General features: G+C 48.0%; 2 protein-coding genes across 2 annotated transcripts; one reads left to right on the plus strand and one right to left on the minus strand.

Moving 5' to 3' along the window:
• Nucleotides 1-124,159: 124,159 nt before the first annotated feature.
• Nucleotides 124,160-202,096, minus strand: GTF3C4 (general transcription factor IIIC subunit 4). The gene is made up of 5 exons (XM_063936761.1): nucleotides 201,659-202,096; nucleotides 197,702-199,477; nucleotides 163,122-163,252; nucleotides 149,052-149,140; nucleotides 124,160-125,843 (listed from the first exon to the last, which is right to left on the minus strand). Exons 1-5 carry the CDS (start codon nucleotides 201,938-201,940, stop codon nucleotides 125,779-125,781), a joined length of 2,343 nt encoding a protein of 780 aa, XP_063792831.1. The 5' UTR covers nucleotides 201,941-202,096; the 3' UTR covers nucleotides 124,160-125,778.
• A 34-nt stretch (nucleotides 202,097-202,130) lies between these two features.
• DDX31 (DEAD-box helicase 31) lies at nucleotides 202,131-486,027 on the plus strand. Its single transcript, XM_063936762.1, has 20 exons — nucleotides 202,131-202,986; nucleotides 233,667-233,908; nucleotides 240,920-240,995; nucleotides 285,495-285,538; nucleotides 299,111-299,181; nucleotides 307,169-307,233; nucleotides 308,096-308,140; nucleotides 308,348-308,389; nucleotides 309,337-309,401; nucleotides 309,588-309,707; nucleotides 313,395-313,501; nucleotides 313,712-313,935; nucleotides 315,140-315,289; nucleotides 352,306-352,365; nucleotides 360,579-360,629; nucleotides 366,461-366,600; nucleotides 394,991-395,072; nucleotides 422,108-422,219; nucleotides 450,147-450,327; nucleotides 483,832-486,027. The coding sequence occupies exons 1-20, from the start codon at nucleotides 202,885-202,887 to the stop codon at nucleotides 483,959-483,961; spliced, it is 2,109 nt and encodes a 702-aa protein (XP_063792832.1). The 5' UTR covers nucleotides 202,131-202,884; the 3' UTR covers nucleotides 483,962-486,027.
• The last annotated feature ends 1,560 nt before the right edge of the window (nucleotides 486,028-487,587 follow it).

Here is a 487,587-nt window from a genome sequence, read left to right on the forward strand (position 1 = left end):
AGGTTCATGGTACAGAACTGTCACTATCAGTTCAGACGCTGCCGTATGGATGGTCCACGGCACCCCGGGTCTTTACCAAGGTAATGGCCGAAATGATGATATTCCTTCGAAGGAAGGGAATTTTAGTTATCCCTTACTTGGACGATTCCCTAATAAGGGTAAGATCCAGGGAACAGTTGGAGGTCGGTGTAGCACTATCTCAGGTAGTGTTACGGCAGCACGATTGGATTCTCAATATTCCAAAATCGCAGCTGGTTCCGACGACTCGTCTTCTGTTCCTAGGGATGATCCTGGACACAGTCCAGAAAAGGGTGTTTCTCCCGGAGGAGAAAGCCAGGGAGTTATCCGAGCTAGTCAGGAACCTCCTAAAACCGAGCCAAGTCTCAGTGCATCACAACTGGGAAGCAGACTTCCTCAGCAGACACGACCTCCACCCGGGAGAGTGGGGACTTCACCCAGAAGTCTTCCACATGATTATAAACCGTTGGGAAAAGCTCGACAGGTATTGCGCCAGGTCAAGGGACCCTCAGGCAATAGCTGTAGACGCTCTGGTAACACCGTGGGTGTACCAGTCAGTGTATGTGTTCCCTCATCTGCCTCTCATACCCAAGGTACTGAGATTGATAAGATGGAGAGGAGTAAGCACTATATTCGTGGCTCCGGATTGGCCAAGAAGGACTTGGTAACCGGAACTTCAAGAGATGCTCACGGAGGATCCGTGGCCTCTACCTCTAAGAAGGGACCTGCTCCAGCAAGGACCCTGTCTGTTCCAAGACTTACCGCGGCTGCGTTTGACGGCATGGCGGTTGAACGCCGGATCCTGAAGGAAATAAAGGCATTCCGGATGAAGTCATCCCTATCCTGATCAAAGCCAGGAAGGATGTAACCGCAAAACATTATCACCGCATTTGGCGAAAATATGTTGCGTGGTGCGAGGCCAGTAAGGCCGACGGAGGAAATTCAACTGGGTCGATTCCTACATTTCCTGCAAACAGGAGTGTCTATGGGCCTGAAATTGGGGTCCATTAAGGTTCAAATTTCGGCCCTGTCAATTTTCTTCCAAAAAGTACTAGCTTCAGTCCCTGAAGTTCAGACGTTGTAAAAGGGGTACTGCATATACAGCCTCCTTTTGTGCCTCCAGTGGCACCTTGAGATCTCAATGTAGTTTTTGGGTTCCAAAAGTCACATTGGTTTGAACCACTTATATCTGTGGAGTTAAAATATCTCACATGGAAAGTGGTCATGCTGTTGGCCCTGGCCTGGGCCAGTCGCGTGTCAGAATTGGCGGCTTTATCCTGTAAAAGCCCTTATCTGATTTTCCATTCGGACAGGGCGGAATTGAGGACTCGTCCTCAGTTTCTCCCTAAGGTGGTTTCAGCGTTTCACCTGAACCAACCTATTGTGGTGCCTGCGGCTACTAGGGACTTGGAGGACTCCAAGTTGCTAGACGTTATCAGGGCCCTGAAAATATATGTTTCCAGGACGGCTGGAGTCAGAAAATCTGACTCGCTGTTTATCCTGTATGCACCCAACAAGCTGGGTGCTCCTGCTTCTAAACAGACTATTGCTCGTTGGATTTGTAGTACAATTCAGCTTGCACATTCTGTGGCAGGCCTGCCACAGCCAAAAATCTGTAAATGCCCACTCCACAAGGAAGATGGGCTCATCTTGGGCGGCTGCCCGAGGGGTCTCGGCTTTACAACTTTGCCGAGCAGCTACTTGGTCAGGAGCAAATACGTTTGTAAAATTCTACAAAATTGATACCCTGGCTGAGGAGGACCTGGAGTTCTCTCATTTGGTGCTGCAGAGTCATCCGCACTCTCCCGCCCGTTTGGGAGCTTTGGTATAATCCCCATGGTCCTTACGGAGTCCCCAGCATCCACTTAGGACGTTAGAGAAAATATGAATTTACTTACCGATAATTCTATTTCTCGTAGTCCGTAGTGGATGCTGGGCGCCCATCCCAAGTGCGGATTGTCTGCAATACTGGTACATAGTTATTGTTACCAAAAAATCGGGTTATTGCTGTAGTGAGCCATCTTTTCTAGAGGCTCCTCTGTTATCATGCTGTTAACTGGGTTTAGATCACGAGTTGTACGGTGTGATTGGTGTGGCTGGTATGAGTCTTACCCGGGATTCAAAATCCTTCCTTATTGTGTACGCTCGTCCGGGCACAGTATCCTAACTGAGGCTTGGAGGAGGGTCATAGGGGGAGGAGCCAGTGCACACCAGGTAGTTCTAAAGCTTTACTTTTGTGCCCAATCTCCTGCGGAGTCGCTATTCCCCATGGTCCTTACAGAGTCCCCAGCATCCACTACGGACTACGAGAAATAGAATTATCAGTAAGTAAATTCATATTTTTAATATCATGTAAGTACACATGCATAGTGCTTCATAATGAAAATAATACAGTGGTAAATAATGCCTATATAAGCAATTCCTTAATAATGTATTATTAATAAATGAATTTAGGATTTTTTTCACCCAATTTTCATTTTATTTTTAATTATTTCTATACATGCTGTTGCCCCTTTTGTTCCTGTGTCATTATAGGGTCACCCGCCTGTAACATGGCTACCAACCTTCATTGATGTTACCGAAAGCTGTGAAGAAAACATTGTCAATCTGTATAAATTGTATACATGTATATTTAACAACAACAATTTTTGGTATTAACTTTTAATTAAGAATAATTTCAGGGGTGTATGTACATACATATATGTGGTTGCATGGTTGCGTAGTGGTCAGAAGTATTGCCTCACAGTCCAAAGGCCATGAATTAAATTCCTAAGGCACGATCTATGTGGAGATTGTATGTTATTTGCATATTTGCGTGGGTGTCCTCGGATGGCTCCTGTTTTACCCACACTCCAAAAACATAACGTTAGGCTAATTGGCTTCTAACAAAAAATGAAAGAGTATGTGTGTGCATGCACATGTGGTAGGGAATATAGATTGCAAGCTTCGCTTGGGAGGGGCTGAAGTGAATAACTGAAATATTCTTTGTATATGTATGTGATATATACTGTGTATATATATATATATATATATACAGTGTGCATATACAGGTTGAGTATCCCATATCCAAATATTCCGAAATACGGAATATTCCGAAATACAGAATTTTTTGAGTGAGACTGAGATAGTGAAACCTTTGTTTTCTGATGGCTCAATGTATACAAACTTTGTTTAATACACAAAGTTATAAAAAATATTGTATTAAATGACCTTCAGGCTGTGTGTATAAGGTGTATAAGAAACATAAATGAATTGTGTGAATGTACACACGCCACAAAAGGAGGCTGGATGTGCAGAACTCTTTTCAAAAAGGTCTGAACCTCAGGGAGGACAGCCAATTGTTTCTGGAAGAAAATGGATAAGGCCGAAATCTGGACTTTGATGGAGCCCATTCTCAGGCCCATATCCACACCTGCTTGCAGGAAAAGGAGAAACCGTCCAAGTTAAACTCCACCGCAGGAAACTTCTTGGATTCACACCAAGACACATACTTTTTCCAAATACGATGGTAATGTTTAGACGTTACCCCCTTCCTAGCCTGTATCAGGCTAGGAATAACCTTGCTCGGAATACCCTTCCGTGCTAAGATCTGGTGCTCAACCGCCATGCTGTCAAACGTAGCCGTGGTAAGTCTTGATAAGCGAATGGCCCCTGTAGAAGAAGATTCTCCCGAAGGGGCAGAGGCCTTGGATCTTCCAGCAGTAGATCCAGCAGATCCACGTACCAAGACCTCCTTGGCCAGTCCAGAGCAATGAGGATTGTCAGAACCTTTGTTCTTCTTACAAGTTGTAGAACTCTTGGGATAAGAGGAAGTGCAGGGAACACATACACTGACGTGAACACCCATGGTGTTACTAGTGCATCCACCGCCACTGCCTGTGGGTCTCTCGACCTGGAACAGTACCTCCTCAGCTTCTTGTTGAGGCGGGAGGCCATCATGTCTATGTGGGCAACCCCCCACCAACCGGTTACCTCCTCGAACACCTCCAGGTGGAGGCCCCACTCTCCTGGATGGAGATCGTGTCTGCTGAGGAAGTCCGCTTCCCAGTCTACTCCTGGAATGGAGACTGCTGACATCGCTACAGCGTGCCTTTCTGCCCAGAGGATTCTTGTTACCGCTGACATTGCAGCCCTGCTCTTCGTTCCACCTTGTCGGTTTATGTAGGCCACTGTGGTCACGTTGTCCGACTGCACCTGAACAGCCCGATCCTGTAGAAGGTGTGCTGCTTGAAGAAGGCCTTTTCTATACGGCTCTTCGCTCTAGGATGTTTATCGGAAGAAGGGATTCCTGACTTGACCACCTTCCTTGGAAAGTTTCCCCTTGAGCGACTGCTCCCCAACCTCTTAGACTTGCATCCGTGGTTAGAAGGATCCAGTCCTGAATTCCGAACCTTCGGCCCTCCAGAAGGTGAGGTAGTTGCAGCCACCAGAAGAGCGAAATCCTTGCTTTCGGCAACAGACGTATTCTCTGGTGCATATGTAGGTGAGATCCCGACCACTGGTCCAAGAGATCCATTTGAAAGGACCGAGCATGAAACCTTCCATACTGCAGAGCCTCTTAGGAGGTAACCATCTTCCCCAGAAGGCGGATGCACTGATGAACCGATATCCGGGCCGGCTTCAAGACATCCCGGACCATTGTTAGAATCACCAATGCTTTCTCCACCGGTAGAAACACCCTCTGCACCTCCGTGTCGAGGATCAACCCCAGGAAAGACAGCCTCCTTGTCGGCTCCAGATGAGACTTTGGAAGGTTCAGGATCCAACCGTGCTCCCTGAGCAGATGCGTAGTGAGAGCAATGGATCTTAACAACTTCTCCCTGGACGATGCCTTGATCAGCAGGTCGTCCAGATATGGAATTATATTCACCCCCTGCTTGCGGAGGAGAACCATCATCTCTGCCATCACCTTGGTGAAGATCTTTGGTGCCGTGGAGAGGCCGAATGGCAGTGCCTGAAACTGATAGTGATCGTCAAACAATGCAAACCTGAGATAAGCCTGATGTGGCGATCAAATTGGAATGTGGAGGTACGCATCCTTGATGTCCAAGGACACCAGGAACTCCCCCTCCGTCAGTCCTGAGATAACCGCTCTCAGAGACTCCATTTTGACTTGTTTTAAGGACATTACATCAAAGTTGGATCAGCCTTTAGTGTGTTTTTCCACTTTAATTTTGAGGGTGACTCCAAATCCAGACCTCCATGGGTTAATAAATTTGATTTCCATTGATAATTTTTGGGTGATTTTCTTGTCAGCACATTCAACTATGTAAAGAACAAAGTATTTAATAAGAATATTTCATTCATTCAGATCTAGGATGTGTTATTTTAGTGTTCCCTTTATTCTTTTGAGCAGTGTACAATACAAAGAGCATCAGAGTGACCTTTATATCATACAGATAATTATCCAGATTGACCTTGATAAAATACAAAGACAATTCTATTTATATCTATTGACCTGACCTCTATACGGTACAGAGAGCATTTTAATACCATATTTATAAAACAGGCAGCATTCTAGTATTTCATTTACAATACACATAACATCCTAATGTGTATGCTTCTATATTGCAATCCTCAAATAATTTATTAAGGAGACACTTTGTTCAATAGCTTCAATCATTTAAGTATATTATAGGGAGAACTAAATAGCTTTATCTTATGCTGGCCATACACTAGGTCGATATCATGTACGAATACAGAATATCAACCCTTCATTTGACCCATTGCATGCTCATCGTGCATGTTTTGGGTGTGAATATGATGCGATGCGCACATATGATCAATCAATCCCGGCCGCCGGCAATTGCGGAGGTATGATAGATCATACAGTGCTAAAGCACCATACAATATATCGCATGCCGGGAAACTTGCGGGAGGGGGGTCGTAGGACGGCTTGCAACTAATGCGAGTCTTCCTAATGTATGGGCGGCATAAGCCTAATTCTGCAATGAAAACGTGTCTTGTGGAAGACACGGGAGGGGGGGGGGGGTTGTTCAGAGATGAACGCAGATCGCTACGTTCACAGCCGGATCTGCGTTATCTCTCCACATGCTGAGGGCCGCCCAGCATGTGTAAGGCCGCCTCCCGATGCATCTGCAATCTAATTGCGAACGCATCAGATCTAGTGTTGAACCCTGGCACTGCGCTGCCAGACAGTCAGCAGCCGTCTTTTTTATTGGTAGCGGCTGCGTGTGACGTCATGCAGTTGCCCTAAAAATGGACCGGCCTGCTCCCGTTCGCCCCGCTCCGCTCCCCAAATGACGCATCGCCGCCCCGCCACCCCGAAAATGCCGCTACTGTCAATCACATTGCGGGGATGCGACCGCAATGTCTATGCCCCAAGGGTCATAGTTTAGTAATAATGTATATATGTCAGTGTTCTGTTGGTGTTATTTCATGTGGTGAACTCAGAGATAGGAAACGTAGATTAGGGCAGTTCATGAATTGCATTATAATGCATAGTCGCCCGCCCCTGACACCCCCAAATCTCTATAGTTGTAAAAATAATCACCTTTAAAGATTGTAGAGACCAACAGGGAGGTAGAGTGGCCAGCAGCCCAGAGTTTTTGCTGGTAACTTTATCCAAAATTCCCACGGGAATTGGTCCTCATACCCCAATCTCTAAGTACATGTACAATGCAGGTGCACACTTTTCACTTTAAGTTACCTTCCATGTTGCTCTCTTCAGCAAGTGCAGGTCTGGAACTTTCGAAAAAATACACAAAAAATAAGAATTTACTCACCGGTAATTCTATTTCTCGTAGTCCGTAGTGGATGCTGGGAACTCCGTAAGGACCATGGGGAATAGACGGGCTCCGCAGGAGACTGGGCACTCTAAAGAAAAGATTAGGTACTATCTGGTGTGCACTGGCTCCTCCGTCTATGCCCCTCCTCCAGACCTCAGTTAGGGAAACTGTGCCCGGAAGAGCTGACATTACAAGGAAAGGAAATTTTGAATCCAGGGTAAGACTCATACCAGCCACACCAATCACACCGTACAACTTGTGATAACCTTACCCAGTTAACAGTATGAACAACAACTGAGCCTCACTCAACGGATGGCTCATAACAATAACCCTTAGTTAAGCAATAACTATATACACTTATTGCAGAAAATCCGCACTTGGGACGGGCGCCCAGCATCCACTACGGACTACGAAAAATAGAATTACCAGTGAGTAAATTCTTATTTTCTCTGACGTCCTAGTTGTTACGATCCTGATGCTCAGGACAGGGGAGATCTTATGTAGTGAGTCCTGAGCACCGAGACGGAATGCTGGGATTGGGAAATGGGAAGGAAATAGCCCCTAGCACCCTACCTCCGTTGTCTTACCCGTGTTATCAATTTATGCCTGAACGACTATGGTTTCTTGGGCCCATGGCAGCCGCGTTTGAAGGGCGGATTAGGTTTGCCCAACTCCGATGCCCCCTCAGGTCTTAAAGAGAGACAAGGCGTGAACTGAGACAGGGTAATAACAAGGGGACCTCTAACTGAAACAACCACGCTAGGGGCTATAAACTACCTAAAAACTAAACGTATGTGCGGCACGCCGCCAAAGGAAAAAGAACTACAAAGAAACCACTGTCCACTCCCATACACGGCACCGCCGAGTTCCGGGGAGGACAGTGAAAGCGGAAACCTCCGCAAATGCACCAATTCACAGTAAAGTAAACACTAAGCGGCATAGGCCGCAACACGCGGCAGAAGCCGCTACTCACGAAACCGGGCGAGAACCCCAGATGACAAACAGGTTCGCAAGGACTAGAAGGATTCCCAGGACCGGCTTCGGACCTCCAAAGTACCAAAGGGCAGGGAGCAAGATCCACCAAACACGGCTGACAGGAACAGAGTTCTGCAAGGCAGGAACAGCATACAAGAAGCTATCACCGGCGGGGCTGCAGTGTGCTGGCTCACATAAAAAGGCCCTGCTGGCCAATAACAGGAGGGCCAGCAGGACCAGACCCTAATTACTAGTTGCCGTGCAGCTGCCCTGCTGCACGAGCAACCTAATTAACTATTCTTAGCAACGGGGAACGCGGTCCACCTGTGGCGTCCCCGTTGCTATGCACCCGGCGGCCCTGCACGCACGGCGTCCTGCGTTGCCAGGGACCCGGCGGCTATCGTGCGCACGGCGTCCTGGCGTTGCTAGGTGCTGTGCGGGGGACAGGGAAGGAGAGAGGCGCGGCGGCCGTGACCGCTGCTCAGTCAGGGCACGGCCGAAGACCGCCGTGCCTAACAGTACCCCCCCCTTGAGGAGGGGTTAAAGAACCCCTAGAGCCAGGTTTCTGAGGAAACTCCTGAAAGAAAATCCTCTTCAGCTTGGGAGCATGTAAATCTTTATCCAAGACCCAAGATCTTTCTTCAGGGCCATAACCTTTCCAGTGGACCAAAAAATAGAGCCAACCCCAAGAAAGCTTAGAATCTAAAACCTTCTCCACCAAGAACTCTTGTTGCCCCTGAACATCCACCGGAGATCTACCCTGGGAAGTCCTCCGAGGAAATCTCCTGGAAGAAAAATACTGTTTCAAAAGAGAACTGTCACGATCCGAGTACTGAGACACTATCTCCCTTCTGGTTGTACGCCCTCCGCGGCCTCCGCTGCCTCCCACGTGTCTCAGCATGCACTTGTTGTTTGGCGTCTCCTGTCCTCTGCGGCCGGAGCCGCCATTACTACTATGTTTCTACATTGTGTTCCAATCCAGGTTTTCCATCTTACTTCCAGCATGGGCGCAGCCATGTTGGATGCAATCACATGTTCCAGCTCCTCCAATCTACTGGCTCTGAAATCTGCATAATTGCCCAGCCAATGCCTGCATAGCTGCAGGTATAAGTATCCTGTGTCTGGGCCAGATAGATGTCAGTGCTTCATTTGTCTCCAGTGGTTCCTGTGTTCAGTCTTCTACAGATTCTCCAGTGAACTCTCCTGCAGTGAACTCTCCTGCATTCAAGACTGACTCCTCTGTGTTACACTCTGTGGTGTAACACGACACCAAACACGACACCACTGTGATTAACCCTCTACAACATCACCTTACTCACCTGTGTCTGTATTCCGGCTTTCCAGCAGCCACTCTTCAACAACTACAGTTTTCCAGCGCACTCCAGCTTCTATTTCAATTTTCCAGCGAACCCTAGCTTCATTTACAGTTTACAGAACTTTTCTCTACATTCCAGGTTACTGGTATTAACCAGTTGCACACCTAAATTTCCACTTGTGACTTTCTATTGTTTTTGCACGTTTTATGACTTTCATTTAATAAAATCACTGAAAGATATTTCCAGTTGTCGTGGTCACGCCTTCGGGCATCCTTGCTACTGTCTTTACGCATGTCCAGGAGTCCCATCGCTCCTCCAACATTCAGGTACCCGTCAACCCCTACAACTGAGGCTCCCAGTCACGGTCTCCAGCCCTCAGTTGTGACAAGAACAGTGAAAAGTATTGCCAATTTTGAGAGATCTCGGCAAGCGTAGCCGAAAAGCAACTGGGTTGACCTTCTTAATGATAAGGAATGGTCCAATAAATTTGGGTCCCAATCTAGCCGAAGGTTGTCGCAGCTTGATGTTGCGAGTTGACAACCATACCTTATCTCCCACCTTAAAAGTGCAAGGACGTCGGAGCCTATCAGAAAATTTCTTTTCTCGGAAGGCAGCTTTTCTCAAGGCAAGGTGCACCTTTCTCCAAATTGTTCTGAGATGAGAGGTTAAGGTCAACGAGGAGACTGGAGAATGAGGAAAAAAAAGAGTTGGCTCTAGGATGAAAGCCAAAGACTGAAAAGAATGGGGACTCCTTGGAAGAATGACAAGAATTATTATAAGCAAATTCGGCTAACGGAAGAAATTCAGACCAATCATTCTGGAGTTTGGCCGAATACAACCGTAAATACTGTTTTAATGACTGGTTAACTCGTTCGGTTTGTCCGTTAGATTGTGGATGGTACCCAGATGTTAAAGAGAGTTTCATATTTAATGAGGCACAAAAACGTTTCCAGAAACGAGCAATGAATTGCGGACCCCGATCAGAGGCAATATCCCTGGGCAACCCATGGAGCCTGAACACATGACGGAGAAACAAGACTGCCAACCCTTGAGCAGAGGCTAATCGGGGAAGAGCAATGAAATGAGCCATCTTACTAAAACGATCTACTACCACCCAAATGACTCGAAATCCGGCTGAAAGAGGAAGGTCCACCACGAAATCCATGGATATATGTGACCATGGCCTGAGAGGAACGGCTAAAGGTACGAGTTGCCCGATCGGCAATGAACGAGGAACCTTATGCCGTGCACAAACCTGACAGGAATGGACAAATTCCCTTACATCTTTAGAAAGACTAGGCCACCACACCGAGCGAGAGACTAACTCCAAGGTCTTAGTGATACCTGGATGACCAGAGACTTTGTTGTCATGAAACTCAGCTAAAACAGTGCCTCTCAGAAATTCAGGGACAAATAGACGATCAGCAGGAGTCGGTTTAGGAGCCTGCTGTTGAAGCTGGACTAACTGAGTAAATAAATCCTGTGTGAGGCCTGCCCGGATGACAGATGATGGAACTATGGGGGTAGTAGCAGGATGGTTATTGTGAACCGGAAGAAAACAACATGACAGGGCATCAGCTTTAGTATTTTTGGAACCGGGCCTGAAGGTGATAATAAACCTGAAACGAGTAAAAAACAATGCCCAACGTGCCTGCCGAGCATTAAGCCGTTTAGCTGACTCAATATACTGCAGGTTCTTATGGTCAGTAAACACTGTAATAGTATGCCTAGCTCCCTCCAGCCAATGCCTCCACTCCTCGAAAGCCCATTTAACTGCAAGCAATTCTCGATAACCAACGTCATAGTTGGATTCTGCGGAGGAGAATTTCCTGGACATGAAGGCACAAGGGTGTAATTCCTGAGACTCCGGATCTTCCTGAGATAGGATAGCCCCCACTCCAACCTCTGAGGCATCTACCTCGACTATAAAGGGGAGCTCCGGGTTAGGGTGCCTGAGAACAGGAGCCGAGACAAAGGCCTGTTTTAAGGCCCAAAAGGCAGACTCGGCTGCAGGCGACCAATTGGAAGGGTCTGCTCCTTTTTTAGTCAATGCTACTATAGGAGCGACCAAATCAGAAAAGGTATGAATGAACCGCCTATAATAGTTTGCAAACCCTAAAAAGCGCTGAATTGCTTTTAAATTTGTGGGTTGCGCCCAATTAAGGATGGCCTGGAGTTTTTTTGGTTCCATGAAAAATCCCTGGGAGAAATAATATACCCCAAGAAGGACACTTCCGTGATGTGAAAATCACATTTCTCTAGTTTTGCGTATAAATGATTCTCCCGTAGTTTTTGAAGAACCAGACGCACATGGGTAATATGTTGTTCCATAGACTCAGAATAAATCAAAATGTCGTCTAAATAAACGACAACGAACTTTCCAAGAAAGTCACGAAGAACATCATTGATGAGGTCTTGAAATACCGCAGGAGCATTTGACAGCCCAAAGGGCATCACCAGGTATTCATAATGACCCGACTGTGTGCTGAAAGCCATCTTCCACTCATCCCCAGATCTTATTCGGATGAGATTGTAAGCTCCTCTAAGATCGATTTTTGAGAAGATAACGGCAGAGCGTAACTGATCAAAAAGTACTGAAATCAAAGGCAAAGGGTAGGTGTTTTTAACAGAAATTTTATTCAGAGCCCGAAAATCAATACATGGTCTGCGCGACCCATCTTTTTTCTCAACAAAAAAGAATCCTAATGAAGCCTTTTTTCATGCTTTCCTGGATATAATTATCCATAGCCGTGGTTTCTGGCCCGGAGAGGGCATATAATCTCCCCTTAGGTAAAGTGGCCCCGGGAACTAAATCTATAGCGCAGTTATAGGACCGATGGGGAGGCAGAATGTCCGCATTACCCTTGGAGAACACATCAGCAAAATCCTGATATTCCAGAGGTATAAGTTCTGGGGTAACTGCCGCAACCCAGACAGGATGGGAAATACACTCCTTAACACAAAAAGGACCCCATTGGGAAATCTCCCCAGACCGCCAATCTATGGTGGGATTATGAAAGGCAAGCCAGGGGTGACCCAAAACTACTGGAACTGCCGGACAATGTGTAAGGTAAAATTCTATTTCTTCTGAATGTAGGGCCCCCACTGTCAGCAATACTGGAGGTGTGCGGTGAGTAATAACCCCATTGGAAAGCGGACCCCCATCCAAGCCGTGCATGGTGATAAGTCTATCTAAGGGTATAAGTGGAACGCCTAAAGCCTTAGCTAAATCCATAAAATTTTCTGCAGCTCCACTGTCGACGAAGGCCGACACCAACGAACTGAGGCTGCCAAAGGAAATCTTTACTGGAACTAATAGAGAATTATTAGAGGAGATTAACTGCAGACCCAAGTGAACCCCCTCACAATTCACTTGGTCAGAGCGTTTCCCGGCTTGTTCGGGCAGTTACGTGCGATATGTCCCTTACCACCACAATACAAACAAAGACCAGAACTTAACCTTCTGGTTCTTTCCTCTGGGGACAGCCGGGAGAGACCCATTTGCATGGGCTCCTCGACGTCCTCAGGAAAAGTATATACACATGGATTAGGCCTAAAAGTTGTTCCTCTTTCAGCCCTCCGCTCTCGGAGACGACGATCAATTTTAATAGCGAGCTCCATGAGTTTGTCTAGAGTCTCAGGAGTGGGGTACTGAAGGAGACTGTCTTTAATCACTTCCGACAGTCCGAGGCGAAACTGACTGCGCAGGGCCGGGTCATTCCAGCCACAGTCGTTCGACCAACGGCGAAATTCGGTACAATACACCTCTGCTGGATTTTTGCCTTGCTTAAGGGCACGCAGGTGACTCTCAGCTGATGCTTCTCTATCTGGGTCGTCATATAAGAGGCCTAAGGATTTAAAAAAGGCGTCTACTGATAACAAAGCAGCATCATCCGCTCTTAGCCCAAACGCCCAGGTCTGTGGATCACCCTGAAGTAGAGACATCACAATCCCGACCCGCAGAGACTCAGTACCAGAGGAACGGGGCCTTAAACGAAAATAAAGCTTACAAGCTTCCTTAAAATTAAAAAAATCCTTTCGGTTACCCGAAAAACGGTCATGTAAATGCATCTTTGGTTCTGGAACCATACTTGGGGAGGCTCGCAAAAGATCTTCCTGCGATCTCACCCGAAGAGTAAGGTCCTGAACCATCTGAGTTAATTCCTGTATTTGGTTAACCAAAAGCTGACTGGGGTTTGGCCCTAAACCTGCCGGATTCATGAGGCCGAATTTCTAGGCCCACCAATACAACGGAAAAAATTAAACCCCTTTTTTTTTTTTTTTATGTGGGCCGGTGATAATGTTACGATCCTGATGCTCAGGACAGGGGGGATCTTATGTAGTGAGTCCTGAGCACCAAGATGGAATGCTGGGATTGGGAAATGGGAAGGAAATAGCCCCTAGCACCCTACCTCCGTTGTCTTACCCGTGTTATCAATTCACGCCTGAATGACCATGGTTTCTTGGGCCCATGGCAGCCGCGTTTTAAGGGCGGATTAGGTCTGCCCAACTCCGATGCCCCCTCAGGTCTTAAAGAGAGACAAGGCGTGAACTGAGACAGGGGGACCTCTAACTGAAACAACCACGCTAGGGGCTATAAACTACCTAAAAACTAAACGTATGTGCGGCACGCCGCCAAAGGAAAAAGAACTACAAAGAAACCACTGTCCACTCCCCTACACGGCACCGCCAAGTTCCGGGGAGGACAGTGAAAGCGGAAACCTCCGCAAATGCACCAATTCACAGTAAAGTAAACACTAAGCGGCATAGGCCGCAACACGCGGCAGAAGCCGCTACTCACGAAACCGGGCGAGAACCCCAGATGACAAACAGGTTCGCAAGGACTAGAAGGATTCCCAGGACCGGCTTCGGACCTCCAAAGTACCAAAGGGCAGGGAGCAAGATCCACCAAACACGGCTGACAGGAACAGAGTTCTGCAAGGCAGGAACAGCATACAAGAAGCTATCACCGGCGGGGCTGCAGTGTGCTGGCTCACATAAAAAGGCCCTGCTGGCCAATAACAGGAGGGCCAGCAGGACCAGCCCCCAGACCCTAATTACTAGTTGCCGTGCAGCTGCCCTGCTGCACGAGCAACCTAATTAACTATTCTTAGCAACGGGGAACGCGGTCCACCTGTGGCGTCCCCGTTGCTATGCACCCGGCGGCCCTGCACGCACGGCGTCCTGCGTTGCCAGGGACCCGGCGGCTATCGTGCGCACGGCGTCCTGGCGTTGCTAGGCACCGTGCGGGGTACAGGGAAGGAGAGAGGCGCGGCGGCCGTGACCGCTGCTCAGTCAGGGCACGGCCGAAGACCGCCGCGCCTAACACTAATGGATGCTGGGAACTCCGTAAGGACCATGGGGATTATACCAAAGCTCCCAAACGGGCGGGAGAGTGCGGATGACTCTGCAGCACCGAATGAGCAAACACAAGGTCCTCCTCAGCCAGGGTATCAAACTTGTAGAACTTTTCAAATGTGTTTGAACCCGACCAAGTAGCTGCTCGGCAAAGTTGTAAAGCCGAGACCCCTCGGGCAGCCGCCCAAGAAGAGCCCACCTTCCTTGTGGAATGGGCCTTCACCGATTTTGGATGCGGCAATCCAGCCGCAGAATGAACCTGCTGAATCGTGCTACAGATCCAGCGAGCAATAGTTTGCTTTGAAGCAGGAGCACCCAGCTTGTTGGGTGCATGCAAGATAAACAGCGAGTCAGTCTTCCTGACTCCAGCCGTTCTGGAAACATATATTTTCAAAGCCCTGACTACGTCCAGCAACTTGGAGTCCTCCAAGTCCCGAGTAGCCGCAGGCACCACAATAGGTTGGTTCAAATGAAACGATGACACCACCTTTGGGAGAAATTGGGGACGAGTCCTCAATTCTGCCCTGTCCATATGGAAGATCAGATATGGGCTTTTACATGACAAAGCCGCCAATTCCGACACACGCCTAGCCGATGCTAAGGCCAACAGCATGACCACTTTCCACGTGAGATACTTTAGTTCCACGGTCTTAAGTGGCTCAAACCAGTGGGATTTCAGGAAATCCAACACCACGTTAAGATCCCAGGGCGCCACTGGTGGCACAAAAGGGGGCTGAATATGCAACACTCCCTTAACAAATGTTTGAACCTCAGGCAGTGAAGCCAGTTCTTTTTGAAAGAAAATGGATAGGGCCGAAATCTGGACCTTTATGGACCCCAATTTTAGGCCCATAGTCACCCCTGACTGTAGGAAGTGCAGGAAACGACCCAGTTGGAATTCCTCTGTAGGGGCCTTCTTGGCCTCACACCAAGCAACATACTTCCGCCATATACGGTGATAATGTTTTGCTGTCACGTCTTTCCTAGCCTTTATCAGCGTAGGAATAACTTCATCTGGAATGCCTTTTTCCGCTAGGATCCGGCGTTCAACCGCCATGCCGTCAAACGCAGCCGCGGTAAGTCTTGGAACAGACAGGGCCCTTGTTGCAGCAGGTCCTGTCTGAGAGGCAGAGGCCATGGGTCCTCTGTGCGCATTTCTTGTAGTTCCGGGTACCAAGTCCTTCTTGGCCAGTCCGGAACAATGAGTATTGTTCTTATTCCTCTGTTTCTTACTATTCTCAGTACTTTTGGTATGAGAGGAAGAGGAGGAAACACATATACCGACTGGTACACCCACGGTGTCACTAGGGCGTCCACAGCTACCGCCTGTGGGTCCCTTGACCTGGCGCAATATCTCTTTAGCTTTTTGTTGAGGCGGGACGCCATCATGTCCACCTGTGGCAGTTCCCATCGGTTTGCAATCAGTTGGAAGACTTCTTGATGAAGTCCCCACTCTCCCGGGTGGAGGTCGTGTCTGCTGAGGAAGTCTGCTTCCCAGTTGTCCACTCCCGGAATGAACACTGCTGACAGTGCTTGCACGTGATTCTCCACCCATCGAAGAATCTTTGTGGCTTCCGCCATTGCCATCCTGCTTCTTGTGCCGCCCTGGCGGTTTACATGGGCGACCGCGTGATGTTGTCTGACTGAATCAGCACTGGTCGGTTTCGAAGCAGGGGCTCTGCTCTACTCAGGGCGTTGTAAAAGGCCCTTAGTTCCAGTATATTTATGTGTAGAGAAGTCTCCAGACTTGACCACAGCCCTTGGAAGTTTCTTCCCTGAGTGACTGCCCCCCACCCTCGGAGGCTTGCATCCGTGGTCACCAGGACCCATATTTATGTGTAGAGAAGTCTCCAGACTTGACCACAGCCCTTGGAAGTTTCTTCCCTGAGTGACTGCCCCCCACCCTCGGAGGCTTGCATCCGTGGTCACCAGGACCCAGTCCTGTATGCCGAACCTGCGGCCCTCGAGAAGGTGAGCACTCTGCAGCCACCACAGAAGAGACACCCTGGCCCTTGGGGACAGGGTGATCAGCCGATGCATCTGAAGATGCGATCCGGACCACTTGTCCAACAGATCCCACTGAAAGATCCTCGCATGGAACCTGCCGAAGGGAATGGCTTCGTATGAAGCCACCATCTTTCCCAGGACTCGCGTGCAGTGATGCACCGATACCTGTTTTGGTTTCAGGAGGTCCCTGACCAGAGATGCTAATTCCTGGGCCTTCTCCACCGGGAGAAACACCTTCTTCTGTTCTGTGTCCAGAATCATACCCAGGAAAAGCAGACGCGTCGTAGGAATCAGCTGCGACTTTGGAACATTCAGAATCCAGCCGTGTTGTTGCAACACTTCCTGAGAGAGTGCTACGCTGATCAAAAACTGCTCCCTGGACCTCGCCTTTATGAGGAGATCGTCCAAGTACGGGATAATTATAACCCCCTTCTGCCGAAGGAGTATCATCATTTCGGCCATTACCTTGGTAAATATTCTCGCTGCCGTGGACAGGCCAAACGGAAACGTCTGGAATTGGTAATGACAGTCCTGTACCACAAATCTGAGGTACTCCTGGTGAGGTGAATAAATGGGGACATGCAAGTAAGCATCTTTGATGTCCAGCGACACCATAAAATCCCCCTCTTCCAGGCTTGCAATAACCGCTCTGAGCGATTCCATTTTGAACTTGAATTTCTTTATATAAGTGTTCAAGGATTTTAAATTCAGAATGGGTCTCACCGAACCGTCCGGTTTCGGTACCACAAACATTGTGGAATAGGTACCCCTTCCCTGTTGAAGGAGGGGGACCCTGACAATCACTTGCTGGAGGTACAGCTTGTGAATTGCTGCCAACACTACCTCCCTTTCCATGGGGGAAGCTGGCAAGGCTGATTTGAGGTAACGGCGGGGGAGGGGGGGGGGGGGTCGCTTCGAATTCTAGCTTGTATCCCTGAGATACAATTTGTATAGCCCAGAGATCCACCTGTGAGCGAACCCACTGGCTGCTGAAGTTTCGGAGACGCGCCCCCACCGCACCGGGCTCCGCCTGTGGAGCCCCAACGTCATGCGGTGGACTTAGTGGAAGCAGAGGAGGAGAGGAGTTTTGTTCCTGGGAACTGGCTGCATGGTGCAGCTTCTTACCTCTACCCTTGCCTCTGGCAAGAAAGGATGCGCCCCTGACTCTCTTACCTTTCTGGGAACGAAAGGACTGCATTTGATAATACGGTGCTTTCTTAGGCTGTGAGGAAACCTGAGGCAAGAAAGTCGACTTTCCAGCTGTCGCTGTAGACACGAGGTCCGACAGACCGTCCCCAAACAATTCTTCACCTTTATAAGGCAAAACCTCCATGTGTTTTTTAGAATCAGCATCTCCTGTCCATTGCCGAGTCCATAAGACCCTCCTGGCAGAAATGGACATAGCATTAATTCTAGAGCCCAGCAGGCAAATGTCCCTCTGAGCATCCCGCATATATAAGACGACGTCTTTGATATGGCCCAGGGTTAGCAAAACAGTATCTCTATCGAGGGAATCTATGTCGTCTAACAGAGTATCTGTCCACGCTGCTACAGCACTACACATCCAGGCTGAAGCAATAGCAGGTCTCAGTAGAGTACCAGAGTGTGTATACACTGACTTCAGAATAGCTTCCTGCTTTCTATCCGCAGGCTCCTTTAGGGCGGCCGTATCCTGAGACGGCAGGGCCACCTTTTTAGATAAGCGTGTCAGTGCCTTGTCCACCCTAGGGGATGTTTCCCAACGTAACCTGTCCGTTGGCGGGAAAGGGTACGCCATCAGTAACCTCTTAGAAATCACTAATTTCTTATCAGGGGAACTCCACGCTTCTTCACACAATTCATTTAATTCATCAGATGGGGGAAAAGTCACTGGCTGCTTTTTCTCCCCAAACATATAAACCCTCTTGGTATTAACCGGGTTACTCTCAGAAATGTGTAATACATCTTTCATTGCAATAATCATGTATCGGATGGCCTTGGTCATTTTAGACTGTAAATGTGCCTCATCATCGTCGACACTGGAGTCGGACTCCGTGTCGGCATCTGTGTCAACCATCTGGGATAGAGGGCGTTTATGAGCCCCTGGCGGTTTCTGAGTCGCCTGGGCAGGTGCGGGTTGAGACCCCGGCTGTCCCAAGGCTGCAGCGTCATCAAACCTTTTATGTAAGGAGTTTACATTGTCATTTAAGACCTTCCACATATCCATCCAATCAGGTGTCGGCCCCGACGGGGGCGATACCACACTTATCTGCCCTTGCTCCGCCTCCACGTAACCTTCCTCATCAAACATGTCGACACAGCCGTACCGACACACCGCACACACACAGGGAATGCTCAGACTGAGGACAGGACCCCACAAAGTCCTTTGGGGAGACAGAGAGAGAGTATGCCAGCACACACCACAGCGCTATATAACACAGGGATTTTCACTGCTAATAAGTGATTTACCCAATAGCTGCTTTTTTGTATTGTTTTGCGCCTAAATTTATGTGCCCCCCCTCTCTTTTTAACCCGACTTGTACCTGGATACTGCAGGGGAGAGCCTGGGGAGCTGCTTCCAGCGGAGCTGTGAAGGGAAAATGGCGCTGGTGTGCTGAGGAAGAAGGCCCCGCCCCCTCAGTGGCGGGCTTCTGTCCCGCTTTCCATGTAAAAAAATGGCGGGGTTTTTTACATATATACAGTGCTAGACTGTATATATGTATGTTTTTATGCCAAAGGTACTTCAATTGCAGCCCAGGGCGCCCCCCCCCCCCCCCCCCCCCCCCAGTGCCCTGCACCCTACAGTGACCAGAGTGTGTAAGTGTGCTGGGAGCAATGGCGCACAGCTGCGGTGCTGTGCGCTACCTTAATGAAGACAGGAGTCTTCAGCTGCCGATTTCGTCGTCTTCAAGCTTCTGTTCTTCTGGCTCTGCAAGGGGGACGGCGGCGCGGCTCCGGGAACGGACGATCGAGGACAGGTGCCTGTGTTCGAACCCTCTGAAGCTAATGGTGTCCAGTAGCCTTAGAAGCACAAGCTAGCTGCAAGCAGGTAGGTTTGCTTCTCTCCCCTTAGTCCCACGTAGCAGTGAGTCTGTTGCCAGCAGAAGCTCACTGAAAATAAAAATACTTTCTTTACTAGTAAGCTCAGGAGAGCCCACTAGGAGCACCCAGCTCTGGCCGGGCACAGATTCTAACTGAGGTCTGGAGGAGCGGCATAGAGGGAGGAGCCAGTGCACACCAGATAGTACCTAATCTTTTCTTTAGAGTGCCCAGTCTCCTGCGGAGCCCGTCTATTCCCCATGGTCCTTACGGAGTTCCCAGCATCCACTAGGACGTCAGAGAAAGGGGGAAAGACACCACCATACAAACTCAACCCATGGTATGGGGTGAGATGCCATGGCTGCCTATGGTAACCCATTGGGGCCACTGGAGCTATTCTGTTCATTAGGTATTCAGCTCCTTGTCCCGTGAATTCCCTTCCCTCACCCTGGGTTTTGTTGATGGCTGTTGCTGTTTTCCCCCATTATCACAAAAAAGAGAAATCAAAATATGATTATTTTTCTGTGATTTCGCTATTTGTTGCCATTGGATTCTCTCTCTCACTAATGTTTTGTTTACTTTATATCTTTTTATTGTGCTGTAAATGACCTTATGTTCCATCTTCATATTGCAATTTTCTGTAATGTTTTATTTGTTCAATAAAGACAGATTATGCATTAAAAAGAATCAGATCCAATATCAGTTTCATTATTATACATGTTCCTTTCTCTGCAGTAAGAAAAAAATATCACACCTCAGCTCTAACACCCCGTTCTCTCTGCCCCCCTCAAATTACACCTGAGCCCTAACACCCATACTCCCTGCCCCCCTCAAATCGCACCTCAGCTCTAACACCCGCCCTCCCTGCCCCCCTCATATCGCACCTCAGCTCTAACACCCTGTCCTGCCTGCCCCCTAAAATCACACTTCTGCTTTAACACCCCGTCCTTCCTGCCTCCCTTAAATCACACCTCAGCTCTAACACCCTGTCATCCCTGCCTCCCTCAAATCACACCTCAGTTCTAACACCCCGTCCTCCCTGCCCCCTCAAATCACACCTGCTCTAACACCCCATCCTCCCTGCCCCCCTCAAGTCACACTTCTGCTTTAACACCCCGTCCTTCCTGCCCCCCTTAAATCACACCTCAGCTGTAACACCCTGTCCTCCCTGCCTCCCCCAAATCACGCCTGAGCTCTAACACCCTGTCCTCCCTGCCCCCCTCAAATCACACTTCTGCTCTAACACCCCATCCTCCATGCTTCCATCAAATCACACCTCAGATACATGAGTGTGACTCAGATTATTTCACCCTCCTGGGTCCTTCGTCTCAGTCATGTGACAACATTCTGCATTCTGATTTATGGGTAGCGTAGCTCCAGCCATTCACCAATCAGAATATGGCATTTTATGTTGATGGTGAGGATGTTAACCTACATACTGTTCAAAGTCAGCATTCAGCATTTCGACACTTATGAAATGTTATGGTGTCGACACTGCATTTCTGAGGTACTCCTAACACTAACCCTAATACTAATCTTGACACTTTCACTGTTTATACGCCATATTGAAATAGTGTCTATGTTACCTTCGTGATCAGGACCTGGAAGTGACATAACGAGAGGGCAGGAGAGAGCTTCCTCCCTTACAGCATCTAAGTGTTTTGTCTGTTCTCTGTTCATTTGAGGCTATACACCATTGGACCCTCGCAGGCTCGCTTCGCTCGCCACGCTTCGGGCTCGGTGTCTCGCTTCGCTCGCCACAGGTTACTATTCCAAATAGTTTGTGACATGGACCCAGGGGCTTATGGAAAAAGTCCTTTCCACGAAGGTAAACTAGACGCTACCATGTTGAAATTTTGTACATGTCGATAGTTCCAGATTTCTCTGACGTCCTAAGTGGATGCTGGGGACTCCGTCAGGACCATGGGGAATAGCGGCTCCGCAGGAGACAGGGCACAAAAATAAAGCTTTAGGATCAGGTGGTGTGCACTGGCTCCTCCCCCTATGACCCTCCTCCAAGCCTCAGTTAGGTTTTTGTGCCCGTCCGAGCAGGGTGCAATCTAGGTGGCTCTCTTAAGGAGCTGCTTAGAAAAAGTTTTTAGGTTTTTTATGTTCAGTGAGTCCTGCTGGCAACAGGCTCACTGCATCGAGGGACTTAGGGGAGAGAAGTTCAACTCACCTGCGTGCAGGATGGATTGGCTTCTTAGGCTACTGGACACCATTAGCTCCAGAGGGAGTCGGAACACAGGTCTCACCCTGGGGTTCGTCCCGGAGCCGCGCCGCCGACCCCCCTTGCAGATGCTGAAGATTGAAGGTCCAGAAACCGGCGGCAGAAGGCTTTTCAGTCTTCATGAAGGTAGCGCACAGCACTGCAGCTGTGCGCCATTGTTGTCACACACTTCACACCATAGGTCACGGAGGGTGCAGGGCGCTGCTGGGGGCGCCCTGGGCAGCAATGTATAATACCTTTTATGGCTAAAAAATACATCACATATAGCCCTTGAGGCTATATGGATGTATTAAACCCATGCCAGATATCTCAAACTCCGGGAGAAAAGCCCGCCGGAATAGGGGGCGGGGCTTATTCTCCTCAGCACACAGCGCCATTTTCCTGCTCAGCTCCGCTGTGAGGAAGGCTCCCAGGACTCTCCCCTGCACTGCACTACAGAAACAGGGTAAAACAGAGAGGGGGGGCACTTTTTTTGGCGATATTTGATATATTTAAGCTGCTATAAGGATACAACACTTATATAAGGTTGTTCCCATATATATTATAGCGCTTGGGTGTGTGCTGGCAAACTCTCCCTCTGTCTCCCCAAAGGGCTAGTGGAGTCCTGTCTTCGATAAGAGCATTCCCTGTGTGTCTGCTGTGTGTCGGTACGTGTGTGTCGACATGTATGAGGACGATGTTGGTGTGGAGGCAGAGCAATTGCCGATAATGGTGATGTCACCCCCCAGGGAGTCGACACCGGAGTGGATGGCTTTGTTTATGGAATTACGTGATAATGTCAGCACATTACAAAAATCAGTTGACGACATGAGACGGCCGGAAAACCAGTTGGTACCTGCCCAGGCGTCTCAGACACCGTCAGGGGCTGTAAAACGCCCTTTACCTCAGTCGGTCGACACAGACCCAGACACGGACACTGAATCTAGTGTCGACGGTGAAGAAACAAACGTATTTTCAAGTAGGGCCACACGTTATATGATCACGGCAATGAAGGAGGCTTTGCATATCTCTAATACTGCAAGTACCACAAAAAGGGGTATTATGTGGGGGGTGAAAAAACTACCTGTAGTTTTTCCTGAATCAGAGGAATTGAATGATGTATGTGATGAAGCGTGGGTTAACCCAGATAGAAAAGTGCTAATTTCAAAAAAGTTATTGGCATTATACCCTTTCCCGCCAGAGATTAGGGCGCGCTGGGAAACACCCCCTAGGGTGGATAAGGCGCTCACACGCTTATCAAAACAAGTGGCGTTACCGTCTCCTGATACGGCCGCCCTCAAGGATCCAGCTGATAGGAGGCTGGAAACTACCCTAAAACACCATACTGGTGTTATACTGCGACCAGCCATCGCCTCAGCCTGGATGTGCAGTGCTGGGGTGGTCTGGTCGGATTCCCTGACTGAAAATATTGATACCCTGGATAGGGACAGTATTTTATTGACTATAGAGCAATTAAAGGATGCTTTTCTTTATATGCGAGATGCTCAGAGGGATATTTGCACTCTGGCATCGAGAGTAAATGCGATGTCCATATCTGCCAGAAGAAGTTTATGGACGCGACAGTGGTCAGGTGATGCGGATTCTAAACGACATATGGAAGTATTGCCGTATAAAGGGGAGGAATTATTTGGCGTCGGTCTATCGGATCTGGTGGCCACGGCAACTGCCGGAAAATCCACCTTTTTACCTCAGACCCCCTCCCAACAGAAAAAGACACCGTCTTTTCAGCCGCAGTCCTTTCGGTCCTATAAGAACAAGCGGGCAAAAGGACAGTCATATCTGCCCCGGGGCAGAGGAAGGGGTAAGAGAGGACAGCAAGCTGCCCCTGCCCAGAAACAGAAGCCCTCCCAGGGTTCTGCAAAGCCCTCAGCATGACGCTGGGGCTTTACAAGCGGACTCAGGAGCAGTGGGGGGTCGACTCAAGAATTTCAGCGCACAGTGGGCTTGCTCACAGGTGGACCCCTGGATCCTGCAGGTAGTATCTCAGGGTTACAGGTTGGAATTCGAGAAGTCTCCCCCTCGCCGGTTCCTAAAGTCTGCTTTGCCAACGTCTCCCTCAGACAGGGCGACGGTATTGGAAGCCATTCACAAGCTGTTTTCTCAGCAGGTGATAGTCAAGGTACCCCTCCTACAACAAGGAAAAGGGTATTACTCCACGCTATTTGTGGTACCGAAGCCGGACGGCTCGGTAAGACCTATTCTAAATCTGAAATCTTTGAATCTGTACATACAGAAATTCAAATTCAAGATGGAGTCACTCAGAGCAGTGATAGCGAATCTGGAAGAAGGGGACTTTATGGTGTCCCTGGACATAAAGGATGCTTACCTGCATGTCCCAATTTGCCCTTCACATCAAGGGTACCTCAGGTTCGTGGTGCAAAACTGTCATTATCAGTTTCAGACGCTGCCGTTTGGATTGTCCACGGCACCTCGGGTCTTTACCAAGGTAATGGCCGAAATGATGATTCTTCTTCGAAGAAGAGGCGTATTAATTATCCCTTACTTGGACGATCTCCTGATAAGGGCAAGGTCCAGAGAACAGCTGGAGGACGGAGTAGCACTAACCCAATTAGTGCTGCAACAACACGGGTGGATTCTGAATTTTCCAAAATCTCAGTTGACACCGACAACACGTCTGCTGTTCCTGGGAATGATTCTGGACACGGTTCAGAAAAAGGTGTTTCTTCCGGAGGAGAAAGCCAAGGAGTTATCCAAACTTGTCAGGAACCTCCTAAAACCAGGAAAAGTGTCTGTGCATCAATGCACAAGAGTCCTGGGAAAGATGGTGGCTTCTTACGAAGCGATTACATTCGGCAGATTCCACGCACGAACTTTTCAGTGGGATCTGTTGGACAAATGGTCCGGATCGCATCTGCAGATGCACCAGCGGATAACCTTATCACCACGGACAAGGGTCTCTCTTCTGTGGTGGTTGCAGAGTGCTCATCTGTTAGAGGGCCGCAGATTCGGCATACAGGACTGGGTCCTGGTGACCACGGATGCCAGTCTGAGAGGCTGGGGAGCGGTCACACAGGGAAGAAACTTCCAGGGAGTATGGTCAAGCCTGGAGATGTCTTTTCACATAAACATACTGGAGCTAAGAGCGATTTACAATGCTCTAAGTCTGGCAAAACCCCTGCTTCAGGGTCAGCCGGTGTTGATCCAGTCGGACAACATAACGGCAGTCGCCCACGTAAACAGACAGGGCGGCACAAGAAGCAGGACAGAAATGGCAGAAGCTGCAAGGATTCTTCGCTGGGCGGAAGATCATGTGATAGCACTGTCAGCAGTGTTCATTCCGGGAGTGGACAACTGGGAAGCAGACTTCCTCAGCAGACACGATCTACACCCGGGAGAGTGGGGACTTCATCCAGAAGTCTTCCACATGATTGTGAACCGTTGGGAAAAACCAAAGGTGGATATGATGGCGTCCCGCCTCAACAAAAAACTGGACAGGTATTGTGCCAGGTCAAGAGACCCTCAGGCAATAGCTGTGGACGCTCTGGTAACACCGTGGGTGTTCCAGTCAGTGTATGTGTTCCCTCCTCTGCCTCTCATACCAAAAGTACTGAGAATTATACGGCAAAGGGGAGTAAGAACGATACTCGTGGCTCCGGATTGGCCAAGAAGAACTTGGTACCCGGAACTTCAAGAGATGCTCACGGAGGATCCGTGGCCTCTACCTCTAAGACGGGACCTGCTTCAGCAGGGACCGTGTCTATTCCAAGACTTACCGCGGCTGCGTTTGACGGCGTGGCGGTTGAACGCCGAATTCTAAGGGAAAAAGGCATTCCGGAAGAGGTCATTCCTACACTGGTAAAAGCCAGGAAGGAGGTGACGGCACAACATTATCACCGCATTTGGAGAAAATATGTTGCGTGGTGTGAGGCCAGGAAGGCCCCCACGGAGGAATTTCAATTGGGTCGATTCCTACATTTCCTGCAAACAGGATTGTCTATGGGCCTCAAATTGGGGTCCATTAAGGTTCAAATTTCGGCCCTGTCGATTTTCTTCCAGAAAGAATTGGCTTCAGTTCCTGAAGTCCAGACTTTTGTAAAAGGAGTACTACATATACAGCCCCCGGTTGTGCCCCCAGTGGCTCCGTGGCACCTTAATGTAGTTTTGGATTTTCTCAAATCCCATTGGTTTGAGCCACTCAAATCGGCGGATTTGAAATATCTTACATGGAAAGTAACCATGCTACTGGCCCTGGCTTCAGCCAGGAGAGTGTCAGAATTGGCGGCTTTATCCTATAAAAGCCCATATCTGATTTTCCATTCGGACAGGGCAGAACTGCGGACGCGTCCTCATTTTCTGCCTAAGGTGGTGTCAGCGTTTCACCTGAACCAGCCTATTGTGGTGCCTGCGGCTACTAGCGATTTGGAGGATTCCAAGTTGTTGGACGTGGTCCGGGCATTGAAAATATATATTTCAAGAACTGCTGGAGTCAGAAAGTCTGACTCGCTGTTTATATTGTATGCACCCAACAAGCTGGGTGCTCCTGCTTCTAAGCAGACGATTGCTCGTTGGATTTGTAGCACAATTCAACTTGCACATTCTGTGGCAGGCCTGCCACAGCCTAAATCTGTCAAGGCCCATTCCACAAGGAAAGTGGGCTCATCCTGGGCGGCTGCCCGGGGGATCTCGGCATTACAACTCTGCCGAGCAGCTACGTGGTCGGGGGAGAACACGTTTGTAAAATTCTACAAATTTGATACCCTGGCTAAAGAGGACCTGGAGTTCTCTCATTCGGTGCTGCAGAGTCATCCGCACTCTCCCGCCCGTTTGGGAGCTTTGGTATAATCCCCATGGTCCTGACGGAGTCCCCAGCATCCACTTAGGACGTCAGAGAAAATAAGATTTTACTTACCGATAAATCTATTTCTCGTAGTCCGTAGTGGATGCTGGGCGCCCATCCCAAGTGCGGATTGTCTGCAATACTTGTACATAGTTATTGTTACAAAAAAATCGGGTTGTTATTGTTGTGAGCCGTCTTTTCAGAGGCTCCTACGTTTGTCATACTGTTAACTGGGTTCAGATCACAAGTTGTACGGTGTGATTGGTGTGGCTGGTATGAGTCTTACCCGGGATTCATTATCCTTCCTTATTGTGTACGCTCGTCCGGGCACAGTATCCTAACTGAGGCTTGGAGGAGGGTCATAGGGGGAGGAGCCAGTGCACACCACCTGATCCTAAAGCTTTATTTTTGTGCCCTGTCTCCTGCGGAGCCGCTATTCCCCATGGTCCTGACGGAGTCCCCAGCATCCACTACGGACTACGAGAAATAGATTTATCGGTAAGTAAAATCTTATTTTCGACATGTTAGGTGTCAACATCATAACGGTCAAAATGAATGTTGGAACAGGGAACAGGGAATGAGCCGCGAGCAGGCTGCTTTTCCCAGTTCCTGTGGTCACGTCTATACTGCCACTGGAGCTGTGTATGGACCTCACACATGGGCGTCTGCACATATGCCTTCGGCTGCTGGAATGCCAGAGCCAGAAGGTTCGGCAGCCTGAGCAGCAGAGGCTGCCCAAACCAGCATGCAAGGCTCTCCCTCTCCAGCCTATTTATGGGAGTTTTACCTAACAGGTGCATTCATCTCCCTTGCAGACACCTTGCTTCCTCCATAAGGGCCGATCCGCCGCCGAGCTGCCCGATTGCGGATACGGCCGACGGGTGACCCGGCGGCGGAGGGGCAGTGACGGGGGAGTGAAGTTTCTTCACTCCCCCCCGTCACCCGGCTGCATTGAAGTGCAGGCAAATATGGACGAGATCGTCCATATTGGCCTGCATGTACAGCCGACGGGGGACCAGCGATGAACAAGCACGGGGCCGTGCATCGTTCATCGCTGGAGCCTCCACACTGCACGATATGAACGGTATCTCGTGACTTTGACTGATGTCGGCCAGTGTGTAGGGCCTATAACTCTTGTGCCTGAGAAATTCAGCAAAACGTATTAAATTAAAGTACATTTTGCTTATCCTTTGGTTAATTTATGCGCTGGTGGACAGGGTTGCACATATTTTATAACTGCCCACTCTGTGTGCCTACTTGTTGCCAGTAGAGTTACCAGATATTCCCTTTAATAAGGGACAGATATGAATTTCACAGGTTCTGTGGCTGATTAAAACCAGGTGAAATGGAGACTTGAAGTCAGCCAGCCACAGACCCTGGGAAATGTATATGCGTTCCTTATTAAAGGGAAGAGTCACACAGCCCCAGGCCTGATTGTTGCCTGTACCCTCTGTATCTGGATACCGGTGTTGGCAGATTTGCCCCCACCTGATTATTGCCTATGCCCTATTCTATTTGGATACCAGTTACCAGACTCAGATTGTCTCTAATTTGCCATTATTAATCCCAGAGATTGTTGGATACCTGCTGATGATTTCTGGACTGTATCTAACCTCCTGTATCTGATGTCTATAAATTACCTTCCCTCCAGCCCTGGGGTAGATACCCTGAAGCTATCTGAGCAGGGGGGAGACTCAGTTGTTATAATTTTGCCATCAGATTTCAGTCTGTTGGCGTTAGAGTGTCGTGGGCATGTAAGATGACTTCCGTGCTCGTTCATAGCGTGCTGACGCAGACGCAGATGGACCGTTGGTTTCTGATGGATCGTTTACACCCAGCATGGCGTGGGTTTAAGTCCTGATACTAATGGTGGCGGCTGTGGAACTAATGCCGCCTACGCACTAGGCGACCCGCCGCCGAGCTGCCCGCCGCCCGATACAACAGACGGACGACCCGGCAGTGGGGGGGGGGGGGGGGGGGGGAGGTGACGTGGAGAGTGAAGTTGCTTCACTCCCCCCGTCACCCGGCTCCATAGCACTGAGACTGTCCATATTGGCCTGCATTCATAAGCGACCCGGCACCAACAATGAACGAGCACGGGGCCGTGCATTGTTCATCGTTGGTGCCTACACACGGAACGATATGAACGAGTTCTCGTTCATTAATGAACGAGAACATTCATATTGTTCAGTGTTATCGCCTAATGTGTAGGGCCCATAAGACGGGCTTTCACATACAATTGTGCAGATATTTGGCATGTACGAGCGGATTCTCACATTAGCCTATGGAAGTAAATAGGCTACCCACGGAATGCGCCCGACACAGAATACGATGTCTATTTGCCTGCTTCTAAGTTGTAATTCTTATCAACAGTTCTTATTCTCCATATAAGTCAATGTTTATTGAAGACATGCGAACAACAATGTTACAATCATATTCAGTAGACATAATGTGGATTCTAATGCTGCAGGGTTCACTGTGATGCCTGCAAGGTGATTAGCTGGACCGGCCCGGGAGCAATGTGTCCCTGGGATTGCGGGCAATGTAGTTCTGACAGTGGCTGATGAGCAGCTGCGGTGATGTATGCGAACAGCGGTGCTGCAAGACACAAATTACCTGGTAGCTTACAGTGGGAAATCAGACATACCTGCAATGTAACAGAGACCAAGCATAGCACTTGTGCGTCCTGCCGGAGTGGAGGTGTTTGTGCTTCATTTATTTTACTGATTAATATTCTCTCTGTCTTCCTTTGTCTGCCCTGTGCCTATCTCCACCATTATATTAGTTCCCCTTGAGTGGCTCAGTGGATAATGTGAGCCCTCTAAGGAGGAGGGAGGGGGGCTTAGCTGACTTTGTCTCATTGACATGCATTGTGGAGTGCTCCGCTTGTAGTCTGGGGTCAGAGGTCACCCCCCTAAGGGGTTGTCGCAGCCCAGCATAAGCAGAGAAAGCGTTAGCAGAACATGCTAATACACTTGTACTATTCTCCCTCTGCAACAATGCGATGAATTGCAATTCATTTAATTACCACAAACAAGGCTGCCCCCCCGCATCACTTTGCATTGGAAGTTCAGTTAAAGGAACACTGCGCACTGTGCGCAGACTAATGACAACATATTGACCTCTCACGTAACGCCAACTAAATGACAATATTTGAGTTTTCCTTTATGGAGCCCTAAACTTTATATAACACAGCATTTTATTTTAGTATACTGCTTTTGGTTCAGTAAATTATATATATATATATATATATATATATATACAAAAAGTGGTAGGACCCAGCGCCTTCAGTGATGTACGTTGTCTCGTAGTGGATATTTAAAATCAATATGCGTACCAGAAAACAATGGATTTTTGATTAGTACATGATGTCTCTCTGTATCTTAGTAGACCGGTCTTCCGGAGTTTCCAGTAATCCAGTACACCAACCACGGTATAAAAAAACAAATATATAGACAATAATAGTGTAGTATTTTGGCTACGTGAAAGAATGGTGATGATTATTTTTGGTGCCGTGAACGTGCTTTAAATCATGCAAAAAATGAGTGCAAAAGCACCCCTCTTGTGAAGATCCAGTGAGGGATAATCTGTATTCTTATCCAAGTGAAAGTGGTAATTATATATAATAATACCTTCAATAATGATAAAACTTGCATATATGAGTTCTCTCTGGGGTCTTCTCCAGCATTGGCGGTAAATATCTTAAATGTGAGACTCCACTTGAAGGCTAACTCCATGTGCCGTAATATCAGAAGTTATGACTGTATCTATATATACACATATATATATATACACATAATATATCATATATATGTCATTATCTCAGTAGGGGATCCAATTTTGGATAAGGGATACTCAACCTGTATATATATATATATATATATATAGTTCAGAAATGCCCGGCACTCTGGAGTACGTTGTAAATCCGGGTGCCCTCCGCAGCAAATGGTGCATCAACATAGAAGAAAATGAGGCAGCGGCACTCCGTCAATTATGAAATCAAACGTGTAATAAATAAAAGCATAACAAACAGTTTTTCGTGACCACTGTTTGATATATATATATATATATATATATACATACATATACAGTATATATATATATATATATATATATATATATAAACAAATATAGAAAACCACAGCACTCGCCACCCCAGAAGTGGGGTGCAGTGTCTGCACTCACCACTCATAGGGTGGGGTGCTTGCAGCCCACGGCCACCTACCCAAATACATACAAAATAGAGAATTCAGCACTCACCATAGCAAGTGTAGGACCTGCATGAAGGTGGGGTACCTTGAAAATCGGTATGCAGGCTTCCGTGCATTGGCCAATCCACCAACTAAACCCCCATCATTTATTTATTGATGTTGTGAGGACAAGTGAGCTTGCTATGGTGAGTGCTGAATTCTCTATTTTGTATGTATTTGGGTAGGTGGCCGTGGGCTGCAAGCACCCCACCCTATGAGTGGTGAGTGCAGACACTGCACCCCGCTTCTGGGGTGGCGAGTGCTGTGGTTTTCTATATTTGTTTGTATATTTTGGGGTTAATCATTGGTTAACTCTTATTAACCATGGTCACAGGCCTTTTCATGCACCCCTGTGTAATCTTAATTGTTCTAAACCTGTGTCAGCTGCTCCTTAGTAATTTATTGGCTGTGTCAGGTGACTAGTATGCCTTTAAAAGCCACTAGATATGTGGCAGGCATACATTAAACCTAGTGGGCATATTTGCAGTTATATTATATGTGATACAGTTGCCAGGTTTTAATTCTTTAGGCTTTGTGATAGTGTAGGACCTGCATGAAGGTGGGGTACCTTGAAAATCGGTATGCAGGCTTCCGTGCATTGGCCAATCCACCAACTAAACCCCCATCATTTATTTATTGATGTTGTGAGGACAAGTGAGCTTGCTATGGTGAGTGCTGAATTCTCTATTTTGTATATATATATATATATATATATATATATATACACACACACATCATGCAGAAAATAGGCGGCACTCAGGAGACGATCAACTTAAGTTTTAGTAGTGATACTTTAATTCGACATATGTTTCGGGCTGGCGTGACATTTGCATATTCTCACACAGCTGCTGCATAGGGGATCACAGGTGTAAAGGCATTGTGTCCATCTCTAAATCAGGCACAATGCGCGTTGATAGGATGGAATGCACTGAAATCAGCAGAGGCTGGCCTCATTCAATGCCATCCACACCCTATAGTGTCCAATGATCTTGGTTTACACATGGTTATACACAGGGTTGTAACTAGAACTTTGTGGGCCCCATAGCAAGATCTTGAAAGGCCCAAGGAGAGAGAGAGGGAGGGGGAACGAGTAGGAGATACATTACCTGCCCTGATGACAGCAGAGGTCTCTGATGGGGGTGGACACGTCACAGAATTAGGCCCCATCCCTAAATACATGAGAATCGCAGCATTAGTGACTTGGGACTCGGTGCCGACAGATAGGGCCCCTGCACCCCCTCCACATCCTCTGCGTGGGAAGGAGGGGGTTGCTATCGGCAGCCGTTCTTACCATGAGCGGAGGAGAAGGGGGAGCAGTGGCAATTGGAGGCAGGTAGCCCATGACTGGGTGCAGGGGGAGCAGCGTACCCTGGAAGCAGCTCGGGACCCATAGCAGCGACGATAGTTACGCCACTGCTTATACATGCACAACTCAATGATGGATTGAAGAGCTAAAAAGATGGAGCTATGTCAGATCAGTTGCCTACTGTGACAATAAGCGTATGATCATCTCGAGCCTGTAGGCACTGAAGAGGATGAAAGAATACACTGAACAACTGAGAACAATCAATTAAAAAAATAATATGAGACAATAACGTATATTATCACATGGAATCAGATCACTGTTGCACAATATCTACATGTTACTGTATGTATCATACAATATGTGGAAAGTAGGATAATTTGATCGTATTTGTCATAGAATATATTGCCCAAATCATACTGCTGAAAAAAACAAAAGAGAGATGGCATAGTTATTGCATTGATATCTTCATAGCAACCAGCAATAACTGGAGAGTGGTCAGAATTTGAATATGGGACAAATATGGGCCACAGCCACAACTGGAAAGCACTTAAATCCTGGCGATCGGTTCGGTCTCTGGCAAAGTTACAGTGAAAACCTGTAGTGAAACGCGTGTCACTGTTTTCTGTATACTGTCTATGATAATCCGGGATCAGTATGAGAACCCGGCAAATGGTATCCCGGCGCTCGAAATACTGACGCCGGGATCCCAATGTGGAAGAAGTCGACAGGAGTGCCCAAGGGGTGTTCTCCTCTCTCCCTAACCCCTAACCCTTCCTACCAGCAGCCGTACCCTAACCTCCCCACTTGGTGCCTAACCCTAACCACCCCCTGGAGGTGCCTAAACTTAATCCCGTGTCCCTGCTGCCTTAATCTAACCCCCACCCCGCAGCCTAACCTTCCGAGGGGGGTGCCTAACCCTAACCCCCCCTTCTGCCTAACCCCCCGGGACGCAGCCTAACCCTCCCCCGCAGCCTAGACCTAGCCTCCCCTGCAGCTTAACTGTGGTGCTCCGCGGTCAGTCCTCGTTCGGGATCCTGCACCCATTCTGGATCCCCGTGTCGGAATTCAGAATAGTGCTGGTATTCCGATGTCAGTATTCTGACTGCCGGGATATCAATAGCAAAGGGGGTGCACCATAGTGCATACAAATTTTAATTCATAAAATGCATAGATAAAATAATCATAAGCACACTGGGTATGCTTGTTCCAAAGAACGAACAGCGTGGTGTGAATGCCAAATTGATTTCTCACAAATATTTAAAATGCCCGCTCTAATTTATATTGTAAATGCCTGCACCTCTTATTACCATATCCCATGAATGTGCGCTATACATCGCAAAACACTGCATCCCATAAGAGAAAACAATACACCCACACATTATCTGAGTCCCAAAGCTCATTGATGTATATATTTGTTATTAAAAGGATATTGATTCAATATATATTACAATGTACAGTATACCTATAGTTACAACTCATACAGTAAGCAGTTAATACATACAGTTACATACAGTTACATACAGTTACAGGCCAGCGATACAATTACCATTCCCTCCAATGCATCTTATGTCTCTCTCTCTCTCTGTAAATAAATACAGGAACTGATCTGCCAGCAAGTCCATCATCGTCTCAGACCTTACAGCAACTGAGCTCCTGTGTGATCAATAAGTGTTATCTAGTTTTTGGGGGAGGGATTCACGATGAGTCACCAGTTCCTTTGTATATGCTAATCAGGTTCAGCCTTGAAGACATCCAAAGGGCTGGCCTGAGTTTCCTGTCCACTGTCCTAATAAGAGTGATTTTAGCTTTTATACATTTAATCATAATTATCCACTGCAATGTCCCACAACTTCACAACAAGCATCAAATGAATCTACACATCAATCTGGATGCTTCAATAGTAAACATGACTGGTCTATCTTGTTTCGTTCAAATAATACACATACATGACATTACTTCCTTATATATAATTTTAAATCATCATGATGTCTGGCGCTTGATATTATTATAATTATGTACTGTATGAAAATAAGTGTCGAATCCATCTCTGTGGCATGTCCGTGTAAATGCGTGTATTACCATATATTGCCGTGCTCGCTGCGCGTATTTGCAAGTATAGTGACTTAAATATGTGTAGTTTGTATGTTCTCTTTATATAATATTTTTTTTACTTCAACAGTCCACCCTTTGGCAGCAAACAATAACTGCCATCAATTATTAACATAAGAAAAAAAAATTCATACCATAATCGGTGGCCTAGACACAAGTATGTATGCATTTCGCAAATCAGACACTTGACTATATTTGGGGAAGACGGGGAGGAGGACGAGACATCCTCTATATGCACTCGGCGGTCACGGGACCACTGGTTGGGTGTCGGACAACATTCAACCTATAGAGTATGCTGGGACAGTGCTTTGGCTTATAATGTCTAATTTGCGACAAACATTTCACACATACATGTACCTACGTCTTTGTACACTGATGTTTGGATTCGATTGAGGTTCTGCTGGGTAGATGAAGAAGACACAAACAAATCGAGACAGTGACATATAAAATTTTCATGATCTACATATTCCTATCATTTTCTGAACATTGTTTCCATTTCTGGAACGTATGCTAGGTCTGCTTAATCATTGAACAAGGGTTATAAGTAGTGTCCTTCCTAAATAACATAAACCTTCGGAGTTCGGGGAGAGCCACTCATAAACCTTTCTTCCACATATATTAATGAGCTCTTTATCTGCAATGTGTGAATAGCCATTGTCTGATTGTTCCTGATTACCTCTGAACTCCATAACTACTAGAACTTTGATTTTTCTCTGACTTTAACAAACCGATCAGCTAATCCTGGGATCCTATAAGGATATCACTCCTTCCTACAGAACCAGTTCCAGTCACACTCGACTCCTCATATAAAGAAAAAAAAAACCTTGCAAAAATAGAATATCCTGAAAGAAAATGTTTGGCAGCGGGAAAGAGAGAAAAGAGAAATAGAACAAAACAACTCTTGTTCATAACAAATCAATTACAATGACTGGTCTTTCTGCAATTCTTTAGTACGCTCAGGTAGTGTTCAACAGTGCCGCCTCTCAGTCTTCACGGAACAGAGTCTCTGGTGATACTTTTGCGATCTCTTTGCCTTGCTCTATGAACACACAGTTCACTTGGAAAACACAGTTCACTTTGCTCTCCACCTTGCTCTTTGAACACACAGTTCATTGAAACACACAGTTCACTTCGAACACACAGTTCACAAACTCGATGAATGTGAGCAATAAACTACTTTGTCAGCGACCTTCTTGCAGTGGGACGAGTGGACCCAAATCTCTCTTTCGGCGACCTTTAGTGCTGTCAAAAAACTTGGTATGGTCCTTCCCACCTGTCTATTAGGCAACCTGAGCGTAAGAACAATCACACAGTCTCTTGGTTCACAATCAAGACAATTAGTATTTGGCACACCAGCAATCAACAGTTTCAAGTTCTTTTGTCAAGTTCTCAAATGCTGGCTCATCTCAATAAAGTACTGTACTGTCACCTCATTGGTGGATTTCTGATCATTGTGCGGATCAATCATGACATGAGGTTGTCTTCCAAAAACAACCAAAAAAAAACACAAATACCAAAACAAAAACAAATTTAGAAGACGGTGATTCGTTAAGTGAAGATCTGGGAGTGGTTCCGAAGCTACATAATACTAGTGGCAGTATCTATGATCACAATAGTACAATTTCAGGCTTTGCTCCTACTTCTAGGGGTACCATTATCTACACACAAATTTCTGCTCAATTTTTCTTTGCAGTAAACACAGCAGCATCCGTGGCGGCAGGAAATGCCTCTACCCAGTTTGAGAAAACATCAGTGCACACCAATACATAACAATAATTCCTAAAGGGTGTTAACTGTACGAAGTCGATTTGTATTTCCTGAAAAGATCCGTCTGCAGGAGGGATATGGGATGGCTCTGTTGGTATTGCTTTACCAATATTCTTCCTCAAGCAAGCAAGACAGGTCATTGCTCTCTTTACCTGCATGAGAATAGAATCCTGGCGCACATCAGTAGACTCTCATCAGCCTGCACCTACCCTCTTTGCCTAGATGAGTCAGATCGTGTGCCACCTCAGCTAGACTTGGAAGGTATGCTCTGGGGGCTACTGGCTTACCGTGTCCACCTGCCCACAGTCCTGAGGACTCCTGGCCATACCCCTTTGTCCTCCAGACTGCCTCTTCCTGCAGGGAACACAATTTTTTTTATTTTAATTTTCTATCGTGTGTTTGCAATGTAGAGTACCATGAGCATAACTCAAAAACAAAAACAAAACATCACTATAGGAGAGAAAGAAGAAGAAAATGAAAAAGAAAATGTCAGGTTTGCCATTCACCGACAGGCATATCAGTGTCTATACAAAATTTCCCTTCACCAGTATTCCCATTCTCCACCCTTTGTGCATGACGAGGCACACTGCAGTAATACTGGTGTCATCGTGTTGTTGAGATATACTGGGTTTGGGCAGAACTCTGAAGGACCTAGGCATGTGGAGTTTGAACTGTACTTGGGTCCATGTATTGTACCACCCTGTGTGAACGCAAAAGATGAAGAGGAAACTGTAGAAAAACAGAATAGAGGTTGGTGACAGATGAGTTTGTAGAAGTGGAGAAGATTTTATAAAAATTTGACAACTGGATTGGGCACTACGGGGAAGTGATTCTCTACTTGGTCTATACCCCTAAAAAAAAAAAAATCTGTGTGTATTATCTCTACTGGGACTATCCTAGCCATCAATCCAGTGTCCTGTCCATCCTAAGTTCATAGGGAACCCGGTATCTGTGAGATTATTTCCTCTACCTGTGATGGACATGCATCTAGAACAGTAGAATGCGACATTAGTCTTCAAGTTTTGTCAAAGGGTAATGTTGCATTTATTTTGTTCTTCCCATTAGCTGAATCTGTGTTTTCTATATAGCTTATGATTCCTTACTATATGTCCCTTGGTCCCATCTATGTGTTTAATAATGTGGCTTGTGTTTTCTGTCTAGGGGATCTATATTGACTATGTGTCCTACTACTCCTACAATCTCTGGCAAAATGCCCTTCCTTCCTACAAGTGTAACATATTATTGACCATTTGGGGTTTGGACTGATGGGTCTTTCCTGTATGTGCCAGTATACTTACCGTCCTCAACCTCTCCACCTGTTGTTCTCTGCGCCTAACACTATTCTTGTGATGTTCAATAGCACACTATCTAAGATTAGCTACTGTGACCTTTCCAATTTTGCAAACAAGTCTGCACCCTGACACTCAATGCTTTATTGAGCCCGTCCATTTGCACAGAGACAGCCATCTCCCATTTGCCGAATTAGTGTTTAGTCTTATCCAGATGGAGAGTTTTCTATTCCTGCAAGAGACAAAAACAAAAAAAAGTTTAACAAGCTTCTAGGTCATGCGAAGTATTTCATTCAATCCTTCTCATCCCGTATTAAGGGTCTGTACATGGTCCAACAAACATTTCCGAGCTCTTCTTTACTAGGGGCATTACTAGGAATGAATACTTCTTATATGGTAACTGAAAGAAATACCCTGGGTTTACCTTGTCTCTGTCCGCTTTCCTACTGGCAAATACTAATGTGCAGACAGGTTTTTTTCTTACATTTCTGACGTTACTTTCTTGATTTTTTTTTTTTACGAATGATACCATACTTACCTGTTCCACTGGTCTCAGCCACTTCCCCCACAGGCCACTGCTCTTCTTTTATCGGTTAGATACTCCTCTGGGTACATGAGAAATGGCTGAAAACAATCAGGTCACCTTCTCCTCCTAAATAAAACTTCAACATTCATTAGTACATATATAGGTTTCAGACATATTTTTCATATTTTTATTATTTTCTATAGTTTGTATGCTGGACGTAACTGCTTCCACATCTACATAAGGCGGTGTACTTGCATTCTCTTTTTTTCTTCCTACTTGTTTATTGTTGCTACAAGTTCAAACAGTTCTTATATTTCCATCCTTGTCTTATATGACTTTGGTTAGACATACCACCTGCAATACCTTAGGATCAAACTCACCAACCCCTCTTGCTGTCACAGGTTTAAACAATTTGTATGTCTGACCCTTTGTTTTCGGGATTTTATCAGACATATTCTTATCCTTAAGTTCTGCAATACCTCTGGTTCAAAGCTGCCCACCCTAGGGAATGGTACCCTATATTTGTCAGTCATACGTACCCATTCAGACAAAAAGTCTTCCATGTGTGATCCATATTTACCACACATAACAAACCTCGCTGACCCCTTGGGCCGCGGCTCTTCAACCTGAACCCTGGCTACAAAACGTCCACCACTTGTGCAATTGGATCCCATCGCGGACTTTTTCCTTTTTACGCAATCCCCAATGCACAATACGAATAGACGGTGAAAGTTCTTAGAGCACTTTCACCCACTCCTTCTCCGCTGAGTACCACGACTCACTCCAATAGTGACCACCGCGAACCCAATGAGGCCCCTATCTGGTTTCTATTCACTAGAAGTGTTTAGGAGTGACTTACCTATTCCAGTGAATATACACCGCTGGAGATTTTCCTGAGAGAGACCAGCGAAAACTCCCTATACACTTATACACAAATCACGCTTGCGTATGCTCTACACCGCTAATGATACCGCGATTTTACGCAAAAGTTCGTAAAGGGGTATCAAGTTGCGCTGTATATATCGCACCCACAAAAGCGCGGTCCAATTGCACAGCGTTATAGGTACTTGTTACCTATCTGCCGTACAACCACGGGTCAATGTACAAACTGTGACCCTCAGCCCGGAGCGTAATACAAAAACCTTTTTACTTCAATACTTCGCAAAACTTATGCACTATCACGCTCCTTTGCAAATCACCTCACGATTTGATTTGCTTATTAAACCTTATACTAACGTGAGTCAGCCGCCTCACGCCACCAAGCCTCCACTTACTTGATGTACCACACGACGGGATCCCGAATTCCCTGGGTTCAAATATCCACTCACTCCTATGTTCACTCACTCAAATACACTTTGTTTTTCTGTACAGAAAATTTGGATTCATTCAGGTTGGCAGCTTTACCCCAGAGTCAATTTAAAAAAAATGTTTTTATACTAAAAAATTTTTTTTATATATTAATCTGCTTTAGAAACCGGGCAGTTTTGTGCTACTGTCCCACCTTTAAACTAAACGAACTATTGTGTAATTTGTACTTAGTACCCGTACTCTTACGCACTTTGCTTAAAACACACGACCGTGCGTGTGTCTTACGCTGTGTGCGCAGTCCTGTACTTTGTCCGAGACACGTGTACAAAACCGTACGTCCGCAATAAAACACATCACACAACTTCTATAAATGTGAGCAATACTAACTATAATCGCTCACTTAACACAACACACAGTTTTTTTCTGTATAAACCTTTACAACCAGGCCAGACTGTGTTTGTGTCTTTACACTTAAACACTTATTTTAGTTTTAACTATATAGCAACAAATGTATCCGGTTTCACACAGATCTATAATGACTCTAGCAATAATCAATAATTTTAATGATATGATTCAGACTGGATAGCTATCTTGCAGAACATACACTGATATAAATATACACATAATTCTAATAATATTATATATAATATATATTTATATAATATATATACCACTTGACTCTCATAGAACCCCCACACAGTAAACACCTATTGATTGAATGCATTTCCTTCAAAGTCTCTAATTTGCATATCAACAGAGGTTCATATGCCTGTTCAAGAGGGTAGTGGGACAGGTTAATTAACTTTTCAATGGCTATCCTAAACTAGCAAGCAGATTTAACTAAATCCTGGAGGAAAAAGAAAAAAAAACTTTGTTTATATCTGTGTGTAATTCTTACATCAAGTATTCATCTATTTACTCTCACTAGGCCCAGCTGAAACTATTTGTAATTGACTATGGCATGGGTTGAATAAATGCATTGGTAACTCATAAATGGTATTTGATGTGACCAAGGAAAGCTGATTATTCTGAGCAGTGAAAATCAGCCATTTAGAAAATGACCTTACCAAAATGGCCTCCCCCTTCCACATCCATGAGGATTACACAAAATGGTGGACAGGCCATGTGGTTAGTCCAAAATGGAGGACAGACCATGCGGCTTCCTTTGTCACAAAGAAATCTCACATCATACAAGCACCAGAAGTTATTTTAGGCCTGAGTTAAAAATAAAAACTATATCAAGGCTATGCAGCAACTTTTAAATATACTTAACAGATAAACAATCCAATCTGAATCAAACACAATATTACTTATTTGAACCTTGTTTTGCAACAATAAAAATACATTTTAGCATCTTAAATATTATGAGAAACGCATTGTCCCTTGAAATTTCATATCATTGGCTTACTGATAACACAACAATACATTAACGTGGATGTTATTTTCATCAGCTTCGCAATGCGTCCATCGGAGTCGGTCAATTACAGCCGCGTTTTTTAATGTACAGTGCATCATTAAGACCCTGATATCCCGGACGAGCACCCATCTGTGAATGCCAAATTGATTTCTCACAAATATTTAAAATGCCCGCTCTAATATATATTGTAAATGCCTGCACCTCTTATTACCATATCCCATGAATGTGCGCTATACATCGCAAAACACTGCATCCCATAAGAGAAAACAATACACCCACACATTATCTGAGTTCCAAAGCTCATTGATGTATATATTTGTTATTAAAAGGATATGGATTCAATATATATTACAATGTACAGTATACCTATAGTTACAACTCATGCAGTAAGCAGTTAATACATACAGTTACATACAGTTACATACAGTTACAGGCCAGCGATACAATTACCATTCCCTCCAATGCATCTTATGTCTCTCTCTCTCTGTAAATAAATACAGGAACTGATCTGCCAGCAAGTCCATCATCGTCTCAGACCTTACAGCAACTGAGCTCCTGTGTGATCAATAAGTGTTATCTAGTTTTTGGGGGAGGGATTCACGATGAGTCACCAGTTCCTTTGTATATGCTAATCAGGTTCAGCCTTGAAGACATCCAAAGGGCTGGCCTGAGTTTCCTGTCCACTGCCCTAATAAGAGTGATTTTAGCTTTTATACATGTAATCATAATTATCCGCTGCAATGTCCCACAACTTCACAACAAGCATCAAATGAATCTACACATCAATCTGGTTGCTTCAATAGTAAACATGACCGGTCTATCTTGTTTCGTTCAAATAATACACATACATGACATTACTTCCTTATATATAATTTTAAATCATCATGATGTCTGGCGCTTGATATTATTATAATTATGTACTGTATAAAAATAAGTGTCGAATCCATCTCTGTGGCATGTCCGTGTAAATGCGTGTATTACCATATATTGCTGTGCTCGCTGCGCGTATTTGCAAGTATAGCGACTTAAATGTGTGTAGTTTGTATGTTCTCTTTATGTAATATTTTTTTTTGACTTTGACAGTAGACTGGTTACCAAATGGTATTGTAAATATCTCCTTTAGGCACTGCTTATGATTATTTTTTCTATGCATTTTATTAATTACAATTTTTATGTACTACGGAGCTCCCCCTTTGTTCTCCTCTTTGACAATATATATATATAATTAGTTGTGAGAAGGGTGGTTTCTTTTCTGAATTGTCCACAATTTGGTGGGATCACCTAAGGAGTCTGCAGAATATCCTCTCATAAACATACTCCCCTGATGAAGTCCTTTTAAGGATGACACGCGTTGGTTAAAGAACATTTTTCCTTAATTTAAATTGAACATCAGGTTCTGGAATATCATCAAAATGGGAACCAACACTGCATCTGTTCTATTATATGTATTGTGAGTTATTGCCTTGAATTGCATTTGTATTTTAAATAAATGTTATATTTATATATAATAGGATGCTGGATATAATTGGAATTTTAACAGTTTAAATTTAATTAGTGCAATCGCAGAAATCTATTGTTGTCTTACTATATATATATATATATATATATATATGAAATGACCGGTAAAAGGGCTGCCGCACCATTTCCCCAGAGACCTGCTTGCTCCGAAGACCGGAACCTTGTGATTGTGTCGAGACGCCATCAGGTCCCACATCTGGAAGGCCCCACTTGTCCACGAGAAGTTGAAAAACCTCTGGATGGAGGCTCCACTCTCCGGCGTGTACGTCCTGATGATTGAGAAAGTCTGCTTCCCAGTTTAGGACCCCCGGAATGAACACTACGGATATGGCCGGCAGATGGCGTTCTGCCCACTGAAGAATCCGTGATACTTTCCTCATTGCCATGCGGCTTCGAGTTCCGCCTTAATGATTGATGTACGCCACCGTGGTGGTGTTGTCCGATTGTACTTGAACAGGTCTGTTCTGTATCAAATGCTGGGCCAGGTTCAGTGCATTGCACACTGCCCGCAGTTCCAGAATGTTTATGGGAATAGAGACTCCTCCTCGGTCCACTGACTCTGAAGGGAGTGTTGTTCCAACACCGCGCCCCAACCTCTCAGACTGGTATCCGTCGTCAGCAGGACCCAGTTGGAAATCCAGAAGGGACGACCCCTGCTCAATCGATGGTCCTGAAGCCACCAGCTCAGTGACAGGCAGACCTCCGGAGAGAAGGAGATAATTTGAGATCTGATCCGGTAAAGCACGCCATCCCACTTGGCAAGAATATACTTCTGCAGAGGGCGAGAATGGAATTGAGCATACTCCACTATGTCGAAAGCCGACACCATGAGACCTAGCACTTGCATTGCCGAATGTATCGACACTTGCGGATGAGATAGGAAGCATCGAATCCTGCCCTGAAGCTTCAGGACTTTCTCCTGAGACAAGAACAACCGCTGGTTGTGAGTGTCCAATAACGCTCCCAGATGCACCATGCTCCGAGCAAGAAACAGGGAAGATTTCTTCCAGTTGACTAGCCACCCGTGGGCTTTAATGAACTGGACACTCAGATCTAGATGATTCAGGAGAATTTCTGGGGAATTTGCCAGGATCAACAAATCATCCAGGTACGGCAGGATCCTGACCCCTTGACGGCAGAGTACAGACGTCTTTACCGCAATTACTTTGGTGAAAACTCGCAGAGCCATTGTCAAACCAAAAGGTAACACCCGAAATTGGTAATGAAAGTTGCCCACCGCAAACATCAGGTACTGCTGATGTGACATTGCAATAGGAATATGCAGGTAGGCATCCTGTATGTCCAGGGAGACCATATAGTTCCCAGGCTCCAAGGCCAGAACAATATAACGTAGGGTTTCCATACGGAATTTGAACACTCTTGCAAACCCTCACATACTTGTTCAAGGACTTGAGATTGAGAATGGGCCGCGAGGACCCGTTCGGTTTCGGGACTAGAAACAGCGGTGAATAGTACCCCTTGCCTCTCTGAGCCAGAGGCACCTGTACTACCACTCCTGTGGTCAGGAGGGATTGTACCACCGAATGAAGAGTGTTTGCCTTCACCGGGTCCAAAGGGACGTCTGTCAGGCAAAATCGATGAGGGGGACGTTTCTTGAAGGATACGGCATAATCTCGAGTGACGACTACCCTTACCCAGGCATCTGAAGTGGTCTTCAACCATTCCTGGGCAAAACCTAGAAGCCGGACCCCACCCTGGGATCCCCCAGGGGGAGGTCGCCGGGTTACGTCGCGTACAACGAAGAAAGCGGTCGCAGAACCGACTGCAAGAAGATTGACAGAAAGAAGGCGTACCTGGGCATCACCGGACCGTTGCCAGCCGTTTTCGGGAAGTGGAGATGAAAACGCAGGCATTTCCAGGAGAACGGAAGGCGGATGTCTGACGTCAGAGCCAGCCCCAGCATCTCTAAGATCATCGCACAGGGTAAGTATGTCCAGGGCTAGTCTTGTTTTAGTTTAAAGTTTTTTAGCTTAGCAGGGCTGCACAAGCTATCTCAGCCCTGCTAAGCTACAATACATTCCCCCATAGGCGTGGACTAGTTGATCGCAGCAGCAAAAAGTTGCTGGCTGCGATCAACTCGGAATGACCACCTATGTACTAAGCCTTGGAGAGAGATAAAGTGTACGGAGATAAAGTATCAGCCAATTAGCTCCTAACTGCCATGTTACAGGCTAGGTTTGAAAAATTACAGGAGCTGATTGGCTGGTACTTTATCTCTGTCTACTTTCTCTTTCTCCAAGGCTTAGACCCTGATTCAGCGTCATATGCTGAAGTGCGGAAATCGCTGTTCGGCAATTTCCGCACTTCTGCACATGCGCGTACGCCACTGTACGCATGCACGAGGACTTAGACTGCGATCACAGTCTAAGTGCCAGCAGGGGGTGGTATGATGTGGGGTAGCGTCACGGTGCTTTGTTGGCGTCAACACAGTGTTGGGGGGGGGGGGGGCGCGGCCCAGACAACAGAGGCAATTGCCGCACTTCTGTGTATGCACGAGGACTTAAATTGCGATCACAGTCTAAATGCCGGCGGGGACGGTGACATGGGGCGGTGTCACAGTGTCAACGCAGTGTCGGGGGGGGGGGGGCGCCGTCCGGACAATGGAGGCATGTCCGGACCATTTATGGGGCGGGCCGTGGCAGCTGTGTGACGTCACACTGCGACCCAAAACATGGCGGACCTGCGCCTGCTTTCGCAGCTAGTGTGTGAAGGCAGGGGGCTACCCTAAAGATGTGAGCACTTCACTGTTTAGCGACGCGCTCGCATTAAAGCGGGGGGAAGGACCCGGCATGCGGTTTGGCCTTGCCCTGAGCTGGGCGGCCCCACACATGCTAGTGAAAGGAGATGTAGTTTTGCAAATTTTCGCAAAACTACAACTCATGCTGAATTAGGACCGTAGTACATAGATCCCTTTACTTGTAGATCACTCTACTACCAGTACCAACATCATAACCGTCAGTAGGCCTAACTAAAGTAAATCATATACCTGCACCTATCCCAGACCTGTGTTTGTTTAATTGAATGAAACAGATATGTGAGCATACCAAAACACAATTTCCTAAAATGTTAATAAAATGACTAAAATGCTTTATTTCTTTGTCCAAAACTACGTCTCATTGAAATATTAGAATATCAGTTCAAGGCCCAAATGTTGACCTGGGCCAGCAAATTGTATATTGCCTGGGAACTCTTTGATGACTTCTATTATCTTTATACAGTCAGAGGTGCATTATCTTTTCTATAATTCATATGAGAAATTCATAAACTGGGAGACGGTGACGGGTGATTTGGATACGAAAGCCGAGCTTGTACAATATTGTTTAAACTTATTCTTTGTTGCATCAAGTCCCACTTGTTACCCCAGGTGTAGAGCTCTGTGAAGTCATCGCACCTTATAAATAAATATTTATTAATCATTTCCGAGAGGCTGCTCAGATTCCAGCGGTGTGCGGGTAACAACCAGTCCATGTACTTAGTATTTCTGGAGGAATATACAGCAACCATCCGAAGCCTTTGTCTGCAGATAACATAAAAGGATGTAACTTGCTTTGCCATCTCATACACTGAGGGATACGCTGATCTTCTGTCAGATATCTGCATCCGCTTCCTTTTATGTGGAAATGTTGTCTTGAAGTCCTAGTGTATAAGTTGATTCAGTTGTGGAGCGAACGGATTCTTTTTTATGTCAGAGCTTCTGAACATCTCTTCATTCTCCCTTTGCTGTAGATGTAACACTATATATATATATATATATATATATATATGTATATATATATATATATATATATATAGGTAGTGGAGAAAATAAGCGCTTGTAAGTGCAATAACAGATTAAAAGGGAAACGATCAGGTCGGTATAATTTATAACCAAGAACACTTATCTGGTTTTACAAGAATTTCCAACGAGTGTTCATCATTTAGGATTTACATATAAAGAAAAAACATAACAAAACATAGTGTGTACCGTTCTCACAAAAAAGATGTCATTTAGTAGTGGAGGGCAATAAATTAGGGAACATGCTTATTCCCAATTAGACATATTTGGTAGCCCAGACATTTAGAAGTAAAACATACATAGGCGTGCGCAGCTAATTTTATTAGGGGGTGCACTACAGGAGGGGTGTGTCTACCACTGCCTTTTGGGTGTGTCTAGCACCACCTTTTGGGCGTGTCCAACACCGCCCAGGGACTTGTCTAGCACAATTTTACATTCTTTCAGTAAAATCACATGGCTTAATCTAATTTCTCCCTAGTTCCTAATAATAAAGTAGATATAATACACCCCAGATAAATAAAATGAAACATAATGGTGCGACCACCAGCTAGTATTGACTGTCCGCTACGGAATAACCCTGAGTCCTAGCTGCCGCTGCATCCTATCACTGCTTACACTTTTCCAACCTATCCCTGACCCAGTGGCAGAACTTGAGAGTGGTGGGCTGAGGTGCATCTGTACCACCCACACCCCACCCCTTGCATGCCCAAGCACCTACACTGTAATTTTGAGTGGGACATTCTGAAAAGTATGGGAGATTTAGAGGGCCGAACATTTGAGTTTTAATATAACAAAAGTACAGTTTAAAATATACACATGTTCCAGCACAGCCACATCTGCCTCTTTCTATGCCATCACACTCCTCCTCTGTATGGCACCAGCATATGTCACACATGTCCCCATGCTCACCAGCTATTGACAGTAGTGCCCTTTATTCACATTATGCCACACAGTATGAGCCGAAATCCACATTATGCCACACAGTATGAGGCGAAATCCACATTATGCCACACAGTATGAGGCGAAATCCACATTATGCCACACATTATGAGCCGAAATCCACATTACCCCACACAGTATGATCCGAAATCCACATTACCCCACACAGTATGAGCCAAATTTCCCATTATGCCACACAGTATGAGCCAAAATCCACATTATGCCACACAGTATGAGCCAAATTCACATTACGTTACAATGTATGAGCCCAAATTCACATTATGTCACACAGTATGAGCCAAATTCACATTATGTCACACAGTATGAGCCAAATTCACATTATGTCACACAGTATGAGCCAAATTCACATTATGTCACACAGTATGAGCCAAATTCACATTTTGCCACATGGTACATGTTATTCCCACTGGCTGGCCTGGACAAATACAGTAAGTTAGAAATAATAAAAGCCAAGCATTCAGTATATATTGCAGGTACACTCCGGTAACTACTGAATGCTTGGCTCAGATAGATAGATAGATATGTATATATATATATATATATATATATATATATATATATATATGCCTGGGCCCCTCTCTTTCCCCTGCAGCACTCAGTAAGTGGTGACTTAGTATCTCAGTGGCAGTCTCTGATGAACTGTCTCAGCTGTGTCCGCTGATGGCATCTCTTCCTCCTGAGAGGAACGCTGCCTGGGTCTGTGGCATTGGCGTGGCTGCAGTGTTACAAGATGATTGAGAGTGCGGTATGGGAGGAGAGCATGAGCGGCAAAAGAGAGTGCGGCAGGTGCATGGTGTGAGCCGGGAGGATGAATCTACGTAGGGCCGGACTGAGCTTAATTCTTTTGGTAAGCGAATGTAGATTTTTGCGCCCCTTGATGAGACAAACTTTGTAATGGGACAGTGCGCGCAAAAGATCTCACAAGGAAGAGACGTTGCCAAACAATAGAACCCCCAATTCAGTATATATTTATATACTGTGTGTATGTATATGTGTGTATATATATATATATATATATATATATATATATATATCACTCCCAATACATTTGCTCCTATGGGGGAATAAAAAACCCACAGACATTGGCCCTCATTCCGAGTTGATCGCACAAAGCTGCTTTTTGCAGCCCGTGCGATCAATTAGTCACCGCCTATGGGGGAGGGATTTTTTGCATAGCAAGGCTGCGAACGCTTGTGCAGTGCTGCTATGCAAAAAGATTTTTTGCAGTTTCTAAGCAGGTCGGTCCTGAAATACTCACCAGCTGCGATGTCTTCAGTGTGACTGGTCCCGGAGTTAACGTCAGGCACCCGCCCTGCAAACGCCTGGATACGCCTGCGTTGGACTCACCACTCCCAGAAAACGGTGAGTATCCGCCCTGGAATGCCTTTCCGCCTGTCAATATTCTTGCGATCGCCGCTGTGATTGCTTTAGTCGATGTCCCTGTCTTTGCCGTGTGTCCCTGTCATGCAATGCGGCTGCCGCACATGCGCAGAGGGCCGGCTGCGACAGGCAGGGAGGGTTCTGAGGATAGGCTGCGACAGGTTCGAAGGGGTCAGAGTGCAGGCTGACAGGTAAGGAGGGGTCAGCGGGTAGGCTGACAGGTAAGGAGGGGGTCAGAGGGCAGGCTGACAGGTAAGGAGGGGGTCAGAGGGCAGGCTGACAGGTAAGGAGGGGTCAGAGGGCAGGCTGCAACAGGTAAGGAGGGGTCAGAGGGTAGGCTGCGACATAGGGGGTCAGAGGGCAGGCTGTAACTGGTAGGATATCAGAGGACAGGCTGCGACAGGTAAGGAGGGGTCAGAGGGCAGGCTGATACGTAAGGAGGGGTCAGAGGGCCGGCTACAACAGGCAGGGAGGGGTCTGAGGACAGGCTGTGACAGGTAAGTAGGGGTCAGAGGGCAGGCTGCGACAGGTAAGTAGGGGTCAGAGGGCAGGCTGCGACAGGTAAGGAGGGGGCAGAGGGCAGGCTGCGACAGGTAAGGAGGGGGCAGAGGGCAGGCTGCGACAGGTAGGGAGGGTTCAGAGCGCAGGCTGTGACATAGGGGGTCAGAGGGCAGGCTGTAATAAATAAAGTGCAGCTGCTCTGAATCTCCAAGTGCCTGGCTGACAGTACAGTAGGCTCTATGGCAGGGGGGTGAGTATCAGTGGGCACGAGGATGGTCCACAACGTTGTTAATTTGGGTACTTTAAGAGGGGACAGAGGGTTTAGGGCAGGAGAGCCGAGGGGGAAGAAGAGGGGAGGAACGTGTGAGGCAGGAGGAGGGAAAGGCGGAAGGCTGTTCCCACAGGAGGCACTAGCCCACATCCAGCCAGCCACACACTGCAGGGGTAGGTGAACTGGGGGACCCGGAGGCAGGCAGACAAGGGCTTGGGGAGGGAAGAAGCTGTGGGGAAGTTGGGAACACTATCCGGACTCTGCCCCGCAACTGGCCAGTACTGACAGCACCGCAATTTCCATCACTCCGGCGCTTTTGCGGCAGCTGAGGGTACCAATTAGGCGACGGAGAAAGCTGGCGGGACAATTATGGAGAGGTGCAGCATCCCTGTCATCGGCACTTCCTCCCCTGCTTGCGCTACCTGCGGTAGTTGCAGTCTCCAGCAGGGGGCAGAGGTCGATGCGTGCTGCCTGTAATGGAGGTTTGGGGGAAGTCAGGAGACCGAAGCCCCCTACCATCAGCGGCACCCCTGTATGGACAGATAGCAGGCGGAGGGGAAGGTAGTGAATGTGATTGCACTCCTGACAGCAGCGGCAGGTCAGGAGTCATCTTATTCTGTCTGACACAGCAGCGCACATTAGGGGGTGCCTGTGCGCACCAGGCACCCCCCGTGCGCACGCCTATGAAAACATAATATCAATTTAATATACTAAAAGACATACAGTGGCTAGACAACACACGTACAAGATAAAAAGTGTTTGAAGGCTTATCTGTCCATCTAAAAGGGGACACAGCAGCAAACTGTCCCAATAAATATAAAATAGCCAGAGAACATGCGTACAGGAATTTAAAAGTACAAACGCTTATCTGTCCATTAGAGGAGTTCAGCAGCAAAACAGTCCCATATATATATGAAAAATGTGTGTTTTTGTGTGGCTAAAACTACCTTAGCTGTGATTCACGCCTCGCTCGTTAGTCTAGGTCAGTGGTTCTCAAACTCGGTCCTCAGGACCCCACACAGTGCATGTTTTGCAGGTAACCCAGCAGGTGCACAGGTGTATTAATTACTCACTGACACATTTTAAAAGGTCCACAGGTGTAGCTAATTATGTCACTTGTGATTCTGTGAGGAGACCTGCAAAACATGCACTGTGTGGGGTCCTGAGGACCGAGTTTGAGAACCTGTGGTCTAGGTCAATGATTTCCTACTTCACAGGGAGACTCAGGTGTCAGTGTTATTGTTTAGGTTTATTTTACAGGTCTGGCATAAAAGATCTAGACTGTCTAGATCACAAGTTCTCAAACTCGGTCTTCAGGACCCCACGCAGTGCATGTTTTGCAGGTCTCCTCACAAAATCACAAGTGAAATAATTAGCTCCACCTGTAGACCTTTTAAAATGTGTCAGTGAGTAATTAATACACCTGTGCACTTGCTGGGTTACCTGCAAAACATGCACTGTGCGGGGTCCTGAGGACCGAGTTTGAGAACCTATGGTCTAGATCAGTGGTTCTCAAACTCGATCCTCGGGACCCCACACAGTGCATGTTTTGCAGGTAACCCACAAGTGCACAGTAGAGATGAGCGCCTGAAATTTTTCGGGTTTTGTGTTTTGGTTTTGGGTTCGGTTCCGCGGCCGTGTTTTGGGTTCGACCGCGTTTTGGCAAAACCTCACCGAATTTTTTTTGTCGGATTCGGGTGTGTTTTGGATTCGGGTGTTTTTTTCAAAAAACCCTAAAAAACAGCTTAAATCATAGAATTTGGGGGTCATTTTGATCCCATATTATTATTAACCTCAAAAACCATAATTTCCACTCATTTTCAGTCTATTCTGAATACCTCACACCTCACAATATTATTTTTAGTCCTAAAATTTGCACCGAGGTCGCTGGATGACTAAGCTAAGCGACCCTAGTGGCCGACACAAACACCTGGCCCATCTAGGAGTGGCACTGCAGTGTCACGCAGGATGTCCCTTCCAAAAAACCCTCCCCAAACAGCACATGACGCAAAGAAAAAAAGAGGCGCAATGAGGTAGCTGTGTGAGTAAGATTAGCGACCCTAGTGGCCGACACAAACACCGGGCCCATTTAGGAGTGGCACTGCAGTGTCACGCAGGATGTCCCTTCCAAAAAACCCTCCCCAAACAGCACATGACGCAAAGAAAAAAAGAGGCGCAATGAGGTAGCTGTGTGAGTAAGATTAGCGACCCTAGTGGCCGACACAAACACCGGGCCCATCTAGGAGTGGCACTGCAGTGTCACGCAGGATGGCCCTTCCAAAAAACACTCCCCAAACAGCACATGACGCAAAGAAAAAAAGAGGCGCAATGAGGTAGCTGACTGTGTGAGTAAGATAAGCGACCCTAGTGGCCGACACAAACACCGGGCCCATTTAGGAGTGGCACTGCAGTGTCACGCAGGATGTCCCTTCCAAAAAACCCTCCCCAAACAGCACATGACGCAAAGAAAAAAAGAGGCGCAATGAGGTAGCTGTGTGAGTAAGATTAGCGACCGTAGTGGCCGACACAAACACCGGGCCCATTTAGGAGTGGCACTGCAGTGTCACGCAGGATGTCCCTTCCAAAAAACCCTCCCCAAACAGCACATGACGCAAAGAAAAAAAGAGGCGCAATGAGGTAGCTGACTGTGTGAGTAAGATAAGCGACCCTAGTGGCCGACACAAACACCGGGCCCATTTAGGAGTGGCACTGCAGTGTCACGCAGGATGTCCCTTCCAAAAAACCCTCCCCAAACAGCACATGACGCAAAGAAAAAGAAAAGAAAAAGAGGTGCAAGATGGAATTGTCCTTGGGCCCTCCCACCCACCCTTATGTTGTATAAACAAAACGTACTGTACTGTGTCTGCTGCTAATATAGACTGGTTGATAAAGAGATGTAGTAGTAGTAGTATGTATGTATAAAGAAGAAAGAAAAAAAAACCACGGGTAGGTGGTATACAATTATGGACGGACTGCCCAGTGCCGACACAGAGGTAGCTACAGCCGTGGACTACCGTACTGTACTGTGTCTGCTGCTAATATAGACTGGTTGATAAAGAGATGTAGTAGTAGTATGTATGTATAAAGAAGAAAGAAAAAAAAAACCACGGGTAGGTGGTATACAATTATGGACGGACTGCCGAGTGCCGACACAGAGGTAGCTACAGCCGTGAACTACCGTACTGTGTCTGCTGCGACTGGGTGATAAATAATGATATAAAAAATATATATATATCACTACTGCAGCCGGACAGGTATATATTATATAATGACGGACCTGCTGGACACTGTCTGTCAGCAGAATGAGTTTTTTATAGAATAAAAAAAAAAACACCACACAAGTGAAGTCACATGACAAGTGTTTAACTTTTTCAGGCAATCACAATATAGTATACTATACTACTAACTATACTGGTGGTCAGTGTGGTCAGGTCACTGGTCAGTCACACTGGCAGTGGCACTCCTGCAGCAAAAGTGTGCACTGTTTAATTTTAATAATAATATGTACTCCTGGCTCCTGCTATAACCTATAACTGGCACTGCAGTGCTCCCCAGTCTCCCCCACAATTATAAGATGTGTGAGCTGAGCACAGTCAGATACGAGTGTTTAACTTTTTCAGGCAATCACAATATAGTATACTATACTACTAACTATACTGGTGGTCAGTGTGGTCAGGTCACTGGTCAGTCACACTGGCAGTGGCACTCCTGCAGCAAAAGTGTGCACTGTTTAATTTTAATAATAATATGTACTCCTGGCTCCTGCTATAACCTATAACTGGCACTGCAGTGCTCCCCAGTCTCCCCCACAATTATAAGATGTGTGAGCTGAGCACAGTCAGATATATACATAGATGATGCAGCACACTGGGCTGAGCAGTGCACACAGATATGGTATGTGACTGAGTCACTGTGTATCGTTTTTTTCAGGCAGAGAACGGATATATTAAATAAAACTGCACTGTCTGGTGGTCACTGTGGTCAGTCACTAGTAAACTCTGCACTCTCTACAGTTCTACAGTACTCCTAATCTCCAGTAAATCAGGTCAATCTCTCTCTCTCTCTCTTCTAATCTAAATGGAGAGGACGCCAGCCACGTCCTCTCCCTATCAATCTCAATGCACGTGTGAAAATGGCGGCAACGCGCGGCTCCTTATATAGAATCCGAGTCTCGCGAGAATCCGACAGCGTCATGATGACGTTCGGGCGCGCTCGGGTTAACCGAGCAAGGCGGGAAGATCCGAGTCGCTCGGACCCGTGAAAAAAAACATGAAGTTCGTGCGGGTTCGGATTCAGAGAAACCGAACCCGCTCATCTCTAGTGCACAGGTGTATTAATTACTCACTGTCACATTTTAAAAGGTCCCCAGGTGGAGCTAATTATTTCACTTGTGATCTGTGAGGAGACCTGCAAAACATGCACTGTGTGGGGTCCTGAGGACCGAGTTTGAGAACCTGTGGTCTAGATCAGTGGTTCTCAAACTCGGTCCTCAGGACCCCACACAGTGCATGTTTTGCAGGTCTCCTCACAGAATCACAAGTGAAATAATTCGCTCCACCTGTGGACCTTTTAAAATGTGTCAGTGAGTAATTAATACACCTGTGCACTTGCTGGGTTACCTGCAAAACATGCACTGTGTGGGGTCCTGAGGACCGAGTTTGAGAACCGCTGGTCTAGATAGACAGTCAGTATGTAGACACCATATGTCGACATGCATTAGATTGACAGGGTTAAAAGGTCAACAGAGTTAATAGGTTGACAGTGGTTAAGGTTGATAGGTACAAAGGTCAACAGGGTCAAAAGGTTAACATGACAATGATTGACAATTGGGACAGCATTTTCTGTTCTAAAGCACGTTTTTATCGGGAAGATTGGGTCGGTTCTCAGATATGTAAATTAGCAGGATACAATCCCACCAGAAAACAATGGGGCAGATGTATTAACCTGGAGAAGGCATAAGGAAGTGATAAACCAGTGATATGTGCAAGGTGATAAAGGCACCAGCCAATCAGCTCCAATATGTAAATTAACAGTTAGGATCTGATTGGCTGATGCCTTTATCACCTTGCACATATCACTGGTTTATCACTTCCTTATGCCTTCTCCAGGTTAATACATCTGCCCCAGTGTGCAAATTACCCAGCATGTCCTTAATTTTCTACTCAAACAGGCCAAGTTCCATTATAGCTATACGCATAGCAACACCAGCAGCCATACAAGTCATCTTTAAAATATAACAGTTCTCTTAGTATGAAAATATTAACATTACTCAAACGTCTTCCACAACTTATAACACAAACCTCATCTCAATTAGGGCAGACTGCAAACTAGATGTGAAAAGACATATTGTAGCATTAGGACATCTGGTGTCCTAATGGTGGACAGGCTCAGCTCTCACTCCTTCACAAGAGTAAGACTGAACCTCGCCATCTGGACCTCTGGCATGATGGACGGGTGGAACCCTATTTAAGAAAATGATCCCTTTCACACGTTTAATGTATATCATTCATATTACAGGACATGGGACCTTCTACGGCTGTATAAATAAATAACTGAAGATTTTCATGAAGGGGGGGGGGGGATTTGTTGGACTGGATCCTGGGTGACAGGTTGGACCATTCTCTTGCATTATCAAGTGCATCCTTTTTTAATGAAGCACAGACCACATGGCAATTAATAGAGGCGAGAGGCTGCACAGCCAGTTTAAAATTGCAGATGGCAAATTATACTATCTGCACCACAATCTAGCTACAAGTAACATCTAGGCCAACGTTCTAGATAATAGCTTGGATTGTTAACTCCTCAGGACTATCTACTAATTTTTTTACCCCATTGTGGATGACTATGTGTTATATACTACCACATCGGCTTGCAATGTAAAGTAGGCCAAAACCAACTCACCAGAGGTTAAATGATATATCCCGAAAACTGACAATGGCAGAATGTTGTTGTCCTGCCAAGACAGAGTCATAAAGTTTTATTACATTACATCTCATTGATGATGACAACATGGAAGTGCCGGTAATAATTTTCACGCAGTAAACCCTATTGCAAGTTAATATCAGCCATAAAGAACGTCTCTATTGTTGTAACGGCGATGCAGCTGTAGACACTAATCCTCAGTAAATATAGCCCCATCCGTACTCTCATTTTTCAGCGTCTCGTTCTACACAGCTAAATAATGTTTCTGGTTGAGGAGCATGTAATGCTTAAAAATATCAATTTAAGCAGCTTATGGCTGCCAGGGCTGAAACTAGGATTTTTGTAACCCGTGGCAAGGCAGTAATTTGCCCCCCCCCCCCCCCCCCCCAACTATTTTACATTTATTAGTAGGTCATAGGTCATAACTGAGCAATTGTCAGTAAACTGTAATAGTGAATGATGCTAAGAACTATAACTTGTTTTTTTTAGCTTGTCAAAAGAAAAAGGAGATTTATGGTAGACTTACCATAGTTAAATCTCCTTCTGCAAGGTACACTGGATTCCACAGGAAATAACAACGGGGGTGTAGAGTTGGGTCTTGATCCGAGGCACCAACAGGCTAAAGCTTTGACTGTTCCCAGGATGCATTGCACCGCCTCCTATATAGTCCCACCTCCAGGCACAGGAGCTCAGTTTCATTAACCAGTCCAATGCAGTAGCAGGCAAAAGAGACGGTAGATGTTAGTCACATAGAACCACATTCTCACGTCAGGAAAAGGGACTAGCAGCTAATGCCATACAAATCCAAAGAAGCTAAGTGCGTCAGGGTAGGCGCCCTGTGGAAATCAGTGTACCTCTCAAAAAGAGATTTAACTATGGTAAGTCTACCATGAATCTCCTTTTCTGCGGCGGGGTACACTGGTATTCCACAGGGAATAACATCGGGGATGTCCTAAAGCAGTTCCTCATGGGAGGGGACGCACTGTAGCGGGTACTTGGCGTCCAAAGGAAGCATCCTGAGAGGCGGAAGTATCAAAAGGCATAGAACCTGATGAACGTGTTCATGGAGGACCATGTAGCCGCCTTGCACAATTGTTCAGCGGACGCGCCACGGCGGGACGCCCAAGAAGGTCCAACAAACCGAGTAGAGTAGAATGTGCTTTGATAGCAGCAGGAGTTGGAAGCCCAGCCTGCGCATAGGCTTGTGCAATCACCATTGTAATCAACCTGGCGATGGTCTGCTAATTCGCAGGCCAGCCACATTTGTGAAAACCAAAAAGTACAAAAAGGGTATCTGACCTCCTGAGGGAGGCCGTCCTCTCTATGTAAATACGTAGAGCCTGTACTACATCCAAAGACCGCTCTTTGGAGGACAAACCAGAAGAGATGAAGGTCCGTAACCACAATCTCTTGATTAAGATGAAAAGATGATACCACCTTAGGCAGATAACCAGGGCGAGTTCGAAGAACTGCCCGGTCACGGTGAAAAGTCAGAAAGGGTGGATGACAGGAAAAAGCACCTAGGTCCAACACCCTCCTAGCAGAGGCAATCGCCAGCAGAAACACGAACTTAAGTGTAAGATGTTTAAGGTCCACAGACTCAAGAGGTTCAAATGGAGACACTTGTGGGGAATTCAAAGCAACAAACAGATCCCATGGAGGCACCAGAGGGACATAGGGAGGTTGAATCCATAAAACACCCTGAGTGAAAGTATGAACGTCAGGGAGAGACGCAATTTTTCTCTGAAACCACACTGACAAGGCAGAAATATGAACCTTGAGGGAGGCTAGACAAAGGCTTTAGTCCAGGCCCTGTTGTAGAAAAGCCAAAAGTCTGGAAGTTTTGAAAGTATATGCATCATAATTCTTACCAGCACACCAGGTGAAGTAAGCATTCCAGAGCCTATGTTAAATCCGTGCAGAAGCCGGTTTACGGGCTTTAAATATAGTTTGAATAATCACCTCAGAGAATCCTTTGGCCCTCCGGAGTGAAGCTTCAAGAGTCACGCCGTCAAAGCCAGTCTGGCCAGGTCCAGGTAGACACAAGGGCCCTGAACGAAGAGGTCTGGACGTTGAGGAAGTAGAAGAGGACGCTCTATCGAGAGACCCTGCAGATCTGAGAACCAATGCCGTCTGGGCCACGCTGGAGCTACTAGTAGTATTCCTCTTTCTTGCATGAATGTCCGCAGTACCCTGGGTAGGAGTGACACTGGAGGGAACACGTATGGTCGCCGAAAGTTCCATGGAATTGCCAGTGCATCCACGAACGCTGCTTGAGGATCCCTTGTCCTTGATCCGAAAACCGGAACCTTGTGATTGTGTCGAGACGCCATCAGGTCTACATCTGGTAGGCCCCACTTGTCCACTAGGAGTTGAAAGACTTCCGAATGAAGACTCCACGTCCCTGTGTGAACGTCCTGACGACTGAGGAAATCCGCTTCCCAGTCGAGGACTCCGGCAATGAACACTGCTGATATTGCTGGCAGATGGCGTTCCGCCCAACGTAGGATCTTTGATACTTCCAGCATTGCCATGCGGCTTTGAGTGCCGCCCTGATGATTTTTGTACGCCACCGTGGTGGCGTTGTCTGATTGTACTTGAACAGGCCTGTTCTGTACTAGAGACAGGGCCAGTGTAAACGCATTGAACACTGTCCGCAATTCCAGAATGTTTATCGGGAGGAGAGATTCCTCCCTGGTCCACCGACCCTGGAGAGAGTGTTGCTCCAACACCACGCCCCAACCCCGCAGACTGACATCCGTTGTCAGGAGGACCCAGTCGGAGAGCCAGAAGGGATGGCCCCTGCTCAACTGTTGGTCCAGTAGCCACCAGCTCAGTGACAGACGAACCTCCAGAGTCAAGGAGATCATTTGAGACCTGATCCGATGAAGCAGGCCATCCCACTTGGAAAGGATTAATCTCTGCATAGGGTGGGAATGAAATTAAGCATACTCTACCATGTCGAAAGCCGACATCATGAGGCCTAGTACTGAGTGTATTGACACTCTTGGGTGAGAGAGGAAATATCTGATCCTGTTCTGAAGTTTCAGGACTGTCTCTGGAGACAAAAACAATCGTTGGTTGTGTGTGTTCAGTAGTGCCTCCAGGTGCACCATGCTCCAAGCAGGGACCAGCGAGGACTTTTTCCAGTTGATGAGTCACCTGTAGGCTTGTAGGAATTGGACCGTCAGTTCCAGATGACTGAGGAGAACCTCTTGGGAGTTTGCCAGGATCAGCAAGTCGTCCATATACGGCAGGATCCTGATTCCCTGACGGCGTAGAAGAGCTGTCATCACGGCTATAACCTTGGTGAAGATCTGTGGGGCCATGGCCAATCCAAAAGGCAAGGCCTGGAATTGATAATGTAGGTTGCCAATAGCAAACCGCAGATACTGCCGATGCGACATGGCAATAGGTATGTGTAGGTAAGCATCCTGTATGTCCAGGGATACCATATAGTCTTCTGGTTCCATGGCCAGTACAATATTCATACGGAATTTGGACACTCTCACAAATTTGTTCAATGATTTGAGGTTGAGTATAGGCCGGAAGGACCCATTCGGCTTCGGAACTAGAAACAGGGTAGAATAGTATCCCCTGCCTCTCTGAGACAGAGGTACCGGCACTACCACTCCTCTATCCAGGAGGGATTGTACAACCAAGTGTAGAGCTCTCGCTCTTAACGGATCCGCCGGGATAACCATTGTGTAAAACTGGCGAGGGGGACGTCTCTTGAAAGAGATCACGTACCCATGAGAGACAACTTCCCGTACCCAGTCATCCGAAGTGGTCTCTAACCATGCCTGGCAAACTGCAGAAGTCGGCCTCCCACCCTGGGGTCCCCCAGGGGGATGCCCACCATGTCATGCAGCAGGCTTGTCTTGTCTGGAAGCAGGCTGACGGGCGGCCCAGGATTGTTTAGGTTTAGGTTTAGTGGTTTTGGAAGCACGAGACTGTTGCAGATACGTCTGACCCTTTGCTTTTCCTGGAGGTCGAAAGGAACGAAAGGTGGTATCCTTAGCCTTTGGAGCAGAAGGATTAGTATTCGGGAGACACGCAGTCTTGGCAGTAGCCAAGTCAGTTACGATCTTGTTCAGATCCTCCCCAAATAGGATGTCTCCCTTAAAAGGGAGCACCTCCAAGGTCTTTTTGGAGTCCAGATCCACCCTCCAGGCAGTAGCGGATCTTGCCACGGGCAAGCAGGACTTTTGCCCGGGGCGCCACCTTCCGGAGGGCGCTGGCGCCATCCGGAGGGCGCCGCACCATGGCAAGATCCGCCACTGCTGCCCGCTGTGTCCCCTGTCCGCCTCCGCTGCCCGCTGCCGTCCCCGTCCGCCTCCTGTGAAGGGAACTAGACGCTATGCGTCTAGTTTCCCTTCGTGGAGAGTAACTTTGCTGAGCGGTGCGCGATGACGTCATCGTGCACCGCACAGCAAAGGTCCTCTCCACGAAGGGAAACTAGACGCATAGCGTCTAGTTTCCCTTCGTGGAGAGGACCTTTTGCTGTGCGGTGCGCGATGACGTCATCGCGCACCGCTCAGCATTCAAGCGGCGCTAGCAATGTACAGTGGGCGTAACTGACCACGCCCCCTGTATTAGGCCACACCCCCTCCCTGCCCGGGCCGCAGAGCGCCCTTGAACCGGCCCTGCTTCCAGGACCTCAACCACATAATTCGATGAGCCAGGATGGACGTAGTAGATGCCTTAGCCGCCATTACACCTGTATCAGAGGTCGCCTCCTGAATATAGTGAGAGGCTGTGGTAATAGAAGACAGATATTGTCTGGCGGTGTCAGAAAAATCCTGAGGCAGCTCATCCTCAATTGCCTGAACCCATGCTTCAATACCTTTCGCAGCCCAAGAGGCTGCCACAGTGGGTCTATGTACAGCGCCAGTGAAGGAGTAAATCGACTTCAGGCATCCTTCCACACGCTTATCTGTTGGTTCCTTCAGTGAGGTGACAGGCAGAGTAGATGACACCACAAGACAGGCGACATGAGAGTCCACCGGCGTTGGAGTTTCCCACTTGTTACTCAACTCCGCAGGGATATAATAACGAGCTAGCATCTTTTTAGACAGGGAAAATTTATTTCCTAGCAACTACCAGGAGTCCTGACATATGTCAATTAAGTGGTCAAAATGTGGTAAGACTACCTTAGCAACCTTCTGACGTTTGAACTTGTCAGCTGTCTTAGACACAGTAGTAGGCTCAAAGTCATCATCTATTTGAAGAATTAACTTAATAGCCTCCACCAGGTCAGGAACATCAACCTGGGTTGTAGATTCCTCATCAGAAGCAACTGTATCAGTGTCTGACGGATTAGTATATTCCACATCCTCATCAGAAGAATTATCCGAAATATTAGTGGATTGTGAGGAAGAAATGGCCCTTTTAGATGACCCCCTTGGCTCCAGAGGGGCGGGGGGTAGACTTTTGTCTAACCAAGATTTGATTTAATTGTTGTAACTGGGTAGACAGAGTATCCGCCCAGGGCGGATTACTATTACTACAGGGACAATATGTGGCTGCAATGGCACAGGAGGTCCCACAGGGGGCGCAAGACGTGTCACAAGTGTACTCAGCATACTTGAGAACGCTGCCCAAGGTGGGTCTTGATTGGCCAGAGGAACCGCAGGTAGACTGGGTGTATGGCACTCAGCGCCTGAACCAGCAGCTAAAACTTCCCCCTCAAGTAAATCCGTGGTGCCAGTACTGCAGGGTGCAGAAGCGTCCTCGGATTTCTGCCCTGTGTAGCAGACATTATAGGGAATGTAGCCGTAGGGCATAACGGTACAATATAGCCAGACAAACACAATATCTGCAAAAACCCTCTATGTTATGTGACTGTAAACACAGGACACAAAACAGAGGATTTAAGCGATATGAGTTGAGTGAAACACACAGTAAAAATACCAAATTGTATATTCTGTGTAACACTGTGTAACACTATGGCTTATGGATGGACGCTGAACAAGGCAACAAGCAGTGGTGAATCCATCTTGTATCTTTGATTTTAAAATGAATGTATCAGCGGTGATTATACCGCCATCTTTGGTACGCTTACATTTTTAGACCTGTGTTTTATGATGTGTCAATAAGTTGTCATCTTTTAATGCACTATTGGCGCCCCCCATTATTCTATCTTCTCTATATATATATATATATATATATATATATATATATATATATATAAAATCTTGAAAGGAGTGCACTCACCAGACGAATCACGTAATCAATCAGGATTTAATGTAGCATAGACATAATAATCACACCGACGTTTCGGTCCTTACTAGACCATTTTCAAGGTCTAGTAAGGACCGAAACGTCGGTGTGATTATTATGTCTATGCTACATTAAATCCTGATTGATTACGTGATTCGTCTGGTGAGTGCACTCCTTTCAAGATTTTATGCATTCATGGAGAAGGGATCTTTACTCTTGTCTCATGAACTTTGAGTGACACCCCAGCAAGTGTCTGGGATATGGAGAGTGCCAACATCCTGTGATTTATATATATATATATATATATATATATATATATAACAGAAGTTTTGTAGGCGGCACTCACGGCTCCAAAGAAAGAAAGACAGGACGCTGTCTAATTCAAATCGACGTTTCAATGTTTTCAATAAAACATTTTCATCATCCTTCTGTTACACATAGGTGATTGCAAGGTCACCATTGGAGGGCACCGGCATTACATAAGTATATCTTTTTGCAAGGAGGAGTGCCGCAAACAGACTCTGTATATATATATATATATATGAGACCATGACGAACCGATCCTCTCAGGGTCAGAATCAGGGCCGGTTCTAGACCTTGTGGCACCCAGGGCAAAAGTTTCCTGTCCCCCCCACCCACACTGTAAAATAGAGTTGGCGCGCGGTCAAAAATAGGGGCGTGGCTTCTTCATAGGGAAGAGGCATGGCCACAGTTATCCCCCTGTACTTGTGCCCCCCTGTAGCTGTGCCCCCAGTAGTTTTGCCCCAGTAGATGTGCCCCCAGTAGCTGTACCCCCAGCAGCTGTGCCCCCAGTAGCTGTACCCCCAGCAGCTGTGCCCCCTGTCGCTGTGCCCCCAGTAGATTTGCCCCCAGAAGCTGTGCCCCCAGTAGCTGTTCCCCCTGTAGCAGTGTCCCCTGTAGTAGTACCCCCCAGTAGCTGCGCCCCAAGTTGATTTTCCCCCTGTAGCAGTGCCCCCTGTAGTAGTGCCCCCCTGTAGATTTGCCCCCAGTAGCAGTGCCCCCTGTAGCTGTTCCCTGTGAAGCAGTGCCCCCTGTAGATTTGCCCCCTGTAGTAGTGCCCCCAGTTGATTTGCCCCCAGTAGCTGTTCCCCCTGTAGCAGTGCCCCCTGTAGTTGTGCCCCCTGTAGTAGCGCAACTACTAAGGGCACAACTATCGGCAAACAAGAAAAACAAACAAAAAAACAATACTTACCAGCCCCGCTCCTGCTTCCGGACCTGGAGATCAGCCCAGCTAGTAATGAAAATGGCGCCAAAATCTCTGTCAGGGAGTGAGAGAGAGAGAGATGCATCTCCGGGGCGGGAACACCAGCAGTAGATGGCGCCCGGAGCTGGGGGAGGAGCTACAGGTCAGCGCCTTATCCCCTCTGCTGGACTTCACCACCAGGTACTATGGATCCTATTTTAAACGGATATTAGTAAATCCGACCTGTGTTCCCTGCCCTGGTGGATTTAGTGGGGGCCTCTGCTGCAAGTACCCAGGAACCAGGCCGCGGGAGTATGCAGCGCTGCTGGGGGAGGTGATGGAACCGCAGCACAGAATGTCAGACTGACATAAACAGTGCTGCGGCCCTTGAAGTCTTCTAAAAAAGCTCTTTTCAGGGCTGCCTAGTGCAGCCCCACCTGTTAGCTGCCTCTGCAGGCACCAACTTACAAACTGAGCTCCAGTGCCTGGAGGCGGGGTTATAGAGGAGGCAGTGCAATGCATCCTGGGAACAGTCAAAGCTTTAGACTGTTGGTGCCTCGGTTCAAGATCCAACTCTACACCCCCGATGTTATTCCCTGTGGAATACCAGTGTACCCCGCTGCAGAAAAGATATGTACACAATGACATAAAGCTCTACTTACAGCATATAAAGGTAGGGTAGGATGGTATGCAGTTAGCATACCGATAATCTGGATCCCGGCTGTCTTAATACCGACAACGGAATTCCATCAGGGTTACCATGCCACCGCCGGAATACCGGCAAGGTAGGTGATTCCCCCTCTATGGGTGTCCACGACACTCATAGAGGAAGAATAGAACCTGAGGCGAGCCAGCTCGCCACTTAGCCTGCAAGGGGCTTCAATGCGCTCGCACCCCTTCCGGCAATCTGCTGCATGGGATGACAGTGTCGGTATACTGACAGCCAGCATCCCGTGCGCTGGGATCACATACCGATCCCGGGAGGACTACACATATACTAAATAATGTGGTACGGGAAACTATACACGTACTGAATATAGGGGTATGGGGACTATGCACCTATAGCATAAGAATAGAGGGGACTATGCATGTACTGCATATATGTAGATGCACTTACACTACATGTAGAAAATCTATATGACATGTATGTGTGACAGATCCCTACATGACCGCACTCCTCACTTACCCGTGTCCTGTGCTGCGGCTCCTGATCACTGTTCTCCAACTGTCCCCAGCTTTCTAAGGTTGTCCCTACCGGCTGTCACTGCTGCTTTCTGGCTCTCAGCTCACGCCTCACTCACGCCAGCATCCAGGATCAGCAGCTGCTATGAAGCCGGCACTGGCTCTGTCCCGTTCATGACTGCTGGGAAACTGACGTCTCCAGGCCCCTGGCAGCAGGTATGCCCTTATTGCTGAGAGAAGGGAGGGGATGTTGGGGGCAGGGGCGGAACTGTGGGAGGCAGTGGAGTCGGCTGCCACCGGGCTCCTGACCTCAAGGGGGCACTTCTCCTCCACTGTCTCCCGCTGACGATCGCTCGCTGCTACTTTTTTTTTTTATGATTCTTACAGACGGATGAGCTGTGTCCGTGACACGGAAGCTGCCTCCTGTGTATACAGAGAGCTGGCACTGGCTGCAGCTAGGGGGAGCTCCAGAGCGCAGCTCCTCCCGGGCCCTTCCAGTTAAGCAAGCCAGCCGAGTGAAGCTCTCTGTTCCTCCATAAGGCTGATGATAGCAGAGCCGGCCATAGGCATAGGCAAACTAGGCAATTGCCTAGGGCATTTGATATGCCTAGGGGCATCAGCAGCTTCTGCTGATTAAAATATGTGGCATGCATATATTCTGTGTGTAGCATTTCATATGCAGATACAGCCACAGTCTCACATAGTATATAGGCATGCTGCATATCATTTTAATCAGCAGAAGCTGCTTGTGCACCCTAGCCACATAGCAATGCAAATAAGATGCATTTTCATACTCCTTCGTTACCACCAAATAAGATACCGTTGGGGATTCCCTTTTATGTTGCAAGTCTTTTCCAAGAACTCAGTTCATGCTGTTAAAACTTTATCGCAAGGACAGGAGCTGCTATCTAAACTGGATCTCCTCCCTGAAGCGACCGCTGTTCCCACCTCTGCCGCTGTTTCTCCGAAACCTCAACGTTCCAGACCACCGCTCCCTGAATGGTCGAGAGTGACTCGTACCCAGAACTCAGACTGTGCTTCTACCTAAAACCTGAGGTTACCTTCTGACCTATGTCCCTCTTCATATAAGGTTACTTGATATGTCCGATGATTTCTTTATACAGTGGACAGGCTTGTCCTCACCTTCATTTGGACCCAACTCATGATATCCTTTTTCAGTATTAATGTTGGATGTTAAGCTTTATATGTTATTATGTTCTTAACCTTATAATTAGTGTCCCCCAGAAAAGTGTAACGGCTGGGACATGTTGCTACTGTTATTTTTGTCTCCCCTTCCCTCCCCCTCCCCTCCCCCTCCCCTCCTTTACTCCTTCTCCCTTCCCTCATTCCCTTTCCCTTCCCTCTCCCTTCCCCTCCCCCCAGTCACCGGATTGTTACAGGTGTAAGGCCTCATTGCAGGGCTTGGTTTTGATGTTCCGACACACGTCGGATTGTTAAGGATCAGGTTTACAATGCCATGTTATATACTTCTTCCACGACCCCCATGCACCCTCTTTTGATGTTTCTTGTTATCCATATTCAGATTTTAGTTACGGTCCCACAAACGGACCTTTCTTTACAGGGTTTTTGCCTTTGTTGGCGCCTTTGCTTCTTTCGTCTTTCTCTTGTTTCTTTTCTTGTTTTATTCTTCTCTCCCTTTCTCTTTCCACTTGCTCCTGCGGGATGGTCCCCGAGAGGTTTGGTATTCATTCAGGGTTTTTTCTAACTGTGTTTTCTGCATAGCGACCCGATTAATGTTATCCCATGGCCCTTAAGTTGTTATCTGTCAACGTAAATGGACTCAACTCGCCCAAAAAACGCACCATTTTGCTGAGCGCTTGCAGAAGGGAGAGGGACGATATTGTGTTTCTTCAGGAGACTCACTTTACGGGCCTTCACTCGAAACTTCAGGGTAAACAATTCGCTCAATCCTTTTTTGCATCCGCTAACTGTAAAAAACGGGGTGTCGCTGTTCTAATACATCATAAAATTCCTTTTGTACACATTAAAACAGTGACCGACCCAGAAGGGCGCTATATAATGGTTGTTGGCACTCTGCGCTCTGTAACCTTGACCTTATTTTCAGTTTATGCCCCTAATCAAGACCAATCTCAGTTCTTCCAATCATTGTTTCGACATGTTGGTAGGATCGCTCAAGGACATATAATCTTAGGGGGAGACTTTAATGCTGTACTTGACCATCATGTCGATAGATCTACCCCCGCTCCCCGTAAGACAGCCGCTCCCTTAATTAAGGCCTCTCGTACCCTTCTCTCCTCCCTCCAACATTATAACTTCTGTGACTCCTGGCGCCTAAAACATGCCCTAGCGAAAGACTACACTCATTTCTACGCTCCACACCAGCTTTACTCCCGTATCGATATGATACACATATCCCAATCTTTAACGTCCCTGATCGCAGATGCCGGGATTGTCCCATTCACGTGGACTGATCACTCAGGAACATATATTTTTTTAGACCTATACGATGCCCCCAGGGGAGATCGAAAATGGCGCCTGAACGATTCTATTCTACAGCACCCATCCACCCAAGCTGAAATAAGGGTAGCCATTCAGCATTACTTTGTAGACAACGCCTCTCACGACATCTCCCCTGGAATAATCTGGGAGGCACATAAGGCCACACTTAGGGGCCAATTGATGGCCAAGTCCTCTGCCATTCGGAGGAAAACTGCACAGGAAATAGCGTTGCTTGAATCTCAAATTGCCACTTTGACTTCCCAGAATAAACCATCCCCATGTACCGCTTTACTCCAACGCATAGATAATCTTAAGGGTCAATTAAATGCTCTTCTCTCCCACCGCGCGGCAATTATTTTACAAAAATTGCACCAACGTTTTTATGACAAAGCTGACAAGATTGATGCAGTCCTGGCGAACAAACTGAGACGAAAACGAGCATTAGGTTCAATTGATAAATTATACTCTAACAAATTGGGGTCCCTTACTTATGATCCTAAGGTAATGGTGGAGGAATTTAAAGACTATTATGAATCACTTTATAACCTTTCGGGATCTCCCTCTCCCTCCCCCACTGGGTCTGAGGCAGAGGCAGAACTCTGGGAGGCAATGAAGTCAGCTGCCTCCGGGCTCCTGCTTTGAAGGGGGGCACCTCTCCTCCTGTTACATGTGTTCAGCGACATTAATCAATTAAGTTAAATGACAGCAGCCGGTATCTCTTTCGTAGCCGACTTCCCCACTAGTCACTACACCTTACAAATCACACCCTCTTTATTATAGATACACTGGAAGCAGACACCTTACTGATGAAGCTATTTGCCCCTATAAAGGAAACATGAGAATTCTAACTATATGAAGTTATTTCTCAGACAATTACAAGTAACTTCATATACTGTAGTTAGAATTCTCATACTTCCTATGCAAGAGCAGATATCTCCATCAGTAAGGTGCATGCTTCCAGTGTAATAGGTTGTGGGTTCTAATCCTGGATATGACACTTGCAAATTAATTGTCAGAGAAATAATCAGCATTGTGAGTGACTGAGCAGATCTATGTAGTGTGTGGCTAGACCCCTACATAGATCTGCCTAGTTGCAACAGTTTTGTAGTAGCCTCATATGCTGTAGTTAGAATCTGCAGGCTTGCTATGCAGAAGCAAATATGTGTAAATATGTGTGTGTATATATATATATATATATATATATATATAAAAATATATTCCATAGACAAAAAACCTTACGGTTTCACATGTCCCATTAAGGCTTCTTAGACATGATCGAAATTTCAGAAACCTGTTGTAACTCTTCCACTCAAACTACAAAAAGCAATGAAATTCCGATCATTAAGGCTGACGCCTTAATGGACGTGTTCCTTGCGCAATACAGATATGGTATGCCATCACAGCCTGTGGGTAAGTGCAGATTCAGCACTCTCACAGCGTGAGATTGCTGTCACTCACACAAAGGTGGAGCTGCTAATTCACAGATTTGTGTGCTCATTGGAATACACACATGCAGTCTATGCAACTGAAGGTCTGAGCAGTTTTGTGGTGCTCCCATCCCACTCAGTGCCCACAACCATCCCCTTCGGTCACCACAACACTCCCACCTTGTTACAACATCCTTCTCACTCCATACATCCATCTCATTTAGTATACACATTTCGCTCCCTCAAACATCTTGGTTAATTGCTAAAACTATAATACCCCATCTATGGTCTATGCATCTACACTTACTTCCCCTATACACCCCCATGTTGCTCTGTCTTCCCCAGTCCCTACTTCTGTGTTCTCCCATCTGTGCTAGTCTGTACTAACTTATCTGTACCATCTGTCTTTCCGCATCTGTGCCTTGTCTGTACCACCGTTTCCTTCTCTCTGTGCTGCTCAGTGTTTCCCACTTCAACGTCACTCTGCCTCCTCCAATACATGGCACACTTTCTTGTCTCCCATCTGTACCAGTTTTCTACCCATCCGTGCCAGTGTTTTCAACCCATCTGCATCGTTTCGTTTCCCCCATCCGCACCACTCTGTCTCCCTTCCCATACTTGCTGCTTAATCTACCCCCTATCCACACCACTCTTACCCTATTCATGTAGCTGACATCCTGAAGGTAAGTTTCGTGGGTCACTATTGGGGGGAAGGGGTTGCCCTATCCAACCCACCCAAGGATTAGGCCTAGCTGCCACCCCCCAAGGGAAGGTAAAAATACTTATCCCCTCCGATGTTGGGACTGTATTCCCCTCATCCATGCCGTTTCTTTCCATCTGTACTGCTCTTACCCCTCCCACATCTGTGCTGCTTTTTCCCCCATCCACACAGCTCTGTCTCCCCACCATCTGTGCCACTGTCTTTCCCCCCATCTGTCTTACCTACCCCCATCTGTGGGGGTAATTCAGAGTTGATCGTAGATGTGCTAAATTTAGCACATCTACGATCATTTACTCTGACATGCGGGGGGATGCCCAGCACAGGGATAGTCCGCCCCGCATATCAGGCCCTACCCCTCCCCCTCTGGGCTCCCGGGGTACGCACGCGCAGTGCGGCCATTGCGCGTGCGCACCCGACAAACTAATTCAGACTGCGATCGCTGCCGCTGCAGTCTGCATTATCCCGTGTTTCTTTGTCCCCCCATCAGTGCTGCTTAGTCTCTATCCACACACTTCTGTTCCCCCATCCACACTGCTCTGTCTCCTCCCTCCAATCAACAATACTCTTACCTCGTCTGAGCAGCTTTTGTCTTCTGCTCAGACCTTCAGTTGCATAGACTGCATGTGTGTATTCCAATGAGCACACAAATCTGTGAATTAGCAGCTCCACCATTGTGTGAGTGACAGCAATCTCACGCTGTGAGAGTGCTGAATCTGCACTTACCCACAGGCTGTGATGGCATACCATATCTGTATTGCGCAAGGAACATGTCCATTAAGGCGTCAGCCTTAATGATCGGAATTTCATTGCTTTTTGTAGTTTGAGTGGAAGAGTTACAACAGGTTTCTAAAATTTCGATCATGTCTAAGAAGCCTTAATGGGACATGTGAAACCGTAAGGTTTTTTGTCTATGGAATTTCATAGCTTTTTTTAAATTTATTTTTTAAATTCAGAAATGTAAAAATGTCACTGTAAGAATAAACATTTAATCTTTTAAATGTTTAATGAAAATGTTCGTATAACATCACTGTTCTGTGCAAAATGCAAAAATAATTTTATTTACCAAACAGAATTGATATACTTTTAACTTTGGTCAAAATACTTTGCTGCCTTTGTGGGTGATGCAGGGAGGGGGTAGGCGGCAGCAGCCTGTGACTGAGGCTGGAGGCATGTGTGAAATGCATTGCGTGTATGTGTGAGGTGCCGTGTGTGTACGTGTGTGTGTCAGGTGCCGTGCTTGTGTATAATATATATATATATATATATATATGTGTGTGTTTGTCAGGTGCTGCGTGTATATATGTGTGTGTTACTTTCAGGTGCCGCACGTATATATGTGTGTCAGGTGTCGCGCGTGTACGTACACGTGTGTCAGGTGTCGCGCGTGCACGTACACGTGTGTCAGGTGTCGGGCGTGCACGTACACGTGTGTCAGGTGTCGCGGGTGCACGTACACGTGTGTCAGGTGTCGCGCGTGCACGTACACGTGTGTCAGGTGTCGCGCGTGCACGTACACGAGTGTCAGGTGTCGCGCGTGCACGTGTGCTAGGTGTCGCGCGTGTACGTACACGTGTGTCAGGTGTCGCGCGTGTACGTACACGTGTGTCAGGTGTCGCGCGTGTACGTACACGTGTGTCAGGTGTCGCGCGTGTACGTACACGTGTGTCAGGTGTCGCGCGTGTACGTACACGTGTGTCAGGTGTCGCGCGTGTACGTACACGTGTGTCAGGTGTCGCGCGTGTACGTACACGTGTGTCAGGTGTCGCGTGTGTACGTACACGTGTGTCAGGTGTCGCGTGTGTACGTACACGTGTGTGTGTCAGGTGTCGCACGTACACGTGTGTGACAGGTGTCGCGCGTGTACGTACACGTGTGTGTGTCAGGTGTCGTGCGTGCACGTACACGTGTGTCAGGTGTCGCGCGTGCACGTACACGTGTGTCAGGTGTCGCGCGTGCACGTACACGTGTGTCAGGTGTCGCGCGTGCACGTGTGTCAGGTGTCGCGCGTGTACATACACGTGTGTCAGGTGTCATGCGTGTACGTACACATGTGTGTGTGTCAGGTGTCGCACGTACAAGTGTGTGTCAGGTGTCGCGCGTATACAAGTACACGTGTGTGTCAGGTGTTGCGCGTGTACGTACACGTATGTACGTGTGTGTGTCAGGTGTCGCGCGTGTATGTACACGTGTGTGTGTGTCAGGTGTCGCGCGTGTACGTACACGTGTGTGTCAGGTGTCGTGCGTGTACATACACGTACGTGTGTGTGTGTGTGTGTCAGGTGTCGCGCGTGAACGTACACGTGTGTGTCAGGTGTCACACATGTACATAGACGCGTGTGTGTCTAGGGTCACAAGTGTATGTACACGCGTGTGTGTGTCTAGTGTCACACGTGTACATACACGTGTGTGTGTGTCAGGTGTTGCGCGTGTACGTACACGTTTGTGTGTGTGTCAGGTGTCACGCGTGTACGTACACGTGTGTGTCAGGTGTCGCGCGTGTGCGTACACGTGTGTGTGTGTGTCAGGTGTCATGCGTGTACGTACACGTGAGTCAGGTGTCACGCATGTACGTACACGTGTTAGTGCGTCAGGTGCCGTGCGTAGACATGTGTGTGTGCGCGTCAGGTGTCGCGCGTGTACGTACACGTGTGTGTGTCAGGTGTCGCGCGTGTACGTACATGTGTGTGTCAGGTGTCACGTGTGCACGTACATGCGTGTGTCAGGTGTCGCGCGCGCGTACGTACGTACATACGTACGTACGTGCGTACGTGTGTGTGTGTGTCAGGTGTCGTGCATGTACATACACGTACGTGTGTGTGTGTGTCAGGTGTCGCGCATGAACGTGCACGTGTGTGTCAGGTGTCACACGTGTACGTACACGCGTGTGTGTGTAAGGTGTCGCGCTTGTACGTACACGTGTGTGTGTGTCAGGTGTCGCACGTGTACGTACACGTGTGTGTGTCAGGTGTCACGCGTGTACGTACACGTGAGTCAGCTGTCACACATGTACGTACACGTGTTTGTGCATCAGGTGCCGTGCGTAGACATGTGTGTGTGTGCGCGTCAGGTGTCGCGCGTGTACCTACACGTGTGTGTCAGGTGTCGTGCGCGTACCTACACGTGTGTGTCAGGTGTTGCATGTGTGTGTGTCAGGTGTCGCGCGTGTACCTACACGTGTGTGTCAGGTGTCGCGTGTGTACCTACATGTGTGCGTCAGGCGTCACGCGTGTACCCACACGTGTGTGTGTGCCAGGTGTCGCGCGTGTACGTACGCGTGTGTGCCAGGTGTCTCGCGTGCACGTATGCGTGTGTGCCAGGTGTTGCGCGTGTACGTACTCGTGTGTGCCAGGTGTCGCGCGTGTTCATACGCGTGTGTGTCAGGTGTCGCGCGTGTTCGTACACGTGTGTGTCAGGTGTCGCACGTGTGTCAGGTGTCACACGTGTACGTACACGCGTGTGTGTGTCTAGGGTCACACGTGTACGTACACACGCGTGTGTGTCTAGTGTCACGCGTGTACGTACACGTGTGTGTATGTGCAAGGTGTTGCGCGTGTACGTACACAAGTGTGTGTGTCAGGTGTCACGCGTGTACGTACATGTGTGTGTATGTGTAAAGTGTCGCGCGTGTACGTACACAAGTGTGTGTGTGTCAGGTGTAGCGCGTGTACGTACGCGTGTGTCAGGTGTCGCGCTGTCTTCCACAGATGCTGGCAGGTTGTCTTTCCCCTCCTGCCTGTCACCGGCTCTGCTGTAAGCGTTCTTCGACGACTCCTGTCAGCATGCACTGCTTGTATGACTGCAGATCAGTGGTTCTCCTCACACCCCTATATAATTTTTATATATATATATATATATATATATACATATATAGTGGAAAGCAACACTCAGGGCACAGGGGACTGTACTGAAGGGGGCAACAAGCAAGCAGGGGACTGTACGGGGATCGACACTCAGGGGATCAGTACTAAATCCCGCTGGACGGGATACCGGCGGTCGAAAATACAGACGCCGGAATCCCGACCACAGAATCCCGACAGGGGTGGCGAGCGGAGCCGGACACACAGCGGGAGGAGTAGCCGGACACACAGTGGCAGGGGGGGGGTGGCCGCGCACACAACAGGAGAGATGGGGAGGGGGGGGGGAGGGTGGCCGGACACACAGCGGCAGGGGGCGGTGGCCGGACACACAACGGGAGAGGAGATGAGGGAGGGGGTGGCCGGACACACAGCGGCAGGGGTGTGTGGCCGGACACACAATGGTAGAGGAGGGGAGGGTGGCCGGACACACAGCGGGAAGGGGGGGGGTGTGTGGCCGGACACACATCGGGAGGAGTGGCCGGACACACAGCGGCAGGGGGCGGTGGCCGGACACACAATGGGAGAGGAGATGAGGGAGGGGGTGGCCGGACAAACAGCGGCAGGGGGTGTGGCCGGACACACAATGGTAGAGGAGGGGAGGGTGGCCGGACACACAGCAGGGGGGGGGTGGCCGGACACACAGTGGGAGGAGTGGCCGGACACACAGCGGCAGGGGGTGGTGGCCGGACACACAACGGGAGAGGAGATGAGGGAGGGGGTGGCCGGACACACAGCAGCAGGGGTGTGTGGCCGGACACACAATGGTAGAGGAGGGGAGAGTGGCCGGACACACAGCGGGGGTGGGGGGGGACACATCGGGAGGAGTGGCCGGACACACAGCGGCAGGGGGGGGGGTGGGGTGGCCGGACACACAACCGGAGAGGAGGGGAGGGTGGCCGGACACACAGCGGCAGGGGGCGGTGGCCGGACACACAACGGGAGAGGAGATGAGGGAGGGGGTGGCCGGACACACAGCGGCAGGGGGTGTGGCCGGACACACAATGGTAGAGGAGGGGAGGGTGGCCGGACACACAGCAGGGGGGGGGGGGGCGGACACACAGTGGGAGGAGTGGCCGGACACACAGCGGCAGGGGGCGGTGGCCGGACACAACGGGAGAGGAGATGATGGAGGGGGTGGCCGGACACACAGCGGCAGGGGTGGGGAGGGTGGCCGGACACACAGCGGGGGGGGGGGGGCGGTGGCTGGACACACAACGGGAGAGGAGATGAGGAGGGGAGGGTGGCCGGCAACACACAGCGGGAGGAGTGGCCGGACACACAGCGGGGGGAAGGCCGAGATGGCAGGCGGCGTCAACAGCAGGAGACATAGACGGTACTGCGGGAGCTCCCAGTTGGGCCGTGAGGAGAGGAACGGAGCCCGGCGGTCAGCGGCTGTCCGAGACGCCTCCTACTGCCAGCCGCACCCCATCAGGAGCGAGATGAGGTAGGGGTGGCAGAACACACAGCGGCAGGAGTGTGTGGCCGGACACACAATGGTAGAGGAGGGGAGGGTGGCCGGACACACAGCAGGGAGGGGGGTGGTGGCCGGACACAGCGGAGGAGGGGGGGTGGCCGGACACAGCGGGAGGAGGGGGGGGGGTGGCCAGACACACAGCAGGGGAGGGGAGGGTGGCCGGACACACAGCAGGGAGGGGGAGGGCGGACACAGAGCAGGGAGGGGGGGGGGGTGGCCGGACACAGCGGGAGGAGGAGGGGGTGGCCAGACACAGCGGGAGGAGTGGCCGGACACACAGCGGGGGTGGGCAAGATGGCGGGAGGCATCCACAGCAGGAGATATAGACAGTACTGCGGGAGCTCCCAGTCGGGCCGTGAGGAGAGGAACGGAGCCCGGCGGTCAGCGGCTGTCCGTGACGCCTCCTACTGCCAGCAGGGAGGAGGGGAGGGTGGCCGGACACACAGCAGGGGAGGAGAGGATGGCCGGACACACAGCAGGGGAGGGGAGGGTGGCCAGACACACAGCAGGGGAGGGGAGGGTGGCCAGACACACAGCAGTGAGGAGGGGGGGGTGGCCGGATACACAATGGTAGAGGAGGGGAGGGTGGCCGGACACACAGCAGGGAGGGGGGGGGGCGGCCGGACACAGCGGAGGAGGGGGGGTGGCCGGACACAGCGGGAGGAGTGGCCGGACACACAGCGGGGGGGGCAAGATGGCGGGCGGCGTCCACAGCAGGAGACATAGACAGTACTGCGGGAGCTCCCAGTCGGGCCGTGAGGAGAGGAACGGAGCCCGGCGGTCAGCGGCTGTCCGAGACGCCTCCTACTGCCAGCCGCACCCCGTCAGGAGCAACAGCAGCGGGCAGCCCACGGCACCACAGACCCGGGGAGGAGACGCAGGCAGCCGCCAGGGATGGTCCAGCGGTACGGCGGGTGGCCGGAGCAGGGGAGGGGAGAATGACCGGACACATTCAGGGGAGGGGAGGGTGGCCGGACACACAGCAGGGGAGGGGAAGGTGGCCGGACACACAGCAGGGGAGGGGAGGGTGGCCGTACACACAGCAGGGGAGGGGAGGGTGGCCGGACACACAGCAGGGTGGGGGGTGGCCGGACACACAGCAGGGAGGAGGGGGGGGGCGGACACACAGCAGGGGAGGGGGGTGGCCAGACACACAGCAGGGAGGAGGGGGGTGGCCGGACACACAGCAAGGAGGAGGGGGGTGGCCGGACACACAGCAGGGAGGAGGGGGGGGGGGTGGCCGGACACACAGCAGGAAGGAGGGGTGGTGGCTGGACACACAGCAGGGAGGACGGGGGGTGGCCGGACACAGCTGGGGAGGGGAGGGTGGCCGGACACACAGCAGGGGAGGGGAGGGTGGCCGGACACACAGCAGGGAGGAGGGGGGGTGGCCGGACACACAATGGTAGAGGAGGGGAGGGTGGCCGGACACACAGCAGGGAGGGGGGGGTGGCCGGACACATTCAGGGGAGGGGAGGGTGGCCGGACACACAGCAGGGGAGGGGAGGGTGGCCGGGCACACAGCAGGGAGGAGGGGGGGTGGCCGGACACACAATGGTAGAGGAGGGGAGGGTGGCCGGACACACAGCAGGGGAGGGGAGGGTGGCCAGACACATTCAGGGGAGGGGGGGTGGCCGGACACACAGGAGGGGAGGGCGGCCGGACACACAGCAGGGGAGGGGAGGGTGGCCGGACACACAGCAGGGGAGGGGAGGGTGGCCGGACACACAGCAGGGAGGGGGGGGGGGGGGGGCGGACACAGAGCAGGGAGGGGGGGGTGGCCAGACACAGCAGGAGGAGGAGGGGGGTGGCCGGACACAGCGGAAGGAGTGGCCGGACACACAGCGGGGGGGGGCCAAGATGGCGGGAGGCGTCCACAGCAGGAGATATAGACAGTACTGCGGGAGCTCCCAGTCGGGCCGTGAGGAGAGGAACGGAGCCCGGCGGTCAGCGGCTGTCCGTGACGCCTCCTACTGCCAGCCGCACCCCGTCAGGAGCGACAGCAGCGGGCAGCCCACGGCACCACAGACCCGGGGAGGAGACGCAGGCAGCCGCCAGGGATGGTCCAGCAGTACGGCGGGCGGACGGACACACAGCGGGAGGGGAGGGTGGCCAGAAACACAGCAGGGGAGGGGAGGGTGGCCGGACACATTCAGGGGAGGGGAGGGTGGCCGGACACACAGCAGGGGAGGGGAGGGTGGACGGACACACAGCAGGGGAGGGGAGGGTGGCCGGACACACAGCAGGGAGATGGGGGGGGGGGTGGTGGTGGCCGGACACACAGCAGGGAGATGGGGTGGTGGTGGCCGGACACACAGCAGGGAGGAGGGGGGGTGGCCGGACACACAGCAGGGGAGAGGGGGTGGCCGGACACACAGCAGGGAGGAGGGGGGGTGGCCAGACACACAGCAGGGGAGGGGAGGGTGGCCGGACACACAGCAGGGGAGGGGAGGATGGCCGGACACACAGCAGGGGAGGGTAGGGTGGCCGGACACACAGCAGGGGAGGGGACGGTGGCCAGACACACAGCAGGGAGGAGGGGGGGGGGTGGCCGGATACACAATGGTAGAGGAGGGGAGGGTGGCCGGACACACAGCAGGGAGGGGGGGTGGCCGGACACAGCGGAGGAGGGGGGGTGGCCGGACACAGCGGGAGGAGTGGCTGGATACACATCGGGGGGGGGGCAAGATGGCGGGCGGCGTCCACAGCAGGAGACATAGACAGTACTGCGGGAGCTCCCAGTCGGGCCGTGAGGAGAGGAACGGAGCCCGGCGGTCAGCGGCTGTCCGAGACGCCTCCTACTGCCAGCCGCACCCCGTCAGGAGCGACAGCAGCGGGCAGCCCACGGCACCACAGACCCGGGGAGGAGACGCAGGCAGCCGCCAGGGATGGTCCAGCGGTACGGCGGGCGGCCGGAGCAGGGGAGGGGAGGGTGACCGGACACATTCAGGGGAGGGGAGGGTGGCCGGACACACAGCAGGGGAGGGGAGGGTGGCCGGACACACAGCAGGGGAGGGGAGGGTGGCCGTACACACAGCAGGGGAGGGGAGGGTGGCCGGACACACAGCAGGGTGGGGGGTGGCCGGACACACAGCAGGGAGGAGGGGGGGCGGACACAAAGCAGGGGAGGGGGGTGGCCGGACACACAGCAGGGAGGAGGGGGGTGGCCGGACACACAGCAGGGAGGAGGGGGGTGGCCGGACACACAGCAGGGAGGAGGGGGGTAGCCGGACACACAGTAGGGAGGAGGGGGGTGGCCGGACACACAGCAGGGAGGAGGGGGGTGGCCGGACACACAGCAGGGAGGAGGGGGGGTAGCCGGACACACAGCAGGGAGGACGGGGGGTGGCCGGACACAGCAGGGGAGGGGAGGGTGGCCGGACACACAGCAGGGGAGGGGAGGGTGGCCGGACACACAGCAGGGAGGAGGGGGGGTGGCCGGACACACAATGGTAGAGGAGGGGAGGGTGGCCGGACACACAGCAGGGAGGGGGGGGGTGGCCGGACACATTCAGGGGAGGGGAGGATGGCCGGACACACAGCAGGGGAGGGGAGGGTGGCCGGGCACACAGCAGGGAGGAGGGGGGGTGGCCGGACACACAATGGTAGAGGAGGGGAGGGTGGCCGGACACACAGCAGGGGAGGGGAGGGTGGCCGGACACATTCAGGGGAGGGGAGGGTGGCCGGACACACAGCAGGGGAGGGGAGGGCGGCCGGACACACAGCAGGGGAGGGGGAGGGCGGCCGGACACACAGCAGGGGAGGGGAGGGTGGCGGGACACATAGCAGGGGAGGGGAGGGTGGCCGGACACACAGCAGGGAGGGGGGGGTGGCCGGACACACAGCAGGGAGGAGGAGGGGTGGCCGGACACACAGCAGGGAGGAGGGGGAGTGGCCGGACACAGCAGGGGAGGTGGCTAGACACACAGCAGGGGAGGGTGGCCGGACACACAGCAGGGAGGAGGGGGGTGGCCGGACACAGCGGGAGGAGTGCCCGGACACAGAGCGGGGGGGGGGGGGCAAGATGGCGGGCGGCGTCCACAGCAGGAGACATAGACAGTACTGCGGGAGCTCCCAGTCGGGCCGTGAGGAGAGGAACGGAGCCCGGCGGTAAGCGGCTGTCCGAGGCGCCTCCTACTGCCAGCCGCACCCCGTCATGAGCGACAGCAGCGGGCGGCCCACGGCACCACAGACCCGGGGAGGAGACGCAGGGAGCCGCCAGGGATGGTACGGCGGGCGGCCGGACACACAGTGGGAGGGGAGGGTGGACGGACACACAGCAGGAGAGGGGAGGGTGGCCGGACACATTCAGTGGAGGAGAGGGTGGCCGGACACACAGCAGGGGAGGGGAGGGTGGCCGGACACACAGCAGGGAGGGGGCGGGGGGCGGACACAGCAGGGGGGGGGGGGGGCGGACACACAGCAGGGAAGGGGGTTGGCCGGACACACAGCAGGGAGGAGGGGGGGTGGCCGGACACACAGCAGGGAGGAGGGGGGGTGGCCGGACACACAGCAGGGAGGAGGGGGGGTGGCCGGACACAGCAGGGGAGGGTGGCCGGACACACAGCAGGGGAGGGGAGGGTGGCCGGACACACAGTAAGGAGAGGGGGGGGGTGGCCGGACACACAGCAGGGAGGAGGGGTGGTGGCCGGACACACAGCAGGGAGGAGGGGGGTGGTGGCCGGACACACAGCAGGGAGGGGGGGTGGTGGCCAGACACACAGCAGGGAGGAGGGGGGTGGCCGGACACAGCGGGAGGAGGGGAGGGTGGCCGGACACACAGCAGGGAGGGGGGGTGGTGGACACATAGCAGGGGAGGGGGTGGCCGGACACACAGCAGGGGAGGGGTGGCCGGACACACAGCAGGGAGGGAGGGGTGGCCGGACACACAGCAGGAAGGGGAGGAGGCCGGACACACAGCAGGAAGGGGAGGGGGCCGGACACACAGCAGGAAGGGGAGGGGGCCGGACACACAGCAGGGAGGGGGGCGGACACAGCAGGGAGGACGGGGGCGCGGACACAGCAGGGAGGGCGGGGGGATGGACGGACACACAGCAGGGAGGGCGGGGGGGGACACACAGCAGGGAGGGCAGGGGGGGACGGACACACAGCAGGGAGGGCGGGGGGGACGGACACATAGCAGGGAGGGCGGGGGACAGACGGACACACAGCAGGGAGGGCGGGGGACAGACGGACACACAGCAGGGAGGGCAGGGAGGAGACGGACACACAGCAGGGAGGGCGGGGGGGACGTACACACAGCAGGGAGGGCGGGCGGGGGGGGACTGACACACAGCAGGGAGGGCGGAGGGGGGGGACACACAGCAGGGAGGGCGGAGGGGGGGACATACAGCAGGGAGGGTGGAGGGGGGGGGCACACAGCAGGGAGGGCGGAGGGGGGGACACACACAGCAGGGAGGGCGGAGGGGGGGGACACAGCAGGGAGGGCGGAGGGGGGGACACACACAGCAGGGAGGGCGGAAGGGGGGGACACAGCTGGGAGGGCGGGGGGGGGGGACACAGCAGGGAGGACGGGAGGGAGGGCCGGACACAGCGGGAGGAGGAGGGAGGAGTGGCTGGACACACAGCGGGGGGGGGGGGGGGCAAAATGGCGGGCGGCGTCCACAGCAGGAGACAGACAGTACTACGGGAGCTCCCAGTCGGAACGGAGACCAGCAGTCAGCGGCTGTGTGAGACGCCTCCTACTGCCAGCCGCACCCCATCAGCAGCGACAGCAGCGGGCAGCCCACTGCACCACAGACGCGGGGAGGAGACGCAGGCAGCCGCCAGGGGCGGTCCGGCGGGCGGCCAGGCACACAGCGGGAGGGAGGGAGGGGCCGGGAGGGGAGGGTGGCCGGACACACAGCAGGGGGGGTAGGGGGGAACTGGACACACAGTGTAAGGGGAAGCTGGGTACACAGCGGGGGGCTGCCTGACAGAACTCACCCAGCGCTGCGCAGCTCCGACTATCTCCTCCCGCTTCATGGACCTCAGTGAACTCACAGCCTCACACCCCGGGAACCGCTGGCTGTCCTCCTGCAGCTCCACGTGACTCCTTCCCTCTCTGTCTCCTCGTGCCCAGCTGCCAGTGTATAGGCTACTAGAGCCTTCCACCAATGACAGAGACAGATGTACAGCGTCATCCATCTTCCTACACCCAACTTAGTGAAGCTACTCTTTGTACACCCCCTGCTGGCGGCCACTGCGCAGCCGCAACAAATTGAAAAGCCCTATCTTTAAAATGGGGCATATTTTACTAAATTAATAAAAACTATAACTTTCTGAAAAACCTTAACCCCAAAAGGCACTACACCGGGACAAGATCTATCTAATAAAACAAACCCCAAGTCTTAATTCGTCCTCTATCCTGAGTTATGCCTTCCCAAAAAAATTCTCATTCACTATATGGGAAAACGGTGTCAAAAAGCCAACCAGGAAGTCACAGAAAAAAACTGACAGTTGAAACTTTAGGTTACTCCCAATTCCTCACTTTTTATTATTTTGCCCTGAAATTTGGCATGCAGCACCGGGTGACGAGTCTACGCGCCCATGCCAAATTTCAGCTCAGTACATCCAGTCACTTTTGAGGTGTAGCCCCTCAAACACCTTGCCCCATCTCAGAAGTTCCCTATGGGAGAATTCCGTTTGTTCGATTCAGCCTTAATATAAGGGCACGACCGTGCCCTTATAATATATATATATATATATATATATATAAGGTAATGTAATGGGCGGCACTCCAAAGGATTTTCAATAAATGCAACAGCTCACCAGGTCGATTAATGTTTCAACGTTTCAGGTGTCTTTATTCACACCTTTCGTCAGGATCCTGACGAAAGGTGTGAATAAAGACACCTGAAACGTTGAAACATTAATCGGCCTGGTGAGCTGTTGCATTTATTGAAAATCCTTTGGAGTGCCGCCCATTACATTACCTTGTCTGCTGGGCCTTGCAGTGCCACGGGAAGGCACCCAGGTATTTAGGTTCTGCTGTAGGAGTGCCGGTCACAACTGTTTTATATATATATATATATATATATATGGCACCAATATTTTTCTTGCCTCCGGGCAACTTGGACAAACTTACGCCACTGGTCGGAGGGTGTGCGTTCATACCTCTCCCCGGTTCCTCTACCCTGTATTACAGACGACCAGCTCTTAGATTTAAATAAAGCCATCTCGGTGGATGAAACTGTTGCAGCTATAAAGTCCATGAGGTCCTCAGCAGCCCCGGGCCCTGACGGGTTCACAGCCCAATATTACAAACTATTCGCCGCAGACCTGGCCCCACATCTTACTTCCTTCTTTAACAATGTTCTAGAAGGGACATCGTTTGCTCCAGCTACAACCCAGGCTGATATCGTGGTAATCCCGAAACCTGACAGAGACCCTACATTATGTCAAAACTACAGGCCTATTTCCTTGCTAAATGTCGACCTAAAGATACACGCCAAGGTTTTGGCTTCTCGATTGGCTCCTCTTCTTCCACACCTGATTCACCCAGATCAGGTGGGTTTTATACCAGGACGCCAAGCGCCTGACAACACTAGAAGAACTATTGATCTAATTCATTCTATCCATAAACAGAAATCGCCTGCAGTTATACTGGCATTAGACGCCGAGAAGGCGTTTGACAGAATTTCATGGTCTTTTGCCTTTGAAGTTCTACAAAAATTTGGCTTTTCTGGAAGATTCTATGAGGGAATCTCAGCATTGTACCGTTCCCCTTCAGCGAGGGTCTCTGTCAACCAATCCTCCTCTTCTACCGCCGGGATTGCTAACGGTACCAGACAAGGTTGCCCGCTTTCACCCCTAATATTTGCTTTAATAATGGAACATCTAGCTGCGAGGATCCGCTGTAATGTGGCGATCACGGGGGTCACGGCGGGCCTCAAAGAACATAAAATAGCATTATACGCGGATGATGTCCTAATCTCTCTTTCTGACCCTGCCCATTCTATGACACCACTTTTCTCCGAAATGAACACCTACTCTACACACTCCGGTTACAAAATGAATACTAGTAAAACGGAGGTACCGTATATACTCGAGTATAAGCCGACTTTTTCAGCACTTTTTTTTGTGCTGAAAAAGCCACCTCGGCTTATACTCGAGTCAGTGACAGGCAGAGGCAGAGCAGTGTGAAGGAGGGACACGGAGCGCACAGCGCGCGGCTCTCCTGTGTCCCTCCTGCATCTCCGGCGGCAGCAGCGGCGGTTCTATTACAGGAAGTACCCGTTCGTGACCTCTGATCACGAACCGGCACTTCCTTTAATAGACCCGCCGCGGCCGCCGAAGATGCAGGAGGGACACAGGAGAGGCGCGTGCTGTGCGCTTCGTGTCCCTCCAGAAGACAGCGCGGGATCGACGGAGGGGTAAGTAACAACACTGTGGGGCATACCTGGCACTTGGGGAGGGAACGTATCTGGCATCATGAGGGGGCGTATCTGGCAGCACTGTGGGGGCATATCTGGCAGCACTGTGGGGGCATATCTGGCAGCACTGTGGGGGCATATCTGGCAGCACTGTGGGGGCATAACTGGCAGCACTGTGGGGGCATATCTGGCAGCACTGTGGGGGCATATCTGGCAGCACTGTGGGGGCATATCTGGCAGCACTGGCAGCACTGTGGGGGCATATCTGGCAGCACTGTGGGGGCATAACTGGCAGCACTGTGGGGGCATATCTGGCAGCACTGTGGGGGCATATCTGGCAGCACTGTGGGGGCATATCTGGCAGCACTGTGGGGGCATATCTGGCAGCACTGGCAGCACTGTGGGGGCATATCTGGCAGCACTGTGGGGGCATATCTGGCAGCACTGTGGGGGCATATCTGGCAGCACTGTGGGGGCATATCTGGCAGCACTGTGGGGGCATATCTGGCAGCACTGTGGGGGCATAACTGGCAGCACTGTGGGGGCATATCTGGCAGCACTGTGGGGGCATATCTGGCAGCACTGTGGGGGCATAACTGGCAGCACTGTGGGGGCATATCTGGCAGCACTGTGGGGGCATATCTGGCAGCACTGTGGGGGCATATCTGGCAGCACTGTGGGGGCATATCTGGCAGCACTGTGGGGGCATATCTGGCAGCACTGTGGGGGCATATCTGGCAGCACTGTGGGGGCATATCTGGCAGCACTGGCAGCACTGTGGGGGCATATCTGGCAGCACTGTGGGGGCATAACTGGCAGCACTGTGGGGGCATATCTGGCAGCACTGTGGGGGCATATCTGGCAGCACTGTGGGGGCATATCTGGCAGCACTGTGGGGGCATATCTGGCAGCACTGTGGGGGCATATCTGGCACTATGAGGGCATATCTGGCACTGAGGGCTGTGTACGGCTAGAGCTGCATTTCCCACCCTAGGCTTATACTCGAGTCAATAAGTTTTCCCAGGTTTTTGTGGTAGAATTAGGTGCCTCGGCTTATATTCGGGTCGACTTATACTCGAGTATATACGGTACTTGATTTTTATGTCCCTGCTACTATTAAACACACTTTAGAAGCCACATTTCCATTCGCATGGCATAAACAAAAGATTAAATATTTAGGAGTTTTTCTGACTCGCAACCACCACCAGCCTTTTCAGGCTAATTTTCCCCGTTTATTGGACCAAATCAAGTTAGATCTTCACTCTTGGTCCAACCAATTTATCTCATGGATTGGCCGCGTGAATTCGGTGAAAATGAACGTACTCCCTCGGCTCCTATACCTTTTTCAAACCCTCCCTATATATATTCCTCCCTATGTATTTAAATCCTTACAATTTCATACGTCTCACTTTGTCTGGGCCGGTAAACGACCTTGGGTAAAACTGAATGTATTGCAACCTCCTTCCCGCAGTGGAGGTTTAGGTATCCCCGACTTCAAAAAATATTACTTGGCAGCTCAACTTGCTCAATGCGCGCAATGGTGCAATCCCGAGGCGAGAAAGGTCTGGGTTGATATCGAGGCAGATGATCTGGGCCTCTCTTCGCTCTCCTCGCTACTATGGCTCCCTAAAACACGTCGCCCCAGATCGGTGCTCTCTCACCCGATAGTTTTGCGCTCCTTATCCATTTGGGACTATGTCAACAGGAAATATAAATTAGCTTCCAGCCCATCCCCTTTAATCCCTCTATTCCATAATCCTGATTTCCCTCCGGGCTTGATTAGATCGGCTTTTTCTCGGTGGAAGAGGGGTAATATTCTATATCTCAATGACATTACTACAGATGTTAGCTTCCCCCAATTTTCCCAGATTCGGGAACGGATTGGGTTCCCCCCTGCAGACTTTTATCAATACCTACAGAGACACTTCCACTCTAAAATGGGTAATCTCCTTATTCAAAGGCCACTCACGAGCTTTGAGACACTTTGTTGGAAACGCTCCTGAACCAAAGGCTTAATTTCCAATCTTTCCGCACTACTGGTCGGGGAGGCATCTACAACAGGAGACTCTCATGAGATTGCGTGGGGGAGGGACTTAGGTTCTGACCTGACCTCTGAAGATTGGTCGGAGATATGGGACAACGCTGCCTCTAGCTCTATATGTGTCAAAATTAAGGAAAACGTATACAAATTGATTTACAGGTGGTATTATGTACCCTCCAAGCTGCGAGCTATGTTTCCCGACACCTCTGATAGATGCTGGAGGGGATGTTCTGAAGAAGGTACCTTTATGCATATTTGGTGGCAATGCCCTAAAATCACCACACTCTGGAAAGAGATTATAATTCTTATTTCCAGTGTTCTTGAGGTTCCAGTACCCTATGACCCTAAATATTTCCTTCTCCCACTGGGGTTTACGAATTTAACTAGACATCAAAATATGCTAGCGCAACATATTATAAATGCTACAACATGTCAAATAGCAACTGATTGGAAGAAGCCCTCCCCCCCCCTCTTTACACTCTATTATTTCTCGTATTTGGTTTAACTATAGGATGGAATACATGACGAGCATAATTAAACACTCTGCCAAACCCTTTGAAAAGATTTGGAGCCCTTGGTTCACATCCCAACATGCCTCTTCCCCGTTCCTTGGCTAATATATCCCACGGGATAGACATAGTATATTAAAAAGAAAAATTATTTTTTATTTAACTTTTTTATTTTATTTTTACATATATGTATATTTCTTCCCCTATTGATCGTGACCTTCCTCTCGGCCCCCCCCCCTCTCCGCCCCGCAAGGGTATCACTCTATTCTTCTTCTTTTTCTTCTTTCTCTTTTCCTGTCTATTTTACATACTTAGTCCTCTTACGGATTGACCTACCGTCCTTTGTGAGGACACTTTCTTCTCTTCATAGACAAAATTGGATCACTCAGTCGATTGTTATGACTTAGTTTTATTGCATACTCTTTTAGTCATGTGACTGTATATCATTGTTATGTATACTTCTTTGTATCGCATTGTGATCTCTCTAATAAAAAGTTTATTAAAACAAAAAAGATGCATTTTCATAAAAAAAGGTGCCCGACGTTAGCATTGAGGCAAGATTTATGAGGACACATCTGTATCCAAGCAGAGGCAGAGGTCACAGTGTTAGTGGCAGTGTGATTGCTGTGTGCATGTGAGTGGGTTGGTTGTGCAGTAGTGTTCAGAATATGTGTAAGGAGCATTATGTGTGTCATGTAAAAATGCATTAATAATGTGCAACATATGTGTAAGGAGCACTATGTGTGTCATTATGTGTATAAGGGCATTAATAATGTGTGGCATATGTGTAACAGGGTACTACTGTATGTGTGTCATTATGTGTATAGGGGCATTAATAATGTGCAGCAAATGTGTAGGGGACACTATGTGTGTCATTATGTGTATAAAGGCATTAATAATGTGCAGCATATGTGTAAGGGACATTATGTGTAAAAGGGGATTAATAAAGGTTGTCATAATGTGTAAGGCGCATTATGTTTATAAAGACAATAAGGTGTCTCATGTGTAAGGGGCATTATTGTGTGGAATTATGTGTATAAATGCATTACTAATGTGTGGCATTATGTGTATAAGGTGCTCTACTATGTGGCGTTGCGTATAGAAGGGCACTACTGTGTCATCTAATGTGAATAAAGAGCAATAGGGTGTGATGTAATGTGAATAAGGAACAATTCAGTGTGATGTAATGTGAATAAGGGGCACTACTGTGAGGAGAAACGTTTATAAGGTAAAGTGATACTACTGTGGGATGTAATATGAATTATGGACACTATCACATGATCAAATGTGAATAAAGTTGCAGTACTGTGTGGCGTAATTGGAATTGGGGTTACTATTGTGTGGCCATGCCCCTTGCCAGCAAAAACACACCCTTTTGGGCTGTGCGCCAAATGTGCGAGCTGTTCCTATTTAAAATATAGGGGGTACAAACACCAAAATAAGGACTGCTATGGGTGAGGGGTGATGGTGCTGGGAAAGAGGTGCAAGGTCATAGGCGGAACCAGCGGTGGTGCTAGGGGGCACCAGCCAAAATCTTGCCTAGGGCATCATATTGGTTAGGGCCGGCTCTGGATGATAGCCAAAGGTAGGCACTGGCCTCAAGCTGCACTGTGGTTGGGAAGGTGTAGTTGGGTGTGCTGGGGGGGCTTTGATAAATGTTGGAAGCACTGTGTTTTGTGTGTGCATGTTTTAAGTGAGGTGTGTGTGTGTTTTTAAGGAAAGTTGTGTGTTCAAGTAAAAGAGGCATGTGTGTGTAAGTGAGAGGCATGTGTGTGAGAGGCATGTGTAAGTGAGAGGCATGTGTGTGAGAGGCATGTGTGTGTAAGTGAGAAGTGTGTGTGTGTGTGTAAGTGAGAGGCATATGTGTGTGTGTGTAAGTGAGAGGCATATCTGTGTGTGTAAGTGAGAGGCATGTGTGTGAGAGGCATGTGTAAGTGAGAGGCATGTGTGTGTGTGAGGCATGTGTGTGAGAGGCATGTGTGTGAGGCATGTGTGTGTAAGTGAGAGGCATGTGTGTGTGTGAGAGGCACGTGTGTGAGAGGCAAGGATTAAAGGAGGCATTTGAGCATTTCTACAGGACTATGGGGGTCATTCCAACCCGTTTGCACGTAGCGGTTTCTCGCTGTGGTGCGAACGGGTACGGAATGCGCATGCGCGGCGGACGCTGTGCGCTGTGCGCGACATTGCCCGGCGACAGAGGTTGCCGGGTTACGCCGCGCCTACCGACGGAAGCGGTCGCAGAGGCGACCGCTAAGAAGATTGACAGGAAGAAGGCGTGGCAGGGCGGATCCGGACCGTTGGAGACTGTTTTCGCGAGTGGTGAGTAAAACGCAGGCGTGTCCAGGTCAATGGAGGGCGGAGGTGTGACGTCAAAGCCGGGCCCATCATCGCTAGATCCATCGCACAGGGTAAGTATATCCAGGGCTGCTCTATTTCTGCTTGAATTTTTTTTAGCTTAGCAGGGCTGCACAAGTGATCGCAGCCCTGCTAAGCTAAAATACACTCCCCAATAGGCGTGGACTATTGATCGCAGCAGCAGCTAAATGTTGCTGGCTGTGATCAACTCGGAATGACAACCTATATACAGAGTACACACCTGGTCTGGGTACACGCTACCTTACAAATATATGGAGGGGTGTCCATTTCTGAATGTGTGTGTGTGTGTGAGGCGCGTGTGTGTATGTGAGAGGCGTGTGTGTGTGTGTGTGAGAGGCATGTGTGTGTTTAAGTAAAAGCGGCGTGTGTGTGCTTTAAGTGAAGGAGGCATGTGTGTGCGTGTGTGTGTGTGTGAGTGAAAGAGGCATGTGTGAGAGGCATGTGTGTGTTTAAGTGAAAGGCGTTTGTGTGTTAAAGTGAAAGCAGCGTGTGTGTATGTTTAAGTGAAAGAGGCGTGTGTGTGCTTTTAAGTGAATGAGGTGTTTGTGTGTTTTTTACATATATCGGCACACCGCTGCGCCAAAGCATCTCCATCAAGACCTGCTGGCGGGTAAGGGAGCACTGTAGGTGTACTATAAATGTATGCTGGTATCTGTTTTTATTGTAATGACTGACTTGGAGTGCGCCCACTTTTTATGTGTATCTATATTACTATTGGGAAAGGTACCTGAGCACGCTACGGATAGTTACATATGGTATGTGTGTGTATACTGTATGTAGGGGGGCACCAACATTTATAATGCCTCCGGGCGACTGGGACGAACTTACGCCACTGGTTGGGGGGATGCTTGTTTAAAGTGACTGACTTGGCTCTCCCTCAAATCCAGCGCCCGGAGCACGTGCCCCCTAGTCGCGGCCATGCAGATGCCGACCATAATGATTTTATTAAAGAACAACAAAAGACAAAATATTTGACATGATAAAAAACTCTGTGTACAAGCTATATGTATATGTATTGCTCAGTGCGAGTCATCCAACATTTGAACCACTATTGACAGATTGTATGGAAATATTTTTTTGTTTATAGAAATAGCCTTGTGTGACATTCATCAGTCGGGATGCCATCTTGTGCTGTTCACCAAATTCTGAGGTGGATTTAGTATGAACTCACATATAGACAACATGCAATACATTTATTTAACATTTTATTTGCATCCAGCAACTATCCACAAGAGATAGGCCTGTGGCTCTCCAGCTGTTGTGAAACATGGTTTACCAGCTGGTCGATGGGAGATTATGTTGGGACTTGTAGTTTCACAACAGCTGGAGAGCCACAGGCTGACCAGGCCTGGTATAGACCATACTTACCTACTTTCATAGAAGGTGCGGGAGTCTCACAATTTTTCGGGTAGTAAGCTGGAACCCTGGAAGTGTGGTGGATCTCCCGCATCATGCCCACTTCCTAGTAAAGTGGGCAGGATGGGTAAATAATAACCAAACTGTGGATACGTAGGGAGGAGGTGGGGCAATTATGACAAGATTTGCAATATTTTGGACGAGGCCCCTCCCCACAGACCTGCAATTTGCATATTATCTCCCCATCCTGCCCATTTCATTAGTCAGTGAATTGCCTAATGACTTCAAAAGTCCAGTCACGCCCCTGGAGTGGTCATCTTCACATACCTCCCAACTGTCCCGATTTTCGCGGGACAGTCCCGTTTGTTTGGGACTGTCCCGCTGTCCCACCCGCGGGCCGCAGTGTCCTGCGGTGTGGAAGGGGCAGTTGGGAGGCTCCTGTCATCGCTGCAGAGCAGCGGTGAATAGACGCTGTGCGCGTGCGCACAGCGTCTATTCACTGAAGACAGGGAGAGGGGGGCATGCTAGCGGCTCACAGAGCACTGGTCATGCCCCCTTTAGTGATGAAGACCGGGAGCGTGACTCGCGATCCCCGCAGTGCCGCGAGGCCACGCCCCCTTTTGGGTAGGCCACACCCCCTTTCCGGGCACACACGCTACGTGCGCGCAGGAGTCCCTCTTTTCAATCACAGAATGTTGGGAGGTGTGTCTTCATGTTTACAATGGTATGTACTGTAGAGACCCAAAGAGATTGTGTGCTTTGGGTACAGTTAGGCTCATTTACATGAATTTTGATATATTTAAAATTTTGTGGACCACTGGACTTCATTTACCACTAAAAATTAGATTCAACCTCCTCTCTCATCTACAAAGTTCTAAACCGTACTGCTCATCCCTACATCTCCAGCCTTATCCTCCTCACATTCCATCCCATCTGCTAAAGGAGCACCTCCTCTCATTCTCTCTGATCACCACTTCCCATGCTCACCTTCAGGATTTCTTCTGGGCTGCTGCTAACCTCTGGAGTACCCTCCCTTGCTCAATCAGATGTTCATCCAGTCTACCAGCTCATTTTTGCTTTTTAATTTACCATCTCTCCTCCCAACTCTCTAGTCTCTGCCCTTTTCATCATGTTGTCTCCATCCCTATTATCTATAGCATGGGCCTTCAACATGTGGGCCTCCAGCTGCTGTGGAACTACACATCCCAGCATGCCCTGCCACAGTTTGCTATTAAGGCATGCTAAAACTGAGGCAGGATATGAATTGTGTACTTATGTAAAGCTGTGCAAATGTCTTTATCAGGATGTACGTTTGGTACTTGTTTGTCCTAACCCCTTTGTTAGGTGCTACAGGACCCTTTTGGTGCCCAATAAATAAGATAAAAAAATAATTATAAAAAAATCTAGGCCACAATGAAAAAGCAAAAATTATATATATATATATATATATATATATAGAAACAAAAAGTTCAGCACTCACCAAAAAATTAGCTCACTTATCCTCACAACATCAATGAATAAATGATGGGGGTTTAGTTAGTGAATTGGCCAATGCACGGAAGCCTGCATATCGCTCGCCAAGGTACCCCACCTTCATGCAGGTCCTACACTATCACAAAATCATAAAAATTAATAAAAATTAAAACCTGGCAACTGTATCACATAATATAACTGCAAATATGCCCACTTGTGCTGCTTTCACATCGCAAAACCTGCTTTTGAAACGGTTCTTAAAACGGGTCTGAGCAGTTAAACCCCCTTCACATCGCATGTTGTAACCAGTATATTACCATTTCATTACCGTTTTGGTACCTTTCGCACTGAACCCGTTTCACCCATACAAAACAGTGGTTGTCATTTTAAATGTTTATTTCCTGCTTCTGCCTGGTGAGATCACACATGGAGACAGCCTATCACCTTCTGGGGCTTGCAAATACCGTTTCAGACCCTTTCACACTGCACAATTAAACGGGTCTGAAACGGGTAGGACCCTGCTTTTTTACCGTTTCAAAATACAGGTATTTTGTAAACGGTAAATTGAAGGGGACCCTTTCACATCGCAGCTCAGAGCCGGATTAAGGGGGGAGCCCAGGGGACACATTACCCTGGGCCCCCCATATTTAAGGGCCCCCCGTGCCTGCCGTCAAACACTGGTAGTTTTTTTTTATTTTAGGAAGTTCATTCATTGGTGGCAGTGGTGCAAACTTTCCCCTCTGCAGACAAATTTTGTGTTTCAGAGACGGAGACAGCCTTGTCCCCGTCTCTGCACCCGGCGGGGCCACCCACAGGCACAGACGAGCTGCCGTGAATGAATTGTACGGCTGCTCCTCACTGAGCTCTGCCTCTGATCAGCTGAGCTCTCTAGCCTCTCTAACACCGTAGAGGGAGCTGCTGAGCATGTGCAGCAGCAGCAGCTCCTGTGTTTAACTCACATGGACTCCGGCAGAATCTCCTCCTCTTCTCCTCTCCTCTGTTCAGTTGGTTAGTGGTGTGTGTGTGTGTGTGTGTATATATATGTTGGTGTGTAGTGTGTGTGTGTATATATATGTTGTTGGTGTGTAGTGTGTGTGTGTATATATATGTTGTTAGTGTGTAGTGTGTGTGTGTGCGTGTATATATATGGTGTTGGTGTGTAGTGTGTGTGTGTATATGTGGTTGGTGTGTAGTGTGTATGCTATGTGGTATGTATGTATGCTGTTTGTGAGTGTTTATGTATGCTATGTGTGTGTTGTGTGTATGTATGCTAATTTTCTATTTAATAATAAGTGCTATCCTTTGTTGCTGCCTCCAACAGCTTTCTGCTCACACTTTTATCAATCTTAAGGCCCGTACACACTGGCCGATATATCGTCCGTTCTCTTGAACGGCCGATATATCGCGGGTCCGTCGGCCAGTGTGTACGGCCGATACGTCTGTGAACTCCGTCGTTCACAGACGTATCGCGTCGGCCCCGCAGCACAGCCGACGGCCAATATATCTACCGATATATTGGCGCGTCGCTGTGTGTGTGCGGCGGTCGGCCGACCGCCCGTACACATGCTGCGGCGGTCGGCGGTGATTGACAGCTGAACTGGGCGGGCGTGTGTACACGCCCGCCCAGTTCATGACGTCAGTCCCCGACGGATCGGGCAGTGTGTATGCACAGCACACTGCCCGATCCGTCCATAGATATATCTGCAGATCAATTGATCTGCAGAGATATCTTTCCAGTGTGTACCCACCTTTAGATATATATATATATTTGTAAGAAACCTCCCCTTCCTCAGTATATACACTATATTTAGCCCTCAGGGGCCCCCCTTGTCTAAAGTACCCCGGGCCCCCTGGAGCCTTGATCCGGCCCTGTCGCAGCTCGAACCGTTTAGGAAGCCAGTAAAAACGGCAAATTGCGGTGTGAAAGGGGTATTGGTGTAAGGTGTACCTGCCATGAACTGCATGGCTTTTAAAAGGTACACTAGTCACCTGACACTGGCTGATAAATTACTAAAGGGCAGCTGACACAGGTTTAAGATAATTGAGGTGCATGAACAAAGTTTGTGGCCACAGTTAATGAGTTAACCAAGGATTAACCCTGAAATATACCAACAAATAGAAAACCACAGCACTCGCCACCCCAGAAGCGGGGTGCAGTATCCGCACTCGCCACTAATAGGGTGGGGTGCATGTAGCCTATGGCCACCTACTCAAAAATATAGAAACAAAAAGTTCAGCACTCACCAAAATGAGCTCACTTATCCTCACATCAATTAATAAATGATGGGGGTTTAGTTAGTGAATTGGCCAATGCACGGAAGCCGGTATGCGAGCGGTATGCAGGCTTCCGTGCATTGGCCAACACCCGCTGGAACACCCGCTGACCTGGCGGTAAAACTTCCCGTCGAATAGAAAGTAGTTGCGGGTTAGTGTTAATTTTAATAATTGAAGAAATAACTTCTGGTCCAGGCTTGACATCTGTGTGTTGGTGAGGAATACTTGCATGGCTTTTAAGCCTTGATCGTGTGGTATGCTTGTGTAAAGACTACAGATGTCCACTGTGCAGATGATGGTTCCCATGGGTAGGTTGTTAGTGGAATTGAGTAGGTTGAGAAAACTAGTGGTGTCTTTAACGTATTTAGGTTGTTGACTGATTAGTGGCTGAAGAATACTGTCCAGGAATATAGAGATGGGCTGGAAAAGTGCATTGTGCGCGGAGATGATAGGTCTGCCGGGTGGACTGTCCATGCTCTTATGGATTTTAGGTACCAAATATAACAGGGGTACTGTGGGGAATTCTTGTTTAAGGGAACTGCATAACCTAGTGGAAATCAGACCTGTGGCAAGGGCTGATTCCAAAATGCTGTCCACTTCCGCCTTATATTGTTTAGTAGGATCAGCTATCAGGACTTCGTATACAGTGTCATCTGCCAGTTGGCGGTATGCCTCTTTTCTGTAATCAGTTAGATTCATTATAACAATGCCGCCCCCCTTATCGGCGGGGCGGATAATGATATCTTTGTAGGACCCCAAGTTCTTAAGGGCTTGAAATTCTGAACGTGACAGATTGTGGTGTACGTCGTGCTGGGCTGCTGTGTACTTGGTAATGGACTGGTCCAGCAGTCTAGTAAATGTTTTTATAGACGAGTTGGACGAGGTGGGGTCAAATTTTGACTTCCGGGCAGAATTAATGAACGCTTGATGCACTTCTGGAGTCCCTGTGGGAGGATGATCTTGAAAAAATTCTTGTAAGCGGAGCTTACGGGCAAATTTATTTAATTCAATTTGCCAGGTGAACTCGTCGAAGTGGCTAGTTGGCACGAAAGATAAGCCATAATTTAACACCTTGATTTCTAAGTCATTAAGGTGACGGTCAGACAGGTTATAAATCACTGTTTCTTCCTTGAGGCAGTGTTTCTGGAGCCTCGTGTTCTGCTGGCCCCTGCGGGTGGGCGTCCTTTTGTTCTTGTGCCTGCCCCCACGGCAGGCGTGCCCCCTAAAGGGGGGTCATTCGCTTCATTTGGGCCCTCTGATTCTGCAAGCATGAAATCGCTGTCGTTATTCGATGTGAGATTCTCTCTAGATCTTTCTTCTCTGCGATTACGCCAGGTGTGTTTGGAACGATAATTATACGGTTTGTGGTTGCCAGGCTCACCACCGGCGAGCCACCGGTATACGCGGTTGGTTTCGTAGTCTTCTTGGACTATGTGCAATTTGGTCCGCTTAAACTTGATGAGTTCTTTCTTATGGGTGTCACATAATGTGTAAATTTTTTGTATGATGGTCTGATTCTCTTCTTTAGTTAGTAGCAGATGATGTTCATGCTCAACGGCCTTGATTTTGTCGCGAGTGCTTTTTAGTTCTTTTCCAGCTTCCTCCACTACTAGTAGCATGAGATCCATACTGCACTTGTTTAAGATGCCTATCCACCGGTTACAGAAATCTGTATTGAACCGGCCTATAGTGGGGACGTTGCGGATGCGGAAGCCTCTAGTGATCATCTTATCCCGATGGTAATTGGACAAGGAAATGCTGTGCATGAGAAAATCTAGTTCTCTTTTTTTCAGTTTGACGAGTTGATGATAAATATCATCAATGTTGAGCTGTTCATCTGCTTCAGTGAGATCTTCTGTAAACAGCAAGCGGTCCGCGTCAGCGTCGGTGAAGCTGTAGAGGTTAGCCTTGGTAGCCGTGTTGTCAGTTTGCAGCGACATGGTCACAGGGATAAGCGGCACTACCTGTGGTGAGAAAAGTGCACAGTGCTTATGCGGAAAACATGGCCTGTAGAGGTTATAAGAGTGGATCCCTTCGACAACAGGAGCAGCAAGTGGCTACCATGAACAGAAAGGATCTCCTGAAACAGAAAATCAGGAGTGAACAGCAGATAGTACCGTTTGTCTCCCTTTATAATACTTCCAGCCCTGTCGTTCTACGAGCCCTCAAAGCACTGTGGCCCATCGTAACGACGGACAACAATCTCACCACATTGCGTAACAAACGACCCATGGTGTGTCACACTAGGGGCAAGAGTATAAAAATTTTTGTTGTCCACACCGACATCACGGGCTTTGAACAGACACTGGCTATCAACTTTCTAACCAAGTCAGCGGGATGCTACAAATGCTTAGGCTGCGAGACATGTAAATATATGAATCCAGGATCCATCTTTACCTCCAGTTCCACGGGCAGGTCATATAAGATACGGCATGTGCTTACTTGCACAACCACTTTTATCATTTACCTCATAACATGTCCGTGTAAACATCAATATGTAGGCAAAACTATACGCACTGCGAGGGAACGTTTTGCTCTACATCGATCTGCTGTGAAGGCCGCGTTGACACATAAGAAATCAGAACAGCCTGTCGCTAGGCACTATGCCGAAAAACAACACTCCCTTAATGACCTCCGTTTTCAAATCATTGATCACATTCCCAGCAGCCTGCGAGGAGGTGATATGGCAGGCATTCTGCTCCAAAGAGAAGCTAGCTGGATGTTTAAATTAAACACCGTCCGACCCAGCGGACTTAACGAACGGATACAATGGAGCATCTTTTAAACTGTTTGGGCTGTCCAACAGAACATTTCTTTGGACACTGTATCATCTTCCTTCAGTCATCTCGAATACTACAGTGAAGCAACCCTCGAGCCCTCTGCCTCAGCTAGCCAGCTATTAGTTGAATGCGGTTTTCACTTCCTAAGGCACTAACAAGCACAGTTGCAGGGCCGTCTTTTCGTATGGGCTCAATGGGCTCTTGCCCAAGGGCCCCAGGAGTCTAAGGGCCCTAGGCTGATAGCTGAGGGTCCCCTCTTTCCAGGGGTAACAGATTTTTTAAAATCGGCCTGGGGGAACCGGAGATATCTGACTTCGAAGCAGTGGTCCCCATCCCAGCCAGATATCTCGGGTTCTGTCTGACTTACAGTTTTTTTGAGGGTATTCTCCAAAAGATTGGACTGCCCCCTTTCAGTGGACACTGGCAGCTTGTCTCTACTATGCCCAGAACCGGAGATATAAGCCTTCAAGCAGCTGATCCCTGCTCCAGCTACACACATATGGTTTGCAGTTTTATACTTTTGCCGATGGATTGCTCTGTGTCCTGAACTCTGATCCCCAAGTCCTTAGAACCTCTTGAAAGGTGGGACACTCTAGTTTTTTATCGCATTCAAAGCTAAGAAATGTATTTCCAGGAACTGGAGATATCTGCAGTCAACCAAGTTGCCCTCCCACCAGAAAATGATGAATATTAAGTCCACTCCACTATCCACCCCTCCACTGCATATTACACACACTAACACCCTGGAAGTTATGTATCGGGGCCCCTTCATTCATCCCAATACCTCTTCTACAGTTTAGTGTTCTCCCTCCCACCATCTGTGCAGTATAGGAGTAATTAGCGGAAATTACTGCTCCAGGTCCTACATACTGAGTGGCAGATAGAACACTCCCTACCACCCACGGGACATCAATGCTGCGGCTAATAGCACCCCTACCACTGGAGGATGGGTAGGGGGCCCAGTGCATTGCTGTGCCCAGGGGCCTACACTACTGTTAAGACGGCCCTGGGTCACCCGCCGGTCAGCGGCTGACCGCGGGTAACCCCACCGCTGACGGCAAAGTTCCCACCATTGAAACTAATGGAGCGGCTTTGCGATGCGCTGTCTGACAGCTCAGACAGCGCACAGCCAATCAGGTGAGCGCCACGGAAGTAGCGCTTCCTGATTGGCTGAAGGGACTTCAGTGACAGGAGTCACGTGATGTCCCGGCATTCGTGGAAAGGGGTCTCATGTGAAAGCATGGGACCCCTTTCAGTCCGGCATGGAACGGGTGTTCGTTTTTTTTTTTTAACAAGTTCGTGGATTATCTCTGGACGTGGATGTACCTCTGGACGCTGGAAGGTGAGTATAATTGTTTTCACAGGTACCCTCGGATCGTCGGAGACCGTGGCAGTCGGCGTGTGAACATAGGTAAGTATGTGTGTGTCGGCAGTGTGTAATAAAGTTTTACTTGTCACGGTGTGTGTCCTGTTTTTATTTGGGTATTTTTTTCCAGTAGAACTACAGGTACCAGCGGGCCCGGTTTTCTCCCGCATGCTGGTACTTGTGGTTCGCCAAGTACCAGCTTGCGGGGGAGGCTTGCTGGGACTTGTAGTACTGCTGGAAAAAACAATATTCTTGTCATTTTACTCAAGGCTATCAGCCTCCCATCCGCAGCCTTTGGATGGGGGGGACAGCCTCGGGCTTCACCCCTGGCCCTTGGGTGGCTGGGGGGGGGACCCCTTGATTGAAGGGGTCCCCACTCCCCCAGGGTACCCCGGCCAGGGGTGACTAGTTGGATATTTAATGCCACGGCCGCAGGGCACTGTATAAAAGTGACCCCCGGCTGTGGCATTATCTGTCCAGCTAGTGGAGCCCGATGCTGGTGTGAAAAATACGGGGGACCCCTACTCGTTTTGTCCCCCGTATTTTTTGCACCAGCACCAGGCGCAGAGCCCGGTGCTGGTTTTAAAAATACGGGGGATCCCTGCCCAATTTTTCCCCGCATTTTTAGAACCAGGACCAGCTCGAAGAGCCCGAGGCTGGTTATGCTTTGGAGGGGGGACCCCACGCCATTTTTTTTCGGGTTTTTCCCGTTTTTCCCCGTTTTTTTTAAATCGCGGCAAAATTCGGCAAATCAGCCGATTTTCGCCCGCGGGACTGTCGAATCCGTTTTTCATTGAATATGGTGAATTCCGGCAGCCACCTGCCGGAATTCACCTGTCGAATTGTGTCGAATTAAAAAACGGCGATAAATTTGCCGCGATTCGCCGTGAATTGCATATACCCCTATGGGGTATATTTACTAAGGTCCCGATTTTGACCGAGATTCCGTTTTTTCTTCAAAGTGTCATCTCGGGAATTTACTAAACTCAAATCACGGCAGTGATGAGGGCATTCGTATTTTTTTGGAAGTCCAGAAAAAAAAAATACGAATGAATACACCATCGGTCAAATACGCCAGCAAATTAGTAGAACTCAGTCATTTACTAAAAAGTGCAAATCTCAAAATAGCCAAACACTGCCGTGAAAAATTACAAATCGTAAAAAAGTGCTAAAAAAAACCAGACCTGCTTTTTTGAGCCGTGATTGGATAGGCATGCACGGATCCATGAGATCCGTGCATGTATATCAGTGGGAAGGGGTGGGAAAGTATTAATTTTAATAAAAAAAATTGCGTGGGGTCCCCCCTCCTAAGCAAAACCAGCCTCGGGCTCTTGGAGCCGGTCCTGGTTGCAAAAATATGGGAAAAAAATTGACAGGGGTTCCCCCATATTTAAGCAACCAGCACCGGGCTCTGCGCCTGGTCCTGGTTCCAAAAATACGGGGGACAAAAAGCGTAGGGGTCCCCCGTATTTTTGCAACCAGCACCTGGTTCCACTAGCTGGACAGATAATGCCACAGCCGGGGGTCACTTTTATACAGTGCCCTGCGGCCGTGGCATTAACTACCCAACTAGTCACCCCTGGCCGGGGTATCCTGGGGGAGTGGGGACCCCTTCAAACAAGGGGTCCCCCCCCAGCCACCCAAGGGCCAGGGGTGAAGCCCGTGGCTGTCCCCCCCATCCAAGGGCTGCGGATGGGGGGCTGATAGCCAAAGTTTTAAGTGATTGATATTGTTTTTAGTAGCAGTACTACAAGGCCCAGCAAGCCTCCCCCGCAAGCTGGTACTTGGAGAACCACAAGTACCAGCATGCGGCGGAAAAACGGGCCCGCTGGTACCTGTAGTACTACTACTAAAAAAATACCCCAATAAACACAGAAGACACACACCTTGAAAGTATAACTTTAATACATACATACATACATACCAACATACATACACATACTTACCTTATGTTCACACGAGGGTCGGTCCTCTTCTCCAGTAGAATCCATGGTGTACCTGTTGATAAAATTATACTCACAAAATCCAGTGTAGATCGGTCCTCTTCTGCTTGAAATCCATTTGTAATCCACGTACTTGTTAAAATAAAAAAACGGACACCCGACCACGAACTAAAAGGGGCCCCATGTTTTCACATGGGACCCCTTTCCCCGAATGCCAGGAACCCCCTCTGACTTAAGTCCAAGAAGGTTCCATCAGCCAATCAGGGAGCGCCACGTTGTGGCACCCTCCTGATTGGCTGTGTGCTCCTGTACTGTATGACAGGCGGCACACGGCAGTGTTACAATGTAGCGCCTATGCGCTCCATTGTAACCAATGGTGGGAACTTTGTGGTCAGCGGTGAGGTTACTCTCAGTCAACCGCTGACCTCAAAGTTCCCACCATTGGTTACAATGGAGCGCATAGGCGCTACATTGTAACACTGCCGTGTGCCGCCTGTCATACAGTACAGGAGCACACAGCCAATCAGGAGGGTGCCACAACGTGGCGCTCCCTGATTGGCTGATGGAACCTTCTTGGACTTAAGTCAGAGGGGGTTCCTGGCATTCGGGGAAAGGGGTCCCATGTGAAAACATGGGGCCCCTTTCAGTTCGTGATCGGGTGTCCGTTTTTTTATTTTAACAAGTACGTGGATTCCAAATGGATTTCAAGCAGAAATCGATCTACACTGGATTTTGTGAGTATAATTTTATCAACAGGTACACCATGGATTCTACTGGAGAAGAGGACCGACCCCCGTGTGAACATAAGGTAAGTATGTATGTATGTATGTTGGTATGTATGTATGTATGTATGTATTAAAGTTATACTTTCAAGGTGTGTGTCTTCTGTGTTTATTGGGGTATTTTTTTAGTAGTAGTACTACAGGTACCAGCGGGCCCGTTTTTCCGCCGCATGCTGGTACTTGTGGTTCTCCAAGTACCAGCTTGCGGGGGAGGCTTGCTGGGCCTTGTAGTACTGCTACTAAAAACAATATCAATCACTTAAAACTTTGGCTATCAGCCCCCCATCCGCAGCCCTTAGATAGGGGGGACAGCCTCGGGCTTCACCCTGGCCCTTGGGTGGCTGGGGGGGGGACCCCTTGATTGAAGGGGGCCCCACTCCCCCAGGGTACCCCGGCCAGGGGTGACTAGTTGGGTAGTTAATGCCACGGCCGCAGGGCACTGTATAAAAGTGACCCCCGGCTGTGGCATTATCTGTCCAGCTAGTGGAGCCCGGTGCTGGTTGCAAAAATACGGGGGACCCCTACGCTTTTTGACCCCCGTATTTTTGGAAACAGGACCAGGCGCAGAGCCCGGTGCTGGTTGCTTAAATATGGGGGAACCCCTGTCAATTTTTTCCCCATATTTCTGCAACCAGGATCGGCTCAAAGAGCCCGAGGCTGGTTATGCTTAGGAGGGGGGACCCCACGCAATTTTTTTTTGAGATTTTACAGTGTTTAGTTTAAAAAAAAAAAAAAAAATGAACCCCAGCACGGATCACACAGATCCGGCCGAGATTCATTTTTAAAAAGTCGGCAGTGTTTTGCTAATCACTGCCGTAAAAAAGGTTAAAAAAACACGAATGACATCGACATCGGAACAAATGAAAATGCAGAATACGACAGCTTAGTAAATTAGTCGTAATCAATTCAAAAAGTTGCAAGTTTACACTTTCGATGTCATTCATGATTGAACTTTGACCTTTTTCCGAAAATTACGAATGTTAGTAAATATACCCCATTGTGTTAAAGTCGGCAGTGTTTTGCCATTCACTCCCGTAAAACACTGAAAAAAATTACGAATGACATCGACATCGGAAAACACGAAAATGCAGAATACGACAGCTTAGTAAATTAGTCGTCATAAATTCAAAAAGTTGCAGTTTTACATTTTCGATGTCATTCGTGATTAATCTCCCACCAAATCGGGAGAATTACGAATTTTAGTAAATATACCCCTATCTGTAAAGAAACAGTTACATCTTAGACTGGTGCAAAGTGTCCGGTTGTATAACTCGGCACTTCTGATAGTGCTTATGGCCAAAATTTAAAAGGGTAATAATTTTAGTAGTAGGGATTTGCTAGTAAAATCATTGCCTTTTTTAAATTTTGGCCATGAACACGAGCAGAAGTGCTTCATAAATAAACTCCTTACTCAGGCATGGCTAATGTACTATAAAGATTTAATACAGTATAAAATTGTATTTGCAAGCTCTGAATGAGGGTGCTACTCATATTCTGCAATAGTAACACAAATCTTAACCATTGCCTGGCATGGTCGCATCAGATGCAACCCACCAGCAAGTGCTTTATCTGACCTGGTCGCACAGGATGCGACCAGTCAGATAGAGAGTGTTAGCAGCTGCAGGGAAGAGAGACTTCCCTCCGCTGCTGCTGTCAGAGGGACCGGAAGGTCCCTCTGCCTCCCCCGCACTCTCACCCCCTGATTGCTGTGCTGCTGATCACTGCTGATTGGTCAACATGGCAGGACCACCCCCTCCAGCAGCTGCTGGGGAGTGAAATGTAACCCTCCCAAGCCACCCCCTGTGTACCTGGAGGCTGTCCCGATCGAAATATATTTTTATTTTTTTATTTTAACAAATCATTTTGAATAGGATTAAATTCATGTTCTTAACTTAATTCACTCTTTAAAAAAAACTGACAATTTCGGAGCAGTTTTTTTGGGAAAAAATCGTCAGTTAAGTGGTTAAGGGACCAAGAGGTAAAGTTATCATCAAGATAGGGCACACCCCTTTCACATCTCCAATGCCAGATCCCACTCGGGAATTGGAAACGGGTCCTTCCCGGGCGGGATCCGGCCTTGGAGACTCTCCTACCCCTTTCACTGGCTTCCAGACCTGTCCATATGCCGGGTCGGTTGCCATAGCGGGGGAGGTGGAGGCGGTGCTGGGAGATGAGCTCATCTCCGTGCTGCCTCTCCCTATCTAGTAATCCGTTTATGCAGCCATTGACCTGGTATTCAACCCGGGAATAACACTTCTTACAACCCGAGTTGAATTACTGGGTCAGGCGACCGGGGAATTCGGACTTGACGCTTTCACGCCACACAGACCCGTGTCAATACCGGGTTATTTGTGCGGTGTGAAAGGTATACTATTAACCTTTATACTTCTTTCTTTCTTGTGCGCTCATATCTTAATTATGATTTTATCGAATGGTCCCTTAATGATTGTTTAAAAGAGCAGCAAGAATAACAGTTACAGCCATAATACAGCATATAAATATAGAACGTCCTGGCTGATCATTAATAAGTTGTTCCTAGCACAGTGGACTGCCTGTTGGTACTCCTGTAGTTACCCAATAAGAATGGCAGCTAACAGTTAATGGGATGCGGTCTCTAGGTCGACATGAGTTTTTCACAAATTATTTTTTTTTGACCTTTTTCATACTTAACGAACCACGCAGACTACGATTGGGATAGTAACCTGTGTCGAGCATGGCAAGCGAACATGGTTCACCAATTGGGGTTCCTGGTTAATGTACAGAAAAATCGACACCAAAAAAACTCATGTCGACCTAGTTACCGTCAACCTTGCATACCACACCCACAGTTGATAGCACATTTAAATAACTCATTCCAATAAATGGTATAGAAACTTTTACACCTACAAATAAAATATTGTATTTATACATACAGTAAAAAATAAGATTTTACACCTACAGGTAAATCTATTTCTCATAGTCCGTAGAGGATGCTGGGACTCCGTAAGGACCATGGGGAATAGACGGGCTCCGCAGGAGACATGGGCACAACCAAGAAAGAACTGAACTCTGGGTGTGCACTGGCTCCTGCCTCTATGCCCCTCCCCCAGACCTCAGTTAGAGAAACTGTGGCCAGAGGAGATGGACACTACAAGGAAAGGATTTTGATAATACAATGGCAAGATTCATACCAGCCACACCAATCACACCGTATAACTTGTGATAAACTACCCAGTTAACAGTATGAACAAACAATATAGTCTCGGTCCAAACCGATAACCCTTATGCAAGCAATAACTATATACAAGTCTTGCAGAAGAAGTCCGCACTTGGGACGGGAGCCCAGGATCCTCTACGGACTACGAGAAATAGATTTACCGGTAGGTGTAAAATCGTATTTTCTCTAACGTCCTAGAGGATACTGGGACTCCGTAAGGACCATGGGGATTATACCAAAGCTCCCAAACGGGCGGGAGAGTGCAGGTGACTCTGCAGCACCGATTGAGCAAACAGGAGGTCCTCCTCAGCAAGAGTATCAAACTTATAGAACTTTGCAAAGGTGTTTGAACCCGACCATGTAGCTGCTCGGAACAACTGTAATGCCGAGACCCCTCGGGCAGCCGCCCAAGAAGAGCCCACTTTCCTAGTGGAATGGGCCCTAACCGATTTTGGCAATGGCAATCCTGCCGAAGAATGCGCCTGCTGAATCATATTACAGATCCAGCGAGCAATAGTCTGCTTTGAAGCAGGAGCGCCAACCTTGTTGGCAGCATATAGAACAAACAATGCTTCTGTCTTCCTGACCCTTTCTGTTCTGGCCACATAAATCTTCAAAGCCCTGACCACATCAAGGGACTCGGAATCCTCCAAGTCACGCGTAGCCACAGGCACGACAATAGGTTGGTTCATATGAAAAGAAGAAACCACCTTAGGAAGGAATTGAGGACGAGTTCTCAACTCCGCCCCATCCACATGAAAAACCAGATAGGGGCTTTTATGTGACAAAGCCGCTAATTCCAAAACTCGCCTTGCAGAAGCTAAGGATAACAACATGACCACTTTCCAAGTGAGGTACTTCAATTCCACCGTTTTGAGTGGTTCAAACCAAGGTGACTTAAGGAACCGTAACACCACGTTAAGGTCCCAAAGCGCCACCTGAGGTACAAAAGGAGGCTGAATATGCAGTACTCCCTTCACAAACGTCTGTACTTCAGGAAGAGAAGCCAATTCTTTTTGAAAGAAAATGGATAAGGCCGAAATTTGAACCCTTATGGACCCCAATTTTAGGCCCAAATTCACTCCAGTCTGAAGGAAGTGAAAGAGACACGAAGAAACATATTTTCTCCATATGCGATGATAATGCTTCGATGTCACGTCCTTCCTAGCCTTGATCAGGGTAGGAATGACCTCATCCGGAATACCTTTTTCTGCTAGGATCCGGCGTTCAACCGCCATGCCGCGGTAAGTCTTGGAACAGACAGGGCCCCTGTTGCAGCAGGTACTGCCGTAGAGGAAGAGGCCACGGATCTTCTGTGAGCAACTCCTGCAGATCTGGATACCAAGTCCTTTGTGACCAATCCGGAGCAACGAGGATTGCTTTCACTCCTCTTTGTCTTATTATTCTCAACACCTTGGGTATGAGAGGAAGAGGAGGAAACACATAGACCAACCTGAACACCCAAGGTGTCACCAGGGTGTCCACCGCTACCGCCTGAGGGTCTCTTGATCTGGCGCAATACCGCTTTGACTTTTTGTTGAGACGGGACGCCATCATGTCTATTTGGGGCATTCCCCACTGACCCACGATCTGTGCGAAGACTTCCTGATGAAGTCCCCACTCTCCCGGATGCAGGTTGTGTCTGCTTAGGAAGTCCGCTTCCCAGTTGTCCACTCCCAGAATGAACACTGCTGACAGTGCGCTTACATGACCTTCAGCCCAGCGAAGAATCCTGGTGGCTTCTGCCATTGCCACTCTGCTCCTTGTGCCGCCTTGGCGGTTTACATGAGCCACTGCTGTGACATTGTCTGACTGAATCAGAACTGTCTTGTTGCGAAATAATTATTCCGCTTGACGCAGGGCGTTGTATATGGCCCTCAACTCCAGGACGCTGATGTGGAGACAAGTCTCTAGACTTGACCAGAGACCTTGGAAACTTCTACCCAGTGTGACTGCTCCTCAACCTCGGAGGCTCGCAGGGCCGTCTTTTCATATGGGCTCAATGGGCTCTTGCCAAAGGGCCCCAGGAGTATAAGGACCCTAGGCTGATAGCTGAGGGTCCCCTCTTTCCAGGGGTACCAGATTTTTGAAAATCGGCCCTGAGGAACCGGAGATATCTGACTTCAAAGCAGTGGTCCCCATCCAAGCCTCTTAATTACTCTTCCCAGCCTGATATTTCGAGTTCTGTCTGACAAAGAGTTTTTCTGAGGGTATACTCCAAAATCTGGCACTCTCCTCTTGTGGTGAACACTGGAAGCTTGTCTCTACTATGCCCAGAACCAGAGATATCAGCTTTTAAGCAGCAGGTCCCTGCTCCGGCTCCACATGCCTAATATACAGTTTTATATTTTTGTTGGTGGATTGCCCCGGCTCCTGAACTCTGATTTTCAAGTCCCCAGCACCTCCTCTACTTTTTTTTTATCCCATTAAAGCAAGGAAATCTATTTCTAGGAACTGGAGATATCTGCAGTTTAGCAAGCTGCCCTCCCACAAGAAAATTATGAATATTAAGCCCACTCAATTATTGACCCCTCCCCTGTGTATTAAACACCACCTACCATGCTGGAAGTCCCGTACCCTGGCCCCTTCATTCAGCTCAATGTCCCCTTCTATAGTTTAGTGTTCTCCTTCCTGCCCCATCTGTGCAGTAAAGGAGTAATTGGTAGAAATTACTTTTTACGTTCCTACATGCTGAGCGAAAGATAGCACCCCCCTACTGCCCATGGGACATCAAAGCTGCCGCTGATAGCACCCCCTACCCTTACCGCTGATGGGTGGGCAAGGGGCTCAGTGCATTGCTGTGCCCAGGGGCCTACAGTGCTGTTAAGACGGCTCTGCACAGTTGTATTACTCATTATTGATGTATTTACATTTTAATATCTTATATAAACCCAGTAGCTATGTCTTTAATGCCTGTTTAGATGCTACACTAGCTTCACTTATTATGTTTACGTTTTGTCCCTGCACAGCCTCGTCACAGTACCTCCGCGAGCAGAAAGCCACGGAGCACCGGGTAACCATGGCAACAGCGTGCCTGGTTGCCTAGGTACCGCCGGAATCCAGTGACGCGCCGGAAACATGTGACTGAGGCATCTGCACGTCACACACACCGGGACGGAAGCTTCATGCTCCCCCAGCTTATGCTGCTACTCCCGCCTCCCGGGTCTCCCACACCATAAAGGTAACACTTGTTTGTTGTTTCACTTACTCTGTATTTGTTCACCTTGACAAAGGGGCGTCCGCGCCCCGAAACGTTGGACCACTTATCTTTGTTTACATGGATTAAAAGCACTTGCACTTTATCCACGGCTTTTGCAGTCTCTGAGTGCCGCTGATTGTCCTCTTGGAAATCCTTGCATGCATGTTCCAGATGGCACCGGAGCACCATTGATCTATTTATGGAGAGTGCCGATCCGAGTATCCACTATATATATATATATATATATAATAGGATTTTAATACCTACCGGTAAATCCTTTTCTCCTAGTCCGTAGAGGATGCTGGGGACTCCAAAAGGACCATGGGGTGTAGACGGGATCCGCAGGAGCTTGGGCACACTAAAAAGACTTTGACTGGGTGTGAACTAGCTCCTCCCTCTATGCCCCTCCTCCAGACCTCAGTTATAGGAACTGTGCCCAGGAGAGACGGACAATTCGAGGAAAGGATTTTTGTTTAAACTAAGGGCGAGAAACCTACCAGCCCACACCACAAACATACCGTACAACCGGAGTAGCAGGAAACCAGATAAAAGTATGAAGTAACAACAGCAACAAGCTGAATATAACTAATACACAACCCGCGTGTAAACAAATTTAACCAGTAACAGTCCGCACTGGGATGGGCGCCCAGCATCCTCTACGGACTAGGAGAAAAGGATTTACCGGTAGGTATTAAAATCCTATTTTCTCTTACGTTCTAGAGGATGCTGGGGACTCCAAAAGGACCATGGGGTCTATACCAAAGCTCCAGAACGGGCGGGAGAGTGCGGACGACTCTGCAGCACCGATTGAGCAAACATGAGGTCCTCATCAGCCAGGGTATCAAACTTGTAAAACTTAGCAAAGGTGTATGAACCCGACCACGTCGCTGCTCGGCAAAGCTGAAGTGCCGAGACCCCTCGGGCAGCCGCCCAAGACGAGCCCACTTTTCTGGTAGAATGGGCCTTTACTGACTTCGGCAAGGGTAGCCCAGCCGAAGAAGGAGCTTGCTGAATCGTACTACAAATCCAGCGTGCAATAGTCTGCTTAGAAGCAGGATTTCCAATCTTGTTGGAAGCATACAGGACAAACAGAGCCTCTGTTTTCCTGGTAAGAGCCGTTCTGGTGACATAAATTTTCAAAGCTCTTACAACATCAAGAGACTTCGGAACCGCCACAGCATCTGTAGCCACAGGTACCACAATAGGTTGGTTAATGTGAAACGAAGAAACCACCTTCGGCAGAAATTGTTGACGAGTCCTCAATTCTGCTCTATCCGAATGGAAGATTAAATATGGGCTCTTGTGAGACAAGGCCGCCAACTCGGACACCCGTCTGGCAGACACCAGAGCCAAAAGCATGACCACTTTCCAAGTGAGAAACTTTAACTCAACCTTACGCAAAGGTTCAAACCAGTGAGACATAAGAAACTGCAACACCACTTCAAGATCCCACGGCGCCACAGGCGGCACAAATGGAGGATGGATATGCAGCACTCCCTTCACAAAAGTCTGAACCTCTGGAAGGACGGCCAATTTTGAAAGAAAATAGACAAAGCCGAAATCTGCACTTTGATGGAACCCAATTTCAGGCCTGCATCGACGCCTGCCTGCAAAAAATGGAGAAACCGACCCAAGTGAAACTCCTCCGCAGGAGCTGCTTTGGTTTCACACCACGAAACATACTTTCTCCAAATACGGTGATAATGTTTCGCCGTAACCTCCTTCCTAGCCTTAAGGAGAGTGGGGATGACCTCCCCAGGAATACCTTTTCGAGCTAACATTTGGCGCTCAACTTCCACGCCGTCAAACGCAGCTGCGGTAAGTCCGGAAACACGCAGGGCCCCTGCAGTAACAAGTCCTCTCTTAGAGGAAGCGGCCAAGGATCTTCCACAAGCAATTCCCGAAGATCCGGATACCAGGCCCTGCGTGGCCAGTCTGGAACGACGAGAATCGCCTGAACCCTTGTTCGTCGTATGATCCCCAGCACCTTTGGAATGAGAGGAAGCGGAGGGAACACATATACCGACTGAAACACCCACGGAGTTACCAGGGCGTCCACTGCACTGGCTTGGGAGTCCCTTGACCTGGAACAATACCTCGGAAGCTTCTTGTTGAGGCGAGACGCCATCATGTCTATCAGAGGAATTCCCCAACGCCCTGTCACTTATGCAAACACCTCTTGGTGAAGAGCCCACTCTTCCGGATGGAGATCGTGTCTGCTGAGGAAGTCTGCTTCCCAGTTGTCCATGCCCGGGAGGAAGACTGCTGACAGAGCGATCACGTGCTGTTCTGCCCAGCGAAGGATTCTTGTGGCCTCCGCTATTGCCGCCCTGCTCCTTGTTCCGCCTTGGCGGTTTACGTACGCCACCGCTGTTATGTTGTCCGACTGGATCAGGACAGGACAACCCTGAAGAAGGTTCTTCGCTTGTAGCAGGCCGTTGTAAATGGCTCTTAACTCGAGAACATTTATGTGAAGACAAGATTCCTGGTTTGACCATTTTCCCTGGAAATTTCTTCCCTGCGTGACTGCGCCCCAGCCTCGGAGACTTGCATCTGTTGTCAGCAGGACCCAGTCCTGGATTCCGAATCGGCGTCCCTCTAGAAGGTGAGAGCTTTGTAGCCACCACAGGAGAGAAATCCTGGCCCTTGAAGATAGACTTATTTTCCGGTGCATGTGCAGGTGAGACCCGGACCATTTGTTCAGCAGATCCCACTGAAACACCCGGGCATGAAATCTGCCAAACGGAATGGTTTCGTAAGCCGCAACCATCTTCCCCAGAACCCGAGTACATTGATGAATCGACATACTTGTCGGTCTCAGAAGCTCCCTGACCATTGTCTGTATTTCCAGAGCTTTGTTTTCCGGAAGAAACACTCTCTGTAACTCCGTGTCTAGAATCATGCCCAGAAAGGGCAGCCAAGTGGCCGGGATCAACTGAGACTTTGGCAAATTTAGAACCCAACCGTGTTGTCGCAGAACCGACAGAGAAAGATCCACATTTCTTAAAAACTGTTCCTTGGACCTCGCCTTTATCAGGAGATCGTCCAAGTACGGGATAATTGTAACCCCTTGCTTTCGAAGGAGAACCATAATTTCTGCCATGACCTTGGTGAAAACCCTCGGGGCCGTGGAAAGCCCAAACGGCAACGTCTGAAATTGGTAATGACAATCCTGCACCGCAGATCTCAGGAAGGCCTGATGCGGAGGATATATCGGGACGTGTAAGTAAGCATTCTTTATGTCGACTGACGCCATAAAATCCCCCCCTTCTAGGCTGGAGATCACAGCTCGAAGAGATTCCATCTTGAACTTGAAAACTTTCAAGTAAGGATTGAGGGATTTTAGGTTCAGAATCGGTCTGACCGAACCGTCCGGTTTTGGTACGACAAAGAGGCTCGAATAGAACCCCTCCTCCCGTTGGGACGGGGGAACAGGAACAATGACCCTCTGTTGACACAACTTTTGTATCGCAGCATTTACCACATCTCTTTCCGGAAGAGACACTGGCAAGGCCGAAATGAAAAAGCGGTGAGGGGGCATCTCCTGAAACTCCAGCTTGTATCCCTGAGACACTATGTCTAGGACCCAAGGATCCAGGCCTGATTGAACCCAGACCTGACTGAAGATCCGTAGACGGCCCCCCACCGGCCCGGACTCCCGCAGGGGAGCCCCAGCGTCATGTGGTGGACTTGGTAGAGGTGGGGGAGGACTTTTGGTCCTGGGCGCCTGATCCTGCAGGCGACTTCCTTCCCCTTCCTCTACCCTTTGAAGCGTGAAAGGACGAGCCTTTTCCTCGTTTGTATTTATTGGGTCGAAAGGACTGCATCTGCTGATGGGGTGCCTTTTTCTGTTCTGTGGGAACATAAGGAAGAAAAGATGACTTACCCGCAGTCGCGGTAGACACCAGGTCAGCCAGGCCGTCACCAAACAAGACACTACCTTTGAAGGGAAGAGCTTCCATATTTTTCTTGGAGTCGGCATCAGCATTCCATTGATAGATCCACAGCGCTCTCCTGGCCGAGACCGCTATGGCATTGGCTCTTGATCCCAAGAGGCCAACATCCCTCGCAGCATCCTTCAGCTAATCTGCAGCGTCCTTGATATAACCAAGAGTCAAAAGAATATTATCTTTATCAAGGGTATCCATATCAGAAGCTACATTATCAGCCCATTTAGCAATAGCACTACTCACCCATACCGACGCCACAGCAGGTCTGAGCAATACACCCGTATTAACGAAAATGGCCTTCAAAGACGTCTCCAGCTTGCGATCCGCCGGATCCTTGAGAGCTGCCGTGTCAGGGGACGGAAGCGCCACCTTCTTAGACAAACGGGATAGAGCCTTGTCGACATTCGGAGACGACTCCCATTTTTCCCTGTCATTAGAGGGGAAAGGATACGCCATGAAAATTCTCTTGGGAATCTGCCATCTCTTGTCCGGTGACTCCCAAGCCTTTTCACAAAGAGCATTCATTTCATGAGAGGGGGGAAACTTCACCTCAGGTTTTTTCCCTTTAAATAAGCAAATCCTTGTTTCCTGCACCGCAGGTTCGTCAGAGATACGTAAAACATCTTTAATAGCCACAATCGTACTGAATACTCTTAACTAGCCTTGGGTGTAAAGTAGCCTAATTGAAATCGACATCGGAATCAGAATCCGTGTCGGTATCCGTATCTACCATCTGGGTAAACGAACGCTTTTGAGACCCTGAAGGGGTCTGCACCTGAGCCAAAGCATCCTCCATGGATTTCCTCCATACTTGTGTCTGAGACTCAGATTTATCCAACCTCTTAGACAATGAGGTCACATTTGCATTAAGTGTACTTAACATAGTAACCAAATCAGGTGTCGGTTGTGCCGACAGAGCCATTTCCAGACCCTTTTCTGCGCCCCCCAGTAACCTCCTCCGGGGAGGAACACTCAGCCTCAGACATGCCGACACGTAGTACCGACACACCCACACACACACTGCCCAAACCAGGGGTCAGACCCACAGGGAAGCCCGGAGAGAGAAACACAGAGGGAGTATGCATGCTCACACCCCAGTGCCCATATATCACACCACAATAATAAATGATGATAGCGCTGCCCTTAATGATAAACAAGCACCAATTTATCTGTGCCCCCCACTCCCGTTTTGCTCCCTTTTACTTGAATGGAGTCTGGAGGTCCCGGGCCAGCGTCTCATGCAGCGGCTGTGAATGAGAGAAAATGGCGCTGGTGAGCTGTGCGGCTAATCCCCGCCCCTTCCCGGCGCGCTTCAGTCCCGCAAAAATTCAAATATCTTATGCTGGCGGGGGTATTAAAAACGGTGCCCGGGCACCGAATATGCCGGTCTGCCAGCTCAAAATGACCACAGTAACATGCTGCCCAGGGCGCCCCCCAGCGCCCTGCACCCGCAAGTGCCGTTGGTGAAGTGTGTGGGAGCATGGAGCGCAGCTGTACCTCGTTACTGAAGTCTTCTGCCGTCTGTCTTCGGATCTTCTCATACTCACCCGGCTTCTTTCTTCTGGCTTCTGTGAGGGGGGTGACGGCGCGGCTCCGGGAACAAGCAGCTACTGGTGTCCAGTAGCCTAAGAAGCAGAGCCCTTAACTAAGCAGAAGTAGGTCTGACTTCTCTCCCCTCAGTCCCACGATGCAGAGAGCCTGTAGCCAGCATGTCTCCCTGAAAATAAAAGACCTAACAAAAGTCTTTTCTAGAGAAACTCAGTAGAGCTCCCCTAGTGTGTGTCCAGTCACTCCTGGGCACAGAGTCTAACTGAGGTCTGGAGGAGGGGCATAGAGGGAGGAGCCAGTTCACACCCAGTCAAAGTCTTTTTAGTGTGCCCAAGCTCCTGCGGATCCCGTCTATACCCCATGGTCCTTTTGGAGTCCCCAGCATCCTCTAGGACGTAAGAGAAATAAATATATATATATATATATACAAACAACAAGCGAGTCCGGCTCTCCCAATAAAGCAAACAAAAGCGCTGGGTGCCTCCACAAAGATTCAAATAAGACCAACAGCAGGTGCGGCACTCCGTGCGACGAGATCAACGGGACACTTACTTCAAGGTGGTGACAACGTTTCAATGCGGTTTAATGGTGCATTTTCATCAGGTCAGATAACAAGAAAAGAAAAAGGTGCTTACCTAAATAGTGTGTATGCTGGACGCCATATCCGCACTTCCGGATCCCAGACACGTGTCTGGTCCGTCGGCGCTCACCAGTGACGTCACTACCCACTGCCGGTAGTCATGGAAACAACAACAAAATCCTGTGCATGTATACATAGTGCCTGTCATCAAAACACCATAATGCAAATGGAGACTGTACACGGACATAATCAATGCGGGTCTAAAGCTATACTAAACAATCTAATGTAATGTAATATGGCGATACCATACATGACACATATCTGCAATGCATAAATAAAGTGCATAATATCTTTAAAAATAAAGTGCATAATATCTTAGAAATGTCTTAACGATATGCTTGCTAATCACAGGGGCTGATAATATAGTCTTATGTAAATATGGTCATAGACTACCCCGAAGTTTCAGGTCGATATATTACAGTACCCAATGTGAATGGTCATAGGTTAGTAAGCATATAATATAACCGGCAGTGGGTAGTGACGTCACTGGTGAGCGCCGACGGACCAGACACGTGTCTGGGATCCGGAAGTGCGGATATGGCGTCCAGCATACACACTATTTAGGTAAGCACCTTTTTCTTTTCTTGTTATCTGACCTGATGAAAATGCACCATTAAACCGCATTGAAACGTTGTCACCACCTTGAAGTAAGTGTCCCGTTGATCTCGTCGCACGGAGTGCCGCACCTGCTGTTGGTCTTATTTGAATCTTTGTGGAGGCACCCAGCGCTTTTGTTTGCTTCATTGGGAGAGCCGGACTCGCTTGTTGTTTGGATATCCGTGCTCACTACAGTGTAGTGACCACTTGTCAAGGCTCCCCATTCATGAATGCTGCTATGTATTATCCTCAGTGTCTGCTGTATGCACTATTGCACTTTATCTAATGCACATTGACTTTGGCACCAGCACTTTTTGGTATATACTATAGATACCACTGTCATCTTAGCACTTTGATTATATTTTTCTCACTTGCACTTTACTGCCCGCCGCTGGCTTTCGACGTGACGGCTATTTGAGTAGATCAGTAAGGTCACTCTAGTCACTGATCTGTGCATGGTGAGTGTGCCATTTTTGATAGAATTAATATGGCTGAAGATCTGGCTGATCTACATGTGTCCGGTATTCCACCGGCACAATACCCTATTGGATATATACATGGATATACGGATGCTGAAGCAGATGCAATTCTATACTCAGCACTACTCAGTGATCAAAAGGAGGCGCTTTCACCTGAAGACATATACCACACATTATTAAAAATCAAGCGTAAAGAAATAGACTATCTCTACCACTGTTTATCTCTATCTGACTACTACAGAGCAAAGAAGATCCCTCGTGGCTTGAGAGTACGCAACTCCCCTACCATCGGACGCAATGACCCTAATTTCTGCCGTAAGTGGGTCGGCATTTTAAACCGCTGCTCTATGGACCTCATGTTGCTCATAATTGAGCAGTCCACTAAAGAGATGAACATCTATAAATCTAAGGCAGCCGAATTTGAACAACAGCATAAAGCTAATTTACAAGCCGATACAACTGTTGACTGGCTCGCTAAACTAAACGACCAATTGCAGCTACATAAACGGGACCTTATTAAATTTAAAGCAAACAAGCGCTCAAAGGTGGATACAGATTATGAGCAACACAACGTTTATAGGTGGACTGATGGGGCTCCCAGACGCGAAACTAAGCGACCATTTTTCCGACGTAAAGTCCATCGTACCCGGAACCTTGAGTCTTCAAATGAACACACCTCCACTACTAGTGACTCCGAATCTGCGACACAATCAACCCGTGGTGACCACCCTTTAGGGGTAGCAACCAGGGCCAAGATCCCTGGCGCAAAAGACAACGTCGACACACCAGACGAGGGCACCAATGGCAGAGGAAGGGGAAGAGTAGGGCGTCCGCCCAAGAATCCACGACAGCAGAAAATGTAGTTATTAATCTTTCCAGCTACGAACTTAATGATACTGAGAAAACAGTACTAGCTAAAGGGTTATCTTTTATACCAGTCTGCAATCAAGATCCACTACAATGGAAGGTGGACAAATTTCGTCTACACCGTCAGCTGAAGCTGAAGGAGCATTTTGCTAAGAGTCCAACAGTGGCAATACCAAAGATGGATATACCAGAGAAACTACGCAAAATATTGCCTAAATCTACGTTTGAACCCCAGACCCATAATGCGTCGGTCCGCACTTTCATGCGACTTTTAGAACTTGAGACTGATCAACACATTACCTCATTATCTCAACCTAGGAACAACTTGACTAAAAATGAGAGACTGGCTCTTGAGCGCTTATCCACCTGTTCTAATCTCATCTGTAGGCCTGCTGATAAAGGTGGAGCTATAGTGTTGCAGGACTTAAATGATTATAGAGCAGAAATCTTAAGGCAACTTGATGATGTATCGGTCTATAAATTGTTATCTGAAGATCCTACCACTGCATTTTCTAATGAATTAGCCAACATGCTTAAGGGTGCTGTTGATGTGGGTATTATTTCAGTAGATCTTAGTAACGCATTATTACCTAAATATCCAGTTATACCATTGTTGTACACTACCCCCAAAATTCATAAAAGTCTGGTCAAGCCCCCGGGTAGGCCGATTATATCGGCCAACAAATCTCTGTTTCAGCCTGTAGCCCTATTTTTGGACGCCATTTTCCAACCCTGTATTCAGTCACATCCAAGATACCTCCTTGACACTAGCAGTTTGCTTCGTAAACTACAAACGTTGAATAAATTTGACCATGAAATTGTTCTCTGTAGCATTGACGTACAGAGCTTATACACCATAATTCCCCACGAGGCGGGCATCGAGTCAGCCCGTGAATTCTTACAGGGCCACCCCGAATTTAGAGGACCAGACCTACAATTGTGTCTGGACCTCCTTCAGCTAACCCTTACCAGGAATTTCTTTATGTTTGATCGGAAGATCTATTTACAACAGACAGGGTGTGCGATGGGGTCCCCAGTGGCCCCATCGTACTCGAACATATATATGTTCAAAGTAGAACAGGAGATATTTTTTGAGGACCCTGGTGTTACATCAGATATCGTCATGTACTGTCGTTATATTGACGACTTATTAATTTTGTGGAAGGGCTCACAGTCCAGACTAGTACAGGTACTAGAGACACATAACAGCCGTAATCACCCAGTCAAATTTACGTACAATCTAAGCACTGATTCTGTCAACTACTTGGATGTGGAGATCTCTATAAGAGATGGTGAAATCCATACTTCGGTCTTCACGAAACCGACCGATAGGAATAACCTACTGCACTACTCTAGTTTTCATCCCACACCCCTCAAGCAAGGCTTACCTTTTTCCCAGCTACTCAGAGTCCGACGTATTACGTCTGACCCTGCATTAGCTGAGATTCAAATGAATAGCATGATTAACAAATTTTTAGCCAGGGGATACCCAAGACTGTTACTTCAACAGGCCAAAGCTAAGGCCTTGGCTACAGATAGGCCAAGTTTACTACTAATCAAACCAGCAAACATTGCATCCACTAACATCTTGCCCTGGGTTGGGCAATTTAGCCCTGCTAGTAGTGGCATTAACCAAATTTCTAAGAAATTGTGGAATATTGTTCAGTCTGACAAAGAATTGAATTTAGGACAGACTAGACTTATGCCATGCTACACTAGACGACGGAATATTAGGGATATGCTTGTTAAAGCCGATATTTCGCCTAACCCTAATGTGTCGATGCAGGCTAATTCTAAGGGATGTATTAGATGTACTTGTGTTACATGCCAATATATGTTGAGTGGTAATAACTTCCCTCATCCACTCACTGGTAGAATGTTGACCATTAACTACACCTTGACCTGCTCATCCAAATTTGTAATTTACCAGCTTTTGTGCCCATGCGGTATGTCCTACATAGGCAAAACCATCAGAATGTTTAAAGAAAGGATGGCAGCTCACCGCTCGACCATTAAAGCAGCTATTGCTAAAGGCACGAGTGACCAACCAGTTGCCAGGCACTTTGCCTTAGCCCGACACCCTTTGGTATCGTTACGCTACCGCATGGTAGATCATGTTCCCCCCCTGACCCGGGGTGGTGATAGGGGTATGAAACTCCTCCAGCTTGAAACAAGATGGATACACCGGCTGGGGACACTACACCCCAGAGGGTTGAATGAGCATCTGGGTTTAAATGTATTTTTATAACTACTTTATAATTACTTCTTCATTAATGCAGCGTTCTTCCTGTGATTGATCAGTGCCTCTATGTATAGCTTTGCGGCAGATACGCCATGATATTATATGCTTACTAACCTATGACCATTCACATTGGGTACTGTAATATATCGACCTGAAACTTCGGGGTAGTCTATGACCATATTTACATAAGACTATATTATCAGCCCCTGTGATTAGCAAGCATATCGTTAAGACATTTCTAAGATATTATGCACTTTATTTTTAAAGATATTATGCACTTTATTTATGCATTGCAGATATGTGTCATGTATGGTATCGCCATATTACATTACATTAGATTGTTTAGTATAGCTTTAGACCCGCATTGATTATGTCCGTGTACAGTCTCCATTTGCATTATGGTGTTTTGATGACAGGCACTATGTATACATGCACAGGATTTTGTTGTTGTTTCCATGACTACCGGCAGTGGGTAGTGACGTCACTGGTGAGCGCCGACGGACTAGACACGTGTCTGGGATCCGGAAGTGCGGATATGGCGTCCAGCATACACACTATTTAGGTAAGCACCTTTTTCTTTTCTTGTTATCTGACCTGATGAAAATGCACCATTAAACCGCATTGAAACGTTGTCACCACCTTGAAGTAAGTGTCCCGTTGATCTCGTTGCACGGAGTGCCGCACCTGCTGTTGGTCTTATATATATATATATACAGATAATATATAAATTTATTAATACAATACTCTTGTTCACCATGAGAAGCAATGAGATAAGTGTAGAGAAGAATGGTGCTCAATATATCAAAGAATGCCTAGGGGTATATTTATTAAAGTGCAGGTTTATAGGAGAGATGTTGCCCATAGCAACCAATTAAATTCTAGCTAATATATTCTAGAAGGTGCTAGATAAATAAGAAGAGTCTGATTGGTTGCTATGGGCATAGTTGAGTATTCCAAGGAATTGTACTAGATATCCTGAGGATTGGTGCTGAAGATATGCAGGCCAGCTCATGACGTGAATATGAGCTAGCCAAAATACCAAACTTGGTGTTCAGGCTGAAAAGAAAAAATTATGGTATAGTATCAGTAAATTAATCCTTCAAAGTACCCCATGGAACCTAAGGGCATGCAGATCCATTAACATGAAGGTTGCCAGGTAAAACTTCTCATTCAGTTCCTCACTTCTACATCCACTCAGCCTCGGTTTGTTGGCCATTGAGCCAGGTCCTCTCCCCTAGATAATGGGGAGCAATGATTGATGAGAAATGACACAGAGATAGGAAAAGATGTTGGCTTGGCCAAAATAAAATATTTGCCCTTTTCCAAAGCCGAACTGATAATAGAACAGTCATGGTCTATGTAATGTTTATAGGGGGAAGAGGACATGAGCATATAAATGAGGAAAATCACAAAGTCATTGCTACAGGTTAAGCCGAATTTAATGGGAATTTAGGAGCATGGAAGTCTCTGAAGTCACAGCAATCTGGCTTACCAGATGACAACCAAGAGGTAAAGAAAAAATCTTTTATTGAACAAACTTGTTCAAATCTAAATCTCAAGGGCTCATTTTCAGGTTATGGGGAGTATTTGTCCACAGCAGAAGGGCACTGTCAATGTATCTCTTGTAAAACTATAGATATGGTGAAAAATAAAGAGGATTGTTTGCATGTGTGCATACAGAGATTGGACGTGGACTGTGGCAGGTTAGTTCGAAACGCTCAGCTGAAAGCTCTTGGAGGGCGTTGCTTACGGTCAGCTTAGTGCCTCACGCCCCAATAATGATGATTCATGGATCCGATGTGTTGAGTATGTGGACCATTACTACGAAAAAAAAAATGGATCGACTTCTGGGGGGGGGGGGGGGGGGGGGGAGACACAGAAGCCTGTGAACTTGTTGACAAACAATAAAGACGCCTGGCACCGTATAAAGATAAAGATATTTCATCATTGAGCACTTTTAGTACTTGGTGGCAGTTCGTCAGTTTCCCTTCCATGTCAGCAAGCTCTTTAACAATTTAGTGTTCGTTTTGTGCTAGCTGTTGTGAAGCCCCTGGAGGCAGGCAAAAACAAGTGCTTTTATTATTTGTATTATGTGTGGGCCAAGATTCCTATCATGTTATGATACACAGTCTGCCCCGCTTCCTAGTCCCCAATATCAGGTTATCACTGAGACATAACTGAAGGGAACCTGATGAAATTGTGCCCCAGAATACTCCCTGGGTATTATAACAGCGGGTGGTGAGGAAACTGTAGGCTTTTCGTTTCCTGTCCCTAATCGGTAGAAGGGCCTTTCTATCTCTCTCCTTGTGATTTTATAATTGACAGGTAACGGTAAGTACAGTTTTGTGACTTACAGTAGATAAAAATTTTTACATATGCCTAAGAAAACATAGGATGTGGGTACTATAAACCTCCTCTTTAATCAGCTCCATGACAGTTACAGGGGAAATGTAGAAAACTGTTCTATAAATATACACAAACACATTCACATAAAGAAGAACAACAACAGAATATTTACAGGAGTGAGACAGGATACATTGAGGTACATCAATAAGAACGAACGGTCTAGAAAATAGGCATTGTAAGATGTCGGCTTTCATTTTCCAAATTGTACCGGAAATATGACAGCTAGAACCGGATTATTTGCTATGTTCAAACCCACTTTTTTTTACAGTTATCTGTTGAAGTTTCCAAAAAGGTCTCGTAATGTGTAAAACACAAGATGCAAGAAGACATTTTATTGGCTGAACCTGGAATTACTACTACAGTGCAGCCAATCAATTCACTTTAAATATGTGCCTTGATGTTATTGTCATTGTAAACAGATAGCTTACAGCCTCATGAATATTCGTTCACCCCAAAAATGGCTGCTTTCACGTTGTACAGGAGATCTTTAATGTTTTTAAAGGACCATTGCACAAGACAATTGGTCACGTTAATTTTTTGGCTGAAAAAAAAAATAAGAATTTACTTACCGATAATTCTATTTCTCGGAGTCCGTAGTGGATGCTGGGGTTCCTGAAAGGACCATGGGGGATAGCGGCTCCGCAGGAGACAGGGCACAAAAAAGTAAAGCTTTACTAGGTCAGGTGGTGTGCACTGGCTCCTCCCCCCATGACCCTCCTCCAGACTCCAGTTAGGTACTGTGCCCGGACGAGCATACACAATAAGGGAGGCATTTTGAATCCCGGGTAAGACTCATACCAGCCACACCAATCACACCGTACAACTTGTGATCTAAACCCAGTTAACAGTATGACAACAGAAAGGGCCTCTTAAAGATGGCTCCTTAACAATAACCCGAATTAGTTAACAATAACTATGTACAAGTATTGCAGATAATCCGCACTTGGGATGGGCGCCCAGCATCCACTACGGACTCCGAGAAATAGAATTATCGGTAAGTAAATTCTTATTTTCTCTATCGTCCTAAGTGGATGCTGGGGTTCCTGAAAGGACCATGGGGATTATACCAAAGCTCCCAAACGGGCGGGAGAGTGCGGATGACTCTGCAGCACCGAATGAGAGAACTCCAGGTCCTCCTTTGCCAGGGTATCAAATTTGTAAAATTTTACAAACGTGTTCTCCCCCGACCACGTAGCTGCTCGGCAGAGTTGTAATGCCGAGACCCCTCGGGCAGCCGCCCAAGATGAGCCCACCTTCCTTGTGGAGTGGGCTTTTACAGTTTTAGGCTGTGGCAGGCCTGCCACAGAATGTGCAAGTTGAATTGTGTTACAAATCCAACGAGCAATCGACTGCTTAGAAGCAGGTGCGCCCAACTTGTTGGGTGCATACAATATAAACAGCGAGTCAGATTTTCTGACTCCAGCCGTCCTTGCAATGTATATTTTTAAGGCTCTGACAACGTCCAACAACTTGGAGTCCTCCAAGTCGCTAGTGGCCGCAGGCACCACAATAGGTTGGTTCAGATGAAATGCTGATACCACTTTAGGGAGAAAATGCGGACGAGTCCGCAGTTCTGCCCTATCCGAATGGAAGATTAGATAAGGACTTTTATAAGATAAAGCCGCCAATTCAGATACTCTCCTGGCAGAGGCCAGGGCTAGTAACATAGTCACTTTCAATGTGAGATATTTCAAATCCACCTTTTTCAATGGTTCAAACCAATGGGATTTGAGGAAATCTAAAACTACATTTAGATCCCACGGTGCCACCGGAGGCACCACAGGAGGCTGTATATGCAGTACTCCCTTGACAAAAGTCTGGACCTCAGGGACAGAGGCCAATTCTTTTTGGAAGAATATTGACAGGGCCGAAATTTGAACCTTAATGGATCCCAATTTGAGACCCATAGATAATCCTGATTGCAGGAAATGTAGGAAACGACCCAGTTGGAATTCCTCCGTCGGAACCCTCCGATCCTCGCACCACGCTACATATTTTCGCCAAATGCGGTGATAATGTTTCACGGTGACTTCCTTCCGTGCCTTAATCAAGGTAGGAATGACTTCTTCTGGAATGCCTTTCCCTTTTAGGATCTGGCGTTCAACCGCCATGCCGTCAAACGCAGCCGCGGTAAGTCTTGAAAAAGACAGGGACCCTGCTGTAGCAGGTCCCTTCTCAGAGGTAGAGGCCACGGTTCGTCCGTGAGCATCTCTTGAAGTTCCGGATACCAAGTCCTTCTCGGCCAATCCGGAACCACTAGTATTGTTCTTACTCTTCTTTGCCGTATGATCTTCAATACCTTTGGTATGAGCGGCAGAGGAGGAAACACATACACTGACTGGTACACCCAAGGAGTTACCAGTGCGTCCACAGCTATTGCCTGTGGATCTCTTGACCTGGCGCAATATTTGTCCAGTTTCTTGTTGAGGCGAGACGCCATCATGTCTACAATTGGTCTTTCCCAACGGTCTATTAAGATGTTGAAGACTTCTGGATGTAGACCCCACTCTCCCGGATGAAGATCGTGTCTGCTGAGGAAGTCTGCTTCCCAGTTGTCCACGCCCGGGATGAACACTGCTGACAGTGCTATCACGTGATTCTCCGCCCAGCGAAGAATCTTGGCAGCTTCTGCCATTGCACTCCTGCTTCTTGTGCCGCCCTGCCTGTTTACATGGGCGACCGCCGTGATGTTGTCCGACTGAATCAACACCGGCTTTCCTTGCAGGAGAAGTTCCGCCTGGCTTAGAGCATTGTAGATTGCTCTTAGTTCCAGAATGTTTATGTGAAGAGACTTTTCCAGACTCGTCCATACTCCCTGGAAGTTTCTTCCTTGTGTGACTGCTCCCCAGCCTCTCAGGCTGGCGTCCGTGGTCACCAGGATCCAATCCTGAATGCCGAATCTGCGGCCTTCTAATAGGTGAGCCTTCTGCAACCACCACAGAAGTGACACCCTTGTCTTTGGTGACAGGGTTATTCGCAGGTGCATCTGCAGATGCGACCCTGACCATTTGTCCAACAGATCCCTTTGGAATATTCTTGCATGGAATCTGCCGAATGGAATTGCTTCGTAAGAAGCCACCATTTTTCCCAGGACTCTTGTGCATTGATGTACTGACACTTTTCCTGGTTTTAGGAGGTTCCTGACCAGATCGGATAACTCCTTGGCTTTTTCCTCTGGAAGGAAAACCTTTTTCTGAACCGTGTCCAGAATCATTCCTAGGAACAGCAGACGAGTTGTCGGGATTAAATGGGATTTTGGAATATTCAGAATCCACCCGTGTTGTCTTAGCACCTCTTGAGATAGTGCTAAAGCTGTCTCCAGCTGTTCTCTGGACCTTGCCCTTATTAGGAGATCGTCCAAGTATGGGATAACTAATACGCCTTTTCTTCGAAGAAGAATCATCATCTCGGCCATTACCTTGGTAAAGACCCGAGGCGCCGTGGACAATCCGAACGGCAGCGTCTGAAACTGATAGTGACAGTTTTGAACAATGAACCTGAGGTACCCCTGGTGTGCGGGGTAAATCGGAACGTGTAGATACGCATCCTTGATGTCCAAGGATACCATAAAGTCCCCTTCTTCCAGGTTCGCTATCACTGCTCTGAGTGACTCCATCTTGAACTTGAACTTTTTTATGTAGAGGTTCAAGGACTTCAGATTTAGAATAGGCCTTACCGAGCCATCCGGCTTCGGTACCACAAATAGAGTGGAATAATACCCCTTTCCTTGTTGTAATAGGGGTACTTTGACTATCACCTGCTGAGCGTACAGCTTGTGAATGGCTTCCAACACCCTCTCCCTTTCGGAAGAGACGGTTGGTAAGGCAGACTTCAGGAAACGATGAGGAGGATCCGTCTCTAATTCCAACCTGTACCCCTGAGATATTATCTGCAGGATCCAGGTGTCTACCTGCGAGTGAGCCCACTGCGCGCTGTAATTTTTGAGACGGCCCCCCACTGTCCCCGAGTCCGCTTGAGAGGCCCCAGCGTCATGCTGAGGTTTTTGCAGGAGCCGGGGAGGGCTTCTGTTCCTGGGAAGGAGCTGCCTGTTGGTGTCTCTTCCCTCTTCCTCTGCCTCGTGGCAGGTACGACAAGCCCTTTGCTCTCTTATTTTTGTAGGAGCGAAAAGGCTGCGGTTGAAAGGTCGGTGCCTTTCTCTGTTGGGGAGTGACTTGAGGTAAAAAAGTGGATTTCCCGGCAGTAGCCGTGGCCACCAAGTCTGATAGACCAACTCCAAATAACTCCTCCCCTTTATACGGCAAAACCTCCATGTGACGTTTTGAATCCGCATCGCCTGTCCACTGTCGTGTCCATAAGGCTCTTCTGGCTGAAATGGACATAGCACTCACCCGAGATGCCAGTGTGCAAATATCCCTCTGTGCATCACGCATATAGATAAATGCATCCTTTATTTGTTCTAACGACAGTAAAACATTGTCCCTATCTAGGGTATCAATATTTTCAATCAGGGATTCTGACCAAACTACTCCAGCACTGCACATCCAGGCAGTTGCTATAGCTGGTCGTAGTATAACACCTGCATGTGTGTATATATTCTTTTGAATAACTTCCATCTTTCTATCTGATGGATCCTTAAGTGCGGCCGTCTCAGGAGAGGGTAACGCCACTTGTTTGGATAAGCGTGTGAGCGCCTTGTCCACCTTAGGGGGTGTTTCCCAGCGCGCCCTAACCTCTGGCGGGAAAGGGTATAATGCCAATAACTTTTTTGAAATTATCAACTTTTTATCAGGAGCAACCCACGCTTCATCACACACGTCATTTAATTCTTCTGATTCAGGAAAAACTGTTTGTAGTTTTTTCACACCATACAAAATACCCTGTTTTACGGTATCTGTAGTATCAGCTAAATGTAACGTCTCCTTCATTGCCAAAATCATATAACGTGTGGCCCTACTGGAAAATACGTTTGAATTTCTACCGTCGTCACTGGAATCAGTGCCCGTGTCTGGGTCTGTGTCGACCGACTGAGGCAAAGGGCGTTTTACAGCCCCTGACGGTGTTTGAGGCGCCTGGACAGGCATTAATTGATTGTCCGGCCGCCTCATGTCCTCAACTGACTGTTTAAGGGAAGATAAACCATCACGTAATTCCACAAATAAAGGCATCCATTCTGGTGTCGACCCCCTGGGGGGTGACATCTGCATATTTGGCAATTGCTCCGCCTCCACACCAATATCGTCCTCATACATGTCGACACCACGTACCGACACACACCGCAAACTCACAGGGAATGCTCTAATGAAGACAGGACCCACTAGCCCTTTTGGGGAGACAGAGGGAGAGTCTGCCAGCACACACCACAAAGCGCTATATATACAAGGGATATCCTTATATTAAGTGCTCCCTTATAGCTGCTTTAATATATATATATATAGCCATTAATGTGCCCCCCCTCTCTGTTTTACCCTGTTTCTGTAGTGCAGTGCAGGGGAGAGACCTGGGAGCCGTTCTGACCAGCGGAGCTGTGACAGAAAATGGCGCCGTGTGCTGAGGAGATAGGCCCCGCCCCTTTTTCGGCGGGTTCTTCTCCCGCTATTTTTCCAGTCAGGCAGGGGTTAAATATCTCCATATAGCCCCTATGGGCTATATGTGAGGTATTTTTAGCCTTGTATAAGGTTTATATTTGCCTCTCAGAGCGCCCCCCCCCAGCGCTCTGCACCCTCAGTGACTGCCCAGTGAAGTGTGCTGAGAGGAAAATGGCGCACAGCTGCAGTGCTGTGCGCTACCTTATGAAGACTGAGGAGTCTTCAGCCGCCGGTTTCCGGACCTCTTCACGCTTCAGCATCTGCAAGGGGGTCGGCGGCGCGGCTCCGGGACCGGACTCCACGGCTGGGCCTGTGTTCGATCCCTCTGGAGCTAATGGTGTCCAGTAGCCAAGCAGCAAATCCACTCTGCATGCAGGTGAGTTTACTACTTTCCCCCTAAGTCCCACGTTGCAGTGATCCTGTTGCCAGCAGGACTCACTGTAAAGAAAAAAACCTAAACTAAACTTTCTCTAAGCAGCTCTTTAGGAGAGCCACCTAGATTGCACCCTTCTCGTTCGGGCACAAAATCTAACTGGAGTCTGGAGGAGGGTCATGGGGGGAGGAGCCAGTGCACACCACCTGACCTAGTAAAGCTTTACTTTTTTGTGCCCTGTCTCCTGCGGAGCCGCTATCCCCCATGGTCCTTTCAGGAACCCCAGCATCCACTTAGGACGATAGAGAAAATGGATTGTTTTTCCGCAATTTTAGCCTGATGGTGAGCATCGAGCTATCCTATTAAAGCCCATTATTTTGGCTGGAAAATTCCCTTTTGGGGACGATAACACACGGGATCCGGGATACGTTCCCGGACCCATGTGTTATCGCGGCTCTGAAGGGCTGCTTATCAGGGATTAGGATTCCGAGTGCCTAAGGCCACTGAAGCATATTCCCCGATGTGTCGGCAATGGGGGAAGATAGCTAATAGGATGGGTGGTCTTCGGGTTGCCGGCGGCTGGGCTCCCGGTGACCAGCATACCGGCGCCAGAATCCAGACCGCCGGCATACTGACATCTTTTTTCCCTCTTGGGGGTCCACAACCCCCACTGGAGGGAGAATAGATTGTGCACCACCGAGCCCGCAAGGGGCTAATTTGCACACGCCCAGCTGTCGGTATGCCGGCGGTCGGGATTCCGGCGCCAGTATGCTGGTCGCCGGGACCCCGACCGCTGGCAAACCATACTACACCCAATAGGATAGCCCCTGGGAAATCTATTAGCAGCTGCTAACACGATATCCCACATAATCTTTAATAACTGATTTGGCTTTAGTGCAATTTGCAGTAAATACTGATTTGGTTGCTATCAGCTACAGTACCTTTGTGAAAACTTTAAATATACTGATTAGTGAGGTCTGTTGATATAGTTTTGTCACTGAAAGTATATCTCACTTCATTATTACTGTTATACAGGTAGTATGTTATGTACAACATTTCTATCCAGACTGGTGTACTATATAGCTTACCCTTTTCCTTAGAAAAAGATTAAAAACATTTCAATTAAATTGTATGTCATAAAAAAAAGTACAATGTTTTAAAGTGTCATCTGCACTCTGTGGTAGTAGCCATTTTGTGGGCATAAGCATGTGACCTATCCGTTCACTAGGAACCAGTGACATTACTAAGTGTACAAAACACACAATAATATCCAAGAGAATGTAGCCTTTCAGTCAACTAGGCATAGGTGACACAAATAAGGTACAAAAATGACAACTGAGAGCATGATAATACAACAACATGGCAATGAATGGTGTCACTGGCTCCTAGGCTGCATCCCTAAGAAAATATATTTGTCATTTCCACAAAATGGCTGCCTCCAATAAGCATTTTTAAAGATTTACTTACAAGTGGACACCAAAAACCAAGATTATAAATTCACTTTTAAGCAGATGGATAATAAAGTAATTAATGCTGGATTTTAGCACATGCAGTTCCAATTACCAATGTATGGCAAGCAAAATTCCTCCGTCTCTCAGAAACCTAAAAACACAACACAAAAGGTATATATAGGCCTCAGCAGATTTGCCTGAAATATTGCAAGTAAGGTCTTGCTTACAGTATAGCATACAAACTGTAATGGATAAAGCATGCAAAAATAAATACAGTTTCCATTTGTTTTTAATGAATTTTCTTTTCTTTTTTTCTTTTAAAGCTTGAAGGCTTGGGAGTCGGCGGACATCTTCTCTTTGTATTTCACCACATGGCGCAAAGAGCAATCTTTTACTGTAACCCATAACAACCTACAAATCAGATACCAGTTTTTGGCAGGTTAGAAAGACTGAGGGAAGATGAAGGTGATTGGCTGCAGCACATGGTTTGTTGGTGCTATTGTAGTAAATGGCAGGTCTACTTTTCGGCTAGCAGAAGCGGTGTTCGACGTCCGATGCAGAAGGCGTTATTATAAATAAATAATGCACCGCTGGTGTGTTTCGTCTGTACATGATCTGTGCTCAGGGAACTATAACACATACACAAAGTGTGCTAGAATACAGGAGAGTCACAAAGTGTGCAAGGTCCTTTCAGTAATCTCTTAATCCACTCCAGGTCTGGGGGGGGGAAAAAACAAACACAATTTAGGGAAAAAAAATTCAGATAAAAATATGTTTGAAGACCACCTCACAGCTCACAATATTGTCCCAAGGCTGGCTGGCTGGCTAAACAGAGCAACAGAGTAGCGGCACAAACATAAGGCAGTATTTTCTGTAGAAAAATAGGATTTTAGTTACCTACTGGTAAATCCTTTTCTTGTAGTGCTGGGGTCCACATTAGTACCATGGGGTATAGACGGGTCCACCAGGAGCCAATGGCACTTTAAGAGTTTGAGAGTGTGGGCTGGATCCTCCCTCTATGCCCCTCCTACCAGACTCAGTCTAGAAACTGTGCTCGAGGAGACGGACAACTTCAAGAGAAGGATTTTACACAGATAGTGGCGAGATTTACACCATCTCACACATACAAGGCAAACCAAGCTAACTAGCTTGAAACATCAGCAACGGCTGAACAAGATTACTTAACCAAGTAACAAAACAGTACTAAACCAAGAACTAAGCAGTACTGAACTAAGTAACCACTGCAGGATCACGAAGTGCTGGGCTGGCGCCCAGCATCTTCTACGGACTAAGAGAAAAGGATTTACCAGTAGGTAATTAAAATCCTATTTTCTCTTACGTCCTAGAGGATGCTGGGGTCCACATTAGTACCATGGGGATGTACCAAAGCTCCGAGAACGGGAGGGAGAGCACGGAGGCTCCTGCAGAACTGATTGACCAAACTTCAGGTCCTCAGAGGCCAAAGTATCAAACCTGTAGAATTTTGCAAACGTGATCGACCCAGATCAAGTAGCCGCTCGGCAAAGTTGTAAAGCAGACACCCCGGGCAGCAGCCCAGGAAGACCCCACTTTACGAGTAGAGTGGGCCTTAACAGATGTTGGATACAGCAATCCTGCCGTAAAATATGCATGCTGGATGGTGAACCTGATCCAGCGAGAAATCGTCTGCTTAGTAGCAGGACACCCAATTTTCTTGGGGTCTTAAAGGACAAACAGAGAGTCCGATTTTCTGCGACGAGCTGTCCTCTTCACATAGATCTTCATAGCCCTCACAACATCCAAGGACTTTGATGCAATTGAGGAGTCAGTAACCACTGGCACCACAATAGGTTGGTTGATATGAAAAGCCGACACAACCTATGGAAGAAACTGCCGACGCGTCCTGAGCCCAGCTCTATCTTCATGGAAGATCAAGTAGGGGCTCTTACAAGACAAAGGCCCCAGCTCCGACACATGTCTAGCAGAAACTAAGGCCAACAAAGTGACAGACTTCCATGTGAGACACTTGATCTCAACCTCCTGTAGAGGCTCAAACCAATCCGATTGGAGAAACTGCATCACCACGTTAAGATCCCTTGGTGCCGTAGGCCGCACAAAGGGAGGCTGGATGTGCAGAACCCCTTTCAAAAAGGTCTGAACCTCCGGGAGGGAAGCCAACTGTTTCTGAAAGAAAATGGATAGGGCCGAAATCTGGACCATTACGGATCCCAACCTCAGGCCCATATCCACACCTGCTTGCAGGAAGGAGAAAAACCATCCCAGTTGAAACTCCACCGTAGGAAACTTCTTGGACTCACACCAAGATGCATATTTTTTCAAAATACGATGGTAATGTTTAGACGTTACTCCTTTCCTAGCCTGTATCAGGGTAGGAAAAACCTTGATCGGAATGCCCTTCCGAGCTAATATCTGGCATTCAACCTCCATGCCGTCAAACGTAGCCGCGGCAAGTCTTGATACGCGAACGGCCCCTGCTGCAGCAGGTCCACCCGAAGAGGAAGAGGCCTCGGCTCTTCTAGCAGTAGATACAGAAGATCCGCGTACCAAGCCCTTCTTGGCCAGTCCGGAGCAATGAGTATCGTCTGAACTCTTGTTCTCCTTATGAGTTTTAGAACTCTTGGAATGGGTGGAAGTGGAGGAAACACGTACACCGACTGGAACACCCACGGAGTCACTAGGGCATCCACCGCCACGGCTTGCGGGTCCCTCGACCTGGAACAATACCACCGAAGCTTCTTGTTGAGACGAGAGGCCATCATGTCTATTTGAGGTACACCCCAAAGATCTGTTACCTCCGTGAACACCTCCGGATGGAGTCCCCACTCTCCTGGATGGAGATCGTGTCTGCTGAGGAAGTTCGCTTCCCAGTTGCCTACTCCTGGAATGAAGATTGCGGACAGCGCCAACGCGTGTTCTTCCGCCCAGATGATGATTCTGGTTACCTCCGACATTGCAGCTCTGCTCTTCGTTCCACCCTATCGGTTTATGTAAGCCACTGTCGTTAAATTGTCCGACTGCACTTGAATAGCTCGATCTCGCAGAAGATGGGCCGCTTGGAGAAGACCGTTGTAGACGGCTCTTAGTTCTAGAATGTTTATTGGTAGGCTGGATTCCAGGCTTGACCACCTTCCTTGGAAGGTTTCCCCCTGAGTGACTGCGCCCCAACCCCGGAGACTTGCATCCGTGGTTAGAAGGATCCAGTCCTGAATCCCGTACCTGCGGCCCTCCAGAAGGTGAGGTAGTTGTAGCCACCAGAGGAGTGAAATCCTGGCTTTTGGCGACAGACATATTCTCTGGTGCATGTGTAGATGAGATCACAACCACTTGTCTATGAGATCAAGTTGGAAGGGCCGAGCATGAAACCTTCCGTACTGTAGAGCCTCGTAAGAGGCCACCATCTTCCCCAGTAGGCGAATGCACTCATGAACCGAAACCCGGGCTGGCCATTGTTTGAATCACCAACGCTTTCTCCTTCGGAAGAAACACCCTCTGCACCTCTGTGTCGAGGGATCATTCCCAGAAAAAACAACCTCCTGGTCGGCTCCAAATGTGATTTTGGAAGATTCAGGATCCAACCGTGTTCCCTGAGCAGATGAGTCGTGAGAACAATGGACTGCATCAACCTCTCCCCTGACGATACCTTTATCAGCAGATCGTCCAGATATGGGATTATGTTCACCCCCTGTTTGCGGAGGAGATCCATCATCTCTGCCATCACCTTGGTGAACACCCTCTGTGCCGTGGAGAGGCCAAATGGCAGTGCCTGGAACGGATAGTGACAGTGTAACAGTGCGAATCGGAGATAAGCCTGATGCGGCGGCCAAATTGGAATGTGGAGGTACGCATCCTTGATATCCGGGGATACCAGGAACTCACCCTCCTCCAGACCTGCAATCACCGCTCTCAAAGACTCCATTTTGAATTTAAACTCCCTCAGATAGGGGTTCAACATTTTCAAATTCAAAATTGGCCTGACCGAACCATCCGGTTTCGGAACCAAGAAAAGTAATCCTTGTTTTGCATCTGAGGTGGAACTGGGACAATGACCTTTGACGTCTCCAATTTTTGGATGGCTTCCTGTAGGACAGCCCTGTCTGCCAGTAAAGCTGGTAAGCCTAATTTGAAGAATCGGTGAGGCGGGAGTTCTTGAAACTCCAGCCTGTACCCCTAGGACACAATCTCCTGCACCCAGGGGGGGTCCAGGCCAGACGACACCCACACGTGGCTGAACCGTCTGAGGCTCGCCCCCCCACCGGCCCTTCCTCCGGGCCGTGCGGTCCACAGTCATGCTGAAGATTTTGATGTACCAGAAGCAGGCTTCTGGTCTTGGGAACCTGCAGTAGCAAGTTTTTTTGATTTTGCACGACCTCCTCTAAAGAAGGTGTTAGAAGGCTCGGCCTTTTTTGTTTGCATTCCGAAATATTCTGGCTCTGTAAGATGGTGGCGGCATGCTGCGGGGGTGAGCGATCACCTGTGGCGGCGATAGTTCATTTCCCTCAGGAGCTCAGTGTCTTGTCAGCGGAGATGGTGGCTCAGAACCCTTAGGGCAGACACTACTCCCACCCTTAGTCCCACAAAGCAGGGAGGCTGTTGCCAACTCTATTAAAATACAAAAACCAGACAAACTCCTATGGAGCTCAACTAGCTGTGACCGGCTCCTCCGGGCATATTTTCTAAACTGAGTCTGGTAGGAGGGGCATAGAGGGAGGAGCCAGCCCACACTCTCAAACTCTTAAAGTGCCAATGACTCCTGGTGGACCCGTCTATACCCCATAGTACTAATGTGGACCCCAGCATCCTCTAGGACGTAAGAGAAAAATGTGTTGCAATTTAGTAACGTATAAGAGCAATAACCAATAAAAATGTTTCTCTATGCAAACAAGACAACCTCCAATCCCGGGATTTTTGTGCTTAGGTTGCGCATGCACACATTATTTTTTTGCCAGGTAGCGCTGGGCAGTAGAAACACTCAACTCAGACACTGTCCCAGAGAGGTCACACTGTGCAGCCCTACACTTAAGCGGCGGAGACCAGTGCCAATGGTCACGTGGTGGTCCGGTGACAGTGTGTCACACTTGCATCCAGATAAAATATCAGGGGCTCATCACTGCTGGGAATGGGACTAATTGGGAGTGAAGGGGCGGGAGTGCACGGATAGTGGGTACCTGTGCTGTGCTTCTGCCTGCCAGCGAGTGCCTGTGCCCTGGGCTGACCCTGCCTGGAATCTGGAGGGTGAGTCAGCTTGAATGTGTGAGTGTCACTGTCTGTCACACAGTCTGTTTTTTCTTACTGGGGGGCCTGGCTTGTTGGTGGTGGTGGTGGTGGTGGGCATAAGAAAGGTTATTTTAGTCCTGCGGGAAGGTGGTGGGGGGACGGAGGAAGCTCATGAAAGTTTTCGTTTTTGGGGGTTAGCTGAGCCAAATTTTTATTGGTCAACTCAATCCCTGGATTGAAAAAATGAGGTGGGATTGGCTTCCATACTCATGTTGTATATTAAAAAGGACATGCATCAAGCACGTCAGCGATCGGTACTGCCACTTTTGAGGCTGAAGTGCTTGGTTCGTTTGGGCCCCACACAAACCAACTTTTTGGAAGGACTACCACTGATTATTAATGAGAAAGTTGATGATGAGGGTGTTGGTGGTTGCATGTGCTGGTTCAAACTCAAAAACAGATTTTTCCAGATGTTGATTAATAACTTGCATGAACTCATTGCAAATGACATAACAGGCTGTGCCTAGATGGTTAACATCCCTACCTCTACTAACTTTGTCCTCATAAATGATACAAATGCCTTCACAAATGTCTGGATTTATGTAAAATAATTCCACACACAGTAGGTAGCTTTATTGGTCTTATGCACAGGCATGACAATGGCCTTCTTTTTATCATGGACAAGAACTGCTACAACTTTTGGCTGACTTACTTTGACACAAACACCTTGATCATCAACATCCTTTTTAGCGTCAGATAGAATACAAATATCCCCCTCATCCTCTTGCACTTCCACACAAGCCTCCTAAATTTTCTGTCACCATCTTACTTGTACTGCTCATCTCCACATTTGCAGAAGGTGCAGAAATAGTGGTCAGTGGGGGTAATTCCAAGTTGATCGCAGCAAAAAATTTTTTAGCAGTTGGGCAAAACAATGTGCACTGCAGGGGGGCAGATATAACATGTGCAGAGAGAGTTAGATTTGGGTGGGTTATTTTGTTTCTGTGCAGGGTAAATACTGGCTGCTTTATTTTTACACTGCAATTTAGATTACACCACACCCAAATCTAACTCTCTCTGCACATGTTATATCTGCCCCCGCTGAAGTGCACATGGTTTTGCCCAACTGCTAAAAAATTTCTTGCTGCGATCAACTTGGAATTACCCCCAATGTCAGACTCACACATAGAGGGTCATTCCGAGTTGATCGCTCGCTAGCTACTTTTAGCAGCCGTGCAAACGCTATGCCGCCGCCCACTGGGGAGTGTATTTCAGCTTAGCAGAAGTGCGAACGCATATGCAGCCGAGCTCTACAAAAACAGTTTGTGCAGTTTCAGAGTAGCTCTGAACCTACTCGGCGCTTGCGATCACTTCAGCTTATTCGTGTCCGGATTTGACATCATACACCAGCCCAGCCACGCCTGCGTTTTTGTAAACACTCGCTGAAAACGGTCAGTTGACACCCAGTAACGCCCCCTTCCTGTCAATCTTCTTGCGGCCGTCAGTGCGAAGGAAAACTTCACTATAATCTGAGCACAACCACAAAGAGCTTTGTACCTGTACGTCGCGCGTGCGCATTGCGGGGCATACGCATTTTTTCACCTGATCGCTGCGCTGCGAAAATCGTCAGCGAGCGCTCAACTCGGAATGACCCCCATAGTTCTGTACACCACAAGTCTCTCCTCAGGGATTTGTGAACACACAGTTTGTTCGTCAGCCTTAGTGGTGTTCTTGTTTTGGGCACTGATTTGTCCATTTTAAAGGTAACATCTCTTCTAGACTCAGAGCGAGAAGGTGTTGCATCATCATATGAGATTACAGAAAAAGCCTGACTGTAGTTGGCCCCTGCTTCTGCAACAGGCAATTTTTCTAGTGCACAGGTTCGCAAACTCTATCCTCAGGACCACAAACAGTTCATGTTTTCCAGGTCACCTGTGGATTTTTAAAATGGGACAGTTGGCGATACACAGTGTACCTGCCGGGTGACCAGGAAAACTTAAACGGTTTGGGATCCTGTGGACGGAGTTTGAGAAACACTGTTCTAGTCCATGAAACAGCAGAAGCACTAGCAGGACCACCACTCATAAACAAAGGCCTTAGCCTTTCATTGCCACTGGGTGTAGTGTATGGTATGTTAGCAATTGTAAAAATTTTCAGCAGTAAAATTTCCCTTTAGAGGGGATGTTTTCTTTAACATTGTGAAATATTTAGATTTCAGGTATTCTTTCTTAAAATTTGTGTCCCCTGGACCACCTTTAACAGTTGTTGGAGTGTTGCGTGACTGGCAGAAGCCACAGCACTAGTTCTTGGTTGCTGCTCCTGCTCTACTATTGATTGATCCATATCCATATTTATTTATGTTATGCGCTGCAACTCATAGTGCTTTTAGTGATGCTGGCATACTGGCAACTAATAAACATTATTTTACAACACGATGTCTGATCCTGAACAACACACACAATTGTTTTATTTTTGTTTACACACTGCTACTCACAGTGCTTCTAGTAATGGTGGCACATTGAGATCTAATGAATGTTATATTTGTTTACAATACCATGCCTGAAAAACACACTTTTTAAATTTTTATTCTTTTTACACACTGCCACTCACAGCGCTCTAGTAATGCTTGCACAGTGCCCCTTTACGTTATAATAAAGAGTTCCTACTGTTTTTTCTTTTTTTAATAATAAATCACAGACTGCCAATGAAGTTAATACAGTGAGTGCTCCTACTGGCTTTTTTCTAATACTATGATTGATACAGTACCCCTCTACTGGCTTTACCATAAGACAGCGCAATCAAATATAGGGATAAGGGGAGGGGACAAAAAACGTCAGCACCAGTAGGTATTATAATACAGGTTGAGTATCCCATATCCAAATATTACGAAATACGGAATATTCCGAAATACGGACTTTTTTGAGTGAGAGTGAGATAGTGAAACCTTTGTTTTCTGATGGCTCAATGTACACAAACTTTGTTTAATACACAAAGTTATTAAAAATATTGTATTAAATGACCTTCAGGCTGTGTGTAGAAGGTGTATATGAAACATAAATGAATTGTGTGAATGTAGACACACTTTGTGCATTAAACAAAGTTATAAAAAATATTGAATTAAATGACCTTCAGGCTGTGTGTATAAGGTGTATATGTAACATAAATGCATTCTGTGCATAGACTTGGGTCCTATCCTCATGATATCTCATTATGGTATGCAATTATTCCAAAATACGGAAAAATCCGATATCCAAAATACCTCTGGTCCCAAGCATTTTGGATAAGGGAGACTCAACCTGTACCACTATAATATCGCCGAGTAGTAGTTATTAAACATGGAACAATTATTAATGATGGGATGCTGCCTTAAACAATTAATACAGGTTGAGTATCCCATATCCAAATATTCCGAAATACGGAATATTCCGAAATACAGACTTTTTTGAGTGAGAGTGAGATAGTGAAACCTTTGTTTTTCGATGGCTCAATGTACACAAACTTTGTTTAATACACAAAGTTATTAAAAATATTGTATTAATTGACCTTCAGGCTGTGTGTATAAGATGTATATGAAACATAAATGAATTGTGTGAATGTAGACACACTTTGTTTAATGCACAAAGTTATAAAAAATATTGGCTAAAATGACCTTCAGGCTGTGTGTATAAGGTGTATATGAAACATAATTGCATTCTGTGCTTAGACTTAGGTCCCATCACCATGATATCTCATTATGGTATGCCATTATTCCAAAATACGGAAAAATCCCATATCCAAAATACCTCTGGTCCCAAGCATTTTGGATAAGGGATACTCAACCTGTATAGCTAAATACAGTACAAAGAAGAAAACGGAAAGGATCGTCTCTGCAGGCGTACTTAAAATAAGAATTTACTTACCGATAATTCTATTTCTCGGAGTCCGTAGTGGATGCTGGGGTTCCTGAAAGGACCATGGGGAATAGCGGCTCCGCAGGAGACAGGGCACAAAAGTAAAGCTTTTACAGGTCAGGTGGTGTGTACTGGCTCCTCCCCCTATGACCCTCCTCCAGACTCCAGTTAGGTACTGTGCCCGGACGAGCGTACACAATAAGGGAGGATTTTGAATCCCGGGTAAGACTCATACCAGCCACACCAATCACACCGTACAACTTGTGATCTAAACCCAGTTAACAGTATGATAACAGAGGAGCCTCTGAAAGATGGCTTCCTAAACAATAACCCGAATTAGTTAACAATAACTATGTACAAGTATTGCAGATAATCCGCACTTGGGATGGGCGCCCAGCATCCACTACGGACTCCGAGAAATAGAATTATCGGTAAGTAAATTCTTATTTTCTCTATCGTCCTAAGTGGATGCTGGGGTTCCTGAAAGGACCATGGGGATTATACCAAAGCTCCCAAACGGGCGGGAGAGTGCGGATGACTCTGCAGCACCGAATGAGAGAACTCCAGGTCCTCCTTTGCCAGGGTATCAAATTTGTAAAAATTTACAAACGTGTTCTCCCCTGACCACGTAGCTGCTCGGCAGAGTTGTAATGCCGAGACCCCTCGGGCAGCCGCCCAAGATGAGCCCACCTTCCTTGCGGAATGGGCCTTAACAGATTTAGGCTGTGGCAGGCCTGCCACAGAATGTACAAGTTGAATTTTGTTACAAATCCAACGAGCAATCGACTGCTTAGAAGCAGGTGCACCCAACTTGTTGGGTGCATACAGTATAAACAGCGAGTCAGATTTTCTGACTCCAGCCGTCCTTTAAATGTATATTTTTAAGGCTCTGACAACGTCCAACAACTTGGAGTCCTTCAAGTCGTCTGTAGCCGCAGGCACTACAATAGGCTGGTTCAGGTGAAACGCTGATACCACCTTAGGGAGAAAATGCGGACGCGTCCGCAGCTCTGCCCTATGTCGAATGGAAAATTAAATAAGGGCTTTTATAAAACAAAGCCGCCAGTTCAGATACTCTCCCGGCCGAAGCCAGGGCCAGTAACATAGTCACTTTCCATGTGAGATATTTCAAATCCACATTCTTTAGTGGTTCAAACCAATTGGATTTGAGGAAATCTAAAACTACATTTAGATCCCACGGTGCCACCTTAGGCACCACAGGAGGCTGTATATGCAGTACTCCTTTGATAAAAATCTGGACCTCAGGGACTGAGGCCAATTCTTTTTGGAAGAATATTGATAGGGCCGAAATTTGAACCTTAATAGATCCCAATTTGAGACCCATAGACAATCCTGATTGCAGGAAATGTAGGAAAACGACCCAGTTGAAATTCCGCCATCGGAGCACTCCGCTGCTCGCACCACGCAACATATTTTTGCCAAATACGGCGATAATGCTTCGCGGTGACTTCCTTCCTTGCCTTTATCAAGGTAGGAATGACTTCTTCTGGAATGCCTTTTCCTTTTAGGATCTGGCATTCAAACGCCATGCCGTCAAACGCAGCCGCGGTAAGTCTTGAAAAAGACAAGGACCCTGCTGAAGCAGGTCCCTTCTCAGAAGTAGAGGCCACGGATCGTCCGTGACCATCTCTTGAAGTTCCGGGTACCAAGTCCTTCTTGGCCAATCCGGAGCCACTAGTCTTACTCCTCTTTGCCGTATAATCCTCAATACCTTTGGTATGAGAGGCAGAGGAGGAAACACATATACCGACTGGTACACCCAAGGTGTTACCAGCGCGTCCACAGCTATTGCCTGCGGATCTCTTGACCTGGCGCAATACCTGTCCAGTGTTTTGTTGAGGCGAGACGCCATCATGTCCACCATTGGTTTTACCCAACGGTTTAATAGCATGTGGAAAACTTCTGGATGAAGTCCCCACTCTCCCGGGTGAAGGTCGTGTCTGCTGAGGAAGTCTGCTTCCCAGTTGTCCACGCCCGGGATGAATACTGCTGACAGTGCTATCACGTGATTCTCCGCCCAGCGAAGGATCCTGGCAGCTTCTGCCATTGCCCTCCTGCTTCTTGTGCCGCCCTGTCTGTTTACATGGGCGACTGCCGTGATGTTGTCCGACTGGATCAACACCGGTCTTCCTTGAAGCAGAGGTTCCGCCTGGCTTAGAGCATTGTAGATTGCTCTTAGTTCCAGAATGCTTATGTGAAGAGACTTTTTCAGGCTCGACCACACTCCCTGGAAATTTCTTCCCTGTGTGACTGCTCCCCAGCCTCTCAGGCTGGCATCCGTGGTCACCAGGATCCAATCCTGCATGCCGAATCTGCGGCCCTCCAATAGATGAGCCTCCTGCAACCACCACAGAAGGGATACCCTTGTCCTCGGCGACAGGGTTATCCGCAGGTGCATCTGAAGATGCGACCCTGACCATTTGTCCAACAGATCCCTTTGCATGGAATCTGCCGAAAGGGATTGCTTCGTAAGAAGCTACCATTTTTTCCCAGGACTCTTGTGCATTGATGTACAGACACCTTTCCTGGTTTTAGGAGGTTCCTGACCAGGTCAGATAACTCCTTGGCTTTTTCTTCGGGAAGAAAAACCTTTTTCTGAACTGTGTCCAGAATCATCCCCAGGAACAGCAGACGAGTTGTCGGCATTAATTGGGATTTTGGAATATTCAGAATCCATCCGTGCTGCTTTAGCACCTCTTGAGATAGTGCTAAACCCATCTCTAGCTGTTCTCTGGACCTTGCCCTTATTAGGAGATCGTCCAAGTATGGGATAATTAATACGCCTTTTCTTCGAAGAAGAAATATTATCTCGGCCATTACCTTTGTAAAGACCCGAGGTGCCGTGGACAAACCAAACGGCAGCGTCTGAAACTGATAGTGACAGTTTTGTACAACGAACCTGAGGTACCCCTGGTGTGAGGAGTAATTGGAACGTGGAGATACGCATCCTTGATGTCCAAGGATACCATAAAGTCCCCTTCTTCCAGGTTCGCTATCACTGCTCTGAGTGACTCCATCTTGAACTTGAACTTCTTTATGTACAGGTTCAAGGACTTCAGATTTAGAATAGGCCTTACCGAGCCATCCGGCTTCGGTACCACAAAAAGAGTGGAATAATACCCCTTCCCTTGTTGTAGAAGAGGTACCTTGACTATCACCTGCTGAGAATACAGCTTGTGAATGGCTTCCAAAACCGTCTCCCTTTCTGAGGGGGACGTTGGTAAAGCAGACTTCAGGAAACGGCGAGGTGGCTCTGTCTCTAATTTCAACCTGTATCCCTGAGATATTATCTGCAGGATCCAGGGATTTACCTGCGAGTGAGCCCACTGCGCGCTGTAATTCTTGAGACGACCGCCTACCGCCCCCGAGTCCGCTTGCGAAGCCCCAGCGTCATGCTGAGGCTTTTGTAGAAGCCGGGGAGGGCTTCTGTTCCTGGGAAGGAGCTGCCTGTTGCTGTCTCTTCCCTCGTCCTCTGCCTCGTGGCAGATATGAATAGCCCTTTGCTCTCTTATTTTTAAAGGAACGAAAGGGCTGCGGTTGAAAGGTCGGTGCCTTTTTCTGTTGGGGAGTGACTTGAGGTAGAAAGGTGGATTTCCCGGCCGTAGCCGTGGCCACCAAATCCGATAGACCGACCCCAAATAACTCCTCTACGCATCGCCTGTCCACTGTCGTGTCCATAAAGCTCTTCTGGCCGAAATGGACATAGCACTCACCCGTGATGCCAGTGTGCAGATATCTCTCTGTGCATCACGCATATAAAGAAATGCATCCTTTATTTGTTCTAACGACAGTAAAATATTGTCCCTGTCCAGGGTATCAATATTTTCGATCAGGGACTCTGACCAAACTACCCCAGCACTGCACATCCAGGCAGTCGCAATAGCTGGTCGTAGTATAACACCTGCATGTGTGTATATACCTTTTTGGATATTTTCCATCCTCCTATCTGATGGATCTTTAAGTGCGGCCGTCTCAGGAGAGGGTAACGCCACTTGTTTTGATAAGAGTGTTAGCGCTTTGTCCACCCTAGGAGGTGTTTCCCAGCGCTCCCTAACCTCTGGCGGGAAAGGGTATAAAGCCAATAACTTCTTTGAAATTAGCAGTTTTTTTATCGGGGCACCCCACGCTTCATCACACACGTCATTTAATTCTTCTGATTCGGTAAAAACTACTGGTAGTTTTTTCACACCCCACATAATACCCTGTTTAGTGGTACCTGTAGTATCAGCTAAATGTAACATCTCCTTTATTGCCAAAATCATATAACGTGTGGCCCTACTGGAAAATACGGTTGATTCGTCACCTTCACCACCGGAATCAGTGCCTGTGTCTGGGTCTGTGTCGACCGACTGAGGCAAGGGGCGTTTTACAGCCCCTGACGGTGTTTGAGGCGCCTGGACAGGCACTAATTGAGTGTCCGGCCGCCTCATGTCGGCAAACGACTGCTTAAGCGAGTTGACGCTATCCCGTAATTCCACAAATAAAGGCATCCATTCTGGTGTCGACCCCCTAGGAGGTGACATCCTCATATTTGGCAATTGCTCCGCCTCCACACCAATAACGTCCTCATACATGTCGACACATACGTACCGACACACAGCAGACACACAGGGAATGCTCTATACGAAGACAGGACCCACTAGCCCTTTGGGGAGACAGAGGGAGAGTCTGCCAGCACACACCAAAAAGCGCTATATATGACAGGGATAGCCTTATGATTAAGTGCTCCCTTATAGCTGCTTTTATATTAATATATTGCCATTTATTTTGCCCCCCCTCTCTGTTATATCCTGTTTCTGTAGTGCAGTGCAGGGGAGAGACCTGGGAGCCTTCCTGACCAGCGGAGCTGTGACAGAAAATGGCGCCGTGTGCTGAGGAGATAGGCCCCGCCCCTTTTTCGGCGGGCTCGTCTCCCGCTATTTAGTACATTTAGGCAGGGGTAAATATCTCCATATAGCCTCTGGGGCTATATGTGAGGTATTTTTAGCCTTTTTAAAGGTTTTCATTTGCCTCCCAGGGCGCCCCCCCCCCAGCGCCCTGCACCCTCAGTGACTGCCGTGTGAAGTGTGCTGAGAGGAAAATGGCGCACAGCTGCAGTGCTGTGCGCTACCTTAAGAAGACTGCAGGAGTCTTCAGCCGCCGATTCTGGACCTCTTCTTGCTTCAGCATCTGTGAGGGGGCCGGCGGCGTGGCTCCGGTGACCATCCAGGCTGTACCTGTGATCGTCCCTCTGGAGCTTCATGTCCAGTAGCCAAGAAGCCAATCCATCCTGCACGCAGGTGAGTTCACTTCTTCTCCCCTCTGTCCCTCGTTGCAGTGATCCTGTTGCCAGCAGGAATCACTGTAAAATAAAAAACCTAAGCTAAACTCTCTAAGCAGCTCTTTATGAGAGCCACCTAGAATTGCACCCTTCTCGGCCGGGCACAAAAATCTAACTGGAGTCTGGAGGAGGGTCATAGGGGGAGGAGCCAGTACACACCACCTGACCTGTAAAAGCTTTACTTTTGTGCCCTGTCTCCTGCGGAGCCGCTATTCCCCATGGTCCTTTCAGGAACCCCAGCATCCACTTAGGACGATAGAGAAAATATGTCTAAAATATAACCTTTACTGGATATTAAAATAGCCTAACCAATAAAATATGTTTAAAACTAGAAGTCACACCAATCTTGCGTGTGCCTTTTCTAATTTTCAACATATTTAGCTAGTTAGGTGATTTTAATAATATCAAATAAAGGCTACATTTTATACATATTCCAAGTGCGCCAGCAGAGAGACAATCCTTTCCCTAAGTGCTCCTACTCCAGTCCAGACACCCAACTTTATTTAAATTATATAGCTAGGCCTCCCCTCCTTAGTTTTATCAAAGCTGCCATATACTGTATATAAAGTTTGAGTTTTTCTTTTAGTAACCCAGACTTGCTGCACCCCACAGCCCCACACACTCTGACCCTCTGATGTGTTCTGCAGCCCACACATACCCTCACCCTTCCGGTGTTCTACAGCCCCACACATATCCTAAGCCTCCGGTGCCCTGGTGTTCCACATCCCCACAAACATCCTAACCCTCTGGTGTTCTGCAGCCCTCAGCCCCACAAACATCATAACCCTCCGGTGTTCTACAGCCCCACTCATATCCTAATCCTCCAGTGCCCTGGTGTTCCACATCCCCACAAACATCATAACCCTCTGGTGTTCTACAGCCCCACTCATATCCTAATCCTCCAGTGCCCTGGTGTTCCACATCCCCACAAACATCATAACCCTCTGGTGTTCTGCAGCCCCACTCATATCCTAATCCTCCAGTGCCCTGGTGTTCCACATCCCCACAAACATCATAACCCTCCGGTGTTCTACAGCCCCACTCATATCCTAATCCTCCAGTGCCCTGGTGTTCCACATCCCCACAAACATCATAACCCTCCGGTGTTCTACAGCCCCACTCATATCCTAATCCTCCAGTGCCCTGGTGTTCCCCATCCCCACAAACATCATAACCCTCTGGTGTTCTGCAGCCCCACTCATATCCTAATCCTCCAGTGCCCTGGTGTTCCACATCCCCACAAACATCCTAACCCTCTGGTGTTCTGCAGCCCTCAGCCCCACAAACATCATAACCCTCCGGTGTTCTACAGCCCCACTCATATCCTAATCCTCCAGTGCCCTGGTGTTCCACATCCCCACAAACATCATAACCCTCTGGTGTTCTACAGCCCCACTCATATCCTAATCCTCCAGTGCCCTGGTGTTCCACATCCCCACAAACATCATAACCCTCTGGTGTTCTGCAGCCCCACTCATATCCTAATCCTCCAGTGCCCTGGTGTTCCACATCCCCACAAACATCATAACCCTCCGGTGTTCTACAGCCCCACTCATATCCTAATCCTCCAGTGCCCTGGTGTTCCACATCCCCACAAACATCATAACCCTCCGGTGTTCTACAGCCCCACTCATATCCTAATCCTCCAGTGCCCTGGTGTTCCCCATCCCCACAAACATCATAACCCTCTGGTGTTCTGCAGCCCCACTCATATCCTAATCCTCCAGTGCCCTGGTGTTCCACATCCCCACAAACATCATAACCCTCTGGTGTTCTGCAGCCCTCAGCCCCACACACACGCTTACCTTCTGGTGCTCTGCAGCCCACAGCCTCCCCCCCCCCCCCACCCTAACGTTCTGGTGTTCTGCAGCCCACAGCCCCACACACACACCCTAACCCTCCGATGCCCTGCAGCCCAAAGCCCCACACACACACACACCGTAATCATCCGATGCCCTGCAGCCCAAAGCCCCACACACACCGTATTCATCCGATGCCCTGCAGCTCACAGCCCCACACAAACCCTAACCCTCCAGTGCCCTGCAGCCCACTGCCCCACATACACCCTAACCATCCGGTGCCCCCTGTGAAATGGTGCCCCAATCACCATGGGAGGGCTTCTATACAATACAAAACACGTGATATCTGATGCCGGGAGGATGACATTTTGCCTCTTTTTCGGATTCAAGCCTGGTGGGAATACTTGAGCCAGAGCTCGTATACACTAAGTTCGAGTGGGTTTGCTTTTCAGAAAACAGAACCTGCACATCTCTACACCAAAGTCTCTCTCCCCTTCCCATTGCTGGCCTCTACAGTTATATTTACTAAGAGCCAGGTTGTTAAAACCACTTATTTTTAGGTGGATTTGTCCAGGGGATTTAAAATGGCAGCAATATAACATTCTGCATGTAGCATTACTGGTGTTTTAAGCCATGGAATAATTGGTCAGTAAATATGTCCCCAGGTATTTTATAAATATTCTCTTTAAATGTAAAATGTCCGATTCCCATTTAATTTTGCTCTTTAAAATGAGATCTCATATCCTCCCTGACCGTGGTCTCCAACACTTTACCCCATGGGTCACCATCTCTCTATTCTGTATCGCTCAAACTACACTGCTCAAAAAAATAAAGGGAACACTTAAACAACACATCCTAGATCTGAATGAATGAAATATTCTTATTAAATACTTTGTTCTTTACATAGTTGAATGTGCTGACAACAAAATCACACAAAAATTATCAATGGAAATAAAATTTATTAACCCATGGAGGTCTGGATTTGGAGTCACACTCAAAATTAAAGTGGAAAAACACACTACAGGCTGATCCAACTTTGATGTAATGTCCTTAAAACAAGTCAAAATGAGGCTCAGTAGTGGGTGTGTGGCCTCCACGTGCCTGTATGACCTCCCTACAATGCCTGGGCATGCTCCTGATGAGGTGGCGGATGGTCTCCTGAGGGATCTCCTCCCAGACCTGGACTAAAGCATCCGTCAACTCCTGGACAGTCTGTGGTGCAACGTGGCGTTGGTTGATGGAGCGAGACATGATATCCCAGATGTGCTCAATTGGATTCAGGTCTGGGGAACGGGCGGGCCAGTCCTTCGCATCAATGCCTTCGTTTTGCAGGAACTGCTGACACACTCCAGCCCCATGAGGTCTAGCATTGTCTTGCATTAGGAGGAACCCAGGGCCAACTGCACCAGCATATGGTCTCACAAGGGGTCTGAGGATCTCATCTCGGTACCTAATGGCAGTCAGGCTACCTCTGGCGAGCACATGGAAGGCTGTGCGGCCCCCCAAAGAAATGCCACCCCACACCATTACTGACCCACTGCCAAACCAGTCATGCTGGATGATGTTGCAGGCAGCAGAACGTTCTCCTTGGCATCTCCAGACTCTGTCACATGTGCTCAGTGAGAACCTGCTTTCATCTGTGAAGAGCACAGGGCGCCAGTGGCGAATTTGCCAATCTTGATGTTCTCTAGCAAATGCCAAACGTCCTGCACGGTGTTGGGCTGTAAGCACAACCCCCACCTGTGGACGTCGGGCCCTCATACCACCCTCATGGAGTCGGTTTCTGATCGTTTGAGTAGACACATGCACATTTGTGGCTTGCTGGAGGTCATTTTGCAAAGCTCTGGCAGTGCTCCTCCTGTTCCTCCTTACACAAAGGCGGAGGTAGCGGTCCTGCTGCTGGGTTGTTCCCTCCTACGGCCTCCTCCACGTCTCCTGATGTACTGGCCTGTCTCCTGGTAGCGCCTCTATGCTGTCTCCTGGTAGCGCCCCTATGCTCTGGACACTACGCTGACAGACACAGCAAACCTTCTTGCCACAGCTCGCATTGATGTACCATCCTGGATGAGCTGCACTACCTGAGCCACTTGTGTGTGTTGTAGACTCCGTCTCATGCTACCACTAGAGTGAAAGCACCGCTTTCAAAAGTGACCAAAACATCAGCCAGAAAGCATAGGAGCTGAGAAGTGGTCTGTGGTCACCACCTGCAGAACAACTCCTTTATTGGGGGTGTCTTGCTAATTGCCTATAATTTCCACCTGTTGTCTATTCCATTTGCACAACAGCATGTGAAATTGATTGTCAATCAGTGTTGCTTCCTAAGTGGACAGTTTGATTTCACAGAAGTGTGATTGACTTGGAGTTACATTGTGTTGTTTAAGTGTTCCCTTTATTTTTTTGAGCAGAGTATATTTCTACCTACTGAACTGCTCAATATTGGAGACATTTCTGTACAACAATATCATGGCATGTTCCCCTTTCCGTTCTCTTTTTTCGGCTGTAATAAAAAAAAGGTTCCTATAGGAAAAAATAAGAGTAATGAAAAAAAAAAATCTTCATTTTGTTTAACGTCATACCGTCTAAGCGATGGAATAATTTCCTAATCACTGGTGTCTGAATGATGGCGTTTAGAGACGCTGCGTGTAAGACATCTGACTGAAGCAGATCCGCTTTATCTAGTGAATTTGGAGAGTAATTAGCTGCGTCTTTCAGAGCTCCCGTCTCTGCAATCGTTATCATTAATTCATTACATCCATCCCTCACTCAGATCTGTCGCAGATCCTGTTCATTATCATCTCCACTCCGTAACAAGGGACATTAAGGATAACTGGTGACTAGCAAAACGTTGCAGTAACGCTTCACAATGTATATGTGTGTGTATATATCTTAACAAAATACACAGAGATTATAACTGTCTGTCTGTAGCTATATAGAACACCCTCACCCAGGGCCGGTGCTAGGGTGTTCGGCGCCCCCCTGCAAACTATAAATTTGCGCCCTCCCATATTCCTTTGGTGCGCGCCGGGAAAAGGGGTGTGGTCTCACAAGTAAGGGGCATGGCCACACAGTAGTACCCCCATTTAAAATTACGCCACAATGTAGCACAATCTTATTAATCTTATACGTAATGCCCCACCCGCAGTAGTAGCATCCTTATACGTAATGCCCTCCCCCAGTAGTAGTAGCATTGTTATACGTAATGCCCTCCCGGTAATAGTAGCGTCCTTATACATAATGCCCCCAAGTAGTAGTATCGTCCTTATACATAATGCCCCCCCAGTAGTAGTAGCGTCCTTGTACGTAGTGCACCCCCAGTAGTAGTATCGTCCTTATACGTAATTCCCTCCCGGTAATGGTAGCGTCCTTATACATAATGCCCCCAAGTAGTAGTATCGTCCTTATACGTAATGCCCCCCCAGTAGTAGTGGCGTTCTTATACGTAGTGCACCCCAGTAGTAGTATCGTCCTTACACGTAATGGCCCCCCCAGTAGTAGCGTTGTTACACGTAATAACCCCCTGTAGTAATAGCGTCCTTATACGTAATGCCCCCCCAGTAGTGGCGTCCATAGAGCGCGCGCACAGACATACCACACACACACAATTCACACATATATACACACACACACACACCCACCATACACACACTTCTCTCTCACCCTCCACTTACCTAATCCAGTCTCTCTCTGTACAGCAGCCAGGTCCGTGTAGCTCCGCCCCCTTATGGGCCGTTTAGCCATGCCCCCTACCGTCCCGTGTAGCTCCGCCCCCTTCTGTCCCGTACTCTGCGCTCTCACACAGATGAGGTGAGGTGAGGGGAGGGAGGAGGCGTTTCATGCAGCAGGTGCCCGCTGCCAGTGCCTGTCATACAGTGACAGACACAGCAGTGGCAGCAGCAGCAGCAGGGGGGACAGGACGGCGCAGCAGGGAAGGGATGCAGAGCAGTGAAGGCGCCTATCCGTCCCAGCGCCTCCCTGCACTGCATCCCTTCGCTGAGCGGGTAACGCCGGGCCTGCCCTCACCCAATCCATAAAGTAGAGAAAGAACATTACAGGACATTATACAGCTCTATGTTGGATTCAGCGTTTCCTTTATGCTTGGTTGCATAGGGAGATAAATCAGTAGCAGAGAGAAGTAATAATGCTACTGTGTAAGTCTTTGGTACGGCCTCATCTGGTATACTGTGTGCAGTTCTGGAGGCCATGGGCCTAATTCAGACCTGATCGTAGATATGCTAAATTTAGCACATCAGCTCCCCTGACATGCGGGAGGACACCCATCACAGGGCTAGACCACCCACATGTCAGGCCCTACCCCGCTGCACAAGTACTTCAGGAGTAGCTCCCTACCTGTGCAGCTCCTGCGCGCTGGCAGGGAGCTACTCGTCGCTGTCCGTGTTTGCAGCGGCTGCGTGTGACATAACGCAGCCGCCGCGGCCTGCCCCCTGCACGGTCCGGGCAAGCCTGCGTTGCCCGAACCGCGCCTCTAAAACGACAGCCAAACACCGTCGGTCTGCCCCCTCCCGCCCAGCGGCTGCCTCTGCCTGTCAATCAGGCAGAGGCGATCGCAGGGCTGAGATGCCCGTCGGCTGTCTGGCATGCGCCGGCACATACGCAGTTCAGACCTGATCGGCTGCTGTGCGAAAATGCACGGCAGCGGTCAGGTCTGAATTAGGCCCCATATCTCCAGAAGGACATCAATACAATAGAGAACACACAAAGAAGGGCAACTAAAATGGTGCATGGCCTACATCACAATACTTACCAGGAAAGACTAAAAGATCTTAACATGTATAGTTTGGAGCAGACAAGGGAAAGGGGGGACATGATAAAACCCTTGATATATTTGAAAGTATCTAACAAAGTACAGGAGGGAGACATTCTTCAAAGGAAGAGAAGTACTAGAACACGTGGACATGCACGGAGACTGGAGAGAGGTAGGTCCAGGGGAAACTTGTAGAAAAATTACTTTACAGAAAGGGTAGTGGATAAGTGGAATAGCCTCCCATTAGAGGTGGGAGAGGCTAAGACAGTAGAGCAATTTAAACACGCTTGGGATATGCATAAGAACATCCTTACAGATACCAAAGGATAAAATAGGGTTGAGGTTACCGTAGGGTAAAACAGGGCTAGACCAGATAGGTCAAGTGGTTACACAGACACATACAGATGTAGCTATGCTCATCTTTGCTTCGTGCATACGTATCGCAGCATATCCGCTGTGACTAGTGTCCCTGTGACTAGCATGCGTGTGTGCGTAAGCTCGTGCATATCCATAGGAATCAATGTTGCAATCACCGGCTGCAAATAGTCGCAGCCTGGAAAACCATGCAGCAACCACATCGCAGCAAAGCTGAATAGGGCTACATCTAGACATTGATGGCAGATAAGAACCCCTTGTCCCATCACTTGCTACTTTAAAAAAAGTAAAGAAAAACAAAAAACAAACTGATTACTCCCACATGTAAGCCTAAAAACTCTTGCCCCACTCATAAAGCACCCCAATTTACCTGTCCCAAACCTTGTACCCAAATTTCCATAATTTGACACTTTTTCACCCCAAAAATGACGTCATTATTGGCCAATTAAAAATAATTAAAAACTTGCCTAATTAGTCATTCACAGGGTGTCCCAGGGATTCTGAACCAATTCTTGACATTTTTACCTTAAAATAAGGATTTTCCCCAACTTTTTACCTGCTCAGGAGGAGGAGGCGAAAAGAGAGTTGCAGTAAACCTATGGAGAATTATCACCAATCATTTTTTGCGGACTATTGAATAGAGGCTTTTCGAGGGTCACGATAAAAACCCCATTTTTATCGCAAAAAATGGGATTTCGCAGCTGATTGAATTCCAGTCTTGGAGTACAGCACCTGAAAACCATATAATTTATTTTGTCTTCAATTGGTGTACCATAATTAATATTAATACTGATAATGATTATTTAGGTCTGCTGGTTAGCAGCAGGCAACACATCTTTTGATCATTGCATGAAAACTGCTCTGGTGCATGTAGTAATTTTCATGTACAAAGCTATAGAAGGGTGTTTGCGGTCAGTCACAATATTGTGAGATTTTTAGTGATTTTTATAATCTGCAGAAACATAAAAAAAAGTGTGATAATAATGACGACCCAAAACATGGCTGTTAAGGATTTCTCTTAACTTAAATGTAAGCACCGGGGGAAGGGGGGGGGGGGGGGGGAAGGGGGGCAGATGTATTAAGCCTGGAGAAGTGATAAAGCAGTGATAAGTGCAAGGTGATAAAGCACCAGCCAATCAGCTCCAATATGTAAATTGACAGTTATACCCCTTTCAGACAGAAACAGAAATTACCGGGTGAAGCAGTTCCACCCGGTAATTTCATGAAAAACACGGGTCTTTTTTCTGTGTGAAAGGGTCAACCCGGGTTGAAATTCCAGTGACTTCGATCCAGGAATTTACTAGGGTTGGAGACCCGGGAATTTAGACTCGGGTTGACCCTTTCACACAAACTAAATTTGCTTCTCTGTGTGAAAAGGGGGGGGGTGGGGGGCTTTGGGGGTCAGAGAGGCCAGCAAAATGGGATTTCTGTCTGAAAAGAGTATTAGGAGCTGATTGGCTGGTGCTTTATCACTTCTCCAGGCTTAATACATCTGCCCCAGGGATTCTTATCGACCAGCAAATTTTATGTTTCTACAATATTATTTTTTATGGACTTTGCAAATTTTGCTACTTTGAATCAGGTCCAATCTTTTGGATCGTAAGCTGGGGGCAGCCCATCACAGGGCAAGGCTGTCCAGCATGCTAAATGCCGCCTTCCCCGCAAATTGACCACTCTAAAATTGCAGTCGCACCGCAATTTCAGCGTGATTGCTAACATTAAGGAAGCCTCCTGCCGGCTGGGTGATCTTTTTGATCGCACCGGCTGCGTGTGACGCCACGCAGCCGCCCAGATCACGCCCCCCCCCCCCCGATTGCACCGTCACGCCCCCGTTTCTAAGCCCCGCCCATGTAACGATCCGTCTTGCACCGCACCACAATTTCAGCGTGATTGCTAACATTAAGGAAGCTTCCTGCTGGCGCAGCAGTCTTTTTGATCGCAACAGCTGCATGTGACGCCACGCAGCCGCCCAGATCACGCCCCCCGTTTGCACCACCATGCCCCCATTTCTAAGCCCCGCCCACGTAATGCTCCGTCTTGCACCGCAATTTCAGCGTGATTGCTAACATTAAGGAAGCTTCCTGCCAGCGCACCCGTCTTTTTGATCACAACGGCTGCACATGCCACGCAGCCGCCCAGATCCCGCCACGCCCGTTTGCACCGCCACGCCCCCGTTTCTAAGCCCCACCCACGTAACGATCCATCTTGGAAACGGAGCGTTGCCGCCCCCGCCCCCCGCCTGATTGAGGGGCAGAGGCGTTCGCATTTTCTGCGGGACGAACACGCAATAATTCTGGTTGGATCACAATTTGCGGTCCAAACTGAATTAGGCTCTTTGTCACCATATTGAAAAAAATACACGTAGATAGGTAGATATGAGAGAGCTTATCTATCTTATCTATCTATCTTTCTATCTATCCAGAACGTATTTTCTCTGCAATCCCAACCTGTGTATCATTAAAAGTCTACAGCGCTGCTTTTCTCTGTTATTGGGGTCTGTGTACATAGTATGCATCACATTGATAAATTAGCAGTGAGGGTTACCTTCAGTAACTGGATGCCTTGCAATACTATCATGAAGCAAGCATCTCCGGTACTCTAGATTCTGACAGGCCTGGAACGTCAAGAAACACCTAGAAAAACATCAAGTAAATAGTACTGTATACCATGGGAAGTACATAAAGTAACAAATACTGCTCAGAATTGTATGCTTTTTATTTTTCAAAAACACAGTTCTGCGTACAAACGGAGCAGTACTGACAGCTGCCACCTCAGTGTTGATGGGAGGGCAGAGCGGTACAACAGGCTGCATGTGTGCATATCTTTGCCTTCACTCCTCCAGCCACACCCCCAAATAACAAGGAAAGAATGGGAATGTGCTGCTCTTTACTCCATACATGCATTGATACATAGACCCCAACAAGCTGAATTTCTAAGGATCATTAGTTAAAAATAAGAATTTACTTACCGATAATTCTATTTCTCGGAGTCCGTAGTGGATGCTGGGGTTCCTGAAAGGACCATGGGGAATAGCGGCTCCGCAGGAGACAGGGCACAAAAGTAAAGCTTTTACAGGTCAGGTGGTGTGTACTGGCTCCTCCCCCTATGACCCTCCTCCAGACTCCAGTTAGGTACTGTGCCCGGACGAGCGTACACAATAAGGGAGGATTTTGAATCCCGGGTAAGACTCATACCAGCCACACCAATCACACCGTACAACTTGTGATCTAAACCCAGTTAACAGTATGATAACAGAGGAGCCTCTGAAAGATGGCTTCCTAAACAATAACCCGAATTAGTTAACAATAACTATGTACAAGTATTGCAGATAATCCGCACTTGGGATGGGCGCCCAGCATCCACTACGGACTCCGAGAAATAGAATTATCGGTAAGTAAATTCTTATTTTCTCTATCGTCCTAAGTGGATGCTGGGGTTCCTGAAAGGACCATGGGGATTATACCAAAGCTCCCAAACGGGCGGGAGAGTGCGGATGACTCTGCAGCACCGAATGAGAGAACTCCAGGTCCTCCTTTGCCAGGGTATCAAATTTGTAAAAATTTACAAACGTGTTCTCCCCTGACCACGTAGCTGCTCGGCAGAGTTGTAATGCCGAGACCCCTCGGGCAGCCGCCCAAGATGAGCCCACCTTCCTTGCGGAATGGGCCTTAACAGATTTAGGCTGTGGCAGGCCTGCCACAGAATGTACAAGTTGAATTTTGTTACAAATCCAACGAGCAATCGACTGCTTAGAAGCAGGTGCACCCAACTTGTTGGGTGCATACAGTATAAACAGCGAGTCAGATTTTCTGACTCCAGCCGTCCTTTAAATGTATATTTTTAAGGCTCTGACAACGTCCAACAACTTGGAGTCCTTCAAGTCGTCTGTAGCCGCAGGCACTACAATAGGCTGGTTCAGGTGAAACGCTGATACCACCTTAGGGAGAAAATGCGGACGCGTCCGCAGCTCTGCCCTATGTCGAATGGAAAATTAAATAAGGGCTTTTATAAAACAAAGCCGCCAGTTCCGATACTCTCCCGGCCGAAGCCAGGGCCAGTAACATAGTCACTTTCCATGTGAGATATTTCAAATCCACATTCTTTAGTGGTTCAAACCAATTGGATTTGAGGAAATCTAAAACTACATTTAGATCCCACGGTGCCACCTTAGGCACCACAGGAGGCTGTATATGCAGTACTCCTTTGATAAAAATCTGGACCTCAGGGACTGAGGCCAATTCTTTTTGGAAGAATATTGATAGGGCCGAAATTTGAACCTTAATAGATCCCAATTTGAGACCCATAGACAATCCTGATTGCAGGAAATGTAGGAAAACGACCCAGTTGAAATTCCTCCATCGGAGCACTCCGCTGCTCGCACCACGCAACATATTTTCGCCAAATACGGCGATAATGCTTCGCGGTGACTTCCTTCCTTGCCTTTATCAAGGTAGGAATGACTTCTTCTGGAATGCCTTTTCCTTTTAGGATCTGGCATTCAAACGCCATGCCGTCAAACGCAGCCGCGGTAAGTCTTGAAAAAGACAAGGACCCTGCTGAAGCAGGTCCCTTCTCAGAAGTAGAGGCCACGGATCGTCCGTGACCATCTCTCGAAGTTCCGGGTACCAAGTCCTTCTTGGCCAATCCGGAGCCACTAGTCTTACTCCTCTTTGCCGTATAATCCTCAATACCTTTGGTATGAGAGGCAGAGGAGGAAACACATATACGGACTGGTACACCCAAAGTGTTACCAACGCGTCCACAGCTATTGCCTGCGGATCTCTTGACCTGGCGCAATAACTGTCCAGTGTCTTGTTGAGGCAAGACGCCATCATGTCCACCATTGGTTTTACCCAACGGTTTAATAGCATGTGGAAAACTTCTGGATGAAGTACCCACTCTCCCGGGTGAAGGTCGTGTCTGCTGAGGAAGTCTGCTTCCCAGTTGTCCACGCCCGGGATGAATACTGCTGACAGTGCTATCACGTGATTCTCCGCCCAGCGAAGGATCCTGGCAGCTTCTGCCATTCTGTTTCTTGTGCCGCCCTGTCTGTTTACATGGGCGACTGCCGTGATGTTGTCCGACTGGATCAACACCGGTCTTCCTTGAAGCAGAGGTTCCGCCTGGCTTAGAGCATTGTAGATTGCTCTTAGTTCCAGAATGCTTATGTGAAGAGACTTTTTCAGGCTCGACCACACTCCCTGGAAATTTCTTCCCTGTGTGACTGCTCCCCAGCCTCTCAGGCTGGCATCCGTGGTCACCAGGATCCAATCCTGCATGCCGAATCTGCGGCCCTCCAATAGATGAGCCTCCTGCAACCACCACAGAAGGGATACCCTTGTCCTCGGCGACAGGGTTATCCGCAGGTGCATCTGAAGATGCGACCCTGACCATTTGTCCAACAGATCCCCTTGCATGGAATCTGCCGAAAGGGATTGCTTCGTAAGAAGCTACCATTTTTTTTCCCAGGACTCTTGTGCATTGATGTACAGACACCTTTCCTGGTTTTAGGAGGTTCCTGACCAGGTCAGATAACTCCTTGGCTTTTTCTTCGGGAAGAAAAACCTTTTTCTGAACTGTGTCCAGAATCATCCCCAGGAACAGCAGACGAGTTGTCGGCATTAATTGGGATTTTGGAATATTCAGAATCCATCCGTGCTGCTTTAGCACCTCTTGAGATAGTGCTAAACCCATCTCTAGCTGTTCTCTGGACCTTGTCCTTATTAGGAGATCGTCCAAGTATGGGATAATTAATACGCCTTTTCTTCGAAGAAGAAATATTATCTCGGCCATTACCTTTGTAAAGACCCGAGGTGCCGTGGACAAACCAAACGGCAGCGTCGGAAACTGATAGTGACAGTTTTGTACAACGAACCTGAGGTACCCCTGGTGTGAGGGGTAATTGGAACGTGGAGATACGCATCCTTGATGTCCAAGGATACCATAAAGTCCCCTTCTTCCAGGTTCGCTATCACTGCTCTGAGTGACTCCATCTTGAACTTGAACTTCTTTATGTACAGGTTCAAGGACTTCAGATTTAGAATAGGCCTTACCGAGCCATCCGGCTTCGGTACCACAAAAAGAGTGGAATAATACCCCTTCCCTTGTTGTAGAAGAGGTACCTTGACTATCACCTGCTGAGAATACAGCTTGTGAATGGCTTCCAAAACCGTCTCCCTTTCTGAGGGGGACGTTGGTAAAGCCGACTTCAGGAAACGGCGAGGTGGCTCTGTCTCTAATTTCAACCTGTACCCCTGAGATATTATCTGCAGGATCCAGGGATTTACCTGCGAGTGAGCCCACTGCGCGCTGTAATTTTTGAGACGACCGCCTACCGCCCCCAAGTCCGCTTGCGAAGCCCCAGCGTCATGCTGAGGCTTTTGTAGAAGCCGGGGAGGGCTTCTGTTCCTGGGAAGGAGCTGCCTGTTGCTGTCTCTTCCCTCGTCCTCTGCCTCGTGGCAGATATGAATAGCCCTTTGCTCTCTTATTTTTAAAGGAACGAAAAGGCTGCGGTTGAAAAGTCGGTGCCTTTTTCTGTTGGGGAGTGACTTGAGGTAGAAAGGTGGATTTCCCGGCCGTAGCCGTGGCCACCAAATCCGATAGACCGACCCCAAATAACTCCTCTACGCATCGCCTGTCCACTGTCGTGTCCATAAAGCTCTTCTGGCCGAAATGGACATAGCACTTACCCGTGATGCCAGTGTGCAGATATCTCTCTGTGCATCACGCATATAAAGAAATGCATCCTTTATTTGTTCTAACGACAGTAAAATATTGTCCCCGTCCAGGGTATCAATATTTTCGATCAGGGACTCTGACCAAACTACCCCAGCACTGCACATCCAGGCAGTCGCAATAGCTGGTCGTAGTATAACACCTGCATGTGTGTATATACCTTTTTGGATATTTTCCATCCTCCTATCTGATGGATCTTTAAGTGCGGCCGTCTCAGGAGAGGGTAACGCCACTTGTTTTGATAAGCGTGTTAGCGCTTTGTCCACCCTAGGAGGTGTTTCCCAGCGCTCCCTAACCTCTGGCGGGAAAGGGTATAAAGCCAATAACTTCTTTGAAATTAGCAGTTTTTTATCGGGGCACCCCACGCTTCATCACACACGTCATTTAATTCTTCTGATTCGGTAAAAACTACTGGTAGTTTTTTCACACCCCACATAATACCCTGTTTAGTGGTACCTGTAGTATCAGCTAAATGTAACATCTCCTTTATTGCCAAAATCATATAACGTGTGGCCCTACTGGAAAATACGGTTGATTCGTCACCTTCACCACCGGAATCAGTGCCTGTGTCTGGGTCTGTGTCGACCGACTGAGGCAAGGGGCGTTTTACAGCCCCTGACGGTGTTTGAGGCGCCTGGACAGGCACTAATTGAGTGTCCGGCCGCCTCATGTCGGCAAACGACTGCTTAAGCGAGTTGACGCTATCCCGTAATTCCACAAATAAAGGCATCCATTCTGGTGTCGACCCCCTAGGAGGTGACATCCTCATATTTGGCAATTGCTCCGCCTCCACACCAATAACGTCCTCATACATGTCGACACACACGTACCGACACACAGCAGACACACAGGGAATGCTCTATACGAAGACAGGACCCACTAGCCCTTTGGGGAGACAGAGGGAGAGTCTGCCAGCACACACCAAAAAGCGCTATATATGACAGGGATAGCCTTATGATTAAGTGCTCCCTTATAGCTGCTTTTATATTGATATATTGCCATTTATTTTGCCCCCCCTCTCTGTTATACCCTGTTTCTGTAGTGCAGTGCAGGGGAGAGACCTGGGAGCCTTCCTGACCAGCGGAGCTGTGACAGAAAATGGCGCCGTGTGCTGAGGAGATAGGCCCCGCCCCTTTTCCGGCGGGCTCGTCTCCCGCTATTTAGTACATTTAGGCAGGGGTAAATATCTCCATATAGCCTCTGGGGCTATATGTGAGGTATTTTTAGCCTTTTTAAAGGTTTTCATTTGCCTCCCAGGGCGCCCCCCTCCCAGCGCCCTGCACCCTCAGTGACTGCCGTGTGAAGTGTGCTGAGAGGAAAATGGCGCACAGCTGCAGTGCTGTGCGCTACCTTAAGAAGACTGCAGGAGTCTTCAGCCGCCGATTCTGGACCTCTTCTTGCTTCAGCATCTGTGAGGGGGCCGGCGGCGTGGCTCCGGTGACCATCCAGGCTGTACCTGTGATCGTCCCTCTGGAGCTTCATGTCCAGTAGCCAAGAAGCCAATCCATCCTGCACGCAGGTGAGTTCACTTCTTCTCCCCTCTGTCCCTCGTTGCAGTGATCCTGTTGCCAGCAGGAATCACTGTAAAATAAAAAAAAAAAACCTAAGCTAAACTCTCTAAGCAGCTCTTTATGAGAGCCACCTAGAATTGCACCCTTCTCGGCCGGGCACAAAAATCTAACTGGAGTCTGGAGGAGGGTCATAGGGGGAGGAGCCAGTACACACCACCTGACCTGTAAAAGCTTTACTTTTGTGCCCTGTCTCCTGCGGAGCCGCTATTCCCCATGGTCCTTTCAGGAACCCCAGCATCCACTTAGGACGATAGAGAAATGAATGTAGCATTAAGGTTAAGATTAATGAACGCACTCGTCTAAAATTAAGATTATGTGATTGTATCAAACATTATTTATGAACCTGGCTCATAAAGGAGTTTAGTAAGTTATATGGGTAGGAGACATTAACACTGGCAAAAATGGATTGCTAGGTGCCACAGTAATTCCTGGAATGTGGAACACCATGCCTAAGTCTACTAAAAACACATTTATTAAAATAAGAATTTACTTACCGATAATTCTATTTCTCGGAGTCCGTAGTGGATGCTGGGGTTCCTGAAAGGACCATGGGGAATAGCGGCTCCGCAGGAGACAGGGCACAAAAAAGTAAAGCTTTACTAGGTCAGGTGGTGTGCACTGGCTCCTCCCCCTATGACCCTCCTCCAGACTCCAGTTAGGTACTGTGCCCGGACGAGCATACACAATAAGGGAGGCATTTTGAATCCCGGGTAAGACTCATACCAGCCACACCAATCACACCGTACAACTTGTGATCTAAACCCAGTTAACAGTATGACAACAGAAAGGGCCTCTTAAAGATGGCTCCTTAACAATAACCCGAATTAGTTAACAATAACTATGTACAAGTATTGCAGATAATCCGCACTTGGGATGGGCGCCCAGCATCCACTACGGACTCCGAGAAATAGAATTATCGGTAAGTAAATTCTTATTTTCTCTATCGTCCTAAGTGGATGCTGGGGTTCCTGAAAGGACCATGGGGATTATACCAAAGCTCCCAAACGGGCGGGAGAGTGCGGATGACTCTGCAGCACCGAATGAGAGAACTCCAGGTCCTCCTTTGCCAGGGTATCAAATTTGTAAAATTTTACAAACGTGTTCTCCCCCGACCACGTAGCTGCTCGGCAGAGTTGTAATGCCGAGACCCCTCGGGCAGCCGCCCAAGATGAGCCCACCTTCCTTGTGGAGTGGGCTTTTACAGTTTTAGGCTGTGGCAGGTCTGCCACAGAATGTGCAAGTTGAATTGTGTTACAAATCCAACGAGCAATCGACTGCTTAGAAGCAGGTGCGCCCAACTTGTTGGGTGCATACAATATAAACAGCGAGTCAGATTTTCTGACTCCAGCCGTCCTTGCAATGTATATTTTTAAGGCTCTGACAACGTCCAACAACTTGGAGTCCTCCAAGTCGCTAGTGGCCGCAGGCACCACAATAGGTTGGTTCAGATGAAATGCTGATACCACTTTAGGGAGAAAATGCGGACGAGTCCGCAGTTCTGCCCTATCCGAATGGAAGATTAGATAAGGACTTTTATAAGATAAAGCCGCCAATTCAGATACTCTCCTGGCAGAGGCCAGGGCTAGTAACATAGTCACTTTCAATGTGAGATATTTCAAATCCACCTTTTTCAATGGTTCAAACCAATGGGATTTGAGGAAATCTAAAACTACATTTAGATCCCACGGTGCCACCGGAGGCACCACAGGAGGCTGTATATGCAGTACTCCCTTGACAAAAGTCTGGACCTCAGGGACAGAGGCCAATTCTTTTTGGAAGAATATTGACAGGGCCGAAATTTGAACCTTAATGGATCCCAATTTGAGACCCATAGATAATCCTGATTGCAGGAAATGTAGGAAACGACCCAGTTGGAATTCCTCCGTCGGAACCCTCCGATCCTCGCACCACGCTACATATTTTCGCCAAATGCGGTGATAATGTTTCACGGTGACTTCCTTCCGTGCCTTAATCAAGGTAGGAATGACTTCTTCTGGAATGCCTTTCCCTTTTAGGATCTGGCGTTCAACCGCCATGCCGTCAAACGCAGCCGCGGTAAGTCTTGAAAAAGACAGGGACCCTGCTGTAGCAGGTCCCTTCTCAGAGGTAGAGGCCACGGTTCGTCCGTGAGCATCTCTTGAAGTTCCGGATACCAAGTCCTTCTCGGCCAATCCGGAACCACTAGTATTGTTCTTACTCTTCTTTGCCGTATGATCTTCAATACCTTTGGTATGAGCGGCAGAGGAGGAAACACATACACTGACTGGTACACCCAAGGAGTTACCAGTGCGTCCACAGCTATTGCCTGTGGATCTCTTGACCTGGCGCAATATTTGTCCAGTTTCTTGTTGAGGCGAGACGCCATCATGTCTACAATTGGTCTTTCCCAACGGTCTATTAACATGTTGAAGACTTCTGGATGTAGACCCCACTCTCCCGGATGAAGATCGTGTCTGCTGAGGAAGTCTGCTTCCCAGTTGTCCACGCCCGGGATGAACACTGCTGACAGTGCTATCACGTGATTCTCCGCCCAGCGAAGAATCTTGGCAGCTTCTGCCATTGCACTCCTGCTTCTTGTGCCGCCCTGCCTGTTTACATGGGCGACCGCCGTGATGTTGTCCGACTGAATCAACACCGGCTTTCCTTGCAGGAGAAGTTCCGCCTGGCTTAGAGCATTGTAGATTGCTCTTAGTTCCAGAATGTTTATGTGAAGAGACTTTTCCAGACTCGTCCATACTCCCTGGAAGTTTCTTCCTTGTGTGACTGCTCCCCAGCCTCTCAGGCTGGCGTCCGTGGTCACCAGGATCCAATCCTGAATGCCGAATCTGCGGCCTTCTAATAGGTGAGCCTTCTGCAACCACCACAGAAGTGACACCCTTGTCTTTGGTGACAGGGTTATTCGCAGGTGCATCTGCAGATGCGACCCTGACCATTTGTCCAACAGATCCCTTTGGAATATTCTTGCATGGAATCTGCCGAATGGAATTGCTTCGTAAGAAGCCACCATTTTTCCCAGGACTCTTGTGCATTGATGTACTGACACTTTTCCTGGTTTTAGGAGGTTCCTGACCAGATCGGATAACTCCTTGGCTTTTTCCTCTGGAAGGAAAACCTTTTTCTGAACCGTGTCCAGAATCATTCCTAGGAACAGCAGACGAGTTGTCGGGATTAAATGGGATTTTGGAATATTCAGAATCCACCCGTGTTGTCTTAGCACCTCTTGAGATAGTGCTAAAGCTGTCTCCAGCTGTTCTCTGGACCTTGCCCTTATTAGGAGATCGTCCAAGTATGGGATAACTAATACGCCTTTTCTTCGAAGAAGAATCATCATCTCGGCCATTACCTTGGTAAAGACCCGAGGCGCCGTGGACAATCCGAACGGCAGCGTCTGAAACTGATAGTGACAGTTTTGAACAATGAACCTGAGGTACCCCTGGTGTGCGGGGTAAATCGGAACGTGTAGATACGCATCCTTGATGTCCAAGGATACCATAAAGTCCCCTTCTTCCAGGTTCGCTATCACTGCTCTGAGTGACTCCATCTTGAACTTGAACTTTTTTATGTAGAGGTTCAAGGACTTCAGATTTAGAATAGGCCTTACCGAGCCATCCGGCTTCGGTACCACAAATAGAGTGGAATAATACCCCTTTCCTTGTTGTAATAGGGGTACTTTGACTATCACCTGCTGAGCGTACAGCTTGTGAATGGCTTCCAACACCCTCTCCCTTTCGGAAGAGACGGTTGGTAAGGCAGACTTCAGGAAACGATGAGGAGGATCCGTCTCTAATTCCAACCTGTACCCCTGAGATATTATCTGCAGGATCCAGGGGTCTACCTGCGAGTGAGCCCACTGCGCGCTGTAATTTTTGAGACGGCCCCCCACTGTCCCCGAGTCCGCTTGAGAGGCCCCAGCGTCATGCTGAGGTTTTTGCAGGAGCCGGGGAGGGCTTCTGTTCCTGGGAAGGAGCTGCCTGTTGGTGTCTCTTCCCTCTTCCTCTGCCTCGTGGCAGGTACGACAAGCCCTTTGCTCTCTTATTTTTGTAGGAGCGAAAAGGCTGCGGTTGAAAGGTCGGTGCCTTTCTCTGTTGGGGAGTGACTTGAGGTAAAAAAGTGGATTTCCCGGCAGTAGCCGTGGCCACCAAGTCTGATAGACCAACTCCAAATAACTCCTCCCCTTTATACGGCAAAACCTCCATGTGACGTTTTGAATCCGCATCGCCTGTCCACTGTCGTGTCCATAAGGCTCTTCTGGCTGAAATGGACATAGCACTCACCCGAGATGCCAGTGTGCAAATATCCCTCTGTGCATCACGCATATAGATAAATGCATCCTTTATTTGTTCTAACGACAGTAAAACATTGTCCCTATCTAGGGTATCAATATTTTCAATCAGGGATTCTGACCAAACTACTCCAGCACTGCACATCCAGGCAGTTGCTATAGCTGGTCGTAGTATAACACCTGCATGTGTGTATATATTCTTTTGAATAACTTCCATCTTTCTATCTGATGGATCCTTAAGTGCGGCCGTCTCAGGAGAGGGTAACGCCACTTGTTTGGATAAGCGTGTGAGCGCCTTGTCCACCTTAGGGGGTGTTTCCCAGCGCGCCCTAACCTCTGGCGGGAAAGGGTATAATGCCAATAACTTTTTTGAAATTATCAACTTTTTATCAGGAGCAACCCACGCTTCATCACACACGTCATTTAATTCTTCTGATTCAGGAAAAACTGTTTGTAGTTTTTTCACACCATACATAATACCCTGTTTTACGGTATCTGTAGTATCAGCTAAATGTAACGTCTCCTTCATTGCCAAAATCATATAACGTGTGGCCCTACTGGAAAATACGTTTGAATTTCTACCGTCGTCACTGGAATCAGTGCCCGTGTCTGGGTCTGTGTCGACCGACTGAGGCAAAGGGCGTTTTACAGCCCCTGACGGTGTTTGAGGCGCCTGGACAGGCATTAATTGATTGTCCGGCCGCCTCATGTCCTCAACTGACTGTTTAAGGGAAGATAAACCATCACGTAATTCCACAAATAAAGGCATCCATTCTGGTGTCGACCCCCTGGGGGGTGACATCTGCATATTTGGCAATTGCTCCGCCTCCACACCAATATCGTCCTCATACATGTCGACACCACGTACCGACACACACCGCAAACTCACAGGGAATGCTCTAATGAAGACAGGACCCACTAGCCCTTTTGGGGAGACAGAGGGAGAGTCTGCCAGCACACACCACAAAGCGCTATATATACAAGGGATATCCTTATATTAAGTGCTCCCTTATAGCTGCTTTAATATATATATATATAGCCATTAATGTGCCCCCCCTCTCTGTTTTACCCTGTTTCTGTAGTGCAGTGCAGGGGAGAGACCTGGGAGCCGTTCTGACCAGCGGAGCTGTGACAGAAAATGGCGCCGTGTGCTGAGGAGATAGGCCCCGCCCCTTTTTCGGCGGGTTCTTCTCCCGCTATTTTTCCAGTCAGGCAGGGGTTAAATATCTCCATATAGCCCCTATGGGCTATATGTGAGGTATTTTTAGCCTTGTATAAGGTTTATATTTGCCTCTCAGAGCGCCCCCCCCCAGCGCTCTGCACCCTCAGTGACTGCCCAGTGAAGTGTGCTGAGAGGAAAATGGCGCACAGCTGCAGTGCTGTGCGCTACCTTATGAAGACTGAGGAGTCTTCAGCCGCCGGTTTCCGGACCTCTTCACGCTTCAGCATCTGCAAGGGGGTCGGCGGCGCGGCTCCGGGACCGGACTCCACGGCTGGGCCTGTGTTCGATCCCTCTGGAGCTAATGGTGTCCAGTAGCCAAGCAGCAAATCCACTCTGCATGCAGGTGAGTTTACTACTTTCCCCCTAAGTCCCACGTTGCAGTGATCCTGTTGCCAGCAGGACTCACTGTAAAGAAAAAAAACCTAAACTAAACTTTCTCTAAGCAGCTCTTTAGGAGAGCCACCTAGATTGCACCCTTCTCGTTCGGGCACAAAATCTAACTGGAGTCTGGAGGAGGGTCATAGGGGGAGGAGCCAGTGCACACCACCTGACCTAGTAAAGCTTTACTTTTTTGTGCCCTGTCTCCTGCGGAGCCGCTATTCCCCATGGTCCTTTCAGGAACCCCAGCATCCACTTAGGACGATAGAGAAAAATACTTTCCCCACTTTGCCCTTAACAATGGCCTCCTCAGACACACCATGACACCACATCCCAACCTCATTATCTGATATAACAGCGCTGCTCACACTGGCTGAATGATCATCCTCTCTTCATTATCTGGTGCCGTGTAGCAGCACTCCTCATACAGGCTGAATGATCGTCCCCCTCCTCATTGTGTAGCAGCACCCCATAACACTGGCTGACTGGTCATTAACTCCTCATTGTGTAGCAGCACTCCTCATACAGGCTGAATGATCGTCCCCCTCCTCATTGTGTAGCAGCACTCCTCATACAGGCTGAATGATCGTCCCCCTCCTCATTGTGTAGCAGCACCCCATAACACTGGCTGACTGATCATTAACTCCTCATTATCTGGTGTAGCAGCACTCCTCACACAGACTGAATGATCATCTCCTCATTGTGTAGCAGCACTCCTTACACTGGCTGAATAATCATCCCCTCCTCATTGTGTAGCAGTACACTTCACACTGGCTGAATGATCATCTCCTCCTCAATGTGTAGCAACACTCCTAACACTGGCTGAATGATCATCCGCTCATTGTGTAGCAACACTCCTAACACTGGCTGAATGATCATCCGCTCATTGTGTAGCAACACTCCTAACACTGGCTGAATGATCATCCGCTCATTGTGTAGCAACACTCCTAACACTGGCTGAATGATCATCCGCTCATTGTGTAGCAACACTCCTAACACTGGCTGAATGATCATCCGCTCATTGTGTAGCAACACTCCTAACACTGGCTGAATGATCATCCGCTCATTGTGTAGCAACACTCCTAACACTGGCTGAATGATCATCCGCTCATTGTGTAGCAACACTCCTAACACTGGCTGAATGATCATCCGCTCATTGTGTAGCAACACTCCTAACACTGGCTGAATGATCATCCGCTCATTGTGTAGCAACACTCCTAACACTGGCTGAATGATCATCCCCTCATTGTGTAGCAGCACTCCTAACACTGGCTGAATGATCATCCGCTCATTGTGTAGCAACACTCCTAACACTGGCTGAATGGTCATCCCCTCATTGTGTAGCAGCACTCCTAACACTGGCTGAATGATCATCCCCTCATTGTGTAGCAGCACTCCTAACACTGGCTGAATGGTCATCCCCTCATTGTGTAGCAGCACTCCTAACACTGGCTGAATGATCATCCGCTCATTGTGTAGCAGAACTCCTAACACTGGTTGAATGATCATCCCCTCATTGTGTAGCAGCACTCCTAACACTGGCTGAATGGTCATCCCCTCATTGTGTAGCAGCACTCCTAACACTGGCTGAATGATCATCCGCTCATTGTGTAGCAGCACTCCTAACACTGGCTGAATGGTCATCCCCTCATTGTGTAGCAGCACTCCTAACACTGGCTGAATGATCATCCGCTCATTGTGTAGCAGAACTCCTAACACTGGTTGAATGATCATCCCCTCATTGTGTAGCAGCACTCCTAACACTGGCTGAATGGTCATCCCCTCATTGTGTAGCAGCACTCCTAACACTGGCTGAATGATCGTTCCCTCCTCCTTATCTGGTGTAGCAGCACTGCTCACACTGGTTGAATGATCATCCCCTCGATAGCCCCTGTACAGTCACTGAGAAGATGAGGAATATGTTTCACAAATGGTTGCAGAGAACCTTTCCTTCAGCCACTGTGAGGCGCGTTAGCATTCAGCCTGCAATCCATTTGCATTAAGAATGCGGCTGCTTTCGGACCTGTGTGCCCATTTCTGTGTTCATGGCTATAACTGCACCACTGTTTATTTGTGTCCTGAACTCTCTAGATACCAGGTCTCTAGATAAAACATTTGGGCTGTAAGGACGGTGTAATGGTTAGCATTACTGCCTCACAGCACGGAGGTCATGGGTCCAATTCCCACCATCGCCCTAACTGCGTGGAGTTTGTATATTCTCCCCGTGTTTTTCTGGATTTCCTCCGGGTACTTTGGTTTTCTCCCACAATCCCAAAATATACTGATAGGTTAATTGGTTCCCAACACAAATTAAACCTAGCGTGTAAGCGTGTGCAAATACATGTATTTAAAGCAGAATAGATGGACCATTATTCCCTCTGTAGGCCATTTCCCCCTCAATGGGCTTTAGCTTAAGGTCCTCTTACCTCAGCCACAGGTGTCCGTTGGGGCAGAGCGCCTTCTTACTATCAGTGAATGGTAAGACTTCTTTACACAGACTGCAGTACTCCGGAAAGGTCTGCTTATTCATTTTCTTCTCAACGTGACCAATGAGCACCTGTACAGTACACACAGAAGGGAAACCGTCAGACAACTAAAATGTGCAAAACCTACATCACTTTCCTCATATACTGAAAATACAATAATAATGATGATGATGGACCAATATAAAAGGGATAGTGACATCGGTCTCCAGCAGCATACATAATGATAGCAGCTCCCTTTCCAAATAACTCAACAAGAAGTCATGTGATCAAAGCTGTGACCTCTGACATTCCCTTCCATGTTTTCAGAAAATACCCCATTCTGTTGCTAGCCTATCGAGAGAACAGGAGGAGGTTGGGGAATGGGAGCCGAAAAGAGCATGCCCACCACAGCCAAAACACTCCTTCCAACTCCCTCCCTTGCTGCTTTCAAGAGGCCAACAGAGCAATAGAACATAAGCATGAGCGGAGCAGCCAATACAAGGTGGCTCTACTGCTAGCCAATCAGGAGCTGTCATACCAAATGATGGTTCCACCCCTGCTTAACTTTCTGCAATTTGTGGTGGCTGGATGGAGACAAATTATAGAATGAAAAGGCTAATGCCAGGTACACATACCAGCCGGATTGTTCAGTGTGGACAGCCAATCTGCTCGCTCCCACGGTCGTCAGCAATATCATCTGGTCAGCCTTGCTGCATGGCTAAAGGTGGGTACACACTGGAAGATATATCTGCAGATCAATTGATCGGCAGATATATCTATGGACGGATCGGGCAGTGTGTTGAGCATACACACTGCCCGATCCGTCGGGGACTGACGTCATGAACTGGGCGGGCGTGTACACACTCCCGCCCAGTTCAGCTGTCAATCACCGCCGGCTGCCGCAGCATGTGTACGGGTGGTCGGCCGAACGCCCGTACACACACAGCAACGCGCCAGGTAGATATATTGGCCGTCGGCTGTGCTGCGGGGCCGACGCGATACGTCTGTGAACGACGGAGTTCACAGACGTATCGGCCGTACACACTGGCCGACGGACCCGCAATATATCAGCCGTTCAAGAGAACGGCCGATATATCGGCCCGTGTGTACAGGACTTAAGCGAATGATAACGCACGCGGCACCGTGCAAGGTAATGAAGGACGGAATGAGGGATCGTTACGTCCTTCGTTACATTGTTCTGATGTGTACGCATGGTACAATATGTCAGTCATTGCTCCTGTGTGTAACCAGCTTTAGGGGTCTATTTACTAAGCCTTGGATGGAGATAAAGTGGACGGAGATAAAGTACCAACCAATCGGCTCCTAACTGCCATGTCAAAGACTGCGTTTGAAAAATGACAGTTAGATGGAGATAAGTACCAGCCTCCTAAGGCTTAGTAAATAGACCCCTTAGAGGTGAAAAAACTGGCAAGGTGAACATACTCTCATACTACGTACGTTTTACTAAACATAAAATAGGAAAATGTTCTACATAACAGCACCTACAATATATTTACAGCAAATCACTGATTACAAAAGGTCTTACATTAACACAAGTAATACAAGCAAAAATGTGCAAAAACTTAAATAGGCTATCGGAATAGAACATGCAAGATAAAGCAGGGATTTCGGAGGAAGGTTTCTTTCCTATGCACGGCAGACTTCCTGTCTTTGTCTACTGTACAGACAGGAAAAAAAAAAAGATTTTACTTACCGGTAAATCTATTTCTCGTAGTCCGTAGAGGATGCTGGGGACTCCGTAAGGACCATGGGGATAGACGGGCTCCGCAGGAGACATGGGCACTTTAAGAAAGAATTTAGTTCCTGGTGTGCACTGGCTCCTCCCTCTATGCCCCTCCTCCAGACCTCAGTTAGAGAAACTGTGCCCAGAGGACATGGACAGTACAAGGAAAGGATTTTGTTAATCCAAGGGCAAGATTCATACCAGCCACACCGTATAACTTGTGATAACTACCCAGTTAACGGTATGAAAACAACATATCATCAGTGCAAGACCGATGCAACTATAACATAACCCTTATTGAAGCAATAACTATATACAAGTATTGCAGAAGAAGTCCGCACTTGGGACGGGCGCCCAGCACCCTCTACGGACTACGAGAAATAGATTTACCGGTAAGTAAAATCTTATTTTCTCTAACGTCCTAGAGGATGCTGGGGACTCCGTAAGGACCATGGGGATTATACCAAAGCTCCCAAACGGGCGGGAGAGTGCGGATGACTCTGCAGCACCGATTGAGCAAACATGAGGTCCTCCTCAGCCAGGGTATCAAACCTATAGAATTTTGCAAAAGTGTTTGAACCCGACCAAGTAGCAGCTCGACACAGCTGTAGTGCCGAGAGCCCCCGGGCAGCCGCCCAAGAAGAGCCCACCTTCCTAGTGGAATGGGCCTTGACCGATTTTGGTAACGGCAATCCAGCCGTAGAATGCGCTTGCTGAATCGTGTTACAAATCCAGCGAGCAATAGTCTGCTTTGAAGCAGGGGCACCAATCTTGTTGGATGCATACAGGACAAACAGCGCTTCAGTTTTCCTGACTCTAGCCGTTCTGGCCACGTAAATTTTCAAAGCCCTGACCACATCAAGTAACTTGGAATCCTCCAAGTCACGTATAGCCACAGGCACCACAATAGGTTGGTTCATATGAAAGGATGATACCACTTTCGGCAGAAATTGTGAACGGGTCCGCAATTCTGCTCTATCCATATGGAAAACCAGATAGGGGCTTTTATGTGACAAAGCTGCTAATTCTGACACACGTCTAGCCGAAGCCAAGGCTAATAACATGACCACCTTCCACGTGAGATATTTTAACTCCGCCGTTTTAAGCGGTACAAACCAGTGTGACTTTAGGAAACTTAACACCACGTTAAGATCCCAAAATGCCACCGGAGGCACAAAAAGGAGGCTGAATATGCAGCACTCCATTTTAGAAACGTCTGAACTTCTGGTAGAGAAGCCAACTCTTTTTGAAAGAAAATGGATAGGGCCAAAATCTGAACCTTAATGGAGCCTAAGTTTTAGGCCCAAATTCACTCCAGTTTGTAGGAAGTGAAGGAAACGGCCCTGATGGAATTCTTCCGTAGGAGCATTCCTGGCCTCACACCAAGAAACATATTTTCGCCATATACGGTGATAATGTTAAGATGTCACGTCCTTCCTAGCCTTTATCAGCGTAGGAATGACCTCATCCGGAATGCCTTTTTCCACTAGGATACGGCGTTCAACCGCCATGCCGTCAAACGCAGCCGTGGTAAGTCTTGGAACAGACATGGGCCCTGTTGCAACAAGTCCTGCCTTAGAGGAAGAGGCCACGGATTTTCTGTAAGCATTTCCTGCAGATCCGGATACCAGATCCTTCATGGCCAATCTGGAACAATGAGGATTGTTCTCACTCCTCCTTTTTCTTATTATTCTCAACCCTTGGGTATGAGAGGAAGAGGAGGAAATACATAGACTGACTGGGACACCCACGGTGTCACTAGGGCGCGTACCGCTACTGCCTGAGGGTCTCTTGACCAGGCGCAATAACTCTGCCGCTTTTTGTTGAGGCGGGACGCCATCCTGTCTATCTGTGGCAGTCCCCACCGAACTGCAATCTGTGCGAAGACTTCCTGATGAAGTCTCCACTCTCCAGGACGTATGTCTGGTGAGGAAGTCTGCTTCCCAGTTGTTCACTTCCGGAATGAACACTGTTGACAGTGCTCTTACATGATTCTCCGCCCAGCGAAGAATTCTGGTGGCTTTCGCCATCGCCACTCTGCTCCTTGTGCCGCCTTGGCGGTTTACATGAGCTACTGCGGTGACGTTGTCTGACTGGATCAGAACCGGTTGGTCGCGAAGACGTAGGGCGTTGTATATGGCCCTTAGTTCCAATATGTTGATGTGAAGACAATTCTCTTGACTTGACCAAAGACCTTGGAAATTTCTTCCCTGTGTGACTGCTCCCCAGCCTCGGAGGCTCGCGTCCGTGGTCACCAGGATCTAGTCCTGAATGGCGAATCTGCGGCCCTCTAGAAGGTGAGCACTCTGCAGCCACCACAGGAGAGATACCCTGGCCCTGGGGGATAGGATGATCAACTGATGAATCTGTAGATGTGACCCGGACCACTTGTCCAGTAGGTCCCATTGGAAAGTCCTCGCATGGAACCTGCTGAAGGGAATGTTTTTCCCAGGACTCGAGTGCAGTGATGCACTGACACCTGTCTTGGTTTCAATAAGTCCCTGACTAGAGTCATGAGTTCCTGGGCCTTCTCTATCTGAAGGTAAACCCATTTCTGGTCTGTATCCAGAATCATACCCAAGAAGGGCAGACGAGTTATAGGAACCAACTGTGACCTCCGGAAATTGAGAATCCAGCCGTGTTGCTGTGACACCTTCAGCGAAAGTGACACGCTGTTCAACAACTGCTCTTTTGATCTCGTCCTTATTAGGAGATTGTCCAAGTGTGGGACAACTGTGACTCCTTGCTTGCGTAGGAGCACCATTATTTCCACCAATTACCCTGAAATTGGTCATGACAATCCTGTACCGCAATTGTCAGGTACGCCTGATGGGGTGGATAAATGGGAACATGAAGGTATGCAGCCTTTATGTTTAGATACACCATCAAATCCCCCCCTTCCAGGCTGGTGATGATCTCTGGGCGATTCCACTTTAAATTTGAACCTTTTCCCGTATAGGTTCAGAGATTTTAATTTTAAAAATAGGTCTGACCGAACCGTACGGTTTCGGGACTACAGCCAAGGTTGAGTCATATCGCCTTCCTTGTTGCAGGAGGGGAACCTTGAGCACCACCTGTTGGAGATACAATGTGTGAATTGTATTTATTATTATCTCCCTTCCTGGGGGAGAAGCCGGTAGGTCCGATAAGGAAAAAACGGGCGAGGAGGCACCTTTCGAATTCCAGCTTGTAACCCTGAGAAACAATTTTTTATTGCCCCGGGAACCACCCGTGAGTGAACTCAGATGTGGCTGAAGAGTCGAAGACGTGCTCCCACTGGGGCGGACTCCCTTAGCGGAGCTCCAGCGTCATGCGTTGGATGTAGTAGAGGCCGGGGAGGACTTCTGTTCCTGGGAACTAGCTGTGCCCTGTACCCTTACCTCTGGTAAGAAAGGACGCTCCTCGTACTTTCTTGTTATTCTGCAACCGAAAGGACTGCATTTGATAATGTCGTGCTTTCTTAGGCTGTGAGGGAATATAAGGCAAAAGATCAGAATTACCAGCTATAGCTGTGGAGACCAGGTCCGAGAGCCCTTCTCCACACAATTCCTCAGCCTTGTAAGGTAAACCTTCCATATGCCTCTTTTAGTCGGCATCACCTGTCCATTGCATGTTCCACAGGACACTTCTAGCAGAAATCGACATAGCGTTGACTCTAGAACCCAGTAGACTAATGTCTCTTTGGGCATGTTTTATATATATATATATATATCTCCGCTGATAAGGTATCTGTCCACGCTGCTACAGCGCTATAAACCCATGCCGACACAATCGCCGGTCTGAGTAGTGTACCAGAATGTGTGTAAATGGACTTCAAAGTACTTTTACTGCAAGCTATCTGCAGGATCCCTGAGGATAGCTGTTAAGTCAGCGCTACCTTTTGGGTAAACGTGACAAAGCTTTGTCCACCCTAGGGGAAGATTCCCATCGTATCCTGGCCCTAGTAGGGAAAGGATACTCCCTGAGAATTCTTTTTGGGATGCTGCAGCTTCTTGTCTGGAGATTCCCGCTCTTTTTCTTCATGAGAGGAGGGAAATTTACCTCAGCTTTCTTCCCCTTAAACATGTGTACCCTCGTGTCAGGGGCAGATGAGTCATCAGTGATATGCAAAACATCTTTTATTACAATAATCATATATTGAATACTTTTCTGCCAGTTTTGGCTGTAACTTTGCATTATCGTAGTCGACACTGGAGTCAGACTCCGTGTCGATATCAGTGTCTATTATTTTGGATAGTGAGCATTGTGAGACTCTGAAGGTCTGTGCGACATAGGGACAGACCTGTGTAGATTCACTGTCTGTTCTCTAATCTTTTCTGCAATAAATTTACCTCAGCACTTTATTTCACATATCCAATCAGGTGTCGGCATTGTCGATGGAGACACCACTCACACACACATTTGCTCCATCCCCTCCTTAGGAGAGCCTTTTACCTCAGACATGTCGACACACACGTACCGACACACCACACACTCAGGGAATGCTCATCTGAAGATAATTCCCCCACAAGGCCCTTTGGAGAGACAGAGAGAGTATGCCAGCACACATCCCAGCGCTATATGACCCAGGAAAAAACACAGCAATTTAATGTTTACCCAGTAGCGCTGTTATTATCTGCGCCGAATTATGTGCCCCCCCCCTCTTCTTTAAAACCCTTTCTTCTACCGTGGTATAAGCAGGGGAGAGTCCGGGGAGCTTCCTCTCAGCGGTGCTGTGGAGAAAAACCTGGCGCTGGTGAGTGCTGAGGGAGAAGCCCCGCCCCCTCGACGGCGGGCTTCTGTCCCGCTAAAAGTGTAAAATTGGCGGGGGCTCATGCATATATACAGTGTCCAGCTGTATATATGCTCCTTTTGCCAAATAAGAGGTTTATATTGCTGCCCAGGGCGCCCCCCCCTGCGCCCTGCACCCTTACAGTGACCGGAGTATGTGAGGTGTGTGGGAGCAATGGCGCACAGCTGCAGTGCTGTGCGTTACCTCAGTGAAGATCATGAAGTCTTCTGCCGCCTCTGAAGTCTTCTTTTCTTCTCATACTCACCCGGCTTCTATCTTCCGGCTCTGCGAGGGTGAGATCCTGCGTACCAATCCCTCTGGAGCCAATGGTGTCCAGTAGCCTAAGAAGCAGGACCTAGCTTCAGAGAGTAGGGCTGCTTCTCTCCCCTCAGTCCCACGATGCAGGGAGTCTGTTGCCAGCAGAGCTCCCTGAAAATAAAAAACCTAACAAAATACTTTCTATCAGTAAACTCAGGAGAGCTCACTGAAAAGCACCTAGCTCGTCTGGGCACAGTATCAAACTGAGGTCTGGAGGAAGGGCATAGAGGGAGGAGCCAGTGCACACCAGGAACTAAATTCTTTCTTAAAGTGCCCATGTCTCCTGCGGAGCCCGTCTATCCCCATGGTCCTTACGGAGTCCCCAGCATCCTCTAGGACGTTAGAGAAAAGCTTTTACTTACACATACAGGTTGAGTATCCCATATCCAAAAATTCCAAAATACGGAACTTTTTGAGTGAGATAGTGAAACCTTTATTTTCTGATGGCTCAATGGGGGTAATTCTGAGTTGATTGCAGCAGCAAGTTTGTTAGCAATTGGGCAAAACCATGTGCACTGCAGGGGGGGGGGGCAGATATAACATTGAGAGTTAGATTAGGGTGGGTTATTTGGTTTCTGTGCAGGGTAAATACTGGATGCTTTAGTTTTACACTGCAATTTAGATTTCAGTTTGAATACACCCCACCCAAATCTATCTCTCTCTGTAAATGTTATATCTGCTCCCCCTGCAGTGCACATGGTTTTGCCCAACTGCTAAAAAATTTCCTGCTGCGATCAACTTGGAATTACCCCCAATGTACACACACTTTATTTAATGCACAGTTATTAAAAAAATTGACTAAAATAACCTTCAGGCCGTGTGTATGAGGTGTATATGAAACATAAATGCACTCTATGCTTAGACTTAGTCTCATTGCCATGATATTGAATTATAGTATGGAATTATTCCAAAGTACCGAAGAATCCGATATCCAAAACAAGTCTGGTCCCAAGCATTTTGGATAAGGGATACTCAACCTGTATTTATATTTATATATATATATATATATATATATATATATATATATATATATATATATATATATATATATATATATATATATATATATACATACATACATACATACACACATACATATATATATACATATACACACACACACAGGTTGAGTATCCCATATCCAAATATTCCGAAATACGGAATATTCCAAAATACAGAATTTTTTGAGTGAGACTGAGATAGTGAAACCTTTGTTTTCTGATGGCTCAATGTACACAAACTTTGTTTAATACACAAAGTTATTACAAATATTTTATTAAATGACCTTCAGGCTGTGTGTATAAGGTGTATATGAAACAAATGAATTGTGTGAATGTACGCACAATTTGTTTAATGCACAAAGTTATTACAAATATTGGCTAAAATTACATTCAGGCTATGTGTATAAGGTGTATATGAAACATAAATGCATTCTATGCTTAGACTTAGGTCCCATCGCCATGATATCTGATTATAGCATGCAATTATTCCAAAATACGGAAAAATCCCATATCCAAAATACTTCTGGTCCCAAGCATTTTGGATAAGGGATACTCAACCTGTATATATATATATATATATATATATATATATATATATATATATATATATATATATATATATATATATATATATATATATATATATATATATATATATATATATATCTGCTTCCCAGTTGTCCACTCCTGGAATGAACACTGCTGACAGTGCTAGCATGTGATTCTCCGCACATCGAAGAATCCTTGTGGCTTCTGCCATCGACATCCTGCTTCTTGTGCCGCCCTGTCGGTTTACATGGGCGACCGCCGTGATGTTGTCTGACTGAATCAGCACCAGTTGGTTTTGAAGCAGGGGTTCTGCTTGACTTAGGGCATTGTAAATGGCCCTTAGTTCCAGAATATTTATGTGTAGGGAAGTCTCCTGACTCGACCATTGTCCTTGGAAGTTTCTTCCCTGAGTGACTGCCCCCCAACCTCGGAGGCTTGCATCCGTGGTCACCAGGACCCAGTCCTGAATGCCGAATCTGCGGCCCTCGAGAAGATGAGCACTCTGCAGCCACCACAGCAGAGACACCCTGGCCCTCGGGGACAGGGTGATCAACCGATGCATCTGAAGATGCGATCCGGACCACTTGTCTAACAGATCCCACTGAAAGATCCTTGCATGGAACCTGCCGAAGGGAATTGCTTCGTAAGAAGCTACCATCTTTCCCAAGACTCGCGTGCAGTGATGCACCGACACCTGTTTTGGTTTCAGGAGGTCCCTGACCAGAGATGACAATTCCTGGGCCTTCTCCTCCGGGAGAAACACCTTCTTCTGTTCTGTGTCCAGAATCATGCCCAAGAACAGCAGACTGGTCGTAGGAATCAGCTGCGACTTTGGGATATTCAGAATCCAGCCGTGCTGAAGTAGCACTTCCAGAGATAGTGCTACTCCGACTAACAACTGCCCCTTGGACCTTGCCTTTATAAGGAGATCGTCCAAGTTCGGGATAATTATAACTCCCTTCTTTCGAAGGAGTATCATCATTTCGGCCATTACCTTGGTAAATACCCTGGAATTGGTAATGACAGTCCTGTACCACAAACCTGAGGTACTCCTGGTGAGGTGGGTAAATGGGGACATGTAGGTAAGCATCCTTGATGTCCAGTGACACCATAAAATGCCCCTCTTCCAGGCTTGCAATAACCGCCCTGAGCGATTCCATTTTGAACTTGAACTTCCTTATATAAGTGTTCAAGGATTTCAAATTTAGAATGGGTCTCACCGAACAGTCTGGTTTCGGTACCACAAACATTGTGGAATAGTAACCCCGTCCCTGTTGAAGGAGGGGAACTTTGATTATCACCTGCTGAAGGTACAGCTTGTGAATTGCCGCCAGTACTACCTCCCTTTCCTTGGGAGCAACTGGCAAGGCTGATTTGAGGTAACGGCGAGGGGGAGACGCCTCGAACTCCAGCTTGTATCCCTGAGATACTACTTGTAGAACCCAGGGATCCACCTGTGAGCGAACCCACTGGTCGCTGAAGTTCCGGAGACGCGCTCCCACCGCACCTGGCTCCACCTGTGGAGCCCCAGCGTCATGCGGTGGACTTAGTGGAAGCAGGGGAGGATTTTTGTTCCTGGGTACTGGCTGTCTGGTGCAGCTTTTTCCCTCTACCCCTGCCTCTGGGCAGAAAGGACGCGCCTCTGACCCGCTTGCCTTTCTGAGGCCGAAAGGACTGTACTTGATAATACGGTGCTTTCTTAGGCTGTGAGGGAACCTGAGGTAAAAAAGTCGACTTCCCAGCTGTTGCTGTGGATACGAGGTCCGAGAGACCGTCCCCAAACAATTCCTCACCCTTATAAGGCAAAACCTCCATGTGCCTTTTAGAATCATCATCACCTGTCCACTGCCGAGTCCATAATACTCTCCTGGCAGAAATGGACATTGCATTAATTCTAGATGCCAGCCGGCAAATGTCCCTCTGTGCATCCCTCATATATAAGACGACGTCTTTAATATGCTCTATGGTTAGCAAAATTGTATCCCTGTCAAGGGAATCAATGTTATCTGACAGGGTATCAGACCAAGCAGCTGCAGCACTACACATCCATGCTGAAGCAATTGCAGGTCTCAGTATAGTACCTGAGTGTGTATACACAGACTTCAGGATAGCCTCCTGCTTTCTATCAGCAGGCTCCTTTAAGGCGGCCGTATCCTGAGACGGCAGTGCCACCTTTTTTGATAAGCGTGTGAGCGCCTTGTCCACCCTAGGGGATGTTTCCCAACGTAACCTGTCCGTTGGCGGGAAAGGGTACGCCATTAGTAATCTTTTAGAAATCACTAATTTCTTATCTGGGGAATACCACGCTTCTTCAGACAATTCATTTAACTCATCAGATGGGGGAAAAGTCACTGGCTGCTTTTCCTCCCCAAACATAATACCCTTTTTTGTGGTAACCGGGTTAATGTCAGAAATGTGCAACACATTTTTCATTGCCGTAATCATGCATCGGATGGCCCTTGTGGACTGTACATTTGTCTCATCCTCGTCTACACTGGAGTCAGACTCCGTGTCGACATCTGTGTCTGCCATCTGAGGTAGCGGGCGTTTTTGAGCCCCTGATGGCCACTGAGACGCATAGGCAGGCGCGGGCTGAGATGCCAGCTGTCCCAAAGCTGTTACGTCATCGAACCTTTTATGCAAGGAGTTGACACTGTCGGTTAATACCTTCCACATATCCATCCACTCTGGTGTCGGCCCCGCAGGGGGCGACATCACACTTATCGGCTCCTGCTCCGCCTCCACGTAAGCGTCCTCATCAAACATGTCGACACAGCCGTACCGACACACCGCACACACACACAGGGAATGCTCGGACTGAGGACAGGACCCCACAAAGTCCTTTGGGGAGACAGAGAGAGAGTATGCCAGCACACACCAGAGCGCTATATAACAGAGGGAATTACACTAACACAAAGTGAATTTTCCCCCAATAGCTGCTTATATCACCTTTTGCGCCTAAATTTATGTGCCCCCCTCTCTTTTTTACCCTTCTTGTAGTGTATACTGCAGGGGAGAGCCCGGGGAGCGTCCTTCCAGCGGAGCTGTGAAGAGAAAATGGCGCTGGCTGTGCTGAGGAAGATAGCCCCGCCCCTTCCGCGGAGGGCTTCTCCTGCTTTTTATAATGTTAATGGCGGGGGTTTTTACACATATACAGTGTTATACACTGTATTATGTGCTTTTTGTGCCAAAAGGTATACTTATTGCAGCCCAGGGCGCCCCCCCCCCCAGCGCCCTGCACCCACCAGTGACCGGAGCGTGTGGTGTGCTGTGGGAGCAATGGCGCACAGCTGCAGTGCTGTGCGCTACCTTATTGAAGACCGGAGTCTTCAGCCGCCGATTTTCTCCTGGTTCTTCCGTCTTCTGGCTCTGCAAGGGGGACGGCGGCGCGGCTCCGGGAACGGACAATCGAGGTCGGGCCCTGTGTTCGATCCCTCTGGAGCTAATGGTGTCCAGTAGCCTTAGAAGCACAAGCTAGCTGCAAGCAGGTAGGTTTGCTTCTCTCCCCTCAGTCCCTCGTAGCAGTGAGTCTGTTGCCAGCAGATCTCACTGAAAATAAAAAACCTAACAAATACTTTCTTTTCTAGTAAGCTCAGGAGAGCCCACTAGGTGCATCCAGCTCTGGCCGGGCACAGATTCTAACTGAGGTCTGGAGGAGGGGCATAGAGGGAGGAGCCAGTGCACACCAGATACAGTACCTAATCTTTCTTTTAAGAGTGCCCAGTCTCCTGCGGAGCCCGTCTATTCCCCATGGTCCTTACGGAGTACCCAGCATCCACTAGGACGTCAGAGAAATATATATATATATATATATATATATATATATATATATATATATATATATATATATATAAAAAATAAGATTTTACTCACCGGTAAATCTATTTCTTGTAGTCTGTAGTGGATGCTGGGACTCCGTAAGGACCATGGGGAATAGCGGCTCCGCAGGAGACTGGGTACAACTAAAGAAAGCTTTAGGACTACCTGGTGTGCACTGGCTCCTCCCACTATGACCCTCCTCCAGACCTCAGTTAGGATACTGTGCCCGGAAGAGCTGACACAATAAGGAAGGATTTTGAATCCCGGTAAAGACTCATACCAGCCACACCAATCACACCGTATAACTCGTGATACTATACCCAGTTAACAGTATGAAATATAACTGAGCCTCTCAACAGATGGCTCAACAATAACCCTTTAGTTAGGCAATAACTATAAAATAAGAATTTACTTACCGATAATTCTATTTCTCGGAGTCCGTAGTGGATGCTGGGGTTCCTGAAAGGACCATGGGGAATAGCGGCTCCGCAGGAGACAGGGCACAAAAAGTAAAGCTTTACGATCAGGTGGTGTGTACTGGCTCCTCCCCCTATGACCCTCCTCCAAGCCTCAGTTAGGTACTGTGCCCGGACGAGCGTACACAATAAGGAAGGATTTATGAATCCCGGGTAAGACTCATACCAGCCACACCAATCACACCGTACAACCTGTGATCTAAACCCAGTTAACAGTATGATAACAGCGGAGCCTCTGAAAAGATGGCTCACAACAATAATAACCCGATTTTTGTAACTATGTACAAGTAATGCAGATAATCCGCACTTGGGATGGGCGCCCAGCATCCACTACGGACTCCGAGAAATAGAATTATCGGTAAGTAAATTCTTATTTTCTCTATCGTCCTAGTGGATGCTGGGGTTCCTGAAAGGACCATGGGGATTATACCAAAGCTCCCAAACGGGCGGGAGAGTGCGGATGACTCTGCAGCACCGAATGAGAGAACTCCAGGTCCTCCTTAGCCAGGGTATCAAATTTGTAGAATTTTACAAACGTGTTCTCCCCCGACCACGTAGCCGCTCGGCAGAGTTGTAATGCCGAGACCCCTCGGGCAGCCGCCCAAGAAGAACCCACCTTCCTTGTGGAGTGGGCTTTTACCGATTTTGGCTGTGGCAGGCCTGCCACAGAATGTGCAAGCTGAATCGTACTACAAATCCAGCGAGCAATAGTCTGCTTAGACGCAGGAGCGCCCAACTTGTTGGGAGCATATAGTATAAACAGCGAGTCAGATTTCCTGACTCCAGCTGTCCTTGAAATGTATATTTTTAAAGCTCTGACAACGTCCAACAACTTGGAGTCCTCCAAGTCGCTTGTAGCCGCAGGCACTACAATAGGTTGGTTCAGATGAAATGCTGACACCACCTTAGGGAGAAAATGCGGACGAGTCCGCAGTTCTGCCCTGTCCGAATGGAAAATCAGATATGGGCTTTTGTAAGATAAAGCTGCCAGTTCTGACACTCTCCTGGCCGAAGCCAGGGCTAGTAGCATGGTCACTTTCCATGTGAGATATTTCAAATCCACAGTTTTTAGTGGTTCAAACCAATGAGATTTGAGAAAGTCCAAAACAACATTGAGATCCCACGGTGCCACTGGAGGCACCACAGGGGGCTGTATATGCAGCACTCCCTTAACAAAAGTCTGGACTTCAGGAACTGAAGCCAATTCTTTTTGGAAGAAAATCGACAGGGCCGAAATTTGAACCTTAATAGATCCCAATTTGAGACCCATAGACAATCCTGATTGCAGGAAATGTAGGAATCGACCCAGTTGAAATTCCTCCGTCGGAGCACTCCGATCCTCGCACCACGCAACATATTTTCGCCAAATGCGGTGATAATGTTGCGCGGTTACTTCCTTCCTTGCTTTAATCAAAGTAGGAATGACTTCTTCCGGCATGCCTTTTTCCTTTAGGATCCGGCGTTCAACCGCCATGCCGTCAAACGCAGCCGCGGTAAGTCTTGAAACAGACAGGGACCCTGCTGAAGCAAGTCCCTTCTCAGAGGTAGAGGCCACGGATCTTCCGTGATCATCTCTTGAAGTTCCGGGTACCAAGTCCTTCTTGGCCAATCCGGAACCACTAGTATCGTTCTTACGCGTCTTTGCCGTATAATTCTCAATACTTTTGGTATGAGAGGCAGAGGAGGAAACACATACACCGACTGGTACACCCAAGGCGTTACCAGCGCGTCCACAGCTATTGCCTGCGGATCTCTTGACCTGGCGCAATACCTGTCCAGTTTTTTGTTGAGGCGAGACGCCATCATGTCCACCATTGGTCTTTCCCAACGGGTTACCAGCATGTGGAAAACTTCTGGATGAAGTCCCCACTCTCCCGGGTGAAGGTCGTGTCTGCTGAGGAAGTCTGCTTCCCAGTTGTCCACTCCCGGGATGAACACTGCTGACAGTGCTATCACATGATTCTCTGCCCAGCGAAGAATCCTTGCAGCTTCTGCCATTGCACTCCTGCTTCTTGTGCCGCCCTGTCTGTTCACATGGGCGACTGCCGTGATGTTGTCCGACTGGATCAACACCGGTTTTCCTTGAAGCAGAGGTTCTGCCTGGCTTAGAGCATTGTAGATTGCTCTTAGTTCCAGAATGTTTATGTGAAGAGACGTTTCCAGGCTCGACCACACGCCCTGGAAGTTTCTTCCTTGTGTGACTGCTCCCCAGCCTCTCAGGCTGGCGTCCGTGGTCACCAGGATCCAATCCTGTATGCCGAATCTGCGGCCCTCCAATAGATGAGCACTCTGCAACCACCACAGAAGAGATACCCTTGTCCTTGGAGACAGGGTTATCCGCTGGTGCATCTGAAGATGCGACCCTGACCATTTGTCCAACAGATCCCTCTGGAAAATTCTTGCGTGGAATCTGCCGCATGGAATTGCTTCGTAAGAAGCCACCATTTTTCCCAGGACTCTTGTGCATTGATGTACAGACACCTTTCCTGGTTTTAGGAGGTTCCTGACAAGCTCGGATAACTCCTTGGCTTTTTCCTCCGGGAGAAAAACCTTTTTCTGAACCGTGTCCAGAATCATCCCTAGGAACAGCAGACGTGTTGTCGGAATTAACTGGGATTTTGGAATATTCAGAATCCACCCGTGCTGTTTTAGCACTTCTTGAGACAGTGCTAATCCCATCTCTAGCTGTTCTCTGGACCTTGCCCTTATTAGGAGATCGTCCAAGTATGGGATAATTAATACGCCTTTTCTTCGAAGAAGAATCATCATCTCGGCCATTACCTTGGTAAAGACCCGAGGTGCCGTGGACAATCCGAACGGCAGCGTCTGAAACTGATAGTGACAGTTCTGTACGACGAACCTGAGGTACCCCTGGTGTGAGGGGTAAATTGGAATGTGGAGATACGCATCCTTGATGTCCAAGGATACCATAAAGTCCCCTTCTTCCAGGTTCGCTATCACTGCTCTGAGTGACTCCATCTTGAACTTGAACTTCTTTATGTACAGGTTCAAGGATTTCAGATTTAGAATAGGTCTTACCGAGCCATCCGGCTTCGGTACCACAAATAGAGTGGAATAATACCCCTTTCCTTGTTGTAAAAGGGGTACCTTGACTATCACCTGCTGAGAGTACAGCTTGTGAATGGCTTCCAAGACCGTCACCCTGTCGGAGGGGGACGTTGGTAAAGCAGACTTCAGGAAACGGCGAGGTGGATCCGTCTCTAGTTCCAACCTGTACCCCTGAGATATTATCTGCAGGATCCAGGGATCTACCTGCGAGTGAGCCCACTGCGCGCTGAAATTCTTGAGACGACCCCCCACCGCCCCCGAGTCCGCTTGAGAAGCCCCAGCGTCATGCTGAGGCTTTTGAAGAAGCGGGGGAGGGCTTCTGTTCCTGGGAAGGAGCTGCCTGTTGCTGTCTCTTCCCCCTTCCTCTGCCTCGTGGCAGATATGAATATCCCTTTGCTCTCTTGTTTTTAAAGGAACGAAAGGGCTGCGGTTGAAAAGTCGGTGTCTTTTTCTGTTGGGGAGTGACTTGAGGTAAAAAGGTGGATTTCCCGGCTGTAGCCGTGGCCGCCAAATCCGATAGACCGACACCAAATAACTCCTCCCCTTTATACGGCAAAACTTCCATATGCCGTTTTGAGTCCGCATCGCCTGACCACTGTCGCGTCCATAAACTTCTTCTGGCCGAAATGGACATAGCACTTACCCGTGATGCCAGTGTGCAGATATCCCTCTGTGCATCACGCATATAAAGAAATGCATCCTTTATTTGCTCTAAAGACAGTAAAACATTGTCCCTATCCAGGGTATCAATATTTTCAAATCAGGGACTCTGACCAAGCTACCCCAGCACTGCACATCCAGGCTGTCGCTATAGCTGGTCGTAGTATAACACCTGTATGTGTGTATATACTTTTTTGGATATTTTCCATCCTCCTATCTGCTGGATCTTTAAGTGCGGCCGTCTCAGGAGAGGGTAACGCCACTTGTTTTGATAAGCGTGTGAGCGCCTTGTCCACCCTAGGAGGTGTTTCCCAGCGCGCCCTAACCTCTGGCGGGAAAGGGTATAAAGCCAATAACTTCTTTGAAATTAGCATTTTTTTTTTTTATCGGGGGCAACCCACGCTTCATCACACACCTCATTTAATTCATCTGATTCAGGAAAAACTATAGGTAGTTTTTTCACACCCCACATGATACCCTGTTTTGTGGTACCTGTAGTATCAGCAATATGTAACGCCTCCTTCATTGCCAAAATCATATAACGTGTGGCCCTACTAGAAAATACGGTTGATTCGTCACCGTCGCCACTGGAATCAGTGCCTGTGTCTGGGTCTGTGTCGACCGACTGAGGCAAAGGGCGTTTTACAGCCCCTGACGGTGTTTGAGGCGCCTGGACAGGCACTAATTGATTGTCCGGCCGTCTCATGTCGTCAAACGACTGCTTTAGCGTGTTGACACTATCCCGTAATTCCATAAATAAAGGCATCCATTCTGGTGTCGACCCCCTAGGAGGTGACATCCCCATATTTGGCAATTGCTCCGCCTCCACACCAATATCGTCCTCATACATGTCGACACACACGTACCGACACACACGTACCGACACACAGCAGACACACAGGGAATGCTCTTAACGAAGACAGGACCCCACTAGCCCTTTGGGGAGACAGAGGGAGAGTTTGCCAGCACACACCAAAAGCGCTATATATGACAGGGATAGCCTTATAATAAGTGCTCCCTGTATAGCTGCTTTAATAATATAGTTTTGCCACAATTTTGCCCCCCCTCTCTTGTTTTACCCTGTTTCTGTAGTGCAGTGCAGGGGAGAGCCTGGGAGCCTTCCTGACCAGCGGAGCTGTGTGAGGAAAATGGCGCTGTGTGCTGAGGAGATAGGCCCCGCCCCTTTTTCGGAGGGCTCGTCTCCCGCTCTTTAGTGGATTCTGGCAGGGGTTAAATATCTCCATATAGCCCCCGGAGGCTATATGTGAGGTATTTTTAGCCAAAAAAGGTTTTCATTTGCCTCCCAGGGCGCCCCCCTCCCAGCGCCCTGCACCCTCAGTGACTGCCGTGTGAAGTGTGCTGAGAGGAAAATGGCGCACAGCTGCAGTGCTGTGCGCTACCTTAAGAAGACTGAGGAGTCTTCTGCCGCCGATTCTGGACCTCTTCTCGTTTCAGCATCTGCAAGGGGGCCGGCGGCGAGGCTCCGGTGACCATCCAGGCTGTACCTGTGATCGTCCCTCTGGAGCTAATGTCCAGTAGCCAAGAAGCCAATCCATCCTGCACGCAGGTGAGTTCACTTCTTCTCCCCTAAGTCCCTCGTTGCAGTGATCCTGTTGCCAGCAGGACTCACTGTAAAATAAAAAACCTAAGCTAAACTTTTCTAAGCAGCTCTTTAGGAGAGCCACCTAGATTGCACCCTTCTCGGCCGGGCACAAAAATCTAACTGAGGCTTGGAGGAGGGTCATAGGGGGAGGAGCCAGTACACACCACCTGATCGTAAAGCTTTACTTTTTGTGCCCTGTCTCCTGCGGAGCCGCTATTCCCCATGGTCCTTTCAGGAACCCCAGCATCCACTAGGACGATAGAGAAACAAGTATTGCAGACAATCCGCACTTGGGATGGGCGCCCAGCATCCACTACGGACTACGAGAAATAGATTTACTGGTGAGTAAAATCTTATTTTCTCTGACGTCCTAAGTGGATGCTGGGACTCCGTAAGGACCATGAGGATTATACCAAAGCTCCCAAACGGGCGGGAGAGTGCGGATGACTCTGCAGCACCGAATGGGCAAACTCTAGGTCCTCCTCAGCCAGGGTATCAAACTTGTAGAATTTAGCAAATGTGTTTGACCCCGACCAAGTAGCTGCTCGGCAAAGTTGTAGAGCCGAGACCCCTCGGGCAGCCGCCCAAGAAGAGCCCACTTTCCTCGTGGAATGGGCTTTCACAGATTTAGGATGCGGCAGTCCAGCCGCAGAATGTGCAAGCTGAATCGTGCTACAGATCCAGCGAGCAATAGTCTGCTTAGAAGCAGGAACACCCAGCTTGTTGGGTGCATACAGGATAAATAGCGAGTCAGTTTTCCTGACTGCAGCCGTCCTGGAAACATATACTTTTCAGGGCCCTGACTACGTCCAGTAACTTGGAATCCTCCAAGTCCCAAGTAGCCGCAGGCACCACAATAGGTTGGTTCACATGAAAATAAGAATTTACTTACCGATAATTCTATTTCTCGTAGTCCGTAGTGGATGCTGGGGACTCCGTCAGGACCATGGGGATTAGCGGGCTCCGCAGGAGACAGGGCACATCTAAAAAGCTTTTTAGGTCACATGGTGTGTACTGGCTCCTCCCCCTATGACCCTCCTCCAAGCCTCAGTTAGGTACTGTGCCCGGACGAGCGTACACAATAAGGAAGGATCTTGAATCCCGGGTAAGACTCATACCAGCCACACCAATCACACCGTACAACTTGTGATCTGAACCCAGTTAACAGTATGATAACAAAACGAAGTAGCCTCTGAAAAAATGGCTCACAACAATAGTAATAACCCGATTTTTGTAACAATAACTATGTACAAGCATTGCAGACAATCCGCACTTGGGATGGGCGCCCAGCATCCACTACGGACTACGAGAAATAGAATTATCGGTAAGTAAATTCTTATTTTCTCTAACGTCCTAGTGGATGCTGGGGACTCCGTCAGGACCATGGGGATTATACCAAAGCTCCCAAACGGGCGGGAGAGTGCGGATGACTCTGCAGCACCGAATGAGAGAACTCCAGGTCCTCTTTAGCCAGAGTATCAAATTTGTAAAATTTTACAAACGTGTTCTCCCCTGACCACGTAGCTGCTCGGCAAAGTTATAATGCCGAGACTCCTCGGGCAGCCGCCCAGGATGAGGCCACCTTCCTTGTGGAATGGGCATCTACATATTTCGGCTGTGGCAGGCCTGCCACAGAATGTGCAAGCTGAATTGTACTACAAATCTAGCGTGCAATAGACTGCTTAGAAGCAGGAGCACCCAGCTTGTTGGGTGCATACAATATAAACAGCAAGTCAGACTTTCTGACTCCAGCCGTCCTAACTATATATATATATATATATATATATATATATATATATATATATATATATATATATATTTATTTTTAGGGCCCTGACAACGTCTAGTAACTTGGAGTCCTCCAAGTCCCCAGTAGCCGCAGGCACCACAATAGGTTGTTTCAGGTGACAACGCTGACACCCCTTTAGGAAGAAACTGGAGACGAGTCCCAGTTCTGCCCTGTTCAAATGGAAAATTCTAATATGGGCTTTTGTAAAACAAAACCGCCCATTCTTTTTGACAATCGCCTGGCCGAGGCCAGGACTAACAACATGGTCACTTTCCATGTGAGATATTGGTCAACAGCATGGTCACTTTCCATGTGAGATATTTCAAATCCACAGATTTGAGCGGTTCAAACCAATATGATTTTAAGGAATCCCAACACTATGTTGAGATCTCACGGTGCCCCTAGAGGCACAAAAGAACTGTATATGGAATACACCCTTTACAATCTGGACTTCAGGAACTGAAGTCAATTTTTTCTGGAAGAAAATCTACAGGGCCGAAATTTAAATCTTAATGAACCCCAATTTGAGGCTCAAAACACTCCTGTTTTCAGGAAGTGCAGAATCGACCTAGTTGAATTTCCTTCGTGGAGCCTTCCTGGCCTTACCCACGCAACATATTTTCACCACATGTGGTGATGACGTTGTGCGGTCACCTCCTTCCTGGCTTTGACCAAGGTAGGTATGACCTCTTATGGAATGCCTTTTTCCCTTCAGAATCCGGTATTCAACCGCCATGCCGTCAAACGCAGCCGCGGTAATTCTTGGAAAAGACATGGTACTTGCTGAAGCAAGTCCCTTCTTAGCTCCCCAGGCCCTTAGTCCTCTGTGAGCATCTCTTGAAGCTCCGGGTACCAAGTCCCTCTTGGCCCATCCGGAGCCACTAGTATAGTTCATACTCCTCTATGTCTTATAATTCTCAATACCTTGGTTATGAGAAACAGAGGAGGGAACCCATACACTGACTGGTACACCCACGGTGTTACCAGAACATCCACAGCTATCGCCTGAAGGTCTCATGACCTGGCGGAATACCTGTCCCGTTTTTCGGGCGGGACGCTATCATGTCCACCTTTGGTCTTTGCCAACGGTCCACAATCATGCTGAAAAACTTCCCTATGAAGTTTCCACTCTCCCGGGTGGAGGTCATGCCTGCTGAGGAAGTCTGCTTCCCAGTCGTCCACTCCCGGAAAGAACACTGCTGACAGTGCTATCACATGATTTTCCGCCTAGCGAAAAATCCTTGCAGTTTTGTCACTGCCCTCCTGCTTCTTGTGCCGCCCTTTCTGTTTACGTGGGCGACTGCCGTGATGTTATCCCACTGGATCAATACCGGCTGACCTTGAAGCAGAGGTCTTGCTAAGTTTAGAGCCTTATAAATTTGCTCTAAGCTTATTTATGCAGAGAGAATTCTCCAGACTTAATCACACTTCCCTGGAAATTTTTTCCCTGTGTGACTGTTCTCCAGCCTCTCAGGCTGGCTTCCGTGGTCACCGGCATCCAATCCTGAATGCCAAATCTGCGGCCCTCTAGAAGATGAGCACTCTGTAATCACCACAGGAGAGACACCCTTGTCCTTGGATATAGGGTTATCTGCTGATGCATCTGAGGATGCGATCCGGACCATTTGTCCAGCAGATCCCACCGAAGAGTTCTTGCGGGAAATCTGCCGAATGGAATTGCTTCGTAATAAGCCACCATTTTTACCAGGACTCTTGTGCAATGATGCACTGACACTTTTCCTGGTTTTAGGAGGATCCCGATTAGCTCGGATAACTCCCTGGCTTTCTCCACTGGGAGAAACACGTTTTTCTGGACTGTGTCCAGAATCATCCCTATGAACAGTAGACGTGTCATCGGAAAAAGCTGCGATTTTGGAATATTTAGAATCCACTCGTGCTGACGTAGAACTACTTAAGATAGTGCTACTCCGACCTCCAACTGTTCTCTGGACCTTGCCCTTATCAGGAAAGCGTCCATGTTTCCTTTTAAGAAAAATCATCATTCCGGCCATTACCTTGGTAAAGACCCGGGGCGCCGTGGACAACCCAAACGGCAGCGTCTGAACTGATAGTGACAGTTCTGTACCAGGAACCTGAAGTACCCTTGGTGAGAAGGGCAAATTTGGACCTGTAGGTAAGCGTCCCTGATATCCAGTGACACCATATCGTCCCCTTCTTCCTGGTTCGCTATCACTGCTCTGAGTGACTCCATCTTGATTTGAACGCTTGTATGTAAGTGTTCAAATATTTCAGATCTCACCGAGCCGGTTGGCTTCAGTACCACAATATAGTGTGGAATACTACCCCCTTCCATGTTGTAAGAGGGGTACTTTGATTATCACCTGCTGGGAATACAGCCTGTGAATTGTGTGAGGGGGAGATGTCTCGAATTTCCAATGTACACCTGGGATACTACATGTAGGATCCCGGAGTTCCCTTGCGAGTGAGCCCCCTGCGTACTGAAACTCTTGAGATGACCCCCTACCGCACCTGAGTCCGCTTGTACGGCCCCAGCGTTATGCTGCGGACTTGGCAGAAGCTGTGAGGGGCTTCTGTTCCTGGGAATGGGCTGCTTGCTGCAGTCTTCTTCCCTTTCCTCTACCCCTGGGCAGATATGACTGGCCTTTGCCCGCCTGCCCCTATGGGGACGAAAGGACTGAGACTGAAAAGACTGTGTCCTTTTTTGCCGATATGTGATTCGGGGTAACAAAAAGTGGATTTTTCAGCTGTTGCCATGGCCACCAGGTCCGATGGACCGCCCCTTTATACGGCAATACTTCCACATGCCGTCTGGAATCTGCCTCACCTGACCACTGTCGTGTCTTCGTCTGGCAGATATGTAAATCACATTTACTCTTGATGCCAGAATGCAAATATCCCTCTGCGCATCACGCATATATAGAAATGCATCCTTAAAATGCTCTATAGTCAATAAAATCTTGTCCCTGTCAAGGGTATCAAAATTTTCAGTCAGGAAATCCGACCAAGCCCCCTCAGCGCTGCACATCCAGGCTGAGGCGATTGCTGGTCGTAGTATAACACCAGTATGTGTGTATATACTGTCATGATATTTTTCAGCTTCCTATCAGCTGGCTTCTTGAGGGCGGCCGTATCTAGAGACGGTAACGCCATGTTTTTATAAGCGTGTGAGCGCCTTATCCACCCTAAGGTGTGTTTCCCAACTCGCCCTTACTTCTGGCGGGAAAGGGTATACCGCCCATAACTTTCTATCGGAGGAACCCCACGTATCATCACACACTTCATTTAATTTATCTGATTCAGGCAAAACTACAAGTAGTTTATTCACACCCTACAAAATACCCTTATTTGTGGTACTTGTAGTATCAGAAATATGTAACAGCTCCTTCATTGCCCTTAACATGTAACTCGTGGCCCTAAAGGAAAATTACGTATGTTTCTTCACCGTCGACACTGGGGTCAGTGTCCATGTCTGTGTCTGTCGACCGACTGAGGTAAATGGGCGTTTTTACAAGCCCCTGACGGTGTCTGAGACGCCTGGACCGGTACTAATTTGTCCGCCGGCCATCTCATGTCGTCAACCGTCTTGCAGCGTGTTGACATTATCACGTAATTCCATAAGTAGACCATCCATTCCGGTGTCGACTCCCTAGAGAGTGACATCAACATTACAGGCAATTTGCTCCGCCTCCTCACCAACATTTTCCTCATACATGTCGACACACACGTACCGACATACAGCACACACACAGGGAATGCTCTGATAGAGGACAGGACCCACTAGCCCTTTGGGGAGACAGAGGGAGAGTTTGCCAGCACACACCAAAAGCGCTATAATGTATATAACAACCCTAGAAGGTGTTGTTTCTATATATGCGCTCTTAATATATCATTATATCGCCAATTTATGCCCCCCTTCTCTTTTAACCCTGTTTCTGTAGTGCAGTGCAGGGGAGAGTGGGAGCCTTCCTCACCAGCGGAGCTGATCAGGAAAATGGCGCTGAGTGCTGAGGAGAATAAGCTCCGCCCCCTTTTCGGCGGGCTTTTCCTCCCGGTTTTTTTAATAACTGGCCTGGGTTAAAATACATACATATAGCCTTAATGGCTATATGTGATGTATTTATTTGCCAAATAGGTATTTATATTGCTGCCCAGGGCGCCCCCAGCAGCGCCCTGCACCCTCCGTGACCGTGTCAGTGAGCCGTGTGACAACAATGGCGCACAGCTGCAGTGCTGTGCGCTACCTCTCTGAAGACTGTGAAGTCTTCTGCCGCCTGTTTCCGGACCTCCGTTCCGCCGTCTTTCTTCAGCGTCTGTAAGGGGGATCGGCGGCGCGGCTCCGGGACGAACCCCAGGCTGACCTGTGTTCCGACTCCCTCTGGAGCTCAGTGTCCAGTAGCCTAAGACTTCAATCCTCCTGCACGCAGGTGAGTTGCCAGTCTCTCCCCTAAGTCCCTCGTTGCAGTGATCCTGTCGCCAGCAGGAATCACTGATTAGAAACCTAAAAAAAAACTTTACTAAATAGCTCCTTAAGAGAGCCATCCAGTTTGCACCCTTCTCGGACGGGCACAAAAACCTAACAGAGGCTTGGAGGAGGGTCATAGGGGGAGGAGCCAGTACACACCATGTGACCTAAAAAGCTTTTTAGATGTGCCCTGTCTCCTGCGGAGCCCGCTAATCCCCATGGTCCTGACGGAGTCCCCAGCATCCACTAGGACGTTAGAGAAAAACTGATACCACCTTAGGAAAGAATTGGGAACGAGTCCTCAATTCCGCCTTATCCATATAAAAAATCAGATAAGGGCTCTTGCATGACAAAGCCGCCAATTCTGATACACGCCTGGCCGAAGCCAAGGCCAACAGCATGACCACTTTCCACGTGAGGTATTGTATCTCCACGGATTTAAGTGGCTCAACCCAATGCGACTTCAGGAAATCCAACACCACGTTGAGATCCCACGGTGCCACTGGAGGCACAAACGGGGGCTGACTATGCAGCACTCCCTTAACAAAAGTCTGAACTTCAGGCAGTGAAGCCAGTTCTATTTTGGAAGAAAATCGATAGAGCCGAAATCTGGACCTTAATGGAACCCAATTTTAGGCCCATAGTCACCCTGACTGTAGAAAGTGCAGAAATCGACCTAGCTGAAATTCCTCCTTTGGGGCCTTCCTGGCCTCACAGCACGCAACATATTTCCGCCATATGCGGTGATAATGGTTTGCGTTCACTTCCTTCCTAGCTTTAATTAGCGTAGGGATAACTTCCTCCGGAATGCCCTTTTCCTTCAGGATCCGGCGTTCAACCGCCATGCCGTCAAACGCAGCCGCGGTACGTCATGGAACAGACAGGCCCCCTGCTGCAGCAGGTCCTGTCTGAGCGGCAGAGGCCATGGGTCCTCTGAAATCATTTCTTGGAGTTCTGGATACCACGCTCTTCTTAGCCAATCCGGAACAATGAGTATAGTTCTTACTCCTCTTCTCCTTATTATCCTCAGTACCTTTGGTATGAGAGGAAGAGGAGGGAACACATAAACCGATCGGTACACCCACGGTGTTACCAGAGCGTCCACAGCCATCGCCTGCGGGTCTCTCGACCTGGCGCAATATTTTTCTAGCTTTTTGTTTAGGCGGGACGCCATCATGTCCACCTGTGGCCTTTCCCAACTGCACATGTTACATCTGCCCCACCTGCAGTACACATCGTTTTGCCCAACTGCTAAAAAATTTCCTGCTGCGATCAACTTGGAATTACCCCCTATATTATATGTAATGTGTATGTAACAGGTATGGATGATGTGTGACCACCTCCATACAGCACGGCACAAAACAGTTTAAATAACAAAACAGTTTATTCCTGCTTCAACGTTTTGAGGTCACCACCTCGTCATCAGACTGCCCTTTAGGGTTAAGGCATTAGGGTTAGTTTATGTCATCCTTAGGGTCAGTTATGTGGTAAGGGACAGGATTTGCTTCTGTGTGTGTAAATATTTTATGATTAGCAGCCACCAACACTGGTTTTGCCTATAACATTAACTATAAATAATTAGAATTGGTCCTGGGCCACCAATGCAACGCGCCCCTGCAAGTGTCCTGAGGCACTCCAGGGTGCCACAGCACACAGTTTGAGAACCACTGGTCTAGTGTGTACCCAGCTTAATTATTGAAGTTATTATTGGTTACAGCTTCCCTTCTGTAAAAAAATGCAACAATTTAATGTGAGTGACAAGCTGTAGAGATTAACCATTTCTGTGACTGCTGCACAGGGATCACACAACCTCTATTCATAGGGCTGAATACAATTAGGGGAGAATTTCTTGATCTGCGAAAAAGTGCAAGTATATACCACACTTACGGTTGCAATACACTATATACATAGAAAACGGGATCCGGTCTGAAGATCGACAATGTTTAGGTCGACCACTATAGGTCGACAGTCACTAGGTCGACATGGATGGAAGGTCGACAGGCTTTCTAGGTCGACAGGTCTAAAGGTCGACATGAGTTTTTCACATTTTTTTATTTTTTCATACTTAACGATCCACGTGGACTACGATTGGAACGGTAAAGTGTGCCGAGCGAAGCGGTAGCGGAGCGAAGGCACCATGCCCGAAGCATGGCGAGCGAAGCGAGCCATGCGAGGGGACGCGGTGCACTAATTTGGGATCCCGGTCACTTTACGAAGAAAACGACACCAAAATAAAAATAAAAATCCTCATGTCGACCTTTAGACCTGTCGACATAGCACATGTCGACCTAGAAACCCTGTCGACCTTCCATCCATGTCGACCTAGTGACTGTCGACCTATAGTGGTCGACCTAAACATTGTCGACCTAGATACTGTCGATAAAACGAACCACACCCATAGAAAACATAGAATTTTACTGCAGGCATTAGGGTTAGTTTAGGGGTCTAGGTTAAAGTCAGGACCAGCAAGAGAAATCTTGGGGCCCAGTACACTAATATCTCTGGGGCCCTCATAACCCCATTAACTAGGCAGACGGAATCTCTAAAAAAAAATGGAGCCTTTGACTCAGACTGTCAGTGAGCCCGGCAGATGGTTTTCATACTGGGCTACCTGTGTCTTCGGTAGTGGTGGGACATACAGAAAAGCACCAGCGCAGCGACATGTATAATGATGGCAATACAGATTGGACCACAGGGGCTGAACAAAGTGATGGGGTAAAAGGAGGGGGGATGGTTTAGGGGGCCTGTTAATTGTTTTCCTACTTAAATTGAGCAGTTGTAGCATACACTTTAAAAAGCAATATTGGCCCTGTGGCCCCGTTATTTGTATCCCTGATCCTTGGGGCCCCCTGAACCTCACCAGGCCTGCACAAGGGTCACCTTTGTCCCCCACTGTCGCCAGGCCTGTGAAGTACTAACTTATAAATCAAACTGATTTTCCTCTATTAGCAAAAGAGAGCACTTCAGCTGATTCATAAAGCAAACATCTTGTACCAGTGGACTTTTGTGTTTTAGGCTCTATGGGCCCTTATTCAGGTTTGTTAGCAAACCAAAAAAAGTTAACAATTGTGCAAAACCATGTGCACTGCAGGTGGGGCAGATATAACATGTGCAGAGAGAGTTAGATTTGGGTGGAGTGTGTTAAACTGAAATCTAAAGTGCAGTGTAAAAATAAAGCAGCCAGTATTTACTCTGCACAGAAACATTATAACCCACCCAAATCTAACTCTCTCGGCAGGTTACATCTGCCCCACCTGCTGCGCAACATGGTTTTGCTCAGTTGATAACCAACCCGAAAAACCCCTTATATTCATATTTTCATGGAACTGCCCAGAAGCAAAAAAAAATAAGAATTTACTCACCGGTAATTCTATTTCTCGTAGTCCGTAGTGGATGCTGGGTACTCCGTAAGGACCATGGGGAATAGACGGGCTCCGCAGGAGACTGGGCACTCTTAAAAGAAAGATTAGGTACTACATCTGGTGTGCACTGGCTCCTCCCTCTATGCCCCTCCTCCAGACCTCAGTTAGGGAAACTGTGCCCGGAAGAGCTGACATTACTAGGAAAGGATTTGGAATCCAGGGTAAGACTCATACCAGCCACACCAATCACACCGTACAACTTGTGATAACTATACCCAGTTAACAGTATGAACAACAACTGAGCCTCATTCAACAGATGGCTCAGAACAATAACCCTATAGTTAAGCAATAGCTATATACAAGTATTGCAGAAAGTCCGCACTTGGGACGGGCTCCCAGCATCCACTACGGACTACGAGAAATAGAATTACCGGTGAGTAAATTCTTATGTTCTCTGACGTCCTAGTGGATGCTGGGTACTCCGTAAGGACCATGGGGATTATACCAAAGCTCCCAAACGGGCGGGAGAGTGCGGATGACTCTGCAGCACCGAATGAGCAAACTCAAGGTCCTCCTCAGCCAGGGTTACAAACTTGTAGAATTTTGCAAAAGTGTTTGATCCCAACCAAGTAGCATCTCGGCAAAGTTGTAAAGCCAAGACCCCTCGGGCAGCCGCCCAAGAAGAGCCCACCTTCCTCGTGGAATGGGCTTTTACTGATTTAGGATGCGGCAGTCCAGCCGCAGAATGTGCAAGTTGAATCGTGCTACAGATCCAGCGAGCAATAGTCTGCTTTGAAGCAGGAGCACCCAGCTTGTTGGGTGCATGCAGGATAAACAGCGAGTCAGTTTTTCTGACTCTAGCCGTCCTGGATACATAGATTTTCAGGGCCCTGACTACGTCCAGCAACTTGGAGTCCTCCAAGTCCCGAGTAGCCGCAGGCACCACAATAGGTTGGTTCAAATGAAACGCTGATACCACCTTTGGGAGAAATTGGGGACGAGTCCTCAATTCTGCCCTGTCCATATGGAAAATCAGATATGGGCTTTTACAGGACAAAGCCGCCAATTCTGACACACGCCTAGCTGAGGCCAAAGCCAACAGCATGACTACCTTCCACGTGAGATACTTCAACTCCACGGTCTGAAGTGGCTCAAACCAATGTGATTTTAGTAAATCCAACACTACGTTGAGATCCCAAGGTGCCACTGGAGGCACAAAAGGGGGCTGAATATGCAGCACTCCCTTAACAAACTTATGAACTTCAGGCAGTAAAGCCAGTTCTTTTTGAAAGAAAATAGACAGGGCCGAAATCTGGACTTTAATGGATCCCAATTTTAGGCCCATAGTCACTCCTAACTGTAGGAAGTGCAGAAATCGACCCAGCTGAAATTCCTCTGTTGGGGCCTTCATGGCCTCACACCAAGCAACATATTTTCGCCATATACGGTGATAATGTTTTGCTGTCACATCCTTCCTAGCTTTTATCAGCGTAGGAATGACTTCAACCGGAATGCCCTTTTCCATTAGGATCCGGCGTTCAACCGCCGCGCTGTCAAACGCAGCCGCGGTAAGTCTTGGAACAGACAGGGCCCCTGCTGTAGCAGGTCCTGTCGGAGCGGCAGAGGCCAAGGGTCCTCAGATCATTTCTTGTAGTTCCGGGTACCAAGTTCTTCTTGGCCAATCCGGAACGATGAGTATAGTTTTTACTCCTCTCTTTCTTATTATCCTCAGTACCTTTGGTATGAGAGGAAGGAGGAGGGAACACATAAACCGACTGGTACATCCACGGTGTCACTAGAGCGTCCACAGCTATCGCCTGAGGGTCCCTTGACCTGGTGCAATATCTTTTTAGCTTTTTGTTGAGGCGGGACGCCATCATGTCCGCCTGTGGCCTTTCCCAACGATTTACAATCAGCTGGAAGACTTCTGGATGAAGTCCCCACTCTCCCGGGTGGAGGTCGTGCCTGCTGAGGAAGTCTGCTTCCCAGTTGTCCACTCCCGGAATGAACACTGCTGACAGTGCTATCACGTGATTCTCCGCCCATCGGAGAATTCTTGTGGCTTCTGCCATCACCATCCTGCTTCTTGTGCCGCCCTGTCGGTTTACATGGGCGACAGCCGTGATGTTGTCTGACTGAATCAGCACCGGCTGGTTTCGAAGCAGGGGTTCCGCTTGACTTAGGGCATTGTAAATGGCCCTTAGTTCCAGAATATTTATGTGTAGGGAAGTCTCCTGACTCGACCATTGTCCTTGGAAGTTTCTTCCCTGAGTGACTGCCCCCTAACCTCGGAGGCTGGCATCCGTGGTCACCAGGACCCAGTCCTGAATGCCGAATCTGCGGCCCTCGAGAAGATGAGCACACTGCAGCCACCACAGCAGAGACACCCTGGCCCTTGGGGACAGGGTGATCAGCCGATGCATCTGAAGATGCGATCCGGACCACTTGTCTAACAGATCCCACTGAAAGATCCTTGCATGGAACCTGCCGAAGGGAATTGCTTCGTAAGAAGCTACCATCTTTCCCAGGACTCGCGTGCAGTGATGCACCGACACCTGTTTTGGTTTCAGGAGGTCTCTGACCAGAGATGACAACTCCTTGGCCTTCTCCTCTGGGAGAAACACCTTCTTCTGTTCTGTGTCCAGAATCATGCCCAAGAACAGCAGACGCGTCGTAGGAACCAGCTATGACTTTGGGATATTCAGAATCCTGCCGTGCTGTTGTAGCACTTCCTGAGATAGTGCTACCCCGACCAACAACTGCTCCTTGGACCTTGCCTTTATAAGGAGATCGTCCAAGTACGGGATAATTATAACTCCCTTCTTTCGAAGGAGTATAATCATTTCGGCCATTACCTTGGTAAATACCCTCGGTGCCGTGGACAGACCAAACGGCAACATCTGGAATTGGTAATGGCAGTCCTGTACCACAAACCGGAGGTACTCCTGGTGAGGTGGGTAAATGGGGACATGTAGGTAAGCATCCTTGATGTCCAGTGATACCATAAAATCCCCCTCTTCCAGGCTTGCAATAACCGCCCTGAGCGATTCCATTTTGAACTTGAACTTCCTTATATAAGTGTTCAAGGATTTCAAATTTAGAATGGGTCTTACCGAACCGTCTGGTTTCGGTACCACAAACATTGTGGAATAGTAACCCCGTCCCTGTTGAAGGAGGGGAACTTTGATTATCACCTGCTGGAGGTACAGCTTGTGAATTGCCGCCAGTACTACCTCCCTTTCCTTGGGAGTAGCTGGCAAGGCTGATTTGAGGTAACGGAGAGGGGGAGACGTCTCGAACTCCAGCTTTTATCCCTTAGATACCACTTGTAGAACCCAGAGATCCACCTGTGAGCGAACCCACTGGTCGCTGAAGTTCCGGAGACGGGCTCCCACTGCACCTGGCTCCACCTGTGGAGCCCAAGCGTCATGCGGTGGACTTAGTGGAAGCAGGGGAGTATTTTTGTTCCTGGGAAACTGGCTGCCTGGTGCAGCTTTTTCCCTCTACCCCTGCCTCTGGGCAGAAAGGACGCGCCTCTGACCCGCTTGCCTTTTCTGGGCCGAAAGGACTGTACTTGATAATACGGTGCTTTCTTAGGCTGTGAGGGAACCGGAGGTAAAAAAAATCGACTTCCCAGCAGTTGCTGTGGATACGAGGTCCGAGAGACCGTCCCCAAACAATTCCTCACCCTTATAAGGCAAAACTTCCATGTGCCTTTTAGAATCAGCATCACCTGTCCACTGCCGAGTCCATAATACTCTCCTGGCAGAAATGGACATTGCATTAATTCTAGATGCCAGCCGGCAAATGTCCCTCTGTGCATCCCTCATATATAAGACTACGTCTTTAATATGCTCTATGGTTAGCAAAATCGTATCCCTGTCAAGGGAATCAATGTTATCGGACAGGGAATCAGACCATGCTGCTGCAGCACTACACATCCATGCTGAAGCAATTGCAGGTCTCAGTATAGTACCTGAGTGTGTATACACAGACTTCAGGATAGCCTCCTGCTTTCTATCTGCAGGCTCCTTTAAGGCGGCCGTATCCTGAGACGGCACTGCCACCTTTTTTGATAAGCGTGAGCGCCTTGTCCACGCTAGGGGATGTATCCCAACGCAACCTGTCCGTTGGCGGGAAAGGGTACGCCATTAGTAACCGCTTAGAAATCACTAATTTCTTATCTGGGGAACACCACGCTTCTTCACACAATTCATTTAACTCATCAGATGGGGGAAAAGTCACTGGCTGCTTTTTCTCCCCAAACATAATACCCTTTTTAGTGGTAACCGGGTTAATGTCAGAAATGTGCAACACATTTTTCATTGCCGTAATCATGCATCTGATGGCCCTTGTGGATTGTACATTTGTCTCATCCTCGTCGACACTGGAGTCAGACTCCGTGTCGACATCTGTGTCTGCCATTTGAGGTAGCGGGCGTTTTTGAGCCCCTGATGGCCTCTGAGACGCTTGGGCAGGCACGGGCTGAGATGCCGGCTGTCCCAAAGCTGTTACGTCATCGAACCTTTTATGCAAGGAGTTAACACTGTCGGTTAATACCTTCCACATATCCATCCACTCTGGTGTCGGCCCCGCAGGGGGCGACATCACACTTATCGGCTCCTGCTCCGCCTCCACGTAAGCGTCCTCATCAAACATGTCGACACAGCCGTACTGACACACCGCACACACACACAGGGAATGCTCTGACTGAGGACAGGACCCCACAAAGTCCTTTGGGGAGACAGAGAGAGAGTATGCCAGCACACACCAGAGCGCTATATTTCAGAGGGATTTACACTAGTACACAGTGAATTTCCCCCAATAGCTGCTTATAACACCTTATTGCGCCTAAATTTATGTGCCCCCCCTCTCTTTTTTACCCTTTCCGTAGTGTATACTGCAGGGGAGAGCCTGGGAAGCGTCCTTCCAGCGGAGCTGTGAAGAGAAAATGGCGCTGGCTGTGCTGAGGAAGATAGCCCCGCCCCTTCAGCGGCGGGCTTCTCCCGCTTTTTTAATAATATTTATGGCGGGGGATTAGGCACATATACAGTTTATAACTGTATTATGTGCATTTTGACAACAAAGGTATACATATTGCAGCCCAGGGCGCCCCCCCCCCCAGCGCCCTGCACCCACCAGTGACCGGAGCGTGTGGTGTGCTGTGGGAGCAATGGCGCACAGCTGCAGTGCTGTGCGCTACCTTATTGAAGACCGGAGTCTTCAGCCGCCGATTTTCTCCTGGATCTTCCGTCTTCTGGCTCTGCAAGGGGGACGGCGGCGCGGCTCCGGGAACGGACGATCGAGGTCGGGCCCTGTGTTCGATCCCTCTGGAGCTAATGGTGTCCAGTAGCCTTAGAAGCACAAGCTAGCTGCAAGCAGGTAGGTTTGCTTCTCTCCCCTCAGTCCCACGAAGCAGTGAGTCTGTTGCCAGCAGATCTCACTGAAAATAAAAAACCTAACAAATACTTTCTTTCTAGCAAGCTCAGGAGAGCCCACTAGGAGCACCCAGCTCTGGCCGGGCACAGATTCTAACTGAGGTCTGGAGGAGGGGCATAGAGGGAGGAGCCAGTGCACACCAGATGTAGTACCTGGGCAGTACGGATGGTGTAATGGTTAGCATTACTGCCTCACAGCACTGAGGTCATGGGTTCGATTCCTACCATGGCCCTAACTGTGCGGAGTTTGTATATTCTCCCCGTGCTTGCGTGGGTTTCCTCCGGGTACTCCGGTTTCCTCCCACAATCCAAAAATATACTGGTAGGTTAATTGGCTCCCAACAAAAATTAACCCTAGTGTGATTGTGTATGTGTGTACATGTGATAGGGAACAGAGTGTAAGCTCCACTGGGGCAGGGACTGATGTGAATGAGAAAATATTCTCTGTAAAGCGCTGCGGAATATGTGTGCGCTATATAAATAACTGGTAATAAATAATAAATAATCTTTCTTTTAAGAGTGCCCAGTCTCCTGCGGAGCCCGTCTATTCCCCATGGTCCTTACGGAGTACCCAGCATCCACTAGGACGTCAGAGAAAAAAAGTTTTTATTGTTTAGACAATGCATGTAAATGTGCCTGACGCTAACGGTTTCTAGTTCCTAGCTTGTATCCAAAGCAACATATTATGGGTAGTCACACTATGTACAACAGGCCAGCTATGGGACTGGGGACAAAACAGTTTGGGCATACAAAGGACAGTAGCCCCACTATCCCTTCAAAAAACATTCCCTCCGCTTAAAAAGGTTCCAGAGAGTGCACTGCATTCACTGAACTGGCACAATCTACTGATTCCTACGGCCACTCCAGTGTGGGCAAGCATTGGACTGTGGTCTATAATCTTTTATATTAAAAGCAGGACTGGAAGATTGATTGAGGCTGATCGGGATATTTTAGCAAACATCTCAGAACCTGGATCAACCCATTAATACTGGCAGAACTGCTTCTGGCACATGCCACTTAAAGTTGGCTTTATGGTTTGTCTTGTGGAACATTGCTTTTTATTGGCCATTATTCTCTTTTGCTCTAGAACTCATTCTGGGACATTAATGTAGGGTCCATTTGTTATCTATCTGGAAGCAGACCAGTGTGTATTACTATAATTATGGTTTCGCTTTCGATTTTAGGTGTGTGACTTTTAAAGAATAAATACCGGTAATTTGAATCAGCACTAGCACCTTGTTTTGTTGTATATCTTACAATAGAAACTAATGATGCTATTAGTTCCAAGTGAATTGACAGCTAACTGTTTTAGCCCCCAGAATGGTTAACTTCAATGGGTGTAAATGAATGGTATATAATAAATACTGCAACTGTCATTCCCAGCCATTTGTAAGCACAGTATGATAAGCTAGTGCAGTATGATGGGCGCAGTAACATACATACATGCTGGAAGAGACCAACTGGGACACTGAATAGAATAAGTAACTAGGGGAGGCACCTGTGCTGTCCGGTCATCACTGTCCTTATTGGCCATTAAATATGCACAGACGCCACGTGTAGGAATACTTGTATATTCAGTGATGCCCGTGTGCAGATAGACTTCCCCCAGGACATGCTTCATGTGTTCCCGGATTAAATGTCCCTCCACAGCCTCAATTTTCTGCTGGATTTCAACTAGTCCTTCTTCAGCCGATGAACAATCTACATCAGGCTCTGCTGTAGTTTTACTAGGACTCCTCTGGCCCACTTGTCCCTCCTCATCCTGGCCCTTCTTCTCTTCCATGATGCTGTCCTCTACAATACTATCCTCAGGCTTTGAAACCTTAGGTTCCTTATGAGATGGCTTCCACACCACTTCAGAGGAGGTTTTCTTGAACGACTGGTGCCAAATTCTAAGAAGAAAAAGACGGAAGCGCCAAAAGAACAATGGTCCTCCCTCAATCTTTTTGTCCAAGGCATCCATCAAAAACTGAGGAATGATCTTATCCTTCAGGATCTTCCAGCGTACCAGATCTGTCAGGTCCATCTGCCGGAAGAGATTTTGACTGGAGCTCTCCAAGAGCTGGGCTGCCGCTTCCTCAAACGTCTTGAGGGCCACAAAACTAACCTGAAAGTTTTTGTTCACCGGATGAATTCCGTTGGTCATACCTTCTGAGGTAATGCAAGCAAGGTAGGCCCCATAGGGGCTCACAGCAATCCCGTGAGATTTCACCATGCCGAACATATCAGACAACTTTATGAGTTGATGTTCAAACTTCAAAGCAACGTTTGTGAAGATGGGTATCAATTGTTGGACTTTGCCATCAATAGAACAAGTGTAAATGGTTCCATTCTGTCGGTCGACAGCCATAGAGACGATCGGTAGAGAGTGAAGTCCAGTCACATGGGAATTGTGAACATTGAGACCGGCTTTTGATATCAACAGTAAACACCAGAAAACGTATGATCCGCGAGCCGCCACCACAAGGCTGCAGCTACATTTCTGGTAAGGATGATAAAGCGCTATACACTTGATACTTTGGACCGGCAGACGATCAGTCTCTTGCCAGAGGACTACCGGTTGCCGCAATGTGAAATACCCTTTGACGGCTTTTAAATTCACTGGAATGATTTTAACAGGACCCAAACTGCTGCCGACTATAAGTCCACTCATTTTACGGTTGCTGTGCTCGTACTCCCACCACGACAATACACTTGGAGATTCAATCCCCGACACAATGGTGTTGCATGAAATAATGGATGACCTGTCTTTTATGGGGAGCTGAAATTGCCACACTGCAACGTTACCATTTTCAAAGAGAACGGCCAAAAGAACTGTGCCTACATCTCGACACGTATTGTTTTCCAGTATCTCTTGTGTGGTGCATATCCCGGACCACTCCATCCTCACCGGGGTCTGCATGCTGTGGCGCCTTTCGTACTCTGGAAAGTTATCTAATTCTGCATGGGTGCCATTTTCAGTCACCGTGTAGTTACTCTGTGCGAGGCGCTCACCGTACATTTCCGTTAAGTCAGCCAGCTGTTTCCATTGCAGCCGGTCAAAGTTTGCATGGACGATCAGCCGATTATCCAATGATAGGGCAGCCAAGAGGCACCTCCCATTGGCGTCACAGCCCACAGGAGACCAGCAGGCATACTTGTATCCTTGCAAGGGGGAAAGTGACTTCCCATCTGGATTGAAGACTCTGTCTAGCATAAACTTCTGGCTGACTGTTGGGTCTTTTGATTGGACAAAACTCGCTCTACATTGTTCCACTTCTTTTGGTGAACCAATCTGAAAAAAGGGAGGGAATGTTAATTCAATATATGTTTGTATGGTAATGTGCATGAGATTAAATGTATAGGGCACAGACATAACAAAATTTACCTCTAAAAGGCAAGGAAGATACAGAGACAATAGCTTACTGAACAAGTGTCCACATTCACCTAGAGTTTTTGTGCCACAAGTCCTTTGCTGTGGCTTAGACCCACGGGTAGCGATATGTACTTTTTCCTAAATTTTGTGTCTTATTCGCAATATGGCCACATACGGAGTTGCTCAGTGTACCAACACACTAAATTAGTACTGTGTTTGCGAACTGGTATAACATTGCAGGTTAAACATAAAAGTTACGCGGCATGAGGCACTGTACACTCTATTTGGTATTTTTTAACCACATCTGCAACAAAGTTGCACAAGGAATGCGAATAAGCCACATATTTAAAAAAAAAAAAAAAGATGATTGGCGCACTTAAGGGGGGTACACACGGAGAGATCCGTGCTTAAATTCTAAGCAATCAGACTAGATTGCTCAGAAATTAAGCACGGATCTCTGTGTGTATGCCCATAACGATGCGTGGCCGCGCGCGTCGCTATTGCTGACTCTAGATTTGGCATGCATACCAAATCTAGAGTTAGATCGCTCATTTCACCACTGGGTGAAATGAGCTGCCTCCCGTCTCCACCTTACCTCGCTCAGCACACAGCGCATTGGGGAAGGGGGGGGGGGGAGAGGTGTGCCGAGCGGTCTGTGCTAGATCGTTCAGCACACATCTCCCCCGTGTGTACGGGGCTTAAGTCGCAAAGTCCATGGCATAACAAATGCGGCTATTTGGTGCCATTTTATCAAAGGTGTATGTGGACACATCTGTAAATCAATGAGTAGAATAGTATTACCGTTACGGTAAACTTTTAAGGACTACAGATTTGGCCACCACATGTATTGCTAAATAAGTTAGTGACTGAATTGCTCATTCCCATCATCCACCCTGAAATAAAGTTTCAGAGTGTGGCAAGCTTAACAGCACTGATTTGGGCATTGTGACTAGCGCTCATGTGCAAATTTGAATGCAATCTGTTTTGTAAATGAAACTACATGCAATAAAGGTTACCCACCTCTTCCACTATACCCGCTGGAACACTTACACCTACCCCACGCATGCTGACATACATACTGGCACCGTAATGCATGCCTTCCCTAGGGATGCCAACGCAACCTCATGCTTACCCTGAGGCACGTCAATGCACCCTCACGCCTACCTCAGGAACGCCGGTGCACCCTCAAACCTACCCCAGGAACGCGATGCACCCTCACGCATACCCCAGGCACGCCGATGCACCCTCACGCATACCCCAGGCACGCCGATGCACCCTCACGCATACCCCAGGCACGCCGATGCACCCTCACGCATACCCCAGGCACGCCGATGCACCCTCACGCATACCCCAGGCACGCCGATGCACCCTCACGCATACCCCAGGCACGCCGATGCACCCTCACGCATACCCCAGGCACGCCGATGCACCCTCACGCATACCCCAGGCACGCCGATGCACCCTCACGCATACCCCAGGCACGCCGATGCACCCTCACGCATACCCCAGGCACGCCGATGCACCCTCACGCATACCCCAGGCACGCCGATGCACCCTCAAACCTACCCCAGGCACGCCGATGCACCCTCAAACCTACCCCAGGCACGCCGATGCACCCTCAAACCTACCCCAGGCACGCCGATGCACCCTCAAACCTACCCCAGGCACGCCGATGCACCCTCAAACCTACCCCAGTCGATGCACCCTCAAACCTACCCCAGGCACGTCGATGCACCCTCAAACCTACCCCAGGCACGCCGATGCACCCTCACACTTATCCCAGGCACGCCTATGCATCCTCACACTGACTGTAGTCACAGCAATACACCTTTACACCTGACCCCGGCACCACTCAGAAGCCACACATGATCTTGTTTTCTTACTAGATGTTAAGGATCCCTCCCGATCCTTTGTTTTCCCAGCTGCAGTTACTGTCTCTGTACTCTTTGACACCTGCTCGCCCCCCGGATGGCCCCGTGCATTAACATTCGCAGCTGTTACAGGTGGGGTAATGACACCCCCGGTACCTGCCCCCCGCTGTCACATCACCAGACACAATCCCTCCACCCCCCGGGACCCGGCCGTCCCTGGCCACCTTACCCGGAGGATGCAGGTCTGGAGCGGGGCGGGCACGCAGGTGCGGTGCAGGGTGAGCTCCGGGTTGCTGCCGTGGATATCGCACACCTGCTCCAGGACGGAGACGTTGCTGTCGGTGCACACGGACAGACGGTGATCCTCCGACCATGACAGCGGCTCGAGTCCGGTCACCGGGTGCAATAACCGCACCGCCGGCTCCCGCTTGGTAACCGTCAGCCGAAAACTGGGCCGCGGCTCCGTGTCCGCTCCCGGCGGCGGCTGCTGCCCCTTCTCATTCTCTGACATCTTCCCCCGATACCGACACTGTGCCAGTACTGGTGCCAGTCCACTGCCAGCACCCGGCGCGACGGGCGGGAAGAAAGCCCCCGACTGCCATGACAACCAGGCTGCCCCTGACAGCGCCTGGCCTGGGCTGGCTAGATATCATATTCTTGAGTCCTCTGGGGACTGAGCAGTAGGCATATTACAGTTACCTTTTTAAGAAATACGAGGTTTATATTTATTTCGACCAAAATGCTGACTGCAATCCCAACACAATCAAAACTCAGAGAGATGACTGATTATTTTTTGATGGTGTATAAATAATTCCATCCACGGAACAAAGATAATGACCACTCAAATGATAGCAGCATTGTTAAAAATACCCCTATTTCCCTGGTACTGTGCACAAAATAACAGGCTAGTTATGTTTATTGCTAATAAATATCAAAGTAAAGGAATGTTCTAAACGCACACTACATTATTATAAGATGATTTCAGATTACTATTTGCCAGAAACTATTTTTTTAAGTCACACCGCAAAGAATAAAAAAAGTGTGAAAGCTTGTGGAAACCATTTTGCCGGAGACCATTTCTCCTTTGGGACCCCCAGCACGATACAATTGCTGCTATAGTGGGGACAAGATGAGAAATGTGTCCAAAATTAGCTCATTGTAGATCAAATGGAATGAGGGCCATGAATTGGTCGACTGGATTCTTAACACCAGTCATAGAAAATGCTAAATATTCGGTTTTTATAGGGGTGAGTTTTGTCAGGCACAAGGAGGGCAGCACGCTGCCGGGTCCTTTCTGGGAAGTCTGCTACTCACTCAGTGTTGCTCACATGTGTTGCTGACTGTATCTGGAAACTAGACGCTGTATCTGGGTTGCACCTGGGGTCTTGTGCAGTAATTAGTAATACCTGATGTGGAATGCAGTATAGTGTGTAAAGGACCTGGATTATAGGAGTCATGGGAGATCAGGGCTTGATCCTCAATATCACAGAGGCACCCATATCAGTACACAGGGGTGGCAGAACCGTCCAGAGACCGCTGAAACCCAAAGGGAACCGGGTAAGTGATCTAAAAGTAACATCTGCAGCTGTAAATGTGCACTTTCACACACTGATATGTATGTATGTGTGTGTGTATATATATATATATATATATATATATATATATATACAGGTTGAGTATCCCATATCCAAATATTCCGAAATACGGATTTTTTTGAGTGAGATAGTGAAACCTTTGTTTTTTGATGGCTCAATGTACACAAACTTTGTTTAATACACAAAGTTATTAAAAATATTGTATTAAATGACCTTCACGCTGTGTGTATAAGGTGTATATGAAACATAAATGAATTGTGTGAATGTAGACACACTTTGTTTAATGCACAAAGTTATAAAAAATATTGGCTAAAATTACCTTCAGGCTGTGTATATAAGGTGTATATGAAACATAAATGCATTCTGTGCTTAGATTTAGGTCCCATCACCATGATATCTCATTATGGAATGCAATTATTCCAAAATACGGAAAAATCCGATATCCAAAATACCTCTGGTCCCAAGCATTTTGGATAAGGGATACTCAACCTGTGTGTGTGTGTGTGTGTGTGTGTGTGTGTGTGTATATATATATATATATATATATATATATATATATATATATATATATATATATATATATATATATATATATATATATATAATTTCTCACACTGCTGCATTGTTGATTCGCCATGGTTGGTTGATAAATGTAAGATAGAACTTTTGTTATTTAAAGGGCCCTACACTTTGCAATAATGATGATCAATATGAATGATATCGTTCAAAAATGAACGATATATCTGTCAGTGTGTATGCATCAACCATGAACGATGCTCTGCCCTGCAGTCGTTTATCGTTGATCTAACCTCATTTATACATGAAAGTCAATTTGGGCGATATAGATGTATGTTCTCTCATTTCATCCAAACTGCCCATCGATATCGTCCAGTCTGTAGGCAAAAATCGTCAGTGGGGGAAAAAAATCCACCATCGTTGATTGATAAAATCGCCAACATCGCCCAGTGTGTGGAGCCCTTTAGTTAAGGCTCATTTGCTAAAATATGTTATTAAATATTGTTCAGTATTCACCAACTCTGTTTAAGATTGATAAAGCATTGTATTCAGAGCTGTGGCTCCATCCTATCAGCTTTTCTTCGTCAGTCTCGCACAGCACTGTTTGGGGTATAGGGGGTCGTTCCAAGTTGATCGCTTGCTAGCAGTTTTTAGCAGCCGTGCAAACGCATAGTCGCTGCCCACGGGGGAGTGTATTTTCGCTTTGTAGGGGTGCGAACGCCTGTGCAGCAGAGCGCCTGCAAACACATTTTGTGCAAAACAAGACCAGCCCTGTAGTTACTTATTCTGTGCGATGATTGCTGCGACGAGTGACACGGTAATGACGTCAGATACCCGCCCAGCAAACGCCCGGCCACGCCTGCGTTTTTCCAAACACTCCCAGAAAACGGTCAGTTGACACCCAGAAACGCCCTCTTCCTGTCAATCTCCTTGCGATCGGCTGTGCGACTGAAAGCTTTGCTAGAACCTGTGTAAAACCACAATGCTCAATTAGCCTTTTTTTTTTTTCACTGATTGCCACACAGCGAACAATGGCAGCTAGCGATCAACTTGGAATGACCCCCATAGTTACAAAGCAGTGGTTTTAACCTCAAAATTGAAAGAGGCATTAATATTATGTGCAAAGCCCAGTGTGGTTTGCATTTAATATGAGTGCCGCTTTAAAATGTGAATGTCAAACCCATGAGAAGTGTCCGCTTTTAGAAATGTCCCCCTTTGTACTCTATTCTCCAGCTTGTGTTCTGAGGGTCATCTATTAAAAGCACCAGGTGGGAAGGTTTCGCCTAAATCCCAGGGATCCCAGATAAAGGAGCCTCGTTGTTTAACTAGTGATAGGAAGCAGAGTTCAGATTGGCACGATCTAGAACCGGAGATAGCGACGCTCATCGCTATCTTTATGGGGCATACAAAAGGAGCGATGTGTGTCTCTTTGCTTAGAAATTAAGCATACATCTCTCTGTGTGTACCCCCCTTTACTTGTTGGTGTTCTCCTATAGGGAGAGATATATCAAGCCATGGAGAGAGTGATGGGGTATATGCAGTTGCGGTCGAATTCCGGCTGGAATTCGACCGTTTTTGGATTCGACACAATTCGACAGTCGAATCCCGGCCGCCGGGACCCGAATTCGACATATACAATAAAAAACGGATTCAACAGTCCCGCTGTCGAAAAACGGACCAATTTACGATAGTGTGCGTCCTGGATTCGACTTCATGGACGGCACAAAAGTGTTCAAAAAACCCTGAAAAAAATTGCGTGGCGTCCCCCCTCCTAAGCATAACTAGCCTCGTGCTCTTTGAGCCGGTCCTGGTTGCAAAAATACGGGGGAAAAAATGACAGGGGATCCCCCGTATTTTAACAACCAGCACCGGGCTCTGCGTCCGGTCCTGGTGCCAAAAATACGGGGGACAAAACACGTAGGGGTCCCCCGTATTTTTAACACCAGCACCGGGCTCCACTAGCTATAGAGATAATGCCACAACCGGGGGACACTTTTATACAGGTCTCTGCAGCCGTGGCATTAAATCCCCAACTAGTCACCCCTGGCCGGGGTACCCTGGACGGCGCATAGCGCGTAGGCGCTCCATTATATTCAATGGTGGGAACTTTGCGGTCAGCGGTTGACCTCGAGGTTACTCGCGGTCAACCGCTGACCGTAAAGTTCCCACCATTGGATATAATGGAGCGCCTATGCGCTCCATTGTATCTCGAGTGCGCCGCCTGAAAGCTCAGACGCGCACAGCCAATCAGGAGAGTGCCACGACGTGGCGCTCCCTGATTGGCTCAAGGGACCCTCTTTGACAGCAGTCACGGGGGGTCCCGGCAGTCGGGGAAAAGGGTCCCATGTGTAAACATGGGACCCCTTTCAGTGCGTGGTCCGTATTTTGCGTTTTTTTATTTTGCCAAGTACGTGGATTACAAACTTTGAAGAGGACCGATCTACACAGGATTGTTGTGAGTATAATTTATTTTACAGGTAACCCGTGGATTCAACATAGGTAAGTATGTGTGTATGTCGGTGTGCATGTATGTAATAAAGTTATACTGTCACTGTGTGTACTGTTTTTATTTGGGTATTTTTTTTGTAGTAGAACTACAGGTACCAGCGGGCCCGTTCCCCCCCCCGCATGCTGGTACTTGTGGTTCTCCAAGTACCAGCAAGGGACTTGTAGTTCTGCTACAAAAAACAATATTCTTTTCTCTAACGTCCTAAGTGGATGCTGGGGACTCCGTAAGGGCCATGGGGATTAGCGGCTCCGCAGGAGACTGGGCACAACTACAAAGAAAGCTTTAGACTACTGATGTGCACTGGCTCCTCCCACTAAGACCCTCCTCCAGACCTCAGTTAGATTCTTGTGCCCGGCCGAGCTGGATGCACACTAGGGGCTCTCCTGAGCACCTAGAAAGAAGTATATTTAGGTTTTTTATTTTCAGTGAGATCTGCTGGCAACAGACTCACTGCAGCGAGGGACTAAGGGGAGAAGAAGCGAACCTACCTAACAGGTGGTAGTTTGGGCTTCTTAGGCTACTGGACACCATTAGCTCCAGAGGGATCGACCGCAGGACCCGACCTTGGTGTTCGTTCCCGGAGCCGCGCCGCCGTCCCCCTTACAGAGCCAGAAGCACGAAGAAGGTCCGGAAAATCGGCGGCAGAAGACTTCAGTCTTCACCAAGGTAGCACACAGCACTGCAGCTGTGCGCCATTGCTCCTCATGTACACCTCATACTTCGGTCACTGATGGGTGCAGGGCGCTGGGGGGGGGGCGCCTTGAGGGCAATAGATAACACCTTGGCTGGCAAAATATACATCATATATAGTCCCATAGGCTATATAGATGTAAAATTACCCCTGCCAGTATCACAGAAAAAGCGGGAGAAAGTCCGCCGAAAAGGGGGTGGGGCTTCTCCCTCAGCACACTGGCGCCATTTTTCCCTCACAGTTCCGCTGGAAGGAAGCTCCCTGGCTCTCCCCTGCAGTCTGAGAAAACTACAGAAGGGTAAAAAAGAGAGGGGGGGCACTAAATTTAGGTGCAGTATAGATATATATATATGTAATATATATATAAAAAAAGCAGCTATAGGGAAAACACTCATTGATAGTGGGATCCCAGTGTTATATAGCGCTCTGGTGTGTGCTGGCATACTCTCTCTCTGTCTCCCCAAAGGGCTTTGTGGGGTCCTGTCCTCTGTCAGAGCATTCCCGGTGTGTTTGCGGTGTGTCGATACGGCTGTGTCGACATGTTTGATGAGGAGGCTTATGTGGAGGCGGAGCAGATGCCTGTAAATGTGATGTCACCCCCTGCGGGGTCGACACCTGAGTGGATGGTGCTGTGGAAGGAATTACGTGATAGTGTCGACTCCTTACATAAAAGGTTTGACGACATACCTAATGTGGGACAGCCGGCTTCTCAGCCTGTGCCTGCCCAGGCGTCTCAAAAACCATCAGGGGCTCTAAAACGCCCGCTACCTCAGATGGTTGACACAGATGTCGACACGGATACTGACTCCAGTGTCGACGACGATGAGACTAATGTAACTTCCAGTAGGGCCACACGTTACATGATTGAGGCAATGAAAAATGTGTTGCACATTTCTGATGTTACCCCCGGTACCACAAAAAAGGGTATAATGTTTGGAGAGAAAAAACTACCAGTAGCTTTTCCTCCATCTGAAGAGTTAAATGAAGTGTGTGAAGAAGCGTGGGCTTCCCCTGATAAAAAGATGGTAATTTCTAAGAGGTTACTAATGGCGTACCCTTTCCCGCCAGAGGATAGGTCACGCTGGGAAACATCCCCTAGGGTGGATAAAGCGCTCACACGCTTGTCGAAGAAGGTGGCACTACCGTCTCCGGATACGGCCGCCCTGAAGGAATCTGCTGATAGAAAGCAGGAGGCTATCCTGAAATCTATATATACACACACAGGTGTGATACTGAGACCGGCTATAGCTTCAGCCTGGATGTGCAGCGCTGCTGCTGCGTGGTCAGATTCCCTGTCAGAAAATATAGATACCCTAGACAGGGACACTATTTTGCTGAACGTAGAGCATATAAAAGACGCACTTTTATACATGAGGGATGCACAGAGGGATATTTGCCGGCTGGCATCCAAAATTAGTGCAATGTCCATTTCTGCCAGGAGAGGGTTATGGACTCAGCAGTGGACAGGTGATGCAGATTCCAAACGACACATGGAAGTTCTGCCTTATAAGGGTGAGGAATTGTTCGGGGATGGTCTCTCGGACCTCGTTTCCACAGCAACAGCTGGGAAGTCTACATTTTTGCCCCATGTTCCCTCACAACCAAAGAAAGCACCGTATTATCAGGTACAGTCCTTTCGGCCCAATAGGGGCAAGCGGGTTAAAGGCGCGTCCTTTCTGCCCAGAGGAAGAGGTAGAGGGAAAAAGCTGCAGCATACAGCCAGTTCCCAGGAGCAAAAGTCCTCCCCCGCTTCCATTAAGTCCACAGCATGACGCTGGGGCTCCACAGGCAGAGCCAGGTACGGTGGGGGCCCGTCTCAAGCATTTCAGCAAGCAGTGGGCTCGCTCACGGGTGGATCCCTGGATCTTTCAAATAGTATCTCAGGGGTACAAACTGGAATTCGAGACGTCTCCCCCCCGCCGTTTCCTCAAATCTGCCTTGCCAACCACTCCCTCAGGCAGGGAGGCAGTGTTACAGGCAATTCAAAAGCTGTATTCACAACAAGTGATAGTAAAGGTGCCCCTACTTCAACAAGGAAGGGGTTACTATTCCACAATGTTTGTGGTACCGAAACCGGACGGTTCGGTGAGACCCATTTTAAATTTGAAATCCTTGAACACATATATCAAAAAATTCAAGTTCAAGATGGAATCGCTCAGGGCGGTTATTGCGAGCCTGGACGAGGGAGATTGCATGGTATCGCTGGACATCAAGGATGCTTACCTACATGTCCCCATTTACCATCCTCACCAGGAGTACCTCAGGTTTGTGGTACAAGATTGTCATTACCAATTCCAGACGTTGCCGTTCGGTCTCTCCACGGCTCCGAGGGTCTTTACCAAGGTAATGGCGGAAATGATGATACTCCTTCGAAGGAAGGGAGTTTTAATTATCCCGTACTTGGACGATCTCCTGATAAAGGCGAGGTCCAGAGAACAGTTATTGGTAGGGGTAGCACTATCTCGGGAAGTGCTGCAACAGCATGGCTGGATTCTAAACATTCCAAAGTCACAGCTGGTCCCTACGACACGCCTGCTGTTCCTAGGGATGGTTCTGGACACATAACAGAGAAGAGTGTTTCTCCCGGAGGAGAAGGCCAAGGAGCTGTCATCTCTAGTCAGAGGCCTCCTAAAACCAAAACAGGTGTCGGTGCATCACTGCACGCGGATCCTGGGAAAAATGGTAGCTTCCTACGAAGCGATTCCATTCGGCAGGTTTCATGCAAGAACCTTTCAGTGGGACCTGTTGGACAAGTGGTCCGGATCGCATCTTCAGATGCATCGTCTGATAACCCTGTCTCCAAGGACAAGGGTGTCTCTGCTGTGGTGGCTGCAGAGTGCTCATCTTCAAGAGGGCCGCAGATTCGGCATACAGGACTGGGTCCTGGTGACCACGGATGCCAGCCTTCGAGGCTGGGGAGCAGTCACACAGGGAAGAAACTTCCAAGGACTATGGTCAAGTCAGGAGACTTCCCTGCACATAAATATTCTGGAACTAAGGGCCATGTACAATGCCCTAAGTCAGGCAAAGCCCCTGCTTCAAAACCAGCCGGTGCTGATCCAGTCAGACAACATCACGGCAGTCGCCCATGTAAATCGACAGGGCGGCACGAGAAGCAGGACGGCGATGGCAGAAGCCACAAGGATTCTCCGATGGGCGGAAAATCACGTGTTAGCACGGTCAGCAGTGTTCATTCCGGGAGTGGACAACTGGGAAGCAGACTTCCTCAGCAGGCACGACCTCCACCCGGGAGAGTGGGGACTTCATCCAGAAATCTTTCAAATGATTGTAAACCAGTGGGAAAAACCACAGGTGGACATGATGGCGTCCCGCCTAAACAAAAAAACTAGAAAAATATTGCGCCAGGTCGAGAGACCCGCAGGCGATAGCTGTTGACGCTCTGGTAACACCGTGGGTGTACCGATCGGTTTATGTGTTCCCTCCTCTTCCTCTCATACCAAAGGTACTGAGGATAATAAGGAGAAGAGGAGTAAGAACTATACTCATTGTTCCGGATTGGCCAAGAAGAGCGTGGTATCCGGAACTTCAAGAAATGATGTCAGAGGACCCATGGCCTCTACCGCTCAGACAGGACCTGCTGCAGCAGGGGCCCTGTCTGTTCCAAGACTTACCGCGGCTGCGTTTGACGGCATGGCGGTTGAACACCGGATCCTGAAGGAAAAGGGCATTCCGGAGGAAGTCATTCCTACGCTGATAAAAGCTAGGAAAGAAGTAACCGCGAACCATTATCACCGCATATGGCGAAAATATGTTGCGTGGTGTGAGGCCAGGAAGGCCCCAACGGAAGAATTTCAGCTGGGCCGGTTCCTGCACTTCCTACAGTCAGGGGTGACTATGGGCCTTAAATTGGGTTCCATTAAGGTCCAGATTTCGGCTCTATCGATTTTCTTCCAGAGAGAATTGGCTTCACTACCTGAAGTTCAGACTTTTGTTAAGGGAGTGCTGCATATTCAGCCCCCTTTTGTGCCTCCAGTGGCACCTTGGGATCTCAACGTGGTGTTGGATTTCCTAAAGTCACATTGGTTTGAGCCACTGAAAACCGTGGATTTAAAATATCTCACGTGGAAAGTGGTCATGTTGTTGGCCTTGGCTTCGGCCAGGCGTGTTTCAGAATTGGCGGCTTTGTCATGTAAAAGCCCTTATCTGATTTTCCATATGGATAGGGCAGAATTGAGGACTCGTCCCCAGTTTCTCCCCAAAGTGGTATCGGCTTTTCATCTGAACCAACCTATCGTGGTGCCTGCGGCTACAAATTACTTGGAGGCTTCCAAGTTGTTGGATGTAGTCAGGGCCCTAAAAATGTATGTTTCCAGGACAGCTGGAGTCAGAAAGACTGACTCGCTCTTTATCCTGTATGCGCCCAACAAGTTGGGTGCACCTGCTTCTAAGCAGACTATTGCTCTCTGGATCTGTAGTACGATTCAGCTTGCACATTCTGCGGCTGGACTGCCGCATCCTAAATCAGTAAAAGCCCATTCCACGAGGAAAGTGGGCTCTTCTTGGGCGGCTGCCCGAGGGGTCTCGGCTCTACAACTTTGCCGAGCAGCTACTTGGTCGGGGTCAAACACATTTGCTAAATTCTACAAATTTGATACCCTGGCTGAGGAGGACCTTGAGTTCTTTCATTCGGTGCTGCAGAGTCATCCGCACTCTCCCGCCCGTTTGGGAGCTTTGGTATAATCCCCATGGTCCTTACGGAGTCCCCAGCATCCACTTAGGACGTTAGAGAAAATAAGAATTTACTCACCGGTAATTCTATTTCTCATAGTCCGTAGTGGATACTGGGCGCCCATCCCAAGTGCGGATTGTCTGCAATACTTGTATATAGTCATTGCTTAACTAAAGGGTTATTGTTGAGCTATCTGTTGAGAGGCTCAGTTGTTATCATGCTGTTAACTGGGTATTGTATCACGAGTTATACGGTGTGATTGGTGTGGCTGGTATGAGTCTTACCCGGGATTCAAAATCCTTCCTAATTGTGTCAGCTCTTCCGGGCACAGTATCCTAACTGAGGTCTGGAGGAGGGTCTTAGTGGGAGGAGCCAGTGCACACCAGTAGTCTAAAGCTTTCTTTGTAGTTGTGCCCAGTCTCCTGCGGAGCCGCTAATCCCCATGGTCCTTACGGAGTCCCCAGCATCCACTACGGACTATGAGAAATAAAATTACCGGTGAGTAAATTCTTATTTCTCTGACGTCCTAGTGGATGCTGGGAACTCCGAAAGGACCATGGGGAATAGCGGCTCCGCAGGAGACTGGGCACAACTAAAGAAAGCTTTTAGGTCACCTGGTGTGCACTGGCTCCTCCCACTATGACCCTCCTCCAAGCCTCAGTTAGATTTTGTGCCCGGCCGAGGTTGGATGCACACTAGGGGCTCTCCTGAGCTTCTAGAAAGAAAGTATATTATTAGGTTTTTTATTTTACAGTGAGACCTGCTGGCAACAGGCTCACTGCAGCGAGGGACTAAGGGGAGAAGAAGCGAACCTACCTGCTTGCAGCTAGCTTGGGCTTCTTAGGCTACTGGACACCATTAGCTCCAGAGGGATCGACCGCATGGAACTGGCCTTGGTGTTCGGTCCCGGAGCCGCGCCGCCGTCCCCCTTACAGAGCCAGAAGCAAGAAGAGGTCCGGAAAATCGGCGGCAGAAGACATCAGTCTTCACCAAGGTAGCGCACAGCACTGCAGCTGTGCGCCATTGCTCCTCATGCACACTTCACACTCCGGTCACTGAGGGTGCAGGGCGCTGGGGGGGGGGCGCCCTGAGCAGCAATAAAAACACCTTGGCTGGCATATATATCACAATATATAGCCCCAGAGGCTATATATGTGATAAATACCCCTGCCAGAATCCATAAAAAAGCGGGAGAAAAGTCAGCAAAAAAGGGGCGGAGCTATCTCTCTCAGCACACTGGCGCTATTTTCTCTTCACAGTGCAACTGGAAGACAGCTCCCCAGGCTCTCCCCTGTAGTTTTCAGGCTCAAAGGGTTAAAAAGAGAGGGGGGCACTAAATTTAGGCGCAATATTGTATATACAAGCAGCTATTGGGAAAAATTCACTCAATATAGTGTTAATCCCTAAATTATATAGCGCTCTGGTGTGTGCTGGCATACTCTCTCTCTGTCTCCCCAAAGGGCTGTGTGGGGTCCTGTCCTCAGTCAGAGCATTCCCTGTGTGTGTGCGGTGTGTCGGTACGGCTGTGTCGACAAGTTTGATGAGGAGGCTTATGTGATGGCAGAGCAGATGCCGATAAATGTGATGTCGCCCCCTGTGGGGCCGACACCAGAGTGGATGGATAGGTGGAAGGTATAAACCGACAGTGTCAACTCCTTACATAAAAGGCTGGATGACGTAACAGCTATGGGACAGCCGGTTTCTCAGCCCGCGCCTGCCCAGGCGTCTCAAAGGCCATCAGGGGCTCAAAAACGCCCGCTCCCTCAGATGGCAGACACAGATGTCAACACGGAGTCTGACTCCAGTGTCGACGAGGTTGAGACATATACACAATCCACTAGGAACATCCGTTACATGATCCCGGCAATAAAAAATGTGTTACACATTTCTGACATTAACCCAAGTACCACTAAAAAAGGGTTTTATGTTTGGGGAGAAAAAGCAGCCAGTGTTTTGTTCCCCCATCAAATGAGTGAATGAAGTGTGAAAAAGCGTGGGTTCCCCCGATAAGAAACTGGTAATTTCTAAAAAGTTACTGATGGCGTACCCTTTCCCGCCAGAGGATAAGTTACGCTGGGAGATATCCCCTAGGGTGGATAAGGCGCTCACACGTTTGTCAAAAAAGGTGGCACTGCCGTCTTAGGATACGGCCACTTTGAAGGTACCTGCTGATAAAAAGCAGGAGGCTATCCTGAAGTCTGTATTTACACACTCAGGTACTAGACTGAGACCTGCAGATAGTGCTGCTGCAGCGTGGTCTGTAACCCTGTCAAACAGGGATACTATTTTGCGAACATAAGACGTCGTCTTATATATGAGGGATGCACAGAGGGATATTTTGCCGGCTGGCATCCAGAATTAATGCAATGTCCATTCGGTCAGGAGGTTATTAGAGACCCGACACTGGACAGGTGATGCTGACTTTAAAAGGCACATAGAGCCTTATAAGGGTGAGGAATTGTTTGGGGATGGTCTCTGGGAAGAAAAAAAAAAATTTTTTTACCTCAGGTTTCCTCACAGCCTCAGAAAGCACTGTATTATCAGGTACAGTCCTTTCGGCTTCAGAAATGCAAGCGTGTAAAACGAGGGAAGAGGGAAAAAGCTGCACCAGTCAGCCAGTTCCCAGAATCAAAATTCTTCCCCCGCTTCCTCTGAGTCCACCGCATGACGGGGGGGCTCCACAGGCGTAGCCAGGTACGGTGGGGGGCCGCCTCAAAAATTTCAGCGATCATTTGGCTCGCTCACAGGTGGATCCCTAGATCCTTCAAGTAGTATTTCAGGGGTACAAGCTGGAATTCGAGGCGTCTCCCCCCCGCCGTTTCCTCAAATCTGCCTTGCCGACAACTCCCTCAGGCAGGGAGACTGTGCTAGAGGCAATTCACAAGCTGTATTCCCAGCAGGTGATAGTCAAGGTGCCCCTACTTCAACAAGGACGGGGTTACTATTCCACACTGTTTGTGGTACCGAAACCGGACGGTTCGGTGAGACCCATTTTATATTTGAAATCCTTGAACACATACATAAAAAAATTCAAGTTCAAGATGGAATCGCTCAGGGCGATTATTGCAAGCCTGGAGGAGGGGGATTACATGGTATCCCTGGACATCAAGGAGGCTTACCTACATGTCCCCATTTACCATCCTCACCAGGAGTACCTCAGATTTGTGGTACAGGATTGCCATTACCAATTCCAAACACTGCCGTTTGGACTGTCCACGGCACCGAGGGTCTTTACCAAGGTAATGGCAGAAATTATTATACTCCTTCGAGAAAGGAAGTTTTAATTATCCCGTACTTGGACGATCTCCTTATAAAGGCGAGGTCCAAGGAGCAGTTGTTGGTCGGAGTAGCACTATCTCGGGAAGTGCTACAACAGCACGGATGGATTCTATACATTCCAAAGTCACAGCTGGTTCCTACCACACGCCTACTGTTCCTGGGGATGGTTCTGGACACAGAACAGAAAAAAGTGTTTCTCCCGCAGGAGAAAGCCAAGGAGCTGTCATCTCTAGTCAGAGACCTCCTGAAACCAAAACAGGTATCGGTGCATCACTGCACACGAGTCCTGGGAAAAATGGTAGCTTCTTACGAAGCAAAATTCCATTCGGTAGGTTCCATGCAAGAACTTTTCAGTGGGACCTCTTGGACAAGTGGTCGGGATCGCATCTTCAGATGCATCGGCTGATAACCCTGTCTCCAAGGACCAGGGTATCTCTACTGTGGTGGCTGCAGAGTGCTCATCTTCAAGAGGGCCGCAGATTCGGCATACAGGACTGGGTCCTGGTAACCACGGATGCCAGCCTTCGAGGCTGGGGAGCAGTCACACAGGGAAGAAACTTCCAAGGACTATGGTCAAGTCAGGAGACTTCCCTGCACATAAATATTCTGGAACTAAGGGCCATGTACAATGCCCTAAGTCAGGCAAAGCCCCTGCTTCAAAACCAGCCGGTGCTGATCCAGTCAGACAACATCACGGCAGTCGCCCATGTAAATCGACAGGGCGGCACGAGAAGCAGGACGGCGATGGCAGAAGCCACAAGGATTCTCCGATGGGCGGAAAATCACGTGTTAGCACTGTCAGCAGTGTTCATTCCGGGAGTGGACAACTGGGAAGCAGACTTCCTCAGCAGGCACGACCTACACCCGGGAGAGTGGGGACTTCATCCAGAAGTCTTCCAACTGTTGGTAAACCGTTGGGAAAGGCCACAGGTGGACATGATGGCGTCCCGCCTAAACAAAAAACTAGAGAGATATTGCGCCAGGTCAAGGGACCCTCAGGCGATAGCTGTGGACGCTCTAGTGACACCGTGGGTGTACCAGTCAGTTTAGGTGTTCCCTCCTCTGCCTCTCATACCAAGGGTACTGAGAATAATAAGAAAATGAGGAGTAAGAACAATACTCGTGGTTCCGGATTGGCCAAGACGAGCGTGGTACCCGGAACTTCAAGAGATGATCTCAGAGGACCCATGGCCTCTGCCGCTCAGACAGGACCTGCTGCAGCAGGGGCCCTGTCTGTTCCAAGACTTACCGCGGCTGCGTTTGACGGCATGGCGGTTGAACGCCGGATCCTGAAGGAAAAGGGCATTCCGGAGGAAGTCATTCCTACGCTGATTAAAGCCAGGAAAGATGTAACTGCAAAGCATTATCACAGCATATGGCGGATGTATGTTGCTTGGTGTGAGGCCAAAAAGGCCCCAACAGAGGGATTTCAACTGGGTCGATTTCTGCATTTCCTACAAGCAGGAGTGACTATGAGCCTGAAATTAGGCTCCATTAAGGTACAGATCTCGGCTCTGTCGATTTTCTTCCAGAAAGAACTAGCTTCACTACCTGAAGTTCAGACGTTTGTTAAGGGAGTGCTGCATATTCAGCCCCCTTTTGTGCCTCCAGGGGCACCTTGGGATCTCAACGTGGTGTGGAGTTTCTTAAAATCACATTGGTTTGAGCCACTTAAAACCGTGGATCTAAAATATCACACGTGGAAAGTGGTCATGTTATTGGCCTTGGCTTCATGTCATGTAAAAGCCCTTATCTGATTTTCCATATGGATAGGGCAAAATTGAGGACTCGTCCCCAGTTTCTCCCTAAGGTGGTATCAGCTTTTCACTTGAACCAACCTATTGTGGTGCCTGCGGCTACTAGGGACTTGGAGGATTCCAAGTTGCTGGACGTAGTCAGGGCCTTAAAGATTTATGTTTCCAGGACGGCTAGAGTCAGGAAAACTGACTCGCTATTTATCCTGTATGCACCCAACAAGCTGGGTGCTCCTGCTTCTAAGCAGACTATTGCTCGCTGGATTTGTAGCACAATTCAGCTGGCGCATTCTGCGGCTGGACTGCCGCATCCTAAATCAGTAAAAGCCCATTCCACAAGGAAGGTGGGCTCATCTTGGGCGGCTGCCCGAGGGGTCTCGGCTTTACAACTTTGCCGAGCTGCTACTTGGTCAGGGGCAAACACGTTTGCAAAATTCTACAAATTTGATACCCTGGCTGAGGAGGACCTTGAGTTCTCTCATTCGGTGCTGCAGAGTCATCCGCACTCTCCCGCCCGTTTGGGAGCTTTGGTATAATCCCCATGGTCCTTTCGGAGTTCCCAGCATCCACTAGGACGTCAGAGAAAATAAGATTTTACTCACCGGTAAATCTATTTCTCGTAGTCGTAGTGGATGCTGGGCGCCCGTCCCAAGTGCGGATTGTCTGCAATACTTGTACATAGTTATTGTTAACTAAAGGGTTATTGTTGAGCCATCTGTTGAGAGGCTCCGTTGTTTTCATACTGTTAAACTGGGTATGGTATCACGAGTTATACGGTGTGATTGGTGTGGCTGGTAAGAGTCTTACCCGGGATTCAAAATCCTTCCTTATTATGTCAGCTCGTCCGGGCACAGTGTCCTAACTGAGGCTTGGAGGAGGGTCATAGTGGGAGGAGCCAGTGCACACCAGGTGACCTAAAAGCTTTCTTTAGTTGTGCCCAGTCTCCTGCGGAGCCGCTATTTCCCATGGTCCTTTCGGAGTTCCCAGCATCCACTACGGACTACGAGAAATAGATTTACCGGTGAGTAAAATCTTATTTTTTTTTTAAACTTGGCTATCAGCCTCCCATCCGTCGCCCTTGGATGGGGGGGGACAGCCTTGGGCTTCACCCCTGGCCCTTGGGTGGCTGGAGGAGGGGGACCCCTTGATTTAAGGGGTCCCCACTCCTTTAGGGTACCCTGGCAAGGGGCGACTAGTTAATGATTTAATGCCAGGGCCGCAGGGACCTATATAAAAGTGTCCCCCGGCTGTGGCATTATCTCTCTGACCATTGGAGCCCGGTGCTGGTGTTAAAAATACGGGGGACCCCTACGTTTTTTGGCACTAGGACCGGACGCAGAGCCCGGTGCTGGTTGTTAAAATACGGGGGATCCCCTGTCATTACCCCCCCCCCCCCCGTATTTTTGCAACCAGGACCGGCTCAAAGAGCCAGAGGCTGGTTATGCTTAGGAGGGGGGAGCCCACACAATTTTTTTCAGGAATTTTAACCCATTCCCACCCCTTCCCACTGAAAAACATGCACTCATCTCCTATTTTTTTTAGTCAGTAAAAAATAAAATATTCTTTTAAAAAATCTATTAAATAATACTTGTTGCTCCTAAATAGACAAACCAAGTAGATAATCCCTTCTAATATAAATAGATATGCTATTAGCAATCAGAAAAACACAAAAAAAAACATGTTTTAAAAAAAAATTATTAGATCACGACAGCAAAATGAGGCGGAATGAAATTGACGAAATGACTGTCGAAAAGCACTGTTGTCGAATCGACATTCTTCAATTGAATATACTTTTGTCGAAAAGCCGCATTTTTTACCATTGCAGACATGTCGAATTGCAAAAAGTCGAATCTGAAACGGCAGGTTTTTTGGCGAAAAGTACTGTATTGCATTGTCGAATCCAATTCGACAGGTTTTTTTTGTTGAAAATGCCCCGTTTTTTTACTTTTGCGGCAATTCGACCGCAATTGCATATACCTAATAGTGGAGCAATTGCTTACAGCAACCAATCATATTATAGACTGTTACATAAATGACAGCCAGAAGCTGGTTTATTGCTAAAGGCAATTTTTCCACTTTCACCTCTCCTGAAGATCTGGGGAGAGTTGTGACTCATGCGATGCTTCCAATTTTAGGAGACTTCATCAGTCAGTTATGCTTGGCTAATCACGAAATATTGGCAACAATATCCATTCCCTGTAAAGTCTGTTATTGTTTTATAGGGATTAAGAAAGATTATGATTTGTGTGATCCATTTGTCTCTGAATATTTATCTTCATTAATTTTATAATTTACGTGCTTTTAAAAAGTACAGTTAAAGATTCCGCCCAGAATTAACTGGGATATGGTCATTAGGTCGACCACTATTGGTCGACCTGGTCACTAGGTCGACGTGGAAAAAGGTTGACACCCGTTTTTCACTTTTCTTTTCATTTTTTTAACCTTTTTCATACTTTACGATCCACGTACACTACGATTGGGAATAGTAACCTATGTGGAGCACAGCACTAGCGGAGCGAGGCACCTTGCCCGAAGCATGGCGAGCAAAGCAACACGGTGCACTAATTGGGGTTCCCCGTCACTTTACGGAAAAAAAAACTACACAAAAAAAAACGAAAAAAAACCCCCTCATGTCGACCTAGTGACCATGTCGACCAATAGTGGTCGACCTAATGACCCATACCCGATTAACTAATGCTGGGCATACACTGCTTAATTATCATCCTAATCGGCCAATAATCATCTGAGTGGGCCAATAACTGAACAGTGGGCTGCCGTGACCAATCAGTAATGATCGTACTGTTGGACATGCTGAAATCGTCCAGTATGTCAGATGCGATTGATTATGGTCGGTTGCATCTGGCAGTTTATGCCCTGACTCAGCCGGCCACCTAACCCTTCCTCCCTAGCTCGAGACACTGTACACGGGTTTCATGCCGTGTTACAGCGGCTTGAACCCCGTTTATACCGCAGGCTAGGCTCTGGATATAGCCGAGGCTCACCTCTCTTGGCACTTGGAGATGACATTGCCTCCAAGCGCCAGGAATGCAGCTCTCCCTATGCAGTGAACGGACGACCCGGATTATACATTCACACTGTCCTGGACCCAGGATTAACCTGGGTAGCTAGTGAATAACCCGGTTTTCTCTTACATCCTAGAGGATGCTGGGGACTCCAAAAGGACCATGGGGTATAGACAGGATCCGCAGGAGCTTGGGCACACTGAAAAGACTTTAACTGGGTGTGAACTGGATCCTCTCTCTATGCCCCTCCTCCAGACCTCAGTTAGACTTTGTGCCCAGGACTGACTGGACACTCACTAGGGGAGCTCTCCTGAGTTTCTCTAGAAAAGACTTTTGTTAGGTTTTTTATTTTCAGGGAGACCTGCTGACTACAGGCTCCCTGTATCGAGGGACTGAGGGGAGAGAAGTCAGACCTACTTCTACTTAGTTCAAGGGCTCTGCTTCTTAGGCTACTGGACACCATTAGCTCCAGAGGGTTCGATCACTTGGTGCGCCTAGCTGCTTGTTCCCGGAGCCGTGCCGTCGCCCCCCTCACAGAAGCCAGAAGAAAGAAGCCGGGTGAGTATGCAGAAGGCAGAAGACTTCAGTGACGGCAGAAGACTTCAGTAACGAGGCACCGCGCAGCGGTAGCGCTGCGCTCCATGCTCCCACACACTTCACCAACGTCACTCACAGGGTGCAGGGCGCTGGGGTGCCCTGGGCAGCAGTTACTGAGGTCTGGGAAGCTGGCAGAAGGCTTTTCAGTGCCTCGGCACCGTTTTTCATACCCCCGCCGGCATTTTCAATTTTCAAATTTAGCGGGCTGAAGCGCACCGGGAAGGGGCGGAGCTTAGCCGCACGGCTCACAGTTTTGTGGTGCATAATTGTTGTCTTTAGAGCAGCGCTGTCTACATATATTCTTTGGTGGGATATATGGGCGCTGGGGTGTGAGCTGGCATACTCCCTCCGTGTTTCTCTATCCAGGCTTCCTTGTGGGCCTGTTCCCTAGCTGAGGCATTGTGTGTCGATACTCTGTGTCGGCATGTCTGAGGCTGAATGTTATTCCCCGGAGGAGGTTGCTGGGGGAGCAGATGAGGGTCTGGAATTGGCTCTGTCGGCGCAGCCAACACCTGATTTACTCACATTGTTAAGTACACTTAATACAAATGTGGCCTCTTTGTCAAAAAGGTTAGATACATCGGAGTCTCAGACACAGGTGCATGGAGGAGGCTTTGTCTCAGGTGCAGACCCCATCGGGGTCGCAAAAGCGGCCGTTTACCCAAGTGGTACCGACACGGATTCTGATTCCGAGGTCGACTTCACTGAGGCTGCTTTACATCCGCGGTTAGTTAAGAGTATTCAGTACATGATTGTGGCTATAAAAGATGTTTTACACATTTCTGACGAACCTGCAGTGCAGAAAACAAGGATTTGTTTGTTCAAAGGGAAAAAACCTGAGGTGAAGTTTCCCCCCCTCTCATGAAATGAATACTCTTTGTGAAAAGGCTTGGGAGTCGCCGGATAAGAAATGGCAGATTCCCAAGAGGATTTACATGGCGTATCCTTTCCCCTCTGATGACAGGGAAAAATGGGAGTCGTCTCCAAATGTTGACAAGGCTCTATCTCGTTTGTCTAAGAAGGTGGCGCTTCCGTCTCCTGACACGGCAGCTCTCAAGGATCCGGCGGATTGCAAGCTGGAGACATCTCTGAAGTCCATTTTCGCTAATACGGGTTCATTGCTCAGACCTGCTGTGGCGTCGGTATGGATGAGTGGTGCTATTGCTAAATGGGCTGAGAATTTAGCTGCTGATATGGATACCCTTGATAAAGATAATGTTCTTTTGACTCTTGGTTATATCAAGGACGCTGCAGATTACCTGAAGGCTGCGGCGAGGGATGTTGGTCTCTTGGGATCAAGAGCCAATGCCATGGCGATCTCGACCAGGAGGGCGCTGTGGATCCATCAATGGAATGCTGATGCCGACTCCCAAGAGAGCTATGGAAGCTCTCCCCTTCAAAGGTAATGTCTTGTTTGGGGACGGCTTGGCTGACCTGGTCTCTACCGCGACTGCGGGTAAGTCGTCTTTTCTTCCTTATGTTCCCACACAACAGAAAAAGGCACCACATCAGCAGATGCAGTCCTTTCGTCCAAATAAATACAGGCGTGGAAAAGGTTTGTCCTACCTCGCTTCAAAGGGTAGAGGAAGGGGAAGGAAGTCGCCTGCAGTGTCAGGCGCCCAGGACCAAAAGTCCTCCCCTGCCTCTACCAAGTCCACCGCATGACGCTGGGGCTTCCCTGGGAGAGTCCGGACCAGTGGGGGGCCGTCTGCGGATCTTCAGTCAGGTCTGAGTTCAATCAGACCTGGATCATTGGGTCCTAGAGATAGTATCTCAGGGATACAAGCTGGAGTTTCAGAAGGTGCCCCCTCACCGGTTTTTCATTTCGGCCTTACCAGTGTCTCTTCCGGACAGGGAGGTGGTGATGGCAGCAATACAAAAGTTGTGTCAACAGAGGGTCATTGTTCCTGTTCCCCCGTCCCAACGGGGGGAGGGGTTCTACTCGAGCCTCTTTGTTGTACCGAAACCGGACGGTTCGGTCAGACCGATTCTGAACCTAAAATCCCTCAATCCATACTTGAAAGTTTTCAAGTTCAAGATGGAATCTCTTCGAGCTGTGATTTACAGCCTAGAAGGGGGGGATTTTATGTCGTCAGTCGACCTAAAGGATGCCTACTTACACGTCCCAATATATCCTCCGCATCAAGCCTTCCTGAGGTTTGCGATACAGGATTCTCATTACCAATTTCAGACGTTGCCGTTTGGGCTTTCCACGGCCCCGAGGATTTTCACCAAGGTCATGGCAGAAATGATGGTTCTTCTTCGCAAGCAAGGGGTTACAATTATCCCGTACTTGGACGATCTCCTGATAAAGGCGAGGTCCAAGAAACGGTTGCTGAGAAATGTGAATTTGTCACTGTCGGTTCTGCGACAACACGGTTGGGTGCTAAATTTGCCAAAATCTCAGTTGATTCCGACCGCTCTGCTGCCTTTTCTGGGCATGATTCTGGACACGGAGTTACCGAGAGTGTTTCTGCCGGAAGAAAAGCTCTGGAACTGCAGACGATGGTCAGGGAACTTCTGAGGCCGACAAGTGTGTTGATTCATCACTGTACTCGGGTTCTGGGGAAAATGGTTGCGCGTACGAAGCCATTCCATTTGGCAGGTTTCATGCCCGGGTGTTTCAGTGGGACCTGCTGAGCAAAGGGTCCGGGTCTCACCTGCACATGCACCGGAAGATAAGCCTATCTCCCAGGGCCAGGATTTCTCTCCTGTGGTGGCTACAGAGTTCTTGCCTCCTAGGAGGGCGCCGGTTCGGTATCCAGGACTGGGTACTACTGACAACAGATGCAAGTTTCCGAGGCTGGGGCGCAGTCACCCAAGGAAGAAATTTCCAGGGGAAATGGTTGCTCCAGGAAGCTTGTCTCCACATAAATTTTTTCCTGAGTTAAGAGCCATTTACAGCGGCCTGCTACAAGCAAGAAGCCTTCTTCAGGGTCGACCTGTCCTGGTACAGTCGGACAACATCACAGCAGTGGCGCATATAAACCGTCAAGGCGGAACAAGGAGCAGGGCGGCTATGGCGAAGGCCACAAGAATCCTTCGCTGGGCGGAACAACACGTGAGCGCCCTGTCAGCAGTCTTCCTTCCGGGAGTGGACAACTGGGAAGCAGATTTCCTCAGCAGACACGATCTCCATCCGGGAGAGTGGGCTCTTCACCAAGAGGTATTTGCAGAAGTGACGAAGCGCTGGGGAATTCCGCTGATCGACATGATGGCGTCTCGCCTCAACAAGAAGCTTCCGAGGTATTGTTCCAGGTCAAGGGACCCCCAAGCCAGTGCAGTGGACACCCTGGTGACTTCGTGGGTGTTCCAGTCGGTGTATGTGTTCTCTCCAGTTCCTCTCATTCCAAAGGTACTGGGAATCATTCGACGGGCAAGAGTTCAGGCGATTCTCGTCGTTCCAGATTTGCCAAGAAGGGCCTGGTATCCGGATCTTCAGGAATTACTTGTGGAAGATCCTTGGCCGCTTCCTCTAAGAGAGGACCTGTTATTGCAGGGACCATGTGTGTTTCCGGACTTACCGCGGCTGCGTTTGACGGCATGGAAGTTGAGCACCAAATCTTAGCTCGAAAAGGTATTCCCGGGGAGGTCATTCCCACTCTCCTTAAGGCTAGGAAGGAGGTTACGGCGAAACATTATCACCGTATTTGGAGAAAGTATGTTTCGTGGTGTGAAACCAAAGCAGCTCCTGTGGAGGAGTTACACTTGGGTCGGTTTCTCCATTTTTTGCAGGCAGGCGTCGATGCAGGCCTGAAATTAGGCTCCATCAAAGTGCAGATTTCGGCTTTATCTATTTTCTTTCAAAAGGAATTGGCTGTCCTCCCAGAGGTTCAGACTTTTGTGAAAGGAGTGATGCATATCCATCCTCCATTTGTGCCCCCTGTGGCACCATGGGATCTTGAGGTGGTCTTGCAGTTTCTTATGTCTTCCTGGTTTGAACCTTTTGCATAAGGTTTCAGTTAAAGTTTCTCACGTGGAAGGTAGTCATGCTGTTGGCTCTGGCGTCTGCCAGGCGAGTGTCAGAGTTGGCGGCCTTATCTCATAAGAGTTCGTACTTGATTTTCCATTCGGATAGAGCGGAATGAAGGACTCGTCAACAGTTTCTGCCGAAGGTGGTTTCTTCGTTTCACATTAACCAACCTATTGTAGTACCCGTGGTTACGGATGCTGTGGCAGTTACAAACTCTCTGGATGTTGTGAGAGCTTTAAAAATCTGCGTCGCTAGAACGGCTGTTGCCAGGAAGACAGAGGCGCTGTTTGTCCTGTATGCTTCCAACAAGATTGGTCATCCTACTTCGAAACAGACTATTGCACGCTGGATTTGTAGTACGATTCAGCAAGCTCATTCTTCGGCTGGCCTACCGGTGCCGAAGTCGGTAAAGGCCCACTCTACCAGGAAAGTGGGCTCATCTTGGGCGGCTGCCCGAGGGGTCTCGGCACTTCAGCTTTGCAGAGCAGCTACGTGGTCGGGTTCAAACACCTTTGCTAAGTTTTACAAGTTTGATACCCTAGCTGAGGAGGACCTCATGTTTGCTCAATCGGTGCTGCAGAGTCGTCCGCACTCTCCCGCCCGTGTTGGAGCTTTGGTATAGACCCCCTGGTCCTTTTGGAGTCCCCAGCATCCTCTAGGACGTAAGAGAAAATAGGATCTTAGTACCTACCGGTAAATCCTTTTCTCCTAGTTCATAGAGGATGCTGGGCGCCCATCCCAGTGCGGACTGTTACTTGCAGTGTATTCTTGCTGGTTGTTAGTTTATACACGGGTTGTGTATTTATTGTTTTCAGCTTGTTGCTGTTGTTAATTCAAACTGTTATCTGGTTTACTGTTACTCCGGTTGTACTGTATGTTTGTGGTGTGGGCTGGTATTTTGTAGCCTTTAGTTTAAACAAAAATCCTTTCCTAGAAATGTCAGTCTCTCCTGGGCACAGTTCCTATAACTGAGGTCTGGAGGAGGGGCATAGAGGGAGGAGCCAGTTCACACCCAGTTTGTCTTTATAGTGTGCCCAAGCTCCTGCGGATCCCGTCTATACCCCATGGTCCTTTTGGAGTCCCCAGCATCCTCTACGGACTAGGAGAAAAGGATTTACAGTTAGGTACTAAAATCATATTTTCTCTATCGTCCTAGTGGATGCTGGGGTTCCTGAAAGGACCATGGGGAATAGCGGCTCCGCAGGAGACAGGGCACAAAAAGTAAAGCTTTAGGATCAGGTGGTGTGCACTGGCTCCTCCCCCTATGACCCTCCTCCAAGCCTCAGTTAGATTTTTGTGCCCGGCCGAGAAGGGTGCAATCTAGGTGGCTCTCCTAAAGAGCTGCTTAGAAAAGTTTAGCTTAGGTTTTTTATTTTACAGTGAGTCCTGCTGGCAACAGGATCACTGCAACGAGGGACTTAGGGGAGAAGAAGTGAACTCACCTGCGTGCAGGATGGATTGGCTTCTTGGCTACTGGACATTAGCTCCAGAGGGACGATCACAGGTACAGCCTGGATGGTCACCGGAGCCTCGCCGCCGGCCCCCTTGCAGATGCTGAAACGAGAAGAGGTCCAGAATCGGCGGCAGAAGACTCCTCAGTCTTCTTAAGGTAGCGCACAGCACTGCAGCTGTGCGCCATTTTCCTCTCAGCACACTTCACACGGCAGTCACTGAGGGTGCAGGGCGCTGGGAGGGGGGCGCCCTGGGAGGCAAATGAAAACCTTTTTTGGCTAAAAATACCTCACATATAGCCTCCGGGGGCTATATGGAGATATTTAACCCCTGCCAGAATCCGTTAAGAGCGGGAGACGAGGCCGCCGAAAAAGGGGCGGGGCCTATCTCCTCAGCACACAGCGCCATTTTCCCTCACAGAAAGGCTGGAGGGAAGGCTCCCAGGCTCTCCCCTGCACTGCACTACAGAAACAGGGTTAAAACAGAGAGGGGGGGCACTAATTTGGCGTTAGAAATCTATAAAAAAGATGCTATAAGGGAAAACACTTATATAAGGTTGTCCCTATATAATTATAGCGTTTTTGGTGTGTGCTGGCAAACTCTCCCTCTGTCTCTCCAAAGGGCTAGTGGGTCCTGTCCTCTATCAGAGCATTCCCTGTGTGTGTGCTGTGTGTCGGTACGTGTGTGTCGACATGTATGAGGACGATGTTGGTGAGGAGGCGGAGCAATTGCCTGTAATGGTGATGTCACTCTCTAGGGAGTCGACACCAGAATGGATGGCTTATTTAGGGAATTACGTGATAATGTCAACACGAGCCAAGGTCGGTTGACGACATGAGACGGCCGACAAACAATTAGTACCGGTCCAGACGTCTCAAAAACACCGTCAGGGGTTTTAAAACGCCCGTTTACTTTAGTCGGTCGACACAGACACAGACAGGGACACTGAATCCAGTGTCGACGGTGAATAAACAAACGTATTCCTTATTAGGGCCACACGTTAAGGGCAATGAAGGAGGTGTTACATATTTCTGATACTACAAGTACCACAAAAGAGGGTATTATGTGGGATGTGAAAAAACTACCGTAGTTTTTCCTGAATCAGAAAAATTAAATGAAGTGTGTGAGGATGCGTGGGTTCCCCCCGATAGAAAATATGGGCGGTATACCCTTTCCCGCCAGAAGTTAGGGCGCGTTGGGAAACACCCCTTAGGGTGGATAAGGCGCTCACACGCTTATCAGAACAAGTGGCGGTACCGTCTATAGATAGGGCCGTCCTCAAGGAGCCAGCTGACAGGAGGCTGGAAAAATATCATAAAAAGTATATACACACATACTGGTGTTATACTGCGACCAGCGATCGCCTCAGCCTGGATGTGCAGAGCTGGGGTGGCTTGGTCGGATTCCCTGACTAAAAATATTGATACCCTTGACAGGGACAGTATTTTATTGACTATAGAGCATTTAAAGGATGTATTTCTATATATGCGAGATGCACAGAGGGATATTTGCACTCTGGCATCAAGAGTAAGTGCGATGTCCATATCTGCCAGAAGATGTTTATGGACACGACAGTGGTCAGGTGATGCAGATTCCAAACGGCACAAAGGTGTATTGCCGTATAAAGGAAGAGGAGTTATTTGGGGTCGGTCCATCGGACCTGGTGGCCACGGCAACTGCTGGAAAATCCACCGTTTTTACCCTAAGTCACATCTCTGCAGAAAAAGACACCGTCTTTTCAGCTTCAGTCCTTTCGTCCCTATAAGAGTCATATCTGCCCAGGGATAGAGGAAAGGGAAGAAGACTGCAGCAGGCAGCCCATTCCCAGGAACAGAAGCGTTCCACCGCTTCTGACAAGCTCTCAGCATGACGCTGAGACCGTATAGGACCCCTGGATCCTACAAGTAGTATTCCAGGGGTACAGTTTGGAATGTCGAGACGTTTCCCCTGCGCAGGCTCCTGAAGGCTGCTTTACCAAGGTCTCCCTCCGACAAGGAGGCAGTATGGGAAAAAATTCACGAGCTGTATTCCCAGCAGGTGATAATTAAAATTACCCCTCCTACAACAAGAAAAGGGGTATTATTCCACACTATATTGTGGTACTGAAGCCAGAAGGCTAGGTGAGACTTATTCTAAAAAATTTTTTGAACACTTACAAAGGTTCAAATCAAGATGGAGTCACTCAGAGCAGTGATAACGAACCGGGAAGAAGGGGACTATCTGGTGTCCCGAGACATCAGGGATGCTTACCTCCATGTCCCAAATTTGCCCTTATCACTAAGGGTACCTCAGGTTCGTGGTATAAAACTGTCACTATCAGTTTCAGACGCTGCCGTTTGGATTGTCTACGGCACCCCGGGTCTTTACCAAGGTAATGGCCGAAATGATGGTTCTTCTTCGAAGAAAAGGCGTCTTAATTATCCCTTACTTGGACGATCTCCTGATAAGGGCAAAGTCCAGGGAACAGTTGGAGGTCGGAGTAGCACTATCTCGGATACTGTTACAACAGCAGGGGTGGATTCTAAAGATTCCAAAATCGCAGCTGATCCCGACAACAAGTCTCCTGTGCTTAGGGATGATTCTGGACACAGTCCAGAAAAAGGTGTTTCTCCCGGAAGAGAAAGCCAGGGAGTTATCCGAGCTAGTCAGGAACCTCCTAAAATCAGTGCATCATTGCACAAGGGCCATGGTAAAAAAAATGGTGACTTCCTTCGAAGCAATTCCAGTCGGCAGATTTCATGCAAGAACTTTTCAGTGGGATCTGCTGGACAAATGGTCCGGATCGCATCTTCAGATGCATCAGCGGATAACCCTATATCCAAGGACAAGGGTGTCTCTCCTGTGGTGGTTACAGAGTGCTCATCTTCTAGGGGGCCGCAGATTCGGCATTCACTTTTGGATGTTGGTGACCACGGAGGCCAGCCCGAGAGGCTGGGGAGCAGTCACACAAGGAAAAAATTTCCAGGGAGTGTGATCAAGTCTGGAGATTTTTCTCCACATAAATATAGCTAAGGGTAAATTTATAATGCTCTAAGCTTAGCAAGACCTCTGCTTCAAGGTCAGCCGGTATTGATCCAGTGGGATAGAACATCACGGCAGTCGCCCACGTAAATAGACAGGGCGGCACAAGAAGCAGGAGGGCAGTGGCAAAAACTGCAAGGACTTTTCGCTGGGCGGAAAATCATGTGATAGCACTGTCAGCAGTTTTTCATTCCGGGAATGGAAACTGGGAAGCAGACTTCCTCAGTAGGCACGACCTCCACCCGGCAGAGTGGGAACTTCATGGGGAAGTTTTCCACATAATTGTAAACCGTTGGAAATTACCAAAGGTGGACATGATGGCGTCCCGTCTGAACAAAAAACGGGACAGGTATTGCGCCAGGTTAAGAGACCCTCAGGCAATAGCTGTGGACGTTTCTGGTAACACCGTGGGTGTACCAGTCGGTGTATGTGTTCCATCCTCTGCTTTTCATACCTAAGGTACTGAGAATTATAAGACGTAGAGGAGTAAGAACTATACTCATGGCTCCGGATTGGCCAAGAAGGACTTGGTACCCGGAACTTCAAGAGATGCTCACAGAGGACTTATGGCCTCTGCCGCTAAGAAGGGACTTGTTTCAGCAAGTACCTTGTCTGTTCCAAGACTTACCGCAGCTGCGTTTGACGGCATGGCGGTGGAACGCCGGATCCTAAGGGAAAAGGCATTCAGGAAGAGGTCATTCCTACCCTGGTCAAAGCCAGAAAGGAGGTGACCGCACAACATTATCACCACATGTGGCGAAAATATGTTGCGTGGTGTGAGGCCAGGAAGGCCCCACGAAGAAATCTCAACTCGGTCGATTCCTGCATTTCTTGCAAACAGGAGTGTCTATGGGCCTCAAATTGGGGTCCATTAAGGTTCAAATTTCGGCCCTGTCGATTTTTCTTCCAGAAAGAATTGGCTTCAGTTCCTGAAGTCCAGAAGTTTGTCAAGGGAGTATTGCATATACAACCCCCTTTTGTGCCTCCAGTGGCACTGTGGGATCTCAACGTAGTTCTGGGATTCCTCAAAACACATTGGTTTAAAACCAGTCAAATCTGTGGATTTGAAGCATCTCACATGAAAAGTGAACATGCTCTTGGACCTGGCCTGGACCAGGCGAGTGTCAATATTGGTGGTTTTTTTCTCAAAAAAGCCCATATCTGTTTGTCCATTCGGACAGGGCAGAGCTGCGGACTCGTCCCCAGTTCTCTCCCTAAGGTGGTGTCAGTGTTTCACCTGAACCAGCTTATTGTGGTGTCTTGCGCCTACTAGGGACTTGGAGGACTCCAAGTTGCTAGATGTGGTCAGGGCCCTGAAAATATAGGTTCCAGGACGGCTGAAGTCAGGAGAACTGACTTGCTGTTATCCTGTATGCACCCAACAAACTGGGTGCTCTTGCTTTTAAGCAGACTTTTGCTAGTTGGATGTGTAATACAATTCAGCTTGCACATTCTGTGGCAGGCCTGCCACAGCCAAAATATGTAAATGCCCATTCCACAAGGAAGGTGGGCTCATCTTGGGCGGCTGCCCGAGGGGTCTCGGCTTTACAACTTTGCCGAGCGGCTATTTAATCAGGGGCAAACACGTTTGTAAAATCCTACAAATTTGATACCCTGGCTAAGGAGGACCTGGAGTTCTCTCATTCGGTGCTGCAGAGTCATCCGCACTCTCCCGCCCGTTTGGGAGCTTTGGTATAATCCCCATGGTCCTTTCAGGAACCCCAGCATCCACTAGGACGATAGAGAAAATAAGAATTTACTTACCGATAATTCTATTTCTCGGAGTCCGTAGTGGATGCTGGGCGCCCATCCCAAGTGCGGATTATCTGCATTACTTGTACATAGTTACAAAAATCGGGTTATTATTGTTGTGAGCCATCTTTTCAGAGGCTCCGCTGTTATCATACTGTTAACTGGGTTCAGATCACAGGTTGTACAGTGTGATTGGTGTGGCTGGTATGAGTCTTACCCGGGATTCATAAATCCTTCCTTATTGTGTACGCTCGTCCGGGCACAGTACCTAACTGAGGCTTGGAGGAGGGTCATAGGGGGAGGAGCCAGTGCACACCACCTGATCCTAAAGCTTTACTTTTTGTGCCCTGTCTCCTGCGGAGCCGCTATTCCCCATGGTCCTTTCAGGAACCCCAGCATCCACTACGGACTCCGAGAAATAGAATTATCGGTAAGTAAATTCTTATTTTTGTTTTTGCAGCAGTGTAAAAGGTACTGTGGGAGGAAACAATACCACCGCCAGGAAATCAATGTAGCTTGTAAATGAGTCCTTACTGTATATATCACTAAACATAGCACTGTCTTCTCCTCTGCGCATTTTACTGCACCGAAATTCTCTGCTTGGTGGACAGTAAATATTGCATTGCTGAACACATGAAAAAAATAATCATTCTTGTTTTTATAAGTGCCACACAGAAAAAAGAGAAAATGCAGGTGCACACTTTAAACACTAAAAATTCTTGCAATCAGAGCAACTGTAATAAACTCTGCAACTTAACATAGAGTAAAATTGAGGTCCTTGGCATAATGTTTGGCCCAAAAATATGGGCCCGCCTACAACGGCCAGGTGAGCTCATCAGTTGGGTCCCTAACATTCCTAAAGTTCAAGTCCCGAGCATGGGACCACCCCAGGCCAGCATAACCCAACTGGCCCAAGACATCATACTAGTGAGATGTAGCAGTTTAAGTGGTACATTAATAAGAAGTAGCAGCACAGTACGAAAAGTGTTACTTAGATGAGAAGTAGTAATTTGAGGGTAAAAATGTGTTGCTTTAGTGAAAAGCAGTTTAAGTAATAAAAAGTATTAGATTAAGTGTTACAATAATGATGTCCTGAAGCAGGCTGGCCACACCCACCCAGGGGTCCCGAACCCATTCCTAATACTGACCTATACATTTATCCAGGACTTAACATTCATAGTGCCTATTCCAATATGTAGTCCCGGATGAGCCCCCAACTGAGAAGTTCTATAGACTTTTTGGAAAGCAGCCACTAACCCCTATTGCACACTGTAACTGAAGCCGCTGCGGCCGCTGTAATAAATCCTTTACCTTCGTACTCTGTCCCCAGTTAGCGTACACAGTCCTGTACTGTGAACGCACTTTGCGTACACACACCGGAATAGCCGTGCAGCTTACACTCAGTGCATACACACAGACCGACACGCTGAGAGCACGAGGCAGCTCTAGGTGTGGCAATTACACTATACAAACGCTCAACAGAAACTGAATGCGACACCAGTATTTGATTGTAAGTTGTGGTCCAAAGCAGCAGCAAGTAATAATATATTTGAAAAAGGGGATTACAATAAGTTACAATACAAATGGTACAACACCTTACAATTCAATCACAGAGAGAGAGTCACACCCAATGATACGTACTCTTTGTCGCTTGCGCCACCCGGATCCGGTCCCCAGTCGTCTGGCGAGACGACCTATGAGTCTTTAAAAAGCAGAGAGAGAGAGAGTGACCGGCCCAGGTGCAAGGTTTATATACCCTTGCCCAAAATACAATACAATGGGGTTGTATGCTCTCCACTGATTGGTTGGAGGGATAGTCGTTTACAGTACAGGAGAGGTTATTGGTCGGTTTGAAGAGATGGGCGATGCCTTGATCCAGGGGTGTGTACAGCTGGTCAGCTCTGGATTCCCACCGCATACCAAGTACATAATAAACACAAATATACCTTTTTAATCTGCCTTTGCGAATAACTATTCGCAACGACATGCGATCTTCTCCAAACCAACACCGGATTATTACTCATAATTATCTGAACACGTAGATACCATGCATGATGCTCTGATCAGTTACTGTCCCCTCGCATACTGTAAAGGTGTATAATTCCCTTGTTGTGCCTTGTAAATAAGTAAAAGTTGCATGAGGGGAAAGGGGAGACTATGTGTAATGTGTGTACTAAGTTTGGGAAATATGTAATGTGTGACAGATATTTCCATGTTCATTAGGTTACTTTGTTATGTTATCTCCAGGCAACATGATCCTACACATGAAGTGACCAACCATTCTCAAGATACACACATATATATATATATATATATATATATATATATATATATATATAATATATATATATATATATATATATATATATATATATATATATATATATATATATATATATATGTGTGTGTGTGTGTGTGTTTCCCTGCTATTATATCAAAGGTTTTCTAGACTGCAGGCTGCCTGTAGTTAATAATTTGAAAACGCAGGCTTATGTGTATCTATTGGGATATTTGTCTCCCATTGTTCTGGCTCCCACCAAACGATGACTTGTTCGGTTTGTGTTTGTCTTTCTTCACAGACCAGGGGGTCTGTTCAAACATTGGAGTGAACAAGACACTGTGTTGGAAGGATGTGCATGTTTGGTTAGATTAGTGTGTGTGTTAACAGTGACTCGATACAGGCTGGGTACTGTGGCATGTGTCTAATCATTTCCATTGCAAGTAAGAATCTTTCTGTAATTGCTCATACCATGCCCGTACGCGCACTCCCGTGGGAGGCGATTGTACGCAATTTGCGAGTATGCGCACGCACGGCAGACTGAGTACATGCATGGATGCCATCTGTGTGGTGTTTGCATGTGGTGTGTGTATTGCAATATTTTCTGACTTCGACACTGCGTATGCAAGGACCCTATACTAATTAAAAACACTGAAGGGCAGGTGGTAAGGGTTCTAGTCCAGTCTGAAGGAGTCTCCGCCTTAAAGTGTACACGTATGTACACAATATAGAATATATGGGGGCTGGACTGCAACACTAATTCTAAACATAAAAGGTACTACTATGGTGAGACTTGTGTCCCCGCGGCTACCACTAAAGGGCGCAAAACGGAGCAATTCAATTGTTGCTCCGTTTAGATGGCCTTTAACCGTGGGGGGGGGGGTGATGTTTCTTCTCACAGCCTCCTGAGGAGCGAGAAAAAAATGTGCGCTAAGTGGGCACTTCGGGTATCCATGATAGCATCTCTTATTATTTTTAGAGCTAGGATGTACAGTCAAGCCCCCAACCACCCAACCCCTCTTGTTTTTAGAAGTTAAAGATCCAATATATAAAACAAGTAAAAATATATATAATAATAATTTTCTATTTATCTCTAACAATTGGAAGTCTAAAGCCATAAAAAGAAAATTCCAGGATGTCATTGAGGAACCCTCGCCAAAGCGCCAATCGCTTCCTTCTTCCCCAAAAGTCCAGCAGAAAGAAACCAACAAGCTATCTGTCAAAAAACTGAAAACTGATTCCTCACCTAAGAAGGCGTCTGGTCAGAAAGAAAACCACACAAAGGGACGGGCGTCTGTGAAAACATCCTCCCTCTTCAAAAATAACCCTGAGGTTCCTGACATTGAGAGGTTAGTACCTACACTGTTGTAATGACTTTTGGCCCAACAAATCAGGTAGGATGAATGGTTTGTTCCTGGTGGGAATATGTGTATGTGGAGGGGCTACGCTAGCGGAAATATGTTACTATGGTGAAACTGGTAAGCTCATAAAGAGCATCATCTTTAAATGGTATGAGAGAGGGTGTTGGGAAACTTGTCAGTGATCCACCCTCTTGCACACCAACCCAGGTTTTCAACCAAGTCTTGTGAGAGAAACAGAGCATCATCTGGAATAAGAACTGCAATGGATCTAAATACAGCAGTTGTTCCCAAACACAACCCTCCAGGCACCCCAACAGTGCAGGTTTTAGGGATATCCCTGCTTTCTCTGACATCCTAGTGGATGCTGGGGACTCCGTAAGGATCATGGGGAATAGACGGCATCCGCAGGAGACTGGGCACATCTAAAGAAAGATTTAGGACTATCTGGTGTGCACTGGCTCCTCCCCCTATGACCCTCCTCCAAGCATCAGTTAGATTTCTGTGCCCGGCTGAGCTGGATGCACACTAGGGGCTCTCCTGAGCTCCTAGAAGAAAGTATAGTTTAGGTTTTTTATTTTCAGTGAGACCTGCTGGCAACAGGCTCACTGCAACGAGGGACTAAGGGGAGAAGAAGCGAACCTACCTAAGTGGTGGTAGCTTGGGCTTCTTAGGCTACTGGACACCATTAGCTCCAGAGGGATCGAACACAGGACCCGACCTCGTCGTCCGTTCCCGGAGCCGCGCCGCCGTCCCCCTTACAGAGCCAGAAACAAGAAGGTGGTCCGGAAAATCGGCGGCTGAAGACTTCTGTCTTCTCCAAGGTAGCGCACAGCACTGCAGCTGTGCGCCATTGCTCCTCATGCACACCACACACTGCGGTCACTGATGGGTGCAGGGCGCTGGGGGGGGGGGCGCCCTGAGCAGCAATAATAACACCTTGGCTGGCAAAACTAACACCATATATAGCCCCAGAGGCTATATAGGTGTATATTAACCCCTGCCAGAAACGATAAAATAGCGGGAGAAAGCCCGCCGAAAAAGGGCCGGAGCCAACTCCCTCAGCACACTGGCGCCATTATTCCCTCACAGCTTCGCTGGAAGGAAGCTCCCTGGCTCTCCCCTGCAGTCCTGCACTACAGAAAGGGTAAAAAAGAGAGGGGGGGCACAATTTAGGCGCAGTATATATATATTATAGGCAGCTATAGGGGAAAACACTCTGTATAGTGATATCCCTGTGTTATATAGCGCCCTGGTGTGTGCTGGCATACTCTCCCTCTGTCTCCCCAAAGGGCTTTGTGGGGTCCTGTCCTCTGTAAGAGCATTCCCTGTGTGTCTGCTGTGTGTCGGTACTGCTGTGTCGACATGTATGATGAGGATAATGATGTGGAGGCGGAGCAAATGCCTGTGAATGTGATGTCACCCCCTGCGGGGTCGACACCAGTGTGGATGGACTTATGGAAGGAATTACGTGACAGTGTCAGCTCCTTACATAAAAGGTTTGACGACATAGGACAGCCGGCTACTCAGCTTGTGCCTGTCCAAGCGTCTCAAGTGTTATCAGGGGCTATAAAACGCCCGCTACCTCAGAGGACAGATACAGATGTCGACACTGATACCGACTCCATTGTCGACGATGATGAGACGAGTGTACCCTCCAATAGATCCACCCGTTATATGATTGAGGCTATAAAAAATGTATTACACATTTCTGATGATACCCCAGGTACCACAAAAAAGGGTATTATGTTTGGTGAGAAAAAACTACCAGTAGTTTTTCCTGTATCTGACGAATTAAATGAGGTGTGTGAGGAAGCGTGGACTTCCCCAGATAAGAAATTGATCATTTCTAAACGGTTAATGGCTGCGTACCCTTTCCCGCCAGAGGATAGGTCACGCTGGGAAACACCCCCTAGGGTAGATAAAGCACTGACACGCTTATCAAAGAAGGTGGCACTACCGTCTCCGGATACGGCCGCCCTAAAAGAACCTGCTGATAGAACCCTAAAAGCTATATACACACACACTGGCATTATATTGAGACCCGCTATTGCATCAGCTTGGATGTGCAGTGCTGCTGCTGCGTGGTCAGACTCCCTGTCGGAAAACATTGATACCATGGATAGGGACAATATTTTGCTAACGATTGACCATATAAAAGACGCGGTCTTATACATGCGTGATGCAAAAAATAAGCGCTATGTCCATTGCCGCCAGACGGGGGTTATGGACTAGGCAATGGTCAGGTGATGCCGACTCCAAGCGGCACATGGAAGTTTTACCCTATAAAGGGGTGGAACTTTTTGGGGAAGGTCTTTCAGACCTCGTTTCCACAGCTACTGCTGGGAAATCGACCTTTTTGCCACAGGCTACCCCACAGCAAAAGAAAGCACCGTATTATCAGGTACAGTCCTTTCGGCCCCAGAAAAATAAGCGGAGGCAAATGAGCTAGAGGCTCATCCTTTCTGCCGAGGGGCAGAGGAAGGGGGAAAAAGCTGCAGCACACAGCTAGTTCCCAGGAGCAGAAGTCCTCCCCTGCGTCCGGTAAGTCCACAGCATGACGCTGGGGCTGCTCAGGCGGAATCGGGAACGGTGGGGGCACGTCTCAGGTTTTTCAGCACACAGTGGGCTCTCTCACAAGTGGATCCCTGGGTCCTTCAAGTAGTATCTCAGGGGTACAGGCTGGAATTCGAGACGTCTCCCCCCCCGCCGTTTCCTAAAATCTGCCTTGCCGGCAACTCCCTCTGCCAGGGAGGCAGTGTTGGTGGCTATTCAAAAACTGTATTCACAGAAAGTGATCGTCAAGGTACCCCTCCTTCAGCAAGGAAAGGGTTACTACTCCACAATGTTTGTGGTACCGAAACCGGACGGTTCGGTGAGACCCTTCTTAAATTTAAAAGCCTTGAACACTTATATCAAAAGGTTCAAGTTCAAGATGGAATCGCTCAGGGCGGTTATTGCGAGCCTGGAGGAGGGGGATTACATGGTATCCCTGGACATCAAGGATGCGTACCTGCATGTCCCCATTTACCCTCCGCACCAGGAGTACCTCAGATTTTTGGTACAGGACTGTCACTATCAGTTCCAGACGCTGCCGTTTGGGTTATCCACGGCACCGAGGGTCTTTACCAAGGTAATGGCCGAAATGATGATACTCCTTCGCAAGAAGGGAGTTTTAATTATCCCGTACTTGGACGATCTCCTGATAAAGGCGAGGTCCAAAGAACAGTTGATAGTGGGGGTGGCACTTTCTCAGGAAGTGCTACAACAGCACGGCTGGATTCTGGACACAGACCAGAAAAGAGTGTTTCTTCCACTGGAAAAAGCCGAGGAATTGTCATCTCTGGTCAGAGACATCCTAAAACCAGGAAAAGTGTCGGTACATCAATGCACACGAGTCCTGGGAAAAATGGTAGCTTCGTACGAAGCAATTCCATTCGGAAGGTTCCACGCAAGGACGTTCCAGTGGGACCTATTGGACAAATGGTCCGGGTCCCATCTCCAGATGCAACAGCGGATAACCCTATCGGCCAGAACCAGGGTGTCGCTGCTGTGGTGGCTGCAGAGGGCTCATCTACTAGAGGGCCGCAGATTCGGAATACAGTACTGGGTCCTGGTGACCACGGATGCCAGCCTTCGGGGCTGGGGGGCAGTCACAAAGGGAAGAAATTTCCAAGGACTGTGGTCAAATCAGGAGATTTCTCTTCACATAAATATCCTGGAGCTAAGGGCCATTTACAATGCCCTAAGCCAGGCAAGACCCCTGCTTCAAAACCAGCCGGTACTGATCCAGTCAGACAACATCACGGCGGTCGCCCATGTAAACAGACAGGGCGGCACGAGAAGCAGGATGGCGATGGCAGAAGCCACAAGGATTCTCAGATGGGCAGAGAATCATGTGTTAGCACTGACGGCAGTGTTCATTCCGGGAGTGGACAACTGGGAAGCAGACTTCCTCAGCAGGCACGACCTCCACCCGGGAGAGTGGGGACTTCATCCAGAAGTCTTCCAAATGCTGGTCAACCGGTGGGAAAAACTACAGGTAGACATGATGGCGTCCCGCCTCAACAAGAAGTTGAAAAGATATTGCGCCCGGTCAAGAGACCCTCAGGCGATAGCGGTGGACGCTCTAGTGACACCATGGGTGTACCAGTCGGTTTATATGTTTCCTCCTCTACCTCTCATACCCAAGGTACTGAGAATAATAAGAAGGCGAGGAGTGAAAACCATACTCGTGGTTCCGGATTGGCCAAGAAGAGCTTGGTACCCGGAACTTCAAGAGATGCTTACAGAGGACCCTTGGCCTCTGCCGCTCAGACAAGACCTGCTGCAGCAGGGACCCTGTCTGTTCCAAGACTTACCGCGGCTGCGTTTGACGGCATGGCGGTTGAACACCGGATCCTGAAGGAAAAGGGTATTCCGGAGGAAGTCATCCCTACCCTGATCAAAGCCAGGAAGGATGTCACCGCAAGACATTATCACCGCATTTGGCGAAAATATGTTGCTTGGTGTGAGGCCATGAAGGCCCCGACGGAGGAATTTCAACTGGGTCGATTCCTGCACTTCCTGCAAGCAGGGGTGACGTTGGGCCTCAAATTGGGGTCCATAAAGGTCCAGATTTCGGCTCTGTCGATTTTCTTCCAAAAAGAACTGGCTTCACTGCCCGAAGTTCAGACTTTTGTCAAAGGAGTACTGCATATTCAGCCTCCTTTTGTGCCCCCAGTGGCACCTTGGGATCTCAATGTGGTTTTGGCATTCCTGAAATCACATTGGTTCGAACCACTTAAGACTGTGGATTTAAAATATCTCACGTGGAAAGTGGTCATGCTGTTGGCCTTGGCGTCGGCCAGGCGGGTTTCAGAATTGGCGGCTTTGTCTTGTAAAAGCCCTTATCTGATTTTCCATATGGATAGGGCAGAATTGAGGACTCGTCCTCAGTTTCTCCCAAAGGTGGTCTCAGCTTTTCACTTGAACCAACCTATTGTGGTGCCTGCGGCTACTAGGGACTTGGAGGATTCCAAGTTGCTGGACGTAGTCAGGGCCCTAAAAATATATATTTCCAGGACGGCTGGAGTAAGAAAGACTGACTCGCTGTTTATCCTGTATGCACCCACCAAGCTGGGTGCTCCTGCTTCTAATCAGTCTATTGCGCGCTGGATTTGTAGCACTATTCAGCTTGCGCATTCTGCGGTAGGCTTACCGCAGCCTAAATCTGTAAAAGCCCATTCCACACGGAAGGTGGGCTCTTCTTGGGCGGCTGCCCGAGGGGTCTCGGCTTTACAACTTTGCCGAGCAGCTACTTGGTCGGGGGCAAACACGTTTGCAAAATTCTACAAATTTGATACCCTGGCTGAGGAGGACCTGGAATTCTCTCATTCGGTGCTGCAGAGTCATCCGCACTCTCCCGCCCGTTTGGGAGCTTTGGTATAATCCCCATGGTCCTTACGGAGTCCCCAGCATCCACTAAGACGTTGGAGAAAATAAGAATTTACTCACCGGTAATTCTATTTCTCGTAGTCCGTAGTGGATGCTGGGCGCCCATCCCAAGTGCGGATTGTCTGCAATACCTGTACATAGTTATTGTTGCAAAAATCGGGTTTTGTTGTGAGCCATCTCTTCAGAGGCTCCATTTGTTATCATACTGTTAACCGGGGTTCCTATCACGTGTTATATGGTGTGATTGGTGTGGCTGGTATGAGTCTTACCCGGGATTCAAAAATCCTTCCTTATTGTGTCAGCTCTTCCGGGCACAGTTCCTAACTGAGGCTTGGAGGAGGGTCATAGGGGGAGGAGCCAGTGCACACCAGATAGTCCTAAATCTTTCTTTAGATGTGCCCAGTCTCCTGCGGAGCCGTCTATTCCCCATGGTCCTTACGGAGTCCTCAGCATCCACTACGGACTACGAGAAATAGAATTACCGGTGAGTAAATTCTTATTTTTGCACCTATGGTATAATCAAACTGACTGAGGTACTAGTTAAGTCACCTCTGCCTAAGCATGGCTCTCCGTAAAACCTGCACTGTTGCGGTGCCTTGAGGACTCCGTTTGGTAACCACTGGACAAGAGGGAGACAGCCCCTTAGAAACATATTTTATAATGTAGAAGTGGTAATGTACTGTAATTTTAAGGTTACCAGGTCATGTGCTTCAGATGTTGGTTACACACAAAGTGCTCATGTTGTCTAATTGCATTGCAGTTTGCTTAATTTTTGCTGTTTTATTATGCAGTGTGTATTGTAACTAATACAACTGATGGCAGGGCTGTAACTAGGTGTGTGCCAATGGTGCCTTGCCCAAAGTGCAAATGCACTGAGGGCGCAAGATCTGCCCTCACACACCCCATCCGCACGGCCGCTCCAGTCTGACTCTGTAGTAGTGTACTCACTCCCGTCGCTGCCTGTCTCCCGCCGCCACTGCTGCTTCAAGGAACTTGGGAGCACTGCTGCCAGCTCCCTGGACACACTATCTACCTCTGCGTATTGGCCCCCACCTGCAACTCGGGAGAGACGTGATGATGTCAAGACGTCTTTCCCAGCTTGCTCAGAGTCTCCCACACTGCCTTGCGCCCTGCCCTGCTGCTGCGCCATGAGGAGCTTCTATTTGTGGGAGGCGGAGGACATCCATTCCTTTTCAAGAAGCCCGTGTACCTCATTTTCCTCCTTCTGGTTAGTAAATAACGTTTATAAAAAGAGAAAAAATACATCCATTTGGCTGTACAGTATCTTAAAGGTTATTTACAAAGCCATAGCTGTAATGTGTAAAAACGGGGACTCTGCCAGATTAATGTTTAAAAAATGGGGACTCTCCTGCCGTAATGTGTATAAAAGGGGGACTCTCCTGCCGAAGGGGGACTCTGCCTGCTGTAATGTGTATAAAAAGGGGACTCTGCCTGCAGTAATGTGCAAAAAAAAAAAAAAGGACTCTACCGCCGTGTTTGCCGCCGCTTTGTTTTTCATTTATTTGCAGGGGATATTAAGACCAATTTCTTTTTCTTTTTTTGTAGAACAAAAGTGAAGCAGTTACAGGAAGACGTTTTTTCCTCCGATTCATTTTCTGGGCTGGGTCTGCACCCACATCTGGTAAGAAATCCTATAGAATTGCATATAACTTGAATAAATGTACTTCGAATAATAGTGGAAATGCGAAGATATCAATAAATGCACATGGTACTCCCACTTGTGGCCCCAAATTGTGCTTTGTGTCTAAGAATGATCCGAAATCTGGTATCTGTCTGTGTGTAACCACCAACTGATACATTTTGCGGGTTATGTTGCATTGGTTCACACTACTAAGTTTTTCCATTCGCTAATATGGCATTAACGTTATTGCTTAATTCTGAAATGTAAAGTTCTACTACTGTACTCCTGTGCATGAATATACTAACTTCTATACACGTCATTTGCTATACTTTATCCAAACTGGCTGCGTTCACAGGACCTGATCCTGATCTGTATGCAGTGTCGATGTTCACGCAATTATTAGGTGACTGCGCATGCACTGTGATTGCACTGCGCACGTGCCAATGTACCTTTGCAATGCCGCTCGCAGTGAAGATTTAATCACAAAGTGATTGATGAGAAGGGACTGTTTGGGGGAGGTAATGGGAAGTGGCACCCAAAATTCAGGTGTGTTACTGATGCTGTGTTTGTGTGCGCAGTTGCTGAGGACCTTGCAATGGCTCCGTTGGGCATCTCTATTCTTTTCTGGGCGGCCGCTTCACCTGCGTTTTTTTTTTTGCATGTTCGTAGACTGCAAAATCGCATCTGCATATGCTTTTCTGTGCAAATCTGAATCCGGCCTATATTCTCCATACTGAAGTGCTCCACACAATAAGTCCTGGGACCCAGTTACCTCACTCGACACTGTCAGTACATTGGCAGGATTCTTTTTGCTGCTCAGAATTCTAAGGGTAAACGTAATGTAACAAATTAGTATCGGTGTGTGGCATTTCTACTGAAGTCAGCATGGCATGGGTGCCACCATATTTGTTCTATCAGCTGACTTTGGAGAGGAGTTAGTTCCCATATGACTTGAGCCACCAATGACTGTTCAGAGCACCCTAGTTAAACCCCCTTGCCTATTGCCAGTACAGCTTGTACTGTACCTGTTCCTGGCTCCAGCATCAGCAGCCTGTTCCCGATTCCTGGTTCTTCAGCCCAGTGCACACTACATTGTGCACGTTAGTTTCCTGACTCCTTGGCTTCACCCTTCTATTGCTCCCTGCCTGTGTGTTGTGATTCAACCTACTGAGAACACATTCATACTAGTCTGAAGTACCATTTACAACCTGCAGAGTGTACTACCATACCAGCGTGTAGTACCAGTTATAGCCAACATTGGGGGTAATTCAGAGTTGAGCGCAGCAGCAGATTTGTTAGCAGTTGGACAAAACCATGGGGGTCATTACGAGTTGATCGTAGCTGTGTTAAATTCAGCACAGCTACGATCAGGCACTCAGACATGCGGGGGGACGCCCAAGACAGGTTTAGTCCGCCCTGCATGTCAGTGCAGATTTCAGTGTGAACACACCCCACCCAAATCTAACTCTCTCTGCACATGTTATATCTGCCCCCTCTGCAGTGCACATGGTTTTGTCCAACTGCTAACAAATTTGCTTCTGCGATCAACTCTGAATTAGGCCCGTTGTGCATATTTATACCAACATGTAGTACCAGTTACAGCCAGCAGTGTGCACATTTATACCAGCGTGCGGTACCAGTTAGAGCCGACAGTATGCACATTTATACCAGCATATAGGTGGTCATTCCGAGTTGATCACTAGCTGCAATCATTCGCTGTGCAGCTAGTGATCAAAAAAAACGGCAGTTCTGCGCATGTGTATGCGGCGCAATGTGCACGTGCATTGTACTATTACAACGAATGATGTAGTTTCACACAAGTTCTAGCAAAGCTTTTCAGTCGCACTGCTGGCCGCAGAGTGATTGACATGAAGTGGGCGTTTCTGGGTGTCAACTGACCGTTTTCAGGGAGTGTTCGAAAAAACGCAGGTGTGCCAGGAAAAATGCAGGCGTGGCTGGGCGAACGCAGGGCGTGTTTGTGACGTCAAAACAGGAACTGAACAGTCTGAAGTCATCGCAAGCGCTGAGTAGGTATTGGGCTACTCTAAAACTGCACAAAATGTTTTTGCCGCCGCTCTGTGATCCTCTCATTCGCACTTCTGCTAAGCTAAAATACACTCCCAGTGGGAGGCGGCTTAGCGTTTGCACAGCTGCTAAAAACTGCTAGCGAGCGAACAACTCTGAATGACCACCATAGTGCCACTTAAAGCCAACAGTGTGCACATTTATACCAGTGTGTAGTACCCGTTACAGCCAACAGTATGCTCATGTATACCAGCATGCAGTACCAGCACTGTGCACATTTCTATCAGCATGTAGTACAAGTTACATCCTATAGAATACGCCTCTATTTCTGTGTGCAGTACCTGTAACAGTCATGCTGCGATAACACTTCCTGCTTTGCCTCATTACTGAATCGAAGCAGTAAGGCACATCAACAAGATGTATTAACATCTTGTCTGTTGTAGCGGGGGAGCAAAAGCTCCCCACCTCCGGCGATGTCCCCCTGAGCACACAGCGCGTCAGCTCAGTGCTGATACGCGTTCTCTCCCTGTGCGCATGCGCGGAAACTCGCTACTCACGCGAGATCTCCTGTGCACTCCGGAGCCGGCCACAGCTCTGTCCCTGCTGTGGTCTATGGGCATCGCCACCTGCAGCAGTAGAAATTGACAACTGCAGGTGTCGGAACGGTCAGTGATGCTGACTGTTCATACATTGCCTGCACATATCGGCCTGCTATCTGTGTCTTACATGGGGGAGAAGCGGCTGTGCGCCGATACTGCTTCTTCCCCATATCGGAGGGTAATACATTTACCCCATTGTGTGCTATATTTCTCCTATCAATTCTATGCATACCTCTGTGAGACACGTATACGCTTTCACATCACAAACCCAGGTTATTTTGGCGATGTGAAAGGGGCATTACTTTCAGTTGGCACTACTTGTGTTTAAGGCCTCCGTTAGTGTTGATACAGTGCAGGGCAGGATACCAGTTAGTTTATCTATTACTAGCTGAAGTACCCGGCGTTGCCTGGGTTTACATTTTCAAGTACTTAAGTTATCAATGAGTTGGATGTAACTGTCAACATTTGAAAAAGTAATTATCAGCTTAGCAGCACTTCCAACACACCCATGAGGTGGCTGCCTAATGTCGTTTTTTTTTTTTACTTGGGGTGTCGCCAGTAGCCCTAATCCCCAGCTCTCATAGTGCATCCTCAGCCGAGGATGCGACAAGCAGGTGGTGGTAGGAAGAAGTAGCAGGTGGCGCGCCTCCAGGGAGGTAGCCCGGAGCAGATGGCAGAGCTGTGCCTCTCGGGAGATTTAGTAGTAGAGGTCGAGGCAGGCAGCAAGTAGGTCGTAATACTCTGGTGATACAGGATCTGCTTCCATTGGCACATTATGATATGTTTCACCCCATTTAGGGCAAACAAATTGAATGTTATCAAAAATGCTTTGGTCCGTGGCAGCAATTGGCTCTTTGAATGCTTCACTGTTGGGCGCAGGAATTTGTTGTTTTTTTACCTGTATACATGGAGTCCTTGTCTGGTTTTACTGGGGATGTTGCTTTTCCAGTTTCTATCATCTTCCAGTTAATTGAAGAGAAGAAGTGGTGTTTTCGCACATTGCCCTTTACCCCCAGCCGGCGGGACTGGTTCTTGCAAAGGAGTTTGGATATAAAGTCCTCTGTTACATCATCAGTAAGCCACAAATTTGGTGGTTCTTGTGTAAGGATCTTCCTCATTATCTCTGCAGGAGTCTCTCCCCGAAAAGGGTACTCTCGTAGGGTGAGTAAATATATCATAACACCAAATGCGAGCCAGTCTACAGTGGCATTGTATGGCTGGCAAGTTATAATTTCTGGAGCCATATAGGCAGGTGTCCCACCAAGAACTGTGGCATTGGTTTCTCCATAAGCATTCAATAGGGAAAGACCAAAGTCTGTGATCTTTACATGTCCGTCTTTGGTCAGCAAAACATTATTCAATTTTAGGTCTCTGTGTATAATTCCTCTGGAATGCATGAACTTCAAGCCACAGACCAGTTCTGCCGCTATAAACTTTATTGTTGTTGGCTCCAGATAGTTCTTATCCCAAAAATGGAATAGGTCCCCTCCGTCAGCCAGGGGGGGGGGGGGGGGGGGGGATTTATGAAAGACCTGGGTTCAATGGCTGCAGGAATTTCTTCCATGTCCTTCTCAGCTTGTCGAGGACTGTTGCTGCGTCAGTGGTCTGCCGACGCAGAATCCAGGAGAGGTGTGGAGTCCCTACCCAACACAGGTCAGGCTCTCTTTGGGGAAGCATTGGATGCGTGGATCTCCATGGCTACAGCTGGTAAGTCCCCTTTTCTTCCCTCAGCAGCTCCTGCTACGAAGAAACCTTTTTCTTCACTGGCATCTCGGTCCTTTTGGGTTTCTAAACCAAGAAAGACCAAACCGGCCAACACCTTCTTTAGAGGGGGCCGACCAAAATCCAAGAAACCTGCTGCGGCAGGTTCCCAAGAACAGAAGCCTGCTTCAGGTGCGCGAAAGTCCTCCGCATGACGGTGGACAGCGCAGCCTGGAGGTAAGGCTGGTGGAGGCGAGACTCAGGCATTTCAGTCACGTCTGGGTGTCTTCCGGACTGGACCCCTGGGTACTAGATATTGTGTCCCAAGGGTACCGGCTGGAATTTCAAGTTCTCCCTCCTCATCGGTTCTTCATATCGGGCTTGCCAGCTTTGCCGGCAGACAGGGCTACCATACAGGGAGCCAACCAGAAGTTGGTGGAGGCACAGGTCATTGTACCAGTCCCTCCTCAAATGCAGAACACTGGTTACTATTCGAACCTTTTTGTGGTACCAAAACCGGATGGTTCGGTCAGGCCCATTCTGAACTTAAAATCACTAAACCCCTTTCTGAGGGGAGTTCAAGTTCAAAATAGAGTCTCTAAGGGCAGTGATATCAGGTCTGGAACAGGGGGAATTCCTGGTATCCCTAGATATCAAGGATGCCTACCTCCACATTCCGATTTGGCTGCCACATCAAGCTTATCTCTGATTCACTCTGTTGGACTGTCATTTTCAGTTCCAGGGTTTTCACCAAGTTGATGGCGGAAATGATGGTTCTCCTCCGCAGGCGGGGGGTGAACATAATTCTATATCTGGACGATCTGCTGATAAAGCCTTCGTCCAATGAGAAGATGTTTCAGTCAATAGCTCTCACGACCTAGCTTCTCAAGGTACATGGTTGGATCCTGAATATCCCAAAATCACATTTGGAACCAACCAGGAGGTTGTCCTTTCTGGGAATGATCCTTGACACGGAGGTGCAGAGGGTGTTTCTTCCAGAGGAAAAAGCGTTGGTGATACAAACAATGGTCCGGGATGTCCTGAATCCAGCCCGGGTGTCGGTTCATCAGTGCATTTGCCTTCTGGGGAAGATGGTAGCCTCTTACAAGGCTCTGCATTATGGGAGGTTTCACGCACTCGGTCCTTCCAACTGGATCTCCTGGACAAGTGGTCGGGATCCCATCTACACATGCACCAGAGAATACGTCTGTCGCCAAAGGCCAGGATTTCACTCCTCTGGTGGCTGCAATTACGTCACCTTCTGGAGGGCCGCAGGTTCGGGATTCAGGACTGGATCCTTCTAACCACGGATGCAAGTCTCCGGGGCTGGGGCGTAGTCACTCAAGGGGAAACCTTCCAAGGAAGGTGGTCAAGTCAGGAAGCCGGCCTGCCGATAAACATTGTGGAACTAAGAGCTGTATACAACGGTCTTCTCCAAGAGGCCCATCTTCTGAGAAATCAAGCAGTTCAAGTACACTCGGATAACGTAACGACAGTGGCTTACATAAACCGACAATGCGAAACGAAGAGCAGAGATGCAATGTCAGAGGTAATAAGAATCATCCTCTGAGCAGAAAAACATGTGTTGGCGCTGTCAGCAATCTTCATTCCAGGAGTAGACAACTGGGAAGCGGACTTCCTCAGCAGACACTATCTCCATCCAGGGGAGTGGGGTCTCCATTCGGAGGTGTTCAGGGAGGTAACAGATCCTGGGGCATAACCCAAATTGACATGATGGCCTCTCGTCTCAACAAGAAGCTTCGGCTGTTCCAGGTCGAGGGACCTGCAAGCAGTGGCGGTGGACGCCCTAGTGACTCTGTGAGTGTTCCAGTCGGTGTATGTGTTTCCTCCACTTCCACTCATTCCAAGGGTTCCCAAACTCATAAGGAGAACAAGAGTTCACACAATCCTCATTGCTCTGGACTGGCCAAGAAGGGCTTGGTACGTGGATCTTCTGGATCTACTGCTAGAAGAGCCGAGGCCTCTTCCTCTTCGGGAGGACCTGCTGCAGCAGGGCCGTTCGCCTATCAAGACTTACCGCGGCTACGTTTGACGGCATGGAGGTTGAACGCCAGATACTAGCTCGGAAGGGCATTCCGAACAAGGTTATTCCTACCCTGATACAGGCTAGGAAAGGAGTAACGTCTAAACATTACCATCGTATTTGCAAAAGATCTGTATCTTGGTGTGAGTCCAAGAAGTTTCCTACGGTGGAGTTTCAACTGGGATTCTCCTCTTCCTGCAAGCAGGTGTGGATATGGGCCTGAGGTTAGGATCCATAAAGGTCCAGCTTTCGGCCCTATCCATTTTCTTCCAGAAACAGTTGGCTGCCCTCCCTGAGGTTCAGACCTTTTTGAAGGGAGTTCTGCACATCCAACCTCCCTTTGTACCGCCTACGGCGCCCTGGGATCTTAACGTGGTGTTGCAGTTCCTCCAGTCGGACTTGTTTGAGCCTCTGCAGGAGGTTGAGGTCAAGTTTCTCACGTGGAAGGCTGTCACTTTGTTGGCCTTCGCTTCTGCTAGACATGTGTCGGAGTTGGGGGCTTTGTCATGCAAAAGCCCATACTTGATCTTCCATGAAGATAGAGCTGAGCTTCGGACACGTCAGCAGTTTCTTCCGAAGGTTGTGTCGGCATTTCATATCAACCAACCTATTGTGGTGCCAGTTGCGACTGATTCCTCAATTTTATCAAAGTCCTTAGATGTTGTAAGGCTCTAAAAATCTATGTGAGGAGGACTGCTCGTCGCAGAAAATCGGACTCTGTTTGTCCTGTATGATCCCAAGAAAATTGGGTGTCCTGCTTCTAAGCAGATGATCTCTCGCTGGATCGGGTTCACTATCCAGCGTGCGTATTCTATGGCAGGCTTGCCGTGTCCTACGTCTGTTAAGGCCCACTCTACTCGTAAGGTGGGTTCTTCCTGGGCGGTTGCCCGGGGGGTGTCTCGGCATTACAACTCTGCCGAGCAGCTACTTGGTCGGGGTCGAACACGTTCGCAAAGTTCTCCAAGTTCGATACTTTGTCCTCTGAGGACCTTAAGTTTGGTCAATTGGTTCTGCAGGAGCCTCCGCGCTCTCCCTCCTGTTCTGGGAGCTTTGGTACATCCCCATGGTACTAATGTGGACCCCAGCATCCTCTAGGACAGGGGTGGGGAACCTCAGGCCGTGGGCCGTATAAGGCCCGCGGAGCCACTTGATCCGCCCCGGCCAGGCTCCCCTAACCGAGTGAGATGCCGGGCTGAGATTTTGTTACCAGCGGGCGCCCAGCTTCTTCCGCTCAGCAGCAGCCGGAGGCAGGAGCGCACTCCTGAGCTCTGGCTTCCGGCTCTGGCAGTGTGCGTGTGCGGCTGTGCGGTGCTATGGGAGAGATGTCATGACGTCTCTCCCATAGTTCTGAGGAGCGGGTGACTAGGCGGAGGGCAGCGGTCCAGAAACAGGAGTGGGGCTGGTGAGTATTGTGTTTTTTCTTTTTCTTTTAATGTGTGTAAGCGTCGCTACTAGGGGCCATAAGAACTGACTGGAGGCATATCTAATGGGGCATAACAACTGACTGGGGGCATATCTAATGGGGCATAACAACTGACTGGGGACATATGTACTGGGGCATAACAACTGACTGGGGGCATGTCTACTTGGGGCAGTCTAATTTTTAAGTTGATAATTTTTGTATGGATCCCGAAGGATTTTATAAATATCCAAATGGCTCTTGGTAGAAAAAAGGTTCCCCACCCCTGCTCTAGGACTTAAGAGAAAATAGGATTTTAATTGCCTACCGGTAAATCCTTTTCTCGTAGTCCGTAGAGGATGCTGGGCGCCCGCCCAGTGCTTCGTTATTCTGCAGTGGTTATTTAGTTCAGGACTGCTTAGTTCTGGGTGAGTACTGTCTTGTTACTTGGTAAGTAATCCTGTTCAGCCGTTGCTGATGTTTCAAGCTAGTTTGCTTGGGTTACCTTGTGTGTGAGCTGGTGTGAATCTCGCCACGATCTGTGTAATCCTTCTCTAAAGATGTCCGTCTCCTCGGGCACAGTTTCTAGACTGGGTCTGGTAGGAGGGGCATAGAGGGAGGAACCAGCCCACACTCTCAAACTTTTAAAGAGCCAATGGCTCCTAGTGGACCCGTCTATACCCCATGGTACTAATGTGGATCCCAGCATCCTCTACGGATTACGAGAAAAGGATTTACCGGTAGGTAATTAAAAATCTATTTTGAAGCAACTTGGGTAAATCCTGACAAGAAGGTTTAGGTCCCAAAACGGTTACTAGCATCCTTCCCGTTTCCTCAGGATGATAAGAAAAAATGGGAAAGCCCACCGATAGTTGACGCATTGGTTTCTAGGCTGTCCCGTAAGATAGTTTTACCTGTTCCTGGGGCAGCTTCCTTGAAGGATGCTGCAGACCGCAAGATTGAGACCATTCTCAAAACTGTGTACACAGCTGCGGGGGTGGCCCAGAGACCCACTATAGCTTGTGCATGGAGCTCTAGGGCCATTGCAAAGTGGTCAGGTAATTCCATATTAAGGGGGGAGATAATTTTACTCCTACAACATATACAGGATTCTGCTAACTTTATGGTAGAGGCCATAAAGGAAATTGGACTGTGGACGCGGATTCCAGGATAGGTGTGGAAAGCCAACATTTCACAGGTGAAGCCCTTTTTGGAGATGAACTGGATACGTGGATATCCAAAGCTACTGCGGATAAGTCTACATACCTTCCTTCCGCAGCTCCCCCGGCTAGAAAATCCTACACTGCTCCAACTCTGCAGTCCTTTCGGACAGGGAAGTTTAAAAACAAAACCAAAGGTGGTTCTACGGGCTTTAAAGGCAATAGAGGTAAACCCAGAAAACCAGCAACTACAGGTTCACATGAACAGAACTCCGGTTCTGCTTCCTCTAAACCTTCAGCATGACTGGAAGACAGGCAGGTGGGAGACCATTTGAGACTCTTCAGTCACATATGGGCAACGTCATGCCAGGATCCCTGGGTCAAAGATCTTATAGCCCAGGGCTACAGACAGGAGTTTCAGGAACTCCCACCTCACAGATTCTTCAAATCAGGCTTGCTAGCTTCTCAAGAAGCAAGTATGACTTTACAGGAAGCAATTCTGAAACTGGTACAGACTCGGGTCAATATTCTAGTTCCACTTCAGCTACAAGGTCAGGGTTATTATTCCAACCTGTTTGTATTTCCGAAACCGGACGGTTCGGTAAGGCCCATTTTAAATCTCAAGTCGTTGAACCCGTATGTGCCATTTGTCCTCTCTATGGCACAGAGGGTGTTCACCAAGGTAATGGCAGAGATGATGTTTCTCCTCCGCAAACAGGGAGTGGATTTAATACCACATCTGGACGATCTACTGATAAAGGTATCTTCCATGGAGAGGCTGTTGCAGAGTTTTGCTCTCTAAACTCAAATACTCCAGGATCATGGGTGGATCCTGAACCTCCAAAAGTCACATTTGGAGTCGAGAAGGAGACTGCCCTTCCTGGGGATGCTACTCGACATGGAAGTGCAGAGGGTGTTTCTACCAGTGGAGAAAGCATTGGTGATCCAATCAATGGTCTGGGATGTCCTGAAGCCAGGAAAATGGTAGCCTCCTGCGAGGCTCTACAGTACGGAACATTCCATGCAAGGCTCTTCCAGCTGGATCTCATGGAAAAGTGGTCAGGATCACATCTTCACATGCACCGGCGGATACGCCTATCGCCGAAAACCAGATTTTCACTCCTCTGGTGGCTGCAAACTTCACACCTACTCGAGGGCCGCAGGTTCGGGATTCAGAACTGGATCCTTCTAACCACGGATGCAAGTCTCCGGGGTTGGGGTGCAGTCACTCAAGGGGAAACCTTCCAAGGAAAGGGGTCAAGTCTGGAATCTTTCTCTTTTAATGATTACTCTAATTCCATTTCCTTTTCTAACTCCTGACATTCTTTTAACTTTCTGAATGGTTCTATTAGTAGTGTTAAATTCGTTATTTATTTTTCCAACTCTGAGTGATCTTTTTCTCTCCTTAACTATCAAACTCATTAATGAAAATGAACAAGATTCTAAAGTTATTTCCCATTCTTTACAGAAATCCAGTTTCATTATTAGAAGCAGACTGTTTTTTTATTTTTAGGCCTCTTGGTATAAGCTTCTCTGCTATATACTTTTCTAATGTTACCGCTTCCCACCATACCTTACTTTCTCTGATGATAACTTTTTCTAGTTTTTTCATTATAGTGTCTAGATCTTCATCTACCAATTCTACTATATGCGATCTCTGCGACGTGTTTGCTGAATTTTCAAAATTATCAAACAATGATTTAATCAAAATGTTTCTATTATCCCTGTACCCTAACATCCTGCAGCAGTTAATATCTGTGGTAGGTGTAGATATCGAACAAAGGGTATATTATCTGCGCTAAGACTGAAGGGGTGCAGCTATTCACCAGGTCACCACAAACCTTAAACATACATATAAAAGAAAAAATAGTGAATTGTGCGCCCCAATTAGGGTATTTGTCACCAATTATAATGTCCGTTCAATTTGTAAAGGATTGTACTGTGTTCACTGTGTCACGTTTGGGTATCTTCTTTTATATCCGTTTTCTTCAGGTACCTCAAATCAAATTAGAAAGATGCACCTTTCATAGCGTAAAACTGTTTTTTTTACATTTATTATAAAAACATAAAGTTCATAAAAGAACATAAAGTGATTTATCCACCACCATACGGAGTGATTGCGTACCAGAGAGGGCCTATACAAGGCATATGTCTCACATGAAAGGTTTAGTCCCGGGTATAACTCCTCCACGGTCCAGATGTTAAGCCCTTTAAGGTTCCACGCTGTATCAGTCTCTGCCTGTTTCTCCCAACGCGTTTCAACAATCAGTCTTTTTTTCAAGGTGTAATGGTGGTTGTTAGGCCTTCTCTATTTAAACTGCTTCTAATCATAAACAAGTGGGAGGTACCGTGTCAATTGATACATTAAAAATCATCAAAACAACTTAATTCATAAACTATTATCACATTATACAGCACTATAACTTTCTGATTTCTGTGAACACTGAAACATCTCTCTGAATATGCAGTTATAAGGGTTTTTATTACGTTCATATCCCAATTCCACCGGAAGTAGTTTTTAGTACTTCCGGTTATATATACTTTTCTCTGACGTCCTAAGTGGATGCTGGGACTCCGTAAGGACCATGGGGAATAGCGGCTCCGCAGGAGACTGGGCACAACTATAAAGAAAGCTTTAGACTACTGGTGTGCACTGGCTCCTCCCACTATGAGCCTCCTCCAGACTTCAGTTAGAATCTTGTGCCCGGCTGAGCTGGATGCACACTAGGGGCTCTCCTGAGCTCCTAGAAAGAAAGTATATTTAGGTTTTTTATTTTACAGTAAGATCTGCTGGCAACAGACTCGCTGCAGCGAAGCAAGAAGTGTTCCGGAAAATCGGCGGCAGAAGACTTCAGTCTTCAACAAGGTAGCGCACAGCACTGCAGCTGTGCGCCATTGCTCCTCATGCACACCTCACACTCCGGTCACTGATGGGTGCAGGGCGCTGGGGGGGGGGGGCGCCCTGAGGGCAATATAAGACACCTTGGCTGGCAAATCTACACCATATATAGTCCTAGAGGCTATATAGGTGTAAAAATACCCCAGCCAGAATTCCAGAAAAAGCGGGAGAAGTCCGCCGGAAAAGGGGCGGGGCCATCTCCCTCAGCACACTGGCGCCATTTTTCCCTCACAGCTCCGCTGGAAGGAAGCTCCCTGGCTCTCCCCTGCAGTCTACAAGCTACAGAAGGGTAAAAAAGAGAGGGGGGGCACTAAATTTAGGCGCAGTGTATATATATATATATATATATATATATATATATATATATATATATATATATATATATATATAAGCAGCTATAAGGGAAAACACTCATTTATAGTGGGATCCCTGTGTTATATAGCGCTCTGGTGTGTGCTGGCATACTCTCTCTCTGTCTCCCCAAAGGGCTTTGTGGGGTCCTGTCCTCTGTCAGAGCATTCCCTGTGTGTATGCGGTGTGTCGGTACGGCTGTGTCAACATGTTTGATGAGGAGGCTTATGTGGAGGCGGAGCAGATGCCTATAAATGTGATGTCACCCCCTGCGGGGTCGACACCTGAGTGGATGGTGCTGTGGAAGGAATTACGCGACAGTGTCGACTCCTTGCATAAAAGGTTTGACGACATACCAAATGTGGGACAGTCGGCTTCTCAGCCTGTGCCTGCCCAGGTGTCTCAAAAGCCATCAGGGGCTCTAAAACGCCCGCTACCTCAGATGGCAGACACGGATACTGACTCCAGTGTCGACGACGATGAGACTAATGTAACTTCCAGTAGGGCCACACGTTACATGATTGAGGCAATGAAAAATGTGTTGCACATTTCTGATGTTACCCCCGGTACCACAAAAAAGGGTATTATGTTTGGAGAGAAAAAACTACCAGTAGCTTTTCCTCCATCTGAGGAGTTAAATGAAGTGTGTGAAGAAGCGTGGGCTTCCCCTGATAAGAAACTGGTAATTTCTAAGAGGTTACAAATGGCGTACCCTTTCCCGCCAGAGGATAGGGCACGTTGGGAAACATCCCCTAGAGTGGATAAAGCGCTCACACGCTTGTCAAAGAAGGTGGCACTACCGTCTCCGGATACGGCCGCCCTGAAGGAATCTGCTGATAGAAAGCAGGAGGCTATCCTGAAGTCTATATATACACACACAGGTGTTATACTGAGACCAGCTATTGCTTCAGCATGGATGTGCAGTGCTGCAGCTGCATGGTCAGATTCCCTGTCGGAAAATATTGATACCCTAGACAGGGACACTATATTGCTAACCGTAGAGCATATTAAAGACGCACTTTTATACATGAGGGATGCACAGAGGGATATTTGCCGGCTGGCATCCAAAATTAGTGCAATGTCCATTTCTGCCAGGAGAGGGTTATGGACTCGGCAGTGGACAGGAGATGCAGATTCCAAAAGGCACATGGATGTTCTGCCTTATAAGGGTGAGGAGTTGTTCGGGGATGGTCTCTCGGACCTCGTTTCCACAGCAACAGCTGGGAAGTCTACATTTATACCCCATGTTCCCTCACAGCCAAAGAAAGCACCGTATTAACAGGTACAGTCCTTTCGGCCCAATAGGGGCAAGCGGGTTAAGGGCGCGTCCTTTCTGCCCAGAGGCAGAGGTAGGGGGAAAAAGCTGCAGCATACAGCCAGTTCCCAGGAGCAAAAGTCCTCCCCCGCTTCCTCTAAGTCCACAGCATGACGCTGGGGCTCCACAGGCGGAGCCAGGTACGGTGGGGGCCCGTCTCAAATATTTCAGCAATCAGTGGGCTCGCTCACGGGTGGATCCCTGGATCTTTCAAATAGTATCTCAGGGGTACAAGCTGGAATTCGAGACGTCTCCCGCCCTCCGTTTCCTCAAATCTGCCTTACCAACCACTCCCTCAGGCAGGGAGGCAGTGGTTACAGGCAATTCACAAGCTGTATTCACAACAGGTGATAGTTAAGGTACCCCTACTTCAACAAGGACGGGGTTACTATTCCACAATGTTTGTGGTACCGAAACCGAACGGTTCAGTGAGACCCATTTTAAATTTGAAATCCTTGAACACATATATATATAAAAAATTCAAGTTCAAGATGGAATCGCTCAGGGCGGTTATTGCAAGCCTGGACGAGGGGGATTACATGGTATCACTGGACATCAAGGATGCTTACCTGCATGTCCCCATTTACCCTCCTCACCAGGAGTACCTCAGATTTGTGGTACAGGACTGTCATTACCAATTCCAGACGTTGCCGTTTGGTCTGTCCACGGCACCGAGGGTATTTACCAAGGTAATGGCCGAAAGGATGATACTCCTTCGGAAAAATGGAGTTTTAATTATCCCGTACTTGGACGATCTCCTTATAAAGGCGAGGTCCAGGGAGCAGTTGTTGGTCGGCGTAGCACTATCTCGGGAAGTGCTACAACAGCACGGCTGGATTCTGAATATTCCAAAGTCGCAGCTGGTTCCTACAACGCGTCTACTGTTCCTGGGGATGGTTCTGGACACAGACCAGAAAAAAGTGTTTCTCCCGGAGGAGAAAGCCAAGGAGTTGTCATCTCTAGTCAGAGACCTCCTCAAACCAAAACAGGTGTCGGTGCATCACTGCACGTGAGTCCTGGGAAAGATGGTAGCTGCCTATGAAGCAATTCCATTTGGCAGGTTCCATTCAAGGATCTTTCAGTGGGATCTGTTGGAGAAGTGGTCCGGATCGCATCTTCAGATGCATCGGCTGATAACCCTGTCTCCAAGGACCAGGGTGTCTCTGCTGTGGTGGCTGCAGAGTGCTCATCTTCTAGAGGGCCGCAGATTTGGCATACAGGACTGGGTCCTGGTGACCATGGATGCCAGCCTTCGAGGCTGGGGGGCAGTCACACAGGGAAGAAACTTCCAAGGACTATGGTCAAGCCAGGAGACTTCCCTACACATAAATATTCTGGAACTAAGGGCCATTTACAATGCCCTAAGTCAGGCAAGACCCCTGCTTCAACACCAGCCGGTGCTGATCCAGTCAGACAACATCGCGGCGGTAGCCCTTGTAAACCGACAGGGCGGCACAAAAGGAAGCAGGTTGGCGATGGCAGAAGCCACAAGGATTCTCCGATGGGCGGAAAATCACGTGATAGCACTGTCAGCAGTGTTCATTCCGGGAGTGGACAACTGGGAAGCAGACTTCCTCAGCAGACACGACCTCCACCCGGGAGAGTGGGGACTTCATCCAGAAGTCTTTAAAATGATTGTAAACCGTTGGGAAAGGCCACAGGTGGACATGATGGCGTCCCGCCTCAACAAAAAACTAAAAAGATATTGCGCCAGGTCAAGGGACCCTCAGGCGATAGCTGTGGACGCTCTAGTGACACCGTGGGTGTACCAGTCGGTTTATGTGTTCCCTCCTCTGCCTCTCATACCCAAGGTACTGAGAATAATAAGAAGGAGAGGAGTAAGAACTATACTCGTGGTTCCGGATTGGCCAAGAAGAGCTTGGTACCCAGAACTTCAAGAAATGATCTCAGAGGACTCATGGCCTCTGCCGCTCAGACAGGACCTGCTGCAGCAGGGGCCCTGTCTGTTCCAAGACTTACCGCGGCTGCGTTTGACGGCATGGCGGTTGAACACCGGATCCTAAAAGAAAAGGGCATTCCGGAGGAAGTCATTCCTACACTGATTAAAGCTAGGAAAGATGTGACCGCAAAACATTATCACCGCATATGGCGGAAATATGTTGCTTGGTGTGAGGCCAGGTAGGCCCCAACGGAGGAATTTCAGCTAGGTCGATTTCTGCACTTCCTACAGTCAGGGGTGACTATGGGCCTAAAATTGGGTTCCATTAAGGTCCAGATTTCGGCTCTGTCGATTTTCTTCCAAAAAGAACTGGCTTCACTGCCTGAAGTTCAGACTTTTGTAAAGGGAGTGCTGCATATTCAGCCCCCTTTTGTGCCCCCAGTGGCACCTTGGGATCTCAACGTGGTGTTGGATTTCCTAAAGTCGCATTGGTTTGAGCCACTTAAAACCGTGGAGATAAAGTACCTCACGTGGAAGGTGGTCATGCTGTTGGCCTTGGCGTCGGCCAGGCGTGTATCAGAATTGGCGGCTTTGTCATGTAAAAGCCCTTATCTGATTTTTCATATGGATAGGGCGGAATTGAGGACTCGTTCCCAATTCCTTCCTAAGGTGGTATCAGCTTTTCATGTGAACCAACCTATTGTGGTGCCTGCGGCTACTCGGGACTTGGAGGATTCCAAGTTGCTGGACGTAGTCAGGGCCCTGAAAATATATGTTTCCAGGACGGCTAGAGTCAGAAAAAACTGACTCGCTATTTATCCTGTATGCACCCAACAAGCTGGGTGCTCCTGCTTCAAAGCAGACTATTGCTCGCTGGATCTGTAGCACGATTCAACTTGCACATTCGGCGGCTGGACTGCCGCATCCTAAATCTGTAAAAGCCCATTCCACGAGGAAGGTGGGTTCTTCTTGGGCGGCTGCCCGAGGGGTCTCTGCTTTACAACTGTGCCGAGCTGCTACTTGGTCGGGTTCAAACACGTTTGCAAAATTCTACAAGTTTGATACCCTGGCTGAGGAGGACCTTGAGTTTGCTCATTCGGTGCTGCAGAGTCATCCGCACTCTCCCGCCCGTTTGGGAGCTTTGGTATAATCCCCATGGTCCTTACGGAGTTCCCAGCATCCACTAGGACGTCAGAGAAAATAAGAATTTACTCACCGGTAATTCTATTTCTCGTAGTCTGTAGTGGATGCTGGGCGCCCATCCCAAGTGCGGATTGTCTGCAATACTTGTATATAGTTATTGCCTAACTAAAGGGTTATTGTTTGGAGCCATCTATTCGAGAGGCTCAGTTGTTGTTCATACTGTTCACTGGGTATAGTATCACGAGTTGTACGGTGTGATTGGTGTGGCTGGTATGAGTCTTACCCGGGATTTCAAATCCTTTCCTTATTGTGTCAGCTCTTCCGGGCACAGTTTCCCTAACTGAGGTCTGGAGGAGGGGCATAGAGGGAGGAGCCAGTGCACACCAGTTAGTCCTAATTCTTTCTTAGAGTGCCCAGTCTCCTTCGGGGCCCGCTATTCCCATGGTCCTTACGGAGTTCCCAGCATCCACTACGGACTACGAGAAATAGAATTACCGGTGAGTAAATTCTTATTTTCTCGTAGTCCGTAGAGGATGCTGGGCGCCTGTCCCAAGTGCGAACTTCTTCTGCAAGACTTGTATATAGTTATTGCTTACATAAGGGTTATATTATAGTTCATCGGTTTGGACCGAGACTATGTTGTTTGTTCATACTGTTAACTGGGTAGTTTATCACAAGTTATACGGTGTGATTGGTGTGGCTGGTATGAATCTTGCCCTTGGATTAACAAAAATCCTTTCCTCGTACTGTCCATCTCCTCTGGGCACAGTTTCTCTAACTGAGGTCTGGAAGAGGGGCATAGAGGAAGGAGCCAGTGCACACCCAGAGTCTAAAGTCTTTCTTAAAGTGCCCATGTCTCCTGCGGAGCCCGTCTATTCCCCATGGTCCTTACGGAGTCCCAGCATCCTCTACGGACTACGAGAAATAGATTTACCGGTAAGTGTAAAATCTTATTTTTATATATCTACCAGTAAATCCTTTTCTTGTAGTCCGTAGAGGATGCTGGGCGCCCTCCCAGTGCTTCCTATTCCTGCATTGTTACTTGGTTAAGTATTGTTGGCTCAGTTGTTTCTGAATAGTTTCCAGTTGGTTAGCTTGGCTTTCCTTTTGTTGTGTGTGAGCTGGTGTGAATCTCACCATTATCTGTGTATTTCCTTCCCTCGAAGAATGTCTGTCTCCTCGGGCACAGTTTCTAGACTGAGTCTGGTAGGAGGGGCATAGAGGGAGCGGCCCGACCACACTATTAAACTCTTAAAGTGCCAGTGGCTCCTAGTGGACCTGTCTATACCCCATGGTACTAAATGGAACCCCAGCATCCTCTACGGTCTACGAGAAAAGGATTTACCGGTAGGTATATAAAATCCTATTTCTCTAACGTCCTAAGTGGATGCTGGGGACTCCGTCAGGACCATGGGGAATAGCGGCTCCGCAGGAGACAGGGCACAAAAATAAAGCTTTAGGATTAGGTGGTGTGTACTGGCTCCTCCCCCTATGACCCTCCTCCAAGCCTCAGTTAGGTTTTTGTGCCCGTCCGAGCAGGGTGCAATCTAGGTGGCTCTCTTAAAGAGCTGCTTAGAAAAAGTTTTTTAGGTTTTTTATTTTCAGTGAGTCCTGCTGGCAACAGGCTCACTGCATCGAGGGACTTAGGGGAGAGAATTTCAACTCACCTGCGTGCAGGATGGATTGGATTCTTAGGCTACTGGACACCATTAGCTCCAGAGGGAGTCGGAACACAGGTCTCACCCTGGGGTTCGTCCCAGAGCCGCGCCGCCGACCCCCCTTACAGATGCTGAAGATTGAAGGTCCGGAAACAGGCGGCAGAAGGCTCTTCAGTCTTCATGAAGGTAGCGCACAGCACTGCAGCTGTGCGCCATTGTTGTCACACACTTCACACCAAGCGGTCACGGAGGGTGCAGGGCGCTGCTGGGGGCGCCCTGGGCAGCAATATTTTAATACCTTATGGCAAAAGAATACATCACATATAGCCATTAAGGCTATATGTATGTATTTAACCCATGCCAGTTATCTAAATCTACGGGAGGAAAGCCCGCCGAAATAGGGGGCGGGGCTTATTCTCCTCAGCACACAGCGCCATTTTCCTGCTCAGCTCCGCTGTGAGGAAGGCTCCCAGGACTCTCCCCTGCACTGCACTACAGAAACAGGGTAAAACAGAGAGGGGGGGCATTTTTTGGCGATATATTGGATATATTTAAGCTGCTATAAGGAACAACACTTATATAAGGTTGTTCCCATATATATTATGGCGCTTGGGTGTGTGCTGGCAAACTCTCCCTCTGTCTCCCCAAAGGGCTAGTGGGGTCCTGTCTTCGATAAGAGCATTCCCTGTGTGTCTGCTGTGTGTCGGTACGTGTGTGTCGACATGTATGAGGACGATGTTGGCGTGGAGGCAGAGCAATTGCCGATAATGGTGATGTCACCCCCCAGGGAGTCGACACCGGAATGGATGGCTTTGTTTATGGAATTACGTGATAATGTCAGCACATTACAAAAATCAGTTGACGACATGAGACGGCCGGCAAACCAGTTAGTACCTGCCCAGGCGTCTCAGACACCGTCAGGGGCTGTAAAGCGCCCTTTACCTCAGTCGGTCGACACAGACCCAGACACAGACACTGAATCTAGTGTCGACAGTGATGAAACAAACGTATTTTCAAGTAGGGCCACACGTTATATGATCACGGCAATGAAGGAGGCTTTGCATATCTCTGATACTGCAAGTACCACAAAAAGGGGTATTATGTGGGGGGTGAAAAAACTACCTGTAGTTTTTCCTGAATCAGAGGAATTAAATGATGTATGTGATGAAGCGTGGGTTAACCCAGATAGAAAAATGCTAATTTCAAAAAAGTTATTAGCATTATACCCTTTCCCGCCAGAGGTTAGGGCGCGCTGGGAAACACCCCCTAGGGTGGATAAGGCGCTCACACGCTTATCAAAACAAGTGGCGTTACCGTCTCCTGATACGGCCGCCCTCAAGGATCCAGCGGATAGGAGACTGGAAACTACCCTAAAAAGTATATACACACATACTGGTGTTATACTGCGACCAGCCATCGCCTCAGCCTGGATGTGCAGTGCTGGGGTCGTCTGGTTGGATTCCCTGACTGAAAATATTGATACCCTGGATAGGGACAGTATTTTATTGACTATAGAGCAATTAAAGGATGCTTTCCTTTATATGCGAGATGCGCAGAGAGATATTTGCACTCTGGCATCGAGAGTAAATGCGATGTCCATATCTGCCAGAAGGAGTTTATGGACGCGACAGTGGTCAGGTGATGCGGATTTCAAACGACATATGGAAGTATTGCCGTATAAAGGGGAGGAATTATTTGGCGTCGGTCTATCGGATCTGGTGGCCACGGCAACTGCCGGAAAATCCACTTTTTTACCTCAGACCCCCTCCCAACAGAAAAAGACACCGTCTTTTCAGCCGCAGTCCTTTCGTTCCTATAAGAACAAGCGGACAAAAGGACAGTCATATCTGCCTCGGGGCAGAGGAAGGGGTAAGAGAGGGCAGCAAGCAGCCCCTGCCCAGGAACAGAAGCCCTCCCAGGGTTCTGCAAAGCCCTCAGCATGACGCTGGGGCCTTACAAGCGGACTCGGGAACGGTGGGGGGTCGACTCAAGAATTTCAGCGCACAGTGGGCTTGCTCACAGGTGGACCCCTGGATTCTGCAGGTAGTATCTCAGGGTTACAGGTTGGAATTCGAGAAGTCTCCCCCTCGCCGGTTCCTAAAGTCTGCTTTGCCAACGTCTCCCTCAGACAGGGCGACGGTATTGGAAGCCATTCACAAGCTGTTTTCTCAGCAGGTGATAGTCAAGGTACCCCTCCTACAACAGGGAAAGGGGTATTACTCCACGCTATTTGTGGTACCGAAGCCGGACGGCTCGGTAAGACCTATTCTAAATCTGAAATCTTTGAACCTGTACATACAAAAATTCAAGTTCAAGATGGAGTCACTCAGAGCAGTGATAGCGAATCTGGAAGAAGGGGACTTTATGGTGTCCCTGGACATAAAGGATGCTTACCTGCATGTCCCAATTTGCCCTTCACATCAAGGGTACCTCAGGTTCGTGGTGCAAAACTGTCATTATCAGTTTCAGACGCTGCCGTTTGGATTGTCCACGGCACCTCGGGTCTTTACCAAGGTAATGGCCGAAATGATGATCCTTCTACGAAGAAGAGGCGTATTAATTATCCCTTACTTGGACGATCTCCTGATAAGGGCAAGGTCCAGAGAACAGCTGGAAGACGGAGTAGCACTAACCCAACTAGTGCTGCAACAACACGGGTGGATTCTGAATTTTCCAAAATCTCAGTTGACCCCGACGACACGTCTGCTGTTCCTGGGAATGATTCTGGACACGGTTCAGAAAAAGGTGTTTCTTCCGGAGGAGAAAGCCAGGGAGTTATCCGAACTTGTCAGGAACCTCCTAAAACCAGGGACAGTGTCTGTGCATCAATGCACAAGAGTCCTGGGAAAGATGGTGGCTTCTTACGAAGCGATTCCATTCGGCAGATTCCACGCACGAACTTTTCAGTGGGATCTGCTGGACAAATGGTCCGGATCGCATCTGCAGATGCATCAGCGGATAACCTTATCGCCACGGACAAGGGTGTCTCTTCTGTGGTGGTTGCAGAGTGCTCATCTGTTAGAGGGCCGCAGATTCGGCATACAGGACTGGGTCCTGGTGACCACGGATGCCAGTCTGAGAGGCTGGGGAGCGGTCACACAAGGAAGAAACTTCCAGGGAGTATGGTCAAGCCTGGAGATGTCTCTTCATATAAATATACTGGAGCTAAGAGCGATTTACAATGCTCTAAGTCTGGCAAAACCCCTGCTTCAGGGTCAGCCGGTGTTGATCCAGTCGGACAACATCACGGCAGTCGCCCACGTAAACAGACAGGGCGGCACAAGAAGCAGGACAGCAATGGCAGAAGCTGCAAGGATTCTTCGCTGGGCGGAAGATCATGTGATAGCACTGTCAGCAGTATTCATTCCGGGAGTGGACAACTGGGAAGCAGACTTCCTCAGCAGACACGATCTACACCCGGGAGAGTGGGGACTTCATCCAGAAGTCTTCCACATGATTGTGAACCGTTGGGAAAAACCAATGGTGGATATGATGGCGTCCCGCCTCAACAAAAAACTGGACAGGTATTGCGCCAGGTCAAGAGATCCTCAGGCAATAGCTGTGGACGCTCTGGTAACACCGTGGGTGTTCCAGTCAGTGTATGTGTTCCCTCCTCTGCCTCTCATACCAAAAGTACTGAGAATTATACGGCAAAAGGGAGTAAGAACGATACTAGTGGCTCCGGATTGGCCAAGAAGAACTTGGTACCCGGAACTTCAAGAGATGCTCACGGAGGATCCGTGGCCTCTACCTCTAAGACGGGACCTGCTTCAGCAGGGACCGTGTCTATTCCAAGACTTACCGCGGCTGCGTTTGACGGCATGGCGGTTGAACGCCGAATTCTAAAGGAAAAAGGCATTCCGGAAGAGGTCATTCCTACACTGGTAAAAGCCAGGAAGGAGGTGACTGCACAACATTATCACCGCATTTGGAGAAAATATGTTGCGTGGTGTGAGGCCAGGAAGGCCCCCACGGAGGAATTTCAACTGGGTCGATTCCTACATTTCCTGCAAACAGGATTGTCTATGGGCCTCAAATTGGGGTCCATTAAAGTTCAAATTTCGGCCCTGTCGATTTTCTTCCAGAAAGAATTGGCTTCAGTTCCTGTAGTCCAGACTTTTGTAAAAGGAGTACTACATATACAGCCCCCGGTTGTGCCCCCAGTGGCACCGTGGGATCTTAATGTAGTCTTGGATTTTCTCAAATCCCATTGGTTTGAGCCGCTCAAATCGGTGGAGCTGAAGTATCTTACATGGAAAGTAACCATGCTACTGGCCCTGGCTTCAGCCAGGAGAGTATCAGAATTGGCGGCTTTATCATATAAGAGCCCATATCTGATTTTCCATACGGACAGGGCAGAACTGCGGACGCGTCCTCATTTTCTGCCTAAGGTGGTGTCAGCGTTTCACCTGAACCAGCCTATTGTGGTGCCTGCGGCTACTAACGAGTTGGAGGATTCCAAGTTGTTGGACGTGGTCCGGGCATTGAAAATATATATTTCAAGAACGGCGGGAGTCAGAAAGTCTGACTCACTGCTTATATTGTATGCACCCAACAAGATGGGTGCTCCTGCTTCTAAGCAGACGATTGCTCGATGGATTTGTAGCACAATTCAACTTGCACATTCTGTGGCAGGCTTGCCACAACCTAAATCTGTCAAGGCCCATTCCACAAGGAAAGTGGGCTCATCCTGGGCGGCTGCCCAGGGAGTCTCGGCATTACAACTCTGCCGAGCTGCTACTTGGTCAGGGGCAAACACGTTTGCAAAATTCTACAAATTTGATACCCTGGCTGAGGAGGACCTTGAGTTCTCTCATTCGGTGCTGCAGAGTCATCCGCACTCTCCCGCCCGTTTGGGAGCTTTAGTATAATCCCCATGGTCCTGACGGAGTCCCCAGCATCCACTTAGGACGTTAGAGAAAATAAGAATTTACTTACCGATAATTCTATTTCTCGTAGTCCGTAGTGGATGCTGGGCGCCCATCCCAAGTGCGGATTGTCTGCAATACTTGTACATAGTTATTGTTACAAACAAATTCGGGTTGTTATTGTTGTGAGCCGTCTGTTCAGAGGCTCCTACGTTTGTCATACTGTTAACTGGGTTCAGATCACAAGTTATACGGTGTGATTGGTGTGGCTGGTATGAGTCTTACCCGGGATTCAATATCCTTCCTTATTGTGTACGCTCGTCCGGGCACAGTATCCTAACTGAGGCTTGGAGGAGGGTCATAGGGGGAGGAGCCAGTACACACCACCTAATCCTAAAGCTTTATTTTTGTGCCCTGTCTCCTGCGGAGCCGCTATTCCCCATGGTCCTGACGGAGTCCCCAGCATCCACTACGGACTACGAGAAATAGAATTATCGGTAAGTAAATTCTTATTTTTTAATTACCTACCGGTAAATCCTTTTCTCATAGTCCGTAGAGGATACTTGGCGCCCGTCCAGTTCTTTGTTTCTTCCTGCATTGTTACTTGGTTAAGCATTGTTGGTTCAGCGGTTGCTGTTCCTGGTTTAAAGTTAGCTTGGCTTTCCTCTAGTTTGTGTGTGCTGGTTCAGAATCTCACCAGTATCCTTTTATATCCTTCTCTCAACGTATGTCCCGTCTCCTAGGGCACAGTTTCCTAGACTGAGCCTGGTAGGAGGGGCATAGAGGGAGGAGTCAGCACACACTATAAAGTTCTTAAAGTGCCCATGGTTCCTAGTGGACCCGTCTATACCTTATGGACCCCAGTATCCTCTACGAGAAAAGGATTTACCGGTAGGTGATTAAAATCCTATTTTTGCTATAGTCCCCCGCTGCCCCACAAACTGAAGTGCAACTTCCCACTATATAAATCATATGGAACACCCCCTCTTATAGAAATTCTGTATTTGCCATTGGGGTAGGCATGAGCAATCCTGTATTACTGCCGCTATTGCAAGCTGGTCCCCTGTGTCTTCACAGCTCCAAACTCCCCCCACGCCCATTCCACTTCTGCGGAACCTCCGACCCCTTCTCCCCCACACAGTTTTCCCTTCTCCTGCTCGCTCTCCTCACAGCTTCAACCCCCACCACACAACACACACACAGGTTCACTTCTCCTGCTCGCGCTCTCTCCTCACATCCCCTTACCCCTTTACCAGTGGCGGATACAGCCGGGGGCGATCAAATCCCACCCCCCATAGCATAGTCACAGCCGCACCCACCTATAGATGCTGCAGCTCCAGGCGGTCAGTGCTGTCAGCCTGCCGCTACTGCAATAAAGTTTCCAGGAGCAGCCGCGCTTCTGTCAGAGTCCAGCAGCGTGGTAAGTGTGACATATATAACATATAGGAGGTCAGGGCACACCAACCTGTCAGGCGCCATCGCCACTTTGTTTCCCGTAGCTGTCACGCCTGCCGCAGTTGTAGTTTCGGTCTGTGAGTGACAGCGGCCGGGTCTCTCCGCCACAGCTCGGGCACCGCTGCTGCTGCAGGTACATCCTGATTCCTCCTCACTGGGTCACCGTATGCTATTCACTACCACCCAGGGAAACGTTATCTGGACAGGCACTTCATCTTATTAACTAAATGCGTACTGAATTTCTGAGTGCATGAAAACTGTAGTTTGGGCACACATCTCTGCTGGCTTGGGGGAAGGAGCTGGTAGCTGTCCTGTAGGGACTAGTACTGGTATTGTGACTTTGCTTGATCCTTCCCAGGGATCAGCTACTGTATTTAATGTTCTGCCACTGACCTGTTATGCTGGTTACACACTGACCGATATATCGGCTGTTCAGTTAAACAGACTAAGTATCATGTGCGCATCGCTCTGTGTGTATCCCCAATATATCTGTGAACTACTTCATTCACAGGCACATTGCGTCGGTCCTGCAGCACAGCTGATGGCCGATATAGCTGTAGATATATTGAGGCATCGTGCTGTGTGTATGGGTGGTCTGGAGACCGCCTGCACACTTACTGCAGAGGCTGCCGGTGACTGACATCTCAACTGGGCGGACACGTGTAAATGCTTGCCCAGTTGTGACGTCAGGTACAGGACATCGGGCCGTAGAGCGATAAATGTGTATGCACCAACCGATCGTCGGACAAGTTGGCGGCGCGGACAGATGGCTGATCTGTTGGCCTAGTGTGTATCCAGATTTGAAAGCCAGGGTGCCCAGCAAGTCAGGGCAGAGAGGTGATAGTCTCCTCTGTCGGATGTCTGACTGGTTCCCCTCCTATCCCTCTTCCTCTGTACTCCCTGTGTGGTCCAGCCCACCTTTAATTCTGCAGCACTTGTAACCATGCAGGAGGCGGGGATGTCTGCCTCCCACAGCATGTAGTGTAGCTCTGCAGGGCTGGTAAGTGCAGTTGGTTGGAGATGGCTATTAATGACATGGTGCCATTACTGAAATGTGCAGGGTATTATGATGGGGAAGCAGTTAGCTTCCAGATGGACGGGGTCGCAGCAGGCGATATACCGATGCCGGGATCCCAAAGGACGCCGTAATCCTGGCATCTAGATACCGACCCCGTACGGGATACCGGTGTCACAATACCAACAGTCGGAATCCTGAATCAGCAGGACGCACTGGTGTCCTGCCGTGGCGTGTGTGTGTGTGTGGGGGGGGCTAGGTTTAGGCAGGAGAAGGGGGGTTAGTGTGCAGGGCCGGGAAGGTAAAGGTCAGGTACCGGGGAGGGAGGTTTAGGTATAGGGGTGGGTAGGGTTAGGCACCACCGGGGAGGGTTAGGTTTAGGCAGCGGGGATGGGAGGGTTAGGGTTAGGCACCACCCGGGAGGGTTAGGGTTAGGCACCCACAAGGGAGGGTTCGGGTACTTTCGAGGGGGCTGTCTGGATTCTGATGGACGAGATGACACTGTCGGTATCCTGCCTGCCGGCATCCCGTCCATCGGGAAATCATACTGAACCCTTATGGTGTGTACAGTAGGTGTGCAGTTAATGTGATGCATGTGTGGAGAAGATGTCATTAGTGTAATGTGGTTATATTAGTCACTATATATAGTCATTACATTGTAGAGACAAGGGGTGAGGTAAGAAGGTGAGCTGCCTCATGGAGCCGCAAGGGAGAGAGGGCAGAGCGCTTAGAAAGGGTCATAATGACAAGGGAGAAGAGAGGGATAATTTAAAAGAAAGGGAAATAAAAGGGATAGAAGAAGCAAAAAGATGAATAATGAATGGATACACAAAGCTATGATTTGAGGTCACTGCCTGAAGATAGGAGGAGTTAGGACTGGAAGTGGGAGGAAGTAGGATTAATTATTAAACGCCCCCCCCCTTAAAGGGAAGGCTAAATCACACACACACACACACACACACACACACACACACACACACACACACACACACACACACACACACACACACACACACACACACACACACGTGTGTTCCTCTCTCCTGCTCACTATTTCCCCAAACAGCTCCAACTCGTCCCCATCTGCAGCACCCCCGACCCCCTCTCCTCCACAGTATACCCTCTCCTGCTCGCTCTCCTCATGGCTCCAAACCCAACCCCACACCACACACAGGTTGCCCTCTCCTGCTCGCTCTTTCCCCGAACTGCTCCATACCCTACACCCCCATCCATTGCAGGTGCGGTGTAGAACTATTAGAACCTATAACTGGCAACAGTGGCAATGATATTTTATTATTTATTATAAATAGGGACAGAAATAAAAAAATAAAAATGTATACACTGCTCAAAAAAATAAAGGGAACACTTAAACAACACAATGTAACTCCAAGTCTATCACACTTCTGTGAAATCAAACTGTCCACTTAGGAAGCAACACTGATTGACAATCAATTTCACATGCTGTTGTGCAAATGGAATAGACAACAGGTGGAAATTATAGGCAATTAGCAAGACACCCCCAATAAAGGAGTGGTTCTGCAGGTGGTGACCACGGACCACTTCTCAGCTCCTATGCTTTCTGGCTGATGTTTTGGTCACTTTTGAAAGCTGGCGGTGCTTTCACTCTAGTGGTAGCATGAGAGGGAGTCTACAACCCACACAAGTGGCTCAGGTAGTGCAGCTCATCCAGGATGGCACATCAATGCGAGCTGTGGCAAGAAGGTTTGCTGTGTCTGTCAGCGTAGTGTCCAAAGCATGAAGGCGCTACCAGGAGACAGGCCAGTACATCAGGAGACGTGGAGGAGGCCGTAGGAGGGCAACAACCCAGCAGCAGGACCGCTACCTCCGCCTTTGTGCAAGGAGGAACAGGAGGAGCACTGCCAGAGCCCTGCAAAATGACCTCCAGCAAGCCACAATTGTGCATGTGTCTACTCAAACTATCAGAAACAGACTCCATGAGGGTGGTATGAGGGCCCGACGTCCACAGGTGGGGGTTGTGCTTACAGCCCAACACCGTGCAGGACGTTTGGCATTTGCCAGAGAACACCAAGATTGGCAAATTCGCCACTGGCACCCTGTGCTCTTCACAGATGAAAGCAGGTTCTCACTGAGCACATGTGACAGACGTGACAGAGTCTGGAGACGCCAAGGAGAACGTTCTGCTGCCTGCAACATCCTCCAGCATGACCGGTTTGGCAGTGGGTCAGTAATGGTGTGAGGTGGCATTTCTTTGGGGGGCCGCACAGCCCTCCATGTGCTCGCCAAAGGTAGCCTGACTGCCATTAGGTACCGAGATGAGATCCTCAGACCCCTTGTGAGACCATATACTGGTGTGGTTGGCCCTGGGTTCCTCCTAATGCAAGACAATGCTAGACCTCATGTGGCTGGAGTGTGTCAGCAGTTCCTGCAAGACGAAGACATTGATGCTATGGATTGGCCCGTCCGTTCCCCAGACCTGAATCCAATTGAGCACATTTGGGACATCATGTCTCGCTCCATCCACCAACGCCATGTTGCACCACAGACTGTCCAGGAGTTGGCGGATGCTTTAGTCCAGGTCTGGGAGGAGATCCCTCAGGAGACCATCCGCCACCTCATCAGGAGCATGCCCAGGCGTTGTAGGGAGGTCATACAGGCACGTGGAGGCCACACACACTACTGAGCCGCATCTTGACTTGTTTTAAGGACATTACATCAAAGTTGGATCAGCCTGTAGTGTGTTTTTCCACTTTAATTTTGAGTGTGACTCCAAATCCAGACCTCCATGGGTTAATAAATTTGATTTCCATTGATCATTTTTGTGTGATTTTGTTGTCAGCACATTCAACTATGTAAAGAACAAAGTATTTAATAAGAATATTTCATTCATTCAGATCTAGGATGTTATTTTAGTGTTCCCTTTATTTTTTTGAGCAATGTGTGTATGTGTATATGTATATATATATATATATATATGTGTGTAATATACTGAATAATATCAGTCCTGGAAACTATTGAGCAGCACAGTGTTAGCGGGAAGTGCTGCTGACAGCTGAATGGATTTAATTGAATAGAGCCAATAATGTATACCTATTTGGAGCAGACTTGCCATGTGGGAGGGTCTCATTTTTTTTGCCTGAATCCCCCCCCTCTGCACTGCAATTTGACTTGCAGCTCCCAGATTCCCACTGTAATGCGAGTAACTGATGTCGCTGTTCGGTGTAATATGAGTAACGGACGTCGCTGTGCACTGTAATATGAGTATCGAATGGCGCTGTGCACTGTAATATGAGTATTGAATGGCGCTGTGCACTGTAATGCGAGTAACTGATGTCGCAGTTTGGTGTAATATGAGTAATGGACGTCGCTGTGCACTGTAATGTTAGTAACTGATGTCGCTATGTGCTGTAATGTGAGTAATGGACGTCAATGTGCATGATACAATCAGTTTGTGGAAGGGGGCCCCAAATCAGTGTCTTGCTTAGGGCCCCATGAGGTCTAAATCCACGTCTGATAGTGTGCGCCTGTTATCGCTGTCACTAATCTGATTAGGGGGTCTATTCAAGAAGCAGTGAAAAGTGTGAAGAAGTGAGCCAGTTGAGAAGTTGCCCATGGCAACCAATCAGTGGTAAGGTAACATTTATAATTTGCTTACTATACAATTGTACGAAGCAGCTGATTGGTTGCCATGGGCAACTTCTTCACAGGCTCACTTCTCCACACTTTTCACTGCTTCATAAATAGACCCCTAGGTCCCGTTCAGGATCACTTAAACACGTGTGCGGCAACGGTTGTTATTACTTTGCCGTCTCTGGCGTTCATGTCTGTCAGGAGGCGGCTATTATATTGCCGTCCCTGGTACTGTGTGCGCTTCTACAGCGGCTATTGCCGTTGTGCCGCCTGATACACTAACAGTCTGGCTCGGCATCTGGTTACTACAACTTTTCAATGTGGACACATTTAGGGCTATCGCCTGTAACAACAGTGAGTAGCAATATAAAAACATGGACACATTAGCTATGTGTCCTCCTAATGATCGTTTCACATTTCTGCTTAGTCATAGGAAACCCGGATGTCGGGCTCAGGGGAGCTATATAGCCGTCATCAGTCAATCATTCGTTATCACTTTTGATTGACATTCTCTTCCGCCAATTACAGTTTTTCTTCTATCTCTCCTGCTTTTAGTAGTCAGATGGGTTGGAAATTGAGATTCATTCAAGCTACTGCTAATATTATTCTGAGAGAGAGCTGTGTGACACTTTATATTTATCCACAAAATGATCCATATATTTATACTTGCATGGGGCAAGGTTGATTATTATTGATTATCTATTTTATTTAATTCAGTTGTATCAGGTATATGATTATTATTGCCCATCCCTTTATATAAATTATGCATGTATAATCCTATGGATCCTTATTTAATTCCCTATATTAGGAGGATGTAGACATTCCTCCCAGATCTTATAGATACTCGTTGTTATAGAGTTTTAATTATATGGTATCCATATTATTTCCTGTTATTCTCTTCCCACATTGGGATATAAGTAACTGGGGGGTAAATGTATGAAGCAGTGATAAGAGTGGTGAAGTGAACCAGTGGAGAAGTTGTCCATGGCAACCAATTAGCTGCTCTGTATAATTTTAAAGTATGCAAATTATAAATGTTTCCTAATGCTGATTGGTTGCCATGGCACACTTCTTCACTGTCTCACCTCTCCACTCTTATCACTGCTTCATACATTTACCCCTGTGTGTGGTGTTGTGGCAACGGTGAATTATAATGATTGAGTGCTCATAGGTGTTTGTCCAACACCTATTTATTGCCCTATTATTTAGTCCTATCCACATCTGTATTTTTGACAGACATGAATGTGTTCATGTGTTATGGGTACCAATAGATATCTTTAATAAAATTAGTGAAATTATTAATATCCTATCCATTTGTTTATTATAACTCGTATATTATATGCTCTTATCCCAAGGTCTTAATTACACTTTATATTGTCTTTTCACAGGTTACTGAGGTGAAGCAGGAAGGCACATCAACAAGATGTATTAACATTTTGTCTGCCCCTCCGGCGATGTCCCCCTGAGCATACAGCGCGTCAGCTCTGTGCTGATACGCGTTCTCTCCCTGCCCGGCCGGCTCCTGTGCGCATGCGTGGAAACTCGCTACTCACGCGAGATCTCCTGTGCACTCCGGAGCCGGCCACAGCTCTGTCCCTGCTGTGGTCTATGGGCATCGCCACCTGCAGCAGTCGAAATTGACAACTGCAGGTGTCGGAACGGTCAGTGATGCTGACTGTTCATACATTGCCTGCACATATCGGCCTGCTATCTGTGTCTTACATGGGGGAGAAGCGGCTGTGCGCCGATACTGCTTCTTCCCTATATCGGAGGGTAATACATTTACCCCATTGTGTGCTATATTTCTCCTATCAATTCTATGCATACCTCTGTGAGACACATATACGCTTTCACATCACAAACCCAGGTTATTTTGGCGATGTGAAAGGTGCATTACTTTCAGTTGGCACTACTTGTGTTTAAGGCCTCCGTTAGTGTTGATACAGTGCAGGCCAGGATACCAGTTTGTTTATCTATTACTAGCTGAAGTACCCGGCGTTGCCTGGGTTTACGTTTTCAAGTACTTAAGTTATCAATGAGTTGGATGTAACTGTCAACATTTTAAAAAGTAATTATCAGCTTAGCAGCTCTTCCAACACACCCATGAGGTGGCTGACTAATGTCGTTTTCTCTGACGTCCTAAGTGGATGCTGGGACTCCGTAAGGACCATGGGGAATAGCTGCTCCGCAGGAGACTGGGCACAACTAAAGAAAGCTTTAGGACTACCTGGTGTGCACTGGCTCCTCCCACTATGACCCTCCTCCAGACCTCAGTTAGAATCTTGTGCCCGGCTGAGCTGGATGCACACTAGGGGCTCTCCTGAGCTCCTAGAAAGAAAGTATATTTTAGGTTTTTTATTTTACAGTGAGATCTGCTGGCAACAGACTCACTGCAGCGAGGGACTAAGGGGAGAAGAAGCGAACCTACCTAACAGGTGGTAGTTTGGGCTTCTTAGGCTACTGGACACCATTAGCTCCAGAGGGATCGACCGCAGGACCCGACCTTGTTGTTCGTTCCCGGAGCCGCGCCGCCGGTCCCCTTACAGAGCCAGAAGCAAGAAGTGATCCGGAAAATCGGCGGCAGAAGACTTCTGTCTTCAACAAGGTAGCGCACAGCACTGCAGCTGTGCGCCATTGCTCCTCATGCACACCTCACACTCCGGTCACTGATGGGTGCAGGGTGCTGGGAGGGGGTGCCCTGAGGGCAATATAAGACACCTTGGCTGGCAAATCATCACAATATATAGTCCCAGGGCTATATATGTGATAAATTACCCCTGCCAGAATCCATAAAAAAGCGGGAGAAAAGTCAGCCGAAAAAGGGGCGGGGCTATCTCCCTCAGCACACTGGCGCCATTTTTTCTTCACAGTGCAGCTGGAAGACAGCGCCCCAGGCTCTACCCTGTAGTTTTCAGGCTCAAAGGGTTAAAAAGAGAGGGGGGGCACCAAATTTAGGCTCAATATGTGTATACAAGCAGCTATTGGGGGAAAAATCACTCAGTTATAGTGTTAATCCCTGCATTATATAGCGCTCTGGTGTGTGCTGGCATACTCTCTCTCTGTCTCCCCAAAGGACTTTGTGGGGTCCTGTCCTCAGTCAGAGCATTCCCTGTGTGTGTGCGGTGTGTCGGTACGGCTGTGTCGACATGTTGGATGAGGAAGGTTACGTGGAGGCGGAGCAGAGGCCGATAAATGGGATGTCGCCCCCTGTGGGGCCGACACCAGAGTGGATGGATAGGTGGAAGGTATTAACCGACAATGTCAACTCCTTACATAAAAGGCTGGATGACGTAACAGCTGTGGGGCAGCCGGCTTCTCAGCCCGCGCCTGCCCAGGCGTCTCTAAGGCCATCAGGGGCTCAAAAAACGCCTGTTACCTCAGATGGCAGACACAGATGTCGACACGGAGTCTGACTCCAGTGTCGACGAGGTTGAGATATATACACAATCCACTAGGAACATCCGTTACATGATCTCGGCAATGAAAAATGTGTTACACATTTCTGACATTGACCCAAGTACCACATAAAAGGGGTTTTATTTTTGGGGAGAAAAAGCAGCCAGTGTTTTGTTCCCCCATCAGATGAGTGAATGAAGTGTGTAAAGAAGCGTGGGTTCCCCCGATAAGAAACTGGTAATTTCTAAAAAGTTACTGATGGCGTACCCTTTCCCGCCAGAGGATAGGGCACGTTGGGAGATATCCCCTAGGGTGGATAAGGCGCTCACACGTTTGTCAGTAAAGGTGGCACTGCCGTCTTAGGATACGGCCACCTTGAAGGAGCCTGCTGATAAAAAGCAGGAGGCTATCCTGAAGTCTGTATATACACACTCAGGTTCTATACTGAGACCTGCAATTGCCTCAGCATAAATAGTGCTGCTGCAGCGTGGTCTGATACCCAGTCAGATAATATTAATACTCTAAGACAGGGATAATAGTTTGCTAACATAGAGCATGTTAAAGACGTCGTCTTAGATATAAAGGATGCACAGAGGGATATTTGCCGGCTGGCATTCAAAATTAATGCAATGTCCATTCTGCCAGGAGGGTATTAGAAACCCGGCAGTGGACAGGTGATGCTGCCTATAAAAGGCACATGGAGATTCTGCCTTGTAAGGGTGAGGAATTGTTTGGGGATGGTCTCTGGGACCTCGTATCCACAGCAACAGCTGGGAAGAAATTTTTTTACCTCAGGTTTCCTCACAGCCTAAGAAAGCACCGTATTTTCAGGTACAGTCCTTTTGGCTTCAGAAAAGCAAGCGGGTCAAAGGCGCTTCCTTTCTGCACAGAGACAAGGGAAGAAGGAAAAAGCTGCACCAGACAGCCAGTTCCCAGGATCAAAAATCTTCCCCCGCTTCCTCTGAGTCCACCGCATGACGCTGGGGCTCCACAGGTGGAGACAGGTGCGGTGGGGGCGCGTCTCGGGAACTTCAGGGACCAGTGGGCTTGCCAACAGGTGGATCCCTAGGTTCTGCAAGTAGTATCACAGGGATACAGGCTGGAGTTCGAGGCGACTCCCCCTCGCCGTTACCTCACATCAGCCTTGCCTGCTGCCCTCGGAGAAAGGTAGTACTGGCGGCAATTCACAAGCTGTACTTCCAGCAGGTGAAATCAAGGTACCCCTCCTTCAACAAGGCCGGGGTTACTATTCCAAAATGTTGTGGTACCGAAACCAGACGGTTCGGTGAGACCCATTCTAAAATTGAAATCCTTGAACACTTATATACGAAGGTTCAAGTTCAAAATGGAATCGCTCAGGGCGATTATTGCAAGCCTGGAGAATTTCATGGTATCACTGGACTTCAAGGATGCTTACCTGCATGTCCCTATTTACCCTCTTCACCAGGAGTACCTCAAAATTGTGGTACAGGATTGTCATTACCAATTCCAGACGTTGCCGTTGGTCTGTCCCCGGCACCGAGGTATTTACCAAGGTAATGGCCGAAATAATTATCCCGTACTTGGACGATCTCCTTATAAAGGCGAGGTCCAGGGAGCAGTTGTTCGTCGGAGTAACACTATCTCGGGAAGTGCTACAACAGCACGGCTGGATTCTGAATATTCCAAAGTCGCAGCTGGTTCCTACGACGCGTCTACTGTTCCTGGGTATGGTTCTGGACACAGAACAGGATAAAAAGGGTTTCTCCCGGAGGAGAAGTCCAAGGAGTTGTCGTCTCTAGACAGAGACCTCCTAATACAAATACAGGTGTCGGTGCATCAATGCACACGAGCCCTGGGAAAGATGGTAGCTTCTTACGAAGAAATTCCATTCGCCAGGTCCCATGCAAGGATCTTCCAGTGGGATCTGTTGGACAAGTGGTCCGGGTCGCATCTTCAGATGCATCGGCGGATAACCCTGTCTCCAAGGGCCAGGGTGTCGCTGTTGTGGTGGCTGCAGAGTGCTCATCTTCTAGGGGGCCGCAGATTCGGCATACAGGACTGGGTCCTGGTGACCATGGATGCCAGCCTTCGAGGCTGGGGGGCAGTCACACAGGGAAGAAACTTCCAAGGCTATGGAAAAGTCAGGAGACTTCCCTACACATAAATATTCTGGAACTAAGGGCCATTTACAATGCCCTAAGTCAGGCTAGACCCCTGCTTCAACACCGGCCGGTGCTGATCCAGTCAGACAACATCACGGCGGTCGCTCATGTAAACAGACAGGGCGGCACAAGAAGCAGGATGGCGATGGCAGAAGCCACAAGGATTCTCCGATGGGCAGAAAATCATGTGTTAGCACTGTCAGCAGTGTTCATTCCCGGAGTGGACAACTGAGAAGCAGACTTTCTCAGAAGACACGACCTCCACCCGGGAGAGTGGGGACTTCATCCAGAAGTCTTCCAAATGATTGTAAACCGTTGGGAAAGGCCACAGGTGGACATGATGGCGTCCCGCCTCAACAAAAAGCTGCAAAGATATTGCGCCAGGTCAAGGGACCCTCAGGCGATAGCTGTGGACGCTCTGGTAACACCGTGGGTGTACCAGTCGGTGTATGTGTTCCCTTCTCTGCCTCTCTTACCCAGGGTAATGAGAATAATAAGAAGGAGAGGAGTAAGAACTATACTCATTGTTCCGGGTTGGCCAAGAAGAGCTTGGTACCCAGAACTCCAAGAAATGATCTCAGAGGACCCATGGCCTCTGCCGCTCAGACAGGACCTGCTGCAGCAGGGGCCCTGTCTGTTCCAAGACTTACCGCGGCTGCGTTTGACGGCATGGCGGTTGAACGCCGGATCCTGAAGGAAAAGGGCATTCTGGAGGAAGTTATCCCTACGCTATTTAAAGCTAGGAAAGAAGTGAACGCAAACCATTATCACCGCATATGGCGGAAATATGTTGCGTGCTGTGAGGCCAGGAAGGCCCCAAATGAGGAATTTCAGCTAGGTCGATTCCTGCACTTCCTACAGTCAGAGGTGACTATGGGCCTAAAATTGGGTTCCATTAAGGTCCAGATTTCGGCTCTATCGATTTTCTTCCAAAATTGAACTGGCTTCACTGCCTGAAGTTCAGACTTTTGTTAAGGGAGTGCTGCATAGTCAGCCCCCGTTTGTGCCTCCAGTGGCACCGTGGGATCTCAACGTGGTGTTGGATTTCCTGAAGTCGCATTGGGTTGAGCCACTTAAATCCGTGGAGCTATAATACCTCACGTGGAAAGTGGTCATGCTGTGGGCCTTGGCGTCAGCCAGGCGTGTATCAGAATTGGCGGCTTTGTCATACAAAAGCCCTTATCTGTATTTTATATGGATAAGGCGGAATTGAGGACTCGTTCCCAATTCCTTCCTAAGGTGGTATCAGTTTTTCATGTGAACCAACCTATTGTGGTGCCTGCGGCTACTTGGGACTTGGAGGATTCCAAGTTGCTGGACGTAGTCAGGGCCCTGAAAAGTATATGTTTCCAGGACGGCTGGAGTCAGGAAAACTGACTCGCTATTTATCCTTTATGCACCCAACAAGCTGGGTGCTCCTGCTTCTAAGCAGACTATTGCTCGCTGGATCTGTAGCACGATTCAACTTGCACATTCTGCGGCTGGACTGCCGCACCCTAAATCTGTAAAAGCCCATTCCACGAGGAAAGTGGGCTCTTCTTGGTCGGCTGCCCGAGGGGTCTTGGCTTTACAACTTTGCCGAGCTGTTACTTGGTCGGGTTCAAACATTTTTGCAAGAGTCTACAAGTTTGATACCCTGGCTGAGGAGGACCTAGAGTTTGCTCATTCGGTGCTGCAGAGTCATCCGCACTCTCCCGCCCGTTTGGGAGCTTTGGTATAATCCCCATGGTCCTTACGGAGTCCCAGCATCCACTTAGGACGTCAGAGAAAATAAGATTTTACTCACCGGTAAATTTATTTCTCGTAGTCCGTAGTGGATGCTGGGCGCCCATCCCAAGTGCGGATTGTCTGCAATACTTGTTTATAGTTATTGTTGAGCCATCTGTTGAGAGGCTCAGTTATATTTCATACTGTTAACTGGGTATAGTATCACGAGTTATACGGTGTGGCTGGTATGAGTCTTACCCGGGATTCAAAATCCTTCCTTATTGTGTCCGCTCTTCCGGGCACAATATCCTAACTGAGGTCTGGAGGAGGGTCATAGTGGGAGGAGCCAGTGCACACCAGGTAGTCCTAAAGCTTTCTTTAGTTGTGCCCAGTCTCCTGCGGAGCCGCTATTCCCCATGGTCCTTACGGAGTCCCAGCATCCACTACGGACTACGAGAAATAGATTTACCGGTGAGTAAAATCTTATTTTTTTTTACTAGGGGTGTCGCCAGTAGCCCTAATCCCCAGCTCTCATAGTGCATCCTCAGCCGAGGATGCGACAAGCAGGTGGTGGTAGGTAGAAGTAGCAGGTGGCGCTACTCCAGGGAGGTAGCCCGGAGCAGATGGTAGAGCTGTGCCTCTCGGGAGATTTAGTAGTAGAGGTCGAGGCAGGCATCGAGGTAGGTCGTAATACTCTAGTGATACAGGATCTGCTTCCATTGGCACATTATGATATGTTTCACTCCATTTAGGGCAAACAAATTGAATGTTATCAAAAATGCTTTGGTCCGTGGCAGCAATTGGCTCTTTGAATGCTTCACTGTTGGGCGCAGGAATTTGTTGTTTTTGATCTATATCCATTGAGGCCTTGTCTGGTTTTACTGGGGATGTTGCTTTTCCAGTTTCTATCTTCTTCCAGTTAATTGAAGAGAAGAAGCGGTGTTTTCGCACATTGCCCTTTACCCCGAGCCGGCGGGACTGGTTCTTGCAAAGGAGTTTGGATATAAAGTCCTTTGTTACATCATCCGTAAGCCACAAACTTGGTGGTTCTTGTGTAAGGATCTTCTTCGTGATCTCTGCACGGTTCTCTCCCGGAAAAGGGAACTCTCGTAGGGTGAGTCTATATATCATAACACCAAATGCGAACCAGTCTACAGCTGCACTGTATGCCTGCTGAGTTAGAATTTCTGGAGCCATATAGGAAGGTGTCCCACCAAGTACTTTGGCAGTTGTTTTTCCATATGTATTCAGGAGGGAAATACCAAAGTCTGTGATCTTTACATGTCCGTCTTTGGTCAGCAAAACATTACCCAATTTTAGGTCTCTGTGTATTATTCCTCTGGAATGCATGAACTGCAAGCCACAGACCAGTTCTGCCGCTATAAACGTTATTGTGGTTAGCTCCAGAAAGTTCTCAGCGTAAAAATGGAATAGGTTCCCTCCGTCAGCCAATTCCATTACACAGTATAGATAGTTCTCTGTGTGGAAGGCCGCATTTCCATGGATTAGGAATTTGCTTTCATTTGCCAACTGAAGGACTCGACTCTCGACCAAAATGTCCTCAGGTTTTATTAATGGCCTCCTCTTTATGGGTTGTAGTAATGCTCTCTTTTTTAAAATCTTAACTGCTACTCTTTCCTTACGAATAGCATCTGTCGCGAGCATTACTTTGCCAAAACCGCCCTTTCCAAGTAGCGAGTGGAAAGTAAGTGTTTCAACTGTTAAGGGGGCAGTGGCTGTGCTTTTGCGGCTGGTAGGCATAGTGCCGCTCTCTTGGGCAATTTGCTGACCCGGTCGGATGTCTGGATGGCCTGCCCAATGGCTGCATCCTTCCCCTGGATCTTGAGCTATGTCCATGTTTCTCCTGTGCCAAAATCTGGGAAATCTGCCACATAAATGTAGGAACTGATCTTTCTTCTTTTTCAGAAATCCCGAAAATCGGACCCAGCCTTTTTGTATACGTTCAACCAATGCATTTCTCCTCACCTTTCTCTTGGCAGCCTGCTTTTTTGCTCTTTTGCTCTGTTTCCTGCTCCTCTTTACCTGCTTGCCTTTGTATCTACGTGTTTTCTCTTTAGTTTTCTTTCTCCTAGTAGTTCCCATGTTATGTCCAAGGACAAGAATAGGACTGAGAAAAAAAACAAACCAGCAATCACAAGATGTGTCTGCTGAGTGAAGTTCAGGGGCAACAGCAGCTGTATAAGTAGCTGTGAGATGTCATCAGTGTCTGTGATGTCATCAGTGTCTGTGATGTCACAATAGTGCAGCTGAGCTTAGTCCTAAAGGTCACCTACATTATGGCTGTTGATGTATATGAAGGTTTCATCCTGTACAAATTCTAAACCGTTTAAGATACAGAGAAGGCAGGGTTGTGGAAAAATAATTAAAAAAAAAATATATATATATATTTTTTCTTCAAACCAATTTATTTTTATTTATTTTTTTTAAACCATTTTTTTTATTAATGTAATAAAAAAATTATTCATTCATGTATTAGAAACTTTGATCAACCATGTTTAAATACATTCTAACATTAATGTTGTTATTAGGCTGTGATTTGATTTATTTTACATCTTTCAATAAAACCATTTTTTTGCAGCTTATTATTCCCACTAGCTGTTCTACCCGTTCTTCACATGGAAATTTCTGATTTTCACGGTTGTACATATAAATGATTGTTAAAAATTTAGGAAATCTATCGAGATGTAAATTTAAGATGTCTTAATGTAAGTAAATATTAATCCATGTTTCTTGGCGTTACCCGAGGAGCATCCGTAGCAGATACAGTGAAAACAGGACAGAACCATTTGTGTAGTTTACTAAATTCTACACACTGGAGGGGTAATCCAGACTTTGATCCAATTGTCTATTTGGGCGTTATTGTTCATGCAACGCAAGTCGTGCATTGGTAATGACGTCATTATGAAAAACCCCTTTTCATCCCCTTAGGAGAGGTTTATTAAAATTCTAATTACGTAGGTTCCTATTTCCCACCTGAAGAATACCTATGGTACATTTCAGCTTCCTAGCATATCAGAAAGTAAGAGAGTTAGTGGCCAGCCTGTCAGTGATCTAGATATATATATATATATATATATATATATATATATATATATATATATATATATATATATATATATATATATATAGCATGTGGAATCCTGCACTCACATCAGAAGGATAGACAACAATGAGGTGCTCCCTAGTGGGGATCTCCCTATGCGGGTAGACCCACAGTATTTAAACAAAAGTCCAACAATGTGGAGGTGCACTCGTCGATTTCAAGTAGTCTGCAACTTCATTTTGTTCACAACAACTTTACTTCAGTCGATATTCGGCTCTTTAGGTCGACGTTTCGATCCTCATTCGAGGATCTTTATCAAGACAAGCTTCATTTTATACATACTATTTTCAAAGCATCATATATTGATTATCAGAAAATCAATGTGCCATGTTCAAACAGTAGCAATGCTGTACGGTTAGTCAGGCTTAATTCAAATAGGATTAGATATGTTTACTTAAACTCACAACCATGGAGCAATTCAGACAACCTGGGAGATCACTGCAGTGAATGAAATCCTGACAACCTCTACAGCCACATAATATATATATATATATATATATATATATATATATATATATATATATATATATATATATATTAATTTAGTTCAGTATATATCTAGAAGGTAGCACTAAATGAGGAAATAAATGAAACCTCTGAACTTCATTTCCTCCAGTTGTGACCAGCAGGACTCAGTGGTCCTAGTCCAGAGCCCAAATCAAACGCTGAACCTAACAAATGCCTTATGATTGAAACCAGGGAAGCCAGGACATGCTGTGATATCTGGGAAAACTGGCCATTCTGCAGCTGTCAGTCATCCCCTGTTGGTGGAGTCCGTCACATCTTTTTAGTCTAAATCTCGCAAATTCTCCAAGAAAATCTACAGTTATAATTCCACCTTATGTATAACCGCCTACAGGAAGGACCCAGAAGCGGTCAGAGCTGAATAATAATAATAATAAGCACCAATGGTGACTAATATTACAATAAGGGAATTCCTGAAGGTGATGCATATGGAATATGGTAACAGAAAAAAATGTCACTGTCCTATAATGCAGAAGATTAATGCCAACACCAGTTAAGCCCCTCTCCCAAACTTTTCCTAATAAGTTCTGCGTTCTTGTAGTTCAGCTGGGATCTCTCTGCACTCCGTGTGTTGGTCTCAGCCAAGTTTCATGTATAAGTAAAGCAGCCGCAGCGGCGTGTCGGTTATCCAAGGTTATCATGGTCGATGTCAGACTGATTAAAGTGGGCAGCGAGCAGGAGTGGCGTGCTTTTGGCATCAATGTGTATAAACTTCCCACACGCTGCAGTTTTAGAAGGCTAACCATTTCATTCTTGCAGGATCCTGTTAATGAACATTTTGCACACACTGATTCTTTAGTTGTCTTTGAACTACAACTCCCAGCATTCACTGTCCGTTGGCTTGTCTGTATTAATTAGTGTCACCAAGTTGGTCATGGGGATGTTTTTGACCCTGCCTTATCCTTCACTTTGCACATTCCGGCACTTGCAAATCATGCACCTCCACTTGTACAGAAGTGATGTTAATATACGTGGAGCATAGGTTCTCAAACTCGGTCCTCCTGACCCCACACAGTGCATGTTTTGCAGGTAACCCAGCAGGTGCACAGGTGTATTAATTGCTCACAGACACATTTTAAAAGGTCCACACGTGGAGCTAATTTTTTACTTGCGATTTTGTGAGGAGACCTGCACAACTTACACTGTGTGGGGTCCTGAGGACCCAGTTTGAGAACCTGTGACGTAGAGAATCCTGTAACAATGTCTGTATAAATACGGAGTATAATCATGGAGTCCTGTTTGTAATCACTTCAGTGTTCATTAGGAGATTTTGGTGGTCATTCAGAGTTGTTCGCTCGTTGCCTATTTTCTCTATGCTGCGATTTGTTGCTGCATGCGCATGGTACGCAGCGCGCATGCGCTTAGTTATTTAACTAAAAACTTAGCAGTTTTGCTGTTGTTCGTGCGGCGCTTTTCAGTCGCACTGCTGATCGGTGAGTGGCGTTTCTGGGTGGCAACTGAGCGTTTTCAGGGAGTGTGCTAAAAAACGCAGGCGTGTCAGGGAAAAATGCGTGAGTGTCTGGAGAAACGGGGGAGTGGCTGGCCGAACGCAGGGCGTGTTTGTGACGTCAAACCAGGAACTAAACGGACCGAGCTGATAGCAATCTAGGAGTAGGTCTGGAGCTACTCAGAAACTGCAAGAAAACATTTAGTAGCAATTCTGCTAATCTTTCGTTCGCTATTCTGCTAAGCTAAGATACACTCCCAGAGGGCGGCGGCCTAGCGTTTGCAATGCTGCTAAAAGCAGCTAGCGAGCGAACAACTCGGAATGAGGGCCTTTGTGTATTATATGAAATTACTCTCATTCGTAAGTTATTGTGTATGATTATGTATTATATATTTATTATTTATTTATTGAGTCATTACCAATTCCTATAACCTATATATTATTTAGCAGGGAAGGCATTATCCCATGTAATTAAATACTTGCTATTTTGAAGCTGCGTAGAAATAAGGTGAATTCTGATCATTCAGCATGATCACATGTGCGGCTGATTTCAATGCGTCTTTGTTCATATTGCAATGTTTTCAATGCCGCTTTCATTGTGTAAGTCCATTTACTATGATTGTATTTATTGTGCAGACGGTGCTACAGATTAAGTCTTAGTCCACAGACCCCATAGACTCCATAGACACCTGAAGCAGGCCCGGTGCTACCCGTTCAGCGAATGGATGCAGTGCAGGGTGGCGCTGGGACGGAGAGGCGCTCCCCCTTGCTCTGCATTTCTTCCCTGCTGCGCCGTCTTGTCCCCGTGCTGCTGCTGCCAGCTGCTGTGCCTGTCACTGTATGACAGGCAGCGGCGCTGGCAGCATGAAAAGCCTCTTCACCTCCCCTCACCTGTGTGACAGCAGCTGTATGGATCAGAGGGGGCGGAGCTACACAGAATGGAAGAGGCGGGACTAAATGGGACGGAAGGGGGTACAGCTACATGGACCAGGCTGCTGTAGAGAGAGGGACAGCCAGACTTAGGTAAGTGGAGGGTGAGAAAGAAATGAATGTATGTATGTGTGTGTGTGTGTACGGTGGGTGTGTATATATGTGTGACTTGTGTGTGTGAGGTATGTCTGTGTGCGCATGCATTATGGACGCTACTACTGTCGGGGCCATTACATGTAAGGACGCTACTACTACTGGGGGGGGGGCATTACGTATAACGACGCTACTACTGGGGGGGCCATTACATGTAAGGACACTACTACTACTTGGGGGGGGGCATACTACTGGGGTGGGCATTACATGTAAGTACGCTAGAAGTACTGGGGGGGCATTACGTATAAGGACGCTACTACTGGGGGAGGGGGCATTATGTATAAGGACGCTACTACTGGGGGCATTATGTATAAGGGCGCTTCTATTACTGGGGGGTCATTACGTATAGCAATGCTACTACTACTGGGGGGGACATTATATATAAGGATGCTACTACTACTGGGGGGGCCATTACATGTAAGGACGCTACTACTACTGGGGGGGGGGCATTACGTATAACGACGCTACTACTGGGGGGGCCCATTACATGTAAGGACACTACCACTACATATAATGACGCTACTACTCGGGGGGCATTGCATGTAAGTACGCTACTACTACAGTGGGGGCATTACGTATAACAACGCTACTACTGGGGGGCCATTACGTGTAAGGACACTACTACTACTTGGGGGGGGGGGCATACTACTGGGGTGGGCTTTACATGTAAGTACGCTACCAGTACTGGGGGGGCATTACGTATAAGGACGCTACTACTGGGGGAGGGGGCATTATGTATAAGCACTCTACTACTGGGGGCATTATGTATAAGGGCGCTTCTATTACTGGGGGGTCATTACGTATAAATGCTACTACTACTGGGGGGGGCATTATATATAAGGATGCTACTACTACGGGGGTGCATTATATATAAGGATGCTACTACTACGGGGGTGCATTATATATAAGGATGCTACTACTACTGGGGTGCATTACATATAAGGATGCTACTACTACGGGTGGGGCATTACGTAAAAGATGAATACGATTTTGCTACTGTGTGGGGTAAATTTAAATGGGGTTACTATTGTGTGGCCATGCCCCTTACTTGTGAGACCACACCCCTTTTCCTGGCATGCGCCAAAGGCGCGCGCTGACCTTTTGTTGAATATGGGAGGGTGCAAATTTATCGTTTGGAGGGGGGCGCCGAACACCCTAGCACCGGCCCTGACAGCTCACTTTATCAAACTGTGAAGAGTCATTTTAGCAAAAGGCTGTAGCACTGCTTCCTATTTAAGAATGGACTAATACCAGAGAAATCAGAGTGATCTCCGGCCTTACCCTACTTTGAGCTTTTTATGCTGTCCAAAAAGACTGCAATCTCGGAGCTATTGAATTCAGCCCCCTATTCAATTGCGACCCTATTTGCCCAGTTTTTAAGGCATTTTTGACAATGCCTTTTTTTTTTTTTTGTGAAAGGCATTGGCAAAAAATGCCTCAAAATTTGTGAAAATAACCGTTATTTTCGCCGGCGAAAGTGAGAAAACATGTGGATTCGCCGATACACATGGTTTTCGCTTTTGCTGAATTTTTCTTCTTGGCAAGAAAAAACAAAAAAAAATAGCTCTGCTATTGAATAGGGCAAATCCCCATTCACCGAAGAAAAAGCAAAAAAGTCCATTTAATTCGTCTAGGTGAAAAAAAAGTACCCAATTTAATACCTCCCTAAATGGGAATGGTGGCTAAAGTCTATTTAATAAAGCCGTGAAAAGCCCTGCTGCCGTCTACTGGGAAAAGGAAAGTTCCAATGAGGAAGGCACTGCTGAGGAAACCCAGGGAGGCAAGTATTTATGAGTAACAGTGCTACCCATGCTGGCATCACTGCTAGAAGGAGTAACACCAAACAAAAGATCGCCGGTCACAGCCCTAATGAATGAGGTGTCAGGAATTGGAATGTAAGAAAGTGAACTTTGTTATTTTTTTTTCATTTAGGTATCTACTATCACAAATGTCCTGGATATGACCAAAATGACCAGGTTTGTGCTTTTTCATTTTCTTTTAAATTTAACACTTTATTGTTGTGGGTTGTTTTTTTTGTATAATACAAACATCGGTACATATTCCCAAGTTATGTCTCAAGACCCTCTTCAGTAACATAGAAGGGGTAATTTGTATTCATAATTTATTGTTTTAAAGCAAATATTCCAACCATGTTTCCTATGATCATATTAGATTGTGTCCATGCTTGAGCCTCACATACCAAGAAAGAGAACTGCGGTAGACAAAACCCTCATTTTGTGAGGGGAACCTTCATCTGCTCTAGATAGGGAGTATATAAAAGCATTATCATATTATAATGTCCATTATAAGTGAACCTTTCATGCCCCACGGTATCTTTTAGCAATTCCAGCCATTCCAGTATAGATGGAGGTCTAGAAGTCATAAGGCTTGCGCTTTTTTAATATTGCTCCTGTTTTGGTTTAATAGTGCAGTGATTGTAAGTGATTTGTTAGCTCTTCACATGCTACTCTTTTGCCAGGAGTTAGGTGGCTCCTGATATCTAACACATTACAGGGACAAGATTTTCCTACGACAGGTGATCAAGCCCCATGTGGCGAAACGCGCATCCTGAGTGGTTCTCTCGGGGTTCCTGCAGAGGGCAGTAGGAGGCACATACCCATTGTTTACACAAGCCAGATATCTTGATTCAGTGTGGGGCATCTCACCCATGGAGCATCTTGTCCCTGCAATGTTTTATATGTCAGGGGCCACCCAACTCCTGCCACGAGAGTAGACACCCCCACAGCAAGCTTTTCTTTCTATCAACGCTGCCTCCTGCCTCTCTCTCATTTGTCGTCCTCTGTGTGTATGACAGCAAAAAGCAGAAGAGACAGAGACATCTTAGTGTTGTACTTCCCTATCATACCATTTACTACATGCAAATACAACATGGGACAGTGCTAATCCTAATGGAATGCCCTGATTGATGGACTGCATTTTTCACTGTTAAGTCCTACTACAAAAACAGACCCAGATTGCCGGCACAAACTAAGCACTAAGTATTCATTTCCTGGGAGCACCTCTAACCATGTGATTTACTGGGACAATTATACCTTCATTTCTCATACGTCCTAGAGGATGCTGGGGACACTTCAGGAACCATGCGGTATAGACTGGATCCACAGGAGACATGGGCACTTTAAGACTTTGAAGGGGTGTGAACTGGCTCCTTCCTCTATGCCCCTCCTTCAGACTCCAGATAGATTCTGTGCCCAGGCAGACTGGATGCACACTGAGGAGCTCTACTGAGTTTCTCTGAAAAGACTTTGTTAGGTTTTTTATTTTCAGGGAGGACTACTGGCAGTAGTTTTCCTGCATCGTGGGACTTAGGGGAGAGAAGTCAGACCTACTTCTGATGAGTTTAAAGGCTCTGCTTCTTGGCTACAGGACACCATTAGCTCCTGAGGGTTTGGAACACTAGGTACGCCTAGGGGTTCACTCCCAGAGCCCGCCGTCACCCCCCTTGCAGAGCCAGAAGTGGAATAGAGTGCTTGGGCACCAAGTCCAAACCCCCGCCAGAATTATTTATTAAAAAAATAGCGGGGCTGAAGCGCGCCATTAAGGGGGCGGGGCTTACCCCTCACAGCTCTCATCAGCGCCATTTTCTCTCACAGAAGCTGCAGAGACGCTGGTCCTTTCCTCCAGCCACTGCTGTACAAGTAACAGGGTGCAAAACGGGGGGGGACAGTAATTTGGTGCAGTTATAAGTTATTATAATAGCGCTACAGGTCTGGGGCTTAATATTAAGTTTTCAGAACCGGGATTGAGCGCTGGGTTGTGAGCTGGAAAACTCCCTCTGTGTTTCTCTGTCAGGCTTTACTGTGGGTCTGTCCCCTATTTGCCTTTGTGTCTGTGGGTGTCGGTACACGTGTGTCGGCATGTCTGAGGCTGAATACTCTTCCCAGGAGGAGACTGGATTAGGGACAGAAACAGCTGTGGGAGTGACCCTGTCAGCGCCGCCGACCCCTGATTGGGTAAATGTGTTGAATGCCTTAAATGCCAATGTGGCTCTTATTTTTTTTTTTTTGTAAACACATTTTTATTTAAGAATTTCAAAGTACAGAAAGATATAAAACACTACAAAAAAAAGAAGAATAGTGCAGGATATGCGGGTACTGCAGTTATACAGAAAAACATAACGAGATATAAAATGATGCAGCATTATAAAGGTACAAAGGAGCTTCCCCGAGTCAAAAGAGCAAGGCACAAAAGCTCAGGGTGAGGTAAAAGGGAAATCTGGAAGTCTAGACTAATGAATAATAAAACTCCCCTGGATACAGTACTCGAGGGCCCATTTCAGAGGAGAGGCAAAGAAAAAGTAACATTTATCAGTGATCTTCGGTCCGAGATGGCGAAGCATAGAGAAAAATCATACAATATACCTATATACCTCAAAAAGGGGGGTGGGGGGGGGGGAGGAAGGTCCCGCAGCTTTCCTGTGCACTTAACGAGTTTAATCAGAGAGCGGAAAGAAAGAAAAAGCAAAAATAGGGAGAAAGAAGGAAGTAGAGGAGAAAGAGGGAAGGGAGGGGGGAGGGTATTCGGACGGCGATCCCTCTGAACTACTCTCCAGTGCCCCTACATACAACACCCGGCCACCGGTCAGGGATATATTCGCGTCAAGGAATGGACCTAAGCGTCGTGGGAGGGGGGGATCAGCCTGTAAGAGATTATGAAATATCGTGCTCAAATATCTTCATCTGTGAACACGTTTCAGGGGGTCTAGTGAGGATATAGGGTCTCCACTTTTTGAAGAAAGTGCCCATTCCCGAGGTAAAACTGGGCAGCAAAGAGTGACGCTCAAAATATAACAACTTCATCAGCAAATTATGTATCTCCGCCAGGGAGGGTGAGGATCTTGAAATCCAGGATTTCAATAATACCTTTTTAGCTACGGTAACCAGTATTGTCAGAAAGGGCACGAGATAAGTCTTATCAGAGGTTAAAGACCAACTGTCAAAATTTGCAAATAACAACGGGACAGGATCCAAGGGCACCGCCAGAGAAAAGGTAGAGTTAACAAAGTTCCGCAACTTATACCAAAATTTCTTCACCTTACCACACTCCCAAAAGTTATGAAATAAAGTGGCCAAGGAATGGTGGCATTTCGGGCAAGAGCCAGTTTCCTCTTGGACAAAAAAGATGTGTTGCTGTTGGGAGATATAAGCCTTATATATCGTTTTTATATGGGTTTCCTGGAGGGAAGAAGTGTGCAGAACTTTTAAGGTTTTTGATAGTACTTGAATAAAATATCTCCCGTTATAACCATACCCAGGTCCTTTTCCCATAGGTCAGCCGTGGACTTCCATGCTGAAGTTTTGCTGGAGGAAATTAGTAAATGATGATATATATATGAAGTTTTATAAGTGTTGTTCAAAAATGTTGCCGCCATCAGAGCCACGGGGTCGGGGGAGTCCCCGCAGGACATAGTGAGGGGCAAAGATTTAATGTAGTGGGAAAGTTGTGCATAGGAAAAAGCATACATCTTTGAGACGCCATAAGTCTCTTCCCAATAGGAAAAGGGGAGTAGCCGGCCTCCCGGGTCAAATACCTGGGAGGTGCTGCGTAATCCTCGCAGTTTAAGTCTATGGAAATGAGTGCTATGGAGGCCCGGAAGGAACATAGGGTTCCCCCAGAGCGGGATCCATTTAAAGTTCATAGGGTTCCTACCCATCCGTTTGCTAGAGGCCCACCAGGCATCATACGTGTCCTTAAAATATGGGTTAGAATATAGTCCAGAAGGCAATTTCAGTTTAGGGATAAGTAACAATGCTCCCGGGGCATAAGGTGCAAGTAGAGCACAGTTTAGCTCGTAGTCCGTATATAGATTCGTCTCCAACAGCCAGTCCAGCATATATCGGAAAAGCAAAGCACGTGAGTACTGGAGTAAATCTGGAAAACTCCATCCGCCGCTAGCCTTGGGCAATTGGAGTTTTTGTCTAGAAATTCTGGATTTTTTTGGATCTCCAAATAAATCTCTGGAAAATGGCATATAACTCCCCCACGTCAGTAAGCGAAAGGCGAAGTGGCAGCATCTGCATACAGTATGTAAATTTAGGCAGCAGTATAATCTTAATAACTTCTAATCTGCTCAATAGTGACAGGGGGAGGTTACCCCAATTTTCCAGAGACTTGCCAAAATGAGTAAGTAGTGGGGCATAATTCAGTTTGTAAAGGGCATAGAAGCATTTGGGAATTAAGATACCCAGGTACTTAATATGCGAAGGCATAATCTTAATGGAGTTTAATTCAGCAGAGGCCGGGAAGGTAGGGGGAGGGCCCTTAATCATTAACAGTTCTGATTTATCTACATTAATCTTGTACCCCGAGAAAGTGCTAAAATGATGAATCATAGTAAAAACCTGAGGGATCGAGTGGGTCGGGTCAGAAAGGAAAAGCAGCAAATCGTCCGCAAAGAGGGATAGGCGCAAGTCAACCCCACCAACCTTAATTCCGGCGTACAGAGGGGAATGTCGAAGGGTTAAAGCCAAGGGCTCCAATGCTAATACAAATAACAAAGGGGAGAGTGGGCAACCCTGACGGGTGCCTCTCAATATCGGGAAAGCCTCTGACAATATTCCATTGCAGATTATTTGGGACGATGTCCCAGAGTACAGGGTCGGTATGAGATCTATAAAGCGAGCTGGAAACCCAAAGCGGGCCAGCGTGTCATAGAGATGGTCCCAGTGCACCATATCGAAGGCCTTTTCCGCGTCAAGTGATAGTATGGCTCTCGGCACATCAGAGCTGGCGCACTGGGAAGCACTCACAACCGCCAGGACTCTCCTAATATTTATCACTGGGTTCCTGCCCTTCACAAAGCCTGTCTGGTCAGTGTGGATGACAGCAGGAAGTATCAGTTTAAGTCGTTCAGCAAGAATTTTTGTCAGTAGTTTGTAATCGGTATTGAGGAGAGAAATTGGCCTGTAGGAGCTCGGGTCGGAGGGATTGCGGCCGGGTTTCGGGATTAGTCTCAGAACCGCGGAATTAAAGTAGGGAGGCATCGATCCAGAGGCCATAATTGCATTAAATACCGAGGTAAGAACCGGCGTTATACTGGGGCTGAGTAATCTATAATAGTCTGGGGTGAGACCGTCTGGACCCGGGGTTTACCGGACTTTAGACCCGAAATTGCCTTCTGAACTTCTACTTCAGTGATAGGTGACAGGAGAGAAGTACCCTGGGCTGCAGAAATCTGCGGGATAGGAAGGTTCTCCCAGAATGAGGAAGAGTCGGCCGCAGGAGCGGGGGGGGGGGGGGGGGGGGCTGGGTTGGAGTATAAATCTGTGTAGAAAGATTGGAGGATGGAGGCTGCCTGCTCATTTGTGGAGGACAGAGAGCCATCCGCCAATTTTAGCAGTTGAATAATGGAAGAGGGACGCTGGCCTTTTAAAAGGTTCGAAAAGCGTTTTACTAGATTTGTTTCCATATTTAAAGAATCTATATTCTTTCCGGAAAGTGTAATTAGCCTCAAGTTTAGAAAGCAGGGCCTCAAAAGGAGTCTTGGCCTTAGCATATTCTGCTCTATTATGGGGAGACGGTGTCTGCTTAAAGTTGGTAAATGTACATGTGAGGGAATGTTGTGCCACCATATAATCTTCCAGTAAGGCCTTCTTGGCCGTTAGAGTGTGAGCAATAATGTTGCCTCTAATCGTAGCCTTGGAAGCCTGCCAAAATAAGAGGGGGCTAGAAACATAGGTTTCACAATTATGAAAAGCAAAGTCATCCCAACTGTCACGAACCCTCTGACGTAGGGGAGTGGATGAAGCGAGAGTGGGGGGACACCTCCATAAAAAAATTTTCTGAGAAGGCATTAATTGTAGCTCCACCCATATGGCCGCGTGGTCCGACACAGAGATGGACTCAATTTCAGAATGAATAACCTTGGGCAGCAAAAACTCAGACAATAACACATAATCAATGCGGGATAGGGTTCCCCGTGCCACTGACAAGCACGTAAAAACGCTGTCAGTCGGTTGCATAACCCTCCAAATGTCCAACAGCTGTAACTTCCTAGCCACGGCGGGTACTCCAAATTTCGGCGGATTATTCCCATGTTCAGATGGGAATTGTTTGTCTAAATGTTTAGAGGAAATCAAATTCCAGTCTCCACACACAAGAAGCGGGGTATCCGCCATCGGTGTAAGCTTGATAAGAATAGTTTGCAGAAAGCGTTTGCTGTAGACATTTGGAGTGTAAACATTACACAGTGTATACAATTGACTATTATAAGATATCTGGGATATGACCCATCTACCCCCATCATCGGCAAGAGTAAACTTAACCTCTACTGGGACAGATTATTTAACAATGATTACAACCCCCCTGGTTTTCTTTGAGAAGGATGCGGAGGCTATGACTTTCCAGCCCAGGGCATTCAGTCTGTGGGTGTCCTGGGATAAGAGGTGGGACTCCTGCAGGAATACCAGGTCTACATGAAGCTTTTGCAAATATATGAGTACTTTTTTTCCTTTTCTGTGGGGAGTTTAATCCTCCCACATTCCAACTACAGATCTTAAGAGAAGACATAAGCCCAGAAGGAAAGGAACAGAAAGAATAGGAGACCAGCAATAACAGTCACCCCTTTATAGGGGACGAAAATACCTAGCCGAGGGACCGCCGTCCTGGGAGAAAGAAGGGGGGGGGGGGGGGACAGAGAAAGAGAAAGGACAGTGACTGAAAGAAGAACAAAAACAGCATAAAACGCATATTGACATTCCGGCTGAGTAGCCCTAACATAGTCGCTAAACAGAGTGCACACAACAAAGTTTCCAGGAGGGCCCCCCAAAAACACTAACAATACAATCCCACCGCTGGCCCGCCCACCGCGGCGCCCTTTTTGAAAAAGCGTGTGCATAGCATCCCATCACAGTAAGGAGCCCGTTACGTAAACAAAGAACAGCCAAACCACCTACAAAAACTCTAAAAACCACAGCAGGGCCGCTGACAGCAGTATAGCAACAGCAGCGGTATCCCAAACCAGGGACCAGGATCCACAGAATAGGAACATACGAAACGGTCCTCATGAACAGCATAGGCAATATAACGGTTGGTAGCAACATAACTTAGCGACAACATCGACAACTGTATCGGATCAAAAGAAGATGTAACCAATTGATATCCGGAAACACACGTATTGGAGACGGCCAGTCTCGGAAATATTAAGAACACATTAGTCCTGTGAGTGAGAGTCATCATCTGGTGAGTGCAGAAACGCTTCTGCGTCCTGCACAGAGAGGAAGTCTTTAAACGAGCCATCTCTATATATACGCAGTCTTGCCGGATAAAGCAGCGCAAACTTTTGGTGTTTCCGGATAAGCTTCGAGCAAAGGGGGGAAAATTCTTTCCTGGCCTTTGTCAGCTCAGCCGAATAGTCCTGGAATATTAAAAGAGAGTGCCCTTCCCAAGAAATAGGGCGCTGCTTGCGGGAGGCTTGCCAAAGAATTTCCTTGTGCAGGTAATTTAAAACCCCGAAGATCACAGCCCGGGGTCTGCTGCCCTCTTGTGACCGGAACGGGCCAAGACGGTGGGCTCTCTCTATAACAATGTCAGCACATTCATTGCTAACTTGCAGTAAACTTGGCAGGGTGTCACGAACAAAAATAAGCAATTCGGAGCCTTTCACAGTTTCTGGCAGCCCGATGATACGTAGATTCTGTCATCTGGCCCTGTTTTCCAGTTCATCTGTCTTATTGTGTAAGTGGTAGCAGGCTTTAGTGTTGAGACTCACAGCCTTTTTCAAATTAGCAATATCTGCAAAACATTCCCCCATTCTGTGTTCTGTAGTGGAGAGTCTCTGAGAGAACTGTGCCAATTGCCTGTTTATATCAGTGGTCTGTACTTTTAGGTGCTGCCTCATCGTTTCTTTTATTGCCTGCACCATAGCAGTATAAGTAATAGGAGAGTCTGAGTCAGCATGTGAATTCAGTACAGGCAGAGGGGGGCTTCTATATCCCCCGGTATATCATATAGCAGGAAGGGAGAAGAGGGTGCCACATCAGGGGTAGACATGGGAGAGCTTGGGGAGCCTGGGAGCGGGGGAGCCGCTAACTCAATGCGCGGAGTACCTGCTGCGGCGTCCGCTGCCATTTTAGTTTCCTTGCGGCGCCACTCCCTCTCCTTCTCTTTCTGGGTCTTAGAGCGTGGCATGAGCGGCGTGAAGTAGCGCTCCATTCGCTGCAGGGCGGTCACGGGGACCCAGCGGGTCGATCGCGGGAGGCTTTGTGGCCGTGAAAGGGCACAAATAGGCAGGGGCTCCGGGAGCTCAGCTCATCAGCAGCCTTCCATGCGGCGCCCGGAACCGGAAGTCCATGTGGCTCTTATTAATAAGAGATTGGATAAATCTGACGATCAGAACCAGGCATGGAAGAAGTCTGTGGAGGATGTGTTATCACAGGTTCAAATCCCCCTCGGGGTCACATAAATGTTCGTTCGCTCAGTTGGCGGACACAGATACCGACACGGACACTGACTCCAGTGTCGACTATAGTGAGGCCAGATTAGACCCAAAATTGGCTAAGAACATTCAGTACATGATGTGGCAATAAAAGACGTGTTACATATCACTGAGGACCCTGCGGTTCCTGATACTAGGGTCTGTATGTATAAGGGAAAGAAACCTGAGGTAACGTTTCCGCCCTCTCATGAACTGAATAAAAAAATTTTTTAAATGTGGGAAAATCCTGATAAAAAGTTTCAGATTCCCAAAAGGATTCAGGTGACGTTTCCGTTCCCCCTCTGGGGATAGAGATAATTGGGAGTCATCCCCCATTGTGGACAAGGCCCTGTCAAGGTTGTCAAAAAAGGTAGTGTTACCGTCTCCGGACACGGCAGCCCTTAAGGAGCCTGCAGATCGTAGACAGGAAAATACGTTAAAATCCATTTACGTCACCACAGGTACTCTGCTCAGACCAACCATTGCATCTGCATGGGTGAGTAGTGCTATCGAAAAGTGGGCAGATAACTTGTCATCTGATATAGATACCCTAGATAGGGATAGTATCCTTTTAACACTGGGTTATATCAGGGATGCCGCAGCATACCTAAAGGAAGCGGCGAGAGATATTGGCATTTTGGGATCAAAAGCAATGCTATGGCTATTTCAGCTAGGAGGGCATTGTGGATTAATCAATGGAATGCTGATGCTGACTCAAAGAAAGCTATGGAGTCTCTCCCATATAAAGGTAGCGTCTTGTTTGGTGACTGTCTCGCTGATTTGGTATCTTTGGCTACCGCTGGTAAGTCGTCATTTTTGCCTTATGTTCCTCCACAGCAAAAGAAAACCCACCATTTTCAGATGTAGTCCTTTCGGCCAAATAAATACAAAAAGGGTCGAAGTTATTCCTTCCTTGCTAATAGAGGAAGAGGTAAAGGTAAAAGATCTCCTGCTGTGGCAGGGTCCCGGGAGCAGAAATCCTCCCCGGCTTCCTCCAAATCCACCGCATGACGCTGGGGCTCCTCTGCGGGAGTCCGCATCGGTGGGGGCACGTCTCCAACTCTTCAGTCAGTTCTGGGTTTGTTTGGGCCTCGACCCATGGGTGTTAGAAATAGTGTCCCAAGGGTACAAACTAGAGTTTCAAGACTTTCCCCCTCGACTATTTTTCAAATCGGCCTTACCAGCTTCTCCGGAGGACAGGGAGGTAGTATGCGATGCAATACAAAAGCTGTGTCAAAATCAAGTGATTATCAAGGTGCCCCCGTCACAACAGGGAGAAGGCTTTTATTCGAGCCTGTTCGTGGTCCCGAAGCCGGATGGCTCGGTCAGACCAATTCTGTACCTAAAATCCCTCAATTTCTATCTAAAAAGGTTCAAATTCAAGATGGAGTCTCTCCTCCGAGCAGTGATCTCCAGTCTGGAGGAAGGGGATTTTATGGTGTCGGTCGACATAAAGGATGCCTACTTACACATCCCCATATATCCTCCGCATCAGGCTTACCTGAGGTTTGCCTTTCAGGATTGTCATTACCAATTTCAGACGTTGCCGTTTGGTCTGTCCACTGCTCCGAGGGTTTTCACCAAAATAATGGCGGAAATGATGGTTCTCCTGCGCAAGCAAGGAGTCACAATTATCCCGTACTTGGACGATCTTCTGATAAAGGTCGAGATCCAGGGACCGATTACTGCAGAGCATTACGATTTCCCTGTCAGTTCTGCAACAACATGGTTGGCTCCTAAACTTGCCAAAGTCACAGTTGAGTCAGACAAAACGACTGTCGTTTTTGGGAATGATTATGGACACGGAATTACAGAGAGTTTTCCTTCCAGAAGAGAAGGCTCTGGAAATTCAGTCTGGTCAAACAAATTCTGAAACCAGCGAGAGTGTCAATCCATCAATGCACTCGGTTGCTGGGGAAGATGGTTGCGGCCTACGAGGCCATTCCATTTGACAGGTTCCATGCCGGAGTGTTTCAGTGGGATCTGTTGGACAAGTGGTCCGTATCCCATCTGCACATGCACCGGAAAATAATCCTGTCCTCCAAGACCAGAATCTCGCTCCTGCGGTGGCTGCACAGCTCTCACCTCCTAGAGGGACGCAGGTTCGGGATCCAGGATTGGATCCTAGTGACCACGGATGCGAGTCTCCGAGGCTGGGGAGCGGTCACACAAGGGGAAACTTTCCAGGGAAGATGGTCAAGCCAGGAAGTTTCTCTACACATAAACGTGTTGGAGTTAAGGGCCATTTGCAACGGCCTTCTTCAAGCGGAACGTCTTCTTCGCAACCTGCCGGTCCTGATACAGTCGGACAATATAACGGCAGTAGCACACATAAACCGCCAGGGCGGTACAAAGAGCAGAGCGGCAATGGCAGAGGCCACAAAAGTTCTCCACTGGGCGGAAAGACATACAAGCGCTCTGTCGGCGATATTCATTCCAGGAGTGGACAACTGGGAAGCAGACTTCCTCAGCAGACACGATCTCCATCCGGGAGAGTGGGGTCTTCATCAAGAGGTCTTCGCAGAAGTGACAAGTCTTTGGTGAATTCCTCAAATAGACATGATGGCGTCTCGCCTCAACAAGAAACTTCAGAGATATTGTTCCAGGTCAAGAGACCCTCAAACAATAGCAGTGGACGCCCTAGTGACACCATGGGTGTTTCAGTCGGTGTACGTGTTCCCTCCGCTTCCGCTCATTCCAAAGGCACTGAAGATCAGAAGAAGGACAAAGGTTCAGGCGATACTCATTGTTCCGGACTGGCCAAGAAGGGCTTAGTATCCAGATCTTCAGGAATTACTCATAGGAGATCCTTGGTCTCTTCCTCTACGAGAGGATCTGTTGCAGCAGGGGCCGTGCGTGTATCAAGACTTACCGCAGCTACGTTTGATGGCTTGGCGGTTGAACGCCGGATCCTTGGCGGTTGAACGCCGGATCCTAGCCCGAAAGGGTATTCCTAGTGAAATCATTCCCACACTTCTTCGGGCTAGAAAAGAAGTAACGGCAAAACATTATCACCGTATTTGGAGAAAATGTGTCTTGGTGTGAATCCAAGAGGGTTCCTACGGAAGAATTTCAGCTAGGCCGGTTTCTCCATTTTCTGCAAACCGGTGTGGATGCGGGCTTAAAGTTGGGCTCAATTAAAGTACAAATTTCGGCCTTATCAATTTTCTTTCAAAAAGAATTAGCTTCCCTTTCGGAAGTTCAGACTTTCGTGAAAGGCGTGCTGCACATCCAACCTCCATTTGTGTCCCCGGTGGCGCCATGGGATCTTAACGTGGTGTTGCAGTTCCTTCAATCACATTGGTTTGAACCTTTACAGAAGATAGAGTTCAAATTTCTCACTTGGAAAGTGGTCATGCTGTTGGCCTTGTCATCCGCAAGGCGGGTGTCTGAGTTAGCTGTCTTGTCTCACAAGAGCCCATATTTAATCTTCCATGAAGATAGAGCAGAGTTAAGGACTCGTCAACAGTTTCTTCCGAAGGTGGTTTCATCGTTCCACATGAACCAACCTATTGTGGTGCCTGTGGCTACTGCCGCCTTCGCTGAGTCAAAATCCCTCGATGTGGTTAGGGCTTTGAAGATTTATGTCGCCAGGACGGCTCAACTTAGGAAAACAGACGCTCTGTTTGTCCTGTATGCTCCCAACAAGATTGGGAATCCTGCTTCTAAGCAGACTATTGCGCATTGGATCTGTACTACAATTCAGAATGCTCATTCTACGGCTTGTTTGCCGTTGCCAAAATCAGTGAAGGCCCATTCTACCAGAAAGGTGGGCTCATCCTGGGCGGCTGCCCGGGGGGTCTTGGCGTTGCAACTTTGCCGAGCAGCTACTTGGTCAGGTGCAAACATGTTTGCAAAATTTTACAAATTTGACACCCTGGCTGATGTGGACCTCCGGTTTGGTCAATCGGTGCTGCAGAGTCATCCGCACTCTCCCGCCCGTTCTGGAGCTTTGGTATAACCCCATGGTTCTTGAAGTGTCCCCAGCATCCTCTAGGACGTATGAGAAAATAGGATTTTAATACCTACCGGTAAATCCTTTTCTCTTAGTCCGTAGAGGATGCTGGGCGCCCGTCCCAGTGCGGACTCTATCTGCAGTAATTACTTATTAGTTATTGGTTATGTTACAAACGAGTTGTGTTTCTGTTATGGTCAGCTTGTTGCTGACATTGTTCATGCCGTTGACTGGATTTCTGTTGAATGCCATGTTGTACGGCGTGTTTGTGGTGTGAGCTGGTATGTATCTCACCTTTGTGGTGTGAGCTGGTATGTATCTCTCCTTTAGTTTAACAATAAATCCTTTTCCTCTGAATGTCCGTCTCCCTGGGCACAGTTCCTATAACTGGAGTCTGGAGCAGGGGCATAGAGGGAGGAGCCAGTTCACACCCATTCAAAGTCTTAAAGTGCCCATGTCTCCTGCGGATCCCGTCTATACCCCATGATTCTTGAAGTGTCCCCAGCATCCTCTACGGACTAAGAGAAAGGGATTTACCGGTAGGTATTAAAATCCTATTTTCCATGTATACATTGGTTTTTGACTACAGCTTTTTGTGAGATATTACAGTTATGTGCAGGACTCCTCTATCTTTCTGGGACAGACTACACTGTCTCACTATGTGCCTATCAGATAAGACTCTGAGCCCTATCAAACTGCGTATGAATTTCCAGTACAACACTAGGGCACGCTTAGTCGCTTCCCTATTGTCGCACATGCGCAGTACAGCGTTGCGGCATGTACACCAAAACATGGTTCCACTGCGTCCACAATTCACACTGCATCCACCTCTGAATCAGCCTGATTTTCCATAGCCGATTGTGACCGGCACCATTTTTAAGTGATCGTTATATGAAACGAACCAATGCGTTTTGTCGCATAAGACTTACTCAAGTTCTGTAAGATGAATGTGTTAGTTACATTGGTCCTAGGAGGCTTTCATGCTGGGTGTAATGTTAATATCTATGAGGATAACTAAAGTACTACTCTCCAGAAAAGATTGTGCCCTGGGTAGGTATGAGGAGTTTAATCTTATGATCTATATATAATTTTACACACACTCTTGTATTTATTTATATGTAATTTTTTTTTTTAATTGTATTTCTTATGCTATAACAGTGTGCAGAAAATGACAATACCAGCTCTGATGTCAGGAAGAGACGCCATGGTCCGATCACAGACTGGATCTGGTAAGTAAATTCTCTTAAATTTATGGAAATCTGGTGTTTTAATTTTAATAGTGAAATCCATTTTTTTTTTTTTGAGACTGTAAAATATCCATAATTATAATATCTCCATAAGGGCCTTTACCGATACTTAAATACAATGGTTCCCACACTTGTAGGGGTGCCCTGGGTTGGTGGTCCAATTCAAAGTATTTATGGTCCATGTCATAGGCAAAACCAGTGCTGGCAACTGCCAATCATAAACTATGTGGAAAAACAGAAGCGCAGCCCTGTCCCCCACCACATAACTGACCCTAAGGATGACATATACCGTATATACTCGTGTATAAGTCGACCCGAATATAAGCCGAGGCACCTTATTTTACCACAAAAACCTGGGAAAACTTATTGACTCGAGTATAAGCTTAGGGTGGGAAATGCAGCTCTACCCGTACACAGACCTCATAGTGCCAGATGTGCCCCACAGTGCCAGATGTGCCAGATATGCCCCACAGTGCCAGATATGCCCCACAGTGCCAGATATGCCCCACAGTGCCAGATGTGCCCCACAGTGCCAGATGTGCCCCACGGTGCCAGATGTGCCCCACAGTGCCAGATGTGCCCCCACAGTACCAGATGTGCCCCACAGTACCAGATGTGCCAGATATGCCCCACAGTGCCAGGTGTGCCAGATATGCCCCACAATGCTAGATACTTACCCTCCGTCGCTCCTGCGCTGTCTTCTGAAGGAGGGACACGGAGAGAGCAGCGCGCGGCTCTCCTGTGTCCCTCCTCCATCTCCGGCGGCAGCGGCGCGTGTTAAAGGAAATGCCGGTTCGTGCACTTCCTATAACACACACACACACGCCGCTGCCGCCGGAGATGCAGGAGGGACACATGAGAGCCGCGCGCTGCGCTCTCCGTGTCCCTCCTAACGCTGACTCGAGTATAAGCAGAGGTGGTTTTTTCAGCACAAAAAAAAGTGCTGAAAAAGTCGGCTTATACTCGAGTATATACGGTAATCTACTAAGTGTCATCACGTTTGCAGAATTTCTCTATAAGAAGCTTTTGGCCTAGGAGTGCCATGAAAAAACACTGTTATTTTAGGGTGCTGTAATTCAAGAAAGTTTGGGAACCACTGCACAAATATTTAAAGCCAAATAGGCAGGGGAATATGGTGATGGTTGGAAGTGGGGAATAAACAGCTTGATATACTATAAAAAAAAAAAAAGTGAAGTAAGTAAAATGAATGTACTTAAGACTGCCAAAATAATGAATCAATGCTCTCCTTTATCTTTATGCCCATTTGATGAAACTCCTGAGTATTATTGTTCTATTAATTGTTTAGTTATCGCCCACTCACATTTTAATTGACTGCTTTTCTGCTGTAAAACAAATAGGGCGATATTCAATTAGCCCGGATTAATTTTTTGGGAGAAAAAAAAAGGGTTTTATCACTATTTTTGCCCGATGGTTAACTTCAGGGAATTCAGCTAAACCCTGTTTTGTTTTTTTCTGCTGATAAATTATCTGTTTTCGGACATTCACACATGGGATCCGAAAACATATGTGTTAACGCGTGCCACATACCCGAAAACAGGTAATTTATGGCGTATTTCTTTTCGGATCTGCTCATACCAGTAAAGATATACACGTTAAATACAGCCTGAGGACTGCACTTCAGGGCTAATTGGATAGCTGCAGTGGTTCAGTTAGCACGCGCTAATTGAAAGCCCACCTTAGTATAATATCAGCCAGTTAGCTCCTTTTGATTAGAGCCCTGATCAGGGAACAATGGAGAAGTGACAATACTGAATAGCGGAACCTACACCGTTTACAGTGCGACACAGAACACTTTTTGCTAGCGGCCTTCTTTGTTAAATGACACAAAGTATTTTACATTTGTAAATTGCAAAAATAAACCTACACTTACATACAATATGCTGGACTGGGGTTCTCCGTACAGTGAAGATAGGAATAAAGAATTACATACAGTATATAAAAACAAAAATTCACACCCACTGTCAGCGTCCGTAGACGCATCATCGGAACTTGTACCTGTGATACGACAGCTGCAGTTTCTCAGACGGAGTATGACCTCCTATGTGGTTGGTTGAGCATCTGTATACACACCCACTTTTACTGACACAACCCTGCAACACGCCCATAACACGGACCATTTCCATGTGCACGCACAGATGAAGAAAAATGCTCTGCTGCGTCCGACATCGGCAGTGCACGCAACAAGGCACGCTGGTAAAACCTTAAATATTCAGCTTGTGTAATATACTTATTAAGTTAATAAATTCTATGACCTGTTGCGATCTAGGAGATCTGGCCTACCTATAATAATTGTAGTATGAAGATGAACATGTGTCACAGTATATATGTTCTCATGTATTTGTGCAGCATTGGGAGTGGCGGGATACTTTGTAATATGCTGTTAGATGGAGCGTAGTGTAATAATACCCCCACCACCACCACACCCCCAACCACATCACACTGACCTCCCTCCCTGCCCACCTCCTGCAGTTTCCCCTCCTAGCTCAGGCACCCGCACCATTACCACTCTCTCATCATCCCTGCCCTCAAAGTTAATCTCACCTCATCGCTACAGCAACCCTGATAATCTCATTCACATCTCTCCCACAAACTTATACCCCCTATCCTGTGCCCTCTGGAATGCCAGATCTGTTTGTAACAAACTGGTCCCCACTCATGACCTTTTCATTTCCAACTCCCTACACATATACTATCCATTACTGAAACTTGGATTACGCCCTCTGACCTTACTTCTCCTGCTGCTCTATCTGCTGGGGGCCTCACATTCACACACACACACCCTGACCTGGGGGTCGCCATGGGGGTGGGGTTGGGGTCCTTTTACCTTCTAGTTACTCCTACCAAGTCATACTACCAGAACCATCCCTTACATTCTCTACATGTGAGGTCCATACTATACGCCTCTTCCAACCAGTACATCTTAGAGTAGCTGTCATTTACCGCCCCCCTGGCGCTGCTTCCAAATTCATCGACAACTTTGCTTCCTGGCTTCCTCACTTCCTCTCTTCTGACATTCCCTCCATTATCCTAGGTGATTTCAACATCCCTATTGACATCCCCACACAATCCCCTGCCTCTAAACTCCTTAACCTCACCTCTTCACTTGGTCTCTCCCAGTGGACCTCCTCACCCTCCCATGTGAATGGGAGCTCACTGGATCTGGTCTTCACTCACCGCTGTGATATTTCTGATTTTTCCAACTCCCCATTTCCCCTCTCTGACCACCACTTGCTCTCCTTTAACCTATCCCTCTCGACTTCCCCATCTCTACCTCCTAAGGCTACCATCACTAAGCGTAACATTGAAGCTATTGACACCACATTCCTTTCCTCCTTGTTTGACTCACTTCTCTCTCCTATTCTCTCTCTCTCATGCCCTGAACAAGCCACTTCCACATACAATGCATCCCTTACTTCTGCTCTTGACTCTGTTGCTCCACCAACCACTATTCACCCTCGCAAATTAACACCTCAACCCTGGCACACCAAATGCACCAGATATCTGCAAAAATGCTCACGTACTGCTGAGCGACACTGGAGGAAATCACGCTCTAAGGCAGACTTGCTCCATTTCAAACTTATGCTCTCATCCTTCAGTGCTGCCCTTTCTCTTGCTTAAACAGTCATACTTCAAGAACCTCATCTCCTCCCAGTCTTCCAACCCCCGGCGCCTCTTTACTACTCTCAATTCACTCCTCTCCCCACCTCCACCTCGTCTCCCTTCCTCACACTCTGCTCTTGACTTTGCCACTTACTTCACATCCAAAATTGACTCCATACATCAGGACATCACATCACACCAGACCATCAGTAACCAGCCTTCTCCCATCCCTTACCAACCCTCCCCATCCCTCGCACCAACTCTGACATCTTTCTCCCATGCATCTGGAGAGGAAGTCATGGCCCTCATTCGTTCCTGTCCCCTCACCACCTCCCCACTCGACCCTATTCCCTCCCGCCTCCTCCGCTACCTCTCTCCTTCTGCTTGTTCCTATCTTTCCCACCTTCTCAATCTCTCCCTCTCATCAGGCACTGTCCCCTCTGCCTTCAAGCATGCACTCATCTCTCCTATTCTTAAAAAACCTACCCTTGATCCAAACACTCTCTCCAACTACCGACCCATCTCTCTCCTCCCTTTTGCTTCCAAACTCCTTGAGCGTATTGTCTACAACTGCCTTACTTCCTTTCTTTCCTCACACTCACTGCTTGACCCATTCCAGTCTGGCTTCCGTCCTCTCCACTCCACTGAAACTGCCCTTACAAAAGTATGCAATGACCTCCATGCTGCTAAATCTAAGGGGCACTACTCTCTACTTATTCTACTGGATCTATCTGCTGCTTTTGACACTGTGGACCATCCTCTCCTACTGCAAATCCTTCACTCCATTGGTCTGCGTGACACTGCCCTTTTTTGGCTGTCCTCCTACCTTTCTGACCGTTCATTCTCTGTCTCCTCTTATGACTCTACCTCCCCCTCACTTCCACTAACTGTTGGGGTACCCCAAGGTTCTGTCCTTGGTCCTCTACTCTTCTCTCTCTACACGTCCTCACTAGATAAGCTCATTAGTTCTTTTGGTTTCCAATATCATCTCTATGCTGATGACACTCAAATCTATCTTTCCTCTCCAGACCTCTCCCCTACTCTCCTCACTCGTATCTCCAACTGTCTCTCTGCTACCTCTTCCTGGATGTCCCAGCGCTTTCTTAAACCTAACATGTCTAAGACCGAGCTGATCATCTTCCCTCCCTCCCGTATAACCTCACCTCCTACAATCTCATTATCTATTGATGGTACCACTATCTCCTCTAGCCCCCAAGTGCGCTGTCTTGGAGTAATCCTTGACTCCTCCCTCTCCTTCAAACCACACATTCAGCACCTCTCACAAACCTGCCGTTTTCATCTAAAAAAATATTTCTAGGATCAGACCCTTTCTGACCCAGGATGCTACTAAGACTCTTATCCACTCACTGGTCATCTCCAGACTGGACTACTGTAATCTCCTCCTAACTGGCATTCCTGACAAATACCTCTCTCCACTCCAATCTATACTCAAAGCTGCTGCCCGGCTCATCTTCCTCACCAAACGCACTACGTCCACCTCTCCTCTCTTACTAAACCTTCACTGGCTCCCCTTCCCTTTCAGAATCCATTTCAAGCTTCTCACACTTGCTTACAAAGCCCTCACCGACTCCTCTCCCATCTACATCTCTGACCTTATCTCCCTTTACACTCCCACCCGTCCTCTTCGCTCTGCTAATGCACGCCAACTCTCCTGCCTACGGATTACTTCCTCCCACTCCTACCTCCAAGATTTTTCACGTTCTGCACCACTTCTCTGGAATTCCCTACCTCTCCCCCTCAGACTCTCCACCTCTCTACAAAACTTCAAACGGGCTCTCAAGACCCACTTCTTCACCAAACGCAGCCAAATCTCATCCTAAACCTCTGTTCCACGCTCTCTATGTACCCCATCTGTCTCACCCCTGTCTGTCTACCCTCTCCTTTAGAATGTAAACTCTCACGAGCAGGGCCCTCTTCCCTCATGTGCTTATCCTTTTCTTACTTTAATAATATTCAACTGCACCAAATCCAGCAGTCTTCTGCCACCTGATACTTATTCCAGTGTCATCTGCTGATGTAGCTATGTTTATTTACCCTGTACTTGTCCTATATTGTCAACTGTAAGTTGCTGTTTTCCTGCTTGATTATTTGTTTATGTACTCTGTAATTGGGCGCTGCGGAACCCTTGTGGCGCCATCAGGGCCGGCTCCAGGCATGTTCGAATAGAGCGGCCGCGCAGGGCGCCACCCTATTCGTACCTGGAGCCGACCCTGCTGTGCAGCTCTCCCCGGCCTTTAACTGTGGTGCGCGATATGTGCGCGGCGCTGGCGTCAGACGCCGGCGCCGCGCAGCGCGCATAGAGCACACCACCGTAAGTCCCAAGCCTGCAGACACTCCAGCCACACTCCCGCGCATCGAGCATCGCGCATCGATCATCGATCACACCATCGTTGGAAGAGTCCTCCGGTCCCGGCCCGCGCCCTCTGACAGCAGCACTCCCTCCCTCCCGCGCCGCAGGTATTGTGGGGGGCATTTATGGATCTGTCACTGTGGGGTCATATCTGCACTGTGGGGCCATCTGCACTGTGGGGGCATTTATGGATCTGTCACTGGGGGCATATCTGGCACTGTGGGGGCATCTATGGATCGGTCACTGGGGGCATATCTGGCACTGTGGGGTCATCTGCACTGTGGGGGCATTTATGGATCTGTCACTGTGGGGGCATATCTGGCACTGTGGGGTCATCTGCACTGTGGGGGCATTTATGGATCTGTCCCTGTGGGGGCATATCTGGCACTGTGGGGTCATCTGCACTGTGGGGGCATTTATGGATCTGTCACTGTGGGGGCATATCTGGCACTGTGGGGTCAGCTGCACTGTGGGGGCATTTATTTATCTTGCACTGTGGCGGCATTTATGTATCTGGCACTGTGGGGGCATATCTGCACTGTGGGGGCATATCTGGCACTGTGGGGTCATCTGCACTGTGGGGGCATAAACGGATCTGTCACTGTGGGGGCATATCTGGCACTGTCGGGTCAGCTGCACTGTGGGGGGCATTTATGTATCTTGCACTGTGGGGGCATATCTGCACTGTGGGGGCATATCTGGCACTGTGGGGGCATTTATGTATCTGCACTGTGGGGGCATTTATGTATCTGGCACTGTGGGGGCATTTATGTATCTGGCACTGTGGGGGCATATCTGCACTGTGGGGGCATTTATTTATCTGGCACTGTGGGGGTATATCTGGCACTGTGGGGGCATTTTTGTATCTGGCACTGTGGGGTCATATCTGCACTGTGGGGGCATTTATGTATCTGGCACTGTGGGGGCATTTATGTATCTGGCACTGTGGAGGCATTTATGTATCTGGCACTGCGGGGACATATCTGGCACTGTGTGGCCATTTATGTATCTGGCACTGCTGGGGGGCATGTCGTGTTGCTGGCACTGCTGGGGGGCATGTCACGTGTTGCTGGCACTGCTGGGGGGCATGTCACGTGTTGCTGGCACTGCTGGGGAGCATGTCATGTGTAGCTGGCACGGCTGGGGAGCATATCATGCAGTGTTCCCGCTAGGCAATGTGTCTCAGTGCTCTGCCTGGCGCAATGTGTATTAGCTGCACTACTGTGTGGTGTAATACGAATTGCCACTATTATGTGGCCACGCACCTTCCCCACAAAGCACTGCCCCTAAATTTTTGCTGCGCGCCTTCGGCACGCACAGTCCATGCTTTGCCGTGTAGGTAGATGAGCACCAAGCATTACAGTATGTACATCATTTTGCCCTCCTAACTTCAAAATGTGCCCTCCCTGTGATCAGCACCCTGCCCTAAAAAGTGAACACTATCATGTGTAGCTGGCACTGCTGGGGGGTATATTGTGTGTAGCTGGCACTGCTGGGGGGCATGTCATGTGTAGCTGGCACGGCTGCGGGGCATGTCATGTGTAGCTGGCACTGCTGCGAGGCATGTCATATGTAGCTGGCACTGCTGCGGGGCATGTCATGTGTAGCTGGCACTGCTGGGGGGCATATCATATCTAGCTGGCATTGCACATTATGTTTATCTGACACTATACTGGAGACATTGTGTGTAAGGAACACTACTGTGGCTTTTATGTGTAAGGCTGCTAATTGTGTGCGTAGAGGGGGGGTGAAAATATATTTATAGTCTGATAATATGAAGTGACAAGGCCACGCCCACTTTTCCAGAGGCCACGCCCACTTTTTCTCGCCCGCGCGCACATAGGGGTTGGTGGGGGGGGGGGGCGCTTTTACATTTTCTCGCTCAGGGTGCTGGTAGGCCTGGAGCCGGCTCTGGGCGCCATATAAATAAAGGATAATAATAATAATAATAATACATGTGTTTGGAATTCCTTATAGGTAAGACCTTGGCCTATGGGATTCCACTTGTGCAGGCGCTTCAAGCAGTGGTTCCAAAAATCCAGGTAACTGTGGCATAATGAAAGCTATAACAATGCGCCGGAGCTATTTTATTTAGAGTATGGTTTAAATTGGCAATCATTTTCAAAATGCATGTGTTTATTTTTACTCATTTTGTGATAAGAGTCTGTGCTATTATATTTCACCACTAGGGGTGCTGCTATCTGCTGTACGATCATGGAACTTGTACACTTGCAGATCCCAGTTTGGGAAGAGCCCACATGCACGTAAAAATGGATCCTTACCCACCAACCACCCTCAGTTTGCTGGGTCTTACAGGCTCCCTGATGGGCCTAAAGGGCCTTTAATGCGCCTCACTCTTCTCTTCTCACGCTGCTTTGTATCACTCATTCATGTATTAAAAGCTGCTTAGCTTGTTTCAAGTTGGAGTGCAGTGTGGGACCTTTATACCAATCAGGGACCTCGACCAGTATTTTGCTTTCAGTGGAGTTAATAATGTGCATGAAGTATGGGACGTTCCAAATGCTAATATTAAGGGTCTGATTTCTGATCCTGCAGGTCACTGCCGTGTTTAAGTGCCAATCTTCCTATATAAGCAGCCACATGGCATCACAAAATACAGAACAGCACTGTGGGCCCGCAATTATGCTTATGAGTGAGAACATTCAGACAAAGCAGAGTTATACCCACATATTTTATTCTTGCATATTGGATACATCAAATCTACAAAGATCATGCAAGTTAATCAAGCAGTAATACAGTATACAATTCTTAGTTATGTTACACATCTTAGTCTGATGATTATTCTTTGCAGTGTATTGTACATTCTTTATGTTGCTTATGTATGTGGTTCTGGAATATATTTCTATTAAAACGTGCTAATGTTAGTCCTCCCATTCCCAACAGCGCAGTGACGGTCCTTATGCCCTTATTTTAGTCCCTACAAGAGAGGTAAGACCATTGGCTACTCCGGTCTCCCTGCGGTGTGAGATATTACTGGTGTATTACTGTGCTCATGTCTTGTCCTGTTTGCAAGTTGCGTTATACTATATAATATTACATTTATTATGTCATTTATAACCAGTTATCGAACTACTGAACAGTACAACAGTACTTTTATTTTTATTTTATTTATTGTTTTCCATTTTATTCCGATAGCTGGCTCTGCAGAGTTTTACCATCGTTCAGAAGCTGCTCAAGGTCAGTATAACTGCACAGACTACATGCTTTGTGGAGGGTACAGGGCACATGAAAATAGCCCATGTATGGATGGGAATAATGGGGGTCATTCCGAGTTGATCGTAGCTGTGCTAAGTTTAGCACAGCTACGATCGTTAACGCAGACATGCGGGGGGACGCCCAGCACAGGGCTAGTCCACCCCGTATGTCAGTGCCGCCCCCCCCCCCCCCTTCCCGCACAAATACAAAAGCATCGCACAGAGGCGATGCCTTTGTATTTGAGGAGTAACTCCCGGCCAGCGCAGCTCCTGCGGCTGGCCGGGAGTTGCTCGTCACTCCCGCGTGACACGTCACGCAGCCACCGCGGCCCAACCCCCCCAACGGTCCGGCCACGCCTGCGTTGGCCGGACCGCTCCTCCTAAACGGCGGCTTAACGCCGCCGCCGTTCAGCCCCCTCCCGCCTAGCGACCGCCTCTGTCTCAGAGGCGATCGCTAGGTAACGAAAGCTGCCATGCGTCGGCGGCGCAGTTACGACCCGATCGCTGCGCTACGACAAACTGCAGCGAGAGATGGGGTCGGAATGACCTCCAATATCCGGTGATCTATCCATTCACTACGCACCAACGTTCTACCAAGTTGGAAAAGGATCAGGGCCAATCACCAGGTCCAGCCTTTGTGTGGCCCGCTCGTTGGTGCTGGCAATCTAGAAGGTGGGATCTTGCTGTAGCTTTGAAGACAATGCAATGTTTGCAGAGCTTGGAGCAGATCAAGGGCATTGGAGTTGTAGAAGCCAGGAGGGAAAGGTGCAGGGTGTAAGAGTGGATTCTGCAGGTGGAGGAATATGAACATAAAGGGAGTAATGTCTACTTAAATGGAAGGAGTGTACAGTTTTTGCTTATTGTACATTAATCACCACCTTGTCCTCTCTGGTATGTGATACGTAACGGTATTTTTTCTGTTTTTCTCAGCCTTTCACCTGGATTGTGCCTGGTGTTTTGATGGGCGGAGAGAAGAGGAAGTCTGAGAAGGCCAGGTAATGTCACCTTGAGTGGTCCTCCTTTGTGGCATCTCCCACATGCTGCTGCTAAGTCACATTATTAACTCATAGATAAGCTGGATATTCTGTTTAAGAATAGCGTTCCTTCCCCACTTTAGTCTTTGCAGTACGTACTAATTAACATTTCATTTTGTGATTTTGTCTTTCTGTTCATTTGTAAAGGATACGAAAGGGCATAAATATTCTAATTTCCACTCCTGGGAGGTTGGTTGATCATATCAAGTCAACAAAGAGCATTCACTTCACCCATGTGCGGTGGCTCATAGTGGACGAAGCAGACAGGTAATTTGGTTAGTCATTGTCTCCGCTGCAGTTTCCCGCTATCAGTTATACACTTATGCTGTTTCTATTCAATATAATACAACCATTGCTGATAAAAAGTGAGGTCAGTAGTCCTTTACCTGCAGCTTCTCAGAACACCTTGTTGGACCTCATAGGGTAACAGCACCAACCCACTTATCATTTACATTATATAATGATACTACTGTATGTATTGTTCACCAGGGGTGTATGTGGCTTACATGTAATTAGAGAGTTCCCTGGTAGTGCGCAAAGAGGGAGCCGGAAGCACGTGGTTCAAATGTAGTAAGGGTATTCCGGGACTGTCTAATGATGAAGTTGGGAGGACGTGGCTCATTTGTAGAAAGGGAGGTATGAGGCAGTACATAATGAGGGAGCTGGGAACGTGTGCAGTGAGTTCCGAGGCAGTGCCTAATGATGGAACCGGGAGGACGTGGCTCATTTGTAGTAAGGGAGGTATGAGGCAGTACATAATGAGGGAGCTGGGAGCATGTGTAGTGATTTTCCAGGCAGTGCCTAATGATGGAACTGGGAGGACGTGGCTCATTTGTAGTAAGGGAGGTATGAGGCAGTACATAATGAGGGAGCTGGGAGCATGTGTAGTGAGTTCCCAGGCGGTGCCTAATGATGGAACCGGGGGGACGTGGCTCATTTGTAGTAAAAGAGGCATGAGGCAGTACATAATGAGGGAGCATGTATAGTAAGTTCCAAGGCAGTGCCTAATGATGGAGCCGGGAGTACGTGGCTCGTATGTAGTAAGAGAGGTATGAGGCAGTACTTAATGAGGGAGCATGTGTGGTGAGTTCCGAGGCAGTGCCTAATAATGGAGCCAGGAGGACGTGGCTCATGCAGTAAGAGCAGGCATGTCCAAACTGTGGCCCTCCAGCTGTTGAGAAACTACACATCCCAGCATGCCCTGACACAGCTATAGCATTCTCTGACAGTAAAACTGTGTCAGGGCATGCTGGGATATGTAGTTTCACAACAGCTGGAGGGCCGCAGTTTGAACATGCCTGAGTTAGAGAGTTTCAAGGCAGTGCATAACAAGAAAGCCAGGAGTATGTGGCTGGGATGTAGTAAGGAAATTCTGTGGCAGTATGTTATGCGAGAGCCGGGTGCATGTGACTCGGGTGTAGCAAGGGAGTTCTGAGGCAGTGCGGAATGCAGAAGGTAGGAGCAAGTGGCTCCTGTAATAAGACCGTTGAGTCATTGTGTAATGAGAGTGCAGGGAGTTGGATGGTTCATATGTAGTAAGAGTGTTCTGAGGGAGTGCTTCATTTTGGAGATGGGAGCTTTTGGCTCATATGTAGTAAGGTATTTTGAGGCAATGTGTAATGGGGTAAAGCCAGTGTGGTTTGCAAAAGAAGTAGCAAATATTGTGAGAGCAAAAAAGATAGCTTTTAGGAAATATAAGCAGACACAAAACAATGAAGACAAAGAGATATATCTTGTTAGACAGAAGGAGACTAAGAAGGTAATCAGATGTGCAAAGGCACAAGCTGAGGAAAAAATGGCCCAGTCAGTGGGTAAAGGAGGCAAAACTTTTTTTAGGTATATAAGCGAAAGAAGAAAAACAAAAGGCGGAATTATAAAACTAAAGACGGACACTGGGAGTCTTGTTGAAGGAGACAATTTAATAGCAGATCATCTTAATGATTATTTTTGCTCAGTATTTACTACTGAAAGAGAGGGGAAGGGGCCACAGTTAAGTTGCAGGGATATTCAGGAAAATGAAACAAGTACATTTACAGAGGAGAAGGTCCTAACAGAACTCTCAAAGCTGAAAGTGGACAAATCTATGGGGCCAGATGGGATACATCCAAGGATACTAAAAGAACTTAAAGAGGTGCTGGTAGCACCATTGACAGAATTATTCAACCAGTCATTAGCTACAGGAGTAATTCCAGAGGACTGGAAAAGAGCAAACGTAGTCCCACTGCACAAAAGTGGAAGCAAGGAAGAGGCAAACAACTACAGACCAGTGAGTCTTACATCAGTAGTAGGGAAATTGATGGAAACACTCTTAAAAGAAAGAGTTGTAGATTATCTCAAATCCGACAATTTACAGGATCCCAAACAGCATGGATTCACTGGGGGGAGATCATGTCAAACAAATCTTATTGACTTTTTTGATTGTGTGACTAAAGTGATGGATAAAGGTGGAGCCATGGATATAGCTTATCTAGACTTTAGTAAGGCTTTTGACACTGTTCCACATCGCAGACTGCTAAATAAACTTGAAAGTTTGGGATTGGATATTAGGATTATTGAATGGATAAGATCTTGGTTGAAGGATAGAAAACAGAGAGTTGTGGTAAATGGAGTGCATTCACAGGAGGGAAATGTTACCAGTGGAGTACCCCAGGGATCTGTACTTGGACCAGTGCTTTTTAATATCTTTATTGGTGACATTGCAAATGGCATTAAAGGGAAAGTATGCCTTTTTGCAGATGACACAAAGGTATGCAACAGGGTAGACACACCAGGTGGGGTAAAACAAATGATTGAGGATCTAGGTAGACTAGAGGAATGGTCAAGAGTCTGGCAATTACAGTTTAATGCCAAAAAATGCTAAATCATGCACTTGGGTCTCAAAAATCCAAAAGCTAAATATAGTATTAATGGCACTATACTGGAAACTACTGAGGAGGAAAGGGATCTAGGAGTCACTATTTCAGATGACTTAAAGGCAGGTAAGCAATGTAACAAGGCAATGAGGAAGGCTAGTCAGATGCTTGGCTGCATTGGGAGAGGAATCCGCAGCAGAAAGAAAGAAGTAATAATGCCACTGTATAGGTCATTGGTACGGCCTCATCTAGAATACTGTATTCAGTTCTGGAGGCCATATCTTCAAAAGGATATTAATACATTAGAAACTGTACAAAGGAGGGCAACTAAAATGGTGCATAGCCTACATCACAAACCATACCCAGAAAGACTAAGAAATCTCAATATGTATAGTTTGGAGCAGAGAAGGGAAAGGGGGGACATGATAGAAACTTTCAAGTATATGAAGGGTTTTAACAAAGTCCAGGAGGGAAACATTCTCCAAATGAAGAGAAGCAATAGGACACGAGGACATGCACTGAGACTGGAGGGGGGGAGGTTCAGGGGAAATTTGCGGAAAAATTATTTCGCAGAAAGGGTAGTGGACAAGTGGAATAGCCTCCCATCAGAGGTGGTAGAGGCTAAGACAGTAGAGCAATTTAAACATGCATGGGATAGACATAAGGATATCCTTACAAAGAAATAAGTATCAAATAAGGTTAGAGATAAAAATAATATATATAAAAAAAAAAGGGGCAGACTAGATGGGCCAAGTGGTTCTTATCTGCCGACAAATTCTATGTTTCTATGGGGGAGCCATGAGAACACAACTCATATGTAGTAAGAGTGTCCCGCGGCAATACTTTACGCAGGAGCTGGGAGCATGTGGCATATGTCTAGAAAGGGAGTTCTGAGGAGTTGCAGATCTTCAGCACTCAGTGGCCTTCATACAAGTTGTAGAGGGATGAGCGGCAATGGGCCGGACACTACTCCCAGAAAATGAATCCTGGCCTAGCTTTGCAGATTTGCAAATCCAATTATGTGGATCCAATTAAGTGAGAAGTGGAGGGTTTCCTCAGGGAAAGGTTTAAACTCACTTTAATAGTCCTGATTTCTGTGCAGGATCCTGGATCTGGGTTTTGAGAAAGACATCACAACCATTCTCAATGCACTGAACTCACAGAGCGAACAGAGACAGAATGTCTTACTTTCAGCCACACTCAGTCAAGGTAAGGCAGCCTCAATCACGTTCACCCCTTTACCAACATTGTATATCTGTGTGTAACATGATGTGGTCTAGTACGCCACTGCGGGTTACTTCTCTTTTTTTTTTTTAACCAAGTAACAGGGTTCACTATAAATGTTCATAATTTATTCTACTATGAGCCAGTGGGTAAGGTAATTAAGACATGTTACTTTGTTTTTGGTTTCCGGTTCAGGAGTGGCCCGGTTGGCTGACATAAGCTTGCAGAACCCTGTCAGCGTGACCGTCACAGAAGAAGTTAGCACTGACATCACACCAGCTGTGCATCCCAACGTTGAGCAGAACGATACTGACCCGTCCGGCTTTGCCATGCCAGAGAAGCTTCACCAACATGTGGTGGTGGTTCCCAGCAAGCTGAAATTGGTCACGTTGTCAGCCTTCATTCTGGGGAAATGGAAGGTAAGGTCCCAGAGGTCTGGAATAGCAGCTTGCAGGAATATGTGCAGGGTGGCCATATCATCCGCAGTGCACAAGATAACTAATGCATCAAATATCCCAGAGTGTTCCAGCTTTTTTTTCTAGTTCTGTTCTTGCAAGTTTGACCAGTTTTGCTTAAAATGACCTTAATGGTGCCTAAGCCATTTGTGTCTTTCTGACGTAGACCTTGACTTTTGCAATGATCTGGTCAGCAGTTTCCTGTAGAACAGGCCTGGCCTACCAGTGGTTCTCCAGCATGCCCTGCCAAAGTTTTTCTATTAGGGAATGCTAAAACTGCGGCAGGGCATGCTGGGATGTGTGGTCTCAAATCAGCCGGAAGGCCACAGGGTGGCCAGGCCTTCTGTAGAGTATCTAAGCCTTCTTTTTATTAATTGGAATGCCTATTTGTCCCTCCCATGCATAGAAAGTTTCTGTATATTAACAGAGGTCTTATTGCAGGGAAGAGACGAACGAAAAGTTAAAAACTGAGGGGGAAAGGGCAGCTTGTGTTGCTGCTATCACCGGTGGGCTTGACCTCCAAACCCCTGGAATTACTGGTGCCCACATCATAAAATACTGTTTCCTCTGTCATGAGTTCATTTTAATTGGCCATTATAGTAATCATGTAATATTGTCAACTTAATATGATCTATAAATAATAATGGTCTGTTAATATAATTAGTCATTAATTTGGCCTTTAATTTCTTAAAAATAATATCGCCCACATAACATCATTATAAAATTTTGTTTTCCACTTTATTCAATGCAGAATTAATTTTATGGCAGTTTGTAAAGCCGCTACTTGAGAAATATATGGTGGTTTTTATTCACCTGTGAAAAATCAGGACGACGATATGTAGTATGTTGTTGTTAGTAAATACGGGAATTTCAAAACCACTAGCAAAAAAACGAAGTACCCATTTAGTTAATGTTCTCCTAATGTACTCCTAAGTATTACTAGGCATGACAGGGTTCACTCTTAAGGATCCTAGTGAGCTGATTGGCTGCATCCTCATGACTGTTGGCTCAGCCAATTAGATAGCTGTCTCTGTTGTGTTTGATTAGTTTTGTGGGCATATAGAAACCTGTGCCTGGTAAGAGCTGTCTTGTAAAGAAAATGCACATCTGTGAGTGTATCCGTTATGGAAGAGACTTTACATCAATTGTTCTTGTTGTATTTATCCAGAACGATAAAAAACCAAAGATGATCATCTTCTTCCCGAGCTGTGAGCTGGTAGAGTTCCACCTTACCCTGCTGAGCAACGTGTTGCCTCTCCGGAGCCATGGCAAGGACCCCAGGGTTTTCCTGAGGCTGCATGGGAACATGGAGCAAGAGGTTGGTGTGCTACTCCCTGTCCGTAACATAATTCCTTCTCTGCATATACAGCATAGCAACACTATATATATATATATATATATATATATATATATATATATATATATATATATATATATATAGCAAAAAAGGAGATTGACTCACTGATTGACTCATCACGATAGCTCTTAAACCACAATTTGTCAGGTAGCTTCTCCTTAGGTCCCAGGTGCTTGCTAAGAACCGGTTTTGCAAATGTCACTGCCCATCCACGGAAATCGCCAAAAATGGATGTGTGTATGTATGTTCCAGCATAACTCCGGAATGCCTGCCGCAATTTACACCAAACTTGGTACACATATGACTTACAATCTGGGAACAAACACTGTGGGGGTAACACACTTCTAGCACCCCTAGGGGTGGGAGAGGAGCACAGACTATATCAGGACATGCATGATATGTTAGTGATGACAGGGCTTCATGTGACAGTGATATGATGTGAGGAGGGGAATGGAGGTAGCAGGAAGCCACACACTGAGTTATATAGTGGAAGTAGCAGGGTCCCCCAGCAGCACAAAGTATATCAGGAGATGCATAATGTGCTGCGCTATATAAGAAACTGTAAATAAATCGATCATTTCACAGGGGCACTGACATGATGTGAGGAGGGGAATGGAGGATAGCAAGAAGCTACAGACTGAGAGTTGTATAGTGGGAAGAGCAGGGTCCCTTGGGGGGACCAAAAAGGGGTCCGGCCACTACGCAAAGTGGGTCAGGGAAGCAAGCTATGCCTGTATACTAGATCTCCAACCAACGTAAATTAACGAACAATTACAGTATTTCTCTGACGTCCTAGTGGATGCTGGGAACTCCGTAAGGACCATGGGGAATAGCGGGCTCCGAAGGAGGCTGGGCACTCTAGAAAGATCTTAGACTACCTGGTGTGCACTGGCTCCTCCCACTATGACCCTCCTCCAAGCCTCAGTTAGATTTCGTGCCCGGCCGAGGTTGGATGCACACTAGGGGCTCTCCTGAGTTCTTAGAAAGTAATAGTCTTAGATTTTTTTATTTTCAGTGAGACCTGCTGGCAACAGGCTCACTGCAGCGAGGGACTAAGGGGAGAAGAAGCGAACTCGCCTGCTTGCAGCCGGATTGGGCTTCTTAGGCTACTGGACACCATTAGCTCCAGAGGGATCGACCGCAGGCCCAGCCTTGATGTTCGGTCCCGGAGCCGCGCCGCCGTCCCCCTTACAGAGCCAGAAGCAAGAAGATGGTCCGGAAAATCGGCGGCATGAAGACTCAGTCTTCACCAAGGTAGCGCACAGCACTGCAGCTGTGCGCCATTGCTCCTCTCACACACTTCACACTCCGGTCACTGAGGGTGCAGGGCGCTGGGGGGGGGCGCCCTGAGGCAGCAATAAAAACACCTTGGCTGGCTAAAATACCTCAATATATAGCCCCAGGGGCTATATATGAGGTAAATACCCCTGCCAGAAGTCCATAAAAAGCGGGAGAATAGGCCGCGAAAAAGGGGCGGAGCCTTTCTCCTCAGCACACTGGCACCATTTTTCCCTCACAGCTCCGCTGGAAGGAAGCTCCCTAGCTCTCCCCTGCAGTCTACACTACAGAAAAGGGTTAAAAAAAGAGAGGGGGGGCACTAAATTTAGGCGCAGTATACATTATATATAAAAACAGCAGCTATAGGGGACATAACTCAGTTAGTCCCTGCAGTATATAGCGCTCTGGTGTGTGCTGGCATACTCTCACTCTGTCACCCCAAAGGGCTTTTGTGGGTCCTGTCCTCGTTTAGAGCATTCCCTGTGTGTCTGCGGTGTGTCGGTACGGCTGTGTCGACATGTTGAATGAGGAGGCTTATATGGTGACGGAACAGAGGCCGATATATGGGATGTCGCCCCCTGTGGGGCCGACACCAGAGTGGATGGATAGGTGAAAGGTATTAACCGACAGTGTCAACTCCTTACATAAAAGGGTGGATGACGTAACAGCTGTGGGACAGCCGGCTTCTCAGCCCGCGCCTGCCCAGGCGTATCAAAGGCCATCAGGGGCTCAAAAACGCCCGCTCTCTCAGATGGCAGACACAGATGTCGACATGGAGTTTGACTCCAGTGTCGAGAAGGTTGAGACATATACACAATCCACTAGGAACATCCGTGACTTGATCCCGGCAATAAAAAATGTGTTATACATTTCTGACATTAACCCAAGCACCTCTGAAAATGGGTTTTAGGTTTGGGGAGAAAAAACAGGCAGTGTTTTGTTCCCCCATCAGATGAATAAATGAAGTGTGTGAAAAGCGTGGGTTCCCCCGTTAAGAAACTGGTAATTTATAAAAAGTTACTGCTGGCGTACCCTTTCCCGCCAGGAGGATAAGTTACGCTGGGAGGTATCCCCTAGGGTGGATAAGGCGCTCACACGGTTGTCAAAAAAGGTGGCACTGCCGTTTTAGGAACGGCCATTTTGAAGGTACCTGTTGATAAAAAGCAGGAGGCTTTCCTGAAGTCTGTATTTACACACTCCGGTACTAGACTGAAACCTGCAGATCGTGCTGCTGCAGCGTGGTCGGTGACCCTGTCAAGCATACTAGTTTGCTAATATGAGAACATATTAAAGACGTCGTCTTATATATGAGGGATGCACAGAGGGATATTTTGCCGGCTGGCATCCAAAATGAATGTAATGTCCATTCTGTCAGGAGGGTATTAGAGACCTGTCACTGGACAGGTGATGCTGACTTAAAAAGCGCATAGAGATTCTGCCTTATAAGGGTGAGGAATTATTTGGGGATGGTCTCTGGGACCTCGTATCCACAGCAATCTGCTGGGAAGAAATATTTTTACCTCAGGTTTCCTCACAGAAAAAGGTACAGTCCTTTCGGCTTCAGAAAAGCAAGCGGGTAAAATGGCGCTTCCTTTCTGTACAGAGACAAGGGAAGAGGGAAAAAGCTGCACCAGTCAGCCTGTTCCCAGAATCAAAATTCTTCCCCCGCTTCCTGTGAGTCCACAGCATGACGCGGGTGCTCCACAGGTGTAGCCAGGTACGGTGGGGGGCTGTCTCAAAAAAAATTTCAGCAATTAGTGGGCTCGCTCACAGGTGGATCCCTGTTTCTTTCAAGTAGTATTTCAGGGGTACAAGCTGGAATTAGAGAGGTCTCCCCCCAGCCGTTTCCTTAAATATGCCTTGCTGACAACTCCCTCAGGCAGGGAGGCTGTGCTAGAGGCAATAATTAGGCGGTATTCCCAGCAGGTAATACTCAAGGTGCCCCTACTTCAACAAGGACGGGGTTATTATTCCGCACGGTTTGGGGTACCGAAACCGCATAGTTCGGTGTGACCCTTCTTATATTTAAAATCCTTGAACACATACATAAAAAAATTCAAGTTCAAGATGGAATCGCTCAGGGCGGTTATTGCAAGCCTGGACGAGGGGGATTACATGGTATCCCGGGACATCAAGGATGCTTACCTGCATGTCCCCATTTACTATCCTCGCCAGGAGTACCTCAGATTTGTGGTACAGGATTACCATTACCAAGTCCAGACACTGCCGTTTGGACTGTACATGGCACCGAGGGTGTTTTATCAAGGTAATGGCCGAAATGATGATACTCCTTCGAAAAAAGGGAGTTTTAATTATCCAGTACTTGGACAATCTCTTTATAAGGGCGAGGTCCAAGGAGCAGTTGGTAGTCGGGGTAGCACTATTTTGGAAAGTGCTACAACAGCACGGTTGGATTCTAAACAGTCCAAAGTCACAGCTGGTTCCTATGACACGTCTACTGTTCCTGGGGATGGTTCTGGACATAAACCAGAAATAGTTTTCTCCGGGAGGAGAAAGCCAAGGAGTTGTCATCTCTAGTCAGAGACCTCCTGAAGCCAAAACAGGTATCGGTGCATCATTGCACGCGAGTCCTGGGAAAAATGGTAGCTTCCTACGAAGCAATCCCATTAGGCAGGTTCCATACAAGAACTTTTCAGAGGGACCTGTTGGACAAGTGGTCCGGATCGCATCTTCCGATGCATAGGCTGATAACCCTGTCTCCAAGGACCAGGGTATCTCTACTGTGGTGGCTGCAGAGTGCCCATCTTCAAGAGGGCCGCAGGTTCGACATACAGGACTAGGTCCTAGTGACCATGAATGCCAGCCTTTGAGGCTGGGGGGCAGTCACACAGGGAAGAAACTTCCAGGGACTTTGGTCAAGTCAGGTGATTTCCCTGCACATAAATATTCTGGACCTGAGGGCCATTTACAATGCCCTGAGGCCGGCAAGGCCTCTGCTTCAAAACCAGCCGGTACTGATCCAATCAGACAACATCACGGCAGTCGCCCATGTAAACCAACAGGGCGGCACAAGAAGCAGGATGGCGATGGCAGAAGCCACAAGGATTCTCCGATAGGCGGAAAATCATGTGTTAGCACTGTCAGCAGTGTTCATTCCCGGAGTGGACAACTGGGAAGCAGATCTTCTCAACAGACACGACCTCCACCCGGGAGAGTGGGGACTTCCTCCAGAAGTCTTCCAAAGGATTGTACACCATTGGGAAAGGCCACAGGTGGACATGATGGCGTCCCGCCTCAACAAAAGCTATAAAAGATATTGCGCCAGGTCAAGGGACCCTCAGGCGATAGCTGTGGACGCTCTGGTAACACCGTGGGTGTACCAGTCGGTTTATGTGTTCTCCCCTCTTCCTCTCATACCAAAGGTACTGAGAATAATAAGAAGGCGAGGAGTAAGAACGATACTCGTGGTTCCGGACTGGCCAAGAAGAGATTGGTACCCAGAACTTCAAGAATTTATATCAGAGGACCCATGGCCTCTGCCACTCAGACAGGACCTGCGGCAGCAGGGGCCCTGTCTGTTCCAAGACTTACCGCGGCTGCGTTTGACGGCATAGCGGTTGAACGCCGGATCCTGAAGGAAAAGGGCATTCCGGAGGAAGTCATTCCTACGCTTACTAAAGCCAGGAAAGAGGTTACAGCAAATCATTATCACCGCATATGGCGGAAATATGTTGCATGGTGTGAGGCCGAAAGGGCCCCAACAGAGGAATTTCAACTAGGTCGATTTCTGCATTTCCTGCAAGCAGGAGTGACTATGGGCCTTAAATTAGGTTCCATTAAGGTACAGATCTCGGCTCTGTCGATTTTCTTTCAAAAAGAACTAGCTTCAGTACATGAAGTTCAGACATTATAAAAGGAGTGCTGCATATTCAGCCCCCGTTTGTGCCTCCTGTGGCACCTTGGGACCACTAAAGACCGTGGATCTGTAATATCTCACTTGGAAAGTGGTCATGTTATTGGCCTTGGTTGCGGCCAGGCGAGTATCAGAATTGGCGGCTTTATCATGTAAAAGCCCTTATCTGATTTCCATATGGATAGGGCAGAATTGAGGACTCGTCCCCAGTTTCTCCCTAAGGGGGTGTCAGCGTTTCACCTGAACCAGCCTATTGTGGTGCCTGCGGCTACTAGGGACTTGGAGGACTCCAAGTTGTTAGACGTGGTCAGGGCCCTGAAAATATATGTTTCCAGAACGGCTGGAGTCAGAAAATCTGACTCGCTGTTTATCCTATATGCACCCAACAAGCTGGGTGCTCCTGCTTCTACGCAGACTATTGCTCGTTGGATTTGTAGTACAATTCAGCTTGCACATTCTGTGGCAGGCCTGCCACAGCCAAAATCTGTCAATGCCCATTCCACAAGGAAGGTGGGCTCATCTTGGGCGGCTGCCCGAGGGGTCTCGGCTTTACAACTTGCCGAGCTGCTACTTGGTCAGGGGCAAACACGTTTGCAAAATTCTATAAATTTGATACCCTGGCTAAGGAGGACCTGGAGTTCTCTCATTCGGTGTTGCAGAGTCATCCGCACTCTCCCGCCCGTTTGGGAGCTTTGGTATAATCCCCATGGTCCTTATGGAGTTCCCAGCATCCACTAGGACGTCAGAGAAAATAAGAATTTACTCACCGGTAATTCTATTTTTCGTAGTCCGTAGTGGATGCTGGGCGCCCATCCCAAGTGCGGTTTATCTGCAATACTTGTACATAGTTATTGTTAACTAAATCGGGTTATTGTTGAGCCATCTGTTGAGAGGCTCAGTTGTTTCATACTGTTAACTGGGTTTCATATCACGAGTTATACGGTGTGATTGATGTGGCTGGTATGAGTCTTACCCGGGATTCAAAATCCTTCCTTATTGTGTACGCTCGTCCGGGCACGGTGTCCTAACTGAGGCTTGGAGGAGGGTCATAGTGGGAGGAGCCAGTGCACACCAGGTAGTCTAAGATCTTTCTAGAGTGCCCAGCCTCCTTCGGAGCCCGCTATTCCCCATGGTCCTTACGGAGTTCCCAGCATCCACTACGGACTACGAGAAATAGAATTACCGGTGAGTAAATTCTTATTAATTCTAATTTACCATCCTCATCACGTAGCGAAGCACGGGTATTCAGCTAGTATGCTATATATGTATTACACTGGCATATGTTATATTACACAGCCAATATAGTGGTGTATACTGTTTAGATCCATAATCAATGTACTGATGTATGTGTAGGAGATATTCCGTAGTCTCTGTACTGATATATGTGTAGGATATACTATATAGGGGAGATGGGTTGGGTATGGGATCCCGGTGCTTAGAATGCCTGCAGTCACATGACTGACAGTGGAATCCCGACACCTGGTGGGTAAGTATACTAACACTCTCTCCTCCTAACCCTAACTCTCCATTCTCACTGCCTAACCCTAAGTCTCCCCGGCATACTTACATTCAGGATGTCAGCTGTCGGGAATATGATGGGTGTCGGAATTACAGCAATGGTCTTCTGCCTCCCAGCATTCTAAGCGTCGGGCTGCCAACTACATCCTGGGGAGATGTATCAAAGCATGGATAGAGAGAAAACACCAACCGATCAGCTTCTAACTATCATTTTACAGGATGTGTTTGAAAAATGATAGTTAGGAGCTAATTAGCTGGTACTTTTATCTTTCTCCAAGGTTTGATCTCCCCCATAGTCTCTCTGCTGTTGTATGCTGTAGGTTATTTTACATAGTCAGTCTACTGTTATATGTTGTTGAGTGTGTTACATGGTCACTGTACTGTTATATGGTGTATGTTATATTGCATAGTCACATAACTGGTGTATTCTGTAGGGTATATTACATAGATATATATATATATATATATATATATATATGATGTGGTGGTGTTCAGCACTCTGTTTTAAAAAACAAAAGCTGCTCCGGTGCCCTACCAGCTGATATCAGTAAATAGCAAGAAAAAACGGCTGGCACTCAGAGACTTAAAAAAACCAATCAGACTACGTGGTTAATAGCCAACGTTTCAGGGTATAACCCTTTTATCAAGACAACCAAATAGTACAGTACACAAGAGATTTATAACTTACCAAACACCTCGTGAACAATCCAGCCACGGCGCCCGCAGGGACCCGATGACGTCATTGGCGCTGGCCAGCGCCGGCGACCCGGCATCAGAGGGGGGCGTGGTGGATGACGTACATAGTGAACCCGTCACCAAGGAGACCAGAATACAAAAACGGCTGTGGGAGAAAATGTAAACAATGACTAGTACTTAACCAGAATTCGGCTGTGCAAGATACTGTTAGTAAGAGAGGACAAATAACTCCAATCCAGTCAGCCATTGAGCAAAATATAAATCATATATGTCTGCAATGAGTTTAACTGTAGTAAATGAATCACTAAAACATGTGACAATTGGCTGTGCTGTTTACGCCTCAAAGCCCCTGGATCTTAAATATGCTAAAGACTAAACTGTATATAAACAGATTAAACAGAAAAGTGATCACATAGTAATCTAACACATGAGATAAGTGTGATGTCAGAGAAAACACGTATAAGAAAGAACGTCATTCAGTCCCAGAGGTTTCACAGTCTGCAGCGTATGGATCCAATTGGCCTCTTTCTGTAATAGCTTACGATCTCTGTTACCTCCTCTCGGGGATTCTGGCACTCCATCGATAATTTTATAACGGATGGAAGAGATGCTGTGGTTGAATTCTTTAAAATGTCGGGCTACAGGCTGGTCCCCTCCTCGACTTTCTATAGCAGCTCTTATACTTGATCGGTGTAAAGCTATTCTTTCCTTGAATTGACGAATGGTCTTTCCAATGTATAATAGGCCACATGGGCACTTGATGTAATAGATAACATACCGACTTGTACATGTATAAGCTTTCTTGATCTTGAATTCTTTGCCCGACCTTGGATGATAAAAGGTGGCACCAGTTTCCAAGCTGCTGCATGTAGTACACCCGAGGCATTTGAAATTACCCGGTTTTCGAGATAGAAAATGTGTGGTCTGTGGGGATCTAAAATTGGTGATATCATTATGCACCACTGCATCTTTGATGTTACGTCCCCGCCGGAATGAAGGTAGAATAGAGGAGTCCTTGAGTGTACGGAGTTGTTTGTCCTGTGTTACAATTGGCCAAATCTGTTTTGCCTTTCGCATAACTTCAACATTAGAAGTGGAATATTCTTGTGGCCAAACTATGCAATTGGATTTCTGCTTGGACTGTGTCTTCAGCAAAAGACTTGAACGATCTTGTGACAATGCTCTTTCTTTAGCTTTCTTTAAAGGTTTTAATTTATACCCTCTAAGAATGAAAACTTGAGGAAAATGTAAACTTAATTGCCGGATCTGAATTTATTCCTATTCCTATTCAACCCTAAAGTATCTGATAACATCAAGGCATACTACAGATACATCGATGACATCTTCGTTTTGTGGTCAGGCACTGAAGACAACTTTCTACAAGCAATGCAAGAGATCAATAATTTAGATCCGGCAATTAAGTTTACATTTTCCTCAAGTTTCAATGAGATCCACTTTCTAGATGTATCCGTCAGACAAGATGCTTCCCATCAATTACATACCTCTCTATTCGTAAAGGACACCGATAGAAATACTACTCTACATGCGAATAGCCATCACCCTCCAGCCCTTAAATGGGGATTACCCTATTCGCAGTTCATCAGAATTAAGCGCATTTGCAGTGACTCTTTGGAAGCAAGCAAACAGATTGATATAATGACACGTAAATTCATTCTTAGAGGGTATAAATTAAAACCTTTAAAGAAAGCTAAAGAAAGAGCATTGTCACAAGATCGTTCAAGTCTTTTGCTGAAGACACAGTCCAAGCAGAAATCCAATTGCATAGTTTGGCCACAAGAATATTCCACTTCTAATGTTGAAGTTATGCGAAAGGCAAAACAGATTTGGCCAATTGTAACACAGGACAAACAACTCCGTACACTCAAGGACTCCTCTATTCTACCTTCATTCCGGCGGGGACGTAACATCAAAGATGCAGTGGTGCATAATGATATCACCAATTTTAGATCCCCACAGACCACACATTTTCTATCTCGAAAACCGGGTAATTTCAAATGCCTCGGGTGTACTACATGCAGCAGCTTGGAAACTGGTGCCACCTTTTATCATCCAAGGTCGGGCAAAGAATTCAAGATCAAGAAAGCTTATACATGTACAAGTCGGTATGTTATCTATTACATCAAGTGCCCATGTGGCCTATTATACATTGGAAAGACCATTCGTCAATTCAAGGAAAGAATAGCTTTACACCGATCAAGTATAAGAGCTGCTATAGAAAGTCGAGGAGGGGACCAGCCTGTAGCCCGACATTTTAAAGAATTCAACCACATCATCTCTTCCATCCGTTATAAAATTATCGATGGAGTGCCAGAATCCCCGAGAGGAGGTAACAGAGATCGTAAGCTATTACAGAAAGAGGCCAATTGGATCCATACGCTGCAGACTGTGAAACCTCTGGGACTGAATGACGTTCTTTCTTATACGTGTTTTCTCTGACATCACACTTATCTCATGTGTTAGATTACTATGTGATCACTTTTCTGTTTAATCTGTTTATATACAGTTTAGTCTTTAGCATATTTAAGATCCAGGGGCTTTGAGGCGTAAACAGCACAGCCAATTGTCACATGTTTTAGTGATTCATTTACTACAGTTAAACTCATTGCAGACATATATGATTTATATTTTGCTCAATGGCTGACTGGATTGGAGTTATTTGTCCTCTCTTACTAACAGTATCTTGCACAGCCGAATTCTGGTTAAGTACTAGTCATTGTTTACATTTTCTCCCACAGCCGTTTTTGTATTCTGGTCTCCTTGGTGACGGGTTCACTATGTACGTCATCCACCACGCCCCCCTCTGATGCCGGGTCGCCGGCGCTGGCCAGCGCCAATGACGTCATCGGGTCCCTGCGGGCGCCGTGGCTGGATTGTTCACGAGGTGTTTGGTAAGTTATAAATCTCTTGTGTACTGTACTATTTGGTTGTCTTGATAAAAGGGTTATACCCTGAAACGTTGGCTATTAACCACGTAGTCTGATTGGTTTTTTTAAGTCTCTGAGTGCCAGCCGTTTTTTCTTGCTATATATATATATATATATATACATAGTCACTGTACAGATGTATGCTGTATTTTATATTACATAGCTGCTATACCAGGGTAGAATATATTACATAGCCACTGTACCGGTGTATGCTGTAGGATATATTACATAGCTACTGTACCGGTGTATGCTGTAGGATATATTACATAGCCACTGTACCGGTGTATGCTGTAGGATATATTACATAGCTACTGTACCGGTGTTCGTGTAGGTTATATGACATAGTCACTGTACTGGTGTATGTATAGGATATATTACATAGCTACTGTACCGGTATATGTGTAGGTTATATGACATAGTCACTGTACTAGTGTATGCTGTAGGTTATATGATATAGTCACTGTACGGGTGTATGTGTAGGATATATTACACAGTAACTGTACTGGTGTATGCTGTAGGTTATATGACATAGTCACTGTACGGGTGTATGTGTAGGATATATTACATAGCTCCTGTACCGGTATATGTGTAGGATATATTACATAGCTCCTGTACCGGTATATGTGTAGGATATATTACATAGCTACCGTATCGATATATGTGTAGGTTATATGACATAGTCACTGTACTGGTGTATGTGTAGGTTATATGACAGTCACTGTATGGGTGTATGTGTAGGATATATTACATAGCTACTGTATCGGTGTATGTGTAGGATATGTTACACAGTAATTGTACTGGTGTATGCTGTAGGTTATATGACATAGTCACTGTACGGGTGTATGTGTAGGTTATATTACATAGTCACTGTACTGGTGTATGCTGTAGGTTATATGACACAGTCACTGTACGGGTGTATGTGTAGGATATATTACATAGCTCCTGTACCGGTATATGTGTAGGATATATTACATAGCTCCTGTACCGGTATATGTGTAGGATATATTACATAGCTACCGTATCGGTGTATGTGTAGGATATATTACATAGCTACTGTATCGATATATGTGTAGGTTATATGACATAGTCACTGTACTAGTGTATGCTGTAGGTTATATGATATAGTCACTGTACGGGTGTATGTGTAGGATATATTACACAGTAACTGTACTGGTGTATGCTGTAGGTTATATGACACAGTCACTGTACGGGTGTATGTGTAGGATATATTACATAGCTCCTGTACCGGTATATGTGTAGGATATATTACATAGCTCCTGTACCGGTATATGTGTAGGATATATTACATAGCTACCGTATCGATATATGTGTAGGTTATATGACATAGTCACTGTACTGGTGTATGTGTAGGTTATATGACAGTCACTGTATGGGTGTATGTGTAGGATATATTACATAGCTACTGTATCGGTGTATGTGTAGGATATGTTACACAGTAATTGTACTGGTGTATGCTGTAGGTTATATGATATAGTCACTGTACGGGTGTATGTGTAGGATATATTACACAGTAACTGTACTGGTGTATGCTGTAGGTTATATGACACAGTCACTGTACGGGTGTATGTGTAGGATATATTACATAGCTCCTGTACCGGTATATGTGTAGGATATATTACATAGCTCCTGTACCGGTATATGTGTAGGATATATTACATAGCTACCGTATCGGTGTATGTGTAGGATATATTACATAGCTACTGTATCGATATATGTGTAGGTTATATGACATAGTCACTGTACTGGTGTATGTGTAGGTTATATGACAGTCACTGTATGGGTGTATGTGTAGGATATATTACATAGCTACTGTATCGGTGTATGTGTAGGATATGTTACACAGTAATTGTACTGGTGTATGCTGTAGGTTATATGACATAGTCACTGTACGGGTGTATGTGTAGGTTATATTACATAGTCACTGTACTGGTGTCTTCTGTATATTATATGACATAGGTGATTCAGATCTGATCGTAGATGTGCTAAATTCAGCACATCTATGATCAGTTACTCAGACATGTGGGGGTACTCCCAGCACAGGGCTAGTCCGCCCCGCATGTCAGGGCCCCCCCCCCCTCGCACGGGTGCGATAGCACCCGCTGAGTAGCTCCCTGCCTGCGCATCCTAGCTGCGCAGGTAGGGGGCTACCCACCGCTTACCGGGTCGCAGCGGCTGCGTGTGATGTCGCGCAGCTGCTGCGGCCTGTCCCCGCAACGGTCCGGACACACCTGCATTGTCCGGACCGTGCCCCACCAATGGCGTTCTAATGCCATTGGCACGCCCGCTCCTGCCCCGCGACTATCTTTGCCCTGTCAGTCAGGCAGAGGCGATCGCAGCCCTGAGATGCTTTTAGCACCTCATTGGGCCTCCCGGGGTGCGCATGTGCACTCCCCAAAGGGCTTCTGGCTGCGATCGCTGCCGCTGCAATGATACAGTCTGAATTAAGCCCGTAGTCACCATACTGGTGTATGTGTAGGTTAAATTACATAGTTACTGTACTGGTGTATGTGTACAACGCCGCAACACTCCCTGTGCTGGCTCACCCCTTGAGTGCTTGACGCCATAATGTCACACGCATGACATCATAATGCCATGCAGGGTGGGCAGGGCAGTCAACACTGGTAAGTGCAGTGCTAATCAGAGCACCCTGAGGACGCTCCGATCAGCTGGGCAGGTTGCCTGTCTGGAGCGTGTGTATATATAATGTATATTTCTCTGACGTCCTAGTGGATGCTGGGAACTCCGTAAGGACCATGGGGAATAGCGGCTCCGCAGGAGACTGGGCACAAAAAGTAAAAGCTTTAGACTAGCTGGTGTGCACTGGCTCCTCCCCCTATGACCCTCCTCCAAGCCTCAGTTAGATTTTTGTGCCCGAACGAGAAGGGTGCATGCTAGGTGGCTCTCCTGAGCTGCTTAGAAGTAAAAGTTTAAATAGGTTTTTTATTTTCAGTGAGTCCTGCTGGCAACAGGCTCACTGCATCGTGGGACTAAGGGGAGAAGAAGCGAACTCACCTGACTGCAGAGTGGATTGGGCTTCTTGGCTACTGGACATTAGCTCCAGAGGGACGATCACAGGTTCAGCCTGGATGGGTCCCGGAGCCGCGCCGCCGGCCCCCTTACAGAGCCAGAAGAGCGAAGAGGTCCGGAGAAAGCGGCGGCAGAAGACGTTCCTGTCTTCAAATAAGGTAGCGCACAGCACTGCAGCTGTGCGCCATTGCTCTCAGCACACTTCACACTCCGGTCACTGAGGGTGCAGGGCGCTGGGGGGGAGCGCCCTGAGACGCAATAAAAACGATATAAAAACCTTATATAACTAAAAAAAATGCATCACATATAGCTCCTGGGCTATATGGATGCATTTATCCCCTGCCAGTTTCCTGAAAAAAGCGGGAGAAAAGGCCGCCGTGAAGGGGGCGGAGCCTTTCTCCTCAGCACACAAGCGCCATTTTCTTTCACAGCTCCGCTGGAAGGACGGCTCCCTGACTCTCCCCTGCAGTCCTGCACTACAGAAACAGGGTAAAACAGAGAGGGGGGCACTATTGGCAGCTAATATATAAATACAGCAGCTATAACAGGGAGTAACACTTATATAAGGTTATCCCTGTATATATATATATATATAGCGCTCTGGTGTGTGCTGGCAAACTCTCCCTCTGTCTCCCCAAAGGGCTAGTGGGGTCCTGTCCTCTATCAGAGCATTCCCTGTGTGTGTGCTGGGTGTCGGTACGATTGTGTCGACATGTATGAGGAGGAAAATGATGTGGAAGCAGAGCAATTGCCTGTGTTAGTGATGTCACCCCCTAGGGAGTCGACACCTGACTAGATGGTAGTAATTAAAGAATTACGTGACAATGTCAGCACTTTGCAAAAAACTGTTGACGACATGAGACAGCCGACAAATCAATTAGTGCCTGTTCAGGCGTCTCAGACACCGTCAGGGGCGCTAAAACGCCCGTTACCTCAGATGGTCGACACAGACCCTGACACGGATACTGAATCCAGTGTCGACGGTGAGGAGACAAACGTAATGTCCAGTAGGGCCACACGTTACATGATCACGGCAATGAAGGAGGCATTGAACATTTCTGACACTACAAGTACCACAAAAAAGGGTATTATGTGGGGTGTGAAAAAACTACCAGTGGTTTTTCCTGAGTCAGATGAATTAAATGAGGTGTGTGATAAAGCGTGGGTTTCCCCCGATAAAAAACTGCTGATTTCTAATAAATTATTGGCACTATACCCTTTCCCGCCAGAGGTTAGGGCACGTTGGGAAACACCCCCTAGGGTAGATAAGGCGCTCACACGCTTATCAAAACAAGTGGCGTTACCGTCTCCTGATACGGCCGCTCTCAAGGAACCAGCTGATAGAAGGCTGGAAAATATCTTAAAAGGTATATACACACATACCGGTGTTATACTGCGACCAGCGATCGCCTCAGCCTGGATGTGCAGCGCTGGAGTGGCTTGGTCGGATTCCCTGACTGAAAATATTGATACCCTGGATAGGGACAGTATATTATTAACTATAGAGCAATTAAAGGATGCATTACTATATATGCGAGATGCACAGAGGGATATTTGCACCCTGGCATCTAGAGTAAGTGCGATGTCCATTTCTGCCAGAAGAACGTTATGGACGCGACAGTGGTCAGGTGATGCGGATTCCAAACGACATATGGAAGTATTGCCGTATAAAGGGGAGGAGTTATTTGGGGTCGGTCTATCGGACCTGGTGGCCACAGCAACGGCTGGAAAATCCACCTTTTTACCCCAGGTCACCTCTCAGCAGAAAGACACCGTCTTTTCAAACCCAGTCCTTTCGTCCCTATAAGGGCAAGAGGGAAAAAGGCCGCTCGTTCCTGCCCCGGGGCAGAGGAAGGGGAAAAAGACTGCACCATGCAGCCTCTTCCCAGGAGCAGAAGCCCTCCCCCGCTTCTGCCAAGTCCTCAGCATGACGCTGGGGCTCTGCAAGCAGACTCGGGCACGGTGGGGGGCCGTCTCAAGAATTTCAGCGCGCAGTGGGCTCACTCGCAAGTGGACCCCTGGATCCTGCAGGTAGTATCACAGGGGTACAAATTGGAATTCGAGACGTCTCCCCCTCGCCGGTTCCTGAAGTCTGCTCTACCAACGTCTCCCTCCGACAGGGAGGCAGTATTGGAAGCTATTCACAAGCTGTATTCCCAGCAGGTGATAATCAAGGTACCTCTCCTACAACAGGGAAAGGGGTATTATTCCACGCTGTTTGTGGTACCGAAGCCGGACGGCTCGGTGAGACCAATTTTAAATCTAAAATCTTTGAACACTTACATAAAAAGGTTCAAATTCAAGATGGAGTCACTCAGAGCAGTGATAGCGAACCTGGAAGAAGGGGACTATATGGTATCTCTAGACATCAAGGATGCTTATCTCCATGTCCCAATCTACCCTTCTCACCAAGGGTACCTCAGGTTTGTGATACAAAACTGTCATTATCAGTTTCAGACGCTGCCGTTTGGATTGTCCACGGCACCACGGGTCTTTACCAAGGTAATGGCCGAAATGATGATTCTTCTTCGAAGAAAAGGCGTATTAATTATCCCTTACTTGGACGATCTCCTGATAAGGGCAAGGTCCAGGGAACAGTTAGAGGTCGGAGTAGCACTATCTCAGGTAGTGCTACATCAGCACGGGTGGATTCTAAATATCCCAAAATCACAGCTGATTCCGACAACACGTCTACTGTTCCTAGGGATGATTCTGGACACAGTCCAGAAAAAGGTGTTTCTCCCGGAGGAGAAGGCCAGGGAGTTATCCGAGCTAGTCAGGAACCTCCTAAAACCAGGACAAGTGTCAGTGCATCAGTGCACGAGAGTCCTGGGAAAAATGGTGGCTTCTTACGAAGCGATTCCATTCGGAAGATTCCATGCAAGAACTTTTCAGTGGGATCTGCTGGACAAATGGTCCGGATCGCATCTTCAGATGCATCAGCGGATAACCCTATCTCCAAGGACAAGGGTATCTCTCCTGTGGTGGTTACAGAAGGCTCATCTTCTAGAGGGCCGCAGATTCGGCATTCAGGATTGGATGCTGGTAACTACGGATGCCAGCCTGAGAGGCTGGGGAGCAGTCACACAGGGAAGAAATTTCCAGGGCTTGTGGTCAAGCATGGAAACGTCTCTTCACATAAATATCCTAGAGCTAAGGGCCATTTACAATGCCCTAAGTCAAGCAAGGCCTCTGCTTCAGGGTCAACCGGTATTGATCCAGTCGGACAACATCACGGCTGTCGCCCACGTAAACAGACAGGGCGGCACAAGAAGCAGGAGGGCAATGGCAGAAGCTGCAAGGATTCTCCGCTGGGCGGAAAATCATGTGATATCACTGTCAGCAGTGTTCATTCCGGGAGTGGACAACTGGGAAGCAGACTTCCTCAGCAGACACGACCTCCACCCGGGGGAGTGGGGACTTCATCCAGAAGTCTTCCAAGTGATTGTAAACCGTTGGGAAAAACCAAAGGTGGACATGAGGGCGTCCCGTCTCAACAAGAAACTGGACAGATATTGCGCCAGGTCAAGGGACCCTCAGGCAATAGCGGTGGACGCTCTGGTAACTCCGTGGGTGTTCCAGTCGGTATATGTGTTCCCTCCTCTTCCTCTCATACCAAAAGTACTGAGAATCATAAGAAGGAGAGGAGTAAGAACGATACTCGTGGCTCCGGATTGGCCAAGAAGAACTTGGTACCCGGAGCTGCAAGAGATGCTCACGGAGGACCCGTGGCCTCTGCCTCTAAGGAAGGACCTGCTCCAGCAGGGACCTTGTCTGTTCCAAGACTTACCGCGGCTGCGTTTGACGGCATGGCGGTTGAACGCCGGATCCTGAAGGAAAAAGGCATTCCAGATGAAGTCATCCCTACCCTGATCAAGGCCAGGAAGGATGTAACTGCAAAACATTATCATCGCATTTGGCGAAAATATGTTGCGTGGTGTGAGGCCAAGAAGGCCCCTACGGAGGAATTTCAACTGGGTCGTTTCCTACATTTCCTGCAAGCAGGATTGTCTATGGGCTTAAAATTGGGATCCATTAAGGTTCAAATTTCGGCCCTGTCGATCTTCTTCCAGAAAGAACTGGCTTCAGTGCCTGAAGTTCAGACGTTTGTCAAAGGGGTACTGCATATACAGCCTCCTTTTGTGCCTCCAGTGGCACCTTGGGATCTCAATGTAGTTTTAGGGTTCCTAAAATCACATTGGTTTGAACCACTTGCCACAGTGGATTTGAAATATCTCACATGGAAAGTGGTAATGCTGTTGGCCCTGGCTTCAGCCAGGCGCGTATCAGAATTGGCGGCTTTATCCTATAAAAGCCCTTACCTGATATTTCATTCGGATAGGGCGGAATTGAGGACTCGTCCTCAATTTCTCCCTAAGGTGGTTTCAGCGTTTCACATGAATCAACCTATTGTGGTACCTGTGGCTACTAGGGACTTGGAGGACTCCAAGTTGCTGGACGTAGTCAGGGCCCTGAAAATATGTTTCCAGGACGGCTGGAGTCAGAAAATCTGACTCGCTGTTTATACTGTATGCACCCAACAAGCTGGGTGCTCCTGCTTCCATGCAGACGATTGCTCGTTGGATTTGTAGTACAATTCAACTTGCACATTCTGTGGCAGGCCTGCCACAGCCAAAATCTGTAAAAGCCCATTCCACAAGGAAGGTGGGCTCATCTTTGGCGGCTGCCCGAGGGGTCTCGGCTTTACAACTTTGCCGAGCAGCTACTTGGTCAGGGGCAAACACGTTTGCTAAATTCTACAATTTTGATACCCTGGCTGAGGAGGACCTGGAGTTCTCTCATTCGGTGCTGCAGAGTCATCCGCACTCTCCCGCCCGTTTGGGAGCTTTGGTATAATCCCCATGGTCCTTACGGAGTTCCCAGCATCCACTAGGACGTCAGAGAAAATAAGAATTTACTTACCGATAATTCTATTTCTCATAGTCCGTAGTGGATGCTGGGCGCCCATCCCAAGTGCGGATTGTCTGCAATACTTGTATATAGTTATTGTTACAAACAAATCGGGTTGTTTATTGTTGGAAGCCATCTTTTCAGAGGCTCCTACGGTTATCATACTGTTAACTGGGTTCAGATCACGAGTTGTACGGTGTGATTGGTGTGGCTGGTATGAGTCTTACCCGGGATTCAAGATCCTTCCTTATTATGTACGCTCGTCCGGGCACAGTATCTTAACTGAGGCTTGGAGGAGGGTCATAGGGGGAGGAGCCAGTGCACACCAGCTAGTCTAAAGCTTTTACTTTTTGTGCCCAGTCTCCTGCGGAGCCGCTATTCCCCATGGTCCTTACGGAGTTCCCAGCATCCACTACGGACTATGAGAAATAGAATTATCGGTAAGTAAATTCTTATTTTCTCTAACGTCCTAGTGAATGCTGGGGACTCCGTAAGGACCATGGGGAATAGACGGGCTCCGCAGGAGACAGGGCACTTTAAGAAAGAATTTGGATACTGGTGTGCTCTGGCTCCTCCTTCTATGTCCCTCCTCCAGTTTGAATCTGTGCCCGGACGAGCTGGGTGCTACTTAGTGAGCTCTCCTGAGCTTGCTATAAGAAAGTATTTTGTTAGGTTTTTTTATTTTCAGAGAGATCTGCTGGCAACAGACTCTGCAACGTGGGACTGAGGGGAGAGAAGCAGCCCTACTCTCTGAAGATAGGTCCTGCTTCTTAGGCTACTGGACACCATTAGCTCCAGAGGGATCGTACACAGGATCTCACCCTTTGTCGTCCGATCCCGGAGCCGCGCCGCCGTCCCCCTCGCAGAGCCGGAAGACAGAAGCCGGGTGAAAGAAGCAAGAAGACTTCGAAATCAGCGGCAGAAGACTCCAGTCTTCAAACTGAGGTAGCGCACAGCACTGCAGCTGTGCGCCATTGCTCCCACATTAAACCCACATACTCCGGTCACTGTAGGGTGCAGGGCGCAGGGGGGGGCGCCCTGGGCAGCAATTAGGACCTCTTGGCAGAAGTTGGGCATATATACAGTTGGGCACTGTATATATGCATGAGCCCCCGCCATAATTTTACACAGAAACGCGGGACAGAAGCCCGCCGCTGAGGGGGCGGGGCTTCTTCCTCAGCACTCACCAGCGCCATTTTCTCTCCACAGCTCCGCTGAGAGGAAGCTCCCCAGGCTCTCCCCTGCAGATTCACGGTAGAAGAGGGTAAAAAGAGAGGGGGGGCACATAAATTAGGCGCAAAAACATTATATACAGCAGCTACTGGGTTAACACTAAGTTACTGTGTGATTTCTGGGACATATAGCGCTGTGGTGTGTGCTGGCATACTCTCTGTCTCTCCAAAAGGCCTTGTGGGGGAACTGTCTTCAAAAAGAGCGTCCCCTGTGTGTGTGTGGTGTGTCGGTACGCCTGTGTCGACATGTTTGACGAGGAAGGCTATGTGGAAGCAGAGCGGGAGCAAATGAATGTGGGGTCGCCGCTGACGGCGCCGACACCTGATTGGATGGATATGTGGAAGGTTTTAAATGATCATGTTATTTCCTTGCATAAAAGGTTGGATAAAGCTGAAACCTTAGGACAGTCGGGGTCTCAGCCCATGCCTGATCCTATGTCGCAGAGGCCGTCAGGGTATCAGAAGCGCCCACTATCCCAAATTGTTGACACAGATATCGACACGGATTCTGACTCCAGTGTCGATGGCGATGATGCAAAGTTATAGCCTAAATTGGCTAAAGCCATCCGTTATATGATTATAGCAATAAAGGATGTGTTGCACATCACAGAGGATACCCCAGTCCCTGACAAGAGGGTACATATGTATGGGGAAAAAAGGCAGGTGGTGACCTTTCCCCCTTCACATGAGCTAAATGAGTTATGTGAAAAGGCTTGGGAATCTCCAGATAAAAACTGCAGATTTCCAAACGGATGCTTATGGCGTATCCTTTCCCGTCAACGGACAGGTTACGCTGGGAATCCTCCCCTAGGGTGGATAAAGCTCTCACACGCTTATCCAAGAGGGTAGGCCCTGCCGTCACAGGATACGGCCACCTTAAAAGATGCTACGGATAGAAAGCAAGAGAGTACCCTGAAGTCCATTTATATACATTCAGGTACCTTACTAAGGCCAGCAATTGCGTCGGCCTGGGTGTGTAGTGCTGTAGCAGCATGGACGGATACCTTATCTGAGGAACTTGATACCTTGGACAAGGATACTATATTAATGACCCTGGGGCATATAAAAGACGCTGTCCTATATATGAGAGATGCTCAAAGAGACATTAGCCTTCTGGACTCTAGAATAAATGCGAAGTCGATTTCTGCCAGAAGGGTCCTGTGGACTCGGCAATGGACAGGCGATGCCGACTCAAAAAGGCACATGGAGGTTTTACCTTACAAGGGTGAGGAGCTGTTTGGGGAGGGTCTCTCGGACCTGGTCTCCACAGCTACTGCTGGAAAGTCAATTTTTTTGCCATATATTCCCTCACAACCTAAGAAAGCACCGTATTACCAAATGCAGTCCTTTCGATCACAAAAAGGCAAGAAAGTCCGAGGTGCGTCCTTTCTTGCCAGAGGCAGGGGCAGAGGAAAGAAGCTGCACAACACAGCTAGTTCCCAGGAACAGAAGTCCTCCCCGGCTTCCACTAAGTCCACCGCATGACGCTGGGGCTCCACAGGCGGAGCTAGGCCTGGTGGGGGCGCGTCTCCGAAATTTCAGCCACAAGTGGGTTCACTCCCAGGTGGATCCCTGGGCACTAGAGGTTGTGTCTCAGGGATACAAGCTGGAATTCGAAGAGATGCCCCCTCACCGATACCTCAAATCGGCCCTGCCAGCTTCCCCCTTAGAGAGGGAAATAGTGTTAGCTGCAATTCACAAATTGTATCTTCAGCAGGTGGTGGTCAAGGTTCCCCTCCTTCAACAGGGAAAGGGTTATTATTCGACCATGTTTGTGGTATCGAAACAGAACGGTTCGGTCAGACCCATATTGAATTTAAAATCCCTGAACATATACCTGAAAAGGTTCAAGTTCAAGATGGAATCGCTCAGAGCGGTCATCGCAAGCCTGGAAGGGGGGGATTTTATGGTGTCTCTGGACATAAAGGATGCATACCTTCATGTCCCTATTTATCCACCTCATCAGGCGTACCTCAGATTTGTGGTACAGGATTGTCATTACCAATTCCAGACGTGGCTGTTTGGTCTCTCCACAGCACAGAGAATATTTACCAAGGTAATGGCGGAAATGATGGTGCTCCTGCGAAAGCAAGGGGTCACAATTATCCCATACTTGGATGATCTCCTCATAAAGGCGAGGTCCAGAGAGCAGTTGCTGATCAGCGTAGCACGCTCTCGGGAAGTGTTACAACAGCGCGGCTGGATTCTAAATATTCCAAAGTCGCAGTTGATTCCTACGACTCGTCTGCCCTTCCTGGGCATGATTCTGGACACAGACCAGAAGAGGGTTTATCTCCCGATGGAGAAGGCTCAGGAGCTCATGACACTGGTCAATGACCTATTAAAACCAAAACAGGTGTCGGTGCATCACTGCACGCGAGTCCTGGGAAAGATGGTGGCATCATACGAGGCCATTCCCTTCGGCAGGTTCCATGCGAGGACCTTTCAATGGGATCTGTTGGACAAGTGGTCCGGATCACATCTACAGATGCATCGGCTGATCATCACCCTATCCCCCAGGGCCAGGGTGTCTCTCCTGTGGTGGCTGCAGAGTGCTCACCTTCTCGAGGGCCGCAGATTCGGCATTCAGGACTGGGTCCTGGTGACCACGGATGCAAGCCTCCAAGGGTGGGGAGCAGTCACACAGGGAAGAAATTTCCAAGGGCTGTGGTCAAGTCAGGAGACTTGCCTTCACATCAATATCCTGGAACTAAGGGCCATATACAACGCCCTAAGTCAAGCGGAGACCCTGCTTCGCGACCAATCGGTGCTGATTCAGTCAGACAACATCACCGCAGTGGCTCATGTAAACCGCCAAGGCGGCACAAGGAGCAAGGTGGCGATGGCGGAAGCCACCAGAATTCTTCGCTGGACGAAGAATCACGTAAGAGCACTGTCAGCAGTGTTCATTCTGGGAGTGAACAACTGGGAAGCAGACTTCCTCAGCAGGCACGACCTCCACCCGGGAGAGTGGGGACTTCATCAAGAAGTCTTCACGCAGATTGCAAGTCGGTGGGAACTGCCACAGGTGGACATGATGGCATCCCGCCTCAACAAAAAGCTACAGAGGTATTGCGCCAGGTCAAGAGACCCTCAGGCGATAGCTGTAGACGCACTAGTGACACCGTGGGTGTTCCAGTCGGTTTATGTATTTCCTCCTCTTCCTCTCATACCCAAGGTGCTGAGAATCATAAGAAAAAGAGGAGTGAGAACAATACTCATTGTTCCGGATTGGCCAAGAAGGACTTGGTATCCAGTTCTGCAAGAAATGCTCACAGAGGACCCAAGGCCTCTGCCTCTAAGACAGGACTTGTTGCAACAGGGGCCCTGTCTGTTCCAAGACTTACCGCGGCTGCGTTTGACGGCATGGCGGTTGAACGCCGGATCCTAGCAGAAAAAGACATTCCGGATGAGGTCATTCCTACGCTGATAAAGGCTAGGAAGGACGTGACGGCTAAACATTATCACCGTATATGGCGAAAATATGTTGCTTGGTGTGAGGCCAGGAATGCCCCTACGGAGGAATTCCAGCTGGGCCGTTTCCTTCACTTCCTACAGTCGGGAGTGACTTTGGGCCTGAAATTGGGTTCCATTAAGGTCCAGATTTCGGCCCTATCCATTTTCTTTCAAAAAGAACTGGCTTCTCTACCTGAAGTTCAGACGTTTGTAAAGGGAGTGCTGCATATAATCAGCCCCCTTTTGTGCCTCCAGTGGCATCTTGGGATCTTAACGTGGTGTTGAGTTTCCTGAAGTCACACTGGTTTGAGCCACTCAAAACCGTGGAGTTAAAATTTCTCACGTGGAAGGTGGTCATGCTATTAGCCTTGGCTTCAGCTAGGCGTGTGTCAGAATTAGCGGCTTTGTCACATAAAAGCCCCTATCTGGTTTTCTATATGGACAGGGCAGAATTGCGGACCCGTCCACAATTTCTGCCAAAAGTGGTGTCATCTTTTCATATGAACCAACCTATTGTGGTGCCTGTGGCTACTCGTGACTTGGGGGATTCCGAGTTACTAGATGTAGTCAGGGCTTTGAAGGTTTATGTAGCCAGAATGGCTAGAGTCAGGAAAACTGAGTCGCTGTTTATCCTGTATGCATCCAACAAGCTGGGTGCTCCTGCTTCAAAGCAAACTATTGCTCGCTGGATCTGTAACACGATTCAGCAGGCTCATTCTGCGGCTGGATTGCCGTTTCCAAAATCAGTAAAAGCCCACTCCACAAGGAAGGTGGGCTCTTCTTGGGCGGCTGCCCGAGGGGTCTCGGCATTACAGCTTTGCCGAGCAGCTACTTGGTCAGGTTCGAACACTTTTGCAAAGTTTTACAAGTTTGATACCCTGGCTGAGGAGGACCTTGTGTTTGCTCATTCGGTGCTGCAGAGTCATCCGCACTCTCCCGCCCGTTTGGGAGCTTTGGTATAATCCCCATGGTCCTTACGGAGTCCCCAGCATCCACTAGGACGTTAGAGAAAATAAGATTTTACTTACCGGTAAATCTATTTCTCGTAGTCCGTAGTGGATGCTGGGCGCCCGTCCCAAGTGCGGACTTCTTCTGCAATACTTGTATATAGTTATTGCTTAAATAAGGGTTATGTTGTGGTTGCATCAGGGTTGATCTGATGCTCCGTTGTTGTTCATACTGTTAACTGGGTAAGTTTATCACAAGTTATACGGTGTGATTGGTGTGACTGGTATGAGTCTTGCCCTGGATTCCAAAATCCTTTCCTTGTACTGTCAGCTCTTCCGGGCACAGTTTCTCTAACTGAGGTCTGGAGGAGGGACATATAGGGAGGAGCCAGAGTACACCAGTATCCAAATTCTTTCTTAAAGTGCCCTGTCTCCTGCGGAGCCCGTCTATTCCCCATGGTCCTTACGGAGTCCCCAGCATCCACTACGGACTACGAAAAATAGATTTACCAGGAAGTAAAATCTTATTTCTCTGACGTCCTAAGTGGATGCTGGGACTCCGTAAGGACCATGGGGAATAGCAGCTCCGCAGGAGACTGGGCACAACTAAAAGAAAGCTTTTGGTCTACCTGGTGTGCACTGGCTCCTCCCTCTATGACCCTCCTCCAGACCTCAGTTAGAATCTTGTGCCCGGCTGAGCTGGATGCACACTAGGGGCTCTCCTGAGCTCCTAGAAAAGAAAGTATATTTTAGGTTTTTTATTTTCAGTGAGATCTGCTGGCAACAGACTCACTGCTACGAGGGACTAAGGGGAGAAGAAGCGAACCTACCTGCTTGCAGCTAGCTTGGGCTTCTTAGGCTACTGGACACCATTAGCTCCAGAGGGATCGAACACAGGGCCCGACCTCGATCGTCCGGAGCCGCGCCGCCGTCCCCCTTACAGAGCCAGAAGCAAGAAGATGGTCCTGAAAATCGGCGGCAGAAGACTTCGGTCTTCAACAAGGTAGAGCACAGCACTGCAGCTGTGCGCCATTGCTCCTCATGCACACCTCACACTCCGGTCACTGATGGGTGCAGGGCGCTGGGGGGGGGCTCCCTGAGCAGCAATATTAACACCTTGGCTGGCAAAATAATCACAATATATAGTCCTAGAGGCTATATATGTGAAAAATACCCCTGCCAGGATCCATAAAAAAGCGGGAGAAAGTCCGCCGAAAAAGGGGCGGGGCTATCTCCCTCAGCACACTGGCGCCATTTTTCCCTCACAGCTCCGCTGGAAGGATCGCTCCCAGGCTCTCCCCTGCAGTTTCAAGACTTCAAAGGGTAAAAAAGAGAGGGGGGGCACTAAATTTAGGCGCAGCAGTATATATATAAGCAGTTATAAGGGAAAATCACTCAGTTATAGTGTTCATCCCTGTGTTATATAGCGCTCTGGTGTGTGCTGGCATACTCTCTCTCTGTCTCCCCAAAGGGCTTTGTGGGGTCCTGTCCTCTGTCAGAGCATTCCCTGTGTGTGTGCGGTGTGTCGGTACGGCTGTGTCGACATGTTTGAGGAGGAGGCTTATGTGGAGGCGGAGCAGATGCCGATAAATGTGATGTCACCCCCTGCGGGGTCGACACCTGAGTGGATGGTTATGTGGAAGGAATTACGCGACAGTGTCGACTCCTTACATAAAAGGTTTGACGACATACCAAATATGGGACAGCCGGCTTCTTTGCCTGTGCCTGCCCAGGCGTCTCAAAAGCCATCAGGGGCTCTAAAATGCCCGCTACCTCAGATGGCAGACACAGATGTCGACACGGATACTGACTCCAGTGTCGACGACGATGAGACTAATGTAACTTCCAATAGGGCCACACGTTACATGATTGAGGCAATGAAAAATGTGTTGCACATTTCTGATGTTACTCCAGGAACCACAAAAAAGGGTGTTCTGTTTGGAGAGAAAAAACTACCAGTAGTTTTTCCTCCATCTGAGGAATTAAATGAAGTGTGTGAAGAAGCGTGGGCTTCCCCCGATAAGAAACTGGTAATTTCTAAAAGGTTACTAATGACGTACCCTTTCCCGCCAGAGGATAGGTCACGTTGGGAAACATCCCCTAGGGTGGATAAAGCGCTCACACGCTTGTCAAAGAAGGTGGCACTACCGTCTCCGGATACGGCTGCCCTAAAGGAGCCTGCTGATAGAAAGCAGGAGGCTACCCTGAAGTCTGTATATACACACACAGGTATTATACTGAGACCAGCTATTGCTTCAGCATGGATGTGCAGTGCTGCAGCTGCGTGGTCAGATTCCCTGTCGGAAAATATTGATACCCTAGACAGGGACACTATATTGCTAACCGTAGAGCATATTAAAATCGCAGTTTTATACATGAGAGATGCACAGAGGGATATTTGCCGGCTGGCATCAAAAATAAGTGCAATGTCCATTTCTGCCAGGAGAGGGTTATGGACTCGGCAGTGGACAGGTGATGCAGATTCTAAAAGGCACATGGAAGTTTTGCCTTATAAGGGTGAGGAGTTGTTCGGGGATGGTCTCTCGGACCTCGTTTCCACAGCAACAGCTGGGAAGTCAGCATTTTTACCCCATGTTCCCTCACAGCCAAAGAAAGCACCGTATTATCAGGTACAGTCCTTTCGGCCCCATAAGGGCAAGCGGGTTAAAGGCGCGTCCTTTCTGCCCAGAGGCAGAGGTAGAGGGAAAAAGCTGCAGCATACAGCCAGTTCCCAGGAGCAAAAGTCCTCCCCCGCTTCTTCCAAGTCCACCGCATGACGCTGGGGCTCCACAGGCGGAGCCAGGTACGGTGGGGGCCCGTCTCAAAAACTTCAGCAATCAGTGGGCTCGCTCACGGGTGGATCCCTGGATCCTTCAAGTAGTATCTCAGGGGTACAAGCTGGAATTCGAGACGTCTCCCCCCCGCCGTTTCCTCAAATCTGCCTTGCCAACAACTCCCTCAGGCAGGGAGGCAGTGCTAGAGGCAATTCACAAGCTGTATTCCCAGCAGGTGATAGTCAAGGTGCCCCTCCTTCAACAAGGACGGGGTTACTATTCCACAATGTTTGTGGTACCGAAACCGGACGGTTCGGTGAGACCCATTTTAAATTTGAAATCCTTGAACACATATATAAAAAAATTCAAGTTCAAGATGGAATCGCTCAGGGCGGTTATTGCAAGCCTGGACGAGGGGGATTACATGGTATCACTGGACATCAAGGATGCTTACCTGCATGTCCCCATTTACCATCCTCACCAGGAGTACCTCAGTTTTGTGGTACAGGATTGTCATTACCAATTCCAGACGTTGCCGTTTGGTCTATCCACGGCACCGAGGGTATTTACCAAGGTAATGGCCGAAATGATGATACTCCTTCGAAAAAAGGGAGTTTTAATTATCCCGTACTTGGACGATCTCCTGATAAAGGCGAGGTCCAGGGAGCAGTTGTTGGGCGGGGTAGCACTATCTCGGGAGGTGATACACCAGCACGGTTGGATTCTAAATATTCCAAAGTCACAGCTGGTCCCTACGACACGTCTACTGTTCCTGGGGATGGTTCTGGACACAGAACAGAAAAAAGTGTTTCTCCCGGAGGAGAAGGCCAAGGAGCTGTCATCTCTAGTCAGAGGCCTCCTAAAACCAAAACAGGTGTCGGTGCATCACTGCACGCGAGTCCTGGGAAAAATGGTAGCTTCCTACGAAGCAATTCCATTCGGCAGGTTCCATGCAAGAACCTTTCAGTGGGACCTGTTGGACAAGTGGTCCGGATCGCATCTCCAGATGCATCGGCTGATAACCCTGTCTCCAAGGACCAGGCTGTCTCTGCTGTGGTGGCTGCAAAGTGCTCATCTTCAAGAGGGACGCAGATTCGGCATACAGGACTGGGTCCTGGTGACCACGGATGCCAGCCTTCGAGGCTGGGGGGCAGTCACACAGGGAAGAAACTTCCAAGGACTATGGTCAAGTCAGGAGACTTCCCTACACATAAATATTCTGGAACTGAGGGCCATTTTCAATGCCCTAAGTCAGGCAAAACCCCTGCTTCAAAACCAGCCGGTACTGATCCAGTCAGACAGCATCACGGCAGTCGCCCATGTAAACCGACAGGGCGGCACAAGAAGCAGGACGGCAATGGCAGAAGCCACAAGGATTCTCCGATGGGCGGAAAATCACGTGTTAGCACTGTCAGCAGTGTTCATTCCGGGAGTGGACAACTGGGAAGCAGACTTCCTCAGCAGGCACGACCTCCACCCGGGAGAGTGGGGACTTCATCCAGAAGTCTTCCAACTGATTGTAAACCGTTGGGAAAGGCCACAGGTGGACATGATGGCGTCCCGCCTAAACAAAAAGCTAGAAAGATATTGCACCAGGTCAAGAGACCCTCAGGCGATAGCTGTGGACGCTCTAGTGACACCGTGGGTGTACCGGTCGGTTAATGTGTTCCCTCCTCTTCCTCTCATAACCAAGGTACTGAGGATAATAAGGAGAAGAGGAGTAAGAACTATACTCATTGTTCCGGATTGGCCAAGAAGAGCTTGGTACCCGGAACTTCAAGAAATGATCTCAGAGGACCCATGGCCTCTGCCGCTCAGACAGGACCTGCTGCAGCAGGGGCCCTGTCTGTTCCAAAACTTACCGCGGCTGCGTTTGACGGCATGGCGGTTGAACACCGGATTCTGAAGGAAAAGGGCATTCCGGAGGAAGTCATTCCTACGCTGATTAAAGCTAGGAAAGAAGTAACCGCAAACCATTATCACCGCATTTGGCGAAAATATGTTGCGTGGTGTGAGGCCAGGAAGGCCCCAACGGAGGAATTTCAGCTGGGCCGTTTTCTGCACTTCCTACAGTCAGGGGTGACTATGGGCCTAAACTTGGGTTCCATTAAGGTCCAGATTTCGGCTCTATCGATTTTCTTCCAGAGAGAACTGGCTTCACTACCTAAAGTCACATTGGTTTGAGCCACTTAAAACCGTGGAATTAAAATATCTCACGTGGAAAGTGGTCATGCTGTTGGCCTTGGCTTCGGCCAGGCGTGTGTCAGAATTGGCCTCTTTGTCATGTAAAAGCCCTTATCTAATTTTCCATATGGATAGGGCAGAATTGAGGACTCGTCCCCAGTTTCTCCCTAAGGTGGTATCAGCCTTTCATTTGAACCAACCTATCGTGGTGCATGCGGCTACTAAAGACTTGGAGGCTTCCAAGTTGTTGGACGTAGTCAGGGCCCTGAAAATGTATGTTTCCAGGACAGCTAGTGTCAGGAAAACTGACTCGTTGTTTATCCTGTATGCACCCGACAAGCTGGGTGCTCCTGCTTCAAAGCAGACTATTGCTCGCTGGATCTGTAGTACGATTCAGCTTGCACATTCTGCGGCTGGACTGCCGCATCCTAAATCAGTGAAAGCCCATTCCACGAGGAAGGTGGGCTCTTCTTGGGCGGCTGCCCGAGGGGTCTCGACTCTACAACTTTGCCGAGCAGCTACTTGGTCGGGGTCAAACACATTTGCTAAATTCTACAAGTTTGACACCCTGGCTGAGGAGGACCTAGAGTTTGCCCATTCGGTGCTGCAGAGTCATCCGCACTCTCCCGCCCGTTTGGGAGCTTTGGTATAATCCCCATGGTCCTTACGGAGTCCCAGCATCCACTTAGGACGTCAGAGAAAAGATTTTACTCACCGGTAAATCTATTTCTCGTAGTCCGTAGTGGATGCTGGGCGCCCATCCCAAGTGCGGATTGTCTGCAATACTTGTATATAGTTATTGTTTAACTAAAGGGTTATTGTTGAGCCATCTGTTGAGAGGCTCAGTTATTGTTCATACTGTTAACTGGGTATAGTATCACGAGTTATACGGTGTGATTGGTGTGGCTGGTATGAGTCTTACCCGGGATTCAAAATCCTTCCTTATTGTGTCAGCTCTTCCGGGCACAGTATCCTAACTGAGGTCTGGAGGAGGGTCATAGAGGGAGGAGCCAGTGCACACCAGGTAGACCAAAAGCTTTCTTTTAGTTGTGCCCAGTCTCCTGCGGAGCCGCTATTCCCCATGGTCCTTACGGAGTCCCAGCATCCACTACGGACTACGAGAAATAGATTTACCGGTGAGTAAAATCTTATTTTTCTGCTGCGGGGTACACTGGGCACCACAGGGAATGACATTGGTGGTGTAGAGTAGGATCTTGATCCGAGGCACCAACAGGCTCAAAGCTTTGACTGTTCCCAGAATGCATAGCGCCGCCTCCTCTATAACCCCGCCTCCGTGCACAGGAGCTCAGTTTTGTAGTTGGTGCCATGCAGTAAGCAGGCATACAACAGGGGGGCTGCTCCAGCAGCCCTGAGAAGAAGCTTTTAAAAGAAAAATGAAGACTTCAAGGGCTGCAGCAGAGACACTGACTGTGTTAGATTTCAGTCAGACATCTCCTGCTGCAGCTCCATCACCTCCCCCAGCGGCGCTGTATACTCCCGCGCCCTGGTTGCCGGGTACTTACAGCGGAGGCTTCGGTTTTCTTCCTGTTAGTCACACACACGACCGCTGTTCTGGATCGCCTGGCCGCACTCAGGGAGGAGGTAAGTGGGTTTCCCCGGCAGGACCCGCTGTAAATCGTGATTCCGCGCGCGCTGGCATGGGCACTGAGGTAGTACAGGGATCCCACTAGACCACCAGGGCAAGGGCACAGGTCTGTTTTCTCTCATAAACCGTTTATATAAGCCCACAATACCCGGTGGTGAAGTCCAGCAGGGGGATAGGGCTTTGACCTGAAAGCCCCTCCCCCAGCCCCAGGGCGCCATTTAGAGTAAATGTTCCCGTCCTGGAGCTGCATACCTCTCTCTCCCTCACTCCCTGTCAGCGTTTGGGTGCCATTAGAACAAGCTGAGCTGATCCTGGGACTGTTTAGGCAAATCCTCCTCTGTAAAGCCGCCTGCATTATCAGCGCTGTGCATTTTACAGGACACTTAAGTATTCTACATGTCTGCTGACAGTGGGGGTAATTCTGAGTTGATCGCAGCAGGAACTTTGTTAGCAGTGTTGGGCAAAACCATGTGCACTGCAGAGGAGGCAGATATAATAGGTGCAGAGAGATTTAGATTTGGGTGGGTTATTTTGTTTCTGTGCAGGGTAAATACTGGCTGCTTTATTTTTACACTGCAATTTAGATTGCAGATTGAACACACGACACCCAAATCTAACTCTCTCTGCACATGTTATATCTGCCTCCCCTGCAGTGCACATGGTTTTGCCCAACTGCTAACAAAGTTCCTGCTGCGATCAACTCAGAATTACCCCCAGTGTTAGTTAAGAAAGAGTTCATTTAGTCAGGGTTATATAGTACAAGTACCCTGGAATATATATCCTGTCTTTACTGTGCATTGTTATATCTATTGAGTACTACTCTGTATTGCTAGTCCAGTGCAGTTTTATTGCATGTCATAATTTCTGCATTGTACAATGTGACTATGTGTGTGTGCATATTGCTGCTGTGTGACCTCCATTTCGTGTATCACTCAGATTGCTATCCCTATATTTTATAACCTGAGGGGGCTAAGTGCTTCAGGTTTATCATTTAATATAGGTAGTTCACAAGATATATTCAGTGTGTATTTTTCTCTGTGATTTTTAGTCACCACATACCTCTTGAATTCCCTGTTTGTGCTGATACACTACACAGGGGGTTCTTGTTAGGTATTGTGCTGCTGTTATTGTACTGTGTTGCCCTGCATTGAGCTTTCAGATATGTCAGCTACAAAGGGCAATGGTGCTGGGGCTGATCCCACATTGTGTGGTGGTGACGCTGCAGACACATTTGAGGAAAACATAGCAACTGAGGGTTCAGGTTCTGGGGGATCCTTACCCCCAAGTGGGACTGTAGCAACGGGGGTTCAAAATAATCCACCTTGGGCTACTTTCTCCACGCTATTGAATATGCTGGTAACTAAATTAACGCCCCCTATGGGACCTCCTGTGCCGGTACAACCGTTTATAGTCCCCACGGTTAACCCGCCATGGGCAGTTCAACTGTCTGCTCAGTTACAGCAATTGAACCAATCACGGACTACTTAAAAGTATAACCCTCGCCCGCCTAAGACCAAGGGGTCCTCTAAGCGGGCCATTACTTCCTCACAATTCACCAACGTCCCAGACTCCTCGTCGTTTATACTGACCCCACAGATTCTGATCCCAACGCTTCTGATGGGGAATCTGTTTCACAGGTGGATGTTCCTGACTTGTTGGAGGCTATCAGGACCATTCTTCAAATTACTGATGACCCGGAGCCTGATGCTGCCCCTAAGAAACCGGACAGGTTTAAACATCAGAAAGTGGTTAAACAAGTTTTACCTGATTCAAACTATTTCGTTGATTTACTTCAGGAGTCCTGGGAAAATCCATGCAAAAAATTCACGCCTCATATGAAGATGCTGGCTCGCTACCCACTAGCAGCGGAGCTAAGTAAAAATTGCGAAACACCCCCGCCAGTGGATTTGCAGGTGGCGCGGCTTGTGGTATCCTCGGCTCTGCCGGTAACTACCGTCATGTCTCTGAAAGAACCGACGGATAAGCGTGTGGAGGGTTGTTTAAAGGCAATTTACACCCTATCTGGTGCCGCGCAGAGGCCCACCATTGCAGCGACATGGAACAGGGCCTGGATTTGGGCCTTCGTCTGGCCTCCATCAAGGCTCATATTTCTGCCTTGTCAGTTTGGTTCCAGAGGAAAATTGCGACGTTACCTGATGTACATACGGTCACTCAGGGTGTGTTGCGGATTCAACCTCCCTGTGTCCCGTCTGTGGCCCCTTGGGACTTGTCAGTGGTTTTGGAGGCCTTGCAGGGGTCTCCGTTTGAGCCTCTTGAATCTGCAGACCTTAAGTGGCTTTCTCTTAAGGTGTTGTTTCTGCTGGCTATTGCCTCTGCTAGGCGGGTCTCGGATTTGGGTGCCTATTCTTGTAGGTCACCATATCTAATTTTTCACCGTGATCGGGCGGTTCTTAGAACACGTCCCGGGTATTTACCTAAGGTGGTGTCTTCTTTCCACCTTAATAAGGAGATTGTGGTTCCGGCCTTTGCCTCTCCTGACTTGTCTTCCAAAGAGAGGTCTTTGGAAGTGATACGGGCTCTCTGTATCTACGTGAAGAGAACTGCCTCCATCAGGAAGTCGGATTCTCTCTTTGTTCTGTTTGGTTTTCACAAACGCGGCTGGCCTGCTCACAAGCAGACCCTGGCCAGATGGATTAGAATGGTGATTGCACATGCTTATGTACAAGCTGGCCTTCCAGCTCCTGCTACCATTAAGGCCCATTCTACTCGGTCGGTTGGACCTTCTTGGGCGGCCTGCCGTGGTACGACCCCTGAACAATTGTGCAAGGCGGCTACGTGGTCCTCAGTGAACACGTTCATAAGGTTCTATGCCTTCGATGCTTCCTTTGGACACCGGGTTCTTGCACCCGCTACAGTGCGTCCCCTCCCATAAGGAACTGCTTTAGGACATCGCCAATGTCATTCCCTGTGGAGCCCAGTGTACCCCGCAGCAGAAAACGAGATTTATGGTAAGAACTTACCGTTTTTAAATCTCTTTCTGCGAGGTACACTGGGCTCCACAGGGCGCCTACCCTGATGCACTTAGCTTCTTTGGGTTGGTATGGCATTAGCCGCTGACACTTTCTCCTGTCGTGAGAATGTGGTGTATGTGGCTACTAACAGTTGTCGTCTCTTTTGCCTGCTACTGCATTGGACTGGTTAACAAAAACTGAGCTCCTGTGCACGGAGGCGGGGTTATAGAGGAGGCGGCGCTATGCATTCTGGGAACAGTCAAAGCTTTGAGCCTGTTGGTGCCTCGGATTAAGGTCCTACTCTACACCCCCAATGTCATTCCCTGTGGAGCCCAGTGTACCTCGCAGAGAGAGATTTAACAGCAGCAAGTTCTTACCATAAATCTCGTTTTTCCATTAATCTAGGACACCTGTTTTCAATTTAAGTGTCAAATTAGCTTTTGCCAGTGATTATTGTGTTGCAGTGCTGAGGACTCTGGCTCCCATTTAGATGGGGTTAGAGGTGCTAGCTCTGCTTACATAGATGCAGCAGTGATAGCACCAATATGATAAATCAGCAGGAGACGTCATGCCTGACAGTCTGATGCTGCTTTGCGTCTGTTGTCGCTGGCCCTCTTAACGCATGCACAGAACGGGTCCTGCACATGCGCACTTTGAGACAGACGCCTGAACTCCATGTGAGTGTACTCCCACATTTATACTAATAGGTTCATTCGCTTCTGGCATTTCTGTCACTACTTTTGTGTGACCGTTTTCTGGACATTAGATTGTTGGCTCTGCAGGTGCATGGAATGTTGTACCTGCATAAAGTTCTCTGATTATACAGCCCAGTGGAACACTGTTTAAATAGGAGTTTAATGGATAAGCACAATGTCATCGGTTTACTTCTACAAAAAGTCTTCACTGCATTATACGGTTCCCAGTCATTTGCATTATCCATGCATAGCACACGGACAATAAGTCACACACTGTGCATGCACAATCAGGCACCCCACTCGCAGCAGGTTTGGTCCTGCCTGTGTGCTGTTACCGTGCAGCCGGCTCCTTTTTCTCTGCCACCCGAGAGCGTTAGTTTTGGGCTAATCCTCTCCTAAGCAGCTGCTGACAGCGACATCAGCGGCCGCGCTGGCTGCCTCCCAGGGAGTGCAAGGCTTGGGGGACAATTAGTTCCTGATGTCCTCACATTAGGAGCATTAATGAACTAAACAGCAACTCCCAGATGGTGGCACTCCACCTCACGTTTGAAGCAAATTGATAATATCCTCCGTCCTCTCCTGTTATTTTAGGCAGCTCTCCCCCTCCCCGTGCCACACCCCTGGCGATTGGAAGGGACTTGCTTGTTTAGGACAAAAGCACAAATCATCCCAGTAACTGGATCTCTTTAATCTTCCCAGCAGGGGATGTTGGAGGGCACACGCTGGAGATCCTTAGAATTAGACAGCAAAGGCAGCAGTAGTTTCTGCTTTTAACCCTTTTATTGCAGCAGCCTATCGGATATTCCCTGATAAGCCTAGAACCACATTGCAGCTTGTCCGATGTATCTGGAAGAACAAGCAATCTGAAGTACCAGGCCATTCGGGAAGAATGACCTCCAGTTGTGACTGCGTCCGCTGTCAGATGCAGTCATTGTTTTGATTGGGTTTACCATCTATTCTGATTGGATCCCTTCAATTTGCCGGCTGTTGGGATCCCGGCGGTCAGGATGCCGACGCCGGAATCCCGACAGCCGTCGAATGCCGCCAGCAGAATACCAGCGCACAGGGTCTATTTCCACTCATGGGTGTCCATGACACCCATAGAGTGGGAATAGAACCTGTGGCGAGTGCAGCTTGCCACCGAACCCGCAGCGAGCCCGCAAGGGGACTCGCCCCACTGCCAGCATTCTTCCGGGCGAGATACTGACACACGACATCCCGCCTGGCGGGATTACGTATCGAATTCATTCGATCAACACCTGATAGTTCTCAGTCTATATCGGTCTAGTTGGCCATCAGAATCACAGCATACATATCGTCTGATTCTGAGTCACATGCAGGAGCGTACTGTTGGTCAGCCGTCTGCGAGTTTATGCAAATGCGGCTACAAACTCCTCCCTTTGTGTACACCTGTGCCGCGAACAGAAACGCCCACTTTAAGTGCCTGTGCAAGCTGTAATACCAATTGGTGTGTCCTGATATGCCAACATCGGTATCCCCATCGAAAATTGCCCAGCCATCCTGCATGTGCAGTGTCTCCGTCGGACCATAGCTTCCTATGTCTGCAGCTGTGATCGCTGCTTGCATGGACACGCCCATGATACTCCCATAACACACCCACTGAACTGACAATGTTTGTCCTCACTGCTAGCCAATCCCCTGTCACCGCCCAGGAGCGCCCATCACTTTTCCACCACATCTCTCATACCGCCTGTCCTTTTCTGCGTACAGTCCGCGTAACACATGCGCCGAAGGGGTTTTCAGAAAATGATGCGCAGCTGCAAATAATCGCTCAACTACATGAAGATGTGCATTAGCTGCAGTTCTGAATTAGACCTGTAGGCGCTTCAGTTGGGGTTATATTCACCTTGGAACGTTCGTAACTGTCCTTGCTGATATATAGATGTGTCTCCCAGGCTTGGTGTAGGGACCACCTACATCTCGGGGGTTTTTTCCTTCAGTTTCAACATTTTGGACCAAACTGTGCACTTACCCCTGCAAAGCAACTGCAGCTCTCTGTAATAACCTCTAATTGGATTGTGTTTTCTGCATTTTCTCATCAAAATCTATCAGACGGCTGATGACTGTGATCATTATGTGTGCACAGTCTGATTACATCATTTGGGCCCCCTTGAGATACTACTGTTCTACCCGACTGGCACACAGAAGTAATTAACTAATGCCCACCCGCTGATGGCCAAATTAGACACCGACCCAGACCTATAAATTCAGTGGTTGGCAGGCCCAAGCCACAGAGCGCGTACCTGGCGATAGTGAGGGAAGTATGTTTTCTGCCGATGGTTACTTTGTGGTTGCAATTTGTAAATAAAATGTGTGTTATCCCTGGTGAGAGGTGCTCTGAGAAATGTGATGCTCTCATGGTGGGTGGGTGTGTGTATATGTGTGTGTGTGTGTTTGTGTGTATATATGTGTGTGTATATATATATATATATATATATGTATATGTGTGTATGTATGTATGTATATATATATATATATATATATATATATATATTTATAGATAGACTTCTTGTCTTCTTTACTTGGAGAGCCGCCTTTGGGGTATATGTATGAGTATGTGCGTGTGTTTTATTTCTCTCTCTCTATGTGTGTGTGTGTGTGTGTGTGTATATGTATGTATGTATGTATGTGTGTGTATTTTATATATATATATATATATATATATATATATATAATATGTATGTATGTGTATATTAATTCAACTTCTTATACACAGGGCGTGTCTTAGCCGGAGTGCCACTGGTAAATGCTCATTTGTTTTTCTGCAACATATTGGATGGTCCAATTACCCTATCATTTTCTCTGTTTTCTGTATTACAGGAAAGGACAGAAGCGTTCCAGCACTTCACTCAAGCCAAGGCTGGTATACTGCTGTGTACGGTGAGTAACTTGCACATTACAAAATGTATTAGAGAAGTAGCCGAATGGTACAACATTGAGAGGAGGATGTCACAGTATTGGAACAAAGGAAGGCAGGGAATATGGTAGTGGTAAAGCAGTAACATGCAGTATATTGCTTCCAGATACAGTAAAGGTTCCCATCACTAGATAAAACTTAAGACAACCAGACTAGCTTTTAGCCAGTCAGAGCGTCAGGACATTGGCGGTGCTAGGCCAACCTGTAGCTCTTAAACTGGCCATATACTAAATTATGATCATTTAGATCATCCGTTGAAATGATTATCGTACAGTAAATGCACTTGAACGATAATTGTTCACAGATTGAAAACCGGTCGGTATCGTTTGGTGTGTCAGACCTGTCCGAATTTTCGAATCATCGTTCAGCCACTTCCATGTGGGCAGTGTATATCGCCACCATACAGCGTAGGGAGGAGTGCCGATTATAACCTTGTCACTCCTCCCCTCACCCGTTCTAAATGGTTGTCTGCGGAATTGAGGGGAATTTTCAAGCAGAAGTTTCCTTTACAAAGCGCTGGTGGACTTGGCCTGTCCCGTACGTGACCGCTATATTTTGTGATATTGTGGTTAGTATAACACCTAAAAAATAAAGACTAGTCAGGCACTTCCATATTATATCCGTCTTTAAAAGAAAAAGAAAAAAAACTTTCTCGTGTTACGTTTTAACAAAAAGTGTTATGTTAAAACTTTTACAAATGTCCCATATGTGACAGTGGAATGGCCCAACATGAGATACGTTGGTGGCTTGGACCACAGACAGATCTACGGTAATTTGGGGTTGAGATTAGAGTATTCTTGCTCACCCTAAAGAGAACCACCGGTTGCGTGGGATTATTCCTAATAAGTATATAATGACGTGTCACTGGGATCAGTATGATTTACCGGGCCGTCAGTATACCGACAACGGCATCCCAGCCGTCTGTATTCCGGCAACGGGGCCAGCGTGTTCGGTGGCTTGCTGCGCTCACCACAGGTTGTATTCCTGCTGTATGGGTGTCGTGGTCACCCACGAGTGGGAATAGCCCCTGTTCGCCAGGATTCCGGATGACGGCATTGTTGGCTGTCAGGATTCCGGCATTGGTATCGACAGCCGGAAATCTAATTGCATCCCGTGTCACTGTACATGGAATGAAAGTTCAAGTGTATCAGCAGCCTACACACAGGGCATGCAGCCATTTTGTGGGGAGTGATTTTGAGGCACTATGTACCTCATGCCACAGTGTCTTCACTGGTTCCTAGCGAATTTCTAGTTTTTTTTTTTGTTTTGTTTTTTTTGGGGGGGGGTTTCAAGTGTATTTTATAGAATTTTCCAAGTACAATGTACAATACACAAATCACAATAACATTAGCACAGACAACATATGCATTTCCAGTCAAAAAAAATAATAATAATTAAATATAAGTAGAGCAATATGTACATGAGCATACAATAAGCACACAGTGTGGAGTCACCCCAAAATAGCAGAATAACATATCCTGCAGAAGTAAAGTCAGTATCAAATACTTGGAGTAAGATTAGGCAAAGCAAATAAATGCTCAAAGAGTATAGAGAACAACTCCACATAGCAGAAATAATAATAAAGAGGTACGGAGGTACATAGTGGCAGGTCCGCATCCGAGGTAGGCAATGGGCTGGCCGACCAGTCCAAATATATACAAGACTAACAGGTCGGAGAATAAAAAAAATAGTAAGAATTCTGCCAAAGCCCCCAAATCTTGTCATATTTCCCTGGACATATACGTTTGGCATACATAAAACGTTCATGTGTTAGTGTATTATTAACCAGTGCAATCCAGGCCACCGGGGAAGGCGGGTCACCACCCATCCACGTGCGGGCTATGCTGACACGAGCCAAGGTAAAAAGGTTATTTATATATACTCGGAGGTGTGGTGAAAGAGTCCTCTAATTCCAACCCAAAAATAAATATACTCGAATTCAAAAGGGTAATCTGAATACCTGTATTGTGAATACTTTTCACCACCTCCTCCCAAAATGTGGCCACCCGTGGGCAGAGCCACAGCAGATGCCAGAAACCATCAGCCGGAGCGGAGCATTTAGTGTCTGATGCTGAACCTCTGATTTGAAATAGTCTATTAGGGATCCAAATGACCCTGTGTGAGATATAGCAAATTTCTAGTCTTCATTCTCATGAATATTGGTAACAAAAAGGGCCACCTACACTGTGCGCATGCGACAGGCCAAACTTAGATTCACTAGTAATATCTGTGGTATTGGGCTTGTGCTTTTGCATGTAGTACACACAGCCCTATATAATTCTTCGACAGTGCTGGCCATTACGCTGCCTTCTCTGGGGTACATGGCCTAATAAGGTTCTACTTGGACCTTGAGGCCTGGAAGGACATCAGAGCCTGAGTGTTTGATAGCAGTGACTCCTTTACCCTGTCCGGTACTTTCATGCCCTTCATACACCCTCCACTGGCAGGGAATGGCTGAGTTTAATATAACTCCTCCACGGCCCTGGCACACTTCCTCAGCTGCCAGTTTGTGGCCGCACTCACACTGTAGCCTGCCTGCTGCACGCTACAGAAGGCTGCACAATTAGCTCCCTAATAGTGGCAGCTGTTGATCGCAGAATGTGTGAAGCTTGGAGCATCCTATCCACCACCAACTTGTAAATTACAGCTATCTGGAGTAATTAGGGCTGAAAACGGCTTAGCCGACTGCAGAATGGGGGCGGAGCATTCCCTTAACCTTGTCAGTGCCAAAGTGGAGGCTGCTGTATTCTTAAGCATTTCGTCATTGTGTGACGTCCCTGAGTGGGACTGGCATATGTCAGGGTACCTCAGCCATTGACATGGTAAAGTTACACATATTCACTCTAAATATCTCTGTCCGACGTGATTATAAGAGTGTTCCAAATCCGGACTGAGAATAGCGATTTGCTAAAACTTGGCTCTTTTGATTTTTCTCTGATTTTAATTCCACTCGCTTGAGCTTCCTCAGCGAGCCCTGGAAGGCACAGATGGAAATCGGCTTGCTCAGGTGCCTGCCTGTCAGCCGGATTAAAATGACTCATTTATTTGCCATAGAAGTTCCCCCGAATATGGCAGGTAGCAGGCGAGTGGGGGCCCAGCATCCCCGCCAGAGAAATCAAGGCAGCCGCCCCGCCCTTTCCGTCCTGCCAAAAGTCATTATTGCCGAGTGCGGAGAGCCATCAGCATGAAAGTGTCCCCCGTCGTCACGGCGACAGATTGGGCTGCGTAATAAAGTCAGGCTGAGCCGAGCGCGGGAGGCCAAGACACTTGGCTGGAGGCACCAGAATATGGCAACACGAGTTAACGTGGCTGAGTAAACAGCAAAACATTTTCTAAATGACCTTTTTGCTTCCCCCCCACTCCTCCTCCTCTTTGCACCCACAGTAAAGATGAGCTGTAGATAGGCGCCGTGCCAGTAGCAGGCAAGGTGGCCGCACTAAATACTGCTGCAGTCTGAGATTAGACCAGTCTCGTGCTTCCACCCCATGCTGATGCTGCAGCACTGACTCTGGGTCACATCCTCAGCCAGAGCCGGCTATTCCTGGACCTGTTACAGCAGATGGGGCTTATTTTACCCTTCAGTCAGTGACTTTACTACAGTACTACATTTATTATAGCATGGCTTTGTACTGTGTCTGCAGTCCTGCAGCAGAGTGGGCATTCTTCAGGAGCAGCACAGAATAGCAAACATTGCTGTCTTCTCAAAGCTTATGCATACATTAGGCAAACGTGTACACACTCTGGTATGTTCACACAGCTGGGCACCCCGTCACTTATGCAGTCACACAGCTGTGCGTCCCATCACATGTGCAGTCACACAGCTGTGCGCCCCATAACATCGGCATTCATACAGCTGTGCGCCCCGTCACGTGCAGACCCAGCTGTGCGCCCAGTCACGTGCAGTCACACAGCTGGCCACCCCATAACGTGCAGTCACACAGCTGGGCGCCCCGTCACTTATGCAGTCACACAGCTGGGCGCACCGTCACTTATGCAGTCACACAGCTGTGCGCCCCGTCACACGTGCAGTCACACAGCTGTGCGCCCCGTCACACGTGCAGTCACACAGCTGGGCGCCCCGTCACTTATGCAGTCACACAGCTGGGCGCCCCGTCACTTATGCAGTCACACAGCTGGGCGCCCCGTCACTTATGCAGTCACACAGCTGGGCGCCCCGTCACTTATGCAGTCACACAGCTGTGCGCCCCGTCACACGTGCAGTCACACAGCTGTGCGCCCCGTCACACGTGCAGTCACACAGCTGGGCGCCCCGTCACTTATGCAGTCACACAGCTGGGCGCCCCGTCACTTGTGCAGTCACACAGCTGTGCGCCCCGTCACGTATGCAGTCACACAGCTGGGCGCCCCGTCACTTATGCAGTCACACAGCTGGGCGCCCCGTCACTTATGCAGTCACACAGCTGGGCGCCCCGTCACTTATGCAGTCACACAGCTGGGCGCCCCGTCACTTATGCAGTCACACAGCTGTGCGCCCCGTCACATGTGCAGTCACACAGCTGTGCGCCCCGTCACTTATGCAGTCACACAGCTGTGCGCCCCGTCACTTATGCAGTCACACAGCTGTGCGCCCCGTCACTTATGCAGTCACACAGCTGTGCGCCCCGTCACTTATGCAGTCACACAGCTGTGCGCCCCGTCACATGTGCAGTCACACAGCTGTGCGCCCCATAACATCGGCATTCATACAGCTGTGCGCCCCGTCACGTGCAGACCCAGCTGTGCGCCCAGTCACGTGCAGTCACACAGCTGGCCACCCCATAACGTGCAGTCACACAGCTGGGCGCCCCGTCACTTATGCAGTCACACAGCTGGGCGCACCGTCACTTATGCAGTCACACAGCTGGGCGCCCCGTCACTTGTGCAGTCACACAGCTGTGCGCCCCATCACATGTGCAGTCACACAGCTGTGCGCCCCGTCACACGTGCAGTCACACAGCTGGGCGCCCCGTCACTTATGCAGTCACACAGCTGGGCGCCCCGTCACTTGTGCAGTCACACAGCTGTGCGCCCCATCACATGTGCAGTCACACAGCTGTGCGCCCCGTCACGTATGCAGTCACACAGCTGGGCGCCCCGTCACTTATGCAGTCACACAGCTGGGCGCCCCGTCACTTATGCAGTCACACAGCAGGGCGCACCGTCACTTATGCAGTCACACAGCTGGGCGCCCCGTCACTTGTGCAGTCACACAGCTGTGCGCCCCATCACATGTGCAGTCACACAGCTGTGCGCCCCGTCACTTATGCAGTCACACAGCTGTGCGCCCCGTCACTTATGCAGTCACACAGCTGTGCGCCCCGTCACATGTGCAGTCACACAGCTGTGCGCCCCATCACATGTGCAGTCACACAGCTGTGCACCCCATCACATGTGCAGTCACACAGCTGTGCACCCCATCACACGTGCAGTCACACAGCTGTGCGCCCCGTCACACGTGCAGTCACACAGCTGTGCGGCCCGTCATACGTGCAGTCACACAGCTGTGCGCCCCGTCACACGTGGGCAGTCACACAGCTGTGCGCCCCGTCACACGTGGGCAGTCACACAGCTGGGCGGCCCGTCACGTGGGCAGTCACACAGCTGGGCGGCCCATCACGTGGGCAGTCACACAGCTGGGCGGCCCGTCACGTGGGCAGTCACACAGCTGGGCGGCCCATCACGTGGGCAGTCACACAGCTGGGCGCCCCGTCACATGGGCAGTCACACAGCTATGCACCCTTGTCGTGTCGGCTGGCACCACAGGTATACAGCTGTGCACCTTCGCTATATGTACAGACGTGCATCTGTAAACCATCGTGTATGCTGTAGACATGTTGATAAGTAAACAGTGGTCTTTACCATACTTCATGATAATCATCTGTGTCTTCATACTAGTGGACTTTGCCCCAGTATTTGCGTCTCCATATGTGTCTGATATGCTGGCCTCTGCATCTAGTCTCTGTGACCCTCTCTCCTGAGTGACCTTCATCACACTGTCACTGCACCACCCCTGTGTAACACTCTCCACAGCCAGATTCCACCCCACTCCTGACAGACTTATTCTGACTACTTGTGTCGAACACCCTGTGACATTGTCCTATACGCTGGAGGATATTTATAAGAATTGTAGAACTACAAAATCAGACCCCAATGAATTTACAACATAAAAACTGGAAGTACAGTATCCTCTGAACAACATGTAGCACTCGACCTTCTACAGGACTGGCAGCGAAAAATACAGCTTGGTGTCAGAGAAAACCTTCAGGAGCATCCAAATACTACTGCATTCTGGGAAATTTTCCTTTTGCTTACAATATTTTGTATGGCTAAACAAATTCTTCCTTCCTCTGCCTTTCCGTCTTCCCTCCACCAAGGTCAGAGTGTCCCCTTGTTCTCGTAGTGATTTTATTCCTCAAATAACGTCCTCCAAAACTCAAGGGGTATATTCAATTAGGGTCGGATCCATTCAGACATGAATTTGTCGGAATGGATCCGACAACCCCTATTCAATCTCATCTCAATTCGACTTTTAAAAAGTCGAGTTGAGATGAGGGACCCAGAGGAGGAGAGGGGGGGGCGCGAGGAGAGGGGGGGGGGGGGCGCGGGGACAGCCGCGGGCAGACGGAGGAGATCAGCGCTACAGTAGCGCTGCAGGAGGATGTCACACAGCCGCCCGACCTCACGGCAGTGAGGACCCGGCTCCAGCAAGCGTGATTTCACTTGCTGGAGCCGGGTGGAAGCTGCTGTGAGCGGCGTGGCTGTGTGACATACTGCCGTAGCGCTGTGCTGTAGCGCTGATCTCCCCTGTATGCCCGCGGCTGTCCCCTGTCTCCCCGCGGCTCTTCCCCCTCTCCTGCTCTGGGTCCCACATCTCAGTCCGACATTTTTTTATGTCGGACTGAGATGGTCGAAAAGGGGGCCAAAACCTGTCGGTTTTGGCCCTGTTTTCAACACAAGCACGTGGATCGGCAGCTATTCCGCCAATCCACGTGCTTTTCGACAAGTCGAGGAATATATTGAATAAGTCGAAAACTGCTGTCTTTTCGACAGGCGGCAGCTTTCAACGTCAATTGAATATACCCCTGAATGTGATGACACGTGTTAGATTGAAACGTCTATGGTTTTTGTGGAGCTTTTCGTTTCCCACCATATTGGCCATTGGGGGCGATGGATGTTCTTTTGGAATCTATGGCTGGCAGTCCATATAACTTCTGTGATTCGCGTTTCTAGTCGTAGAGCCAATAACAAAATATTTATTTTCGGTTTTGTTTCAAAATTTTGCCTGGTGTTACTATGGCGGCTTCCAGTCAGGGCTTTATAAGCCAGCCCCTATATATAGATGTTACCCTCTGGACCTAAGGGGTATCAGTTGATTTACCGACTGACACAGTACCGACGGTCATAATACCGACAGTCAAAATACAGATATTCATTATGCCGACATGCTCAAAATGCCGACATAGTCAGAATATCAACATTTGAAATGCTGCGGATCTGGAGGGGGAATATAATAGTGTGCACGCGCTTGCCATGCAAGGGGACGCGGTACACTTACACGGTGTTAATGGCGACCTATGTCGGCATTGACACAAAAAATATAGAAAAAACTCATGTTGGTATTTTGACATGTCTGTATTTCAAATGTCCGTATTCTGACTATGTCGGCATTTTGAACATGTCTGCATAATGAATGTTGGCTGTCGGGATTATGACTGTCGGTATTGTGTCCGTCGGTAAATCATACTGAACATGAGAGATGAGTACATATAGCTGCAATGTAGTGGTGTGCTGGGCATTAATGCTAGTGTAGGGACTTGCAGAGAATTGGGGTCCCTTGACGACATGCTGCAAGCTTAAGTGTTATGAACAAAATCTCATCCTTTTATTTCTAATTACATACAGATTTGCAGTATATTTGTGTTAGTGCCGTTAGCACAAGTCTCTCTGTTGTGTATACATATATTACATTAATACTGCAACCAGCTGGTACCATGTACAGTATGAGTGAAACCACGCGCAGGCATATTTCTCTACTGCTTTATGCTACAAATACCGTCATCCTGATCTCTCAATATAATAATGTACCTTATCAGTGTCACTAATTAATGAGACCATTTACTAAAACAGAACATTTCTCTGAAGCTTACAATATAAGCTCTCCCTGTTCTTTTTGCAGGATGTTGCAGCTCGGGGCCTGGACCTGCCCCAGGTGACTTGGATTGTACAGGTGAGTTTCGAGCACTGGTAATGATTATGTTAAAGTCATTCTCCTGTTGAATACAAAACTTACCACCAGCCTCTCATCTGTAACCTCTCAATAAATTACTTCTCCTGTCTGCGACTGTGGGCCGGATTCAGATGTACTGGCCTCCCTCCCGGCCGCAATCGCACCCTCTTGACAGTATTCTAATGATACTGCCGATGGGCGCGACAAGTTCTGAAATGCGCGTAAAGAGACCCGTTTAGGCGCCCGAACAGGCCTTTTCACGATCGTGCCTATTACTTTAGTCGGGTTTAGGTGCTTTGCCCGCTCAAACCCGACTAATGGGTGCGATAACAGGGGCCATTTGCATATCGCCCCTCTATCTCCCGTCACTGTAGACCGCAGATAAGGAGTGCAATAAGATTTGAATTCCCCCCTGTACCTGGCTTCCACTGTCCCATCTGCCGTCACATCACTCTGTCCTAAATGCTGCGGAAAGACCGATATTCAGATCCCTACACTGGCTCTCCATATCCTCCTGAGTCCAATACAAATGAGTCCTCCGTAACACTGCCCCATCATACATCTAAAACACTCTCCCTCATGCTCCTGTAGTTCTGCCTCTTACCCACACTCCACCTCTTCTCCAATAACCACCGCTCACGAGCGCCTTCAAGTCTTCTCTCCTGCTGCCACCCACCTGGGAATTTTATTACCTTTTATCATCCATCAATCACTCTCTGATACCCCACCTGTTCATTAGAGCCCCAGCTATACACACATTGGTATACCATGCCCTGAACACTGTGTTATATGTAATATATAGGGTTCCATGTATAGCATTGTATGCTAATAGCTGCAGCCAGTTCTACGCTCTACCATCCCTTACTACTCTCCTGCTGTATTGGATAGGGATCCTCCTAGCACTCTTTTATACAGGATTCCGTATGATAGACTGATGGCTGACCATCAAAATCCCAACAGCCTCCCAGAAAGTACCCTAACCCTCCCCTGCCCCCTACCCTAACCAACCCTTGTGGGTGCCTAACCCTAAGCTTCCCCGGCACCGGGATCCTGAGCTCCATCGGGATTGTGATGCTGGCATTATGGAGCCGGTCGGGATTCCGGAGTCGGTATTTTCGACCGGCAGGATCCCATCTGGCAGCAGTTTAACTACATCCCCTTATACGCTATAATGTGCTACACGTCATCCCACATTATATAGTTCTGCATCACACTGCTGACACGTGTTAGTGTGTCAGAGGGCAGGAGAGCTGAACAGAAAATGCAGTTCTGTTACCAAGCGGCTGTTCAGGTGTACTACGAATTGCCGGCTGACGGGATCCCGCCGCCGGGATCCTGACAGCTGGAATGCTGGCAGCGGAGTGAACACAAAAGAGCCCCTTGCGGGCGTGCTACGCTCGCCATGATGCGGGCACGGTGGCGCGCTATGCACGCCACGCTATGTGTTCTCCCTCCAGAGGTGTTGTGGACACCCCAAGAGGGAGAAAAGTTGTCGGTATCACCGGGATCCCCACAGCCGGTATAACAAGCGCCACCCATTTGTACAACGCTCCACCCGTGATGGAATCACAGAGCTGGAGGTATGGACAGGTCTAGGCAACCCTCCAAAAATGTCCTTCTCCTGCCCATAGAAGCTCCAGGAGTGATCTATAGCTTTCCACCTAGATCTCAGGGAGAACCTTTGCTGGCTATGGGTCTCTCCGGGGGCTTCTTAGAATGTATTTTGTGATTAGAGAAACACGACGCCCCGGCTTCTTGCTCTCCAGTCAGGTTTATTGTGTCTCCTACATTCTAATGACGTAGGAAACCCTTTCACAATATAATTTATACCAATAAAAAATAAACAACACTTTCTTGATCACTTATTTTCAGTTCCATAAGTTTGCCAGAGACGCATATTTATCTCAACATAACACATTTCTATCACAATTTCCATAGCCAAACAATATGCCCATAGAGGGCAGTAGAGGAGGAGAGTTGGAACGTTTCAGTGAGGGTATGGGGTCCAGGATACAAGAAGCGTGGACAAAGGGGGAGGAGTCAGTAATGTGAGATTATTATGTCGATAATAATGTATGGCATTAGTTCCATGCAATCCAACCCCTACAGGGCTTGTTAGAGCTGTCATGTGATATGCGCTGAATGTTTTCAAGACAATATTCCAGCCACAATTTTTGATGGCAGCTTTTCGTTAGTGGAAGTTTCATCTTTTTCCAGTGGCTGCCACTAGGTAGTTGGCTGTACTTTATATGCATCTAATGAGTTCCTCGGTGTGTTTAGGCATGGAAGAAGAATATAAAGCAGTCAGGAAGGAAGCCAACTGTAATGGCACAAAAAAAGTTATAGGGTCAGGCCGGTATGGCACTGGGCACCAAAACGTGGGTCGGTGTGCCAGCAATATCCAGGTGCAGATTTAAATATTATCATAGATGGTAGGGGTGCGTGTATGTATGTATGTATGTGTATATTGCAGGGTTAATCTATGGTTAACTCTTAACTGTGGCCACAAGCTTTCTCATGCAGCCCTATGTAGACTCAATTATCCTGAACCTGCGTCAGCTGTTACTTTGGTAATTTATTAGCCAGTGTCAGGTGACTAGTGAACATTTAAAAGCCATAAGGGTATTTGGCAGGTGCACATTAAACCAAGTAGGCATATTTGCAGTTAGATTATGATTTGTGAAACAGTTGCCGGGTTTTAAGACTCTGTGATAGTGTAGGACCTGCATGAAGGTGGGGTACCTTGGCGATTGGTTTGCAGGCCTCTGTGCATACATACAAAAAATTGTCTTCTAATTTGATAAAACCTAACCAATGAATATTTTTCCTAAATGTTAGCATATTTTTGTCCCCACTTGCTAGATTTTGGAATGAAGCGCCCATCAGCAGAAACCTTGTGCATTTACCAATGGGGCTTTTTCCTACAAGGGGGAAGCCTAGTAAAATAACAGCGGGGATAATGTCCTGTTTATAAATTGAAGAATGCAGGCAAATATGTACCCCCCCCCCTTCTGTGTGTATGTAAGTCACTGCTGCCGTATATAAACCTGATATCGCCCCTGCTCACTTATCAAGCACCAGGCTGCAGTCTCAGATGCTGAGCCTGCCTGGTGTCGCCTAGCCATCCCTCTCCTCAGCGGTGTCTCTGAGAATAGATGCAAGCAGGATAACGATGAGACAGGGAGCTGGGTGAGAGAGAGCGATCGGGGGGGAAGGACAGCTTCTCGGGAGATAGGTCCCATTAGCTCCAAATCTAGCATGCATTTTGTCTTCACATGTCAGACTGCAGCGTTCCCCTGACAGTAACATCTGAACAGCTCCCCTCCTTTTCTTTTAGTGCTAAGGAGCTGCACTGGCTGATGTATTCCTTATGGGCTGCCTGGAAAGGCCAGAGTCTGTTTTATATGTGGGGTAATTAGGGCACCAAGAATTCCTCCCAAAAATACGTCATTCACTGCGCGCACATCTGTCCCTGTCAGCGCATCTGTGTTTTTATGGCACATGTTCCCAAGATAGAGATGGCTGAAAGAAACTGGTATGTGCTTAGATGTATCTTACAATCGGCCCATGCATTTTCCTTGCTAGACGAATGGTAGCGATTACTCACAACATGCAAATGCCTCATGGTAGTTTAAATGGCCCATTTGGGACATTCGGCAACCTGAAATTTTATAAAGGATCATAAAAAATAAAAAAAATGCGCTTGATCCGCGTATATGTATCTAGGCCTGATTCCAAGGTGTTCCCAGTTTGCGCAGTTGAGCGGGTTTGGTTTTGTACTGCTTGTGCGTCGCAGTCACTAATCCTTCACCACGTTTGCGCACTATTTATTTGAAAAGTGAGTGACCATTTGTGTGAGGTAACGGGTGGGGGCTTAAAGAGCTCAGGTGTGTCATGCTCATTTCAGAGGCGTGTCTGAGCTTGCGATTGCAAATTTGTGCGCTGTTGTAAATGTGCACCAGTGGTTTACTTGCGATGGACATTCTGAGCCATAGAGTTGCGCAGACGATTGATGGTGCGTCTTTGTACACAAGCGGCAGATCAGAGACTCCGTCAGTGGGTGCACAAGACATTGGCTGCGGCATTACTGTATATTTACAGATCCCCTGCGTGCGTAGACATGGGAAAATATAAAGAAAGGTGTGTCGCTGGTGCGGTCAAAAGATCCGTTAAGGTGCATATAAGTAATTGGTTAACAATTAAAAAGTACATACTGTATGAGACCACATTTGTGTCCAATTCTAAATCAGTCCCTTTGTGCTGTGTCTATTTGAGTATGCAAATACCGCCATGCCGCTGTATATTACACTGTACAGGGCCGGTTCTAGCCCTTGTGGCGCCCCGGGCAAAAATAGGGGCGTGGCTTCATAAAGGGCGTGGTCAATTATGCCCCCAGTAGAGTTGTGCCCCCAGTAGAGTTGTGCCCCCAGTAGAGTTGTGCCCCTTACAAAAATAAATAAATGAATACCATCCCCAATCCTGATTCCCGACCACTGCTGCCCTCCGTCTCCGGCGCCGCTCCTCTGATCTATGGGAAAGACGTCATGACGTCTCTCCCGTAGCACCGCATAGACACTAGAGGTCAGTCATGATCCCTATTGTCTATGTGCCGCTTCCACAATGCAGTGCGGTCCGCAATGACTTCATCGCGCACTGCACCACATCTACCGGGGGCACCAGTAGCGGATCTTGCAGCGGCGCCCTGGGCAAAAATCGTGCGTGCCCGTAGCAAGATCCGCTATTGATTACACATGTACTCGACAGACATCGATTGACTGCAGCGCCTCCTGGTGTCCTATCCTGGAACATGGAAGATTTGTGTATGTTTTCAGCGATCTCACCATAACGTGTACTTACAAGGTCTGGGTTGTTTTCACCCCATGCCGATGTTTGTAACCATTTAGTATACAGAAGGAGCCCTGCTCATCTATCCCTTTAATAGGATTAATTGAGCCAGTACAGTCGGACTTAATCCCCTGCTGTACTATTCTCTCTGTATTGTATTGCTGCTAAGAATAATAGATGAAAAGCTTATGCTAATAAGCCTTGGTGCACCATGGCGCATCGGAGAAGGCTAGATGAGCGAGGCTCCATCTGTATGTGCTTTGGATGCGATGCGGTCTGGGAACTGCTTTGGTACATAGAGGTCATCTACTTTAGCACAGTGGCCCAGGATGAAGGGAGGTAGTGATGTTTAAGGCCTCAGGCTATTAGCATTTGTGTTCATTTTGCTGACGATGTCATCGCTCAGTTGTCTGCCATAATAACCGTGCTTTGATTATAATCTAAGAAACGCATTTAGGCTAATTCTGTGTTGCACTGCAAGGGATGTAAGTAAATGTATTCTTTTTGTATGCAAAGAAAATAATGGCAGCTTTTGCATGTAGCCCGCAAATGCTGAACAGCTATATGTATTTTACCACTGCAATTTAGATTTAGGACGCGACCGTCTCATGTAAATATCTCTTCACATGAACCTTTAGAATCCAACTAGCAGTTACAATGTTGCTTCGTAGTGCACCAAAGGAGTATAGATGGGCTGTACAGAGATGCAGTAGAAGACTTTGGCCCTGATTTTGCACATCTTACAGTACTTATGTGGGATTCTGACTCGCGCACACCTCTGTTGTTCCTCTGCGGTGACTGAATGGGCGACAACCTAGATGCATATGGTTACAGTCTCATTAGAATTGCGCTCCCTGCAGGTATTCAGAATTGCAGCCGCATTACAAGCCCTTTGTGGTGTTATAATACACCCGTATGCCATAATTGATCTCCATAGTGCAGACTGTGCCTACATTAACAGTGCCTTACACTTTATTTGTCCCAAGTACAACGCCCCAGCATCTGCCGCAGAGTACATCCACCGCGTTGGCCGCACAGCGAGACTTGGAGCTCAGGGAAGCAGTCTACTCATCCTTCTACCGTCCGAGGCGGAATACATGCGTACCCTGGTGGATCATAAAATCAGGTAAGAGGAGAGAACAGTACTGGCACAAGACTTTTTATAATCACACATACAGTACCTTTTGAAGTGCACTACCACACTGGGCCATTTCATTAGTGGTGGTGCTGTTGTCTGTTGGGTGTATTGTCAGATGTGCCAATCCCATGCACTAAATGATTATGCTCTGTACACAGAGGGAACATATGGATATTTTTATTTATTATATTTCTCTGACGTCCTAGTGGATGCTGGGGACTCCGAAAGGACCATGGGGAATAGCGGCTCCGCAGGAGACTGGGCACAAAAGTAAAAGCTTTAGGACTACCTGGTGTGCACTGGCTCCTCCCCCCATGACCCTCCTCCAAGCCTCAGTTAGATTTTTGTGCCCGAACGAGAAGGGTGCTCACTAGGTGGCTCTCCTGAGCTGCTTAGTAAAAAAGTTTAAGTATAGGTTTTTTATTTTCAGTGAATCCTGCTGGCAACAGGTTCACTGCACCGAGGGACTAAGGGGAGAAGAAGCGAACTCACCTGCGTGCAGAGTGGATTGGGCTTCAAAGGCTACTGGACATTAGCTCCAGAGGGACGATCACAGGCCCAGCCATGGATGGGTCCCAGAGCCGCGCCGCCGGCCCCCTTACAGAGCCAGAAGACTGAAGAGGTCCGGAAAATCGGCGGCAGAAGACGTCCTGTCTTCAATAAGGTAGCGCACAGCACCGCAGCTGTGCGCCATTGCTCTCAGCACACTTCACACTCGGGTCACTGAAGGTGCAGGGCGCTGGGGGGGGCGCCCTGAGACGCAATAAAAACACCTTATATGGCAAAAAATACATCACATATAGCTCCTGGGCTATATGGATGCATTTAACCCCTGCCAATTTTTCCTTAAAAAAGCGGGAGAAAGGCCGCCGAGAAGGGGGCGGAGCCTATCTCCTCAGCACACTGGCGCCATTTTTCCTCACAGCTCCGTTGGAGGGAAGCTCCCTGACTCTCCCCTGCAGTCCTGCACTACAGAAACAGGGTAAAACAAGAGAGGGGGGGCACTAATTTGGCAGATAAATCTATACAGCAGCTATATAAGGGAAAAACACTTATATAAGGTTATCCCTGTATATATATAGCGCTCTGGTGTGTGCTGGCAAACTCTCCCTCTGTCTCCCCAAAGGGCTAGTGGGGTCCTGTCCTCTATCAGAGCATTCCCTGTGTGTGTGCTGTGTGTCGGTACGTTGTGTCGACATGTATGAGGAGGAAAATGGTATGGAGGCGGAGCAATTGCCTGTAATAGTGATGTCACCCCCTAGGGAGTCGACACCTGATTGGATGGTCTTATGGAAGGAATTACGTGATAGTGTCAGCACTTTACAAAAGACTGTTGACGACATGAGACAGCCGGCAAATCAGTTATTACCTGTACAGGCGTCTCAAACACCGTCAGGGGCTCTAAAGCGCCCGTTACCTCAGATGGTCGACACAGACCCAGACACGGACACTGACTCCAGTGTCGACGGTGAGGAAACAAACGTATTTTCCAGTAGGGCCACACGTTACATGATCACGGCAATGAAGGAGGTTTTGAACATTTCTGATACTACAAGTACCACAAAAAAGGGTATTATGTGGGGTGTGAAAAAACTACCCGTAGTTTTTCCTGAATCAGATGAATTAAATGAGGTGTGTGATGAAGCGTGGGTTTCCCCCGATAAAAAACTGCTAATTTCTAAAAAATTATTGGCATTATACCCTTTCCCGCCAGAGGTTAGGGCGCGTTGGGAAACACCCCCTAGGGTAGATAAGGCGCTCACACGCTTATCAAAACAAGTGGCGTTACCGTCTCCTGATACGGCCGCCCTCAAGGAACCAGCTGATAGGAAGCTGGAAAATATCCTAAAAAGTATATACACACATACTGGTATTATACTGCGACCAGCAATCGCCTCAGCCTGGATGTGCAGTGCTGGGGTGGCTTGGTCGGATTCCCTGACTGAAAATATTGATACCCTGGACAGGGACAGTATATTATTGACTATAGAGCATTTAAAGGATGCATTTCTATATATGCGAGATGCACAGAGGGATATTTGCACTCTGGCATCAAGAGTAAGTGCGCTGTCCATTTCTGCCAGAAGAGGGTTATGGACGCGACAGTGGTCAAGCGATGCGGATTCCAAACGGCATATGGAAGTATTGCCGTATAAAGGGGAGGAGTTATTTGGGGTCGGTCTATCGGACCTGGTGGCCACGGCAACGGCTGGGAAATCCACCTTTTTACCCCAGGTCACCTCTCAGCAGAAAAAGACACCGTCTTTTCAGGCTCAGTCCTTTCGTCCCCATAAGGGCAAGCGGGCAAAAGGCCACTCATATCTGCCCCGGGGCAGAGGAAGGGGAAAAAGACTGCAGCAGGCAGCCTCTTCCCAGGAACAGAAGCCCTCCCCCGCTTCTGCCAAGTCCTCAGCATGACGCTGGGGCCTTACAAGCGGACTCGGGCACGGTGGGGGCCCGTCTCAAGAATTTCAGCGCGCAGTGGGCTCACTCGCAAGTGGACCCCTGGATCCTGCAGGTAGTATCTCAGGGGTACAAATTAGAATTCGAGACGTCTCCCCCTCGCCGGTTCCTGAAGTCTGCTTTACCAACGTCTCCCTCCGACAGGGAGGCGGTATTGGAAGCCATTCACAAGCTGTATTCCCAGCAGGTGATAATCAAGGTACCCCTCCTACAACAGGGAAAGGGGTATTATTCCACGCTGTTTGTGGTACCGAAGCCGGACGGCTCGGTGAGACCTATTTTAAATCTGAAATCCTTGAACACTTACATACAAAGGTTCAAATTCAAGATGGAGTCACTCAGAGCAGTGATAGCGAACCTGGAAGAAGGGGACTATAGGGTGTCTCTGGACATCAAGGATGCTTACCTCCATGTCCCAATTTGCCCTTCTCACCAAGGGTACCTCAGGTTTGTGGTACAGAACTGTCACTATCAGTTTCAGACGCTGCCGTTTGGATTGTCCACGGCACCCCGGGTCTTTACCAAGGTAATGGCCGAAATGATGATTCTTCTTCGAAGAAAAGGCGTCTTAATTATCCCTTACTTGGACGATCTCCTGATAAGGGCAAGGTCCAGAGAACAGTTAGAGGTCGGAGTAGCACTATCTCAAGTAGTACTACGACAGCACGGGTGGATTCTAAATATTCCAAAATCGCAGCTGATTCCGACGACACGTCTGCTGTTCCTAGGGATGATTCTGGACACTGTCCAGAAAAAGGTGTTTCTCCCGGAGGAGAAAGCCAGGGAGTTATCCGACCTAGTCAGGAACCTCCTAAAACCAGGCCAAGTGTCAGTGCATCAATGCACAAGGGTCCTGGGAAAAATGGTGGCTTCTTACGAAGCGATTCCATTCGGCAGATTCCACGCAAGAACTTTTCAGTGGGATCTGCTGGACAAATGGTCCGGATCGCATCTTCAAATGCATCAGCGGATAACCCTGTCTCCAAGGACAAGGGTGTCTCTCCTGTGGTGGTTACAGAGTGCTCATCTTCTAGAGGGCCGCAGATTCGGCATTCAGGATTGGGTCCTGGTGACCACGGATGCCAGCCTGAGAGGCTGGGGAGCAGTCACACAGGGAAGAAATTTCCAGGGCTTGTGGTCAAGCATGGAAACGTCACTTCACATAAATATCCTGGAACTAAGGGCCATTTACAATGCCCTAAGTCAGGCAAGGCCTCTGCTTCAGGGTCAGCCGGTGTTGATCCAGTCGGACAACATCACGGCAGTCGCCCACGTAAACAGACAGGGCGGCACAAGAAGCAGGAGGGCAATGACGGAAGTTGCAAGGATTCTTCACTGGGCGGAAAATCGTGTGATAGCACTGTCAGCAGTGTTCATTCCGGGAGTGGACAACTGGGAAGCAGACTTCCTCAGCAGACACGACCTCCACCCGGGAGAGTGGGGACTTCACCCAGAAGTCTTCCACATGATTGTGAACCGTTGGGAAAAACCAAAGGTGGACATGATGGCGTCCCGCCTCAACAAAAAACTGGACAGATATTGCGCCAGGTCAAGGGACCCTCAGGCAATAGCTGTGGACGCTCTGGTAACACCGTGGGTGTACCAGTCAGTGTATGTGTTCCCTCCTCTGCCTCTCATACCCAAGGTACTGAGAATCATAAGAAGGAGAGGAGTAAGGACTATACTCGTGGCTCCGGATTGGCCAAGAAGGACTTGGTACCCGGAACTTCAAGAGATGCTCACGGAAGACCCGTGGCCTCTGCCTCTAAGAAAGGACCTGCTCCAGCAGGGACCCTGTCTGTTCCAAGACTTACCGCGGCTGCGTTTGACGGCATGGCGGTTGAACGCCGGATCCTGAAGGAAAAAGGCATTCCGGATGAAGTCATCCCTACCCTGATCAAAGCCAGGAAGGATGTAACTGTGCAACATTATCACCGTATTTGGCGTAAATATGTTGCGTGGTGTGAGGCCAGGAAGGCCCCTACAGAGGAATTTCAACTGGGTCGTTTCCTGCATTTCCTACAAACAGGACTGTCTATGGGCCTAAAATTAGGGTCCATTAAGGTTCAAATTTCGGCCCTGTCGATATTCTTCCAAAAAGAACTAGCTTCAGTTCCTGAAGTTCAGACGTTTGTCAAGGGGGTACTGCATATACAGCCTCCTTTTGTGCCTCCAGTGGCACCTTGGGATCTCAATGTAGTTTTGGGGTTCCTAAAATCACATTGGTTTGAACCACTCACCACTGTGGACTTAAAATATCTCACATGGAAAGTGGTAATGCTGTTAGCCCTGGCTTCAGCCAGGCGTGTCTCAGAATTGGCGGCTTTATCCTATAAAAGCCCTTACCTAATTTTTCATACGGACAGGGCAGAATTGAGGACTCGTCCTCAATTTCTCCCTAAGGTGGTTTCAGCATTTCACTTAAACCAGCCTATTGTGGTACCTGCGGCTACTAGGGACTTGGAGGATTCCAAGTTGCTGGACGTAGTCAGGGCCCTGAAAATATATGTTTCCAGGACGGCTGGAGTCAGAAAATCTGACTCGCTGTTTATCCTGTATGCACCCAACAAGCTGGGTGCTCCTGCTTCTAAGCAGACTATTGCTCGTTGGATTTGTAGTACAATTCAGCTTGCACATTCTGTGGCAGGATTGCCACAGCCAAAATCTGTAAAAGCCCATTCCACACGGAAAGTGGGCTCATCTTGGGCGGCTGCCCGAGGGGTCTCGGCTTTACAACTTTGCCGAGCAGCTACTTGGTCAGGGGCAAACACGTTTGCTAAATTCTACAAATTTGATACCCTGGCTGAGGAGGACCTGGAGTTCTCTCATTCGGTACTGCAGAGTCATCCGCACTCTCCCGCCCGTTTGGGAGCTTTGGTATAATCCCCATGGTCCTTTCGGAGTCCCCAGCATCCACTAGGACGTCAGAGAAAATAAGAATTTACTTACCGATAATTCTATTTCTCATAGTCCGTAGTGGATGCTGGGCGCCCATCCCAAGTGCGGATTGTCTGCAATACTTGTACATAGTTATTGTTACAAAAATCGGGTTATTATTGTTGTGAGTTATCTTTTCAGAGGCTCCTCTGTTATCATGCTGTTAACTGGGTTCAGATCACAAGTTGTACGGTGTGATTGGTGTGGCTGGTATGAGTCTTACCCGGGATTCAAAATCCTTCCTTATTGTGTACGCTCGTCCGGGCACAGTATCCTAACTGAGGCTTGGAGGAGGGTCATGGGGGGAGGAGCCAGTGCACACCAGGTAGTCCTAAAGCTTTTACTTTTGTGCCCAGTCTCCTGCGGAGCCGCTATTCCCCATGGTCCTTTCGGAGTCCCCAGCATCCACTACGGACTATGAGAAATAGAATTATCGGTAAGTAAATTCTTATTATTGATATAACATAGTATATTACAGAAAGATGCCATATTCAAGCCTATGCACTATGCTGTTGTGTAGCCTGGTGGACAGTATTTACGGCCTAATTCAGACCTGATCGCAGCAGCAAAATTGTTCTCTAATGGGCAAAACCATATGCATTGCAGGGGAGGCAGATAGAACGTGCAGAGAGAGTTAGATTTGGGTGGGTTCTATTTTTTTCTGTGTAGGGTAAATACTGACTGCTTTATTTTTATATAGTTTGGTAGATGCTCAATTAGCTTAGTGATATCATTCAGGTGCTTGAAAGGGAGGGGTATTTCTGAGCAAGAAAAAAGGCATTTTGTTTACCCCAGCACACTGAATGATAACCGTAACCAGATATAAATTCCACATAATAATAGAATTCAGAGATCTTCGTTACATATATTTGTGCAAATGTATGGTTAAGACCCAAAGCCGCATCAAGGCGTCTCTGTATATTTGGTGTCCCTAGCGCTATATCTAGGTGCAGGGTGTGGCACCCCAAAATACCAGCATAAGCCAGAAGGCCCAGGGCAGCATACCAGTGAAAAAACTAGTGTTAATAAATGAATGTTAGGAAGCCGTGTAATTAAATGTAATTAAAATGGAGAAATAGTGTTAAAGTAATTAGTGTGTGAAAAGTGTTAATAGAATGTAAAGGTATGCCACACTTAAGCCATCCAGCTCAGCCAGTCCAGAGGCACCACACCTCACACCTCCATTACCCCAATCTGGGTCTATGATTAACCAGCAGGGAGCCACATGATAATGGCTCCCTGCTTAAATATATCTAAGCTAAGAGCTACCTACCTTGGAGCAACCCCATAATGCTCCATGTGGCATGTCAGGTCCTGCACCTCCTCCTAATGCAGGAACCTCTCTGCCAATCCATACCCAAGAGTACATATTTAATTATGTGAACAAACACCCTGGAGAATCCCTCCGCCATATACAGTATACACTGCTCTGGCCGGCGATGCCGCCCTCCCCCTGCCGAGTCTGTCACAGGCCCTGGACATGAGCACTGCTCGCCCTGCCCTTGTTATGCCTCTGCCTCTAACAGTGCCTCTATAGTGTCCACTACTAGATATTGCAATTAGGTACCTCATTCTGTAGCCAATGACATTAAGCTGATTGAGCATCTACCATTATATATGTCTGTTGTGAGAGGCAGAGAGGTTCCTGCATTAGGAGGAGGTGCAGGCCCTGACATGCCACATGGAGCATTATGGGGTTGCTCCAAGGTAGGTAGCTCTTAGCTTAGACATATTGTAGTAAGGAGCCGTTATCATGTGGCTCCCTGCTGGTTAATCATAGACCCAGATTGGGGTAATGGAGGTGTGAGGTATGGTGCCTCTGGACTGTCTGAGCTGGATGGCTTAAGTGTGGCATACCTTTACATTCTACTAACACTTTTCACACACTAATTACTTTAACACTATTTCTCTTACGCCCTAGAGGATCCTGGGGACTCCGTAAGGACCATGGGGAATAGACGGGCTCCGCAGGAGACATAGGCACTATAAAGAAACTTTAGAATGGGTGTGCACTGGCTCCTCCCTCTATGCCCCTCCTCCAGACCTCCGTTAGATCCTGTGCCCAGAGGAGACTGGGTGCTTTCAGGGGAGCTCTCCTGAGTTTCTCTGTTATAAAGAATTTTGTTAGGTTTTTTATTTTCAGGGAGCACTGCTGGCAACAGGCTCCCTGCGCCGTGGGACTGAGGAGAGAGAAGCAGACCTACTTCAGTGATAGGCTCTGCTTCTTAGGCTACTGGACACCATTAGCTCCAGAGGGAGTCGGAACGCAGGACTCAACCTCGCCGTTCGTCCCAGAGCCGCTCCGCCGTCCTCCTCACAGAGCCGGAAGATAGAAGCCGGGTGAGTATACGAAGAAAGAAGACTTCACAGGCGGCAGAAGACTTCAGATCTTCACTGAGGTAACGCTGCGCGCCATTGCTCCTGCACACACACACAGGCACAGATGGGTGCAGGGCGCAGGGGGGGCGCCCTGGGCAGAAATAATCCTCTTGGCTGGCATTATAGGTATAATCAAGCTATGGCAGTATGATATACAACCCCCGCCAGGTTATTTGGTATTTTGAGTGGGACCGAAGCCTGCCGCTAAGGGGGCGGAGCTTGATCCCACAGCACTAACCAGCGCCATTTTCTCCACAGCACACTGCTGAGAAGCTGGCTCCCCGGACTCTCCCCTACTGAACACGGTGACAGAGGGCTTTGAAGGAGGGGGCACATAATTTGAGCGCAGTCAATATATTTATATATAAAACAAAAAGCGCTGTGTATTGCTGGGACTTGTGTTTCCAGGGTCATTGGCGCTGGGTGTGTGCTGGCATACTCTCTCTCTGTCTCTCCAAAGGGCCTGGTTGGGGGAACTGTCTCCAGATTAGAGATTTCCCTGAGTGTGTGGAGTGTCGGTACGCGTGTGTCGGAAAGGCTCTTCTAGGGAGGAGGTGGAGCAAATGAGTGTGGTGTCTCTGTCGGCACCGCCGACACCTGATTGGTTGGATATGTGAAATGTTTTAAATGCAAATGTGATTTTATTGCACAAAAGGTTGGACAAAGCAGAGTCCAGGGGAAATACAGGGAGTCAATCCCTGCCTTTCACTATGACGCAGGGACCTTCTGGGTCTCAAAAGCGCCCACTATCCCCAGTAGCAGACACTGATACCGACACGGATTCTGACTCCAGTGTCGACTATGATGATGCGAGGTTGCAGCCAAAATTGGCAAAAAGTATTCATTATATGATTATTGCTATAAAAGATGTGTTGCATATCACAGATGACCCCTCGGTCCCGGACACGAGGGTGCGCATGTATAAGGAAAAGAAACCTGAGGTTACTTTCCCCCCTTCACATGAGCTAAATGAGTTGTTTGAAAGGGCTTGGGAAACTCCAGACAAGAAACTGCAGATTCCCAAAAGGATTCTTATGGCGTATCCTTTCCCGGCTAAGGACAGGATACGGTGGGAATCTTCTCCCAGAGTGGACAAAGCGTTGACGCTCTTATCCAAGAAGGTGGCGCTGCCGTCTCAAGATACCGCAACCCTCAAGGATCCTGCTGATCGCAGGCAAGAGACTACGTTGAAGTCAATTTACACACACACTGGTACAATACTCAGACCGGCGATAGCGTCGGCTTGGGTTTGTAGCGCTGCAGCAGCGTGGACAGATACCTTGTCTGCTGAAATTGATACACTGGATAAGGATACTGTTTTATTGACCTTGGGTCATATTAAGGATGCTGTCCTATATATGAGAGATGCTCAGAGAGACGTTGGCCTACTGGGTTCCAGAGCCAACACCATGGTGATTTCTGCTAGGTGAGCCCTGTGGACCAGACAATGGACAGGTGATGCCGACTCAAAGAAGCATATGGAGGTTTTGCCTTACAAGGGTGAGGAATTATTTGGGGACGGTCTCACGGACCTGGTTTCCACAGCTACTGCAGGTAATTCCACTTTTTTACCTTATGTTTCCTCACAGCAGAAGAAAACGCCACATTATCAGATGCAGTCCTTTCAGTCGCATAAATCCAAGAGAGTACGGGGATCTTCCTTTCTCGCCAGAGGTAAGGGTAGAGGGAAAAAGCTCCCAACTACAGCTAGTTCCCAGGAACAGAAGTCCTCCCCGGCTTCTACAAAATCCACCGCATGACGCTGGGGCTCCCCTGAGGGAGTCTGCCCCAGTGGGGGCACGTCTTTGACTTTTCAGCCACGTCTGGATTCAATCACAGGTGGATCCCTGGGCAATAGACATTGTTTCCCAGGGTTACAAGATGGAATTCGAAGAGGTGTCTCCTCGCCTGTTTTTCAAATCGGCCCTACCAGCTTCTTCCCCGGAGAGGAAAGTCGTTTTAAAGGCAATTCAAAAGCTGTGTCTTCAACAAGTGGTGGTCCAGGTGCCCCTGCTTCAACAGGGGACGGGGTACAACTCAACCCTGTTTGTGGTACCAAAACCGGATGAGCCGGTCAGACACATTCTGAATTTAAAATCCTTAAACCTATACTTAAAAAGGTTCAAATTCAAGATGGAATCGCGCAGAGCGGTCATCGCCAGCCTGGAGGGGGGGGGGATTATATGGTGTCCCTGGACATAAAGGATGCATACCCTCATGTCCCCATATATCCTCCTCATCAGGCTTTCCTGAGATTTGCTGTACAGGATTGTCATTACCAGTTTCAGACGTTGCCGTTTGGGCTTTCCACGGCCCCGAGGATTTTCACCAAGGTAATGGCGGAAATTATGGTGCTCCTGCGCAAGCAGGGTGTTACAATTATCCCGTACTTGGACGATCTCCTAATAAAAGCGAGATCGAGAGAACAGTTGCTGAACAGCATGTCACTCTCCCTGAGGGTGTTGCAACAGCACGGCTGGATTCTCAATCTACCAAAGTCACAGTTGGTTCCAACGACCCGTTTGCCTTTCTTATGCATGATTCTGGATACGGAACAAAAAAGGGTTTTTCTCCCGATGGAAAAGGCCCAGGAACTCCAGACCGTGGTCAGGGACCTGTTAAAGCTAAAAAGGGTGTCGGTCCATCAATGCACTCGAGTTCTGGGAAAGATGGTGGCGTCTTATGAGGCCATTCCATTCGGCAGGTTCCATTGAAGGACCTTTCAGTGGGACCTTCTGGACAAGTGGTCCGGGTCACATCTACATATTCATCAGATGATCAGCCTGTCCCCCAGGTCCAGGGTATCTCTCTTGTGGTGGCTGCAGAGTGCTCACCTTCTAGAGCAGGCTTTTTCAACTAGTGTGCCGTGGCCAGTTGCAAGGTGTGCCGCGAAGCCAGAGCAGCTTCCTGCACCTTCAGAGTGAACTGTTGGCCCGGGCTCTTCTTAGAGGATCAGTCATGCTCCGGCCGTGACCTATGCCTTGATGACGCGGCAGTATGATATCATAGGTCACGGCCGCTGCGTCTCACCACCCAGCCAGCCCACCCGCCTGCATACACATCTTCCAGTTCCCGTTCGCATCCACAGCTTTCCTTGCCCACCCACATCCACACCTGCCCGACCGCCCGCTGCTCAGTATTCGCAGCACTCCACTATGAACAACCCCCGTTACTGAGGGACAGGGAGGAGGACAGCTGACCTGTAGGGGCTAATATTTGTTGTGTTATTTCTCCTGTGGGCAGCAATAGGATTTGTGGATTTATGGGGGGAACAATGTGAATAATTCATGTGGGGAGCAATAGGATTTATGTGGGGAGAAATTTAATTGATTTATGTGGGTAGCTATGCGGTTGTTTTTTCTGTGTAGGCCAATGTATGTGTGGATTTTTTTTTTACTGTGAGGGCCAATGTGTGTGTTTTGTTTTTTTTTCTGTGGGGAACTGATGGTGTGCCTTAGCAATTTTAAATTATTGTTCGGTGTGCCGCGAGTAAACAAAGGTTGAAAATCACTGTTCTAGAGGGTCGCAGGTTCGGCATTCAGGACTGGGTTCTGGTGACCACGGACGCGAGCCTCCGAGGCTGGAGAGCAGTCACACAGGGAAGAAACTTCCAGGGTCTGTGGTCAAGCCAGGAGGCTAGTCTGCACATCAACATACTGGAATTAAGGGCCATATACAACGGCCTACGTTAAGCGGAGACTTTTCTTCGCGACCTACCGGTTCTGATTCAGTCAGACAACGTCACGGCTGTGGCTCATGTAAACCGCCAACGCGGAACAAGGAACAGAGTGGCAATGGCAGAAGCCACCAGAATTCTTTGCTGGGCGGAAAATCATGTAAGCGCTCTGACAGCAGTCTTCATTTCGGGAGTGGACAACTGGGAAGCAGACTTCCTCAGCAGACACGATCTCCATCCAGGAGAGTGGGGACTTCATCAAGAAGTCTTTGCAGAGATTGCAAGTCAGTGGGGACTGCCTCAAATAGACATGATGGCGTCACGCCTCAACAAAAAGCTCCCGAGGTATTGTGCCAGGTCAAGGGACCCTCAGGCGGTAGCGGTGGACGCCCTGGTGACCCCGTGGGTGTTCCAGTCGGTCTATGTGTTCCCTCCTCTTCCTCTCATCTCAAAAATATTGAGAATCATAAGACGAAAAGGAGTACAGGCAATTCTTATTGTTCCAGATTGGCCTCGAAGGGCCTGGTAGCCGGAGCTACAGGAAATGCTCACAGAAGATCCGTGGCCTCTTCCTCTCAGAGAGGACCTGTTGCAACAGGGGCCCTGTCTGTTCCAAGACTTACCGCGGCTGCGTTTGACGGCATGGCGGTTGAACGCCGGATCCTAGCTGAAAAGGGCATTCCTGATGAGGTCATTCCTACTCTGATAAGGGCTAGGAAGGAGGTGACAGCGAAACATTATCACCGTATCTGGAGGAAGTATGTGTCTTGGTGTAAGACCAAGAATGCTCCTTTGGAGGAATTCCATCTGGGCCGTTTTCTCCACTTTCTACAGACTGGAGTGAATTTGGGCCTAAAATTAGGTTCCATTAAGGTACAGATTTCGGCCCTGTCTATTTTCTTTCAGAAGGAATTGGCTTCTCTACCAGAAGTCCAGACTTTTGTGAAGGGAGTGCTGCATATCCAGCCTCTTTTTGTGCCCCCAGTGGCACCATGGGACCTTAACGTGGTGTTACAGTTCCTTAAGTCTCATTGGAATGAGCCTCTTCAAACCGTGGAATTAAAATATCTCACTTGGAAAGTGGTTATGTTGTTGGCCTTGGCGTCTGCAAGGCGAGTGTCTGAGTTGGCGGCTTTATCTCACAAAAGCCCCTATCTGATTTTCCATGTGGACAGAGCTGAGTTGCGAACTCGTTCTCAATTTTTGCCTAAGGTGGTTCCTCTTTTCATATGAACCAACCTATTGTGGTGCCTGTGGCTACGGGAGTTTTGGAGGATTCCAACTCCCTGGATGTAGTCAGGGCCTTAAAAATTTACGTAGCCAGGACGGCTCGAATTAGGAAAACAGAAGCTCTGTTTGTCCTGTATGCAGCCAACAAGGTTGGCGCTCCTGCTTCTAAGCAGACTATTGCTCGCTGGATCTGTAACACGATTCAGCAGGCTCATTCTACGGCTGGTATAATCCCCATGGTCCTTACAGAGTCCCCAGCATCCTCTAGGACGTAAGAGAAAATAAGATTTTAAACCTACCGGTAAATCTTTTTCTCCTAGTCCGTAGAGGATGCTGGGCGCCCGTCCCAGTGCGGACAACATTCTGCTAGACTTGTATATAGTTATTTGCTTGCATAAGGGTTATGTTACAGTTTTGTTCAGTCTTTGACTGATGCTGTTCTGTTTCATACTGTTGACTGGTTCGTATATTCCAGGTTATACGGTGTGGTTGGTATGGGCTGATGGGAATCTTGCCCTTGGATTAACAAAATCCTTTCCTCGTACTGTCCGCCTCCTCTGGGCACAGTTTATCTAACTGAGGTCTGGAGGAGGGGCATAGAGGGAGGAGCCAGTGCACACCCATTCTAAAATTTCTTTATAGTGCCCATGTCTCCTGCGGAGCCGTCTATTCCCCATGGTCCTTACGGAGTCCCCAGCATCCTCTACGGACTAGGAGAAAAAGATTTACCGGTAGGTTTAAAATCTTATTTTCTCCACTTTAATTACATCTCATTTTTGTATCACACTCTTTATAGCTTCGGCTTCCTAACATTAATTTATTTACACTATAGTTTTTTCACTGGTATGCTGCCATGGGCAGGGCCGGATTAACAATGGGGCGGATGGAGCTGCAGCTCCAGGCCCCCCACTGGAAATAGGCCCACAGAGCCCCTGCAGTTCAGATAGTGTTGACAGGAAAAAAAAAAAACTTTTCTCCTGTCATCACCAATAGCATTCCCTCACTTGAATCTTGTCACGGAGAGCCAAGGCTCTGCCTCTCCCCTCTGAAGCTGCCAGCAGCTGTCACTGCACAATGAAGTGCATACCCATGATCGAAATAAGATCCTCCCCCAGATCGCGATAAGCTCCGCCTCCTGGTGCACCTACAGCTGTGCCCACGATTGCTCAAAGTTCTTCTTACATGCCATCCGAAGCTGTGTCTCTGGGGGACCATTATAAACTCTTCCCCCTGGTTCTTCTACTGCTGAGCCCTGACCCCTGTTGCCTGAAGCCACACCCCTGGTCCGTTCTAAGCCCCGCCCACTGGACAGTACACTGCAGTGCAGTGCTCCCCGCCTGGGTCATCTGTGAGGTGTTCTGCAGCTGCGATTTGAGGTACAAAGGAGTATATGCTGTGTAGCCCTATGCCCAGGACTTTCTCACACTGAAAGTTATGTGTACATATTCTGTGACCTTAATGGCATACTGTTTTAATCTATCGTGCATGATAATCAATTGAATTCCTGCCAGTGTGTATATGGACACTATTGTGCGGTGTAATGTGACTCGGACATTACCTTGCGGTGTAATGTAACTATCGGACGCTGATGTGCGGTGTAATGTGACTATCGGGCGCTGCTGTGCGGTATAATGTAACTATCGGGCGCTGCTGTGCGGTGTAATGTAACTTTCGGACGCTGCCGTGCGGTGTAATGTAACTATCGGATGCTGCCGTGTGGTGTTGAGCGGTGTAATGTAACTGTCGGATGCTGCCGTTCGGTGTAATGTGACTATCGGACGCTGCCGTGCAGTGTAATGCGACTATCGGACGCTGCCGTGAGGTGTAATGTAACTATCGGACGCTGCTGTGTGGTGTAATGTAACTATCGAATGCTTCTGTGCGGTGTAATGTAACTATCGGACTCTGCCGTGCGGTGTAATGTAACTATCGGACGCTGCCGTGCGGTGTAATGTAACTATCGGACGCTGCCGTGCGGTGTAATGTGACTATCGGATGCTTCCGTGCGGTGTAATTTGACTCCGACACTACTGTGCGGTGTATTGTAACTATCGGACACTGCTGTGCGGTGTAATGTGACTATTGGACGCTGCCGTGCGGTGTAATGCGACTATTGGACGCTGCCGTGCGGTGTAATGTAACTATCGGACGCTGCCGTGTGGTGTAATGTGACTATCGGATGCTTCCGTGCGGTGTAATTTGACTCGGACACTACTGTGCGGTGTATTGTAACTATCGGACACTGCTGTGCGGTGTAATGTGACTATCGGACGCTGCCGTGCGGTGTAATGCGACTATTGGACGCTGTCGTGCGGTGTAATGTAACTATCGGACGCTGCCGTGTGGTGTAATGTAACTATCGGACGCTGCCGTGTGGTGTATTGTTACTATCGGATGCTGCCGTGCGGTGTAATGTAACTCGGACAATACTGTGCGGTATAATGTAACTATCGGACGCTGACTTGCGGTGTAATGTGACTCGGACACTACTGTGCAGTGTAATGTAACTATCAGATGCTGCTGTGCGGTGTAATGTAACTATCAGACGCTGCTGTGCAGTGTAATGTAACTATCGGACGCTGCCTTGCGGTGTAATGTGATTCGGACACTACTGTGCGGTGTAATGTGACTATCGGACGCTGCCGTGCGGTGTAATGTAATTTTCTCTGACGTCGTAGTGGATGCTGGGACTCCGTCAGGACCATGGGGAATAGCGGCTCCGCAGGAGACAGGGCACAAAATTTAAAAGTTTGACCACTAGGTGGTGTGTACTGGCTCCTCCCCTATGACCCTCCTCCAAGCCTCAGTTAGGTTTTTGTGCCCGTCCGAGCAGGGTGCAATCTAGGTGGCTCTCCTAAAGAGCTGCTTAGAAAAAGTTTGTTAGGTTTTTTATTTTCAGTGAGTCCTGCTGGCAACAGGCTCACTGCAACGAGGGACTTAGGGGAGAAGAAGTGAACTCACCTGCGTGCAGGATGGATTTGCTTCTTAGGCTACTGGACACTAGCTCCAGAGGGACGATCACAGGTACAGCCTGGATGGGTCACCGGAGCCGCGCCGCCGACCCCCTTGCAGATGCCGAATAGAGAAGAGGTCCAGAAACCGGCGGCAGAAGACGTCTCAGTCTTCATGAGGTAGCGCACAGCACTGCAGCTGTGCGCCATTGCTCTCCGCACACTTCACACCAGCGGTCACTGAGGGTGCAGGGCGCTGGGGGGGGCGCCCTGGGCAGCAATGTAATATACCTATTCTGGCTAAAATATATCACATATAGCCCCTGGGGCTATATGGATGTATTTAACCCCTGCCAGGTTCCAAAAAAACCGGGAGAAGAAGCCCGCCGAAAAGGGGGCGGGGCCTATTCTCCTCAGCACACAGCGCTATTTTCCTGCCCAGCTCCGCTGCGAGGAAGGCTCCCAGGACTCTCCCCTGCACTGCACTACAGAAACAGGGTAAAAACAGAGAGGGGGGGCACTTATTGGCGATATTTATAATATTTGAGCTGCTATAAAGGGAACACACTTATTAAGGTTGTCCCTATATATATTTATAGCGCTTGGGTGTGTGCTGGCAAACTCTCCCTCTGTCTCCCCAAAGGGCTAGTGGGGTCCTGTCTTCTATCAGAGCATTCCCTGTGTGTCTGCTGTGTGTCGGTACGTGTGTGTCGACATGTATGAGGACGATGTTGGCGTGGAGGCGGAGCAATTGCCTGTAATGGTGATGTCACCCCCTAGGGAGTCGACACCAGAATGGATGGCTTTGTTTATGGAATTACGGGATAGTGTCAGCACGCTACAAAAGTCGGTTGACGACATGAGACAGCCGGCAAACCAGTTAGTACCTGTCCAGGCGTCTCAGACACCGTCAGGGGCTGTAAAACGCCCTTTACCTCAGCCGGTCGACACAGACCCAGACACTGACACTGAATCCAGTGTCGACGGTGAAGAAACAAACGTATTTTCCAGTAGGGCCACACGTTATATGATCACGGCAATGAAGGAGGCTTTGCATATCTCTGATTCTGCAAGTACCACAAAAAGGGGTATTATGTGGGGTGTGAAAAAACTACCGATAGTTTTTCCTGAATCAGAGGAACTGAATGAAGTGTGTGATGAAGCGTGGGTTACCCCAGATAGAAAACTGCTAATTTCAAAGAAGTTAATGGCATTATACCCTTTCCCGCCAGAGGTTAGGGCGCGCTGGGAAACACCTCCTAGGGTGGATAAGGCGCTCACACGCTTATCAAAGCAAGTGGCGTTACCGTCTCCTGATACGGCCGCCCTCAAGGATCCAGCTGATAGGAGGCTGGAGAATACATTAAAAAGTATATACACACATACGGGTGTTATACTGAGACCAGCAATCGCCTCAGCCTGGATGTGCAGTGCTGGCGTGGCTTGGTCGGAGTCACTGTCTGAAAATATTGATACCCTGGATAGGGACAGTATTTTACTGACTATAGAGCAGTTAAAGGATGCATTTCTTTATATGCGAGATGCACAGAGAGATATTTGCACTCTGGCATCAAGAGTAAGTGCGATGTCCATATCTGCCAGAAGAAGTTTATGGACGCGCCAGTGGTCAGGTGATGCGGATTCCAAACGACATATGGAAGTATTGCCGTATAAGGGGGAGGAATTATTTGGGGTCGGTCTATCGGATCTGGTGGCCACGGCAACGGCCGGAAAATCCACCTTTTTACCCCAGGTCACCTCCCAGCAGAAAAAGCCGCAGTCCTTTCGTTCCTATAAGAACAAACGAGCAAAAGGACATTCCTATTTGCCCCGAGGCAAAGGAAAGGGTAAGAGACTGCAACAAGCAGCTCCTTCCCAGGAGCAGAAGCCCTCCCCGGCTTCTACAAAGGCGTCAGCATGACGCTGGGACCTTACAAGCAGACTCAGGGGCGGTGGGGGGTCGCCTCAAACATTTCAGCGCACAGTGGGCTCACTCGCAGGTGGACCCCTGGATCCTGCAGGTAGTATCTCAGGGTTACAGGTTGGAATTCGAGAAGTCCCCTCCTCGCCGTTTCCTAAAGTCTGCTTTGCCAACGTCTCCCTCCGACAGGGCGACGGTATTGGAGGCCATTCACAAGCTGTATTCTCAGCAGGTGATAGTCAAGGTACCCCTCCTACAACAGGGACAGGGGTATTACTCCACGCTATTTGTGGTACCGAAGCCGGACTGCTCGGTAAGACCGATTCTAAATCTAAAATCTCTGAACCTGTACATACAAAAATTCAAGTTCAAGATGGAGTCACTCAGAGCAGTGATAGCGAATCTGGAAGAAGGGGATTTTATGGTGTCCTTGGACATCAAGGATGCTTACCTTCATGTTCCAATTTGTCCTTCACACCAAGGGTACCTCAGGTTCGTGGTCCAAAACTGTCATTATCAGTTTCAGACGCTGCCGTTTGGATTGTCCACGGCACCCCGGGTCTTTACCAAGGTAATGGCCGAAATGATGATCCTTCTTCGAAGAGAAGGCGTCTTAATTATCCCTTACTTGGACGATCTCCTGATAAGGGCAAGATCCAGAGAACAGCTGGAGGTCGGAGTAGCACTAACCCAAGTAGTGCTCCAACAACACGGGTGGATTCTGAATTTTCCAAAATCCCAACTGATCCCGACGACACGTCTGTTGTTCCTAGGGATGATTCTGGACACTGTTCAGAAAAAGGTATTTCTTCCGGAGGAGAAAGCCAGGGAGTTATCCGATCTAGTCAGGAACCTCCTAAAACCAGGAAAAGTATCTGTGCATCAATGCACAAGAGTCCTGGGAAAAATGGTAGCTTCTTACGAAGCGATTCCATTCGGCAGATTCCATGCACGAACTTTTCAGTGGGATCTGCTGGACAAATGGTCCGGATCGCATCTGCAGATGCATCAGCGGATAAAATTGTCCACAAGGACAAGAGTGTCTCTGCTATGGTGGTTGCAGAGTGCTCATCTGTTAGAGGGCCGCAAATTCGGCATACGGAACTGGGTCCTAGTGACCACGGATGCCAGCCTGAGAGGCTGGGGAGCGGTCACACAGGGAAGAAACTTCCAGGGCGTGTGGTCAAGCCTGGAGACGTCTCTTCACATAAATATACTGGAGCTAAGAGCAATCTACAATGCTCTAAGCCTGGCAAAACCTCTGCTTCAGGGTCAGCCGGTGTTGATTCAGTCGGACAACATCACGGCAGTCGCCCACGTAAACAGACAGGGCGGCACAAGAAGCAGGAGGGCAATGGCAGAAGCTGCAAGGATTCTCCGCTGGGCAGAAAATCATGTGTTAGCACTGTCAGCTGTGTTCATCCCGGGAGTGGACAACTGGGAAGCAGACTTCCTCAGCAGACACGATCTGCACCCGGGAGAGTGGGGACTTCATCCAGAAGTCTTCCACATGATTGTGGTCCATTGGGAAAGATAAATGGTGGACATGATGGCGTCCCGCCTCAACAAAAAACTGGACAGGTATTGCGCCAGGTCAAGAGACCCTCAGGCAATAGCTGTAGACGCTCTGGTAACACCATGGGTGTACCAGTCAGTGTATGTGTTTCCTCCTCTGCCTCTCATACCAAAAGTACTGAGAATTATACGGCAAAGGGGAGTAAGAACGATACTCGTGGCTCCGGATTGGCCAAGAAGAACTTGGTACCCGGAACTTCAGGAGATGCTCACGGAAGATCCGTGGCCTCTACCTCTAAGACGGGACCTGCTTCAGCAGGGACCGTGTCTATTCCAAGACTTACCGCGGCTGCGTTTGACGGCATGGCGGTTGAACGCCGAATCCTAAGGGAAAAAGGCATTCCGGAAGAGGTCATCCCTACCCTGGTAAAAGCCAGGAAGGAGGTGACTGCACAACATTATCACCGCATTTGGAGAAAATATGTTGCGTGGTGTGAGGCCAGGAAGGCCCCGACGGAGGAATTTCAACTGGGTCGATTCCTACATTTCCTGCAAACAGGATTGTCTATGGGCCTCAAATTAGGGTCCATTAAGGTTCAAATTTCGGCCCTGTCGATTTTCTTCCAGAAAGAATTGGCTTCAGTTCCTGAAGTCCAGACTTTTGTAAAAGGAGTACTACATATACAGCCCCCGGTTGTGCCCCCAGTGGCACCGTGGGATCTTAATGTAGTTTTGGATTTTCTCAAATCCCATTGGTTTGAGCCACTCAAATCGGTGGATTTGAAATATCTTACATGGAAAGTAACCATGCTACTGGCCCTGGCTTCAGCCAGGAGAGTGTCAGAATTGGCGGCTTTATCGTATAAAAGCCCATATCTGATTTTCCATTCGGACAGGGCAGAACTGCGGACGCGTCCTCACTTTCTGCCTAAGGTGGTTTCAGCGTTTCACCTGAACCAGCCTATTGTGGTGCCTGCGGCTACTAGCGATTTGGAGGATTCCAAGTTGCTGGACGTTGTCAGAGCATTGAAAATATATATTTCAAGGACGGCTGGAGTCAGAAAATCTGACTCGCTGTTTATACTGTATGCACCCAACAAGCTGGGTGCTCCTGCTTCTAAGCAGACGATTGCTCGTTGGATTTGTAGCACAATTCAACTTGCACATTCTGTGGCAGGCCTGCCACAGCCTAAATCTGTCCAGGCCCATTCCACAAGGAAGGTGGGCTCATCTTGGGTGGCTGCCCGAGGGGTCTCGGCATTACAACTCTGCCGAGCAGCTACGTGGTCAGGGGAGAACACGTTTGTAAAATTCTACAAATTTGATACCCTGGCTAAGGAGGACCTGGAGTTCTCTCATTCGGTGCTGCAGAGTCATCCGCACTCTCCCGCCCGTTTGGGAGCTTTGGTATAATCCCCATGGTCCTGACTGAGTCCCAGCATCCACTAGGACGTCAGAGAAAATAAGATTTTACTTACCGATAAATCTATTTCTCGTAGTCCGTAGTGGATGCTGGGCGCCCATCCCAAGTGCGGATTGTCTGCAATACTTGTACATAGTTATTGTTACAAAAAAATCGGGTTGTTATTGTTGTGAGCCGTCTGTTCAGAGGCTCCTACGTTTGTCATACTGTTAACTGGGTTCAGATCACAAGTTGTACGGTGTGATTGGTGTGGCTGGTATGAGTCTTACCCGGGATTCAAAATCCTTCCTTATTGTGTACGCTCGTCCGGGCACAGTATCCTAACTGAGGCTTGGAGGAGGGTCATAGGGGGAGGAGCCAGTACACACCACCTAGTGGTCAAACTTTTAAATTTTGTGCCCTGTCTCCTGCGGAGCCGCTATTCCCCATGGTCCTGACGGAGTCCCAGCATCCACTACGGACTACGAGAAATAGATTTATCGGTAAGTAAAATCTTATTATCGGACGCTGCCATGCGGTGTAATGTGACTCGGACACTACTGTGCGGTGTAATCTAACTATCGGACGCTGCTGTGTGGTGTAATGTGACTCGGACACGGACACTACTGTGCGGTGTAATGTAACTAACGGGCGCTGCTGTGCAGTGTAATGTGACTTACAGATGCTACAATGCGGCATAATGTGACCAACAGATGCTGCTGTGCAGTGTAATGTGACTAACTGATGTTACCGTGCAATGTAATGTAACTAACGGACGCTACTGTGCAGTGTAATGTGTATAATGGACGCTACTGTGCGCTGTAATGTGAGTATATAACAGACGCTAATGTGTGGAGCAATGTGACTAACAGATGCTACTGTGCGGTGTAATGTGACTTAGCGGATGCTACTGTGTGGTGTAATGTGACTAACAGACGCTACTTTGTAATGTGAATTGGTACAATTATGTGACCACGCCCCCTCCCCATGAGGTCACATCCCTTTATGAAATATGGAGGGTGGTACCAATGGTCTTTCTGGCACATTCACCAAAATGTCTAGTTATGGCTCTGGTGGTCACTGATGCTCTCTGTAGTATACAGGGGTCACTGATGCTCTCTGTAATATGTAGTAGACACTGATGCTCTCTGTAATATGTAGTGGACACTGATGCTTTCTGTAATATATGGTGGTCACTGATGCTCTCTGTAGTATATAGTATACTAGTTTTATAAGATGGGGGGGCAGTTTATATATTTTTCTCTGACGTCCTAGTGGATGCTGGGGACTCCGTCAGGACCATGGGGATATAGCGGCTCCGCAGGAGACAGGGCACAATAATAAAAGCTTTAGGATCAGGTGGTGTGCACTGGCTCCTCCCCCTATGACCCTCCTCCAAGCCTCAGTTAGATTTTTGTGCCCGACGAGAAGGGTGCAATCTAGGTGGCTCTCCTGAGCTGCTTAGAATAAAAGTTTAAGTTAGGTTTTTTTTTCTTTCAGTGAGACCTGCTGGCAACAGGCTCACTGCTACGAGGGACTTAGGGGAGAGAAGAAAACTCACCTGCGTGCAGGATGGATTTGCTTCTTAGGCTACTGGACACCATTAGCTCCAGAGGGAGTCGGAACACAGGTCTCACCCTGGGGTTCGTCCCGGAGCCGTGCCGCCGACCCCCCTTACAGATGCCGAAGTTGAAGAGGTCCAGAAACAGGCGGCAGAAGACTTTCAGTCTTCATAAGGTAGCGCACAGCACTGCAGCTGTGCGCCATTGTTGTCAGCACATTTCACCAACAGTCACCAACTGTCACTGAGGGTGCAGGGCGCTGGGGGGGCGCCCTGGGCAGCAATGTATAATACCTTTTTATGGCTAAAATACATCACATATAGCCCTTGAGGCTATATGGATGTATTTAACCCCTGCCAGATCTCACAAACTCCGGGAGAAGAGCCCGCCGAAAAGGGGGCGGGGCCTATTCTCCTTAGCACACGGCGCCATTTTCCTGCTCAGCTCTGCTGTGAGGAAGGCTCCCAGGCTCTCCCCTGCACTGCACTACAGAAACAGGGTTAAAACAGAGAGGGGGGGCACTTATTTGGCGATATGATTACATATATAAAAATGCTATAAGGGAAAACACTTGTATAAGGGGTTGTCCCTGTATAATTATAGCGTTTTTGGTGTGTGCTGGCAAACTCTCCCTCTGTCTCCCCAAAGGGCTAGTGGGGTCCTGTCCTCTGTCAGAGCATTCCCTGTGTGTGTGCTGTGTGTCGGTACGTGTGTGTCGACATGTAGGAGGACGATGTTGGTGAGGAGGCGGAGCAAATTGCCTGTATTGGTGATGTCACTCTCTAGGGAGTCGACACTGGAATGGATGGCTTATTTAGGAATTACGTGATAATGTCAACACGCTGCAAGGTCGGTTGACGACATGAGACGGCCGGCAAACAAATTAGTACCTGTCCAGGCGTCTCAGACACCGTCAGGGGCTTGTAAAAACGCCCATTTACCTCAGTCGGTCGACACAGACACGGACACTGACTCCAGTGTCGACGGTGAAGAAACAAACGTATTTTCCTTTAGGGCCACACGTTTCATGTTAAGGGCAATGAAGGAGGTGTTACATATTTCTGATACTACAAGTACCACAAATAAGGGTATTATGTAGGGTGTGAATAAACTACTTGTATTTTTTCCTGAATCAGATAAATTAAATGAAGTGTGTGATGATACGTGGGTTTCCTCCGATAGAAAATTATTGGCGGTATACCCTTTCCCGCCAGAAGTTAGGGCGAGTTGGGAAACACACCTTAGGGTGAATAAGGCGCTCACACGCTTATAAAAACAAGTGGCGTTACCGTCTCCAGATACGGCAGCCCTCAAGGAGCCAGCTGATAGGAAGCTGAAAAATATCCTAAAAGTATATACACATATACTGGTGTTATACTACGACCAGCAATCGCCTCAGCCTGGATGTGCAGCGCTGAGGGGGCTTGGTCGGATTTCCTGACTGAAAATATTGATACCCTTGACAGGGACAAGATTTTATTGACTATAGAGCATTTTAAGGATGCATTTCTATATATGCGAGATGCGCAGAGGGATATTTGCATTCTGGCATCAAGAGTAAATGTGATGTCCATATCTGCCAGACGACAGTGGTCAGGTGATGCAGATTCCAGACGGCACATGGAAGTATTGCCGTATAAAGGGGCGGTCCATCGGACCTGGTGGCCATGGCAACAGCTGAAAAATCCACCTTTTGTTACCCCAAGTCACATCTCGGCAGAAAAGGACACAGTCTTTTCAGTCTCAGTCCTTTCGTCCCCATAAGGGCAGGCGGGCAAAAGGGCCAGTCATATCTGCCCAGGGGTAGAGGAAAGGGAAGAAGACTGCAGCAGGCAGCCCATTCCCAGGAACAGAAGCCCTCCACAGCTTCTGCCAAGTCCGCAGCATGACGCTGGGGCCGTACAAGCGGACTTAGGTGCGGTAGGGGGTCATCTCAAGAGTTTCAGCACGCAGTGGGCTCACTCACAAGTGGACTCCTGGATCCTACACGTAGTATCCCAGGTGTACATTGGAAATTCGAGACGTCTCCCCCTCACAAGTTCCTGAAGTCTGCTTTACCAACGTCTCCCTCCGACAGGGAGGCAGTATTGGGAACAATTCACAGGCTGTATTCCCAGCAGGTGATAATCAAAGTACCCCTTCTACAACAAGGGAAGGGGTATTATTCCACACTATATTGTGGTACTGAAGCCAGACGGCTAGGTGAGATCTGAAATATTTGAACACTTACATACAAGCGTTCAAATCAAGATGGAGTCACTCAGAGCAGTGATAGCGAACCAGGAAGAAGGGGACGATATGGTGTCACTGGATATCAGGGACGCTTACCTACATGTCCAAATTTGCCCTTCTCACCAAGGGTACCTCAGGTTCGTGGTACAGAACTGTCACTATCAGTTCAGACGCTGCCGTTTGGATTGTCCACGGCACCCCGGGTCTTTACCAAGGTAATGGCCGAAATGATGATTCTTCTTAAAAGAAATATGGACGCTTTCCTGATAAGGGCAAGGTCCAGAGAACAGTTAGAGGTCGGAGTAGCACTATCTTAAGTAGTTCTACGACAGCACGAGTGGATTCTAAATATTCCAAAATCGCAGTTTTTTCCGACGACACGTCTACTGTTCCTAGGGATGATTCTGGACACAGTCCAGAAAAGGATGTTTTCTCCCGGAGAAGAAAGCCAGGGAGTTATCCGAGCTAGTCAGGAACCTCCTAAAACCAGGAAAAGTATCAGTGCATCATTGCAGAAGGATCCTGTGAAAAATGGTGGTTTCTTACAAAGCGATCCCATTCGGTAGATTTCACGCAAGAACCTTTACGTGGGATCTGCTGGAAAAATGGTCCGGATCGCATCTTCAGATGCATCAGCGGATAACCCTGTCTCCAAGGACAAGGGTGTTTCTTCTGCGGTGGCTGCAGAGTGCTCATCTATGAAAGGGCCGCAGATTCGGCATTCAGGACTGGGTCCTGGTGACCACGGATGCCAGCCTGAGTGGCTGGGGAGCAGTCACACAAGGAAAAAATTTCCAGAGAGTGTGATCGAGTCTGGAGACTTCTCTCCACATAAATATACTGGAGCTAAGGGCAATTTACAATGCTCTAAGCTTAGCAAGACCTCTGCTTCAAGGTCAGCCGGTATTGATCCAGTGGGACAACATCACGGCAGTCGCCCACGTAAACAGACAGGGCGGCACAAGAAGCAGGAGGGAAATGGCAGAAACTGCAAGGATTCTTCGCTGGGCGAAAAATCATGTGATAACACTCTCAGCAGTGTTCATTCCGGGAGTGGAAAACTGGGAAGCAGACTTCCTCAGCAGGCATGACCTCCACCCGGGAGAGTGGGGACTTCATCGGGAAGTCTTCCACATGATTGTAAACCGTTGTGAAAAACCAAAGGTGGACATGATGGCGTCCCGCCTGAACAAAAAACTAGATATTGCGCCAGGTCAAGGGACCCTCAGGCAATAGCGGTGGACGCTCTGGTAACACTGTGGATGTACCAGTCAGAGTATGTGTTCCCTCCTATGCCTCTCATACAAAAAGTACTGAGAATCATAAGAGGGAGATGAGTAAGAATGATACTCGTGGTTCCGGATTGGCCAAGAAGGACTTGGTACCCGAAACTTCAAGAGATGTTCACGGAAGACCCGTGGCCTCTACCTTTAAGAAAGGACCTGCTCCAGCAGGGGCCTTGTCTGTTCCAAGACTTACCGCGGCCGCGTTTGACGGCATGGCGGTTGAACGCCGGATCCTGAAAGGGCATTCCAGATGAAGTCATCCCTACCCTGGTCGAAGACAGGAAGGATGTAACCGCAAAACATTTTCACCGCATTTGGCGAAGATATGTTGCGTGGTGTGAGGCCAAGAAGGCCCCTACAGAGGAATTCCAACTGGGTCGTTTCCTACATTTCCTGAAAACAGGACTGTCTATGGGCCTAAAATTAGGGTCCATTAAGGTTCAAATTTCGGCCCTGTCGAATTTCTTCCAGAAAGAACTGGCTTTAGTGCCTGACGTTCAGATGTTTGTAAAAGGGGTACTGCATATACAGCCTCCTTTTGTGCCCCAGTGGCACCTTGGGATCTCAATGTTGTTTTGAGTTTCCTAAAGTCACATTGGTTTGAACCACTCACCACTGTGGACTTAAAATATCTCACATGGAAGGTGACGATGCTATTAGCCCTGGCTTCAGCCAGGCGTGTGTCAGAATTGGCGGCTTTATCATATATAAAGCCCTTACTTAATTTTTCATTCTGACAGGGCAGAATTGAGGACTCGTCCTCAATTTCTCCTTAAGGTGTTTTCTGTTTTTCACATGAACCAACCTATTGTGGTACCTGCGGGTACTAGGGACTTGGAGGACTCCAAGTTACTTGACGTTGTCAGGGCCCTGAAAAATATGTTTCCAGGAAGGCTGGAGTCAGAAAATCTGACTCGCTGTTTAGCCTGTATGCACCCAACAAGATGGGTGCTCCTGCTTCTAAGCAGACGATTGCTTGCTGGATTTGTAATACAATTCAGTTTACACATTCTGTGGCAGGCCTGCCACAGCCAAAATCGGTAAAAGCCCATTCCAAAAGGAAGGGGGCTCATCTTGGGCGACTGCCCGAGGGGTCTCGGCTTTACAACTTTGCCGAGCAGTTACTTGGTCAGGGGAAAACACGTTTGCTAAATTCTACAAATTTGATACCCTGGCTGAGGAGGACATGGAGTTCTCTCATTCGGTGCTGCAGGGTCATCCGCACTCTCCCGCCCGTTTGGGAGCTTTGGTATAATCCCCATGGTCCTGACGGAGTCCCCAGCATCCACTAGGACGTCAGAGAAAATAAGATTTTACTTACCGATAAATCTATTTCTCGTAGTCCGTAGTGGATGCTGGGCGCCCATCCCAAGTGCGGATTGTCTGCAATACTTGTACATAGTTATTGTTACAAAAATCGGGTTATTCTTGTTGTGAGCCATCTTTTCAGAGGCTCCTTCGTTGTTATCATACTGTTAACTGGGTTCAGATCACAGGTTGTACGGTGTGATTGGTGTGGCTGGTATGAGTCTTACCCGGGATTCAATATCCTTCCTTATTATGCACGCTCGTCCGGGCACAGTATCCTAACTGAGGCTTGGAGGAGGGTCATAGGGGGAGGAGCCAGTGCACACCACCTGATCCTAAAGCTTTTATTATTGTGCCCTGTCTCCTGCGGAGCCGCTATATCCCCATGGTCCTGACGGAGTCCCCAGCATCCACTACGGACTACGAGAAATAGATTTATCGGTAAGTAAAATCTTATTTTATATGTAAAGACTTTTTTCGGATATTTTTTATCATCCTAAATATTTTTTATTGAAAAGTGTGTTTGGATTTTTTTATTAAAAAGTAAAACCCAAACCAGCTCAAGCATGCACATCTGCAAAGCAGTAAGTTAACCCTTACAGCCCTGGTGCAGAATTGCCATTGCAGCTACAATGTTTATTTTCTAAACAGACAACAGCTAAGAAAGCAGTTAATTTTATAATTTACCGCAGTGGCTGGAAATGTAATATATAGTGCGTGGTCACAGATGCTCTCTGTAGTATATGGTGGTCACTGATGCTCTCTGTAATATGAAGGAAACCACTGAACATATAGGGTCGGGGCTCTCCCATAGCTGAACTTCTTCATAAAAAAAAAAAAATGCAATGGGCTGGTGGTTGAGGGCAGGCACGGGGGGCCCTGAGAGAGTGGGGACCAGGATAACATATCCCCTGCTCCTCTCTCCTTAATCCAATCTGCTGCAGCGGTACACAATAGGCCTTTCCTATATTTCAGCTCTAGGCCCATGTGGACATTAATCTGGCACTGGCCATGGGCCTTCTGGCTTACGCTGGTATTTTGGGGTGCCACACCCTGCACCTAGATATAGCGCTAGGGACCCCAAATATACAGAGACGCCTTGATGCGGCTTTGGGGCTTAACCATACATTTGCGCAAATATATGTAACGAAGATCTCTGAATTCTATTATGTGGGATTTATATCTGGTTACTGTTATCATTCAGTGTGCTGGGGGAAACAAATGCCTTTTTTCCTGCTTTATTTTTACACTTAAAGTTAGATTTCAATTTGAACACACCCAACCCAAATCTAACTCTCTCTGCACATGTTACATCTGCCCCACCTGCAGTGCACATGGTTTTCCCCATTAGAGAACAATTTTGCTGCTGCGATCAGGTCTGTATTAGGACCTTCGTTCTTCATTCACAGTGCAATTAAAATAGCAGCTACCACTTGTATGGATAAACCCATGGTTCAGAATGGCCTCTGCTGTGTATACAGCACTATCAACACTCATATTCTCTGCTTACTCCCAGTGTCTCCGAAATGAAGATGGAGGGGATACTTTCCAGTCTACTGGCGGAGAACTTCTTGAGAATCAAACAAGCTGGTGGGAAGGTGAGAAACTGCTGGGACCGCTATGACCTATGTTTCCTCACTGACCTGACTGCTCGAATACACTCACTGCCCACCCTCCACACATTCACACACTGTCTATACACTGCACTCTGTCTATAGTCAACTTTACACTCCCACTATTGTATCTACACACCACACTCTGTCTACACTCCACTCTACACACCCACTATCTACACACCATGCTCTGTCTACACCCCACACTACATGCACACTATCTACACACCATGCTCTGTCTACACCCCACACTACATGCACACTATCTACACACCATGCTCTGTCTACACCCCACACTACACCAGTGACGTGCGGTGAGGTAAATGGCTGGGGAGGCACTGGCCAGTATTAGAGACAGATTTACACACACATATACAGGTTGAGTATCCCATATCCAAATATCCGAAATACGGAATATTCCGAAATACGGACTTTTTTGAGCGAGAGTGAGATAGTGAAACTTTTTTGTTTTCTGATGGCTCAATGTACACAAACTTTGTTTAATACACACAGTTATTAAAAATATTGTATTAAATAACCTTCAGACTGTGTATATAAGGTGTATATGAAACATAAATGAATTGTGTGAATGTAGACACACTTTGTTTAATGCACAAAGTTATAAAAAATATTGGCTAAAATTACCTTCAGGCTGTGTGTATAAGGTGCATATAAAACATAAATGCATTCTGTGCTTAGATTTAGGTCCCATTGCCATGATATCTCATTATGGTATGCAATTATTCCAAAATACGGAAAAATCCGATATCCAAAATAACTCTGGTCCCAAGCATTTTGGATAAGGGATACTCAACCTGTATGAACCTGATAGAGGAGCATGTCAAGGAGGGCTGCACTAGGGGCGTCATTCCAAGTTGGATCGCTCGCTAGCTACTTTTAGCAGCCGTGCAAACACATAGTCGCCGCCCATGGGGGAGTGTATTTTCGCTTTGCACGAGTGCGAACGCCTGTGCAGCCGAGTGGTTTCAAACACATTTTGTGCAGAACAAGACCAGCGGCGTCCCTGCCCCCTCATGTAAATAGGGGCAGTGCGCGTCGTAGGTGCGTGACAAAAATATAGGGGCATGGCTTCATGGGGAAGGGGTGTGGCCACAAAATAATACCAATTCATATTACGGTGCACAGTAGTCTCCATTATTCAAATTACGCCACAAAGTAGCGCCACTACACCAGGCAAAGCCCCTTTTTACACATTATGGCGGACAGATTCCCCTTCTTAAACATTACGGCAGACAGCGTCCCCTTTTCTCTTGCGTCCTAGAGGATGCTGGGGACTCCGTAAGGACCATGGGGTATAGACGGGCTCCGCAGGAGACATGGGCACTATAAAGAACTTTAGATGGGTGTGCACTGGCTCCTTCCTCTATGCCCCTCCTCCAGACCTCAGTTAGATCCTGTTAGATCCTGTGCCCATAGGAAACTGGGTGCACTACAGGGGAGCTCTCCTGAGTTTCTCTGAAAAATAATTTTATTAGGTTTTTTATTTTCACGGAGCACTGCTGGCAACAGGCTCCCTGCATCGTGGGACTGAGGAGAGAGAAGCAGACCTACTTAAATGATAGGCTCTGCTCCTTAGGCTACTGGACACCATTAGCTCCAGAGGGTCAGAACGCAGGTCTCAACCTCGCCGTTCGTCCCGGAGCTGCGCCGCCGTCCTCCTCACAGAGCCGGAAGATAGAAGCCGGGTGAGTATAAGAAGGAAGAATACTTCAAAGGCAGCAGAAGACTTCAGATCTTCTCTGAGGTAACGCGCAGCGTTACTGCTGCGCGCCATTGCTCAAGGTGATGAAGTCAAACAAGACGAAACGCGTTGGGTGATTCCTGCTATTACTGAAAATCCAAAGATAAGCTGTTCATTCTATTCATCACTTCTCTTTTTTAATTAATTTTAGATATATTTATACCTCGCACGATACCTTTATTATGACCATGAGGACCCGTTTTTAGTACTCATTTATGTCTTTTTTTGTCCTTTTTATGCCTTTTTCTCTGAATATATGTTTTACTGTTTACTTTTAAACAGAAAACTTTATTAGAAAAATAACCCCTTTTTTTATATGTTGACATGTGTGTCAAAAAATTTTTTTTAACTGATTACGTTCGTTTTGAATAAATCCCGCCTGTGCTTTTAAATATATATCTCTAGTTTTATACTTTTTTACCACCGGTGGTCGCTCTGATCTTATCCGCTTTTTCTAAATTCCTTTTATCCTACACACGTACAAGTGTAGGTTTTATTTGAGATTGAGCAGACGCCCCATAAAGAAAGGGGAGTGGTATCATAGAGAACTAACATTTCACAGGGGAGTATAATAGACGTACTGTGAAAAACTATATCTACAAATTTTTCTGGCGCTGTCAGTTCACCCCATACACATATATATATATATATATATATATACATATATATATATATATATATATATATAAGGGCTGCGGAGGCAGTATATTATATAATCCCCCGCCAGTATAGTAAGTTTGAGCGGGACGGAAGCCCGCCACTGAGGGGCGGAGCTTGATCCTTCAGCACTAACCAGCGCCATTTTCTCCACAGCACACTGCAGAGAAGCTGGCTCCCCGGACTCTCCCCTGCTGACCACGGTGACAGAGGGCAAAAAAGAGGGGGGGGGGGGCGCACTTTTTATTGGCTCAGTGACTGTATATTTATATAAAAGCACTGTTTTGTCTGGGAATTTGGTTTCCAGTGTAAGTTGGCGCTGGGTGTGTGCTGGCATACTCTCTCTCTGTCTCTCCAAAGGGCCTTATTTGGGAATTGTCTCCATATAGATATATCCCTGAGTGTGTGGGGGTGTCGGTACGCGTGTTTCGGCATGTCTGAAGCGGAAGGCTCATCTAATGAGGAGGTGAAGCAGATGATTGTGGTGTCTCCGTCGGCAACGCCGACACCTGATTGGTTGGATATGCTGAATGTTTTAAATGCAAATGTGTCTTTATTACATCAGAGGTTGGACAAAGCTCCAGGGATAGAACAGGGAGTCAATCCATGGCTTTGGCTGTGTCACAGGGCCCTTCAGGGTCTCAGAAACGTCCCCTGTCCCAAGTAGCAGACACTGATACCGACACGGATTCTGATTCCAGTGTCTACTACAATGGGTGGCCAAAAGTATTCATTATATGATTATTGCAATAAAGGATGTTTTACATATCACTGATGACCCCTCTGTCCCTGACAAGAGGGTACACATGTTTAAGGAAAAGAAACCTGAGGTAACCTTTCCCCCATCTCATGAGCTGAACGCGTTATTTGAAAAGGCTTGGGAGACTCCAGACAAGAAACTGCAGATTCCCAAAAGAATTCTTATGGCGTATCCTTTCCCTGCGCAGGACAGGTTACGGTGGGAATTCTCACCCAGGGTGGACAAGGCGTTAACGCGCTTGTCCAAAAAGGTGGCGCTACCGTCTCCAGACACGGCAGCCCTCAAGGATCCTGCTGATCGCAGACATGAAACTACCTTAAAATCTATTTATACACATACGGGGGCCTTGCTCAGACCGGCAATAGCGTCGGCTTGGGTTCGTAGCGCTGTTGCGGCTTGGACGGATACTTTGTCAGCTGACATTGATACCCTGGATAGGGATACCATTTTATTGACCTTAGGTCACATTAAAGACGCAGTCTTATATATAAGGGACGCTCAGAGAGACGTTGGTCTGCTAGGTTCGAGAGCCAACGCCATGGCGATTTCTGCTAGGCGAGCCCTGCGGACCCGCCAATGGACGGGTGATGCCGACTCAAAGAAGCATATGGAAATTTTACCTTACAAAGGTGAGGATTTATTTGGGGAAGGTCTCGCGGACCTGGTTTCCACAGCTACCGCGGGCAAATCTACTTTTTTACCTTATGTTTCCCCACAGCAAAAGAAAACGCCGCAATATCAGATGCAGTCCTTTCGGTCGCATAAGTCCAGAAGAGGTCGGGGCTCTTCCTTCCTCGCCAGAGGGAAAGGAAGAGGGGAAAAACTGCCTGCTACAGCTAGTTCCCAGGAGCAGAAGTCCTCCCCGGCTTCTACTAAATCCACCGCATGAAGCTGGGGCTCCACTGAGGGAGTCTGCGCCGGTGGGGCACGTCTTCGACTTTTCAGCCACGTCTGGGTTCAGTCAGACGTGGATCCTTGGGCAATGGAAATTGTATCCCAAGGATACAAGCTAGAATTCGAAGACATGCCTCCTCGACGGTTTTTCAAATCGGCTCTACCAGCTTCTCCCCCAGAGAGGGAGATAGTTTTAGCTGCAATTCAAAAACTGTGTCAACAACAAGAGGTTCCCCTAGTTCAACAGGGGAAGAAGTACTATTCAACCCTATTTGTGGTCCCGAAACCGGATGGCTCGGTCAGACCCATTCTAAATTTGAAATCCCTAAACCTGTACTTGAAAAAGTTCAAATTCAAGATGGAATCGCTCCGGGCAGATATCTCCAACCTGGAGGGCGGGGGGGGGGGGGGGGGGGGGATTTATGGTGTCACTGGACATAAAGGACGCATACCTTCATATCCCCCTCATCAGGCGTACCTGAGATTCGCTGTACAGGACTGTCATTACCAGTTTCAGACGTTGCCGTTTGGGCTTTCCACGGCCCCGAGGATTTTCACCAAGGTAATGGCGGAAATGATGGTGCTCCTGCGCAGGCAGGGAGTCACAATTATCCCGTACTTGGACGTTCTCCTGATAAAGGCGAGATCAAGAGATCAGTTGCTGAAAAGCGTGGCGCTCTCCCTGAGTGTGCTGCGGCAACATGGCGGGATTCTGAATCTACCAAAGTCATAGTTGGTTCCAACAACTCTGCTATCTTTCTTAGGCATGATTCTGGACACGGAACAAAAGAGGGTTTTTCTCCCAATGGAAAAAGCCCAGGGACTCCAGAACATGGTCAGAGACCTGTTAAAACCGAAAAGAGTGTCAGTCCATCAATGCACTCGAGTACTGGGAAAAATGGTGGCGACCTACGAGGCCATCCCCTTCGGCAGGTTTCATGCGAGGATGTTTCAGTGGGACCTTCTGGACAAGTGGTCCGGGTCCCATCTTCAAATTCAGCAGAAAATAAGCTTGTCCCCGAGGGCCAGGGTGTCTCTCCTGTGGTGGCTGCAAAGTGCTCACCTTCTAGAGGGTCGCAGGTTCGGCATTCAAGACGCGAGCCTCCGAGGATGGGGAGCAGTCACACAAGGAAGAAACTTTCAGGGGATATGGTCAAGCCAGGAGGCTTGTCTACACATCAACATACTGGAATTGAGGGCCATATACAACGGCCTGCATTAAGCGGAGAATCTTCTTCGCGACCTACCAGTTTTGATTCAATCAGACAACGTCACAGCCGTGGCTCATGTAAACCGCCAAGGCGGAACAAGGAGCAGAGTGGCAATGGCGGAAGCCACCAGGATTCTGCGCTGGGCGGAAAATCACATAAGTGCTTTGGCAGCAGTCTTCATTCCGGGAGTGGACAACTGGGAATCAGACTTCCTCAGCAGACACGATCTCCATCCAGGAGAGTGGGGACTTCAACAGGAAGTTTTTGCAGAGATAACAAGTCATTGGGGACTTCCTCAAATAGACATGATGGCGTCACGCCTCAACAAGAAGCTTCGGAGGTATTGTGCCAGGTCAAGGGACCCTCGGGCAGTAGCAGTGGACGCCCTGGTGACACCGTGGGTGTTTCAGTCGGGCTATGTGTTCCCTCCTCTTCCACACATCTCAAAGATATTGAGAATCATAAGACGAAAAAGAGTGCAGACAATACTCATTGTTCCAGATTGGCCTCGAAGGGCCTGGTATTCCGATCTTCAGGAAATGCTCACAGAAGATCCGTGACCTCTTCCTCTCAGAGAGGACCTGTTGCAACACGGCCCCTGCGTGTTCCAAGACTTACCGCGGTTACGTTTGACGGCATGGCGGTTGAACACCGAATCCTAGCTGGGAAAGGCATTCCGGAAGAAGTCATCCCTACTATGATGAAGGCTAGAAAGGAGGTGACGGCGAAACATTATCACCGTATCTGGAGAAAGTATGTATCTTGGTGTGAATCCAAGAATGCTCCTACGGAAGTTTTCCATCTGGGCCGTTTTCTCCACTTTCTACAGACAGGAGTGGATATGGGCCTAAAATTAGGCTCCATTAAGGTACAGATTTCGGCCCTATCAATTTTCTTTCAGAAGGAATTGGCTTCTCTCCCAGAAGTCCTGACTTTTGTAAAGGGAGTGCTGCACATACAGCCTCCTTTTGTGCCTCCAGTGGCACCATGGGACCTTAACGTGGTGTTACAGTTCCTAAAATCTCACTGGTTTGAACCTCTTCAAACGGTTGAATTGAAATTTCTCACTTGGAAGGTGGTCATGTTGTTGGCCTTGGCATCTGCAATGCGGGTGTCTGAATTGGCGGCTTTGTCTTACAAAAGCCCCTATCTGATTTTCCATGTGGATAGAGCAGAATTAAGGACTCGTCCTCAATTTTTGCCTAAGGTCGTTTCATTGTTTCATATGAACCAACCTATTGTGGTACCTGTGGCTATGAAGGACTTGGAGGATTCCAAGTCCCTTGATGTAGTCAGGGCCTTGAAGATATATGTAGACAGGACGGCTCGGGTTAGGAAAACAGATGCACTGTTTGTCCTGTATGCAGCCAACAAGGTTGGCGCTCCTGCTTCTAAGCAGACTATTGCTCGCTGGATCTGTAACACGATTCAGCAGGCTCATTCTACGGCTGGATTGCAGTTACCAAATTCGGTAAAGGCCCATTCCACTAGGAAGGTGGGCTCTTCTTGGGCGGCTGCCTGAGGCGTCTCGGCATTACAGCTTTGCCGAGCAGCGACTTGGTCGGGTTCAAACACTTTAGCAAAAGTCTACAAGTTTGATACCTTGGCTGAGGAGGACCTCATGTTTACTCAATCGGTGCTGCAGAGTCATCCGCACTCTCCCGCCCGATCTGGAGCTTTGGTATAATCCCCATGGTCCTTACGGAGTCCCCAGCATCCTCTAGGACGTAAGAGAAAATAAGATTTTAAACCTACCGGTAAATCTTTTTCTCCTAGTCCGTAGAGGATGCTGGGCGCCCGTCCCAGTGCGGACATGTTTCTGCAAGGCTTGTATATAGTTATTGCTTACATAAGGGTTATGTTACAGTTAAGATCAGTCGTTGGCTGATGCTGTTTTGTTCATACTGTTAACTGGTTGCGTATATTCCATATTTCTCTGACGTCCTAGTGGATGCTGGGAACTCCGTAAGGACCATGGGGAATAGCGGCTCCGCAGGAGACAGGGCACAAAATAAAAGCTTAAGGATCAGGTGGTGTGCACTGGATCCTCCCCCTATGACCCTCCTCCAAGCCTCAGTTAGATTTTTGTGCCCGGCCGAGAAAGGTGCAATCTAGGTGGCTCTCCTGAGCTGCTTAGAATAAAAGTTTAGTTTAGGTTTTTTTTTTTTTTTCAGTGAGTCCTGCTGGCAACAGGCTCACTGCATCGTGGGACTAAGGGGAGAAGAAACGGACTCACCTGAGTGCAGAGTGGATCGGGTTTCTTAGGCTACTGGACATTAGCTCCAGAGGGACGATCACAGGTTCAGCCTGGATGGGTCACCGGAGCCGCGCCGCCGTCCCCCTTACAGAGCCAGAAGAGACGAAGAGGTCCGGTGAAATCGGCGACAGAAGACATCCTGTCTTCAGTCTAAGGTAGCGCACAGCACCGCAGCTGTGCACCATTGCTCTCAGCACACTTCACACTCCGGTCACTGAGGGTGCAGGGCGCTGGGGGGGAGCGCCCTGAGACGCAATATAACAATATACCTTAGGTGGCAAAAAGAATACATCACATATAGCTCCTGGGCTATATGGATGTATTTTAATCCCCTGCCATTTTTACACAAAAAAGCGGGAGATAAGGACGTCGTGAAGGGGCGGAGCCTATCTCCTCAGCACACAAGCGCCATTTTCCCTCACAGCTCCGCTGGAAGGACGGCTCCCTGACTCTCCCCTGCAGTCCTGCTTCAGAATCAGGGTAAAAAAGAGAAGGGGGGGCATTTTTGGCAGCAAATAACGATAATAACAGCAGCTATAAGGGAATAACACTTATATAAGGTTATCCCTGTATATATATATAGCGCTGGGTGTGTGCTGGCAGACTCTCCCTCTGTCTCTCCAAAGGGCTAAGTGGGGTCCTGTCCTCTATCAGAGCATTCCCGGTGTGTGTGCTGTGTGTCGGTACGCGTGTGTCGACATGTATGAGGAGGAAAATGATGTGGAGGCGGAGCAGTTGCCTGTGTTGGTGATGTCACCCCCTAGGGAGTCGACACCTGACTGGATGATTGTATTTAAACAATTAAGTGATAATGTCAGCAATTTGCAAAAAACTGTTGACGACATGAGACAGCCGGCAAATCAATTAGTGCCTGTCCAGGCGTCTCAGACACCGTCAGGGGCGCTAAAACGCCCGTTACCTCAGTGGGTCGACACAGACCCTGACACAGATACTGAGTCTAGTGTCGACGGTGACGAGACAAACGTAATGTCCAGTAGGGCCACACGTTACATGATCACGGCAATGAAAGAGGCATTGAACCTTTCTGACACTACAAGTACCACAAAGAAGGGTATTATGTGGGGTGAGAAAAAACTACCAATAGTTTTTCCTGAATCAGAGGAAATAAATGAGGTGTGTGAAAAAGCGTGGGTTTCCCCCGATAAAAAACAGCTAATTTCTAAAAAATTATTAGCATTATATCCCTTCCCGCCAGAGGTTAGGGCGCGTTGGGAAACACCCCCTAGGGTAGATAAGGCGCTCACACGTTTATCTAAACAAGTAGCGTTACCGTCTCCTGATACGGCCACCCTCAAAGAACCAGCTGATAGAAGGCTGGAAAATATCCTAAAAAGTATATACACACATACTGGTGTTATACTGCGACCAGCAATCGCCTCAGCCTGGATGTGCAGTGCTGGAGTCGCATGGTCGGATTCCCTGACTGAGAATATTGATACCCTGGATAGGGACAATATTTTGTTAACTATAGAACATTTAAAGGATGCATTACTATATATGCGTGATGCACAGAGGGATATTTGCACCCTGGCATCAAGAGTAAGTGCTATGTCCATCTCTGCCAGAAGAGCGTTATGGACGCGACAGTGGTCAGGGGATGCGGATTCCAAACGGCACATGGAAGTATTGCCGTATAAAGGGGAGGAGTTATTTGGGGCTGGTCTATCGGACCTGGTGGCCACGGCAACGGCTGGAAAATCCACCTTTTTACCCCAGGTCACTCCACATCAGCAGAAAAAGACACCGTCTTTTCAAACTCAGTCCTTTCGTTCCCATAAGTACAAGCGAGCAAAAGGCCACTCTTTTCTGCCCACGGGGCAGAGGAAGAGGAAAAAGACTGCACCATGCAGCCGCTTCACAGGAGCAGAAGCCCTCCCCTGCTTCTGCCAAGTCTTCAGCATGACGCTGGGGATTTACAAGCAGACTCAGATATGGTGGGGGCCCGTCTCAAGAATTTCAACGCGCAGTGTGCTCACTCGCAAGTGGATCCCTGGATTCTACAGGTAGTATCGCAAGGGTACAAACTGGAATTCGAGGCGTTTCCCCCTCGTCGGTTCCTGAAGTCTGCTTTACCAAAGTCTCCCTCCGACAGGGAGGCAGTTTTGGAAGCCATTCACAAGCTGTATTCCCAGCAGGTGATAATCAAGGTACCCCTCCTGCAACAAGGGAAGGGGTATTATTCCACGCTGTTTGTGGTACCGAAGCCGGACGGCTCGGTGAGACCAATTTTAAATCTGAAATCCTTGAACACTTACATAAAAAGGTTCAAATTCAAGATGGAGTCACTCAGAGCAGTGATAGCGAACCTGGAAGAAGGGGACTATATGGTGTCTCTGGACATCAAAGATGCTTATCTCCACGTCCCAATATACCCTTCTCACCAAGGGTACCTCAGGTTTGTAGTACAAAACTGTCATTATCAGTTTCAGACGCTGCCGTTTGGATTGTCCACGGCACCTCGGGTCTTTACCAAGGTAATGGCCGAAATGATGATTCTTCTACGAAGAAAAGGCATTTTAATTATCCCTTACTTGGACGATCTCCTGATAAGGGCAAGATCCAGGGAACAGCTAGAAGTCGGAGTAGCACTATCTCAGGTAGTGTTACGTCAGCACGGGTGGATTCTAAATATTCCAAAATCGCAGCTGATTCCAACGACACGTCTACTGTTCCTAGGAATGATTCTGGACACAGTCCAGAAGAAGGTGTTTCTCCCGGAGGAGAAGGCCAGGGAGTTATCCGAGCTAGTCAGGAACCTCCTAAAACCAGGCCAGGTCTCAGTGCATCAGTGCACGAGGGTCCTGGGAAAAATGGTGGCTTCTTACGAAGCGATTCCATTCGGAAGATTCCATGCAAGAACATTTCAGTGGGATCTACTGGACAAATGGTCCGGATCGCATCTGCAGATGCATCAGCGGATAACCCTGTCGCCAAGGACAAGGGTGTCTCTCCTGTGGTGGCTGCAGAGTGCTCATCTACTAGAGGGCCGCAGATTTGGCATTCAGGATTGGATCCTGGTAACCACGGATGCCAGCCTGAGAGGCTGGGGAGCAGTCACACAGGGAAGGAATTTCCAGGGCTTGTGGTCAAGCATGGAAACATCTCTTCATATAAACATTCTGGAACTAAGGGCCATTTACAATGCCCTAAGTCAAGCAAAACCTCTGCTTCAGGGTCAGGCGGTGTTGATCCAATCGGACAACATCACGTCAGTCGCCCACGTAAACAGACAGGGCGGCACGAGAAGCAGGAGGGCAATGGTAGAAGTTGCAAGGATTCTTCGCTGGGCGGAAAATCATGTGATAGCACTGTCAGCAGTGTTCATTCCGGGAGTGGACAACTGGGAAGCAGACTTCCTCAGCAGACACGACCTTCACCCGGGAGAGTGGGGACTTCACCCAGAAGTCTTCCACCTGATTGTAAACCGTTGGGAAAAACCAAAGGTGGACATGATGGCGTCACGTCTAAACAAAAAACTGGACAGATATTGCGCCAGGTCAAGGGACCCTCAGGCAATAGCAGTGGACGCTCTGGTAACGCCGTGGGTGTACCAGTCAGTGTATGTGTTCCCTCCTCTGCCTCTCATACCAAAAGTACTGAGAATCATAAGAAAGAGAGGAGTAAGAACTATACTCGTGGTCCCGGATTGGCCAAGAAGGACTTGGTACCCGGAACTTCAAGAGATGCTCACGGACGAACCGTGGCCTCTACCTCTAAGACAGGACCTGCTACTACAGGGGCCTTGTCTGTTTCAAGACTTACCGCGGCTGCGTTTGACGGCATGGAGGTTGAACGCCGGATCCTGAGGGAAAAAGGCATTCCAGAAGAAGTCATTCCTACTCTGGTCAAAGCCAGGAAGGACGTAACCGCAAAACATTATCACCGCATTTGGCGTAAATATGTTGCGTGGTGTGAGGCCAAGAGGGCCCCTACAGAGGAATTTCAACTGGGTCGTTTCCTTCATTTCCTGCAAACAGGACAGTCTATGGGCCTAAAATTAGGGTCCATTAAGGTTCAAATTTCGGCCCTGTCGATTTTCTTCCAAAAAGAACTGGCTTCAGTACCTGAAGTTCAGACATTTGTAAAAGGGGTGCTGCACATACAGCCTCCTTTTGTGCCTCCAGTGGCACCTTGGGATCTCAATGTGGTGTTGAGTTTTCTAAAGTCACATTGGTTTGAACCACTTTCCACTGTGGACTTAAAATATCTCACATGGAAGGTGTCGATGCTGTTAGCCTTGGCTTCAGCCAGGCGTGTGTCAGAATTGGCGGCTTTATCATATAAAAGCCCTTACTTAATTTTTCATTCTGACAGGGCGGAATTGAGGACTCGTCCTCAATTTCTACCTAAGGTGGTTTCTGCATTTCACATGAACCAACCTATTGTGGTACCTGCGGCTACCAGGGACTTAGAGGACTCTAAGTTGCTTGACGTTGTCAGGGCCTTGAAAATATATGTTTCCAGGACGGCTGGAGTCAGAAAATCTGACTCGCTGTTTATCCTGTATGCACCTAACAAACTGGGTGCTCCTGCTTCTAAGCAGACGATTGCTCGTTGGATTTGTAGTACAATTCAGCTTGCACATTCTGTGGCAGGATTGCCACAGCCAAAATCAGTAAAAGCCCATTCCACAAGGAAAGTGGGCTCATCTTGGGCGGCTGCCCGAGGGGTCTCGGCTTTACAACTTTGCCGAGCAGCTACTTGGTCAGGGGCAAACACGTTTGCTAAATTCTACAAATTTGATACCCTGGCTGAGGAGGACCTGGAGTTCTCTCATTCGGTGCTGCAGAGTCATCCGCACTCTCCCGCCCGTTTGGGAGCTTTGGTATAATCCCCATGGTCCTTACGGAGTTCCCAGCATCCACTAGGACGTCAGAGAAAATAAGAATTTACTTACCGATAATTCTATTTCTCGTAGTCCGTAGTGGATGCTGGGCGCCCATCCCAAGTGCGGATTGTCTGCAATACTTGTACATAGTTATTGTTACAAAAATCGGGTTATTATTGTTGTGAGCCATCTTTTCAGAGGCTCCTTTGTTATCATGCTGTTAACTGGGTTCAGATCACAGGTTGTACGGTGTGATTGGTGTGGCTGGTATGAGTCTTACCCGGGATTCAATATCCTTCCTTATTGTGTACGCTCGTCCGGGCACAGTATCCTAACTGAGGCTTGGAGGAGGGTCATAGGGGGAGGAGCCAGTGCACACCACCTGATCCTTAAGCTTTTATTTTGTGCCCTGTCTCCTGCGGAGCCGCTATTCCCCATGGTCCTTACGGAGTTCCCAGCATCCACTACGGACTACGAGAAATAGAATTATCGGTAAGTAAATTCTTATTTATACGGTGTGGATGGTGTGGGCTGGTATTAATCTTGCCCTTAGATTAACAAAAATCCTTTCCCCATACTGTCCGTCTCCTCTGGGTACAGTTTCTCTAACTGAGGTGCTTTATAGTGCCCATGTCTCCTGCGGAGCCCGTCTATACAACATGGTCCTTACGAAGTCCCCAGGATCCTCTACGGACTAGGAGAAAAATATTTACCGGTAGGTTTAAAATCTTATTTTTACACATTACGGCAGACAGCGTCCCCTTATTACACATTACGGCAGACAGCGTCCCCTTATTACACATTACGGCAGACAGCGTCCCCTTATTACACATTACGGCAGACAGCGTCCCCTTAGTACACATTACGGCAGACAGCGTCCCCTTAGTACACATTACGGCAGACAGCGTCCCCTTAATACACATTACAGCAGACAGCGTCCCCATTTTTACACATTGCGGCAGACAGCGTCACCATTTTTACACATTGCGGCAGACAGCGTCGTCTTTTTACACATTGCGGCAGACAGCGTCCCCTTTTTTTACACATAACGGCAGACAGCGTCCCCCTTTTTACACATTGCGGCTGACATCGTCCCCCTTTTTACACATTGCGGCAGACAGTGTCCCCTTTTTTTACACATTGCGGCAGACAGCGTCCCCTTTTTTTACACATTGCGGCAGACAGCGTCCCCTTTTTTTACACATTGCGGCAGACAGCGTCCCCTTTTTTACACATTGCGGCAGACAGCGTCCCCTTTTTTACACATTGTGGCAGACAGCGTCCCCTTTTTTACACACTGTTAGCAGAGATAACAACTTGATCTCAGGCACTGAAGCCTCGCTGCTGGGGGAGATAAGAGAGAGATGCTTTGAGTAAACCCCCACCACCCCCCTTCCTCCCCTTCCCAGTTCACTGGATCAGTGTGAGATCAGGCAGCAGGGAGAGGAAGGTCTTACCGTGGCCACGTTCCTGCAGTAGAGTTGTACACCTCTCCAGCCCAAGCCAGTGGGAGTGCTTGTGTATAGCACCTGTCAGGGGAGGTAGCTCTTACATTGCATCATGGGGGGAAGGGGCGTGCCTTGAGACCCTCTCAAACCAAGCATGTCAGAGCTGCCTCTTCTGGCATTGTTTTCAATGCAGAGTTACAGCCTGGTGTCTGGCTCCGCCCACCTGCTCTAAGCAGTTTCTGGTTACCAGAGGGAGGCAGAGCTATTGCTGCCTCTCCTCTGTCCCTATGAACGAGCAGTGAGTGCAGCAACTTCATACTGCAATGGAAGCAGCTGATATTTACACCGATCTGTATTATAACACAGATCAGTGGAAAAATCAGCTGTATTCATTGCAGTTTGACAGGTGAGGCTCTCCTCCCCTGACTGCACGTCCCTGCACTACACACCATGCTCTGTCTACACCGCACACTACACGCCACTATCTACACACCATGCTCTGTCTTCACCCCACACTACACGCACACTATCTAGTATCTACACACCATGCATTGCCTACACTCCACACGCACACTATCTGCACACCACACTACACGCGTACTATCTAGTATCAACACACCATGCTCTGTCTACACCTCACACTACACGCACACTATCTACACACCATGCTCTGTCTACACCCCACACTACACGCACACTATCTAGTATCTACACACCATGCACTGTCTACACGCACACTATCTAGTATCTACACACCATGCACGGTCTACACCCACACTACATGCACACTATCTAGTATCTACACACCATGCACGGTCTACACCCCACACTACATGCACACTATCTACACACCATGCACTGTCTACACCCCACACTACACGCACACTATCTAATATCTACACACCATGCACTGTCTACACGCACACTATCTAGTATCTACACACCATGCACGGTCTACACCCCACACTACACGCACACTATCTAGTATCTACACACCATGCACGGTCTACTCCCCACACTACACGCACACTATCTAGTATCTACACACCATGCACTGTCTACACCGCACACTATCTACACGCACACTATCTAGTATCTACACATCATGCACTGTCTACACCCCACAATACATGCACACTATCTAGTATCTACACACCATGATCTGTCTACACCCCACACTACATGCACACTATCTAGTATCTACACACCATGCACTGTCTACACCCCACACTACGCGCACACTATCTAGTATCTACACATCATGCACTGTCTACACCCCACACTACATGCACACTATCTAGTATCTACACACCATGCACTGTCTACACCCCACATTACACGCACACTATCTACACACCATGCACTGTCTACACCCCACACTACACGCACACTATCTAGTATCTACACATCATGCACTGTCTACACCCCACACTACATGCACACTATCTAGTATCTACACACCATGCACTGTCTACACCCCACACTACACGCACACTATCTACACACCATGCACTGTCTACACCCCACACTACACGCACACTATCTAGTATCTACACGCCACACTCTGTCTACACTCCACTCTACACGCACACTATCTACACGCACACTATCTACACGCACACTATCTAGTATCTACACATCATGCACTGTCTACACCCCACAATACATGCACACTATCTAGTATCTACACACCATGCACTGTCTACACCCCACACTACACGCACACTATCTAGTATCTACACACCATGCACTGTCTACACCCCACACTACGCGCACACTATCTAGTATCTACACATCATGCACTGTCTACACCCCACACTACATGCACACTATCTAGTATCTACACACCATGCACTGTCTACACCCCACACTACACGCACACTATCTACACACCATGCACTGTCTACACCCCACACTACACGCACACTATCTAGTATCTACACGCCACACTCTGTCTACACTCCACTCTACACGCACACTATCTACACACCACACTACACGCCCACTAGCTAGTATCTACACACCGCACTCTGTCGACATTCTACACACTCACTATAATATCTACTCACCATGCACTGTCTACACCCCACACTACACGCACACTATCTAGTATCTACACGCCACACTCTGTCTACACTCCACTCTACAAGTACACTATCTACACACCACACTACACGCCCACTAGCTAGTATCTACACACCGCACTCTGTCGGCATTCTACACGCTCACTATAATATCTACACACCACACTCGCTCTACCTTCTGCTCTGCACGCACACTATCTGCACACCACAGACTGTCTACACTCCACTGTACGTGTTTTCTATATATACACCACATTTGGTTTACAGTCCTTTATTCGATCTACAGCCTACTATCTAGTTAGTGTCTACACACCCCACACTGTCTACACACCCACTATCTACACACCACGCTCTCTCTTGCACACTCACTAGTTACACTCTCTTGACCAACACTCAACACATTTTTCTCTAACGTCCTAGTGGATGCTGGGGACTCCGTAAGGACCATGGGGAATAGACGGGCTCCGCAGGAGACTGGGCACTCTAAGAAAGATTTAGTACTACTGGTGTGCACTGGCTCCTCCCTCTATGCCCCTCCTCCAGTTAGAATCTGTGCCCGGCCAGAGCTGGGTGCTTTTAGTGGGCTTTCCTGAGCTTGCTAATAAGAAAGTGTTTTAGTTAGGTTTTTTATTTTCAGAGAGCTTCTGCTGGCAACAGACTCTCTGCTACGAGGGACTGAGGGGAGAGCAGCAAACCTACTAACTGCGGCTAGGTTGCGCTTCTTAGGCTACTGGACACCATTAGCTCCAGAGGGTTCGAACACAGGATCTTAACCTTGGTCGTCCGTTCCCGGAGCCACGCCGCCGTCCCCCTCGCAGAGCCAGAAGACAGAAGCCGGCAGAAGCAAGAAGACATCGAAATCGGCGGCAGAAGACTCCTGTCTTCACATGAGGTAGCACACAGCACTGCAGCTGTGCGCCATTGCTCCCACACTAACCCACACACTCCGGTCACTGTAGGGTGCAGGGGGGGGGGCGCCCTGGGCAGCAATTAAGTACCTCCTGGCAAAAGCAGCATATATACAGTTGGACACTGTTATATGCATGAGCCCCCGCCATAAATTTTACACAAAATCGCGGGAGAAGCCCGCCGCTGAGGGGGCGGGGCCTTCTTCCTCAGCACTCACCAGCGCCATTTTCTCTCCACAGCTCCGCTGAGACGAAGCTCCCCAGGCTCTCCCCTGCAGGTGAAAAAGAGAGGGGGGGGCACATAAATTTGGCGTAAAAACAATAAATACAGCAGCTACTGGGTTAACACTAAGTTACTGTGTGATTCCTGGGTCATATAGCGCTGGGGTGTGTGCTGGCATACTCTCTGTCTCTCCAAAGGGCCTTGTGGGGGAACTGTCTTCAAATAGAGCATCCCCTGTGTGTGTGGTGTGTCGGTACGTGTGTGTCGACATGTCTGAGGTAAAAGGCTCCCCTAAGGAGGAGATAGAGCAAATATGTGTGTGAGAGGGTGTCTCCGTCGACAACGCCGACACCTGTTTGGATATGTGTAAGTGCTGAGGTGAATTTATTGTACAAAAGATTAGAGAACAGACAGGAAATCTACCCATGTCTGTCCCTGTGTCACAGAGACCTTCAAAGTCTCACAATGCTCACTATCCAAAATAATAAACACTGATATCGACACGGAGTTTGACTCCAGTGTCGACTACGATAATGCAAAGTTACAGCCAAGATGGCTGAAAGGTATTCAATATATGATTATTGTAATAAAAGATGATTTGCATATCACTGATGACTCATTTGTCCCTGACACAAGGGTACACATGTTAAGGGGAAGAAAGCTGAGGTAAATTTCCCTCCTCTCATGAGGAAAAAGAACGGGAATCTCCAGACAAGAGACTGCAGCTTCCCACAAAAAATTCTCAGGCAGTATCCTTTCCCCACTAGGGCCAGGATGTGTTGGGAATCTTCCCCTAGGGTGTCCTGTTTGCACAGAAGGTAGCACTAGCTATTCTCAGGGATCCTGCAGATAGCGTGCACATTCTAGTATACTACTCAGACCGGCGATTGTGTCGGCATGGGTTTATAGCGCTGTGGCAGCGTGGACCGGTACCTTATCAGCAGAGATTGAGACCCTAGTATGCATATAGATATATATATATATGTGTATATATATATATATATATATATATATATATATATAAAAGATGCTGTCTTAAATGATAGATAGATATATATATATATATATATATATATATATATATATATATATATATATATATATATAAAACATGCCCAAAGAGACATGAGTATACTGGGTCCTAGAGTCAAAGCTATGTCGATTTCTGCTTGACATGTTCTGTAGAATATGCAATGGACAGATGATGCCGACTTAAGAGGCATGTGGAAGGCTGAGGATTGTGTGGAGAAGGGTTCTCGGACCTGGTCTACACAGCTATAGCTGGTAATTCTGATATTTTGCTTTATATTCCTGCACAGCCTAGGAAAGCACGACATTATCAAATGCAGCCTTTCGAATAAAGAAACAAGAAAGTCCGAGGTGCGTCCTTTCTTGCCAGAGGCGGGGGCACAGGAAAGAAGCTGCACAACACAGCTAGTTCCCAGGAACAGAAGTCCTCCCCGGCCTCTACAAAAATCCACCGCAAGGCGGAGCTAGGCCCGGTGGGGGCACGCCTTCGTCAGTTCAGCCACAAGTGGGTTCACTCCCTGTTAGATCCCTGGGCAATAGATATTGTGTCTCAGGGATACAAGCTGGACTTTGAGAAGATGCCCCCTCACCGACGGCCCTGCCGGCTTCCCCCCACGAGAGGGAAACAGTGTTAACTGCAATTCATAAATTGTATCTTCAACAGGTGGTGGTCAAGGTTCCCCTCCTTCAACAAGGAGGGGGTTATTATTCGACCATGTTGTAGTCCCGAAACCAGACGGTTTGGTCGGACCCGTATTGAATTTAAAATCCCTGAACATATACCTGAAAGGGTTCAAGTTCAAGATGGAATCGCTAAGAGCGGTTATTGCAAGCCTGAAAGGGGGAGATTTTATGGTGACTCGGGACATAAAGGAGGCATACCTTCATGTCCTCATTTATCCACCTCATCAGGCGTACCTCAGAATTGCGGTGCGGGATGGTCATTACCAATTTCAGACGTTGCCGTTTGGTCTCTCCACGGCCTTGAGAATATTCACCAAGGTAATGGCGGAAATGATGGTGCTCCTGCGGAAGCAAGGTGTCACTATTATGACGTACTTGGACGATCTCCTCATAAAAGCGAGATCAAGAGAGCAGTTGCTGAACAGCGTATCACTTTCTCTGGAAGTGAAACGGCAACACGGCTGGATTCTATATATTCCAAAGTCGCAGTTGGTTCTTACAGCTCATCTGCCTCTCCTAGGCATGATCCTAGACACAGACCAGAAAAGGGTTTATCTCCCGATAGAGAGAGCTCAGAAGCTCGTGACACTGGTCAGGAATCTATTAAAACCAAAACAGGTGTCAGTGCATCACTGCACTCGAGTCCTGGGAAGGAGGGTGGCATCATTCGAGGCCATTCCCTTTGGCAGGTTCCATAGGAGGACCTTCCAATGGGACTTACTGGACAAGTGGTCCGGATCACATCTTCGGATGCATCGGTTAATCACCCTATCCCCCAGAGCCAGGGTGTCTCTCCTGTGGTGACTGCAGAGTGCTCACCTTCTCGAAGGTCGCAGATTCGGCATTCAGGACTGGGTCCCGGTGACCACGGATGCAAGCCTCTGAGGGTGGGGGGCAGTCACACAGGGAAGAAATTTCCAAGGGCTGTGGTCAAGGCAAGAGACTTGCCTTCACATCAATATCCTGGAACTAAGGGCCATATACAACGTATAAGTCAAGCGGAGACCCTGCTTCGCGACCAACCGGTTCTGATCCAGTCAGACCGCAGTGGCTCATGTAAACCGCCAAGGCGGCACAAGGAGCAGGGTGGCGATGGTAGAAGCCACCAGAATTCTTCGCTGGGCGGAGAATCACGTAAGCGCACTGTCAGCAGTGTTCATTCCGGGAGTGGACAACTGGGAAGCAGACTTCCTCAGCAGGCACGACCTCCACTCGGGAGAGTGGGGACTTCATCAGGAAGTCTTCACGAAAAATTGCAAATCGATGGGAACTGCCACAGGTGGACATGATGGCGTCCCGCCTCAACAAAAAGCTAAAAAGGTATTGCGCCAGGTCAAGGGACCCTCAGGCGATAGCTGTGGACGCACTAGTAACACCGTGGGTGTTCCAGTCGGTCTATGTGTTTCCTCCTCTTCCTCTCATACCAAAGGTGCTGAGAATTGTAAGAAAAAGAGGAGTGAGAACAATACTCATTGTTCCGGTTTGGCCAAGAAGGACTTGGTATCCGGAACTGCAAGAAATGCTCACAGAGGACCCATGGCCTCTGCCTCTCAGACAGGACCTGTTGCAACAAGGGCCCTGTCTGTTTCAAGACTTACCGCGGCTGCGTTTGATGGCATGGCGGTTGAACGCCGGATCCTAGCGGAAAAAGGCATTCCGGATTAAGTTATTCCTACGCTGATAAAGGCTAGGAAGGACGTGACAGCAAAGCATTATCACCGTATATGGCGAAAATATGTTGCTTGGTGTGAGGCCAAGAAGGCCCCTACAGAGGAATTCCAGCTGGGTCGATTCCTGCACTTCCTACAGGCGGGAGTGACTTTGGGCCTTAAATTGGGTTCCATTAAGGTTCAGATTTCGGCCTTATCCATTTTCTTTCAAAAAGAACGGACTTCTCTGCCTGAAGTTCAGATGTTTGTAAAGGGAGTGCTGCATATTCAGCCCCCTTTTGTGCCTCCAGTGGCACCTTGGGATCTTAACGTGGTGTTGAGTTTCCTGAAATCACACTGGTTTGAACCACTCAAAACGGTGGAATTGAAATATCTCACGTGGAAGGTGGTCATGCTATTAGCCTTGGCTTCGGCTAGGCGTGTGTCAGAATTGGCGGCTTTGTCACATAAAAACCCTTATCTGGTTTTCCATGCGGATAGAGCAGAATTGCGGACTCGTCCACAATTTCTGCCGAAAGTGGTTTCATCCTTTCATATAAACCAACCTATCGTGGTGCCTGTGGCTACTACTGACTTGGAGGATTCCGAGTCACTGGATGTGGTCAGGGCTTTAAAGGTTTATGTAGCCAGAACGGCTAAGGTCAGGAAAACAGAATCTTTGTTTATCCTGTATGCTTCCAACAAGCTTGGGGCGCCTGCTTCAAAGCAAACTATTGCTCGCTGGATCTGTAACACGATCCAGCAGGGTCATTCTGCGGCAGGGTTGCCGCTGCTAAATCAGTTAAGGGCCATTCCACAAGGAAGGTGGGCTCTTCTTGGGCGGCTGCCCGAGGGGTCTCGGCATTACAGCTTTGCCGAGCGGCTACTTGGTCAGGTTCAAACACCTTTGCAAAGTTCTACAAGTTTGATACCCTGGCTGAGGAGGACCTTGTGTTTGCTCATTCGGTGCTGCAGAGTCATCCGCACTCTCCCGCCCGTTTGGGAGCTTTGGTATAATCCCCATGGTCCTTACGGAGTCCCCAGCATCCACTAGGACGTTAGAGAAAATAAGAATTTACTCACCGCTAAATCTATTTCTCGTAGTCCGTAGTGGATGCTGGGCGCCCGTCCCAAGTGCGGACTTCTTCTGCAATGCTTGTATATAGTTATTGCTGAAATAAGGGTTATGTATAGTTGCATCAGGGTTGATCTGATGCTCTGTTGTTGTTCATACTGTTAACTGGGTAAAGTTATCACAAGTTATACGGTGTGATTGGTGTGGCTGGTATGAGTCTTACCCTGGATTCCCCAAATCCTTTCCTTGTACTGTCAGCTCTTCCGGGCACAGTTTCTCTAACTGAGGTCTGGAGGAGGGTCATAGAGGGAGGAGCCAGAGCACACCAGTATCCAAATTCTTTCTTAAAGTGCCCATGTCTCCTGCGGAGCCCGTCTATTCCCCGTGGTCCTTACGGAGTCCCCAGCATCCACTACGGACTACGAGAAATAGATTTACCGGTAAGTAAAATCTTATTATTAATTACCTCTACTCACTCTTTGCCCACACTTCCTGTATGCTTCCAGTCATTGCCCACACTTCCTGCATACGCTGTACACAGTCCCTTGCTGCACGCTTCCACTCACTGCTCATGATTTTGCTGCCCACCCCTCACACCCACATCATGGTCAACCTGCATGCTCTTGCTCACTACCCATCCGCTAAACATTCACTAAGTGCCTACATGCACCCACTGCATAAACCCCTCACGTGCTTATTTCCTAGCCTGTGTCCATACCCTCACTGCCCGTCTTGCGCCCATGACCTCGCTGCCTCAACTCTGCACCCTCCCTCACTGCCCGCTATCCGCTCCCTTACACACTGCGCAGTCTCCATCCTTTTCATTTTTCTTGTCCATACATTTGTTGTACACAATTCACCTCTCCTTAAATGTTCCCACATACCCTACTACCTGCCCTCTCTTCTGTAACGGCATACCTGTCCTAAGAGAATACATATTACAGGCAGAGACAATACATAGACGACCCAGCATGGCACCTGGGAGTAATCCTGCTGCGCTCAGACTATCCAGGGCAGCCGATGGCCCTGTGCAGCCAGTGAAACACTGTGGGCGAAATGGAGCAGGTGGAACGGAATGTGACGGAAGAATGTTACGTAAAGAGCTTGAGTCTGAAGGAAGAAACATCCCTAGCTTATCCCCTCCCCCCCGTCTCCCTCCCTTTGCAATATATTGCCATATTATCACTAATCCCCTGGCAGTTGTGACATTGAGACAAGTCATCTGTCACTTAAGATTGAGCGCTCTTTAATTTTCTCGCGGAATTCACAGCAGGGCCGCCTTCAATTTGAGGTCTTTATTGGAATTCTGAAGACTCTCTCGCCTTTCCACGGATCTCAGATCTATTCTGAGCCCTGTTACAGAAAGTATACAGTAACCAACAGAGGGATTCAGCTGGGGCTCCGGCTCTGTTTATTTAACGCTTTACCAGGATTTCTTGTGCTTACGCAGCCCCCGGCCAGCCTGGTTTCCAATATTACTTTAACAACTGTTCTATTCACACAACCCCTTTACCTTCCACCCCGCTCCCCCCTTCCATGCCTGTTCTCTCTCTTCTCATTAATTTGAAGAAGTTAAAAGGAAGGAGGTAGGGAGGAGGCATTGTGTGTAACCGGTAGGAGGAGGGGGGTGGCAAGCAAAGCCAGATTTTTATTTTATTTTTTCCCCCCAGTTATTAAAGTGCTTTAGTTTTAATAACAGTGGATTGTGTCCACCTGAGAAATGGGTAACCAGTGTAATTTTGCATTCATATTAAAAATAATAATAGGGGGGGTGGGGGAGATACACTGGATGCATGAAAGATGGGTTTAAAGCTATAGTGTCATTTAGCAACAGAAAGCAGCCACAGAGTGTCTTTCCAGCCACCTGCTGCTAGTATATGACAGCTATTGTTAAAGGGCCTTTAATAGCATATTTTCTCAATGTGGCACTGTTTTGCTCTAGGGAGCGTAGGGAATATTCTGTATATATGGTTTACATTTGTCCTGGATTGCAAGGACAGTCCTAGTGTTTTTTCGCAGAAAGAACAATTATTATTTGAAAATGTTTATTTTAGAATCCGTATTTTCGAAGCAACTGGTAATTAAAGGGAGTGTCCAACTGCCAGTTGTCAGTCTTCTTTTTTTTTTTAAAAAGCCGCCCGTCGGTTCCCACCACCTTGTTGGGGCTCGTTCCCGTGGAACCACTACTTTTTTCTCAATTTTGTAAGGTCATGGTGATCGGTCAGTGGGACCCAATCCCGGTTGCCCTCTCTCGGATGTTGTGTTGAGGAGGGAATGATCCACTGCACAGTCAGACAGTATTGTTGGATAATGACCGGAAGAGTAATCGCAGCCATCCAATCAAAAGCCAGATATTATGTTTATACCCTCAGCAGGTCCTGGGTGCTTGGAACTTATTACTGAGCCAAACTCGCTGAGGATCCTACTAACTGCAAGATCTGATATAAGTAACCGTACTGATACTAGTACAGTGTTTCACATGGTCCTCATAGCCCACTCACAGTCCAGACATTAGGGATATCCTTGATCAAGCGCAGGTGGGAAAATCAAACTGACTGGGATAATAATTTAAGCCACCTAAGCTCATACATGGAAATCCTTAGTATCTGGACTGTGAGTGGGCTATGGGTTCCGGGATTTGGAAAATACTGTACTAGTAGGATAAACTGGGGAAGGGGTGTTAAGAATCAATTGGGGGAACCTTTTTAACAGATTACATGACAATAAGTGGACACCACAGGTTCCACATTTTTTTATTTTCTTTAAAAAAAAATAAAGGCTCATCTCTTGCAGTGGTGTGCGCAGAAAGCAGCAACTGTAATGGTGACCCTTGCATGAATCTACAGTGCCCCAACAGGTCATGTTTTCAGTATTTCTTTAAGCAAGCACAGGTAATTTCATGTGTTTTGCTAGGTCATTAATTACTTGCCTGTTTCCACAGACAGATGAAAATCCTGAAAACATGACCTGTGGGGAGATGTAAATCCTTGGTGTAATGTACTCTATAAATATTCAGTTTATTAATGTGGCAAAAACTACCAATTTAGGCAGGACAACATCTGTGGGGTTTGGGTGTTTTTTACATTTATTTCCTGCACATTGCTGCTTCACAAACCTGACACTGCTCTCCCCTCACTGCACCTCATTTATAGGTAGAGCCGTGAATCCTGGCATGTTTCATTACAGTGGCCAAGAAATGTTATATAGTGTAGGATCGGAGAAGCAAGCGATCATTGGTGTTCAAGGCCGTTTGGACAGAAGGCACTCTGTTAGCCACACAGGCTCTATGACAGCTGCTATTCTGATGAAGGCAATGCTACAGTGACATCAAAGTATATTTGCCTGTACATAGTAACATAGTATCTAAGGTTGAAAAAAGACAATTGTCCATCGAGTTCAACCTATTTGTGGTCTCCTATGCAAGATTATTTTGTATAAAATTTTGACTGAAGTTGATGACTGCCGTTACGTTTTATCCCTTTTTTTTATAATAACCATAGTGCGTGACTATGCCCCGTAACCCTGGATATCCTTATCCATTAGGAATTTATCTAACCCATTCTTAAAGTTGTTGACTGAGTTGGCCATTACAACTCCCTCAGGCAGGGATTTCCAAACATGTATCGTCCTTACCGTGAAAAAACCTTTACGCCGTATTGTGCGGAATCTCCTCTCCTCTAACCTGAGCGAGTGTCCACGAGTTCTCTGTGTTGATCTAACCAAAAACAGGTCCTGCGCAAGATCTGTATATTGTCCTCTTATATATTTGTAAATGTTGATCATGTCCCCTCTTAATCTCCTCTTTTCCAGTGTAAACATGCCTAGTCTTGCAAGCCTTTCCTCGTATTCCAGCGTCTCCATACCCTTAATTAGTTTGGTCGCCCGCCTTTGAACCTTTTCTAGCTCCAGGATATCCTTTTTGTAGTAAGGTGCCCAGAATTGTACACAGTATTCAAGGTGTGGCCTCACAAGTGATTTTGTAGCTTGTAGATAAGTCTCATGTGTGGAACAGTGTCGAATGCTTTGGCAAAATCTAAAAAGATTACATCTACCTCTTTACCCTGATCTAGGTTTGCGCTTACTGTTTCATAAAAGCCAAGTAAGTTGGTTTGACAGGATCTGTCCTTCATAAACCCATGTTGATTCCTTTTAATTACCTTATTGACTTCAAGGAACTTCTGAATACTATCTCTTAGAATACCTTCCAATACTTTCTCAGATATATTAATAATAATAATAATAATAATTTTATTTATATAGCGCTCTTTCTCCAACAGGACTCAAGGCGCTTTACAGACATCAAAAACAATGCACATAATACAGAGGATTTGAGCAATGCAGCAATAGATCAGCCACACAGACCTAAAAGAAAACCTTAAGCACACAGGAAACATAATGCATGATTGGCGTAGACATTTTGGGTAATAACTTCCAAGGGTTGTGTATTCCACCCTCACAAGGTACCAGGTGCGGCAGCCTTCTTGGGAGCACAGCATAGGATTACCCAGGTGGAATAGTCTACCCCTAGAAGAGATAACACAAAATGGGGGTGATTTCAGAGTCCTACAGTTCAGAGTAGGGTATTGAGCATTTATACTTTAGCATCTGGGATAAATGACCAGATCACAACACTCAAGCTAGATACTGTCTTAAGGTGTGTACACATGGTGAGATTCGGGCTAACCCCGATTCTCACTATGCGACAGGGACTAAGTCGCTATCACAAGCATGTAATGACTGTGCTTGCGATACTGACTATGTGCGATTTTGGCTAAGTGTCAATTTTGACTATCTTTTCTACGAGACAGTCAAAATTGACTTTCCTGCACAGTCTGCATCGCAAGATGACTTTCACCTTGCGATCTGCACTAACTTTTCTTACGACTTTAACTATATAGTCAAAATCGTAAGAAAATATCTCACCGTGTGTACACACCATTAGATATTTCTTTGTTCAAATGAGCTGCAATAATTGCCATGCACTTAGTCCACATTTTGACCGTTTGGTGGAAGTTAGTGTCTGAGGTTACCCTGTCATTTTGCCGTGGCAGAGCAAGTGTGAAATTTCCCACTTTTCCTTAACAAACGCAAAACAGGAAACTACTGTATATATTGCTGAAGACTTGCAGAAAATGAAGAAAAGCCCTGCTTGTCTCATCTGTATCTAGCAGAGGTGCGGAAATGAACTCCCAGACTAGATATTGACCACTCGGACAAGGAAGGGTTAACACGTTGATGTGAGCTGTCTGTCTAAACGCTCAGCGTCAACTCTACTTGAAACACTCTCTCTCTTCCACCGGCTTTCTCCCTCCAACAATTTTATTACAATGTAATTTCTGTTCTTTTACCATTAATATTGAAAGGATTACCCTAGCTGGCCCTAGGGAGGGAGGCTGTGTCATTTTACTGTTATTAAATCTATTCTAAACGGCTTTATTATTCACTGTCTCAGTCTCCATCTTTTAATTTAACCCTCTTCCCTACCCATCTCCCAACACTCATTCGTGCCCCCCCTCCCTTATCCATACAGAAGGCCGAGACTGCGGACCCCCAGACAATACGAGAAAGAGGTACCGTCTTGCAGACAAAGTTTGAAGATTACGTACATGCCAATACAGAGACATCATTGTGGGCAAAGAAGGGTAAGAAGCAAGCTTCCTAAAATGTCCTGTTTATCTATTTATCTTTTATTCCGGGCCTACACTTTGTTGGCCTTCTTGACGTGGCAATGCAGTTCTCACTGCTTGTGCTTTCAGTAGTTTCGCAGGAAATCTGTTTGGAACTAGTTGCTAAATTGATGTCAGGGACTGTTTTGTATTATTTGTCATTTGATGAATGAAATTTCATGGCTTTATACTTCTCCTCTCAATGCTAATGCTGTCTTGGCTATTTAGTCACTCTCCAAACTATAAAGTCAAACAGTAGACGAAAGGTCATTATTTGCAGGTCCGTACCCAGAATTCCTTGGTGGTTAATATTCCCTATTCCATATGGGATTGCCAGGCCGCTGAGAAAAGAAGTTCTTCACCTCACACTACCAATACAAGGATATCTAAACTCCAGTAGCTTATTTTATCAGGAAATGTGCATGGAAATCTTCCAATATCCTAATTAGATTTAAGGAAGGACACCAATATCCTATTATTGTTTTATTTCAAACTGATTTTGGGATGCACACTGTTCCAGGAATCACACGCACACCCCTACACCTCTCTGCTTCTCTGACTAGCTTTGCAGCCCGGAGAATTGATTCTGATTGGATGAGTCTGCAGATACCACCATTTAAACCCTTGATTTGTAATATCGTTCTGGAGTTTGCAAAGCCTTGCTGTGCGTAATTGTGAATGTTTGTCGTTAGCACATGTGTTTTTTCAACTTCCAACTTTATGGCTTTCTACGAATGTTAAGGGGCCTACACGCGGTGCGATTTTGCATGCGATATTGACTTTACAGTCAATATTACAAGTATCAATAGTGTATATCATACCGTGTGTATACATCTTGCGATACCGAAGCGCGCCCCCGGCGGGTCGGTATCGCAAGAAAAAATAGACTGTACACTTTCTAGTCAAAATTGACCTGCTTGCACAATGTAGTTTCTAGTATAGGCAAAATTGTGTATAGGCAAAATCGCACCGTAGGACTAATTCAGTTCTGATTGCAGCAGCAAATTTGTAAGCAAATGGGCAAAACCATGTGCACTGCAGGGGGTGCATATATAACATGTGCAGAGAGAGTTAGATTTGGGTGGGGTGTGTTCAATCTGGAATCTAAATTGCAGTGTAAAAATAAAGCAGCCAGTATTTACTGTGGAAGCAAACATCTTTACAAGACCACTAAACCAGTATTTCCCAACCTTGGTTCTCAAGGCTCATTAGCAGTCTAGGTTTTAGTGATATCCATGATTGCGCACAGATGGTTAAATTAAAATAACTGAGGTACTGATTAAGTCACCTGTGCTCAAGTATGGCTATCCTTAAAATCTGGACTGTTAAGGTGGGTACACACTATTAGATATATCTGCAGATCAATTGATCTGCAGATATATCTATGTACGGATCGGGCAGTGTGCTGTGCATACACACAGCCCGATCCGTCGGGGGACTGACGTCATGAACTGGGCGGGCGGGCGCTTGCGCCCGCTTAGTTCACCTGTCAATCACCGCCGGCCGCCGCAGCATGTGTACAGGCGGTCGGACGACCGCCCCGTACACACACAGCGACGGGCCAATATATCGTTAGATATATTGGCTGTCGGCTGTGCTGCGCGGCCGACGCGATACGTCTGTGAATGACGGAGTTCACAGACGTATCGCCCGTACACACTGGCTGACGGTCCCGCGATGTATCGGCCGTTCAAGAGAACGGCCGATACATCGACCAGTGTGTACGGGCCTTTAGTGTGCCTTGAGACATTCCAGTATTAGTCCACGACCTGTGTCTCCCCATATATTCTCCCCATGTTCATCTGTTTTTCCTCCAACAGTCTACACACATACTGAGAGGTCAGTTGGATTCTGATGAAATCACCCCTAGTGTGTCCTCATTAAGCTCTGATAGTGTAGGAAAGTTTGTCCCAAAATTTTGCGATGATGTCACGATGTGGGCAACGCACAGTCATCTCAACTGACTCCCTTGGGGGGGGGGGGGGGGGGGCGTGAGCACCTTCGCCATAGAGATTTAGGGCCTAGTTCAAATCTGATAGCAGCAGCAAATTTGTAAGCTAATAGGCAAAACCATGTGCGCTGCAGTATAGGCAAAATTGTGTATAGGCAAAAACGCACCATAGGACTAATTCAGTTCTGATTGCAGCAGCAAATTTGTTAGCAAATGGGCAAAACCATGTGCACTCAGGGGGGGCAGATATAACATGTGCAGAGAGAGTTAGATTTGGGTGGGGTGTGTTCAAACTGAAATCTAAATTGCAGTGTAAAAATAAAGCAGCCAGTATTTACCCTGCACAGAAACAAAATAACCCACCCAAATCTAACTCTTTGCACGTTATATCTGCCCCCCCTTCCCCGCCGCAGTGCACATGGTTTTGCCCATTAGCTAAAAAAAATTCTGCTGCGATCTGATCTGGATTAGGCCCTTATTCCACTGCAATAGGAAACATAAAGACAATGTAGGCACATGATGGCCAGATCCACGTAAAGAAACGGAGAAAGTTGAATTTGTTGATAAATCGACTTTTACATGAAGCAAAAAAAAGTCTTCATCATTCATTAACTTATTCACAAAACATCCAAATTCAAAGCTGCACTTGGAAGATAAAAGCAGAGATTTTAGCTGCATAATTTGTACAAAGCATACATAAGCCAAATGTCACTTACTGCGTTTCTCTGATAATTAGGCCCCAACTTAAAATATAATGAAATAACCTTTAAATGGGATTGATTTCGGCTTGCTTTAGCCTTTTTTAATAAATGAGCGATCCCGCTCAGTCTGCCTAAATTTTAGTTATTGAGATCAGACTATCAGAGATTCCCCAAATAACTGTATGCAGAAATATAGGAATCTGTGACCGGTATGCTGAGGGGAAGCCGAGTTTGGTCAAACTTAAGGGTACACGCGTACCAATGTGTGCTGAGCGATCTAGCACAGATCGCTTAGCACGCGTCTCCCTCCACTCAGCACGCAGCGAAATGTGTGTTGAGCGAGGGGGGACACACAGGCTCATTTCACCCAGGTGAAGTGAGCGATCTAACTAGGTTGTGCCTGCATGCAGGCCAATCTAGAACTGGCGATAGCGACGCGCGGGGCCGCGCATTTCTATCGCTATGGGGCATACACAAGGGGCGATGTGTGCTTCATTTCTAAGCAATCTTGTCCGTTTGCTTAGAATTTAAGCACACATAGCTACGTGTTTACCCCTCTTTAGACCCTGAAGTAATACACACAAGTTTCACACTGCGGCCTGATATTGTTTGTGAGCAATTTATTTATCTATGGATTATATTGTGATCAAGAGAAGAAAAATGGTGTGGCCCAGTGCTACTAGGCATTTAGTCGATAATCTGTATGTATGGGCTTCCCCCTTAGAGGTGTGGACCAGTTGCTTAGTAGACTGGGCATTTGCACATGTAAGGGCTAAAACCGGATGTTTTGAAAAATGGTTTGGGGCTTATGTGATTGCAAGCCGCAGCAGTTATGCTGTTTTATGGGGAGATGCATCGAACCTTCTAAAGCAGTGGATCTCAAACTCTGTCCTCAGGAACCAAAACAGTTCACGTTTTCCAGGTCACCCAGCAGCTGCACAGGTATACGAATTACTCACTGACAGAAAAAGATCCACAGGTGGTGCTAATAATTTAATTTGTGATTCTGTGAGGAAACCTGGAAATCATGAACTGTTTGTGGTCCTGAGTAGAGAGTTTAAGGACCTGCGTTCTAAAGAGAGAAGAACAAAATGGTTTTGTAGCAGGTGTGGATAGCCCCATGGATGTGGTATAGAAGATCTGCAGTTAAGTTTATCAGTAGACACCATATGGTCGACAGGTAAAAGTTAGACGGTACAAAAGGCTGGCAGGTACAAAATGTCGACAGGGTCAAAAGATTGACATGGAAATGGTCCACACAAAAGCACAAGTTGTTTGGTGTAATTTTGTATGTTTCATCACCTGTGACCCCAATTAGTGGTAACGTAGACCAGTGGTTCTCAACCGCGGTCCTCAAGTACCCCCAACAGTTCATGTTTTCTAGGTCTCCTCATAGGATTGCAAGTGAAATAATTTGTTCCACCTGTCGGTCTTTTATAATGTCAGTGACTAATGAATACACCTGTTCAACTGCTTGGTGACCTGGAAAACATGAACTGTTGGGGGTACTTGAGGACCGAGGTTGAGAACCACTGACGTAGACCCTCACAGGCTCGCTTCACTCGCCGCGTTATCCCAGTCATAGTCACGTAGATGGTAAACCAAGCAAAAGTTTCAAAAAGGTGAACAACACTAAAAATCTTGTCGACCTTTTCTACCTGTCTACTTTTTACCTGTCGACCATATGGTGTCGATCTATTGACTTTGTCTGGACAGGTGTCTATCCGTAGTCCGGATACCAGCCCCATGTGGGCCAAGGCTTTGTCCTGTTGGTGTCTCAATTAGAGCTTGCTTGACTTCCTTTGAAGAGACCTGAACTTGGTAAATAGATAATGGGCTATATTTATAGCTGTATGTGGTATGAAAAGGCAACATTCAGAATGTCCACAGGTTCTGAATGTTGTCAATTAGTATATTGACATGGTTAAAATGTTGACATTTACATCGGAATGTTGGCATAGGGTTTTTTTTTGTTACATGTTTTAGCCTAATGTTAACGCATATCCCTATAAATAATGCCCAATGTTAATATTCTGGTGGTGACATATTAAATATCAAAATTACTAACATGTCAACATTTGTTAATGTCAACCTGATGTCAAAGTCAACATTCAGAACTTGTCGACATACTGACCTGATACCATATAGATAAATAGTGGACTTAATAGTTTATCTATGTGGACTTAAATTGGTTTTTGGATGGATTGGGACTTTACCGACAGTATTAACACCATATTCCAGTTAACTTTTTAAAAGTAAACCTGTTGAGATGTCCGATTTGCGCTGACCAAAGCAGTGGACATGTATGTTGTTCTGCAACTTCCCAAAAGGTTGTGTAGGTCCGGTAAAAATAGCCCAGTTGCAACAAACTTCTGAGGTAACAAAACCTTGTCCTCCAAGTAGGTAGTCCCAAAATTTTCAAAATGTATAGTTCATTCTCCCTGAAGTTTTTACTCCCAATAACCCCACCCAAGCTCTCACAGTATCCGAATGATAGATTGACAATGTACAGTATTGGTCGACAGTCAATAGGTCAACACCATATGATCAACATTTTTAAGGTCAACCGGTAGAAAAGGTTAACCGATAAAAGGTCGACAAGTTCAGAATGTCAGTATGACAGTGGTCGACACACAAATGATTGACATATTGGTTTTTCAAATGTTTTCCCACATTTGCTTCATTTACTATCCACGTTTATATCTATTGGGAATAGTTAGCTGAGCTAAGTGAGCCACCTTGCCTAAAGCATGGCGAGCGTATACATTTGTACTGATGGTGGCCACATAACATTCAATATACAAGTTTGTCCCAAATAGAAAACCTTTTGTCCCTGTCAACCTAATGCATGTCGACCATTTGGTGTCGACCATAACATTGTCGATCTGTTATACCACACCCAGTTCTCACACCTGTAGTTGACGTCATGCTCCTTGTCTACCTGATATTGAGGGGTATCCTATTAGCCACGATAATGCAATCTGCGATCACGGCTAATGTTATCACCCCTATCTCCCGAAAAATCGAGTTATCAAACCTATCCTATTACAAAACGGCGATTACGGGATTCACGCGATAATTCTAGCCTAAAAAGCGGTAATAAGTATAGGAGAAAATGGGGAGATCTGCCTGTACCACCCAAACAGCAAAACTCGTTTAGGAAAATATTATAGAAGTCTATTATTGGTTATAATAAAACTTTTTGGTGTCATTAAATTAGGTCAAACTGTTCTATGCATATATTTTAAATGTTAAAAAATGATAGAAAGCAAATTTCTCTATCGTCCTAGTGGATGCTGGGGTTCCTGAAAGGACCATGGGGAATAGCGGCTCCGCAGGAGACAGGGCACAAAAAGTAAAGCTTTTCCAGATCAGGTGGTGTGCACTGGCTCCTCCCCCTATGACCCTCCTCCAGACTCCAGTTAGATTTTTGTGCCCGGCCGAGAAGGGTGCAATCTAGGTGGCTCTCCTAAAGAGCTGCTTAGAAAAAGTTTAGCTAGGTTTTTTATTTTACAGTGATTCCTGCTGGCAACAGGATCACTGCAGCGAAGAAGGAGTCAACTCACCTGCGTGCAGGATGGATTGGCTTCTTGGCTACTGGACATCAAGCTCCAGAGGGACGATCACAGGTACAGCCTGGATGGTCACCGGAGCCGCGCCGCCGGCCCCCTTGCAGATGCTGAAGTCAGAAGAGGTCCAGAATCGGCGGCTGAAGACTCCTGCAGTCTTCTAAAGGTAGCGCACAGCACTGCAGCTGTGCGCCATTTTCCTCTCAGCACACTTCACACGGCAGTCACTGAGGGTGCAGGGCGCTGGGAGGGGGGCGCCCTGAGAGGCAAATGTAACCTATATAAAGGCTAAAAATACCTCACATATAGCCCCCAGAGGCTATATGGAGATATTTAACCCCTGCCTGATTTCTCTAAATAGCGGGAGACGAGCCCGCCAGAAAAGGGGCGGGGCCTATCTCCTCAGCACACGGCGCCATTTCCTCTCACAGCTCCGCTGGTCAGGACGGCTCCCAAGTCTCTCCCCTGCACTGCACTACAGAAACAGGGTAAAACAGAGAGGGGGGGCAAATTTATGGCGATATTTTGATATAACAAAGCAGCTATAAGGGAGCACTTATTATAAGGCTATCCCTGATATATATATATATAGCGCTTTTGGTGTGTGCTGGCAAACTCTCCCTCTGTCTCCCCAAAGGGCTAGTGGGTCCTGTCTTCGTTAGGAGCATTCCCTGTGTGTCTGCTGTGTGTCGGTACGTGTGTGTCGACATGTATGAGGACGATATTGGCGTGGAGGCGGAGCAATTGCCAAATATGAGGATGTCACCCCCTAGGGAGTCGACACCAGAATGGATGCCTTTATTTATGGAACTACGGGATAGTGTCAACACGCTAAAGCAGTCGTTTGACGACATGAGACGGCCGGACAATCATTTAGTGCCTGTCCAGGCGACTCAAACACCGTCAGGGGCTGTGAAACGCCCTTTGCCTCAGTCGGTCGACACAGACCCAGACACAGGCGATGACTCCAGTGGTGACGGTGACGAATCAACCGTATTTTCCAGTAGGGCCACACGTTATATGATTTTGGCAATGAAGGAGGCGTTACATTTAGCTGATACTACAGGTACCACTAAACAGGGTATTATGTGGGGTGTGAAAAAACTACCTATAGTTTTTCCTGAATCAGAAGAACTAAATGACGTGTGTAATGAAGCGTGGGTTGCCCCTGATAAAAAGCTGATAATTTCAAAGAAATTACTGGCATTATACCCTTTCCCGCCAGAGGTTAGGGAGCGCTGGGAAACACCTCCTAGGGTGGACAAGGCGCTAACACGTTTATCTAAACAAGTGGCGTTACCCTCTCCTGAGACGGCCGCACTTAAAGATCCATCAGATAGGAGGATGGAAAATATCCAAAAAAGTATATACACACATGCAGGTGTTATACTACGACCAGCTATAGCGACTGCCTGGATGTGCAGTGCTGGGGTAGTTTGGTCAGAGTCCCTGATTGAAAATATTGATACCCTGGACAGGGACAATATTTTACTGTCGTTAGAACAAATAAAGGATGCATTTCTTTATATGCGTGATGCACAGAGGGATATCTGCACACTGGCATCACGGGTAAGTGCTATGTCCATTTCGGCCAGAAGAGCTTTATGGACGCGACAGTGGACAGGCGATGCGGATTCAAAACGGCATATGGAAGTTTTGCAGTATAAAGGGGAGGAGTTATTTGGAGTCGGTCTATCAGATTTGGTGGCCACGGCTACAGCCGGGAAATCCACCTTTCTACCTCAAGTCACTCCCCAACAGAAAAAGGCACCGACCTTTCAACCGCAGCCCTTTCGTTCCTTTAAAAATAAGAGAGCAAAGGGCTATTCATATCTGCCACGAGGCAGAGGTCGAGGGAAGAGACAGCAACAGGCAGCTCCTTCCCAGGATCAGAAGCCCTCCCCGGCTTCTACAAAAGCCTCAGCATGACGCTGGGGCTTCTCAAGCGGACTCGGGGACGGTGGGGGGTCGTCTCAAAAATTACAGCGCGCAGTGGGCTCACTCGCAAGTAGATCCCTGGATCCTGCAGATAATATCTCAGGGGTACAGGTTGGAATTAGAGACAGATCCACCTCGCCGTTTCCTGAAGTCTGCTTTACCAACGTCCCCCTCCGAAAGGGAGACGGTTTTGGAAGCCATTCACAAGCTGTACTCTCAGCAGGTGATAGTCAAGGTACCTCTTCTGCAACAAGGGAAGGGGTATTATTCCACTCTTTTTGTGGTACCGAAGCCGGATGGCTCGGTAAGGCCTATTCTAAATCTGAAGTCCTTGAACCTGTACATAAAGAAGTTCAAGTTCAAGATGGAGTCACTCAGAGCAGTGATAGCGAACCTGGAAGAGGGGGACTTTATGGTATCCTTGGACATCAAGGATGCGTATCTCCACGTTCCAATTTACCCCTCACACCAGGGGTACCTCAGGTTCGTTGTACAAAACTGTCACTATCAGTTTCAGACGCTGCCGTTCGGATTGTCCACGGCACCTCGGGTCTTTACAAAGGTAATGGCCGAGATGATGATTCTTCTTCGAAGAAAAGGCGTATTAATTATCCCATACTTGGACGATCTCCTAATAAGGGAAAGGTCCAGAGAACAGCTAGAGATGGGATTAGCACTGTCTCAAGAAGTGCTAAAACAGCACGGGTGGATTCTGAATATTCCAAAATCCCAGTTAATGCCGACAACTCGTCTGCTGTTCCTAGGGATGATTCTGGACACGGTTCAGAAAAAGGTTTTTCTCCCGGAGGAAAAAGCCAAGGAGTTATCCGAGCTTGTCAGGAACCTCCTAAAACCAGGAAAGGTGTCTGTACATCAATGCACAAGAGTCCTGGGAAAAATGGTGGCTTCTTACGAAGCAATTCCATTCGGCAGATTCCACGCAAGAATTTTCCAAAGGGATCTGTTGGACAAATGGTCAGGGTCGCATCGTCAGATGCACCTACGGATAACCCTGTCTCCAAGGACAAGGGTGTCTCTTCTGTGGTGGTTGCAGAGTCCTCATCTATTGGAGGGCCGCAGATTCGGCATACAGGATTGGATCCTGGTGACCACGGACGCCAGCCTGAGAGGCTGGGGAGCAGTCACACAAGGAAGAAACTTCCAGGGAGTATGGACGAGCCTGGAAACGTCTCTTCACATAAACATTCTGGAACTAAGAGCAATATACAATGCTCTAAGCCAGGCAGAACCTCTGCTTCAAGGAAAACCGGTGTTGATCCAGTCGGACAACATCACGGCAGTCGCCCATGTGAACAGACAGGGCGGCACAAGAAGCAGGAGTGCAATGGCAGAAGCTGCAAGGATTCTTCGCTGGGCAGAGAATCATGTGATAGCACTGTCAGCAGTGTTCATCCCGGGAGTGGACAACTGGGAAGCAGACTTCCTCAGCAGACACGATCTTCACCCGGGAGAGTGGGGACTTCATCCAGAAGTCTTCCACATGCTGGTAACCCGTTGGGAAAGACCAATGGTGGACATGATGGCGTCTCGCCTCAACAAAAAACTGGACAGGTATTGCGCCAGGTCAAGAGATCCGCAGGCAATAGCTGTGGACGCGCTGGTAACGCCTTGGGTGTACCAGTCGGTGTATGTGTTTCCTCCTCTGCCTCTCATACCAAAAGTATTGAGAATTATACGGCAAAGAGGCGTGAGAACGATACTAGTGGTTCCGGATTGGCCAAGAAGGACTTGGTACCCGGAACTTCAAGAGATGATCACGGAAGATCCGTGGCCTCTACCTCTAAGGAGGGACTTGCTTCAGCAGGGTCCCTGTCTGTTTCAAGACTTACCGCGGCTGCGTTTGACGGCATGGCGGTTGAACGCCGGATCCTAAAGAAAAAAGGCATGCCGGAAGAAGTCATTCCTACTTTGATTAAAGCAAGGAAGGAAGTAACCGTGCAACATTATCACCGAATTTGGCGAAAATATGTTGCGTGGTGCGAAGATCGGAGTGCTCCGACGGAGGAATTTCAACTGGGTCGATTCCTACATTTCCTGCAATCAGGATTGTCTATGGGTCTCAAATTGGGATCTATTAAGGTTCAAATTTCGGCCCTGTCGATTTTCTTTCAAAAAGAATTGGCTTCAGTCCCTGAAGTCCAGACCTTTGTTAAGGGAGTGCTGCATATACAGCCTCCTGTGGTGCCTCCAGTGGCACCGTGGGATCTCAATGTGGTTTTGGACTTCCTAAAATCTCATTGGTTTGAACCACTAAAAAAGGTGGATTTGAAATATCTCACATGGAAAGTGACCATGCTTCTAGCCCTGGCTTCGGCCAGGAGAGTGTCAGAACTGGCAGCTTTATCTTACAAAAGCCCATATCTGATTTTCCATTCGGACAGGGCAGAACTGCGGACTCGTCCGCATTTTCTCCCTAAGGTGGTGTCAGCATTTCATCTGAACCAGCCTATTGTAGTGCCTGCGGCTACAAGTGACTTGGAGGACTCCAAGTTACTGGACGTTGTCAGAGCATTAAAAATATATATTGCAAGGACAGCTGGAGTCAGAAAATCTGACTCGTTGTTTATATTGTATGCACCCAACAAGATGGGTGCTCCTGCGTCTAAGCAGACGATTGCTCGTTGGATCTGTAGCACAATCCAACTTGCACATTCTGTGGCAGGCCTGCCACAGCCTAAATCTGTAAAGGCCCACTCCACAAGGAAGGTGGGCTCATCTTGGGCGGCTGCCCGAGGGGTCTCGGCATTACAACTCTGCCGAGCAGCTACGTGGTCAGGGGAGAACACGTTTGTAAAATTTTACAAATTTGATACTCTGGCTAAGGAGGACCTGGAGTTCTCTCATTCGGTGCTGCAGAGTCATCCGCACTCTCCCGCCCGTTTGGGAGCTTTGGTATAATCCCCATGGTCCTTTCAGGAACCCCAGCATCCACTAGGACGATAGAGAAAATAAGATTTTACTTACCGATAAATCTATTTCTCGGAGTCCGTAGTGGATGCTGGGCGCCCATCCCAAGTGCGGATTATCTGCAATAATTGTACATAGTTATTGTTAACTAATTCGGGTTATTGTTGAAGGAAGCCATCTTTCAGAGGCTCCGCTGTTATCATACTGTTAACTGGGTTTAGATCACAAGTTGTACGGTGTGATTGGTGTGGCTGGTATGAGTCTTACCCGGGATTCAAAATCCTCCCTTATTGTGTACGCTCGTCCGGGCACAGTACCTAACTGGAGTCTGGAGGAGGGTCATAGGGGGAGGAGCCAGTGCACACCACCTGATCTGGAAAAGCTTTACTTTTTGTGCCCTGTCTCCTGCGGAGCCGCTATTCCCCATGGTCCTTTCAGGAACCCCAGCATCCACTACGGACTCCGAGAAATAGATTTATCGGTAAGTAAAATCTTTTTTTTTTTTCAGCAAAATAAGTGCGCTCATTAAATTTGGGGTACATAAAAATGGTTATAAGTATGTATTTGGGTCATTTTAGGGGACTAAAGAGGGAAACAGATGATTACTCCTACCTGCAAGTCTAAAAACACTTGTCCCACTCATAACGCACCCCAATATACCTGTCCCATACCTTGTACCCCAGGTTCCATCATTTTGCATTTTTTGACTCTAATAGGCCTTACACACTGGGCGATCTGACTGCAAGATATAAACGATCTCGTTCATTAATGAACGAGATAACGTTCATATCGTGCAGCGTGGGGGCAACAGCGATGAACGATGTGCGGCCCCGCGCTCGTTCATCGTTGGTGCCCCGTCGGCTGTGCATGCAGGCCAATATGGACGATCTCGTCCATATTTGCCTGCACTGCTATGGAGCCGGGTGACGGGGGGGGGGGAAGAGTGAAGAAACTTCAGACACACACACACCCCCCTGTCCCCGTCACTACCCCCTCCCCCCGTATTCCGCCGTCGGGCGGCTCGGCGGCGGATCGTTAAATGTGTATGGCCCTTAAAACTGACATGTAATTATTAGATAATTAAAAATAATTAAAAACTTCTAAGTGTCTGTTAGTCAATCAAGGGTTGTCCAAGGGATTCTGAACCAAACCCTGACTTTTTAGCTCTACTTATCCCCAGCTTTGAGCTGGTGAAGAGAAATCCGCGATAAGCCCTATGGAAACTTATCACCGATAATAGGATACTGAATTATTGCATTTGCGATAGTTTATAGTGAAACAGTGATATCGCGGCTAATAGGAATCCCCCCTCCCCCATTGTATCTGATTACAAATGACAAAATGTGACATCACATCTAGAGAATGTCACATCTTAATAGAGCTTCGTGTTATTTTTAGGGTACCATTTATTTTGGTTTAGGATGTTACCTTTGGTTGTGACCAAGCATTTCACCTTTTATTACAGGGACTACTGTATGTGCAAATAATAGGTAGGTATTAAAATCCTATTTTCTCATATGTCCTAGAGGATGCTTGGGATGCTTCAAGAACCATGGGGTTTATACCAAAGCTCTAGAACGGGCGGGAGAGTGCGGATGACTCTGCAGCACCGATTGACCAAACAAGAGGTCCTCATCAGCCAGGGTATCAAACTTGAAAAACTTCACAAAGGTGTTTGATCCTGACCAAGTAGCAGCTCGGCAAAGCTGTAATGCCGAGACCCCTCGGGCAGCCGCCCAGGATGAGCCCACCTTTCTGGTAGAATGGGCTTTCACCGATTTCGGTAACGGCAATCTTGCCATAGAATGAACCCGCTGAATCGTATTACAGATCCAGCGTGCAATAGTCTGCTTGGAAGCAGGAGCCCCAATCTTGTTGGGAGCCCATCGGACTAACAGAGCCTCTGTTTTCCTAATCTGAGCCGTTCTGGCGACATAGAGTTTGAAAGCTCTGACCACATCGAGAGACTTCGATTCCGCCAAGGCGTCAGTAGCCACTGGCACCACAATAGGCTGGTTTACGTGAAACGATGAAACCACTTTTGGCAGAAATTGCTGACGAGTTCTCAACTCCGCTCTATCTGGATGGAAGCGTAAATAGGGGCTTTTGTGAGACAAAACCGCCAATTCAGACACACGCCTTGCGGATGCCAAGGCCAACAGCATGACCACTTTCCAAGTAAGGAATTTCAACTCACCTTACGCAAAGATTCAAACCAATGAGATTGCAGGAACTGCAACACCACATTAAGATCCCATGGTGCCACTGGGGGCCCAAAGGGAGGTTGGATGTGTAGCATGCCCTTCACGAAGGTCTGAACTTCTGAAAGGAAGGCCAATTCTTTCTGAAAGAAAATAGATAAGGCCGAAATTTGTACTTTAATGGAGCCTTACCTTAGGCTCGCATCCACCCTGCTTGCAAAAAATGGAGCAAACACCCCAGGTGAAATACTTCCGTATGAGCTGTCTTGGATTCACACCAAGACGCACATTTTCTCCAAAAAAACGGGGGTAAAGCTCCGCCGTTACTTCTTTCCTAGCCTGAAGCAGTGTGGGAATGACTTCAGTGGGAATACCCTTTTGGGCTAGGATTTGGCGTTCAACCGCCATGCCGTCAAATGCAGCCGTGGTAAGTCTTGATACACACACGGTCCTTGCTGTAACAGGTCCTCTCATAGAGGAAAAGGCCAGGGATCTTCTACAAGTAATTCTTAAAGATCTGGATACCAAGCCCTCCTTGGCCAGGCCGGGACAATGAGGATCGCCTGAACCTTTGTTTCTCTGACGTCCTAAGTGGATGCTGGGGACTCCGTCAGGACCATGGGGAATAGCGGCTCCGCAGGAGACAGGGCACAAAATTAAAAGTTTGACCACTAGGTGGTGTGCACTGGCTCCTCCCCCTATGACCCTCCTCCAAGCCTCAGTTAGGTTTTTGTGCCCGGCCGAGAAGGGTGCAATCTAGGTGGCTCTCCTAAAGAGCTGCTTAGAATAAAAGTTTGTTAGGTTTTTTATTTTCAGTGAGTCCTGCTGGCAACAGGCTCACTGCAACGCGGGACTAAGGGGAGAAGAAGCGAACTCACCTGCGTGCAGGATGGATTGGCTTCTTAGGCTACTGGACACTAGCTCCAGAGGGACGATCACAGGTACAGCCTGGATGGGTCACCGGAGCCGCGCCGCCGGCCCCCTTACAGATGCTGAAGAGAGAAGAGGTCCAGAAATCGGCGGCTGAAGACTTCCCAGTCTTCTTAAGGTAGCGCACAGCACTGCAGCTGTGCGCCATTGCTCTCAGCACACTTCACACCGCGGTCACTGAGGGTGCAGGGCGCTGGGGGGGGGCGCCCTGGGCAGCAATGTAATTACCTTTACTGGCTAAAAATACATCACATATAGCCCCTGGGCTATATGGATGTATTTAACCCCTGCCAGGATTACAGAAAAAAACGGGAGAAGAGCCCGCCGTGAAGGGGGCGGGGCCTATCTCCTCAGCACACAGCGCCATTTTTCCCACACAGATCCGCTGGTGGGAAGGCTCCCAGGCTCTCCCCTGCACTGCACTACAGAAACAGGGTTAAAACAGAGAGGGGGGGGCATATTTTGGCGATATTAATATATATTAAGCTGCTATAAGGGAAAACACTTACTATAAGGTTGTCCCTGTATAATTATAGCGCTTTGGTGTGTGCTGGCAAACTCTCCCTCTGTCTCCCCAAAGGGCTAGTGGGGTCCTGTCCTCTATCAGAGCATTCCCTGTGTGTGTGCTGTGTGTCGGTACGTGTGTGTCGACAGGTATGAGGACGATGTTGGTGTGGAGGCGGAGCAATTGCCTGTAATGGGATGTCACCCCCTAGGGAGTCGACACCGGAATGGATGGCTTTATGTATGGAATTACGTGATAGTGTCAACACGCTACAAGGTCGGTTGATGATATGAGACGGCCGGCAAACCAATTAGTACCTGTCCAGGCGTCTCAAACACCGTCAGGGGCTTTAAAACGCCCATTACCTCAGTCGGTCGACAGACACAGACACGGACACTGACTCCAGTGTCGACGGTGAAGAAACAAACGTATTTTCCAGTAGGGCCACACGTTACATGATCACGGCAATGAAGGAGGCGTTACATATTTCTGATACTACAAGTACCACAAAAATGGGTATTATGTGGGGTGTGAAAAAACTACTTGTAGTTTTTCCTGAATCAGATGAATTGATTGAAGTGTGTGATGAAGCGTGGGTTACCCCCGATAGGAAGTTGCTAATTTCAGAGAAGTTATTGGCATTATACCCTTTCCCGCCAGAGGTTAGGGCGCGCTGGGAAACACCCTCTAGGGTAGATAAAGCGCTCACACGCTTATCAAAACAAGTGGCGTTACCGTCTCCTGATACGGCCGCCCTCAAAGATCCAGCTGATAGGAGGCTGGAAAATACTCTAAAAAGTATATACACACATACTGATGTTATACTGCGACCAGCAATCGCCCCAGCATGGATGTGCAGTGCTGGGGGGGTTTGGTCGGAATCTCTGACTGGAAATATTGATACCCTGAATAGCGACAATATTTTATTGACTATAGAGCATTTAAAGGATGCATTTTCTTTATATGCGAGATGCACAGAGGGATATTTGCACTCTGGCATCAAGGGTAAGTGCGCTGTCCATTTCTGCCAGAAGAAGTTTATGGACGCGACAGTGGTCAGGTGATGCGGATTCCAAGCGGCATATGGAAGTTTGCCGTATAAAGGGGAGGAATTATTTGGGGTCGGTCTATCGGACTTGGTGGCCACGGCAACAGCCGGAAAATCCACCTTTTTTACCTCAGGTCACCTCCCAACAGAAAAAGACACCGTCTTTTCAGCCTCAGTCCTTTCGTTCTCATAAGAACAAGCGGGCAAAAGGCCATTCATATCTGCCCGAGGCAAAGGAAAGGGTAAGAGACTGCAGCAAGCAGCTCCTTCCCAGGAGCAGAAGCACTCCCCCGCTTCTGAAAAGTCCTCAGCATGTCGCTGGGGCCTTACAAGCGGACTCAGGTCCGGTGGGGGGGTCGTCTCAAGAATTTCAGCGCGCAGTGGGCTCACTCGCAAGTCGACCCCTGGATCCTGCAGGTAGTATCACAGGGGTACAGATTGGAATTCGAGACGTCTCTTCCTCGCAGATTCCTGAAGTCTGCTTTACCAACATCTCCCTCCGACAGGGAGACGGTGTTGGAAGCTATTCACAAGCTGTATTCCCAGCAAGTAATAGTCAAGGTACCCCTACTACAACAAGGAAAGGGGTATTATTCCACGCTGTTTGTGGTACCGAAGCCGGACGGCTCGGTGAGAACTATTCTAAGTCTGAAATCTTTTGAACACTTACATACAAAGGTTCAAGTTCAAGATGAAATCACTCAGAGCAGTGATAGCGAAACTGGAAGAAGGGGACTTTATGGTGTCCGTGGACATCAAGGATGCTTACCTCCATGTCCCAATTTGCCCTTCAAACCAAGGGTACCTCAGGTTCGTGGTACAAAACTGTCACTATCAGTTTCAGACGTTGCCGTTTGGATTGTCCACGGCACCCCGGGTCTTTACCAAGGTAATGGCCGAAATGATGATTCTTCTTCGAAGAAAAGGCGTATTAATTATCCCTTACTTGGACGATCTCCTGATAAGGGCAAGATCCAGAGAACAGTTAGAGGCCGGTGTAGCACTAACCCAAGTAGTGCTGCAACAGCACGGGTGGATTCTAAATTTTCCAAAATCCCAGCTGAGCCCGACGACACGTCTGCTGTTCCTAGGGATGATTCTGGACACAGTTCAGAAAAAGGTTTTTCTCCCGGAGGAGAAAGCCAGGGAGTTATCCGAGCTAGTCAGGAACCTCCTAAAACCAGGAAAAGTGTCAGTGCATCAATGCACAAGAGTCCTGGGTAAATGATGGCTTCTTACGAAGCGATTCCATTCAGCAGATTCCACGCAAGAACCTTTCAGTGGGATCTGCTGGACAAATGGTCCGGATCGCATCTTCAGATGCATCAGCGGATAGCCCCGTCTCCATGGACAAGGGGGTCTCTTCTGTGGTGGTTGCAGAGTGCTCACCTTTTTGGAGGGCCGCAGATTCGGCATTCAGGACTGGGTACTGGTGACCACGAATGCCAGCCTGAGAGGCTGGGGAGCAGTCACACAGGGAAGAAATTTCCAGGGAGTGTGGTCAAGCCTGGAGACTTCACTTCACATAAATATACTGGAGCTAAGGGCAATTTACAATGCTCTAAGCCTGGCAAGACCTCTGCTTCAGGGTCAGCCGGTGTTGATCCAGTAGGGCAACACCACGGCAGTCGCCCACGTAAACAGACAGGGCGACACAAGAAGCAGGAGGGCAATGGCAGAAGCTGCAAGGATTTTTCACTGGGCAGAAAATCATGTGATAGCACTGTCAGCAGTGTTCATTCCGGGAGTGGACAACTGGGAAGCAGACTTCCTCAGCAGACACGATCACCACCCGGGAGAGTGGGGACTTTATCCAGAAGTCTTCCACATGATTGTGAACCGTTGGGAAAAACCAAAGGTGGACATGATGGCGTCCCGCCTCAACAAAAAACTGGACAGGTATTGCGCCAGGTCAAGAGACCCTCAGGCAATAGCTGTGGACGCGTTGGTAACACCATGGGTGTACCAGTCAATGTATGTGTTCCCCCCTCTGCCTCTCATACCCAAGGTACTGAGAATTATAAGGCGAAGGGGAGTAAGAACGATACTCGTGGCTCCGGATTTGCCAAGAAAGACTTGGTACCCGGAACTTCAAGAGATGCGCACGGAGGATCCGTGCACTCTACCTCTAGACTTACCGCGGCTGCGTTTGACGGCATGGCGGTTGAACGCCGGATCCTGAAGGAGAGGGCTCCGACGGAGGAATTTCAACTGGGTCGATTCCTACATTTCCTGCAAACAGGATTGTCTATGGGCCTCAAATTGGGGTCCATTAAGGTTCAAATTTCGGCCCTGTCGATTTTCTTCCAGAAAGAATTGGCTTCAGTTCCTGAAGTCCAAGCTTTTGTCAAAGGAGTACTACATATACAGCCCCGGTTGTGCCTCCAGTGGCACCGTGGGATCTCAATGTAGTTTTGGGATTCCTCAAATCCCATTGGTTTGAGCCACTCAAATCGGTGGATTTGAAATATCTTACATGGAAAGTGACCATGCTACTGGCCCTGGCTTCGGCCAGGAGAGTGTCAGAATTGGCGGCTTTTTCGTACAAAAGCCATATCTGATTTTCCATTGGGACAGGGCAGAACTGCGGACGCGTCCTCAGTTTCTCCCTAAGGTGGTATCAGCGTTTCACCTGAACCAACCTATTGTGGTGCCTGCGGCTTCTAGCGACTTGGAGGACTCCAAGTTGTTCGACGTTGTCAGAGCCTTAAAAATATATATATATATATTTCAAGGACGGCTGGAGTCAGAAAGTCTGACTCGCTGTTTATACTGTATGTACCCAACAAGCTGGGTGTTCCTGCGTCTAAGCAGACGATTGCTCGTTGGATTTGTAGCACAATTCAACTTGCGCATTCTGTGGCAGGGCCTGCCACAGCCAAAATCTGTAAATGCCCACGCCACAAGGAAGGTGGGCTCACCTTGGGCGGCTGCCCGAGGGGTCTCGGCATTACAACGCTGCCGAGCAGCTACGTGGTCAGGGGAGAACACGTTTGTAAAATTCTACAAATTTGATACCCTGGCTAAGGAGGACCTGGAGTTCTCTCATTCGGTGCTGCAGAGTCATCCGCACTCTCCCGCCCGTTTGGGAGCTTTGGTATAATCCCCATGGTCCTGACGGAGTCCCCAGCATCCACTTAGGACGTCAGAGAAAATAAGAATTTACTTACCGATAATTCTATTTCTCGTAGTCCGTAGTGGATGCTGGGCGCCCATCCCAAGTGCGGATTGTCTGCAATACTTGTACATAGTTATTGTTACAAAAATCGGGTTATTATTGTTGGAAGCCATCTTTTCAGAGGCTCCTCTGTTATCATGCTGTTAACTGGGTTCAGATCTCAAGTTGTACAGTGTGATTGGTGTGGCTGGTATGAGTCTTACCCGGGATTCAAAATCCTTCCTTATTGTGTACGCTCGTCCGGGCACAGTATCCTAACTGAGGCTTGGAGGAGGGTCATAGGGGGAGGAGCCAGTGCACACCACCTAGTGGTCAAACTTTTAATTTTGTGCCCTGTCTCCTGCGGAGCCGCTATTCCCCATGGTCCTGACGGAGTCCCCAGCATCCACTACGGACTACGAGAAATAGAATTATCGGTAAGTAAATTCTTATTTTTTCTTATGATCATTATCACCTTCGGAAAGAGGAAGTGGAGGGAACACATAGACTGACTGAAACACCCACGGTGTCACCAGGGCGTCCACCACTATTGCTTGAGGGTCCCTCGACCTGGAACAATATCTCTGAAGTTTCTTGTTGAGGCGAGACGCCAGCATGTGTATTTGAGGAATTCCCCAACGACTTGTCACTTCTGCAGAGACCTCTTGATGAAGACCCCACTCTCCTGGATGGAGATCGTGTCTGCTAAGGAAGTCTGGTTCCCAGTTGTCTACACCCGGAATGAAGACCGCTGATAGAGCGCTTACATGTCATTCCGCCCAGCGGAAAACTTTTGTGGCTTCTGCCATTGCCGCTCTGCTCTTTGTTCCGCCCTGACGGTTTACGTATGCCACTGCTGTTAAGTTGTCCGACAGAATTAAGACGGGCAGACCGCAAAGAAGATGTTCCGCTTGCAGAAGGCCGTTGTAAATAGCCCTCAATTCCAGAATGTTTATTGCAGGCAAGCTTCCTGGCTTCACCATTTTCCCTGGAAATTCTTCCCCCTGAAAGACTGCTCCCCAGCCTCGGAGACTTGCTTCCACGGACGCCAGGATTCAATCCTGGATCCCGAAGCTTCGTCCCTCTAGGAGGTGAGAACTGTGCGGCCACCACAGGAAAAAGATTCTGGTCCTGGAAGATAGGATTATTTTCCAGTGCATGTGCAGGTGAGACCCGGACCACATGTCCAACTGGTCCCGCTAAAACCACTCTGGCATTTAATCTGCTCACTAAATGGCCTCGTAGGCCGCAACCATCTTCTTTATCAACGGAACGTATTGATGGATTGACACTGTTGCAGATCTGATCCGACTCTGGATCCACTGGAAGAAACAAACTCTCAACAGTTCTGTATCTAACATTATTCCCAACTCCGACAACCGCGTCGTTGGGATCAACAGTGATTCTGGCAAGTTCAGGAGCCAACCACTTTGTTGAAGAACTGTCAAGGAGAAAACAACGTTTTTCACCACTTGTTTCTTTACCTCGCCGTACTCAGGAGATTGTCTCAGTACAGAATAATAATGACACGTACTATTGAAGGAAAACCATCATACCGCCATCACTCCGATGAATTGGCAATGACAATCCTGAATAGCAAACCCAGGTAAGCCTAATGCGGAAGAAACCGTACTTAGACCCTCTTTCTCCTTTTACAGATTGGAGATCCCTGCCCTGAGAGATCCCATCTTGTAGTTCAACTTCTTAAGTAGAAATTTTTGGGATTGTTTTGACCTAGCCGTCCGGCCTCAGAAGCACGAAAAAGCTTGAATAACAGATAGACCCAGCGACATGCGGTGGATGTGGTAGAAACAGAGGATGATTTCTGCTTCTGCGAACTTGAAAAGGCTGCTGACCTCTTACCTTTTCACCTTCCTCTACCTGCAAAGAAAGGGAAACCGTATCCATTCGGTCGAAATGACTGCATCCTACCAAAATGCGTCACCAACCGTTGTGAGGAAACATAGGTCAAGAAGGTAGACACACCAGTGGTATCTGCCGAGATCAACTTAACAAAGCCATCCCCAAACCAGGTTTCACCTTCATAGGGAAGATACTCCAGTACTTCTCGGAGTCAGCCTCAGCATTCCATTGTTGAATACACCACGCCCTCCTAGTCGAGACCGCCATGGAAGTGGCCCGCGAACCCAAGAGGCCTATCTCCCTTGTAGTCGCACGACAGTATGCTGCAATGATATAGACATGACTCAACTTCAGGAGTACCCTGCACACAACTACTCCCCCATGCGCATGTAATGCTAGTATAATCAACGTACATGCGGCCACATAATTAGAGTATTACATATCTTCCTGCATACGATCCTTTGTGACAGAGCCCTGTGCAGAACAGGGGTGACTGTCACTTTATTCTATCCATGAGAAGGAATAACTTTACCTCAGCATTCATTATAAATATATATCTATCTATCTATATATATATATATATATATATATATCTTCAAATGCATCTATACACACATAAATCTATATATATATATATATATATATATATATATATATATATATCTAATACGTATACATATATCCTTTTGTCAGGAACAGCAGGGTCCCTAGTGACGTTAATACGTTCCAATGTGTATAAACAGGTACTGAATGCCGAATATGTGGATCTGATCAGGAAACATTATGGTCGACATAAGAAACATTATTCGAGTCGATCTCAGGGAGTAGTAACTGGGCAAAATAACATTTTTGCGATCCCGAGGGGCCTGAGAGAAATCAATTCTATGAATAGGACTCCCTCCATAAATATTATCGCGTCTGTGATCGTGCCACAGACCTCTTACCATACATACATACATACATATATATAAATATAGGTATAGCTCTTTCTGATATGCATCACATTATCATGTCAATATTGTTGGTCCCAACAGGATCACCCCCCACGTCTGTGTCTCCCATATAGTTTTCTCTCGGGAAAAAGATATATCTACTGACATGTTGACATTGATTTACATGTACCAAGTACTATTAGGAGTCGACAGCGCCGACATAGTCATTCCCTTTGTGGCAGAGCACTCAACCTCGGATATGCCGACACCCGTGTACCAAACACCCACCGACATTACACTGGCTATAAGGGATAGACCCCAGTACATTCTGTCATGGAAACACATAAGGAGTTTATCAGCTCATTTACACCGCGCTCATGATATAGTGCTTTTATTTTTAACTAATATTGCACCAAACAACTGTGGCCCCCCTCGTTTTTCACACTGATCTATACAATAGTGTTTTGGAGCGTCTCTGTGAGGAGAAAATTGCGCTGGTTAGAGCTGTGAGGGCTAGGCCACGCCCCCTTAATGGCGCACTTCAGTCCCGCTTATTTTTATACTGGCGGGGTTCTGTAATTAGTGCCCAGGCACTTTTTACTTTTATGCCAGTTGCTTAAAAGGATTTATGCTGCCCAGGGCGCCCCCCGCCCTGCACCCTGCAGTGCCGTTCTGTATGTGGGAGCATGGCGCGCAGCGCGGCCGAAGTCTTCTGATCTTCTTTTACTCACCCGGCTTCTTTCTTCTGGCTCTGCAAGGAAGGGGGGGGGGGGGTGGCACGGCTCCGGGAACGAGCAGCTAGGCGTACAAAGTGATCGGACCCTCTGGAGCTAATGGTGTCCAGTAGCCTAAGAAGCAGAGCCTTTGAACTAAGAAGAAGTAGGTCTGACTTCTCTCCCCTCAGTCCCACGATGCAGGGAGCCTGTTGCCAGCAGGTCTCCCTGAAAATAATAAACCTAACATAAAGTCTTTTCAGAGAAATTCAGTAGAGCTCCCCTGTGTGTGACCAGTCTCACTAGGCACAGAATCTAAACTGGAGTCTGGAGGAGGGGCATAGAGGGAGGAGCCAGTTCACACCCATTCAAAGTCTTAAAGTGTGCCCATGTCTCCTGCGGAGCCCGTCTATACCCCATGGTTCTTAAAGCATCCCCAGCATCCTCTAGGACGTAGGAGAAATTAGTTTTCAATGCACCAGTGCAATGTATAAATAGTTACCAGTAAATCCTTAGGTTTTTAAAGGTACAAATAAAATAATTGTAACTCATTTTTGTTTTTAATTTGTTACTAGCTCATTATACTGTTGTTTTTGCTTTAACAGGGGGATATGCCTCTTGAATCCACCTATGTTATCTGTCAACATACTTGTACCACAAGCTGAGATTTTTTTTTTATTTTTTTTAAAGTATGCGATAATGTACAATATAACGCTAGTGTACAGTATAAGAAATATTAGCCGATCGTTATCTGTAGTCTAGCGAGCTAATGGGCCTTTAGATTATCCCAAGGGCCTCTGGAACATCATCATCACAAGCAGAGACATAACTAGGTGTGTGCCGATGGTGCCTTGCCCACAGCGCAACTGCACTGGAGGCGCACCATCAGGCAGCACACCCTCACATCTGGCTGTCATTTTGCATGAGGTAGTAGTGACAGTTCTGCTATCCACCGCTGCCGCCTCTGTAAGGTCTGGGGAGCGCCATTTGGTGTGACAATTCCGCCTGTGAGAGCCGCCGCTGTAATGGAGAGGGAGTGTGAGCGCTACTGCAGGCGCCATGGTCCGGATGTGAGCAGGTGCTGCCTCTGCTAATTCCGCCCATACAGAGGGAGCGGTACATGTCCTGTAAATGAGCCGGCGCGCGCACTCATGCAGGGGAGCCTTGCATTTGTACCTCGGCAGCGCTGTATCGCCGGCTCCTCTCCTCCCTCACTTCCTGCATCAGACGCACCTCAGCCTATCCCCTCATTCTCCCGTCACCCATGTCAGCGTTGTCTGATTGTCTTCCTGCAGGCAGCTCAGCCTATCCCCGCCTCCCATGTCAGTGTTATTCCCTCGTCCTCCCACGGCTCAGCATAGCCCTTCCTCCTCCCTCAGCTCAGCCTATCTATTCCCCGACAGTAGCCTAAGTATTGCTGGGCTACACTACAGAGAGTTCACCAGAGCCACGGCACATACTGTACCAGGGCACCTGGCAGGAAAGACGATGTGACCTCCTCCTGTTTTCCAGGTAACTGCTCTCCTGGGCATATAACCAATTTCTGCTGCTGATGGTAACTTCTCTCTTTCAGGTCTCTCCCAGCCCCCTCTCTCTCCCCATGCCCCCTCTCTCTCCCCATGCCCTCTCTCTCTCCCCATGGCCCCTCTCCCTCCCCATGTCCCTTCTCTCATTGTGCCTCTCTCTTTTCCCATGCCCCCCTCTCTCTCTCTTTCTGTCCTGCCCCATGTCTCCCTAGGTTCTGTATACATATATACGGGACGGTAACGGGGTGTGTGTGTGTGTGTGTGTGTGTGTGTGTGTGTGTGTGTATGTATGTATATGTATATATATATATATGTATGTATGTGTATATATATATATAGCAAAAAGGATGGAGAAGAACAAGCGCCTATGGTGCAGTAAGTTCTTTAAAGTGTATGGTGACACTAAAAATAAGTGAATGCGTACCGGATGAAATCTTTATAACACGTCTAGTAAGATACCAATCGTGATATTTCTCACCATCATCTATAAATCAGAGAAACAGAAATCGCTGCATAGCGTAATACCTCTGGTTAACAATGATAACCCCACAGTCACCCAGGTGAGCGTACCAGATTCAGGAGAATAATCAGCATAAACACCCAATGGTCTTGTATCCAGATATCTTTCACCCGATCCAGTAAACACGGTCTTTGTAATATCAGTCAAATGACCATAGAAAAGATTTATTCAAAATACAGGGCTATAAAACATCATCCAAACATTCAAAATAAAGATGATTTGTTAAAAAGTCAATATAGCTTAGCTTAGCAGCCAGGTAAAGTTCTGCTCAGGTTTCTCAACGCGTTTCGCCCGTCAGGGCTTCCTCAGAAGATCATCTTTATTTTGAATGTTTGGATGATGTTTTATAGCCCTGTATTTTGAATAAATCTTTTCTATGGTCATTTGACTGATATTACAAAGACCGTGTTTACTGGATCGGGTGAAAGATATCTGGATACAAGACCATTGGGTGTTTATGCTGATTATTCTCCTGAATCTGGTACGCTCACCTGGGTGACTGTGGGGTTATCATTGTTAACCAGAGGTATTACGCTATGCAGCGATTTCTGTTTCTCTGATTTATAGATGATGGTGAGAAATATCACGATTGGTATCTTACTAGACGTGTTATAAAGATTTCATCCGGTACGCATTCACTTATTTTTAGTGTCACCATACTTTAAAGAACTTACTGCACCATAGGCGCTTGTTCTTCTCCATCCTTTTTGCTACAGAATTTATGCCATATACCTATGGTACACTGAAGAACTGAGCAGCCACCCTGAAGGGTGGAAGGTGCTGACAAAGACTTATTAAAGCCTGGAAAAACTGTGATATCAGCCACTTGTGGCTACCATATTAGCAAAAATATAAATTGTTCAGATAAGTATTTTATTACTGTCGATTCCTAGAGAAGCGCACTGGTCTATACATCTTTTCTATATATATATATATATATATATATATATATATATAAATAGATACCAGGAAACTGAGCGGCACTTATAGACTTAATAACCCACTAATCACCGGCGTGGACAAAGAGTCATCTAGCCAGTGAAAGATTCCAACGTTTCATGTCTTTTATGACATTTTGTCAAGGATCCTTGATTAGTGGGTTATTAAGTCTGAGTGCCGCTCAGTTTCCTGGTATTTATCTGAACTGCACGGAGTGAGCACCATAGCTATTTGAACTTATTGTTTGGAGTGCTGGTCATCTTTTCTAGTGTGTGTGTGTGTATATATATATATATATATATATATATACATATATATATATATTATACACACACACTGTGTAACGGTCCGGCAGCACTCTTGAGATTATAATCAAACATTAAATTGATACAGTGTCACAGCATACCAACGTTTTGTGACCCGTACCCCCTTTACAAAGCCCTCCGAAATATTGGTATGTTGTAACACTGTATTAATGTAAATTTTGACAATAATCTCTGAGTCTGAGTGCTACTGGTTGTTTTCTGGTGTGTGTGTGTGTGTGTGTGTGTGTGTGTGTGTGTGTGTGTGTGTGTGTGTATATGTATGTGTGTGTATATATATATATATATATATATATATATATATATATATATATATATATACCCTTCCCCCCAAAAAAATCCTGCGTTTGCCCCTTCCGCGGTGTGGGTGGTCATGACGCCTTTGAGAGCCGCTGTAGCTGGATGGCAGAGCAACCCTACAGGTGAGAACACACACACACCTCCCTGACTCTGCTGCCAAATGTGTAAAAAAGGGGGACTCTGCTTGCTGTAATGTGTAAAATGGGACTCTACCTGCCATACTGTGTAAAAGGGGGATTCTACCTGCCGTACTGTGTAAAAGGGAGCTACGTAGCCACGCTCCTAGATTTTTTGCACACGCGTACTCTATTTGGTGATGGTAATGGTGTTGGGGGGGGGGGGGGGCATGCTATTTCTTGCACACCGCGCTAAAATGTCTAGTTACGGCACTGATCACAAGTAAACATAATGGAGCTCCGCTATATAGTCCTGGTCTAAAAAAGGCATATGGCAAATTGAGGAACCCAGCAGGTCCAATAGTGAAATCCAAACAGTTGTCTCTTTATTTGCGTAAAAGCATTAAAGAACTTTACTCATGTTTAACTTGACTTATCTTAAGTTTGAAGGTACCATACTAGTGTCCAGCAGAATCTCAGTCGATCACCTAGGTATGTATATTTATAGGCCCAGAATGTGAATGGTTCCTGGTGTTAGCGTGTTTACCACGGTTATGGGACTCAAGGTCGACACCTTAAATAGGTCGACATGGAAAAAGGTCGACATGAGTTTTTAATGGGGGTTTTTTTGGTGTAGTTTTCTCCGTAATGTGACCAGGAACCCCAATTAGTGCACCGTGTCCCCTCGCATGGCTCGCTTCACTCGCCATGCTTCAGGCAACGTTACCATTCCCAATTGTAGTCCACATGGATCGTAAAGTATGAAAAAGTTCAAAAAATGAAAAAAAGTGAAAAACTCATGTTAACCTTTTTTGCATGTCGACCTTTTGTCCATGCCGACCTATTTCAGGTGTTGACCTAAGGTGTGTCGGCCTAAGTTGTGTCGACCTTATTGGTGTCGACCTGGAGTTCGGATACCATTTACCACATGCTATATTTGTCTATGTGGTGATTGCTAGGGCCGGTCAGCAAGCTTTAATGTCTGAACTTGTCTAGAGAGTCAATCAATTCTTCCAGTGACCTTAGCATGGCCATTTCCTGGTCTCTTTTGATGGTGGGATGAAGTGGAAGCCCCACCTTTCAGCAAATTATCAGATAAAATAAACCATATTTTTAGATTTTTTTTCTGGTTTAATTATATCTTGGTTGACTTTATTTTTGTGTGATTTTACTGTTATACTTTTGTGGATTTATTTATTTATTGCACATGACTGTAGTATTTAGCGCTCTAGGGACTATATTCATATATATGCCCAGCTTTCTGCAAAATAAAAGGCCATGACCGCGACCCCCCCAGCTGTAGCATAAGACATAGATGCAATGTGAGCACAAGACGGTCACTCGTTATAGGAACCTGAATTTAGCTGCTTAGCTGTGTGTGTTTCCGAATACAATTAACATTTGTGTGCATCCTGGATCAGTCTGTCTTTCATATGAAGAGGTAAGAGGCACAGATTCACATTTGAAAACTTAATTTCTAAGTTAATTGAGATGGAATAGCCCTTTAAAAGACACAATAATATGAGATTTGCCTAATACGAGTATTGCTTCTGTAACGACACAGGGGCATGCTGGGAGAGAAAATGTCAGTCTGTTTTGTGGGTTTTGAATCAGTTCTTTTTAGTAAATGTTGGTTACCGTGGTTTATTGATATGTCTGTTTGTGCCAATATTGTCCCACAAAGCCTGTCCCCTAGAATGTGCTCCTTTAAACTGCTCACACACTCTCTCTCTCTCCCCCTAGCACTGCAATCCTACATTCGCTCATACGCCACATACCCAAAGGATCTGAAGCACGTCTTCCATATCCGCTCCCTACACCTTGGCCACGTGGCCAAAAGCTTCGGCCTGAGAGACGCTCCACACAACCTCAGTCAGCAGCTGGCAGGAAATGTAAAGAAGCAGAGTAAATACCAGCATAAGAGGTAAGGTTCTGCCAAAATACACAAATGACATTGAAAAGGGAACCTGCAGACGCAGCTATGTGTGGTGGGTTGGACCAAATTGCATAAGAGTGCAGCCCTTCAGTTCAGTAGGAAGTAGAAACATTACTCTGTGTACCTCATGCCCCAGTGGTCTCACGAGTTACTTGCTGCATATTGGTACAACCCACAAAATGTCCGCCTCCACTTTGTGAAGAATAGAGGTACACTTTAAGCTAGAACAGAGTAGGCGGCCTGTGTCACTAATCAGCTTGTGAACCACAAATGTTCTGATCCACCTGCTGCCAAAAGAGGTTTAGAATATTTAATCATCATTTAGGCTGACTTTAGAACTTGAGGTGGTGCTCTTTTCATGCTGAGGTTAATGGTAGGGGATGTAAGAAGTCTGAGGTGCCCGTGGTATATTTGGCTGTATGTAGTAGTCTTTTTCTGCCGCAGAGGTTGGCCTAAACCACTAAGGAATGCAATGACCTGTTTTTAGATAAAAGTTTCACCTCTGAGGGTTTTTTTTTCTTTTCTTATTATTGGCTTTTTTTTTACACTGCAATTTAGATTTCAATTTGAACACATCCCACCCAAATCTAATCTCTCTGCACATGTTACATCTGCCCCACCTGCAGTGCAATATGGTTTTGCCCAATTGCTAACTTTTTTGCTTTGCTAACAACTCTGAATAACCCCCTTGTTGTAACCCTTAAGCAGTACCGGAGAAGAGGAGGCATCGATTATACAGGACGTAGACATGGTTGGCCCTTGCTTCAACAAGACTGTGGCCAACCAATCAGGAGTCAGCGACTATTTTATCGCCAGCTGAGAGCCTTTGTTAAAATGAGCATGGTGGCTTCTCTATCTTTCAAATGATGCCGTGGACAACAAGGGAACGCCATGTAATGTTCTGCAGTGAATCATGAGCACAAACCCAGTTTATGCTGATTATAGTTTCTCTGACGTCCTAGTGGATGCTGGGAACTCCGTAAGGACCATGGGGAATAGCGGCTCCGCAGGAGACAGGGCACATCTAAAGAAAGCTTTAGGATCACCTGGTGTGCACTGGCTCCTCCCCCTATGACCCTCCTCCAAGCCTCAGTTAGATTTTCTGTGCCCGACGAGAAGGGTGCACACTAGGGGCTCTCCTGAGCTCTTTGTGAAAGTTTTAGTTTAGGTTTATTATTTTCAGTGAGACCTGCTGGCAACAGGCTCACTGCATCGAGGGACTAAGGGGAGAAGAAGCGAACTCACCTGCGTGCAGAGTGGATTGGGCTTCTTAGGCTACTGGACATTAGCTCCAGAGGGACGATCACAGGTTCAGCCTGGATGGGTTCACCGGAGCCGCGCCGCCGGCCCCCTTACAGAGCCAGAAGAGCGAAGAGGTCCGGAAAAATCGGCGGCAGAAGACTTTCCTGTCTTCAGATAAAGGTAGGCGCACAGCACCGCAGCTGTGCGCCATTGCTCTCAGCACACTTCACACTCCGGTCACTGAGGGTGCAGGGCGCTGGGGGGGCAGCGCCCTGAGACGCAATAAATCGATAGAAAACCTTTTATGGCTAAAATAAATGCATCACATATAACTCCTGGGCTATATGGATGCATTTAACCCCTGCCAAAACATACAAGAAAACGGATGATAAGGACGCCGAGAAAGGGGCGGAGCCTATCTCCTCAGCACACTGGCGCCATTTTCCCTCACAGCTCAGTTGGAGGGAAGCTCCCTGGCTCTCCCCTGCAGTCACTACACTACAGAAAGGGGTTAAAAAAGAGAGGGGGGCACAAATTAGGCGCAGTATAAACAATACAGCAGCTATAAAGGGAAAAACACTTATATAAGGTTATCCCTGTATATATATATAGCGCTCTGGTGTGTGCTGGCAAACTCTCCCTCTGTCTCCCCAAAGGGCTAGTGGGGTCCTGTCCTCTATCAGAGCATTCCCTGTGTGTGTGCTGTGTGTCGGTACGTTTGTGTCGACATGTATGAGGAGAAAAATGATGAGGAGACGGAGTAGAGTGTCTGTAATAGTGTTGTCACCCCCTGGGGGGTCGACACCTGAGTGGATGTACTGTTGAAATTGCGTGACAGTGTCAGCTTTGTATAAAAGACAGTGGTTGACATGAGACAGCCGGCTACTCAGCTTGTGCATGTCCAGACGTCTCATACAGGGGCTCTAAAGCGCCCGTTACCTCAGATACAGACGCCGACACGGATACTGACTCCTGTGTCGACGGTGAAGAGACAACCGTGATTTCCAATAGGGCCACACATTGCATGATTGAGGCAATGGAAAAAGTTTACACTCTTCTGATAATATAAATACCACCAAAAAAAAGGGGTATTATGTTTGGTGAGGAAAAACTTCCTGTAGTTTTCCTGAATCTGAGAAATAAAATGAGGTGTGTGATGATGCGTGGGTTTCCCCCCGATAACAATTGATAATTTCTAAAAAGTTATTGGCAGTATACCTTTTCCCGCCAGAGGTTAGGGTGCGTTGGGAAACACCCCCTAGGGGGGATAAGGCGCTCACACGCTTGTAAGAACAAGGGCTCTACCCTCTCTGGAGATGGCCGCCCTTAGGGATCCTGCTGATAGAAAGCAGGAGGGTATCCTAAAATGTATTTACACACATACTGGTGTTATACTGCGACCAGCAATCGCCTCAGCCTGGATGTGCAGTGCTGGGTTGGCGTGGTCGGATTCCCTGACTGGAAATTTGATATCCTAGATAAGGACAGTATATTATTGCCTATAGAGCAATTAAAAGATGCATTTCTATATATGCATGATGCACAGCGGAATATTTGCCGACTGGCATCAAGTATAAGTGCGTTGTCCAATTATACCAGTAAAGTGGTCAGGTGATGCGGATTCCAAACGGCATTTGGAAGTATTGCCTTAAAAAAAAAAAAAAGGGGATGTACCCCAGGTCGCCTCTCAAAATAAGACGCCGTATTATCAGGCGCAGTCCTGGTTGGCAAGCGGACAAAAGGGTTCCTCTTTTCTGCTCGTGACAGAGGGAGAGGAAAATGGCTGCAGAGATCAGCCAGTTCCCAGGAACAGAAACCCTTTTCCGCCTCTGCCAAGCTCTCAGTATGACGCTAGGGCTTTACAAGTTCAGGCACGGTGGGGGCCCGTTCTCAATGAATTTCAGTGCGCAGTGGGCTCACTCGCAAGTAGACCCCTGGATCCTTCAGGTAATATTTCAGGGGTACAAATTGGAATTCGAGACGTATTCCCCTCGCCGTTTCCAAAAGTCTGTTTTACCGACGTCTCCCGCTGACAGGGAGGCAGTTTTGGAAGTCATTCACAAGCTGTATTCCCAGCAGGTGATAATTAAGGTACCCCTCCTGCAACAGGGAACGGGGTATTATTCCACACTATTGTGGTACCGAAGCCAGACGGCTCGGTGAGACCGATTTTAAAATCTAAAATCTTTGAACACTTACATACAGAGGTTCAAATTCAAAATTGAGTCACTCAGAGCAGTGATTGCAAACCTGGAAGAAGGGGACTACATGATGTCTCGGGACATCAAGAATGCTTACCTTCATGTCAAAATTTACCCTTCTCACCAAGGGTATCTCAGGTTATGGTACAGAACTGTCACTATCAGTTCAGACGCTGCCGTAGGGATGGTCCACGGCACCCCGGGTCTTTACTGAAGTAATGACCGTAATGATGATATTCCTTCGAAGGAAGGGAATTTTAGTTATCCCTTACTTGGACGATTCCCTGATAAGGGTGAGATCCAGGGAACAGTTGGAGATCGGTGTAGCACTATCTCAGGTAGTGTTGCGGCAGCACGATTGGATTCTCAATATTCCAAAATCGCAGCTGGTTCCGACGACTTGTCTTCTGTTCCTAGGGATGATCCTGGACACAGTCCAGAAAGAAGGTGTTTCTCCCGGAGGAGAAAGCCAGGGAGTTATCCGAGCTAGTCAGGAACCTCCTAAAACCGAACCAAGTCTCAGTGCATCAATGCACAAGGGTTCTGGGTAAAAATGGTGGCTTCCTACGAAGCAATCCCATTCGGCAGATTCCACGCAAGACTTTCCAGTGGAACCTACTGGACAAATGGTCCGGGTCGCATCTTCAGATGCTTCAGCGGATAACCCTGTCACCAGGGACAAGGGTATCCCTCCTGTGGTGGTTGCAGAGTGCTCATCTTCTAGAGGGCCGCAGATTCGGCATTCGGGACTGGGTCCTGGTGGCCACGGATGCCAGCCTGCGAGGCTGGGGAGCAGTCACACAGGGAAGGAATATCCAGGGCTTATGGTCAAGCCTGGAGACATCACTTCACATAAATGTCCTGAAGCTAAGGGCCATTTACAATGCTCTAAGCTTAGCAAGACCTCTGCTTCAAGGTCAGCCGGTGTTGATCCAGTCAGACAACATTACGGCAGTCACCCACGTAAACAGACAGGGTGCCACAAGAAGCAGGAGGGCAATGGCAGAAGCTGCAAGGATTCTTCGCGGGGCGAAAAACCATGTGATAGTACTGTCAGCAGTTTTCATTTCGGGAGTGGACAACTGGGAAGCAGTTTTCCTCAGCACGACCTCCACCCGGGAGAGTAAGGACTTCACCCAGAAGTCTTCCACATGATTATAAACCGTTGGGAGAAACTCGACAGGTATTGCGCCACGTCAAGGGACCCTCAGGCAATAGCTGTAGATGCTCTGGTAACACCGTGGGTGTACCAATCAGTGTATGGGTTCCCTCCTCTGCCTCTCATACCCAAGGTACTGAGATTGATAAGATGGAGAGGAGTAAGCACTATATTAGTGGCTCCGGATTGGCCAAAAAGGAATTGGTAACCGGAACTTCAAGAGATGCTCACGGAGGATCCGTAGCCTCTACCTCTAAGAAGGGACCTGCTCCAGCAAGGACCTTATCTGTTCCAAGACTTACCGCGGCTGCGTTGACGGCATGGCGGTTGAACGCCGGATCCTGAAGGAAAAAGGCATTCCGGATGAAGTCATCCCTATCCTGATCAAAGCCAGGAAGGATGTAACCGCAAAACATTATCACCGCATTTGGCGAAAATATGTTGCGTGGTGCGAGGCCAGTAAGGCTCGACGGAGGAAATTCAACTGGGTCGATTCCTACATTTCCTGCAAACAGGAGTATCTATGGGCCTGAAATTGGGGTCCATTAAGGTTCAAATTTCGGCTCTGTCAATTTTCTTCCAAAAAAGAACTAGCTTCAGTCCCTGAAGTTCAGACATTTGTTAAAGGGGTACTGCATATACAGCCTCCTTTTGTGCCTTCAGTGGCACTTTTGGGATCTCCAGGTGGTTTTTGGGTTCCAAAAGTCACATTGGTTTGACCCACTTAAATCTGTGGAGTTAAAATATCTCACAGAAAAAGTGGTCATGCTGTTGGCTCTGGCCTGGGCCAGGCGCGTGTCAGAATTGGTGGCTTTATCCTGTAAAAGCCCTTATCTGATTTTCCATTCGGACAGGGCGGAATTGAGGACTCGTCCTTAGTTTCTCCCTAAGGTGGTTTCAGCGTTCACCTGAACCAAACCTATTGTGGTGCCTGCGGCTACTAGGGACTTGGAGGACTCCAAGTTGCTAGACGTTGTCAGGACCCCAAAAAAAAAAATATATATATATATATGTTTCCAGGACGACTGGAGTCAGGAAATCTGACTCGCTGTTTATCCTCTATGCACCCAACTAGCTGGGTGCTCCTGCTTCTAAGCAGACTATTGCTCGTTGGATTTGTAGTACAATTCAGCTTGCACATTCTGTGGCAGGCCTGCCACAGCCAAAAATCTGTAAATGCCCACTCCACAAGGAAGGTGGGCTCATCTTGGGCAGCTGCCCGAGGGGGCTCGGCTTTACAACTTTGCCGAGCAGTTACTTGGTCAGGAACAAATACGTTTGTAAAATTCTACAAATTTGATACCCTGGCTGAGGAGGACCGGGAGTTCTCTCATTGGGTGCTGCAGAGTCATCCGCACTCTCCCGCCCGTTTGGGAGCTTTGGTATAATCCCCATGGTCCTTACGGAGTTCCCAGCATCCACTAGGACGTCAGAGAAAATAAGAATTTACTTACCGATAATTCTATTTCTCGTAGTCCGTAGTGGATGCTGGGCGCCCATCCCAAGTGCGGATTGTCTGCAATACTGGTACATAATTATTGTTACCAAAAAATTCGGGTTATTGTTGTATTGAGCCATCTTTTCTAGAGGCTTCTCTATTATCATGCTGTTAACTGGGTTCAGATCACAAGTTGTACAGTGTGATTGGTGTGGCTGGTATGAGTCTTACCCGGGATTCAAAATCCTTCCTTATTGTGTACGCTCGTCCGGGCACAGTATCCTAACTGAGGCTTGGAGGAGGGTCAATAGGGGGAGGAGCCAGTGCACACCAGGTGATCCTAAAGCTTTCTTTAGATGTGCCCTGTCTCCTGCGGAGCCGCTATTCCCCATGGTCCTTACGGAGTTCCCAGCATCCACTACGGACTACGAGAAATAGAATTATCGGTAAGTAAATTCTTATTTTTGTCTTTCATTTACCCCCTCTGAAACAATACTGTCCCTGACCCCCATATATATGCCATATGGGAACTACTAGCCACTCTTCAAGCAATATGGTACGGTTAGAACCTTGTCCCAACGATGGAGGGACCCATTGTCTCAGTGCTGTGACTCGTCATGCTGTCTGCAGCTCCGCAAGGCAGATGGATAACTGGTTCTGAGCCTTCTCCGCCCCCTCCTTCCATCTTCTCACCCCATGACTAGAAGGATTTATCCTAGGCTTTATTGTGGAAAGAATAGCGTGATTAGCAGATAAGTAGCACGTTACATAGCATGGGGCCGGCTCTAAAGCCTGTCAGGCTATGCGCTGACTGACGGCCGGTGGTGTGTCATGCGATTATGTTGACTAGAGTCGGGGTCTTTGCACTTAGACGTTCTCGCTGCTGATAACAAGAGGAGCTCCCGGGGAGCATGAACGTGTCGAGTTCCAGAGCACAAAGGAACATTTAAAGACCTTAACAGATCATTAAGAGATCATTTAAAGAGAATTGAGTCCAAAAAGCCAGCTCACAAGTTGTGATCCCTTCTCGCCAGCTAAAATTCTAACTCTAGACGTATAAAACCAACGCAGCTCACTTCACTTACAGCCTATTATCTTTTAGAAATGAGCAACAGATGCTTGGAATAGGCTTCCAGGAGATATCGTTGGGAAGGGGAATTTAAACATACTGGATATAAATTCAGTTCATCCCAGATAATACATCATTATTGAACTAAATAGTGGTCAATATGTCTACATTGAAAGCAGTGGTGGCAGCCATTTTGTGACAGGTACACTCAGGTAGTGAATTAATGAGTTACATGCTTATGGGTCCTGCTTGGTCCAGCCTACAAAATGGCTGCCTTCACTGTGTCTGTTAAGACATCTGAAATGTAAAATTATGATTAAGTACTGGGTAGAATAAAAACGTCCTGCAAAATACAGTTTATGTCCTGTTAACCAGAAACAGTTTGGTAAAGTGGGTTGCGTACGGGATTCCGACCGCCAGAATGCCAGGCGGGGGTCGAGCGCAATGAAGCCCCTTGCGGGCTTAGTGGCTCGGTGCGCTTGCCACAGGTTCTATTCCCACTCCATGGGTGTCGTGGACACCCAGGAGTGGGAATAGCTGTTGGCATTCTAGCGGTCGGGATCCCGGCGTCGTTATTCTGACCGCCGGGATCCTGACTACATCCCGGTAAAGTCTGCTATTCCAACTGTTTTGGTAAAATCCATGTGATCATATAATAATAATTATAATAATTATAATAATAACTTGATTAAAAAATAAGCAAAAAGGTTTTGTGAGGGAAAAGCTGCAGGAATTCAGTTCATTTTATTACTTTTCTGCAGCTGCACCTCACAAAATCTTATTTTTACATGAGGTACATTCCTACCCCAAGTGCGCGTCCAGCAGGCAGCACCTTGGTCTGCAACGCTTCATCCATAAGATGATGTCATTGGTGCAACGTGCACTCCCCATGTAAACCATCTGACAAAAACAGGCAATGATATTGGCTGGAATATTTCTGACCCATACCGTTGAGATTATTACTGATTTTCCCTTTTCTCTGCTATGGAACTGCAGGGACAGCTGTTGCGTTAACACACTGTCCTTTTGGTTGTCGAAAAAGACTGTCCCGTTGTGCGCATGGCCCATTCCTGCACAGCAGATATATATTGTGGATATATTGATATTAGAAAGCCTTGTAATTACGCTGCCGGATGAGGGGAGGAGTAACAGCTGAGTGCAGGGACTGATTGTCTGTGATCCCTCTGTCCCTGCGGTTTTTGGCTGAAATACAACCTTACCTTATATAACGCCATCTGAGAATGGTATTATATGAGGAAAATCCTTAAGGAATTTCAAGCTTTTTAAAATGTATATCAGTGTCCAATAATGATATTATTCATTATTATTAATTAAGCTTTACCTCCAGCTGACCAGTGTAGAAGGACAAATTTCCCACCCAGCATTCTCAAATACCCAAGTTACAGCTCATGTGTAAGTGCCCTTTCCTTAGCCATGCTTCCCGCCGTGGCATAGGTACTTGATGTTCCACTGTGCCAATGAGGAGCTCTGTAGCAGTATCATAGAGTGCAATGCCATCCTGCGCTGCTCTCCATCTAGAGATCAGCCGGAATGAACAGTGATCTCTGGAAAGGTTGCAAAGAACAGTGGGGCAGATGTATTAAACCTGTAAAAGGGATAAGAAAGTGATAAACCAGTGATAAATGCACCAGCCAATCAGCTCCCATATGTAAATTAACGGTTAGGAGCTGATTGGCTGGTGTGTTTATCACCTTGCATTTATCACTGGTTTATCACTTCCTTATGCCTTCTCCAGGTTAATACATCTGCCTCACTGGGGCAGATGTATTAAACCTGAAGAAGGAATAAAGAAGTGATAAAGCAGTGATAACGCATCAGCCAGTCAGCTCCTAACTGTCATTTTTAAAATCCATAATGATTGGCTGGTGCGTTATCACCTTGCACTAATCACTGCTTTATCACTTCTTTATACCTATTCCAGGTTAATACATCTGCCCCAGTGTCTGCTGGTCACCCCATCACGTATAACGCATTGCAACGTGGAAGGTACAGCAGCTCCACAGGGGCGTCGTTGAGCCAAATCTTTTTAATGTAAAAACTGTGAAAAGTGTTTCATTGTCAAAAAAAAAAAAAAGCAGACAAATTATATTTATTTATCATTTCTCTGACGTCCTAACTGGATGCTGGGACTCCGTAAGGACCATGGGGAATAGCGGCTCCGCAGGAGACTGGGCACAACTAAAGAAAGCTTTAGGACTACCTGGTGTGCACTGGCTCCTCCCTCTATGACCCTCCTCCAGACCTCAGTTAGAATCTTGTGCCCGGCTGAGCTGGATGCACACTAGGGGCTCTCCTGAGCTCCTAGAAAAGAAAGTATATTTTAGGTTTTTTATTTTCAGTGAGATCTGCTGGCAACAGACTCACTGCTACGTGGGACTAAGGGGAGAGAAGCGAACCTACCTGCTTGCAGCTAGCTTGGGCTTCTAGGCTACTGGACACCATTAGCTCCAGAGGGATCGAACACAGGGCCCGACCTCAATCGTCCGGTCCCGGAGCCGCGCCGCCGTCCCCCTTACAGAGCCAGAAGCAAGTAGATGGTCCTGAAAATCGGCGGCAGAAGACTTCGGTCTTCAACAAGGTAGCGCACAGCACTGCAGCTGTGCGCCATTGCTCCTCATGCACACCTCACACTCCGGTCACTGATGGGTGCAGGGCGCTGGGGGGGGGGCGCCCTGAGCAGCAATATTAACACCTTGGCTGGCATAAAAAATCACAATATATAGTCCTAGAGGCTATATATGTGATAAATACCCCTGCCAGAGATCCGTAAAAAAGCGGGAGAAGTCTGCCGAAAAAGAGGCGGGGCTATCTCCCTCAGCACACTGGCGCCATTTTTCCCTCACAGCTCCGCTGGAAGGATCGCTCCCAGGCTCTCCCCTGCAGTTTCAAGCAACAAAGGGTAAAAAAGAGAGGGGGGGCACTAAATTTAGGCGCAGTAATAGATATATAAGCAGCTATAACGGGAAATCACTCAGTTATAGTGTTTATCCCTGTGTTATATAGCGCTCTGGTGTGTGCTGGCATACTCTCTCTCTGTCTCCCCAAAGGGCTTTGTGGGGTCCTGTCCTCTGTCAGAGCATTCCCTGTGTGTGTGCGGTGTGTCGGTACGGCTGTGTCGACATGTTTGATGAGGAGGCTTATGTGGAGGCGGAGCAGCTGCCGATAAATGTGATGTCACCCCCTGCGGGGCCGACACCTGAGTGGATGGATTTGTGGAAGGAATTACGTGAAAGTGTCAACTCCTTACATAAAAGGTTTGACGACATACCAAATATGGGACAGCCGGCTTCTCAGCCCGTGCCTGCCCAGGCGTCTCAAAAGCCATCAGGGGCTCTAAAACGCCCGCTACCTCAGATGGCAGACACAGATGTCGACACGGATACTGACTCCAGTGTCGATGATGATGAGACTAATGTAACTTCCAATAGGGCCACACGTTACATGATTGAGGCAATGAAAAATGTATTGCACATTTCTGATCTTACCCCAGGTACCACAAAAAAGGGTATTATGTTTGGGGAGAAAAAACTACCAGTGGCTTTTCCCCCATCTGAGGAATTGAATGAAGTGTGTGAAGAAGCGTGAGCTTCCCCCGATAAGAAACTGGTAATTTCTAAAAGGTTACTAATGACGTACCCTTTCCCGCCAGAGGATAGGTCACGTTGGGAAACATCCCCTAGGGTGGATAAAGCGCTCACACGCTTGTCAAAGAAGGTGGCACTACCGTCTCCGGATACGGCCGCCCTAAAGGAGCCTGCTGATAGGAAGCAGGAGGCTATCCTGAAGTCTGTATATACACACACAGGTATTATACTGAGACCAGCTATTGCTTCAGCATGGATGTGCAGTGCTGCAGCTACATGGTCAGATTCCCTGTCGGAAAATATTGATACCCTAGACAGGGACACTATATTGCTAACCATAGAGCATATAAAAGACGCAGTCTTCTACATGAGAGATGCACAGAGGGATATTTGCCGGCTGGCATCTAAAATAAGTGCAATGTCCATTTCTTCCAGGAGAGGGTTATGGACTCGGCAGTGGACAGGTGATGCAGATTCTAAAAGGCACATGGAAGTTTTGCCTTATAAGGGTGAGGAGTTGTTCGGGGATGGTCTCTCGGACCTAGTTTCCACAGCAACAGCTGGGAAGTCAGCATTTTTACCCCATGTTCCCTCACAGCCAAAGAAAGCACCGTACTATCAGGTACAGTCCTTTCGGCCCCATAAGGGCAAGCGGGTTAAAGGCGCGTCCTTTCTGCCCAGAGGCAGAGGTAGAGGGAAAAGGCTGCAGCATACAGCCAGTTCCCAGGAGCAAAAGCCCTCCCCCGCTTCCTCTAAGTCCACCGCATGACGCTGGGGCTCCACAGGCGGAGCCAGGTACGGTGGGGGCCCATCTCAAAAACTTCAGCAATCAGTGGGCTCGCTCACAGGTGGATCCCTGGATCCTTCAGGTAGTATCTCAGGGGTACAAGCTGGAATTCGAGACGTCTCCCCCCCGCCGTTTCCTCAAATCTGCCTTGCCAACAACTCCCTCGGGCAGGGAGGCAGTGTTCGAGGCAATACACAAGCTGTATTCCCAGCAGGTGATAGTCAAGGTGCCCCTCCTTCAACAAGGACGGGGTTACTATTCCACAATGTTTGTGGTACCGAAACCGGACGGTTCGGTGAGACCCATTTTAAATTTGAAATCCTTGAACACATATATAAAAAAATTCAAGTTCAAGATGGAATCGCTCAGGGCGGTTATTGCAAGCCTGGACGAGGGGGATTACATGGTATCACTGGACATCAAGGATGCTTACCTGCATGTTCCCATTTACCATCCTCACCAGGAGTACCTCAGATTTGTGGTACAGGATTGTCATTACCAATTCCAGACGTTGCCGTTCGGTCTGTCCACGGCACCGAGGGTTTTTACCAAGGTAATGGCCGAAATGATGATACTCCTTCGAAAAAAGGGAGTTTTAATTATCCCGTACTTGGACGATCTCCTGATAAAGGCGAGGTCCAGGGAGCAGTTGTTGGTCGGGGTAGCACTATCTCAGGAGGTGCTACAACAGCACGGTTGGATTCTAAATATTCCAAAGTCACAGCTGGTCCCTACGACACGTATACTGTTTCTGGGGATGGTTCTGGACACAGACCAGAAAAAAGTGTTTCTCCCGGAGGAGAAAGACAAGGAGCTGTCATCTCTAGTCAGAGGCCTCCTGAAACCAAAACAGGTGTCGGTGCATCACTGCACGCGAGTCCTGGGAAAGATGGTAGCTTCCTACGAAGCAATTCCATTCGGCAGGTTCCATGCAAGAACCTTTCAGTGGGACCTGTTGGACAAGTGGTCCGGATCGCATCTTCAGATGCATCGGCTGATAACCCTCTCCCCAAGGACAAGGGTGTCTCTGGTCTGGTGGCTGCAGAGTGCTCATCTTCAAGAGGGCCACAGATTCGGCATACAGGACTGGGTCCTGGTGACCACGGATGCCAGCCTTCGAGGCTGGGGGGCAGTCACACAGGGAAGAAACTTCCAGGGGACTATGGTCAAACCAGGAGATTTCACTACACATAAATATTCTGGAACTGAGGGCCATTTACAATGCCCTAAGTCAAGCAAGACCCCTGCTTCAAAACCAGCCGGTACTGATTCAGTCAGACAACATCACGGCGGTCGCCCATGTAAACCGACAGGGCGGCACAAGAAGCAGGATGGCGATGGCAGAAGCCACAAGGATTCTCCGATGGGCGGAAAATCACGTGTTAGCACTGTCAGCAGTGTTCATTCCGGGAGTGGGCAACTGGGAAGCAGACTTCCTCAGCAGGCACGACCTCCACCCGGGAGATTGGGGACTTCATCCAGAAGTCTTCCAAATGATTGTAAACCGTTGGGAAAGGCCACAGGTGGACATGATGGCGTCCCACCTCAACAAAAAGCTAAAAAGATATTGCGCCAGGTCAAGGGACCCTCAGGCGATAGCTGTGGATGCTCTAGTGACACCGTGGGTGTACCAGTCGGTTTATGTGTTCCCTCCTCTGCCTCTCATACCCAAGGTACTGAGAATAATACGAAGGAGAGGAGTAAGAACTATACTCGTGGTTCCGGATGGGCCAAGAAGAGCTTGGTACCCAGAACTTCAAGAGATGAGCTTAGAGGACCCATGGCCTCTGCCGCTCAGACAGGACCTGCTGCAGCAGGGGCCCTGTCTGTTCCAAGACTTACCGCGGCTGCGTTTGACGGCATGGCGGTTGAACACCGGATCCTAAAAGAAAAGGGCATTCCGGAGGAAGTCATTCCTACGCTGATTAAAGCCAGGAAAGATGTAACCGCAAATCATTATCACCGCATATGGCGAAAATATGTTGCGTGGTGTGAGGCCAGGAAGGCCCCAACGGAGGAATTTCAGCTGGGTCGATTTCTGCACTTCCTACAGTCAGGGGTGACTATGGGCCTAAAATTGGGTTCCATTAAGGTCCAGATTTCGGCTCTGTCAATTTTCTTCCAGAAAGAACTAGCTTCACTGCCTGAAGTTCAGACATTTGTGAAGGGAGTGCTGCATATTCAGCCCCCTTTTGTGCCTCCAGTGGCACCTTGGGATCTCAACGTGGTGTTGGGTTTCCTAAAGTCACATTGGTTTGAGCCACTTAAAACCGTGGATTTGAAATATCTCACGTGGAAAGTGGTCATGCTGTTGGCCTTGGCTTCGGCCAGGCGGGTGTCAGAATTGGCGGCTTTGTCATGTAAAAGCCCTTATCTGATTTTCCATATGGATAGGGCAGAATTGAGGACTCGTCCCCAGTTTCTCCCTAAGGTGGTATCAGCTTTTCACTTGAACCATCCTATTGTGGTGCCTGCGGCTACTAGGGACTTGGATGATTCCAAGTTACTAGACGTAGTCAGGGCCTTGAAAATATATGTTTCCAGGACGGCTGGAGTCAGGAAAATGGACTCGCTGTTTATCCTGCATGCACCCAACAAGATGGGTGCTCCTGCTTCGAAGCAGACTATTGCTCGCTGAATCTGTAGCACAATTCAGCTTGCGCATTCTGCGGTTGGACTGCCGCATCCTAAATCTGTGAAAGCCCATTCCACGAGGAAGGTAGGCTCTTCTTGGGCGGCTGCCCGAGGGGTCTCGGCTGTACAACTTTGCCGAGCGGCTACTTGGTCAGGGTCTAACACTTTTGCAAAATTCTACAAATTTGATACCCTGGCTGAGGAGGACCTTGAGTTTGCTCATTCGGTGCTGCAGAGTCATCCGCACTCTCCCGCCCGTTTGGGAGCTTTGGTATAATCCCCATGGTCCTTACGGAGTCCCAGCATCCACTTAGGACGTCAGAGAAAATAAGATTTTACTCACCGGTAAATCTATTTCTCGTAGTCCGTAGTGGATGCTGGGCGCCCATCCCAAGTGCGGATTGTCTGCAATACTTGTATATAGTTATTGTTTAACTAAAGGGTTATTGTTGAGCCATCTGTTAAGAGGCTCAGTTATTGTTCATACTGTTAACTGGGTATAGTATCACGAGTTATACGGTGTGATTGGTGTGGCTGGTATGAGTCTTACCCGGGATTCAAAATCCTTCCTTATTGTGTCAGCTCTTCCAGGCACAGTATCCTAACTGAGGTCTGGAAGAGGGTCATAGTGGGAGGAGCCAGTGCACACCAGGTAGTCCTAAAGCTTTCTTTAGTTGTGCCCAGTCTCCTGCGGAGCCGCTATTCCCCATGGTCCTTACGGAGTCCCAGCATCCACTACGGACTACGAGAAATAGATTTACCGGTGAGTAAAATCTTATTTTTATATACAATGTTTGTTTATTTTGTATTTGTCCCAAATGTTTCCACACTGAGCTGCATACTGTGGTCTCACAGATATAGTGCGGTTAGGAGGAGGATGTACATTACGTTGGGTAATGCACCGGAGGCCCCCGGTTCGAATCCTAGTCCTGTAAAGTCACTTTTTATTTTAGAAATAAACCGCTCTGAGTACATTATCCGCATTATGTAAGTGTGACCACTAAAACATCATCAGTGACCAGATCCCCTTATATGGCCCACTCCCCGTATGTTCTTGTTTTTACAAAGTCTATGGTTATGAATGGAGATAAGAAGTGGAAGCAGAATAGTCTGCAGCGTTACCCGTCTGTGAGCAGATGGTGGATGTGGCCTCCCCATTCCTGATGTGGCTGGTTTCGTAGCCGTCTGCATTCTCAGGTTGTCATTTGCATGTTTGTGAGAGGCGACACAGGAGTTTGGTGGGAGAGGTATACCAGCCTGTCTGTGGTATTGTCTCATTTTTCCCAAAGCATGTTGACCATGAAGGCTGAGCCACAAAGGGATCAGGATGGTTCCGCCAGCCCCACGGAATAAGCTCATTTCATACCCTGTCATGGCTGAAAAGGATCCAGGTTAAAACCCCAATTATAAAGAGACTGGATGTCACGCAGGGGAGAATAAGCCGGACATTTTGTTGATAATGACTCTGATCCCAAAGTCTGATTCTGCCGGGATTGTGTGTACAGAAGTTAGGGGAGGTCATTTAGTCTGTCCCAAAGGGGAATCGGGACCTTCACTGGCATGTCCGAGCACATTACCGTCTCGCCAACACATTCACATGATAACTTTTCACGTGGCGGCTCTCTGCCTCACATGCCAGTCATCCTCGTTTAACCCCGCCATTGCCTGCAGTGGCAGCATGTGAATGACGTTTGAGGCTGAATTTTGTGTTAATTCTGTATCAAACATTCATCTTGGTAAGTCTACCTTTTTAAAATAAGTATGTAGTCTATTTACTACGCCTTTGGGGTCTATTTACTAAAACTTCTGAGAGGGATTAAGTAGAGAGAGAGAAAGTACCAACCAACCAGCTCCTAACTGGTTGAAAAATGACAGGAGCTGATTGGCCGGTACTTTATCTCTCCACTTTATCTCCAATGGGTCTATTTACTAAGCCTTGGAGAGAGGCAAAGTACCATCCAGTCAGATCCTAACTTATTTTTCAAACACAGCCTGTAACATGGCAGTTAGGAGCTGTTTGGCTGGTACTTTATCTCTCTCCTCTTTATCCCTCTCCAAGGCTTAGTAAATAGACCCCTATATCTGTTAACTCTTGATTGCACAGAAAGGCGCCCGGCTTTAAGCATCATCTATCCCTCACGTGGTGACACAAGTTTCTACAGTCTGTGGCTTTTCAAATGTGAAACTGCAAGGCACCCCTGCAAAGCAGTCCATGCTGGGCCTTGTGGTTCTGCAGTCCTGCAGAGCCATAAATTGTGTACTTCTGTTGTAGCTGTAAATACCACAATCACCGATGTTCATGTCAGCAGTTTGTCCTGATATTGCCACATGTGTGGGCACAAAGTAACCACAATGCCCTAGTGAGTTGTCAGAATACCCCACTGTTGGCAGAATACCCCTTTCATGTCATTTTACTCCTCGGCCCAAGTGCAGAAAGGTCAGATCTTTCCTGTGGACTCCGTGTCCGGGGGCAGGAGCAAAGCGAGCATGCAACGGGGGCGATTACAGCAGCATTCATTGAGACGGACGCGATACTATTCCTGTTTGGTTTTGTGTCTGCACTTGTTCACACAAGTGGGAAAAACAAAAGGACCAACTGGTCAATTAATGCTGTGATCTGCCGCCGTGTTTCAGATGCCCTCAGGACAATACCAAGCTTTCCGCCCCCCCCAACCTGGCTTGTCCTCTCTCCTCCCTCAGGCCTTTGTCAAGACACGTAGGTGACTCGCCGCTAATAAGGTGATTAGAGGAATTCAGCGGTGACCTTTGTCTTGGCCTGACATCTGACTTTTTTCATCAGCAGACAGCACCAAACATGTCACGTATTGCGAGGGCCAGCCTCTCAGCGTGGTCACCTCTTCAGGCTGTGTTGCTGAGGTGTCTTGAGCCATTAATTACTAGGGGATTACAAGCAATTGATGAGGCTTGTACTACCTGTGCTTCCCAACTGTGTGCCGCCAACCCCCAGAGTGACACAGCCATGATACAGGGTACATCACCTGTCAGATTATCGCATCCTGTTTCCTCTTAAAATCTTTTTACAAATCCATATATAAGTATATCAGTCGGTTCTTAATTTCTATATCACTTTTTTGTGTCCTTTTCACAATACCGAAAGCCAAGGTGGAAATTCACCATGTTGCCTCCTCAGTTTAGAATTTGCTCCATCATGGAGTATTTGTACCATAAGTATATGAGTGGTTAAAGTGATACGGAGGGGTTGATATATCAAGCATTGAAGGGAGTACTGAAGTGGACCAGCAGAGAAGTTGCCAATAGCAGCCATAGGCCTTGAGGTAACATTTTACAAGCACATTCTAGGAACATTCTCCACTCTTTTCCCGGTTTGATATCAGCTTCCCCTAAAAACTATTCTTTCACATTGCACAGATCCAATTTTTTTATTTTATAAATAACTACATATAATTTTACTTTGATTCATTTATTCTGCTTCCTCCACAAACTGATATTTTTGCAATGTGACATTTTGGGGTATTCAATTAGGGCAAAAAAACAGCACTTTTTGCTGTTTTTATAGGCGAATGGGGATTTGCCCTATTCAATAGCAGGGCCGTTTTTTCGCCTAGGCGAAAAATTCGTCAGGAGCGAAAAAACATGTGGATCGGCAAAAATGCAGGCCGTTTTTGGCGAGTTTAAGGTATTTTTTGCCAATGCCTTTTCACACAAAAAAAATAAGTGAAAAGGCATTAGCGAAAATGTCTTCAAAACAGGCGAAATGATCGGAGCAAATTGAATACCCTCCATTGTTTCACTGCTCCAACTTGTTTTCCCCTTCCCTAAAATCATGCCAGTCCTGTCTGCCCCCGGTTACAGAATCGCCATATGCATCTGCGGATTGTGTAATGGTTAACTTTACTGCCTCACAGCACTGAGGTCATGGGTTCGATTCCCACCATGGCCTTTACTGTGTGGAGTTTGTATATTCTCCATGTGCATGTGTGGGTTTCCTCCCACATTTCAAATATATACTGGTAGGTCAACTGACTCCCGACAAAAATTAAACCCTAGTATGTTACTGTGTGCATGCACATGTGTTTAAGGCAGACTAGATGGGCAAAGTGCTTTTTGTCCGTCATCAAATCTGAATCCGGTCCAAAGTTGGGAGATAAGGTGTTAGATGGTTTTTCCAATTTGCTATGTGTGCATTGGGGGAAAAGGAAGTCATAGGAGTCCCTTTAAACAAGGCACATTGATAAAAATGACTGCTCCTGATTGCTCAAATGCTGCATATCTACATGGTCCAAAGCCAGCTGTAATTTCAGTCTATGGATCTGATCCCGTGGCTTTTCACAGTTCCAGTCATTATCCAGCTGAGGTCTCCAGTAAAAGCGAGTATGGGGGATCATAGAGATCAGCTAGGATCTTATATGTAGGTCATACAGTAGGACTGGAAGAATGGTGCAGTAATGTGGTTATGATGACCATAATCCATGTGTTTCCATATATTGTGCTCTGTTTTTTCTCATACGTCCTAGAGGATGCTGGGGACACTTCAAGAACCATGGGGTATAGACGGGATCCGCAGGAGACATGGGCACTTTAAGACTTTCAAATGGTGTGACCTGGCTCCTCCCTCTATGCCCCTCCTCCAGACTCCAGTTTAGATCTGTGCCCAGGCAGACTGGATGCACACTGAGGAGCTCTACTGAGTTTCTCGGAAAAGACTTTGTTAGGTTTTTTATTTTCAGGGAGATTGCTGGCAACAATCTCCCTGCATCGTGGGACTTAGGGGAGAGAAGTCAGACCTACTTCTAGGGAGTTTAAAGGCTCTGCTTCTTTGGCTACAGGACACCATTAGCTCCTGAGGGTTTGGAACACTGGGTACGCCTAGGGGTTCATTCCCAGAGCCCGCTGTCACCCCCCTCGCAGAGCCAGAAGTCAGAAGACAGGTGAGTAGAAGAAGATCAGAAGACTTCAGTGACGACTTATGAGGTACCGCACAGCGGCCGTGCTGCGCGCCATGCTCCCACACAGAAGCAGCGCAGGGGGGCGGGCGCCCTGGGCAGCAGGTATACCTCAATATAGACTGGCAACAGGGGACATAGGTGCCAGGGGCACTGTCCTAACCCCCGCCAGTATAAAAATATTAACATAAATAGCGGGTCTGAAGCGCGCCATAGCGGGGGTGGGGCTTAGCCCTCACAGCTCACACAGCCAGCGCCATTTTCTCTGGTAGAAACGCTGGTCCTTCCTCACACTGCTGACAGTATCTGGGTGTAAAACGGGGGGAAAGCGCTGTAAATGTGAAATATATGTTCAATATAAAAGTGCTGCAGGTTTGGGGCATTATATAGTCTTCAAAACCGTTCAGTAAGCGCTGGGTTATGAGCTGGCAAACTCTATCTGTGTCTCTCTGACATAATTATGCTGTGAATCGGTCCACTATATGTCAGTGGGTGGTTAGTACACTTGTGTCGGCATGTCTGTGGCGGAGTGCTTCCCACAAACGGCTGTGGGAGTGACCCTGTCGGCACCGCCGACTCCTGATGGTACTTGATACAACAGGTCGGCGGATTAATGTTTTTCACAAGAGAAAACTATATTAGGGACACCAATATCTGACTGGGTAAAAAAGATTGCATGTGAGTGTAATGCATTTCAGAAAGGGCTATGTCTGTATGTGTGTGTATGTATATATATATAGTAAGGTTGCATATTCATAGCTATATTTCCCTCAGACACCTCAGGGTCGCAAATTTTGCCCAGTTACTACTCCCTAATACTGACACAGATGCGGCTTCCTATGTCGACCATAATGATCCAAAAAAAAAAAAAGAGAGGAGCATTTAGTACATGATTAGTGTATGAGAAGGACGTATATATAGGTCTATATATGTGTGTGTGTTGGTATGTATATGTTGTACACATGTATACACATACAGATAAGATTATAATAAAGCTGAAGTTACATTCCTCATTCTCATGTGGTGAACGCTCTGTTTGAAAAGGTCTGGGTCAGCCCCGACATGATGGTTTCAGATCCTCAAGAGGATTCCGATTGTTTGTTCTTTTCCCAGCGCGGATAGAATAAAGTGGGAATCACCCCCTGTTCTGCACGGGGCACTGTCACAAAGCCAGTGGATCATATGTAGGAAGCTGCGTTATATTCTAGTTATGTGTCCACGCATACGTCAGTTAGACCTGCCATTGCATGCGCATGGGGGAGTAGTAGTATTCAAAAATGGTCGGTTACCTGGTAATCCGTTATAGATACCCTGGGGAGGAGATAGGATACTCCTTACGTTGGGTCATATCAAGGACACTGCAGTATACTTAAGTGCGGCAAAGGATATGGGACTCGTGGGTTAGCGGCCCAATTCCATGGCGGTGTCGGCTAGGAGAGCATTGTGGATTCACCTATGGAATGCTGATACTGACTCCGAGAAGAAATGGAGTCTCTTCCCTATGAAGGTGAAGACTGGTTTGGTGAAGGCCTAGTTAAGTTGATCTCGACAGAGGCCGCTGGTAAGTCTACCTTCTTGCCCTATGTTCCCTCACAACGGATGATGACGCATCATTGTCGGATGCAGCCATTTTGGCGAAATAGATACAGATTCCCCCCTTTCTTTGCTGGAAAAGGAAGGAGAAAAGGGAAGAGGTCAGCAGCCTCGTCAAGGTCCCAGGAGCAGAGATCATCCTCTGTTTCTGCCACATCCACCACAGGACGCTGGGTCTATCTTGCGGGAGCCCACACCGGTGGACCACGTCTAAAAACTCTTCAGTCAGTCCTGGAAAGGACTTGGACCCGTGGGTTTTAAGAATAGTGTCCCAAGGGTGCATACTGAAGTTTCTAGACGTTTTCCATCACCGATTTTTCAAATCGACCTTACTGATTCTCCTGCGGACGGGGAGGTAGTATGCGACGCAATACAAGGGTTGTGTCAGGATCAGGTCATTGTCCTGGTGTCCCTGTCACAATAGGAAAAAGGCTGTTATTCAAGCTTTGTCGTGCTCCCGAGGCCGGACGGCTCGGTCAGACCTATTCTAAATCTGAAATCCCAAAATTTCTACTTAATGAAATTCAATTCCGAGATGGAGTCTCTCATGGCAGGGATCCCCAATCTGGAAAAAGGATAAAGGAGGTCTATTTCTTCCGCATTAGGCTTACCTGTGGTTTGCAGTTCAGGATTGTCATTACCAATTTCACCAGGGTGATGGCGGTAATGATGGTTCTCCTTCGATAGTAAGTAGTCACAATTATTCCGTACAGTCTCCTGATTACGGCGAGATCGAGAAACCAGTTGGTGCAAAACGTTGCACTCTCCCTGACAGTTCTTCAACAACATGGTTGGATCCTGAACTTGCCAGAATCACTGTTGGTCCCAACGACGCTGTTGTCAGTTTTGGGAATAATACTAGATACAGAACTAAGGACAGTTTTGTTTTCTTCCAGTGGTAAAGGCTCTGAAGATCCAGCGTCTGATGAGAACTGCAACAGTGTCAATCCATCAATACATTCGGTTGCTGGAAACGATGGTTGCGACCTACGAGGCCATTCAGTTGGCAGGTTCCATGGCAGGTTTTCCTCGTGGGACCTGTTGGACAAGTGGTCCGGTTCCCACCTAGGATAATCCTGTTTTCAAGACCAGAATCTCACTCCTGTAGTGGCTGCGCAGTTCTCACTTCCTAGAGGGGCGCAGGTTCGAGATCCAGGACTGGATCCTAGTGACCACGGATGAATGCCTCCAGGGCTGGGGAGCAGTCACACAGGGGGAAAACTTCCAAGGAAGATGGTCAAGTTAGGAAACTTGTCACCACATAAAAGGTCTAGAGTTAAGGGCTGTTTACAACGGTTTTCTACAAGCGAAAAACGGACCGGCAATGAAAGCAGCCAAAAAGGATTTTTTGCTGGGCGACAAAACATACAAGCGCTCTGTCACCGATGTTTGTTCCAAGGGTGGACAACTGGGAAGCAGACTTCCTCAGCAGAAACATTCTCCATCCAGGAGAGTGGAGTCTTCATCAAGAGGTCTTCACAGAAGTGACAAGTCTTTGGGAAATTCCTCAAATAGACGTGGTGGCGTCTCGTCTCAACAAGAAGCTTCAGAGATGTTGTTCCAGGTTGAGGGACCCGCAAGCAATAGCAGTGGATGCGCTAGTGACAGCATGGGTGTTTCAGTCGGTGTATGTGTTCCCTCCGCTTCCACTCATTCCGAGGGTGCTAAAGATCATAAAAAGAACAAAGGTTCAGGCGATCCTCATTGTTCTGGATTGGCCAAGGAGGGCTTGGTATCCAGATCTTCAGGAATTACTCATAGGAGATCCCTGGCCTCTTCCTCTATGAGAAAATCTGTTACAGCAGGGGCCGGGCGTATATCACGATTTACCGCTGTTACGTTTGACAGCTTGGCGGTTGTACGCTGGATCCTAGCCCAAAAGGGTATTCCCAGTGAAGTAATTCCTACACATCTTCAAGCTAGGATAGGAGTAACGTCAAAACATTATCACCGTATTTGGAGAAAATATGTGTCTTGGTGTGAATCCAAGAAGGCTCCTACGGAAGAATTTCAGCAAGCAGGTGTGGATGCAGGCCTAAAGTTAGGCTCAATTAAAGTACAAATTTCGGCCTTTATCGGTTTTCTTTCAAAAACAATTGGCCACCTTTCCAGAAGTTCAGACTTTTGTGAAAGGCGGTTTGCATATCAAACCTCCATTTGTGCCCCAGTGGCACCATGGGATCTTAATGTGGTATTGCGGTTTCTTCAATCACATTGGTTTGATCCTTTTACAGGTGGAGTTGAAATTTCTCACTTGGAAAGTGGTCATGTTATTGGCCTTAGCATCCGCAAGGCGGGTGCCTGAGTTAGCGGCATTGTCTCACAAGAGTCCTTGTTTAAGCTTCCATGAAGATAGAGCAGAGTTGAGGACTTGTCAACAATTTCTGCCAAAGGTGGTTTCATCGTTCCACATGAACCAGCCTATTGTGGTGCCGGTGGCTATTGACGCCTTTGCGGAGTCAAAATCTCTCTATGTTGTCAGGGCTTTGAAGATTTATGTCACCAGAACAGCTCCACTTAGGAAAACAGAAGCTCTGTTTGTCCTGTATGCTTCCAACAAGAGTGGAAATCCTGTTTCCAAGCAGACTATTGCACGCTGGATGTGTCATACAATTCAGCAGGCTCATTCTACGGCTGGATTGCCGTTACCGAAATCAGTGAAAGCCCACTCTACCAAAAAGGTAGGCTCATCCGGGGCGGCTGCCCGGGGGAGGTCTCGGCATTACAACTCTGCCGAGCAGCTACTTGGTCGGGTTCAAACACTTTGGGAAATTTTACAAGTTTGATACCCTGGCTGATGAGGACCTCATGTTTGGTCAATCGGTGCTGCAGAGTCGTCCGCACTCTCCCGCCTGTTCTAGAGCTTTGGTATAACCCCATGGTTCTTGAAGTGTCCCCAGCATCCTCTAGGACGAAAGAGAAAATAGAATTTTATTACCTACCGGTAAATCCTTTTCTCTTAGTCCGTAGAGGATGCTGGGCACCCATCCCAGTGCGTACTGTATCTGCAGTTATTGGTTGTGGTTACACACAGGTTGCGTTACGATTTTTGTCCGCATATTGCTGCAAATTCTTCATGCCGTTGGCTTGTGTTCTGTTGAATACCATGTTCGGCGGCATGCTGGAGGTGTGAGCTGGTAAGATGCTCACAGTGGTTTAACAATAAATTCCTTCCTCGAAATGTCTGTCTCCCTGGGCACAGTTCCTAAAAACTGGAGACTGGAGGAGGGGCATAGAGGGAGGAGCCAGGTCACACCATTTGAAAGTCTTAAAGTGCCCATGTCTCCTGCGGATCCCGTCTATACCCCATGGTTCTTGAAGTGTCCCCAGCATCCTCTATGGACTAAGAGAAAAGGATTTATCGGTAGGTATTAAAATCCTATTTTTATTCTCACTCCTAACCCGATGGGTAATAGAACAGCCCTAGTTGTTTTCTTACAACAGTACAAAAGGCGATAAGAATTTACAGATTCTTTTCAAGAACGCCCGTCTCTTGACTGTAACCTAAAAAAAAAGTTCTATTTTAGGAATGATAGTACAACTAGCTCATTATTGGATGATGGCGATGAGATCCATTTCTATCTGACCTGTGATTGGATTCTGGGTTTATGCTGCGAATATTTCATTTGCTCTAATAGTTAAAGCTGTTGATTTGTGTTGGCAACAGGGGATGCAGTCGGGGTACCTACAGTCAGAATACCGATAGTGGGATCCCGACGGTCAGAATCGGGAAGGGGGAGAGGTTAGGTTGCAAGAGGGGCATATTAGGGGCTAAGCTGCAGGAGGGGAGGGCTAGGTGTAAGGTTTAAATATTTACCGGGATCCTTCGGGACTTAACTGTCGGCATCCTGACCATCAGGGTACTAGACAGCAGAAGTAGTAGATTTATGTACCTCTAGTTCTCACTCCTCATTTGTTAGGTAGTTTTTGTTGTACAAAGACAGAGGCTCTCAGCATGTCATGTGAAGTCAAAGGGCGGAGAATGAGAGATGTATGGAATGTTATGTCAACATTTAGAATGTTTACATGGCCTTGCATGTTGTTAGCCGACATAGCATTACTGTGTAAGCCCTAACTACCCTATCTCTAACACTAAAATGTACTGTCAGCACTGCTACTGTTGACATGCTCAATGTTGACATTGAATATGCCGGCATGTCAACATAACATCCATGTTGACAACCACTACATCATGTGTCATGTGACTGTGGTTGTCAAAGTAATCACATGACACTCTGCAAAATTCTAAAGCATTTATAGCAGCCTGAAGAAACAAAACAAGGAAATGGTAAATGCCAAGATTATCGCCCGCAACTGTGATTGCATGGGATTACTGCTTTAATTCATATCACCTGGAGTTTATGGTCTGCTGAATGCAGAGGCTACAAAAGTTAGGCTCAGTCTGTAGCCAAGTGAAAGACACTGCTGTCATCCGTTCGCAACCCAAAATAAAGGCAAACAGATAGCGTTGCTGGCAGTGACGTAGACCGTATACAGCAAGGTACATTATATGACCTGTTCACTGAAGAAACATATATGCAATAAATTGCACAGCAGTATTGACATATAGTGGATTGCGCTCCATTAAATGTTGATCTTCTATACACAGTCTGCCAGTGCGTGTTTTTAGTAACGGAGTCCAAGTGGCCAGAGCGGTAGATGTGCTGTCATGTTCAGTGTCTTTATTTCCAGATCTAGTTTCCTGTAGGAATAAGCTACTTTTTTTTTCTTTTTTTTTAATGAGTAAAGGTTTATATCATGGGGGCCAAACTGGCCATAAATTCAGTAGCTCGCTCATGCTTAGACACTCTTTAAGGCAGTGATGGACATGACTAGAGGCGTGTACACAAGGTGCGATATTACCTTGAGATTTTGACTATATAGTCAAAATCGCAAGGAAAGTTAATGTGTCGCAAGGTTAGATAGACTGTGCAGGCAAGTCAGTTTTGACTATCTAGTACTAAAGTATAGTCAAAATCGCCCATAGGGGGTCATTCCGCGTTGATCGCTCGCTGCCGTTTTGCACAGTGATCAGGTCTCTACTGCGCATGCGTATGCACCGCAATGCGCAGGCACGTCGTACGGGTACACAGCGTATCGTTGCTGAGCAATGGATTTAGCGAAGAATCCATTCGCACGGGCCATCGCAAGGTGAGTGACAGGAAGAGGGCGTTTGTGGGTGGCAACTGACCGTTTTTTCCGGGAGTGTTTGGAAAAACGCAGGCGTGTCCAAGCGTTTGCTGGGTGGGTGTCTGACGTCCGTTCCGGGACCAAAAAGACTGAAGTGATCTAAAAGGGCTGAGTAAGTCCAGACCTACTCAGAAACTGCACAAAATATTTTTGCACAGCTCGGCTGCACAGGTGTTCGCACACTTGCAAAGCGAAAATGCACTTCCCCCCGTGGGCGGCGACTATGCGTTTGCACGGCTGCTAAAAGTAGCTAGCGAGCGATCAACTCGGAATGAGGGCCATAGTCCATATCGCATAGTGAAAATCGAAGATAGCCAAAATCTCACCATGTTTATGCACCTTAAGGCAGTGATGGACATGACATACTGTATTTCTGGGACCTGGCAAGTGACTCTGCTCCTACAAATCTGCTCTGCAGAGAAGCAACCGCTTACATAGCAGCTCAGCCTCTGGCTGGCCAATCAAGCTGGTGAGCAGACCCCGTGGACTGTCCCACTCCATAGTCTGTCATTCGGATTGGAAGGGGCTCCTGTGGTCAGGAGGTCCACATGTCGCATCTTTATACGGCTCTGCGGGCTTGCCTTGATCTGCACAACATTTATGGAATAAGAAATGACACATTATTGCAGTGGTTCTCAAACTGTGTGGCATGGCACACTGGGGTGCCTTGGGTTACTTGCAGGTGTGCCCAGGGTTGGTGGTCTAGGACCTATTCAAAAGTATTTACAGACATTGTAATAAACAAAACCAATGCTTGTGGATTCAAATCATAAAATATGTGGACAAACAGAAGCGAATCCTGTCCCTCACCAGGTAACTGACCCTAAGGGCTATTACACACGCGCTGGCTCCTGCCGCCCGGCAAAATCCCGTACGGCTTTTTGACGCGGGCGTGCTGCTGAGACACATGCAGAGTAATGTGTCCTTTCACCCGGCTTTCCTTGCAGCCGGAAATATGCACTGGAAGGTCCGGCTGCCGCGCCAGGGCCGTGCCGACTTTGTAGGCAGAGAACCGTGTATGTGAAGGGGAGCTTTCACACACAACGTTTTTTAGCCGCTGCTACTGCTTATGCGCACAGCATTACACACGGCTCAAAGCCGTTGTGTGTGAAAGACCCTGCCGGATGACAAAGAGCCGGACAAAGTTTGTCCGTCTTTTTGCCATCCGGTGTAAACCGGGTAAATGTGAAACAGCCCTGAGTATGACATATAAACACAATTTCTCTAACGTCCTAGTGGATGCTGGGGACTCCGTCAGGACCATGGGGATTAGCGGCTCCGCAGGAGACAGGGCACAAAAATAAAGCTTTAGGATCAGGTGGTGTGCACTGGCTCCTCCCCCTATGACCCTCCTCCAAGCCTCAGTTAGGTTTTTGTGCCCGTCCGAGCAGGGTGCAATCTAGGTGGCTCTCCTAAAGAGTTGCTTAGAAAAAGTTTTTTAGGTTTTTTATTTTCAGTGAGTCCTGCTGGCAACAGGCTCACTGCATCGAGGGACTTAGGGGAGAGAAGTGAACTCACCTGCGTGCAGGATGGATTGGCTTCTTAGGCTACTGGACACCATTAGCTCCAGAGGGAGTCGGAACACAGATCTCACCCTGGGGTTCGTCCCGGAGCCGCGCCGCCGACCCCCCTTGCAGATGCCGAAGATGGAAGAGGTCCAGAAGCAGGCGGCAGAAGACTTTTCAGTCTTCCTGAGGTAGCGCACAGCACTGCAGCTGTGCGCCATTGTTGTCAGCACACTTCACACAGCGGTCACTGAGGGTGCAGGGCGTTGGGGGGGCGCCCTGGGCAGCAAATGTATTATACCTTTTTATGGCTAAAAATACATCACATATAGCCCTTTGAGGCTATATGGATGTATTTAACCCCTGCCAGATCTCACAGATTCCGGAGAAGAGCCCGCCGAAATAGGGGGCGGGGCTTATTCTCCTCAGCACACAGCGCCATTTTCCTGCTCAGCTCCGCTGTGAGGAAGGCTCCCAGGACTCTCCCCTGCACTGCACTACAGAAACAGGGTAAAACAGAGAGGGGGGGCACTTTTTTTGGCGATATTAATATATTTAAGCTGCTATAAGGATACAACACTTATATAGGGTTGTTCCCATATATATTATAGCGCTTGGGTGTGTGCTGGCAAACTCTCCCTCTGTCTCCCCAAAGGGCTAGTGGGGTCCTGTCTTCAATAGAGCATTCCCGGTGTGTCTGCTGTGTGTCGGTACGTGTGTGTCGACATGTATGAGGACGATGTTGGTGTGGAGGCGGAGCAATTGCCGGTAATGGTGATGTCACCCCCTAGGGAGTCGACACCGGAATGGATGGCTTTGTTTATGGAATTACGTGATAATGTCAGCACAACAATCAGTTGACGACATGAGACGGCCGTCAAACCAGTTGGTACCTGCCCAGGCGTCTCAGACACCGTCAGGGGCTGTAAAACGCCCTTTACCTCAGTCGGTCGATACAGACCCAGACACGGACACTGAATCTAGTGTCGACGGTGAAGAAACAAACGTATTTTCCAGTAGGGCCACACGTTATATGATCACGGCAATGAAGGAGACTTTGCATATCTCTGATACTACAAGTACCACAAAAAGGGGTATTATGTGGGGGGTGAAAAAACTACCTGTAGTTTTTCCTGAATCAGAGGAATTGAATGATGTATGTGATGAAGCGTGGGTTAACCCAGATAGAAAAGGGCTAATTTCTAAAAAGTTATTGGCATTATACCCTTTCCCGCCAGAGGTTAGGGCGCGCTGGGAAACACCCCCTAAGGTGGATAAGGCGCTCACACGCTTATCAAAACAAGTGGCGTTACCGTCTCCTGATACGGCCGCCCTCAAGGATCCAGCTGATAGGAGGCTGGAAACTACTCTAAAAAGTATATACACACATACTGGTGTTATACTGCGACCAGCCATCGCTTCAGCCTGGATGTGCAGTGCTGGAGTGGTCTGGTCGGATTCCCTGACTGAAAATATTGATACCCTGGATAGGGACAGTATTTTACAGACTTTAGAGCAATTAAAGGATGCTTTTCTTTATATGCGAGATGCTCAGAGGGATATTTGCACTCTGGCATCGAGAGTAAGTGCGATGTCCATATCTGCCAGAAGAAGTTTATGGACACGACAGTGGTCAGGTGATGCGGATTCCAAACGGCATATGGAAGTATTGCCGTATAAAGGGGAGGAATTATTTGGTGTCGGTCTATCGGATTTGGTGGCCACGGCAACTGCCGGGAAATCCACCTTTTTACCTCAGACCCCCTCCCAACAGAAAAAGACACCGTCTTTTCAGCCGCAGTCCTTTCGGTCCTATAAGAACAAGCGGGCAAAAGGACAGTCATATCTGCCCCGAGGCAGAGGAAAGGGTAAGAGAGGGCAGCAAGCAGCTCCTTCCCAGGAACAGAAGCCCTCCGCGGGTTCTGCAAAGCCCTCAGCATGACGCTGGGGCTTTACAAGCGGACTCAGGAGCGGTGGGGGGTCGACTCAAGAATTTCAGCGCGCAGTGAGCTTGCTCACAGGTGGACTCCTGGATCCTGCAGGTAGTATCTCAGGGTTACAGGTTGGAATTCGAGAATTCTCCCCCTCGCCAGTTCCTAAAGTCTGCTTTGCCAACGTCTCCCTCAGACAGGGCGACGGTATTGGAAGCCATTCACAAGCTGTTTTCTCAGCAGGTGATAGTCAAGGTACCCCTCCTACAACAGGGAAAGGGGTATAACTCCACGCTATTTGTGGTACCGAAGCCGGACGGCTCGGTAAGACCTATTCTAAATCTGAAATCTTTGAACCTGTACATAAAAAAATTCAAGTTCAAGATGGAATCACTCAGAGCAGTGATAGCGAATCTGGAAGAAGGGGACTTTATGGTGTTCCTGGACATAAAAGATGCTTACCTGCATGTCCCAATTTGCCCTTCACATCAAGGGTACCTCAGGTTCGTGGTCCAAAACTGTCATTATCAGTTTCAGACGCTGCCGTTTGGATTGTCCACGGCACCTCGGGTCTTTACCAAGGTAATGGCCGAAATGATGATTCTTCTGCGAAGAAGAGGCGTATTAATTATCCCTTACTTGGACGATCTCCTGATAAGGGCAAGGTCCAGAGAACAGCTGGAGGACGGAGTAGCACTAACCCAAGTAGTGCTGCAACAACACGGGTGGATTCTGAATTTCCCAAAATCTCAGTTGACCCCGACAACACGTCTGCTGTTCCTGGGAATGATTCTGGACACGGTTCAGAAAAAGGTGTTTCTTCCGGAGGAGAAAGCCAAGGAGTTATCCGAACTTGTCAGGAACCTCCTAAAACCAGGAAAAGTGTCTGTGCATCAATGCACAAGAGTCCTGGGAAAGATGGTGGCTTCTTACGAAGCAATCCCATTCGGCAGATTCCACGCACGAACTTTTCAGTGGGATCTGCTGGACAAATGGTCCGGATCGCATCTGCAGATGCATCAGCGGATAACCTTATCGCCACGGACAAGGGTGTCTCTTCTGTGGTGGTTACAGAGTGCTCATCTGTTAGAAGGCCGCAGATTCGGCATACAGGACTGGGTCCTGGTGACCACGGATGCCAGTCTGAGAGGCTGGGGAGCGGTCACACAGGGAAGAAACTTCCAGGGAGTATGGTCAAGCCTGGAGATGTCTCTTCACATAAATATACTGGAGCTAAGAGCGATTTACAATGCTCTAAGCCTGGCAAAACCCCTGCTTCAGGGTCAGCCGGTGTTGATCCAGTCGGACAACATCACGGCAGTCGCCCACGTAAACAGACAGGGCGGCACAAGAAGCAGGAGAGCAATGGCAGAAGCTGCAAGGATTCTTCGCTGGGCGGAAGATCATGTGATAGCACTGTCAGCAGTGTTCATTCCGGGAGTGGACAACTGGGAAGCAGACTTCCTCAGCAGACACGATCTACACCCGGGAGAGTGGGGACTTCATCCAGAAGTCTTCCACATGATTGTGAACCGTTGGGAAAAACCAAAGGTGGATATGATGGCGTCTCGCCTCAACAAAAAACTGGACAGGTATTGCGCCAGGTCAAGAGACCCTCAGGCAATAGCTGTGGACGCTCTGGTAACACCGTGGGTGTTCCAGTCAGTGTATGTGTTTCCTCCTCTGCCTCTCATACCCAAAGTACTGAGAATTATACGGCAAAGGGGAGTAAGAACGATACTCGTGGCTCCGGATTGGCCAAGAAGAACTTGGTACCCGGAACTTCAGGAGATGCTCACGGAAAATCCGTGGCCTCTACCTCTAAGACGGGACCTGATTTAGCAGGGACCGTGTCTATTCCAAGACTTACCGCGGCTGCGTTTGACGGCGTGGCGGTTGAACGCCGAATTCTAAGGGAAAAAGGCATTCCGGAAGAGGTCATCCCTACACTGGTTAAAGCCAGGAAGGAGGTGACTGCACAACATTATCACCGCATTTGGAGAAAATATGTTGCGTGGTGCGAGGCCAGGAAGGCCCCCACGGAGGAATTTCAATTGGGTCGATTCCTACATTTCCTGCAAACAGGATTGTCTATGGGCCTCAAGTTGGGGTCCATTAAGGTTCAAATTTCGGCCCTGTCGATTTTCTTCAGAAAGAATTGGCTTCAGTTCCTGAAGTCCAGACTTTTGTAAAAGGAGTACTACATATACAGCCCCCGGTTGTGCCCCCAGTGGCTCCGTGGGACCTTAATGTAGTTTTGGATTTTCTCAAATCCCATTGGTTTGAGCCACTCAAATCGGCGGATTTGAAATATCTTACATGGAAAGTAACCATGCTACTGGCCCTGGCTTCAGCCAGGAGAGTGTCAGAATTGGCGGCTTTATCGTATAAAAGCCCATATCTGATTTTCCATTCGGACAGGGCAGAACTGCGGACGCGTCCTCATTTTCTGCCTAAGGTGGTGTCAGCGTTTCACCTGAACCAGCCTATTGTGGTGCCTGCGGCTACTAGCGATTTGGAGGATTCCAAGTTGCTGGACGTTGTCAGGGCATTGAAAATATATATTTCAAGGACGGCTGGAGTCAGAAAATCTGACTCGCTGTTTATACTGTATGCACCCAACAAGCTGGGTGCTCCTGCTTCTAAGCAGACGATTGCTCGTTGGATTTGTAGCACAATTCAACTTGCACATTCTGTGGCAGGCCTGCCACAGCCTAAATCTGTCAAGGCCCATTCCACAAGGAAGGTGGGCTCATCCTGGGCGGCTGCCCGAGGGGTCTCGGCATTACAACTCTGCCGAGCAGCTACGTGGTCGGGGGAGAACACGTTTGTAAAATTCTACAAATTTGATACCCTGGCTAAAGAGGACCTGGAGTTCTCTCATTCGGTGCTGCAGAGTAATCCGCACTCTCCCGCCCGTTTGGGAGCTTTGGTATAATCCCCATGGTCCTGACGGAGTCCCCAGCATCCACTAGGACGTTAGAGAAAATAAGATTTTACTTACCGATAAATCTATTTCTCGTAGTCCGTAGTGGATGCTGGGCGCCCATCCCAAGTGCGGATTGTCTGCAATACTTGTACATAGTTATTGTTACAAAAAAATCGGGTTGTTCTTGTTGTGAGCCGTCTGTTCAAAGGCTCCTACGTTGTCATACTGTTAACTGGGTTCAGATCACAAGTTGTACGGTGTGATTGGTGTGGCTGGTATGAGTCTTACCCGGGATTCAAAATCCTTCCTTATTGTGTACGCTCGTCCGGGCACAGTATCCTAACTGAGGCTTGGAGGAGGGTCATAGGGGGAGGAGCCAGTGCACACCACCTGATCCTAAAGCTTTATTTTTGTGCCCTGTCTCCTGCGGAGCCGCTAATCCCCATGGTCCTGACGGAGTCCCCAGCATCCACTACGGACTACGAGAAATAGATTTATCGGTAAGTAAAATCTTATTTTACTTCATTTTAGTTTTTTTTTCTGTATTTATTACCAGTTATTCCGCAGTGCTGTACAGAGAATATTTGCCCATTCGCATCAGTCCCTGCCCCAGTGGAGCTTACAATCTATATTCCCTCTCCTATGTACACACAGACACATTCACGCTAGACTAATTGTCTCCCAACAAAAAAAAATTAACCCTATCTGTATATTTTGGGATTGTGGGAGGAAACAGGAGTACCCGGAGGAAACCCACGCAGGTACGGGGAGAATATACAAACTCCACACAGTTAGAGCCATGGTGGGAATCGAACCCATGACCTCAGTGCTGTGAGGCAGTAATGCTAACCATTACACCATCTGTACTGTATTTCTCGATAAGAAACTTTTGGCTTAGGGGAGTCATGAAAACAATTCTGATACTCTAGGGCAGTTGTTCTCAAACTCGGTCCTCAGGACCCCACACAGTGCATGTTTTGCAGGTAACCCAGCAAGTGCACAGGTGTATTAATTACTCACTGACACATTTTAAAAGGTCCACAGGTGGAGCTAATTATGTCACTTGTGATTCTGTGAGGAGACCTGCAAAACATGCACCGTGTGGGGTCCTGAGGACCGAGTTTGAGAACCTGTGCTCTAGGGTGTCGTGACTCAGAAAAGTTTGGGAACCACTGCACTATTGGATTAATGTTTAATTGAATTACAGTAGTTTTTGTGTGCACTGCATTACTGGTGCCCCATCACTGCGGTTACATAGACGCATTTCTTTTTGTCATCTTGCAGAGCTAAAGGACACCAGCCGGTGAGAATGAAGCAGCGCTTTTCGGATTTGCTGACGTCCGAATTCTCCAGCGGACTGCCTTCCAAGCAGAAGAAAGCAAAGAAGGTTGGGGATAAAGAAAAGGAGACCTGAGATGTAGAATTTGGTGGCAGATACTGGTCACCCAATCAGCAGCGTCGGAGACCCAAGCGACTGTGATGCACCAAACTCGCATAACACCTATAGAAGCTGCTACATCTTCAACCCCAGCTATATGGTCTGCTGAATATGGTGTACGGAGCCCCAGTGAGCTCTGCCGTAGTGCTTTCGCTGCTTCACAAGCGACTATAAGCTACTGACTTACTGCTTTTTTAAATACAGAGGACTTGTACTAAGAGTCCTGTTTATATTGTCAAATAATGTTTTATTTTTTTGTTTAGCTTCCCTTTGATCAAAGTACTTGCAAATTATAGTCCATGAATAGGGACAACATTATAAACCATTAGAGTGGTCAATTCAATTAGGTGCGACTTAGTCACATCCACAGTTACTTTACCACCAGACTCGTAGATTTTTGTTTGCAGTCCCATAGGGCAGTGTATATTGGGCCTAATTCAGCATGGATCGCTATTCAGAGAAAATCGCTAATTGAGCGATTATCAAACCACTGCGCATGCGTAAGGAGTAATAGCGACAGAAAATGCGTACAGATCATAGTCGCAATGTAGCCGCTGTTTGACTGACAAGAAGCCGGCGTTACTGGGCGGAAACCTGCTATTTTCTGGGTGTGTCAGAAAAAAGGCAGGCGTGCACAGGCGTTTTTGGGGAGGGTCTCTGATGTCAGCGCAGACCACTTCAAGGCCATCTCAGTCGCAGGTTAGTAGCAGCCTCAGATCTACTCACATTTGCTCGGACAACAAAGATTCTTCGATGTTCCGGAAATTGGGTATGCATCTGCGAGTGGATAGCGAAGTGTGATGCAGTCACGTTTTTGCACGGAGCCTTTTTCTTCCTGACGGAACGGCGCCTTTCTACTTGCAAACAACTGCACTTTCTCTGAATAGCGATCCCTGCTGAGTTAGGCCCATAAATCCATGAGTCTGGGATGAGATCGGGCCATGAGGAGAGTGAGCAGTGACGCAGTTTGCGGTTTTTCCACATCATTTCAATGGCAACTCACCGCTCTCACACCTACTTCAACTGACCCCAAAGAAAAGCTATCATGAAATTGAAAAAACTAATACTAGCTTTATTGCAACAAAAAAATACAGTTTTAACTTTGGTCATTATTTAATATCTGAGATAGCATATTTTGATTAAAATATTTTTTTATTCTATTAAGTCCTACACTCTCGGCATACCTGATCAAATTAAACAGTGTTATTATTGTATTTTATTTTTTGTAATAAGGCTAGTATTAGATTTTCTAATTCCAAGATAAGCTTGAAAGTCATACTCTCCTAAACTCAACGGCAATTAATTACATTTTATTACACCAATTACACATGGGGAGAGATTTATCAAAGCTTGGAGAGAGATAAAGTAGAGAGAAAGTACTACCCAATCAGATTCTAACTGCCATTTGTCAAAGCCTGCAAAATGACAGAAACTAATTGGTTAGTGCTTAATCTCGCTCCAAGCTTTGATAAATCTCCCCCAGAATGTTGGATACAGTATGGCATACCGCTTCTGTCACTTCATGCACTGTGCTAGAGAAATGACAGTTGCCCGCTTTGGGCAACTTCTCCACTTCATCTCTCTCCAAGGCTTGATACATTTCCCCCCATGGTCTCTAACCAGCTCTAATAAGCCATTGTCGGCACAGGACAGCCCAACCCCTCTAAGCCCGTCTCTTGATTGGAGTAACCCTTCCCTTGGCCGTACACCACCACCACAGTAGTTGGAGATATGAAGACAGTGACCATGGAAGTAGGAGCAACGTGCCATCTGAGTTTTGTTCTGTGGTAGAAGCCGCCCTTGCAGCATGTGTAATCCTAGACCTGACTGCAGCCTAGTCTCTGCTGGAGTCTTTTGTTCTGCCTTAAAGCCACTGCTGGGAGTTGCATCTCTCCTTCTCTTTATGTTTCATACTCAAGAGAATAGAAGACAAGAACTCATAAAGATGTCACGGAGCCACAGGGTTCCTCTGTCTCATGTTACAGGCCTTTGTTGTTCAGTTGACTGAACTGGTGACTAATAAACATCATGTTTGAAATTTAGTTCTATGTGTGGACAAACTTCCACAGTATGTTCTGGTACCATCACATACCGGCCATACAGAACATCTGCATAACACCATGAACTAGTTAATCCTCTGTCATTCAGATTGTTCCCTTTTACATTTATAATAGTGATGTGCACCGGAAATTTTTCGGGTTTTGGTTTTGGATTCGGTTCCGCGGCCGTGTTTTGGATTCGGACGCGTTTTGTTAAAACCTCCGTGAAAATTTTTTGTCGGATTCGGGTGTGTTTTGGATTCGGGTGTTTTTTTACAAAAAAACCTCAAAAACAACTTCAATCATAGATTTGGGGGTCATTTTGATCCCATAGTATTATTAACCTCAATAACCATAATTTCCACTCATTTCCAGTCTATTCTGAACACCTCACAATATTATTTTTAGTCCTAAAATTTGCACCGAGCTTGCTGGATGACTAAGCTAAGCGACCTAAGTGGCCGACACAAACACCTGGCCCATCTAGGAGTGGCACTGCAGTGTCAGACAGGATGGCAGATTTAAAAAATAGTCCCCAAACAGCACATGATGCAAAGAAAAAAAGAGGTGCACCAAGGTCGCTGGATGGCTGAGCTAAGCGACCCAAGTGGCCGACACAAACACCTGGCCCATCTAGGAGTGGCACTGCAGTGTCAGACAGGAGGGCAGATTAAAAAATAGTCCCCAAACAGCACACGCAGCACACATGGATAGTATACTTGACGACACAGAGGTTGAGCAATGGACTACTGTACCGTACTGCTATATATATATATATATACTGGTGGTCAGCAAAATTCTGCACTGTCCTCCTACTATATACTGCGCACAACTACAATGCAGCACAGATATGGATTGTATACTTGACGACACAGAGGTAGAGCAATGGACTACTGTACCGTACTGCTATATATATACTGGTGGTCAGCAAAATTCTGCACTGTCCTCCTACTATATACTACAATGCAGCACAGATATGGAGCGTTTTTCAGGCAGAGAACGTAGATATTTTCAGCACACTGAGCACAGATATTTGCAGCACACTGAACACAGAAACAGAGAACGCAGCCACGTCTTCTCGCTATCATCTCCAAAGCAAGAGTGAAAATGGCGGCGACGCGCGGCTTCTTATATAGAATACTAATCTCGCGAGAATCCGACAGCGGGATGATGACGTTCGGGCGCGCTCGTGTTAACCGAGCAAGGATGGAGGATCCGAGGCTGCCTCGGAACCGTGTAAATTAGGTGAAGTTCGGGGGGGTTCGGATCCCGAGGAACCGGACCCGCTCATCTCTAATTTATACATATCCTTAGCCGATACATTTCCTTTGTGGTGGTGGGAGAAGGGTCACTGCCGCCACTGACATCAACATATCAAGCCGCCAGTTCGTACCTAATCGGCCGCTCGGTCGGCACCATGGCCGGTCTGCTGCTTTGTCTTTCTGGTGTGTACCCAGCCTTAGGGGGAGATTTAGCAATCCTTGGTTTGTACTTTATCTGTATCAGCTTCTGTCATGTTACAGGCTGTGTGTAAAACATGACAGACAGGATCTGATTTTTTGG

Source organism: Pseudophryne corroboree, chromosome 8 (genome assembly GCF_028390025.1).
Source record: "Pseudophryne corroboree isolate aPseCor3 chromosome 8, aPseCor3.hap2, whole genome shotgun sequence".
In the NCBI taxonomy this organism is placed as follows: domain Eukaryota; kingdom Metazoa; phylum Chordata; class Amphibia; order Anura; family Myobatrachidae; genus Pseudophryne; species Pseudophryne corroboree.

Coding starts and splice junctions, on each gene's coding strand:
- DDX31 (XM_063936762.1), top strand. CDS start 202,885: ATGGGAGATCAGGGCTTGATCCTCAATATCACAGAGGCACCCATATCA. Junction 233,909..240,919: donor GAGGTTCCTGACATTGAGAG/GTTAGTACCTAC, acceptor CTTTTTTTGTAG/AACAAAAGTGAAGCAGTTAC. Junction 360,630..366,460: donor AGGTGACTTGGATTGTACAG/GTGAGTTTCGAG, acceptor ATTTGTCCCAAG/TACAACGCCCCAGCATCTGC.
- GTF3C4 (XM_063936761.1), bottom strand. CDS start 201,940: ATGTCAGAGAATGAGAAGGGGCAGCAGCCGCCGCCGGGAGCGGACACG. Junction 149,141..163,121: donor AACGGACACCTGTGGCTGAG/GTAAGAGGACCT, acceptor ATGTTTTTCTAG/GTGTTTCTTGACGTTCCAGG. Junction 125,844..149,051: donor AAGGCATCCAGTTACTGAAG/GTAACCCTCACT, acceptor TCCCCCCCCCAG/ACCTGGAGTGGATTAAGAGA.